Below are 576,716 nucleotides of genomic sequence, written 5' to 3' on the forward strand. Positions count from 1 at the left end.
TTAAACTGACAAAATCCCCAGGCTTTCTGAAGACTACTCTCCATGGATGTTGGGGAAAGGAGATAAATAAAACAATAAACAAGATAAAGTTATACATGATGTTGTTGAGCTAGAATACGAGGCAGGGAGTAGGGGTGCTGTATTGTATGGTGATGAGGAAAGACCTGACTGAGAAGGACACTTGCAGGGAGCATGGCGGGTTGAGTGGGTGGCCACAAAGCTATAGAGAGGGCTTCCAGTCAGAGGGAGCAGGGAGAGTGAAGACTCACTTTTTTTTCCTGTACCCTGGCAGGTACATCACTATTTTGCTGAAATGGAGAGGGTTTCCTTCATCCCAAGGTCAGCTTATGAAGTGGATGCTCCCACAAAATCAAAACACAGCAAACTAATAACAGCCCTTAGTTATCTTGGGTGTGTATGCAGAAGAAGACTGGGCTTCCATCTAGTCAAAAGTGACATCCAAGATCTATTTCTGCCCACACGACACTCACCTTTTTCCTCTTATTCACACCAGGGAGACAGTATGAGTGAGGGCCTCGCTCTGCACCTGCCATGTTGGGCGCAGCTATAGGATTTGCAGTGTATTTGCAGTGTGCCTGGGCATTGCCGGCCTGTTAGTTAGTCTTATTCCCTCACCCTCCCAACTTTCCAAAGTCCTACCAAGGACACAAGGTCCTGGAAGAGGCTGTTGCCCTGTTACTGCTTACAGAGAATCAGTAGTGGGGGGGAGTTACAATTGATTATTAATGTATGTTTTGTGCACACCACGCTGAGAACAGTGTGACTTCAGCAGTCTCCAACCCTCTGACTATGCACAGCGCCCAGCAGAGAAGCTGGTGCATAGTAGCCATTCAATAAATGCTTGACGAACGAAGAAATGGAGACAAGCGTTCAGTACCATACACGGAGGCACACGCAGGCACTCTGCTGCGTTCATTCCCGTGAACCTCACTCTGCTTCTCAGCCAGCAGGAGCCAGGGACACCCACAGAGCCAGCTTGGCAGAACCCTGACATCTCAGAAAGGAAACTCACCTCTCCTCTCCAGAGCACACTCCCCCGTGCCACCCGGTGTCTGTGGGTGCAACCGAGTGGCAGCCCACAGAGGGAGTGAGGGGGATTTTGCTGCAGGTTTAGCTTTGTTGGCATTTACATCAGTCACCCCTTTCCATAATTTTAAACTCTAGCTCAGCGTTCTCAGAGAAGACATAAATTATTAAACAAAAGAAAGCAACTCTGGCTTCAGATCAGATGGTAATAAGCCTCACCTAGTACAGCTCAAAGTCCCTTCGTGTGGCCTGTGTGGCAGTAGAAGAAGTTTAAGATTTGGCAGTGCCGCTCAGGTCCTGGCTGGTGTTACCTGTGGATGTGTCTAGCACTCACAAGGACTGCTGGAAACAGCTGGGGGCATGTCTCCCGTGTGTGAGGAAAGACAAGGGTGGGAGGGAACAGAGAAGCCACCTTTCGTGTCAGACCAAAGGGGGTTTGCACTGAGTGACTGACTGCACATGTTCTGTGTCTGATGTACATATATGTTGCTGATGTTTACTTCATGAAGTGGGTGTCACTACCGAGGCTCTACGGGTAAAGACATCAGGGCACGAAGACATTAAGTAACTAACTTGAAAGCACATGGTGGAAGGACTGGAATCGGGGCCCATCCTTTGTTAGCTGTCCCCTCATCACATGAAGCCCAACATAAAGGATGCCATTCGTTATGACAAACGGCCAAACTCGTGCATCCTGGAGCAGGGCTCTCAGCGTGTCCTGTACTGAGGCTCCTGCAAAGCAGTCCCCTTAGACATGTTCTTCATTAATCACCGGGAACGTTTAATGCCCCGTGTAATATATAATGCATGTGCTTATATAGTTAGAGAAAGAGAGAGAGCGCTTGGTGAACACACAACCAATTTCTGTTCCCACTGAAAACGTGTGAAGTAGAGCAAGACAGAGTTGTCATTCTGTGCTCCATCCACGGGCACTGGGAACGGCCCCGGAAACGGGCTCCAGATCACAGCATCTCACAGACATTTCTCCCTCCTGAAGTGGGAGAGGAGAGGCTTAGGGAAACTGAGAGCTTCCGGAAGGAAGCTGGGGGAAGACAAAATAGAAGAGGCTGGATCTGCCAGGATGAAGGATCCAGCTGGAGCTGGACCAGAACCCACCCACATCCCACAGAACCCTCCCTCCACATAGGTGTCTGCAACACATGCTGCTGCAGCACAAACCCCCAGGGAAATTGATCCAGTGTGCCCTTCCCCAGAAACACGCCAAGTCCGTGCCAGGGCAAACCGCTCCAGGGCAAGTGTGTCTTTGGCCTCTTCTTACAAACCCACCTATTTTACAAAGAGGAAGCTGACACACAGAAGATCACATGACCAAGGTCATAATGACCTCACTGAAGACAAAAGACCAAGAAGCCAAGCATCCTGATACCCTTTTCAGAATGATGACCCAGTTCAACCCTCGTGCATCTCAACTAAATTTAGATGCCCATCGAGACGAAGCCTGGTGCCCAGCTTACCAGGTGTTGCAGGTTACCTTCAGGAATCTACACATCTGTGCCAATAAGGACAGGTGCCCAAGATACCTGCCCCCAAAGAGAGCCAGGCAGAGATTTCATCATACAAATAAACACCAGGGCACAGGATTCCACTCCTGAAGCCCACACCAGTCATCTGAAGTGGATAATACCCAAAGCAGCTAGTTCAGAGTCTTAAAAAAAAAAAAAAACATACCTAAGAAGCTGCAAGAAGGCTTATCCCACAAGCATCAGCAGAAATGCCTCTTCTTCCAGAAAGCTCTCAACTCCCACCCCTGCTTGGTTCCAAATGAGCTCTCCTACCTCTCAAAACCTTCAGGCTTCATCCATCCTGGGGCACCATAAGGTCTTGTATGATCGTTGCTATTGAGTTCTCTTTCAGAAACCAGGTCTCTTTGTTATGTATGGTATTTTATGAACTCATACAGCCTAGAGCTATATTAACGTGTTCCCCTCCAATACCTAGCACTGAGCCTTGCCCACAGTGCACACTTAGTAAATATTTGTTGAATGAATATTCTTATGCAAAATCCATCATGGGAAATAGAAGATTAGAACTGATCCGACCAAATAGGGTTCAAAGAAGAGGAGCTTCAAGCATAGATATTTCTTCTAATTCCAAGAGTAAATCCCCCTCTTGGAATTCAGAGAGCGATAGGGGTTGTTGACACTGGAATATGGAAGAAGAAGACGTTGAATTAATCAGGTGTTAAACCAAAAATCTTTGTTTACCCAAGGGCCCCTCAGCCTGCACCAGACGCCTGTTGGGATGAAGTGCCTCACCTTCGCAGATATGTTTCTCACAGGAGGGTAGGAGGAGAGATATGGCTAAAATTCTCCATTTTAAAAAGTTAAAAAGACACCATCAGAAAGATATCCAGCACTTTCAGATCAGAAGGCAACTGGTCTGGCTGAAAATGGTAGAGGAAGAAAAAAAAGCAAGAGGCTACATTGACATGACCCTTGGCTGCGCAAGCAAAACGGAAAATCCAAGCCAGGAGAGCCAGGTGTGTTAAGAAGAAAAGCCTGCCTCCAAGGAGCCTAGGAAGATCTTCTGTACTTACCCGGAAAGACCACACACTTGTTACTGAAGAGAGTGTTCTTGGGCCCTGGTAACCTTCCAATAACCATTGTTGCCAACTGCTGTGCCCTTTGGTTCCCAAGCCACCTGCTTAGCATGACACCAGCCAGAAATTCCAGCTGCTCAACCCAGAATTATGGAAGTTCACACTAGCCAGGTGACTTTTGCGCCGGAAGAAAAAAGCCAGCTCCAATATTTCTCTTGGGAATCATGCCAAAAAGCAGCTGCCCAAATAACAAGCTACCCATCCAGCTCCAGCAAGACTTCCCTTCTCAGTGCCAAGGGTCACCTCCACTGCCAGGAAACAGACTGAAAAGCAAAGAGAAAAAGTCAGACAAAGGAAGCTACGAATGTTATTGAAGCTATATATTTCTCCCTTGGGAGTTTCAAACTTTCTGGGCTCTAGAGTCCTAGAGGTTTCTTCTGACTGAGGTGTCCTTCTCTCAGCCATTCCATAACCCTCTTGCTTTTGCAAAGCAGCTAAAATTGATCCAACAATCTCTATTCACCCAGGACTATTTGGGGCATTTGCAAGAACTGACTCATTTAATCAAAACAAAAAGAAAATTCTGTAAAGTAAGGAATACTAGCACTTCTAGACTATTTGTAGAGAAACTGAGGCCCTAGGAGGTTAACTCAGTCAAGATCACATGGCTCTGGAGCCCTCAGATTTATATACAACCCAGTTTTTGTTTTGTTTTGTTTTGTGTCTCTATATAGTTGTCGTAGATGCAGAACAACCAAATGAAAGGTGACTCGGCACCTGCTAGGTGAAAATTAGGACTGGATGTGGGGGCAGGTGCCATCCGGAAGAGGGAGTCGGGACTGACTGCCTTTCACTCCATGAAGAGGTACCTATTATGGAACATGGATTGAGAAACTACTGGGCCACGGTGCTAAGGAGGGTGTTCTGTGCAACAAAAAGAGGATAAATATGCATGCCCGCTTGAGTGCTTGCCTGACTTCATTTCCAGATTATGTCCCTTATATCTGGTTAGCATGGTAAATTAGGCCTTTAACTTCCTGCTAAGCCCTGTATCCAAAGTCTAAGGAGTAGGACACGAGCTGTCTACTGTACAGCTCTCCTAGACTGGCTCACTGCTTGACTCAGGTACCCTCAAACTTCTTACCATCAAAGAGGCCAATAGCTAGACCTCAGAGAAAGGGACCAAAGAAGCCAGATTTTAGTTTAGTCTTTGAGCATCTTGGGACGTGAAGATGCTGTGACTCATGCATGGTGAAGCCAACTCACATAGACTATAGGGTCCATCGGGAGGGAGTACCCAGTATCCTGTGGTAAGAAAAAGTGTGCTCTTGTATGCTCTTGCCCTCATGTATTTCTGCTTCCAAACAAGGAGTGTAAATTGTGGCTGACTGGGGATCTAGTTTATAACATTCTGGTTATATCTATGTCCACCTCAGGGATATGAGGATTAATGAATTATGGTCCTGTCATTGCTTCAAATACTTGCAGCCTAGGAGAAATAGATGTGCACAGTAGGCAGACAGAGGCAAACTGTGCACTGAAGATACAGAGGAGCTCATGATAGCTTTCAACCAAAAGAGGCTGAAAGCAGACTATAGAAAACCTTCCACATATTAGATGGCTTAGGCTTGTCTCTTAGCAGATAAGTGGGCACTCGGGTTACAAGCATTTACTTCTAAAGGTTCTTCCTCATCTCTCCCTTGAACTCTGGACTAGTAAAGCCCAGCTGTATGGATTTGCAACATCTCTACTTGTTATAATCACACACACACACATACACACACACACACACACACACACACACACACACACCTTAAGCCTGATATGTCCAAATCAAACCTGATATGTCTTGATTTTTCTCACCACACCTGCCCTCTTCCCACCTTTTGCTGCTTGAGTCAATAACCTGTTAGTCAAGTTTGACTTCTTTCAAACTCTCACATCTCACGACCATAAGCAAATTCTAATAGCTGTCATATAAAAATACATCCAGACTCCAACCACTTGGCACTACTATTTCCATGGCTACCTCCATGATCTTTTATCTACTGGATTTTGAGAGACTCTTATCTCCACGTAGAGTCCACCCCAGAGTCAGAGTGACCTTGAAAATTGTAAGCCAACACACTCAGCCACTCCTTGGCTCGACGCCTCTAAATAGTTTCTCCGCTCACTGGGAACAGAGGCCAGATTCCTTCCCTTGACCCAAGATCTGCATTCTCTGCTGCCACCTGCTCCCCTGCTTCACCACCCGCATGCTGCCCTCTTTGCTGTCACGCTCAGGCCAAGCACATTCTGCCTCCAGACACGTTACACTTACGGTGTTTGGTTTTGTTGTTTTCTTGGCCTGGTTTGTTTCTCTCTGAGTGCCTGCATGGCTCACCCTGTCACTTGACTCGCCTCCTGGTCACCAACTAAGCCTGGTCTCCTTGTGTTAGAAGAGGAGGAGGAAGAGGAGGAGGACTTCTAAAGAATAGCAACCCCATGCTTCTTGTTTTGCTTTTCTGATTTATTATGCCTTAGTCCTTTGCTTGCTTACATATCAAGTTCCTTCCTCCAGACTATGCATTCCATGACAGTGAAGACTTAGTCTGTTTTATTTGCAGACAACTCCTAAAGGCTAGAGAAGGAACAGGCATGAAGCCCATGCTGGGCTTACTTTTTTTAATGTCTAGCTCAAGAAGGTGAGTCAGAAATCCTCACCAAAGACCACCAAAGAGGTGCTTACCATGGTCCAAGACACCACTAAGAGAGTCCAGGTACCTGGAAACTGCTTATGCCATGTGCTAATAGTTGCATAAGCTAGGAATGACAGATCATGTCTCATAGCTTCAAGTCACAGAAGCCCCAACTTAAAAGGACCAGAACTTTTTTTTTTTTTTTGATTTTTCAAGACAGGGTTTCTCTGTAGCTTTTTGGTTCCTGTCCTGGAACTAGCTCTTCTAGACCAGGCTGGTCTCGAACTCACAGAGATCCACCTGCCTCTGCCTCCCGAGTGCTGGGATTAAAGGAGCGCACCACCACTGCCCGGCAAAGGACCAGAACTTCAATGGAACTCCTCATCTTCATCACAAGCACAGACACAAAGACTCCAGGGACAGTTACTTTAGTAATCCAACAATGACTGTGAGAGCCAAATTTCTTTTTCCTCTTTCCAGTTCACACATAGAGATAGGTTCACAGGGATCAGAGAGCAGATTTCTCCTTATGTACCATTGGCTGAGCTGGATCTCATGCCCAGGTCTAGCCAGTGTCTGGCAAGAGGACAGAACCAAAGAGCCTTGTGTGCCTAAACAGAATCAGGACTGGCTGTTTGTTTTGTTTTTATGTGAAAAAGGCAAGGGGTTCTGTTGCTGAATATAAAAGTTCTGAAAGGCAGGGCTGGATAAATGGCGCTGGGTTAAGAGCATGTACCATTCTTCCAGAAGACCAGAATCCAGTTCCAAACATCTACATGATGTAATTGACAATCTCCTCTAGCTCCACAGGGGTCCACAGAGATCTGATGTCTCCTGCCCCTCTGGATGGATGCACACATACACAAATAATCAAGTAATAAACTGGGCATGGAGTCATGTGCCGTTAATTTAGGAGGCAGAAACAGGTAAATCTCTATGATTCAAGGCCAGCCTAGTCTACATAGCCAATTCCATGCCAACCAGGGCTACACAGTGAGACCCTGTCTCAAAAATAAAATAAAATAAATCTTTTTTTATACCAGGAAGTGCTACCCTAATTGCTGGAACCTACAAATGTGATCTTAAGTGGCAAATAGGAATTTGTAGATTATTTTTTAATGAATGACAGTGGGCTTGGGTATGATTGGAGGAAACCTCGCCTAAGATGCACAAGGCCCCAGATCCACAGCACCACATGGAACCTCACTTAGTGGCAGGCCTGGCAGGCTCCTGTTAGGTGGAAACAGGAAAATCAGAAGTTCAAGGTAATCCTGAGCTTCATAGTGAGTTTGAGTCCAGACTGGGCTACATGAAACCCTGTCTTAAAAATAATGAATTAGTCAATTAATTAGTATTAATTAATTAAAATAAATTTACATTACGATGGGGAGATTATCTTGAATTAGCCAGATGAATCTTTGTAATAAAAAGCCCTTATGGGGGGCTTACAGGGAGAGGGAGACTTGATAGAGAAGAAAATGTTCTGGTGACCAAGCAGGACTAGCGTGACAGTCACAAAAGCCACCGATGGTGGACGAGGTGGGGAACCAACTGACTTCTGGAACCTCCAGCAAGATGCTCTCCACTGGTACCTTGATTTCAGCCCTCCAAGCCAGGCTCAGACAGCTGGCCTGCAGAACTGCAAGACAACAAACATGAGTCTTTGAGTTACAAAGTTCATGGCGTTGGTTTCAGCAGCAGCCAGAAACTAATACAGCTGCAGAGTCAGCAATGCCTACCTGTTATACACAGCAGCAGAGAGCCCTGCACCCTCCAGGAGAAGTAGTTTTGGTTTCCAAAATCAATATACACATGTATGAAATTATCAGGTAGTTTTGAAAAGCCACTGCAGCCCCCACACGGTCTCCTCCCCGGCACAAGGAGACACAGCCAGGCTGTACCGTTCTATTCCATGTGTCGTCTTTTCTAACAGCTGCTTTAGGAAATACTATTTTCAGACCTGACATACAGAAATCATCTTATTTTTTTAAGAACATTAACTTTTCTCTTTTTCTGTCCAATGGGAGGAGGAGAAAGAGAAAACTTCATGCCCTCGAGTCAAAATAATTACCTTCAGGACTCCTTCAGGACTTTAAGACGGCATTCCTGCTGCTGATGCTGGTCTGATCAAAGCCAGTCATGAATTAAGAATAAACCATAGCTCTCTATTCACTACTTCCTTAAATAATCTCTCTGCCTCTCTTCTTGGAGGAAGAAAAATAACATTAAAGCAAAGACTGGTTTTAACCATAATGATACTGTTTCACATTTATATTCTCAAAGAGCGTTGGTATCATTAGATAGCTAATGCAGATGACAGTCTCGCGCCGATACAGGTCAACACCGCTATTCTCTCCTAGCAACAGGGATCCAGGTGCTTAGGGATGCAGCAGTCACTCGTGAGCTTGTCAGCCATCAGTTCCAGAGCCAAAGCCGAAAACAGTGGACGAGTAGAATCTCAGTTCCTTCCCACATATGTGAAGCAGGAGAGACCAATGTCCTGTGCAAAAAAAAAAATGAAATTTATTAACTAGTGACAGGATTGAGATGGAGTGTTCCCATTCTTTACGAGAGATAAAACCATAAGACGGGCACAGAAGAACAGACCCAAATGCTGGGCTGTGTCACCGTGACAGCAAGTCCTGCAGGAATAGGGGAAGAAGAGACGTGTCTGTACAGAGCCTCGTGGGGATTTGCAGGTGGGGTAGGGTTGCTTCCTTCCAGATTTCACTGCAACTTGGGTTCTCATAGATCGCAGAAGCACTCTGTGGTACACAGTTGGAGCACATATGTGGTCTAAAGACAGACAGCAACTACATGCTCAGCAGAGCAGAACACATTAGATAGTGGTAAATCGGGCCTCTGGGCACCTCTGGACTGCGACTGACCTGAATTTAAGACTGTCCTAGGCATTACTACAAACCTATGACCCAGCCTGGATCCCTGCTGTCCACAAACAACACAGACAAGCTCTTGTTAGCCTTAAAGGATCTTATTTACTGAACCCAGTGAATCCATTTAAACAGTCCACTGACTCAATTTGGGCGAACCTGTGATATCAGTAGCACGTTTCAGGAAAATGGATATGAGTTAATTTGGTGGTCCAGACTCTGGGATTTCAGAGACCACTGAAAAAGCCACCCGCCTCCTAAAAGCGCGAGGAAGGTTTGGGAATTAACAGAATTCTAAGGACTATATTGTGATGGCACTTGACAAAAGAAAAGGCAAACTATTGTCTTTTAGAGAACTGAGACAAGTTCTTTAAAAAGAGGGCTTTCAAATAAAAAGACCCGATTTCCGAATCCTCAGCTCTGCAAAAAAGTCGCATGTTGTCCTTACTTCTCTGTTACTGCAGGTAGTGGAAACGTCACTTCATTCCGGCACCAGCTGCAGGCCTACACTTGTGATCTCTGGGACACACGATCCTTACCATCTCTCCCAGCAGTTTGTGCACTAGATCCCACCCTCCATCTTACCTGCATTCACAGATGCAGGGAAGGCCATGCAACCGACACACCTGCTCTGCTCCTTGAGGTCACGCTGGCTGTTTCTGTGGAAGACAGTCTCTGGGGGAAAACATTTCATCTGCCTCGCTCTTTACGCATTCATTCAGTCATTCATTCATTCACTATTTGAGAAGTACCTACTACATATCAGAGATTCTATTAGAAACTGGAAAAGCAACAAGGGATTTGCAAGCAAGCCCTACAGACATACAGAGTGTTAAACAAAGAACCAAGGTGCAGGGAGTCATGCATATTACAGAGACAACAGCACTGGACGGGAAATGAGCATGACGGGGGGCTGGGGTACAGGAAGGATGGAACAGTGTGCACAGGCTGCGCCCACTGAAACGCTCATCTTTCATTGTACATCCCCTGGTAGCGATGCTGACAGCCGGCATATCTTGGGATAAGGCAGACAATGATACATCCCACTGTTCTAATTCTAGAACTGCTATGCCACCTCATTAATATGGGAAAATGTGTTAAAAAGCTGCTGATAAACAGCTGCACAGAGGCAGAAATAGTGACTCCCATCACATTTGCAAGCTTTATTGGCTCTCCAACATGGCATAAGAGGCGAAGCTTTGCCTGCATGTATAAACGGGGTAATTTGCTGTAATGCTCCAGTTTATTGGTAGACGTTTTGCCATATCATGTCTCCCCAAGCACAGTTTAAGGACACTTCTGATTTACACAGTTCTGTAAACTGCCTCTTTCTTAGGACCGTCATGCCGACTGAAACAATTAGTCTCACATCCCAATCTCTTTATGAAACAGAAGACTGTCTAGCTTCCACCCATCCTACAAGCCCTAGTAAGTAAATTTCTACTCATTCAGAGGATATTTGATTAAGAAATTAGCTACGAGTTATGTATAAATCACGGCAAGTTGACTGAGGCAACAAGAAAGGGTATTTCTTCTTTCACAAGGAAAACTAGATTTTGTCCTAATCCAAGACCAGACCCGGAGTTACCAAAAAGGTTTGAATGAAATACCGCTGCCAGAGCAGGTATTCAAAGCTGGCGGGCACAAGCCCCCAACAACAGAAGCAAAATCCCAACTTTCCTTACCTGGGCATGGCTCTGCTCTGTATTTCTCCAGCTACATGAGGAAGAGTCCACGGAAGCTCAATTCCAATTACCTCCCTTCTCCCCAGCCTCCGTCCTTTCTGATGACAGATTGATGGCCTCCTCGGGTACCTCCTGAGTGCAATCCACGACAGAGGACAGCAACATTGAACTCACAGAATTGATTTCCACTGGGTCCCTGTTTAGGCCGGGCCTGTGGAGGCGATTTTCATTACTGACCTACTCTTGACCCCCTCCCCCTGAGGAATTATAGCCCGTTGGGGAACCTTCTCTGCTAGATAAATATTAAACTGTTTTCTGTTTGGCACCAGGTGGCAGCTGCTCCCTTCCTTCTGGGTTGGGGATTATGTATTTGTGTAATTTTTTTATTATGTTTGTTTTCTTGGCAGATGGCTTATTATTGGGGTTGCATGGGAAGAGAGGAAGGTGTAACTCCAGGGGCACGTTTTGCTAAATTAGAGGCAGGTAGGGCAGAAAAGAAGGGATTCTTTTAACAAATAGAAGCCAAAACTGTATAATTTAACTAAATGTGAAGAGCCTGGGAGCCTACAATTATCCAAACAATGCTTTGAAAGGGCGACTTAGAGACAAAATTTTCCTTGAAGACACATTTAGGCAATTCTCCTGGTGGATGCTTCTCCAGATTTCCCAGTTCTGACCTCACCCCATCTCCTAGAGGAATGGCGGAACAAGCTCTGGGTCTGTGTCCTCATCTCCTGAGAACGTGACACTTTCCTGGCAGCACCAGGGGATGGGGTCTCAGAACTGCCAATATAGCATCAAGTTAGAGCCCTTGGTATAAAATTTGACCTAATTAAGACACTATGGGCAAAGCATTCCGATAGCAATTACATGGGCTGTAAAGGGGTAAAGTACCTTTTAAAACCAAGAAATGCTTCTGCCAGAAATAAGGGCCCTGAAGGGTCAAATGAGGAGCTGTGAGTGCAGGACATCACTTGCCTTGACCTTCAACAGGGCACTTCCATCACCTGCCCTGAGAGCTGTCAGCTGGGAACCTCAAAGCCGACCAGAGCTCCTGCATCCCAAGACCGCTCCCATCTCCCTAAAGGGCAGTGCCTCGGAAGCTGCAACAGTCCTTTTAGCCCGTGGTCCCGACCTCTCTTACAGAGCCTTTTGTTCATTTGTGTGTTTTGTAGGAGACTTACATCATTTTCCAAAGATTGAGAAGAGCGAGAATGTAGTGACGAGAGGGTGCCACCAGATTACCTCTAGGCCAGATCTAAGGTGTGGCTATTTTCACACAAACATTCATGAGGTTCTAGTTTGGGAAAGTCATTCATTCTTGACGGTTTTGAATACTGAGCTGGTATTAGACATAGGTTCTGTGCAAGGAATTGTGTTTATCATTTCTGTCCCCGCCACTGAGAAGTCACAAGAATAATGGGAAAGGTGAATATCCATATTAACACTTGAGGTAATGAGCACTGTCTCTTATCAGCCAAACAAAAAGAGGGGTTTGGAGAATCACTCTACCGGAGGCAGCACAAACCTGGGGACAGAGGTCAGTGGTCCTGCTAGGATGTTCAAGACTCCTACCTCAAAACAAGAGGGAAAGCATGAACTTGGAAGGTGAGCTGCACAAGCTTCGTCTGTGATCTTGGAGGAGATACTGAAGCTTTCTGTGCCCTTAACTCCTCATCTACAAACAGAGGCTCCAACACTGAATTGTCTTAAGGACCCCAGATGAGTGTCTGCAGGGCCCCAAGCATGTGCCTGCCCAGCTCCATTGCTAGCTGTGAAATGCTGGGCCAGTTATCTGAATTCTATGCCCTGGCTTCTTCAAAATGCTCACCTCATTACATCCTTAAGAGAAGTTAATGAATAGACACATGTAAACTCTTCCAGCGGTATCTAGCATAATATCTTAGTTACTATCATTGATGTTTTATTTTCACAAACATATCCTCGGTGATATAAGAAAAAACGATCTTTTCATTTCAATTGATGTTCTCACATTCAAAGGAAAAGGCCATTAGTTAGGAAATCAAAACTTTAATTAAGAAGATTTAGGAAAATTGATTAAACTCTCCAGGCCATAGGGTTTTTTATCAATAAAGTTTCATCCTCCAGAACCTTCCTGATAAACTCTATCCCTGACAGGTAGAGTCAGGAGCAGCCATGACACATGGTCCCTGGAGCAACACACCTTGATTTGAACTTGACCAGTCAGTCTCCAGTTTGACTGTGAGTTCTGTGAAAACCAGGCTTGGGTCTCACCTATGTATCCACTAAGGTGTCCCATATAAATGCCTATTGAATAAGTAAAGTCCAAGCATCTCCCTGAGATTCAATTAATTCTCTGAATCTGGAAGTCATCTCATGCTTACTGTACCTTCCTCAGGACTCCAGAATCAGCTTCCAGAAAGAAAACAGGAATGCAAGCAATTCTTTTTTTTAGGGATTTAATGTCAAAGACCTTCAAGTTGTAAGCTGCTGCAGTGCGTTTGAAAATTAATTTGATTTGAATAATACAAGAAAAAGTATCTGGGTTTCAGCTCAGGTTCTGAATTTCTGTATATTATAATAATGATTAATGCCATAATTATACTGGAGACTTAGGGAGCAGGGTTCTTGTTCTTGTCCAAAAAGAGAATTTGGAAAACCACAGAAAGAGATTAGGACCATATGGCTCCTATTGTTCTCAGTTCTTGGGCATTTATTCAAATACCTAAAAAAGTAGGAATGTAATCTTGAGGCACCAAACTCAAATTATTCCCACAAAGCCTAGGCTGTTTGGATGCTCACCTTACTAGACCTGGATGGAGGTGGGTGGTCCTTGGACTTACCACAGGGCAGGGAACCCTGATTGTTCTTCGGGCTGACGAGGGAGGGGGACTTGATTGGGAGAGGGGGAGGGAAATGGGAGGCAGTGGCGGGGAGGATGCAGAAATCTTAAATAAATAAATAAATAAATAAATAAATAAATAAATAAATAAAAATTATTCTCACAACAGGTCAATGAGGTTTCTTTGTGATCCCAAGTCACGACTGTAGTAGAATACGAAAGCAATACAATTGTGTATTTCTTTATCTCTTAAATTCAAAACCAGTTCCTAAAACTCAGACAGTGTTTAAAAAATAAGGCCTTTGATAGCCAAGAAACTGGTTTCAGAAACATGAATCATTAGCTAAAGATTGTTGGCCAGAATTCGAATCCTTGACACAGTATCTGTTATTTCCTGTTCTGGTGAGACTCTGCGGATGTTGCTATGGAATAATGTGGTTTGAAGATGTCCCCCAAGGGTTCATATGTTAGAAGCTTAGTCCTGAGTATGGTGAGACAGGAAGTGATGGAGTCACTAAGAGGAAGATCCGGTGGGGATCAGTTACGTCACTGTGGGTGCCACCTTAGAAGACATTAGGGTAGTTTCCATGGGACTTGGTTAGTTCCCTCAATAAGTAAGAGTTGTTATTTAAGGTGTGGAGGCAGGAAGATACAAAATTTGGATCAAGCCAGGACAACATAGCAATTTCAAGAACAAGTGGACTAAATAATTAGATCCTGTCTCATGGATAAATAAATACATAAAGAAAAATAAATTTTAATAAGAATTCTTATAAAGAGTGATGCTGGCCCCTCTTCCAGCTGCCATGCCATTTCTCAGCATGACCTCTCTCCATGTTAAATACACTACAGCCCAAAGCCATCTGCCACACGGTGACCCAAATAAAGCCCTCACCAGAAGTTAATGGGGCTACTGACCTTTTCTTTTCTTTGTGTATTACTGTCTTCCGTTTATTTATTACAGCAACAGAAAGCAAACAAATACAGGCATCTTCATGATAGCAGCCACTTGGAAGATGCTCCAGGGAGAGGCTCTGTCTTCTGGATGAATGTATCTTAAAAACAAAACTTAACTATGAAGAGGGGAAATAAAAGAGGCTGGGGTGGAGGGTAGGCAGAAAGAGATGCCTCCTGAAAGTTGCTTCATGGGATGGTACCCATGAATCTGCATGGACCCAAAATCCCCTACAGAGAAACTCTACAGACGAACTCACGGTTTCCCTCCTCTAAAATCTGTGCAGGATGGAGGGAAACAAGAACAAAATCTATGATTCCAGTTCAGCAAGTCTACATCAGGTTGCCAGAGCTATCTCTGCTGAGAAAAGGGCAGAATGCTTCAACTGTCATTGACCTATCCTCATTGACAACATCACTGAACTTGATGAATATGTGGGAAATTCAGAATCTTCCACAGATGACATGACTAAAAGGCCAGATTCTCCATCAGACTTCCTGGATTCTAATCCCAGCTCCATCCTCATCAGCTGCATCAACTTGGATACGAGGCTTAACCTCTACCTCAGTTTTTGATGCTTCATATCTTGTATGATATCCTCAAAAAAACGTTATTATATTTATTATTGAAATTCAGAGTATCTGATCACCATAGACTCCACCAAAGGACACCAAGAATCTAGGCTAATCCTCACGGCTGGTGAAGAAAATCCTATTTTGTAAGACTTCCCTTCACAAGCAAAAATGCAACCTGTGCCTGTTTAGCATGTGACGTAGCTCTGGCACAGTGAGCATCTGCTTTCTGTCTTCACTTGGGTATGCATCAATTACTTCTCTCGTTGTTGTGACCAAAGATCTAACAAGGATCAACCTAAGGGAGGAAGAACTTATCAGGACTTACGGTTTAAGAAAAAATATAGCCAGTCATGGTGAGGAAGGCCTGGCAACTGGAACATACAGTAAAGGGTCACACTGTGTCTGCAGTCAGGAAGCAAAGATTAGACAGGACAAGGGGCCAGGTTGGAAACCCTCAAGGCTCTGCCTGCAGTGGTCTGTAGATGGAAGTTTCTATCCCGCCAAGTCCTGCAGCCATTCAATCCCAAATAAACACACAGAGGCTTATATTCATTATAAACTGTTTGGCCTATTGCTCAGGTTTATTACTAACTAGCTCTTACAATTTAAATTAATCCATATTCTTATCTATATTTAGCCACATGGCTTGGTACCTATTCTCAGTAAGGCCTTCTCATCTTGCTTCCTCTGTGTCTGGCTGGTGACTACATCTCTGCCTTTCCTCTTCCCAGAATTCTCCTAGTCTGATTTCCCTACCTATACTTCCTGCCTAGCTACTGGCCAATCAGCATTGCATTAAACCAGAATGAGTGGCAAGTCTTTACAGTGTACAAGAGCATTCTCCCACAGCAGGCTACTTCCAGATCCTCCTATTAAGGTCCTGCAACCTTCTCCAAAACAGCACCATCAGCTAGGGGTCAAACATTCAAGCATATGAACCTATGGGGCACATTTCATATTCAAAGCACAATGAAACCTAAATGGAAGCTATGGAGTTTTCCCCCCTAAGATTCTTTTTAAATTGAATAAGCACTCTCTACAATGGGCAGCAGCCAGGAAGCATCTCATGTTAAAGTAACAAGCAGTTTTCACAGGTCAATAAAGTTGACTTAAACTGCTGCTATCTTGATCCAAAGTAATGCTATTACCTAGAGATGTGAAGGCATAGAAAGGAAGTATAGGAAGCAGATCCTTCCACTTAGTAAGATTGTGATGAAAACAGTTTAACATGCTATTAATCTTCATTCAAAAGAACTTTCAGTCTCATTAAGAAGTCATTTCTGATGGATCTGAATGAGTGATGGCCAGGTATAAGTAAATCGCCATCTTGGGCAAGCATTGAGGGCCTACTTAGGGGCAAGCTCAGCCCAGCACCTACATCCTATTGCTATTACTTCCAGAATCGTGCTGCTACTAGGGCAGTTTCCAGCCAAAGACAAGAGGCAGATGACGTAGAATGTGACTTCCACAGCTCTCTCAGGTGGAAGGGTTAGTAAGTTGGTGAGAACCAACTCACATTGCTCTTACTCCTTTTCAAGCAAAAAGGGTGTTTGCATATTCCTGCTGGGAAAAAAACACTCTGATTTGGGTAATGTCCTTTGCTCCTCTTTTCGGTTATTCACAGAAGCCCTCTCCCTCCAAAATGAAGCATCTTGGAGAAATAAAACTCTAACAGGCTTGATCCTGGACAGTCTGAAGCCTGCTTGGAGTTGGAAGGGGAGTGTCTGCAGGCGACAGAGGTGTCGCGCTCATTCACAATTTCTGAGCCCTGAATGAGGATTAGACAGAAGAGCAGAATGGTGGTATGTGATAAAGACACTTAAAGGGAATTTAACGGTTTGTTCTCTTCCAAATTACTGAACATTAAGTTTAAATGTTTTCATATAAATATTAAATTATATGTATATAACTGGATCGCAAATTTGCACCTACCACCCAGTTTCACAAGGAAAACATGGCTTTATTTTCCTTCACTGAATTATCCTCCCTCCAAGTTTCTGCTCCACTGAGGAAGAGGAGAAAACACATTTGTCTCAAGCTCTTCCTTTTAAATGGTGTCTTTTGCCCATTTATTCTGTCTAAAATATAGAATTCTATTGTTGTTTCTCTCCTCAAATGACACTTGGTGATAGGAAAGGTGTATGGCCCGCACAGCTTCTTTGTGTCTTTCTCTGTTCCTGTCTAGATCTGTTGTCTTCTGAACACCACTGGTCCCCTCTGGCCTTTGGGGAAACTGCAATTATTTCTTTCTAGATTATTCCCTTTTAGAGAGAGCTCTATCTCTCATTACAGACATGGCCGTCCCCAGGATCCAGTTACTATGGCTCCCCAACACACTGGCCATAGTACCAAACCAATCTTGCGAGCCCTCCTAGGCTGTGGAAGAGGAAAAGGTGTCCAAAACCATTGCTTTCCCATTTCAACCATACCCTCCTGACTTGTAAAAGGAGGGGAAAAAATAGCTGTAAAAAATAGATGTGTCTCACCACATCTAGTTTCTACCAGTTAAAGTTGTTAAACGACTGTGACCTTCAGCAACATTGCCACTGCTACACATTTCAAAGCTGATAAACAGTGAAGAACTTAGAGTAACCCCAATTTGTCAGACCCTTCCTGAACCTAACTCTCCTGATCAATGAGCAATAGATTTGTTTTAATCAAGCATACACAGACTGATGGACACATTCTGACTTTGCCATGGTGAAAACGTTCCATCATGAGTTAGCATAAATATCATGAACCTCTTCCTTCTCTGGTGCATAAAACATCCTGTCAGTCCCTCCCAGGAAGCCCTTGCATTCAGAGCTGTGTATTATGTTGGGGATTTAAGGAAGAAGCTCAGTTCTTGCTTGCTTTGTTGAACACTGTAGTCATTGGTTTCCTGCGAACGTCTGAGCAAAGGAGTAAGGACTTAAGCATGGAGGTCTTGGCCTTCTTCTTGGGTCTTCAGGGCCTTCCTCTGAAGTGCTCTCTTTCTTTAGTAGGACATGCCCTGTGCTGTTGCTCCCAGGGGAACTATGCCTTTGGCTGAACAAGGTGGCAGATTGGATACCAGGGAAACTGACTTTCCAATTAAGAAACATCTCAAGAAGTATTTTAAAATTATCATTCCCACTAGACACTATATCAAAAAATGACACAAGAAATCTGGCAGACAAAAGTCAAAGTCCTGTGTGTTGCTTACTAGTTATACACTAATAATTTGTAACACAAAGCTATTAATGTGAACCGTCTACATTTCCAGGACCTTCACTCTTTTAACTCCAGCTCCTTCCCTGTAAGGTAGGTATTATTATCATTACCATAATTTTATAAATGAGAAAACTGAAACACAGGACAATGAAGCAGCCTTGTCCATGGTTACAAGGTGAACTGTGCATGGGCAGGGTTCGAGTCTCGACAGCTCGGTGCCTGGAATACTCAGACCCAGCTGCGAGGGTACTGCAGCTAGGTGCCAACATACCAAAGCTAGGATGCAGGAGTCTTAGGAAGAAAAGAAAGCTGCACATTATGAGGGTTTTATAGGTACAAAAAAAAATTATGTACATGGTTTCTAATTTCATCTAAGATGGAAAAAATAAGGAACAGAATATGCCACATTCATCTGGCGAAGTGACTAGTCAGTTAGAGGAGCTTTTGTTCCTGCTTTTTAAATTGGAAAAAAAAATGATAGCATTAGAGTAGACCTGGAAGTTAAGAGGACCAGTCTTTGATTCTCCATTAACAAAGGGCTCTTTCTAGCTATTCACACCTGATCACACAATGGGACCATTATTAGAAAGACTTCAGGGAAGAGACCATCAATGTATTTTCTCCCTCTGCAGAAACCAGCCAGAGACAAGAATTTGCTATAAAATTATCTGGATTTAATCGCTATCAACATCGGAACCATAGTACATTAAAGTACAAAACTTTTATGTACAATTACAAGTACAAAAAAATGTTCTTTGTGAGGAGCAATTTGAAGCAAATCTGACAAACAGCAAGAATCATTCCTATTTGAGGTTTGAAAGGAAAAAATGGAAATTTCCAAGATCTCTCCCTCCTCCATCGGGCCCCAGTGACCCTCAGAACATCCATTTGCAAAGGCCTGAGGTAGGAAGGCAGGTATTCACAATGTGAGACACTCATTCCTCCCCTCTTCTGGAAAGGATGACGTTTTTAGGAAACGTTTTCCATTATTTATTATACTGATGTTCCATCCATCCGCATCATTAGCTTCAGTAGTTACCATGACAATATGATGCCTACAGCAATCTAACTTGATAGCCAGATGTCAGAATGGGAAAAAATAGGACCAGCTAAGAAAGTGAGAGAAATATAATTAGTCTGAACCACATAGAAAATGTGCTCAAAACTGGGACCAGGAGGAAAATTGCTGAAATGTCATTGAAAAAGGAATCACTGAAGGGCAGCAATAATCAAATTCAATGTAAAAACTTTGCTAACAAGAGCCATAAACTGGTCTTTAAGCAAGTGGAAGGAAGGAGTCTAAGCTATTCTGGGATGTTGCTCCAAGTCCCTGCTGCATAGCCCAGTAGTGTCATTTTGGTTCTTGTCATAGGATTCTCAGGACCCTCATTTTCCTGAGGTTCTCAAGCTCCCACCCCAAGTGCTGCTGCCGTGACAATCAAGTGAGGACATTATCCCCTGCTCCTCCATACGATGAGATAATTCCCATCACTTTAAAGCTAAGCTGAAGACTAGACCAAGTTGTGTCTAGGGAGATCCTGCCCTTTAACATCAGGTAGCCCTCGTTCTGTGGTTCACAGTGAGTCCCTGAACATGAGGTGAGCGGGGCACTGAGAGGTGGAGAGCACTGGAAGCAAAGGTGCTCCAGGAGATGAGGCCGGGATGGGTGAGTGGTCATTCTCACAAGCCTGGAACAAATGCTCACTCTCAGCATGGTTGGGTTGGGTAGCGGCGCTGGGCTAGGCGATTTGGCCGGTTCAGGTTAGTAGCTGTAGAAAGCTGGAAAAGAAGAGACGCGACACTAGAGGATAGCTCTGAGAATGTCTCCACTATGGGACTAGCATGTTGAGCAGGGGTACCTACTGCAGCTGTAGGTGGCTTCTCGACACTGTGTTCATTCTAACGCACAACCTTCACCTCTGAACGATGAAGGGAAGCTTGATTTTGTAAACAGCAAAGGCCAAAGGATATATCTAGAGCCATCCTAGGGCACTGAGGAGCAGAGAGTATGGCTCCTCTCAAAGTTTACAGGAATCCCCTCACCCCAAGACAGGACCACACCAAAACATCAGCACTGTGTCTCTCATGTCTCAGGGTCAATTACAGATTAAGAGTGATGTTCAGAGCTGTGACATTTCCTGAGCATTTTCTAGGTACCATATTACATACATAATAGGTTTGCAATAACTTCTGCTAGTTCTATTTTACTGATGTAGGAGAGGCTCACATTCAGTGTGTGGAAAAGTGGAATTGTGTGCCACCCTTCTTGGATGGTCTATGACCTGACCTCTTAACTCCTCCCCATAAGAATGGTTCTTACCTGAGGGACCTGGGATGGATTGTAGAGAGGAACAGCACCTTGCAAGGTGGGTGGAGGAGGCAGAGCACCTGGTGGGGAGTAGAACTCAGAAGAAACACCCTGTGGATGTAAATAACAGAGAATCTGATCTGTGGCTGCTTCCTGGTAGATTAGAACCTCCCACAGGAATCAGCGTTGGACAACAGAAGGGTTTCTTATAAAACTCAAGTGGCCACAACCAATGCCAGGACCTGGATGACCATGCAGAGACAGGAGCCCTTAGACCCAAAGAAAGTAGGAAGAAAGAGTCACAATAAATTAGATCAGAACATCAAAATCACTATTAAACTCTTCAAAAGGCCTCAGATAGTACAAGAGCACTCCAACCAGGCTTCAGGAAATAGAAACGTTTTCCTAGGGATAGTCATGAAATCCCTAGCTATACAGACAATTTGTAGAGAATTTATGATAGCCCCAGCCAAGTGCACATGAGTGAACTCCACTTCCCACTAAGACAGAAGCAGCCAGTCCCTGAACTCTATTTGAGCTGTACAGACTGAAGTGTGACCCTCCAAAACTGCACATGATAAAGCCCCAGTTTCTCAGCATGAGACAGAATCCTGAAAGAAGCTGCACAGGTGCCCCACCCAACACGCGTGGTGTCCTTACAAAAGGAGGAAAGTTAACACAGACACGTTAGACACATAAAGAGGGAAGATCCAGTAAAGACACAGGGAGAGCAGCCTGCTGCAAAACAAAGAGAAAGCCTCAGAAGAAACCAGATCAGCCAGCAGCGCCTTGGCCATGCACTTCTGCATGCCCTAGATTTGTGAGAAACTGCCCTGCCATTGTCTAGGCCCTCCAGACTGAGGTACTACGTAGGCAGCTGGAGCAGTCTTACAGAAGTTGTCTCCATGACCTGAGAAGTTCATCCTTTACAGGAATACTCCTCAGGCTGCTGAAGACATTCAGTCCTCACACACACAGGGGTCTTCTGGACTCCTAGGCCCCAGTCTGTAGCGTGCTCACCTGTGCCCCTGAGAAGCCTCCAATCCCAGTGACTTCAGCTATCCCACTGCTGTTCAAAGATCCAAGTGGATTGCTCCCACCTAGAAGGCAAGGAATCAGAGCTGTCTCACACGCTCAGGACTGAGGAGTTTCCACATCCAAGAGAGTAGGCCCAGTCTAGGAGCACCAAAAGCACCAGAGATGACCCAAAAGATGAAACTGGCAGTACCTATGCCTCTGGAGGAGGTGCTGGCATCTGAGAGAGATGGGGACTCAAGTGGAGGTGTTGGTGAGAGACCCAGGCCAGTATGGTGAGGAGGTGATGTGCTGGGAGACTCCTGCTTGGTGGAAAAGAGGCGGGATGACATCAGTGCTCAACAAATTCATGCCAACCTACATGTTGTGTTCTGGCATCCACAGTGGTGATCTCCATGTAGGCAACTCCCCACCAACACCATTTCCTTCTGTGAAGCTTCTAAGAATGTGGGCCGGCTTCCTGCTGCTAAGCCTCTGAAGTAAAAATTCTCCATCTTAATTTTCTAATATTTCTACCCTTTTCCTCTCTCCCCCCTCTCCCTCTCGTGTGTGTGTGTGTGTGTGTGTGTGTGTGTCTGTGTGTGTGTGTCTGTGTGTGTGTGTTGCTTTTTTGTGAAATAAGGTCAAACTATGTAGCCCAAGCTGTCCTAGAACTCATAGCAATCCTCCTGCTTCAGCATTCTAAAAGTTTTGATTATAGGCATGACCCACTATGTCGGACTTCCAAGGCCTGTTTCACTCTGCCTTTGCTTTTAAAAACAGATTTATTTCCTGTGGTCTCCTTTCTTTCAGCCCAAGGTAGAGTGTGATGCCAGGGCTATGATGTGTCTGGGTTTCCTCTGGGTCTACAGGGAGGGGCTGCCAGCCCATCTGTGGAGGTTACCTCTGAGTCAGAGCTGCCCGAGGAGTCTTCATCTCCAGAGGGGGACGTGCTGTTGGCAGGCTTTGATCGAAACCAACTGAACCAGCCAAATCCAGAGCTCTGAAGGGCAAGGGGTATTGTTAAGGCCACTGGACTTTTTTCTCTCACCAACTGTGAGAGCTGCCCAGCCGGGCATGAGTGTTGGGGGGGCCAGGGCTCTGGACTCTGATCCACTGTTTGAAACAGGGATGAAGCGGGGGAATACAGAAAGGAACAAGTCCTCCACCTTTGTAGCCGTTTTCCCATCCTCTGGCTTTCCTCTCTGTGAAGTATCGTGGTGAGATGGCTCGTCTGCCCCATCCGAAGATCCCCCCTCTTCTTCCTTGGCTGAAACTGTGGAATCCTCAGAAAAACTTTGAGCTCTGGGAGCTGGTGGTGCCTGAGATAAAACGAAACAACAGAGATTCGCAAGGAGCTTAACAGATGGCAGAGCCCATGTCCATACGACCTCTCACTCTGAGCCAAGACTGCTGGGGAGGAAGGCAGTCTTCCCCATGAAAATGCCTGAGCATAGGTGAGCAAGCCCAGACCCGCCCAGTCTTCATTCCCTCCCTAACACTGCGGGTTTGTCTGTCATATAACCGCTCCAGGTCAGAGTCTCCAGAACTAGAAGCTACTGCTGGGGATGAAGAGATTCCTGGAGTGCCTCTGAGAGACCCTCACACTCTGAAGCCAGAAAAGTTAGCAGCCAGTGCATCTAACCTCAGAGCTTGTTTCCTAACAGGCTCTCCCAAGAATAACTGAACATACACACCAGAAGGGAGCCAAAAACACCCACGCCCCACTTCCTACTAACTTTCCCTTAGCCTGGTAAAATATGAATAGTCAATAAAGTTCACTTTAACCATAATGCAGTGGCATTAAGTATATGCCCAGTGATGTCCAGATATCATCAGTACCCATGCCCAGTGATGTCCAGATATCAGCAGTACCCATGCCCAGTGTTGTCCAGATATCATCAGTACCCATGCCCAGCATTTCTTATCATCCCATCAGAAACACTACCTGCCTAGCCCCATCCGCAAAGCCCGGCCACCTCTGCCCCATTCTATCCAGTCTATACTAAATATCTCATATGAGTGTGATATTGCAACATATTGCTCTTTATATTGTATTTTCATTTTATATTCTCAATAGAGCACAATTAATAAAAACTACACAAAATACTATAGAAAGAATACAGAAAGGGCTACATTTTTTATGTGTATGGTTATAATGTCTTCAGAGTTCCAGACGCTGTTCTAAGTGCTTTTCGTATCAAGATCCACTGAATCCTTCCAACAGTACCGTGAGAAGCGCACTATAGTTATCCTCTAGTCTCAAATATGAGAAAACCAGAGCATAGCCATGCCCAAAGACACATAGCTAGTAAAATACAGAGAGGGAACTCTAACCTGGCTTTCCTCCTAAGAATCTCTTCCAATTCCATAAGTCAAGACATAGGCAAGAGCCTATATTCAAGGGCGGCCACAATCTGTGCTGTGGAAGAGTAAAAGAAAGGAGGCAGGGAATCGAAAAGCACAGCAGAAAAGGAGGGGGGTGGAAGGGAAATGGCAGAGAAGAAAAGGCCTGTTTGTAAGTCCCCTCCCTTGTGCACTCCACAGTCTAACAGGAATCTTCCTCACTAATCCAAGGTGTCCATGCAGGGCTCCCTCTACAGTGATACCTGTGCTCTAGTCACCTGACTCATTTCCATGCTGTCCTCTGACCTCTGCTCAAAGACTTCCTCGGAGACACGGCCCTGGTCCCTCCTCTCTGCCCACTGTTCATCTCTAGCTCCCTCCATCAGACGATACAGCATCAGGCTGGCTGTATCTGTCCACTGATGCATGCCCAGCCCCACCACTGTGCCTGGCACGCTGTTAGAGTCTGGCAGACACTTGCAAAGGAATGGAATACTTTCACACAATGGATTTTGTCATACCATTTCTGAAAATATACTTGTGAATGATATAAAAAATTTTAAACGGTGTTAAATAACAAGTAGAAAAATACACCTGTTTTAACTATTGAAAAGCATGTACATATATATTTATTAATATACATATATGTACATATATACACATACATGGGGAAAAACTAATGGGAGAGCCAAAACATTTACTATGAAATTCTGAGTAGCATTTACTTGATTCTTCATTTTAATTTTTCTATAGCAATAGTGTACTACTTTTTCTACAAAAGAAAAGTATAATTTTTTTAAAAGAGCCATAGCCCTGGGGCTGAGAGATTGCTCAGTGGTTAAGAGCACTGTCTGGTCTTCCAAAGACATGGGTTCGATTCCCAGTGCCCACATGGTGGCTCATAATCATCCATAACTACAGTTTCAGGAGATCTGGTTCTTTCTTCTGGCCCCTGAGGGTACCAGGCACACACACACATGGTACACAGACATACATGCAGGCAAGACACACATACACATAAAAAATAAATAAATATAAATTTAAAAAACAAAAGATCTGTAGCCCATTACTACTTTAAAAAACTATGTGATGTAATCGTTTAACCAATGCAATGCTTCAGAACATCTTGTTTGGCATCAGAGTTGGGTGCTGTGCAGTCTGTCGGCAACAGGTAGAAAGAAGGACTGGGCAGCTGGGAGAAGAGACATAGCAGGTGCTCTCAGTCCTACCATAGAGATCTGACATAAACCAAGGCGAATGTCAAAATAAACACCAGTGCTGCTCCTCAACATGGAAGAAGAGGGTGCAGAAGAACAGAGAGCCACCTATCAGCCATCTCTACTGCTCTGTCCCCCAATGACACAGGCTGGGGGACAGGCAGAACTAAGCATACACAAGAACACAGCCTCCTTTCCAACTCTCGGGGTTTCAGATGAAAAGAAACAAGGAATGATTTGCACACGGTAGAAGAAAGCATTCCTAGTGCCCGAGGGGAGCCTAGGTGTGGCTGAGAAACCAGGGCCAATAGCAAACAGCAGATGCATTTGGAGTAGTTACCAGTAGTTCCCGTACTCACCTGAGGACTGGAAACTACTTCTAGACCATCGGGATCTTGTAGGGGTTCTTGAGGGGCTGTGTTCTCCCCTAAAGCACCAAAGAAAAACAAAGAGCCTCAATTTGTGCTCTTCCTACCCATCTTGAAGAAAGGAAATGGAGACCCAGTGGCTTAAGTGGCAAGAGTTTATACCACAAGCAGGTCACAGCAAATGCAAAATCTACTTGCTTGGTTCCACTCAATTCACGCCACCTCGTGCCACACTGGCCAACCCAACCTGCTAAACACCAAGGTTGTTCCATAGGTATGTAAGGAGTCACAGCAACATAGAGCTAGATCCTAAGGGCTGTTCCCACCCTCCTTTCATGCGGGTCTCTAGCTCAGCTAAGGCTTCATGTTCAAGGGCTGCGGTCTAATATTCCTTTGTGGTACCCAGAAACTCGTTCACATCACTCAGTGTCTTTCCCCCGTGAGTAGCCTTCTTCTCCCCAAGGCCTTCAGGCCTGAAGAAATGCCGAACCAGACTAGGAATACAGTCCCAGCCACAGGTCCTGTCAATAAGATCCTGGGTTGAAGAGGATACCAGAAAGAAGCCCCTTCACCACCATCCATGAGACATAGGGCATTTTCGTCACTACTTTGTAACCCTGACAACATGTCAAACCACATATTCCAAGGAAAAGACAGAACAGTGATGTCTGTCCTGCTCTGCTTTTTCCCACATACAGGTGTGTGGGCTAGAAGAGCACACACTCCTTCAGGTTAGCAAGAGCAGACCCAAAGTGCATTCCCCATGTGCCTTTGTTAGTGCCAAGCCCACCGGTCCCTGTGCCTCCCTCATTCGTCTCTTTACCACCAAGACTTTCACCCTCCCCCTGGCTGGCAGGTCTTACCAAGGGAAGGATGTATCCGCAGCATTTCTTCCCCAGCCCTTGCTCCAGGAGCCCCTGTCACTGCCACGCTCTTGTTGCTGCCGTCGCCACTGGTCATTGACAAGTGGGTTGCAGGAACCGAATAAAGAGGCACCGGGGTCCCCATGTACCCCAAGCCTTCTCTCTCTGAGTAGGGATCTCGCTGCGGGGGCAAAGGCTGCTGTGGAATGGGCTGGGTCAGGCCGGTCTGCTCAGGCGTTGGCCACGGGACTGAGCTGTACCCAGGGTCTCCCGCGTAGCTTTGATATCCTGGAAGATCCTGGTAGGAAGTGTCTAAGGAAGAAGATGTGGCAGTTACAGACAAATCATTCTTAGCCATTCCTGCTCTTGCCCTCTCCGGAAAGCAATCACACGGACTGGCTGCTCTGTGCGGCTTCCTAATGACAGCGAGCAAAGCACTGACAAACTCCCTCCCTGCTGCTTTCAGAATGGTGCCCTCTGCTCTGGGATGATCTCGGAGCCTTTCTCCTATGGGTTGAGAGGCCAGAAACGGCGTCCAACTGAACTCTACACCTTTTAATATTTGCATGTTTACACACTCTACTTTAAGCGGGCCTCATTAGACTTAAAAAGCTTACAGTTGAAAGAAAATTGAGTGACATTCTAGAAATGATGGCTTTAGTTGTAAAGAATTGGGGTCTATTTGCCCTGGAAAGGGCCTTGCTGGTATGATCAATTAAAGTGTGGGTGTGAAAAATGTTTGGCCTGAGGGTTATAGGGATGCTGTGGGGTGCCAGCCTTTATGTTCCAGGGCCGGAAGAATGTCACCATGTAGAAACACCCAGACAAGCTCTCAAAAAGACAAGAAACAGAAGCCAAAACCTCCTTACATTCCACCCATCCAGCAAGCAAAAGGAGGCAAGGGCCCTTGTCTGAATCAGGGGAATGATTTCAGGGAAATGTATGGAGTTAATCTGGAATTTAACTCCTACTGACCAGACACTTAGAGGCATGCTGGGGGAGGAATAAGGAGGTGGAGAAAACACTTTGAAACTTATATGGCTGATTGAAAACTCAAAATCTTCATTCTTCCAATGTCTAGAACACTAATATAAAATATTAATAATGTATAGTCTCTGGCCTCAAGAAAGATATCTAACTGGGAGCAAGGTATTCACACAGGTGAGGCAATAGGGTAGCAATGAAAAACGTGAAATAGTCAAGTATTTGAAAACCCAGCCTACAAAGTAAAAAACCTTCATGCTACAGGAATTCGGACGTGTCCAGGTGTGTAAGGCCAGCAAGGGCCAGTCAGAAAAGGCAGTCTGGATCAAAGGACCTAATTCCCAGACAAGGAAGACACCAAGGAAGGGGACGCGTGGGTAGCTCAAAGTATTCTAGTCACGTTCCAGCCGTCAGAGCTCTGCGCGCAGTACCTGTTGTTCCTCTGCCTCCATAAATATGGGAATTAGTAGAACCGAGGTCTCCAAGGTCTCCTGCTTTACTTTGCTGTTTGAAATAAAGTAAAAATCCTTTTAAACAATATAAAGGAAAATCAGGGCAGAAGTCAAGGTAATGCTGAAACCATGGCCAGACAAGGGAACGCCACTGAAATGCCCAGGGCCCAGAGTCATGCAGATGAGACACTGTTTCTTAGGTCTCCCTGCTCAGCTCACAGCAGGCCAGGATAGCTAGCCAGTGTCACCATCCTCCCCAGAGTGAGGGGCCGAAGCAGGGAACTAAACTGTGGGCCTCTGAATTCGCTACCCAGGGAAGGTGAAAGGGCAGTGTACATTTAAAAATCCACTTTGTCCTGTCTTCAGAGCAGAGTGGAAGAAAGGAAATGGGGGAGGCCCTGCTCCAATTACTCTTCTGATTATGGCCAGCAGCTTTTGCAATTGTCAGAACAAAAAGGAAAGGCCCGGAAGTCTTTTAAGCAATTGCCCTACATTACATGAAAGTGACACAGGTCCACTGTGATCCATTGTTCCTAACAGAGATGGGGAAGCTTTGATGGCTGCGAAGCATTCTCTGGGACCTCAGAGACAGAGTGGCTGGGAAGATCGCCCCCCTGTGGCACTAGGCAAACACAGGAAAATGATTGCACATGGCAAAAAAGCGGAGTGAACAGAAAGCTCTGAATCCCAACACTGGGGACAATGACCTTGCCTCAGAAGTGATGGGAGATGCCCAGGGCTGGGAACTAGGCCCTTCTGTGTCCAGTCTATGTCTGGGAAACACAGGGTACCCAGTGACTCTGGTATCACCCTGCTCACCTCCAGTTCCTTGTGCTGCCTCCGCAGTTGCACTAGCCAATCTGGTTCCAGGTCCCTGTCCCCAGGGCGTCTTTCTAGAACCAGAGGGTCTGACAGCTTCAGTTTCTCTGCAAGCTGAGCCGAGTTTCCAGGTGGGCCAGGAGGTAGAAAGTGAGAGAGGATGAGAAGAGAGAGAAATGGGGCACAAGGGAAGACAACAGGGGAAAGAGGCAATAAGAAGGAGGGAGACGGAGTCGTAATTCACTCACACATCACATTATAAAGAATAATTGAGAAATAACAAATTCAGCCGATCTCCTCCCAAAATTGCAGCATCAATAAATAAGCAACCCATTTTGGCATTATTTCCCCCAAATATGAGAGTTAAAAAATAGCTCCTCAGCTTTGTGCTCTGCAAAGCTGTCTTCTCCGCAAGAAACTTCTAGAATAGTAATGCGGGGAACACAGGCACCTTGTTGATGCTGATTCTGGTTCTGGTCTGGGCAGGAAGGAGCTCAGATCTACACCGCTAACAACCTGATGCTGCTTTCCGATTTGAGGCGTCATCGTGTTCTGTATCTGGGCCATCAATCCTCCAGCTGAAATGTCAGTGCATGGGGGAGGGGGACCTCTGCGGCACAGACTTTATTGGTTACAGAATCTAACACTTGGGCCTCGTGTAAAGCAACACACAAACTGAAGCGCACCGCGCCTTCTACTCCCTAGCTAATGGAGTTTTTTCTTCAGCTAATTGGAACAACTATTTGCCTGATCGTTGTTTTCTTCCCAAGGAACTAAGGACTGGTATGTTTTTGTTTTCTTTTTTTGCTTATGTGTCCCACACGTGATAAAATATTCTATGCATTTAAAAGTATCTTAATAAGGATCATTTCCTGTTTTAATCACTAAAATCTATTTTCAAAGGCCTGCTTTGGTAATTACAACAGCTCACCGCAGCTAGCGGTTTAACTGTACCAGAAAAACAGAAACAACGCCCGCTTTCCAGTCCCCCAGCCCCACTGCCCCCTGTCCAGCCCGTTGTTCTTTGTGCGGGCAGGCTTCTGCTTATCACATCGGGGCATGCATACATGGTCAAAGACAGCTGTCGTCTCCAATTCCGCAGCATGTTCAAAGAAGATGAAACGTGGAGTCTAAGCCTCTCTACAATGGCCTCCCTGAACGCTGAAGATAAAGCACCTACAGAGACCCCTTTGAGAAGCTCACCTTGATGAGCTCTGCTAATAGCACAGGGTGACTGCTCCCTCCCTGGCTCAGGACGGCTTCACCAATGGCTTCACAGTAATGCAGGGCCTGGGATGCCAGGCCATAATCTGCCAGCCGGGAAGCATAAAGGAGCTTATACACCTGCAAAGAGAAACGGGGCCAGTGATGAGTCCATTCAGGCAGGAGAGGGGGAGAGAAATGGAGATAAGACTTCTTGGAAGTCAGCTGACTGCCAGCTTCCGCTCACTCTGGCATCCAAATAGCAAGGGCCCGGTGCCATTTGGGGCAATTTATCTGTATATGGGCACAACTCCAAATCCAGCCTACATACAGTTCCTGCATTATGGAGAAAAGGATGGGAGTGGGGGTCACATCAACGCATCTTCCCATGCTCCATTGGACAGGCAGCCCTTTTATCCAACAGTCCACATCACGGGGAGCCTGAGCATGTGAAGTTCAGTCCCAGGCACAAGAGTCCACATGAAGATACAAAAGGAGTGCTTTTGCAAGGGCACTGAGTCCAGAGGGAAGCGCAGAGGAAACGCAGGAATGGGGAGGGGCTTTCAGAGAAGGAGCTATAGGACGAGATCAAGTATGATGCTTCCGGTGTTAACAAAACCAATCCAATCCAAGCTCATACTAGGTGTGGGACATTCGGGCGAATTCCCTTCCCTTTCTGTGCCTCAGTTCCCCCATTATAGCATGGACAATACCACCTATTTCCTTGAAAGCTATAAAGATGAAATGAGGTGACTCACACACAGTACTTAGAACAGATGGTGTACACACATGAGCTGGTAACACACCAAACCCTCTGAGCCTCAATTACCTCTTTTGCAAAAGGGGAAAACCCATAGGATTAGAAATAATATTCAAGAAGCATAGTACACAATGCTGAGTGTGGGAAACAGCCAATAAAAATAGCTATGCTATGACCCTCAGTCCAGGACCGTGCCAGCATAGCTTGTAGGTAGGATAAATGAAGAAGAAAAAGAAAAGAAACCAAAGTGCCTATGCAGCAGCCATATAGAAGAGCAGTTAGGCAAGTAAAAACTCTCAAAGAGAGAGATTAAATGATACAGTGATTTATTCCAAGGTCGCATATGTTTTGTATTGTTGTGTGTTGCTATTATAGCTATGTTCATTCTCAACAGCAGGCACTGAAGGACATCCATTCATGAGAAAAGGTTTCTGATGTTGCAAGGTAATTTGACTACATTGTATAAAGATGTGTCACTGTGATTGGGTTAATAAAAAGCTAAATGGCCAATAGCTAGACAGGGAAACTAGGTGGGACTTCCAAGCAAAGAGAGGAACTGGGGTGAATCTATGCACACAGAGGAAGACACCAGGAGTCGCAGACAAGTCAGAGGTACAGAATGAAAGGAAGGTAAGAAGTCACATGGTAGAATGTTAAAGTATGGGTTAATTTGAGATATGCAAGCTAGTTGGAAATAAGACTAAGCTATGGGCTGAGTTTTCATAATTAATAATGTCTTCATATTATTATTTGGAAGCTGGCTGGTGGGACAGAGAAAGACTTATTACATATAGTACCCAACATGGGCCATATATTTCCATATAGGACCTGAGAAAGCTTTAAAAGAAAAGTTCCAAACACACAAACATGGAGCCAGACATGGCTTCCTAGTCCTCCAATCTCTCAGGCAGGCCACAGAAGACACAGATGTGGCTCCCGGCTGCTGCCTGCAGGCTGCAGCCAGCCACGAACCCATGCAGGGTCTGACATGCAGTTTAAGATTTGTCTCACATGGTCAGAAAATGCTGCAGGCATTTAGTAAAGCCAGTACAGAAACAAGAAACCTCTAAAAAGGTACAGTATGTCTTAAAATGTGCTTAGACTCTAAAGAAGGAAATGAAAATGTGTATAGACATTAAAAAATAAACAGTTTAAAAATAGTAAAATAAAGTCTTTAAAGAAAAAATAAAGTAATATAGAAAGAATAAGCCACATAAAATGGGAAATACAGAGCATGTCTGGATCCTGTATGTTGTTTTATTGACTTTGAATTTTTTAAATGTTAATGAACAAAGAAAAATAATAGCTGCTGAGAGACACTGGATTATGAAAACTGCTAAATTAAACCATCCAATAAATATATTTTAAGAATGCTGTAACTTCAAAACAGAAGTCAAAAAATATATTGCACTGGGGGGAGAAGTTTTGCTTTTGTTTCTACAGGAAACAAAAGGTTATGGTTCTCTTCAAAATTAATGAAGATCAGATTTGATTGGGGGAGAACTCCTAAAAATTTAGGCTGCAGACATAAAAAAGACAGATTACAGGGTAGGTGATGTATATGCTGGTCCCTCTACTATGGGAACAGCTCTGAGACTGAATGAGACATGATAAATCTTGTTGGCTACAGAGTCCTCGTGAGTTATTACCACATGCCACCCTTTCATATGGCATGGACAGAGGTTTGGTTATACAGCCCAAACAAACTTATAAGTTGACAGACATCTTTTATCTGCTCAAACATAAAACAAAAAAATCATCTTTGGCTGGCTTGTCTATAACACACAGTCCATATTTATGTTAATGTAAATATGTATATTACCTTTGAAAGTTTTCAGAACTAGGGGACTAGACACCAATGAAAATGGGTGGCCCTGGTGATCCAGCCTTTCAGAGTGCCTCTGTTGCAGTTTCTTCAGAGTTCTGCAGTCAAAAACGACTTCAAAGCTGCTAGCTGAGATGGTCCAGCCTCATAGACTATTCTAGCCAGGACTTCTGATAAGCCTTCCACTTTCCTATCACATAGAGACTAGACAACAAATGTCATAGCTAGTTTTCTTAGGACTTCACCATTATCTCAATTTTCTCAGGGTCCCCTGGAGATGCTGTTGGCCCCAGAAAACAAGAAACAGTCTCGAGGACACAATGTCCACATTCCCAAGAAGTGGTGTGAGTGGTTTTGGGTCATTGTGGGTTATAAATATTTGTCATTGGTTAGGGGGATTGGTTACAAGTTGCTATTGGTCATGATTGGGAGAAAAGCTGAACAAAGAAGATTCGATTCAGGAATCTCTTTCTGAAGAGTAAAAGGGGGGATACAGTATAAAAATGATGGGATAAAAGGGTGAATTGCTGAGTCTACTTTTAAACAACTACTCATCTCAAGTATTTTATGTTGGTATGGATTTTTGTATGTTGATACAAATTTAAGGCTATTTTTGTTATACTGTATATATGTTTCTACTCTTGTTTAAGGTATTGTACCTATACAGCTCATCTTAAAATGTAATGTAAAGTTTTAGTCCTTGAAAGCTATTTAGAATAATAGAGAAAAACAGGTTAGTAGTTAGTCTTCTATAACAATCAAACTTATAGTTGTGTTATGCATATTTTCAGGGTCAAAGAGATATATTTTAAATAGATAAATGGTCTTCAAATACTTCAAAAACCTACAGAATATGTCATTTAAAATGTTTTGATAATAAGGCTTTTCATGACAGTGAGACACATCTAATCTCCATATGGAGTTTTCTTTCATTGTGTGTGTGGCCAAACTAGTCATTTGGTCAAGAAATTACCCTTGCCTCAACTGCTGACAATATACTATACAAATTGGACAAGCAGGACACAAAGGAAAAAGACTGCTGAACTTTGCCAAGAAGAGAAGTGGGACAGTTCTTCAAAATTGCTGCTTCATAGAAAAGTATGTAGGATATTCCAAGCCCATAGACCAAACATGGATGCCCCAACAGTGTAGGGGAACCTTAGGTGACTCTCAAGGCAGCAAGATGCTTCTGTCATTTCTACAGTTTTGGAAGTTGCTTTCTCTGCACTTCCTGTTTAGTCAGGTAATATATCTTTCCTGGGTCTCTGATGGAAGTGAAGATGAGATAATTATAGTTAAAATTTTCTGTTACCAAAATTCAGAAAAAAACTTGCATAAAAGATGTAAAGTGTATAAGGTGGGAAAACATAAAAGTTTAAATTATTTATCTGAGAAAATGTTTTTAGGTCTAAAACAATAGTTTTTGGGTTACTAATACAAGTAATGATAAAAAGTATCAAACTTTGGACTCAAAAGATAGGACAAATGATAGGGAATTTTCTCCAAAGTTGTCAAACACAAATGAACTGGACATTGTAAAAGTAATTGTTACCTAATAATTGTTCTTATTGTGTATAGTTTTACTGTGTTAGAGTTAAAACATTTCTTTTAATTTAGACAAAAAGAGGGAAATGGCCAGGCGGTGGTGGCGCACACCTTTAATCCCAGCACTCGGGAGGCAGAGGCAGGCGGATCTCTGTGAGTTTGAGGCCAGCCTGGTCTACAAGAGCTAGTTCCAGGACAACAGGAACCAAAAAGCTACGGAGAAACCCTGTCTCGAAAAATCAAAAAGGGGGGGGGGGGAATGTTGTGAGATATTTGATTACACTGTGTAAAGACGTGTCACGGTGATTGGTTTAATAAAAAGCTAAATGGCCAATAGCTAAGCAAGGAGAGTAGGTGGGACTTCCAGGCAAAGAGAGGAATTGGGGATGAATGTAGAGACACAGAGGAAGACACCAGGAGTCACAGAACAGATCAGAGGTACAGAATGAAAGAAAGGTAAAAAGCCACATAGTAGAACATAGATTTAAAACTTTGGGTAATTTAAGATATAAGAGTTGGGAACAAGTCTAAGCTATAGACCAAGCTTTCATAACTGATAAGAAGTTTCCATGTCTTTATCTGGGAGCTGACTGAAGGGACAGAGAAAGACTAGTTACACTCAGGTCTGAAGAGGATGCTCAAGGCAGAGAAGAAAGGCATCTACCCATAAAAAGGAAAGAAAACAAAGAGTAGCATAAAGTAAATGTGAGCTGAGAGCCTTGGAGCCGGGGCTGTGCCTGGAAGAGTCCTGTCGCAAGCACAGAAACAAACTACCTCAGTTTTAGTCCAGCTTACAGCACAGGCTCGAGGAAAGCTTACACTCCACACAAGTAAGAGGGATGAGAAAAGGCTATGAGTTGGCAGGAGGTGCCAGATACCACACAGCAAAGCTGAAAACCTGGCTGCCCACAACTAAGCTGACGGTCCCCTCCGGGTTCAGTTACCTGGAAAGAAGGGATGAAGGATTTGGGGCGGCCCAGCATCTGGCAGTACTCGAAGATTTCTGTCCTCTGGATAGCCTCGGTTGTTGCAAACTTCAAAAACTCTTGACTAGAACCAGGGAATAACAATAACAGAGGTAAGATGGGGTGCTGCTCACAAGCAGCTCCAAGAGAGGAAAGAGACTGGAGACCCAAGGTGGATGCACTTCCTCCTTGCCCTCCATCCTCCTGGGTTTGGGGAAACAGATGAAATGGGCGCTGTGCCAGCTGTTCTAAAAGAACCTGCCCACGGGAAGGAGGTCCTGCGCTTCCTTAGCAGAAGGTGGGACACTGCAGTTCCCCCACTCTGACATCCTGAAAGCTAGCCGTCAGCCCTAGGGCCTGGCACACCCCAGGAAAGGCGGACCAGCCCAAGAACACCAGTGCAGAAGAGAAAGCCATGGAGTTCAGGAGCCCCACAGACAGTCTGGCAGAGACTGGGGGGGGACACCTGAGCCAGAAGGAATTGGCAGGTCTTGCACAGGAAAGCGATTCGGCCAGTGAGGGTGAAAACAATGGTGACTGTGATTGAGGGGAGACAAGAGTCTCACGTATAAATACCCCTCAGACTCCCTCCACAGCTTGCCAGCTGCCACCGGGAATATTTCCAGAAGCTAACATATTTCCAGAAACTTCCCCAGGATTCTTAGACAATGAAGAGGAGACATATTAACCCAGGTACCTTTATGGTCATATTTGGCCCTGATGTGAGAAGCTGACTATGCTGTCTGAGCCCAGGCTCTTAAGAGCAGGGTCTCTGAAGTGGGCACATTGCCACAGTGGTAGAGGGCTGGAGACACCAGCTACGAGTTTGTCTCCTGCAGCCTGTCTGAACCTCATGGTGCCCCAGATGCCACCTTAGACGAGGCTTTCAGTCTCTCTGTTCCTTGCTTTCCCTCCTTTGTTTACCTTTTTTTTTTTCAATTTAAGGTAAATCTGCAACAAAGGAAACCGTGCAAAGGAACTGATGGTGCCACATCTCAGAAACGTTTTCGTGTTCTTTGTTCAGACAGGTCAGTAGCCCTGGCTGGCTGGCTAGCCTAGAACTCACTGTGTAGCCCAGGCTAGTACTGATCTTGCTATAATCCTCTTGTCTATACCTCTTGACCACTGGAGTTCCAGGAGCATAATACCATGACTGCTCAGAAATCCTAACTATCGAGAGAAGTGGGTAGAAAGATCCAGAACGGTGAGGGCCACCCAGGACAAGCTTATCTATGTCAGCTCACTCCTCGGGGCTCTACGGTTCTCTCAGCATAAAAATCCTGACGTACGGCTCCCATACAACAAGTAACAAATGGGACAGGCTCCAAAGAGCTTGTGCTCATACTAATGCATTGAATGCCCAAAGAGTAGGCTCTCAGAACAGGCCTAGGGCTGCCCAAAAGAGACTACTTGTAAATTTCCTCTTTTTATTTTTCTTTCTATACTATCCCTGGTTGTGGAGCTAGGCTGCCACCCAGTGGCCATCAAGGTGCAATACACACCAAAGTCACCGGTGCAGGCCCTCTGGTGGTGTGATGTGGCACCCTCTGGTCACCTTGCCTAGAAGTGTGCAGGAGATACTGAGGAGGAGACTGCAGTAAGCTGAAATTTACACAAGAAAATGAATAGTGAAGCCCTGGAAACCAGCAAGGGCTAAAACAATCCAGGAAAAAACATCTTTGCCATGCCCTTCCCCTGCAAAAGTCACATACCTATGGCTACTGCCCAGCAAGGCCAGGTGGTCTGTCTTCACCGTGTAGTGGCCAAAGGGCACGTGAGCCGTGAGATAGCAGAAGTGAGAGGCCTCCACAAGCCCCTTCCCAGCTGCAGGAAGAGAACAAGAACCCAGTCAGAAACCGCGGCCCAGCATCTGAGCAGAACAGAGAGAAATGGAGTGAACTCCGGGGTCCGAGTGCAGAAACCTCGCGAGAATAAACCAGGGCGTTCTCGTGGCATAAGTCACAGACACGTCCGTCCCCGCTCTCTCCCACAGCAGCTGTTGTGACTGAAGATGTTGCTTTTCAGTTCTCATCAGCCACACTGAGTGCCATCTCACATTCCCCTGACGGGTTTTTCTTTGGGAATTTTCTAAGAGTCAGAGTCCTTCCTGAGGCTGAGAAGGGAAAGGAGATACCTATACGTAAGAAAAGTGGAACTTCAGAAATGGATTTAAAACATCCTCACGGGATGTGACTCCTTCCTCTGCTAAAGTCTGACAGCCAAAGGCTTTTCCTGCACTAATAAAAATCACATCAATTACCAAATTGCTCCTGACTTTTTTTTTAATGTTCTCCACTGCCTTAAAATTGGATTAAGTGGGTGGGGACACTTAATCATCGCGGTCACCTTGAATAGAACTGGAATAACTTAGGAGATCCACCCCCTGGGTGTGCCCTTGAGGGTGTCTCCGGGGAGGTTTAACTGGGTAGGGAAGGCCTATTGGTTGTGTGGGAGGAGCTATCCTCTAGGCTAGGGTCTAGGGCTGAATACAGAGAAAGGGAAGGAGGAAGCAAGCTGAGACCCATCACTGTCTCTGCTTCCTGACAGTGAATACCACGCCTCTAATCACCTCACACTAAACACCACGATAGACTGTGTTCCCTAGGAGTGTGAGCCAAGATAATCCTTCTTTGCCTAAGGTTTTCCCGGCTGTTCTGCCATAGCAGTGAGAAGGTAACCTGATAGAGCGGGCAAAGTACCAAACACAGAGTCTGATACCCAAGAAACATGGATGCCCTTGTAGTCAGGCAGCTGGGTGACAGCCATCACTTGTCACAACCTAATATATGGCTGCTTCCAATTTAGCAGGCAATTGTTCCCAACGTTCCACAAAGAACACCATGATTTCTAAACCTTCTGCCCAGACCAAATTTTCAAAGTAGTGCTCTGGAATATACTACAATTGTCAAGTACTTGTAAGGCCACGTTCACAGACAGATAACAGAAATAAAGGCAGAATCACCAAGGTAGTTAGACATTTCCCATCTGATGGCCTTGGGCCACTAAAGGTCATGAGACAATAGGAAGAAGCATGCCCCTGTGTTAGTTCTAGGTAAAGGAGTCTCACCTGTGGCAAAAAAAAAAAAAAAAGCTATACAGCAATGACAAAACAAAGTTCCCAGTGGGGATTCGGGGAAACAGATAATGAAAAACAAACAAAGCTGGCAAAGGGAATTCTGGGAAACAAAATTACATGATAGCTATGTCTTCCCTGGAGTTTCTTAACCAGAAAGACAGAGCCTCCAGAACCTGAGAAGGCCTGAGCCCTAGACTCCGGCTCTCTGGAGTCTGAGACTCTGATGTCTGGCACTGGAAGCTGGCCTGGAGATGCCTAGAAAGAGGAAATGCTGATTTCTGCTCACCCAGGGTATCCCCCATGCTGACGATGGCTCGCTGGTACAACTCGGTGTCCCCAGCCTGATTTGACAGGATCACAGCCAAGTGGGGCTTCCAGTCACCCCACTGCTTGTCTCCACAGCACTGAAAAACAATGATTTGTAGAGTCACTCAGCATAGCCAGGGACGTAGGAAAAGAAGACTGCTGTCTATGTCTTGGTTTGGAGTTCAGAGAATGTGCGTTACACTGTCTGTGATGTTATTACTATTAAATAAAGGTTCACTCTGTATGAAGTGGCTGGGGCATGGCACAGATCAAGTTGGTGGCACACATCGGTAAACCCAGCACTCAGGAGATTGAGAGGCCATCATGACTTTGAGATCTGCCTGGGCCACAGTATGAGAACCTGTCTTCAAATAAAAATTAAAAAATGGAAAATCACATGTACATACGCTCACACATATACATACACATAGAGAGACACATAAGCATACAAACACAGACTCACAGACACAGAGGCACACACACATATATGCAAACACACACAGGCATGCACTCACACAGAGACACACACTCATACACATTCACACATACATACCCATACACACAGAGATCCATATACAAAAACACACACAGACACTCATACATGCAGACACATAATCTCATACACACATAAAGACAGACATAGACAAACACACATACACATATATGTATATGTACACACACACATATACATATATATCAGTTATAAGGCTATTGGATAATAAATAGAATGACATATTAACTTACTAATTTTCATGTTATTCCCTGTCTTCACTTTAAATATCTAGAAACAAACTCTTTCCTGCACCCCCCCCCAAAAAAAATCCAGTGTTTCAGTGATTAAAGGAAAAATGTCTCATGAATGGAGAAGGCCATGCTGAGCTGACACAGAAGTCTTGGACTCCGAGTTGCTCACTGTCTTATAAGCGGCTGGTACTGCCTGGTCTTCCAAGGCCCTTCCACACCCGGCAACTTTCACAGGGTTGCTGTGAAATGTACTTCCTATTGCTGCCGAAGGAATGAGGAAATCAAGCAAGCTTTCAATATCCATTCAATTCCTCTCCACCCATTCCCTGGTGTCAATGGAGTGGCCACAGACTCCATCAGGGACCTATGGAACTGCTATGTCTTTGGTCCATTTGGGGTTAGTTTTTGTACAAGGTAATAGACACTGGTCTAACTTTGCTCTTCTGCATATGGACAGCCAGTTTTCCCAAAACCATTTGTTGAAGATGCTTTCTTTCCTCCATCGTATGTTTTTGGCATTTGTGCCAAATACTGACTATGGTGACAGGTGCTCATGTTTGGGTCCTTGATTTCATTCCACTGATCTACATGTCTGTTTTGGGGGCCACTGTCATTTTCTTTTTATTGCTGTGGCTCTGTACTATATCTTAAGATCTAGGGTGGTAATCCCTCCAACACTGTTCCCTTTGCTTAGATTGTTTTGACCACCCAGGGTTTTTATGGTTCCATATGAATCTGCTATCTATTTTTACAAAGAATGAGGTGGAGATTTTGATGAGTATTGAATATGTAAAAGTTTTGGTATATTGGTCATTTTCACAATATTAGTTCTATTAATCCATGAACATGGAATGTATTCCCATTTTTAAAGTCCTTATCTCTTCCTTTGGAGGTTTAAAGTTTTTATTATAGAACTTCTTCACCTCCTTTATCAGATTTATTCCTAGATATTTTATTTTCTTTGAGGCTGTCATGAATGGAAATGTGTCAGTGATCTCGTTCCCTGAATGCTTGTTGGTGGTGTATAGAAAAGCTATTGATTCATGCAAGTTGATCCTATATCCTGCCACATGTTGAACTTCCAATTTCTAGAAGCTTTCTGCTAGAATTGTTGGGATCTCCTGTGTATAATATCATGTCATCTGCAAATATGGATAGGTTCTCTCCATACAGAATGGCAGTGGCTGTGGGTTTCCCGCATGTATCTTTTATTGTGCTGAGAAATGTTCTCTCTAGTCCTACTCTCTGGAACTTTTATCATGAAGGCATGATAGAGTTTGCCAAAAGCTTTTTCTGCATCTATTGAGATTTTTGCCTTTAAGCTCATTTGTGCAGTTTATTACACTAATTGACTTGCATACATTGAACCTCACCCTAGGCCACCCTCCTTGAAGAAGAACTTCAGGGGAGAAAGAATCAATGAAGAATCAACATAATGTGATAAATTCTACACCATCCCTGGATGCGGCCCAAGTCCTGACTCATACAGTGTGAGCTTGAGCAAGTCTTTAATTTCACTGAACCTTTGTCGTCCTCGTCTCTAGAATGGAGACCATCATTTCTACCTAACAGCACTCTTGGTGACAATAAAATAGACAGTTATATAAAGCCCATGACACAGTGTTGCATAGTTGGTGCATGTGTACACTTACAAAAACACACACACACACACACACACACGCATGCAGTAGAGGAAAGAGGTAATGTACAAACCAGTCTAAACCAATCCTGTTACATAGACAGAGAAGAGAATTGACAGTAATTGCCAGAACTTAGAGTGCAGAACTATTTGTAGTTATTTTGTGTTTATAGTCATAAGAGGGAATAAATGATGTTTATTCCATGTGACACTTGTTCCCTACCTATTTCAAGAGCACAGCATAAATGTATATCATGTATATCATAACAGTGGTCATGAGAAGTCATAGTAATATTAGTTTTAATTTACAACAACGGCTTAGACCATGAACCACACCCTGGGCACAACAATTGCATAGCTCAGGGACATTGCTACTCTCACTTAAACATATAAGCCAGGCCTCTTCTTGCTGGATCTGCAAGAACGTAACAGAAAAAGAAAGAAAAACTTTCTACAAAAAGAAAATAATCTTGGAAGCCATCCTCCCCCCTGGTTTAGAGCAAGGAGCGGGGAGTCGTATAAAGCTGATTAGGGTGGGGGAGAATTCATTGACTAATTTCCTTAATGGGATAGACATGCAAGCATGGTGGCTGCCAGGCTCAGACATTCTTGTTCCTTTAAAGTCACAATAACTGCTTGGCCATCAAAATCTCCACAAAGTGAAAAACAGTAATATTAAATAGCAGCCAAGTTTGCCTAGAAGTAGTGAGAAAAGTCAAGCTTATGCCTGCAATGAAACCCACATCAGTACATCCAGTAGACATGCCTCTCCCACGATGCCACCCATGCAGCAGAAAGGTAGCTTTGTATTCGATTTAAGGGGCTAGGAAGTTCTCACACTCTAAGATGGAATACAGCAACAGCACATCATTGTGGAGCCTTAGCTCCCTTATCTAAGAGCAGGGAAAATTAGCTAACTCTCCCTCCTCGCTGAAGCCCAATAGACCACAGGCTAATTATATCACTTTCTCCATTAGGTGCTTCCTGACACGGTGCAATTTCATTGCAGTGCTAAAGCTTCCTTTTAGCTGAATTGTGAAGCTTACCCTATATTCCAAAATAGCCCAATGGTTTAATGGTGGGAGACAGAAGGCATCATTTCTCTTTACTGTTCTTTTCTTAGAATTATCCACAGCAAAAAGAATGTCAAAAAAGAAAGAGAAAGAGAGAGAGAGAGAGAGAGAGAGAAAGGAAAAGGTTAAATTCATTTTCATGAAAACCCGTTAATAGCCAAAACTCAAGCTTCAAATATAAGATATGGCTCTCAAAAGTGATGGAGATGGAATGGCAAAGCATTGGGCAGGAACAGAGGTGATGAACTAATACTTCTATGCAGCGAGAACATAAAGGAGCCCAGGAAAGAGACGGTACCTAACAGGAAGTGCTCAGGCAAGGAATGGGGGAAATGTTAAAGAAACATTGACAAAAATGTTAGAACAAATGAGCAAGAGACACTGGGGAAAACAGTGAAGGACAGAGGCAAGAAAAGAGAAGAAGGAAAGACAGGGTAGGCAAAGGAAGGATGGAGGAGGGAGAGAAAAATGTAAAAGTCAAGTACAGTGGCACATGTTTGGAAGCCTAACACTGGGGAGACGGTGACAGGAAGATCAGGAGTTCAAGATTATCCTAAGTCACACACTGAGTTCAAAGTCAGCATGGGTCTCAGAAAGGAAATAAGAATATCTCTATAACTCACACATATATATAAAGTTTATACATGTGAAATAGACATGGAATTCCTGGAAATGAAACCAAAATAAATATTGAAAGATATAATCCAAGAAGATGTTCCTGAATTTTAAGGCATGAATGTTTATATTAAACAACAGGTATAAGGTATTGCCAGGGAGAAAAAAAAAACAGACCCAGACAGTCAATGCCAAGATACATGCTGGTAAAGTTATTGGATCAGAAAAGAACACATTGGCTCAAAAAGATCGATCTGCTATAGTGGAGACAGTCTCAAGCAGACCTCCACCTTCTCAGCCACATTCAACTCCAAAAGCACAAAGTCCAACATGTCCAGTTCTGGAGGATTGCTGTGCAAAACAACAGCTCTTGCGCAATCAGGCACTGTGGCAAAAGTAAGGTCTTTGGAACCAGGTAAACCTGAGCCAGTCATGACCCCATTCCTCATTAGCTCCATAACTGAGCCATTTTTACACCTCGGTACTTCTGTTTCTGTGCCTGCAAAAGCAGGGATAATAACTCCTATCTCCATGAATGAAACCAGCTGCTATGTATCAGATCGTCTATGGGTCAAGCACGCTGTAGATAATTAATAAACTATCATCCATGCCTCATCTGGAAAGGTAGTGAGTGCTACATTCCCAGGTAGGCCTCAACAGCCCACTCCCAACCCTTAGGACTCTGGGGCATAGAAAGAAGCCTGTCACAGAGAGTACCTTACCGTGGCTGCTTGTGGAATCCTTCCTGACAGGAGCTGGAAGAGGGTCTGCAGGGGGTCATTAAGTGCCAGCGTGCTGGTGAAGCTGTGAGCAGAAAGGAGAGTCAGTGGGGAGTCAAGCCCAGAGGGAACCCATCACCAGTACGCAGGCCTGAATATTCCACTTGACAGGCACTTCCGTTTTGGAATGCAGGCTTCTCTCTGCCCTTGTGGCCTTTGACAGACGATCAACCACATCTTTAACACATCACACTCCCCCAAGTAGACTTCATTTTTCCAGGATACATTTTTGGATTTTTTTCCCTAATGCCCTGATTTTTGAGTAGGCACTTCTAAATGCCTTCTATCAGTGAGCTGACCTGCCACATCTCTAGGTCATCTGGGTAGCCCTGCAGTGAACGTGGAAGCTCTTCTCCATCTGCCCCCCCTTCCCAGCCACCCTCAGTTCCTTTTCACCAAACCCATCCCACTAAGCATCATTTTTCCGGCTCATCTCGAGCCTGGGTCTGTAGAGCCTTGACTCACAAGCACTAAATAGCCATTTTCAATAACCAAAGAGGCGTAGAAGAGGGACCAGAAATGAGCCTGCTGATGACAAACTGTGGGATATGCTTAACAAGGATATAATAAGCTCTACAGCTGATTTGAGATTTAAGCACACTCAGTAAGAGATATTTTTCACAATTCACTGGGCCCCATCAAAAATCAATGGCCCAAGGCAAAACTCTGTAGCAGAGATGTATGCTTCGACGCAGGGATATGGGATGTTCATTTCCAAAACCCAAAGGGAAAATCGTCCCTCAGATCACCATCTTTTGCTTAATAGCGCCCTTGCCACGGGAGCCCGGCACACTTGGCGTTCCAGACAGCAGCGTGCCATCCACTCTAGCCTAGGGCCATAATGGAGAGAGGGTGGCATTGCTTGTGCCTGGGAAGATGGAGTTAAGGTAATAAGGAGTCTCACTGAGACCATCATGAAGAACAAGCCACCAGGCAGTATGGCTGCCAACAGGAACACAGAACTTAAAGCAGAGGGTATGCCCCCTCAGCCAACTCTCTACCCAACAGCATTTACGGCCAAGTCAGCCTAGGTTCAGAGGGTTGTCTCCACAGCCTCAGCCAGCCCTAGAAGGTAAAATGCACAAGGCCATCTTTGTCAGACTCTGACCCAAACCTGTTCTTACAGGAGGCCCCCCCTCACTCCTGCCACCCATGATATGCAAGAGTGTGGCAGACTCACATAGAAACTCCCCTACAATGTCCACCTAGACACAACACCTCCTCCACACTGACTCCCCACTGCTACATGTCCTCCCAATTACCACAGGCTGTGTGCTGTGCTTCTGTCCCTACCTTATGTTGGCTTGGTCGTTCTCCAGGGTCTATCATGGCACCTGGTTCACTGTCAGCTATGATTCCTTACCAAGTACGCCTCTTCTCTCAATAGTCCCAGCCCAATTAATGCCTATCCTACCATGGCTCATATACATGCCATACCAGCTCCTATCCTACCAGCCCTTCAGAAGCCACAGCCTCGGTGCAAGACCAAGCCCTGGACTCTTTCTTAAATCATAATCCCCTTGCCTCCAGGCTCCATCAGCTACACTTAAGTGATCCCCCACCCTTCCTTTCCTAATGAAACTGTCTAAAGCAGCCCCTCCCACAGAGGACTACAGTGTAGAATATTCAGAATTCTCAGAAATTCTAGTGCCTGAGGAATTTTGCCAAAAATGTTTCATTCCATTTAAACAGGTTTGAAGAATGCTTCTTTGCCTAAGTTATAAGAATCTATGGCCAGTGAAATTGCTTAGTAGGTAAAGCTACTCTCTGCCAAGCTTGATGACCTAAGTTTGGATGCCCTGGATCTACATGATGGAAGAAGAGAATTAACTCCCACAAATATTTCTCTGGCCTCCACACATAGTCTGCAGCACATGCACACACACACACACACACACACACACACACGCAGAGAGACATGCATAATAAATAAATAAATAAATAAATGTTTAAAAATGAATAATCTTGAGAACTGAGCATGAAGGTAGTATGCTTATAATCCCGGTACTTGGGAGGCTGGGGAAAAGGAGAATGAGCAGGAAGAAGAGAGGGGAGCAGAGGGAGAGGGAGAGAGGGAAGGGAAGAGGAAAGGAGGGGAGAGGGTAGAAAGAAAGGAGAGGGGGAGGGGATGGGAAGGAGAGAGGAGAAGGGGGGAGGAGAGAAGATGGGAGGAATGGAGATGAGAGAAGACAGTAGGGAAGGGGAATAGAGGTAAAGGGAGGAGAGGGGAAGGGAGGGAGGGAGGAGAGGAGAGGAGAGGAGAGGAGAGGAGAGGAGAGGAGAGGAGAGGAGGAAGGAGGGAGGGAAGAGAGGAGAGAAGAGAGGAGGGAAGGGGAGGGGACAGAAGGGGGAAGGGAACAGGAAGAGAGGGGAGGAAACGGCAGGAGAGGAGAGGAGAGGAGAGGAGAGGAGAGGGGAATCTGGAAATGAAAAATGCTACACCCATCTCAGTAAAGAGAACTTGGGCAGCTGTGTATGGAACTTTTCAATGAATTTTTTTATTTCTCCCCTACACACACACACACACACACACACACACACACACACCACCTTTGGAAAGGAGGCTGATCTGCATTTCTGGTCTTTGCAAGCAAGACTCACCCACTCATGACCCAGTTGTAGGTCCTTGGGTCCATCTTACTGGCTAGGAACAGAGCATGGCCCCACAAGTGGTTCTTCATAGCCCATTCCAAGGCCTCCTGAAAAGCAAAGAATGGCAAACAATAGTACCTTGCTCATCTCCATCCAATAAAAACAACGAATTTCCATGCGTAGGCAGTTCTGTACTCCAAGCAATAGAAATCCCAGGGAAATGTAGAAAATGAAGAAGGGAGAACGGGAGTGCGGGCTTCACTCAGCATGGTGTTACTCTCTCCTCCAGCCATCATCCATTAGGACATGGCATTAGCTACTCTTCAAACACGGTCCCAGGCAGTCTCATCTTTTTAGTATCAGCTACAAAATACTTCTAAAACCCTAACTGCCAAAACCAAGGGAAAGAGTTCATTCCAAATGTATTGTTGTGGCCCTATTAAAGAACAGTGTCCTTTTTAAACGCTGTGGCAGAGGGGACGTCTTCCTTCCTAGGCACAAAGCTGGACATTCCCCACCTCATTGCCTCCTGCGTGAGGCTGAGCCTGAGCCACGGCACGAGAATAACAGCGCCACTTCTAGGCTGGGCCCATAAAGTCATTCACACTCATTCCTAGTATGCCTCACCCCATCAGGTAGCTGCAAGGAAAAGGACTCCTGGAGAACCTTGGAAATTCTAAGCTGACAATGGTGAGGACCGCCACATCCTGAGTCTGACATTGTGGAGGAGGGTTAACCGACTGGCTACTGTGCCTAAGCTCATGGGAGCTAGCCCATAATAAGCCCAATGCAGAGAGTGCTGACTCTCAGATGCTGTCTCAGGATGCATTGGTAGCGCCATTGAGAAAGAGGGATAAAGCTGCAAACTTTAAAACACACATACATATGTGCCTTTTTGATTCAGTTTATAGTTGAGGTTTTGAGCTGGTATTAATAACTTCCTTGGTAGGAAAAAAACGCGTGATTTCTGGCAGGAGGTCACTAAAGAGATAATGCTACTTCCATATAACAAGTATCTTTATTATCCCAGCATATCTCCATGTAATCTTATTGAATAGAGAGGGCAAATTTAATCATCACAATTAAGGAATTCAGCCTCAGGTCCAGAACAAGTGAAGAAAATGGCATTAGGACAACCTTTTTTTTTAAAGCATACTTTAACTATTTCATAATTCTTTTTTATTTGTTTTTTTAAAAAAGTGACCAATGGGTTGGTTGAGAATTATTAGCTGACTCAAAATTCTGCCCACTCCAAAAATAAATTTTATAAGTAAAGAACTTGAGAACTTATATCAAAGCTGTCAAGAATATTAAATTCCAAAAATGATACCTGAGTCAAATATGAATGAAGGTATCTTGATACCCACTCCTCATTCATCATCCTGTAGACACCCCCACTGCTCCATCTATCACTCAGTGTGGTGAGGTACCCAGAAGCCCATGTTCAGGCTCACGCTACCCAGATCCAAGTCCCACATCTAAATCTAACTGCCCAACCTGTAAATCAACAAAACAAAACCAGACCCTACCACACAGGTTTCTATGGAGATAAATCAGATCACACATAAAAGATATTGAGTTAGTGCCTGGTGGGTAAAAAATAATTTTTAAGCTCTGCTTTGTTATTGTTGTTATTATAGATATTGTTCATCTTTCTTGAAGGAAAAGTTCAGAACTGATTTATCCTGTATGCCTCACTGGGCAAGAAATAGTACTGCAGATGGGTTTTCTGTTTTGCTTTGTTTTAATAGAATAAATGGATCACTGAGAAAAGCACAATTCCCTGCTAGATAATGGATGTATAAAAAATGGCTGTAATTTGATACTACTTGTTTTTATAAGTTATTATGTTAAGTGTCCCCATAAAAGAAAACATCATGTTTAAAAACTCAATAGATAAAATATTAAAATTTCAAAGAAGGGGCCGGAGATATGGCACAGCAGTTAAGAGCACTTGAGGCTCTTACAGAGGACCCAAGTTCAAATCCCAACACTCATGTAATGGCACACAGCCACCTGTAACTCCAGTTCCAGGGACCTGACACCATCTTCTGGCCTTCCTAGGCACCAGGCATGCCCATGGTGCACAGATGTACATGCGGGCACTCACACATACAATAAAAATAAATAAATCTTTTAAAATGCCGAAGTCACAAAACTAACTCAACTTTGTTTCTATTAATTAATTTGAAAATGGGCGGAAACTAACTAAATATGACACACATCCAAAAAAAAAGGTTTTCAGTTTAAAACTGAACATCTTAAAGATCTGAAGAGCACAGGCAATTCAGCACGCACTGATAAAAGGTGCTCTACAGGAAAAGGTGGGAAGCCTGTGAAAAGTTCATCACAGGGGAAAAGCTAATTTCATTCATAATAACAGAAGTGTAAATATATACACTGAATTGTATTTTTCCACCTTTAGGACAGGCACAGACCACAAGTGTGCAGGCTTTGGTGAGGATACAAAGCAATGGTTTCACCCTTTGTTCACGGAGCTAATGATGCACCCTAAGAGGCAATTTTTCAGTAGCTATCAAAATTATAAACCACGTACCCTTTGACCCAGCACCTCTGCTGCTAGAAATTGATCTTACATATGTTCTCTCATAGTGGACAAAAATGACAGTGATGTCCTAGCTTGAATATGAAGTGTACCCCACCAAAGGCCCATGGGCTGAAGGCTTCGTCTCCAGTTATTGGGAGGTAAATGGATCATAAGAGCTCTAATTTCAGATTCACTTCATGACTTGTATAAAACATGACCACAACTCAAAATTAAATAAGCGACCCTCTCCACCCATTATATGAAAGCATTCAGAGTTGATGAGAATGCCTGAGATCCAGTGGCAGGGATATCATTCATAAGTAATCTCCCCATAAACTAAGTTGCTATGTTTAAATTATGTGTATGGGAGGGGGACATTCACACGAGTTCAGGTGCCCACTTAGGATAGAGGTGTTGAGTTCCCATGGAACTGGAACTATAAATTGTTGTGAGCTGCCCATCGTGGGCACTGGGAACTGAATTCAGGTCCTTTAGAGGACCCGTAAACATGAGCCATCTCTCCAGCCCTAGAATGTTTGTTTGTTTGTTTGTTTGTAAGTACTTGTCAAGAACATACAAGGCACTGAGTTGAATTATTAACACTACAAAAATACTAAAATTGTACTATTCAAACATATTTAATGTCGTTAGGATACTTTACCATGTAACATTACATGTAAAAAGAAATAAACAATTACGTGTTCCTTTGGGGTTGTTTATCTGTTTCGAGACAGGGTCTCCCTTTATAGTTTAGGCTGGCCTCCTATCACAGTCTTGCCTACCTCAGCCGGATGAATGCACCACCATGCCTGGCTTGTCTATGTGACTTAAACTGATTTTCAGTGGGGAAACGCTAGGAGTAAATGAATGGAATGTGAACAGATGCTGCCTTCTATCAACAGTAGGACAGATGAACACTGCAGGTGTGAACGGCAAACACCTATGTTTTTTTATTTTTCTCACCATAACTTTCTGAATATCTCCCATGCTCTAAAAGAAGTGTATTCTAGTCATATCATTGGAGGAGAGGGAGACGGGGTAAGGGGTGGTAGTCGCTCGTCCAAAGGAAGTCTGGGAGAAAGGTGTTCTCACCTTCTTCCTTCCATAGTAGAGCAACTTGGTGAACTTCTCCACAATCTGCGCTGGTGTCTCCACGCTGGGGGGAATCTCCCCCGTAAGCAGGTTGCGAGTCCCAGAGTTCAACACCGGCCAGTCCTCGTCTGTCAGACTGATGAGGTTGGCCACTGGGGGCTGCCTCTTGTACTTCTCCAGCTTCTTGCAGTCTTGCATCAGCAGCTCAGCAATGTCAGACCCCACCATGGACTGGAAGGTAAAGAGAGTCATCCTGTGGGGCGATCCTATTCGTCCCCAGGCTGCCTCTCCCCCGGTTAAAGAAGGAAGGCAGCCGGGCCTCTGCCTTCTTCCTGAGACCGTCATGCAAATATACCATAGACCTTTCGTGAATGACTGAATGTCAGACATCAGCTTCACTACTACTGGCTGTTACTCTCTGCCTGTAGGCACCAGCAAACCTCCCTGGAACCACTCACAGGTGTATTGTATGGTTGGTGCAATAATCCAGGGTCTGTATAACAAACCCCAGTCAGTGGGAAGATGCTCTCCAGGAAAGGTCAGCATTGGCAAACTGGCAGGGGCATCCCCTCTGAGCAATGGTGCTGCTTAGAGACTGCCTTTTATAATTGTGACATACACCAACTCCCATGAAGACTGGAACTTCAGCCTGGCTTTCCTCTGTCCCCAATATCAAGCAAAGCAGCGACTCACCCCATTCTGTCGACAAAGGAGAACCAGCAGGTGCCAAAGTAGAGCCGAGTCCCTGCTCCCTGGTGTCTCAGATTTGAGACACTGAGCTGCTTTCTTCTGGCAAAACGTCATGATATCCACCTTGTGTATGTCCTCCCTGTGAGGCAATTCAGGAAGCAAGGCCTAAGCAGACTGACTGTCCCTGTTCAGGGGTTCAGGCTCCCTGTACAATGAACTGGTTTATGTGGCGGAAGCCTGACAGCCCAGGACTGGAAGCCTGGGACCACAACATTGTTTTGTTTCCCGACAGAACAGAAAGGAGTTTCAGAGATTCTCTTTGTGAATCTTTCTATCTTTCAGATGAGGACAATGAAACCCGGAGACCTTAAGTGACTTCTCTGAATGGCAGATAAGGACTCTGTTGAAAGTCATACAAGACTGGGACCATGTCTGCCCTACCCCCTCTCAACTAACACAAACATCTCACCCCCTCTGAACCTGTGTCTTCCCCTCCTTAAGACAGGACTAATAAAAGAAACCACCTTCATACAGAAAGGAATAAACAAACTGTGTGACATAATATGCTACATATCCACATAAATGCTCATTAAGTGGACAGCATGACATGCTCAAGAACATTCAACAAGCCAGCGCCAAGTGGGGCCAACGCCATACTGTTTAATATACAGCTCGGTTCTCTCCATACCTACAAGTAAGATGTGGAGACTGAAGGTAGGGTGTTGTTTGCCACCTCGAGAATGATCCTTGAAGTTGTTCTCTGGCCTCGTTTGTGCACACATAAATACACACACACGCATACACCATAACACTCATTTTGACTTGAAGGAGCCTTCAGTTGTGATATGGGACTTTCTAAGGACCAAGCTTCTAGATAGGATTATGTGTATCTAGTAGTGGTGCCATTCAGTGTGGGCTTCCATATGGCTAGAGTCTCACAGCCACCACCTTTGGAGTAGGTAAGGTAAGTGCTATATACTTTCTCGAGGGAAAACTCAGAGAGAACTGGTGAACCACCAGTTAGCAGGATACCTGGGGTGCTGGCCCTCTGACGCCCACCCACGACTCACAACTAAAGGCCTGGACAACATCACAACAGAAAAGTGCCTGGAAATGTGAAAGCAGTTCCAGTTCATTCCTGCAGAGGGCAGACGTTCACAATGTCAGGGAATTGGAAAGCAGGGTTGCAGCTCGCAAAAGCAATTTCAAGAATGTTTTCCCAGGCTATGCGGTTTCCCCACTAACACCTGTGAAGTACACAGGACACTAAAGCTTCTGGCCAAGTAACCTCTACGAAATGATTTTAGATGTCCAACTTATTAAGCCAGATTTTCTTTCTGCCCTTCAAATACGAAGCGGCTTGTCAAAATTACTTGAGCCACCTCTTTTCTGTTTACTGAACAGAAAAATCTATTCCAAATAAGATAGATAGTTTCTTCTGTGGAAACCAAGACCCAGGCAGGAAGACATCCCAGCTTTCAAAGCCTTTACTTAAGAGTTGGGGAATGTAGCTTAGTGGGTAAGAACTGTTGCCGTGAAAGCAAGAGGACATGAGTTCAAATCCCAAGTGCCCACATCAAAGCCAGGTATGGATACATGTGCCTGTAACACCAGAGTTTGGGGAACAGAGATAGGTATTTTCTAGGAGCCCACTGGCCAGACAGCCTAGCCAAAATGGCAAGCTTCAGGTTTGGTGAAATGCCCTGTCTCAAAAACCAAGAGAAAGAAGATGAAAGATCAAAAGAGGAAAAAAAAATAAATGCCTTTCTCTGACGTCTGCATGTGTGTACATGCATACACACACCTTCATACATGTGTGCTTACACCACACACACACACACACACACACACACACACCATACACCATGCTCTCCCTTAACAGCTCTTGCCGTACTTTACCTGCTGAGGGGTCCTGGGAAACCTCTCATCTCCTCTTGATCCTCAGAATCATTAAGGATAACCTGGACCAGAAAATAAATTAGGTCCCCAAGACCTTTCCACCCTGTACCCAGCAGTCAAATCCAGTATCAGATTCATGGCTATGGTCCGATGGTGTGGCTCAGACACTTTTGGAGGCAGTTACCTTGTTGAAGATGAGCCGCGAGCATCTCAGGGAAAATATAAGCCTAGTACTGCTTCTAAGAAAAGCCCACCCATTCCTGCCACACCAGCCTCCAGGAAAGTAGAGGCCTGAGAAGAACCACTGGGTTGAGCAGAGTACTTGCACCCCCAAGGCCCGACACCCTGATTACCTCCATGCTGTGTACTTCAACCAGGGCTGTTTGTCCATCAGCAGGAGAGTTGGGGGACACCCAAACTAGCTGGCCTCCTGGCCCAAAACTCACAGACACGTGGGGAACATAAAACTTCATGGGTGCCTTGGGAACGGCTGCTGAGGCATCATCTAGCCAAGAGACACATGTGGAAACTTGTTAGGTTTCCTGTCGCTGCTCTTTGGTTAAGAAAGACATCATGGAAACACTTCTGTTCAAATTCCACCTGGGCCAAGGTGAGACGCTGTGTGGGATACCTGGTTAGAAAAAGTGAGGCTCTAGTCCGATTTGAAACTCTAAGAATATGTCAGATTGCAATACAAAGATTATTATTTGGTCCAAATGATAATGCACTCGTCTCAGAGTCTCAAGAGTGGTCAAAGGACAAGCAGCCTCTACTGCAGTGTTTCTATACATGAGGTAAGCCTCCAGACTGGCATTTACACATTGTGTCCTCAATTCACTTCATCAGTCCTCTCTGGTCTTCATTTTCCTTACTTGTTGCTTAAAAGAACCCCAGAGTGCCTCCTGGCCCAAAATAATGATGACTAGGAGCAGTGTTCCCTTCTAAGAGCTATCTGTGATACAAGTTCCATCACTAGAGAAGATGTGGGAGAGGGATCCAAAGTCGGCTTCTCTGCCTGGGAGACCTGCATAAGCCAATACGGTGATCAAAGACCCAATACTGGAAGTACAGAAGGGTAACCTTCCTCATGACCCAACCGTTCCTCATCCTTACTGGAATCAAACAGTTCCATGACCACTTGGTACCCACCAGGCTGAATGGGTCTCCAAGTCGCTGATCCCATGGGTTCATATTCGGGGACATCTGCCATGTACTGACTGAGCTCATAACTGCTAGAGCTGAGGCCAGACTCCTGATGCTGAAGAAGGTTGGACCTGCCAGTCAGTGATGGCTGGGGGGGAAAAGAAAAGCAATGAAATTCTCTAGGAAGGAGTGCCAGAGAGCTTGTCCTTCCACTTCCTTCAAAGAAACAAAACTCAAACTTTCCACTAAACACAGTGAACGTGAATTCATTGGAAGAAGATAGTATTACCCCACTGAGTATGGCCTAGTGGGGTTAAGTAACTTAGAATTCAGACTTAGTTTCCGTCACTATGTTTCTAGGACCTTAAACAGGTGACTTTGGCTTTCCCAGCTCAATACTTTCATCTGCAATATAAATTTAGGATAGCTGTCCTATACAGGTTACTAACTAATACGCCAGCCATTCATGTCTGGATAATGTACATTCCCTGCAGACAAGTGTACAAGAAATTTGTGCTCCAGGAGAGATGAATAAAATGGTGTATTCAAAGGCTCCTTGTACACTGTAAAGTGCTGTTCACACATTGTGGTTTTAGCATCCGTCACCTATCCCCATCCTAGTGAGAATTAGGTACAGAAAAATTATCTATGTACACACACAAAAAAAAATCACGCAGATCTAATCAGGGAGAAGCAAACTAAACAGAACCTGTCAAAAATTAAGAACTCATCTCTACAATAGTTTTGCTACTTGTCTATAAATCTAAAATTACTGTAATGAAATATTTATCTCAATATTACTAAGAGCTATATTTTGTGACCTAGATGGCGCATGGATTAGGATCTTAGAGAAAAGATGTTAAAGAGTCAGGAAAGATTTTGAGGTTGCTTTTCAATCTTAAATTAAAAGGTCCTAACAATCCTTCACTTTCTAAACCTCTGTTACCCTGGGGTGCTGAACACCTAACTCTTTTCAAGAACTTCATGATGAATTAAGTCCTGCCCACTTGACAAAACAGGACTAGGTCAGATCAGGACCTTGGACTGGTAAGAGTGAAAAGGGAAGGCAGAGGAAAGTGGGGGTGAGTGGGGACTCTGCTGGCAGCTGCAGACCAGCAAGGAGACTTAATACATGGCCACAGGCCTCCAGGCCCTGCCACTTTAGGTTACCTTTTGTTTCTGGGAATCGTTCTCTGGAAAGAACTCTCCAGGCTGTTGCTGTCCAGAGACAGAAGCGAGGCTGTCTTCATAGGGATTCTTGCTGGTAAGCCTGCAGCAACAGGACAGCGGTGTTGAGACTGGTCCTGGGCAAGCCAGCAAGGCTGGAATACGCTCTGCTGGAGGCTGGCCTGGTGCTTGGAATGGGCAGGTGTCAGGCCAGTTTCAGGGCTACAGCGAAAAGCATTTCCTTTCTTTCCCCACTTCAGTGTATTAGAAAGATGGAATGTTTGGGTTCCACACAGTTATTAGAAGTGACCCAGACTTTACAGAGAGTGGCTGGTCGCTACAGCCTACCCTCCTGGAAAAGCTTAAGTCATAGCCCTTGTATCAGTGAATTCCAAGGCTAAGGGTACCAGGCTAAATGCTTCGGTAAAGTCTCTTCCCTTCTGGGCCATGTGCCAGGAGGACGTTTCATGCTTAGGAGCAGAGAGAGGGAACAGAGAAGCTCTACAGCCTCAGAAAGGCCCCAGCCATAACAATTATTGCAAGATGACATTGTTTCTAAGGCTGATATAGGATTTGGCCTTTAGATTTGGCCACAAGTAATTTTACAGGATGTAGACTAGTGCTGTAGACAGCTCTCGGAGACAACAATGGCTTTCCCAGGATTAGTCCCAATAGTTGCCCTGGGCCACCTTGACTTATTATCCTCCTATCCCTGTGGCTGGAGCAAAAGCAGAGTATCTTCCATAGGTCAGGGACTACCACCAGGTGCCCTAAGGTTGTCCTTAATGGAATCTAACTAAATCTTATCAGCATGGCTTGTCCTTTCACTTACTGGAATTGAGTCTCACTATTTGTCCCATAGGGACTGTTGCGCTTTTCACGATGACGCTCGTTGAAATACTTTTGATCTCCAGAATCTTCATTCCAGATGTAAGGACTCCCTTGCCTTGCCACTGCACCCTCAGAGAAAGCAAAGCAAAGACAGGTCACTTGCTGCTTCTGAAAGTCCGTTTAGAAAGATACTAGAGAGACATGAACCTGAGGTGTTGCATTACAGTAAGTAAAAAACATATCTATCAAACTGAGTCAACTGATAAGTGAAAGCTAATAATGAAAGCCCCCAAGATGCTCCGAATCAGTTTGCATGGCTTCATGTATTTACACACAATATAATACCCTGTTATGTGGGGGTATAGGGTATGAAACTCCCATTGGGATGCATCTGCTGTCCCCAGAAGAAAGTGATTATTGCAGTAGTATTATAGCTCAGCATACCAGATGGGCTTAAAAGCTAATTTTACTGTTACTTAATCAGTAAATATAACCTTTGCTACAAGAAGAAATTAGAGAAAAATGTGGATGAAGTATACACTATCCAGAGAACTAGTAACATAAGGGTAGTTTCGGTATCATTAAAGGGCGAGGTCTCCAAACACGGCTCCAGTGGTCCCTGGCTGTGTCGGAAGACCACCCGTGCATCTCCAGTCCCCAAAGGCACTGGAGATTACTTCATACCTCTTTCTTCTTGCAGTAGCTGTGGATGTCTATAGTAGTAATAATTTCCATAAACATACTCTTCCCTCGGTGTTGGAGTGTGGTACCTCTGATAGGGGTCCTCGTAGCCCGACCTGAGAGATCACAAAGACAGCCAGTCATCCACCAATGGCAGTAAAGGGAGACACCAAAGAAAACTGATGAACCAGACAACTTGAGAAGGCAGAATGGCTGCCCAGTCCAGAATCCATGGACGAACCAGACAACTTCAGAAGGCAGAATGGCTGCCCAGTCCAGAAGCCATGGATGAACCAGACAACTTCAGAAGACAGAATGGCTGCCCAGTCCAGAATCTGCCTGATTCACATTAAGTCAGAAAATCCAGAATCAGAACAGAGGACAGCCTTTGCTTCATAAGAAAGTTGGCATTTTTATAATAAAAATGCTTTATACTTTAAAATGTTCTTGTTAAAAAGTAGTTTATTCATAATTCTTCTTTATTTTATAGTAATATTTTTACTTGCCATATATACACATCCAAAATCCTGGAAGCCCCAGCCCTGGTACTGAGAAAAGCATCTTCCTAAGGTGATTGTATAAGAACACAATGTGCCGCTGGAATTCCCATGCATATTACAGACAAAAGCAACACTATCCTCAGCACGATTGCTTTTATTGTCTCTGTCCTTGACATACTCAATTTCTCTTGAGAACTCAACAACCCAGAGGAATTGGGGAAAAGAACATTATGCTGTTAGCGTTTGCCAATTAATAATAACCACAGGGGCAAAATTCTTTACCATAAATTCCATAACTTCAAACTTCAACTATAGAACACATAGACATAGTCTTAGCTAGAGGAGGCAGAGGAAAGCATGGTGGATTCCAATATTCTGGGCATGCTATGGTTTTGGGGGAGCAGGAACCCCAGGTTCTCTAACACAGAATTATTTCTGTGGTCACCATCTCCTCACTTACAGCCTGAAAAATCTGCATTTGCTGATGGAGGAAGGTCATTGGTTAATTAAATAGAGAAACTGCTTGCCCTGATAGGTTAGAACATAGGTGGGTGGAGTAAACAGAACAGAATGCTGGGAGGAAGAGGAAGTGAGCTCAGAGACGCCATGCTCCCCTCTTCCAGGCAGACGCGATAGCTCTGCTCTCTGAGACGCACACGATGAAGCAAGCCGCCAGGTCAGACATACTGAATCTTTCCCAGTAAGACCGGTGCTACACAGTTTATTAGAGATGGGTTGGTCGGGATATCAGAATTAGCCACTAAGGGCTAAAGCTAGTGGGCCAAGCAGTGTTTAAATGAATACAGTTTGTGTGTTGTTATTTCAGGGCATAAGATAGCTGGCGGCTGTGGTGTCAGGGACGCAGCCCCGCCGCTCCTATTACTACAATTTGCCTTCTCTGAAGTGAGTTTTTCTTAAAGTTCTCAAGCATTAAATACTGATCTTTGCATTTCTGTCCCCCTCTCTGGGTGACCCTGGGGCTCTTGTCTGTTGGTATAGGGCTCAGATCAAAGACAATGTGAAGCCTTTCATAGTGTCTTAAGAAGAGCTTTTTCACAGCCCACAAATGCTTGCTGCCTTCAACAGCTCCAAAACATGGAGGCGCCATTTACTCGTTTCTATTCTACCTTCTATCCCTCCCTCAACCCCAGTCACACCACAACAGCAGCTTTATAAAGTTCTTCTTGAGATAATGAAGAGAGAAACACTGTCACCAGTCACCAAATACCAAGTAAGCCAAGACAGATTTTAGCTAAGACAATAGAGAAGAGTGGGTGCACTCATGTTTGTCAAACTCGACACAAATATAGAACTATCTGGAAGGGGGAGGCTCTTAATTCAGAAAATGCCTCCAAAAGATTGGTCTGTAGGCAAGTCTGTAGGACATTTTCTTGACTAATGTTTGATATGGGATGATGCCCACTGGGGGCAGTGAGACACACACACACACACAGGTGGTTCTGGGTTGTATAAGAAAGAAAACTGAGCATGAGCATTTCAGGGTGAACAAGCGAGTAAGCAGCATTCCTCCATGGTCTCTGCTTCAGTTTCTGCCGGCAGGCTCCTGATTTCCTTCAGTGACGTACCGTGATATGAGAGTAAGATGAAATAAACCCTCCCCCCCCCCCAGATGGCTTTTTGTCAAGGTGTTTTATCACAGCAATAGAAATCTTAACTAAAGCAGATAGAAAAAGAAGAAGAGGAAGAGAAAGGAGAAGGGAGGAGAGGGAGGGGGAGAAGAAGAGGAGTTGGACAAAGAAAGGAAGAGAGGTATAAGAGGCTAGCGAGAGCAGTGCCCGATGGCGAGTGCACTTGGGAGGCTTGAATGAAGCAGGAGGATCCTAAGTTGGACAACAACCAGTTCTACGTAACAAACCCCAGGAAATGGGGACAGGGTAGGGAGGAAGAAGGAAGTGAACAGGAAACCAGAATGATTAATAGTCTATTCATAGGTACACGGGAGAGATAGGTCCACTGTAGCCCTAGAAGTCATACCTTGAGTACAACTGAGTAGGATAAGGTCCTCCCAAGTAGTCCACTCCAGACACAGGTTGAGACCATTTCCCAGGCCTGGGTACATAGTGGGCCTCCTGGTCGTCAGCCCTGAGGTCCTGCACCCTTGGGTCCTGCGTCCTGGGGTCCTGCTGTGGCTTTGAGTTCCTGTGGGCTTCTTGCCATTGGTTGTATTTATCTCCACTGTACTGAGGGTGAGGACGGTGTCTATAATGTCCACTCTGAAGTCCACGGTTTGTGTCCATCGATGGTACCATGGGCCTCCCTTGCGGCTGAGATGGCCTCTGGGGAACCCAAGGCTCCATCTCTGACCCTTTGATCTTTTTCTTAGGTCTTGAGGATGTTACGTAGCTATTTTAATTTCCTGCACACAAAAAGAAGACAGATCATTCTGGAGAGCTGGGGACATGCACAGCTCTGTCAGTAAAATGTCTGCCTTTCAAGCACCAATGTGTAAAGCTGATTCTGAAAAGTTACATAAAAAGCCAGACAGATGTGGTAGTGCACACTTGTAATCCCAGTACTGGGCAGGTAGAAACAGCAAGATCCCTGGGGCTCACTGGACAGTCAACCGAGCCTAGTCAATGAACCCTAGGTCCCAAGGAAAAGGCCTTGTTTTTCAAGCATAGGACTCCTGAGGAACAACACTTCAGATGAACCTCTGACCTACACACACACACACACACACACACACACACACACACACAGCATTTTAAGCCTTTATCCAAACATGGCTGTTTATTGGATTCAGTGAAAAGAGCAACTATGATTCTCAAAATTGTCTAAAACAAACCATATGAGCACCGACATAGAGGAATTTGAAAAAAAAAACTTCTCAGACAGATACATTAAATAAATAAAAGGCTAGACAATTAGTTTGATGCTAACTCATAAATTCAGAAAGTACATATGGAACAACAGATGTAGGTGGCATGGGAGGCAGATAACCGCACTTAATGCAACTACAAATGCTATCAAGGAATTTCAATTAATGTTTCCTCATTTATCCCAACAGCAAATATTTATACAACACTTAAAACGGATTGCTGAGGTATCTGAAATAGAGCAAGCCTTGTGAGGAACTGGTCGGAGTTCAAATCCTTTCTATAGCTCTTACCGGTTAGATAATTTTTTTTTTTAAGCTTCAATTCCCTTACCCATGGAGATGCTAGATACTACAGGCTAGTGCTGCGGGGTCAGTGTCAAAGCTAAACATGACATATGGAAAGTGCCTAGAACTACCTAGTACATGGTAATTGTTCACTCCATCACAGTAAGTGTCTTCAGAAACCAAGGCTAGAGTAGTATGAATCACTGAAGAATTTGTAGGTCTAGGGAGACATGTCACTGGGCTGTTTGCTGCATAAACACAAGAATCTGAATTTGGATCCTTCGCACACGCATGGAAAGCCAAACTCGGTGCTCCTGTGAGACAGTAAACTTCAGATTCAGTAAAACACCTTCTTTCGAAAAATAATATGGAATGCAATAGAAGAAGACACTCAGTATTGACCTCTATCTAGTCTACACGCATGCACACACACACACACACACACACACACACACACACACACACCGACTTAAACTGATCCCACAAAAGACTTACTCTTCCTCTGGGAAAGCCAACAGACACAAGTTTGGGGCTTCTGATACTGGAAAATGGAGAGCCAGGTCTCCCAGCTCTTTCTGACTGAAGCATTTAGATCTAGAAGTTCCTCTCACATCGGACTAGCTTTCCCACTCATTACTCAGATAAGAACCAACTTCAGGGACCAGTGCCCTTTCCCAATCCCTCTGCTTGCGCAGCAGAGGGACGTGTCACAGAGGGAAACCCAGGCCCTGCTCCTGTTCAGAGAGCCTGCTGGGCCACCAGCATACACAGGCAAGGACAGCTCCCATTCCCTTCCCCTTGGGAATGTTGATGGCAGCATGATTCTGATCAAACCTGTTAGTTGCCCTTAGTCTGGAAGCTTCCACATTCAACTGAAAACTCTTATCAGAGAAAAAGGTCAGAGGGTCATGTGGTGAAATCAAGATGACCCCTTTCGAATACCACAGTGGAACCTAGGTCCAGAGCAGTGAGCCAGGAGCTGTGAGAAGGCCAGAGAGGGGCCTTCTGCTTCCAGGTCACTCATAACACAGGACCTCGGGCCTTCCTCTCTTGCTTCCTCGAAAAACACAGTCATAACGAAAACTTTGCCAGCAAATTCCAGGAAGGGCCTAATACCCCTAGTACTATACAAGATCCTTTGCTAAAAACCCACAAAACACAATGGCACTTGGACACAAGGAAGAACTTGAAAAGTAATCAGTTCACTTGTCCCCAGACTTTGCACTAAGCATCCTGGCCCCAACTACAAAGGCACAATCCCGATCTTTTCTTTGATAGCACTTCATTCTGTCACCAAGGGCCCCCAAACTCCATTAGTTAGGACCTTGGGGTTATAATTAGTGATAGTTATTTTCAAGCCTCTAAGAGTCTTAAAATGAAGGAATTCTGTCTATAATAACAATCACAGCTTTGTACCCACAGAAGTGACCCCTTGACTCAACAAAGACAGTTGCACCTTTTTGATTCTGATAGCCCAGCAAGCAAACTCCAGAGAAAGAAGGGTGTCAGTGCCCCCACGCACCTGCTCTGCCAGCTTCCTACCTTCCTTCCCCGTGGCTCCAGGGACCTGCCGGGGAGTGCCTTCTCCCCTCTTAGAGACTAACAAAGTCCAGATGCCACATCTACCAAGACTCACCTGGCCTTCAAACCTACAGCGGATTAGTTACCTCTGCGACTGCCGGGCCTCCATGGAGCTGATTCATTAGGACAAAGTACAGTATCGCTACCGCAGGCTGGGACAGTCCTGACTTGGCATATTTGCTCAGAACCTGGTAGGGATTGGTGCTTCTGTTTGCCTGGTCGGGGACTGAGCCAGCTGCACTCCTGTGAGAATACATCCAACTCCCCACAACAAATAGGGAAGAGGGACACTAGGGAAAGGAAGCCCAGAATGGCCTGAGGCAGCCTGATCTGTGGGGCATAGCACCACCTTTGGGGTGTGAGTGTGTGGCTCTGCCAGTGGCTGGCTCTGTCGCTCAGCCTCTCCGAGTCTCGGTTTCTTTTTCTAAGGCTTAGCTGATGAGGCTCACCAAGAGGAGCAGGTGTAGGGAAATGCATGCGCTACAAGCAAGTCCACACTAAGAGCGAGCCTTTCCAGGGGATAGGAGCTGGCTGCTCACACTGGGACAGGCGGGGAGCAGATACCTGGAGGCCCTGGTCTGGGTTTCCCTCACCCACTTGTTTCTCCAGTGAGTTTGTGCGGTCAACTCTGTGTTCCAACTGAAGGGCAGATTTAAGTCCCAGTGCTGACCTGAAGGCACTGAGAAGTTTGCACTCACAAGAAAGGAATTTCTCACATTTGAAAAATGTATTTCTTCATGCTGCTAAGGTGAGCATAAAGAACATCATATCTCCTTTGGAATGTACGTTTTAAATTTTAGTTCTTGCTATAGGTAGGCCTGGTTTTGATTCTTTCAATAAACTTTTGTTTTATCATGTTACATATTAAACCAAGCACTCACACATGCTAAGAGAGAGTCCTACCAACGAGCTATATCCTCAGCCCTGTTTTTGAGAAGGAAGTATCATTAAGTTGCCCAGGTTAGCCTTGAACTCACTCCGTAAACAAGGTAGACCCTGAAGATGCTATTCCCCAACTCACCTTCCTGAGGAACTGCGATTTGAGGCCTTCACCACCAACCAAGTCAAAAAGATTCTTATTTGCCAGTATTTGCTACATATACATATAAAAAGGTACTGACCTTGCTTTCAAGCCACTTAGAACAAAATAGCTTTTCTTGTAGTTCCTGTTCCAGGGAAAAACACCATTATCTGGTCTTGTGGTCAGACAGTAGTATATCTAAGCCATGAGACTTTCTTTCCACCACTAACCTGAATCCTAGCACCTAACAAGAGAGCATAAAACCCTCAGAGTGTAGACAGTGGTTTCTTACCATGCGAGGCCATGAGGTCTGACTCGCCAGTGGCCGCATCATTGCTTTTGATCCCTCTCGGAAGAGGCACTGGAGAAGGACACACACACATTGACAGCAGGAATCAGAACACTGTTAATTATCAAACAGGCTCTATATCACATTCTGCTTTTATATATGGCAATAGCAGTCATAAAACTCTGACACAATTCTTTCAGCTTGTGAAATGGCATTAGACTCACCCTACAACAAAACCTACATTCCTGGGGTGCTGACACTAAAAAGGAAATCATTTAAGCAACTTCAATTTAAAAAAACAATAAAACTAAAAACTACAGAAGATTTACCCAAGATTCTACAAAGCTAAACAACCAGTGGGAAGTGTGTTGGTATGCTGCAGCTAGCTGCCTTACACAGCGCTTCCCAGAGCTGATTATGAAATATTCAAGAGTTATGTGACCTGCTCATTAAAACAGAGGTAATTCAAAACTCCCTATGCTGTGGCCATACACACTGGTGTATGCTATTTGAAAAGACGGCTTGTTTGTTTTTCAGTGAACCCGTGTACCAGCATACTGAGTTCGAGTCTGGACTCTTAGTTCTGAACTCCCTGTTCCTTCGGTGATAGAGGTGTCATTCTCTTGCGAGCCTTAGCTGCACACTTCTAGTTTAAACATCTAGCCCAGTTGCTCGAAATGCTCCTTTTGTGGCATCCCAAAGCATCTCCAATTATCTCAAGAGTTATTATGAAACTCTTCAAACACTCACCAACCAAAATTAATTTTAATTAGCTTTAATTATTCTGTATAGACATATGGCATACAACAGTGAAATGGGTCACAGAAGGAAATAGATTGTGGTGGGAATCTCACCACTCCAAAGCATGTGGGATTTCTCAACCCCTGATTTCTCCAGCCCCAAATAGTTACAGTTACCAAGTCTTTCTACCTGGCAGCTAAATTCTTCCTCGTTTCCAGACAAAATTTATCCAACTTGACAATGCTTTAAGAGCTCAGTCTCTAGTAGGAGGTGATTTGAATTAGCCCTGACACTCTAGACTTTGGCTGCAATGCCCCTGCATGAACTCAGATTCCCTCATGCCCAAACAGCTACTGTCTTTACATTATCCTTGCCCTGGTGTCCTGCCCTTGTACCTGATTCTTGTTCTGTATCCCAGTTATTCACCAAGAGAAGTCTTAAGAACTTTCTACTCTGTGTGAATTTCACAGACTTCCTGGCTCCCTTTCCAAATACCAGACTACTGTCTACAGTCTTGGTTCAAAGACGAGTAGCTACCCAGTATATAGGCCGAATGTGATTTTCTCCAAATATTTGCAAGTTGAAATCCTAAATCCTAGTATGATAGGGTTAGGAGTGAGGCCTTTGGAGGGTCAACAATTGTGTTAGTGGAGCTCTTGTGAATGGGGTTAATGCCCTTGTGCAAAGGCCCAAGGGAACTTTCTTCCTCTCTGCTCTCTGTCATGGAAGGATACAATCAGATAACAGGAACCGGCAAACCCACAATTAGGCCCTCATCAGACAGCAGTTCTACCCACAAATCCATCTTGGACTTCCTCGGCTCTAGAAGTGTGAGTGATAAAGCTCTGTCATTTAAGCCATCAAGTTTGGGGAAATTTGTTGCAGCAGCTTGAGCTAAGAACTATCCTGGTACGAACCGTGTCTGACAAAATGACCATCACTGTTAACAGTGCTACTGAATCTCTGGCCATCAGATGGAGTTGGCAGAGGTGAACACCCAGCTCCAGGTCACGTTTGCCATGAGTCCCCCCAGTCCTGTGACCTCAGAACTGATTAGAGTCACAAAGAACAGTCCAGCAGAGACCATTCCCCAGTCTTGGCCTTCTTTTATCACCAAAATTAAAAATTTAGAGAGCAAACTGAGAAGTTCTGTGTCAACATATTAGTGGTATTTATCTACTTTCAGGTAATGGACTTTCATATGATTTTATTTTCCTCTTCTTGCTTGTTCATAGGATCTAACTTTTCTAAGAAAGAGAGAGAGAGAGATTTATAGAGATGATGATGATAGGTATCATTTAAAATGATAAAATAATTAATGTTGCCTTTAATCAATATTACATCCCAATGTGTTGTCACAGTAGTAACTCATTGGTTACCTAAGTTACTAAGTAGGGCAATCATACCCCACAAAGCTTCTAAGATTGATTAACTGCAGCCAGTCTGCTATTGTGGGGATAATTTGAACCACTCATTTATAAAGCAAGTACTTGTGAAAGAACTATTGTATACCCAACCCTATCATGTGCATCTGAAGCACACAGAAAAACAACATAAGGTCCTCGTTGTAAAGATGCTTTGAATTCGGTGAAGTATCAGATAGTGTATGCAAGGATTATCCTAACACTAATTTTTCTGGGGAAAGGACATACAGAGGAAGGCGTAGGCCAAAATGGGGGTGGAGGAGTACATTACTCAAGGCTATTTGAGAAAAAGGAACAGGTAGAACTATACATGATTATACAAGAATAAAGAACATATGTGCATAGAAAGCAAGTACCACATGTTTTAGAGAAAGAGAGTCAACATGAATTGGTACTCTGTTACCTAAAAAGGATTAGGAAGGAAGTCAAGGACATTCTCCTGAACTGAAAGGATGCTGCATCTTTTATTTTCTATACAGTAATCTTGGGAGAGGATTCCATTAGATGGAGTCAGTTTGAGACATGTTAGGTGTGAGGGACCTCGGGGACACAGATAGGTATAGTCAATAAGGCATTAGCTGTGATGACTTGGAGACCAAGAAAGAGGTTTGACAAGAGTGGTGGCTAGCATGACCAAGAACATGTAAGAGCTAGACCCAGCAAGGGAGCCTGATAAGAATGAAGATAAGAATGAAGTAGCAGACAGGTACTCTAAGAAGTGAGAGAAGACAGTGACCCATACGCCCAAGGAGATGATGGCTTCAAAAACAGGAAGACAAGCACCAACTCCAAACTTGGAAGAACATTGAGAAGGGCCACAAAAGAAAGCAGATGTTCTCTGGATCACTGGATTTGACTGTTAGGAGGTCTGAGGGTCTTTATGTGAACTATTTCAGTGTAGCTATGCTCAAGGTGGTGCGGAATAAGACTTAGGAAGGATGTAATAACAAAAGGAAAGTAAGGAAAAGGAGACAGCAAGCAAAAGGATCTTTCTTGAGGCTGGGTGGGCCAAACCAGGCTGAGGCTACAACCGGCACTGAGGTTTGAGGAATCTGTTTAGAGTGGACAAGGCAACATACACAAATGTGCTGGTTCATGTGGATGAATGTAGACACAGAAGAGGAACTGAGAGAAGGAATCTCGAAAAGACATGTGGATCCTAGGATAGGGGAGCACATATTTGGACCTGGCTAAGAGGAGAGACACATACCTCTGAGAAAGGGATACAGCAGGTAAAGACCAGTACAGATGAAGATGTGTCTATACAAACAAGGCCCAAGAAGGAAAACTCTCTGGAGTAGATTGGTCAGGTCTACTGGCTGCTTCTAGGGTGAGCATTTAGAAGGGGACTTGCTGTGGGGAGCTGCTTGTTAGTTTCCCAGCCATCCAGCAGCTCAGACCCAAAATAATCACACAGAAACTATATTATTTAAAACACTGCTTGGTCCATTAGCTCTAGATTCTTATTGGCTAACACTTATATCTTAATTTAACCCTTTTCTAGTAATCTGTGTATCACCACACAGCTGGGTAAAGTTCCCAGCATCTGTCTCTGGTGGGGTTAAATGGCCTCTTTCCTGACTCCACCTTCCTTCTCCTAGCGTTCAGTTTAGTTTTCCCCACCTAACTCTATCCTATCAGGCTAAGCCAGTTTCTTTATTAACCAATGGTATTCACAGCATACAGGGGGGAATCCCAAATCACCTCCCCTTTTTTGTTTAAATAAAATAAATAAAAAAGGAAGGTTTTACTTTAACATAGTAAAATTACATATAACAAAACAGGTGTCAAGCAAGAATTAAAGTTATAATACTTAAATATACTTTATCTTTTATCATAATTGAGGAAAACCATAACTATCTATTCTTCAACTCCATCAAAGACTCCAGAAGGATATAATATTGCCTAAGTAAACAGGAAGTATATTATAAACAATTTCTAAAACTCTAGAATTAACAGAGACATCTTGCTGCCTGGACAGTCACCCAAAGTTCTTCTGTACCACTGGGGCATCCATCTTCAGCCTACAGGCCCATAGTATCCAGCAAACTTTTCTATGAAGCAGGAAATTTCAAAGACAGTTCCACCTATATTGGCAGTTTGCCAGTCACTTTCTTCTGTGTCCTGAGAATGTCTAGCAGACTCTTTCATGAATCAGGAACCCTGAAGGATCACCTCACCTTTAGGAAAATTCAGCAGTCATTTCTCTGTGGGTCCTGCATGTCCAGTTCACATTGCATACCATCAAGCAGTTCAGGCAAGAGCAGTTTCTTGCCCAAATGGCTAACCAACACCATAAGAAGCCTCTTTGATGCCCATCATCCTCTTGAAGTAATTGGCGCTGCCAGAAGCAGATGTGTCTCACTGTCATGAAAGTCCTAAGTTCTTAAAATATTTTAAATGCCATATTCTGAAGGTCTCTGAAAGATTTGAAGAATACCTATCTAACTGAAATATATCTATATATATAGATGTATAGGAAACCTAACTAACATGACTACAATCTTGACTATTATAGATGATTATCCATTGACCTATATTTCTTAATTATACATTACATTTTTTAATGAGCTGCACAAACACAAGACCTTGATACCTTAATCAAGAGCAGAAATATACATAGAACAAAACTATGTAAATTTGTATCAATAGACCAAGATCCATACCAATGCAAAATATTCATCTCTACATCATATCCCCCTTTAAATATAAACAAATATTTGGGAATTTGAGCATAGTTCTCTCCAAACTGCTTCCTGCTTTTTGTTGGGCAAAGTAATTTTTGGGTTGTTTATATTGACCTTTCAGAAGGTCTTGGTCCATCAAACCATAATAGTCTGGAATGATTCCACAGGTTCTTATTCTCTGTGGAAGCACAAGAACCTCTTTTCCAAAGCAACATATTCTTAGACCCAAATTTTGAAAACAAGATACCTTTAAAGCATATATATTGGTTACTTAGCTTTACATTCAAAAAAGTCAAAGAAAACACAATAATATACATAATCCGTACTCTTTGTGTATAGTCCATCTTTTCATGGCTTATTTATTTTTACTCTATTACTTTTTGGTATTTATTTTGTTATCTTTACTCCTTTAATCTATTACTGTCTGTACTCTCTTTCTTTAAAGATTTTACTTCATTTTAAACCGTTTACTTCTTTTTATAACTCTCTATAATCATTTTCTTCTCTCTTCCAAGCCTACTTACATTTATCCAACACTGTGACACATTTGGAGGTCTTTTCCATCTGAATTTGGCTTTATTGCATATTTACAATTATTTTCTGACAAGAAGTGCTTCTTAAAATGCTAAGCCCTTCTTATGAACTTAACTGGCGCCATTGCTAAGAGAAATATGGCACTGCTTCCTTGTTCCATCCAGTCCAGCATGGTGGAGCTGTTTGCTGCATCTGAGAGCCGTTTTTAGGCATACAGTCAATCTATGTTGCCATTAAGCAAGTTGTAGCACTCTGTTCACAAGCCCCATTTAAATGTTGCATAGCCATACCTCCAGAAAGAATCAGAGTTTGTGCTGGCAGCACGACCCAGAAAGCCAGCATTTCAAATGGCATGGCTTTTTTTTTCTGCTACCACTGAGTCAGAAAAACCTCTCTTAAAGGAGCCATGCCTCTGCTTGCCTCTAGCAAACAGAGCCCACTCTATAAAATGCCACTACCAAACCATGCTTAATTCTGTTCTTTTGTATCTAGGATTCCTTCCCAAACTCTCTCTGGTTTTAAGTAGATTTTAGTTAGCTACAATGGGCACCAATTTGTTGTGTGGGGGGGCTGCTTGTTCATTTCCCAGCCACCCAGCAGCTCAGACCCAAAATAATCACACAGAAACTATATTATTTAAAGCACTGCTTGGCCCACTAGCTCTAGCTTCTTATTAGCTAACACTTATATTTTAATTTAACCCATTTTTAGTAATCTGTGTATCACCATGTGGATGTGGCTTACCAGGTAAAGTTCCCAGCGTCTGTCTCTGGCAGGGCTACATGGCTTCTCTCCTAACTCTGCCTTCCTTCTCCCAGCATTCAGTTCTTCCTGCATCCAAGAGCTAGAGAAACAGCCCATCATCCAAAAAGGACTCCAGGCTTCCTTGGTAGCCCCAGGCTGGCAGAAGGGCCTTACTGCTCATCCATTCACCCTCCCATTTTATTGGGATCTTCTCAGTCAGTACGAGTGCACTGGTAGATGAATGTTACTGTGACTTCAGGATCTGTGTCAAATGTCCAGGAGCAGAGAAGACTCATGGAGCAATTGAGAGAAACAAAGGTCTTTAATAGCAGAGTGTACTTCCCACTGCAGATCAATGGCTGTGAAGTCCTCAGAAGATGAACACAACTCAAGCCTGGAATCAGAATGTCTGAACATGAGTCCCTGTTCTACCATCTGCCGGTCATGTAAACCTGTTAGTTATATCTACATCTCCTTTTCTTCATCTGCAAAAACCTATTTTACAGAACAATGATAAAAACTGACAAATGATTGATATACAATAAACACTCAAAAGGTGCTAATAATTACCACTCCTCTAGATGTGTTAGAAAATGTGCCCACAAAGTATTCTGCACACCACCAGTAAGAGACCAGAATATCTATTATGGCTGTGAAATCAACAAATCCTCCTGACACTTAATGCAGTGCCTGCATTGATCCGGGACTTAGAGGAAATAGACAAACAGTGTCACTTGACTACACGGGGGGAGGGGGGGTAATGAATGGATTAAGGTGAGAACGTCGGTATTAGCAAGTTTAAGGAAGTACGGTCCAGTGCTTACTACACAGGAGGTTGATGGCTACAGGAACAGGGCAGGATGCCACAGGATGAAGCATGAACTTTCTTCTATAAGCTGTTTTAAATAGAAATTTAATTTAGCATCAATACAAACATTCTGGAGGGAAGTTTAAATTTACATTCATTTTTAAGACAAGCATGAGATGTCAAAAAAAACATTCTGCTCTGGCATTGAGACAGATACGCAGACACATACCCTGCACTTCCAGAAGTCATTTCTTGCCACTTGGTGGGGAAGTTTGAGAGACATATTCTTAACAAGGACAGACATTTCAGACACACAGAGCCAATGAGCTGGAAAGAGCCTCTGGAAGAAGTCCATCCCTGCAGGTGAAGCCATGGCTATGCCAGCGAGGTCAAGCCAAGGCCCCCACTGATGTGCAGTTCTTTCATTTACAGACCTAAAGCACTCTGAGCTTGCTACTGTTGGATAAGAGTCTGTGTTATATAAGACCTTGAGCATTCAACCATTACACCACACCCACTCACTAACCGCTCGTACAGTCCTAAAAGTCTAGCACTGTCTTGATTTTCCTAGGATACGTGATGTTTCTTTTCTAAAGGAAGTAGGTCCTCAGGGTCCTCATAGAGATGCATCCTCAAATTTAAAGCTCAGATGCTCTTCCTGATGGATGGATGACACGGACACACAGATGTGTCTCAGGATCCTATCTTGATGGAGGAAGGTCATTGGCTAATAAAGGCACTGCCCTGGCCCATTTTATTGGTTAGAGGATAGGTGGGAGGAGTAAACAGAACAGAACGCTGGGAGGAAGAGGAAGTGAGGTCAGAGACTCGACAGCTCTCTCGGGAGCGCCTCAGAGAGAGACGCCTCAGAGAGACGCCATGCTCCTGGCTCCTGGGCAGACGCACGCTATGAAGCTCCGACCCAGGATGGACTAGGCTAGAATCTTCCCGGTAAGACCAGTTCTCACAGATTATTAGAGATGGGTTGATCGGGATAACAGGATTAGCCAGTAAGGGCTAGGGCTAAAGGGCCAAGCAGTGATTAAAAGAATACAGTGTCTGTGTAATTATTTTGGGGCATAAGCTAGCCGAGCAGGCGGCCGGGGTGCTGGGAACGCAGCCACGCCGCCCTTATTACTACAGTTGGCGCCCAGATGTGTGGACAGCCGAAACCCACTTAAAAAACCTGAGAAGACTTAAAAATAAGGGAGAGAGAGTTTAACACAGATTTTTGCTGTTTGTTGGTGGCGTGCTATAGAGAGATTTCCTGATTCGGCAATAGTAGCAGAAAAAACGCTGTGTCATTTTAAAGTGTGACTTCCTGGGGCTGTGCCGCCATTGCGATCTCTGTCTGGCTCCTGCGGGAGACAGAGCTTTTGAATAGAGCATTTGGAGTAAAGTGCTACAATTTGTTTGATGACAACTAGACTCGCTGTGTTCTCGGGTCTACTCTGCTTGCTAGAGGCAAGCAAGCGCCTCATCTAAGAGAGGCTTCCTGACTCAGCTTTAGCTGCAAATCCTGCAGCTCATTAAGAGGTCCTGCCACGAAACACTTAAATGGTGTTGACAAAAAGCTGAACGCATGCTTTTCGGTTTTCAGCCGTAGCAGGAAAAAAGCTGCGCCGTTTAAAAATGCCAGCTTTCTGGGCTGTCCTGCCAGGGCAAACTTTGACTCTTTTACGCAGGCAGTTCGTGCGGTTTGCAAGCAAAGGCTGCTGAAGCTCGCTTGCTGGCAGGAACCTTGAAATGCCATAGAGTTGTTGCAGTAAACATGGCTACAGCCTGTATATCCGCCATGAGGCTGGAAAGCTAAGGAATGGACTGGATCTAGCTGGCAAAGCCACACCTTTAATCCTACTGATATTGCTTGGTAAATTAAAGACTCGTGTGGTCAGAAAAAGAGAGATATACAGTAAAGAGAGATTCAAAGACAAAGAAAATTTCTAAATGGTTTGAAGTGTGTTAAAAATATATGCAGACTAAAAGTTGAAGTTCTTAAAATAAAAAACAAAAAAAGGAAGAGAGTTGTTGTGTGTGGTAGCACACGCCTTTAATCCCAGTGCCTAGAAGGCAGAGACAAACAGATCTCTGTGAGTTCAAGGTGTAGTAGTGTACACCTTTAATCCCAAATGCCTGGGAGGCAGAGACAGGCGGATCTTTGAGAGTTCAAAGACAGCCTGGTCTACAGAGTTACTTCAGGTCAAAGATACAGAGAACCTGTCTCAAAAAGCAAAAAGTTAAAAGTAAAAATAAATGAAATAGAGGTTAAAATAAAACGAACAAAGATGGAAAATACACAGAGAATCTTGATACTGTATGCTATTATGCTCTCTTTGAATCGTTTGAATGCTGAGGAAGGAGCAACAGCTGCTAAAAGATATTTATTTATAAATACTGCTGAACTAATCCAACATAGATATTTTGAATTTGTATCTAAGGATATGATACTTTGGAAAGGAGTTTCTTATTTTGTTTTCACAGAGGATGAGACGCTGTTCATTTCTTCTATTCCGATTTGGTATGATGGACCACGCCCTCCTGAAGGGTTGGTGTGAAGGCCTTCAGAAAATTGCTTCGCTCAACTGCCAACTGAGATAAAACTAGCACACAGGTTATACTATGAAAGACCTAATTAACGACGCCCCCATTCAGCAGGAAGCAGTTTGGAGAGAAAAAACTGCCCCCATGTTCCCAAATATGGTTTATAAACGTCCTTTTACATTTAAAGGGGGATATGATATAGATATGAATAATTTGCATTAGTATAGATTTTGCTTTATTGATAGAGATTTAAGGTCAATTTTGTTATATGTATAAGTGTTTCTGATTTTGATTAAGGTATTGTGATTGTGTAGTTCATTTAAATATGTACTGTATAATTAAGAAATATAGGTTGTTAATGGATAATCATCAATAATAGTAAAGCTTGTAGTCATGTTAGTTAGATTTTCTAGATATATAGAGATATATTTTAGATAGACATTCTTCATGTCTTTCAAAGATTACAGAATAGGCCATTTAATGTTTTAATAACTGAGGACTTTTCATGACAATGAGACACTCTGCTCCTGGCAGCACCAATCTACTTCAAGAGGAAGATGGGCATCGAAGAGGATCCTTATGGAGTTTGATAGCCATTTGGGCAAGAAACTGCTCTTACCTGGACTATTGCATAAACTGGACACAGAGAACCCACAGAGAAAGGACTACTGAACTTGCCTAAGGTGAAATGATCTTTTGGGGTTCCTGATTCATGAAAGAGTCTGCGAGACATTCTGCAGGACACAACAGATAATGACTGAACTGACTTTGAATTTTCCTGCTTTATGGAAATGTCTGCTGGATACCATGGGCCTGAAGGCTGAAGATGGATGCCCCAACGGTACAGAGGAACCTTGGGTGACTATCCAGGCAGCAAGATGTCTCTGTCATGTCTAGAGTTTTAAAAGTTGCTTTTTTCTTGTTTGCTTAGGTAGTATTGTATCTTTCTGGAGTCTTTGATGGAGTTAAGAATAGTTAGTTATAGTTTTCCTTAGTTATGATAAGGATTATTGTAACTTTTACTTGATAACTGTTTTGTTATATGTAATTTTGCTATGTTAAAGCCTTTTTTTTTTGTTTAAACCGAAAAAGGGGAAATGATGGAGGAAGGTCATTGGCTAATAAAGGCACTGCCCTGGCCCATTTTATTGGTTAGAGGATAGGTGGGAGGAGTAAACAGAACAGAACGCTGGGAGGAAGAGGAAGTGAGGTCAGAGACTCGACAGCTCTCTCGGGAGTGCCTCAGAGAGAGACGCCTCAGAGAGACGCCATGCTCCTGGCTCCTGGGCAGACGCACGCTATGAAGCTCCGACCCAGGATGGACTAGGCTAGAATCTTCCCGGTAAGACCGGTTCTCACAGATTATTAGAGATGGGTTGATCGGGATAACAGGATTAGCCAGTAAGGGCTAGGGCTAAAGGGCCAAGCAGTGATTAAAAGAATACAGTGTCTGTGTAATTATTTTGGGGCATAAGCTAGCCGAGCAGGCGGCCGGGGTGCTGGGAACGCAGCCACGCCACCCTTATTACTACACTATCTCAATTGTCTGAAGACTGGGAATATCCACCACACAGCTCATCAGATTTTTCTTCTCCAGATTACACAGCCCCAACCTCATTCATCAAATCTCCATCTTAATCTTTCTGGGGAGTACCAAAGTTCCAAAGAACGTGGAACTGATGGGACTAGAGAGATAGCCCAGTGGCTCAGGTCACTTGCTGCTTTCAGAGGACTATAATTTAGTTGCCAGCACCCACGCTGAGCAGCTCACAGTCACCTCCAACTTCAGGGCATTCCACGTGCACTTCCTGACTATGGGCACATGCACACATGGGTGCATGCATGCATGTACACACAGAGGCAAACACATGTACTTGGATCCACATAAAATAAATCTTTTTAAAGGTGGGAATTGAAACTAAGCTTTGATTTTTAACTCAGCTATTTTTCAGCCACATGCATTGAAAAAAAATCACTCAATTGCCATAATGTTCCAGATTCTTCATCTTTAAAATGAAATCTTAAAAGTGCTTCTTTAAAGGGCTGTGATGTGAATGAAATGAAATAGCACATGGAAAAGAACCAAAAGAAGTGCCTGTTAAATACGGAGGGTGGGTTTGCCTTTCATCCAGGCTCCTCACGTTCTGCATGACAACCTAAGCTACACATGCAGGTGATGGTTGATCAGATGCAGTAATGGGGAGCGCTTTGCACTTGAAATTTTGCATTCCAATGCCTCTGCTGATTAGCTGCAAGACAAACAAATTACTTAACATCTCAGGCAAAGTATCCTCCATGGTTAAAGAAGTGGGTGATAATAGATACCTTTGCAAGACAATGGTAGAATAAGTGAGATAAAATGCTGTTTGCAGCATATACCCAATGTTTGGTTATTATTTTAAGAATAAACAAATACATGGTCTGTCTAACAGGTGTGCCTAAGCTGTTGGCCACAGGGCCACATGAGCCCAAGAGTGGTGATCAATGTAGGCCAAGACATTTGGAGATCGTATTGTGTAGCAATGTAAAAAGCTAGACACCCCTTGCTAGACATACTTAGAAAAGCATCTGTATATTGTAAGTGTTCACAAAGGTTCTTATTAAAAGAGCGTGGCTGCCAACAGTTGACAGATGAGACCTCATGAAGTAACGAAGCTTCTGCACAGAGCCAGAGACATGGCTGACTGGGTTAAGGTGCATATCATAAAGCATAATCTAAGTTTGATCCCCAGACCCACATGTCAGGAGAGAGCTGACCCTCACAAGTTGACCTCTGACCTCCACATAACCACTGTGGTGTATACATATATACACAAACTAAAGAAATGTAACTTTCAAAAGCTTAAAGCTTCTTTCTGTGCAGCAAAAGAAACTGTAAGGGAGTCAAGAGGTGGCCTCACAAAGTGGGAGAGCTATTTGCCAGCTATGCATCCAATGGTGGACAGATAACCAGAGTAAGAGAAGAACTTTGAAAGAACTAAAGAACAGGAAAACAAACAATGTCATTGAAAAATGGATCATAGTTGTAAACAGAGAATTTAAAATAAACAAACAAACAAATAAATAAATACAAATGGCTAAGAAGGCTTTCGAACGTGTTCAACATCATTAGCCACTGGGGTGAAAACAAGTAAGAATGAGGAGAATCCATCCCATCCCAGTCACAGTGGTCTTCATCCTGAAATCAAATGCCAATGAATGCAGGAAAGAATGTGGAGAAACAGGAGCCCCACTCACTACTGGTGGGAGTGTACACTGGCACAGCCACTGTGCAAATCAGTCTGGAGGGTCCTCAAAGAGCAGAACAACATGACCCAGCTACAGCTCTCATAAGCATAGACCCAAAGGGCTCTATATCCTACTAAAGGAACACTCATTCAAACATGGCTCCTGCTTATCTATTCACAGGAGTCAGGAAATGGAATCAGCCTAGAGATCTGTCAACAGATGAATGCATAATGAAAATGTGATACATTTACATGGTGGAATTTTATTAGCTATAAATAAAAATGAAATTGCAAAGTAAATGGAAGGTACTGGAAAATAATTACCCTGAGTGAGGTAACCAGGACCCAGAGAAACAAACTACATGTTCTCCCTTGTACATGAATCCTAGCTTTAGGATCTGTAGTAGGAGCTGCGGGCTGTGTTCCTGCCACCCCAGCTCCTGGTCGCCTGGTTAGCTTATGCCCCAAAATAACAACACACAAACTGTATTCTTTTAAATACTGCTTGGCCCATTATATCTAGCCTCTTCTCGGCTAACTCTCTCACCTGGACTAGCCCATTTCTAATAATGTGTGTAGCACCCCAAGGTACGCTTACTGGGAAGATTCTAACCTACGTCCATCCTGGGTCCGAGCTTCATCGCGTCTGCCCGGGAGAAGGGAGTATGGCCTCTGAGCTCACTTCCTCTTCCTCCCAGGATTCTGTTCTGTTTACTCCACCCACCTATGTTCTAACCTATCAGGGCCAAGCAGTTTCTTTATTTATTGACCAATGACCTTCCTCCATCAAGGATCTGTGTGTTTAACTTGAGTTCTTAAAGAGACCAGGAAACTAGAAAAGGGTCATTGGGTCAAGGGTTGCCTAAAATGATGGTGAATAGCAGAACATAGGTAATATGAAAACGAATAGAGGGGATAATGGGAGGTGTTGCTGATGCAGAGATTAGAGGAGGAGGGGAAAAAGGGAAGGAAAGAAGAGAAGGGGAAGAACAAAAGGGGAAAAAGGGAAGGGGAAGAAAGGGAGAGGAAGAAGGGAAGGAAGATTAACCTAATTGAAGAGTATAAAAAAGAGCCATATAGAAATTATTATTTGTAAACTGATTTTAATATATATTTTAAAACATAGTTAGAAAGAAGTTAGCGTACAAGCTAGATACTGCACCTAGTAGTTACAGTTATTCAACAAAATCCCATGCCAGATGTACCTCCTTATGAGTTCCCCAAAACAATACAGGTTCTTGCCATTCCTTTTGGTTGCCCATCAGAACTAATTTGGAAGACCCTATTGCTGAAGACATCATTCATCTTGGGTGCAATGTATAAAGATTTGAACTAGAATGAGTCTAGAAGCTTCCTCAGTGCTGACTAGTTTTCATTGTACAGGAAGTTACTATGTAGGCTTCAAGGGGGTGGGGCAAGAAAAGGAAAGAGTGACCTCCACCCAGTTGAGAACTTTGCAAACTGCAATACCAATAGGCCAGGCAAGATGAGTTTCCTGGCACAGTGCTGACCAACTGTTATGAGGGTGACCATCCACTTAACTTGCTTTTGAGACCCACTCTGAAGAGAGAATTCATGCCTAGTACTGTGAACCTGGTTTAAAAATCCATGACCAGGATCTTGGACACTGGGTAGAGGGAATGTGCCACTATTGTTTAGCTACACTGACATGGTGCCTAACTACTTTCTAAATATTTATGCTTATGCTTATAGACAAGTGCTGTTTTCAGCCTTAATCAGAGAAGTTTCTCTTTGCAATGAATGGTGGTGAATACAGAAACGAGGGCTGCTCTGGGTGCTGAGACTACGTGATGGTTCAGTGTGCAGCCCTAAAGAGGACATTTACAGCATCTCCTCTAAGGTCAGAAAACAATGAGAAGGGGATGGGAAAATAAAAAAGAGCCAACAGATAGGGAGAAGGGCAGAGAAATATTTTCTTCTGGGCATAACATAGCCAATACAATATTATCTCACAGTATCCACAGCTACCTGCAAAAGACCTACATAAGAAAGACTGGACCTGTCAACAGTCAATCATGGATTTGGGAGGGGCCTCCCTGCTAAACAATTCTCCACTGATGGATTCTGGAGGAAGGGCAGTCATTGTCTTTAGTTGTGTACTCCAGTAAATAATTCCAAACATGTAGTCATACATATAGTCCTGGCTAAATTCAATGGGTAACAAAACAAAACAAAAAAAATGAATGCATGAAAGAAACTTGTAGAGGGGAGGAGAGCTTTAGAGAGAGGAGAGAGACAGAAGAAAAAGTGGGGCTGGAGGAGAGCTTTAGAGAGAGGAGAGAGACAGAAGAAAAAGTGGGGCTGGTGGAGAGCTTTAGAGAGAGGAGAGAGACAGAAGAAAAAGTGGGGCTGGAGGAGAGCTTTAGAGAGAGGAGAGAGACAGAAGAAAAAGTGGGGCTGGTGGTAATTAGAATTGTGTGTGTTGTACATACATATATGAAACTGTCAAAGAGCAAATTCAGTAAAAGACCTTTTTAGTTTATCATTCAGCACTAATGCAATGACTTGTGAGCTGGCACCCAAATCTCATTTTAAAGAGAGAAAAGGAGTGCATTTTTAAAGTTCAAGTCTAACTAACTCAGTGACATCTTAGGATAAATAACAATCTTTATGATTTTCCTGAATACAAAATTTTTACTATTATAAACACACACACACATAAATAAAGAATTGTTTTTTTTCAGCTGTTCAGAATATGTTGTTATATTAGCTTTTATCTTTCATTCATTATGAACTTTTCACTTCATTATTCTTTAATATTGCTTGATAATCTAATCTGGAGTTACTATTTCTAATGTGCTGCCCTTTCTCTCTTCATAATGACCCACTGCTGCCACATCTTGTCTTTCCAAGATGTGCGTGTCCTTGCCTTCTTATTTCCATACCTGGGGAAATTAGTGGAGTTCATTTTAGAAACAATAAAAAAGACCAGAAAGGGTCAGAGATTGTGCCAAGATCACCCAGTACCTCTGTATTACTCACCAAATGAAGGGCTCTACAGGAAATCAATCAAAGGACTTCTAGCCCATTCTTTTATCAAAAAAAAAAAAAAGCAAAGTGCTTAGCAATAGGCATGGAATATATTTGACACAAAATGCAATTATGTAAAAATCCATTCCATGTGAATACAATGATTACAACCTTCAAAGTCATCAGCCTGTATAAATAGACTCGTTCAGCCTAATGATAGATTGGTGGGTAGGTAGACAGCTATTTAATGATAAAAATAAGAACTCAAAGATTCATTTCTGTGTTTTTCTCCTCATCCAATTTGTCAGCCAACAAAGTTTCGTCCCCCGTTCTGGTGTTCTCCTCTGCCCACTGCTCATGCACAGAAATAGTCGGTGTGTGTGCAGTGTGGTTCCATACACGTGTTTCAATGGCACTTGCAGCCCTGGGTCTCTCAGTCTGGAATTAGTGCCTGCAGATAGAGCAGCTCCCCAGGAGAGCTGTTTTGGTGCTGAATTTAGCACACGAGGGCAATTTCTCTAGGAGCCACTTATAATGCCAGGAAGCAAAGTTCCAACTCCAGTTCTGGAGGACATCGAAGGGCATGACAAGATGATGGAGAAGTTTCTTTTCTGAGCATGCATGTCTGCAGTTACCATGGCACAGCTGCCAACGGCTGCTGTTTTCTGGGGCCGGCCTATAAATGACTACTTCAGAGTCTCTGTGCGCTGGGCAAATGCTGCCCTTTCTGACATTGCTTCCATGAGGCAGTTTCTCTACAAGTTGCTACCACTGTTTCCTTTAACACTAAGAATACACTTTGTATTCCTCGTGGCATTAATGACATAGTGTCCTCATGCTGATTCAGATGTCATTCATCAAGTAAGTGATGTCACTAACTGACTCCAACTGTGGTATGGGATCATCCATAGAGAATGAAAAAGAAGTTCTTTCATTCAACAAATAGTATTTTAGACAAATATTAATTCACTTGGTAACTGAAATAAAACGATCTTTCTACCATAGAAGCTGATTTTCCTTAGTTCCTATAGTAAAGAAGCAAGTCCCAAAACTCTATGGAAAAAATACACAGAGTTCATGTTCTTTCTTAATAACTAGGGAGTAAGTGTCTAGTATGTTCCAAGCTATGTTTTAGAAGTTAAGCCACAAAAGTAAACAAGGTGATCTTCCTCCTTGTATTCTTGGAGTTTACTGTTGTCTTGGGGTCTCTATTGCTATGATGAAACACCATGACCAAAAACAAGTTGGGGAGGAAAGGGTTTATTTGTCTTACATTTCCACATCATAGTCAATCATTGAAGGAAGTCAGGACAGGAACTCAAACACGGCAGGAACCTGGAAGCAGGAAATAATGCAGAGGCTATGGAGGAATTCTGCCTACTGGCTTCTTTCCCCTGACTTGCTCAGCCTGCTTTCTTATAGAACCCAGGACCACCAGCCCAGGGATGATATCACTCACAATGGGCTGGGTCCTCCCCCATCAATCACTACTAATTTTAAAAAATATCTTACATCTGGATCTTCAGGAGACATTTTCTCTATTGAGATTCTTTGCTTTCAGATGACTCTAACTGACATGAAATGAGCCAGGACAACTTCCTAATGGGGACACAGACAAGTTAATTACAATTGTGTATGCCAGGAAGGACATGAGAGTCCATTGCAAAGGTGTCACACCCAGTCAGAGAAGGTTTCCCCCAAAAAAGCAAAGCAGCCTCAGATGAGACCTGCAAGACAAGAGTGCATGCTCCTGGCAGGAGGTGAAGGAGGGCAGTGTGCTCTGGGCAGGAGGGTGTACATTGGGAAAAGATTCATGGCAAAGGAAGACCTAGGGCACACAACAGTCATGGGCAGGGCTGTGGGTCTTAGGCTTGCTGGTTTGAGCCTAAGACACAAAAAGCAGTGTTGACAGCTAAGACTGCAGAGCTGCTTCACTCAGTCCAGGAGAAAGACCTGGGTTCTTTATACTACTTAAAAAACATATCTGAGTCAGGCAATAGTGGAGCATGCCTTTAATCCCAGCGCTCTGGAGGCAGAGACAGGGGGGATCTCTATGAGTTCAAGGCCAACCTGATCTACAGAGTTTCAGGAAAGGCTCCAAAGCTACAGAGAAAACCTGTCTAGAGGGTGTGGAGTCTGTAATTTCCACCTGCTCAATATCCTCTTGTTTCTGGTAAAAATTCATCAGTTTTCCTTTCAAAATCTACCCTGTCCATTCTTAACTTGGGTATCACATATGAGACATACCCTATCTTTTGATCTAAGAATGGGCACAAATTTCAGGCATAAATATAAGAGTTTTATGTCTCACTCACCACAAGGACTAAGTTAGGGGCATGGATCTCTGAACTGCAGCCTGGAGTTGGTGATGGCTCCACGTGGGACTCATCCTAAAGCCACTGCAGAAGGAAGAGCACCTCCCACTGGGTTAACTCGATAGTGCAGTGCTTATCTAGTGGGCGGTATGAGGGGGGGCATTTGCTCCACCACCACTCAGTCAGTCATAATCAGTAACTGTGATGGCCTTGTGCTGCTATTAGCATCAGGAACACACAATAAAACCTAATTCTGCCCCATAGGTTTTAACATCATGTGGTAAGGCAAATAAAGGAATATTGGCATTTTAGAAAAACCATGCAGGTCCCATTGGAGAGAACGGTTCCAGAATTCTAGACCGCAGGTGAGGCGAGATTTCTAAGTCAATCAGTAATGTGTGGCTTAAATCAGCACAGGCCAAACTTAGGGACTGGTGGAAGGGAAGACTGACCTAGGGTTGCATGTCCGATTCAGAGACAGTGAGGAGACAAAATCAGCAGGGGGTTAGTTGGACTTACACAGTCCTGAAACGGGGACTGTGGGTGCTGAGGTCCCTGATCTTGAATTTTACTGGGAGAAGTGTGTTGGGCCATGGTGGGTTTGGCCGCCTTTGGGAAAGCTTGCTGGAAGAGTCTGAGGCGGTAACTACAAATCAGGAGCTCCCAAGAGAAGTCTGAGGAGACATGCATTTGTGTGGGCCATGTTCATCTGTTTATGTGCTGCTTCTTTGCTGGAGAGTCTGTGGGCCTTCATTTAGGCAGTACCAACTCCCAAGTCATAATTAAAATCATGGCTATCAATGAGCCCATCAAAGATGAACACAGACTTCGAAATAACAGCCTAGGTGAGAAATGGAGAAGGAAGAGGCCATGAAGACTGACAGAATCTGAACAGCATGAAAGGAGATGACAGCAGAAAGATCAGTAAGTGAGCCTTACCACATGGTAAGCCAAGGGCAACCTGGGCTACATGAGATCCTGGAGAGAGAGAGACAGGGAGAGAAACGGCTTAAGAGATCAAGTCCTGCACAAATTTGAAACTGTGTGTCTCAGTTCCCTGGACTTAATGGAAGGATCAGGTCAGGTAGAAAGCAGCAGACTATGTGATGTAGCTGTGGGCTTTCAATGGCTGGTTTGTTGATTAGTGGGTTGATATAAAATGGAAGACACTTAGGTGAATTATTAACTCAAAAATGGGAAACCAATTTTAAAACAGAGGCTGAAGAAGCAGAGAAATAAGGTACTGGGTATTGGATGTGGAGGTCCCTGCAGAGGCTGACAGGGATAGGAGGTCCAAGAGAGATTTTTTTTTTCAGGTCAAAAAGCACAACTTTAGCTGGGTGTGGTGGCAAATTCCTGTAGTTCCAGGAGCCTTGGTGGCAGGAAGATAAGAAGGTCAAGGCCAGCCTGTGTAGGGGCTTACCTAAGACCTTGTTTCAAACAACAACCAAAAGCCAAGAAGAACAGCAATAAATACAAAAGGCCTGACAAGGAGGAATGTATGCAGACCATGTAGATAATTTTGGGAGCTAGGCTAGGCAAGGTTGATAAGGAAATATGTGTGCAATAATTATGTTAAAGAAATCTATTTCGTACATCGTTTCTACTAAAAAATCTTATGAAATTCCCACCACTTCCAGTGACAATCGGTTGATCTATGGTGATGAGTTTCGGGAAGCTAAGACACACCACACAGTCACTGACGGTAGGTAATTCCTAGTTTAGTCGAAACCACAGCCTGCTTTATTTTTTGACTCAGCTAAATTTCATTCGAGTCATTTTAAGAACTTTCATTTTGTCTCTCTGTCCCTCAAAAGTCATTGGCAGTGAAGGTACTCGGTCCAAGCACTAATCACGAAAATCGATGCTAAGACATCTATGATAAGGTGGTATAGAATCAATACTTTTAGGGCATCTTTCTTGAAAGCAACCTTTGTTCCTAACAATAACATCCTGTAAGTGGGCCCATCTAGGAGAATCTTTCCAGATTGTTCCAGATTATCACAACGGGATGAGGCCTAATTGGTGAGAGATGAGATGCACTCATAAGGGAAATATCCATCCCCTTGAATGTGGATCAAGTCCAGAGCTGTGTGAGAAACGGTTCAGCAGGTGGGGAACTCACGCTAGGTGAGGAATCAATTACCGAGGAAGTTATCCATCCCAGTGCATTCACTTTCCAGCACATAAACTGTGGCCCAGAGTGCCATATGGTTCACTGGGACCTGTGCCAGGACCCAAATCCAATCTCTCTTCTCCCAGCCCAGTGTTCGTTCCTCGTCTCATAACATCTGTTTCTCCTAACCGAGCTGCAAACTCCACAGGGGCCATCACTCCTGTCACCTTGTTTACTTAGGTATTCCCAGCAGAGAGGTGAGAATTAAAAATACCTGGTGGTCAATAAGTTAACAGCGCTCAAGTTAGATGACAGGTGCTCCCTTGAGAGGCTGCGCGCCAAGTTGATGAGCAGAGCAAAGAGTCTCCAGAAAAAGAAAGAAACAAAATTTTTTAAAAAAATCACCAACCTGTAAACACATGGTTTATGAACTCTGCAAACACCAGGAACTCTGGACACGACGTCAGGAGATGTAAACCTTGGGAACGGCAGCCACACAGGCACTGCTTGCTCAACGGATCTGTGCCAAGTCCTCGTTTGTCACAGTGTTGGCAGGCACCACCACGCCCCTAGTCATCTTATGGCTTGAGAACAGAAGTTTCCACGTTGTCTCTAAGTCAGCTGTAGCCAGCTCGAATCCTCCTTAAAATATTTAACAGGCTCTATCCTCTCCCCAAACACTGTAATTGCTGAGCCTCCTTTCATCTTCCCATAATCAAACTTGCCGAAATTTTTAGGAAAGTTGAAATTACATGCACGTTAGCCATGCATTCCATCCAGCAAGCGAAGGCCCCTGCCAGGGTACTCGGTCACTGTACAGAGTGAGGGTCAAAAGCAGCTCTAGCCACCACTGAATTTGAGGGGTTTTTGCCAACAGGATCCTGTTCAGTTCTTCGTTTTGCTAAACCATGTGCTGGCCAGAACGCCTTTCTTCTCTGGTTAAGACTAAATGATTTTCAAATGAATCTGTTAGAAGGGTCTCAAGTGGGAATTATAGTCCCTCTTAGTTTTCTCCAGCGTGGGTTTGGTTTGGGAGAGGTTGTTAGTGGTGAGAATAAGTACTTACATCTTTGCTCCTAAATCAGGAGCTGCTGCTGCTGCTGCTGCTACATCCCATCAAGACAGCCTGCTGTGACTCACAGCTGGCAGACACTGCAAACGGCCCTGCCACGTCAGCCACCCGGAACCTTTCTGCTTCAGCAACAATTTCCCCACGGAATGATTTAGTAGTAACTCCGGAGGCTGGGAACATGATCTGATCACCATATTGAGAAGGTCCCACTAAAAAGGGGCATTACTTGAAAATATAGATAGTAACCATACAGCCTTCTGTATGTCTGATGAAAATTCCAGAAGAGACTAAGCATTATACTGGCTTTTTTGGCAATCATGACAATAACTTAATAAGTGCCCTTCTCACAACTGTATCAAGATTAATGGTAGTTTTTTGTTTTTTTTTTTAAGAAATTTATGAGTTAGGATAGGAAAAAAAATGGGAAAAGGTTTTGCTTATAAATAGGAGCATGGTAGAGTAAATTACTACAACTATGTTGTAAATCAAAACTAATAACAGTTGATAATTCAGAGCTGACACCATGACGTACAGCATTTTTGGCTCGTTAACAAGTGGAAAAATTATATCATCCTTTTCTCCACTTTATACATATCCATCATTATGAGTGATTATATGAAATTATATATTAGTTATGTGCAACTACATTGGTAAAGGGCATAAGAGATACGAGGTGGCAGCGGCTAACCCTTCCTTTCTTTGAGAAAGTATGAAAGAGAGCGTTGGCAGAATGGAAGTTGCTTTTTTCAAAGCCTCAGATGAAACAGCGTCTTTTATGTCCTGTTCATGCAAAACAGTTTTGAATAGTGTACGTGCTTAAAGGAAAGTCTCTGTAAGTTTACAAAGTGCTAACTCAATGTCTGAAAGCAATGGGATGCCAAATGACTTCTATTTTACTGTATAATTTAAAGTGTGTTTCAGTTTTGCCCCCTCAGGGAAAACTATTTAGGTAATTAGGGGGGAAATACAAAGGTGTTTTTACTATGTGAGAACCATTGACAAGTGGTAGCTTGACCGAACCCTTATGCTTCTGAGTCCTTTGCTGAATCTTAAGTAGATGGGGGGGGGGGGGTGCTGGTAGTGTTTGTATGTTCTTTCTGTGTTTCAGATACACTCACAAATGCCAAAGATTTCATATACTTTTCTGGAATGGAAAAGTCACACCGGAAAGAACGGGAAACACTGGTCTAGTCCAGAACTCCATAGCCCTTTCCTCCAGCAAGATTTTGTCAGAAGTTGGTTATGTCCCCTTTGGGAGGTGATGAAGGAACCCCAGAGCACAGAGATACTGCTAACAGTGGTGTTCACCCTGTGTTACCTCAGATAATGCTGCCACAAATGACTCAGAAATCATTTATAAACACGCCTATTACAGAAGGTGATTGGCAGGTGGTGAACTAATTCCTCCTCTATTTCAACAGCACAGCCAGAAATTGGATAATACAAGTTCCTACTGATAAATGACCAAATAACCAACACATGTTCCACAACTAGAACACAGGAGAGGGCACTTCTTTTTATTCAAACAAAGGAGGGAGGAGTTGAGGGAGCAGAAAAACATGATCAAAATATACTGTATAGAAAAACTTAAATAGATAAAGAGAAGTGCATGGATATATGTAAAATAGATGAATAGCAAATTCTAATGTGGAAGTTTAGAAAATTCGAAATGTTCAATCATCATCAGGCTATGTATCAAAAACCTAGACATATCTTGGAAGAGGGAATCTTAATTTAGTAATTGTCTCCATCAGACTGTCCTGAGAACACATCTGTAGAGGCATCTCCGTGATTAATGATGTGAGAAGGCTCCAGCACTGTGGCGATGCCCCCCCTCCGGCACTGTGGTGGTGCTCACCCCTCTGCCCACCCCCTGGCACTGTGGCGGTGCTCACCCCTCTGCCCACCCCCTGGCACTGTGGCAGTGCTCACCCCTCTGCCCACCCCCGGCACTGTGGCGGTGCTCACCCCTCTGCCCACCCCCTGGCACTGTGGCGGTGCTCACCCCTCTGCCCACCCCCGGCACTGTGGCGGTGCTCACCCCTCTGCCCACCCCCGGCACTGTGGCGGTGCTCACCCCTCTGCCCACCCCCGGCACTGTGGCGGTGCTCACCCCTCTGCCCACCCCCGGCACTGTGGCGGTGCTCACCCCTGCACAGCAACATTTGTTCTTAATAATAAAGTCAAATGAGGCTTGGTCTCAGGCTAGAGACCCTGGGTTTTACTGTGTGGACCTGGACAAGTTCTTTGGCCTTTCTGGACCTTCAGTTCTTCCCATCTGGAACAATGGGATACCTTAGAGTATAATGGTCTGAATATTTATCACCCCCAAATTCATATGATAAAATCTTGACATCCAACGTGATAATATGAGGACTTGGGGCTTTGGGAAGATGGTCATGACTTGAAGGTAGAACCTTCTTGAATGAGACTCATGTGATTTTAAAGGAAGCAGGTAGAAGATGAAGGGTCAGGGTGGGACACCATGTTCCCTCGGGTAGAAGCCTCAGGGAATGTTTCTCCCAGAAGGAGAGGTGTGTGGTGTGAGAGGTTTCCACGGCAAGACACAGGTGGAAGGGTCAAGACACAGTGACTGAGAGTGCCCATGTCTGGAAATGGGATGGGACACCGCCATGGCAGAGTGAGAAGTCCAGAGACGCTAATGGGAATTGTTTTGCAGCTTCGGGTTGTGGAACAGCCCCTCAGAGAAAAGAAAAGTGACTTAGCTACAGCCAAGAGTCAAGAGGTGGCAGAGGATCCCCTGGAGCTCTGGGTTTCTAAATTCCCCAAGAATGCTGCTGGGTATGTCTATGCAACACATTCTGGGACTGGCTGCTCAGATGCAGGGATAAGTGATAACAGGGATTTATCAAGTCTGGCCAGACCTCTAATCCCAGATGCCTGTGAGGTTGAGGTAGGAAGACAGAGAGTTCAAGACCTACCTGGGCTGCAGAGCAAGTTCAACACCTGCCTGGGTTGGGAATGTAACTTAGTGGTCGCATCCTTGCCCGGTGTGTGCAAAGCTGAGGTTTCAGTCTCTCCAGTAAGTGAGACATTTGTCACGTCTGGGAGTTTCCCAGGTAAAGGCGTGAGAGTTGAGCCTGGACCCTGTACTCATGTTGGGAAGGGTGGATGCTGAGGTACGAGGGTGGTTCTGAGTATATGGTGGACTGGTAAGGCTGAAGAAAAGAATGTTTGAAGTTGGGGTTTAAAAGGAATCAGGACAGCCGGGCGGTGGTGGCGCACGCCTTTAATCCCAGCACTTGGGAGGCAGAGGCAGGCGGATCTCTGTGAGTTCGAGACCAGCCTGGTCTACAAGAGCTAGTTCCAGGATAGGCTTCAAAACCACAGAGAAACCCTGTCTCGAAAAAAAAAAAAAAAAGGAATCAGGACAGAAGTAAGGAGGTGTAAATCAAATTGAGGTATCAGAAACTAACATTTCCAGTAGGGCTAATGCCTGCAGTCACCGTCTCTAGAATATGACTGTGACATTGTGTGGCTGAGTAGGAGAAGGGGTTATTGGGAACTAAGGAGGTTAGGGAACTGAGAGGCCAAAATGTGACTTGAATTATCTGTATCAGAGGGTTTCTAAATCTGGCCACATCATCCAGTGATCTGGGAGGTAAACACTCCATGCCTTGGGGCTGGAGAGATGCTTGACTAGTTAGAAGTGGCTGCTCCTGCAGAGGATCCTGGTTCCATTCCCAGCACCCACATGGTGGTTTACAACTGTCTATTCCAATTTTCAGGATCTTTAGCCCTCTGCTGGCCTCCATGGCACCAGGCATGATGTGGTATATAGTCACAGATGCAGACAAAATATCCATAAATAATTTTTTAAAAAATTAAATAAATATGTGTCTTAGGGCAAGCAAGGTGTCCTAGCAAGTTAAGACTATTGTGGTCAGGCCTAAAAACCTATAGAACCCACATGGTGGAAGGAACAAGCCAACTTGATGTCTCCTGCTGCCCATTTGGGCACTGGAAACAGAGGAGAAGAGATAAGAAGAGAGATACAGAATGTTGACCACTGGCCTCTACAAGCTCCCACATATATGTATATACACTTTAGTGCACACATACAGATAGCACACATACAGAATAACACACACACACAGAACTGCATAGGGATCAGAGGCTGGGAGTTTTATACTTAGGTAATCACCAATAAAACATGGCAGAACTGGGACCATAGCCCTTCAGGGGACAGTGAAGAATCAGTTGTATTTAGAGCCTGCCTTTTGTAGCATCATATGCCACTTAATGGCAAGGATATGTCCTGAGAAGTGCTTCTCTGGGTGATGTTGCTAGCACGCTGACACCAAAGAGCAAACATACTCAAACCTACATTGTAGAAGTCACTCGCTGCAGCCTCCTGCCACAGCCAGGCAACGTGGTAAACCTGAGATGTGTTCACAGTCAAACCTTTGGTAAGCAGAAGGAGCACACTCTAAAATAACAGTAAGGACTATGTGTGGTAGAGTGACTACGTAAGCCAGAGGCACAGGCATCTGTTATCCGCCTGTGTAACTGTGTGCACTGTACTTTATTCAGCTGACATCACAGCGGGCTTGTTTAAATCATCATCACCACAAACACGCGAGTGACGCATTGTACTGTAATGATGGTTCCATGTCCACAAAGGCCCTGCAGGAGCTTTTGACTCCATTACGTTACAGGAAAACTAAGGCATTTGTGGTTCACCGTTGGCTGGAAGACCATTATGTGAAGCAGGGCTATATTTTATTTAGACTCTGAGGCAGCATGTTAATTTCCTGTGGCGTCCATAAACAAAGTAACATAAACACAGAGGCTTCAAACTGTAAGAGTTGTTTTCTCATTGTTCCAGAGCCAGAAGTTCCAAATCAAATGTTAGCCTTGCCCATCCTCCATGTCTACTGGCTCCCAACCATCCTGGCGGTTGCATCACTCCAATTTTTGCCTTTGTCTTTATGTGGCCATCTTCCCACTGTGAGTGTGTGTGTGTGTGTGTGTGTGTGTGTGTGTGTGTGTGTGTTGATTACTTTTCTCACCACTTGAACAAAACACCTAGTATGACACACAGATGCCGCGCTCATGGTGGTGGGAACTCCTCATGTCTCTAGTGGTGGCTAACCAGGAAGCAGAGAAGGCTAGACAGGAAGCAAGATTGGACCATACCCATCCAACTCTGTCCCTTTGGCCCTATCTTCATCAGCTAGGCCCCACAACCCTCACAAAACAGTACCACCAACTGAGGCCTTCACACTAAAACGTATGAGACTATAGAATTCATTTCTCATTCCAACCAAAACTGTGTAAACCTCTCTTTCCCTAGAATACCTAATCTTAACTGGATTATATATACAAGTTTATATGTTCAAATAATGTTATATTCACAGGTTATAAAGGCTTATCATGTCAACATATTCTTTTTTAAATAATTTATTTAATTTTACATACATTGGTATTTTGCCTGCATGTATCTCTGTGTGAGGGTGTCAGATCTTGGAGTTACAGACAACTGTTAGCTGCCATGTGGGTGCTGGGAATTGAACCTGAGTCATCTGGAAGAACAGTCAGTACTCTTAACCACTGAGCCATTTCTCCAGCCCCTACATATTCTTTATGTGGAGCAATCTAACAAGGGGTCTGTGGATGGTGCCATAGGGACAGTTAGTAATGACATTCTTACACAAAGTACACGGGCTCTTCGGGCCACGGTAAAATCTACCCGCCACCACAGCTAAAAGAGACAGCAGTAGGCTTTCTTTATAGACCTCAGAGTGCAAGCAGAGAAAAAAGTAGTCTGAAAGGCAAAAAGACTGTTCTGAGGGGTTTGGGGGTGTCCTTCCTCAAACACACCTGTGGGAAGGAGAGCAGCGCTGATTCAGGGAAAACTCACCCTTGCTGTCCATAAACATTCAAACTTTCCTTTCAAGGCATGTCAGCGACATCTTCAAATATGTGAATAGCTCTTATTTGATGAGAAGCTACAAACTGACAAGATAATGAAAGCCTGAAAGATTTCCTACTAGCTCCCCATTAGGAGAACATAGTGCACCTGGAGAGACGAAAGCAGAGAAAATGACCTGTGTTGTATACAAATCCCAAATTTAGTTAAATGGGCAATGTGCTCTAGCAATCAAGGATTAGGTGCCCATTCCTGTAGCACTGACATGGAAAAAATAAAGTGTGCATCCTCATCCTGCAAGAATTTATGCACCAGAGGGGATGTGAAAAAATTAAAAGCCAATATGAAAGACTAACATAGCTAAAAATTCCTTCTGTAGCCAGGCATAGTGGCACACGCCTTTGGTCCTAGCACTCGGGAGATGTAGGGAAGCAGATCCTCATGAATTCAAGGCCAGCCTGATCTATAAGGAGAGTTCCAGGACAGCCAGGGCTAGTATACAGAGATGCCCCATCTCAGAAAAAAAAAATTCATCTGTATTATATAGACAGACAAATACAGAAGTTCAAAAATTAGAAATTATTGATCCCATGTTTATCCAATTTTGGTGCCCCTACTCCACCAGCCTGGTTGGACTCTTTCCCTCAACTTTCTCTCCATGAGACTCTAACATCTCTGTTTTACAAATGGACACAAGTTTGAAGTGATTCACCCAAGATCCAGTAACTCTTAAGTCAGGGAACTTTTGCTCTGAAATCCAGAGCTTTTTCTACACTACACCGAAGGATAAGGGGGGTTTAGAAAGGAAGGAGAAACAAGAAGAACATTTCGAGTATGGGAAACAGGATTAATATTTTATTACTACATTGAGCTCATTGGCTCCTGAGAGCCAGCCTATGTCCCCAGATGAGACGCCACTCCAGTCTCTTAAAATACCTGCTCTTAGACTATCTGGGTCAGTGAATGAAGGATCACGGGGTCTCCTTGTGGCTATTTTTAACTTTTTAAAAAGGAATCTTTAAAGGAGAAGATAAAAATTAAGTCAGGAAATAAATTGTCTGAAAAGGAAGCCATGAAGTTGGAAGTGGCAGGTTTTTCACCCTGATATGGGAGTTGCAGGGCAGGCCCATACAGGGTCACTGGGGAAGCAGAGACAGGTGGGTCAGTGGACTTACTGGCCAGCCAGTTTAGCCTAGTCAGGAAGTCCCATATCCCAATGACCGATCCTGTCTCAAAAATCAATGCAGACAGCTCCTGAAGAAGGAGCTCCTCGGTCGACCTCTTCAAAGTTTGTGCACATCTGTGCGTGCACACCTGCACAGCACACACGAGTCTGCACACACATGAAAATTCTAAATAATAAGTTAAATTGAGAAGTGACTCCCTAAGGTCACAGAGGTCATATCTGCAAGTAAGTTCTTTTAGCCCAAATCCTGTACGTTCCACTCTCAGCAGGCCCACTTAGAAGCCTGGTTTGGGCAAGAGTGTCAGACAGAGACAGGAAGCCTAATAAGCTCCCCATGATGCTTTCCTTCAATGGGGAATTTTGCCACATTATTTTAGGTTACTTTTATAATCCCCCATGACACTGACCTCTAATATTGTAAAGCTCTCTTTGATTGGATTTGGGTCCCAGCAAACTTGGAGAGTAATAAGATCTTTGTGCTCACAATGCCTGTGTAAAAAGTACTATTTTTACTTTGCCCTAAAACTATTTCTTTAAAATGATTTTAAAAAAAAATCATTCCTAGTTTTATCCTCTGGCACTTAATAAGTTCATATTTTTATCCAATGATTTTCATTATTCCATAAATTTCAATCATGCTCTTTCTTACCCTGTGGCTTTCCAGAATGAAGAGCCCTAATTCTTTTATCGCCCCTCACTTTTTAAAAATATGCACTCTGCACTCTTGATCAAATGAGATGTCCTTCTCTAGACCTTGACTGGCTCTGGGTATCTTTGAAGTTCATCAAATCACCAGGCCCCCATCACTCTGCCTATTATTCTGTATAAAAGAGCACAATGGCTTCGGCTAAGATGTAAAAGTCTTTTTGAGACATTAAAAAAAATCAAGCAGTCCCTTTGCTCTGTGTCAATCCAGCATACGCTGCAAAGGCTTACATTTTCCTTTGACTCTGAAGGGAAGTGAAACACACAGGTACAAGGCAGCCTTGCAATCCACTGTGGAAATGGTGACTTGAAAGCTCTTGCCTACACCAGCTCATCTGACCCTCACCTGAACCACAGACGCAGAAGAAAACATACCATTATTCTTATGTTTCACAGGCAAAAAGTAAGATGAATCTGGACCAAGAACAAAGCTGGAGTTAGAGAGCCGGCCCCTGGCCCTCCAGGCAAGAAACAATGCCTTAGTCACTAGATAGAACAACCTTCTGTATAACTGCTTGTCACCTTAAATCCCAAGCGATCCCCTCTTAAGTTTCTTTTGGTGATCTTCAGCAAAGTCCTGAAATATTCTACAGTCCTATTAAAAGGAAAGATCCTCACGGTCCATACTACAGGCTTCCTTTCTCACATCATTGGGTAACTCAGTTACACTGTGTGTCAGGACCACATGCAGGCAAAAGACCCCTGAATTCGTATATCTAGACTGCACTCCTCTCTTCAGAGAACCAAGCAAATACTTAACACTCTTGGGTATCTCAATATGCACAGAACATCATCTTCTTAATTATGCCCTCTCCATTGCGAGAACCCAACTCTTTCATTGACACCTTGACACTTCTTCCTTCCCTTCTGTGCCTATATCCAAGCCAATACCATGTCCCTCCACTTTCCTCTCCTGCATGGTTCTACATTCTGGCCACATCTCTCCTTCCCTACCACAACCAAAAAGCTGCAAGCTGCAGTGGTCCCTTATTTAAAGTGGACTCCTCCCTGATCTGCTCCCCTTCAATCCCTCCCCTCTACAGCTGGTAGAAATCAAAAACATAATTCTGATCACATCTGCCTGCCCCATCCCCGCTAAAACATTTCAGTGGTGTCCCATTGCTCTTACGGTAAAATAAAAATTCTCATAAATTGTCTTCATCAAGTGAATGTGTGCCCTGGTCCCTACTTGCAATACCATCTCACAAAGCTCATGGACATTTCTGGAGCTCCAGGTTCACTCACCTACCTTCAGTTCATTTTGTTTTCATCAGTCACAGGGTCCTAGAATATTCCCTTCTCCTCCATCTTTCGGCAGATGCTTAAGAGGCTGTCACCAGAAACAAAGCCCTGCCCCCATTATACCTTACCTGACTCCGGTTCAGCATTGTTGTGGTTTTGCATTTTGGTTTGGTTTGGTTTTTTTTGGGGGGGGTGGGGAGGTTCTAGACAGGGTTTCTCTGTAGCTTTGGTGCCGGTCCCGGAACTAGCTCTTGTAGACCAGGCTGGCCTCGAACTCCCAGAGATTCGCCTGCCTCTGCCTCCCGAGTGCTGGGATTAAAGGCATGCGCCACCACCGCCGGGCTCACTCACTAGCTTTTTATAGGATGTTTTTAGTTAACTTTGGATATTACTAGTGGATAATTCTTTTTATACCCCTCCCCCTTATTTTTTGCCTCCCCTGCTCTCAATCACTCATTCTTATATACTTCAACATGTAACTGTTTTGTCTGACTTGAGTCAGAATCTCATTCTGTAGACCAGGCTGGCTTCGAACTTGGTGTGATCATCCTGTTTTAGCCTTCCAAAAGTATGTGTGTGCCAGCACACCAGGCTGGGTTTTGTTTTCTGTGCCCGGCTTGACTATCTCCTCCACTAGATTTGTAGCCTTTGCCCACGCCAGTCTCCCCTGTGTAGTGCTGAGCACTTTGTCCGTGATCCCCCAGCATGGAGAGAGTTCCAGAAGCCAATGCATGCCCCATGCAGACCATCAGCGTAGCAACATGCTCTGATGGTGAAGAGAACTGTAAGAGTAGAGTCTAGCACAAAGACGACTTTGAAAAATCACTTCTGTTTGCTTTTCCTACAAAAACCTAGAAGAAAAACTTAAGAAGGAACAGCCTACTCCCCCACCCCAACTTATTGTTATTAAATCCAGGCGAGTCGGTGATGACCTCTTGATCCCTTCACTTGTTAAATACCAGCACATTTATCATCTTTATTATAACCCAAGTAGAAAAGATCACTTTCTAGATTTACACATACACACAGGAAGGAACACCACCAAACACACTGGTGAGAGCTAGATAGCTTCATTCCATGGATGAGAGCAGAAAATCTCACTTTGGTTGTTGACCCTTTGTGTGGGTCAGTGTTGGGGACTGAACCGAAGACCTGATAAACGCTAAGCAATTAAAATGGCTCTGCCATGGCGCTACCTCCCCAGTCTTTCACACTAGTCGGGAGAGACATGTGCAAGCAGACCATTACTGAAAAGGGAGAGGCAGGGCCGTGGGAGTGATTGCTGCAGCAGCCAGCCTCTGAGGAAGAATTAGGAAGTCTATGAATATAGAATAAACACTGTCATTTGGAGACATATTGATTCTTTTTTCCTACTAATGGCTCAGATGGTGGAACCACCAAACAATGACTAAAATATGAGTCAGATGCTTTCAAATCAAATCATTTCACTGAAGCAGAAAGACAGGCAAGCAGAGAGCAGGTCATTAGAAGCTCTCACCAATACCTGCTAAATCTGAAATCCATTCTCCTTAATGACTGCCTCTTCCCATCCAAGTCATTTTGACATTAGTGAGCTGGGGACATTCAATCTTTACTGCTTGTGACACGAGTGACCATCCATGCTCCATGGAAAAGGCAGCTCCTGCTTGGAATGACACATTCTTTCCCAGTTCTGAGTCACCTTCCTTCTCTCTTCCAGGCACCATCCAGCATGCCTTCAGCAATGCCAAAGGGTTTGGGAAATGCTGAAGCTGCCCTCTCTGGTGGTTTAACAATAAATCGTGCCCCCCCCCACCAAGGGAATGGAACTTTTAGGAGATCTGGCTTTACTGGAATAGGTGTGGCCTTGTTGGAGGAAGTGTGTCACTGTGGGGGTGGGTTTTAAGGTTCCTATGCTCAAGCTGTACCCAGTGAGACAGACCACTTTCTGTTGCCTGTGCACGATATAGGATTCTCGGTTACCTCTTCAGTACCATGTCTGCCTGCATGTCACCATGCCCCACCGTGATGATAATGGACTGAACCTCTGAACTGTAAGCCACCCCAATGAAATGTTTTCCTTTATAAGAGTTGCTGTGGTAGTGGTGTCTCTTCACAGCAAGAGAAACTCTAAGACACCCTCAAACTTGAGCTTCATGAGATTTGGGAAAACTCAACTTTCATTTAAGAATACAATTAGCTACTGTGAAGATGAAGTTTAAGGAAATGGTTTTTTTAAAAAAAAAAAGTTGTGTCTTTAAAGGAGCAGAAGTGCATAAAGCTCCAAGGAGGTGAGAATATGCTGTACACAGCAGCCCATGGCAGAGCCCCTTCCCACAGCAGGCATGTGACCAATTCCCACAGCATCTTTCTCCGCACCTCCTTCTAAATTTTTAATTGTTTCTTTAAATGTTTGTCCTTATTTTATTTCATACTTACACTCTTTTTTAAAAACTAGTTTGAGGACAATTTTTGCATATATATATATATATATATATATATATATATATGTGGTATATGTGTATGTGGTGTCTGTATTCACATGTGTGTGAACGCATTCAGTGTATGTCGTGAGTATGGAAGCCCCAGGTCAACACCATGTGTCCTCAGTTTGTCTCTCATAAGCATTTTGGAAAAGAACATAAGTATATAGTGGGGAAATCACAAATCAAATCATCGCAGGTCAAGAATTGTCTGCAGAATGTCCAGCACCAAATGGCAGTGTAGGTCTCCCTCAACATGCAGGATGAAGACACTGAGTTCAGCACAACGCACACTGCTCTCTCCCCCTGAATCTATCAGTTTACTTAGAAGTAATAGTAACACATCTTTTTTAAAAACTGATTTATTGTGGCAAAACATGCCTAACATTTACCATTTCAACCATTTTTAAAACAATTGAAAATGTACACTTCAGTGGTTCATTAGGATGGTCATCACTATCGTGCATTTCCATAGATTTTGTTTTATTTTCCCAACCTGAAACTCCTTAGGCCTTAAGTAACTTCCTAATTCCCCCTGAAAGCGGTGTTAGGTTTACCAGGATCTATTGCAAGAGGGCTCCTGATGACCACTTATTTTATGTCTTGTTGAATTTGACAGTTCCAATGTAGCACAGTTATACCATACATATGCATTATAATGTATATTATATATGTGTTATATATATAAATATACTAGTATGCATATGTACACATTCACCTGTTAAGAGGTATTTGGGTTGTTTTCAGGGCAACATATTATTAATATAATCACGCAATTTAAGACTCTAGATAAGTTAAATGGTAGAAGGTATAGGAAGTCAATAGGGGACTCAGACATGATACTGATACTCTCAAGAACTTGTATCTCAAGAACTTGTAACTTGTCTGGAAAGAAGGGAAAGTGGAAAGAACCAGCATTCACTAACAGATTACTATTGCTATGTGCTTTACCCAATTACCTCATGTACTGGCTGGCACAGAAACTCTGAAAGACAGATATTGTGACTGTCACTTTGCAGCAGTGGTTCTCGGCCTTCCTAACGCTGCAACACTTTAATACACTTCCTCATGGTGTGGTGACTTCCAACTAGAAAATTCTTTTCCTTCCTACTTCATGACTATAAATTTACTGCTGTTATGAATCATAATGTAAATATCTGACATGCAGGATAGCTGATACATGACCCCTATGAAAGGGTCAGTCAACCCCCAGGGGGTCACAACCCACAGGTTGAGAACCACTGGTTTACAGCAAGAAAAGCAAAATGCCAATCACTTGAGTCACCATCCTGCAGCAGGGAGGGTGGGATTCAAACCCACATCTTAGATTCAGAAGCCTGTATTCCTTCCACTATACATGTGTCCCCGTGATTCAAGGGGAGTGGCAAATCCGAGAGCAACATTCCTGAGAATGCAGGCAAATGGAAAAGGCCAGGCCTGCAGATCAGAAAGGCCTTAGAGGTGGAGGAGAGGAAACCACAGGAAAGGAGCACAGGACGGGGATCAGCAGAGGCACACTTGAGCACTGGGGGATTGTGGAGATGATTCTGGAAGAGTGGGAAGGGACAAGTGAGTCACAATGCAGTGTCTGCTCAAGGAGTCTGAGTTCCACAGTGTAGAAAACGCTGAGACACTGAGACGAGACACAGTCAGAGCTGATTCAGGGAGACCCCATGGCGACAATGTGAAACACAGTTAACGATGGAATGGGAGAGTTTAGCCATAGGAAAAGCCAATCAGAGAGAAGACATAATCAGAATAGAAAAGGAGGTGTGGAGGCACAGGGACAACTAGGGGGTGGGGGAGACAACAGACTTGGTGGCTAAAAACACTCTGATTTAGGTGAGCATACATCCCTCCCGGCTTTCCTGAGACATGTTCACCTTGTAGAATTACTAATCATACCTTTTGCTCTCAGAAAGAGCAGAGTTTGGGCAAGAACCTCTGTGATCACGTTGATTATGAGCAACAAGAAAGCAGAGACAAAGGGAACTGTCACCAAGATGTGGCACCTGGGTCAGTCAGAAAGACAGTGCTCTTTACAATGCAGGGGGCGATCAGATCCTGAGTCTGCTGCCTGGGTGAGGATTTACTTCAGGGAGAGGAGCACCTTGCCTGTGGATCTGCGTTGTATCACATGAAGGAAGGCCTCGTTGACCTGAAAGGAACAGAATGCAGTCAGACTTACACATATTTCAGCGAATATCCGTCGGACGGCCAATTATTAAAATATTGCTATTGAAATAATATCAGAGTATTAAGCTGTATATCTATGAACTTTATACAATTATGCAACACTAAGCCACCACAAATGCAAAGGAATACAATAATATTTAAGAATAACCGATCCACAGAACTCCTCCCCATCTAAGCTTATGATTTTCAGTGTTATCAGATACATAAGTGCCAGCAGGCAAAAAGTTTCACTGGCAAGTCCTTATTCTACCAGAAGAATTTTGTACCAGCTTTTGAAAGAATGATACCCCCTGGAAGAAGAATCAATACTTTAATTTCTAAAAATGTTGTCATTTTATTAAAAGTAACCAGTTCCTCTATAACTAAAATTATGACATATCACAAATCCTATTTTCAGAAATACAAGGTTATAAGGCAAATTATAAGCAGTCATAGTAATGAAAGCAATGCGATACTGGCAGGAAACAGATGGATGGAATGGAATAAAGGCCCCCAAACAGAACCACACTGAGTCAACTGGTCTTTAACAGGAGTAAAGCAACTCAATGGAGCAAACAGAATGCTTTCAACAGACAGTCCTGCGGAAGCTGGAGACCCACATTTAGAAACCAAAAGTGATATAGGCATTCACAAAAATTATCTCAAGCCAGCTCATAAATCTAAATGTAAAATGCAAACTATAAATGTCCAGGAGACAACACTGGAAAGAATCTAGTTCACTTTGGATTTCACAGTGGATTTTTGGATATAGCACCAAAAGCACCATCTATGAGGGAATTATTAATAAATAAACTTCATTAAAATTAAGAATGCTGAGGCTGGCAAGATGACCCCACAGGTAAGGGTCCTTATGCAAGCCTGGTGACCTGGGTTTGATCCCCAGGACACACATAAATGTAGAAGGAGAGAACAGACTCCACAAAGTTGTCCTCTGACCTCCACATGTGCACTGGGATACAGACACCCACACACTTCAAAATAATAACTTTTCAGTTAAAGTATGTGGAACCACAGAGAGAGTTCAGTCAATAAAGCATGTGAACCTGAGTTAGACTCCCTGAACCCACATAAAGAGTTTCATGTGTTCCTGTGACCCCAGCTAAGGAGGCAGAGACAGGAAGATCCCAGCACTCACTGGCAATCAGTCTAGCCACATCAGTGAGCCCCATGTTCCCGTGAGACTCTGCCTAAAAAGCCAAGGTAGAGAGTGACACAAGAAGTCACCTGGCATCCACCTCTTATCTCCACATTCATGCACATACATGTGCATACACCTACATGTATACATGCACATAAACACAAAAAAAGAAAGTTGAAAAGATAAGGCATACAAAGCCTTGAAGAAAATCGTTGCAAAACACATACCTAACAAAGGGGATAGATGGATGGATAGATAGATAGATAGATAGATAGATAGATAGATAGATAGACAGATAGATAGACAGACAGATAGATAGACATACATTAGAGAGAGAAAGAATGCTTAATGCTCAGTAATAAGGAAACACCCAAATAAAAAATGAACTAAAGGTCTGAACAGACATCTTATCAAAGAAGCACCCAGGAATCAAATAAGCACAGAAGAAGACGCTCAGTAGACAGAGTAAAACAGTGGAGACCTACTAGACACCTATGAGGTCGGCTAAGAGCCGTGGCACTGGTGCCAACAGTGGTGAGACAGCGGAGCAGTGGGATCCCTCACTCACTTTAATGAGCACACAAGGTGACAGAGTCTGTGGAGGGCAGTGTGACAGTTCCCCACCTGTCTAAACATGCACTTGCTCTACAACCCAGCAACCACATCCCTGAGTCTTCACTCACATAAACCGGAAGCTATATCAAAATGAAAACACATACATGAAAGTTCTTAACAACCTCATCCACAGCTGGGCAAACCTAAGAGCAAGTGCCCTTCAATAGGCAATTGGATAAGCAAACTGGTACATTCATGCAATGAAGTATCATTCAGTGGCAAAAAGAAAAGAAAATGAACTAAGTTGGGTGTGGTGGTGCACAACGTTAACCTCAGCACTTGAAAGGGGAATTTCCGAGATCAAGGCCAGCCTGATCTATGGAATGAGTTCCAACACCAGGGCTACATAGCAAGATAAAACAAAAACAGTAACAACAACAACCAAAAAAAAAAACTGTCTCAAAAAAGAAAGAAAAGAAAATAGAAGAAAATGAACTAGCAAGCCACAAAAAGTCATGGAAGAGCATCAAGTGAACACTGCTAATGAGAAAAGAACAGCCAGAAGATGATGCCAACCACATGGCATTCTGAAAAGACCAACAGAAACACCAGAAAGGGCAGTGACTGCCAAAGGTATGGCGTAAGGGGCTGAGTATGAAGATGTAGAGCCTGGAGGATGGTTTAGGGAAGCCATTCTGTGGGCTATGTAATGGTGCTTACATAATAGCAAAGCTCACAGAGCTGTACCACACAGAGGGAGACTTGATGCACACTCCCCACCATGATTAACACTCTTCATATGCAGGCGTCGGCTCGCCGGTTGTAACAAACTTGCCACGCCAGTGCCAGGTGCTGAGTAATGCAGGCACTTCTGACTGTGGAAGAGGGAGCATGAGAACTATATACCTCCTCTCCAATTTTTCCGTATATGTAAACCTACTTTAAAAGTAGTCTATGGTAAACGATGAGTACAAAGAATGAAATTAAAAAGCAAAGAATGGAATGAACAAAACTGTCAACGATTAGCAGACAGTTTAATAATCTACATAGGAAAATGAACCAAAGCAACAAAAATAAGAAAAGGCATTCAAGAAGGAAAATAAAAAAGAACTTATAAAAACTGCTGACTGGTCAGGTAGTGGTGACGCACACCTTTAATCCCAGCACTCGGGAGGCAGAGAGGCAAGTGATCTCTGTGAGTTTGAGGCCAGACTGGTCTACAAAGCGAGTTCCGGGACAGCGAGGGCTACAAAGAAACCCTGTCTCAAAGAAATCAAAAAAAAAAAAACAAACCTATTGACTGTCTCTACATTGAAAATATCAATGAGTAAGTGTAGCAGAAGTAAAATATTGTTCTCAAAAGTAACAAAAATAGTAATATTTGTGAAAAACATAAAGAATATCTCATAAGATCTTATGGAAAATACTTTAAGCTCTACTAAAATACAAGAAAGATCTAAGCAAATGGCTATTCAGTCCTACTTACAGATAAGACAACAAATATGAAAAGGAAGAACAGAGGTGTAAAGTTACCCTTCTATACATTAAAACATACTTCAGAGCTACACACACAAGAGCTGTATGATGCTAGTACATGAGCAAATATTTGAACCACGAAAGGAGAAAACAGAGAGCAGATCTGTGTATCCTGAAACCTGAAGAAGGATGAAAGTAGCATCCCGAATCATGGAAAAAGATTGACAAAGCTGAAAAAACTTGCTTGCTACAAAGAGGAAGATAAAAACTAGTTAGCAATGCAAAGGTAACCAAAATATAGTCAGTCATTAAGGTACATAACACCATAAGTGTGCAGACTCAATACTGTGTCTACAGTCACATACTCACAGACTCAATACTGTGTCTACAGTCACACAGTCACAGACTCAATACTGTGTCTACAGTCACACAGTCACAGACTCAATACTGTGTCTACAGTCACACACTCACAGACTCAATACTGTGTCTACAGTCACACACTCACAGACTCAATACTGTGTCTACAGTCACACACTCACAGACTCAATACTGTGTCTACAGTCACACACTCACAGACTCAATACTGTGTCTACAGTCACACACTCACAGACTCAGTACTGTGTCTACAGTCACACACTCACAGACTCAATACTGTGTCTACAGTCACACACTCACAGACTCAATACTGTGTCTACAGTCCCAACTGTTCTGAAGGCTACAGCAGGGAGATGGCGTGAGCACAACTGTTCAGGGCTAGCCTGGGCAACACTGCAAGCCCCTATCTCGATGGTTCTCAACCTTCCTAATGCTGTAACCTTTAATATAGTTCCTCACATGTGGTAATGCCCAACCATAAAATTATTCCATTGCTACTTAATAACTGTAATTTTGCTACTGCTATGAATTGTAATGTAAATCCCTGACATGCAGGATATTTGATATGGGGCCCCTGTGAGATGGCTGTTTGACCCCCCAAGGGGTTGCGACCCACAGATTGAGAATTGCTGCCCTATCTCAACAACTGAAACCTATAAAATTAATAAACAAGAAAACCATTTTAACCCTGGGATAATGAAGGACTCTGAAATAACCACTACCACAAAACAAAATATTGATGTTGGAGAAGCTTAGATGTTAGCAATAGACAGACTGGGAGACTTTTGCAATCTAACTGCTCAAAGACTAGTTCAAGAACTACAACTATCTGCAGTCTTGAAACCTGCCTGCATGTTTATAGAAGCCTAACCTAATCATAAAAGATCCCCCAGTGTGGTGGTTTGCATGGGAAATACTGGCAAATACTGGAATACTTGGTCCCCAACTGGTGTCAATGCTTGGGAAAGTTATGGAACCTTTTGAGGTGGTGCCTTGCTGGAGGAGAGGGTGTAGTAATAAGGGTGGCGGGGCTGCATCCCCAGCACCCCAGCCGCCCGCACGGCTAGCTTATGCCTGAAATAACAACACACAAACTGTATTCATTTAAACACTGCTTGGCCCATTCTCTTCTAGGCTAATTCTCACATATTAATTTAGCCCATTTCTAATCATCTGTGTGTAGCACCTCAAGGTGCGCTTACCGGGAAGATGCTAGCCTATGTCCATCCTGGACCGGAGCTTCATCCCGGGAGCAGGGCATGGCGTCTCTCTCAGGCGTCTGCTCCAGAGAGGAGAGCTGTCGAGACTGAGCTCACTTCCTCTTCCTCCCAGCGTTCTGTTCTGTTTACTCCTCCCATCTATCCTCTAACCAATAAAATGGGCCAAGGCAGTTCCTTTATTAGCCAATGACCTTCCTCCATCAAGAGGGGGCTCGCCCTGCTTGCAGCTCACTCTCTGGTTTTTGTTGGCTGTTAAAGATGTGCTCTCTTAGCTTCCTGTTCCAGCCATCGGCTACCATGCCCCTCCCCATCATCATGGATGCTCACACAGGAACCATAAGCTAAAATAAACTCTCTCTGCCGTAAGTCCCTTTTGGTCGTGGTGTTTTAGCCCAGCAACATAAAGGTAACTAATACACTAGATAACTTAGAACACATCCAAGTTGAGAAGCACAGATCACACAAAGAACTGTACACAGTGTGTGTGGGGGGGGGGGGGGGGCAAATAGAAAACTCAAAAGAGACTAAATACAATTCAAACAACTAGAATACCTCCTAAATACAAAAAGAAAGTGGGGTCTTGCGTACGTGTTTGTGAAGTGTTTCTTCTAGGGGGAGGGAGCACGGAGTTAAGGACTGAGTGACCTTCACTATATGAAATACACCACAGAGCTACATCCCTAGCCCAGCCACCTGGTAAATATATACAGAAAGATGCTTAAATTCATTAAAGTCAGGAAACTCCCATTAAAATATAAGACACCTCTTTCTGCCTTATTATTTGGTTAAATACCAGAAAGATGGACACTGCCACATAGCAACAAAACGACAAGTAAACGAGAGCTCTCACACATTGCTGGTAGCGACAAAAACCTGGTTGGGCCATTCCCCAGAGTGACTGGCAATCAGAATGAGTATGTGTACTGCCACAACCCAATAGTCCTGCTCCTAGCAAAACTTAAGAGCTTAGACCTATGAGACTGTTTATTATGGTAACACTTCAGTGTCATGAAATCAACCCCGAGGTTTATCATGAGCGTATTTGCAAACCATGGTGGGTGCATGCCCCATACCACTGCCCGGATCTGGGAGGCAATGGAGTAAGCACAGAAACAGCAGCACCCGGTCTTCAGACAGCACGGTGTCTGAGGGTGAGAAGCAGGCCCAGATCAGAAGCACACCACCAGTTATGCAATTTAAATTTAACGTAAAACATCTGGGATGTCAAATAAAGAAATGCATGTAATTAATTAAAACACACACACACATATGTTCGTGTGCTTCACAAGGAAATACAAACCCACAGAAATGCATCAAACATGCTGCAGAGATGTGCTTGGAAGGAAGAAAAGAGTGAGGACGAACAGTGTGGGTGAAAGTCAATGGCATAAGAAAAGGCAAACATTTACAAGTATACAAACACAACAGCAAAGGCTGGCCTTGCATAGCCCAAGTATTTGTTAACACATGTTAAGAAGAGATTGCTGGTTAACCAACCCTTTCCATTTGAGATTGTCCCAAAGAAAGCACACACAAAATAAAGAGCTTAGAAATAAGCAGAGAAGCCGGGCGGTGGTGGCGCACACCTTTAATCCCAGCACTCGGGAGGCAGAGGCAGGTGGATCTCTGTGAGTTCGAGGCTAGACTGGTCTACAAGAGCTAGTTCCAGGACAGGAACCAAAAGCTACGGAGAAACCCTGTCTCGAAAAATCCAAAAAAAAAAGAAAGAAAAAAAAAATAAGCAGAGAAATCAATCAATCATGACACTCTCTGTGCAGCATGAAATCTATTTTCAAAAAACATCTGCATTGCGGGGCTCTGCGCCTTAGGAGACCTTTCCACAGTGCAAACAGACTCACTGGGAGGAGGTGGATGATGTCTAAGACAGATGTTAGGAACACTCATGCCCGTCGCTGTCTTCAGGTGACTCACCGCTGCTCGACTCTCCCTGTTCATTCCCCAAGGTTTGTCCCAGCCTCACAACAGGAAATCACTGAGAAAGTAAGTATTGTTTGAGAGTGGTGCTTCATTCCCAGCCTCCTGGTGATGAAGACTCCTCTGCAAATGAATGCTAACGTGAAAGGAAGCTATGACTGCCAGTGCTCAGTCTTGTTTTTAACCAGTTTCACTTTAACCATTTTGCATATAAACCTTTTGTAAAAATGAATCCCATATTTACCTGGCTTGCTAAAGAGATAAGACTATGTGGAAAGCTTAATCCCATTTATCTGACTGTATTTTAGATGTCCCATCAGCTTTCCAGGTCCAGCTGGCACTTGTTATTACTGTAATTGCTTCTAAAAGCAACTCAACCCTGTCTGCTTGTTCCCAGTGGTGTCCATTCAGGACTGGGAAATAGAGTAAAAATAGAGTCTGGGGCCCAAAGTTAAGTGAAGGCAATGAAGATCTGAGTGACAGCCTGCGAGGCAAAATGCAAAGCTTCCAACGCGTCCTTTGAGAGCTGATAACAGGGGTCTGAGGACACTGCCCTGCATCCTACACGCTATACAGACAGGGACCCACAAGGCACTGGAGCCGACACAAGCTGTACCCAGCACACTGGTTTTCTGCCCTGAGGGGGCTGAAGCCGTAATTAAATGCGTCTGGTGAGACACGCAACCTGGAATTTGAGGAAGGGAAGGATAATACTTTTTTGTTTTAAGGTGAAGGTTCTGCTTTTGGAATTTGTAATTAGCTCATCAAGTAGGAATAATCAGAGTACTTACAGTCCCCAAATACATCATGCTGATTCATGCCTCCCATTAGAACTTGGCTCTTCCCTCTCAGCACTCTGCCCAGGCTTTCCAACTGAAAAATAAACTCAAGCGCAGGACTAAGTCCCACAGTTTTATGGACTGTCATACAGAATGTTCTCAGTGAATGACGAACGAAACAGGTCCATGAATAAATGAGTGGATGTACCTGAGACTAAGTGGGCTTTTCTATTAAAAGGCACTGCTGAATTACATTCGTCATGTCTTTATTCTGATACGGAATGCTCTGAACCCTCTTTTTAAAGTCAGTCAATGATGGAGGGACAGCTCAGTGGAAGGGTGCTTTTCCTAGCATGTGAGAAGTCCCAGGTTCAAGTCCCACAGTATCACACACACACACACACACACACACACACACAAGTCAATCATTCCATTTCCTCAGAAAAGAGACGTAGAGATGCAGACAGCATAAAAACTCATGAAAAGGTACCCAAGATCTCTGCTCATTAGGGGAATATAAGTTATACTCATAAGAAGGTAACTTTATACATCTACTAAAGTGGCTAAAATTAAACAACTGATAATATTAAGTGCCAACAGATACAAAACCACTCCAACTCTCGGGCATTACTGGTAGGGAATGCAAAATGGTTCAGCCACTCTGAAAAACAGTTGACAGTTGGCTTAAAAGTTAAATACAGTTTTAGAAACTAGGTAGAAGCAAAATCCCAAAATGTTAAATCAGACAGCCTAACTTCCAACCCACATATCTACCCTGGTTTCTGGTCCAGAGTGCCCTGCTCATAGGAAGCCTATTTGTCATGGGCTGTCATAGGAATGGCATAAGGCGGTGCTGTCTTCAAACCCCATGGGATGCGGAGGCTGAGTCAGAACTGTTTCTGAGTGACGGACACAAAGTGAAGAGCTCCTGGGGTTGCCAAGCCTGCCCTTTTCTTACTGCCATCAACAGCCTCTCCTTTGCATAGGTTTCCTTTAAACAAACCATTTAGAAGCAACTGAAATCAAGTTCTGGGCCTCCCTCATTCTTCTTAATAACATTATTTAGGTACTATAGGAGATGAGGGGAAATAGTAAAGCCAATTAAGTATCTCTATAATTTTTAACATTAAATGTACATTTAGCATATATCCTAGAAATCTTGAGCCTAAAATAAAGTCCTATTTCTACAAAAAAAAAAAAGAACATGGATATTAGTCAAACCAGAAAACAATCACATGCCTTTAATAGGCAACTGGATAAACAAGCTGTGCTAGATCCATTTTCCATCCAGCGAAACACCATCCAGCCTCGTTATAATAAAGTTTCCATTTAAAAAGAGAAAACAATACCACTTCACAATAAAAGGGAATAAACTACTGATGCATTCAGCAGCCTGTATTAACTTCTGAAGACATATGAAAAGTTAAAGCATCCAAATTCCTGGGGCTGGAGAGATGGCTCAGCAATTAAGAGCACTGGCTGCTCTTCCAGATGGTGTGGGTTCAGTGCCCAGCACCCGCACATGGCACCCCACAACCATCTGTGACTCTAGTCACAGGGGATCCGACACCTTCTTCTAGCCTCTGTGGGCACCAGGCAGGCAGATGATACACAGACATACATGCAGTTAAAACACCCATGCACATAAAACATAAATAAATTTAAAAGTAAAAGTAAATACATAAATCAACAAAAAAAAGCACCAAAATCAAAAGGCTATGAACTATATAAATCCATTTATATGGTATTCTGGAAAAACCCAAATTATAGGGAGAAAAAACAGATTAATGATTGCTAGGAGCTATGGGATAGAAAAGGAAGATAGACTCAAAGGGGCATAAGGAAACCTAAGATGATGGAAATAGGCTATATCTTGATTTTTTTTTGGTTGATTATATACTGTATTTGTTCATCAAACTCAGAGAGCTGTCTGGGTACAGTGACATGCACCTATAATCCCAGCTGCTAGGGAGACTGTGGCAGGAATGTCTCTTCATCTTAAGAGTTCAACACTACACTGGCTGAGAAGTTATTGGCATTTTATTGCTGCTGGGAGAGGAAAGTCATTTCCTTCAGTGGAGTGGCACGGGGTATACTGTCTGTACTAAAAGGTAAGCCCCACTTTCAAGACAAGTCAGCCAACTGACTTACTGATAGACTAGACTTAATGGGTTTTAAAGGATCAGGGGGTAGAGAATATGAATGATACGATGTTGGGTGGGTGAGAAGGTAGGGGAAGATCTGGGAGGAGCTGGAAAGGGGGGGTGAATATAATCAAAGTATAACTATGAAATTCTCAAAGAATAAATAATAACATTATTAAGAAAAAAGAAAATGTTCCTTTCTGTGGCACCTTCTAGGCAGTTAACTGTGTCAAGATGAAGCTGAACATCTCTTTCCCAGGCACTAGCTGTCAGAAACTCATTGAAATGGACAATGAACGCAAACTTCCTACTTTCTATGAGAAGCAGAGCCATAGAAGCAGCTGCTGGTGCTCTAGGTGAAGAGGGGAAGGCAGGTTATGTGTCCAAATCCGTGATGGGAACGGCAGACAAGGTGTTCCCAGAAGGCAAGGTGTCTTGACCCATGACTGGTGAGTAAGGGGCATCAGTGTGCCTGCCGATGAGCAAGGGGCATTCTTGTGACAGACCAAAGAGAACTGGAGAGAGGAAGCACAAGTCTGCTTAGGGGCACATTGTGGATGCCAAGCTAAGTGTTCTCAACTTGGTTATTGTAAAAAGGGGAGAGAAGGATATTCCTGGACTGACAGAAGACACTACTGTGCCTCGGGGGTTGGGGCCAAAAAGAGCTAGCAGAATGCAAAAGCTTTTCAGTCTCTCTATGTCTACCAATATGTTGTCGGAAAGCCCTGAAACAAAGAAGGTGAGAAGCCTGGAACCAAAACCCCCAAGATTCAGCATCCTGTTACTCCACGTATCCTGCAACACAAGTGCTCTGAGAAACAACATGCTAAGAAAAACGAGGAGGAGGCTACAGAATGTGCTAAACTTTTAGCCAAGCGAATGAAAGAAGCCAAAGAAAAATTCCAGGAACAGATTGCCAAGAGACGTAGGCTGTCCTTGCTGAGAGCTTCTACTTATAATCTGAGTCCAGTCAAAAATAAGTCTTTAAGGGTAACAAACAAATGAACAAACCTTGAAGCACACACACACACACACACACACACACACACACACACACACTAGTGTTTTCATTGAGGGTTGCAATTCCAGGGCAACAAAGGGTAAGAGAAACTGAGTCAAAGGAGAATGGAAACAGAATGGTGGTGTGTTACAGATCCTCAACTGATTGTCGCTTCCAAGGTACACAGAGCGCCTGCTCATATGGGACCTCTCTGGAAAAGCCATGTGTGTAAAACAGTCAGTGGGACGAAAATAAAGCAATTTACCTCCTGTCTTCCCTTCCTTAAAGCTTGCCCAATACAATACACTCTCACTACCTCACCCAGCCCTCATGCTGTTCCTAGGAAGAGAGGCTCCTGTGAGTCCATTAGCTCAAGCCTCTGCTCCACAGCTGCAGCTCCAGCCTGAGGAGCCCAGGGAGGCCTTAGCACTAAGACCCGCCTCATACTGGGGAACAAGAGATTGTCAGTGGAGAGAGGAGAAGCATCCTAGGATAGCCATCTAGACTGCAGGACTGCAGACCCACTGGAAGAGCATCCCCAGAGAAACGTGACAAAAAGCAAGTGGCCAGAGCCTGGGGTGGGGTGGAGGGTGGTACAGGTGGGAATAGCAGATATGAAATTCTCCACAGACAGGGTCTGGACCAATGGAATAATTACTATAGTGTTTATAGTTTTGTTTATAAGACTATTCTACCTGTTGAGAGGAACCTTGAAGCAAACAATTTCTAAACATTAATTCTAATTAATTCAAGTGTTCCAACTCCCTGGACTCTATTCCCAAAGACCAGCTCCACAGCCCAGGCCCTTCCAGCTCATCACCCACCCCCTGCCAGGCCTTATCTCTAACCCCAGCGGACTTCCTTCTACTGCCCAGATGAAGACCACACCAGTCAGAACAGAGATGCCCTGCTGCACCAAAGATCAAGCTAGCTGGAAGAGAGGGCCAGCCCCTAACTTTGACAGAGACTCCCTAGTAGATCAGAGGTCATGACAGCCAGAAATCTAGGCCACAAAGATCAGAAGACCAAAGAGGAAACAGAATCCAAGGAACAAAATACCATCCACCAAAGACAAACTCAGAATTCAGCACCTAGACCTACAATCATCCAGAACCCCAATGCGTAAACACCAGAGGAGGAATACAATCAACAACAGCCAGACAATATGGCAACACCAGAGCCCAGTTATCCTATGACAAGACCTGAATATTCCAAGGCAGCTGAAACACAAGAAAACAACCTTACAAACAACTTTATGAAAATGATAGAGATCCTTAAGAGGAAATGGGGGGGGGGGAGGATCCCATATAGAAATCAAGGAGACAAACAAAAAATTGCTGAAAATCAACAAATTCCTTAAAGAATGCCAAGAAAGCCAAGAAAAAAAAAAACCAAACAGGTGAAGGAAACAATTCAAGACTGAAACTTGAAATAGAAGCAATAAAGAAAACACAATCTTCTGGGCAAAGGAGATGCACACCTCTAATCCCAGCACTTGGGAGACAGAGGCAGGCAGAACTCAGTGAGTTCAAGGTCAGCCTAGTCTACAAGTGAGTTCCAGGACAGTCAGGACTGTTACACAGAGAAACCCCTGTCTCAAAAAACTAAAAGGAAGAAAGGAAAGGAAAGGAAAGGAAAGGAAAGGAAAGGAAAGGAAAGGAAAGGAAGAAAACACAAACTGAGGGAATTCTGAAATGGAAAATCTGGGTAAATGAACAGGAACTACAGATGCAAGGCATCACCAACAGAATACAAGAGATGGAAGAGAGAATCTCAGGCATTGAAGAAACAATAGAAGAAATAGACTCATCAAAAAAAAATGTTAAATCTAAAAAACTCCTAACACAAACATCTAGGAAAGCTGGGACATTATAAAAAGACCAAACCTAAGGCGAAAAAAGGAATAGAAGAAGGAGAAGAATCCCATCTCAAAAACCCAGAAAATATATTTAACAAAATCATAGAAGAAATTTTTTTCTAACTCAAAAAAGGACATGCCTATAAAAATACAAGAAGCTTACAGAATAGCAAATACATTGAATCAAAAAAGAAAGTCCCGCCGGGCGGTGGTGGCGCACGCCTTTAATCCCAGCACTCGGGAGGCAGAGGCAGGCGGATTTCTGTGAGTTCGAGACCAGCCTGGTCTACAAGAGCTAGTTCCAGGACAGGCTCCAAAACCACAGAGAAACCCTGTCTCGAAAAACCAAAAAAAAAAAAAAAAAAAAAAAAAAAAAAAGAAAGTCCCCACACTACATAATAACCAAAACACTAAACATGCAGAACAAAGAAAGAATATTAAAAGCTGCAAGAGAAAAAGGTCAAGTAACATATAAAGGCAGACCTATTAGAATTACACCTGACTTCCCAATAGAGGCACACATATCCATATGTGAGGCAGAGGCAGGCAGATCTCTGTGAGTTCGAGGCCAGCCTGGTCTAGAAGAGCTAGCGCCAGGACAGGCTCCGAAGCTACAGAGAAACCCTGTCTCGAAAAAAAAAAATTAATCAAATGGGATGGAGAAAGACACTTCATACTCATTAAAGGAAAAAATCCTCCAAGATGACACTCAATTCTTAATATCTATGCTCCAAACCAAGGGCACTCACATTTGTAAAAGAAACATTACTAAAGCTTAAGTCACACATCAAACTTCATACATTAATTGTGGGAGACTTCAAATCCCACTCTCACCAATGGCCAAGTCATCCAGACAAAAACTAAACAGAGAAGTAATAGAGCTAACAGATGCTATGAATCAAATGGACCTAACAGATAGCTACAGAACACTTCACCCAAACACAAAAGAATAGACCTTCTTCTCAGCACCTCATGGAACTTTCTCTAAAACTGACCACATACTCAGTCAAAAAGCAAGTTATAAACACAGATAAAGAAAATTGAATTCTATTTATTTCAGACCTGTGAGGTTTGAATGCTATGTTAGGTCAGGATGCATATGCAGCCAGCTTCATCAGACTGCATACCTCCGCAGTGCTATTCTCTAGACAGATCATGGATGGATATGTAAACCACCCCTCACAGCACAAATATCAACATACAGTAAACAGATACGTTCCACTTTAAATTCAAAACCTGAAGACTATGGTTCTAATCCTGCCCTCTGAGATATCAATGCAAAAGTTATCCTTCATGGAGACAAGGAAAGCTCAACTCTGTATTTTGTAAGAATGCTATCATGGGCATTCAAAAGTTACTAAATTCATTGTGTTTTTTCATGTATATTGTCTGAATTAATTCTCACAACCAGTGTAGCACATAGAATATATTACTGCCCCGTTGTAAATGATGACAGAGAAAAAAGATGTACAATTTACTCATAGCCAGCATCTGAACTCCAGGGTCCTGTCCTCAGTAAGCCACCCAACAGATACGTGACCTACAATAGCTTGATTCCATAGCTAGACAGGCTCAAATAGCACATAGCCCCTGCCGTCAAGGTATCTGTGCTCTGTGGCAAAGATGGGTATTGAACAAGTAATTACAAGTAAGTGAAAAAAACAGAGCCCCAGGCTGGAGAGATGGCTCAGAGGTTAAGAGCATTTGCCTGCTCTTCCAAAGGTCCTGAGTTCAATTCCCAGCAACCACATGGTGGCTCACAACCATCTGTAACGGGGTCTGGTGCCCTCTTCTGGCCAGCAGGCATACACACAGACAGAATATTGTATACATAATAAATAAATAAATAACAGAGCCCCTGCAGTTCAGGTTTCAGTCCACTAGCAGGACAATAGTGCAAAGTTTATTGTCATATTAATACGAACCATCATGGTCAGCTCTGCAAAAAACACCCATAATTTAGACACTGCATAGATTTTATGAGTTCAGTGATCATTTTCTTTCTTTTTTTTTTAAGCATTTTTATTTATCATGTATATAGGGCTCTGCCTACATGTATTCCTGCAGGTCAGAAGAGGGTACCAGTTTTCATTACAGATGGTTGTGTGCTACCATTTTGTTGTTGGGAACCAAATGAAAGGGCAGTCAGTGCTCTTAACTGCTGAGCCATCTCTCCAGCCCTAGTGATTATTTCCAAATCCCAACAGGTTTTGACAAATAATGTTTAAATCAAAAATAAAGTTCAATAAAATCAATTATATATTCACTTACCCTCAGAACAAAATCGTCACTGCCTAAGTAAATACCAGAGTGCTGATCATTTTAATTACAAGATAGCTCTTTCATGTAGATATTTCTATGAGAGATGAATAAGCCTCACACCATGGGATACAGCATTTTTGGCTGTGGTAGCCAGAACCACAGCACTTGGGAAGATGAAGCAGGCAGATTTCTCTGAGTTTGAAGTCAGCCTGGTATACGTGTGCATTCCGGGCCAACCAGAACTACACAATGAAAACTTATCTTTAAAAAAAAAAATACAGCCATTGCGAAGTCAATTCTTGGTTCATTTAGAGATAGTCTGACATGGTCATGAACAGAGATTTTGGTGTCTGACCAGCTATGCCTGCATGTTGGCTCTGACACAACACGTTATTGGGCAGCTTTCTTGGCTTCTAAGTCCAAGTTCTTCACCAGTAAAAGGTGATTAAACAATGGGCAGACCACAAAGAGTTTCTCTGAAGGCTGAACAAATGAATGAATGAATGAATGAATGAACGCAAAGTGCTCAGCCTCTACTATCTCTCTAAATTGTCTGCCAGGTTGTGGACACAGAAAGAGAAGAAATAGCAAATGTGTGGTGTGTGGATGGACTTGATGTCAGGGAGCCAGAATCAGAAGGCCACGAGAGAGCCCCTAAATCAGCAGAGGAGGCAGATCCGGGCACTCTCAGTAAAGGGCCCTTCCTGGGAGGCAGAGAGGCGAATGGAAGCTGACAGACAGTAATTAGAGCTAATTCATGTTTGGGAGGAAAGAACAGCAATGTGGACAATTAAAGCGGCTTTTCCCCATGCCTCAGCAACACTGAAAGCATGTCAGCGGAGGGAGGAGGTGTCACCCACCACTTGCTTGCCCTCCCACAGCGCGACTTGTCTACCAACAGGTACAGCCTCTGGGTGATAGAAAGCCACAGCCGGAAAGGGGCCCAGAAGTTACCGAAACTGGTGGTTTTCGAGTCTTTAAACCACAAAAGTCTTTTCTTAAAAGAAAAATATGAATGAAAAAGAGAAAGCATGCAGTTCCTTCGGCTTCTGAAAAAACTGTGGTCCTGGAGGCCAGCAGCTGTGGTCTCCACTTCCCACCCACATCCCCACCACAGCTCCTAAAGCATCATCAGAGAGCCACAGACAGTGACCTTCTCCTGGATTCTACCTTAGAGACCAAGGTCAGGAAGCAGGGGGCTCCCGTGTCTACAGAGGAAGCGGGCTAAACTAGAACAGAATACAACCAGTTTTCTAACGGCCAGTCAGATCCTCTATCAACAGTTTGCCACTTTCTTGACCCACACGTCAAAAAGGAAACGGACACAAACTGCTTCAAGAACCCAGATGGGAGGCTGGTAACCCACGAAGTGGAGCACCAAGAGCCTAAACCCTGCTAATCCACACCTGAACAGGACAGGGCCTTCATCACTGACGAGAGCTACCAAACAAGGTTGTTCATTTTTTTTTCTTTTACACACTAAAACAAATTAAGGCAAAAACAAAAACAAAGCAAAAAAAAAAAAAAAAATCCTGAAAGAAAGGCAGGCACCACAGGAAATGCAAAGCAGTCTCCCGTTCACAGCCCAGGCTGCGTGCAGTTCTGCTGGAGAGGAAGGTTAAGCCGCATTAGTGAAACTGTGGGGGAACGAAAACAGGGAAAATATCCTAACAGGATTAACTGCAGTGACTAAGGCATTGATTAGAGTCTTCTGATACCCAGCATGATTTATGTCCTGAGCCTAGTACCCAGCTCAGATCATCTGCTTAGACCTGGAGGCATCTATATTTGAAAACCAAAGGTCAGGCCAAGTGCTTCCTCCTTGGGACTCTATGTTGCAGAGTTCAAGGTTCAAATCAACACATGTAAATTATTTTCTAAAGTACCGTGACTTTCCTCCCTTTGAGTCACCAGCGATAGACCGAGCCCTCAAAGTTCAGCATAACCCTGCATCTACGTCGAAAGCCAGGAGACTGGCAGGAATCCGGTCACGCTGAAGCCTATGATGTTCCACTGCTTCGTATGGACATCCCAGCACTCAGGACAGCATTTTCACCTTTTCAGTCCATAAAAGGAGGGTTTATGGTACTCAGAGAGAAGGCTGCCAGATTTGACATAGATTACTTCCCAGCCTTATCTGCCCCACGTTCCTTACTTGCTGCCTCACCTTCTCCAGTTTGAACACAGTGCCGACGTGCGGGTGGATGAGCCCTTGCTGGCAGTACTGCAGGGCTGAGGACATGCTCTTGGAAAACAGTGCAAAGTCCTGCTGTTGGTAGCGACCCCAGAATAGGCCTACAGCAGAGATATTCTTCAGGAGCAACAAGTTGGTGGGCAGAGAGGCGATCTTTCCTCCAGCGAATCCCAACACCACAATCCTGCCTTCCCACGCCAGGCTGAGGGAGAGGAGAGATGGGGGAAGGTTATAAGCAGCAATGGACAGACAGGGCTGGGAAGATGGCTCCGTCAATGGAATGTCTGTAGTGCAAGCATGAGAACCTAAGTTCTGATCCCCCACATTCACACAGGAAGCCAGGCATGGGGTGGGCACCCATAATAACAGCACTGGTGGTCTCTGCGCAGCCAGACCAACTGAGATGGGAACTGCTGGGTTCAGTGGGAGACCCTGTCTCAAAATATCAGGTGGAGAGCCGGGCAGTGGTGACACATGCCTTTATGCTTTTAATCCCAGTACTCAGGAGGCAGAGGCAGGCGAATCTCTGTGAGTTCGAGGTCAGCCTGGTCTATAGAGCTAGTTCTAGGACAGCCAGAGCTGCATGCACAGAGAAACCCTGTCAAAAAAAAAAAAAAAACCAATAAGTTGAAGAAAAATAGAGGAAGAAAGAGAAGCAGTGTCTACCTCTGGCCTCCACACAAGCATACATGGACAAGTATACCACCCCAACATGTACATATACACACATACACACACAGAGCAATGGACATGCATACCCATCAAAGTGGCTACTATAAAAGAAAAGAATAAATAGCAAGGATGTGGAAAAATTGAGATCCTCATGTCCTGTAGGTGGGATTTATTTCAAAATGGGAAGTGGGGGTACTACTATGAGAAACAAAATGAAGTTTCCTCAAATATTTAAAAATATGTCTCTGGGAGGTGGTGGCACACACCTTTAATCCCAGCACTCGGGAGGCAGGGGCAGGTGGATCTCTGTGAATTCGAGGCCAGCCTGGTCTACAGAGAAAGTTCCAGGGCAGGCTCCAAAGCTACAGGAGAAACCCTGTCTCAAAAAAAAAAAAAATTAAAAATACATTCAGTAACTCTACTCTGGTGTATTTTAGAGAACATGAGAAGTCTCTGTGCACACCTATGTCTACAGAAGCATCATTCCCAAATAGCCAAGGGATAGAAACAAGCCAAGCCTCCTCCCCAGATGGAAGGATAAGGAGTGGCACACAAGCAAACACACATGCTCACACGTGGAATAGTATTCCACCTCTGCAAGGAAGGAAACCCTGTCACGTGCTGTCACACAGGTCTGGGACAGTGTGCTTTAGAACCGAGGCTGGCTCTTGTGGAACAGTCCTTCTGTACACTGTGAACATGTGTCACTCCAACTAATTTAATAAAAAGCTGAACGGCCAATAGCTAAGCAGGATTTGGGGGCAGAGAATGCTGGGCAAAGAAAGATGGAGTTGCCAGTAAGAGCAAGAAGGAACAAGACATGCAGGAGGACAGGTAAATGCCATGAGTAAAATGAATAAAAACAGGTTAATTTGGCTGGGCAGTAGTAGCACATGCCTTTAATCACAGCATCGGGCAAGAGGCAGAGACAGGTGAATCTCTGTGAGTTCAATGCCAGCCTGGTCTACAGAGCTAGTTCCAGGACAAGTAGGACTGTTACACAGAGAAATCCTGTCTCAAACTCCCACCACCACCAAAAAAGGGCTAATTTAAGTTATAAGAGATATAAGCCTAAGTTATCGCCCAAGCTTTCATAATTAATATAGATCTCCATGTCATGATTTGAGAGCTGGCAGGAGAGACAGAAAAAGTCCAATTGCAGTCTCTTCAACTATGGAAGGATATTGGGTATCAACAAATGTCTTTCCACAGGTTGTATTTCAAGGCAACTCGACTTGAAGATTTTGAACATAGGCAGCAGGAATAAGACAGATGATGGCATAAGCAGTCAGTGTAAACAAAGATATTTTAGGACTCCTTAAGGCATGGTTCTTCTTTAGAGGATTCTGAATAATCTCTAAAAACTGCCAACTTTTCTTTATCCCATTGTGAAAAGTGCCATAGAGCATACTATACATGAATCATAAAAATAATAACAACTTTGCATGGGCCTTTAATGGAAGAGATGTGCGTGGTTGTTTGGGTTTTGTCCGTTTGGTGGTTGTTGTTTTGCTTTGCTTCTTCAGAAAGGAAATGTAAGCTGTACTTGAACACAGTTATCAAGGTGGAAGGCAGGAGAGGAGGAGGTGCATTAGGTCTCCGCACCCTCGACTGCTTCTCTAAGCACAGGACTAGCACCCTGAGTGATGTTCCCTTGTCCAGATGCCGGCTTTCCAGCTCAGGGGATTCCTTTGGATTCCTTCTGGGGCCAAGCTGCTCTCTCTGCTCTTGTTTTTCTACTTCAAACTGAGATAAATGACAAAGCATGGATGTGAAAAACATGAAACCAGGCCAGGTGTGGTGGCTCCTGTGTGCTTGTAATCTCAGCAGTCAGGAGGCAGGGCACCAGGAGTTCAAGGTCAGCCTTGGCTTCCTGAGTACCTTTCAGGACAACACAGCAAATACCCTGTATGCTTTGTTTTTTGAGGCAGGGTTTCTCTATAGCTTTGGAGCCTGTTCTAGAACTGGCTCTGTAGACCAGGCTGGCCTCAAACACACAGAGATCTGCCTGACTCTGCCTCCCAAGTGCTGAGATTAAAGGCATGCACCACCAACACCCGGCCAAATATCTTGTCTTAAAAATCCCAGGAGGAGAGAGAAATGGAGAGGGTAGGTAGGAGCAGTACTCTGAGAACGCCAGAGGCCCTGGTGAAAACACAAAGAAGCTGGTAAGAAAGAACAGTCCCACCAAGCCCCCAGTGACACAGTTCATCCAAAAAGTCAAGGAAGCGCACAGCGTGTTGCTGCAGGGCCTGCACCGTCCAAAAAGCTGGGGAATGGGGAACTGCCGCCACAGCAATCCAAGCATCAGAACAATGCTTGCCCCAGAGCCCTGCACCCCTATGTATTTAAAGCAGTTAGTGGGGGGCCCAGGGAGTTAGATTTAACACACGGATAATTTCTAAAGTCCTTGGCATTGCCAACTGGAGAGTCTGCAGTCATTTTTTGAATATTTTCCAGCTGGGTATTTTGTTTTTACTATATTTAAGCATTTCCTGATTTTCTCTGCTTCTGTTCCTTGTCACCCACCCACTCAGCTATTCTCACTGATGCCGATGCCTACAGGAGACGTGAGCAGCAAAGACAGAGAGAAGCCGAGGCAGGAGTCAGAGATGCAGGAAGACTCTGTGGAGCCCCAGCTCTAGGGCACGTACCTGCTGAGAGACTCCAGGAAGACGTCTCCTCCCACCATGTCGATGGCCACATTCACCCCACCACTGCCCACCAGCTTCTTCACTGCCTCCTTCAGGCTGCCCTGGCTGTAGTTCACGCTGAACTGTGCACCCCGCTCCATGGCCAGCTTGCACTTCTCATCGCTTCCAGCGGCAGCTATGACCTGAGGGAAAACACAAGGCTTCCAATGATCCGGATCATGTCATAGGAGGGGTACTGCCTACCAATCTATCCTCAAGCACTTCTCAAGAAACTCCCCCTGCCCAAGCATCAGCCTTGATTCCAACACTGACAGACCTCACGGGCCCCTCTGGGGACCATAAGTTCTGAAGCCCACAGTTTGAGGAACCCCATATGTCTAGTTAGATGGTTTAAAAAGCAATGAAAGTTTTCTCCAACTCCAAATGAAAACCACCATTTAATGAGCACCCACCATAAGCCACACAATAAGAATACAAGCTTGACATCACAGCTGGAGTCAAGAAAGCACGATGTAGTAGCGTGTGGCCGGGAGGGAGAGAGGCTCCACACGCACAAGCCAGAGATATCCAGTCTAGAGGGTGAACGTAAGTCAAATAGACCAGGGTTCAAATCCTGGCTCTTCTAACCACCAGCTGTGTCACACTGGACAAATTACTTAGGAAGAACTAACGGCACACTGTGTTAGTATTTTCCCAGGCACTATTCTAAATGTTTCATGTACAGCAGAAATTCATTTATTCATGATAGTTCAATGAAACACACACCATTAGCTCTATGTTATTAATGGAGAAACTGAGGCAAGTTAAGAGAAGTTAAGTATCCAAGGAAGTTCACACAGCTGAGACCCAATCCAGGGAACTCACTTAACCGGGCTCTGCACACTTAACCTCTCCATGCCTGACTTCTCTGAGGCTCAGCTACCTCAAATCAGTCAAAGAAAACATACTTCTAAAGGTAAGTGGAACCCATAATACAAACGCCCCAGGGGAGGTAGAAAAGTTGCAGCCAAAGTCAGACATACGCAATAGCTTATTCTATTTAAACTTCAGAGGAAGGTTATGGGACAGGGATAATTACTGCCCGTCCATTACTGCAGAGGTACAGGCTCAGAGAGATTAAGCAATCAAGCCAGGGTCACCCAAGTAGTAGATGGCAGAAGAACACTGCAAGTCAATAGTACTGCCTTCTTCCAAAGTGCATGTTTTTCCTGCTTTGTCATCCTCAGGAAAAATCATGCCTACAGGTTTGTGGCTAGTCCAGGATCTGGGAAACTCCAAAGCTACAAACACCGAAGTGTCGCCAAGAAGAACCTTTTCAGTGAGGACGCCCAGCACAAAGTCCAAGGCGGTGCTCAGAATCTGCACTTGTGTAGCTTGAAAGCATTGGTTGGACTGTTAGTTGGGGGCTTGGGTTGCCTGCCTGGCTTCTTTGAGACGGGCTATTGCTAGGCACTGCAGGCTGGATTCTAGCTCTCCGTTCTCCTCCCCCGCTCTTCTGGTACTGGGAACAATGGGAGTATACCACCACTCCTGGACATAAAGAAACTTAATTTTCTTTCTTTTTTTATGGTGCTGGGAATTGAGCCTGGAGCCTTACACTTGCCAAACAATTCATTGCTCTACCTGCTTAGCCATGCCTGGGTTTTTCTCCAGCCTGTCTCGCAAGCACAGGTGTGGAACTCTCTATTTGTGATATTTTGACAGCACTGACGAGGGAGGGGGACTTGACTGGGGGAGGGGGAGGGAGATGGGAGGCGGTGGCAGGGAGGAGGCAGAAATCTTTAATAAATAAATTTAAAAAACCAATGTAAAAAAAAAAGACTTTTAGATTTAAGTACGGCAAAGTGTGGATGCTTGGGCAAGGGATATTGCACTTCTTCTTACCCATAAGGAGGCAGTGTAGAGTCCATCACAGTGGTACCAGTGGTACATGCCTATAAACCCATCTGTCTAGAAGGCTGAAGCCAGCCTAGGTGATGGAGAAAGGCACAGTCTCATTGTTACTGCCCCATTCTACTGACCACTTTAACCATTTGTAAACTCGTTTCAGCATTACTATGTATGTGTGATGGTTAAGATCTCTTTGAGTTAGATATAGCAGCTTCTTTGTTAATTGATTGCTAAATAAAATCTTTAGTATGTTAAAACAAAAGAATGTGTTAGCGGGCAGAGGTGGCTGTGCCTTTATCCCAGCACTCAAAGCCAGCCTGGTCTACAGAGTGACTTCCAGGACAGCTAGGGCTACACAAAGAAACCCTGCCTCGAAAACACAAACAAAGCAAAATCGTCCCAGATACTGAAGAATATCAGTGCCCATAAAGGATTCCAAACTCACCCATAACTATTTGGAACTGAAAGCTACTTTTAAGTGCTCCCTAGTACAGCCCTTAAAACAGCCCAGTTTACTGAGGGCTATTTCCACAGAGGGCTATGGCGAGCAGACACCAGACCAGAACCAGGTACCTGATCCCATCTACAGACGGTCACGAGGTCCCAGTGAGACCTACAGTGAATTACTTTTCCTCTTGGTGCTTCACTTCCTTGATCTGTGAAGCAGAGATAATAAACACTTAGAGGACTCCTCTCCCAGGGGTGGTGTGAGGATCAAGGTTAAGACGATTGCTTTGGAGGCCCTCTGGACGCAGCAAGCAACACAGTGAGCAGAAAGTGTGATCACGTGGCCTGTGCCAAGCAGGGCGCATGCAAACAGTTTTAACCTTTACTTTCATTTATTTCTATTTTAAAGACCTTTCTGCTTCAAAAGAAGATATAGCTCAGATGAATTTTAATATCTGAATTGAAGCAAAGTTTTCTACCGAACCTCTTAGAACTAAATAAATAGTATAATTTTGTCTTCTTAAGAAATGCTAAACAGACATGGAGACTAACCATGATCCCCTCCCTGCCCCCGTAAGAGAGCTAAAAGCCCTTCCTGATAACATGAAATGTGCTAATATTGCACAAGAAACCTCCGAATTCCCAAGGCTGTTCTCAGCTCTCATATTTCCTTCCACAAGTTTCCTAAGGTGAGAAAGGAAAGATGCCACCTGAGGCACCGAATACCATCAACTTCTGTTTCTAGGCACGGTCTCACCATTCCGGCCACATGGGCCTGAGGAGCCTTGCACTCGGTGTATCCAAAACCGCTCTCTATTTCCTCCTGCGCGCTTCGTCTCAATAAATGCCAATTCCAAAAGTTAACTTAGTCTTTCTCTTCCCACTCAGTGTCTAACAATAACAGGATTCATTAGAGCCGTGCTGACACACCATACTTCTTATAGGCATGTGCACATGGAATCTCAGTATTCCAGCAGCTCTAGGGAAGCACTGCTCATAAATGAGGCGATGGATGCTCTTAAGCTGGAAGCAGAGCTGGCATGTGAACCCCCTCCGATACCTTTAAAGTTTTCCTCTGACTAGTAGGATGCGCTCTGGTCTTGGAATTCTCTATTTTTTCCCACTTCAGTGATCTCAACTGCCTTGGTCCAGGTATCATAACCTCTAGCCTAGGCAATGCACCTGCCCTTCTGTCTCCATCACCTCTAACCTTACCTCTATCCCTCATACCCACAGCCACAGTGAATTTTAAATGCAAAGACGGTGCAGAGAGTGGTAGTGAGGGCCTACAATTCCAGCCAAGCTGGAGGATCCCCAGTTGGAAGCTGGTCTAGACCACACAGGAGGATCCCCAGTTGGAAGCCAGTCTAGACCACTCAGCAAGATCTTGCCTCAAACAAAACAAACCGAAAACTAAAAATAATAATGTCATTTTCCTACTTTAAATTCTCAGCAACCCTCCCAACGGTCTCCAATAAACTTTCAAATACTTCAGCTACAAACAAGGCCCTCGTGATCCTATCATACCTGACTAGCGTCACCTTTCACCATTCTCCTGCAGGTCCTTTGTTCCAAAGATAGCACTGGCAGGCAATTCTCTTCTTGCACGGTGCCTCTTTCTTTTTCTGGGTCTTCTACAACATTGTCCGACCACTACAGTAACCTTGACTTGCCCTTGCCTTCTGCTATAACTGATACCAGTCCTTCAGAGATCATCTGAAATGTCTATTTCCTCATAGAAGTCTTTCTCCGGCCCCTGCAGCCCCAGAGATATCCCCTGTAGAGAACCAGTCCATCTTCCACTCATCCATTCATTCATTGCTTGATTTAGGAAATAGCTCTTGAGTATATACTATGTTCCAGGTACCATGATAGCTGCTGGGATGAGTCCTGAACCATGAAAACATTTCCCTTGCCCTCATGGGGATTTTAGTCCAGGAGAAGGAAAGACATTGACCCACAATGGGCCACATATGGAGTAATCACACAGTAAGGTATGTACTAAAATACAGAGGCATAGGGTAATATGAGATCATACATAAATAGTAGGGAGGGGAGACTGAACTAGCCTGAGGACAGAGATGCTTCCCTGGAAAGGTGACGTGAGTTTAAGCCTGAATAAATGGGTGACAGTTGGGAGCACTGCAGGTAGAGAGATGTGCATCTGCAGAGGCCATGGTGGGAGGCAGCCCTTGCCAGGTTCTAGTACCTCAAGGGCCAAGTGGTACACTCTAGGTCTCCTCTTAGTGGGAAAGCACACAGATGGCAAGACCATCCTCTAAGTACTGTGTGTCCCCGGTGCCCTTCCCAGGATACTTGATAAGTGAATTAATGTTTTTTATGCCTAAACACTGGAGTTAATTTTTAAGGGATACTCTAACACATGCATACCTTGGCCCGGAGAACATTTGTCGCCACATCGATCACCGCAAGGCCTGTGGCTCCGGAGGCTGCCGTTACTAGAACAGTTTCTCTGTGCCGAGGGAAGACGAGTATTACTGCAGGAACCTTCAAAGCTCATGCATGCTAAGATCCCAGGAACACAGACGAGGGCATTTTAAAGAGCATTCAAACCGTCATGTTACTCTGTCCTCCAGCCTGAAGGGGTGGGATATGTACATGACTTCAGGATCAATGCTAACTCTGTCTAGTTCTAAAGATTTTTTTTCCAGGAAGAGGTCTCTCAATCTCTCTGGATAGCCTCTGTCTCACGGCAGTAGCGACTGCTCCTCCGAGTGACCACACTGATGCAGGCCTCATGTCATCCTGTAACTATTCTCAACTAAACATGGTCTGGTGTTAGAAGGTGGTATGTTGACCGAGTTTTCTGTCCTACCCAGTCCCACACCACCCACAGCCGTTTAGTCCCAAATAATCACACAGAGGTCCACATTAATTATAAACTAATTAGCCCATTAGCTCAGGCTTCTTATTAACTAATTCTTATAACTTACATCAGCCCATAATTCTTGTCTGTGTTAGCCATGTGGCTTGTTACCTTTTTTGGCGAGGCAGTCACTTCTTGTTTGCTCTGTGTCTGGCTTCCTCTATGTCTGGGTGATAATTGCAGACTGAATCTTTCCTCTTCCCAGAATTCTCGTCACCCCGCCTCTACTGCCTGCCTGGTCACCCTGCCTATACTTCCTGCCTGTCTACTGACCAATCAGCATTTATTTAAAATACAGGTGACAAGGTCCAGATCATTGTCCCACCGCAGTGTAATCATGAACTAGACACTGTTCAACTGAAGCTACCAGTTGGAGCAACTCTGAAGGCCAGCTCTGTGAACTGATTGAGAGCCAGTTTCCCAAATATAAAAGGAAGATTGCGGAACTTTTTTTTTTTTTTTTGATTTTCGAGATAGGGTTTCTCCATAGCTTTTTGGTTCCTGTCCTAGAACTAGCTCTTCTAGACCAGGCTGGCCTCGAACTCACAGAGATCCGCCTGCCTCTGCCTCCCAAGTGCTGGGATTAAAGGCGTGCGCCACCACCGCCCGGCTTAGAACTTTTAAGTTTAAAATATCCAGAGTCGGCAGTGGTGGCATATACCTTTAATCCTAGCATTCATGAGACAAAGGCAGGTGGATCTTTGTGAGTTCGAAGTCAGCCTGGTCTACAGAGTGAATTCCAGGACAGCCAGGGTAGCACAGAAAAACCTTGTCTTGAAAACCAAATATAGATAGATAGATAGATAGATAGATAGATAGATAGAAATATAAAATATATATCCTACTTGGCACAACCAACCAAGCCTCATAGAAACACATACCATAAGCCTCACACAGGAAGTGAATTTAAATAAACCGGGTCCCACCTAGGAATAATGGTACAGACCTGTGATCCTAGCACTCAGAGGCTGAGAACGAAGCTCTTAAATTTGAAGCTAACCTGGGCTATATAAGTTGTTCCAGGCCAGCCTGAACTACATAGCAAGACCCTGTCTCAAAAATAAGATAGAATAAAATAAAATAAGCCAACTCTGTAGACTTGATATATTCCTATAAAGTGATCCCCAGAGTGGTCAGGTTCAAGAGATCTGCTTTTCCAAATTCATACTCTAAGTTCTACCACTCCGAGGCAAAAGGAAGGTCCACAACCAGTCCCCAGTATCGAGAGACTGTCTCTTGTTCGACTTTCCTCACCTTAAAGGAACTTAAGCTGAAGAGAAGCCTGGGGGAAGAATGAGGGGGAAAGGTGAGGAACGGAGAGGTAGGATAATGCTGTCTTGTTGGGGTTTGGTTTGGCTCTGAAACAGGGTCTCATGTAGCTCAGACTGGCACCTAACTCACTCTGCAGCTGAGAATGGCCTTGGGTTCCTGATCCCCCTGCCTCTCTTCCCAAATGCTAGGAACAGCAGGTGCACCACCAGGCTGGGCTTCAGGCAAAGTCCTGTCAGGCATTGCTAACATCAGAAAAAGGAACCACCTAACCCTCTGCCTCCTACATAGTCCTTACCCGGGCTGGGTGCCGGCCCGATGCTCTAAAGCCAAAATAGCTGTGCCATAGGATACCGGTAGGACTGCAGCATCCTGTAGAGAGACGCTTTCTGGAATCCGCCACAGGGTCTACACAAAGAAATAACAGCATTTGTGGAAATGTGTGCCTGGTTACCAAAGCTGTTCAATACACATTACGATGTGATTGGTGAGTAATTTGCAATGGGAAACACATGTCTATTATCACCTATTAAGGAGTACAGATCAGGACCAAGCAAGCCGGGGTGAATTTAGGACTTGGGTATAACAGACTTCCAACCCCTGAGGCTGGCATCTGCTCAAAAAAGGAGCCAACTGAAGGAGAACAGACTCCGGATTACTATGAGGCCACAGGTAAACTGTGTGTTATGTAAATCATATCTCCCTAAAACTGGATGGGATCCTTATAACACAGCCCCACTAGGGGGCACCATTCACATCCTGCTCACCCCATTCGGGCGACCCTGTTCCCAGTGCAGACCACTTCATATGCTTATAGGAAAACAAACACATGATATCCAACTCAATGCGTTAAACCAGTTTTTCAACCACCTGTCACTAAAAAGGGTCCAAATAAATGGCCAGCCAGTTGTTCCGGCACTGAAAAAAAAATAAACAAACAAAAGAATTCTGTGCCAGGGCTGTCACACCAATACAGAGTTTAGTTAGCATTTGAAGGAAGATAAAAAATGCTTGGCTAGAAACAAGCTATAATGACACAAACACAAAAGAAGGGCGATGTGAGGAAGAGAGACATGGAAACCGAAAACCAAAGAGGAAATCTACGCGTCCATGAGTGCCGAGAGGCAGCTATACCTTCTGGTCAATGACACACTCTTCGGCCATAGCGTTCAGGTTAGGACAAACTCCAATAACCCGATCTCCCTGGAGGGAAAGAACACATGTACTTGGCCCACGTTCCAAGACACACATCTCTGCCAGAAGACACGGCTTGGCCTTAATATCTACTCAGAGTTCATTTCTGGTTTGAAAACACGGCAATTCTCTCAATACCAAGCTACCAAGCCAATAGGAGCACATTTTAGACACCAGGGACGAGGAAGGGAAGTTGGTAAGAATTAGCATCCCTGACTATTTCTCTCACTTGAGACTCAAACTTAAAAATCCTTTATCCAAAAAAAAAAAAGAAAGAAAGAAAGAAAGAAAAGAGCAAGCTCTTTATTCCTTCAGTAACTGAAGATCACGTGTTGTCTTATATTCGTAACAGTTTAATAAGGCCAGAAGCTTCCACCCACTCTCCCCACCTCCTCATTCAGAATTCATTCTCTGCCTTCTGTCTTGAGTTCCTTTGGTCACATGGCCAAGGCCAGGAGAAGAGACATGGGTGTAAACGAAATGAACACATTCTCACAGCTACACACACAGTCTGGGGTTTTAAGCAGTTTACCTTGTTCACAGTGCTGACATCTTTTCCTGTCTCCAGGACAGTCCCAGAAAACTCCATCCCTGGAACATTTAAACATTAGGTTTACCTTTGAAGCCCAGGACCCTGGAGATAGGAAAACTCTGATCAACAGGGCCCCTCATCTGCTCTTGGGAGCTATTAAGTTTTGAATGCCTAAAGGGTAAAAGGTGGTACTCAAAACACAGGATAATGAGCAGAACACATAAACTCTAGCTGCCCCACTCTCGACCTAGGTCGTTCATGAATATGCATGTAGTATACAGGTACTTTTGACCCTGATCGCAGGGCCACCGGGCTACAATCACCAAGTTAGATTTATCTGCTGTCACGTCTCCTTTGCTGAGCTCTGAGGAGGGCCTCAAGGACATGACCTATGCTTATTCAGACAGTACTTAGCTCAGAACAGGATGAATTAGTGTCGTGTCTGCCCTTTCTTCAGCCACCTCTGAAATTTCTCTTCCTTTATTTATGTGTTTGTTTCTTTGTTTTTTGTTAGTTTTTGTTTTGTTTTGGGGGGGGTTGATTTGGTTTTTTTTTATTTTTTATTTTTCGAGGCAGAGTTTTTCTGTGTAGTCCTGGCTATCCTGGGACTCACAGCGTCCGTCTCCGAAGTCCAGGTGCTGGTATTAAAGGCACGCACCACCACCCAGCCACCTCTGAAATTCCTGAACCTAAAAGCTATGCATTTCCTACTTGCTCTGCCGGGGAATAACTTAATTGTGACATCTTCCTCTGATCTATTCTTTCAGCAAATACAAGGAGAAGGAAATGGTTCTGGTATTAAGACACAATACCCAAAACCCCAAACATAACAGCTGTGTTGCAATCATGCAATCACTATAATCTTTATATTAATCTATATAAAATATGCATATGCTCCAAACACACTAAGCTCTGCTTAGATCTCCTTAAATAACTTCAACAACAAAAAACAGTCTTTTATCTATATGTTAATGATCTAAAAGTAACCAGAAGAGAGTGTGATGGCAGTCAGACAGTGGGCTGCTAGGATACACTTGGGCTTTTTCTTCCTCTTCTTCTTTTTGAACCTTTGACATTGAGCTCCTTTGGGCTTGGGCTGATGAGGATACAGGTCTTAGCTGCAAGCGTGTTTATGATCCTTCAGTGAAAATATAAAATGGAGGCAACACCAAGAAGGCAAAGGGATAACTAGGGTTAACAACAGGATTCTGGTGAACACAACATCTAAAGGGCTGCCCATTTATTCATTTGAAAGTAGTTAGGGAATGTCCTTAGCTAGCTGTGCCTGTCACCTTGACACAGCCCAGAAGTATCTGAGGGATTCTCAATTAGGGGCTTGATTCAGTCAGATTTGCCTGTGGGCATGTCTGTGGGGCATTTTTCTAATTGGTAACTGATGCAGAAGAGTCTAGCTCACTGTGAGTGGTACCGGCTCTGTGTAGATGGGCCTGGGTAATATGAGAAAAGCTGCACTTAAGAGCAAGCAGCGTTCTCAACAGTTTCTGCTTCAGTTCCTGTACTGACTGTAAGCCAAATAACCCTTTCTTCCCTAGGTTGATTTTGGTCATTGCTTTATCACAGCAACTGACAATCTAGCTAAACCACTGAGTGTCATCCATCTATAAACAAACCAGAGCAATGCTAAGCTGGGGATACAATACTGAGTACTAAGGCCTGGGGAGGGGGAGGGGGAGTGTCACCAGGTAGTGACTCTAACAGTGATGATGGTGTATGTAACAAAAAACCTCCCTCACTACTCAAGCCTGGCAGAGGGTGGAGACTAGTGTCTGAGAAGATGCATGCGGCTCTGAAAACCCTCAGAATCTCCTTTTCCTGAAGTAGTCGATTGGTCCCCTGTACTCACCGGGTGTAAAGGGAAGAGGGGGTTTTTCCTGATACTGGCCACGACAGACCAGAATATCGGCAAAGTTAATGCCACAGAAATGAACATCAACTCTGACCTGCAAAGGAAACAGAACAACAAAACAGAGACAAAGTTCATTTGGTAACAATTAACTAAAAAAGGGTTACTGAATGAATGACAGCCATATGCCAAGTACTGAACAAAAAATCAGACAGAGTATTATAAGGCAAAATGGACAAAGCTAAGGCTTCTGTGGACCTAAAAGTATAGGCACCAACTAAAGAATAATGAAGCCTAATGAGTCTCACGATGTAGCCCAGGCTGGCCTCAAACTTGAAATCTTCCCGGAATTATAAACCTCAACCATCATGCCTGGCTCATGTAAAATATTAAAGATAGGAGAAAGCACACATAAGAGTATGTGACCCCTTGAGGAATGCCAAGAAAAACTAGGAGCATAACCCTTGAGCTAATAAAAGCAAAGAAACAATGATTCAGACCAGGAGGTGAAAGTTCGGAACAAATAAAAGCGATGGCATGTGTGAGCGTCCTGTATCAGAGACAAAAGAAAAACCAGTGAGCCTAGAACACGAAGCAGAGAAAGAAACAAGGCCCTAAGAGAGTGAGCACGCTCCACTACACCGAGGTTTGCAGCTGTGAACTTCGTACTAGGAACAACAGGATGCCACTGAGGGGGTCTAAGCATAGACAACTACGGTCTGAACTCACGGAGCTGGAATCCTGGAGGCCAGCCTAGAGCCCTGTCTTCTGTGCTCTCCACAAAGCTGTCATGGAGCAGACCAGCGCGACGTGGCCAGGAGTTCTCAAACCAGTGGGTCTCCAACTCCCCGATGCTGTGCCCTTTAATTGAGTTCCTCGTGTGGAGGTGACCCTCGATCACAGAACTGTTGCATTGCTACTCCATAACTGTCATGTTGCTGCTGTTGTGAACTGTAATGTAAATATCCGCTCTGCAGGATATCTGATAGGAGACCCCTGTGAAAGGGTCGTTTGGCCCCCAAAGGGGTGACAACTCACAGGTTGAAAACCACTGCTCTAGACTTTCTGGGGGACCAGTGAGTCTCAAAAGGTCCTGGGCCAACCTCAGCATCCCCTGGGGATTTCTTAGAAACTCACACTTCGGCAGGTGTGGAGGCATGTGCCTTTAATGACAGCGCTGAGAAGGCAGAGCAAGGCAGATCTCTGGGAGTTCCAGGCCAGCCTGGTCTCCACAGTAAATTCCAGGTCAGCCAGGGATACATAGGAAACTGTCTAAAGAAAAAGAAAGAAAGTAAAAAAATTCAGACTTTCAGGCCACACCCCATGCTGAATCATACGCAGGAAGTAAAGGCTCAGCAATCTGTCTGAACAGGCCCAGATGACACCCGTACTCACTAGAGAACATATCCCAACAGACCCTGGAATCCCAGAAGATGCCAGTCAGAATTTCAAACCAATAGTATTTACTTGTTTAAGTTTAGTACAGAGGTGGCGGGTTTCTCTGTGTAATAGCTTTCTTGAAACTTGCTCTGTAGACCAGGCTGGCCTCGAACTCACAGAGATCCGTCTGCCTCTGCCTCCTGAGTGCTGGGATTAAAGGCGTGCGCCACCGCTGCTTACAGCATTTCTCTATTCTTTTTTTTAATTTATTTATTTATTAAAGATTTCTGTCTCTTCCCTGCCACCACCTCCCATTTTCCTCCCCCTCCCCCAATTAAGTCCCCCCCCCTCAGCCCGAAAAGCAATCAGGGTTCCCTGTCCTGTGGGAAGTCCAAGGAACCCCCACCTCCCTTCAGCAAGCGATGAAAGGAGACAGAGACAGAGACCCACATTGGAGCACAGGACTGAAATCTCAAGGTCCAAATCAGGAGCAGAAGGAGAGAGAGCACGAGCAAGGAACTCAGGACCGCGAGGGGTGCACCCACACATTTCTCTATTCTTTAGGCAGGTGCTATGTGCCAGAGTTCATTCCAAACTCCATGGATTTAATGTTGGAATAACAATAGTGTAAATACGGCTCTCAAGAGCTAACTCAGCCTTGGAGTAGTTACTGACTCACAGGTCCTCCACGCACTCCATTTTGATTTTAAGAACAATTTAGCCAAGAGTGGTGAGGCATTTCTGTGCTCTGGAAGCTGGTGCAGGATCCTAAACTCAAGGTCAGTCTGGATTACGTGGTGTGTTAAAAAACAAAAAAGCACCAATTCCCCCAGAAAGGAATGATTCAAGAGGAGCTCTGGGCACACGAGTAGGGAGAAACTGCTATCACATGCTCTTCCAAGCAATCCATTTTAACCACAGCCTCCATTCTGGTGACCTTTAGGGCTGCAGCTGCGTTTCTGCCTCCCGTCAGCGATCCCTAGCGTGAAGTCACTTGCCGGCTCCACCCTGTTTCAAGTTCTGCATCCTTCACTATGTGTTTGTCACGTACTGTCACCACTGTGGTCCCTAGGCAAAGCCAAGGTGGCTTTCACCTATGTGGTGAAACCACACAGGAAAAAATACCAAATTACTGCAGGGCTTCAGAGGGGCTCGGGCATGTATTCACTAGATTGGGGTTTGGGAGAGTGGGAAGGGCAGATAATTTGATGCTGACGAGGGGCTAAGCAAAGGATAAGGGTCCTTTTATCTCTATTGTTATGTAAAGCCGTGTGTAAATCAGATGCTGTTTCTAAGGCAACTGCTCTGGAGTTTTGGAAAGGGGCCTATATGTGAGTTTTAAGAGACTGCTTTCCTGACAGTTTTGGCCTTTCTGTGAACCTTGAAAGGGCTTGATCTTCCAGCCCAGAATGGATGCGCTCTAGCCTCCGGGTCACCCCCTATGCTTGGAAACTAGGATCTTGACTGCGGCAGGAAGCCATCTACTGTGTGGCCGAGATAGACGGAGATTTTGAACCGTACGTGGAGGCATCCAGGGGTCAAGTCTGTCACCCTACCTCCTGTGGCCCGACAGGGCGGGAAGCCACCTCTTCAATGACCAGGGGACGCTTCAACTCGGAGCAGAGTGCAGCGCGGTAGTGCCGGCCTTGGCTCTGCACGGCTCGCCTGCAAAGAAGAAAACGGGGCTGGTTTTCTCGGGTGTACCGGGGGGCCGGTACTGGGGGGCTCTGGGGAAGAGTCGGGCTTGCACCTGTAGAGCCACGTCGAAAGAAGGTGCCGTGCACACAGCCGCGCCGCCATGACTAGCTGAAACTCGTGAGGGGCGTGGCCAGCGCGTGGCAGGAAGAGCCCGGGGGAGAGCGGAAAGGCGTCCCTGGACGCGCCCCGAGGACCGGGCGACCTGTGACCCAGCGGGTGGGGCTCGCTCTGTCCGCCCAGGGGCCAGCAGCTGCAGCCTGCTTCTAAGGCTAGACCACGGGGCGCACCGCCCTGGAGTCCGTCCTCGGTGCAGAAAAGCAAAAAGGAAGCATGAGGAAAATGATTCGATTACCTCAGATTAACTTTTTTTTTTTTTTTTTTTGAGACGACAGTCTAACTATGTAGCTCTCACTGCCCTGGAACTCGCTGTGTTATGCAGGCTGGCCTAAAAGATGTGATCTTCCTGCCTCTGCTTCCTGGATGCTGGAATTATGAAAAATCTGTATTCAGCGCCAAGCGGTGGTGGTACAACCCTTTAGTCCCAGCCCTTGGAGGGGGGACACGGAAGCAGGTGGATTTTTGTGAGTTGGAGGCCAGCCTGGTCTACAGAGCGCGTTCCAGGACAGCCAGGGCTACACACAGAAATCCTGTCTTGAAAAACTAAACAACAGCATCAACAAAATCTGTATTTGGAAGCTACTATATTTCTGCAGTAGTTCCAGGGTTCTCTATCAGAAAGAAGTACTAAGGTGAATCCTTTGATGTCTGCATTCAAACGCCTTGCTAGGGTCCCTGCCACTAATTTTCTCACACAGGATTAATTATGATAAAACTAAACTGTTGCTAACGATCTGGTGTTAACGGATCCTAAGCAAATCCAAAGAGAATGTCCAATTAGACCGAAGCCAGCTGGGCACACGCCTGTACTCCCGGGACCCAGGAGACAGAGACAAGAAAAAAGTCTAACATTCGAATCAGCCCGAGCTACAGAGTGAGACCCTGTCTCAAGTAAAAATAAAAGATGAATGAACATGATGACAAATGCCTCTAATCCCATCACTCAGAAGAAGGCAGAGAGATGGCTCCCCATAAATCTGAGGCCAGCCTGGCCTACATAGCCAATTCCTGGCCAGTCAGGGCTACATAGTTAAAGCATGTCTCAAAATATAAATTAATGAGGAAACTGAAATCAAAACTCAATGGTTTCCATGTTCCAAAGGCCTGCTTAGATCAGGTTTAACATTTAGTAAATGTGATTCAGTGACCACATAATCCCTAGGTGCAAAGGTACATCATGGAAGAATTAAAAACAACATTATCATATATGAAATATTATATAAAACTGGTTAGGAATTGGCATGATGGCTGAATGGTTAAAGGTGCTTGTTATCAAGCTTGACAACTGAATTCAATCTCCAGAATCTGCATCGTGGAAGGAGAGAACCTATTCCCAAAAATTGTCCTCTGAACTCCAAATGCTAGCCTTATGACATATGTACACACACAATAAATATATAATATATTTTTATTTATTGTTTATTATTAAATAATTCTATAAATATTACATAAATTTATTTTATTATATACTAAATATATATTACATATTAAAAATAAACTGGTTAGACATACTTGCAACAGCAACCAAATATATACCAGCACTATATGAGAGGTATGTGATATACTGGGGAGACTGTACCATTGGATAAATAGAATGTAATGACACCATAGTGTCTTTAAAAGACATCTGATCAAGGAGTACATAGGTCACTGATTGAAACCCAATACTACCACTTCTTTGACCCCTTCCTTAATGGTTCTTGCCCTCAATTAACTCTTCCATAAAAAGAAGGCACTGAACATGAATGAACAGCAATTGAATGAAGGGAAACCATAAAGCAAAACTGAAATAAGAATTTCATTTCTGAGACTATGGCCTAGAGGCTTTGATGGTTGAGAAACCCAAGACCAAATATCCATCTCAGGTGTGTAGTAGAGGACACTGTCATTACAACATTTACTGGGAACTTTAGCTTCACATACATACAACAGAAGGGAAGCAATGTCCAGAACGTGGTAAAATGTCTCAAAACCTGTGTTTCCAATGAGACAGACATGCAAACCCTTTGTAAACTGCTAATCACCAAGCATATGAGATGAAACCAGGAGCTGGAGCTGTAGCACAGTGGCCCAGCGCTTGCCTGCTGGAGGCCCTGGGTTCGATCCTCAGCAAGTCGAAAAAATGGAAAGAAGCCAGGAATTGTGGAGAAATGCAATGTCACCACCAAATGGCCTTCTTAGGTTGGTAGTGTAACTCTGTAGTAGAGCACCAACCTAGCCTGTGAGGCCCTGAGCTTGGTCACTAGCACCTAGGGGGAAAAGTTATAGTTGCCAAAAAACAGTCAACAACAAGAAATCTCAAATTTGTGATGTAACCAGAATCTTTTGTTCTGAGTATTAATTGCTATGGCTTTGTAAACAAACAATTTGAGCTCCAACTGGTACCTCCAGAGTGCTGGGATTAAAAGTACACACCACCACACCCAGCCCTGGCAACATTTCTTAATCTTATTTATATTTACAGTATTTGTATAATGCTTGACACTTTTAAGTATTTAATAGATGTATACCTAAAGAATTGTTGAATGAGAACTCAGTTATCTAGTATTAATTCTTCAGATAATTAGAAACAACTTTAAGTGTTAAGTCTCTTTTTCTTTTCTTTTTTTTAAAGGTTTATTTATTTATTTATTATCTATACAGTGTTCTTCCTGCATGTATGCCTGCAGGCCAGAAGAGGGTACCAGATCTTATTACAGATGGTTGTGAGCCACCATGTGATTGCTGGGAATTGAACTCAGGACCTTTCGAAGAGCAGGCAATGCTCTTAACCTTTGAGCCATCTCTCCAGCCCCCTCTCTTTATATTTTCAATTAAGTACTTTAATGGAAATGTTTTTATGTGCAAGTATATGATAGCAGAAACACATGTGTGGTATATGTTCATGTATGCATACAGGTGAACATGCCTGTACTCACTCAGAGGTCAGAGGAGGATGGTGAGTGTATTGATCTTTCACTTTCTGCTTTATTCCTTCAAGACAGGGCCCCTCACTGGCCCTAGAGGAGGTGCTAAGCAAGCCCCAGGCATCCTCCTGTCTCCATCTCCCTCAGCACTAGGCTTAGAGAAGCACACCCAGGACCACTCCTGGCTTTTTAGGAGGGTGTTGGGATTAAACTCTGGTCCTCATGTTTGTACAGCAAGCGCTTTTACCCACCAAGACATTGTCCTAGCCCCAGAAAAATGTTCTACTATTGTTTTCACAATATTCTGCCAATCCCAGAAAACACAAAGTTCATTGAGTATAAGGAAGCTTCTCAATACTGCATTCAACATTTATAAAACAATCTGAAGAAATTAGTAGGCGTCTATTTAAGAAGAGTCTTGAGAGATGTTGAAAGTATTTCAGGTAGTTGAGTTGGTCTGAGCACTTGTATGTAAAAGAAGTTTCACATTTACAGAGAGCAGTCAACAGCAAGGCACGCTGTTTAGTAGTAGTTACCATGGTAGCAAAGGAAACATCTAGCCTGCCCATCAAGGTGTTGCCACCACACCTTGCTGTCTACTTTCAGCTATTGTTTCTGGTTGTCCTGGTTATTTAGTTTTATTTGGGAGTGAGGCAGAACGAAGAAACAAGAAGAATAAAAGTTGAGTCCTGAAGGAGATTAACACCAAGCAGTTAAATCCAAACCATCATTTGTCTTCTCCAAAAGAGCCAGGAGATCCATTGCTGCCCTGCACACCAGCTTGAGGGCTCATTAGGGAAGTAAAAGAGTAACAGATGATTCCTCCTTCTGCTGCAAATAACATGGAGAGATAATATTTAACATCCAGGAGCCGCCGGAGGCCTGGGGATGAAGAAGCAAGCCAAAGTTGGATACACAAACCTCTCTGTTTTCACAGAATAGTAGACAAGCAATACAATCTCAGTACAGGACAGTGCTCGGAATGTACAAGGATCCTCCACACAAAAGTGTGCTATCCAACAACACAACTCAAAAACAGAGGCTGCCTCCGAGTTCACCTCCATGTCTATCACATAGCAAACACCCAGTGAATGTCAAGAGGATGCAAACAAGGAGCTCTACAAGCTGCTAGGAAAGCGGCAGGCACCGCATAACTCAAGCCATGAATTTCAAAGGTGTTTGTTTGTTAGGCTTTATTATTATTTATTTATCCGTGTGTGTGTGTGTGTGTGTGTGTGTGTGTGTGTGTGTACATGCATTTATGTGCAACACATGCAAGAATCCATGGAGGTCAGAAGAGGGAGTCAGAGCATTTGTTAGCCCTGTAGTTGCTGGGGATGGAATTCGCCAAGAGCAGTAAATGCTCCTAACTGCTGACCCCATCATTCCGACCCCAGTTTTAAGGGTTCCTGCACATAATTCCTTACCTGAGTTTATGGCTACTGGGCATAATTTAGTGTTCATTTATTCTAGTTCAGCATTGCTATCATAGTTATATGAATTATCATCTTGTGATGTCCTCCAAAATGCTTGAGATGTGGAGGCAGAGTTTGTTTTTTCGGTACTCTTCCCCAGGATGTGAATTCTGATCACTCCAGGGGAGCTAGTGTTTATCGGCTTCAGAGATGTGCTTTGACATTGATCCGAGGAATGGCCAGGAACTACTTTTCCATCCCAGGAATAATCAAAGGTTTGCTATGCAAGTGATTTTTCCACCACCCATGGAATCAGGATTTCTGACCTGAGATGGAGTTCAGGATAGTCCCAGCACTTGGAAAGCAGAGGCAAGAGGATCTCTGTGAGTTCAAGGCCAACCTCGACACACAGGAATACAGCAAAACCCTGTCTCAAAAAATAATGACAACAAAAAGATATTCTCATTAAACTGCCTCATTTTTAAGAAACAGAGTAAGTGGGATGTGGCCCAAGGTCTCATTGCTGGGTGGTGGCAGGGACAGACAGCATTAGGATCGGATTTTTCCTGTGTGCTGCTCTGGTTACCATTCAGCCTGGGTCTCATTTCTCCACATGTACATCTTCTTCTTCATCGTCATCTATATTTCACCTTTTCACGGTGTTTCATAGGTTTCAAATCACTGTCACCCAAACAGCTTCACCGTTATCATCGAGAGCAATGACAGTCAGTGTTAGAAGGGAGCACTTGTTGGTTTCTCATAGCAGAGCAGTTACCAAGTGCTTTTACATGATTTCATTAACCCTCACAATGGTCCTAGATATCGGAAGACTAGCATACTATTTTTCCCCACTCTTTTATGGGTCAGGGAATATAGGCTGAAGGGGGTTAAGTAGCTTGCCCAAGGCTACACATCTAGGAAACCGAGCAGTTTAGCATCGCCCTAATTGCCTGCCAGAGCCCCTCCAACAATCTCCAGCCACCCACTGTGCTTCCCCCAAATGCCCTCTGGAGTAGACAAAGAAGGTATTATACAATGCATTGTAAAGCCTGCTCTGCTTGGAGTCTTCAGCTTGGTTTTATAGGAATTTTACAGTCTCTCAGGCCCAGAAAAGAGAATAATTCCCCCGAAGAAAAGAATAAAGTGAAAGCGGCCCTCCGGGGATGCCTGCAGTTGAAGGACAAGAACAGGAAGAAATGCTAGCAACATAGTTAGGAGCAACCGCCCCGGTCCATAAAGCCATAAGCTTGAAAGTGCATTGGTTTCATCTCAGAGCAGACTGTGTAAGATTTAAAAGTGTGAGTACACACACACACAGGGATGCGCAACGCGATTACTAGAACAAGGCTCCGACTGGGTTGCCCTGTTACAAGCTGTGACGTAAGCAGGTACCAGCAGGCATCTGGGCTAAATTCTTGGCATGTAGGTGGAAGCACTTAGAAGCAATGATGACCCAGGATGTGGGGACGGTCATCTCCCCAAAGTTCACCACCAGCATCTGCGGGAAACAACTCTTTTCCAACTGGAGTCATCCCTGTGGAACCAGTGAACAAATTCTCAAACGTCCTAGCAACTTTATGAAAACTGTTCAGTTTCCGCATTCCCCAGGGGGGGGGGGGGGATTCTCCCGTTGCACACGCCCTCCCTCACCCACCCCGAGGAAATGTGTACAAGGCTGCCTTAGCTCTCTAGTCTCACTGCTCAGTCGGTGGTCCTCTCTATCACCACGGCCGACCTGCGAGAAATACAGATAATTCTAAGAATTGCTATGTGAAGTAAAGGAATTTGGGTTGTGGGATTTGTCACACCTGCATTTGGTCCCTGGCTTAGCTACTTCCTCGTTGTAATCTTGGGAACGTAGTTTAATTTCTCGAAACTTCCACTCCCTCATACATAAAGCAGGCTTAAGAACAGCTGCCTCTGCCTCTGGTAGAGGTCGTGAGGATTAGGACACAGGAGCAAGTATACAGCTAGATTCGCTAAGAAGACACACTCTTTGCCCTTGAGAGTCTCACCAGGTAACCGGGCAGTAATGATACAGCTAGATTCGCTAAGAAGACACACTCTTTGCCCTTGAGAGTCTCACCAGGTAACCGGGCAGTAATGATACAGCTAGATTCGCTAAGAAGACACACTCTTTGCCCTTGAGAGTCTCACCAGGTAACCGGGCAGTAGTGATACAGCTAGATTCGCTAAGAAGACACACTCTTTGCCCTTGAGAGTCTCACCAGGTAACCGGGCAGTAGTGACTTCAGCTTGGTCTACAGAGCGAGCTCTAGGGCAGCCAGGGCTACTCAGAGAAATCCTGTCTCGAAAGACCAAAAACATTGTCTCACCATCTAGCAGAGTGAAGCACAAAGGTGTAGTGGGGGCTGTAGGACCAGAGAGAAAGGTTAACTGTCCCCCGTTTCCAACAGGATTAGCCAGTCAGAAGACACAGCCAGTCAGGAGACACAGGCTGGGTAAGGGATTGCATACAGGAGAATATGGAAAGTTCAAGGTGGTCCAAGGTGGGTTGAGCCAAAGAACAGTGAAAAGGGGCTGGGAAAGAACAAGTATAAATTTTAGAGTCAGGCAGTTGGGAGCTCCATCACTTTCCAGCCTACATCTCAAGCAAGTGACCTCTCCTGAATCTCAGCTTCCACATTTATGAAATGACTCTGATCACAGATCTTTTATATGGAAAATGCCTGGCACAGAATCTACTTCTTAAAATTATTTTGATTGCTCTGTATCTCTGTTTATCTACACAAATCTTGATGGTTGGCCTATAGTCTACAAACCTTTCCTTTCAAATCGGTGGGAACATAAATGGAGGGAGTGATTCACTTAACACACATTCGTTAAACACCAGCATGTGCCAGACAAATGGGAATCCAACAGTGAACAAAACAGACAATTCTCGGCCCTGGTGGGACTTTAGTTCCTAAATTGAGATGTGGGAGGACAGTCTATGTGCACCCCCAGGCCAGGCTCCCCAGTTCACTGATAAAAAGCTAATAAACCGGGAAAGCAAAGTTCCCAAGAGGTCTAGATGTTAATCCCACTTCCTAATAACAACGGGGAGGCTCCTGTCCTCTCCTTAATCGGGTCTTGCTTATCAAGCCCCAGCTTCCTGTTGTGACCCAGGGGACCTAGTGCCTTGTGTTGTTTGGCAGGAAGAAATGTCAAGGAGGGCTCAAGCGGTTCTCCGGCTCTGCTGCCTGAAGTGGTGGCAGGAGGAAACGGGAAAGGAGCGTGTGCACACACACACACACACACACACACACACACACACACACACAAAGGCTGTCCCGAGCAAGATTCGCTTATCTCAGCCTCCCAGAGATAAGCAAGCTCAAATGCCTTGTGAGGGTGCAGAGGGGCTGTTATTTCAACAGCAGGATAATCATCCTTCACAGGTGTGGTTATCTTTAAGAAAAGCCTTCACCACAGGAATCTCACTTAACCCCTCAGACTGTACAAGTTAGGAATTAACCCCTTTAATCCCACCTTGCCCTTGTAAATTGACTCCTCTCTCTCCATAGCCTCCTTCCACACAGCACTTGAGTACATTAAAAAAACAAAACAAAAACCTCTTACCTCATTCACAGACATCTCCTCACAGCCAAGTCCATAAACCTTTCGAATATACTTGTTGGTTTCACTTATATTCACTCACCCCACCGTGCGCCAATCCCAAGTGCCACTGAGAGTGTTCTTGCTGTCCCCAATGATGTCCTGTTTGTCTAGTCTCACAGATACTTGTCAGTCTCTATCATGGCTGGCTTCTTGTGGCTTCTGAAACCAGTCACTGCTTGCTCTCCTCAGCCTGTCATGCTTCCAGTTCCCTCTGCCACCCTCAGTGCCTTCAACCACGTATGTACCCCTGTCTGTCTCTCCCTTTCCTTAGGTGAATTCTTTTTCCTCAAAATCCTATTCCAGCTTCTGGTTTGAGCACCCTTTCCTAACTCTTGGTCTCTCTCAACCTCAAAACATACTCGGTCCCTCTCTCTCAGCCACTTTCTCGTGACTGCTGCATAGAGTCACTAAAGCACTTAGCATCTGGTGTTATGATGAGCCAACGTTTCTTTATTCTGAAGAAAAGTAGGACAAACTTCAGAAAAGAGGTGGTGATTTCTCAGGTTTTGCTTTCCAAGTGCCTGGCTCTGTGCCTGGGACACGGCAGCCCTGGAGGCTTCAAGGTATTGGCCAAATCCCCCAGACTCAAGCCATTGGAGGGTGCCGCCCATTGGTCTTGTGACCTGCACATGGAACCCAGCGAGGTTACAAGCATTTTAGTCTCAAATACCGAAGACACCTGTAAGTCAAGGGCCAAGATGGTGGGAGGATTTCCTCTTCCCCACAGACATTGCTCACTTACCAGGTGTGGAAGGTTTGGTATGTGCAGTCTTCCTTTCACACTTCCCAGGACAAGAGAAGGAAAAAAAAAAAAATAACCACCTCCCATCTCTTCCTCCCACTAGACAGGCACCACCATCATTTCCTTTTGAGCCAGGAGGTAGGAAGTCTAGCTTACCTCCTGAAACTCCCAGTTAGCATTAGGTTTCCTCACAGGAGAATGTGCTAGGGAATGATCTAATAAGACATTATCACGGGGTTAGCCATGAATACTCCCTACCATCCTGAAGTAACATTCCAGGAAATGCACCCCCCACCACCACCAAAAAAAAAAAAAAGGAAACTTGGCTTGCCCTGGGATAAACAAGCTTTCTAAAGAGAGAGAGACTGCTGCAGACAGTGTGTGCGTTTGCCAATTACAAGCTCAAGTTCCACCCAAATACACACAATCAAAGGCTTTACCAAGGCCATCATTACATGTACACGGCCCTCCTGCTGTTGCGGGCAACATTTTCCTGCCGCAGTGAAGCAAGAGGAATGGCATCACGGTGGCAGCGAGGCAGAGACAGCTTGTTTGGAGTGGAGTGGCAAGGTCTCTGTTCCACCTGATGACTCATGTCACCTTGTCATGTTAGCGCCGCAGATTGGGAGGGAGAGGAGGAAACCAAGAGGAAAAGAGTGGGCTGTGTGTGCGTGTAATCTGTTTCACCGTTTTAGACGGCCTTTTAATGAGCTTTCTCATTAAGGGCTCTGTGAGTCTATGCTTAAAGTTTTCCGGAAACGCCGATTAGCAAGCTGAAATCAGATGGCACCTTCCCAGAGGTGGCTTGTTTCTGGAGTACTGTCAGGGAGGAAGACGATGGAAGAAGAGGTGGCCTAGCAAATCTGAAACCAAATGATGTGACTTTAGCCGATCCCCGTGAAAATTCTAATGCTCATCAATTATTAGAATATCAGAGGCATCCGGGATAGCTTTGGTCTATTCAATTTGTTCCTGGGAACAGAGAGGATAACTGTCTTGTGCTATTCTACCCCTCAGCTCATATTTCCTGTAGGGCATGCATTACATTGCATCAAAGACAAAGTGCCCTCTGGACTCTCTCCTGTAGTAAGATGGGCACCAAGTCTTACCTAGGCTTCCTTTTTTATCTAGGGGCTCAATGCAGTGTGCAAATCTGGTGTTATGTCCACTAAATATGATTTAACCGTTGCACTAACTCAATGAAGTGCAACCGGCACATGGAAAATCCATCAAAGATTTAGGCAAGTACTGAGCTGCATGTCAGAGTACTTTATCAGGTTGCAGGACTCCAAAAACATTTCACTGTACTGACAGCCCCAAAGTAAAACAACAGCCTTCCTTTAAAACTGTCCAGAGGAAGAAATGTATTGAGATTCAGAGAGACAATTGCCTTGCTGCAGTGAGCATCGGCTGTTGGGTTTCTGCGTATGAATGGGTCCTTTTCATAACAGAGAGATAGATGTGGCTTTTGCTTTGTTTGCCTTGCCAGTGAGTTTACTTAACAGAATACAAGCACAGATGCATGAAAGTGAACCCTAGCTGTTGCCTAGCTTGAGCCAATTGTCCTGTACTCCCCACTTCTGTTTGGATGGTACAAAGAATGTCCTATTCCCAGCGATTCTAGAGACGTTCGTATGATATATTTGTAAACCCTGAGACAATGCTGGCCATCAGGGTGAGTATGATGGAGCATAAAACAAGGAGTGGAGCTGGGGCTGCCCCTCATTACTGATTCATTGGACTGGATATAAACGCTAAGAGAGGCTGATGCATTTCTCCCTAAAATGTTTGCTGAATGGTCCAGTTCCCCCTAAGTCTGGTGAAGAACAGTTTTGTATCCATGCCAAGGGCTGGCACTCTTTCTTTCTCTCTCTCTCTCTCCTCTCTCTGTCTCTCTCTGTCTCTCTCTCTCTCTCTCTCCTCTCTCTCTCTCTCTCTCTCTCTCTACACACACACACACACACACACACACACACACGTCAGTGAAGAAGAGTGAGTGATTCACATCAGAATGAGCTTGAATGTTCTCAGATCAACTATGTCAGTCCTTTGCAGCAGGATCAAGGAAGGACAGCAGCAGCAGAGCCCTGAAGGTTCTGATGAAGAAAACACTTGGTCTTCCAAGCTAATGTGGCATCCTATTGGACGGCATTTATAGTTTCAGCAACCCTCCCTCTCCCCAGTGATTATACTTCCTGCTGAAGTTCAAGGGCTTCTGACCTAGTGGTGCCTTGGATCACTAGAGGGCAGCCTGGAACAGCATTTTCCCAGCAATTCTCTCTTGCCAACTAACAAAACTGTGGCACCCATGTTGTTCTGGGCAGCAGCTTGCCAGCCCATGCTGGAACCAGTCTCCTTTCAGAAGCGTGTCTAGTTGCCATCTCACTGAATATACCCTGCATGTATTCCCACAGTGGCCCTAGAAGAAATCTGATTTCCAAGGGAAAATGAGGCCTTAAAGACTTACAAATCGCATACCCTGAAACATTAAATGTTAAAAGAATGAAGACATTCTTCCTACTCTCAAAAAATTCAAAGATAAGGCAAAACTATAAAGACATCTTTATAGAAGCAATTTTCAAATTAATAGACTAAATTAATAAATTAGACATAGATTCCAGTCTTTGTTAACCAAGGAGCCTCAGGCCCCAGCTGACTGCAATAATTGCAGACCAAGATGCACACAAATTATTGTGGGAAGGTTAAGATGGAAAGGGGCAAAGTGAGAAGAGAGGTGAGGGCAGCCCAATGGCTAATTCAAGGGCCGTTTCTTTGGGCTTCAGAAGGTACTTACCTAAATATCATCAGCTATCAATTTTCATATTGGCATAGTGGCCATGTATACAAGCTAGCACTGCACTAACGGGGGCCAAGCCCTGGGAATACAACGGCAGACAAGACAAAGACTTTCGTGCTGCCCTCATCTGTTTACAGGGTGGCGACAGGAAATGAATAGGCAGTTACCAAGTAGCATACTAAGCGACAGGTAAAGCCGGGTCTGTGGTCACCCCTAGTACAGGAGGAAAAAGGAGGCTTCGCACAGCTAGAATTCTCCAGTGGAAGCATCAAATAGAGGGGCTGGGAGCAGAGGGAGGGAAGGCATGCTTGAAGGCCAGGGAAGAGAGGAAGCAACATATTTGAGGAACTGAGAGAAAAGCAGGGAGTCTGGGTAAGTGGGTGAGGAGGCACACACGGTGGACAGGCCCAGAATATAAGGAGCCTGTTCCAACTGGGGTGTTCAGTAATAACCCTCAGGGCAATAAAGGGTTAAGAGCAGCGTCGTTAGTCAGGTCCCCATATTAGGAGGGCCTGTCTATGCCAGGGTTAGTGCTGCCTTGGAACATTAACAAACAAGCAAATTCGTAGGACTCTGCTGTTCCCTTTAATTGGACCTTTCCGGTTTCCTTCCTCCATCCATATTCACCAATTTCCCTTGAAACCCTTTCAAAACAGAGTTCTATTTTAAGGTCATCTTCACTGGGAAGGAAGCAAGAACCTAGCAAATGTGATTGTCACACTTGCTGGACTGCCTGTCCTCAAATCCCTGTGTTCCTTGCGGCAGGTAATCTCCAGGGAGGTACAGAGGGAGGCAGGGGGACACCAAACCCCAACCCCATTCCCTAGATTGGATTCACACTTATTGAATGAAGGCAAGACAGAGGTGAAAACACAAGAATTCTTTGGGTCCCTGCACAGAACATATGCAAAATGTACAAAGAAGCCTTATGTCCTGGGGAGCTGATGTTCAAGACTTTCCATTAGGCCCACACGTCAAAATTTAAAACCCCGGATCTGGCCTGCTGTCCCGATCTACAGGTTGCCAAGACGCCGGTGATGACAGTAAACTTCAGTGGCCAGCAGGAGCGCTGTACAGCACCGCCGCTTAAGCCTTATTTAATTAAAGTCTAATTCCATGCTTGTTTGCCTAAAGAATGATATAAGAAAAGTGTCCCCCCTCCTTTTTTAATGGACTCCGCCCTCAGGCTTACCCCACCGCAGGCTGCACTGTACTCTCATTTCCTAAAATGGAGAATAAGCCTTCGGGTAACACAGGTTCTACCACGCGCTTCCCTGGGACAGGAGGCTCACGCCCAGTTTCCTTTCCTTCAGAGCAAGGAAGAGTCTGGATGGAGGGCCTGGAGCCTCTGGTCACAAAAATAGACCACTGGAGAGCGCGTGGATTGTCCTTTCCTGACAACGAGCTTACTCAGGAAGAGGCACATACACAAGATTTTCCCCCCCCCCCCCCCGTTTCTTTCTTTCTTTTTTTTTTTTCTTCAAAAAAGCATTCAATGGAAAAACAAAAGGGTGGAAAGAAGCGCTTTTAGCCCCATCCTCTTTATTCCCCCAAACAGGCTCAGGCGAAGCCGTCCCCACCGCCACCCCCAAAGCTCCCTTTTGGTGTACACCCACCCCCGCCCACCTCAACAGCTTCCAGATTCCTTTGCACCATGCCCCACCGAGTCCTAAAAGAACCATCGTCTCTCTGATTGTTGGGCTCATAACTGAAACTTCCCACACAGCGATATGAAGAGACATATGATTCAAGCCTCTCCATTCCAGAAATATTATTAGTCTCTGGGAAAAAATAGGGGCCTGCTCTATGTCTGTCACCTGAAATAAACTCCCAGTTCCTTACCCACTGCTTCCCAGATGCTCGATTCTAAAAGATTATTCAAGCTTATTTTGCCACCCCCGGGGTTCCTTACCCCAACAGAGCCACAGACAGGGAAGAGGAAGGTGAAGCCCTCAGACGTTGGCCATCTGGGGGGCGTGGGGGGTGTGGTCACATGGAGGGAAAATGTGCTGGTCTAACCTCTGAGACTCCCTAGAGAATCCAGTTTGTGTCTCTTTGCAGAGCTCGGAACAGCCTGTATGTTCTCCTCTCCCTGTGGTGTGCCTGGCGCTTCCCCAGCGAGATATCTCCTGTAGAAGCTTTTCCTGTGAGGGTGGGGAGCTTTTGTTCTCTGCGAAATCTGGCGCAGCTAATTAAAAGCATTGTCCTGGGAGGCGGGAAGTGGAGGGCTTCCAGGGACCCGTGTTTTTACCGGGGGAGAGTAGCTGCTGCGTGCTATTGAGATGTTCTTGATCTCTTGGCCCTGCTGGGCTAGCCACTTCAGTGGGAGATTTTGATAAAGCCCAGTAAAATAAAAATAGACACATGAAGCAACGGCTTTTCTTTTCTTCCCTTCGCGTGTGTTCGTTCTGCGATGAGCTGGGTTTCAATCACAAACCAGTTCAGAGAATGACCCTCCAATAGTTTGGCTTTTGATTCCAACTGACCTGAAAGATTTTGGAGGTCATGGGACAAGAACCTTATTCTGTTTCCCTGTTTCCTGGCCGATTGCATGCAGGCATATTGCTGAAGCAAAATTTCTAGCAACATTTAGTTATTGGTTGACAGTGTAGAAGTAGTTAAACAACTCTTAGCTATTAATTTGGAAAACATGAGTGCCTGGGGCCGTAGAGATGGCTCAGCAGTTAGGAACACTGGCTGCTCTTCCAGAGGACCTGGGTTCAATTCCCTACACCCACATGGCAGGCTAACAACCATCTATAACCCCAATTGTGGGAGGAGGGGAGGTAGACGCCCACTTCTGACCTCCAAAGGTACCAAGAATGCATGTGGTATACAGACATACAAGCAGACAAACATTCATACACATAATAAAAATAAATAAAACAGGAGTATGGTATTATATGGGATCATACAAGTCTTAAAATAGCTTATAATCTAGGATTGTCCCCCAACTTTGCTGAGGCAGTATTCATTTGAGAAAAACCACTTCTCTAGTTTGCTATCTCTAGAGTCAAAAAGCATCATTCATTCACCAAATGTTACAGATATTGACTGTTGTGGAATATTAGTTAAGGATGTGCTACATTCTTTTATGCTGTGGAATATTTGTTCAATGATGCAAAGATTTGTTGCATTCTTTTGTTGCTTTTGTTTAATTCTGTAAAGCTGGTTATGCTGCCTGCCTAAAACACCTGATTGGTCTAATAAAGAGCTGAACAGCCAATAGTGAGGCAGGATAGAGATAGACGGCGCTGATAGGCAGAGAGAATAAACAGAAGGAGAAAAAGAGAAGAGGGAGGAATGAGAAGGGAAGAGGAGGAGGATGTCAGGGGTCAGCTACACAGCCAGACACAGAATAAGAAAGAAAAGATATACAGAAATAGAAAAAGGTAAAAGCCCAGAGGCATAAGGTAGACAGGACAATTTAAATTTTAAAAAGCTGGCTAGAAGCAATCCAAGCTAAGGCCTGGCATTTATAAGGAATAGTAAGTCTCCATGTATTTATTTGGGAGTTGGGTGGTGAACCCCCAAAGAGCCAAAAGAGAAAAAACAAAACAAACCGACTACAATTGACCGAGCATGAAATCTACATGCCAGGCAGTGTTCCGGATGCCTCGTCTGCAGAAGCGAACAAGACAAAGACAGATCATATGGTGCCTGTAGTCAGGGAAAATGAACAATAAACCATGTCCAATACCTAGATTAGAAAATGTATTAAGTGATGATAAGTGCCTGGAGTCAGGGAGCAGATTAAAATAAGGCCACCTGGGAGAGTTATGATGCAATTGAACAGGGACATGGTAGAAGTGATAGCTAGGTTGAGGTTACTGACGGTGAAAAACTTTGGTGTGTGTGGGGGGGGGCATTGCAAAGCACCTGAGATGAGAGTAACCTGGAACAAGGAGGCCTTTGTGACTGCAGGAGGAAAGGACAGGAAGAGAGAGCAAACAGGTGACACTTTTGACCAACAGAGCCCTGGGTGGCATTTTAAGGATTTGTCTTTGATGGGAAAGAGGGAACCATCAGAGGTTTTGGAGCAAAGGCACTAAATGATCAGATTCAAGTTTTAACAGAATCATCCTGTCTGCTACGGAGGAAAATACACTGTGAAAAAGATCAGCCAAAGAGACGAGTCCTGTGTGAATACACAAATTTTCCTCCGGATAGATTTTGAAAGTAGAGCCAACCAGGTTGCTGAAAGATTAGATGTGGAATGTGAGAATAAGAATCAAATTCAAGCTAATGCCAAGACTTTCGGCCTGCAATTGAGAGGAAGGAAAAAGCATCAGCTGAGAAAGGGAAGGCTACACCGGGTCACTTTGAATCCATCTGATCCAAGTAACTTTATCTGTGGTTCTCATTCAAGTGTGCTCATGACAGTCATAAGGGGCATCCTTGCCAGTTACATCAGAGATTCTGTTTAATAGACAATAAGTCTGAATTGAGGTCCAACAATAGACATTTAATGTACGCATTAAATACTGAACCACTGAATTGTTTTATAAAAAAAAAACAACCAAACAAACCAAACTGATGAGAGTCAGTGTGCTTAAAATTCTTGACTCTGTAATTAAACAAATGAAAGAATTTATAGACAACTCTCCCACTCTCTATGATGATCTATATACTGTGGGTCCTTCTCTGAATATATATTCTGAAAGAATTGTATAGTTTATTACCAATTGAGGCCAAAGCGTTTTTTTTTTTTTTAAATCACATTGAATGAAGCTGTGAGGTTAACTTTCAATCTACTCCAGTGGGAAATTAATAACACTGCTTTCAGAACAGTAATTTGACAAGTAAATTAAGGTTGTTTTGCTCTCATGTAGTTTGACCTATCTAAACATCAAGCCAATCACCATGCCTCCAACCAGAAAGCAATGGTGAAGGCTAATTTTCATTGTAAAATAAATGGCAAGACGAGATGAGTGTCTCCAGAGAGCAGGGTGTGGGGGTGCATGCCTGTAATACGTTGGGAGGCAGAAACAGGAGGACCGTTGCACATCAGAAGCCAGCCTTGTCTACAAAGCAAGTAGTACACAGCGAGACCCTATCTCAAAAACAAACAGACAAACCAATAACAGAAAGATAATCATCTCCAAGGACGTTGTTAGCGAAACTTAAAAAGGGCCTAATGGTCTGTCTGGGGCTCATCCTGATCCCAGTTTCCAGATTTGAAAACTGAGACTCAGAGAAGCCAATCACTCAACTAGAAAGTCAGTGTTGGGACTAGGCTTCAGGGCTGCCGATCAATGGACAGCCAGCAAGGCTGGTTCCCAGGGCTGTCAGCACTTGCTTGTCACAATTGGTTCCACCAGGGGTTGGAATCCTTTGGTGAAAAGGGAGGTTGCATAATGAAGCCATATTCAATAGGGACTTGCTATTCAGTGCGCCTCCTGACTGGATCGCTCTTTTATCCTGGATCATTTTCTCCAGCTATTTATTTCTGTGCGGTGGTGGAAACATTGACGACAAAATGGCACCTTCTTACCCGGTTGCCTGTGCGTCTGACTCACACCTGCTGACAGGACCAAGCCTGTCAGCGGCGTGGTTCCCCGGGGAGCCGGAGGTGGGTATTAACTTGCCCTTGCCCTCCCCATCATCGTCATGAAGACTGTCAGCTGAGTTCTGGTTTAAAAAAAAAAAAAAAAAAAAACAAGAAAAGAGAAAGAAACAAAGCAACTGGGCAAACCTTTATTACTCAGTGGGTCACCGCAGGCAGAGAAAGCAGCTCAATTTTCTAGTCTCACGTGGGAGCTCCAGGCTGGCAGTTGAAAGGCCAGCTTTTGACTTGTAAAACAGCAGCTAAATTGGCCACAGAGGCGCTTCTGCAGAGGAACAGGGCGCTCCCCTCTCTGCATCCAACCTTTATGCTACAAATATTCTCTTCAGCAGGTGGAGCATCTGTCGGACGACATTTATTTGAGGGAAGCATTTAGAGGGCTTGTCCTTTTGAAATCAAGCATCCGTTTAACCTAACGACAATATTCACACCCATCGAGAGGAGACCAATTGAAGCAGTGTCCCTTTCTCATCTCTGGGAGGCTGTACTTTGCTTTGTCATTAATGACAATAGGCAGGCTGGTACCCAGTTTTAGCTCCCAGATTCTCCCTGCCCCAGACTCTTTAGACTACAACTCTTTGCACGGCAGCTGTCCCATCGTCGTGTTGTTATTACAATGAGCAAAGGTGTCTGGTTATTTGTGGATTAAGCCCCTGACCTTATCTTCTTTAGCCTTGCTCAATGTCACCCACACACAGACCATCTGCCTATGGAATCTGCTTGGATTTAGCTGGCCTAAGGAAACAATTTAGGGCATAATAGGACTTAGGTCATTTTTTTTATTATTGCTGTTTTGAAATACACGGTCTTTGCTTGCATACTCGTTAAATGGCTAGAGCCGATGTGTTGTGGGTTTTTTTTTTTTTTTGCCCCTCTCTCCTGAGGTTGTTTTGGGATATTGGGAAAGGGGGAACAATGAAGAACAAATTGCTCTGATTAATAATGTATTTATAGTTCAGTCTGTCGGGTGATTTCCCAGGATGCCAGCGTTTCTTTATGAGGACAGAAATACTGTATCTGTGACTGGCTAGCTCTACAATAGGCAGGAGCCAGAGGAAAATATGCAGTAACAGGAGTGGGATGCCCTTTTATTTATATGTATATATTTGCCAGGTTGGCAATATAAATATATCGAGCCCAGCTTGTCTAACTGCTCGGAAATTTGTCTCAAGTCATTCCAATTCCCCCTAGACTGTGTCCTTGGAAACACGTCCACTTTATCCTACCGCCACCCCCAAACCTAGGGAGCACCTGGAGGCATGTTTTCATTATGAAAAAATTTAACTTTTAAATTACACAATCTGTCGAAGCTTGAACTAAGGTCTGGTTTCCACAACTCCAGAAATAGAAAGCACCTTCAGCACCCTGCCCGGGCTAGGCAAGGTAAGGGACAGGACAGGTGTTTGTGACACTGGGATGGAGGAGGCCCAAAGTCTTAAAGAACTAGAAAACAAGTTCAAACAGTTACCTTAATGTTTACATGATTTTAATAGTCATCTTTATGTAAAGAAGACATTACCTCAGACTCAGTCATGATGCCTCTAGGAACCTTGAGGTGTCCTGTTTGCTTCAGATCTCCTTCACTGAGGGAGGATAATTCCCAGGGTCCCCTGGGTAGACACAGAATGACCTCATTTCCAAAAGCTCCAAGTGACCAGTGACTAACTTTGTAACCTCTCTCCCTGTCTCCTTTGCTCTTCCTTGCTCTCTTTCTTGTTTCCTTCCTTGCTTTTTCTTTTTACCTTTCTTCTTTCTCGTTTCTTCCCCTTGTCGTTCTGAGGGGTTGAAACCAGGTCTTCGTGCACACTCAGCTCACCTCTACCACTGAGAGACTCTCCCCACACTAACCCAGCTTGGAACAATGATTCTTCAAGGTGCTAAATGTAACTTATTTAATACTTGTATATTGGGTTAATGTTAAAATTTTACGGTTACCTTTAGATGCCTTTAGATTCATTTGTGAGTTCATTTCATAACTATTGAATGTGTAGGTATATGGAGAGAAATGACACTGCAGCTGCCTTTAAAAGTTGTAAGAGCCTGCGGGGCGGTGGCGGCAAACACCTTTAATCCCAACTCTCAGGAGACAGAGGCAGGCTCCAGGATGGTCAGGACTGTTAACAGAGAAATCCTGTCTCAAACAAACAAAAAGAAAAAAGGAAGTTGTAAAAGCCTGGACTCCATAGAGTACTTGTAACGTTCTAGTTTGCGTTTATATAGCTTTCCTAGCTTGAGCCTTTAATGTGCCTACAAGAATGACCTGTTCCAGTCTCTGTTCTGCAGAAGAAAACTGAGGCACAAGTCAGCAAATTTTCCAAGGTCTCAGAACTGGGATTTTAACCCAGGTGATTTTACGCCAGAGACTGAATTCTCAATCAGTTAGTTGTGTAGTCTCAGCTGTGTTGGGCTCTAAAGGGAGAAGACAGAAGTATTGCGATTGGAGGGAATACGAGTACGGGAAGCTTTAGAGAACATTCAAGAGGCTTGTTGATCTAAACTATCCACCACTGTAGCATAGTACATCTTTGAGACTCAAGTGTTCATCAGTAAAGTACTTTCATTTCCATGGTAGGTAAAAACATATTGCAGACACAGCTTAAGCAATTTTGATCCAAAATTCTTGCAACAGAAGTATTTTGTAGTTTGTACTTTTCTACTCGGCCTGGGAATATTTTCATAGATAAAATTAGAAACACAGGAGATGGGAATAGGTCTAAATAAAAAATTCCTTCAATGTATATATACCTTATGTTCATAGACTGAAGGTAACTTAGTACTGCCATTTAAAATAATTGTGTGCAAATTAAATAAGTTTCTATGGTATAGAATTTTTATGGTGACATTCTGCTGGTACTCAAAGTTCTGGATTTTGGAATACTTTGGATTTTCAATGTTCAGATTAGGGATGTTCGCCTATATTTGGATAGTTGGAGAAAAGGAGATGTCCCAGAGCTCTTAGCTAGGTTTTATTATTGGGACTAAGGACAGCTTTTTTAGCAAAGAATCCAGAATCAGTTCACTGAGATTTTGGGCTGGAATTGCAAAGGAAAGCCTGGTAAAAATGGCTAGGCCATGAAAAGCCACCCACACCATGCCAAGGAGTTATGACTTTATCCTAAAGCAGTTGTATTTTTAAAGGATCACTCTGATTCCAGGATGAAGAATGGGTTAGAGAATAACAAGATTAGAAGCGAGACCAGCCAGGAGACTCTTGAAATAATCCTGAATATAAAAGATGGACTCTTGGCCATGATAGAAGAAACAGAAAGGAAATGAGCACAGATTCCAGCGGTGCTTAAGAGGGATGACTGTCAGGTTTGATAGGCATCAGGACACATATGAGAGAGAGTTTAAGTCAACATACCACAGAGATACTTACACATCCATATTTATCACTACCCTATTCAAAACAGCCAGGGAGTGGAGCCGGCCTAAGTATCAATAAATGAATAGACAAAGAAAATGTAGCACAGTGGAGTTTTATGCAACCATAAAGAAAAATGAAATCATGACATTTGTTAGACAATAGATGCAATGGAAATCACGGTAAGTGAAATAAGATAGATTCAAAAATATCACATCTTTCATATCAGAACCTAGATTAAAATTATATGTGTGTATGTGTGTATTTGTATGTAGAAATGACCTCTTGAAGGGGAGAAAGATCTTAAAGGAGGTAGAAAATAAGACAATTGAATACATGTGGCAGTAAAGTTGAGGTCGGGGTGCTGGGAAGACGACTCAGTGTGTCAGCACTTGATTCGTAAGCACAAGGACCTAAGTTCAAATACCCAGGAGCAGCCCTGGTACCGGGCCTTGAGGAAAGCCTGATGCAGCAACCCTCATCTACAATCACAGTGCTGCTCTTGGGGTATGAGAGGCAAGTCAGGAGAGTCCCCAGGAGCTCATGGGCCAGCTGGCCTGGCACATATAGCAGGAAAAAAACAAAGCAAGATAAGCAAGCTTGTCCAAACAAGGTGCAAGGCAAGGTGGAAGACAACCCAAAAGTTGTCTTCTGATCTCCAGACACACACTGTGTGCCTGACACATGCCCATGTCCACACCCACAAATACCCATGTGTGCACATACATACAAACATGAATAAACACAAATGAAAACCAAGGTTGGGACTAACTGGGAGAAGGAAGGGAATGAGCTGGAAGAGAGGAACAGTAGGCATGGAGAAAGGCAGTGGGGGGAGGGAAACAGATGGGAATAAAGCATATGGCACAAATACCTGAAGGCATCATGATGAAATCCATCGCTTGTATGTTAATCTAAGACGAGATCTGAAAAGATGGTAGGAGGAAGAACAGCTTGGAAGGGAAAAGCAGGAGAGTTTGAAATGATTCAGTTAAGTGGAAATAGTCAGGGGACAGGTTGGTATATCCTGTTGGGAATTACAGGTTTGGAAGCAATAGGCAGAGAGAGACGGTAACAAAAGCTGAGGGGACATACTGGCCCACTTGCAAGTGTGGAGACTGAGAATGGAGGAGGCCAGGGCCTGGTACAGGGCCTCATGAAGTGGGGACGGTCAGCTGATGGGGATATTAAAAGACAGGGGGCTAGGAAAGTAGTTCAGTTGGTAGGGTGCTTGCTTACCATGCCCTAAGCTCTGGGTTTGATCACAAAGGCTGTCACTCCTAAGGTGGCACAGGCTAAAGGATCAGAATTTAAGGTCATCTTTAGCTGTGAATTGAGTTCAAGGCCGGTTTGGGATAGATGAGACATTATTTAAAACAAAGAAAAGAACGGGAAAACACAGAGGGAAAGACAGAAAATTCAGCCAAACAAAGGGAATATTTCAAGAGACTATGAAAAGTCATATCAAACCCTGAGAGTGGGAGCTCTCCCGAGGGCTTCTTATTAAGGAGCCTACTGCTGCCCTTGGTGATAAAATATTGAGAGAGGTATTGAGGCAGGGAGGGCCGGGAGGTTGAGGAAGCCTTGAGGCTAGGTCTAGACAGTTCTGTGGCTGACACGTGAAGTGAAAAAAGACAAGTACCTGAGAGCTTTGGTTCATTTGTTGACTTGGTTGTTTACCTTTCTTTCCATAGCAGACTTGAATATTTTAAATACTGATAAAAAGGACTTAGTAGGGAGGGAAGAGAGAATCATAAAAAAAGAGTAAGAACTCTGATTAACCGGGGGAGGGGAGCCAGGGTTGGGGATGCCAAGGCCCAGCTGTAGCAGTAGCAAAGAGGAACAGTCCCTTCACACAGTGGGAAGTTAGGCTCTGGCTGTGGCAGTGGGAAGTCTGGAAATTGAGGTGCTTACCATTGGGTGGCTAGTGCTTTCCCTGCCAGTGGGTGTTGAGTCATTTGCTGAGAGCGAAGAGGAAGTGACAGTGTGGGTGGGAAACGTGGATGTTTGAAGATTAGCAGAGTGGAGAAGGCAGCAGGGCTGCTGTGGAGAATGGAAGGAAACACGTTACAGAGCTCCAGCAGGGGCTAGAGGAGCTCAGAGAACGCCTCCCCCTGTGGCGAACACTTTCAGCCAAGTCTCCTGCTGAAACCCAGGCGCTCGCCAGCAAAGTACCTTATTCTGTTCCACAAAGACATTAGGAGTTGGAGGAGATATATACACAACATATATCAGCTGCTTGACTGAACAGAGCAAAAATAAATATTTCTTACAATCCATTATAAGTGCTATGTTTACAGCAGGCACAATCTACACCACTCTTCCATGTGTTCTACTATCACAACAACAATAACAAAAAAGCATGAAAAGGTAAATTTGTCAAAAAGAACAGACTCTGGGGCTAGTCAAATGTAGGGTTCGGTCCTGGTTGGTCCATCTAGCCCCATGTGATCAAAGGCAAAAGACCCTCATGCCTGTGAATGGAAATACAAATATTGGCTTCCTGGAGATGGGATATTTGGTAGAATAATACCTTTTTAATATTAAATTTCTTTTTGGCCGAGGACTGAATCTTGCAATATTGCCCAGATTATCCTTGGGCTCCTGGGTTCAAGCCATCCATCCTCAGCCTCCCTTGTACCTGGGGAAAAGGCGAGTGGTTATTAACTAACTGACTGGATCTATTCCGTGCCATCTACTCCTGGAAGAGAAATGAGATAAAGGAGAGAAATGGAGCTCATGAGGGGCTGAGTGGGCAAGTGAGACAAACAGGTGTGTCTAAGGAACCATCCCAGTGAGCAAAGCCCCTCACCCCACTAAGTGGTTAAGTCAGAGGCTAGACCTGAAGCCAATGGCAAGAGAGGGATTCTCTTTGGGACAATTGATTATTTGTAAATAATAATGAGAAAAGAAAGAACCTGGGTGGTGAAGTTCAGGGTGTGCGTGTGTGTGTGTGTGTGTGTGTGTGTGTGTGTTTGTGTGTGTGTGTGTGTGCGCATATGTGCCTGTGTGCGTGTGTGTGTGCATATGTGTGTGTGTGTACGTGTGTGTGTGTGTAGGGGGTGGGGTTACTGGACAGACATTCAGACACATCAAAACTCAGCCTTCAGGATGAGGAGCAGTTCATCAGAGTTAACTATCCATCTCTTATTTCTGAGTAATAACTCACCCCACAAATACCATGTCTCCATATTTATGAGGTCAGAGTCTCAGAGCAACTTAACTGGATGGTTTTAGCTCTAGGTCTCTGGTAAATGGCAACCAACCCAAAGGCTGATCCCAGACATCTGTGGGCTTCACTGTAGCTGCAGCTTCTGCTTTGAAGCTGACATACATGGCCGTTAGCAGCTGGCCTCAGTTTCTTCCACACGGACCTCTCTGTAGGAATGCACAGAATATGGCAGCTGGCTTCCCCCACATGGATAATCTGAGAGGAAAAAAAAGCCCAAGAAGCAAAAACAAACAACAACAACACACACACAAAAAAAAAAAAATTCAGGAAGGGAGGAGAAGAAAGGATAAAAAAATAATTGAACCTTTCCAACCTGGTTCTAAATCCATGATTTTGGGCAAGTGAGATGGTTCAACACATAAAGTTGCTTGACATTGAGTCTAGTGACCTGCATTTAACCTGCAGGACCCACTCTGTATTACAAGAATATGGAGTCTATATATTTAGTATAGATCCCAGCGCTAGTAAAAGTGCAATAAATGTTATGATTATTCGTTTTTCTATTTTGAGGGGGGAAAAGGTCCTTTTTAGATTCAAGACCTAAAGGATTAGATACAGTCATTTTGAGAGCTAAAGATCATATTTAGTCCATCTTTGTAACATTTATTAACAACCACTGTGACCCACCCTGAGTTACTCAGTGGTGGTTCTAGATTGGCTGTGACCATTTGTTTGTAAAGTCCTAGTAACCTAAAGTCATCCTTTCAAACATGAGTTACCTTTGTACCTGAACTGGAGCCCATGCCGCTGCCTTACTTGAGGGGCCTAGACGGGGACTGGCTTCTGCTAGAATTGAATCCAGACTCCACTCCAAATCTGAGCTGAATGACCTTGAAGAAGAGTCCCGTGTCCTGAGAGGCTGTCTTCCTTTATCAGTGGGTCTATTGGGAGGGCTAAATGAGATAAGACGCAGTGAAACATTGAGGACAGTGCTTATCCCAAGAGGGTTTCCCATGTTTAAATGTCATTTTCCCTTTCCTTTTTCTGGTAGGGTATAATACCTCAGTCACTCCCTGGTTAAATAACTACCAAACGTGTAGGCTTATGGCACCTGCTATCCACCACATGGTAACTTTCTTCTTTGTGAGCTGTTGAGGATTGAATGAAGGTTTGGTTCATGTTAGAACAAATGTTCTCTCACTGGGCTCCATCCAAGTAAATCCATTCTGCTTTGCTTTGCTTTTTTTTTTTTTTTTTTTTGGTGTTGTTTGAGATAGAGTCTCTTTCTGTAGTCCAGGCTGGCCTGTTTATTTGTTTTAGAGCCTCCTTGTATAGCCCAGATTGGCCTAGATACTCATAATCCTCCTGCCTCAGCATCCTGTGTACTGGGATTAGAGACACATGCTACCATGACCAGCATGTTCTATAGTCTGGGTTTTATTTAGTAATTTTTAAATTAACTGTGCTGATTTGGGTTAAGTATTCCTTTAATGAGGGTGTGTGTGTGTGTGTGTGTGTGTGTGTGTGTGATGGTCTAAGAACAACTTGCATGTTGCTTTCATTGGTTAATTAATAAAGAAAACTGCTTGGCCTGCTCACTTCCCTTCTTCCCAGCATTCTGTTCTGTCTACTCTGCCTACCTAATTTTCTGTCCTATCAGGCCAAGCAGTTTTCTTTATTAATTAACCAATGAAAGCAACAGATAGATACAAGAACCACCTCTATCATTTGCAGAAGTCAGTTCTTCCACCATGTGGTTCCTAGAGCTAAAACTCAGATCCTTAGGCTTGACAGCAAGTGCCTTTACCTGGTGAGCCTTCTCTCTGGGCCAGTTTTGTTTTCATGTGGTGGTTGGGCTGAAGCCAGGATCTTGTGCATGCTGAGCACATGATTTATCACTACTCTGTACCCATGGCCCTATCAGAAATGTTGAAACAGTGAGTGAAGGTAGACAGTAATATCCCTATTGTTTATTACGTTTTGCATTTTCTCAGTAGCCAAGTCGATCTCCCTAGATATATTTCTTTTTTTTTTTTTTTTTTTTTTTTTTTTTTTTTTTAAATATTTATTTACTTATTATGTATACAATATTCTGTCTGTGTGTATGTCTACAGGCCAGAAGAGGGCACCAGACCTCATTACAGATGGTTGTGAGCCACCATGTGGTTGCTGGGAATTGAACTCAGGACCTTTGGAAGAGCAGGCAATGTTCTTAACCACTGAGCCATCTCTCCAGCCCCCCTAGATATATTTCTTAAGGGCAAGAACAATTTATTTATATTTTTGCTCCCTGTAATGCAGTGGTTCTCAACCTGTGGATCACGACCCCTTTGGGTCCTATATCAGGTATCCTGCATATCAGATATTTATGACTCATAACAGTAGACAAATTATAGTTAGAAAGTAGCAATAAGATGATTTTATGGTGGGAGTCACCACAGCATGAGGAGCTGTATTAAAGGATCGCAGCACTAGGAAGGCTGAGCACGGCTGCTCTAGTTCCTGGCATAGTGATGATGCACAGGGATTGGCACTTTATCTTTGTTTGCTGGCCAAAATTAATACCAGAATATTCATAAGGGATTGAGATTAAAACAATATAGGAGGTCTTTTCAGTGGAAAATGAAGTAAATTAGTTTGGGGAAAGAATTGGTATTTCTAGGAGACAAATCGTGTGAATTGTATATATTTTTTTAACATGTTATACAATACTCTGTAAGGACATATTAAAATTAAGTGATATTTCAAATCTTTAACAAGATAATAGTGACATAAATAGACAGATATATTTGTAAAATACTTAATATTTTATTTCATGGGAAGAAATAATATAAAGATGTAGTTGTAAAGGAATTAAAGCATTAATTATATGAATGATTTATTCATCTGGCTTCCCAGGGTGTTTGACTCATTTTGCTTAGAGAATTATTAAAGAAGAGAAGGAAGTGAGTTTATATTCTCTGTTCATCCATGGGATCAACAAGGTAGAACATTTAGATCCATGACAATATCAGTGGGGCAAAAGACAAACAACTTCATATCTTTGCTCCCATCACATCTGAATGACAAATATCAACCCTGGATCAGTTCAAAACTTGGTCAGCCAGTTTCTCCATGTCTACCACTGTCACTGGGCAGCTTGGGACGGCTACTTCTTGTTAGAGTGAGCAGTGCTGTGACTCTTTTTTCATATTTGTGCTCCCTGGCACTGTTCTCCACTCAAAGGCCCATGGCTTATGTATTCATTATGATGCTGTATCGATACAGCATGTCCAAGGCAACATTAAGAGGAAGGGTTTATTTTGCGCTTACGGTTCTAGAGTCCATCACAGTAGCTAACTGGCAGGCTTGATAACTAGAGCAGCAAGGTGAGAACTTACATCTTAAAGCACAAAGAGGAAGCAGAGAGAGCATACTGGGAATGGCACATGGTTTTGTGTTGGGCAATGGTTAGTCTCTTGCCTTTTTGGGAGGCCCACCACCCAGTTCCCAAATAAATCATACACGGAGCCTTATCTTGGTTATGAATGTCCAGCCTTAGTTTGGTTGGTTTCTTGCCAACTTTTCTTAAATTATCCTGGCTACCTTTTGTCTCTGGGCTTTTTCCTTTTCTTGGTTCTGTATATCTTACTTTCACTCTGACTCCGTGGCTGGCTGGTGACTGGGTAGTTGGCCCCCGATGTCCTCCTCCCCTTGGTCTCTTGTTGGTTCTCCTCTTCCTCAATTCTCCTTTTTTTTATTCTCTCTGCCTGCCAGTCCCGCCTATCCTTGCTCCTGCCTTGCTGTTGGCCATTCAGCGCTTTATTAGACCATCAGGTGTTTTAGACAGGCAAAGAATCACAGCTTCACAGGGTTAAACAAATGCAGCATAAACAAAAGCAACACATCTTTACACCATTAAACAAATGTTTCACAGTATAAACAACAGTAACGCACCTTAAAACATTATTTCCCAACAACTTTGAATCTCAAAAGTTGTCCCCAGTGACATGCTGTCCTCCAGGAAGGCCACATTTCCTAAGTCTACCCAAATAGCACCACCAACTAGGGACTAAGAATTCAGATATCTGAGCCCACGATGGGGATATTCTCATTCAAATCACAACAGGCTGTCACAGAAATGCCTGATCACACACAGCTCTTTCAAGATCTAGAGAGGCAGATAGACAGGTTGTGACCGATATCAGGGCTCCTGATATAAGGATAGCATCAATTCTTCAAGAGGCTGCTTCTGAACAATCCAAGCATAGTCGGTGTTTCTAGAATCATCTTTCTCCTTTCAAGCTGCGTTAATAACTTGGATCCACTCTCCCAATATCTTCTTTCCTTGATGGGGATATTTTCAGTGATGACAGTGCCTACTTCGGCAGTCTGGCTTCTATTATAGGGAGAAGGTAATTATAGAATTATCTACTAGACTTATTTACCAGGATGAGATGGGGGCTCAGGAAGTGGGTGGGAAGATATGTCATGTATGCTACTTGTTACATATTTTTTGTAAGTGAAGAGTTTATTGGTTTGTTTTTAGGTAGAGTCAAAATGTTCCCATATCAAAACAGCCACATCAAGGCAGCCACATCAAGATGTTCCCAGTATCAAAATGACTATATCAAAGCTGCATGTCAGCAAACTGACAGCAAAACAGCATGCATCAAAATGGCTGTAGCATCCATTGGTACAGCCTTTGCTATCAAGGGAATGTGCTCTAGAATATCACACTGTCTGTGGGAAGATGGTGGCGCACACCTTTAATCCCAGCACTCGGGAGGCAGAGGCAGGAGGATCTCTGTGAGTTTGAGACCAGCCTGGACTACAAGAGCTAGTTCCAGGACAGGCTCCAAAATCACAGAGAAACCCTGTCTCGAAAAACAAAAACAAACAAACAAAAAAAAATGAAAGGCTGAATTTCTTCTCATGAGTGCTTCTGCTTTCAGCTGGGAACTGAAATTTGCCACCAGGCGCTGTGTGACAAAGGTATCATTCCGTATTTCTAATGACCAATGCCTCCCATTAAAAAGGGGGGGGGGACGGTAAGATTGCTCAGAGGATAAAGACATTTGTTGTATAAGGTTGGTGGCCTGAGTTCTATCCCCAGAAGCTTCATAAAGGTGGAAAGACAGAAGTGACTCCACAAAACTGTCCTCTGACCTCTCCACATGCACCATGGTAGACCCCCATGAGGCAAACACACACCATGCAAACAATACATAAAAATTTAAAACCTAGGTACAAATTTACAGAGCTAAGCCTGCATTTAGAATAGGAATTGTGAAACTCCCATCCTAATTTTATAATCATGCTTTTACACTTTGTTCTCATCACAAAGATCTTTTGGAATTGTCTACTAAGAATCAGCCAATAAAATTTATGCCAACACCGAGGCAGCCCAGAGTCGATCTTTCACTGCCTCCAGCTTTGTGTTCAGCCCCAAGCCTGAAGAGCCATAGTACATGCATAATCTGATGTTTTATCAGATACCCGGGTAGCTTGCAAAGTCTCCCCTGAAACTTTTTGGTGTGGAGAACCATCCTATCTCTGTTTCTCCAGCTTAATAAACTTGGAGATCAGGGAGAATCTCGAGCTGATTATGCGACATACAGTGGACATGAATTTCTGCCTCTAACTTAATTGTTGCGTGAAACTTTTTTGACTTTTGAGGTATCACTATTTTTTTGACTTTATCCTGCCTCGTTGGCTGCTCAGTACTTTTTATGTCTTGCATTTCTCTGTCTGACCTTTAAATGTTGGAGTATCTTGTTTCTCAGACCTGGGGCCTCTTCTTTAAGCAGAACTTTACATAACAGCTCAGGGTTCAGAGAGACTTGCCTAAGATGCCTGGAGAGCACAGCCTCTATCCCACCTTGTTCTTGATCAACTCATTATGTTGCTTCTCTCATAGACTTCTCTATGGTGTGCAACCATCAATTTTGTTCCTATTAGCTGTGTTCTGTGCTAGAATATACCCTCCACAGAGCAAGTCTTTCCTTCTCCAGCTAGGCTCCAGGGATTATCATGGCACCTGGCTCAAAGTCAGCTCCTGACAATTATTTGCTGGAGTGTAGTGCCTGCACTACAGGATGATACATGAGCCGGGAACCAGGCTGGAGATTTAAAAACATACACAGACACAGAGAGACAGAGACACGGGGACACGGGTCATCCTTGAAACAAGAGTGCCAACTTTATTGTGCTCCAGGGAAGCTTATATAGGGATCCTTAACTGATAGCCATTCCCTAGCTCTTGGAATTTCCAGCTGTAAAACCCACCAGAAGTCACTCCCCTGTCATCAGGAACTCACGAGGGTCTCGAGGGTCTGGAGCTCAAAGCAGCTGCAGGCACAGGTAAACAAGTTGTTTTTCTCAGATCACTCCAACAGACAAAGGGTCTGAGGCAGGCAAAGAAAGTCAAGGGGTCAGGGGTCTGTAGCCCCCAACACTGGAGAGAATTTTTTTTTTCCTGAGACAGGGTTTCTCTGTAGCTTTGGAGCCTGTCCTGGGACTCACTTTGTAGACTAGGTTGGCCTTGAATGAATTCAAGCTTTTGAAAAAACTCCATTAAGGAGTCTAGAAGTTTCCAAACCATTAGAACGTTCTGCTGTTTAGAAATATTCCATTCATAATGACCACACATATGTATATAAACTAAAAGGAATGTTATGTAAGGGCAATAACTTGGGACTATTTTGAGACTTCATTTGGACATAATTGTATCCAAATTACTACTTAGATTTTTCAACCTGAACACTATAATGACTGTCCATCCAGTTCAGGGATTGGTCATCAGAGCTAAAGGTATTCTTTTCTATATGACTTTACCCATAAAACAAATGATTTCATTGAGAAGAAATAATCACATGGATTGAAATGATCAATATAAAAAAAAAAAACAAACAATGAAAATTAATCCCAGCACTCGGGAGGCGGAGGCAGGCGGATCTCTGTGAGTTCGAGGCCAGCTTGGTCTACAAGAGCTAGTTCCAGGACAGGAACCAAAAGCTACGGAGAAACCCTGTCTCGAAAAATCCAAAAAAAAAAAACACAAAAAAAACAATGAAAAGATCACAAAATCATTCTACTTAAGACATGATTGGAGAATCTGGGAAGAAGACAGGTGAGGAAAAGTGGGAGAGAAGGCTGAGCAAAATGCCAGGCAACTTACACTTAGCTTGGTGGAAATAGAACAAGGAAATCGTGTTTTCAGTTTTGAATTGGCTGCTGAAGAGCCCTGCATATCTGCCATAGAGCCCCCACCTCCCCTGAATGGCAAGCGCTATCTTTGAATTTCCAGGAAGTGCCTACCACACACAGCTGCCTCTCTTGCATTTGGGATGGGAAATCAAGGAGGGGCTGTAACCCAACCTTGGGTCAGCGCCAAAAGAAGATAAAGGGACAGCTGCAAGACACAGAGTGAGGAATGGGAACTCGCAGAGGCAGAACTCGGATCCTGAGGCTGCCACTAGAATGGGCAGCCTAGAAGCATTGCCTGGAGTTTAGGGAGAGCATTTGGCTTTCCTCTAAGACCTGCAATGGCTTTTCTGGATGAGCTCCTGCGAACTTTACAGATAACCCTCTGACAGTTTGACTCTGCTGATGTTCTCAGACACTCTTTACAAAGTCCCAATGAAAACTCTAGGTAAGAATGGCATGTGCAGTAGACTATATGTATTCTCCACATATTGAAATCTAATCCCCTAATGGGCATTAGGAGTCAGTTCGGGCGAGGGAATCAGGTCAGAAGAGTGAAGCCACCATGAATGGCATTAATGGTCCTGTAAAAAGGACTTACGAGGACTTCTGCTGTGTGTGGATATAGTAATAGACAGCAGTCAGTAACCAGGAGCAGAGAGTCCCAGCCTGACCAGAACTTTGAACATGCTAACATCCTCCTTTAGGACTTCCTGCCTCCAGACGTGTGAAAAAACATTTGTGTTGTTTATGAGTCATCTAGTCCACAGTACTATTTTAGCAACTTGAATTGACCATGATAATAGCCAATATGTGTTCCGGTTTTGACTCTATCCTAGCCTCATTACACCTTGCTTTCTATTTTCCCATATGATTCTGAATGCTTACCCTAGACTTTGCTACCTATGGTTTGAATGAGCATGCCCCCCATAAGCTCAGATATTTGATTATTTGACCCTAGTTAGTGGAACTGTTTGAGTAGGCTTAGGAGGTATGACTTTGCTGAAGGAAGATGTTATTGGGTGTCTTGTTCAGGGTTCCTATTGCTATAAAGAGACACCATGACCAAGGCAACTCTTATAAGATAAAACATTTATTTGGGGTGGCTTACAGTTTCAGAGGTTTAGTTCATTATCATCATGGCAGGATATAGTGAGATGAAGCAGAACTGGTGCTTGAGAAGGAGCTGAGAGTTCTACATCTTGATCTGAAGGCAACAGGAAGTGAACTGTGTCACTGGGTGTAGCTTGTGCATAGGAGACCTCAAAGCCCTCTCCCACAGTGACATACTGTAAAGTCTGCTCTACTACATGTAATATGGCCCTGTAGTGCCTGTACTACGTGTACTATGGCCCTACGCCTGTAGCACACTGCCTGCATTACAGAAGGTTTGCTCAAGCTGGGCAAGGGCATGGAGATTGACACACACACATAGATACAGACAGACAGAGACATAGGTCATCTTTAGATCCCCCAAGAATGCCCCCTTTATTGTGTTCCAGGGCAGCTTATATAGGAATTCTTAACTGATAGCCATGCTCCAGCCTAACCCACCAGAAAACATCAGGAACTCCTAAGGGTCTCGTGCTCAGAGCAGCTGTAAACACATGAAAACAAGATGTTTTGCTCAGAGCAACTGCAAGCATAACAAGTTGTTTACAAGAAATTCAGGGTCTGGGGATCCACAGCCCCCAACAACATACTTCCTCCAACAAGCTCATATCTACTCTAACAATTCACACCTCCTAATAGTGCCATTTTCTTTCAAACCACCACACTTGGGATGGGCTTTGAGGTTTCAAAGCCATATGCTATTCTTACGTTTTCCCCTCTGCTCCATGCTTGAGGATCAAGATATAACTTTCTCAGCTTGTTGCTTCAGCCACTACACCTGCTACTTGATGCCATGATTTTCTGCTTTTAATGGACTCTTATCAGTCTGGAAATATAAGCCAAACAAACCTCTCTTAGTCTAAATTGCCTTAGTCATAAATATACTTACTAATATACTACTCACACTAATAGGTCACTATTCTGCCATTTTTAAAATTACATTTTAATTTGTGTTTGTGTGTATAGCTATATGTGCATACCATGGCACATGTGTGGTGGTCAGAGGACAACTTGCAAGAGTCTCTTTTTCCACCAGGTGAGTTCTGGGAATGGAACTCGCAACATCAAGGCTTAGGTAGCAAACTCCTTTACCAGCTGAGTCGTCTCTTCGGGACCTAGGTTCTAGAAGTTCAAGCATGAATAAAACTCAGTTTCATCTTTCGCTGAGTTACAGTTCAGCGGGGATACATAAACAGACAATTACAGGGCAATACAGTAAGTGCAATCTATAAAAATAATCATGGCTTTTATGAGATCATAAAAGGGAAGCACTTAGTTAAATCCTCAGAAGTGGATCGGTGTTTTGAATGAGCTGACAGGTGAGTGGGATCTTAAAGGGTGTCAAGAGTTAAGTAGAGATAGGGAGGTAAAGTACAACATGGTTAGAGGCAGGAGGAAGAAATGAAATGGGAGACATACCTAGAAGGGACAGATGTCTATGCAAAGGTATGAAAAGAAAAAGAACAGATTATATAAACAAGGATAGAGAAAAATGTCCAGGCTAGATGATGGTGAACTCTTCTAATAATAAAGGCATTTACCATTTTGTCTGCAATATGGAGATGTTAAAGGGGCTTTAGGCCATAAAGGAGCATAGCAAGATCAGAGTTCTAAATAAGTTACTTCAGTGTCTAGAGAAGAACAGTTATTAGCAAGGTATAGTCGCACCCACATTCTGGGTAGAAAAAACAGAGAATTTGTTATTCATTGTTCTATTCATTATTCATTGTCTGGGTGAAAGCTGAAGAAAGTCCATCAGAGGCTTGAGTAGTGAAGACCAGGAGGCAGGAACAACTGTGGCCCTGGCACCAGGCTGGGACGGAGGAGACAATCAAAGAGTTCTTGCCTGGATGACAAGTGTGGTTAGTGGGATCACGAGTTAAGATTGTGTTAATGCAAGGGAGATGTGTCCATTGGAGAAAATGACGAATTACATTCTAAAGTTGTTAAGTCCCAACTGCCTTTAGATAATCCAGAATGAGTCAGGAAAATCGAGAGCTGAGAGGAGAGACATAGACTGAAGGCATAGCACTGAAATTCATCTTCATACTTGAAATACCCAGAACACTTCAACACACTGGGGGAGCATCCATAAGGCGAGAAGAGCGGTGTTCAAGGAAGATGCCAGGGTGAAGGAAAGACAACAAAGACGTTTGAGCTATATGAAAGAAAGATGAATGTGTGGTGCCATTAGACTGTCCTTAAATTCCTGACCTCAAGCGACCTTCTTGCATCAACTTCCTCTACCAGTGGCTACAGGTAGCACTACTATATCTAGCTTCAATAAGAAATTTTAAGGAAGTGATCAATTATGCTAAATGTAATGTAGGGTGTAGTAATACAGAGCTGAAGCTTTAAATGTATCTACTTATATATATTAATACCATCTAGTTATAAAAAAAGCAATAATGTACCAAGAAATAAATGTAGTAAAAAAATGAACACACATACACATAAATGTTTGGGGAATATCATTTTAAGGTGTGTGACTTTTGTTTATGCTGCATTTGTTTAACCCTGTGAAGCTGTGATACGTTGCCTGTCTAAAACACCTGTCTAAGAAGAGCAAGAATAGGAGGGCTTGCCAGGCAGAGAGAGTAAATGGCAGGAGCAAGGAGGATGAGGGAAGAGAACAAGAAGAGGACGTCAGGGACCAACCACCCAGCCACACAGTCAGTCATGGAGCAGGAATGAAAGTAAGACAAACAGAAGTAAAAAAAAGATAAAAGCCCAGAGGGAAAAGGTAGATGAGATAACTTAAGTAAAGATGACAACAAAGAAGCCAAGCTAAGGCCAGGCATTCATAACCAAGAATAAGCCTCTGTGTATGATTTATTTTGGAACTGAGTGGTGGGTTCCCCCAAAAGCCAAAAGAGTGAAACATCCCACAACATGTATATAATCAATAAGACATGATTTATGAATTTAATGAAGATATATACCATATTCATTAATAAAGAGAATATTAAAGAGGAGGTAATCTTCCCTAATTAAAGTATAAATCAAACTTTTTACAAATAGAATCACAGCAAGGTGGTGTGCAGAGTTGGATCAGTTGACTTTTAAAGTGCTTTGAAAAGGAATAAGGAGGAATTGAAGCAATTTGATATGGATAAGTGGTCTAGATGAACATGAACAAGTTTGGTGCAGAAAATTGATGTGTAAGGTAGTGGAGGGGAGGTGGGATTTGCTACAAATGGCTGTAGTTCAGTTAGCTGTTTGTCGAGAAGACAAGATTCTCCTGCTATAAATAGATTTGGCTTTTTGCTCTGACAAATACCTAACAAAAACAATGTAAGGGAAGGCAGGTTTGTGAACAACACAGTGTGAAGGTACAGTCTGTCATGGCAGGAAGAACATGACTACAATAGGGGCTGTGTTGGCAGCTGGTGATATTGCAGAAAGATGAATGCTGGTGTTCTGTTGGCTTGCTCCTTTTTGCCTTCAGTTTGTGTTCTCATCCCATAGAATGATGCCACCCATATTTGGTGTAGGCACCTCAGTTTAATCTCACTGAAAACACCCTCACGCACATGCTCAGACAAGTTTAATTATCTTAACTAACTTGTAAATCAGGTGAATTGAAGACTTTAAAGTGAAAATCAGAATAAAGCTTTCAGAAGATAACTGGGGAGAATATATATCTTTATATGACTTTGGAGGAGGAAACCATTTTTTAGTGTATAGGAACTTAAACATTAAAAAAAAGTTGAAGTTTCTGTTTAAATTACCATGTTAAAAGACCAAGGAAAAATATTTGCATTCAATAAGCTGAAAGAAATATAAGAAGAAAATGAACTTAAGAAATGAACTCACTGGGCAGTGGTGGCACATGTCTTTAAACCTAGCACCTAGAAAACAGAGACAGGCAGATCTCGGAGTTCAAGGCCAGCCTCTACTACACAGCTAGAGTTCCAGGACAGCCAGGACTACGCAGAGAAACCCTGTCTCAAAAAATAACTATAGGGGCTGGAGAGATGGCTCAGAGGTTAAGAGCATTGCCTGCTCTTCCAAAGGTCCTGAGTTCAATTCCCAGCAACCACATGGTGGCTCACAACCATCTATAATGAGGTCCGGTGCCCTCTTCTGGCCTTCAGGCATCCATACAGACAGAATATTGTATACATAATAAATAAATAAATATTTTTTAAAACAAAAAAATAACTATAATTCGCGATCCTAGAGAAGCTAAATAAGAAGGTGAATCCAAAGACAAACATATAGGCATCCTCCTGAATATTAACCTTCATCAGGCAATGAAAGGAGACAGAGACAGAGACCCACATTGGAGCACTGGACTGAAATCTCAAGGTCCAAATCAGGAGCAGAAGGAGAGAGAGCACGAGCAAGGAACTCAGGACCGCGAGGGGTGCACCCACACACTGAGACAATGGGGATGTTCTATCGGGAACCCACTAAGGCCAGCTGGCCTGGGTCTGAAAAAGTATGGGATAAAACCGGACTCGCTGAACATAGCAGACAATGTGGACTACTGAGAACTCAAGAACAATGGCAATGGGTTTTTGATCCTACTGCACGTACTGGCTTTGGGGGAGCCTAGGCAGTTTGGATGCTCAACTTACTAGACTTGGATGGAGGTGGGGGTTCCTTGGACTTCCCACAGGTCAGGGAACCCTGATTGCTCTTTGAGCTGATGAGGGAGGGGGACTTGATTGGGGGAGGGGGAGGGAAATGGGAGGCAGTGGCGGGGAGGAGGCAGAAATCTTTAATAAATAAATAAATTAAAAAAATAAATAAAGCCAGGCAGTGGTGGTGCACGCCTTTAATCCCAGCAGGCAGATCTCTGTGAGTTCGAGGCCAGCCTGGTCTACCTAAGATACTTCTAGGACAGGTACCAAAAACTACAGAGAAACCCTGTCTCAAAAAACAAAAAAACTAACAAGAGCAAAAACAAACAAATAAACAAAACTCCCCAAACAAAACAGGATAAAAAAACAAAAAAAAGAAAGAAAAACAAACGAGTCTGTGAGATGTCTCAGCAGGCAGAGGCACTGGCCCTGGCAAATGAGGCACAGAATTGCTACAAGTTGTCCTCTGACCTCCGTACTTGCACCATGGCACTTTGGGACCACAGCATGCACATACCTTTACCTCACAAAATAAGAATAAATTCTAAAAATTCCAAATGAAAACAATAAGTGCTGAGGGTGTGCATGTGTGTGTGGGGGGGATGTTATACACTTTGATGGGAATGGAAATTAGTTCAGTTGCTGGAATCTAAGCTAGCACACCACAGAGATACTTGGCACACCATGTTGATTGGTAGATATAGAACTGGCCTAGATGGTCATCAACAGAAGGGTGTATAAAACACACAGGCACACACACAGTATTTTAGCAAAATAGAACAGAATTGGTTGGAAAGAAAACTGATAGAACTGGAGACCATTATATGCAGAATTATGTAAATATATATTATATATAATATACATATATATTTTTAAAAGATATAAAAGAAAGGGGACAGAAGAAATGGACAGCAATAAAAAAGAGAGTGAATATAATAAAAATATATTACATACATTCATAAAAATATAATGAACTATATTAGTTTGTACAATTACTACTGCTAATAAAACAACAGACTGAGAAGCAACAGATTAGGCCACAGTCAGTATTGAGGGGAAACTTACAAATCACAGACAAAAACAAAATTGCAGTTGGAAAAAAACCAGCAAAGAACATGAACGATTGAAACAGGTAAATACTGAATTGATGATAGCACATCAAAAGGAAAAAATGTAAATTTTTAAGTTTGATTGCTTTTTACGTGTATTCTTGAAAATTTCAAATAATTGAAAAAAACCTGACAATGCTAAACTCTGGCAGGATGTGAAGAAACTCAGCACCTGTAACTTGAGACCGCCACACTGGAAAGAAACCCCCAGCATTTTGTGGCATTGACTATATGTAAATTGTACAATATGCCAATTCAGTATTGAGACATATGTTTAAAAATGTAAATTTATAAACAACGAGAAGTGCCTTAACTATGCTTCTTTATTGTTGTGACAGAAAGTGGGAACTCAGTAGTAGACTGCGCAAGTGAATTGTGGATCCTTCTATGATAAATTATACGGCAGTTTAAATCAGTGTATTAGGTCCACAAGTAACAACACTGACAGACCTTGAGAAAACTGCATACAAAAGGTAGAAGTTCCAGGATATGTTTTATATGCATGTGGGTAAATTTTAGAAAGACACAAGTAAAAAATTCAATAGGAAAATAATCATCAAAGAATTTGCATGTACACATACATACACATGTGTGGAAGAAATATATATTAACATTAGAAAAGCAATGACACCTTGGAAGCTAGAAGAAAATGGGATTGGTTGGAGTATTAAGGGTATTTCAACTTGTTTTTAAACGCCTGATTTCTTTCTTACGTACCTGAAGGAAAAGAGTTACCAGAAGGTAAGGAGGAAGAGGAGACAAAGAGTTTTCTTTGTCTACTCTTTCAAAAGTTCAGATAGAAAAAAGAAAAGAGAGATCGATGGTGTCTTCAGGAAGATACTGGGCCAGAAGATTTACTTAACAACACTCTTTATTTTGCTTTTGTTATGAGTTAACTCATTTATTGTAGGCCATGGCTACTCAAACGGTAGCACTTCTACTGGTCTTGCAGTTCCTTCAGTCTTCTGATGGCTGATTTGACTGTGATAGCCGAGGTGGTGGTGAAGGTCCGGGACCTGCCAGTCACTGTTTTCATGAAGGAACCACAGTGCCAGATGACTGTGGACCACATCATTATCTTGGTCTTGCCACAGAAGAAACAAGGATCCTGGTGTGCTGGTTGGTTTCAATTTTTGTCATCATTTTCTGGAGAGAAGCTCTACAATGATCCAGACACTCTCGGTGCTTTTATCCATGTTTGTGAGAGACCTAGGCTTGATCCTGGAGAGCTATTACAATAATTTAAACAGAAAGAAAAGTTAAAAGGATTATATTGTGGATACCTATGTACCTATAACTTAGTCTCCAAATAGCATTTGGCTTTACTTGGTTTGTTAAGTATACTTATTTACCCATATCTACCCATCCATCCATCCATCCAGCCATCCATCCAGCCATCCATCCAGCCAGCCAGCCAGCCAGCCAGCCAGTTAGCTAGTGTTCTGGGTTCATTTCAAGGACACTTTTGAGCATCTGTAGACTGCCTTGGTCCAAAGTTTTTTGATAAGATGGAAGACATGGATACATGAATTCAAAGGAGCCAAAACAACACCACCACCAACAAACAAACCCCACAAAAATGTAAGATTTTTACATTTGCTGTTTCTGGGGCAGATTCTGTAGTTGTAGTCTCTGGGGTGGAAGAATCATAACTTCGTTGCTTTTCCAACACTTTGCAATGTATTTTTAAATTATACAGGGTGGAATTGGGCACCTTATTATTTTCAGTGCTTAAGATCTTAAGAGATTTTAATTAGAGCCTGATGTCAGAGGCCATTGTGGTTCCCTCTGTTTTTATCCTTTTTGAATTCCTAGTGTTGAATGCTGAGGTGAGGTCATAATTCTGAAAGGAGTTTCTGCCAAGAAGAAGTAACTGGTGGAGAGTTGCTTGTCTCTGGCAAGTTTCATGGTTTTTCCAAACAGCATTGTCAGTGGTTGCTACAAGGAGTGGCTTTCTCTTAGGGCACATGGGCTATGTACAAAAGGGTGGCCTGGCTTTCTTCCTTCCATCCCGTTTGCACTCATTCCTACCTAAGATCACGTAGCTTCTATTTTTCTAATCATCATCAAATGTTGCTGTGAGGCCCCAGCTTCCCTACTTACAACATTTGCTCTCTTTACCCGATCTGCTTCCAAACATAACTTCCAGCTCAGCTTTGGTTCTCATACATCTTTCTACCAAGAATGCAGGGGAAGGAGTGGTAGCTACGGGACCACTTGAGACTTGTCATCCCATACTCCAGGACAAAGGGACTGAGAAAGTAGACAAAGAGTTTCTTTAAAACTCAGAACCTTTTTAGGAATTAAGGAAAACATTTTTCTCTTATTATGTTAGGTTCTGCTTATAACCCAGGATGCAGGATGCTATCTTGATGAGGGACAGACAAGGTTGAAAAGGGGAACATACTGAGCAATGAGCAACAGCTGAGAGCTACAAAGATAGGGCTGTGCTCATGTATAAATAGAAATGTTGCTGCTGCCCTGATTCATCATACCAGATGTTTCTCTGATGTCTCTGTTTGGTCCTTCGGTTAAAAAAAAAAAGCATAATTTTGCTAAAATTACATGTGGGGTTCAGGAATGTGGCACAATGCTTTAAGTTTCAATAATATGTAGAGAATAAAGTTGCTTTACCGAGAAAACCTTTAACAATAAGAAAAGTAACCATAGAGGGGCACAGAAGAGGGTAAGAAGCAATTAAGCTTTGGACTGGATGGACTAAGGTTCAGAACACTCAAATTTGACTTCTTCCTGTGTCTCTAGCTATATGACCTTGGGCGAGTCTAGTCATTTTTCAGGGTTCACATGTTCATTCTAATTTCTTTCGAGAGGGGATCTCACTGTACTGCTCAGGCTGGTCTCAGTAGCATTCACCACCATACTTAGCCAGGTATGCTTATTTTCAACCGAGGAGGGGCAGGACAGGAAATGAATGGAATGACTGCACCCATCAACCTGGTTTTTAATGTCTTTTGCAGTCCCACATGTCTAAGAACAAAACAAAGTTTTCATTGTCTCTTAATCTAGGTTCCTTATTTCCTGGTTTCCGGTGTCAATGGAAGTTTGATAGGAGAAAGACATTGTGGGAGAATAAACATGTATAACTCAGTCTCTGCCTTCATGTTTATAACCTCTTATGTGGATATTAAGAGTTACAGACAGGACTATACCATCTTATTTATTGTGATTGATCCCAGAAGTGAAACAGGAACAAATGGTATGGGGACTCAGGGGAAGCCGAGGTCATCGCCAGCTTGGAGAATAAAGAATGACTTGATAGAAACCAGTAGTATTTGATGGGGTTGCGTTCCTGAAGGTAAGAGTAAGGAAACAGCTGGCTATTTTGGGGAGTGAGCCATGCTGGTTGGATGCAGAGAGGGAGGAAGGTCCCTTCGATAGTTTGGGACCACACTTGAACAGTCCTTTTACGCTCAGGATGGTTCTGCATTTCTCTTTGCTGTAGGCAACAAGGGACTTTAAAATAAAAGTTAGTTTTCTGTGATCTGATCTGAGCTATGCTTTATAATTCACCTCCAAGGAAGGTAAGATAAAACTGCAGGTGGAGAGTCCCCAGGGGAAAGAGGGTAGCTAATCAGGTCTGAGGCTCGAGGGTATCAGATGACTAGTTTTGTAAGTCTTAAGTAGAATCTACTAGTTCCTTTTTAATGAATTAGAGATGGGAAGGCTGCTTGGGTGAGGAAAGGGAAAACAGGAAGAGATTATTTGTGAAGCATTCAGGAAATGCCATCTTGGTGGATGTATTCAACATTTATAAAGTCTTGACTGGACCTCAGCACTACAGATGGGGTAGTGATGGGTACCCCGAACTCAACATTATTCATCTTACACTTATACAAGTGCTTGGATTATCAGGGAATTGGAGATAGAGGGGAAGGTTGAAAACTCTCCCTTATGATCGACATCTGGAATGCAATCAGGAAAGTGCGAGGTCTCCATGCTCAAGAAGAAAGGGAATACTGGAAGGCAGTGCAGACATGTCACAGCTGGAAAGTTGGCTTCCCACTTAATGGGCTTATTTGTTGAGAGAAAGGGGAAGGACACTTACATAGGGTATAAAAAAATGAGTGACCTCCTGAGGTATGTGCATTTTCCAACAAATGGATGGGGAAGACACACAAGCACAACATAGCCTTGAAGCTGAGACAGCCAAGATTCAAAGCCTCATCTCTCCTTAAGATTCCAACCATTGACCTCTTTGTGCTTTAGAAACCTCAAACTGTTCCTCGATTTTGACTTTTAGAACATCAGCTAGGTCAGTCCTCCCCTTAACCCTCACATACATGCACAGGTTCTCAATTTCAGTTCCTACTTGGCGGATTTGATTTGGGGGCTAAGAGTTCCAATGACTATGCACATGCTGGCCATCTCTAAAGGTCTACAACAGAGAGCAAAGTGATGGGAGGCCACGGTAAGGAAATTAATCTCACAAAGGTCTGTCTGCAAACTAAGATTTTTATCACCCGAAACTGTCTTCCTCTGAAAACCTGGGATTATATCACAGAGATGCCACAGGCACAGATTTAAGCAGCAATGCAAATTGGTTTATCACTTCTTGTTTTTGTTTCTCTATATTATTTTTTTAATGACAATCACTTGCAAAAATACACATTTTCTAGAAATGTCAGAACAACTCCACTTGCTACAAAACAAAAATCCTTAGGAATGCAGATTTAATATGAGATTTTAAAAAATAGGTTATTAAAAGTTTCTTATTTGTATTTTGTTCAGAGTCTCAAGTAGACAGGCTGGTCCCCACATCTATTTGTTCCTAAGGGTGACCTTGACTCCTGATCCTCCTGCCGCTACCTCCCAGTAGGGATTATAAGCATACGTCATCCTGTCCTGCAGAAGGCTAGCATTTTAATCTAGTTATCTTCAGATAGACTGTTTAATATCACTCCATACTTCAATTTGTTTCTCATTTGCTAATGATGATTTTTAAAATTCTGCTTCTGTCACAGAATTATTTACTGTTCATGTTTTGAAAGTATTTTCTTTTAAAGCTAGAGATTTCCGATAAATTCCAGACATATATTACTGAATTAGATGATGCCTTGAAGTCACACTAAGCTCAAGATGCCAAAGTGAAGTAGGGATCAGGACCTTACTGGTCTGTGTGAAGACAGCAGGATTAGTGGGAGCTTGGCAGAGCCTTTTTCTTAACATGGATGATGACACTGAGAACAAATTTTGAAAAAAAAAAATTCTGAATTTTATGTACCACCCCTAATCCTGCTTTAGGGATAATTGCTTGGGTAAATACATTCCACATATATAGAAGATACTCAAATTTGTATGTCTGATGCCCATATTCACTTATTCTTTGAGATATCAACAATAATTTAATGCAAATGAAAACACTATGCTGAGGGTTTTCTCTCCTGCAGAGGAGCATGTCCCCTCAAAGACCTTTACACATTGGCGATAAGCTGGGCATGGTGCTGCACACCTTTAATCCTAGTACTCATAAGGCAGAGGCAGGCAGATCCCTGTGAGTTCGAGGCCAGCCCGGGCTACAAAGCAAGCTCCAGGGCAGTCAGGGCCCTGGAGAAACCCTGTCTCGAAAAAGAAAAACAAAACAAAAACAACCACCCCAACAAAAATTAACAACCCCCCTCCCCCAAACAACAACAACAACAACCCCACTAGCTTTGTTTAGTGCCGGACCCTGTAATTCCTCACTTCAACACCTCTCATTTACTATGAGAATGTATAATGGTTTGGAACTGGACAACTGGCTATACAGTCAGATAGAAGTACGCGGGTTTCTACATACTGGGAGGGGATCACTCCACTACATCGCCAAGCAACAGATTAACAAATCCAATCACAGAGATCAAAGTTGAAGAAATCAGCATCAAGGAGCGCTTGTAGAAGTACCTGTTGCAGGGTTGGTCGCTTTGTCAGGTAACCTGGACTGTCCTGTTTGCACCTGTTAAACAAGAGGCAGGATGAAAGGATCTCGAAGTCACTTGCTTCTATGTAAGAATTAGGAGAAAATTACAAAATGCACCTTCTAACTCCCACAAAGCCCAAACAACACACCAGGGTGCCCAAACTAGATTGACCTCTTCTAGAGGTCTTATTGTTCAAAGTAGAGAGAAATGAAGGCTGGCTGGGGTGGGTGAAACACAAAGCAAAAATCCTCCCCCCGAAAAGATTTATTTTAAAAAGCAGTAACTAATTATGGAAAACGTCTGCTCGGTTCGAAGTAGCCACGTTTATGAATTGTTGAATATTTATGATGTGCCAATACAATTTAAGTTGCAAATGTTCTATTCAAAATTATTATTATTATTTTGCCTGCAGTCTCTGAAACCTGGACTGGTGAATCCCGCCTTGGGTGGGCACAAAAATGAAGCCAACATTGAAGAGGGAGAGAGTTTACAAATAAGCCAAAAATAAAACACAAGTGATACTGTTAGAGGAAAAGTGAAGCCAACAGATTGCACAAAGATCAAAGGCAGAAAAGAGAGGTTTGTTTAGTTAATGCTAGGGCTTTGGGGGCATTTCATGTACTTGCGAGGCCCGTCCATCCATCCACACCACACATCGTAGCCAAGCTGTTCTAAACTGATGATAAATCCAGTTCCAGGGCGGACAGGGCGCAAAGCGGGGACCTCGCACTGATCTCAGAATCCAAGGACCGGGGCCGGATCTTCCTTCTGGAAGAACGATGGCGTTTCCCCTACGGCGACTGTTAAATAAAGCAGGGTCTTCAATTTCTTCGTCCAAGGAGAAAGGAGCGTTGGTCCAGAAATCAACAGGAAAGGGGCTAAGAAAAAAGGGGAGCGCTTTCCCCATCTTTTTAAATTTCCCGCACCCCACTTTCTCTCCGCCTCCCCACACGGTCTCTGCTTCCAGCAGCAGCAGCTCAAGGATCACGCACAGAGAGGCGGTCGGGCGGAACAGACTTTGGAAAGTAGGCGGGCCTGGCCCGATGAGTATCTCGGTGCCCGATTTTTGCTGTCTTCGGCGGCAGTTCCTCCTCCGCTCGGTTACTGGGTTGCACACGCGGCCGTGCGCTCGGCTCTCGATTGCTCCGGCCTATCACCCTGGGATGCCGCCTGCCGCCGCCGCCAGCGCCGCGGCTGCCGGGCTTGTGGGTTTCACAGAGGAGCGCGAGCCGGAGCCCGAGCAGCGGCCGGAGCGGCGGCCTGAGAGTTAGCGGGCCGGCCTGCGCGTTCCGCAGGAGCGAGCCTAGTCCAGGCGGACAGAAGCCGGGCCGGGCGCGCCCCTCACGTTGAGCCGGCGCTCTGTGCCCCCGAGGCGGCGGCGGCGGGAGCCGGTCAGAGGGGGCGGCCCCTGGCGGCGACGCCCCCGAGCCCAGCCCAGCCCTGCCTGGCCGCGCTCCATCCTCAGTCCGAGCCCGGGCCGTTCTCGGACGCGCCCGCCGGGGCTGAGGAAGGCTACGCGGGGGCGTGAGGCGAGCCCGCGCTCCCCGGTGCACCGCGTCCGCTCCGGACCCGCACCTGAGCCGGGTCCCGCCTCCGCTCCGAGCCACGCTGGACCCGCCTCCCGGCCCGGGTCCCACCCTCCGCTTGCAGGTGGGCTGCGGCGCCCGGCCCTCGGGCGGTGGGCGGCGGGGAAGGAGGTGAGCGGCGTCCGCGCCCGCCGCCGCCGCTCCGGTGCTGGTGACCGCACCGTCGTCCCTTTCCCGCAGCCAGGGAGCCCGCCCGGCCGCCGCCTGCTCTCCCCCCCCCGGACACCATGGAGCTCTCCCCGTCGTCCGGAGGAGCCGCGGAGGCGCTGTCGTGGCCGGAGATGTTCTCGGGGCTGGAGTCCGACTCGCCGCTGCCCCCGGAGGATCTGGACGCGGTTGTCCCAGTCAGCGGGGCAGTAGCCGGTGGCATGCTGGATCGGATCCTTCTGGAGTCGGTGTGTCAGCAGCAGAGCTGGGTCCGAGTGTACGGTAAGGATCACAGGCCGTCTGACTTAAAAGCCGGCGTTTCTTCTCTTGCCTTGGGCTCCATTGCATTCCCAGACCCCATCTATCCTAGGTCAGCTGCCCACATCCCTTTTTGTTTCAGGCAATGCGTTTTTTTGACAAGTTTATCTAATATAGCGCCTGGGTATGTGACTTAGTAGAATCTTTGGACTTCTTTAGATATCCACAGTAAGTTTATGGAGTTGAGCTGTCTAGACGTAATTCTTCGGTGATTAATTAAGGACACTTGCTTCTGAGTCTTTAGGAAGGTATGATGGAATAAGACACACAACCAAGTGAATGGGATTTCATTTCCTTCCTGTTGAGTGAAGCAAGTCTGGGAACGAAGATATGAGAATCTTAGTAGAAGATGAGCTAATCGACAAAAACAAACAACAAAACAGCGTGAGAGAGAGCAAGCCCCAGTCCAGATTCAAGGGTTTGGTAGCAGTAGATTTGTCTACAGCTTTCCTTGGAACCTTACTCTCGGCTCGTCCTGAGTGCATAGATTGTTTCAGATTGCACTGTTGTTTCTGGTTTTCATTGCAAAGCCACCGGGTTGCCACTCAGCAGGTTTAAAGTGATGAACACACTAAAAACTTTTTCTTTCTGCATTCCTACTAACCACCTTGTAAATTAAAACTGAGTGATGATTTTCTCGTAAGGTAAGGCCGTGACAACATTAAACATGCTGGTTTTGAAAACTCACAGCCCCAGGATTTGTAATCTGCATTCACAGTGTAACTGCGGCTTTCCAAAATATTGAAATAGCAAGATGTTTATCACTTAGCTCATGTGGCTGAATATAAGATGACCAGTATGGAGCATCTGGGATCAAGTACAGTGTTGAGTGCTATTCTGCAGTCATGTGCATCTACGCCTGTTAGTGATCAGCATATTATATTTATTTTTTGCTTTCATGCTTCCAAATAGGGTCTGCGCTTTATAATTCAAGACCAACGTTTGCATGGTTTGCAAGTTGTCTTTGAACGGTTCGGTTGACTTCAAGACTTCATGTCTATCTCTGTGAGAAAGTTCTCAGACATTTGAGTTCTTGCCTCAGTTCTCTCACTAAACTTATTAAGTAATTGAGGGCAGATTAGGTCATTTCCCCCCCTCAGATTCCTTATCTGGAAAGTGAATGGATTGGATTAGATATTCTGGAAAGTTCTTTTCAATCAAAAAAATCAGCAACTTATGACTAGTTCTTAGAAATTTCTGTATTTTGCTTTGTATTTTGCTGATGTTTCTAAGAGTGAGTGTGTTTGTGTGCGTGTGTGTAAGAATTAAAGCAAAGGAGTGGGAACTGATACAGAGTTACTCACTTTATGCTTCTCAGGTTAGATTAAAAGCTTTGGTGCCTGATAGTCCACCTGTTTGCAGGTTCAGTTTAGCTGATCACTTATGACAGGTTGATGAGAGTCTAAAATTGAATATAAATTAGGATTCATTGTGGTTACATTTTGCTAATTTATGATGTTAGAGATAGGACCATGTTACTCTTAGGAACATGTAAATGAGTGTTCAGAAAGTTGGGTATTCTAGCTGTTATTTTAAATATCATCCTTCACATAGAACCCATATAGATTTATACTGTTGTTTTGATAGTCTATTCTAGAACTTGACTTGCATGCATGTTTTTGCCCACACATAAACACACCCTGCCTTACATCTCTACACCTAGAAACATACAACTAGGGCTGTGAACCTGATGGTTTTCTTTTTGATTTTGCCACAGCTTGGTTGTCACTTAACTTTGTACACGTTGGGCTTTAACCCCTGGTTCCAGGTTTCTGCACACAGTGTGAAGTCTGGAGTAGTTGGCTTACATGCACACACATTCATACACAAGAAGGCATTCAGAGGGAGCATTTGTCAAGTAGCAGAATTCCCACTGTATCATCTCTTTTTAAATGTATGATTTCTGTCAGTCAATTAAAAATTGTTTTTATTTACTGTTTAATACTGCTGCTTTTCTTCTAAGGAAGTTCACCCTGGACGTTGCTTTGGCTGTCCGTAGTTCGCTACAAACATTCCAAACTAAACAATGCCTGGCTGTTTTAAAATTGTCTATTGTGTGAGTCTTTGAAGTCAGAATAACAGAATATGGAAAATCAGTTTTTAAAATCATATTTATTTATTGTTTAGACAGGTTCTCACTATTTATCTCTGGTTGACCTGGAACTTGACATATAGACCAGGCTGGTCTCACACTCACTGAGATCCGCCTCTATCTACTTCCAGAGCTTGGGTTAAAGGCATGAGCCACCATGCCCAGCTGGAAAGTAAAAATTTAAGAAATATTAGTTTGTTTTTATTGTTTTTTGTCTGCTTTGTGTATTAAAAACTGATTCTCTTGGGTCATATTTGATCTACATAATTTGAGATTTTTTTTCATTGTGGTCCACCTATTTCAAAGAACCCCAGGAACTGGGAACCCTGTGTAGAGTACATGACTGGAGGGTAAGAACCTGGCTTTCAATTCTGGCTTTGTCACAGATTGGTTCTCTAATTTTGGACAAATAGTTTTAACTCCTGGCTCTAAGTTTGTACATCAAATATGGAATCTGGTTTAGTTGGTCCCATTATTTAACTACTGTTTGGCTTACAAATTCCATCCCGACTTCAGAAGCCAGTCACTGAGCAAGCTCTTAATTCAGTACTTTTTAAGTCATCATTGTCAGGAGGACTCTTGGGGAGCCCTTTCATCAAAAGGTCAGTGAACTGAATTGAAAGAAAAAGTCAGCGAGATGTGTTTCTGCTTAGGATATGTCACACGTTAGGAAGGTGGATGTATTCCTCAGGTCTGGCTTACGCAGTGTGGGATCTACACTATTTTAAAGGTAGACTGCTAGAAGTACCGAGTGATCCTGGCTGCTGCCCGCAGTTCACGTCATCTTCGAGACTTTTCTTTGAAAAAAAACAAACAAAAATATTTCTCCCTTCCTAAGAATATTAACAGAAACTTTTAGGTGCAGTATTTTCTTTAACAGATCTGAAGACTGGCACTGTTTTTACTTTGTGGGTAACAGGTTTGGCTCTTTGACTGATCCAGAGCTTTGTGTATTGCCATGATTTGGAAAACTACTTTGGAATATGTTCAGAGCTTTGTAGTAGGTGGATCTATATTTAAAGCACAAACAAATGCAAGTCGTTAAGACACAGCTAAGAGAAAACCTTTATGCTGTCCTTTATTTAAGCAAAATGTTTCATTCCAGTATTACAATAATTGTGACAATAAAATTTTGACACTAGGAAATCTGTCTTGTTTATATCCGTACTTTGCCACCTCCTTTATTGTCATCAGGCCTAGCAGATTGGTGCTTTGCCTCATAGTAAAGAGGTGTTGAGTATCAGTCCGTCTTGACTTTGCCATGTTAGAGCTCAACCTGATTGAGTTTATGAGTGGTAGAGTAGCTTAAACAAAGACATGCCACAAACAGCTAAATATGGATGCAGAATCCAAGAGCATCAAATGCAGAACATTTCCCAGATATTTATAGCGTCAAAGCAAAGTCAATTGGCTGCAAAAGCTCAGCAGGCCAGCAAAAGGAAACGGGAGCGGCAAAGTCAGCCGTACTGTCTATGCTTTCTGGTAAACAATGAGAACATTAAAATGAACTACTTCCCTGTGAGTGGATGGATAGCAAGAGGAGATACCCTGGGAACGATTTAAGCTCCTCTAGAATTGTCTGTAGTGCTGTGCACTCATCGGTGTAACACGTTTTGCAAGTGTGTGCACTGATCGTTCTTGGAGGGTTAGAGACCAAGTACATTCAAGAGTGAACAAGAAATCTTGTACTTTAAAATTTAATGTTACCATTAGGATTTATCTAAAATATTTAGTTAATAAAATGATTAACAACATTATCATTAAGTTAGTGTAGATCTCTCTTTTTATTGATTGTGAAAGGAACCTGCTGGAAAGTTTTTAAAAGTTGGTAGGTACTAGTTCAGCAAACACAGGAAAAAGGAAATTAATTATACTGCATTAAGTACCATGGACTTCTGGAACTGTAGACAGTGGGAGTTGGTAAGCATTTCTCCTGCGAGCTGATGGGATGGAATTCTTATGTAAGTGTAGTATATGACATTTAATATGTTTCAGGAATTAAGTCAAAGATGAAGCCTAGTTTTTGTACTTCTAGAGACTTGGTATTTATTTAAGATGTTATAACCAGCAGCAAGTTGGGAAGCTGTTTCACTGTGGCCCAGTATGTTATTTTTGTCTTTCTTTCCTGAAATCGGTTTTCTCTTTGTAGTCCTAAAGTCCTAGAACTTTTTATGTAGACCAGGCTGGCTAGAACCTCAGAAATCTACCTGTCTTTGTTTTCTGAATGCTGGGATTTAAGGCTTTCAAAGAACACCTGGCTTCATTTTGGCTCACTGTGAATTATATGTGGTTCACTCACTAGCTTTTTATAGGATGTTTTTAGTTAACTTTGGATATTACTAGTGAATAATTCTTTTTATACCCCTCCCCCTTATTTTTTTGCTTCCCCTGCTCTCAATCACTCATTCTTATATACTTCAACATGTAACTGTTTTGGAATAATGTATACCTGAGTGAAGTTGTTTAATCAAGTCCGAAAGTTTCTGACGTGCTATATAGTTGACTGGTAGAAGAAAGATAAGGGAATATGCATCATATGCATCCCCAAACATGTTCTCATTACTTCGGTGTTTTAATTTTCTCAATGTTGTTTTTGTACTAGCAGAAATGAGTAGTAGTATTTTAGAAATTCTTAGAATCTTGAGTCCAGTATTTATAATCTGGCTTGGGTTCTGAATGTTGATATCTGAATTATTTATGTGTATATGTATGCACATCTGGGGGCCAGAGCTGGATGTGGGCTCCTCGCTTTATTACTGTGAGACAGTGTCTCTCACTGAGCCAAAATGTAGCTGTTTTTGCTAGGCTGACAGACCTGCTGGCCAGTGATTTCTCAGAGATCTACCTGTCTCTGCCTACAGTGCTGACGTCACAGGCATGCATAGCCACGTCTGCCTTTTATATGAATGGTGGGGCCTTGAAATCAGTTCCTTATGCTTGTAGAAAAACTGTTTTAACCCACGGAACCATCTTCTCAGCCCTTCCAAATTCATTTTATATGTATTAAGAGTTCTTTATCAACTGTGTATGGTGGCACACATCTGTAATCCCAGAACTGGGAAAGGAGGAGGACAATCTTGAGTTGAAGGGCAGTCCAGGCTACATAGTAAGAAAAAAATAAATGAGTTCTTTTTTCACATTCTAGAGACTTTCCAAGAAAATGTTATGTAATTTTATATTCAAATAGTTCCCTTTTCTTGAGAGAAAATTTCTCATATTGTATGTTCTATTGATGTTCAGTTCATAGACAGTAGTGAACAATTTGTTTTTTATTATCTCAGTATAGTTTTGATTTCTGTCATTGATTCATCATTACCTTATATTCACAGAACTGTAGTATCTTTCATTGACTCATTGCATATCTGTAATCTCTTCCTCAGTTATTGGACATTTTAGAATTAAAAAGTGATTTTAGAAAAAACATATATGCACAGTAACATAAAATCTCAACTGACATTTAGAGAAATTGTCAGGAATCAGTCATGTTAATATTTCTGCAATCAAACTAAGTTCTCTAAAGACCATAAATAACTGCATTGATGTAGGTTAGAGACTACCGTGAGAAAAGATGTCAACAAAGCTGAGGTTTTCAGAGTTTTGTGGATTAAGATCACAGATCTAGAAAGAAGGACTTATACAGTTTTCCCAACATAAGCAATATAAACATATGCAAGAACTGCCTTGATCTTTTTCACATCTTAAAATTGAGTGGTCCTGTGTGTTGTTGTTGAGACAGGGTCCTACTCTATATTTTAGGTTGACCTGGAACTCACTATGTAGCACAGGCTGCCATAAAATTTGTGACGATTCTCCTGCTGTAGCCTTCCGAATGTTGGTATTATAAACACAAGCCACCATACCCAGTTTTTTGAATACTCATAAAATTGCGTTCTATTTATATTGGTGGAAATAAATTTCTGTCATTACTGAGGAAAAGGAACTCACATGATTAAGACAGTAGGCTTTCCTGAGATTACTAAAGTGGCAAGGCGGTGGTTTCTGATTCTTTGTTTTCGCTAGAAAAAAGGATGAGGTAAGTTGGAGCATAGGGTTTTATGTAATTGTTCTTTATAGTTGCTCTCTTCGGTAGCACAGAGTGATGTGATCACCTTTTAAGTAGGTTAACCACAAAAAAAGCATCAACTAATGTCTGAGTTAATCCAGAAAAAATTTAGCCATTTGCTCTCTTATTCTACTTTATTGAAAAACTTTCAAGTAACTAGAGGTGTTTGGTCTTTGTTAACTGGGAAGAGGTGTTTGCAGTGTGCTGAAGGCACTACTGAAATTGCTTCACTGGTTTGGCAGAGGGATCTCTCTGGTATTTGTAAAAAAAAACACCTTTCAGGGCTGGAGAGATGGCTCAGAGATTAAGAGCACTGGCTGCTCTTCCAGAGGTCCTGAGTTCAATTCCCAGCAACCACATGGTGGCTCACAACCATCTGTAATTTGATCTGGCTCCCTCTTCTGGCATGCAGACCAAACATTGTGTAATAATAAATAAATAATTAAAAAAAAACCCACCTTTCTTCCAAAAGGCTACCGAGTATTGCTGAAGAGCAGTAGGTAGAGAACTCTACAGATTTAATATTTTCTAGTGAAAAGGCGATCTTGAAGAAGTGCTTGAACGGAATTAGAAAGGAAACAGCAAATGTTTATAATAAGTATACTGTAAGAAGACAAAACGTAAACCCTTGAAGATGTAGCTGAATTTTGTTATTTTATTTGTACAAATATGTATGTGTGTGCACCACATGTGTGCCTGGTAGGTACGGTGTAAGTCAGAAAAGGGCTTTGGATTCCCTGGAACTGGAGTTACGGATGGTTATCATTCACATGTGGGTGCTAGGAAGCAAACTCAGATTCACTGCAACAGCAAGTGTTCTTAACTGCTGAGCCAGTTCTCTAGTCCCCATTTGCTAGATTATTATATTGGAGTTATGATCTTTCTTATTTCTGCCGCACAATTAGATATTAGGAAATTAAGTTTTCTATCCTTTCTTACCAAATTATGCTAATTAGTTTTTCATTTGCTTTTTCTGCTTAGGTTCTAGTTTAGATCCTGATTGGGCTTTTATTCATCAATAGTTATCTTCAATATTGCTCAGGTTCTAACCTTATTATGTTGCTTGCATTAGGCTTCCCCATTTCTGAGTCTAAGGGGTTGGTAATACCTATGGATGTAGAGTGGGATTGTTGACAATTTAGAGAAGAAAAGATCTTAACAAAACAAGAAAACAAAATTCAGAGTAGTGTGAAAAGTTAAAAAGAAAATTTAAAGTTAATAGTCCTGAGTCTCTGTCAAAACAGTTCTTTAAAAGATGTCATCAGCAGAGAGACACTGGCTCAGGAAGTTTAGCTTACTTCCAAAATTGGAGACAAATTCCACAATTTGTCAGGATTGGAACTCTTAACCTCAGATTCCTTAGCCTCCTGATTTAGCTTCTAGATCTTGCTTCTTCCCTTAGGGAGATGACCTTTCAAACCAGAAGGTTACAAAAACTCTACAGTGAGAAATGCCAGATTGTTAGTTTCACAGTCTTTAAGGGAAATGCTGGAAGTACCATTACCTAGGTAACAAAAAACAAAACCGAACAAAACATCTACAAAACAGGAGGATGGGAATAATGTCAGCAATCCTTTTGTAGTAAACCAGAAGACAAATTCCATGATTTTCATTTCTTTTGTCTTAGTTCTTTAGGTAGAAATTCTTTATACTGATCTGAATTGATATTTTAAGGAAATTTTAGAAAATAGGCAATATATTCCTTTGTTTTAAAACTTAAAAAGTATAAATGATTCTTTCTTGAGTTGTCACCCACCCCTCCTTTCTAGCCCCTCTACTCTCCTATCTAATCAATAAATCATTGAAAATTTTATTTATCTTCCTGTTCCTAGTTAAAGTGTACAGAGGGAAAAGTTAAAAAAATTATGTCTTAAGTAGAAACCAAGACATTTAATTAAAATAAACAAACCAAAAAACACAACAGCAAAAAACCTGAACAGGAATGGTGGTTACATATCTGTAATTCCTGTACTTAAGAGACTGAGGCAGGAGAATCGCTACATGTTTGAGGCCAACCTGGACTACATAGTGAGTTCCAGACCAGCTTGGGTTGCAATATGAGACCTGTTTTTTTTTTAAGGATTTTTTTGTTACATGATATTAATGAGATAGTGAGCCAGTTTGCTAGGAGGGGTCTGGAGTGAGTTTTTAATTGTTTTATATTTGGATTGATAGTATCATAGGTTTTTACTGTTTATATTTATTTTCTTTGTTATATATGTGACAATCCAATTACAAGCATTGATTTGATCTATATTTTAACTTGCTCCTCTTTCCCCTATTATTAATATGTTTGGCATATATTTTCTATTATTTTTTAAAGAGATTCCTCTTTTTTTGGTTGTATTTTTGTTTTTTGTTTTTGATTTTTGAGGTGGAGTTTCTCTGAGTAGCCCTGGCTGTCCTGGAATTCACTCTATAGATCAGGCTGATCTTGAACTCAGAGATCTGCCTTTCTCTGCCTCCTGTGTGCTGGAATGAGATGTGTAAGCCACCAAGCCTGGCCTGAGATGCCTTATTTTTTAATGGTTTATAATGCATAGATGAATCATACTTTGCTCAATTAGTCCTCAGGTTTCGTAGTTACAAGTGATGTTTTGGTGAATAATCTGGAATGTAAGCCATTTTGCTTATGTGCAATTATATCTATAAGAAAAATCCATAGAATTTCTGGGTAAGCGTATAATTTTGAAAGACATTGCCATATTGCCTTTCTTCAAAGTTTATCTGTTATATTTCATCAGGAGTACATGAAGCATTCTTGTCTCTCCAAATACAAGGAGTTAAAATTGTTGATTCTGACTGTGTGAAAGACTTAAAAAAAAAATTTATCCAGAACTTTTATGGATCAAGGCTTCAAGATTTTCTCTTTGGTCTCTTGGTCTCTTTATATTCATGAGCCAGTATTATATTGCTTCATTACTGAAGTTTTACAGTTAGCAAATATAATTTGCTAGTGATTAAGTTATATTATTAATAATTATTTGACTTTTTTTTTGAAACAGGGTTTTGCTCTAACTTTGGAACCTGTCCTGGAACTAGCTCTTGTAGACCAGGCTGGCCTCGAACTCACAGAGACCCGCCTACCTCTGTCTCTTGGGATTAAAGGCATGCAACACCACTGCCTGGCTTATTGAATTTTATTTAATGATTATCTTTTTTAGGCATTAATGCATTTCAATATTTTTTGGTGGTGTTTGGTTAGGCAACTTAGTCCTATTTCAGGCATTTATGAAGATGCTACAGTAGCAAATGTCTTTATGTCCAAGTATTTCAGCAGTGCTTCTGTTTCCTTAGGCTAAAATGTCTCCAAAGACCTGGGACTTAGTGTCAGATTGGTACAATCTTCCTGAAAAGAAATTATGCTAGTGGCATAGAAAATGTGTTTCATAATTCTAAGACTTGATGCCGTATTGTTACTTACAGCTTCAGGGAGTTCCTGGAATATTACTTAGCATACTAAATAGGCTCAGGGTCTTAATGCTTTAAGATTGGTCTTCAAAACTGGAGTTATTTTTCCAGTGGTACTACTTATCTTGATTATTGGCTTATCTTAATTTTTTTTTACTTAATTTTGCTTTCATGTATGTCTGTTCTCCATATACATGTCTGGGGGGCCAGAGGGGACCATAAAGCGAGTTGGCTTTAGTTAGAAGTGGGTCAGTTTTGTACAAGTGATTTCATGGTTGATTAGTTTGTATCAATTGATAAACTTTGAAAAAAGGAACTACTTACTAACAAAATATATGTTTCATATTCTAAAAAATGACTTTAGGCTGAGCATGGTGTTACATACCAAAAATTTCACTGAATTTGAGGCAGCTTAGTCTATGTAGCCAGTTCCAGGCCAGCCAAGGCTACATAGTGAGACCTGGTCTCAAAAAAAAAAAAAAAAACCTAAAATAAAACAGTCTCCCCTCCCCTGCCCCAAACCCCAAACATACAAACAGATAAAAAAAATAAAAGCAAAATGACTGTACTGTCAGTGTTTTCTGGTTTTGTCATAACTTCTCATTAGTTCTCCTTTCTACAGAAATTGGAATTTATGTCCTAGTTTTTGAACCCAGCTTGCTAAAATGGCTAAGAGGGGTTAGTTAGGTTGTATGTAGTGATCACTATTGAACTAGAAAGATTTTCTAAGCTAAAGGATTTGATTTGGATAGATTGTTTTCTTTCTTTTGCTGTTCTGTGCATGTCAGAAGACTTTAATTTTTATTTTGGAAAGTTCAACTTAAAACAGTTTGAGAAGACACTTTTATTTATTTATTTATTTAAAAAAATTATTTATTTATTATGTATAAAATAGTCTGTCTACATGTATGCCTGCAGGCCAGAAGAGGGCACCAGATCTCATTACAGATGGTTGTGAGCCACCATGTGGTTGCTGGGAATTGAACTCAGGACCTTTGGAAGAGCAGGCTATGCGCTTAACTGCTGAGCCATCTCTCCAGCCCGAGAAGACATTTTTAAACATTTACATTGCAGACTATTTTTTTTTTTTTTTGTGAACCATTTGAGATGTTCAGAGTGTCATTGTAAGAGGATGTTTGTAACGTCTATTGTGCAGTCATCCTACCTATAACTTAACTAACAACAATAACGTACCCTCTTATGACCAAAATCTTCCCATTTACCTAGAGTATATTTATAAGTTAGGTTTTTTTTTCTTTTTTTTATACAACGTCTCCTTTCCCCTGTAATTTCAACATACTTAGAATAATTTTTCTTTCAAAAGATTTAGGGAACATGATAAATCTTCACTTTGATGGAGAAGTAATTAATCATGCAAAAGTGATTCCTAAAGATATTTTAGTGAAGTGAGGTGGTCAGTATTTGAGCTCTGAAGTAGTTTTTTCTTCTGGCAAAGAATGCCCTGTTTCAAGCCAGTGGTGGTGGTGGGATGCCTTTAATCCCAGCTTTTGGGAAGCAAAGGCAGGCAGATCTCTGTGAATTTGAGCCTAGTCTGGTACACAAAGCAAGTTCCAGGATAGCCAGGGCTCTACAGAGACCCTCTGTCACGATAAATCTAAAAAAGGAAAAAAAAAAAAATCCTGTTTCTAGTATCTAGTTCACAGTTTGTGGTTATGTTTGTTACAACATATCACTCAGTATTTAAAGATTCATCTTGTTTTTTTTTTTTTTTGGTTTTTCTTCTTGTTTTTTAAATGGTTTTACAATTCAGCAGTCTGATTTATCATAGCTTCTCTGCCTTTTTCAGAACCATGTGGGCCTGAACCAATGAGGTCCTTATTGGTAAACTGCAGGAATTAAAGTGAAAATACTAGAATAACAAATTCCGCTGCATTACTTCATTTTTACTGTGAAATAGACATTACAAAACTCTAGTCTTTAGTAATTGTACAATTTAGTAACATTAAACATACTCAAACTGTATAATTATCATACCATCAGTAAATATTTAAAACCTTTTCATGATTGGCAATAAAAATTCTGTACCATTAAATAATGACTTTGCCTTTCACACCTCTACCCAGCTGCTGGTAACCTTTGTTTTAGTTTTGGTGTCTGTGAATTTATCTATTTTAAAATTATGCCTCATCTATATAAAATTATACAGTTTGTTTTGTGTTATTTGCCAAATATGTCATTAAGTCTCATTCATTATTTTATCAAAATTTTATTCTTTATTATGATTGAATAATATTCCATTATGCTGCATTTTGCTTTTCTATTTGCTGATGGACACGAGGGGTGTGTTCACTTTTTGGTTCCTTTGAATAATACTATTAGGAGGTTTGGTGTACAAGTACCAGTTCTCAGGTGTCCATTCTCGTAGATATGTCTGACGTGGATTGGAATATACTAACTCAGGTTATGGTAGTTCTCTATTTGACTTTTATGAAACTGGCAACTTTTTACTGTAGCTGTGATATTTAAAAGTCTTGTCAGCAGTGTTCAAGGCTTCCAGTTTCTCCTTCAATGTCCACTCATCTTCTTTTCCTTTTGATAACAGCCATCTTGAAGCAGTTTTGATTTATATTTCCATTTCTCATGAGCTTTGGGGCTTTTTGAGATGGTTTCTCTGTGTGACAGCCCTTGCTGTCCTGGAACTTGCTTTGTAGACCAGGTTGGCCTTGAACTCAGAGATCCTCCTGCCTCTGCCTCAAGTGCTGGGAATAAAGGCGTGCGCCACCAGTGCCTGACTTGCATGAATTCTTAGTAGACACTTTGGTGTTTTTCAAATTGTCAGTTATAGCATTGATTTATACATTGATCTGTTCTCTGATCCCAGTCACAATCACGGCATGATTATAGTGATGATAAGTAAAGCTTGGGAAGTGTTCATTAGGAACTGAATACAGTGCTCAGTGCCTTATGCCTATCTTAGTGAATTATTTCTTAAAAACATAAAAATATTTATGTATGTATGTGTTTATGACACAAGCACGGGCATGAAAGTCAGGGAACAATTTATCAAGAATTGATTTCTCCTATATGAGTCCTGGGGATTGAACTCAGATTGTTAGGCAAGTGCCTTTATCAAGTTGAGCCATCTTGCTGCCCCAGTTTAATGAATGAGTTTTTGTAAGTCACTTGTCAGAAACATAGTGTTATCGCCCTATTCCATAGATGAAAAGTCAGAGGCATAAAGATAAGAATCAACTTGCCCAGAGTTATACAGCAGGTAAATGACTAATGTAAAACACAGGCAATTTCTTCTTGAATTTATGTTCATAAACACTGTACAGTTTGGCTTCTTGCAAATAAGTTTAAAAAGTTGTAAATTGCAACAAGGAAAATAGTGTATGTTAATTTAGAAGGTGCTTCTGTAATTCACTTGTGAGTTTTACACAGCACCGTAACTGCACAGTAAAGGCATTGGTTATGCTGGATGTGTTTTCAAGCCATGACTTTCTAGGGAATCTTTGTGGATGTGTGGAAGTTTTATCATGTCGATTGTATGACTTTCTAGAGCACCTTTGTGGACTTGTGGAAGTTTTATTATGTAGACAATATGAAAAAGCATGTGTGGGTGATTGGTATAGGTATTTATTTAGTAAAAGTTGTCAAAAATTCATGTATTTTATTAGCATATTAAATGTTTCTTTCATATAAAAGAATATATTTCTAGACCTCTTTATGTTTAGTAAAACCAGTGAGACTCTTGATAGTGTAGAAGTCATGAAATCTTAAAGACCCTGAGTTGTGTTTTTCTTAGTAATAACTGTGGCCAGTTCAGTAATTGAAAATGAGTTAAGAATCTTACATTCTGATCAATTCATTAGTTTTAAAAAGCATGTAATAAGATGAAATTGATAAAATGAACCACAGATGTTTAAAGTATAGCAATCTATTTTGAAATATGTAAATGACCATGGAACCATCAATAAAATCAAGAAGGAAATATCTGACTCTTCTTATGGTCTTCCAGTTCCACTTCCCCAGCCACATCCTCAGCCCCATAGTAGACTTCTTGGAGGGGCCTGTCTTCCTTCTCTGATCCCACTCCTTGGGTACTTTGCCAAATTTTGTGACAGATCCAGCTTTTCTCCGTCCTGTGGATCCTTTCTCCTCTCCCCACCCCTTCTCATTCCCTTTTTTTTGTATTAACCTGCAAGCCCTAGAAATATGTTTTACCTGGGACCCCAGTAGCTACATCTGGAAGGGATTCAAAAGCTCTCTGTACGAAGCAACCCACAGCCGCCACATTCTCCTGAGATCCACAGAGGGCAACAGAAACCAAGGAGCAAAAAACCTGTCCAACAAAGATAAGACCAGATATTAATGACTAGTATCACAATCATCCTAAACCCAAACGCCTAGACACCAGCACAGAAGTACGATCAATATTAACCAGTATGCTTCCACCAGAACCCAGCAACCTTACTACAGTAGGACCTGAGTAATACAACATAGCTGAAGCATAAGACAGGGATTTCAAAATAGTTATTATAAAGATGCTTAAGGGTATCCTCTTTAAAGAGGAAATGAACATATCCATTAGTGAAATCTATGAAAACACAAACAGTGGAATGAAGCAAAAAACAGTTGAAAACATGAAAGTAGAAATAGACTTGCTGAGGAAAACAGGAAATGAAAAATTTAGTAATTCAAGCAAAAACCTCAGAGGTAAACCTCACCAACAGAATACAAGAGGCAGAAGAAAGAATCTCAGACATTGAGGTCAAGATAGAAGAAATGGATACATCAGTCAAAGAAAATGTTAAATCTAAAAATAAATTCAGGTACAAAACATTCAGAAAATAATGGAACAATATGAAAAGACCAAATATATGAATTTTAGAAATAGAGGAAGGAGAAGCCCAGGTCAAAGGTATAGAAAATAGACTTTCAGCAAAACCATTGAAGTAAATTTTCCTAACCTAAAGAAAGAAGTGTCTGTCTAGGTACAAGAGGTATACAGAACACCATAGACTGGAACAGAAAAGAAATTCTCTACAGCACATAATAATAAAAATACTAAACATAGGATTCAACAACAACAAAAAGAATATTTAAAGCTCAAGGGAAAAAGACTAAAAACATAAAGACAGGCCTGACTTCGTTGGAGACTCTAAAAGCTAGAAAGGCCCAGAAGGGTGTTCTACAGAGTCTAAGAGACCACAGATGCCAGCCTAGACTTCTATACCCAGCAAAATTTTCAGTCACAATAGGTGGAGAAAAACAAAAGGGAACAAAACAACATTCCGTGCTAAAACCAAATTTAAGCAGTGGCTATCTACAAATCCAGCTCTACAGAAGGTGCTTCAACCTGAACAGGTAAACCATACCCATGAAAACATAAGGAATAAATAATCTTGGACTAGCAAATCAAAAGGTGGTGGTATAGGAACCAAATCATAACAATAAAATTACAGGAATCAATAGACACTGTTCATTGATAACTCTCAAAATCAATATCCCCAATAAAAAGACATAGACTAGCTGGGTGGTGGTGGCGTCCGACTTTAATCCCAGCACTCAGGAGGCAGAGGCAGGTGGATCTCTGTGAGTTTGAGGCCAGCCTGGGCTACAGAGTGAGTTTTAGGGTCTAAAGCTACACAGAGAAACCTGGTCTCAAAAGAAAAAGACATATACTAATAGATTGAATTAAAAAATAGGATCTATCTTTCTCTTGTATCTAAGAAACATACCTTAACAGCAAGGATAGAAACTACCTCACAGAAAAGGACAGAATAAGATATTCCAAGCAAATGGACCTAAAAAACAAGCCAGTTGAGCCATTTTAATATCAGGAAAATAGACTTCAAGCCAAAACTAAAAAGAAGAGATGGGGATAAGATGAGTATGTAGTGATAGCTCTCCTGCTTAGTTTTGTCTTGCAGTTGTAATTTTGCACCAAACACAAAGGCACCCAAGTTCATAAAAGTAATAGTAGTACAGCTTAAATCACATATTGTCCTTCACACAGGTGAAACACTTAAAGAAGTGTTCAACATCCTTAACAGGGAAATACAAATCAAAACGTCTATGAGATTTCATATTACACCAATCAGAGTGACCAAATGAGTAAAACAAATGATGGCTTATGGTGACTCCTACTGACATCTTACTATATTTATAGATGTATAGATCAGTGTCATCAGTCATCAGAGGAAGATCTGCTTTCTCCTGCAGCAGATGGGAACAAAAAGAGAGATTCAAAATGAGACAGTAAGTAGAGAGTGAGAAACCTCAGAACACTCCATTCTAAATGGGATATCTCCATCACATCTTTTCCTCAGAGCTCAGGGAGTCCTGTGGAAGAGGAAGCAGAATGATTATAAGAGCCAGTGGAGATGGAAGACACTAAGAAAACAAGACCTTCTAAACACAGCAGGACTGATGCACAGATGCGTTCACAGAGACTATGGCAGTGTGCACACAGGGCCTGCACTGGGTCTGAGCCTGATGGGGTCCCAGCACTGAGAGGGGAAATGGACACGAGGCCCCATCCCTCACCAAGAAGCTATTTCCAGTTGATCACTGCTCACTCCAATGGTGATCACTGGGTATACAAACTACTCTTAAGGGCTGAAGTCGGCCAACACAAAATGAATTCAGTGGCAGTTTTGGAGGCTCATTGTCTCGTAATGCTTTGCCTGGCATTATTTTTATTTTATTTATTTAATTGATTTCTTTATAGTCTTTTGTGTATATTATTATGGTTTCCAGTGTTGTGTTTTTATAGAACATGTATGTCTGTGTCTGCGATGTGTTTCTTGTACTTTTTCTTTTACTCTTTTTCTTCTATCAGTTTGTTTTGTCCTATTCCAGTTATTATGTTGTTTTTTTTTTTTTTTTTTTTCCAGACAGGGTTTCTCTGTGTAGCCCTGGCTGTTCTGGAACTAAGTCTGTAGACCTGCTAGCCTCAAACTCAGAACTCAGATCTGCCTGTCTCTGCCTTCCAAGTACTGGGATTAAAGGCATGTGCCACCACCACCTGGGTTGTTTGTTATTATTTTATCTTCTTCTTAATTTTTAGATATGTGTTTGTATTCTAACGAGAGAAAGAAAGAATGTGGATTTGGGTGGGGAGGAGTTGGGGGAGGACCTGAGAGGAGTTATGGGAGGGGAATCATAATAATAATATATTGTATGAAAAGTATTTTCAATAAAAATTATTGAATGAAAATCTATTTTTTTTCTAACCTTTTTGTGTGTGTGACCCTTGTTAATCGTTCCTGTCTGTCTCAACCCCAGTCTTGGCCCTACTATCAACCATTAATCTGTTTTCTTTGTAGATTAGTTTAGATGTTCATATTTCCTTTAAAAATTTAAATTATATTTTGTGTGTGTGTGTGTGTGTGTGTGTGTGTGTGTGTGTGTGTGTGTAGGCCAAAAGACAAGCTTTGGAAGTTTTCTTCTCCTATCATGTGGGTCTGTGAGATTGAATACAGGTTGTTAGGCTTATGGTAAGTGCCTTCATCCATTGAACGATTGTCCTCCCTCCTATAAAATTTCATACAGGTGAAATCATATGATATAGAAGAGGATGCTTATTCCTGGTCTAGCTTCTTTTAGATATTTTGTGATGTGGGAGTGTCATATATCAATCTGTTGATATCATTGGTAAGCAATAAAGAAACTGCTTGGCCCTGATAGGTTAAAACATAGGTGGGAGGAGTAAACAGAACAGAATGCCGGGAGGAAGAGGAAGTGAGCTCAGACTCGACAGCTCTGCTCTCTGAAGCAGAGACGCCATGCTCCCCTCTCCCGGGTAGACGTGATAGCTCTGCTCTCTGAGGCACACACGATGAAGCTCCGACCCAGGATGGACCTAGGCTAGAATCTTCCTGGTAAGCGCACCTAGCGGTGCTATACAGATGATTAGAAATGGGCTAAATTAATATGTGAGAATTAGCCTAGAAGAGGCTAGATAGAAACGGGCCAAGCAGTGTTTAAATGAATACAGTTTGTGTGTTGTTATTTCGGGCATAAGCTATCAGGCGGCTGGGGTGCTGGGGACGCAGCCCCGCCGCTCCTATTACAACAATTTTGAATATGTTATTATATGCAACAATAGTTAATTCCTTTGTTTTGTTATGAAAATATAACTGAATGGATATTCTTTTTGACGAACTTTTTGCTCTTCACTGTTTGTAACTATGATAGGTAATGGTAATGTGAATATTTATTTTTAGATCTTTCTATTGACATGGACTTTTATTTCTCTGGACTGGTGAGTTATATGATAGGTTGTAGATGGAGCTGAGGGCTGCGTTCCCGCCCGGCTCCCGGCTGCCTTGCTAGTTTATGCCCTGAAATAACAACATACAAACTGTATTCATTTAAACACATTATATCTAGCCTCTTCTTGGCTAACTCTCATATCTTTCTTAACCCATATTTAGTAATCTGTGTAGCACCACAAGTTGGTGTCTTACCGGGAAAGATTCAGCATGTCTGACCTGGCGGCTTGCTCCATTGCGTCTGACCTCACTTCCCTTCTTCCCAGCATTCTGTTCTGTCTTCCCTGCCTACCTATGTTCTGACCTATCAGGCCAAGCAGTTTTCTTTATTAATCAACCAATGAAACAACAGATAGATAAAGACCCTTCTACATCAATAGGTATATATTTAACATTATAAGAAACTACCAAATTGTTTTCTTAAGAGATCGTACCATTTTCCTACTAGCAGTGCTCAGTTTCAGATCTACATCATCTTCAACATTCGGCATGGCCAATGTTGTTCATTTTAGCATTTCAAGACGTGTGTAGTAATATCCATTGTAGTTTTAATTTACATTTCCCTAAAGACTAATGCTATTGAACATCTTTTCATTTGCTTTATCAGGCTTTCGTATATCTTCTTTAGTGACATTAAATAAATCTGAATACATGAGTTGTGCAGCTTCTTCATATACCCTGGACATAGTTTACTAGATGTGTGATCTATAATTATTTTCCCCTTCTATTTTTTTTTTTTTAGAGGTATCTCCCGAGGGTTGGAGAAAGCACTCAATTGGAAAAGAACTTGTATTGCAAGCATTAGGACATGAGATTGATTAAAAATGTCACAGCTGTACTACATCTGGGGGTACAGAAACAGAGAAAGCCAGGAGCTTGCCTGCTAACCATTATAGTCTACTGTACTCCCATCTCTTCTTGAAAATGTGTAATTAAAACTGGGAGTTTGTATTTGACTTGACTACATCACTGAAGTGCTTCTCCCATCTTAAACATTGCTGTCTTCCAGAAAACCAAGTCAGTTCTTTTGGGCTTAAGCTAAACTTCCTAGGCTCCTTACTAGTATCTTTTGAATAATATTGTTAGCCTACAAAAGGAGTGATTTTCTAAACAGAAAGTAGGAGGTAAGAGGGACCTGGTGCAGGAACTGCATTGAGTCTACCTACAAGACATATGTTGTACCACAGTTAGGACATTGATTAATGCTTGTATTTGTTGGCTTCTTATAGATATTTTTACAGAAAAGCAAGTCTTTAATTAAGCAAAAATAGGTATGTTGTTAGGTCTGATCTAAGGCAACATTATTTATGGTCCTGGTCTTGATAAAAGTGTTTTAGGTAATCAAAATCAGATAAGCCGATCATGAACATAGAATTGTAACTTTAACAAGCATTTCAAAAGGAAGCACATGGTTAAGAATGCATAACTAAAATGATCAAATTTAGTGTAAGACAGTAGGAAAGGCCTTCTTGAGGAAGATACACCAGCGCCAAATCCTAAAGGGTGAATAGTGGTTAATTAGGTAAAGGATATTAGCAGGTGAGTGTTCTTTCTGAGTTGCAAGGATAGCCTGTGTAGCGGTCCTGGTTTAGTGAGGATGGCAACTTCAGTGATGGTCATAAAGGCTACAGTGGCTGGAACACAGTGTTGACAGGGCAAATGGGTAAGGCAAGGCCTGTGTCAAAGATTTGGATCTGGAAGGTGATAGGGATGTCTTTGCCATTGAAAAGATCCCTCAGGATGCAGTATAGGTGGTAGATCTGTGTGCTGGGAGACCACTCAGAAGGCTAGTCAGGTAAGAGATAATGGTAGTTTGGGTCAAGGAAAAGATGAAGAGAGAAATAAACAGGTTTGTAAGATATTTAGAAGATTAAAATTAGGAACACTTGGTAAAGAAATGGATGGGCTGGGATGACAAGTGTTGGGAGCCTTGTCAAGTATAACTTGTTGCCTAATAGTGAGTAAAACTCAGAGAGGATGCCGGGCGGTGGTGGCGCACTCCTTTAAACCCAGCACTCGGGAGGCAGAGGCAGGCCTGTGAGTTCAAGGCCAGCCTGGTCTACAAGAGCTAGTTCCAGGACAGGAACCAAAAGCTCCAGAGAAACCCTGTCTCGAAAATCCAAAAAACAAACACAACAACAACAAAAAACCCAACTCAGAGAGGATGCCAATCTTGTTTACAGATACAGAGTTTTGCACTGGTGCACTGGAAACATTTTTCTTTCAGAATTGTGCATTTAATTCATTATAAGCCTGCCCAAATCATACTTTTTCCTTGAAGTTCTTTTTCCTTTTGGTGCTGTGAACTGAATAGAGGGAACAGCGGATAGCCTCACGCTGTGCTTTAGAGATGCACCTCCAGCCCCTCAGTCTTTCATGATATTCCTTTGCCTATTTCCCCCATGGCTAAAAGAAATGTTCCGTTCTCTGAGCTCCTATCAAGTTTTACTTAGATTTCTGTTACATAACTTTCCATCATATGACCTCTTGCCTTCTACTTTTTGCTCATGTGCTTTCTTTCCTTTGCTGTATTGGATATTGCTTATTGAAGGGGAATTTGGTTCATTTAATACATTTACAACTAAGCTCTCCTTCAGAGGTTTTGTGAATAAATTCTTACTGCCTGCTCCAATTTCCTGTTCCTGTTTTCCTTTTTAATTAAAACATTATATTATGTTTACCAGTGGATCAGGAGCTTAGGCTTATATAGTGCATGAAATCATGATAGACATTTTTATTTATAGCAATTTTGTGAAATAGATACAATGATTGATTATTAAATTGAGGCTCAAACAGGTATGACTTAACTCCATTTTCTAGTCTATTCTCTACCATCCCAAAGCACATAGCTCTGCTTTCTTTGTCTCTCACGCTGTTATAATCTTTCTCCCCAGACGCCAAACTTCTCTCTACCTGGTTCATATTCTTTGTGTATAACTGAAAACAAAATAAGAACAAGTATTTGAAAAATAAAAACCAACCACAACAAACCAAACAAATTTGGCCCTACCATCCCCCTTTATTTATCTTTTTCATTCGCATTGACTTCATTTTTGGTTTTACCCTTGCTGAGGCTGGTTTTGTTTTCTGGGTTTCAAAAGGCAGCTTTTGGAGACAGATGTCTAAGGGCCAAGCCTTTTTATAGGACTAAATCACTATTAGACTGCCTTTTTTTTATTTATGGTTCTCTGTACCTGGAAGACAAAGGACACCCTGAGTCTTCTCAAAGGAGCATGAAGTCCATGGAACTGATTCCTCTTGTTACTGCAATGATAATGCTGAATGTTCCAACAGCTTGATTCATAAAATGTTCAACAGAACTAATTTGAAATGCTAGGCAAATATGAAAATGCCAGTGTGCTTTGTCAGCAATCTGACTTCGTCTGATTTGAGGGAAAAGTAAGGCAAATACAAGTGCGTTCATGCATCTTTCAAAGTCAGCACCAGAGCTGACAAAATGGAGTATTTGGGGAGGTACATTAAGTCAGAAAGAAATTCATGCGCTTTGCTTTTACTGTGCTGCTTTAAAAAAAATGGAGAGCAAATGGAGATGAGATTTGACAAGCTCTTCTGAGTAAATTGGGGGCATGGGGACCATGGGAGAGGGTTGAAGGGGAGGGGAGGGGAAGGGAGGGGAGCAGAGAAAAATTTATAGCTCAATAAAATCAATAATAAATTAAGAATTTAGTTAACTTTTTAAAAGACTATCATTTTCTTCTCTTCATTTTGATAATCTGTGTGGACAAGCCTAAAATTGCATTGTCAGAAGTTTCTTGTTTTTTTTCAGCCTTAACAACTAGAATTGTTAAACTGAAATAGGAATAAAAGTGAAGCTTTTGATTTTACTTAACTATTTCTCAATTCCTTTTAAGATATGCTGATAATTAGTTTTATATGAAGTTATATTTTAGGGTAATTAGCATCCTGAGGAAATTAAGAAGGCATTCTAGAACAGTAGAGATCATTGTTCACAAATTATACCATGGTGGAGAGAGATTCCATTGCCAGTATGTTTGCTCTTTTAACCAATAGGCTGATTCTTGAGCTCATAACAAAACTTTTTGGTAGGTGTTACAGAGATGTGGATAAGTATAACTAATAGTTTATGCCTACTATGTTTTGTTGTTCATAGTTTATTGCTCGTAGTTTTTACACTGTCATATGCTGTTATTTCTGTTTTACATATGAGAACACAGAGATATATAGAGGATGAGTGTCTTGGCCAAGGTCATTATAATAGTGGGACTTGAATTTGAAAGTTCTGGTATGACTCCAAAGCCTTGTTTATTCTCGTTTCCCATTTTCTGTATTTGGAAGTAGAAGATGTGGTTTGTGCTCTCCAATGGTTGTCTCTTTGAAATGGTGGTTCTTAAATTTTGTGTGTGTGTGTGTGTGTAGTTAGTTTATTTTTAATCTGTGGGAGTCCACCACCTGACTCCCAAATAACTACATGGAGACTTATTTTTACATATATATGACTACCTGGCCTTAGCTTGGCTTGTTTCTAGCCAGCTTTTTAAACGTAAGTTACCCAATTTCTCTTTTTCTACATTTTGCCTCTGAACTTTTTAATATACCTTTCTTTTCTTCTTACTTGGCGGCTGGTTGTGTGGCTGGGTGGCTGGCCCCTAATGTCCTCCTCTCCTTTTTTTTTTCCCGCATCTTCTCCTCTTTTTTGAAGATTTCTCCTATTCTCTCTGCCTGGAAACCCCACCTATCCCTCTCTTCTGCCAAGCTATTGATCTTTCAGCTCTTTATTAGACCAATCGGGTGTTCTAGACAAAGAATTATAGCTTTACAGAGTTAATGCAGCATAAAAGAATGCAATACATCTTTGCATCATTAAATAAATATTCCAAAGCATAGATGAATGTAACATACCTTAAATTAATATTCCACGTGTGTATGTGTGTGCACACGTGGGTGTGCATATGTGTTCTTCTGAGGACTTACTCTTTGCCTTATTTATTTGTTTGTTTGTTTTGTGTGTGTTGTGTGTTCAACCGTGTGTGCATGTGACATGTGGAGGCCAGAGGAAGATGGCCAATGTTCTGCTTCATGCTGCACATTATCTGCTTGAGACAGGATTTCTCACTGAACTTGGAACTCTTCTGTCCAGCAAGTCCCTGTAGTCCTGCTGTCTTCATGTCCTCCTCACCACTATTGACTCTGGACTGAGTTTATGGCTGAGTTCAGCTAAGCCTGGCCTATGCATGAGTGCTGTGATTCTGAAACCAGGTTTTCGTGCTTGCTCTGCAATCACTTTTCCTCCTGAGCCATCTCCTCAGCACTTCCACTTTACTCTCTCGAGACAGGGATTGCTGCTGAGCTGAAAGCTAACTGATTTGACTGGACTGACTGGCCTGCAGGCCTGCGTCCCCAGTGCTCTGATACAGGTTCATACTTCTGTACCCTGTTTTTTTATGTGGGCATCAGTGATAGAGCTAAGGTTTTCATGCTTAGATGTAGGAACTTTACCAAGTAAGCCATGACCTCAGCCTCTAGATACAAAACACATGTATTTACAGGTATAGGGTGAAATAAAATTCTCTAAGAAGGAAGATAGTCCAGGTTTCTGACTTGTCATAGTAAGACACAGTCAGGATTCTGAGCTCCTGTACTGTGGTTTGGTCCTTGAGAAGGGGGGTATGGATCATGTGCTGTGCATGCATTCTTTAATGGGTAAGAGACATAGGAATATCATTTTTCTAGTGCACTCATACAACTCAGCCCTGAACCTGTAGGTATCCTGAATATTTATTAACATTTATTTTTTTTAAATTGTATTAAAAATGTGAAAAATTTTAAGAATAAATTCAGTTTTACAACTTTCTTGCTTTAGTAAGAAATTTCTCCTTACCTTTTGAAAGTACTTCAAAAATTATAGGACATGGTGGCGAGAGGAAAGAGAAAGGAACAGTTAACATTCGGTTGCCATAAGCAGCTTTTTTAACTTAAGCTCACAGAGATCCTCTTGCCTCTTCCCATCAAGTGCCAGGACTAAAGACATGCACCACTGTTCCTGAACTTTATTAACACTCTTAATGCCTCAAGTTTCTGCTCAGAAACAGTGTGTGTCATTCATTACACAGCATGCTGTCATGTCCATTCTGGGGCCTCATGACTTCCCTGAGTCAAAATGACTCAGAGTTGTGAAGTCTAAATTTCAACACAAGAGAAGAAAACATCTACTTATATATCAACCATACAAAAATCTCCCTTTCTGAGATACTCAAGGCAGACCATAGCCCAATTCTTTGTTCTTTTTACAGCTTCTGGCTCAGCCAAATGTGACCTACAAGTTGCTGGCTGAGTTAAACTCAACCTATAATGATCAGTTTTAATATGTGCAGTTTCATAAATTGTGCCATAGGATAGTGGTTTGAAGACAGAGTTATCAGAAGTTTTTAAAGCAATTTTCCCTCTAGTAGTTTTTATTGTCTATCAATTAATGATAGTGTAGTTAAGGTGTTTAAGTTCTATCTCTTGTTTTGGGATTACTCTGGAACTTTAGTCACATGTAACTTCTTAAAGTGAGGCGGTAGGAAACTGTTCTGTGTTCTGAAAAGGAAGCATTTAAAGGCACAAGGGAGCGGTAAAGTGTTGCCTGTGAGAGTAACAAAAACAGTATCACTTCACGCTACAATAGAAGGAAGTCAGAACAGCAGCATTCCTGTCATTGGTAGTACTGTCTTTGACTTAGAAATTCAGTATATGTGCTGCCGAAGCAAGCACAACTTAGAAATTCAGAAGAGATTATTGAATATGTGTTTCTTGGAACTATAGTTAAAAGTATTGCCCGATAAATTTAGTTCAAATTTTAAAAAGGAAACAATTTTACTTTTGTAGTTTTGTTATTTTCAGTGTTGTGACATGTCTTATAGTAACAGTCTTTAAAGGACCTTTGGTATATTTGCTTTAGTTTTCTCTATACTTCTACAATTTAAACTTCCCATCTGTATATACTCTCATATCTCATGAATATATTCCTCAGTCTTTGATCAGGAGACTTATATAAAGATAACATCAGTTAAATTTTGCCACTGTTACTGTTTTTAAGAATAGTGGGGGGGGAAAAGGAGAGATAGAGAACATTACCTTTATCTTACCTATTAATAGAAGAAAATTACAAGGAAGAAAGTAATTTTTATATTGGCTAAATTGCTGAAGCTACAGGAAATTAGCTGTGAAAATATGCCTCCCTCCTTGTGGAAGATCATTTTATAGAAAAAACTGAAAGGGCATTGTAGAGATCCCCTAGTTAAGTACCTTTGTTTTCACATGAGATTTACCAACCCAAGACCTCAAGAAAGTATTTTTTCTTCAGACTTGATCTCTTCAATATGTAAATAATTTCTTTGCCTTTGAAAATTCCATAATCCAAAAATATCAGTCCATGTGTGAAATGCTTATTGCTTTTTGTAAAAACAATTGAAAGTTCCTCTTGGTTTTGTTGTTAAATAGTTGTTAAACAAGCTGGAGTTCCAGTCTTGATTCTGGGGTTGGTAGCTGACTAACGAGCTACTGAGCCTTACCATGTGTCAGTTTTCTGTGTGTGACCTAGAGATAATTTAAGTATTTGTTATCTTGTGGAGTTTAAATAAGTTACTGATTGTCTCAGATTGGTAAGTTACAGCAGAGAGAACCAATTAAGTTTTTTTTAACATTTGGAAAATACTACTGCATACATCTTTTTCTTTTTTGGCAAATAACTTTATTGAAGTGTAATTTACTTACCATACCATTTGCTCTTTATAATTGTATAATTTGGTGATTTTTAGGACAGTTTGATATCTGTTCAAAGTCGTTGCTTTGTTTTATCTTTCTATTTCTTGTGTTCCTTCTCTTCCTCACCACTTCCCAGCCCCTTTATAAACTTGCTTAGAGAATTAGCTCTGTGTGTGTGTTCCATTTACCATTGGATGAGATGACAAGTCTGTACCTGCATTTCTGTTGAAGGAGGCCACTTGCTTGTTCCCAGCTGCTCAGCACTGAAATAATCACACAGAAACTGTATTAATTAAATCACTGCTTGGCCCATTAGCTGTAGCTTCTTATTGGCTAACTATTACATCTTAATTTAACTCATTTCAATTAATCTGTGTATTGCCACAGGGCTGTGGCTTACCTGCTAAAGTTCCGGTGTCTATTTCCAGTGGGGCTACATGGCTTCTCTCCGACTCCATCTCCTTTCTCCCAGCATTCAGTTTAGTTTTCCCTGCCTACCTAAGTTCTACCCGATCAACAGGCCAAGGCAGTTTCTTTATTCATTAATGGTAATCAGCATACAGAGGGGAATCTCACATCACCTTCCCTGATCACTTGACTGACAATGTATCAACTACAATTAAGCTTGACAGTTTTATAAATAACAGGATAGATCAGAGTGCGATATATTTTTCTTAATCTAAAATGCTCCCAGAAAATGTAGTTCTCTGATTTTTAATTTTTTGGGGGGGTGGTGAGGAGGTTATTTGGTGGGAGAAATAATGATATAAATTGCTTTGTAACTTTACTATGTAACACAATTTTGAAAATTCATTCTATACAAGATACCTAGAATCTTATTTATTTATTTATTTTTTAAGACAGGTCTTACTATGTAGGTTTAGCTGTGTGGGAACTCACTATATAGGCCAGGCTGGCCTTAAACTCACAGAGATCCATCTGCCTCTGCCTACTGAGTGCTGGGATTAGAGTGTACCACTACACTTGGCAGTGATTTAATTATTTTTATTTTATGTGCATTGGTGCTTTGCCTGCATGTGTGTTTGTGTGAAGGTGTCAGATCCCCACTGCAGTTACCAACAGTCTTGAGCTGCCATATGAATGCTGGTAATTGAACATGGGTCCTCTGGAAGAGTAGCCAGTGCTATTAACCTCTGAGGCATCTCTCCAGTTTCCTAGTAGATTTTATAGGCATTTGAAATTGCTAGATTTTCCATAACAATTTCTGGGTATGGGTCTTACTGTGTTTCCAATGAGAGCTGTTTTAGAGGACACATGTAAAACAGAGTAGGGGATTCTCTGAGGTTTAAGTTTAAATAAGTCAGTCTAGTTAGTAAATTTTAGACAAGCCTGGGTGCTATCTAATTCTGTCAAAGCATCTCATGTTCATTATACTCAGTGTCTCAAGGGCACTTCATTACTTTTCAGCAAATTATGTTCTTTATCAGTGACTGTCAAATCTGGGAGGGATAGAGCAGGATAATATAGGGGGACCTTTTCTACATAAATTGCTGTCTTGATTCTTGGGATTCTGATGAAAGGAAAACGAAATGAAAATAATATGGTACATTTGATATGTTAGTGATTCATTAATCCCTTCTTTGTTGCTGTTTAACATACTACCCCAGAACATAACCACTTACAAAGTCAGTGGATATTTATTAGTTCACATACTTTTATACAATAGCCAAAAATTCAGAGTTTGTTAACATGGTTGTTGTGACTCAATAACCCTTATAACATTATTTATAGTTCAGATGTGGCCAGATGTGATCATCTTGAAGGCTTTTTTAGGCGAGAGGGCGCTCACTCACCTGGCCAATGTTAGCAGATCACCTTCTCACTGGCTGTTGCCAGGAGGATTCAAGTTCTAGTCACATGACTGTCTTCGTAGAGCTATTTGAGTCATTGTAGGACCTGACTGCTAGTGTTTCCTTGGGTGTTCGATCTAACAGCAGCAACAATAAAAAAAAAATATTGGAACAAGGGAGGCTGTGATTCTTGTAATGATCTAGTCTTAGAAAATCACATGCTGTCACTTCTCCATTGTTCTTTTTCTTAGGAGTCACTAAGCCAACTTATCCTCAAGGTAAAGGGAATTGAGCTTCATACTTTAATTTTAATTTTGTTATTTTGTTGAAGATCTGAATATTGAACCCAGAGCCTTGCACATGCTAAGTTAGTACCACTGAATTTCTCACTCCTGCTCTGCTCCTGGTTTTTTTTTTTTTTTTTTTTTTTTTTTTTTTTTTTTTGAGAGACAGGGTTTCTCTGTGTAACAGCCCTTGCTGTCTTGAAACTTGCTTTGTAGACCAGACTGGTCTCGAACTCACAGAGATTCACCTGCCTCTTTCCTGAATGCAGGGATTAAAAGCATGTACCATCACACCCAGCCAGTTTATATTTTAATGGGGAGAATACTAAAGAATTTACAGACATATTTTAAAACTAATATGAGAGAGAGAGAGAGAGAGGGATTGATTTAAATTCACTATTTCGGCTCTATAATTGATAAAGATTGCCCATAAACCATTGTTGGTAATCAGATGGAAGGTCTTGCAAATTGTCAAATTTGTTATGGAAACTGATATCCTTACTTCTTTCTACTCATTGTTTCTAGAAGTATTCAGGAAAGGCTCCAGGCATATTTCCTCCCTTCTATTAGCTGTGGAGAAGGAGAAAGACAAGAAAGTTCAATAGTTTAATAGTGGTTTTGTATGGTAAATAGTCTAGTCTTCCTAATTATTTCATTTTTAATCCTTACACATTTATAATGCAGGGGTGTTCTCTAGAACTGTGAGTTTAAAGGGATTAAGGACCTTTCCCAAGATTACATATTTTTTAATATGTCTAGTCAAGATTTGAATGTAGTTATAGTCTGAGTCTGAAGCCTTTCTCTTTTCTTCTCTGAACCCTCCTTCCTTTCTACTTCTTTATTTCTCATTACTATGAATATTTTATGTAATTCCTCCCCAAGATTGATGGGTGGAATAGGTAAGTGAAGAAAAACTAATAAGCAGAAGATAGATGACATATTTAATACACAAAATGGAATTTTCTCCTGTGTTTCTGGTGCTAATATTAGCAAATAGGCTTGAAGCAAATGCTTGGTGGATCCTGGCTTTTGGAAATATTTTTATTCTCTGGTCATCTATACTTCTTGTTTAGATTTTTTTCTCTTTCTGGTGAGAATAAGGGGTCATATTTGCGAAAAATACGTTTAGTTTTTTACATTTATTTACTTAATAAATGCATGTCCATGTGCAATAATGTATGAAGTCAGAGGACCACTTTTGGAAGTTTCTTCTTGTTTTTCATCATATGGCTTCCAGGGATTGGAATCAGGTTGTCAGCCATGGTTGCAAGTCTCTACCTACTGAGCCCTCCTGCTGTCCTGCTGTAGGCTCTTTAATTGGTTTCTTCCTGATGTATGTATATGTGTGTGTGCATACACATATCACATGTGCACACACCCATGTACACACTTGCTGCTTTTGATTTAAAATAGAAACTTCTAGAGTGATAATAATGCTTTGATTTTTAAAGTAAGTTTTTTATTTTTTATTCTGATTTCCAATATAATAAAGTTATAGACAACATATTTCTCAGTTTTTACTAAATAAGAGATTTACCTATGAAAGGGAAATAAGCCATAGGGAAGTTACTTGATAGGTATTATACCAAATAAATTGTATATAGTATTCAACAGCCATAAAAACTTTCAGTTGGCAGGCATATTTTAAAATTTAGATTGTTGCATATTGAGGTTTTTTTTTGTGGTAAATGTTGTGATAAAGTAGTATAAATGCCTGTTATCTTATATGGTAATGAATGCACTTCGAGTTTTCTGCTTTATGATAAAAACAAAAGTCAGGCTACCTCATGAAACTCTGTGCCCAAATGAGCATACTTCATATGCCCTCTTATATTTACTTTGTTCTGTGTAACTATTTATTTATTTATTTATTTATTTATGTATGTATTATGTATACAATATTCTATCTGTGTCTATGCCTGCAGGCCAGAAGAAGGCACCAGACCTCATTACAGATGGTTGTGAGCCACCATCTGTGGTTGCTGGGAATTGAACTCAGGACCTTTGGAAGAGCAGGCAATGCTCTTAACCTCTGAGCCATCTCTCCAGCCCTTTATTTATTTTTTTGAGACAGGGTTTCTCTATGTAGCCCTGGCTGAAGGCGTAAGTCATAAACAATGCCACACCAGTTTGGAATTATGATTAATAGGGTGGTATTTATTTAAAGGGGAAAAAACTTACAGATCACTGTCAGCCCTCTGCGCAACCAGGAAGTGAGTCTAGTCACCGGCGGAGCAGGAAGTGAAGAGAGAGAGGAGAGGGAAGTGTCCGCTTTTTTAAAGGGAGAGAGACCACGCCCCAATGGGCTGGTATCTCAGCGGTGATAGGCTGGAGGAGTGGGAGGTCCTCCCGCAACACCTGGCTGACTTGGAACATGCTCTGTAGACCAGGATTGGTCTCAAACTCAGAGATCCTCCTGCCTCCTCATTGCTGGAACTAAGGGCATGCACCACCACTGCCTGGCCCACTCTGTAACTTTTAAAAACAGGTACTCTGTGTAATATATTCTTGCCTACATTTTCAATATGCAAAGAAGTTAAAGGCCTATTTTAAAATGATTTTCTTATTTTTATTTATGTATATTGGTGTTTTGTCTGCACATATGTCTTGTCTGAGGGTGTCAGATCCCTTGGAACAGGAGTTACAGATGGTTGTGAGCTGCCATTGTGGGTGCTGAGATTGAACCTGGGTCTTTTGGTAGATAACAATGCTCTTAACCACTGAACTATCTCTCCAGCCCCAGGTCTATTTTTCTGTTATACGTTTTTTTAAAATTCCATCCTAATGCTTTAAAATGCCCTTTTACAAGTTTCTACAAATTAAGTATTGCCAAGTATAATAGGACACCCCCATCTAACCTGTTCAGCAGAAATAGATTTTTTCCCCCCACTACTGCTCCTTTCTTGGCTTCTCTAACTCCAGTTGTTAGTTCTCTTGGCCCTTTGGTTACTCTTGATTTTTAAAATAATTTGGGAACCTACACGTTTATCTGTGGGTTGAGTTTAGTCATATATCAGCAGTGCTACTGGTTTGCAATTCTCTCTGAATTGAAAGTTTTACACATTGAGAATTCTTGGTTATTGCTCATTACTTACAAGTAACCACTGTGCTTGATATGTAGCAGGTGATTTCTAAATGTTTGAGATTAAATGAAGTATTTAGAACTCATATGGCAGTTTAGATTTTTTTTATAAAACAAATTTTACCATTTATTTTTGGTAGCAGGGACAGACCAAAATAGTAAATGATCAGTGAGCAAATCATTGTTATTATATATATAAATGGCTTTGTAATAATGGCCAGCTAACGCTTACCAGTTTAAGGAAAAAGGTAATCATCATTGAGCGTTAAAAAGGAATGTATGGTAAACTTTTTTTAAAATAGAATCACTCTGGGATACTTGTTCATGGGTTTATGTATAACATCCACTGACATATATTTTAGATGACGGGAAAAATTCAGTGATCTTTAGAGCTGTAACCTTGAGACCAGTTATGTATTTATATGATTTGAGTTACAACTGTCCTTATATATCTAGGCTGTCTGTCTGTGTCTGTCTGCTCCCTACTGTGTGTGTGTGTGTGTGTGTGTGTGTGTGGTCTTCTTTATCTTTGTGATGTTGGGGATGGAACCCAGGGCTTGACATGTACTAGGTAAGGGTTCTGATACTTAACTGTACATTAACTAGCTTTAAAAAAAAATGTTATCTAATATAGTCAGTAGAATCATTAGGACTGTGTTCTAAGTTTTAGGCCATTGATTTTTTTTTCTGTAGAAAAAAATATCCCTTTTCATTTTTCATATGATAATTACTAAAAAAGTCCCAGAGGAGGTTATTTTGTAGCAAATATAAGAGAAAACTGTATTTTCCAAAATTTGTTTTCTACTAAGTATAGTAACCTTTTAATTCTTGGTTTTAGACACAGATGAAAAGTTAATCATTTATTTAAGAAACAGATATTTGACTCATGTTAGAGGGTAAAACCTTAAACAAATATGTTAGAAAATTAAAGAATTTTAAATTTAAAAACTTAAAAGTTTTTTTAAAGCAATGTTGAGTAAACAGTATGCTTGTAATTTTTAAAATTCTTTATCATAGAAACTTATTTTCCAATATTATTAAAAGTGAGTAATCTCACTCTCCCTAAGAGCATGCTGGCCCCACCCCTTGCCAGCCTTGTGGCATGGCCTGGAGAGTGGTCCCATTCCCTGCTTGGGCAGCATGGGAGAGCAGAGCAGGCCCTGGAGGTGTGGATGCTGGAAAGCTGTGTCCTGTGTCCATCATCCCTCCTCCTCCCATGAGCTGGGCTACAGCACTGATGAGAGTGGGCCTTGCACCTCACCTGGGCAGTGAGAGCCAGCTCTGGAGGTGTGGGTGCAGAAAAGCTGGCCCAGTTAGCATGAGGGTGGGCGATTCTGCCCTTTGCCAGCTACCACGGGCATGATAGCTGGCCCTGCTTCTCACTTGGGCAAAGTGGGAGAGCTGTCCCTGGTAGTGTAGGTGTAGGAGAGCAGGTGGGCTGACCAACACAGCTGCTACCTAGGCCCAGATCCTGGGCTCTGAGTTGGCCCACCCCAACATCTACCCCATCTAAGAACTGCTGGAGCATATCAAAGGGCCACTCTTGCGGAACCAAAGTTGCAGGATCTCCTTGACAACAAGGCAACAACAGGTTGCACAAGAAGAGTCCTATTGAGGGTCCAGTATTGATAGTGTAGCAGAAGCCAGAGGCCTCAAACCAGACCAATGACTCATGGTAATGAACATTTGCAAGTAATGCTGTTTAGGCAAAAGGGCAGACTGGGTGACACACCATGACATATTGTAGCTTCCAAGAAAAGATTTTTTTTTAATTTTTAAAATTTTTATCATTTTTATTTTTTGTTTTCTTTTGGGAGGGAAGTTGCAAGGGTGAAAGGTGGATGTGGAGGGATGGGGAGATGAGTGAGATCGGGGTTCATGATATGAAATTCACAAAGAAGCAGTAAAAAGTTTTTAAAAAGTGAGTAATCTCTATTCATGGAAGGTAATTTTTTCTTAACTTTTATCGTGTTCATCTAGGTCAACAGTTCTCAACCTGTGGTTCATGAATCCTTCGGGGGCTGAACAACGTTTTCACAGGGGTTGCATATCAGTTATTTACATTAAGATTCGTAACAGTAGCAACATTACAGTTATGAAGTAGCAACAAAATAATTTAATGGTTTGGAGTCACCACAGCATGAATACCTGTATTATAGGGTTACAGCATTAGTAAGGTTTAGAATCACTGATTTAGGTGATTTTTCTCTTGATTTTTCATCATTGCCCCAATAGCTGGTTGGTAGAGAGTTAAATTTCCAAATGTTTTCCTTTCTTGAACTGATAACTTTAAAACTCTGTTTATACATTTTCTATCTGAATGTCCTTATTATTTTTGAGCCTAAATTATAATTTTGACAAAAAGAAATAAGTTTCAATTTGAAATCTGAAATAATAAAACTGAAAAATTAAAAGTGGCTTAAAAGTAGAAGTTTCATAAAAGTTGCAAGTAGAGGGGTCTCATAATCAGAGACTAGTCTTTGCCTTTGTGCTGTCTTAGGATTTCAGTACTCCAGGGGATCTTGCCAGCAACTTTGTCTACAGGAACTTCAGGCATCGTGACTGTATTCAGAGGAAAGGAAGAGCCTAAAGAGGCCACCTTTTTAATCCTACTTTACCAGAACGTTTCTGTCTTTAGGCAGAACTTAGACGCATGGCCATACTTATCTGTAAGGAACAGGAATCTAAAACAGGTAGACTGCTACTCTAGAGAGAATCAGGTCTGTTGCTAAAGAAGACAAAGTGCATGTTGGATAGGATATAGCATCCTGTACCTTAATACAGGAAGTTTCTTTCTATGAAGATACAATAGATAATTCTGAAAACTATGCAGATTTTCAATAAGTATTGTTTTCTATTAATAAGTGCCCTTTTATATATTGCTTGTTAATTTAATTGCCATATACTTGTGCCTGGAGAGTTTTAAAAACTGGGAAATAAAAGCAAGTTTCACTTTGATTTTTCACTATTGAGAGGAAAAAATGTTTTTTTTTTTATTTACTTCTGATACTCAGCATCTAGAAACTTAGGGGATTCTGATGATACTGCTTTGTAAGTTTCATGCAGGTGTATTGTTGCAAGCTTTACTTAGTCATTTAACGCTTACCAGTTCTAGGCTTATTACATTTTTTGCTTCCTAATGTTGAAAAAACTTAGAGGAAACTTGAGATATATAAATTACTCCACAAGACACTAAAAATATTAGGTATGGTCGTGGTGTATGTAATCCTGCTGTTTTCAAAGTGTTTACAAGTTTTATTTCTGAGAAACTTGGAAAACATGTTTCTGTCTCATTCTTTTATGCTTAGATGACTGAGCTGGACGTGTTTATGCAACCCTTATAATGGTGACTTATTGGCAGAGTATGTCTGCCTGCTGTTGTCTTTGGCATTTGAATAATGGATTAACATGTAGGTGGCCATGGGAAGAGAATGTTGTGAATGGACTTTTGCCTGCCCCTTTTTTTCTTTTTGGTAGCAAATTGAATTACTATGCCATACTTTATTTCTCCAACTGTTATAAAGTTATTAATTTTCACAGTGATGGATGGCAGTAACCTTTCCCACACAGTCCTACTCTCAGCATGGCGCATGTCAGGCTCAACTGCAGGTGGGGATGTCTATATAAAGGGTTGGGATGAGTGCCGAAGTTTTTCATAACAAGAAACACCTCCTTTAGAGTAGCTTTCAACTATTTTAACATTGATTCATTTATTTCTTATAGCTTGGGTTATTTATAATGTTGTGAATGACTACTGTAGTACTTTATTTCTTTATTTTTTTTCAAAATTAGATGGTTAAGTTAAACAACCCATTAAGGGTAGTGAATATTTGTTTTTTTAGCTTTCATTCTATTCTTATTTTAAAGTAGTTTAGTGAGCAGGTAAACGGGTAAGTGAGTGTGAACAAACCATTAAAAATATATACAAATACACAGACTCCCTCAGGCAAACAAACAGTTTTATAGGAAAGATGCTAAGATACTTGTAATTATGAAACTGGGTTGTACATATAAAAAATGATAGAAAATTTCCCTCATTGAGTAGTTACATTTCTAATTTTTCTGTACATTGTTGAGTTGTTAGTGTATCATAAGCGTCTATGATACTTTTTTCCATTGTTCTTTTTTAGTTATTTAAATTTTATTTTATTAGTATGTGCATCCATTCATGCGTGTGTGTATGTGTGTGTAGGAGGGTATGAACATGTGTTAAGTCTTAGAAGTCAGATGACAACTTTTGGGAGTGGTTTTTGCTTTCTACCAGTGATCTCTCTTGTGGTTTCTGCTGTGCTGTATACTCCAGGCCAGCTGGCTCATGAGCTTCTGGATGATTCTCCCATCTCTACCTCTCATACTATATAGAAGTCCGGGGATTACAGATGTGTTTCATCTCATACAGCTTTCATCATGAGTTCTAGGGATTGAACTCAGTGTTTGAGCCTTGTACAGCAAGTGCTTTTACCCAGTGAACCAGATCCCCAGTCTTTTTTAATTCATTAGTCAACAGCAAATGCCAAAACCCTGATTATTATCAAGTGTGTATGTGCCTCACAGTATTTCATAAATATTTATAGTTTTTGGGTCTATAAAAAATAAATTTTAAATGTTTTTAGAAACTTGTTGGGATTCTACTACTATAATTTACACGTTATCTTAAAAGAAAACCTCTTGCTGTCTTCTAGGGAGCATCCGTCTTCCCAATTTTCCCTCCTCCTTCCCTTCTATCTTCCTTACTTCCCTCCCTTCCTTCCTCCTTTTCATGACAGGGCTTCTCTCTGTAACCTTGGATGTCCTGAAGATCCACCTGCCTCTCTCCCTCCGAGTGCTGGGATTAAAGGTGCACACCACCATCACCAGGCTGCATTTTTAGTTCTAAAAGCCTTCTCCTATGTCATCTATGCTGTGTGAGACATCTTGCCTATTTGATTTTTCCCCCTTTCTTTTTAGACAATTGCTGGACATGTTAGACTTCCTCTCTTGATTCTGTTTAGTGCCCTTATGAATGACTTTACCATTTATGACTCTCTTCAGTTGACTGTGGTTGTACTTTGTAGGTATAGAACACATAACTTGGTTCTTTGTAAGAAACAACTAACAGGCTCTGTAACATTGATAACTAGTTTGTCACAGAAATTCTTAGATCAAAGATCCCATCTTTCCAATAATTAGTAATCTCCCAGTTGCTTTCATAATTTCTAGAAACCTTTTATAATTTTAATCATTTTCCCCTTCAATAAACCTTATATACCTTATCTTGTTTAATAATAACTGGGCATTTAATTTTAAGAGTATTTTAAAAAATTTTGTTCAATTATTACATAACTGGAATTTGTAGCTTGAAATATCTATATCTATCTATCTGTATATATATAAAGAGAGAGAGAATATATATATATATATATATATATATATATATATATTGAAACTCAAGAATTGCTGTCCAGCCAAGTTCCCGCAGTCTTTAGTCCCAAAGAAATCACACAAAGGTCTACATCAGTTATAAACTGATTGGCCCATTAGCACAGGCTTCTTATTAACTTTTTTTTTTTTTTTTTTTTAAATATTTATTTATTTATTTATTTATTTATTTATTATGTATACAATATTCTGTCTGTGTATGTGCCTGAAGGCCAAAAGAGGGCGCCAGACCTCTTTACAGATGGTTTTGAGCCACCATGTGGTTGCTGGGAATTGAACTCAGGACCTTTGGAAGAGCAGGCAATGCTCTTAACCACTGAGCCATCTCTCCAGCCCCCATCTTATTAACTTTTATAACTTCTATTAGCCCATTATTCCATGCTAGCCATATGGCTCGGTACTTTTTTCAGTGAGGCAGTCACATCTTGCTTCTAATGTGGCGAGGTCACAACTGCAGAGGAATGGGCTTCTTCCTTCCCAGAATTCTCCTGTTCTCATTGAGCTGTCTCTACTTCCTGTCTGGTTGTCCCACCTATACTTCCTGCCTGGCTACTGACCAATCAGCGTTTATTTAAAATATAATTGACAGAATACAGTTGTACCACACCAAAGTCTATCTAATTAGGAATTAATTGTAGAATGAGCTGCGGGCAGTCCTGCTTTTTGTCCCACCCGGCTCCTGCACTGCTAGCTTAGCCCTGGAAATAACAACACACAAATTGTATTCTTTTAAACACTGCCTGGCCTGTCAGTTCTAGCCTCTTATTGGCTAATTCTCACATCTTGATTAACCCATTTCTAATAATCTGTGTAGCACCACGAGGTGGTGGCTTACTGGAAAAGATTCAGCATGTCTGACCTGGTGGCTGGCTCCATGGCATCTGCCTCACTTCCTTCTTCCTCCCAGAATTCAGTTCTGTCTACTCCACCCACCTAAGGGCTGGCCTATCAAAGGCCAAGGCAGTTTCTTTATTAACCAATAAAACTAACACATAGACAGATGACTCTCCTACATCAATTAATGATCCCATTTAAGGCAATTTAAAGGAGTTTTTAACTACCAAATTACTTATTGCTTGCTTATGAAAGCATATAAATAAACACAAAGATGGTTAAACCTTTGATTAAGGAACAATAGTGATATGCTGCTGTTTTCAATTTCCTTTCATTTTCTTGAATTTAATTTTTATTTGTACATTTTAAAAACCAACTCTAAGTAAGCAATAACTGTCTTTCTACTATGCTTCTTTCTTGTTAAACCAGGTCATTCCGAATACTAGTGCTAATGTGGCATATTGGTTGCAATAGTGATACATTGTGGATAAGATTAGGGGAGTATGTATTTTTCATTGTCAGAATGTCAGCTGGGCTCAAATATGTATTTTTATATGATATAAATACATATAAAGTATATGTATGAGAGTGACAGGTGTTACTTTAGAACCATTCACTGGCTATTACAAATAAAAAGATGGATTTGGGGATGTTTGGCATAGGATATATCTTATTGAGTACGCAGAGGAGAGAAAATAAGCTGAAGGCACAAAGCATTATTAGTCACATTCTAATAATACTTAGTGAAGTTCAAGGCTCAGGGCAGGCAGGCAGACTCAGCTAGGGTACATTAATAATCTTATTAAACTCATTGGGCGTGCCAAGGGGTCGTTATTGAAGGGAAGATGCAGAGAAGAAAACAGTGTCACTTTGGAACTTTTTGGGTCCTTTTCATCTATCTTGCTGCTTGAATTTAGCTCCTCTTCCCTTTCCTCTGCCCTCTTCTGTGACCTATAATTAGCTCTACTTTGATTTTGGTTGTCATAATGAGCAGGACCAGTACTACAAGATCTTGATTCAAAAGTCCCCTCAATTTGGAGTAATCTGCTCTTTACTCCTGGGAACAGGGTATTTCTTTACTAACACTGTATCTCTTTTATTTTGGATTATTTTTGACAATGTTATTTGGCCAAGTAATTTCCCAGATCTCTGTCTGGTCCTCATACATTCTCAATATTTAATAATAAATGATATATCCTTATTTTTGGACAGCATGATTTGATTGGTATTCACCTGGTGTTTTAGGCTTTCATATTATAAAAGTTGCCCAAAGCACTGAAGCACATTTCTGTTTTTCTTCTAGGAGAAATATGTATTCCCACTATGATGATACATGTTATATTGGAAATTGGAGTATAGCTGATCAAGAAAAATAGACATGATGTGGTATCTATATCAAAGGTGCCATCTGTGAACTGTTTTATACATATCCCACATTGTAATTCTGCCTTTCCCAATTGTTGGCTATTGCTTTGGTCTTTGGAGTATTTATTCATCTGAGTATACATCTTTAAAGTGTCTCCAGCACCTTCTAGTGTATCTCTTCCATTAGACAATTCTTTCTCAAGACTAGCACTTAACATCAATCAGGTTTGCATCTTCTAGAAGTGTTCTCAGTCCCAAGAGCAGCAGAAATTCTCTTTGGTCTGAGTAGCTCTGAACCATTGCCACTAGCTTAGTTTTTTTTTTTTTCCCCTCTTCTGCAGTTGCAGCAATTGCAGGTTTGGATCTGGTCTGGCACCCACTTCTGAGCCTGATCCAATTCCTAGTGCTTTGGTTGCTTCCTCCCAGTATTCCCTGCTTTTTGTTCTCATGGAAAAAGCAATTGCATTGTTATCTCCCTTGTAATAGGTATCCATCTCATTCTGGTTTTCCATTTTTCGTGTTTTTTTGTTTTTAAAGAATTTATTTATTATGTAACAGTGTTCTGTCTGCACGTGCCTGCAGGCCAGAAGAGGGCACCTGATCTCATTGAGAATGGTTGTGAGCCACCATGTGGTTCTGGGAATTTTTCTCAGGACCTCTGGAAGAAGAGCCAGTGCTCTTAATCTCTGAACTATCTTTCCAGTCCCCATTCTGGTCTTTTGTAGAAATATGGGCGACGGGGCTGCATCCCCAGCATCCCGGCTGCCTGGCTAGCTTATGCCCGAAATAACAACACACAAACTGTATTCATTTAATCATTGCTTGGCCCATTTCTATCTAGCCTCTTCTAGGCTAATTCTCACATATTAATTTAGCCCATTTCTAATCATCTGTGTAGCGCCCCTAGGTGTGCTTACTGGGAAGATTCTAGCCTATGTCCATCCTGGGTCGGAGCTTCATCGCGTGCATCTGCCTGGGAGCTGGGAGCATGGCGTCTCTCTGAGGCTTCTGCTCCCGAGATGAGAGCTGTGGAGTCTGAGCTCACTTCCTCTTCCTCCCAGCGTTCTGTTCTGTTTACTCCTCCCACCTATCTTCTAACCAATGAGGGCCAAGCAGTTTCTTTTTATTTAACCAATGACCTTCCTCCATCATTTCCCCTTTTTTGGTTTAAACAAAAAAAAAAGGCTTTAACTATAACATAGCAAAATTACATATAACAAAACAGTTATCAAGTAAAAGTTACAATAATCTTTATCATAACTAAGGAAAACTATAACTATAACTAACTATTCTTAACTCCATCAAAGACTCCAGAAAGATACAATACTACCTAAGCAAACAAGAAACAAGCAACTTTTAAAACTCTAGAAATGACAGAGACATCTCGCTGCCTGGACAGTCACCCAAAGTCCCTCTGTACCGTTGGGGCATCCATCTTCAGCCTTCAGGCCCATGCTATCCAGCAGACATTTCCATAAAGCAGGAAAATTCAAAGTCAGTTCAGTCACTATCTGTTGTGTCCTGCAGAATGTCTCGCAGACTCTTTCATGAATCAGGAACCCCGAAAGATCATCTCACCTTAGGCAAGTTCAGTAGTCCTCTCTCTGTGGGTTCTCTGAGTCCAGTTTATGCAATAGTCCAGGCAAGAGCAGTTTCTTGCCCAAATGGCTATCAAACTCCATAAGGATCCTCTTCGATGCCCATCTTCTTCTTGAAGTAGATTGGTGCTTCCAGGAGCAGAGTGTCTCATTGTCATGAAAAGTCTTAAGTTATTAAAACATTTAATAGCATATTCCATAGTCTTTGAAAGATATGAAGAATGTCTTTCTAACTGAAATATATATCTATATATCTAGAAAATCTAACTAACATGACTACAAACTTGACTATTATTAATGATTATCCATTAACAACCTGTATACATTACATTTTATAAATGAACTACACAATCACAATACCTTAATAAAGATCAGAAATACGTATACGTATAACAGAATTGACCTTAAATCTCTATCAATAAAGCAAAATCTATACTAATACAAATTATTCATATCTATATCATATCCCCCTTTCAATGTAAAAGAACATTTATAAACATTTTTTGGGAATATGGGCGCAGTTATTTCTCTCCAAACTGCTTCCTGCTGAATGGGGGCGTCGTTAATTAGGTCTTTCATGGTATAACCTGTGTGCTAGTTTCATCTCAGTTGGCAGTTGAGTGAAGCAATTTTCTGAAGATGTTCACTGCAACCCTTCGGGCGGGCGTGGTCCATCATACCAAATCGGAATAGAAGAAATGAACTGGGTCTCACCCTCTGTGAAAACAAAATAAGAAACTTCTTTCCAAAGCATCATATCCTTAGATCCAAATTTCAAATTCAAGGCATTTTCAAAATATCCATGTTGGATTAGTTCAGCAGCATTTATAAACAAATATCCTTTAGTATCTGTTGCTCCTTCCTCAGCATTCAAACAATTCAAAGAGAGCATAATAGCATACAGTATCAAAATTCTCTGTTTATTTTCCATCTTTGTACAGCTTTGTTTTAACCTCTATTTCGTTTCTTTTTACTTTTATTTTATATTTTATGTATATCTTTGATCTGGAATAACTCTGTGGACCAGGCTGTCCTCGAACTCTCAGAGATCCGCCTGTCTCTGCCTCCCAGGCATTGGGATTAAAGGTGTATGCTACGACACCTTGAACTCACAGAGAACTGTTTGTCTCTGCCTTCTAGGCACTGGGATTAAAGGCGTGTGCTACCACACCTTGAAGTCACAGAGGTCAATCTCCCTCTGCCTCCCAAGTGTTGGGATTAAAGGTGTATACTACCACACACAACAACTCTCTTCCTTTTTTTTTGTTTTTTACTTTAAGAACTTCAACTTTTAGTCTGCATATATTTTTAACACACTTTAAACCATTCAGAAATTTTCTCTGTCTTTGAATCTCTCTTTACTGTATATCTCTCTTTTTCTGACCACATGAGTCTTTAATTTACCAAGCAATCTCAGTAGGACTAAAGCCATGGCTTTGACGGCTGGATCCAGCCCATTCCTTAGCTTTCCAGCCTCATGGCTGAGGTACTGGCTGTAGCCATATTTACTGCCACAACTCTATGGCATTTCAAGGTCCCTGTCAGCAGGCAAGCTTCAGCAGCCTGTGCTTGCAAACCACAGGAACCACCTGTGTAAAAGAGTCAGAGTTTGCCCTGGCAGGACAGCCCAGAAAGCCGGCATTTTTAAACGGCGCAGCTTTTTTCCTGCTACGGCTGAAAACCGAAAAGCATGCGTTCAGCTTTTCGTCAACACCATTTAAGTGTTTCGTGGCAGGACCTCTTAATGAGCTGCAGGGTTTTGCAGCTAAAGCTGAGTCAGGAAGCTTCTCTTAGATGAGAGCGCTTGCTTGCTTCTAGCAAGCAGAGTGCCACAAATGCTTTAAAGCCAGAGTTCACGCTGACAGCACAGCCCCAAGAAGCTGCGCTTTAAAGTGACACAGCGTTTTTTTCTGCTGCTGTTGCCGAATCAGGAAATCTCTCTACAGCATGCCACCAACAAACAGCAAAAATCTGTGTTAAACTCTCTCTCCCTTATTTTTAAGCCCCCTCAGGTTTTTTAAGTGGGTTTAGTCCATCACGTCTGGCACCATTTGTTGTAAGAGGAGCGGCGGGGCTGCATCCCCAGCACCCCGGCTGCCTGGCTAGCTTATGCCCGAAATAACAACACACAAACTGTATTCATTTAATCACTGCTTGGCCCATTTCTATCTAGCCTCTTCTAGGCTAATTCTCACATATTAATTTAGCCCATTTCTAATCATGTGTAGCGCCCCTAGGTGCAGTTTCTTTTTATTTAACCAATGACCTTCCTCCATCAGTCTTTCTAAAGTCATAGGTTATGAGGCAACATGTAGATCATAGAGAGTTTTAGAATTGTTTTTTGGTGGCACCTGAATTCTAAGGCTTGAATTCAGTATTATACTGTATAATGTTGCCAAAATACAGTCATAGAAATGTCATAATTATATTGGAACCAGTGACGTAAAATATATCTTGAAATTTAAAATATAAATAGCAAGAAGTAATTTAGAAATTGTTTTTGAAAAAAATAATTTTAGAAGAATGACTATCTCAGCTTATACTCTTTGTTTCAAAATAAATTGTGAAAATTGATGTTTACCGAGTATTTTAAATTTTTGGTTTGAATCTGTGCTTTTTATTTTAGTCTAAGTCATATTTGATATGAAAAACCCTGCCCATACTCCATGCCATCCACACTGGTGATACCTGTCTTGGACTGTCATGGATATGTCTTCTAACTGGGCCAGTCACACAATACAGAAGGGTGGCTTTGGCCTATCTTGTTTCACCTTAGTGCCAAGACTTTGTCTCAGGTGGCCAGACGTCTCTTACACACTAACAGTTTCAATTGTCCTAGAAAATGAATGAGAAGGTGATGCAGGAGAATACTTCAGAATGGATTTATATATTCACCTGCTCTTTCCCTAATTCTCTCACTTACTAAAGTTATTGAAAAATTAAAAAAAGCATTCTTTTTAATTCTTATAATTTTGTAGTTTACAAAATACAAATAAAGAAGCAAACCTAAGTTTGTTCCTTTAGTTGTTTGAGCATTTGTGAATTGCCTGTGTATGTATGTGTGCATGCTCATGTCATTTCAGACATGTGGAAATCTGAGGACAACTTGTTGGAGATTGTTCTCTCCTGAGAATAACTTGATGCTCCTGCCTCTCTATCATGGAACTATAGAGTTACAGGAGTGTGAATTACCATGCTCAACTAGAAAGTCATCATAGAAAACTTTATCAGCTTTTGAATAAGTAAAAGCTACTTCAGAATGGAATTATTAAAAAATAACTACTCAAAACCAGAAATCAGCTCTAAGATAAGATAAGATTCCTTACCTTAATTACTGGCTATCCCATCTTATTTCTAGTGGGTGTGCACAAGAATGTGACAGGATTCCAGTTATAATTCTACTATGAAAACAACCAAACAGACTAATCTTTTTGTTTGTTTTTTTGAGACAGGGTTTCTCTGTAGCCTTGGAGCCTGTCCTGTAACTAGCTCTTGTAGACCAGGTTGGCCTTGAACTCACAGAGATCCGCCTGCCTCTGCCTCACATATGGATATGTGTGCTGGGATTAAAGGTCTGTGCCGCCACTACCTGGCCTGTGTTTTCAGTTTATTAAAAGCAAAACAACACCCTTTTCCTTATATGTATTTTTGAATTTTGATTTCTATTGTGTGTGTATAAGTGGGGTGCATGTGTGCGTGTGTGTGCACGCATGCCTGTGTGTGTGTGTGTGTGTGTGTGTGTGTGTGTACATATGGGTGTATGTGCTCATGCAAGTGGAGGTCAGAAATGGCATGTTGGACATCTTTGCCTCTTTCCATCTTTTTTGAGACAGGGTCTCACTGACTCTGATGTGCTGTGCTTTGGTTAGCCTTGCTTTCCCAGAGAACTTATGGGATCTACCTTTCTTATTATTAATGTTGGTGTAACAGGCTTGCACAGCCTTTCATGTGTTTGCTTTTGTCTTTTTTTTTTTTTTTTTTTTTTTTTTTAAGGACAGGGTTTCTCTGTGTAGCCCTGGCTGTCCTGGAACTCACTCTGGAGACCAGGCTGGCCTTGAACTAACAGAGATCTGCCTGACTCTGCCTGGTGTGTATTGGGACTAAAGGCGCATACCACCACCGCCCAGCCTTGCCTGGTTTTTATGTGTGGATCCTGGGGACTTAAACTCAGGTCTTCTTGCTTTTATAGCAAGCATTCTTATTGACCAAGCTGCCTCCCAAGCCCCTACATGTACTAAGTTTTAATACGTTGCGTATTTGTAGTCAATCTTAGTATCACAAAGTATAAATAATAATGGTGTGACGCAATGTTAGTGTTATTAACTAATGCATTTTTAAGTAAATATGCTTCAAAAATGTCAAGTAATGCTATCCACGTGGTAACAGTTTTCATGTGAAAACCTTATTTGAATTGTTATGGGACTTATATACAGTAAGTGCCTACCTAATATTCCCAAGATATGGTTAAAATTCTGTGCAGATTTGGGAGTTTCATAATATCTAAAGATGTTCACAGTTTGATCTCCAGAACTCACATTAAGAATGGAGAGAATTAGCCCGGTGGTGGTGGCACACGCCTTTAATCCCAGCACTCGGAAGGCAGAGGCAGGCAGATCTCTGTGAGTTCGAGGCCAGCTTGGTCTATAAGAGCTAGTTCCAGGACAGGAACCAAAAGCTACGGAGAAACCCTGTCTCGAAAAATCAAAAAAAAAAAAAAAAAAAAAAAGAACGGAGAGAATTGATGCCTGTTACTTGTCCTCTGGTGTGCTGTTCACATGTAGGACATGCCACCTGAACATACTTTTATACACACACACAGAAACACACGCACACACAATCATGTATATGTAAGAAATTAAAAATCTGTGAAGATTTTAGATATAATTCTAGTTATCTTTTTTTGCTGTGTTATTTAAAAGAGAACTTCAGAATCAGTTTTTAAAAAGCATTTACTAAGTCATTTTTAAGTTTAAAATCTTAGGCACAAGAACTTTCATAGCTTTTCATTGCAATTCTTTCTAGAATCTGTTATGAGGAAGGTATTTTTTATTTACTCCAAGTGCTTAAACAAATGTAAAATTTCTAGCTGATAGATCTAATGAAACTTTTCCCACAGCATGGCCTGGCAATATAGTTTCCATTTGTAGAGTTTTGTTTAGGCTTAAGTAATGTGCCCACTCAGTAGGATGTGTATAGATTATTGTGATTTGAGTAAGAATGGCCTCATAGCCTCATAGGTTTGAAATGCTTCATGATCAGGGATTGACACTATTTGAAAGGATTAGAAAGATTAGTGTGGCCTTGTTGGAGTAGAAGGTGTGGCCTTGTTGGAAGAAGTGTATCATTAGGGGTGGACTTTGAGGTTTCAGGCCCAGGCTTTCTCTTGCTGTCCTCTTGTGGATCAGGATATAACTCTCAGCTACTTCTCATCACCTTGTCTGCCTCTGCCTCTGCCTCTGCCATGATGATAATGGACAAAGTCTCTGAAACTAAACAAGCCCCCAATCAGATGTTTTCTTTTATAAGCATTGTCTTGGTCATGGTGTCTTTATATCAGTGATTGAGATAGCAGTCTTTTATTGTATTTAACATTGCACATGATAATGGGTCTTATTTTTGCCCAGGAAACTTGGAAATTTAAATTAGAAAGACAATGAAATGATTAGTTTTGTTTTAGCTATAATTTCTTACATGTTAAGAGTTGTGTAAGATAGTAATGACTTAAAGTGCAAATGATATACCTATTTTTCAAATGGTAAATCAAAATATTAGATTATCAGTTACTTAATAGAAACTATTTAGATCAGAGATTTGCATTGATTATTTTTCGAAAGAATAGTGATCAGAGGAAAAGTAGACAAACAGGCCTCTGCTTTTAAGAATATGTGAGAGCATGTTGAAGATATGAGTTCATCTTGGACTTGGAGTATGTTTTCAGTGTTCACTAAACAGCCAGATTTTCCTGTCAGTGTTGGAAACTGCCGAGGGTTCATTTGATTCATGGCACAAGCAGATGGCATCCTACTGCTGACAAAAGGGGAAGAAAATTCCTCAAGCACCCACCTGCATATGTCTTTCTGAAATCCTGTGCGGTACACTTTTAAACTTAAACAGCTCCGGGTTTTAACAAATACAGTTGAAGTTAAAGTCAACATGCAAATAGTTACTATTTAGCCTTATTTTTGATCTTGTGCCAAGTCCCAAAAGAAAACTGGCCATGTTTTATGTCTGACTCCATACTGCATATGCATGATATATAGGTTTAGATTTATAAATACAACTACATATATATCGATATAGACCTAGATATATAAATATATTCACAAATGTAAACATATCAGAAAGGATCATTGCTATAAGACATAAACCCTTTTTATAGTTCCACATCTTCAACTCAATTTTTAGAGATTTAATTTTGGAAAATACTTTATAAAGGTCTAAAGTTTATAGACAGTATATTGGTACTCTGAGAAGATGCTTCTGTTTGACACATGATTTTCTCTACTCTTATATGTCTTAAAATTTGAAAATGTGGTATGTTCCATCATCAAAACAGCCTGAAACACTAGTAGCTTTGGAGAATAGCAGAGATGCACAGTTAGCCTCTGCATTTGTGAGACCTTGCCTGTAAGCTTATGTTTGATCTCAGCATCAACCATCATATTAGATGTGGCTAATAAATCAACACAGAGCTAACTCTTTGTAGCCATTTGTGTGTGTGTGTGTTATTTTAGATTTGTTACTTGGCTGGGTGTGGTAGTGTATGCCTTTAGTCCTAGCAGAGGCAGTTTGATGTCAGCTTGTTCTACATAGTGAGTTTAAGTCTATTCAGAGATATATAATGAGATATGCCTCAAAAATAAACCCCAAATTCTATTTTTTGAAAACATAAATACCTTTCAAGTTTTATTTTTTTTTATTCTTTTTTCATTTAACATTTAAGACAACAGAGAAAGATTAGTGAAACTATGTTTAGTTTCTCTTATTGAGAGTAATAACTGGATGCAAGAGCATTAGAAGACCTAGTCTTTACTTCATTTTGCTTGTGTGGTGTGGGGAGTGTGTGCACACATGCATGCGTGTGGTGTGCATGTTATGGGTGCACATGTAGTGTGCATGTTTGCATGTGTGTGTAATGGTATCACCTTTATAAAATTATTTTTTGCAGTGATACACTTAGTTGCGTGCCTGTCATTCAACAATACATCAGTTTTCTGAAATTTTTGTTATTATCTGCTTAGCCAGTGTGTATTTTAAAAAAATCTCAGGATAGATATAAATAGTTCTAACTTTTCATTATAAATCCCAGAATATATTAAAATATTTCTAACTCTTTTATTATAATGGTTAGTCTTTTATACCTTTATGACTGACTAATTGTCTTCTATAATTGAGAATATAACTAAGGAATCTTTAGTGATAGTTTTTTCACACACACACACATATATGCACATTCATACACACATATGAATATGTGTGTATACACAAACATGCTATGTTCATTTGTGCTGCCCTTATGCCCATGGGTGTGGAGTCCTGCACTTGAGTATGGTCACCCTACCAGGGGCCATATCCCTGATGAAAATGGATTTTCTCTCCCCTAGTGTTGGTGGAGTCTGCTTGTTTCTTTCCCGGCTGCTCAGACCCGAAATAACCACACAGAAATTATATTAATCACAATACTGTTTAGCCAATAGAGTAAGTGTATTTCTGGCTAACACTTATATCTTAAATTAACCCATTTCCATTATTTTATATTTTACCACGAGGTTCATGGGATTCTGTCTCCTTCAGCAGCAGCTACATTATGTCTCACTGACTCTGCCTCCTTTCTCCCAGCATTCAGTTTGCTTTTTCTGCCTAGCTCTACTCTGCTGTATCACAGGCCAAAGCAGCTTCTTTATTCATTAGCCAATGAAAGCAATACATATATAGAAGGACTTCCCACACCACCCCAGCAGCCATCAACTCCCAATAGCTCCTCAGCTAGTGTTGGGGGGCGGGGCTTATGAGTCCCTTTCCCCTCCATGTTGGAATGTTAACTAGTCAATTTAATCTTGTGTGGGCTACCATAGCTGCTGTGAGTTAATGCAGTATTCCTTTTATGTACAGAAGACAAGAATTTCACCCTGATTTTTCCCAGCCTTTGGCTCTTAATATCTTTTCTTTTCCCCATTGACCTCTGAGCCTTGGGATTATGGGGTATGCTCATTTATGGCTAAGTACTCCACAGACACTTATTCCCAGCACTTTGACCATGTCTTAGAGTTTTTATTGCTGTGAAAAGACATCACTACCATGGCAACTCTTAAAAAGTATAATGTTTAATTGAGGTGATTTGCTTACAGTTTCAGAGGTTCAGTCCATTATTATCAAGATGGGGAGCAAGGCAGCGTGCAGGCAGACATGGTGCTGGAGCTGAGAGAGCTACATCTTGCAGGCAACAGGAAGTGGACTGACTATCATAATGAGGAAAACTTGAGCAAAAGAGACCTCAAAGCTTGCCCCCACCGTGACACACTGCCTCCAACAAGGCCACACCTCCTAATACTGCCATTCCCTGTGGGCATTCCTAATACTGCCATTCCCTGTGGGCATTCAAATACACAAGACTATGGGGGTCATACATAGTCAAACTACCACTATCCTCATTCTCTGTCTGTTACAGTCTTTCTCCCCCTCCTTCTATGATATTCCCCGAGCCTTGGTGGTGATGGTGTTTGATTTAGATGTCTCCTTTAGCCCCATTAACGGCTGAGCCCTCACAGTTACTTGTTCTCAGTACTTTACCAGTCACGAGTCTCTTCAATGACTTCTATCCACTGCAAAAAGGAATGTGTATGACTAAACTGAGATCAGCATAAATCTATAGGTATAAACGTAAGTATTTAAGAAAGCAATCTTGACAACATGGTCATTTAGCAATGCCACAATTGTATGTGGTCTCCCCCTTAGTCTCCCCAGAGCCTATGATGTCCCCAGCCATGTACTGTAAAAAATTTTTTAAGAAAATATTTGTTTTTTTATTTTATGTGTTTTTATGTGTATGGCTATTTTGTCAACATATATATCTATGTACCATGTGCATTCCAGATACCTGCAAAGTTTAGAAGAGGATGTTGTATTCCCTGAAACTGGAATTACAGAAGATTGTGAGTCACTATATCAAACCCATATCCTTGAAGAGCAACCCAATGCTCCTAACCAAACAAAAAAACCCACAAAAAACAAAAAACAAAAATAAAAATAAAATAAAAAATATGAAATTTTTTTGAAATGCTGGCATTAGAATTTAGACCTATTATGTATTTGAATCTTTATCTTTTTACATAATAGGAAATGAACTTAGGGAAAATTTTCTGTGGTATTGGTTATGAAAAGTTAGTGTAAGTGCTCTCTGGTGTGTATATATATATATATATATATATATATATATATATATAGAGTCATGTAGGTGCACGCATTTCTATGTGCCTGTATATGTGCATGTATGCCGAGGCCAGATGGTTTACGTTAGCTGTCTTCGTTAATCACTGCCCACCTTATTGAGTGAATTTGTGTGCGGGTGCTTTGTGTGGAGACCAGAGGCTGACTTTGGGTGTCTTTCTCTTATCATGCTCTGCCTGTTTTTTAATAAAGGTCTCTCCCTGAATCTGGAACTTACTGGTTCTATTAAACTGTCTGCCCAGTGATGTTTAGGAATCTGCTTGTGTCTGCCCCTGCCATACTAACATTACAGGGTTGTATGTGGGTATTAGGGATCTGAACTCAGATCCTCTTGCTTACGCAGCATATTCTTTACTAGCTAAGCTGTCTCCCCAGCTCCAAAGAATATGCTTTTTTTTTAAAAAAAAAAAGAGCTTCTGTTTTAACCAAGTGTATCATTAAAAAAAGAAAAGAAAGAAAAAGAAAATGAGAATGGTGAATTTTTTTCCAACTTGCTTTCTCTTCTTCTGTCTTTATAAGGGAGTTGTTCATAGTCTGTAGGAATTTTTTGGATATGCAGTGACATTAGGACATGTCGAACTTAGTCAACTCACCCTCTTTCTGTGATGTTCTAAAGAAGATTCTTTGGGGCTGGGCATGATAGTGCATGCTTTTAATCCTAGCAGAGGCTCAAACAAATTGATCTATGTGTGTTTGAGCCGAGCTTGCTCTATCTGTGAGTTCAAGACTAGCCTGGTCTATATAGTGAGCTCCAGAACAGCCAGAGCTATATAGTGAGACACTATCTCAAAACAAACAAAGCAAAAACCCCAAGGATCTTTGTGCCCCAATAATTTAGGATACAGTGAGAAAATATTAGCACATCTAATGGCTATTTTAGTTGTCAACTTGCCTACTATTTGGAATCAACTAAACATTCAAAATGACTAGGGAAAGAGGCTGACTGTCCACAAAACGGCCATTCTGTCTTCTTGATTATTGAACTTGCTAGCTGAAGGCACATTTTGATGAACATTTATATGGTACAAAGTATCTTTCACATCCATTGCCCATTTGAAGAGATCTATCCATCTTCCCCAGATGTCTTTCTTACCAGTTTTCCAGTCATACTCTTTCCATGCCTTTTATCATCTAGTCATTCCTATTATTGCCCAATGGGCCGATGAACAAACTGGTCATGGTGATGGAGATGGGGGTTATACGTGGACTTCCACTCACCAAGGCTGACTTGGTTATAGTTGCTGCTGAGTGCCAGATCTGACAACAGAGACCAACACTGAACCCCTGTATGCCTTACCCACTGTCATGGTATTCCACACTATATTGCTTCTGACCAAGGAACTCATTTCATAGCAAGAAAGGTGGGTCAGTGGGCCATGATTGAAGAATCCACTGTTCCACACCACCATGAAGCAACTGGCCTAATAGAATGATGAAATAGATGGCTTTTTGAAGACACAGTTACAGCAATCAAGTGGTGACAACCTGGAGGACTGGGGCAGTGTTCTCTATAAGGTGGTATACACTTTTGAGTCAGAGTCCAATGTATGGTATGGTTTCTCCCATACCAGGTTCAGGTTCAAGAGGTGTTCCACTATTCACTCCTAGTGACTCAGTATGAAAATTTTTGCTTCCTGATCCTAAAGTTCTGTTGGCCTAGAAGTTTTGGTTCTAGAGGGGCATTTGTGTTTGTATATGGGATAGTTATATCATATTAGGCATTAATTATGATCTAGTTATTATTTCATTTTGAAATTACATATGACATAAAGAGTCATGATTGTGTGTCAGGTTGACAAGGGGTGGACCTATGATGACATTTTGGTTGTCAACTTGACTGTATGTGGAATTAGCTAAAATGCCAAAATAGCTGAGCACAACTGTGAAGAATTCTTAAATCATTTGAAGTGGGAAGATCCACTTCTCATCTGGATCTTTGAGATGGGAAGACATATCTTTCATCCGAATCTTTTGGGGTGGGAAGCCCCACTTCTAATATGGGCCCTACTTTTTCTGGAAGCCTATACAAAGGCCCCAGAAAAAGGAAGTCTATCTCTTTCCTCATTTTTTCTTGCCCTTGTGAGCAAGTCTATTCCTTCATTGGCATTAGAGCCTACTTCTTCAAAATTCTGGCATATACTGAAAACCAGCTGAGACATCCAGCCTCATGAGCTGAACAACTATTAGATTCTTTGACTTTCTGTTCATACGCAACCATTGTTGGATGGGCTGGATCATAGCCTGTAAGTCATCTAATCCCCGTTCTATACATAGAGATTCATCCTATAAATTCTGTTATTCTAGAGAACTCTGACTAGTAGAGTATACAATTCTTTTTCTCCCTCTAAAATCTTACCAATATTCTTTATCTCTCTCTAAATACTTAAATTAGGACATGTAGTATCTTCCATTAATCTTCTTTAGAATATTTGTGACTTATCTATGCCCTTTTATATTCTACTTGGCACTTGGTTCTGAGCTCTTCTGGTATTTTTCTTTCTGCAAAATTTGCCATGTAAGATTAATATTTGTCTGGCAGTAAAATTTCTACTATATTGTTAGGGAATTCTGAAATTTCATCAAGTTTTTCTGTAACAAAAGATATGTTTTTCTAACAGATAATCTGAATGATACGTGATAAGTTTGAAAGTATAAAATGTGCTTCCAGGCAAACATATTGTAGACGAAGAAGAGTTAATGGGGACTTGACTTACCAGAATATCTTCTGAGATAAAATGAGTTATGGAGGTAGTGACTGAGGTTTTACTAAGTGTTATGCTATGGGATGTGTTACTATTTCAGTCTAGAAGGGTAATAAATACAATTCATAGGCTAATCAATTTTCTGCCTTTGGTTTTGGATTAGTTTATTCATGAAACCTATTGACTTTGAAGCTTATTTTCCTAGGGTAGTTGTAGGCAATAACCAGTTTATTAGCTAAATTCAGACCCTTCTTGAGTTGGTTCTAATAATAGTTTTTGCCAGTTTTTTTCAGGTTTCTGCTTATTTTGTTTTCAAATCAGTAGAAATTATCAAATTATATTTGCTGAATTTTGATTGTCTATAGTCACAAGATTTCAGATAAATTTTATAATTCTGTACTAAAGATGAAACAGTGATCATAGTGTCTGATACATTATGGGAGTCAAGAAGTCCTAGATTCTAGAGTTAATTTCACTGACAGAATTCTCATACTTATTGTAAGGGTTACAGCTCTGAGGGGGAGGTTTCTGCAACACAAGCGATACAGCTCTTCTCTGACGGGAAGGTTTCCCCAGTGCAGGTGATTCAGCTTGGAAGTGAAAGGAAGCCAAGGAATGGCACAAACTCATACCACACAACAAACCTCACAAGAGATTTACTGGAAAAGGCATAAGAGGGAGCTACGCAGGAGAAAGGCTTATAAAGAATTTTTTTTTTCCTGTGGGGAAGAGTTTTCCACGATGGGAATTGGTGAGTTTTCAAGTCCTGAGTTTGGAGCAAACCCAGGGATTGGTGGGAGTTCATTAGCAGAGATTGGTGGGTTTTGGTAAATTATTTTCACATGGAAGTGGGCTCGGATCTTTTATCGTACAGTTATTTTTTTAGTTTTCTCTTTAAGAATACCAGAGCGAATTATCTTAAGTCTGTTTTACCTCCACAAATATGCAATTTTCCTCCCTTTTAGTTGAGTTACGGGAATGATAAATCGTAGTAATTTATCTTTGAAAAATTTTAATAACATTTTCTTATGAAGAGTCATATATAATTATTTTCAGGGTAAAAAGCATTTAGTGCTTAAAATATGTCCCAAGTCCAACAAACATGTCCGAACACGTGTGTTTTTACAATTTCTTTACCAAGCATTTCATTATAATGTTCTTTTGCTTCTCAATATACTGTTATTTTGTATATCAGTATGGTATGCTTTTACCTAATGCTCGTTTTACCTCTTGACATTCTGTTTGTAAATTAAGATGAACAAATTGCAGTGTGGTTCATAAAATAACAATTTAAATTGTATCATAAATAAACTAAATCCTTTCCATTTAATTAAGATGAAAAATGTTATAAGTGTGCCCCAATTTTCTTGAGCACTGCATGCTTGACTAAAATTTCCTTGATAAATTCTTCTGTTGTGCTCTTTTATGGAGCTTATGTTCAGCCTCAGGATGTTTTTCTTAATATTGCCATCCCACAAGAATTAGTAACATTTAACAATAAGCTCTATTTCAGGTTGTTGTGGAAATTCTACTAGTATAGTCCCTAATATAGGACATGGTTCTAAGTTTAGTTTCCAAGATTTTCTTTATCTGAATTTTTTTTTGTCTTTTTGTTAACATAAATAGTTTAGGAAACAGTACCATAAAATAAAATAAATATGATTCTAAAGAAATACAAGAACTGTATCACATAAATTGTAATGTTGCCTTCAAGTATTAGAAAAATTAACTACAATGCTATTCTGCAATCACCTTTTAGTAACTTGTGCCACAAGACTGTGGACCAGGTTTGTTGCCTACACTAACATGTAGGCAACAAAAGAGCACAACAGGGTCTTTGACTAGCATAGTAAAATAATACTTAATTAAAATGGCAAATCACCTAAATGATTTAAGGTCTTTCTGAGTCATGGGAAACCTGTTAGACTATACTTTAGATTCAAAAACCAATTTAAAAGCTGGAATAACCTATGTAAAATCAGAGTTCAATTCACTCAATAATAGCCCTTTTCAAATTGTTCTTTTTAAATTTTTTGATGTGTAATGATCTGGTACTTTTGTAACGTTCAACAAAAATGAATGACTAGATAAATGAAATAATAAGTAAGCTATAATCATCTTTTTAGCTTTAACAAGGCTTAATATTATCCTGTCATATTGTTATTAATGTTTCTAACACTCATCTTTATATGCTTGATAAAAAACAATTTGTGGCCCACCCATAGCTATGAACTAAACTTTGAGTAGTACTGATTTCAAAAGAAATTACCCGAAATCTTATATTTCTATCATTTACGTGATAGTCTTTGCTAAGTAAAAATTCTTTTCTATTTGTCCTTAGTTGAAATACTGCTTTTTCTTCATGATGGCTTCGATAATCCATTCCCTATATTCTTGCTGCATTTCAAGGGAGTCTCTAGTATCAACATATTATAGCCAGTATATTATTATTTATTATATCAGTTTATTTCATTTAAAGAATAGATTAGTCTTTCCAAGTTGAGAACCTAGAAAGGTATATGATGCATAGTAGATAGCAAGTAAAATGTATTTATTTGAATGACCTAAGAAATGAGTGTAGCCGGGTGGTGGTGGCGTATGCCTTTAATCCCAGCACTTGGGAGGCAGAGGCAGGTAGATCTCTGGTGAGTTCGAGGCCAGCCTGGTCTACAAGAGCTAGTTCCAGGACAGGCTCCAGAGCAACATAGAAACCCTGTCTCGAAAAACCAGAAAAAAAAAAAAAGAAAGAAATGAGTGTATAAATTACAGAAAAATATTGAGGTTTTAATATCATACTGAATAAAGAAAAGCTTTATTTTAATAGAAAGACATTTTTCAGTCTCAAGAGTTAGATGTGAATCAGTTTATGTGAAAACAACACCAGTTGGAAAATTAAATAGATACAGATATTTCATAATTTTGTATATCGCTGATTGGACACAAGACAGATTTGTTTGCTAGCATCACTAGTTTAAATAAATTTCACCAATAAGAAGTTAAGGAGTAGGGGTGTCGAAGGAGGTTTAAAACAATTGTTCTAAGGGTTTTAAGATACTCTGCCAATATCTTCTTTTTCTAAACTTTGAACTGTAAAGATTTAGTATCTTACCCTACAACTCAAGTTTATTTGGGTGCATAATTGGTGACTGACCTGTGCACCCTGGTAGGACTTTGAAGAATACTAAGCTCCTTAATCAAGAGATTATGGTTTATAAGTTAGAAATATTTTATCTTAAAGTACAAAGTAAAACTCGTTAGGGAGGGGCTGGAGAGATGGCTCAGTGGTTGAGAGCATTGCCTGCTCTTCCAGAGGTCCTGAGTTCAATTCCCAGCAACCACATGGTGGCTCACAACCATCTGTAAGGAGGTCTGGCACCCTCTTCTGGCCTTCAGGCATACAGACAGAATATTGTATACATAATAAATAAATAAATAAATAAATATTTAAAAAAAACTCGTTAGGGAGAGAGTATAGAACTATGAATAATGACAAAATATAGAAGTATATAGATTATTTTAAACCAAACCATTTAATGCTTTTGAGTTTTTGTGTCTTTTCTGTATTCATACAATAACTGTTACATATATCTTTGTCAATATGAAGTAGACTTACTATTATTCTTTTTGGTTTTTGTTTGGTTTGGTTTTGTTTGTTTTTTGAGACAGGATTTCTCTGTAGCTTTTGGAGCCTGTCCTGCAACTAGCTCTTGTAGACCAGGCTGGCCTCGAAGTCACAGCGATCCACCTGCCTCAGCCTCTAGAGTGCTGGGATTAAAGGTGTGCGCCACCACCGTCTGGCCCTTACTATTATTCTTTAAATAGTAAAGCTAGTGGTGTATTTAGTCTACCAATATTAGTTCCCCAAACTGGAAAGACTCAATAAGAAATGAACAAGGTATTGTGAGACTCCTAGTCTTCTGCTTTTGTGTGTATTTTATTAGGAGATTCATGTATAATCTGATGTGCTTTCCCCTTGAGGTTGTGCTGCTATTTCCTTTGCATTCCATCTCCTAGTGATGGGTTTAGGAGAGGAAAAAAACCTACAGCAGTCTGGAGGCCTCGCACAGTGGTTGGCACTGCTTCTGGGAAGGTCCTGGTCTTGCATCACTTGTTAGGTATGTGCTTAACTTGAGTTCCCACAGAGAAGCTGATCCCTGGCAGAAAGCTGATAGTTGCCCTCAGACTGAGTCAGAACCAGGGAATTATGAAAATTATTTTTATAGGAAGGAAGGACCTTAGTAAGCTCAAACTTTTGTAAGCTTATGAGAAACAATGAAAAGCTATATTTAAGTCAGGATTGCATATGAGGGAATACATCCCATTAGTTTCAGGTTATATTCTGCTCTGAGAAATCAGTTTGCATTTATTTGCCACTGCATGTATTGATTTTTCCTTCACAAACATTGAATGATAATCTTCTCTTCTGATTCATTTAACCCCGTCTGCCAATAGTGTAATTCTTTGTGAATATGGTTATCGGATAAACCCTGCAGTAGGAACTGGTCAGTAAGTGTAGGCATGAAGATCTGAGTTCAGATTCGCAGCACCCACATAAAAAGCAGGTGTTGTGGTTTGTGTCTGTAAGCCCAGTGCTGAAGGTGCATGGTGGGACAGAAGATCTCTAGAACTGGCTGACCAGCCAGTCTAGCCAGTGGTAAGCTCTTTAAGGTTCACTAAGAAATCTTGTCTCAAAAACCAAAGTGGAGGTGATAGAGAAAGACACCTGACATTGACCTGTGGTATCTACACATAATTGTGCACAAACACACAGGTGCATATTTAGCTCTCTCATACGCTCTCTGTCTCTCCCTCACTCAGACACCCTACAGTAAATGTCACAATAATACTATCTTTTCTTTTCTTCTTTTCTGATTTGAAGTTTGATGGAAAGACTCAAATGAGTAATTTGTTTATAATTAAAATAATTTCATATTAATATAAATAGAAATTAATCAGTTCTTTGGAAAGTCTGAGGGCAAGAAACAATTTTATTTTAAAATTCTTCAATCTTGAATTTTTTTCCTAAGTTTTTTTTATTAAATTTATTTATTTATTAAAGATTTCTGTCTCTTCCCCGCCACCGCCTCCCATTTCCCTCCCCCTCCCCCAGTCAAGTCCCCCTCCCTCCTCAGCCCGAAGAGCAATCAGGGTTCCCTGCCCTGTGGGAAGTCCAAGGAACCCCCACCTCCATCCAGGTCTAGTAAGGTGAGCATCCAAACTGCCTAGGCTCCTACAAAGCCAGTACGTGCAGTAGGATCAGAAACCCATTGCCATTGTTCTTGAGTTCTCAGTAGTCCTCATTGTCTGCTATGTTCAGCGAGTCCAGTTTTATCCCAGACTTTTTCAGACCCAGGCCAGCTGGCCTTGGTGAGTTCCCAATAGAACATCCCCATTGTCTCATTGTGTGGGTGCACTCCTAGCGGTCCTGAGTTCCTTGCTCGTGCTCTCTCTCCTTCTGCTCCTGATTTGGACCTTGAGATTTCTGTCCGATGCTCCAATGTGGGTCTCTGTCTCTGTCTCCTTTCATCGCCTGATGAAGGTTAATGTTCAGGAGGATGCCGATATGTTTTTCTTTGGGTTCTCCTTATTTAGCTTCTCTAGGGTCACTAATTATAGGCTCAATGTCCTATGTTTATGGCTAGAAACCAAATATGAGTGAGTACATCCCATGCTTATCTTTTTGGGTCTGGTTTACCTCACTCAGGATAGTGTTTTCTAATTCCATCCATTTGCATGCAAAATTCAAGAAGCCCTTGTTTTTTACTGCTGAGTAGTACTCTAATATGTATATATTCCATACTTTCTTCATCCATTCTTCCATTGAAGAGCATCTAGGTTGTTTCCAGGTTCTGGCTATTACAAACAATGCTGCTATGAACATCGTAGAGCATATACTTTTGTTGTATGATAAGGCCTCTCTTGGGTATATTCCCAAGAGTGGTATTGCTGGGTCCAGGGGTAAGTTGATCCCGAATTTCCTGAGAAACCGCCACACTGCTTTCCAAAGTGGTTGCACAAGTTTGCATTCCCACCAGCAATGGATGAGTGTACCCCTTTCTCCACATCCTGTCCAGCAAAGGCTATCATTGGTGTTTTTTATTTTAGCCATTCTGACAGGTGTAAGATGGTATCTTAAAGTTGTCTTGATTTGCACTTCCCTGATCGCTAAGGAAGTTGAGCATGACCTTAAGTGTCTTTTGGCCATTTGAACTTCTTCTGTTGAGAATTGTCTGTTCAGCTCCGTGCCCCATTTTATAATTGGGTTGATTAGCCTTTTACGGTCTAGTTTCTTGAGATCTTTATATATTTTGGAGATCAGACCTTTGTCAGTTGCGGGGTTGGTGAAGATCTTCTCCCAGTCAGTGGGTTGCCTTTGTGTCTTAGCGCTTTACAGAAGCTTCTCAGTCTCAGGAGGTCCCATTTATTCAATGAGGTCCTTAATGTCTGTGCTGCTGGGGTTATACGTAAGAAGTGGTCTCCTGTGCCCATGTGTTGTAGAGTACTTCCCACTTTCTCTTCTGTCAGGTTCAGTGTGTTCGGAATGATGTTGAGGTCTTTAATCGACTTGGACTTGAGTTTTGTGCATGGTGTAGATATGGATCTATTTTCATTCTTCTACAGGTTGACATCCAGTTTTGCCAGCACAATTTGTTGAAGATGCTCTCTTTTTTCCATTGTATACTTTTAGCTCCTTTATCGAAAATCAGGTGTTCATATGTTTGTGGGTTAATGTCAGGGTCGTCTATTCGATTCCATTGGTTGACTTCTCTGATTTTATGCCAATACCAAGCTGTTTTCAATATGTAGCTCTGTAGTAGAGTTTGAAGTCAGGGATGGTAATGCCACCAGACGATCCTTTGTTGTATAAGATTGTTTTGGCTATCCTGGGTTTTTTGTTTTTCCATATAAAGTTGATTATTGTCTTCTCCAGATCTGTGAAGAATTTTGATGGGATATTGATGGGGATTGCATTGAATCTATAGATTGCTTTTGGTAGAATTGCCATTTTTACTATGTTGATCCTCCCAATCCAGGAACAAGGGAGATCCTTACATTTTCTGGTGTCCTCTTCAATTTCTTTCTTCAAAGACTTAAAGTTCTTGTCAAATAGATCTTTCACATCCTTGGTCAGAGTTACCCCAAGATATTTTATCCTATTTGTGGCTATCGTGAAAGGTGATGCTTCTCTAATTTCCCTCTCTGTTTCCTTATCCTTAGTGTATAGGAAGGCAACTGATTTTTTGGAGTTGATCTTGTATCCTGCCACATTACTAAAGGTGTTTATCAGCTGTAGGAGTTCTTTGGTAGAGTTTTTGGGGTCGCTTATGTATACTATCATATCATCTGCAAATAACGAGAGCTTAACTTCTTCTTTTCTGATACAAATCCCCTTGATCCCCTTATGTTGTCTTATTGCTATTGCTTGAACTTCAAGCACTATATTGAAGAGGTATGGAGAGAGTGGACATCCTTGTCGTGTTCCTGATTTTAGTGGGATGGCTTTGAGTTTTTCTCCGTTTAATTTAATGTTAGCTGTCGGCTTGCTGTAAATAGCTTTATTATATTTAGGTATGACCCTTGTATCCCTAATCTCTCCAAGACTTTTATCATAAAGGGGTGTTGAATTTTGTCAAATGCTTTTTCAGCATCTAATGAAATGATCATATGGTTTTTTTCTTTCAGTTTATTTATATGGTGGATTATATTGATAGATTTGTGTATGTTGAACCAGCCCTGCATCTCTGGGATGAAGCCTACTTGATCATGATGGATAATTTTTCTAATGTGTTCTTAGATTCGGTTTGCCAGTATTTTATTGAGAATTTTTGCATCGATATTCATGAGTGAGATAGGCCTGTAATTCTCTTTCTTGGTTGGATCTTTGTGTGGTTTTGGTATCAGGGTAACTGTAGCTTCATAAAAGGAATTTGGCAATGACTCTTCTGTTTCTATATTGTGAAATACATTAAGGAGTATAGGTATTAGTTCTTCTTGGAAGTTCTGGTAGAATTCTGCATTGAAACCATCTGGTCCTGGGCTTTTTTTGGAAGGGAGATTTTTTTTAAAAAATATTTATTTATTTTGTATACAATATTCTGTCTGTGTGTATGACTGCAGGCCAGAAGAGGGCACCAGATCTCATTACAGATGGTTGTGAGCCACCATGTGGTTGCTGGGAATTGAACTCAGGACCTTTGGAAGAGCAGGCAATGCTCTTAACCTCTGAGCCATCTCTCCAGCTCCCATGGAAGGGAGATTTTTGATAACAGTTTCTAGTCCTTCGCGACTAACAGGTCTATTTAGATCTTTCACCTGGTCTTGGTTTAGCTTTGGTATATGGTACTTATCTAAAAAAATTTCCATTTCTTTTGCATTTTCTAGTTTTGTGGCATACAGGCTTTTGTAGTAAGATCTAATGAGTCTCTGAATTTCCTCTGTGTCTGTGGTTATGTCCCCCTTTTCATTTCTGTCTTATTCATTTGCGTGTTCTCTCTCTGTCGTTTAATTAGTTTGGATAGGGGTTTGTCGATCTTGTTGATTTTCTCCAAGAACCAACTTTTTGTTTCATTGATTCTTTGGACTGTTTTCTGTGTTTCTATTTTGTTGATTTCCGCCCTCAGTTTGATTATTTCCAGTCTTCTACTCCTCCTGGGCGTGTCTGCTTCTTTTTTTCTAAAGCTTTCAGGTGTGCTGTTAAGTCTCCGATGTATGCTTTCTCCGTTTTCTTTAAGTGGGCACTTAGTGCTATGAACTTTCCTCTTAGCACTGCTTTCATGTTGTCCCATAGGTTTGAGTATGTTGTCCCTTTATTTTCATTAAATTCAAGGAAGACTTTAATTTCTTTCTTGATTTCTTCCTTGACCCAGGTGTGGTTCAGAAGTTGACTGTTCAGTTTCCATGATTTGTCGGCTTTCTGGGGGTAGCGTGATTGTTGCCTTCTGACTTTAATCCGTGGTGATCTGATAAGACACAGGTGGACACTGATATTTTTTTGTAACTGTGGAGGTTTCCTTTGTTTCCGAGAATGTGGTCAATTTTCGAGAAGGTTCCCTGAGGTGCAGAGAAGAAGGTATATTCTTTCCTATTTGGGTAGAATGTTCTATAGATGTCTGTTAAGTCCATTTGCTTCATTACCTACAGTAGTTTTCTTAATTCTCTATTAGGTTTCTGTCTGATTGACCTGTCCATTGCTGAGAGAGGTGTATTGAAGTCTCTTACTACTAGTATGTGTGGTTTGATGTCTGCCTTGAGTTTTAGTAATATTTCTTTTACATAAGTGGGTGCTTTTATATTAGGGGCGTAGGTATTCAGGATTGAGATGTCATCCTGACGAATTGTTCCTGTTATGAGTATAAAGTGTCCATCTCGATCTCTTCTGATTGATTTTAGTTTGAAGTCAGTTTTGTTAGAAATTAATATGGCCACACCTGCTTTTTTCTTAGGACCATTTGCTTGAAAGACCTTTTCCCAACCCTTTACTCTGAGTAGATGCCTGTCTTTGTGGTTGAGATGTGTTTCTTGCAAACAGCGGAATGTTGGATCCTGTTTTCGTATCCAATCTCTTAGCCTGTGCCTTTTTATAGGTGAATTGAGACCATTAATATTAAGTGACATTAATGACCAGTGGTTGTTTACTCTGGATATTCTCATTGTTTTTGGTAGTAGAATTTGTGTGTCTCCCACCTTTGAGTTGTGCTGGTGAAGGGTCGCTAGATGCCTCAGTTATTGTAGGCAGTGTTGGCAATGTTGGATTCCTTGGGTTGCGATTTTACTTCTATTACTTTCTGTAGGGCTGGATTCGTGGCTACATATTGTTTAAATTTGTTCTTATCCTGGAATGTCTTGTTTTCTCCATTGATAGTGAACAACAGCTTGGCTGGGTATAGTAGTCTGGGCTTGCATCCATGGTCTCTTAGCTTCTGCAGTACTTCTATCCAGGACCTTCTGGCTTTCATTGTTTCCATAGAGATGTCAGGTGTAAGTCTGATCGGTTTATCTTAATAAGTTAATTGGCCTTTTTCCTTTGCAGCTCTTAATATTCTTTCTTTAACCTGTATATTTTGTGTTTTGATTATTATATGGCAAGGGGATGTTTTTCTTTGATCCAGTCTGTTTGGTGTTCTGTATGCTTCTTGAATATTCAAAGGAATATCTTTCTTTAAGTTGGGAAAGTTTTCTTCCATAATTTTGTTCAAAATATTTTCTGGGCCTTTGAGCTGTGACTCTTCTCCTTCTTCTATTCCTATTGTTCTTAGGTTTGGTCTTTTTATTGTGTCCCATAATTTCTGAATGTTTTGTGATGAGAATTTGTTGGCTTTGCAGTTTTCTTTGATCAATGCATTTATTTTCTCTATGGTGTCCTCAGAATCTGAGATTCTTTCTTCTATTTCTTGTATTCTATTGATTATGCTTGTTTCTGTAGGCTCTGCTCGTTAACCTAGATTTTCCATATCCAGCTGGTCCTCAGTTTGTGTTTTCTTCTTTGCTTCCATTTCAGTTTTCAATTCTTGAACTGTTTCCATTACCTGTTTGATCGTTCTTTCTTGGTTTCCCAGGGTATTATGTACGTATTTACTCATTTCTTCAAACTTTTGCTTATAAGTCTCATCCATTTCTATAAGGGCGTTTTTCACATGTTGTTTCAGGGACTCTATTGGTTTCATAATGTCAATTTTTTCCACTTCTTCTGTGTTAGGGTGATGAAGACCTTCTGTTGTAAGATCATTGGGTTCTGGTGTTTTCATGCTGTTTTTCAGATTATTGGGTGAATTCTTTCCTTGGCGCCTGCCCATCTCCTCCTATCGATGCTATCTAATGGGTCTTTTAAAACTGGTTCAGGTTTCCCTGCTGGCCAGGGGCTCCTCTTACAAAATGCCCTCGCTCTGTTTCCTGGTTCCTGCAGGGGGCCAAGATCCCTCTCACCCCTCAGAAGGGTCTTCAGGAATAGGACCGGGTTCCTCCTTTGCCAGGGACTTCGCCAACCAAAGACCTACCTCTTTGATTTAGTTGTAGTGGGGCGATCTGCTCTCTTTGTTGCCCTTGGTCCCTGCAGCCTGCATCTGCTGCCACGATGGTTCCTGCAGCCTGTGGAGGGCGTCCTCCGTTCCGGCTGCCTCTGCCCTTTTCCTAAGTTTTTTATTTCGTTAAATTTATTTCTTTTTATTTCTTCCTTCTGATTCCCTTTTTAATTGTGCTATTACAAATAGTAGATATGTTACTTCCCTACACAGGTTTAAATGTCTTCTTTGAGAGGTACTTTTCTTAACATTTTGTATGCTCTATTGAAATCAGGCAATCACACAGTTAAAAATAGTGACACAAATGTATAGGGAACACACATATTGTATATTGATAAAACTGCTATACATAGATTATGCAGGGATTGGGAAATTTATTTCCTTGGTAGAACTTACCATTTTTCATAATGTGCAGCCAGATCAATTGAAAGACTTTTTAGAACAGCAATTTACTTCAGAAGAGTCAGTAGCTAGATTTCAGTTTACACAAAGTGACTGTGGCAAATTCTTAAAATTTCTTCCGGTATGGTTTTTGTCATGCCTTAGTTTTTACGTATCTATCTATATCCATAATTCTCAACCTGCATATCAGATATTTACATTATAATATATAGCAACAGCAAAATTACTGTTTTGAAGTAACAACGAAATAATTTTATGGTTAAGGATCCCCACAACATGAGGAAATGTATTAGAGGGTCACAATATTAGGGAGGTTGAGAAACACTGATCTGTATAAAACAACACATCTTCAAACACTCTTCAGACTCTAAATTTCAGTCTTTTCTACCCTAACAGTAGTGAAGGTCCTCTCCTATGCACAATCATTACACTGTACATACAAATGTACAGTAAGCGACCTTCATAGTAAGACAGCCTAGGTCCCATTTACCTCTCAGAATTTTGTTGCTAATAGTTTATTGGTCAGTTATTGTTTCAGAAATTTATTTTCTGAATTCTGAGGAAAACTTTCAGTTTGTATATTGTCAGTGTCCCCTCCTTTCAGTCTTGTTTCTATCCTCATCATCAAGTTCTTCAGCAGAGCACAAAGTTCATGAAGAGTCCTACCGCCTCATAGTCCCATGCAAGCCAGCAGTCCAGAAGTCTTGGAAGCTGCCCCTCAGCATTACTGTTTGATACTGGAGCAAAAAACAGAACGTCATGTGTTAGCTGTTAGTCTCATGTCTCTTTGCAGCAAGCAGGGAATGGCGACGGTGGAGGTGGTTTTTCCCTGGTATATCTTTTCAGATTGTTAGACAACAGCAATTAGGCTAATGGAGAAGAAACGCCAGTGAGATCCTGAATCCTGCATGGTGCTTAGTGGCTGTGTCGGCACTAAAGAGTCATCCTGCAGATGGGCCTGAAACTGTAAGCTGCTTGGACCCGACCATGTTTCTAGTAGATTGTTTTTCTGTTTCAGCTCTTTTTGAACTTCTACTTCCTCTCTGACTGCATACAACAAATGACTTTTTACCAGATCCACAGCTTGCTTGTTTTTTTTTTCTAAAGCTACCATACTTGTCCCAGAGGTATAAATAAGTTAGACACCAGTTTCTCATAGCAGCCTGTCTTGCAGTACTTAAGTGGAATTTAAGTTTTTCCCTTGTACATGCATAAGACTTAAAACTAATTTACTATAATTGTGTGACACAAATAATAATTTTAAGTATTAAATGTAGAAACTTTAGGTTGAGCTTGTCTAGACAACTACTGTTACGGCCTAACCTGTCCTCTTTAATGGATGAAAAGTAAAAGAAAAAAAACACAGTTGTATATTGGATTCCTTTCAAAGATGGTAGTTTGGGCAGCATGGGGGCAGGGGTGAGAGTAGGGCTAGAGAGATAGCTCAGTGGCTAAGAGCACTGGCTGCTCTTGCAGAAGACCCAGGTTCAATTCCCAGGAACTCACACAGTGGCTCAAAGCTACCTGCAACTCCTGTTCTAGGGGATCTGATACCCTCTTCTGATCTCCACAGGGACCAGGTACACATGTGGCAACCAAACATACATGCAAGACAGAACATTCATACACTAAAAGTAAATAATATAAAGATAAAAATGCATTAAAAATAAAAGATAGTACCTCTGAATATTTTGGTGATATAAGAATTAAAGTTAATTGTACTTCATTATTCAGGACAAGTTGGTTGCCAGAGTCTCTGAGGTTACTAAAACCTTTGAATGCTTAAGTCATTTGTAGAAAGTGGTGTGCTTTTCTTATAGCCAATGCACATCTTCCTGTATACTGTACCTAATTTACTTGGCAGCCATTGAAGTTTCGACTACATTTCCCATGGATAACTGGTTGAACCTGCATGTGCAGAGCTCATAGATATGAAGGACCAAGTCTATATCCAGTTTTTGCTTTACTCATTTACTTTAAAACCTAACTCAGTTTTTACTCCCATTCTTCTCAGCACAAATATCCATACACAATGCATTTCTCCTATAGATCGATTTTTTTTTTTTGTTTTTTGAGACAGGGTTTCTCTGTAGCTTTGGTGCCCGTCCCAGAACTAGCTCTTGTAGACCAGGCTGGCCTCAAACTCCCAGAAATCCGCCTGCCTCTGCCTCCCGAGTGCTGGGATTAAAGGCGTGTGCCACCACCGCCTGGCATATAGATCGATTTTTATTTGAGTATAAAGTAAGGCCAAGAAATACTGAGTGACTTGTTATAGGGCAGTCTGAGATCTACTAGATTTCATATTATTTTTACTTTAAAGCTTATATTCTGTCCTATAATTCTGATCGTTTTATACTTATCAATAGTCAACATAGTGCTATCCCCATTGTAGAAGGTCATTAAATATTTCTGTTTCATCAACTGTATTTGAACAACTAATTTGATCTTTTCAATAGTGTATGAGTAGTACAAGGGCCAAGAGTTAGTAAGCTGTGTTTGAATTGTTGATTTACCTTTTGTTCTACTACAAGACACTTGTTGCTTTGGTACTTAGATGGCTTTTAGAATGATTTCCATTTCTGTATTAATAAGACATACCTCATAGGGTGCTCTCAGAATATAAAAAGGTAATATATGTAGAACATTCACGTGGAGTAAGTATCTAAAGATAAATTTTGTTTTCTTTTAACAAGATAGGTATCTTCAAAAATACTGATGTCGGAAAGATGAACTATTTGTGATATCAGGACTAACAAAATTATTCATCAAAACCATCCATTGTCCTCAAGATTTCATGAAATATAACATTTGTTTGTCTGGGAATGGTGTAGGAAGGGGAGATAGTTATGATAGTCTCTGAATTAAATACAGTGAGCCATTATCACAAGGTTGTTGCAAATCATAAAAAGACAAATGATATTGACAGTTTTTCCTTTATTCATGCTGTTTGTATATAAAGTGTATATATATTTTTTACTATTCCATATAAAGATAGAAATCCACTGACCCAACCCAAAGACAAGAAAATTTTAATTTTGTAAATATTTGAGATCAGTGTAGCCAAATAAAATACAAATAAATGAATAAAGATTATGCCGAATATTATAGGCATTTAATTTAAGAAATAAGGGAATAATCTTGTTTTCTTTATGACACTTCATTTATTAAAAAACAATGTCTAAAAGTCTGCATGGATATTTGGAGGTATTCAGACTCATTAAAATCATGTTAAAAAGTAACTGTAGCATAAAGAAATTGAAAACCAAACTACAAAGTGATGAATAAATATGTTCTGTAGTATATAGTCCTTTGAAATTGTTTGGAGGCAAAACTTTAGCCCAAACCACCAGGAGGAGCCTCAGGAAAGGGAGCCAGGAGAGAGCACTCAAAAAGCAGAGGCTTCTGTTGCTGCCCCTCTATGTTTCTTGAATGATTTGACTTGGTTCATTAGGATGAACAATAGACCATACACTCCATAGGTGGTGATTCAATCTATAGGACTTTAAACTGGAGGATTTAATATTTCCTTAAAAAATGATTTGCTTATGCTGATGATAGAATTAAAGGATTAAATATAAGAGACAGTCTGTAAACCAGTTACTGAAAAATTTGCATGAATTAAATGAATCTTGAATTTTAAGTATCTTGTTTTTAGACTTGAATAAAGTGATCCTATGGTTTATACAGAAAGAACAAAATCAATTCATAAAATTATTTCATGAGCATTTCAACAAATCTATAAAATGTTTATAAAGTTATGATTAAGCATTTGCCATTTTAATTTTAGCTATAATTTAGCATATACTTTCTTGAAAAAAGGAATATAATGATGTCTCATACTCAAAGTAATATGAATTCCCTACATATATTCTAGACCTGTCATATATCCATCATAAAAAAGGAGAAGAAATACTGAGATTGTCTGACATAGTTAAACAATAGTTAAGGCCAATTATACATAGTATCTTCCTGTCCTTACTACACTAATGAAAAATTAGTCTATGCTTATAAAAAAGTAGTGAGTAAGCTGACCATAATAGATCTTAGAGAATTTTTTAAAACTGCTTCCTCTCCTGAGTGTTTTATTTAAAGATCAGAAGTAGTCATGATTCAGGCTATATTCATTTTGTTATATACAAATATAACATTATTTTGTTTTATATATAATACAACATCATTGCTATCTTTACTTTTTACCTGTAGATCACCTTAGGCTTGTATTTTAACACAGAACATACTATTATATCTTTTAAGTTGCTATATATAAGTTTAGTATTATACTTATATAAAATAAACTACAGAATATCAATGTACTTAGTCATTTGCAGGTTTCTGATAAATTTTTGAGTTTTATTGCCCCATATGTTATAATTAAATAATTATATAGACTTAACTTTATGATTCAACTATATGGTGTCTCTTCCAATATTTTATGTTTTTATAGTCTGTTGATTTTACTTGTAGTGCTCATGATTTCTTGTTTTATCATGCATTTAATTATCTTTGTGTGCTGAACATTATACAGAATTATAGTCCTTTATTTATAGTTTCAAAATTGAACAAGTTAAGACAACAAAGTTTTTTTCATGATTCATTTGTTGGACCAGCCTGTTATGAAATGACACAAATCAATATAGTCCTGTTTTCCTTAGTATGAATATTCTTACACTTTGCTTAGATTGATAATAGGTGTTGCCCTACCATATTATTGTTATGTTGTAATATATAGTATATGCATCAGATTCTTGTTCTGAAATCTTGTGAATTCTGAAACATTTGGCCTGATAGTCCAACCATTTGTCATTGCTGTATGATATTGTGATGTGGGATTCCCCTTTGTATGCTGTGAATACCATTGGTTAATAAAGGACTGCTTTTGACCTATAATAGGGCAGAACTTTGCGGGGGGGGGGGCTCGCTAGACTGAATGCTGGGAGAAAGGAGGCATAGTCAGAGAGAAGCCATGTAGCCCTGCCCAGACAGATGTCCAGAACGTTACCTGATAAGTCACTGCCATGTGGCAATACACAGATTAATGGAAATTGGTTAAATTAAGATGTAAGAATTAATCAATAAGAAGCTAAAACTAATGGGCCAAGAAATGATTTAATTAGTACAGCTTCTGTGTGATTATTTCAGGACAGAGTAGCTTGGAACCAACAAGCAGGCTCCTTCAACAATATTGCCATTATCAAATGTATTGGGCAACATTTATAGATGTCCTGAGATGTGTATATGCAACTAGTGTATTGCAGGTTGGTCTCATCTGCTTTGGATAAGGACCACTGGAAAGGGCCAGTAAGATGACTCAGTGAGGAAAGCCTCTTGTTACTAAGCCTGATGACCAGCTAATACAAACTGGTCTCTGACCCCCACATCACACTTGGAAAGCACATACATATATTTGTGCACAGAATTAATTAAAAATATTAAAAGTTTAATTTTATCCTTTTTTTCTATAAATATTTTTTGCCTTGGGATAATACATTTCTCTTAATAAAATTTTGTTTTCTTCAGTCAAATGACGGAATCTAGTAATATCAAATAACCACAATCCATTTTTAAGGTTTGAGGTACTTGACAAATTACCTAGAAGATTTGAAGTTAGACTTCTTGCCTCTCATTTACTTGTGTACTCAGGGTGGAGCTCATTGGAGTCCCAGTTAAAGATGGGCTAAAGGGAAAGGGATAAACTTCCCAGGTTATAGTTTCTGACTTTTATCACTTTAGCTTTTTGTGCCTATCAAAAGGCATGGTTCACTTTCTGGGCACTTCTTCTGGGTGTTAAAATGTCCCAGCAAGAATAGGCCTCCATTGCCAGGTTCAGTTGTCTCAATGGTTGTCTCAACAACATAGTTCATCTTCTGGTTAGTTGTTTTACATGCTCAATCTTTTCCATGTCTTGGAGCCAGCAGTGGAGTTACTGGCATTATTGTCTTTGCAGGTTCTCACCATTTCACTTTTTTTAAAAATATTTATTTTATTTATTTATTATGTATACAATATTCTGTCTGTATGCCTGAAGGCCAGAAGAGGGCGCCAGACCTCTTTACAGATGATTGTGAGCCACCATGTGGTTGCTGGGAATTGAACTCAGGACCTTTGGAAGAGCAGGCAATGCTCTTAACCACTGAGCCATCTCTCCAGAGCCCACCATTTCACTTTTGATAACATCCTACCTCTATTCCCTCCATTGATTCTTGTTTCTTGCCAACCTAATTCCCTAACTATTGTCAGAAAGAGCTTTTTTTAAAAAATGCAAACATGAGCCTTGAAAAACCAACCAAGCAACAATAAATAAAATAAAAATAAATAATTACCTGAAATACATTGGGTTAGGGTTAGGCTTTATATAAAATTTTTAAATATATAAAATACTGTTTCTAGAATATTTTTAGTCCAGAATTGTTATTTCTATCTTCAAACTCAGCCCTCAATTTGAAAGCCTTTCATAACTATTAGACCTGAATTTTTTTCTCTTTAGCACTTCATGTGGCTGTTTTACCAGCTCTTCATTCTGTATAGATTCACTCTGGTTTCTGTTTTTTTTTTTCCCCCAGTATTTTCTGTATAGATATGTCTTTTTCCAAAATAACCAAATTTAGTGAGTGAATATAAAATACATTATTATTTATCCCAAGTGAGTACCACTCCAAGAAAATAATGAATCATTTAAACTTGTCTATTGAGCTCATTGAACAAAAGTTTGACCTAATAAGTGTTTTTAAATTCTGTGATACTTCACATTGAACTATAAAATGAGGAGATAGTGTGTAAAATTTCTGAGTACCTTTCATCTTGACTTCCAGAATTCTAGTTCATGTAGAGATGGTTGAAGCTTTGGGAAATAACAATAAAGTGAAATGTTAATGTGAGCCTGAGAAATTACCAGAAAGAGATAGAATGAAAATGTAATCAATTTATTGTATTACAATGCACAGTGCACTTGACAAATATTTTTTAAATAAATGAATTATAAAGAACTCATCCAACTCATAATGTAGTGAGGAAAAGAGTAAGTAATTGAACATGTAGTTAATTTTTCAAAGTACTTGTATATGCCTCTTATTGTAGCCGGAATATTAAAATGTTCCTCTAAGTCTTACATATTTTAAGGGATTCATTAATAGTTGATTAGTTTTTGAAAATCAGTGGACAGGTTGATTCTTTATTCTGTCCAATTGTAAAATTTGTTTATCATTTCTAGAAGTTTTTTGGTAGAATTTTTGTGATCCCTAAGGTATACTATCATGTCATCTGCAAATAGGGATAGTTTGATAACTTTTTTTTTTTAAACCAATTTGTGTCCCTTAAATTTCCTTCTCTACCCTTACTTCCAATGAGTGCTTCAAACACAGGATTGGAAAGGAGTGTGGGTAGTGGACATCCCTGTGTCATTCCTCACTTTTGTGTGAATGTTTCAAGTTTTTATTAATTTAGGATGATGTTGGCTGTGGTTTCTCATATGTAGCTTTTATTATGTTGAGGCATGTTTCCTTTAGTCCTACATTCTCTAGGACTTTTATCATGAAGGAATGTTGAAGTTTTTCAGAAATTTTTTTCTGTATCTTTTGAAATGATCATGTAATTTTTATCTTTAGTCTTCCATGTATGTGGTTTATTACATTTATTGACTTGTGAATGTTGGACCATCCCTGCATTTCAGGGATAAACCTATAGTCATGGTTGATAATCTTTTTGATGTATGTCTGTTTTCTATTTGCAAGTGTTTTACTGAACTCTTTTCTTTCTTTTTGGTTTTTTCAAGACAAGGTTTCTCTTTGTTGCCTTGGAGCCTGTCCTGGAACTTACGCTGTAGACCAGGCTGGCCTAGAACTCACAGAGATCCGCCTGCCTCTGCCTCCCAAATGCTGAAATTAAAGGCGTGCACCACCACCGTCCCAGCTTAAATTTTTTAAAATCTGTATTCATCAGGGATTTTGGCCTGTAGTTTTCTTTTCCTTTCTTTCCTTCTTTTCCTTCCTTCTTTCTTTCCTTCCTTGCTTCTTCCTTTATTCTCTCTCTCTTTCTCTCTTGTTTTCCTTTCTTTTCCTTCTCTGTCCTTCCTTCCTTCCCTCCTTCCCTCTCTTCCTCCTTCCTTCTGTTTTTTTTTTTTCTGTGCTTTTACCTGGTTTTGGTATTAAAATGATACCGTCTTCATAGGAGGAGTTTGGGAGTGCTCCTGTGTTTATTTATTTGTTTGTTTATTTTAGTAGTCTAAGGATTGACTGTAGATATTCTTTGAAAGTATGGTAGAATTCCAAGGTGAATCCATCAGACCCTGTGCTGTAAGGAAGTCTTACAGCCAGTGGTCACCTGCCCACTGAGATGTGGCCTCTTATACTATATATATTGATGTAGAACATGCCTCCGGCCTCTTTTCAGGCCTCTCTGTTCAAGCTGAGGATTCTGATTTGTGAGTTTACCCCTAAATAAATAACCATCTATTTCTCAATTCTGAGCTAGAGTAGGATTTCTTTTAAGTGTCCTTCTTCAAGCCTGAGTTGTTCGATTAGTTGGAAAACTTTTTATTATTTCAGTCTCCTCATTTTTTACAGGCCTGTGTAGGTTGTTCTTAGCGTAATTTTGGAAGTTTGGCTAAATCTAGAAATTTTTCCATTTCTTTTAGGTTTTTCTTCTTAATGGAGTACTGGCTTTTAAAGTATTCCCTTTTTATAATAGTATAGATTTCTTTAGTGTCTGTTGTAATGTTTCACGGTTTAGTTATGATTCTGTTAATTTGGGTTCTCTCATTCTTTTGTGTTGTAATAGGAGCAGCGGGGCTGTGTCCCAGCCGCCCCGGCTCACGCATGGCTAGCTTATGTCCCGAAATAATTACACAGAAACTGTATTCTTTTAAACACTGCTTGGCCCATTAGTCCCAGCCTCTTATTGGCTAGCTCTTACATATTGATCTAACCCATTTCTAAAATTCTTTGTAGTACCACGAGCTGGCTTACCAGGAAAGATCTTAACCTGCGTCTGTCTGGAGTGGGTGAATCATGGCGACTGCCTGACTCGGCTTCTTTCTCCCAGCATTCTGTTCTGTTTACTCCACCCACCTAATGGTTGGCCTATCAAATGGGCCAAGGCAGTTTCTTTATTAATTAACCAATCAATGAAAGCAACAGATTAGAAAGAAATCACTCCCACATCACTTTTGGTTAGTTGGGCTAAAAGTCTATCAGTCTTCCTAATCTTCTCAGAGAACCAGCTCTCTGTGTTATTTTCTTTGTTTCTATCTTGTTAATTTCTGCTCTTATTTGTGTTATTTCTTGCTGTCAGCTAGGTGTGGAGTTGAGTTCTTGGTTTTCTAAATTTATTTTTTATTTTATTCAAAATACATTTTTTAAAATACAATTCATTCTGATTATGGTTTATATTTCCTCTACTCACAGGTTCTCCCCAGCTCCCTATCCATCAGGATCACCCCCTTTTTGTCTTTCATTAGAAAACAAATGGGCTCCTAAGGGATGATAATAATAAAATAAAATAAGTTAAACAAAAGCAAAAAAAATTAGAATAGGATAAAATAAACAGAAGGAAAAGAACCCAAGAAAAGACACAAGAATAGTTATAGATGCAGAAACACACTTTTCTCACTTTCAGGAATCCCATAAACATCCAAAACTAGTAGCCATAATTCATACACAAAACCTGCATGGTAAAAATAAATGTAAACACAAAAATAAATAAAAGTAAAAAATAAAGACAGAAAACAAAAAACCTGAGTATGATATTATGAGACAAGGAACCTCCAAAGATGTTGTTGAATTATTTTTCTGTTGGCCTACTGCTGGGCATGTGGCCTACCTGTCCTTAAGAGTAGTTTTGTTGACCCAGGGAGGTTCTCTTGAAGAGAATTAGTTATTCATTGGCAAGTGGTTATCAGTGGAAGATAGCTTCTGGGTAGGGATGGGGCATATGTCCACTTCTCCTTTCAGCTCTAGGACTCGAGCTGGTGCAGATCGTGCAGGCCCTGTGCATGCTATTTCAGTCTCTGTGAGTTCATGTGTGTATCAGTCCTGCTGCGGTTTGGAGGTCTTGTTTCCTTGGAGTTCTTTATCCCCTTTGGCTCTTACACTCTTACTGCTTTCTCTTTCACAGGGTGCCCTGAATCTTAAGGGGTGGGGTTGATAGAGACATCCTCTTTAGGGCTGTTGATCCATGGTCTCTCAGACTCTGCATACAGTCTAGCTGTGGATCTCTATATTTGTTCCCATCTGCTTTAGGAGGAAACTTCTCTGGTATAATGGCTGAGCAAGACACTGATTTATGAGTGTATCAGAATGTCAGTAGGAGTCATTTTATTGCTTTGTTCCTTTTGTAGAACAGTAGTATTTGGTTTTAGCTTAGGTCTACCTAGTCTTAGGTTCTTGGTCACCCAAACAGCATCAAATATGGGTTACATTTCATAGAGTGGGTCTTAAATCAAATCAGATGTTTTATTTTTTTTTGAATGTTTGAGTTGTATCATTAAGTCACTAATTTGTGTTCTTTCTCATTTTTAAATGTAGTCTACCCTTGGGAAGAGCACACCAATTGGTTATCTAATACTAAATTGTCAGCCCTGAAAGCATACATAAAGTACCATTGTACAGACTCATAGGTTGTACTTATGTATTTAAGAATATATTTGTATATACATGTAAACATATTATGTAACAGCAATGAAGAAGGCCTTGAATTTGAGAGCAAACAAGGAGGAAGGATTGGAGGGAAAGGGAAAATAATGTAGTTATATTATAATCTTAAAAAGTAAAAGAAATAGTTTAAAAAATAAAATGGAGCCATGAGGATTCTAATATCATCAGTGGATTAGTCCATTAGTGAATCATTGGTAATAGACTATTACGAGGTGGGGCCCCATTTGGTCAAAGGTTACTTTAAAAGATGTATGTTGTTCCCAGAATACCTGACCCACTGCTTCCAGCTGCTATAGGTTGCTATAGCTCTACTCCGTTGTTCTTTCTCCATTACCAGATGGCTTTGCCTTAAGTCAGGCCCAAAGCAGCAGGGCCAGATGACCATGACTTGAATCATGAGCACAGCTTTCTTTTCTTGAGTTGATTGCTCAGGTATTTTGTCATAACAAGAAATTAGTATAGCCCTTCATTAGTCAGCTTTATGCCTTCTAAATTGTTCATGACAGCTAACATCGATAGGAACTGGTACTAAGGGATGGTTAAGAAGCAACAATATGCAGGTATTCCAAAGCAATGAGATGAAGAGATGTGTATTAGCAGTGGTTGTTAGTAGTCCAAGAAATTAATCCATAACATAAAAAATTTCTGCTTATAAGCTATGTTATTGATTAGGTTTCTAGTCAGTAGCAGGCTAGCAATAGTTAAGTTTTGAGGAGTCAAAAGATACACATAAAATTTTGACTAGTTACTCATATTAGTTAGTATCCCTAATTTTATATTGTTTAAAGATCAATTGTATTTTTCAAACACAGCTATAAAAATGTAAGTGGAGCCCTTTATTTTGAGTTGTTGAAAGTCAACCCTGCTTCGTAAAAGCTCCTTCATATCTAGGTATTTCAGCACTATAAAGAAGTAGAATCAGGTACTCTTGCATTTTCAGGAATTCAGTATTTCAGAAGATTTCCCATCCCCTTTTAGACAGTACAATTTGTGGAGTCTCTACCTGCTGCTTGATTTATTTAGAATTTCCAGTTGGAAACATCAATTAGGTAGGTCATAGAAAACGCTTGAAAACTAAGCCAAAGACCAATATCAAACACTCTTTGAGCAAATACTATTGCATAGAAGAGATGCCTTTGTTTTCTACTTGGTATAAACTACCTAGTCTTATAAACTTGGTAAGGTTATTTCTCTTACAACTGTGAAGTATGTTAACTGGGATATACTATCTGCCTGGGTTTTAAAGTTATAGGTGTCTAACATTTTCTGTAATGTTATCTTTGCTGTATTTCTAGTCCAGATATTTTCAAACTTATTTTAGCAGTGAAACTTCAAATGTGTAAGCTTGGTATGTAACAGTTAAATGTAAAACTTCAGCATGGGGCTGTAGTTCATAGTAGAGCACTTATTTGGCATATGCGAGGCCCCGGTTTCAAAGCCAACATTGTAAATAAATAAACATGTAAATAAATAAATGAAAATTTCTGATTTATTGCTTATGCTTTTTTATTTGGTACTATTATCTCTACTTAGAACTTTTGACCTTAGATTCAAATAGTAAGTAACTTTATTTAAATCAGTAAATTGGTTTATTTTAGGGCCACTGTTGTATTTAAACAGTGCCAAAATTGCTACTCATCAAGCCGGTTTGTCTGTCTTTTTACTCTGGTGTATGACTGTTTCACATTACTTAGTCTTTTTGGTTGAAAGCTGTAGCCATGTATCTTGAGTTCTACTTAGTTGGAAGTGATGTATGCCCCTGGTAAGCTGCCACTACAAAGCCCCATAGGTGATTCTTTCTTTTTTCTGTGTGTTTGATTGTGAAGATGCAGTGGAGGAGTAGGAATCCTAGAGAATGGAAGAAGCAGGAGTCTCAATACTCCATCAGATATTACATTATGAGACTGTAATGTAAATATGCTTCTGCATTGTGCTGTCACTGTCTGGCTCTTGTAACCGGTGGTATTACTTACCTTGTTATTATGCAAGGCCTCTCTGACTATGAAACTTGTTTCAGTGTCCCTGGATGCAGGAACTTTTCTACTGTATAAGAATAGTAGAAAAGTCTTAGTAGGGAATAAAAACATGTTCCTCTTCCCAGATCCCTGAATAAGAAATAAGAACGTACAATGAATGCTTGCTTTTGAATTTGATAAGCTTTTAGATATTTTTGCTTAATCATTTATGAAATTGACAATAACAGGAGAAGGTTGGCTTAGTTTTGAAATCCTTAAGAAAGATAAAGGTCTTATTTTAATTACAGATTTCCTTAGTTTTAATGTTGTCTCTTAACCTAGCTTACTTTGTGTTTTCTAATTGTGTCTAGAAATCAGATATGCAAATCTACTATTTATATTTTCATGCTTTAAAAAAGGCTAAAATAGTCATTGATGTGAAATATGTTAATAGTGATACTGATATCATAGACCAGAAAAGAAATTTTTGCTATTTATATTCTATTCCTGATGGCCTGTTTACTTTCTAAGCCCTAAAAGAGGGCTTTTGTAAATATATAGATTACTGAAATTGTAAAAGTAATATTCTAAAATTAAATATATAAGAATATGATTTTTAGTTTAAAAATATTTTATTCCAAAACCACAGAGAAACCCTGACTCGAAAAACCAAAAAAAAAAATTTTTATTTAGTCCAAACAGTTACTGTGAAAATAATGTAGCTTATCTTCACAACCCTGCAGTAATTCATATCTAATATTTTCTTGGTTGCCAAATTCAGAATGTCTGATCATGACAGTTGATACAATTTTGTTGTTTGGTTTTAAATCATTCTTTTGCAGTCAGAATTCAAGAGAAATAATATTCAAACAGTAAAACAAATACTAAGGTTGTAGTAAATATTGAATTGTTCTATGGAAACTATAAAGGAGCAAGTAAGAAATGCTATCCATAGTTTAAAAAGGTATGTGTTAAAGTCTGGGACTGTGTCTCAATTCTACAGTGCCTGCCTTGCTTGTATGATGTCCTGGTTCAATCTCCAGTAATATTAAAGAGGTTTATTGTAGTGTTTAGGACATGAATATATTAAAAGATAACTTGGATAGAGAAAACAAGGGATTCTTATGTTCATCTCTTCACCACAGTTTGCCTCAATACCAGCATGTTTTGTTACAATTGTACATCTTATAATGGATGAACCAACAACACCGATACATTAATATCACTCAAATTCCATACTCAAATGTATATATACTCTTCACATGTTGTGTTCTATGCTCTTATACAAATATACACTAAATTGCATCCTTGCTTACAATGTCAGTGCAGAGTATTTTCACTGCCTTAAAAATCACCTGTGCTCTACTTAAATTTATTCCATACCACCCCTCATAGATCCTGGCAAACACTGATTTTTTTTTTTTACTCTCTCCAGTGATTGCCTTTTCTAGAACGTTATATTTTGAAATCATAAAGCATGGAGCTTTTTCAAATGCTTAGTAATATGCATTTTAAGTTTTAACATGGGTAGATAGTTAATTTCTTTTTAGAACCAAATAATTCCCCATTATACAGATGTATTCCTTTAAGTTATGCATTCAACTAATTAAGGATATTGTGGTTACTTCCAAGTTTTAGCAGTTATGGTTGAAGAGAATTTAAGTATTGATGTTGAGATTTTTGTGTGGACATAAATGTTCAGCTTACTTCGATAATTACCAGCATGAGTAATTGCTAGTTTGTTCATTAAGACTGTGTCTGGCAGAACATTTCTCACTTGCAATTAGAGAAAACCAATGAACATTGACTTTTTTAGAGAATAGAAGCTGAACAGCTGTAGAAAAGCTACCCCTTGGGCATTTTCTGTTCCCAAGCAGACATTATAGATTGTTTAGGGACCTGGATCTGTGGCATAGCAGTTGGTATCAGCATTGCCATAGGAGTCTACAGAAGAATAAAGCCATATTGACTTGCTGCTAGTGGAAATCCTGCTCGATTCTAGCCTGGCCTGTGAGCAGCATGGAATGATTACAGCAGAAAGCACTCACAGTTGATTCTGACCTGGTTAGGAAAGGCTTGCTGCAGAAAGGAATGCTTCAGCTGCAATTAGAAGCAAGATTATAAGGAAGCAAGAATCCTGTGTCATCCTGGTGCAGGGTGTACAGTATGATCCCTGTTCTTAGGGGAATTCTAGGTAGGAAGGACTGACAGACTGGTGTGCCTTTAAGAAGAAACTTGAAGCTCTGGAATAAGTAAAGATCATGTCATTAGAGAATTTTACCTCACCAGAAGGATAGTAGGAGGCCACTGACTGGTTTTAAACAAGGTACAGTAAACTGAATTTTTAATATTTTTTAAAAGTGTATTTTTAAAATCATCTATCCATCAATCTACCAATCATTCCATCTGTAATTCTATCTATCTATCTATCTATCTATCTATCTATCTATCGCCTAGGTTGGCCTCAAACTCATGAGCTCAAGCCTCTCTCATCAGCTTCCTAAGAAGGGGAAATTATAGGTATGCTTGCACACATGTATATACCCACCACCATCACTGGGAGATACTTTCACTAAAACAAGAAAGTGCTTTACATGTGGCTAATTTAGACATGTACCGTAATCTTAGTGTGAGATTATTTCCATTGATTTAGAGGAAATGGTGAGATAGATTAAGTAAAAACCTGGGAGGGGAAGTCAGAAAGACTCATGTATTAGATACAAATGGTGAAAGAAGAAAATCACTAACAGTTGTGGGTGTATACTTGGCTGAATGTGGTATGAGAATAAAACTAGATTTTAAAAGAAAGAAAATAGATTAGATTTTATGCATTTGAATCAGATGTCAGAAAACGTTAATTTGAATGAATTTTTTTTACAAGGTTTAAACTGGCAGTATGAGTGGATATGGTATGACAGTGAATGACAGTGTTTAATACATGAATATAGACAGATATTGCCGAAGACTCAGCTTTGAAAATCTCAACATTTAGAAACTGGAAAAAAAGAGAAGATGAGACTGGAGGCTGTGGGAACAGCAGAAGTCTTTGGGAGGGTGTTTAATGAAAGAAGATAGTTTGGGGATTAGGAGTTACCCAGTATTTTTTTTTAATTAAAATGTATTTTTTATTTTAAAATTAAGTGAATCCCAATTCTTGTCTGTTTAAAAATCAGTGTTTGGACCATCTAGATATATTTGTCTCTGAAGCAAGAGGCAGATGATCTTAGTTCTGATTCTTAGAAAGAAGGTAGTTGGGTTTTGTTTTGGTTTTTTTTTTTTTTTGTCCACAGGAAGTTTTCCATCGGGAAGCAGATGTGCCCCAGTGATAGGAGATGGGAAAGGGATGTTTTGTTATTAATTACTTAGCTTCCTATAAACAAGGGCTTTGTATTTTTGAAAGCTGTCTTTCAGTTAGAAGAAATTAAACCCTATTTTTAAAAATTTTCGTGAATTGATATAAGCAGTATAATTTCTTATGCTCTAGCAACAATTATATTTTTAATTTAGCATAGTTCATGTATTCTTAACACAACAGAACTATGGGCTAAGTAGGGAAGTATGTTATCAGATAGGAAGTAGTGACAGACTGTTTGTAAATGGAGCAGCTTGCATTCTGCCTTTTCATCTCTAATTGTTTCCCTTAGTTGAAATAAATCTATAAAGATATTGGGGGTGCTCATATTCTATTTTAAACTATAAAAAATTTGTAGAACCTAAACTAAATAATGCCAGAATAACTAAAATTTAAACTTTATAGCTATGTTGTTTAAGTCAGAATTCTCAATTGTACCTGTAGAGCAATTGAAGAAAAGCTAATTTGCGTGTTCTAGAATCCTAAAGTGGAAATTGGGTATGCTCTGTCTTTTTGCTGTTAATTAACTATAAATATCAGCTTACATCTCTATCCTCTGATTTTGATTCTGTAGTTTAGTGTTATAGTTGTTACTTTTTCTGTGAATAGGTTTTAAGTATGTCTTTACTAAGGTTTTTTGCTTTCAAAAACAGAAAAATACATGTTTTTATGAGATTTCATACAGAAATTAAAATTGAAATTCCACCCTAACTTGCAGATTTTCTTTTGATGTATATTATTCCAGCATGTTGGCATACTGTTAACTATCTTTAGCAAAAGAGGATCTTGCTCTATTTACTTGTTTCCATGTGTGTGGATGTTTTGCCTGCCTGCATGTATGTCTGTGCACTAAGTGAATGACTGATTCTCTCAGAGGCCAGCTGGATCTCCTGGAATGAACAGTTGTGAGCAACGATGTGGGTGCTGGGAATTGAACCCAGGTCTATTGGAAGAGCATCCAGTACACTTAGCCATTGAGTCTTCTCTCTAGTCATAAGATGAAAAGTTTTCTTAAAACATTGTTAATAACTTTCTTAATTGACATATAATATGTATTAAATTTTGTCTGTTTTCCCAATAATCTTTATTATAGCTATTTTTCTACATCCACGATGAATAATACAGACATGCTTTGCTTTTAATCATCTATCTTCAATCTGCTTTAAGATGAACCAGCTCCATAGTTTTTGTGTTTCCTTATTTTGAATTTTTGAAGCAAGGAATTGTTTTGTAAGATGCATTTATTACTTTTACTTCTTTTTTCATTTTAAAGACGGTTATAACGATTCAAACCCAGGGCCTTGTACATACTAGACAAGTATTCTCTTACAGAGCTATACTCCTAGTCTACTCTTAGAATGTTTTTCAATTTGGGGTTGTCAATGTGTTTTACTTTATATTTTATAAAATTGACATAAGATCATATTATATGCTTCACAGTTAATTATCTCAGGAGGCACGTAGTGTCAGTTTGCTATATTAGTGAGATTCATTTGTTCATTCTTTAATTAGGCCACTTGTTCATTATTTTCTTCCACGTCATTTCAACTTCTTTAATCCTTGGATACACAGAAAGGGGTTTTGGAATTGCTAATTCTGATGCAGAATAAGCAAACCCACTGACTAAAGTTCAGTATTTTTTTTTTTTTTAAAGTTTAGTGACAGGGTTTTTCTGTGTAGCCTGGGTTGTCCTAGAACCTGCTTTGTAGATCAGGCTAGCCCTAAACTCACAGAGATACTCCTGTCGTTCCCTCCTAACTGCTGGTATCAAAGGGGTTCACCAAAACTACCTGGCATTTTACTTGTTTGTTTGTTTTTTTAATATAATATTTAAATTTTAAGGGAATAATTAGATGAGTATTGATGAATATGGACATTAACATAGTTACATCTGTTTCTTGACTTGTGTAGAAAGCTTTCATTGCTCTATAGCTCCTTTGTTCCCCTTTCTGGAACTGCTTCTCCTCCTTCCTTCCCTCCTTGCTTTCCTTTCTGTTTTATTCCCCCCTCTCTTTCTCTCTCTCTTTTTTTTTTTTAAAAAAAAAATCAGGCTTATAATTGCATCTAAATGCAATTTTTATAGTATGCACTTTTTGTGCAGTTTTTCTTTTGTTGGAAAAGTATTTGTAAGATTTATTCATGTTTTATGAATTAGTTGCCAATTTTTTTTTTGCAGAGCAGTATTCCATTGTATGAAGATACCACAATTTATCCATTTTACTGCTGTACAATTTTGTATTCTTTCATTGTATAGTTATTATAAATAAAGCTGCTGTGATTATGAGCATTCAGGTTTAAGCAAATGTATTTTAAAAGTTCTGGTAAAAAAAATACCCATAGCAGAATTGCTTAATCATTAGTATGTGTTGAACTTAATAAGACTTCTGAAAAAATTGTATTGCCTTTGCTTCTGATACTGATTTTGACAGTTCTATTTGCTGAACCTTCTTGCTGCTATCTAGAGTGGGTAATGTCTTACTATGGCTCTGATTTGCATTTCCTTCACTACTAATGAGATCAAATAATTTTTCATATGTTTATTATTCATATTTTAATTAAAAATGAGACATAAGCTCACTGTTTAGCTCAAGATATTCTCAAACTCACATCTTTCTCCTTTTGTTTTCCAAGTGCTACAATTTCAGGAATGTGCCAATCTATCTAACTTAAAATTTTCTTGTGAAGGGTTTTTATTTACTTTAAAAAGTCGTTTTTCTTTTTACTAAGTTTGTGGAAGAATAAAATGGTTTGAGATGTTTATATTGTTAATGTTTTCAATTTTGGTCTTGCTTATCAATTTTATTATTGGAGCCTTCAATTGACCAGGAGTTTTTAAATCTGTGAACTCACAATTATTAAAGATTTCCTGTACTTGCTCTTGCTTTATGCATCATAAAAGCTCTTTGCCTTCTTGCAGGTCATGCAAATACCTTCTCATACTTTCACAGCTTTCCAGCTATGAATTTTTAAATGCAGGTAAATTTACATATTTGGAGACTCTCTAACTTGATATATTGTTTACTTAAGAAACCCAGGCATCCCAGCACTCGGGAGGCAGAGGCAGGCGGATCTCTGTGAGTTCGAGGCCAGCCTGGTCTACAAGAGCTAGTTCCAGGACAGGAACCAAAGCTACAGAGAAACCCTGTCTCGAAAAACCAAAAAAAAAAAAAAAAAAAAAAAAAGAAACCCAGGCATATCAACTTCTTTATTGTACAAATTACTAATTTAGAAAAGTGAGTTTGTTGTTGGAGGGAGGCCGGTTGTGGTTTCTTGCTCCTCTCTGCTTGTTCGTTCTGGCCACCCGGAACCGAAATAATCACACAGAAGCTATTAATTAAACCACTGCTTGGCCTATTAGTTCTAACTTCTTATCGGCTAGCATTTACATTTTAATTTAATTCATTTCTAGTAATCTGTGGAACACCATGTGGCTATGGCTTACCAGATAAAGTTCTGTCTGGCTTCAGTGAAGCTACATAGCTCCTCTCTGACTCTGCCTTTTCTCTCCCAGCATTCAGCTTAGTCTCCACCTCTCCGCCCCAGCTCTGTTCCCCTATAGCTCTGCTATAGGCCCAAAGCAGTTCCTTTATTTATCAGTGGTAATTACAGCATACAGAGGGAAATCCCACATCAGTTTGTTTTTCTGATAATGGAAGTAATATAACATTTGATATGCTGAAATGAAGAAATACATAATTTTTTTTACTACTCTCACCATAATAGAAGTACTTAGTATGAGAACTGTTTTTTCATTGTATATATCTTATAAATAAATGGGTAGTTTTTAAGTTTGCCAGATGATATTGTTTTTTAGAAATTTATGAAGTGTTTTTGATTTCTCTTCTATATCGCTTTTATTGGTGGTCTGAAGTCTGTCAGGCTTTCCATTTGAAACCCTTATTTTCAGGGGTTTATGGGCAGACTGTTGAAAAAAATACAAGTAGCCAAACTTTTGGCAGTCACGATCTTGGTTCAGTATAAGGTATTGCTTTAACAAAATGTTGAACAGTCAGCTCTTTAGGCAAGTTGTAAGAAGCAGGAAGAGGAAGAAAGGAATAACTGTGGCTGAATGATAGTATTTTTCCAGCTAACTTATTCCAGTTAGATTTGCATAGCAAACTTTTCCCTTCTACAAATTATTTAAGTATGTCTGTTTTTTTGTTTCCAGCTGCCACAGAATTTGTATCAATGGCAGGGTTCTTAGTTGTCATCTGTATGGCAACTGGGCTCAGTTTTCCTTTACAGTGTTTTATAGCAGTTGTTGTCTGTTTCTGCCCCTTTCCTCCCATTTGTGCCTTTTAAATCTTCTGTAATATATTTACATTTAAAATTGCCTGAAATTCTCTCTCTCTCTCTCTCTCTCTCTCTCTCTCTCTCTCTCTCTCTCTCCACACACACACACACACACACACACACACACACACACACACACACACAATCTTTTGCACTGCCAGATTAAAGTAAACAGTCTGTGGTTTGACCTGCTAGGTAGAAGACAGTATGTATTAACATTGCAAGATATTGTAGTATAAATAGTATATAGTATATTTGTTTCATGTTAAATTTCTGAAATACAGATTTGAAAATTCTAAGGAGCTGCCACCTTAAACATGAACTTGTAGCAAGTTTCCTTCCTTCCTTCCTCCCTCCCTCCCTCCCTCCTTCCCTCCCTTCCTTCCTTTCCCATTGAATGTCAACTTAAATACTTATTTCACAATCTATTCTTAGTCTGTTGTCATTTGCTTAGTGAACTATTTGCTATTGGTCCTTAAAGGTATTGTGGGTTTCTTTCTTTCTTTTCTTTCTTTCTTTCTCTCTCTCTCTCCCTCCCTCCCTCGCTCCCTCCCTCTCTCTCTCTCTCTCTCTCTCTCTCTCTCTCTCTCTCTTTCTTTTGGGACACTTCTTACTTTAAAAAACCCTTTTCTGAAATAGGACGGATATTTAACCTACTGTAAAAAGAACAAAGCTTCTTTGGGTCTTTTTATTCTGAAGAAAATTTGCTTTAGGCAAGACGTTTTTTAGGTGCTGCTGAAGTTTTGGAGATGGGGAAAATGGGGTAATAACATGACACCAGTTCTTAAGCAGCACCATCTGCTGTGGTTCAAAGCCACACAAAAGCTGCTTAAGCAGTGAAATGTTTTGGACTGCATGGACAAGTGTGGTTCATGGTAAAGACGACAGAGTAGAAGAAATTTTGTGTAGAAAGGTTGAAAAATGGAATCCTGGAAGATAAACATCTTTAAGAAACAAACCTCACCTTGTCCTCCAAGCTATCGAAGATCACTGTCAGAACCTGCTTATGCAAACTCAGAGATGGGAACAAGTTTCCAGATGTACCCATGGTGTGGTCCAGTCAAAAACCAGAGGAAGAAAAATGAATATGCTGTTTCCAATCTGGAAAAGCCACTGGAAGCTTATAGGTGGCAGAAGCAGCCTGGTTTTAGGAAGAAAGGGAGCAAAATGGAGAGACTGCAAGATAATAATGGAAACCTGGATAAACTCCAGCAAAAGGTCCTGCCAGAGACAGTTGGTAATAATGCTTCTTCCTCTGCTAATGAGATCCTTGGGACATCAACAGAGAAACTGAACCTGGGTAATACCCAGTCACTTCGGGCTCCATTCACAAGGTCTGTTTCAGAGCCAGAACCCCCTGGTAGTTTCAGGTTTTTGAGACCATGGCCGGATCCACTGGGGTCTGAACAGCAGGGATATTTCTTCCGTGGGATTTTCTCTACTCTTTCCAGTGGCTTCTCCAGGATGCTGAGTCTAAAAGGAGAATCAACCAATGAGCCAGTAGGAACAGGTATATTATGGTTACTAAGGGTAGTGGGAAGAAAGGCAAATAATTATTACTGAAATTTGATTTTTTTAGAAGATGCTAGACAATTTATATTTATTATAACAGAAATTTGTTTAAATAACACATTTAATAAGAAATAATAACAGCTTCCAAAACTACTTTTCAGTGAGTGATAATAAATGAAGCAGAAAAAAATACATTTGGTTAGGAAATGTTTTATGATGGCAATTTTTGAACTCTTGGGATCTATATAAGAAAAATTTCTAATCATGATTTTCACTGACCACTCTTTTAGGGAAAATGCAGTTTAGAATCAAATAATTTTCTCTGAACAGTTGGGAATTAAAAACATTTCTATTGTCTTTTCCTAAATTGTAATTAATAAATATTATTAAAGAGATCTATGTGGATAGTTTTACCCTGATAGCTCTTAGTTTATTGAAATTTTGATTTACCTGTATCATAAAATTTTAATTTGAATATGGAAGCTAGGGGTCCAAATTTTTAATATTTTTGTTCAAATGACAAAATACAAATATGTTTGATTTATTAGGATCCAGTGAATCTTTTTTTTTAGTTTCCATGTCACCAGATTTAAAAGAACCTCATTTAGGAATTTTCTAAATTAATATGATACCTTATATTATTTTTTAGTATTATTATAGTATTGTTAGACTCAAAAATCACAACTCTTTAATTATATTATCTTATTGCCTTGGGACTGGTTGACTGTATCATATGAATCAAGTAAGTTGTAGCTTTGCACATCCACCTTAAGAACCTAATCTTAGAACCTTGATAATATTTTCATTCAGTAGAAATTACTTTTCTGATAAACCCTTGTTAGTAAGACAATTTTAGTTAATTATTCATTAGTAGATTGATAATTTCAACAAAGATTTAAACTCTAAAATTGTGAGGATTGTTGAAGAATTTTGTTGTTCAAACTTGATTGTATTTTTCAATTTTATTTTTAAAAAAATTAAGAGGTTTTATATCTGTGAAAATGTAATCTTAAGTACCTGAGTACTCAAAATTTAATATTCAAAATCTTGTCCTTTATAAATATTCCCTTGCTTAGCAAGTTTTGTTTTTTTTTTCCTTCTTTTAATATAGATAATTACCAAGAGGGAACTCTCTCGATACTTTTGTAAACATTGCATTACAAATTTGAAGGACTAGGTTGTTTCATTCCCTTAGGTCGTAGTATGTCTGTATAGTTGTGAGGTGACCATAGATGACCTAAATACTGGAATGTCATAGGTAAGTAATTTAAAATAAATTCAGAGAAGTGGTATTTCTTAACAGTTCATGTGTATAATTGGGGAAAGAGCTATAATTAAGATACACACACACACACACACACACACACACACACACGAACAACATACATACATTTGGTGGCTCTTTCAGTTTATTTTAAAGATTTTAACAAATATTATAAGCTGTTTTGAATTATTTACAGTGTGTGCAGTACTCTGCCCCTACTTTGTATATATTAATGATCAAATGGACACATAATGTACTGTCTTACTACTTTCTTCTCTTATCTATTCTTAGAATAACAGTGCGTATGAGAACATAAATTGTTCAAATTTAAGGTGCAATTTAAAAGTTTTAATTCTAACAAATAAATACAGTCTAAAAAAATTGCTTTTACAGTATTTTGTCAGTTTATAGAATTATTAGTACAGATATCTTTAAGAATTCATTAAAAACTTAGAGTTATTTCTGAATCTGAAACCCACTAGTATAATTTTTCTTTGTTAATATGAAATGTAAGATATAAGCAGCATTAAATAACTTAATATGTCATTAAAATATTAAAAATACTGCCTGGCTCATAGCAGTCATTCAATATATATATATGTATATATATTTATATACATATATATATATATTTAAAGAAAATGTAGTAAATTGAATAAGAAAATCTCCATAGGTTTATATGTTTGAACAATTGTTCCCTAGTTGGTGGAACTACTTACGATGGTGTGTCACTAGAGGCAGGCTTTGGGGTTTCGTATGTGAGCTTTCCATCTGTTCCTTTCATCTTTGCTCTGCCATCATTGGCTCTGACTCTGAAACTGTGCCCAATTAAATGATTCCTTTTATAAGTTGTCTTTGTCATGGTGTTTTATCAAAGCTATAGAAAAGTAAATACACAGATATTGTAGTAAAAAATATACAGAGATAAAGTTTTTGTTTTTAAAGAAAAGATAGCTATTGAATTTTTTGTATTTTCTGAAAGTAAATTGTAATATTGTTTGAATTATATTGATTTGTGCTTGTTTTTGACATGTATATTCTAGACATAAATAAGTAATAATTTCTTGTTATTGCTGAATGTACTCTTATGATTATAGCCATGAAATAAATCAAAGCCTGTAAATAAAAAGAAGAAACTCAGTATTTTCACATTCAGCATTTTTTTTCAGATGCACAAGAAATGGGTCAGCGATGTTATTAAATAATAAAGCTTCTTATAGTTAAAATAATGCAGATGCCTTTGTACCAGTGGAGCATGACTGAATCACACAAGAAATATAAGCAGATATTATATGAACATAATTCTATATAGTCTATAGAACTGTCTCTTCTAGCTGTGTGAGTAAGAAGAAATGCATTGATCCTGTGTGTCTACTGCACATTTTGAAAAGTAGTGTCTTGGGAGTTATTTCATTTTTCATTTATTTCTCCTCCTCTGTCATTAGGTAAAAAATGGATTTAAAATGTACCTGTACGTGTATATATGAATATATGATTAATATATTTGCATATATATGAAAGAAAAGTGAATATGGCCTAGGTAATTCTCATTCCTAGTTGTGACTTGTACTTTTTGTTTATAATGTCATAATAATAAGTAAAACCTGTGTCCCTGGTTTTGTTTTTAAAGACTCTCTAAGTTGAATCTTAGAAGATTTAACTTTTTTTTCTAGGTAGTTTTAATAATGCTATTATTTTTTTTAAAAAGGAAGTATTTAATTCGTCTGTATGGGTGTTTTGCTTACTTGTATATCTGTGTCCCTGGAGACCAGAAGAGGGTGATGGATCCTCTGGAACCGGGATTATAGACGTTGTTAAGCTGCCATGTGGGTGTTTGGAATCAAATGCAGGTCCTCTATAAGAGCAAGTGCAGTAGCCACTGAACAGTCTCTGCAGTCCATCATAATAAATTTTAACAACTTTTTATCATATAAATCTCCTTGGAAGGAAGGATTCATAATTGCCAAATAATTATTAAGTTTCTGAGACATTGTGCTAGGTGTTGGAAATACAGCGTTCTTTTTTATTTGGTAACTAGTGCATCTTCAGTTACTGTAGGAAATCAATAACTAAATCAAGAAGAATGTAAGTTAAATAATGTAAGTTCATAAGGTGCTACATATGTAATACAGAGTAGTAAAGTCTAGTAATAATAATTTACATATATTCTAAAATTCTTTACATTTTTCTCTATTAAAATGACACTAATGAGTATTTTGTTTATTGTTGATTTATTTATTTCAGGTGTATTACAGATTATTTTCATGGGATATAACTAATCTTTTATCTCATGATGTTAGTTGCTCTTTAAAGAAATGTTTATGTTTGTGCCGCCCATAGTACAGCTATCCCTGATGATTTTACCAAATTTGGATTTCACCATTTTTAAAATTTGTCTTGTTTATAGTATAGTATGAAGAAAAGAAAGGAAATATACTTTGTAATTATACAAATTATTTTAGATTTACCCATACTATTGTCTAGTGATATGACAGAGTGTCTTAGAACCTTTCTGAGCTTTTGTTTCTTAAGTAAAATATGAGACAATAATAAAACACGTTTATTTTCATCTCTTTATATATGCATGCATACATTCATGTGTGGTATGTGAAGGTGAGAGGCAACCTTTGGTGTGAGTCTTTACTTTCTACCATGTTTGATGTAGATCTCTTTTTGTCATTCTTCCTTTGTCTCCACCACTCCCATGTATGCCGTTGGCTGGTCTTGTGAGCACCTAGGATGTTCTTGTTTTTGTTTTTTACTTTTGTGTCCTTGTAGGTGCCCTTTGGATTAAAGGTGTTTTAGTACTGTGTTCTACGTTCTGTGTGACCTCAGAATTTAACATGTCCTTACCTGTGCCAAGGGTTTTACCTGTTGAGCCATGTCCCCAGCTCTAATACTGTCTTTTAGGATTATTGTTAATAGTAAATGAAATGAGTTGCTCAACTTACATTAATTTTTTAATTAATAAAAGCTCTTATTGTTAGTTTAATTAGGCATAGAATGTTTGTATAAAATATAAATAAAATCGTTACTATTTTCCTAGAATATTACATTTATATATTTTTTAGTAAAATAGACCATTTTACATTAAAAGACTTAGTTTCATTGTTTTATTTACTCATTTATTTCTTCACCCATTTCTTTCTTTACTTATTTATTTACTCATTCATTCATTCATTTGAGAAAGGGTCTCACCATGTAGACCAAGCTGGCCTTGAACTCACAGAGATCCATCTGCCTCAGCTTCTGAGTGCTGTGATTAAAAGGCGTACACTACTAACTACAGCCAGCCCTTGGACTACTTTTAAGTAGAACCCTTAAAGATTTTTCACATAGAATTTGATTACATTTAGAAATGTTTATTTTCACTGATACTACTTGACTGCTTAAATCTTATTGTCTTTATCTCAGATATTCTTGTTTTTAACTAAAGGTGGACCAGGCTATTTTATTGTTTCAGTGATTTTTTACTTTAGATGAAGTAAAAACCTAACCTATTAGTATTTATCTCTTCTGTTTTTTTGTTTTGTTTTGTTTTGTTTTTCGAGACAGGGTTTCTCTGTGGCTTTGGAGCCTGTCCTGGAACTAGCTCTGTAGACCAGGCTGGTCTCAAACTCACAGAGATCCGCCTGCCTCTGCCTCCCGAGTGCTGGGATTAAAGGCATGCACCACCATCGCCCGGCTCTCTTCTGTTTCTTATTTCATTTTGGTGCTGTATTTTTGCTTGTTAATAAAATTTTAACCTAGATTTTTATTCTTAATATAGAGTTATAAAAAAAATTACAACAATTTTTTTGGATTTAAGTATAAAGTAGAAAACAGTTCCTAATTATTAAATATAATTAATATAAAATTACTTGTATATTTTTTCTTTTTTAATTGAATTAAGTTAAATGCTCTAAAGAAAAATTTTAATGTATTTTTATTTTATTTTTTTCATTTATTTTACACTTTTAATTAAAATATAATTATAATATTTTCCCCCTTTCTTCTTTCTAGCCCCTCTTGTGTCCCATCTAATGTCCCATCCAAATTGATAACCTCTTTTTATTTTATTATTCTTATTACATATCTATATGAATAGAAAAATATACAAATATTACCATTGGAGTCTTTTTGTTGCTTTTGGGTATATGGAACTGACAGCTTTGTATTGGATATATAAGTCATGGGGCTTGGCCCGGGAGAGGCTAGTTCTCCCTCTTGCAGTAGCCAGTAGTTGCTTGTGGTGCTTTGTCCACTTTCTTGTTAACATGTTAGTTGATAATGACATCATTCAGGCCTTGTTTATGTTGTTCTTCCTGAGAGAGGCTGTCACACTGCAGACTTCCTAGTATTTTGACTCTTTGCTCCCTCTTCCAAAATCTTCCCTAAGCCAAGTGGAGCTAAGCTGCAGTTGTATCCATTGGGGCTAGGTACCCTACAATCTGTTGATCTTTTTATCTGCAGTTGCAGTTTGCTGTGAAGAGAAACTTCTTTGATGTGGGGTGACAGCTATGCTTATTTTGGGGTATAAGGATACATTTAAAACACAGGTAAGGAATTGTGGTAGTCTAGCAAAGTGGAGGTAGTTGGCTAGGTTTCTAGTACTAAGCACGAGTGGGCTTTAGACACCCTTGGTTACCACCAACATGTGAGGGTAGCTATTGCACCTTCACTGTGAGCTTACCGTAGTGGCCATTGTTGTAGTTCATAGGTATCACACACAGCTGGGGAGGATTATTAATCACTTCCTCCCTTGGCAGCTCACATAGTACATTCTGGTACAGTATAAGCTAGATTGCAGGAAGAAGGCTTTCAGGTTGGTTCTGGCTTGAATAATCTGAGTCCTGTCTCATAAGCATGCAGTATCTTGTCTTTGACCTCTGAGAGGCAACCAAGGACGACAGCAATAGCCTATATAGTTTTAGGAGTCATTTAGTTTACTCTGACCAACCACTTGAGGTTTCTCATGCCTGGTACTGGGGGTTTTATTAGTCTGTGGTTCTTGTGTGGAACATTGTCATCTATCCCAAGTGGCATAATTTCCCTCCCTCCCCCTCATATCAATACAATGTCCTAGTAAAGTTATTCTTTTACTTAATATATCTAGTGCATTTCTGTAAGAATTAGTTGGTTTTTATCTACCCTTCCAAACACAATACCTTTCTCATGCTTATTTTCTGGAAATTTGAGTGATTGTCAAACCCTCAGGTAAGCAGAAGTTATTCTACCAGACATGTCCAACTTTTTGACATTGTGACATATCATCCTAAATTTCACATTCTAAAATTACTCAGTTTCAGTAAAAATCACAGAAAATCTGAGAAGTGAGTCTATGTTTTTTTGTGTTGGGTTACATTCTTAGCTGTCTCTACCCTAAGTCCACTGATTAAACACCATAGGTTTTCTAGTCTGTGTAATATTGCCTGTTAATCTTACACTCTAATTTTGAACAGAATATGTTTCCTCCTAGTTGTTATTCAAGGTATGATAACAGAAATTTATATCTACCTCTCAACTTTAGAATTTTCTTGTACCCAGTTGCCAAAATCAGAGATTCTATTTTCTTTTAGTTCTAGGCTGTCCACTGAAAACATGTAGAATTTCCAGATACTATCCCTGCCAAATTACTTGACAAACAAATTCTATCATTCCCTAATTATTTTTTATGAGATATTAGGTATCAAATTCTATTTTCACACATACGTGGCAGGCAGCATACCACTGAGCTACCCTCTGGCTGTGAAGTGGCTTATTCAGTGGAAGTTGGAACTTAAATCATTCCTTTGCTTCTCAATCATTTAAACATGAGTAATTATAATTTCTTGGTTTTCATAGCTTATAACATTTTTAGTGATGTTTAAAAATTAAAACAGTAATAGAAAGAATTTTATTTTAAATGCTTTGATTGGTAGTATAATTTCACTGGTTAAATTTGAGATGTGTCCTACATGAAACACTAAACATTGACCTGTAGAATTTTAGGATAGTCATGATTTTTGGCTGGTACCCTTCACCCTTATTGTATCCTTCCTTTTTTCTTTCACACTGAACACTGAGAATGACAGAAATTTATATAACACATTACGTATAGTCTAGGACAGTAGTTCTCAACCTGTGGGTTCGTTACTCCTTCAGAGATTGTATGACCCTTTCACAGGTCACCTAAGACCGTAGAAAAACCTAGATATTTACATTACAATTCATAATAGTAAAACAATTACATTTATGAAGTAGCAATGAAAATAATTTATGGTTGGGGTCACCACAACATGAGGAACTGAATTAAAGGGCTGCAACATCAAGAAGTTTAAGCACCACCGCTCTAAGAGTTTACGACATAGTAAAGAAGTAGAAAGAACTACTAAGCAAGTAAGAGTCTTCAATAAGATCTGAGTTTAAGTAGATTTGAAATAATAAGACGCTTGGAAAAGGAATAGACATATTCTAGCAGAGAGAACAATGTGAGAGATTGAAGTCCATCTGGAGTTCATAAAGTAAAAAGTTTATAAAGTAAAAAGTAAAAGATGGGTTGGGTATAGCTGGAAAGGAAGTGGAGACTTGATGTTTAAAGGGTCCTATGATACCAACCAAAGCTTTTTTGATTTGGTGATAACAAGAATATAAAGGATAAGATGCCTCCTGTTTTGTTTTGTTTTTGAGTATAATTATATGTTGGTATAAATAGTGGACTGATATAAAATAGAGAAAATTAAATTGTACTGAGGTTTAAGCAAAATCTGATAAAAACCTAAATTTAAAGGAGCATCTGTGATAAATGAGGTCAGAGACACAAGAAGATAGATTGACAGAATTTGAGTAGTAATATAGGAAGCAAAATGAAAACAATGAGTTTATAGAGTAGGAAAATATGGGATGCCCTTTAAGATCAAGGTACTGAGGAAGTTCACTGCAGAAGGGAGTGAGCATGAGTTTAAAAATGTTTCCATGGGTACCCTATAGGTACTTACCTGGCTTAATCCTTTGAGTACTGTTTGGTAATCAGTGTTATTGTCATTTTAAACACTAAGAAAACACCAGAAAGTTTCATTCACTGTCTTGATAACTAGACTATCAGCAAGTGGAATCTCTCAGGTCTCACTGACTCTAGCTTTATGCACATATGTTTGAGAGCCTTTACCTTGGAGCATATATCTAATGGATATTCATAAATAAAGGTATTAGATTTCAAGACATGTTGCTTTCCATGTGAGGATACACATTTGGAGTCATCAGCTCATGGACATGGAAGTCACAGAAATGTTGTAATACGAGCGGTGGGGCTGTGTCCCCGGCACCCAGCTGCTTGCATGGCTAGCTTATGCCCCGAAATAATTACACGGAAACTGTATTCTTTTAAATACTGCTTGGCCCATTAGTTCTAGCCTCTTTTGGTTTTTCGAGACAGGGTTTCTCTGTGGCTTTGGAGCCTGTCATGGAACTAGCTCTGTAGACCAGGCTGGTCTCGAACTCACAGAGATCCGCCTGCCTCTGCGTCCCGAGTGCTGGGATTAAAGGTGTGCGCCACCATCACCCAACTTTAGTTCTAGCCTCTTATTGGCTAGCTCTTACATATTGATCTAACCCATTTCTAAAATTCTGTGTAGTACCACGAGCTGGCTAACCAGGAAAGATCTTAACCTGCGTCTGTCTGGAGTGGGAGAATCATGGCGACTGCTTGACTCGGCTTCTTTCTCCCAGCGTTCTGCTCTGTTTACTCCACCTACATAATTTTCTGTCCTATCAAAGGGCCAAGGCAGTTTCTTTATTTAACCAATGAAATCAACACAAAACAGAAGACACCCACATCACAGGAAAAGATGAAATTCTTCAGGCTGGGAATGTAGTATAAGGGCAGTGAACATGTCAAGACAAAAATCCTGGCCTGACACATCTGGTGACTCATTCCATGCTAACCAGGTCTATAGTGGATCCACAGAGCCTTTATCATTATAGACTTGGAATCTACCCATTGAGGTTACACCTTTACTAGTTTTACTTTTATGAACATGTCTACTAATACATTACTATTTTTATTAAATAGCCACGTTGATATAAGGGCATATTGGGAATCTCTTGTCTTCCCCTCAGTTTTGCTGTAAATCTAAAACTGCTCTACATTCTGGGCTTGGGTCAGGGAGATGGCACAGCCGTTAAAGTGCAGGAACCCTTTCTCTGCCCTTCTGGTTGTGGTGCCTGGGACAGCTACTCACCATCCCCGAACCTTAATGTTGTCTTCAGTGGTTAGAATGGGGATGGTGGCATCTAGGTCAGTGTTGCTGTGACACAGACTAAGTTAATAGGTTTTAATAGGTAGTAAAAGCTGAGACCTAGACATTTAAGCAGCAGCAGTGTAAGTACTAAGTTTTGTTAGTACTGACATCTTCCTTCCACTCAATCCAAAAGCACAGATGAAGAGAAAGTGGCTATAGTAGGGGGGAGCCCTACTATATATTGCACAGCTCACCTTTATTGCAGGGGGCTGCTTGTTTGTCCCAGCCGCCCAGAACTGAAATAATCACACGGAAACTGTATATATTATCTCTGCTTAGCCCATTAGATCTAGCTTATTGCTGGTTAACTCTTACATACTAATTTAACCCATCTCCATTAATCTGTGCATCACTATGAGGTCGTGGCCTACCAGCAAAGTTTCAGCACATGTGTCTCCAGTGGCAGTTCCATGGCTTCCCCTGACTCCGCCTCCTTTCTCACAGGATTCTGCTTAGTTTTCCCTGCCTAATTCTGTTCCCCTATAGCTCTGCTATAGGCCCAAAGCAGTTCCTTTATTAACCAGTGATAGTCACAGCATACACAGGGGAATAACATATACATACAAAAATGGGGCTATTTTAACCATTTTAAGCATTTAGTTCAAAGACATTTACTTTGAACAACCATTATCACTAATTTAAAACTTTATCTATTAAATACTTCGTCCCCAGTCTCTCCTTTCTTAGACTTAGTAACTGTCAACCTACTTTCTGTCTCCATTAATTTGAGGTGTACTTTATTAAGTGGAATTGTATAAAATATTTTTCATTTTGCACACATTAGTTCACAAATTTGTGTAATTGCACCATAATTTTAGAATATTTTCATTACATAAAATGAAACTGCATTTATTAGTAGTTACTCCTCATTTTTCTCATAAATCTCCCACCTGCCAAATATAGACATTAATTATTTTACTCTGTAGGCCTTATATATAGACTTGACTATAGATTTTATATAGATGGAGTTACTGTTTTTGTCTCAGTCACATAGCATGATGCTTTCATGGTTAGTCAGGTTGTAGAACCTGCCAAATTTTCATATCTTTATGATCAAACAGTATTCTATTCTGGATTTATAGTGTGTTTTACAGTAACAATCAGCATTTGATAGGCATTTGGATTGTTTCTATCTGTTTTGTTATTGTTAGGAGTTACTCTGCTACAAACCTTCACAAACTAATTTTTATCTGCACATAGATTTTCTTTTCTCTTGAGGTTTTACCTTTATATTTTACACACAGTACCTTTGTTTCATAAATAATGTTTTGATGTTTTGAGACCTTAAGTCAGTTTGATTTTTTTTTTAGTTACTATCTAAGCATTTGACAGTCTTTGTATTTTTTATTACTGTTTTATGCCCACACATTCCAAAAGTATTTGTGCATATGTGTATCTTATTTTATCTAAATAGCCTCATTGAGGTATAATTCACATTCTACACAATTAGCCTTTAAAAAATTTTCACAAGATTTTTAATTTCATGCATTTGATGATTGCTTTGCCTGCACGTATGTGTGTGCATTACATGCATACATGCCTGGCACCTATGTTGGCCGGAAGAGGGTACTGGATTCCCTGGAACTGGAGATATGGACAGTTTTCAGCCACCATATGGGTGTTGAGAATTGAACCCAGGTCCTCAGGAAGAGGAACAAGTGCTTTTGACAGAGCCATTTCCCTAGCCTACAATTCACCTTCTTAAAGAATCTGTTTGTTTAGTCTTTATTAAAATCTTTTAGTAATTAGCAATTTCCTCCACCTGTGCTTAAATATAAATAAAGATACCTTATTTATTCAACATGATCTTCTGATAGTTTGATTACAAAGAATAAGGAGATTTGGCTACATTTCTAGGATGATAGTCATATTTTTATTTTCCCGAGGCAAGTTTTAGTCAGTTTCTCTTTCTTATACCAGTGTGTTTGTGTGTGTGTGAGCACACATGTGTGTGCGCATGCTGTACATGTGTGAAGAAGTGAAGAAAGGTTTTAAATGTGTGACTACAAAACCATATCCAGCCAGGTGATGGTGGCGCACGCCTTTAATCCCAGCACTCAGGAGGCAGAGGCAGGCAGGCGGATCTCTGTGAGTTCGAGACCAGCCTGGTCTACAGAGCTAGTTCCAGGACAGGCTCCAAAGCCACAGAGAAACCCTATCTCGAAAAAAAAAAAAAAACAACCCATATCCATACAAGCACACAGAGTCTTAGTGAGTGAGCTTTAGTCAGTTAACCACAGGCATTTCCCAATCATTCTTATGTGAAACTCACATTCAGTTATCCTAAAAATCTGTTTTACAAAGTAGAAATCCTATGTTCTATTTATATTTTTAGGTATTATCACCAGAGTATCGAAATAATTTGAAACTTAAAGGACATCAATTCAGTTATCACTTAGCATGAAATATAATCATAATGTTGGTAAAAAATAAAGGGTGTTTTGCATGCCATAGATGTGGTTTGTTGTTCTGGAGAAAAGTGGTATCTGGTGGTTAGAACATATGAGTTTCTGTCAGCATTTGTGGGTTTTATTCCCAGATCCAGGCTTTTTAAAGAAGAAAAGCATAGTCTTTACCCACTCTATGTTTAGTGCAATACTTTAAATGGTACAGATACACTAAATGTTAGTGAAGGCTTTGTACTACTGACAGAATAATACATAACAAATCACTCAAAATACAAAAAATTATGATACCTGTCAGTGGTAGTGATTCTAGTTTCCAAGGTTGTTTTTAAAAAAGATGTTATTAATAAACTAGCAATGTTTTCCTAGCTTATTAAAAGCAAGGCAGTGACTTTCTGGGGTGGGATAGAGAGTAGGGGTAGCGTTAGAAATGGCACTCAAGTAGGACTTGAAGCCTATATTCCAGAAGGTGAGAGAGTGCTGTGTTTCTCTGTGCATCTTCTCTATGAAGCAGAGTGTGTAAAAACTGCCAAAAAAGACAAACAAGTGAAACCCTTTATCATTGCAGCGGTTGGAATAAAAATTCCGGGTTCTGAAAAGCAGAGTACTCAAATGTGTGGACAGCAATTTGTAGACAGTGAGAACTTCAGGAGGCCAGCCAGGAACATTATGCAGAATGCAAGATGAGAGGAGATGCTTCAGGAAAGAAGACATCTGGTCTGCAACAGAAAAATGTTGAAGTGAAACCAAAGAACAAGCTGAAAACAATCTGGAATGGAGATGGTGTACCAATGAGACACCTCAGCCTTTTAGGAAGAAGAGTACGGTTAGATCCCACAGTTGACAATGAAGAACTGAAGTTAAAAATTTCCAAAGAGTTAACACTGTGGCTTGTGGATGACTGGAACTTGGTCACCAGACAACAGGCAACTATTTTATCTTCCTTCCAAGAAGAATGTGGATTCCATTTTGGAGGTTAAGCGTGTTTTAAGAAATCTCGAGGAGACATGGATAATAAAAAGCATGCTTTACTGAGATTATGTGAATTGGAACAGTGCTGGCTTATACACCTCTAGATGAGGGGAGTCTTGTTTTATTACTGACCTATACTCATGAATTCCTCGACTACCTGACAAAACGTTCTGTAACTTTCTTCAGTGCCAGTGATTAGGAAGCGACTCCTCCTGAGTACCACCAGAGAGCTGTGTGAGAGGTGTGCTCTCTCTCACGCTTGGTTCTGAGTTCTCTTATACAAAGTATGGTGTGCTTTGACGACCATTAGTATATGACAGAAATGGTGTTTGTCTTCTATCTGATATTAAATAGAAAATAAAAGGAATCACTCCTTTTTAAATTTCTGTTCTCATTTCTAAGTTTCTACTAGTGTATTCAGTGGTGGATGGCCCAGAGAAATGCTGTAGTGTTTTATTGTGTGGTTGACAAAGCTGCTTTTGATTGCTGGTCATTCAGTTTCTTTGACACTACCCACTTTTAAAATATGTTAGTGCTCTATGTCATAATGTTCTGATGCCTAGAGCCAAGGTTCACTTCAGGGTATATAGCTGAACACCCATCTGTCTGTAGTCTTATTCCCCCATGGTGTTTAAGGAACCCATCATTTGTAAATCATCTGTGTTGTTCCTTAGGCATTTTATCTTTGCTGAGTTGTTGAAGAGTGGCAGCCTTTACATGGTTTCTGTATTTGTGTCTAATGCATGATTCAACATGACAGACACAGTTCATCATGTAGCTACAGTTTTATGAAAAAGTCAATCTTGTAGGAATTGTTTTTATATCTTCAGTAATTTTTTTCTTAGAAAATGACATGCTTTTCAATTCAATATTTTAATAAAGATTTCTTCATATTTGATGCTTTCTTATCCCTTAGTCTAATACTGAAATATTTTTCTTTTCTTTCTTTTTCTTTTTGTTTTCTTTTTTTTTTTTTTTAATTTAGAGACAGGGTTTCTCCGTAGCTTTTTGGTTCCTGTCCTGGAACTAGCTCTTCTAGACCAGGCTGGCCTCGAACTCACAGAGTTTCTGCTTCTGCCTCCCGAGTGCTGGGATTAAAGGCGTGCGCCCCCACCGTCCGGCTGAAATATTTTTCTTAAACCAAATAGTGTGTGTGTGTAAAAGAGAGAGATAGAGAAAGAGAGAGAGAGAGAGAGAGAGAGAGAGAGAGATTGAGATAGCCCAGATGGCGCTAATGTAATCCGTAGTCATAGATGATCTTCAGCTCTTGTATCCCTCTACTTCCTGAGTGCTGAGATTGCAAGTGTATTATCACCTGGCTGACTTTGATACAATTTCTATTTAAGGTCAGCCTTTTGTAGTTGTAGTTTACTTTAGGACATTTCTTTCTGAACATATTATTCTATGAACATTTATTGTTCACTGTGAACAGGATTCACTTGATAGTGGAAATTACGATGAAATTGTTTTATTAGTCTCCTTTTGCCTGTTCCAATTATTTGCCTAATAAATATTCATTAGGTGTTTCTATTAGTCCCTAGATTGAGACTATATCTTTTAAAAAATGCTTAGCAGGTAGAATTGCTGACTTTTTCTGTTTTGGACCTGAAATGTGAAATTTGATTTATAGCTATAAATTTTGCTCTTTTGAAATTAGTTAACTTTGGGGTTAGAAAGACGACTTAGTGGGTAAAAATGCTTGATGTACAAGCATTAAAATTACCTACGTTCTGATGCCCAACATCAACGTAAAAGCTGAACATAGCAGCAGGTACCTGTAACTGTAACTGGGTTCAATGGCCAACCATATAGCCAAAATGACAAGCTACAGGTTTAGTGAGATCCTGTCTTAAATCTAAAGTGGGAAGCTGTAGAGGAAAATACAATTGCGCACATGCACATATTTTCTACATGTGTGCACGCATACACACATATGAATATAGCTTTAGCATTTTTGGAAGTTCAAGAATGTCTAGTATATTTTATCTTGTGTATAGATTTTAGTTTTATTTTTCTCTTTAGTCTTGACTTGGGTTAATAATTGAAAAGATCCAGTTATTAGTCTTGCTCAATATAAATTAATTTGTGTCAAACTAACAAAAATAATACTACTCACCAATTAGAAATTTAATAATGATAGTGAAAAATGAAATTTTATAATAGGCAAAGATTTATTATTCTTTATAAAATGGATTTATTAGGAAAGTTAACTTTTAAATTTCATTGAAGAAATAGCATAGTGATAGCTTTAATGATTTTAGGACCTTTCCCATCAACTTCCTGTGATTAAGGTTATTAGAACAATATCTCGTTATATTGATTAGGCTAATCAATATGAATTTTGCTATAGGCATTTAAAATTAGATGAGATATTCATACATTTTCTTTTTTAAAAAAGAAAACAAACTATCTTTTATCATTATACATACCAATCCAAGTTTCTACTCCCTCCCTTCCTCCCATTCCTTCCACATATCCCCCCCTACCCCACCCACTTCCTCTTCTCAGAGAGGGTAAGGCACATTGCTTTGGGGAAGGTCCAAGGCCCTCCCTACTATATGTAGGCTAAGCAAGGTATCCATCCGAAGAGAATATGTTCCCAAAAAGCCAGTATAAGCAGTAGGGATAAATCCTGGTACCCCTGCCAGTGGCCTCAGACTGCCCCAGCCATGCAACTGTCAACCACATTCAGAGGGACTAGTTTGGCTCTATGCTTGTTCCTTCCCAATCCGGCTGGTGTTGGTGAGCTCCTCTTAGCTCAGGTAGACTGTTTCAGTGAGGTGTACCCTTCATGGTCTTGACCTCTTTGCTCGTATTCTGACTTCTCCCACACTTCCACTGGACTTTGGGAGCTCAGTTTAGTGATCCTATGCTGGTCTCTGCCTCTGTTTCCATCAGTTTCTGGATGAAGGTTCTATGATAATATTTAAGATATTCATGAGTCTGCCTACAGGGCAAGGCCAGTTTGGGCACCATCTCCTCTATTGCTTAGGGTCTTAGCTGGAGTCAGCCTTACGGATTCTTGGGAATTTCTCTAGAGCCAGGTTTCTGCTAACCCTATAATGGGTCCGTCAATCAAGATATCTCTTTCCTTGCTCTCATCTCTGTCCTTCCTCCATCTTGACTATCCCGTTGAGGGAATAATATGTTTTATTTATTCCTTGGAAGTTTTACCATATACACAGTGTATCTTTATTATATTTAAAGCTATGTAGTGTTTTTTAGGAATATTCACCACTTTCCCTCATCCCTAAACACCCCATACTTTTCTTTTTTTCTGAGTCTTCCATAGAAAAATATTGAAGTTAACTTATGAGAAAAATGATTCTGCATTGTTTCCTTAAGTCAAGTTGTGTGTATATCCTAAATAATTAACTTTTTAAAAAGACTTGGAGTATTTTGTAAAAAAAAAAAAAAAAACCAAAAAACAAAAAAAATGCTTTCTGGGTTTACAGAAGTGCTTGCTTGATTGCCTTGATTTTTCTAGTCTTCTTGTGAGTCCTTCTAACTGGTGCTTGTGTGCACTGATTATATATCAGTATTGTAAGACCACCAAAAATCAGTGAGGCTAATTTCCAAACCTGGCACTTTGTTTTTGTTATTGTAATTACCTTGATTTGTAGTGTTCTGTAAATTGTTGATATTAGAGTACAAAACCTTGTTTACATTTAGCTAAATTTTGAAATCAAGGAAGATAATTGTTATGATTGGCAAAACTATTATGAAAGACAGAAAAGGTCAGGGAGTATGACTGAAGCTAGATGGGGCAGATCTCTAGGATGACTCTGGACTCAAACTATTTAATCGGATAATTTTAGAGAAAATTGAGTGGACAAGCATTATTCATGGTTTATGTAAAGATTCTGTATCGAACTCTGACATTGCAGATTCATATTTTAAAAGCAGACAGCTTTCTAGTAAAATATTGGTAAATGAGCTTATAATATTAAGATTTGCTCTTTTCAATTAAAGTTTTTCATTTATTTTGCATACCAACCACAGTTTCTCCTCCCTCCTCTCTTTCCATTCCCTTCCTCCACTTCCCATGTACTCCCATACACTTCCCAGTTCTGAAAGGGGCAAGCTTCCCATGGGAGTCAACACAATGCATGGCATATCAAGTTGAAACAGAACCAAACTCCTCCCCCTGCATCAAGACGGGAGTGTGGCATTCCAGCATGAAGAATAGGTTTTTAGAAGCCAGATCAAGTATCAGAGACAGATTCTGATCCCACTGCTATGAACCTCACAAACAGCAAGCTACACAACTGACACCCATATGCAGATGGCCCGGGCCGGTCCCATGCAGGGACCTAGCTATGGGTCCATAGTCCCTGATCTCCCACTAGCTCAGGTCAACTGTCTCTGGGTTCCTGCATCATGAACTGGACTACCCTGACTCATCCTTCCTCTCTTCAGTAGGATTCCCAGAGCTCAATACAGTGCTTTGCCATGGATCTCTGCATCTGCCTCCACCAGTTACTGGATGAAGAAGATTCTATGATAACAATTAGGGTAGTCGCAATCCGATTATAGGAGAAGGCCAGTTCAGGCACCAACTCCACTATAGCTAGGTTTCTTAGCTGGGGTCATCCTTGGGGATTCCTTGGAGTTTCTCTGGCATCAGGTTTCTCCCTAGCCCCAAATGCCCCTCCCATCAAAATACCTGTTTCATTACGCTCCCCCTCCATTCTGTCCCCAACCTGACCCCAAACTGACCAACCTGATTCCCTCATGGTCCCATCCTCCCACTCCCTTTCCCAGTTTACCCAGGTGATCTATTTCTCCTTTCCAGGGAAATCCATGTATCCCTCTTTGGGTCCTCCTTGTTATCTAGCTTCTCTGGGTCTGTGGATTATAGCCTGGTTATCTTTTACTTTACAGCTACTATCCACCCATGAGTGAGTTTATACCTGTAGTAATGACATTTTACTCTTTAGACTTTTTTGATTCTTTTTGGGGGCCTATCACCCAGCTCCCAAATAAATCACACACAGAGACTTACTCTTTCTTATAATTGCTTGGCCTTAGCTTGACTTCTTTCTTGCCAGCTTTTCTTAAATTAACCCATCTATCTTTTCCCTCTGGGCTCTTGTCTTTTTTACTTCTGTGTATCTTACTTTCCTTCTTACTGCATGGCTAGGTGGTTGGTTAGGTGGCTGGCCTCCGATGTCCTCTTCTCCTTGATCTATCTTGCTCTCCATTTTCCTCAGTTCTCCTATTTATTCTCTCTGCCTACCAGGTCCGCCTATCGTTGCTCCTGCCTTGCTCCTGGCCATTCATCTCTTTATTAGACCATCAGGTGTTTTAGACAGGCAAAGAATCACAGCTTCACAAAGTTAAACAAATGCAGCATAAACAAAGGTAACACACCTGAAAATAATATTCCCAAAACATGGTAATGTTTGTCTTTTTGGGTTTGGGTTTGGGTTACCTCACTCAGAGTGATTTTTTTTTTCTAGTTCCATTCATTCACTTACTTCATGATGTAATTGTTTTTTATTGCTGAGTAATATTCCATTGTGTAAAAGTACCACATTTTCTTTATCCATTTTTGTTGAAGGACATTTCCAGGTTCCAAATTACAAATAATGCTGCTATGAACATAGTTGGCAAGTGGCCTTGTGGTATGATTAAATATCCTTTGGGTATATCCCCAAGAGTGTTATTGCCAGGTCTTGAGGTAGATTGATTCCCAATTTTCTGAGAAACCACCATACTGATTTCTAAAGTGGCTAGACAAGTTTGCACTCCCACCAGCAATGGAGAAGTGTTCCCCTTACTCCACATCCTCTGAAACATAAGCTGTCATTAATGTTTTTGATCTTAGCCCTCTGACAGGTGTGAAATGGTATTTCAGATCTGTTTTGATTTGCATTTTCCTGATGTCTATCCTTAGACATCCTTGAACAATTCTTTAAGTGTATCTTGGCCTTTTGAGCTTCTTCTGATGAGAATTTTCATTTTAAATCTGTACCCCATTTTTAAACCAGATTATTTGGTAATTTGATGTCTAGTTTCTTGAGTTCTTTATATATTTTGAAGATCAGCCCTCTGTCAGGTGTGGGGTTGGTGAAGCTGTTTTCCCATTCTTTAGGCTGCTATTTTACCTCATTGGCAGTGACCTTTACTTTATAAAAACATTTTATTTTTAGTACGTCCCATTGATTAATTGTCGATCTCAGTGTCTGTGCAACTGGAGTTATATTCAAGAAGTTTTCTCCTGTGCTGATGTGCTCAAGGCTACTTTCCACTTTCTTTTCTAACATGTTCAGCATAGCTGGATTTATTTTGAGGTCTTTGATCCACTATTATTTTGGATTCTAGTTTTGTAAAGGATGATAGATATGGATCTATTTACCCTCTTCTACCTGCCAGAATCCAGTTATGCCATCACCATTCATTGAAGATGCTTTTTTTTTTATTGTGTAATTTTGGCTTGTTTGTCGAAAATCAGGTGTTCATAGGTGTGTGGATTTATGTCAGGGTCTTCAGTTAAATTTCATTGATCCATCTCTCTGCTTTTTTTGCAAGGCCCATACTGTTTTTATTACTGTAGCTCTATAGTAGAGCTTGAAATCAGGGATGAGATACTTCTAGATGTTCCTTGATTATACAGAATTGTTTTGGCTATCCTGGGTTTTTCATTTTTCCATATGAAGTTGAATATTGTTCTTTGGAGGTTTGTGAAGAATTATGTTTCAATTTTGATGGGGATTGCATTGAATCTATAGATTGCTTTTGGTAAGATTGCCATAAAATTTGCTTTTTAAAGTGTGAAAGTTTAACTTTAGTATGACTTGCAGGTCTCCCACCAGCCATCTTAGGGAAAGGCGTTTGCTATAGTTTGACTCTAGTTTCTAGTCGTGTGCTTGTCTTGTCCCTTCTCACCAGTAATGCACACTGCCCTTTTCCCACTTCTCAACACCTGCGGCTGTTAAAATATTCATTCTTCTCTCTTCTTTACCCTTGTTCTTTTCTGATGACTATCTTATTCTATTAATATTACTTGATTACGTATCACTCACAGTGGAGTCTTGTCTCCAGTGTCTAGCACAAAGACCACTTGCAGTAGCACTCAGAATATTTTTAGTGGAGCACTTAAAATAGTCTTTCATATCTACACAGTTAAATAAAATTCTTTGTTGCTCACAGTTTGTGAGCATTGGGCAGCTTTATCCTTTGCACTAGGGAATTTAGGATTGACTATTTGCTTTTCTGAGAGAATATTTGATGAATATATATTATATGACTCTACATATATAAACCTTTGGCCTCATAGTTGCTTGTCTTGGAATTTATACAAGCAAAAATAAAATATTTTAACTTTTAGTGTTCTTTTTGAATTGCTATTTATGTATATGGGTGTTTTGCCTAAATATGCTTGCATATTATGAATGTATCTGGTGCCCATAGGCTATATGACTTTATCTGCTTTGTACACGGTTGTGAGCCTGTGTGTGAGAGTGCATGTGAGTGTGTGTCTGTGTGTGTGTGTGCGCGCGCACGCGCATGCATAGGTGCCATTGGAGCTTGAACTCAAGGCCTCACAAATATGTTGTTTCACCGAAAGAGAAAGTATCACTCCAGGATCTCCTGTAGAACATCAGTCAAGAATATTTTTAGCCTCGAGACCTTTCATCCAGTCATTTCTTTTTCTTTCCAACCTGCTCTTCAGGAGAGAGTGCTTTTGTCATTTGCCCTCCTACATGAAGCTTGTAGATGTTTTTACCCATCTTCCTTTGTTCCCTCAGATAGAGCAGGAAGGGACATCATGGTGCTGATGAGGAGCTTATTTGCTGCTTCAGATTCAACTTCTGAAAGCAGCATAGTAATAAAGCTGAAACTAGTTTGAAAATTTATGAGATGATAAAACTTTTCAAAAGTTAATGTACTTCCTCATGAATTACTTTTACCCAGGGCAGACATTGATGAAGTTAAGTGTGCATTTAACATATAGTGTCTTTAAGCATGACTCATATAGTGTTCTTAAACTTTTCCACTTGTAATCTGCCTTTATCCGAGAAAATTTATGCAGCCTGACTGTGTAGACTTATAAAAGTAGATGTACAAATAGAGCATTTAATAATAAATTATTAATTTATTTAAAAACAATTCTTTGCTATATGTATAATCTTACCATTTGTTAAAGATAAAGGCAAATTTGTGTATTAATAAGATATATGTATTTTTTGTTGGCATTTTATGACATGCACTACATGCTCAGTGTAAAGTATGCATACTGTGTGTTCAGAACCAAGGGTGTGGTAAAAGTCATGGTTGAAACACTTGTGAATGGTGTCAGAATGTGTTCATTACACATTTGATTTTCAAATTAGTTTTTGATCATTGCGCATTCAGAAACTTTTTACTGTTGCTAGATTCCTATGTGGAGTAGCAGCTGACAGTTTAACAGGCTGTGGTCTGTGGAATATGGAAATATATTTGCAAGTAAATTTAGGCTTGGTAAAGATACATAGATCACAGAGTTCAGTTTGACAGTGAGTTAGATATCACAGAATCCATGATCATGGTAACTGATGCTGAGAATTGTGTTTTAAACTATCTTTGGCTTGACAATTTTACTACTATTTCTATCACTAAAATTTAATTGATACTTGAGAGTTGGCACTGAGATGCTAAAGAAGTTATGTAAAGTCACTTGGTTTTCTAAAGTTCAAAATTAAAAAAAAACAATTTTATATTTTTCTTATCCTTTTAAGATCTTATAAATAGTTCTTTTTAATAAAAACCAGTCATTCTTATTGTTCATTTAAAATCTTTTTTGTTTGTTTAAAGGTGATACTTAGACACTCTTCAATTCATTGTCCTTTAAGCTTGGCATTGTTACAATATGAAACTGAATTATTATATAGAAACAAACCAGAAGATATAGAACATTCAGCCACATAGCTCAGATCTCCTCTTTGCTGAGTCATTGACCAACAGCCTTTTGCGGTGTTCATGAATTCTTTGTATTCTATATCTGTGGACTCTATTTTCTTTTAACCTTTCAGTTTGCGTTTTTGAGAAATATGCACTTAAAATATTTATCACCTAAAATAAGGATGTCAGGAATTTTAGTGACACAGAATTAATGGAAAAACATATTCCAGCAACAGATTTAATTTGTATATATTTAGTTTACAGAAGGTCTTGGCTTATATGCTACATTGTTGCACATAACCATCTCTTCCCTCCTTCTTCCTCTCTTCCTTTTTCCCCCCTTGTTCCTCTTATCATCTCTTTTGTTTTTTTCAGTTTTTGGAACTGATTTGTGGCCTAGGCTGGCAGTGTACATAACAGTCCCTTTCTTGAATACTGGGGTTACAGGTATGCTCCAGCATACCTTTCTTTCAACATTTTAAAAGATTTGTTTATTTTATGTTTATGAATGTTTTCCTTTATGTATATATATATGTACCACAAGCATGCTTGGTGCCTGTGAAGGTCAGAATAAGGCATTGGATCCCCTGGAACTGGAGTTAGTGATGGCTGTGATCCATTCTCTGAGTACTGGTAACTGAACCCAGGTCCTTTACAAAAGGACCAGCGAGCCAGCTCTATAGCTCTTCCAGCATACTTCTTAAAAAGAGGCTTTTTAGAATTTGTAGGCTTGTGTTTGACTTTTAACACTGATGTAGTTAATCTCCTCTTGCTAAACCTTTTATTTCTGTGTTGCAGTAGTAATTCTAGCTAGAATAAACATAAGTTCATACATGAATTAAAGTCTAATAGTAGGCAGTAAAAAGAAAACTTTTCTAGGAATGATGCATGTGTAGGAAATTATTCTTTCTTTTCCTGCACAACATAGAGGAACATAGATGTAAGGGTTAATTTACAGTGTTTGTTTGAAAACATATCCAGGAACAATTCATCAGGATGACGTCTCAATCCTGAATATCTACGCCCCTAATATAAAAGCACCCACTTATATAAAAGGAATATTACTAGAACTCAAGACAGACATCAAACCACACACACTAGTAGTAGGAGACTTCAACACACCTCTCTCTCCAAGGGACATGTCAATTAGACAGAAACCTAATAGAGAATTAAGAGAATTATTGGAGGTAATGAAGCAAATGGACTTAACAGACATCTATAGAACTTTCTACCCAAATAGGAAAGAATATACCTTCTTCTCTGCAGCTCAGAGAACATTCTCAAAAATTGACCACATACTCGGAAACAAAGGAAACCTCCACAATTACAGTGTCCGCCTCTGTCTTATGTGATCACCACGGATTAAAGTTAGAAGGCAACAACAATACTACCCACAGAAAGCCGACAAACTCATAGAAACTGAACAGTCAACTACTGAACCACACCTGGGTCAAGAAAGTTTAATGCAATTCTTAATATTTCTTTTTTTCTCACCATGCTGAAAATATAAAAGCAAATAACTGAATGTTTGGGGGACATTATTATATTATTTAAATGAATTATTGGTTGCAAAATCCCTCTTCTTTCTCTGATAGAAATTGCCTGAGAGAAAGTGGACAGGCTTCTTGTGTTGGTTGGAATGTCTACTCTTAGGCATTGCATAATGTACGGTATTTTATGGTCTTGGTTTTCTTGGAAACAAACTGTTTCTGATACTAATGGTGTTTCTTATTCTGTGCTGTTGTAAAACATATACATCCTCACAATGAGTATCTTGTATTGGATGTATAAGGGAATTCAGATAGTTTTTAGAATTTCAAGAATGTGCATTGTACACACATGTGCTCACTTGTCTTTATGTGTCATTTGGACTTTCATTATTATTGGTGTGGGACAATTCTGCATTCTGTCAATTATGTTTTAAATAAACGCTGATTGGTCATTAGCCAGGCAGGAAGTATAGGCGGGACAGCCAGACAGGAAGTAGAGGTGAGTGAAAGAGAATAGGAGAATTCTGGGAAGGAGGAAGCCCATTCCTCCCCAGTCCTGTCCACACGCCGAAGAAGTAGGATGTGACCTGGCCTGGCGAAAAAGGTACTGAGCCATGTGGCTAACATAGCTAAGAATAATGTGTTAATATAAGTTATAAGAGCTAATATAAAGCCTGAGCTAATGGGCCAATCAGTTTATAACTTATGTAGTCCTCTTTGTGATTTTCTTACGATTTACTGGCTTTGGGAACTGGGCAGGACAGAAACCCCAACAGGCCGGCCCTCATGTTACATATTATCCCCAGATTTCTTAGTGCTTTATGTTTGAGAAACATAAACACAATTTTTTAAAAAAATTTGTTTAGGATTACTCTTTCCAAGTATAGCTGTCATATGTGTTGTACTTAGAGACTTATGTGGCTGGGAAGTTTGGAAGTCATTGATGAAATTAAAGCAGCATCATTTAAAAGATCTTCTGTTTTCATAATCTTTTTTTCTTCCTCTCATGTGAGAGGAGTTGCTGGGTTATTAAGTTGCTTGGTCTTACCTTGTGAAATTTGTATTCAGAATGATAAACAAATTTTTATGCAATCGTGTACCAAATTCTAACTGATGGAATCAGAGGAGTTTTCTTTTGGTAAAGCAAATCTGTGCAGTATTTTCCCACAGTATATTTAAAAAACAAATGAAAAACAAAAAAGGTGCTTATGTTCATCATAGAATCCTGACGATTACTCACATTAAAGTGGTGTTTTTTTCTTGCATACATGTATTACTCTTTTCTAGCATTAATATTTTTGAGTAGTAATATCAAGCAAATTTGTTGCATTAGTTATATAAAGTAAAAAGTAGATGCTCACTCTTTCTGAGGAGTTATAAACACCAGGCACTATTTTTAATGCTTGATATTTTATATCAGTTCCTACTATATCCCTAAGAGGTTGAAACTAAGTTCTTCTCACCTTAAAGCTAAAAAATTGAGGGTCCAAAGGCTCTCAACTAGGATTCATATTTGAAAATGACATAGAGATTTCTTTTCATGTAGTTAGCTTTCTACAAAATCTTTTCTTAAGCTCTTGATCTTGTTGTTTCCGACCAACAATAACATGATTGCTAGCATTTATTGACCACTTCTCTATGTTCTAGAAATTATTCTCACCTCTTTCTAATGTGTGACGTTCCTTCATGAAATAATCTAAGTTGGGATATAGGTCTTGCCAGTGCTCCAATTTAACCCTGATGAGCCTCATTCTGCCAAAATTCTGTGCTTTGGCAGGTTCATCTAACATCTCTGCATAGCATCCCTGTATGTTGAACATCAGTGGTGTACTGAGTTGTGCTACGCAGCTCTGTCAGAATCCAAGCACATGCCATCTCTCTTTCAATAGTCTCACTTTCTGGCATAGTAAAGCACCCTATTATTTATCTTACAGAAGAAACACAAACCCATATAGAGTTACGTGAGACATTCAGATTTCAACCTGATGTCTCAAATGCTACTTAGCTATTTATAATCAGCTTCTCCCTCTATGGTGATTTGAATAAGAATGATCCCCATTGACTAATACATAAGAACACTTAGTCATGGGGTAGTAGCAGTATTTGAAAGGATTAAGAGGTATGACTTTGTTGAAGGAAGTATGTCACTTGGGGGGTTTTGAAAGCTAAGCCCATTCATTATCTCTTGGCATGTGAATCAGGATGTAGCTAGCTCTCAGCTATTTACTCCAATGCCATGATTCCTGCCATCATGATAATAGGCTAAATCTTTGAAACTGTAAGCAAGCCCCAAACTAAATGCCTTCTTTTATAAGAGTTGCCTTTGTTATGGTGTCTCTTCAAACCAATAGAACAGTAATTAGGATACTTACTTTTTGAGAAATTTTACTTTGTAACATATAAGGAAGGCCTCATAGTCATGATCCTCTTGCCTCCCACTACCAAGTGCAGGATTTTTAAGTGTAGTTCATTTTCTTTACTGATCTCTGTGTTCTTTAAATAGACTTAAACTACTCCAAAATAGGCAGTGTCCTTGTCTTTTTGTTACAAATAATAGTAGATGAGGTTGCACTTCTATTAATTTTGGTTGTGATCCTAGCCTTTAACGGCTGAGCCATCTCTCCAGCCCGAGGTTACACTTCTGAAACCTCACTTAGAGTTAGCATTTCTATATCATGTATAGTCTGCACCATGGTAGAAAGATGAAGTTATAGAGGTATTAAGGGCTTTAATAATTGTTTCTTTTTTATTCATGAGGTTGACGTTAAGCATCATACTTCTGGAATTTCCTTTAACCATTTTTGTAATATGGCAGGACAGACCTATTAAGGTAGATAATGTTACGTTTAAATTTATTTAATATAGATATGAATAATTTGCATTGATATGGATTTTGCTTTAGTGATTTAAATTTAAGGTCAATTTTATTATATATATATATATGTATATTTCTGATTTTGATTAAGTTATTGTGATTGTGTAGTTCATTTAAAAATGTAATGTATATTCGTTGTTAATGGATAATCATCAATAATACTCAAGCTTGTAGTCATGTTAGATTTTCTAGATATATAGAGATATATTTCAGTTAGATAGACATTCTTCATATCTTTCAAAGACTACAGAATATGGCATTTAAAATGTTTTAATGACTTAGGGCTTTTCATGACAATGAGACACGTCTGCTCCTGACAGCACCAATCTACTTCAAGAAGAAGATGGGCATCGAAGAGGCTCCTTATGGAGTTGAATAGCCATTTGGGCAAGAAACTGCCCTTGCCTGGACTGTTGCATAAACTAGACATAAAGAACCCGCAGAGTGAGGACTGCTGAACTTGCTTAAAGATGAGATGATTTTTTGGGGTTCCTGACTCATGAAAGAGTCTGCGAGACATTCTGCAGGACACAGCAGAAACTGACTGAACTGTCTTTGAAATTTCCTGCTTCATGGAAATGTCTGCCAGATACTATGGGCCTGTAGGCCAAAGACAAATGCCCCAACAGTACAGAGGAACTTTGGGTGACTGTCCAGGTAGCGAGATGTCGCTGTTATTTTTAGAGTTTTGGAAGTTGCTTACTTCTTGTTTACTTAGGTAATATTACATCCTTCTGGAGTCTTTGGTGGAGTTGAAGAATGGTTAGTTATAGTTATAGTTTTCCTTTGTTATGATAAAAGATAAAATAGATAAAAATATTGTAACTGTAATTATAACTTGATAACTGTTTTGTTATATGTAATTTTGCTATGTTAAAGTTAAAGCCTTCTCTTTTTTTGTTTAAACAGAAAAAGGGGAAAATCCCAAGCTTTCTCAGGCTTTCTGTGGATTCAGTTATCCACATCTGGGAGCCATTCTGTAGTGAGGAGATGAGCAGGCCTGCTTTTTGTCCCTCTTGGCTCCCACACAGCTAGCTTAGCCCTGGAAATAACAATACACAAATTGTATTCTTTTAAACACTGTCTGGTCCATTAGCTCTAGCCTCTTACTGGCTAACTCTCATATCTTGATTAACCCATTTCTAATAATATGTGTAGCACCACGAGGTGGTGGCTTACTGGGAAAGATTCAGCATGTCTGACCTGGTGGCTGGCTCCATGGCATCTGATCCTGAGAGGAGAGGCATGGCAATTGCCTCACTTCCCTCTTCCTCTCAGCATTCTGTTCTGTCTACTCCACCCACCTAAGGGCTGGCCTATCAAATGACCAAGACAATTTTTTTATTAACCAATGAAATCTACAGAAGACCCTTCCTCATCAGAAAATAGTCTCAGAAAGGTAACATTACTTGCTAAAGAAAGAATAGTTTGTCATACTTTTAATACCAGAGATAGAAGTAGGTAGATAGATAGAGGATAGGTAGGTGGGTGGGCGGGCGGGCGGACGGACGGACGGACGGACGGACAGACAGACAGACAGACAGACAGATAGATAGAGTCTACCAGCAACCAGCTTTCCTAGTGTTTGGACACTACTAGATGCTCTACATTCTGTTCAATTTTGATACCACCCATCTATTGTTATCATGGATACTACAGATTAAGAGCTCAGTTCTATAATACTGCCTCTACTTCTTATGCCATTTGTAATTCCTGGGTCTCTGGTACTTAAGACCAATTTGAGTACAGAAATCAGAGGCTCTCTCATATACTCTTTTTTAGATTTACTGATTTGTTACAGTGGTTTGAAGTTAGGAAACAGTGCTAGTATGATATTATAAAAGATATAAGGGAGGCCGGGTACTCCTTTAATCTCAGTACTTGGGTGGCAGAAGCAGGCAGAAATCTGTGAGTTCAAGACCAGCCTGGTCTACAGAGCGAGTTTCAGGATGGCCAAGGCTACACAGAATGACCCTGTCTTGAAAAAACAAAAGCAAAAAAGAAACAAAACAAAACAAGACATAAATGAACAACAAGATCTAGAGGTATGTAAAGGAAGGTCTAAAAGGTTCTCAAACAATTTCACCAAGTGGACACTAGGTATTTAAATATAGTAGCCTATGGAAGCCTTTGTTATTCAAACTACAACACTTTTATTTATTTATTTTTGTAACCTTCACCTATCATTTCTTCTTCATATTCACAGTTTTCTTATTCTCTGTAGTGTGAATGTGTACCTTCATACTTTAACTTCATTATGTAAATATTCATTATACTGACTGAGAGATATTTTTCTTAGCTTAAATTAACTAGTAATTATCAAGTATTACTAAAAGGAATCCACATGTGTATTCGGACCCCAAACCACAAATTGTTTACAAATCTCTGTGAGGGTATATATAATGGATGCATTAGCTGTATCTCTTTTCCCTAAAGTTTTTTTTATTTTGTTTTTAAATATTGTGCGATATCTGTTTAAGCCCATCCATCCATCCATCCATGCAAGATAGGGTTCCACTTTGTAGTTCCAAGTTAACCATGAACTTCTGTGTAGCTCAGGTGACCTCAGTGGTGTGATTATAAGAATAAGCCACCAGAGCTGGAGAGATAACGCAGAGGTTAAGAGCCCAGGCTGCTCTTCCAGAGGTCCTGAGTTCAATTCCTAGCAACCATGGTGGCTCACAGCCATCTATAATGAGTTCTGTTGCTCTCTTCTGGCATGCTGGCATACGTGCAGACAGAACACTATACACATAATTAATAAATAAATAAATAAATAAATAAATAAATCAATCTTAATAAAACAGAGTGATCCACCATACCTGACTTCAGTCTTACCATCTTCTAAAATAGGAAGAATGAGAAATCTCTTCCTGAGAAGAAATGATAAGAACTAATGTGGTAGCAAAGGCAGAAAGACAAATGATATAACGTTGGCCATGCAGGATTCCTTATGTACCATGCATATGCCTTTTTATTTGTGAGAAAAAGTAAAGACAACTCCAGTCATGGTGCTAGTTTTTTAGAAAGACTTTAGTTAATTTTTAATATTTGTTAACATTCATCATCTATCTTTAATAAGTTATTTACTAATCTTATAGTATGTTTGCAGTATAGAATGGGGGCATGTATCTGAGATACTATAATTATACTTACAACACATTCATTAAACATCAAAGAATTTATGGCATTTTAATATGAAACGTTTATGAGTTACATAGAACATTAGTGATACTCAGTATTTTGGAGAAATTAAGTTTTATATGAGCTTGTTATATTTTATTTTCTCACTTAAAATCATAGGCTACTTCCTCCTATTGTATTAAGATTTGCCATCTGGCACATTTTCAGAAATGGATTAGGTTTAAGAATGTCTATTTTATATATTTATGTTGATATATCACAAAGAAAAAACTGAATGTTGCTCTTAACTGCTTTGTGGCTTTCTACTGTAGGTGTTTTTCACTTTCTCCTACCTGAAGTTTTTTCTTTTTGTTGTTGTTGTTGTGTGGTTTTGTAAAAAAGAATGATTTTTCACATCTAATTCTAATTTCACATCTAATATGCTAATACAATAGCATATTGTATCAGAGTAAAACTCATTGAATTGGGTTGTTCTTTTAACAGTGAGTGACTGGATTCATTTTAAAAGGACTTAACATTTAATTGTGTGTGCAGTGAATTCAAACAGGTTACAATTTAAGAAAGATGCATACAAATTTTGTTTCAGTTGGCACTGTGCTTTAGAGACAGATAGAGCCATTAAAAGATTTTTAATGTTGCCCGACCTTAACAGCTTGTCTGCTTTCTTACGTAGAGACAGTGTCACAATGCAGGCATGTAGTCAGGTTTTAAAAGCCCCAGACACTGATAGCTTGATAGTGATAAACTACTTTGTCTTTCCCCCACCTCCTTACTAAAAATCACATTCCTTTGCAAGCTCTAGCCTTCCTCCACAGCATCTGTCCCTAACGAAAAATGATAAGATTCAATTCAAATAGAGACAGTGTGGGATATATTAATATAGGAAGAGGTACTAAATATAATAAAATGAATGCATGTGACATGCTTTTGAGATTCTTAGTATAGTTCATTTTATTTCTGTAACAAATGTGTTGCTCAAAAAAAACCTACAGTTTTGGTCATTTACTATTAATAGAACACCATGGTCATATTTTAAACAACCAGACTAGTATTTTCTTATACTTCAGCTAACACAATGTAATATGCTAAGAAAAATTACATGTGAACTGTTTTTCCTTTAGAGTTGAAATATAAATAGGTTGTTTTGTGCATTTTATGTTTTTCTGTTTAAGAGACTTAATAAGAACAATTATTTGGTCTATTGCAATTAAAATATTAAACTGCAACAGACTCCCATTTATCATCTTGACATTGACATCATTCATAAGGTTATTCTTGACCGAATGTGGAAGTTATGGGATTTAATCTGAGACGTGAAAGACAAGCATGCGATTTTCTCTGCCTGCTGTTGACAGCATGTGTGATCAGAGGCAGTATACAGCTAAAGTGAAGATGTAGATGACACAAGGTAGGAACATCATAGGAATTATTTCATATCCCAGCTATCTTAAAATACATAGATTGTAGAAAATTCCACTGAGCTCTGCCGTTCAGGGCAATGTTTTCTTCTTTACATAGGATATTTTTTTAAATACCAAAATCAGTTCTCTCTTCTCAGAACTTAATACTTCCTAAGGAACTCATTTGTCTTTGTGGTACAGCAGAGTTAGAACTTCTGTGCTTGAATTACCCTACTGCTGAGACTGAGAGTCAAGCTGCCGAGAGACTCTTCAAATGTTAGGCTAAAGAATATTGCCAGAAAGAAGTAAACTATGCACTCTTGCCTTTTTCATCCCTGATGGAGGAAGGTCATTGGCTAATAAAGGCACTGCCCTGGCCCATTTTATTGGTTAGAGGATAGGTGGGAGGAGAAAACAGGACAGAACGCTGGGAGGAAGAGGAAGTGAGGTCAGAGACTCACAGCTCTCCTCTCGGGAACAGACGCCTGAGAGAGACGCCATGCCCCGCTCCTGGCATGAAGCTCTGACCCAGGATGGACTAGGCTAGAATCTTCCCGGTAAGACCGGTTCTCACAGATTGTTAGAGATGGGTTGATCGGGATGTGAGAATTAGCCTGTAAGTGCTGGAGCTAAAGGGCCAAGCAGTGCTTGAAAGAATACAGTGTCTGTGTAATTATTTCGGGGCATAAGCTAGCCGGGCAGGCGGCTGGGGTTCTGGGAATGCAGCCCCGCCGCCCTTATTACTACACATCCCCTCTCTCTTAGCATTCCCTCTTCTTTTATGAAAGGTAATGGTGAGCATAGGAACTTACTGACTAGATCCCAGTATTGAGGTGATATGGAAATTAAGTCTGTATGTTTAAGAAGTAAATTAACCTAGGGTTTGTAAGCTTCAAAGATACAATATAAACTTCTTTGAACAAATAGTATGATCTCATAGTGAGTAATGAAGAAACAAATGCTTTTGACTTGGTGAATTTATATCTTAAGCATATTGGCTTATCATTAATGTCTTTATTAATTTTTCAGTTGCATGGATCTTTGTTTAAATGCACTAGATCCATTGGTATATATGAATTAGCATGTAATATACTACCTCAAAGTTCCATTGTTTGTCAGGCCAAAGCAAAGTTCACAGGCAACATATGTTATCATTCTGACAAAATTTGGGTGTTCTGGTAACAGGATACTTTCTGACATTTCAGTAGAATACAAGTAGACAGTAATGAAGAAAAAAATTCAGTTAATGACCTGAATGGATTTGACTTTTCTTTTTGTGCTCCAAGAACAAAGGAGAGAGGCTGCAGAGATGATTCAGCAGTTAAGAGCACATACTGCTCAGAGTTCAGTTCCTAACACCCAGGTCAGTTGGCTCACAATTGCCTGTGACTTAAGCTCCAGGGAATCTGAAAGACTCTTTTGGCCTAAAACGGCACTGCATTGAGGCACACACCCCATGCCCTCCTTCCCTTATACATGTAATTTATTTGTAAAAGGAAATAACGTCCTTTAAAAAAACACAGTGAAGGCTGGTGGCAGGGGGTGTTGGGGAGGAAGATAGTTCCATCAGTAAAGTACAGGCATGCAGATCTGAGTTTGAGTTCCAAGCACCAATGTAAAAGTCATGCATGGCTGCATGTATGTGTAATTGCAGCACTTGGGGACATGGGACACAAGTAGATCTCTGAAGCTTTCTGGCCACCTAACAGAGTGAATCAACGAGTTCTAAGTTTAGTAATACACCTTGTCTCAAAAAGTAAGGTGGCATGCCAGTAAGATGGCTTAGTGGATAAAGGTGCACCGTGACAACCTGAGTTCAATCCTTGGCATGATCTCTGTGGTAAGGGAGAGGACTGATTGCCACAAGTTGTCCTCTGTCCTCCACATGTTCATTGTGGCATGCATACTCGTGTGTACGTGAGCACAGAGAGATAAATCTAAAAAATAAAGTGGTGAATGATAGAGGTAGATAACCTCTGGCCTCTGCACACATGTACACATGCACACACACAGGTGCACCTGCATATATGTGTACATACATAAGTACATGCATACATTAACAGAAGTCTAATAAAAGAGACTGGATTGATGGCACCTATGGTAGGTTGTAAGCAGACACCATTATCTTCAGTGTCTTTAGACTGTTCCTGAACAGCGTGCTGTAATTATTGCCATTGCTACATTCTGGAGACCAAGAATGTAGTTTAGTGATAAAGCACTTGCTTAACATGCGCAAAGCTCTATGTTCAATCCTTATTTTCAGAACATATTTTTAAAGCTGTGTGACAAGGATTTTAATATCTATTGGGGAAAATTGCTTCTAAAAATTCATCTTGTAAATTGGCCTACTAAATGTAATATGAATGGTTGATTAAAACTATTTTTGAATATTTGGGTCAAAAGAACTATACTTCTTTGTATATTTAAAGCCGTGAATGTTTTAAGCTAATTTAAGGAAATTAAATAGCTTGGTTTTAAAGCTATTCTTTTATGCTTACTTTTGTAATAAGTCATCACCGTAATCTGAGCTTCATAAAGTATTTTTTTTTCCTCTGAGATTCAAACCCAAAGCATGGTCATTGAATTTCAGAGTTTATAAAAATATGCCATTTTCTAAGCCAGGTGAACTTTGGTATGAAAATAAAAACACAAATAAATTGAAATATAGACCTACATTTCCTCTACAGTTTATGACAATTATTTATTTGATTTGTGTTTCTTAACTAACATATTACAAGTCTCAACCTAAATAGATAATTTCACCCAAACTGTTTTTTTTTCTTTTATTTTCTTTTTATGTGCACTAAGAGCATGTGAAAAAGTATTGATCGATTGAAATTTTAGGGTTTTTATCGCCTGGAAGATTCTTTGTAAAATTCCTGTAATGCTTACTTTGAAAGGCAGTAACTTAAAATGGATCTTGTCAGTTATATCCTAATGAAAATTTTGAAATAAAAAATACTACATGTAAATTTTAATTTAATTTAAAAGCAACTTTTTTGAGTTTTAAGCAATTACTATATACAAAAATATTTCCCACAGCGTTTTCTTTTGACATTACTGCATGGGCCTTAGACTTGTCCTTTTTCTCTTCCCATTCCTGTTCTGTTTCCAGTCACACCATTTTACTAGCTCTTTGTGGTTTTTATTCTTTACATGGTGAGGGGAAAATGACATTTCGTTAGGTGTAATGAAACTTGCAGCTTCATCTTCATCGTGTAACATGCATGGTAATCCTTTTGTCTCATTACAAGGAAGAGCTAACACAAGATAGGACTGATTTCTTGTCAGGTATTTAAGCATTTGAAGAAGATCAGAATTTGGGGGTTAGATTTACTAGTAGACCAAATAACCAAGTGTTGTAAATACTATTTTGAAATAATTTGGGAGAAAATGGATTGCACTGAATCTTTTTATATGAGTTTCAGTTTTAGTTTTTATTCCCTTTTTGAAAATTGTACTGGACTTCATTTTTTAAAATAAAGCAGAATCATAATTGTACAATTTATTTTATGAGCATTTATCAGTTTGTATTTCTATTCATTGTCCTACTTTCTCATCTCAATTTTGCTGTTCTTTCACCACAGATTGCTAGAGAATTACCAGTCCTAATTCCTGTTTCAAAATATGGGTCACATAAGCTCTGTTTTACTATCTTGAATGATCTAGTGTAGATTATAATCCTCTCTATTCCAGCCCATTATATTAATCTTCCATTTGCGAAAACCTCTGGGCTTTTACTCTTTTACTTTTATAACATAAGGCTGGTTTTCTTAGAATACTCCATTGCCTTTTGTTGACATATTCGTGGTTATTTCTAGCTTATGATCTGTGGAACCCTGGAGATACCAGAACCATTTCTAAGTTAATGTTGTTTTCATAAGACTGAAAGGTAGTTTTAAAAATTCCTTCCCTGGGAAAATGCCAGCAACACCTACCACATCTTTATCAAGCTGGAACAACAAACCAAAATATAATTCATAATGCGTTTTGGGAATTACTAATAGAGCATGTATGAGGGATTGCTTGCAGGAGCATATAGAACCCCAAAGCAGCTACACTCAAAAGTCTTAACCAGCATGGATCATGACTTCTCCCATAGCTGCATAAATGGAGTTTCCTCTTTTGTTAATGCTTTCTTTGCTCTAGCACTTTTCTTTAGCACCTTCCAAGACCAGAAGGTTACATGCAATTAGTACAGACTTGCATAAGGTAGCCAGGAGACACTTAGGGGAGTTGCGAGAATTTCAGGTGGTTTCAGTGACCTTCCCCAGCCCCTCCTTTGAACATCAGTAGTCAACAAGCCCTATCTGAGGGATCTCTTGAAAATGGTCACAACTGTTTTGACTAAAAGGAGGGCTATTAAGCTCTGATGATAGCATTCTATAATAGATCTTGGTCCTTCCATGTATGCTATATGGCAGACATTTTCCAGAAAAGGAAAGACATAATGTTGTTATTTGAGGGCAAACAAGCAAGTGTATTTACTGCTAGAGAAAAATTTATGACCAAAACGAAAATTACAGTTTTGAATAATTTCCATCTGCTACCTTGAGCTTGACAGTTTCTCTAAATCCAAAGAACTTCTGACCAGAGCAAAACAATTGTGAAGATTGATGAATGTAGGTTATAAATGTCATCATTTCGAAGATGGGAAATCACAGCCAACCAGTGTTTTCTAAATGATCAGCACCTAATGTTTATAAACTCATATATATGGGGTCAAAAGAGCTACTCAAGAGGAAATATTGGGCTGGAGAGATGGCTCAGTGGTTAAGAGCACTGCCTGCTCATCTAAAAGTCCTGAGTTCAATTCCCAGCAACCACATGGTGGCTTACAACCATCTGTAATGAGGTCTGGTGCCCTCTTCTGGCCTGTAGGCATGCATGTAGGCAGAATACTATATACACAATAAATAAATAAATCTTTTTTTTTAAAAAAAAGGAAATATATGCTCTTCAGACTGGAGAGGGAGGGGAAAAGGAGTTGGGGGAGAGGAGTGGGGAAAGGGAGAGAGGAGTGGGAAGATGGGGAGGGAAATGGTAGGCGGGTAGGAGGTGGAAATTTTTTCAATAAAAATAAATTTATTAAAAAATAAATAAAAAAAGGAAATATAGACCTGTAATTTTTAATGTGATTATATGAAAAATTTATTGTTATGGTTTCAGATTCCACATTGTACTGACTCCTTTTATTTATTTTTGCAAAATTTCTTATCAGGATTTGGTATTATGTTGAAGAAGAATGCCCATAATTATTTGAAAATACAATTTAAATACTACTGCTGTTTCAACCTTCATATTTAAGTCCTGATTTTCTCTTAAATATCAGCCAAAATAACTACAGCAACCAATTGGGTATAGAAACATAAAAGAACTGGCTCTCGTATTCAGCCAGTCTTGGAGGACATTTGAAAAAATGTAAAGACAGTGTCATTCTTTTAGATTTTTATTAAAAATAATTATGTTTCATTAAAATATATTTTAATATCAATATGTGATAGATTTTAGTTTCTAATATAATATGTGTTGACATAACCCATGTGAATTATTCCCAGTAGTTATTCAGTCTCATCGAATCTTGATAAAAAATTAATAATTTTAAGGCTACAAGATAATATCTAGTCTCAAAGTGATTTCTGCTGGAAGTTTACTTTGGATTATTTTTAATGTTTCTAAAATTATTTCATTTTTGTAATGAGGCCAGCATGTAATGTCCTTAGTATTCTCAAAGGAATGGGAGACAGCAAATCTAAAATTGTCTCTAATTTTACTATTAAGAGTCTTCTTTGTAAGTCTGTTGTGCTTTTCCCTAGTGAATTTTAAGTACTAAAATAATTGGAAGTCAGAATTAGAAGTAAGTCACTAGAGTCAAAAGTGAAGATTGGCAGAACTGTTAAGGTGAAATAGGGCAAACCCTGAACATGTTCTATTCTTTTAATCCTCAGCGTCTAGCCTTGCTATTGCTCTTTCAAGTAACCAAAGGAATGAGGATGGGATAGAATGACTAAAATAAATTTATTGACTTTAAAAAAAGGTTGGGGATTTGTAATTGTTGCTGATGGTTGTTTGTTTTTCTTAAAAAGTATTTCTTAAATCTTAATCCAGAAATGTTAAGCAGAACAAAAACAATCACTTATCTTTGTGTCTTCTTCCATAGAGTTCATAAAACTATTTTTAAAAAAACCCTGCTGGAAATAGTTATAAAATTAACAATACTGGCCTCTGTAATGGCTAATCAGTCTCTCATTTTAGACAAATTTGTAAAAATGCTTTTTATTTCATCCTACATTTATCAATGAACTTAAAATGATTCTTGGTGTCAATATCCTTTATCGTTCCTTATTTCACATACCATGAAGAAACTAGAATAAAGTTCAGCCTACACAAAGGGAAAATGTTGGGAGGCTTACAGAAATTATTCAGGACCACACAAATAATTTAAGTTTTCTTAAGCTTAGTGCTAATATAGATTTCTATTTTGACAGGGAACATGAATTATGCCGTCAGTATGATAGCTAAGATTCTAATTTTTAAAGGATAGGGCTTATTGATGCCATCGTGCTTTAGTATTAGTCGTAACGTACAGTGGACAGTTTGGGTTATACATGACTAATTTGTGTAATAAAGTTAGTCACTTGAATAAAACTTGTGTAAGTCACTGTGTTTCTGTTTAACATAGATCTGTCTCTCTGTTTAAATTGACTTAATATTTGACTCTGGAATCAAGCCTCCGTTGTGATAAAACTCGTTTGTCTAAAGCATATGATTCTAATCAGTTTTGATATAACTATAGATAAGAATATTATATACATGTCCAAATGATTAAGAATGTATTTAAATTTTTCAAAAATAATTTTGGAAATCCTTAGGATAAATTAGATACTTTTCTATCATTAATAAAGTTAATTAGACTAACAAAGGGAAGTATGGAGTGGAGATTCTGTAAATGTCATATGTAACTACTATGTATTTTACAGCACAGATAGAAACAGGATGCTGAGGCAATACTTTCCTATGAATCAGTACTATGTTTAGCCAAATTCTTGGTATTATTGGTTCGTAGACCTTGAGTTATTTTTGGAGGCATTGGTGAGCTCCCTAAAATAACACATAATTAAATAGACCCATAGAGGCTAGGAATTTAAGTCAGAAAAAATTAGAAGGTATTATTTAACACATACAGGATTTGAGAGGAGAGATATGTACTTAAGAGCTTTGAGTTGTATCTTTCTAAACATATCTTCCTTAATTTTGCTATTTGGGTTATTACAAGTTGAGACAGCTAGAAATCATTTGCATTTATTGAACTTAGTGCCATTCATACATGCTACTTAGGATTTACAACAGCCTTGCCCATGTAGGTATTTGTTTTCTAATGTCTTCATTTTAGATTGCTTCTGTAGCATGTCTTAATAGTAATAAATAAGGCATTTGAAGCAATTGGTTTTGTATATTCATAAAAGGAATTAGTCCTTTGTGGCTAAACAGCTTTTAGTACATGTAAGGAACTATCATAAAAACTTTATTTAATTATCTAATATGTAATTATTATTAAGGTATATTCCACACTTCCTAATATAAACGAGTCAACAGTTCATATTAAAGCACTTTAAAGGAGCAAAGGTAATAGTGATCAATTGGGACTTGGTGATTGTTAACACAGTTTGTTTTAATATTAGGCACCCTCACCTTTTAAAATGGCACGGTAGTAATGCATATTTAAATCTTCCTTTAAAGAAATCATTTTGTATGTTTTAAGATCTTACTGGCCTCTAGTGGTAATGTGATGCTATAGTTTAAGTAGCTCCCATTCTTATAAGTCCAGTTTATAGAAGTAGCAGTCCACTCTTAACTTTGCTCACTCAATTTTTCCCCTCCCCTCCTCTTCCCTCCCCTCTCCTCTCCTCCCCTCTTTCTTTCTTTCTTTCTTTCTTTCTTTCTTTCTTTCTTTTCTCTAGACAGGGTTTCTCTGTGTAGCTCTGTCTATCCTGAAACTCTTTCTATAGACCAGGTTGGCCTCAAACCCACAGAGATCTGCCTGCCTCTACTTCCCAAGTACTGGGATTAAAGGCATGCACCACCACTGCCTGACTACTCACTCAATTCTTGATTAATTGTATTTTCTTTTTTTTTTTTTTTTTTTTGGTTTTTCGAGACAGGGTTTCTCTGTGGCTTTGGAGCCTGTCCTGGAACTAGCTCTGTAGACCAGGCTGGTCTCGAACTCACAGAGATCCGCCTACCTCTGCCTCCCGAGTGCTGGGATTAAAGGCGTGCGCCACCATCGCCCGGCTAGATTAATTGTATTTTCGAAATGTACATTATCATTCTCTTTGTTCAAAGGCTGGAAATCTTTTTCCTTTCTTCTTTTTTTATTTTGAATAGTATTGGTTTAGCTCTGAAGCAACTTCCTATTGTTTAAGTCTAAATACAGTGTCAAGTTTGTGCTAACTTTTCTTATTGTATGTTTGAACTTCTCTGCAGATTGTAGGAACATGTTTTTTTTACTCCATTATAATAGTTTGGGATTCATGTTTAGATTCATGTTTGTTAAGTTGCCTTTAGAGAATCTTGTATGAGAATGGTTTGTTAATTTGTTTTTCTCTTTTGCTATACAGACGTAAAAGGACCACCCACCCATCGTCTATCTTGTGGTCAGTCACCCTACACTGAGACAACATCATGGGAGAGGAAGTACTGCATTCTCACAGACAGCCAGCTGGTGTTGCTCAACAAGGAGAAAGAGGTAAGATGCAAAGCTACTATTCATTTTTAAGCACATTTCTGAAGTTACGTCCTTTTTCTTTATTTTTTGATAATGTTGCACTGTACAAATATAGACTCTAGGAACCATAAAGTACAGTCTAAATGGGGGCCATTGTCATAATGATTATGTTGCTGCAATGAAATAGCAAGTTCTGCAAGAGAGGGCTGGATTTTGAATAAGAAAACACTAAAAGTCATATTGAGTTGATAAATTTGGAATGGGAAGGTATTAAATTGTGGAAACCTGGTCCTACAAATGATCTAGCAGGACTAAATTGTATCAGCTTACTCCTGTGCTTACTAGTTGTATGTCATCTTGACACAAGGTAGAGTTATTTAGAAAGAAGGATCCTCAGTGGGGAAAATGTCCTTATTAGATTGGATTGTGGGCAAGTCTGTGATATATTTTCTTGATTGATGTGGGAGGGCTTAGCTCAATGGGGTGACGCCACCCCTAGATGGGTGGTCCTGAATGGTATAAGAAAGCAAGCTGAATATGTCAGTCCTCTCTGGCCTCTGCATCAGCCTCCAGGTTCCTGCTGTGTTTGAGTTCCTATTTTGAATTCCCTCCGTGATGAACTCTGATTTGAAACCATAAGCTGAAATAGATCTTTTCCTTCCCATCACTTTTGGTAACTGTGTTTTATCATAGTAGTAGAAACCCTAAGTAAGACAAAATCCAATGAAAGCAGACTGCACACTCAGCAGATTAATGGAAAGATTTTGGTAAATGGATGAAGGCAAAGGCGTAAGTCACAAACAATCCCACACCAGTTTGGAATTATGATTAATAGAATGGTTATTTATTTAAAGGGGAAAAAACTTACAAATCCCAGACAACAGCCCTCTGCACAATCAGGAAGGGAGTCTAGTCGCTGGGAGCAGAGCAGGAAGTGAAGAGAGAGAGGAGAGGGAAGTGGCCGCTTTTTTAAAGGGAGAGAGACCACACCCCAATGGGCTGGTATCTCAGCGGCTATTGGCTGAAGGAGCGGAAGGAGCTCCCGCAACAAATGGTAATTTAAAGAAGTGTGGGAAGAATAAGGATCTTAGCAAATGATAGAGAAGTACACATGAGCTAGCAACAGCAGAAAGCAGCTATAACTATAGTTTTCAGGACAGTGGATGAAAGCCCGATTTTTATAGATCCATGAACCATAATTGCATGAAAGAAAAAGCACAGCCTGTCCCAGATACTAATGGGAATCCAGAAAGAAACAAGAAAGAATAAACACCTAACTCTTCTTTTTTTGAGACCAGTGTCCCTCCTGGCCAAATATTACTTGAAGACAGAGAAGATTCTTTTGACGTGTTATCATTGAGCTTCTTGAAACCCATAAGGGAGAGATACCAGAGTGTATAGATCTAAGGCACATGGATTGTAATTCACACGGACATTATGTTCTATGGGCACTTTCTATTCCTCTAGAGCAGTAGTGATTCTCAACTTTCCTGATGCTGTATATAACCCTTTAATACAGTTCCTCATGTTGTAGTGACCCCTAACCATAAAATTATTTTATTGCTACTTCATAACTATAATTTTGCTACTATTATGAACCATAATATAAATATATGTGTTTTCTCATGGTCTTAGGTGACCTCTGCAAAGGGGTCATTTTTAACCCCCAAGGTGGTTGCAGCCCACAGTTGAGAACCATTGAAAAGAGGGGGGGGGGGGAGGGAGAAACAAAGAGAGAAAGAGAGAGAGAGATTCTTTCAAACTTATCACATACCATTTACTCCATAATTCTTCAAACTGTCTTAACATACCAACCCTTTTACATTCAAATTCACCTCTATTGCATAAAAAATGACTATGGTCTTGATAAAGAAGAGACAGAAATTGCAGATAAGGAGAAGAAAATATGTGAATCAACAAAACACTAATTATATTGGTTTCTATGGAAAGGACTAAAAAGATGGAGAGGGTGGAACACCCATTCAGTAAGGTGTACTTCCTAAAATGTATGTTCAGAAGAAGAACGGAGCAGGAAGTATTACTTGATTCTCATTTATATTTTCCTATTTCAATTTTCTTCTCTCTGTTCCATCTTCTATATCTTTTTCTCTGCCACTTTTCTTGTCATTACTCTAAATTTGATAGAGATGGGTAATAATGAAGTGATTCTGTTTTCTTCCTTTGTTTAATGAGTAGGGCCTACTTGAAAGGGCTCAGTGAATGCATCTCTACAAAGAACTTCATTGTTATTTTCATCCATTGAAAATCTCCCTCACTTAAGACCATCTTCCTCCTCTTTCAGTATTTTAGCATCATTATATTTGATTTTATTAGAACATTTCAGTGAAGGTCAGCCTTTTCAAACTTATGTGTTTTGTTAAGATGAATAACAAAAAATCACAGAGTAAATATTATAATAAAAGATTTATAATTACTCAATTTGAATAAAAACATAATTTAAGATGCTAGTTTTAATCAAGCTACTCTGTTGTCTTTCATTATTGCTGTTATCAAGGAGTGACATAAGCAGACCATTTGGCATCTTTTTGTCCTTGCCTGAATTTTGTTCTGTTCAGGACTGTAGATAGCACAACATTAAGAAACAAATTGTATCCAGTACCTATATATAAAATATCTCTTAAAAAGTTTCTGTTCAGTTAAGTAACTTACTCTGGGTTCCTTTCCCCTTCGTATGAATACAGACACATTCATGTATGGGGAATTGAGGAATAAATATTGGGAATGGAACCCAGGAAATCCTGCATACTAGTCAAGTACTTTACCATTGAGCTATATCCTCAGCTCATTTATCTTCTTATGATAGCTATTATAAGTAGTTTTAGATGTCTGAGAACTCTCATTCCTACATTGAAGGCTTGCTTTGGGTGTGTATATTCCCACTTTCTGAAGTTAAGTTCCACTCATTTTTTACCCCCCTCTTGAAACAATTCATTGCCTGCTGCAACTCAAGATAAAACTTGCTGTTTCTTATACCTTGTCACTGTTGGGGAGTCTCTTTAACATTTTGGTTTTATAAGAAATTGAATCTGTTCTGAAGATACTGTCCTTTGCAAAATTTTGCCAAGAGGTAGATGTTTTTCTTCCACAGCCTTCATTATACTACATTGCCCAGAATAGGTATCTTCTCTTTCTTTGGTTGTTTTTTGCTATTCTCTTTCATTTTCTCTAAAATGACCACAAACTTCCTGTTGTAGTAGTCATCTTCCAAGTCTAAGCCCCTCTTATCTTAATATACATGTTTTGTTGATTTTAATATTCTGGGTTATTGTCATTATCTCAACAACTATTTCAAGTCAGTTTATTGCCTGTGAGTTCCTGTACCATCAAAAATCCTAGGTGTATACTTCCAATATACAATGGCAGAGAAAACATTTCCATTCCAAAGGGAGGAATGGGAATGGAGCAAGGAAACGTTAGATCAAAGAAAGAGCAAACACAGCAGAGCACCAGAAAATCCTGTAGCTCCTTGTAGCATCTGGGGCTTATGACAGCATCTGTGAACTTCAGTGAGTGTGTGTAGTTCCACCCCACAGTGCTGCTATTGAAGGGTACATGTACTCTCTTGCTGATTCAATCGGTACTTTCATCTTTCCTCATTTTGCATCCCATGTCCCTGTTATACCTAATATCCTAGGTCCCTATTGCTTCTTAGACTTTACCTTCAGAGATTTACAGTGGCCTGTAAAGGGCCTTCTTGCAGTGAATCTAACCATGCCACTCATTCCTTGGCTTTTGGCTTTCTGAAACACTGGTTAAAGCCTTTAGTACCCATTACGTGTGTCTGTCTACAAGGCAGCACTAAGTGCATGACAACTTTGTCATGCTGTCAGCTTGAAATGCAGCCTGACCCTGTTTTATCATAGTTAGAGTAGCCTCTAAGCATATGGATGACTACATTAGGGGAAACATTTTTCTTGGTCTGCTTACTCCAGCAGGGGCTACTGCAGCCTCCACTTTAGTTATACTCATGGTCTAACAACCCTGGCTTTGTCTGCAGCTGGTCTGTACAGTCTGTCCAAAACTTTCACTGTGTCCATTTTTCTTTCAATAAGGAAAGAATATTTTACAAACCTTTCTGTCTCTTTCCCCACCTCAGTATCTCACTGTAATTCTGAATAAAAGTCAATGACCAATAACCATGCCCCAGCTTTATTGACCAAACACACTGCTAGCCTATGATTTTTAGCACTTAGCCTCACTCAAGTTTTCAGAACACAAGCAGAATGGAGCCAGGTTCTTTCCCAGAATGTGACATGAGTGGTCTCTTGTCCTGTTCCCAATAGAATCCTGAAACCACGTGAGCATAGCCCTTATTTCCCATATTTCTGTTGGTTTTTGGTCTTCCACACTCCAATCCTATTAATATCTACTTAGTTTTCTTTCTCTTCTCTAGCCCACAACCCTAACTCTTTCACATTTCTTCCTCTTACAAATGAGTTCCAGTAACCTGTGAGCCATATGACCAAGTTTACCACAGCAACAACCCGCTTCCTGGTGCCAGTTTTCTATATTAACCACTCTTCTAAGCTGTCTCACAAAAATATTTGCGGAAGCGTAAAGAAGGAACGATATTTATTTTCATGGTCAGTTTCCAGCTGTCATGGAGGCAATATTTTATGTATGGGAATCCTGTAAAGGTAAAATGATGGTTAAATTTCAAGATTGCTGTTTTGTATAATTGCAAATAGTCTCTGAATAGCCGATAGGGTTCTGTTTGTTTTGTTTTATTTTTTTAGTTCTTATTTGGAGTTCTGGCCAGAATGTTGTAAGAAGGTGCACCATTTCCACAGCTGGTACCCAAAATTCAGTCTCGTAGTATCACTATCAGCATCACGACATCATATCAACCTTGTGAAGTCATTGTTATGGGGCCCATCTTCTTCCTGGAAGCTTCAAAGATTACTGCAGAAAAATCTACTGTTCATTGTAGAAAACTTAGACATTACCCATATAGACATATATTCAATGAAAGATACAATATAGACAAAATGGGCATGAGGAAAAGTAAAATATTTCCTTATAATCTATCTTCTTTCTGTCCCATACCAGATGGCTCCCGACATGAGACAAAAATTCTGAATTTTTCTTGTAACAACATGCTTGGATTTAGATGACAGAACCATTGTCCAACTTCAAAGCCAGCTCTTATTTTTAAGTAGAAATGTATACATGTCCAGATAATCAAATTTTGCCATGCAGATAATACAGCATAAGTCAGATTTCTCTTTGCTTGTTGATTCTTTCTGGATAGCTTTCTTTTCATCTTTAGGCATCTAGGTGTCCAAGGTTTCTCCATTCTTTGAAGATGAGTATTTTCCTGCAAAGACAAGAGCAGAACCGTGCCCCAACCCTTATGAGGTTTTCTTACCACCTGTATACTGTCATGTCTGTAGATGAGCTGTCATTTCTCTTTCTTAAGAGTTTTCTCATTTTCAAGCTGAATCTTTATTAATTTTGATGGTATCCACAGCGTTTCTTCTGTGGAAACAAGAGCGAAACCCCTTCCCCAACGCAGCAGATCTCCTGGCTTCCATTGTAAGGTCAACACAACCTTGAAATACACCGGCTGATTTAATTCAGAAGACTTTTCTATTATAGAGTGTCTGTTTGCTGCTGTTATCCCTTTCTCATTAGCGTTAAGAAAATTCAAGGTCAATAAAGCATTATGTAATCTATTTCCAGGGGTATTTTTCATCCCTTTCTGTTCGTTTAACATATTCTTTATATTGTGATTTGATCTTTCTATAGCTGCCTGGCCTGTAGGATTGTGTGGTATAGCCTGTTTTATATTATAATAAACAAAAAACTGTTTCTTTTTATTAGAGACATATGCTGGACCATTATTTGTCTTTATTTGTGCAGGTATACCAATGATGGTCATAACTTCTAATAAATGTTTGATTACTGAATCGGCCTTTTCTGAGCTCAAAGCTGTTGCCCATTGAAAACCTGAATAAATGTCAATGGTGTGGTGTGCATATTTTAATTTTCCAAATTCTGTAAAGTGGAACACATCCATCTGCCCGATTTCATTCCTTTGAGTACCCTTTAGGTTACTCCCTGCAGGTAGCAGTGTTTGGTTATAGAAAGAGCAAGCAGGCCATCTCTTTATAGTCTCCTTTGCTGTTGACATGTTTTTTTATGAAATTCTGAGGCCTTCAACACATTTCCAATCAATAATCGATCAATTTCTGCATTACTTTGTGCTAGAGGACCTGGCAGACTCGTATGGGATTGGATATGTGTTATATATATGGGACAGAGCCTATTCCTGATTATGTCTTGAATTTGTATGGATAATGAAGTCAATTCTGTATTATCTGGTGTAAATTCAGTGATTTTAATATGCAAGACAATTCTTTATGTTGTGAATCAGTAACTATATTGAGAGGTTTTTTAAAATCTCTTAATACCATGAGAATAGCTTATAATTCTGCCTTTTGGACAGTATTATAAGGGCTTTGTTCTACCTTACTTAAATCTTCTATTTTGTAACCTGCCTTTCACTATTTATTTGCATCAGTATAAAATGTACAGGCTCCAGTTATTGGTGTGGCCCATACAATGCGGGGAAGGATCCAAGTATTCTCTTTATAAGGTTAATTCTATCACTTTTGGGATAATTGCTATTAATCTCTCTTAAAAAATTAGCACAAGCTCTTTGCCAAGGTTCATTATCTTCCTGTAATTTTTTAATTTCATCAGTAATAAAAGACAATATAATCTCTGCTGGGTCTATACTTGCTAGTTGACAAAGTCTTAGTGTTTCCTTTTATAATTAATTCTAAGTCTTCTTCCACATAAGTTTTTAATCTTTTTTATTTATTTGTTAAGTACACAGTATTCCTCCTGCATGTATACCTGCAGGCCAGAAGAGGGCACCAGATCTCATTATAGATGGTTGTTAGCCATCATATGGTTGCTGGGAATTGAACTTAGGACCTCTGGCAGAGCAGCTAGTGCTCTTAACCTCTGAGCCATCTCTCCAGCCTTCGGTTTTTAATTTTTTACTTTTAATTTGGTTTATGTGGTAAAAATATCCATTCTAAGGTAGTTATCTTCCCTCTGCATTAAAATTTCTGTAGGAGAAATTCTGGAAGGCAATATGAAATTAAAGGTAATAAAATGCAATTTAGATTTGGATTCACCCTATCCTCGTGTGCCTCCTGTAATTTCTCTTCAACAGTAATCAATTCCTCTTCAGCTTTAGCTGTTAATTCTCTGGAACTATTTAAGTCTTTATTACCATCTAAAGTTTTGTTTAGATCAGGTGTTATCCCAACAGCTGTTCGTAGACTGGAAATGTCTCCTAGTGATCTTTGAAAGTCATTAAGAGTCTGTAATTGATCTCTCCTAATTTGTGCCTTTTGTCTTCTAATTTTCTGTAAGCCTATTTTATAACCTATTTAATTGTCAGAATCTCCTCTCTTTATTTTTTCAGGAGCAAGTTGTAATCTTTATTTAAGTAAAACTTTCTTTACTTCTTCAGACATTCTTTCTAAAGTATCTATGTTTGAACCAGATAGCAAAATATCATCCATGTAATGGTAAAGTATAGATTAAGGAATTTTTTTTAAAATAAGAGGGAGGGATGGGGGAAGGGAGGGAGATGGGAGAGAGAGAGAGAGAGAGAGAGAGAGAGAGAGAGGGAGGATATGTGCATTATATTAACATATATAGTATAAGAGGCCACGCCCAAGTTGGCGGGTAACTTAAAGGCTACTGGCTGCAGGAATTTCTACAACAGGAGACCAAGGTAGAGTATTCAGGCTTTACTTTCTTAAATGATCCTGCACATCATGGAACCTGTTTATTAGGTTAATGATATTGTCAGATTTGCCTCCTAAACAAAGAATTCTGTCGGTCATATGGAGCAACGAGTAAAAGAAAATGGAAACAAATAGTTGAGCTAGAAAGAAGAATATTTCATTGAGCTAAGTAAGGAACGATGAAAGGATGATGCTTTTGTATAAAGTAGTATTTATCGCCTTAAGACAGGCAATTTGTTCTACCATTATCAAGTCAGAAATGCTTATTAAGTCTTTTAAAAAAGGAAAATATGAAACTATTGTTGTACCTGTTATCCAAAAAACGTTTTATATCTTGTTAATTAGAGGAAATGTTTGGAAATTCATTTTTTTGGAAGGATTGTGATATAATACTTCCTACCTTTTATTCACACAGAAGGATAACTTGGAACTTCTATTGAATAGTTGACAGTTTTTTGAAGAGTTTAATGATTTCCCTGCTAAAAATACCTCAAAAGGTTGTTTTAAACTCTAATCAGCTTATCTTGGAAGTATTTATTTCTTTGTTTAAAGGTCAATCAAGAGACCCGCTATGGATTTAAACCAAATGCTTAGCCAGGTACTATTGCCATAGTCTAGTTATCACTCATAAGTTGAATGTGTGGTTTTCTATTTTGTTTTGTTCTTTTTTGTTTTTTTTTTAATGCCCTCTTTTATCTCTATGTGTTTCTTGTCAGATTGGATAAAATCTGTTTGAGGGGTACACATGGAACATGATAAATATACTAAATTAGCAGTTAGGGAATATAGCAGAAGGGTGGATCTTGGCAAAATCTTAAAAGAAGTTTGCCAAAATGTCACCCTGAAAGAAAAAACTCATTGGTTCAGTGAATTTTTTGCATGTATATTGCTTATGTGTTTTGAAATTTATTTAATTGCATGTGTCCAAGGAGAAACCCATAAGGCTTGATCCAAAGCCTGTTTAAAGTGGGCATCTGAGGCTTTTGAGCGACTCTGAGTTCCATTTTCCTTTCAAGAGATAATGTCAAGTAAACTACAGATTAAGGAGTGGAGAGGAAATGATAGAGAAAGCAATCATGCTCTCTCAGGTGTAGCCAACATCAAACTACAGAAGAAACCTGAGTTTGTGAGTTTCTTTTAGCAATGTTAACCTGTCAAGGTAAACCTTGCTCCATTTTTCTTAAATATGCTTTCTGTGTTTTTGATCTTTTTAAAGATTTATTTATTAATTTATTTATATTTGTATATGCGTGTTTTGTCTGCATGTAAAACTGCACACAGAAGATGGTATCAGATCCCATGGGACTACAGTTATTTATGGTTGTGAGCTGCTGGGTGTAGCTGGGAATTGAACCTGGGCCCTCTGGAGGAGTGCAAGGGGTCTTAAACACTGAGCCATCTCTCAAGTTCCCATTGTTTGGGATTTTAAAGCTGGATGCTAGTTGTGTAGGCAGCAAGGCAGTCATAATGTAATTTTAAAATATAATTTTCTCAAAGATATATATATATCCTTAGATATATTGATGAAAATAGCAGTTGGGCTTTGCAGAACATCTGAAAATTAACTGGTAAACCCTGGGACTAGGTATCCACGACATATTTCATTCAGAATAATTTTCTAGTTATTTAACAAATGTAATGTTCACCTGTTTGTGCATTTCTGTGTTAGAAATTGCAAAGATAAAAACCAAGGTCTCCTTTTCTTTAACAAACTTGGTAATAGAAATAAGACAAAAAGTGAGGCTGAAGAGATGAACAGCTAAAGTACTTGTCGTGAAATAATTGTTTTGTACAGTGTGAAGATGTGTTGCTCTCATTGGTTTAGTAAGGAACTAAATGGCCAGTAGTTAGGCAGAAAGAGGTGAGGCAGTACTTGTGGACAGGGAGGGAGCTCTCTGATTTGAAGGAGAGTGGAGTCACTTGAAATGCAGGGAGAAGCAAGATGATCCTGCCATGCTGAAGAAAGGGACTAAGCCACATGGTAGAACATAAATAAGAAATATGGATTAATTTAAATTGTAAGAGTTAGTTAGTAACTAGTCTAAGCTATCAACCAAACATTTATAATTAATATTACGTCTCTTTGTGGTTATTTGGGAGTTGTCTCACAGGACAGAAAATTCTGCATATGAGTACTTGCTGCTTGTGCAAAAGATCCAAGTTTAGTTCCCAGCACCATATTGAATGGCTCATAACCATCAATAACTCCAATTTCGGGGAATCTGATGTCTTCTTCTGCCCTCTGTGGACATGTGTATACATGTGGTACACCTATATGTGTTAGGGTCTGCACACATACACATAAAATAAAAAGTATTTTTAAAAGTGATATTTGATGAATCATACAGTTAAACTGGATATTAGAAGTAATTCATTTACTAAAGAACCTTGATTTAACTACATATATCATTTAGAGTTTACTGGTAGTGGGTGATTATCAAAATGTAGTATATATTGAAAGAAGAAGTGGTAAGAAAAAGAAAGGATAGTTATATTTAAAGCCGTGGGTGGCTTCCCAATGCTCTTTGAATTATACATGGCCTGTGGTATTAAGTGTGTCATGATATATTTTGGTATTCTCCTCTGCTTCTGTCTCTTAAGAAGCTCTAGCCATTTGGCCTATCCTTCTTCCAAAACACATTTTTAAAAATGCATGTTAACTAATCTCTTTCCTGATATTATTTATTTTTATTTGCCTAAAATGATCCCCATCCTGCCATAAAAGATTTATTCATTCGTTTGTGGTTTTGTGGTTATTTTAAGATTTGGGTATTGTAAGGTACAAACTGTTAATCTACATGAAATTAGTTGAAAGTCATAAATCCACTATAATAACTAGGGTGATGAAAGATTGTTATGGGAGGAAGCTAAGACAATTATATTTTAATGGCCAATTAGGGCATTAGTACAGAGTGCAGAGTCCTGGGAGTGCCAGTATCTACCCTGAACCTTAAGATGAATAGGAATTTTTCTGATGGGTACAGAATAGGAAAAAAAAAATCAGTGATGGTATTTAAAGTTGAGAGAATAAATGAAATAGGGACACTGAACTGTAAAATAGGGGCTATATTAGGGCAAGCAATTGGTATTCCTGAGCTATAAAATCTGAAATTGGACACAAAGCGAGTGAATGACCAGGTTGTGGGAAACCTGTGTACTCTGTTGAGGAGCTTGCACTTCATGGGGTAGTTCTTTTGAGCCCTATCATAGTAGAAACACTTATATACAATTCCTAAAAGGCTGAAGAGACTTGTGTTCTAGTTGAAGTAGAAATGATCTCCTTCCCCTGCAAACATAACACCTCTCCTTTGAAAATCACTGCTGGAGCAAAGGAGAACCACCAAAGGGCGGTAAGCCTCGGAATGACATGATCATATCTGCGTTGTGAACTAGCATGTATTAAAATGCACATTTAAGGGGCAGATACTAGTAAAGAATCTGTTGTAAGAATTTGAGTAAAAGAAAAAGTATTTATCACGAGGTATGATAAAGTAATTGATATGATAAAGTGACTAATCCTTGTTCTGTAAACAATAAAACCAGCCCCTTCCCCAATACACATATTTATCATTCATTGTTGGATAGTGTGCAGCCTAACACTGCAGTGGTCATTTTACTGCAGCTACCTGCCATGTACAATTTCCCAATTGTGGCCCAGCAATCCACACTTAAAGCTGAGAAGGCAGAGAACCTCCGGAGAAGTGCAGATCTACTGAACAGCAGCTTATCTAGAGATCTTGGCCAAGAGTTCTACTACGTTTTTGCAGGGAAGAAGTTTTCCAGAGGACAACTAAGGATTGAGAACACAAGAGATATTCACTGTTATGCTGAACAGAGAGGCCTGAACTTGCCAGGGAGAGATTCTTTTAAACTAACTTCACTGGAAGTGAATCCTGGAATCTATGGGAGACCATACCTCAAAAACACAGAAATTGAAGTTTAGTAAAGCTAAGTAGTTTATGTATCTTGGTTTACTAAGAGCTTATGACCAAGATTTAAGAGTAGAATAGTTAGCGACATTGAAAATAGATGAGCAGTCCTCAGCTTTACCTGCCTTGAATGTCTTAACACTGGTACGGTTTCAAAGCCCTATTGGATGATTACAATTTGAGGAAAATTGGGAGTCTTATATTGAGATACTTATCCATGGTAGGAAGGACAGAAAACTATACCTTATGGCAGTGGCTGTCAACTTGGAGTAAGCACATGAATCCTGTTGAAACAGAGCACTGAACTCTACCACATTTCTGATTTAGGGAGTGTGGGTGGAGCCTGAGAATGTGAATTGTAAAACTCTGTTAATTCCAGAATAAATTGAAATTAATTTCCATGTGATTATAAGTAAGGTGAAACATACTTTATAGGAAGCATATATGTACGTATGTGAATATAAATATTACATGTACCACCTTGCACTGCAGGTGTCATAGACAGTTTGCCAAGAGGACAAAGAAACCAAAACTTACATTTTATTTTGTTGTAAACACACCTTAGAAACTATTATTCTTATTGCTTTCTGCTTTCTTCTTTTATAGAAGACAGGAATTAAAGTGCTTAATTCTTCTCTCTATCTCCTCCCTTTCTCTCTTCCTCACTCCTTTCTTCCCTCTCTCCCTCCCTTCCTTCCTTTTTTTTTTTTGACTCCAGACTGATACAGAAGCCCAACCAAGGCCAAAGAAATGTAAAAACTATTCTTAAGTCATAGAAACTGGGAGATGTATAAGTTATTAAGAACAATTCTTGAAACAGTAGGATGACGTGGTCAGATAAATTTAGAATAGTCAAAAGAGAAAATTGCTATCTGAAACTGTCTCTGTAACAGAATCCTAAGATTTGTCAACTCTGATTTGATTCATTTGAAAGGAATGAGATTACCAATAAATAGGTATCTTTAAAATATTGTATCTAAGGAGCAATCTAGACTTTAAGACAATAAAATATTCTTGAGAAATTTCATCTTAGGGATACTGGAGCGTTGGCTCGGTGGTTAAGAACACTTGGTGCTTTTACAGAGTTCAGTTGCTAGTACTCAGATGAGGTAGTTTATAGCTAGCTGATCTTATCTCCAGCTTGAAGGTATATGTCAATGCCTTCTCTTGGCTTGTGTGGGCATGCAAATAACACACACATACACACACTATGTAAATACATAAATAATAAATTTTAAAAAGAAATTTAAATCCCATGATGTTTTCTTTTCTTTGAATCTAGAGTAAAACAACCTAATTTTTTAGAGAAAATATTTTGAATAAAATGTGTGATAATAGTTTAACTTTAAACATTAGAAATGAAGCATTTCTGTTAAGACTTGAAGAGAATAATTGACTATAAATTTTAGGCCCAAGTAGTAAGGCTGATTTATTATTATTATTATAATCATCATTTTTATTATTAATTATCATTATTATTGTCATTATTGTGGAAACCAAGCATATAGTATATATAGAGTTTGTATCCCTTTTCATGGATATGATCTTTATAAATTTCCACAGGGAGAAAACTATCTTCCTCTGAAACACTATAAGCAATTCATGTTTTTGTAAAGCTTAAATGTTTATTCAGGTAATAGATAGTTGAAAACCATTACAACTAGTTATGTTTATTTGCTCAATGATTCCAATTTTTTCTTTTCTAAATTTACTCTCTTTGTTTCTACTTTTGGAGCAAGTAAAAGTTACTTTTGCCTTTTAAAGCAAAAGTCAATTAGCCTTCTAGTGCTACTCTTTAATTATTTAACTAGAGAAGATATAGTTTACTTTGAAAAGGGATGGATGACTTAGGTTACAGTTCATGGTGTTTTTATTACTTAGTATTTTAGGAATACTTAAAGGAATGCCTTTATTGATTATGTGGCCTCTGTTTTAGCAATTTTATCTTTCTTAATTCTACCCTTTGATTTATTGCTGTATGAAGAGTAAGCATAGTTCATCTAATGAAGGGAGAATAATATTTAGTCTTGTAAAGAGTGTGTAAACTTTCAGTACTAAGGAAGTGCTTGGATGTGTATTCTTTGAGTGCTTCATAACAGAAAGCTATCATGTTCTTGACCCCAGTTACCAGGGATTGGATTATAGATCACTGCAGAAGTCATATTCAAGTAAGTCTACCTGCTTCTGCTTTGCTGGATCATTTGATGTGATGCATGTTGATTGTAGTCCTTGGAATATATACATTATTCCTCAGATGTCAATAGATAACTATAATGCCTCTTCACAATGCAGGATTATCCGTTTTCCTCCTAATGATTAGTATTGTCTACTGTTAAAGACATTTTTCCCATATCCAAGATCATCACAGTAGCATTCTGCAAGCCTTATTGTGTTACTTTTCTCATTTAGGTCTCCAACATGCTCTGCAACTAGTTTTGTATGTGGTATAAGGAATAAATCAAGTCCCATACCCTTAATCATCATAAAGATTACCTGATTGACTTTGTACCAGTAACTGAAAAGACTCCCTACTGTTCTACTGGGCTCCCTTTGTTACAATATAGATCCCACATATTTCCTTAGTCTTAAATGTTAATCATTATTAACTGAGATTTCTTAAAAAACAACTCAAGAAGCATAAGAAAATTTATAACTGATTAGTTACTGACATACTTTAACAAACTAATGCAGTTTGTGATGAAAGTTAGAAATTATTATTTGTTTTAAAAAAATCTTTGCCCATTACTTCAGCATTAGAATAGTCAATGGATTTGTTTTCTATAGTTTTACTTATCCATAACCAAACATAATTCTGAAGTACTTTATAAAAATACCAGAGATGAACAATTCTAATTCTTAAAGCATTTTGTTCTGTACAGTATCTTTAAATAGTGTTATTCTGATGGTGCTTGTCTTTAAGTATTTGTTTTACTTTAGAATAACTGAAACCTAAAAGTAGATGCTAGTAGTCTTCTGATGCCAAAAAGAAACTGTGAAGTGCTTCCATTCATTTAATGAAAAAATAAAAGTAAGATAAATTTATTGAAACATGGGGTAGTAATGGAGAAAAAAATGACATTTCAGTAACTTGATATTGTTCTGTTTTATTAGTTATTATTATTAATCTCTTATTGCATGTAACTTACAACATAAAATCTGTCATAGATTGTGTAGGGAAAAATATACACAGGGTTTTATAATAGCTGTATTTTCAGGCATCAGTTGGTTCATTGGGGCCTTGGACTGCATCTTCCAGAAATGTGAAGAAACTGCTATGCCACACCCCCTGAAGATGCCATCCATTATTCTGCAATAATAACTTGCTGAATTGACTTTTAAAAACATTCATTGTTCTCATTCACTTATACAAATAACTATTCTGTATGGTTTTGAAACTAATAATTTTTTACTATTATAGAAACAGTCACCCTTTTGAGATAGAATATGCTGTTTTATCTTTGTACCTGTGCTACTATCTATGTTTGCATTGAAAATACACTTTATTAACTAAATTTAATTATTTGATTCTACTACTGAATAAAAGTTGGGTGACTATTTAAAAATCTTTAACAAAACCAATGTTCTTTTCAGAGATTATTGAAACTTAATTTTCATGGTCAGCTTTTGTTTCAACATTTGTCTTTGAATATTGGATAAAATTAAAGTTTGTAAACCAGTTTCTGATACAGAGGAGGCTTTTGTGTGGGTGTTATATTTTGTTCTCTGAGCTTCCAGAGCAGGTTCACACCTAGAGAGGATTTGTACTGTCTCCAGAACAGCTAATTTACATACTCGCCTTTCCAGATCCTTCAGTTTTCTTTCTAAAGAGCAGCTTCCTGTAAAAGCCTTGGTAATCTTAACATCTCTTACACTTCATTTCTACATTCTTCCTAGTTTCAAATCTCATTCCACGCTATTATCTTCATTAATTAAAACATTATTCAGTCAGGAAGTACTTAGACAAGTTCATTATTTTGTTTTCTCTCTTTTCCTTGGCTAAATAGATACCTGTGGAAGGACAGGAGCAGCAGACAGATTCCACCAAAGGGCGATGCCTGAGGAGAACCGTCAGCGTCCCTTCAGAGGGTCAGTTTCCTGAGTACCCACCAGAGGGCACCGCTAAACTAGGTAAGCTAAACAAAGGAATCCCTGCGTTTTATTGGAAGATTGGTGGATTTGTCTCTGCTACCGTGAAACATATGTTTCTTGTTAAACCTGTTTGTTCAAGTCAATAGCTTGTTAATTCAGATCTGAAGTTCATCGAGTATAACCAAGCGACTGCAGTTTTTGTATGCTAATAAATTTATGTGTGCAAACTACTCCGTAGGGTTGATGTTTGGTTTAGGCAAGTTGGATGGCATATTTCTGCACTATTGCTGATCTCTGGGTTTTCAGAGCATTGGTAGTATTGTTCCAGTCACTGTGTGAAGGAACTTGGTATTGAGACACACCCTTTTCATAGCTGCTGGTGATTTCACTGTTGTCAGAGAAGGATAATTTCTTTGTTTTTTTAAAAATATTTATTTACTTATTATGTATACCGTATTCTGTCTGTGTGTATGCCTGCAGGCACCAGACCTCATTACAGATGGTTGTGAGCCACCATGTGATTGCTGGGAATTGAACTCAGGACCTTTGGAAAAGCAGGCAATGCTCTTAACAGCTGAGCCATCTCTCCAGCCCCGATAATTTAACTTTGTATGTTCTACATAAATTATATTCAGACCAGTGTTCAAGTAGATAACGGAAAAATGTTAACCCCTTCCATTTCAGATCAGGGATAGCTTAGTGATGATCTCACTGTTCCCCAAATCAGAAACACCCTAAACACATTTCAATTGTTATATTCCAAAATAATTGTTCAATATCAAAGCAGTTGGCCTTTCCACCATTTTATATCCTATATATTATTAGGTGTTATCATTTTGCAATATTTAAATAATTAAACTAGCACAGTAATTTAAAGGAATACACAATTTAATGAAGAAGTTTGAAAAATAGTACCTGCTTTGGTACTTTTACATTGTACTATTATGTATTGATGAACTTTAAACATTATACTCATGGATACATGGTCAGTTGTGGTGGTGGTCAATGTCTATAATTCTTTGATTTGGGTTGTTTTTCTAAGGTTTTTGTTGTCTAAATGTAGGCCATAATTTAAAACCTTCATTTCCCTTATGTCTTGTAAAACTTTCTGCCTTTTAAAAAAATTAGGCTAGCTAATATTCTTTCCAAGTTTATTCTTTGAAGAAACCATATTCTGGTCATCTGGTTTCCTTTGAATCACTTTAGCATGTGTTGAAGTCAATGTTGGACCACATAATATTAAAAACTTAACAGAGCGTAAGTGTTTTATAGCTTGTTTTATTTCACATGCACTGATATTGCATATATTTAAACTGGCTAAGGGCCACCAGCTTTCGTTTCCTGTTTTCATTGTTTCTGCTATATTGAAGTGCTTAGGTTTTGAGGAAATACAATCATAGTCTGAAGAATTACTACAGAGTTCTAGAAGAGACAATTAATGACTATATAGTAAGTAGTTAAATATCTGTTGTGTTCCAGGTACTGTTCTTAAAGACAAAATAAGATGGCGGGTAGCAAAGGTGTCTGGTCTCAAGCCGTTTTCTGGCTTTTATTCTAAAAAGGTCTGGAAATTGTCCTTCCTAATGAGACTTAGTGACCATTTTGAGAGTTGTTTCCTAAAATTAGCTCTGAAATTTATCCTCATTAATATGAGAGGGCAAAACTTATCTCTGGAGATAATCTTTTTCATGCCAGTTGAATCTTGTATTAGTTTCCTGGTGATTTTCTTTAGGCAGGATCACCTTTTGTTGAATGTTCCATTGAACATTTGTGTTTGCCACATTTGGTGCCAGTCTCAAGACTAAAAAAGAGTATGTGTGTGCATGTGCACGCATGTGTGTTGGTTTTCCCTTACTTAACAAGATAAAAATACATACAGAAACAAAAATAAGTATTTAAAGATTAATTAATTATTTCTACTGGTATCTCTGTATGTCTGAAAGTAGAAATTGAAAATAAATATGCTTAGTACATCATCACACAACAATAACTATTTAGGAAAAGAAATCTAATGTGGTGTGCAGAACTTCGAGATAGAAAATTATAAAAGGTTTTAAATAAGTGAAAGTCTGGGAGGGAGATTTGTACTGAGTGTTTGAGAGCTTGCCTAGCATACATAAAAGACTGGATTCAGTCCTTAGCACCAGGTGAGAGAAAAGTGTGTGTGTGTGTGTGTGTGTGTGTGTGTGTGTGTAGCATTTTTGTATAGAAAACAGTATTCTGTGGTGATATTTTGTCAGCTCTTAGGATTGAAATTACTGAATGAGATTACTTTTCTAAGTTATCATATAGTCTTAATTTCACCTAGAAATGCATAGACCAAGGATAGCCAGGATATCTGGGAGCGGTGGTGTATACCTTTAATACCAGCACTCTGGAGGCAGAAGCAGATGCATCTCTGTGAATCCAAGGCCAGGCTGGTTTGTATTGCAAGTTTCAGGCCAGCCACAGTCTTATAAAAGTCACTATGTCAAAACAAACAAAACAAAAACAAAAATAGGGCAAAGTAGAAGAAAACAAAACAAGAATACCTAAACTTATGATGTCCACATCTGTTTAAATCTAATTGAACAGAATTCAGAATTCTGAAATGGTTATACTTTTATGTAGGACATACATTGTTACAAAGAAGGCCTGAAAGAGCAGTAAGATGGGCAGTCCTTTCAGCCATTGGTGTCAGGTCAATCAGATAATCCTAATGAAGAACAAGGGTGTAGGGCTTCACTTCTTTCCTAAATCATGCTCAGAACCAGTTCAGATGTGTTGTAGGTTTAAAACAGGAGTAACACAGTAGACTTGCAGAATGTCTTTAACAGAAGACAAATAGCAGTAATCATTAGGAAAATAACTGATTTAATTGATGAAGATTAGAAACTGTCAAAATACTAGTAAGAAAGTTAAAAAGCAAATGATGGAGCAAGACAGTATGCTTGTAAGATCTATGATGGGACATGATTGACTTGGTATATGTACAGGTTTCCTAGTGGAAAATGAGTGAGAGACTTGACACGGTATTTTACTAAAGAATTCATTGAACAGTACACCCAGTGGTGCCTGCTGGCTCATTCATTTAGATGAAGCTCCAAGTAGCAAAACTAATCTGTGGTGTTACAAGTCAGGGGAGTGGTTAGTTTCAGGTAAGAGGCAGGAATTAGCAAGATGGAAGGATATGACAAGCGTCTGGAGTACTTTCAATGTCCTTTTGTTGACTCAGGCAGTGCTTGCACCACTCATGTCCACTTTGGGATAGTTCATGAGTTTTGAGCACTTTTCTATATGAGTGTTACACTTACCAAATTTGGGGGTGGGGTGGGGGGATGTGCAAAGATCATGTTGTCAAATAAATGGACAAAATAATTGAGCAGAGAGGAGAATAGTTAAGAATTACTATCAACTTTATTATATGTTACTGAAGGGAAGCATTAAGATAAGGACAAAAAAAATCAAACATCTTGGTATTTAGAGACATTAAGTTTCTTAGTAAATTTAGTGTAAAGTAGCAGTTTTGGTGGTATGATAATAGCAGAAGCCATACTGAAATGGTTTGAAAGATAGTATATTCAGAGAGGAAATTGAATAGCAAGGTCTCTTTATACCTGTCAAAGGGATGGCAGGTTGATAGATACTCGGTAAGTAGTGACTGATTGAGTAAGGAGAACTAATGAAGAATAAATCTGAGGAAAGATAAAGGACGGGATGCCTGTTAATGGTGGCAGTATTAGTGTAGGGATATTAATGACTACTATGCCGTTCTCTCTTTCTTTCTTTCCTTTTTTCTGTGTTTGTTTGTTGTTTTCTGAGACAGGGTTTCTCTGTAGCTTTGGAGCCTGTCCTGGAACTAGCTCTTATAGACTAGGCTGGACTCCAACTCAAAGAGGGTGATTCACCTGCCTCTGCCTCCCGAGTGCTGGGATTAAAGGCGTGTGGCACCACTGCCTGATTTAAATTTTTTAAAAATCTGTGTTCAACAGGAATTTTGATTTGTAGTTTTCCTTTTCCCCTTTCCCTTCCTTCTTCCTTTCCTTTCCTTTTCCTTTTCTTTCCTTTCCTGTCCTTTCCTTACCTTTTTCCTTCCCTTTCCTTCTTCCTTCCCTTTTTCCTCTTCTTTCTGTTTTTCTGCTGCTTTTACCAACTGTCCTATCAGGTGTGCCAGTTGACAAGAAGAGGCCTTTCTAATCTGCTCTCTTATCATTTTCATCCTGGCATAGTGTGTTACTTATTTTTGTGAAGGGGACTAGGGGCGATTTGCAGCTATTTCACCATTTTCCCAGCAGATGGCAGTAAAATGTCTCAAATAAGGTACAGTTATTTAAGTCCTTTATGTAGACAAACTAACGTACAGGTTGTTGTTCTCAGCACAAAATACAGGGATTGGTACCTAAAAACAAGATAGTACAGTCCTTTATAATGTGACCCAGGCCCAGGATTCTCTTAATCAACCCCAAAGCGTTGTTAATGTATTCTAATTTTATGTATGCTAATTGATAGTATTAGTACATATTAACACATGTTAATATTAATAAAATACTGTTGTGATTGGAAGGTCAGATAGGAAGAGAGAATGAGTGGATAAACAATTAGGAGTAACTTTTAGATTCAACCTGGATACTTAGGGATAGAAATAGCACATGAAACTTAAGCTTCTAACTGCACTTCATCCAAGCCCTAGTAAAGCTGTAGTAAAGGATTATTTTACTTTAAAGACTCAGTCTTTCAAGCATATGAAAAACAAGAAAGGCAAAAGCACACACACACAAGCACACATGTGTGCATATGTATGCTTGCTCACTGACATTCTCACTCAAAACTAGTAACAGTTAGGTTATGGTAAAAGAGCCATAACTTTGAAAGAACCATTAACTCCTGGGTCATGGGTTTTTCTCCCCATTTTACTGTGTTCCCTACTTATACCTCTAGTTATATTTTCAGGGAGGATAAACAAATCCAAAAGTAACCCCCAGATTTGAGATAGCAGGAGAAATTAAAAGCAAGGTATTTTACCAAATACAGGGTAAATAAACAAATGTTTGCACACTGCAGAATGAGACTTCTCCATCCTACTTTCCTTGCCGTTATTAGCCCTCAAGCAAATATTTGGAAGAACACTATTCTTGTATCTTGTATTCTTGTGTCTTCAAACATCTATCTTTCTTTTAATGATGAAAACTTTTAAAATCCTTTCTAGCTTTCTGAAAACTAGAGTGAACTATTGTTATTGTCTGTACTCACCACTGTGTAAAGCACACCTGGATATCTTGCTCATCTCCAACTGTGACTTAGTAACCATTGGTCATCTATTCTTTTAATTAACCCACCTCATCTCTAGCCTATGTAAACACCAGTCTCCTCTCAGCTTCACTGAGATCAGCTATTTTAGATTTTACATGTGAGATTATGTGTATTAGAAAATTAAACAGAAATAAAGCCTGAACAGTGTTCAGCCATAAAATCCTGTCAATTGAATCATATGGATGTACCTATATGGCATTAGGTCAATACGTCAGATACAAAAGGATAAACACCCTGTGCACATCTCACTTATAATTAGAATCTGAAAAAGCTGATTTCATAAAAATTATGGATAGAATAATGGTTACCTTTAAGTGGGGGTGTGATTGAAGGTTGGAAAGGATGTGAGGACTATGTTAGAGAAGAGAAGAATGTGTTACTAGGTTTTGTAACAAACACAGCAGGGTGAACAAGGTTACACAGAACACATTATTTATCTCTAAATAGTCTAAAGAGAATTTTGAATATATTTCACCATAAAGAAATAATAAACATTAGGGTGATGGGTATTCTGAGTATCCTGAGGTGATAATTAGTTGGTGTATATGTGAACTAAACCTAATTGTGTACCTCATAAGTACATAAAAATGTGTCAACCAAGAGTAAAAAAATATTTAAACTAGGGTTTGTAGCCCAGTTGGTAGATTGCTTGCCTAGCATACACAAAACTCACAGTTCAGTCCCCAAGATCACATAAAACTGGGTATGGAACATATGCCTGTCATCCCAGCACTCAGGAGGTAGAAGAAGGGGAATAAGTAGTTCCAGTTTAGTCTTGACTGCTTGACATTATTTCTTTAAAAAAAAAATGCAAACTTCCTAATGGAGGCCTTTCCCCTCAGAGGAGTGGATGTGGGAAGGTGAAGGGGGTAGAAGAAAGAGGGGGACTGGGGTTGGTATGTAAAATGAAAAAAATTAAATAAAAAATGCAAATAAAAAAGTAAAGATTTTGCTCTGCATGGTGCATGAGCAGAGGATATTTTTCTAATCTATTAGATTGTAGTAATCTAAAGAAGTCAAGAGGTCTTTAGCCTTATTCAGAAAAATCTAGTTTCTTTCCTTACTGTAGGTAAACAAAACAAAACTGTAAAAGAATGATTAGAGAAAGAAACAGCTAGGTTTGGGTTTTTGTTTGTTCGTTTTTTTGTCTTTTCAAAACAGGGTTTCTCTGTGTAACCCTGGCTGCCCTAGAACTCATTCTGTAGGCAGGCTGGCCTTGAATTTACAGAAATCTTTGCCTCTGCTGGGATTAAAGGCCTGGGCCTCCACAGCACTGCAAAACAGTTTTTAAAACTGTTTTTTTAGGAGTGTGAATCCCACTGACTGCTATCAAGATAATTCCCTAGGACATTAGCTCCCCTGTTTTCTTCTTTTAAATATGCAGCATAAGAACCAGGTGTAGTTGATGTGGGAGTGTCATATATCAATCTGTTGATTTCATTGGTTAATAAACAAACTGCTTGGCCTCATAGCTTAGAACATAGGTGGGTGGAGTAAACAGAACAGAATGCTGGGAGGAAGAGGAAGTGAGCTCAGAGACTCCACAGCTCTTCTCTCGGGGGCAGATGCCTCAGAGAGATACCATGCTCCCTGCTCCTGGGCGGACACATGCGATGAAGCTCCGACCCAGGATGGATGTAGGCTAGAATCTTCCCGGTAAGCGCACCTTGGGGTGCTACAAACGATATTAGATATGGGCTAGTCCCGGTGCGAGAATTAGCCTAGAAGAGGCTAGATAGAAATGGGCCAAGCAGTGTTAAAAGAATACAGTGTCCGTGTAATTATTTCGGGGCATAAGCTAGCAGGCGGCTGAGGTGCTGGGGACACAGCCCCGCCGCTCATATCACTACATGTAGTAGCAGCCAGGTGTGCCCTTTAATCTCAGCACTTAGAAGCAGAAATGTGCAAATCCCTGTGAGTTCAAGGCCATCCTGGTCTTTATTGTGAGTTCCAGGACAGCCAGAGCTACAGAGTGAGACCCAGTCTTGGAGAAAAACAAAACAAAACCAAACAATAAAATTGTATTCTTGGTCTGCTTCACTTGCTTTGTCTTTTCTATCTAGTTCATTTTTACCTATTTTTGTGTTTCCAAACAATCAACTCTATATGAATAGCTTCAAAATCTCTATTTCTAGCTTCTGGCTTTCCTCTTAATGTAGACTTGTGATTCCAGTTGGTCATGTGAACATCTGTACCAGCATGGTCAAAACCAAAACCATTATCTCTGTGTATCTACCCTCTTCATTCCTTTCTATCTCCATAACCAGTTCTCGTGTCATAACTGTTTCTGTTAATATGGCCATTGTATCTGTTTCAACCCTGATTTCCTCCAGTTTTAAAACTTCTGTGCAGCTCATTTGGTATTTCCTTAGAGGACTATTTGAATCATATTACTTTCTTTGTTCAAACACCTTTATTATATCTCCATTTTCTGTACTATAAGATTAAGATTTCTTTGGTACTGAAGGCCTTTGAGCCTAGATCTAGCTTTGTAATGTCATCTTTCTTTCATTGCACAGCTTCCTCAGGCTCTGACCTGACAGGATTGCTTCAGGATTCCCAGGCAGTCTCAGACACTGTGGTGCTTGCTCACATTGGTCATCCACCTGCACTATCTTGCTCTGCTCCTTCACCTTACCTTTACCTTTTTTTTTATGGAAATGTGCTCTATCCAAAGGCCTGAATTAGCTGAAATCTCTTGCCAGTCTTTTCATTCTTCCAATCAGCTTCTCCAGAATGAGGATTTATCTGTGCTAGCCTATATGAATATTTTGGATGCGTGCCCTTATGTTTTCAGTAAGTTTTTGTTGTGTATCTTAGTTACTAGATGGGAACCTCATAGATGGCAGGCCTGTGATTTATGCACTCAGGTATCACCACAAGAGCCATCAGATTAGCTAGGTGGTGGTGGCACATGCCTTTAATTCCAGCATTCTGGGGGCAGAGGCAGGTGGATCTCTGTGAGTTCAAGGCCAGCCTGGTCTACAAGAGCTAGTTCCAAGACAAGCTACAAAACTACAGAGCAGCCCTGTCTCAAACAAACAAACAAAAAAGAGCCATCAGGTTGTTCTGAGGGGTTCAGTGGGTGACTGTTGCATGAAGGAATTGCACTAAACCCATTTTTGACCGCTCAGAAAGCGTTCTATTTCTGTATCTCATGAGATTGTCCTTTCCATTTTCATTTACATACACATTCTTTTCCTGAAAAGTACAGTAATAACTTAACGGTCTGTTGTGTGATGAAGGTAGAGATGGGGTTTGGGGTTGTTTATAATGCAGTTTGAGGTTTATTGTAGAGACTTGACCTAGATTTATGGGGACTCAGGATGTTTTCTAAAAGGAAAAGGAAACTACATGATTTGGATAAGTTGAGCAAAACTACGTGCTTCCTCAGTAAACTGCAACTCACAGGAATGGTGTTGGATTTTCTACCAAAAGATAACCAGGAAGGGAAGCTATTTTGTATGCTGCCAGGGTAGAAGGCCAAACACCAACCTAGCTACAAACCCTATGATCTACAATGGTGACCTGCCTGCAAGATATGCCAGTGCAACAGCGGCACAACAGTTGTGGGGGTAACCACACACTATCTGATTGGTTCACAAGATGGAACCCATTTCTGATCCTGCCTGGGAGGCCAGGAACCTGAGATTAGAGAGGTCATAGGCTTCGGGGAAAATTATGTAATAGTGTTGTGCTAAAGGAACATAACAATAAAATCATTTCTAACAACATTCTGCTATATTCATAAGTCAGTGCTTTCCTCAGCCATCCTGAAAGATGCTTCCTCCTGCCATAGATGGGAACAAATACGGAGACACATAACTAGACAATATTTAGAGAATAAGGGACCTTGGAATATTCAGCCCTAAATAGGATTTCTCCATCAAAATCCTCTCCTCAAGGCTCATGGAATTCTGCAGAAAGATCGTAAGAGCCATTGGGGATAGAAAACATCAAAAAAAACAAGACCTAGATACAGCAGGACTGATGCATATATCAACTCACAGAAGCTATGGCAACAAGCATAGGGCTGCAGAGGTCTAAGCCAGATGGGGTTCCATTGTGAGAGGGAAAATAGACAGAAGCTCCCATCTCTAACCTAGAGCTATCTCAGGTTGGTAACCACGCTTAAAGGAAAAAAATAGTTTTCTCCAACAAGAGTGTCATGTACCAGTATATAAACGAAACTTAAGGGCCCATGCCCAAAAGTAAATGACCAACACAAAACAAACTCGGTGGTGTTTTTGGAGGTTTTTTTGTTTGTTTCACAGTGCTTTGTATCTGGGGTGTGTGTGTGTGTGTGTTAGAGTTTTTTTCGCTTATGTATTATCATCGGTAAGTTTATTGTGATTTTTTTCTTTCACTGATTTTTTTTTTCTGTTGGTTTATTTTGTCCTATTTTGATTTATTTTGTCCTATTCTGGTTTATTTTATTTATTATTATTGTTAATTTTAGATCCTGTATTTTAAAAGGAAAAAGAAAAAAAGGGATGTTGATTTGGGTAGGTAGGAAAGTGGGAAGGGTCTGGAGGTAATTGGGGAAGAGAAGACCATAATCAGAATATAGTAGATGAAAAAAATTTTTTTCAATTAAAACGGGAAAAAAATCCAGGGCCATATTTTAAAAGATCTTTCACTAAAGGATGGTGTTCTTTTTTTTTCTCAGAAAAAATAGTAAAATATCTACAAAGCAAAAATTATGTAATCAATATAGTGTTTATGTTTCTTATAAAACAGAGTATCTCAACCTTCCTAATGCTGCAGCCATTTAATACAGTTCCTCATGTATTGTGATCCCCAAAACCATAAAATTATTTCATTGTTACTTCATGTCTGTAATTTTGCTACTGTAATGAGTCATAATGTATGCAGGATATCTGATATGTAACTCCAAATGGGTCATTACCCACAGGTTGAGAACCACTTTTTCTTAAAGATGTGGTCTGGTCAAATCTACTATCCTGCTCAATATAATTATGTTTTAAAATAAAGAACAAGTAGAGCAGGTGGTAGTGGTCACGCCTTTCATCCCAGCACTTAGGAAGCAGAAGCGGGCAGATCTCTATGAGTTCAAGGCCAGCCTGGTCTACAGAATGAGCACCCAGACAGCCAGAGATGTAACACAAAGAAACCTGGTTTTTTTTCTTTTTCTTTTTCTTTTCTTTTCTTTTCTTTCTTTTCTTTTCTTTTTTTTTTTTTGAGAGAGTGAGAGAGGAAGGAAGGAAAAACAGTTTGAGACCAAAGCTTTGCTCACTCATTGCATTGCATTCTGCATTTAAAACAAAAACAAAATCAAAAGCAGTCCCTCTTCCAGGCTCCACTAAGACCAATGTCGTGAATCTGCTCACATATCATTCACAACAATCTTTCAGATTCTGGTTAATGTTGATCTCTTTAATTACTAGAATATATAAAAAAGCATGTAAGTAGACTGCCTTCTCAAAAAAAATCTCAGTAAATGGTTCTAATATATATTGCATACTGTAATTACACATACTAAAGAAAAGAATTTCTACTGACAAATGAAATTTAGTATAATATGGAAACTCTTATATGAAACTGATATAGAAAATTTGGAAAGCACAGGAAGCTATGAAGAGGCAAAACAAACCCAGATGCCAGTCAAATAGAGAAATGTGGAGCAGTTTGGTAGTGTACCACAGTGACGTGGGAATAGTACTCAGCCAGCACAAGTAGACATTCTAGTGCTACCACATTGAGATTGGACATAGCACTCATGGAACGTGAGTGTGTTTCCATTTCCTCATCTGTAAAATGGATAGATGACTTGTCCCTTAGGTTGTTTATTTTAGAATTCAGCCCCATAGAAAATTAGCATTAGAATTTTCTTTTTAGGTAGTTTGCCTTTTTAAAAAATGTTTTATGGGACTAGAGAAATGGTTCAGCCTTTAAAGGTTAGGCTCACAACTAAAATGTTTTATGACTTATCTTTTATTTCTATTGCAGTTTATGAAGGCGTGAGTCACAAACAATCCCACACCAGTTTGGAATTATGATTAATAGAATGGTCATTTATTTAAGGGGGAAAAACTTACAGATCACCGTCCCAGACAAAGGCCCTCTGCTCAATCAGGAAGGGAGCCTAGTCGCCCGAAGTGGAGCCGGAAGCCAGAGAGAGAGAGGAGGGCAGTTGCTGCTTTTTGAGAGAGAGAGAGAGAGAGAGAGAGAGAGAGAGACCATGCCCCAATGGGCTGGTATGGCTGAAGGAGTGGAAGGAGCTCCCGCAACAAGTTTAGTTTGCTTCAGTTGCATATTAGGTAATAATAGAAATTGAATGAACTACCTGATAAATTATTTAGAACTATATCATGTATGAGTTGTTTTACATGTTATGTATTCATATGTCAAGTCTTAATGTAGCAAAAGAGTTCATCTTTTATCTAAATAAAAGATTTTGTAGAAATAGAGACCACATACCTATGGCCATCATTTGTATTGAAAGTAACCTGCAATTTGTATTTTTACGAGATGTCTAGAATCATGTTTGAGCTGTGAAAGCAGATTAACTCAACAGGTCAAAAAACCTAACAGGCAATTTTATATTTGTTTTTAAAGCGATTGAGGAAAATGAATTTTCTAAGGTCATATTTTAAAGAAATAAGTTAAGATTCTATTTCATGTATTTTGGTTTTTTATTGTGTGTGTGTGTGTGTGTGTATATATATATATATGCATGTTTGCATATACACAGGTGCGTATTTGTGCACATGTATACAGAGTCTAAGGACAACCTCAAACATCATTTCTTAGTATCTGTCCATACTGTTTTTGTAGACAAGAGTCTCTCATGGACTTGAAACATGCCAATTACCCCCAACAATATGGGATCTGTCTTTTTCTACTTCCCTACTGGGTTCTGCAGATCAAACTCATGCTTGCAAGGCAGGTACTAACTGAGTCATCTCTCCAGTTCCCAAATCCCTTTTTACAATAAATGAAGAGAGATGTAAACATGGTCTTGGCTGTGTGAGTATGAGTATATTCCGAAATATTTATTATTATCTATCGCTATCCCCAAAATGCTTTTAGATGCCCTTTGTTGTTTATTACTTAATTCTTCCATGAACCTTATTCTTACAGGATATTCTTGCTGAAATGATATAAAACAATATGATTTCCTTGTATCTATCCCACTTAATATTTTTCCTAATTTTCTTTGCAATACTGTTTTGTTCACATGAAAGCCAGAGTTAAAGAGCAGACAGATAGGGCCTTTCCCTTTGCTATTTCCTTCAGCCAATTCCAGTCAAGGTAAGGAAATGTATTTGATGCAGTCATCTTAGCTGCGAGAGCAAGGTAATTCTCAAAGGTTTTTTTCTTCCTCTTTTTCTTTTTGAGACGGGTTTTCTCTGCATAAGAGCCCTGGCTGTCATGGAACTCACTTTATAGAACAGAATGGCCTTAAACTCAAAGAGATCCACCTGTTTCTCTCTGCCTCCCGAGTATTGGGGTAAAGGTGTGTGCCACTACTGCCTGGCTTCAAATTCGTTACTGCAAGTTTACAAGAAACCTCTGACTATTATCACTTGTTTGTCAAGTGCCCTTCCTAAAACATGCGACTATACTGCTATCTATATGACTTAATGGAAATTCTGGTCTTCTGCGGCTTTTTCATCAGAGTAGAATGAGGGGGGGTGTGTGTGTTGGAATTAGTTTTAAAATTTAGTGGCATTTCTGAATAAGTGGGTGACTTTGGTGTTTGTCATAAGAATTATAAACAATGGTTTCTTTTTCTAATGTGAACTCTTGGAATTCAGTAGGAAGAACACATTATCAAAATGCCTTTCCTTGTAGGCCAACATTAAAAGAAGCTGTGTTTGTGTTTAGAGAAGCTGTGTTTATGACCCATCTGCTCTTCAAAAGAAGGAACATGCATAAGTACAAGAGCCAGTGTCTACACAGTTTGGTGTACACCTCAGCCTGGCTGCTACTGAGATGTGTTTCTGCTTGGAAGAGTAGAGGATAATTGTTAAAGAATTGCTTGCTTGTTGATTTGTTCGAAAATGAATAAATTTGATATATAAGTTTTCAATTATGTGCAGATAGCTAAGTTGTGTTCTTTTTTTTTTTTCAAGAACAATGCATTTGTGGTTTAGAGTTTTAGTGACTAGCACATTGAATTCTATACCTGGAACAAAGAGTTCTTTGACTGTACTTTTGTTAATCATGAAGGGAAATATATTATCCACAGTCTTCAAAAATTTACAAGAATGGATTATTTCATTGATTCATAACTAGAAAAATTTTCTTAGCTTTTTATTCATGAAGACAAAGCTTATTGATACTAACCTTGAAATCCTGCATAGATAGAGCCCCCAGGAGTCAACTTTTGTCTGTGCCAAACCGTCAGTTTACTATGTAGACCTGACTGTGGTCATAGCAATGAACAGACAGGTGATCTCTCCTCTCTGAAATGAACATGGTTGACGCCTAATGATCTGTTCTGAATTGTGATCAGGTTTACGGCCATATTACCCTGTATACACTCGATCTCTGAATTTTGATCAAGACTCCACCTAACTCTCTGAGGCTGTTGCTAACAAGAGAGGGATTTTCTGCATGACCATGGATGTTAACCACTCTGTAGCATATTAATGACTGCATACTGAAGCATTTCCTCCTGCTTCCCAGCAGTTTTGAGAACGTCCTAGTGCTGTAATAGAGGATTAAACGTTAATTGAACTCTTTAAGTCTCCATTTCAGAAACTGTTTCCCTAACCAAGGCAGTAAGCATAGCAGCTGACTATAGGCTTATCACCAGTGAAATAAGGTGGAAATACTGGAAACAACTTCTGCTGGCCAGGATTTTGCTCATTATGAGTAGGTTCTAGCTGAGTAACTATCTTTCCTTGATACCTAATTCTGCTGCCTTCAATTGGCTACTTCAGTTACACTATGACATATGAAATGGATGTACTATCTCCCTGTTTTAAAGTTATTCTAAAGTGTACTATGTCTAGATATTTATAAAGTGATGATAAATGAAACATACTCATCCTTCTGCCTGTCCCTCTATCAATTATTAAGCTCCTACTGATGTCATGCATATTTTCATAAAGTCTGGAGCTGGGTGGAAAGCAAGATGAAAGTTCCTTCCATTTTTCCATTCCCAGAATGTACCTCACACTGTGGTGGGGAAAAGAGACATTAGACATCAGAACTTGCGTGGATTGTGATGAGAAATGGAGTCAGGTCAGGAAAAGAGACACTACACAGGAAGATGATCAGCTCTTACTGTGGAAGTTAAGATATGCCATACTAAGAAATAATTGTGAATCTGGATTTTGAATGATAAATAAGAAAGCAGACATGCCTGGCGGAGCAACAAGAACTCCAAGACTGGGCACATAGCATGGTATTAAAGATAGTGCTATGCTGTGGCAGTTCTTGGCGCATCTTTAAGAGTATTGAATACTGGAATAGCATATTTATATTTAAGAAAAAATTTTTCCTCAACAGGGGATCTCAGATTCAAGATCTTGTCAAGTATTAGAACTGCAGAAAGTAAATGTTCTTTTTTTTCATAGTACAATAAAGTAGTCTTATAATTTCTCCTTCAGATATCTAACAGTGCCATTATTGACCTGAACTCACTACCATTCAGAACTTTTGTAAGAATAATAAATAATTGCAGAGTCTAATGTTTTAAAAACATTTCAGGAGAAACCCTCACAGTTGAGATTATGTGCATGAACTTTTTTTTTTTGACATTTGGGAAAAGATTATTGTACTATGTTATAAATAACACTACTGTTGTTTAATATTAGTAACAAAATTTGAAAACTGGTTGCAGCATTTTGATGAGTGGACAGCCAGCCTCTTACTCCCACAGCAAGCAAGGCTTTCAGAAAGTCATTTCTGTCACACATGAACTCCGACTTCTGTTTTGTTTGTTATTTTTGAACTGAAATCTCTTCCTATGGCTTATACTCACTGTTAATTCTCTTAAATGGACTTGTGGAAATCATTATTTTTATTTGAAGCATTGCTATGAATAATTAATTTCATTGTGCTTTGTGTGCTCTAAGATCAACTATAAACAAATTTATAATGATTTAACTTTGTATTGTACAAGGGTCAGTATTTCTTTTTATCTTGTAGAGAGCAAGGTATAAATCTTTGGAGTGTTAAGTCTTCATGTGCAGACACTCAGTTTGAATATTCCTGCATAATACTTGGTTATGTTTTTCTTCCCCTTTTATATTTGAATAGCAGTAGGATTGAAAGAATAGGTAGTTTATATGGAGTGGAAACAGGAAGCTAAAAAGACAGGCAGACAAAATGTAGTATAAAGCTAGAAAAATGAAACTAAATTATGGAATTAAAAAAGAAACTTTATCAAAGGAGGGTAATGGAGCTGTGCATATGTGTAAAATGTAGTGTACTTTGTACAGTAGACAATGTGATATATATTTAAATATCATAAAGAAATCGAATGTTTATCCACTTTAATTTTTTTTTCCTAAATAAATGTAATTTAAATCACTAAGACTTAGGGAGAAAGTTAAAGAAGTGCCAAATATAGGTATATATTCCCCAACACGTGTGTACACAGATGCTGTCTGTGCATATTTGAATAACTAATGTGAAGCTTACATATTACATTTAACACACACATCTAGATAGGAGATAGTGCAGTATGAATCCATCACTGCTAAGCACCAGCTCCCAGGTTGATCCTGCCTTCCTTTCATTTCTCCCCAATCCCTGAAGTGGCTTCCGGATTCTACTGTGATTACTTGACAGCTAACTTCAGCAATGAGCAGCAGTATATATAACATAGTAGGTCCTTATACCAGTAAGGAAGATCAATGCTGTTAACCTGCTTTCCATTTTTCGGAGTGTAGAAAAATACCTCGTAAGTGTCTTATTTTAGAACAGACTCACATGACTGAGTACAATGATATCTATAATTTCATCAGGCCTAGTAAAAAACTAGTTTAGTGGAATCTCTCAGTTTATAAAATTGTTCTTCAGTTGCTAGTCTTTGTTTTAAAATGAAATTCCAGTTTGAGACTTAAACAAAGGACCTTACAGAAATAAAAACTTTTCTGAATATATTTTCATCATGATAAGTTAAATTGGTTTGATTAATAAAGTAATTTAAAAGATACTGATGTGTCTGTGAAAGAGTTATACCACTTTTTGTACTTTAAAAAGTTATTTCAGAATAAGATCTGAAGTTAGCTTTATTTTTTTAGCCTTAAAATGGGACCGATTTTGAAGTAGATTTTTAAAAATTACTTCTCAGAATACACAAAAAGAGGTACAATCTGCCCTCCCACCCTTGGAATAGAAAAAAATAAATTACCTAGCTGGGCAAATCACATTCCTCCTCCGGACATAATTTTTCTGTACTCAATGCTAATGAAAGAGACACAGTGGTGAGTGAGCAAGGAAGAGTGGCTATTGTTTAGTGCTCTCTAGCAAAAGAAAGGAGGGGGTGGATTGAGTTTGACTGGCATTGGCTCTGGCTTTTCTACATTCCAAACTGTCTGAGGCACAGAGTGAGAGCAAAAGGGGAGAGAAAACCGGAGAGCAAGCACAGGCGAGTTCTGTACACAGACTGTTCGGAGTTTCTGACTGGCATGTGGGAAAGATCATGTTAGCAACACCCAGAAACTTCAAAGAATGCAGACCCCAGGTAAGAACTGCCAAGAATTAATGTTTGTATGTAGTTAAGATAATGTGTTTTATTATGCAAATGTATTTGCGGTCATGAGTATCGATTTTTAAAAGTGAGCTATTTTTCCTTTCTGTATGTTTACAGAAATATGTGTAGAGACTATTGGTGTTGTAGCATAAAATCCAACACTAAAGCATCCATCTAGAATTAGAAGAATAGTGAGAGTAGCAGATATTAACACAACAACATTTACTTATTCTTTCAATAATACAATATGAAATCGATACTTATTTTGGATCTGCCTCAATTCTTCATGAAATATAAAGATACTTGGAAACTGATAGAACTCATTTCTGAGAGAGACAGAATATATTTAACATTCAGCAGGATATTAAGGGCACACTGCTTGAGTCTCTATAGAATGTAATTGTCATTCAGAAAGTTCAACAGGTTAGATTCATAGACAACAGTAAGAGTATTCATATGGAAAGTGTGCTGCTTCTGATTACAAAAGGTTGCCTTTTAATATTCTCTACCAGCAGATGACAATGTAGAGATTTTAACTGGTTGACTCATGAAAGATAAATCTGGGACTTTAAAGACTGCCTGTCTATAGCCCATTTTCTTCATTTTCAGTGAGAACACTAAGACCTAAGGACTTTGGTTCTTACTCAAGTAAAAACCTAGATTTCTTAACTCTTTTGATTTGGGATTTTGGGGTTTATTTGTTTGTTGGTATGATACCGTTTATATGTAGACCTTACATTTTATGTATACTGTAGTTGCTAGTGTCAAATGATGAGTTATTACCTAAATAGTGCAGATGCATTGTGAACCCATATTAAAATCTTATAGGGATAAATATTGAGGATTGAGTATTATAAAATTAGTACTAATACATATTCTTGAATAAAACAAATTATAAATTACTTATTAGAAAGTAAAAATGTCTTGTAGTTAGGAAAATGCCTAGTTTAAATGCTAATCTTATTAAGTTACATATTACATAGTAGCATTTTGTATGTATATGAAGATAAAACTTTTAATATTGATTATAATTTCTTTTAAAGACTTGAAGTCTTGGAAATTTTCTGCATGTTATATACAAATATCCATTTTATGTACTTTTATCTTTTACTACAAGCAAAAATAAAATCTTCCTGTATTCACTTCTTTCTCATATTAATTTAAAGAAGGATAAGATAGAGTTTTTAAAGTATTCAATGATTTGGATTACTTGTTTTCCAGGGTCAGCTCTGTTTCTCTTTATTCCTTTGAGTGTTCTGTTACTTTACCTCATGAATTACATGTTAGAGGATAACTTAGAGGAGGACAGTGAACATCTGTCCTCATACATTGTCAAGTAGTCCTTTTCCATTTTTTGGACACTCTTGTGATGAAAGCCACACTATTCTGGTGAGCTAAATAGTAACGATAGTCACTGCCAAAAGAATCTGTCATGGTTCTTTAAAATTCCTGGGAACAAGTTAGTCTGATTCAGCTATAAGCACAGTGAAGACTTTTGTGTTATTCCTAACCTGCTCGTTCCAGTATGGGGCTGGATCTGTGTAAATTGAGTGCTGATTTACAAGTATGTGGGAGATTGGCAGTAGGTTGTAAGGAATAGTGTCATTATTGCTGTGGGCTGTCTAAGTGAATTCCCTACCCAGTAGGAAACAAGAGACTGTCTTACTGAAGAATCCATTACTTAAGTACACTGTTTATAAGCAGACTGAAGGCTGTGGAAATAATGGCCGAGTCCAACTTGATAGTATTTAGGTTTAACTGTATAAGGCTTGGGTTTTTGTCTTCAATTTCATCCTACTGCAAATATGTAGAAAGAACTGCTGTGGTGTACATATGAATACCATGGTTCATGTGTACACAACAAGATAGAAAGTGTAGGGGAGATTAAGATGGACCTTTGGCCTGGGTGTTGTTTGCTTATGCCAGGAACAATCAGAAACCTATTTCATTGGTAATATTTTACTGACTTGAGTTGAAATAAATCATTACTAACCAACCTCACCACAAAACTAATCAACCTGGTCATTATGAACTACACTACTGTGCCAGAAAAGGAAGCAAGTGTCCTTTTCTCTTCTGTATTTTAATTCAGACAATAAGGGCTTATGCTTTCTAGGATAGAAGAAAACAGCTAGGTATCTGTTTTAAATGGGAATGGAATGAGGCAGGGCACTGAGGAACAAGCGGAAGAATGTCTCCTGTGTGCTGGAAGCAGTTGGATCAGTAGTTCCTAGAAGAACCACTTCCACTACTCAAGAATCTTGTGCCACCAATATTATTAGATTTATACATATCTTTAACTACATATGTCTCCATATAAATACAGATTATGTATTAAGTTCCCAAAGAAGGCAAGTCATTCTGCAGTCAGTTTTTATTATATTTAATCAAAACTTTGACTCACTCAAAGGATTTCTTTTTACTGGTTTCTTTCTACCTCTTGAATATAATTTTCTTTTATATTCTGATAAAATCTCGAAGGATTGTCTCTTCAAATAAAATGAAGGCAAAAAACCAAGGGCACAGACATGAAGCTGAGCATATGCAATACCCTGAATTATGAAGTTAATTTATTTACTCATGGGAAGTGTGATGTTATCCACGTACAGCTCCAGGAATCCCTTCTCAGAAACTGCATGACTGTTTCCCATTTCCTTCAGTAGATGGTGCTTGTTATAGCCTTGTTTGTTTCTGGTCTGTTCTTGGCGCTCTCTAGTGGTTATTCATGATTGTTCTTGTTTACATTTCTCTGGGTTTCAGTTTTAGTGAAAAGTAAGTAACTCCTGTGAATTAATGCTTACCTCATTTTATACTCTGAGGAGTGTAGGGAGAGTTGTGTCTCTTTGCCCAGTTGTTCTGGTCATGGCTCTGCATGCAGTATGAATTCTGCTCCTTGAGATTTTCAAGTGTACTAAGGTTCCCATTTGTCTTTGACTGTGATCAGCTTGTGTTCAGAAACCTTAAGCAATGCCATATAAATGAAGTCAGTACATACTCAATAAGAGAAGCTTAACTGAATCAAAGATTATCATGAAGGTCTTTGTCTTCTGTGGTAGTTTCTTTTCTTAACCCAGACCCTGGCATTAAGTTGAATCAGAAGCATTGTGAACTTAAGGATGAAGGGGAGATCTGCCAGTGTCTTGATTCTGGAATAGCACGTTTTTTGTTTGGTTTGTTTGTTTCATCCCCAGGTTCATAATGTTTTACAAGCAGTGAGTTCCTGAAGTGTGCCTTGAGAAATGAGACTTTGCAGCCTGTTTGTTTGTTTGTTTGTTTGTTTGTTTTTCGAGACAAAGTTTCTCTGTGGCTTTAGAGCCTGTCCTAGCTCTTGTAGACCAGGCTGGCCTTGAACTCACAGAGATCTGCCTGCCTCTGCCTCCCCAGTGCTGGGATTAAAGGCACCACCACTGACCAGTGCAACCTTATTCTTTGAAGAAGAAAAACTGCTGCTTGCTTTTTCTCATGTCTGATCTTAGAAGGTAAGCAATTTGAGCTGTCAGGAACATACAGTTGTCGTTCAGTTTAGTGGTTTTGTGTGTGTGTCTGCGTGTGTCTGTTTTGTGTCTGTGTGTGTCTGTCTGTGTAGGGGAGCATGCAACCTTTTGGACAGATGGCTGTGACATCTTGAGTCCATTTTCAAAGGCTATGGAGTACCTGTATAGACTGCTGTGCAGTCCATTGTTCCTGCTCATTGCTTTAGCTATTTGAAGATTTGGAGAACTGTTACTTTTTTTTTTCTAAAACACTTCAAATGATTTTCTGTAACTAATTTGACTTTTAGTCCTGAGTCAAATAGGAAAGCTAAGATGTCTGGATCCCTGATTAAATAGTTCCCTTTTTCAAGAACATTTAGAATATTAAATGTCAAGTACATAAATGGAATGGAATTTTAAAAGAGGAGTAGTGTGCTACAGTCAGCATGAGAAAAGCCACAAGAACCCCACCTGTGTGAAAACAGGTGTGAGTTAAGGAATTTAGTGCAGGACAAAAAGAAAAGTGTATTGCCTTTTTAGCAGGGAGGCAGTCATAGCCTGTCACCTGCACAGGACTGACTTCCTAAGAGTTCTAGCAAACTTTCATCAGTATTGTCTCAGAGTGTAGAAAACCAGTGCGACAGGGATTGTATCACATGACATTTGGAGTGTTTTTTTTTTTGTATCTCTGCCAGTACTGAAATTTGAAATTCTTAGCAAATTAAAATATTTTTCTTTTATGTAAATGTGTGTGTGTATAAACAAACACTCTGTAGTTTCTTTGGGAGCCTTTTTACCACAACTCGAAGTTCAGTGAACTGTTACTGTACTTCCCTGAAATGCTAAGCACCACATTGTTTACTTGTAACTATTTGTCTGGCTTTTAACTGCTAACATTTTTGAAATATGCCTTTAGTCTTCTAATTTTTTTCTTCTCTTATTTTATGAAAACAGCACTCAGTAAATGATTGATGATCGACTTTTGTAGGTAAATTTTCACAAAAGGACAGCTTTCCCCCCAAATTTGAGTCCATGTCATTCTCATAGCTATCTCCAGAATAAATTCCAGGAGGTGCTACCATTATTAAAGGAAATAAAACTAATGCTCCTTGCAATAGTATTTGTAAGACCATGCAAATCTTCCATGCTTCAGCGGAACTGCTTGAGGCAGGCATTGATGACACTGCTTTGTTTGTCAAATGCTAGAGCCTTTGAAAGCAGAAGCCAGGTTTCTTCTGTACAGTGCTCCTTAGGAGAAAAGTTCAACCAATCATATTACTAGCTTTTTCCTTCCAGAAGCACATGTTCTAGTGAATAACTTGCAAATTTTATTGGACAGTGAAATTTTCATTAAGTAGTGGGCCTGAAATGTCTGTCTCTCTTGTTGCTCTAAAGTGCTGTAACTTTTAGGACAGCTTCCTCACAAATTTTCCAGAAAGTGTAGTATTTTAATATTTAAATGTAGACTGTTTTTCTTCATCCATGTAAAAGCTGTGTAAAAGAATGGGAAGGGTTTGAGGCTCTATGGTTTTAGCCTTGGTATTACCGATGTTTATATTACATTTTCTCAAATAGCTGAAAAAAGACAGTTGAACATTCTGACACTCATTCTTGGTATGTAAGAAAACATCTGTAAGAAAAAGGCAAGATTAGAATGCACATTTCACAGGAAGCCATACAGTCTACAGAGAGAAGCTCCCAAAATAGAATCATGCCCCATCAAAATGATGAAAGTAGCAAAAGCAGAAAATAACATGTGCTGTTAAGAATCTAGACCAATGAAAGAAAGAAACCATACACATGACTGCTGAGTATAAACAGGAGCATTTACTTTGGAGAATGTTTGGCAGGTTTGGAGTTGAATGTTTGGCAGGTTTGGAGTGCTCTGTGACTCAACAATTGTGAACAGAAGTGTGGTGTGGAAATGGTCATGGAGAGATCTGTACAAAAATGTGTATTACTGTACTGCTTTTGATAGCTAAAAATCAGAAACTACCCTAATTTCCTTCAGTAGCAGAATGGATAACTTCTGATTTGCTTACATAGTAGAATTCTGTACAACAATGAAAATGAACAATCTCTACTTTGTATAACACAACAAATGAGGAGGGAGCTGTTTAAAGGCTCAGAAGACAACCTTTGAGAATTAATTCTTGCCTATCACTTTGTTGGGCAGAATCTGTCTTCTTTTCCCAGTGTGATGCATATGTCAGGTTAGTTGGCCTCCAAACTTCCAGGTGATTGAGTCTTTTGTCTCTGCCTATCAACTCACTGTAGGGTATTGGGATTATGTGTGTGTCGTGCCACATGCGACTTTTTATGTGACTTTCAGGGAATTTGAATTTGGGTACTCAGACCTGCAGCTATCGCTTTTACCTGCCGAGCCACCTCCCTGTCTCCTAAATTAATTGTATACTGCTATATAATCATATACTAACAGTTTAGCATATTACAATACCTATTTATTATTTCCCTGACCAGAAAACCAAGTAGAGTCTAGTTTATTCTCTGCTGAGATTACAAGATGAAATCAAGTAGACCAGGTGTTTTCCTCTCAGGTACGTGCTCAATCCTCTTCTTGTAACCTGTTGAATAGCTAGGACTGAGATCCATGGTCATTTTTGCTGGCCATTAAGAAAGGGTTATTATTAGCTCCTGAAGACCACCTTTGGGTTCTGCTCTCAAATCTGCCTCACAGCCTGGCAACTTGTTTCTTTAAAGCCATCAAGAAAATCTTACTATATTGAGCCATTATGGACTACAGTACCTAGCATCTGTAATCTGATTTAAGATGTCATTGTCGTTTTGATTTGCATTGCCCTGATAGTAATGTTATTGGACATTGTTTTGAATACCCGTTGGTCTTTTCCTCCTCTTTGTGTATTAGCCCATGTGTACCCCCTTATTTGCAGAGATGCACGTACCCCTGAGTGCATGTTTAGAAACCAGAATCTATATTGGGTATTTTCCTGTATCACTGTATGTTACCTTCAATTTCTGTGTGGGTTTTGCATATGTCTCCTGGTGTGCATGGGTGTGTGGAGGCCAAAGATTAGCATCAAGTATCTTTCTCTGCTCTTCACCACCTTGTTGTAGCAGGGATCTTCAGCTAGAACTAGCTGGTGAGCAAGTCCCGAGGACCTGCTTGTCTCTTCATAGCGCTGAGATTACAAGGTAGGCTGCTGTGCCAGCTTTTTACATGGGTGCTGGGGATCTGAACTCTGGTCCTCATGCCTGCACAGCAATTGCTTTACCAGATAAGCCATTTCCCTGGCTCTGCTATCAGCCATTTTTATGTTTTCTAGAAATATTTATTATTCAGGCCCTTTTCCAGCTTTTAAATCAGTTTATTCCAGTTTCTGCTATTGAGTTTTGTGATTGGTTTTTAGATATTAACTTCTTTTCAGATATTTAGTTTGCAAATATTTTCTCACAGTCTATAGACTGCTTTTTCATTTCCAAGTGTTCCTTTGAGTGTACCCATGAACTCTAACCAGACACCACATGCCCAAATTGGATTTCTCCCTAAAACCATGTGCTAGATTTTCTTCTCTAAAAATAGTTTTGTGTTTTTGTTTTTTTTGTTGTTTTTGTTTTTTTTTGTTTTTTTTTTTTTACGTTAAAGATGCCATTTAAAACAATGGTAAATGTAAACATAGGTTCCATTTTGAGACTAGCGATGGAAAATTTACCAAACACAGCAACAGTCTTCTTAAATGCTTTTAGGGTCAAACTTTCTTATTAGACATGGAAAAATATTTATTCATTAAACATAACTATATATGTGACTATATGTAATGCTAATGATCAGTGAAATTGTATGATTAAGAAGCATGTTAAAGCAATGAAACTTTACATTCACTTTGACTTTTATCATTTTACATTAGAAACTAGGTATTCTGGCTGCCTTTTTTTTTTTTTTTTTAGCAACTGACCTCAGCTTTGTTTTCGTCTCTCAAATTATTGAGCAACTAAAATATTTAAGTTCACAAATAATGACTATTTACCTTTACAATTTCTACTTCACCTCAAATAGCTAAAAATGCTATGGAAAAAAAAAACACTGCTATAGAAAGTGTTTGAATTGTCACCTCTGGAATAGGAACACCTGCACTTCTACTTCCCAGGCAGTCATATCTCTAAATCTTAGCTTTCCTTTTTGTAAATGAAGAGATGTTCATCAAACTATGTATTATCAAAAGGGGTAATGAAGTTAAATGTGTAAATGCACATCTGACCTATTTACTTTTAGTAACACAATTGTTCAAAATATCATTGGGCCTAGAGATAGAGGAGATACTATCCTAATTTCAACTTTTACAGAAATCTTTAATAAATAAATTTAATAAAAAAATAAATAAAGAAGGCAGAGAAAAAATAGTCATAATAATTGTAGATGCTCCTGTTTACCTATTTACACACTCAAAAATTATTTGATAATTGGGTACTTAATCTTATATTTCAAGAATTGTATACTGTTTGAATAATTAATTATAATGTCAAATTTTATTTTAGGGAAAATTATTAACTACTTTCTGAGTCTTTTGTCATTTAACTTTTCTTCTTAGAATTATAGCTTTAATGTTATAATTTTAATTTTCTTCAGTTCTAGATGGTCTTCAATTTCCTTAAATAAAATCAACCAGTAGTATTTGAACAGATTTTTTTACCTCTTTTGTTGCTTATATTTTAAGTTGTATCATGAAGGATAGCATCCTCTATGCTATTAAGTACACTTCCAATTGGGCTACATCTCTTATTGCTAATATCCTTGTTTCTCCATGGCTTTGCTTTCTAAATCCAAATAAGTGAAAGTTCATCTTAGCTTCATTAATTTCATCAGATCTAAAAACATAGAGGTAACAAGTCAAACAAGTAAACAGAGTGAGAGACCCTGGCTAATGCATGATTTATGTACAGCTGCTTGAAAGCTGGAAGTGGTTGGTAGAGGGAACTGACTCCCACAGTTTGTTCTCTGAGCTCCACACTCATATGCATGTATATGTACACAATAAATAAACAAACAAAAACTTTAAAAATCTCTTCAAAATGTTTAAAAGGGTATAGTTTGGCATTCAGTTTAAGTTTCTCAGAGAAAGAGTTTTATAGCTAGCCAAAGCAGTAGCGAGGCACAAGTGCACTATTGCCTTTTACTCCATTGTCTTGGAGTCAGTATTCTTGTAGCTCTCCATCACAGAAGTGCACTGAATGGCGGTATATTCAGAAATCCTTCCAATTTTGAACAACATTAGTTTGACTTTTAATATATATGATTACTTTAACTTATACTTGGATTCAGATTTTTATAGGATAATTGGGTTTTATTTTATGTGTGTGGGTGTGTTGCCTGCATGGATGTCTGCTCATGATGCAATGCCTGGCTGGTGCTTGCAGAAGCCAGAAGAGGGTGCGATATTCTCTGGAGCTGGACTTAAAGGCAGTTGTGAACCTCCATGTGACAGTCAATTGAACCTGGGTCCTCTGGAAGAGCAGCCCATGCTCTTAATGTTTAAGCAACTCCCCATTTCCAGATTATTTTTTTTTTAAACAAAAGGCTATGATACTAATGAAGAATTCAGATAGTGGACAGTATACTTAGTGGCATCTCTAATTTTATTCTTAAAATACCAACCGATGCCAATGTTAAATTTCATAATTTTAATTATTATTGTTCATGAGAAAGATTTTCCTTTGTTTAAGAAACTTAACTGAAGACCAGCCTGGTCTGCAAGAGCTAGTTCCAGGACAGGCTCCAAAACCACAGAGAAACCCTGTCTCGAAAAACCAAAAAAAAAAAAAGAAAAGAAAAGAAACTTAACTGAAAATAGTCTATGGCAAAAGACAAAATGTGTCCAACTTTCACAAGTGATTCAGAAAATGCACATATATGATAAATATACAGAGAGAATGACGAAGCAAAGTTGGGAGCATATAGACATCTGGTGGGTGAGTCTAGGAAAGGGATTTCAGAAATACCTTGTATTATTCTTGTATCTTATTATTGAACTTGAAACTCCATAAAAATACATGGAAAATATTTCCACCACTTTTGCCAACTTAGGTATTACTTTAGAAAAGATCATCTGCCATATTTTACCTGCCACCATTCATTATTATTTAGTGATAATCTTTGCCTATGTACAAGGATAATGCAGAAGGAGAAAAGGAACTGAGTCAGAAGTTTTAGTTTCATCAAGAAGAATGCATCCCGTGATATTTAGAAAAAAAATAAATGACTGTTAAATTGCCAGATAACTCTCTTACAGCACTTTAAAACTCTTCAATAAAAATGAAGATTATATGACATCTTATTTTGATATTCTATTAAAATACAGACCTCCACATAAAAACGTATGTACAGGTTTTAATGTCATCATTGTAATGTTGTAAGTGTAAACAGCCCAAATATGCAGAGTAGGAAGTAATACAGGTCTGTACTTGCAAAAGTATGGATGAACCCCAGTGTGAGAAAACAGGCACAGAGACATACTGGATGAAGTCCAGAGGAGGCCAATTCAGAGAGACAAAACTTAGTAATGCTAGGAGCTTAGGAGTTGAGGGAAGAATAGAGAGTGACTGACAGTGGGTTATAGAGGTTCTTGAGAGGCAATAAAAATGTTCTGGAATTAAGTAGTAGTGAGGGCTGCACAACTTATTGATTGTTCTAAAAAATACTTTAAGACTGACAGAGTTAGTGCTAAATTAGTGTTTAGCCTAAGGCATTGGGCTCAATGCATTGCACATAAACAAAACCAACCCCCTCCCCAAAACAAAACCAAATTAACTTGAAAGGAACAACTGTGATGGTGTGTGAATTGTATTTCATGACAGCTCTCACAACAAAACAAAAATAATCCTATGCATCCTCTCACTTCCCCCAGTTTTCACTTTAAGGCAAAGTGCCAAAGACCTTGCAATTCTACCTGGTGAAGGTTGCAGTTACTTTGTGGACCCAATCACCTTTTATCTTTTTCCTCTTTCCATCTAGCTCTTCCTGATTCTGAGCTTTGATGGGTCCTTCCTTCTGCCTGAGCCCCACACTTTCACCTTATAGTCACTTCTTGGTGTGGTTGACTAATTACCTGCTTTAAACTTACACATCTTGCCGTCGTCTTTGGTTTCTTCTTTGTGCTATTTACTATCAAAAATAGTATGTACCTTACCCTTTAATCTTGCCCATTATTTACTACTTTCCTATATACTCTAAGCCCAGTAGGGCTAGAGATTTTGACTTTCTTGTTTGCAGCTGTCTCTATGTCAGGGCTTAAGATATTGCTTGGCATGTATTATCACTAATGTAGAATGAATCTAAACATGTAAATCTGGGCGATTGTGAGGAAAAAATAGTGAGTAACTGAGGGAACATTATCTGAGGGGTAAATTTTATTGCTTTATATTTAAGGAGGATGTATATAACAAGGACGAATTAGTGCTAAGATATGACTTCTCAGGGGAAACCAGCGTAATGCTTTATGTATTGACGTAGTCTCTTATTCACTCGGTTTGCAGAAAAGGTTGATAGAGCTGGATTGTTTTGCTGATACTATAACTCTACACATTTCTTACAAATAAATAATATATAACTTAAGTAAGTTTTATTTTAACTGTCTGGGAACTTTCAATTAGGAATATGTTAGATTATTTAATATTATCTTTTACACAGAAATTATAATCTCATTTTCAGTTATATATCTTTTAGTAGATATCATGACATCCATATGCTAGATAATTTTTTAATTAGAATAGGTTTTGCTTTCTAAAGGCATGAGATTTAATGGGGAAAACCATTATGTAAACAAATAGTGTACAATATTAGGAGACTTAAAATGAAAATGTAGATGCATAATCTAGGAGTTGATTTCAGCTGACTCTCAGCGGGTCAGTTTGGTTTTTACACACGCACACACACATGCACGCACCCTTTCTTTCTTCCAAAGAAAGAGCTATTGACTAGAATCCCAGAATTGCCCCCAAGTTCCGACCACCAGCTCGAATTCTTATGAAGTGGACTTGTAATATCCTTAATGTTGCTGTTGGCAGTCTGTTGCAGATTCCATTATTGTCGATCAATGCAGTCGCCATGCGAGGTGGGGGGAGGAATGCAGGAGGAGAAGAAAAGGAGAGATGAGAGCTTCCTATTCACGGATTTATCAACCTGCCTTTGCTCACAGGAAATCCTCCTGAAGGGGGCTGGGATGCTTTATGCTGAAACAGCTAAGGCAGGAAAGGCTAGGGAGCTGCAGTTCTGACTGAAAGGAAATTTGAAAACCTTTCTCCTCAGAACAAAACAAAATACTGAGTTTATTCTTGCATCTTTGTTTTTGTTGATGTGTGCTTTACCTAGCTGCTTAGCTATTGTGCTGTCTGGTTATCGAAGCTGCTTCCAGTGTAGGACCCCCTCCCCCCTTTTTTTGTTTTGTTTTGTTTTGTTTGAGTATCTATTCTTTATTTCCTCATGCTTCTCCTGTCACTAAACACACATCATTATTCAATTTTATTCTGGCATTCTCTTTCAGGCTAAAGCTTAACAAAAAGAGTCAAAGAACAAATCTCTCTTTCCTTTCTCTACCACCCTCTTTTAACCCTCTCTCTTCCCCTCATCCTCCCACCCCAGTGTTGTGTTAGATTGATGTTACAGAGACAGAATTCAGAGTGGAAGGAGGATCACATTTTCTTCATCGTTATAGCTTAGCTTGCAATTTCAGTATTGGACCACCCCCCGTCCCCGAGAATTTAGTCTCTGTATCCCTCTTTTGCTGCTTCCTCATTCAGTAATTGTACTCTGTATGGAAAAGTTTTCTGGCTGGAGGATGAGTCTCCTTTCCCCTGGTGATGTGGCCGAGTGGTTGGATAGTAGCACCGAAGAGGAGAAGAGCCTTCTGTCATTTCTAGGTAAGGTAGGGCTTTCTTGTTCTTGTAACCTTTTGTTGTCCAAACTTTTTGCAGTTTGGGGAATAACACTCAAAATTTTGCAAATCTGACTTTGTGTTTTTTTTTTAAAAGAAGAACTAGAAAAATGTGTTTAAGTTGTGTGTATTTCAAAGTTTTTTTATTGTTTGTTTGTTTTTTATTTTTGCTGTCTGTAGACATAATGCCCACACTGGGTGAGAAATAAAGGGCAGTTTGCTTTGCTTTAACAAAGAGTGCTAGCGCCATACAGAGCTTACTATGTCATCTGGCCAGTTGTTCATGGCATGTAGATAACTTCTGATAGCCAAAATATACTAGTAATTTACACTACTCTCAGTACATTACCAGTGAGACTTGCCAAGTGAGAGTGAGGGAGATGCTTTGTGTTCGTGGAAAACAAAAAAGTAGCTTTTGTGCAAAGTGTATCTGTAGTGATCATAAAGGATTTCTTCTGAGCATTTAAAATTGGGCATATGGACCAGAAATTACTTTAACTCCGTATTTACCGATGCTTTTTAATAAATTTCTAAGTGCCAATTATGGACCTTAGAGTTGTAGGTATAAATAACTAGGAAAGTTAGGTTATAAATACATTCATAACCTTACTTTGATAGAACAGCTTTATGTTCCTATGTGAGTACTTCTGTTTATTAATTATTGTCTTCAAATGTATTGTTTTTATTAATTTTATTCATCATATATTTGTGTACATATTGGCATACCTTTATTTTAAGTGAATGAAATCCTTGCAGTCTTCTAATTAATCCCTTAAGACTATTATCTTAAGACTTATGAGTAGTCTTCTGCTAGTGTCAAAGATACCTCTGCCACTGCTTAAACATCTGTCATAGTTAGCATGAGTTTCCTTTGTTTTATTAAATTCAGTTTGGTTTCCAACCTTAGCCTTCTATAACTGATTCCTTTTTTCCTGCGGTTGAGATATAAAGGGGTTCTCCTAATCCGATTTTTTCTAGTTCTATAATCAGGTAGATATACTTCTATGTTAGTCCTACTCTGTTTATCAAGGCCTCATTATGTTGGGTAATTGTATAACCATAAAAACTATAGACCTCCTAAGTTTTGGTGTCTTTGGAGTCTGGTCTCATTCTACTTGTTTCCTGCTCTCCTGCCCCAATAAATACACATACCTGTAGGGAAACGTAAGTTCACGGAAGTAAATACGGATATCCTTCAGTAAAACTAACAAAGTGTAACCTACTGGATCACAGGAAAAGAAAGCACAGACAGTTTTAAACATTGTTTCCTTACTGTTGAATACATTTATAAATGTATTTATAAATTCTAATTATCAAACCTGGGGTCTCGGTTGGTCACTCTCTCTTTCTTCCCTCCCTCCCACTTCCTCTCTTCCACTTCCTTCCTCTCTCTTCTTCCTTTTCTTTGTCTTTATCTTACTATACCTAAAAAGAATTTGGTTAAATAAGATGTGTAAATAAAAAAAATTTAAAATACTACAGTAGTATCCTTGCCCACCTTAGCTTCTGTCCTTTGATTAAGGGAGTTTTTTTTCTGTAATTCATGTTCACCCACAAGTAGAGGTGATAAAGACAAGGGTAGTACAACTTACTTAGGTAACTGCAAATCTTTGTACATTGTTGTACTGATGTCTGCATAGACAATTTTCAGTTCTCCACCTCTGTTTATGAAAGGAATGTTCAGCATGTACATTTGGCTTGAATGCTGTAGAAAAGTTTAATTGCTGAGTGAGTAGACTACCGTGAGTTCCATGCTTTGCTCTGCAGTGCTAAGCCCTGGATGTAAGGAAATCTTGGGGGTGAGAGTTGGTTTGGTATTTTGAGATCGGGACTTATTCTGTAGTAGGCTGGCTTGGAACTTACTGTGTAGCTCAGGTTGGCCTCTAATTAACAGAATCCTCCTTCAATTTCCCAAAGGCAAGATTATAGGAATGAGGACCACATACAGTTAATAAATCCTATCTTCAGGATTGGAGCTCTTTCCTGATTGTCAATCACAATCATCTCCATCTGTGAGTAATAAAGAATTTACTGAACTCTTCAGAAGAACCAGGAAAATTCTCAGGGTTAGATTGTACTGAATTATGGTTTAAACAAAACCTTTGTCATTTGCTAACATAGTTGCCACTTGTGAAAACATACTATGCCCAAGGAGGATGCCAAGGAAAAATTAAATAATTCAGTCAGCTTTATGTTAATATAGTATAAAAGAAATCAAGATTTTCTGTCAGAAAGCCTGTCAAACTATGATTTCTTTCTTGGGGATTTTAAATCAAATTTCTGTCTAGAAAATATTCAAGAGAAGTTCTTTGTGCTGATTAGACTCTAGTGTATCATTTCTAGGCAGTGATGTTCAGGTGTGTTTGTTAATTTGACAAACTACTTCATTGATGAAACTTCATAACTATACCCGTTCATTATTTTTTCTCAAAACGTCCATGATTTTCATAGCAACTATCACACAAAGATCAACCTACTGTGAAACTTTGGCATTTCCCCCAACATTCCACTGTTCATTTCAGTGGGACTTTAAAATCTCTCTGCCTACTAAACCCATTGACTTTCCCTATTTCGGGGCAGGTGCTTTCCTTTCTTGCCACTGTATATGCTCTGTTTCTCCTGGAGCAGAGCTCAAAGAAATAGTGTTTAAGACACTGTTAGGTGCTGAACACAAAGAAGTACAAGATAAAACTGCTGGAAAAGCATAGATTCTGGCTAGGGAGAAAATATAAACTGTGAACAAGTTATATTAGAACAATTCAATGATAAATCAAGACAACTACAGCCTAAACAAACAACAACAACAACAACAAAAAACAGTACCTAATTGTGAAATTATTTATTAAGGTGAAAATTGCTTTGGGCATTTGAAGGGAGGAGAACTCATTTTTTTTTTTTTTATGAATGCTGAACTGAGAGGATTTATTATGAATCTCAAAAGGATCAAATGGGTATTTATTAAAACAGGTTTTCTTGTATGAAAACTGTCATACAGAATATTAAATTGTTTTCAAGTCCAGTCAATAAACTGACTTAAAAGGAATGGGGTTTATGTAGAGAAGTAATGAAAGATAATGAAGAGTATTTAGTGCTTACTGTAAAACTTTACATGACAGGATAATTAATGACTGAATGAGAGTTTTATCCTGAAAGCTGATGGGAAGAATTAAAAATATTTGACCAAGAAATGTACATTCAAAATATGTTTTTCAAATAGGATCTCCTGTACCCTATGCTTTAAACTCTTGATCTTCCTGCCCTTCTTTCCCAAATGATGGAACTGGATGTGTGTACTACCATGAAACTTTTAAGAAAATAGAAGTCTAAAACTAGTATTAGGAAGGAAAAGACCAAAAGCAGTTAGGCCAGTTTGAATACTTTTACAGTAAGTCAGATGTAAAATAAGGGTTCCTGTTCTCAGCCCTCTTGATTATATTATTGTTTTGATTATTTATCATTAAAAGTAGGTTATAAGGGACTTAAAAGATGACTCAGCAGTTAAGAGCACTTGTTCTTGCAAAGAACCTGGGTTCAATTTCCAGTGTTCATATGGTGGTTCACAACCATCTGTATATAACTTCAGTCTCAGGGGATCTGATATGTCCTTTTCTGACCTCTATAGGCACCAAGTACACACATGGTACACAGACATATATGCAGGCAAAACACACATAAAATAAAATGAGTAAGTCTAATAAATCTAATATATTTGTAATCAACTTTTTAAAGAAGTAAATTACAAAAGCCCCTAGAAGGACTTTTAAAATATGTTATTAGTGTATGGATGCATGTGCATATGTACACGCATTCCTACATTCTAGAGACAGAGGAAGTTCAGGAATTCATCCTTTCCTGTGGAGTGCTGGAGTTATACACTTATACTACTGCATCTGACTTTTGGGCTTTTTTAAAAGATGGCTCTAGTATTCAAACTCAAGCTTACACAGTGAGTGCCTTTACCTGCTAAACTATCTTACCTGCCTGTAAATGCCTGTGGAAAGTAGACTGAATCACCTATCTTCCCATCAACTCGAAAACTCTTAAAAACAAGTGAATTTTTGCATATCTTGAGTTAAAAACGGAGAATTAAAAGGTGGAGAGATATTAAAAGATTATGTTGGCACAGTTGATGGAAAATTAGAAGACTAAAATGAGTCAGGTTTTGAATTTGGAAGGAGAATGGTACTGTTAACAGAGATCAAGTTGAGAAAGGAGCCAGTGTGTAAGAGAAGATGAGGAGTTTTGTGTTGACTTTCAGATAGGTGGTACATGTAGCACAAATAATGGAGACAGATATTGGGGTTCAACCTGAAGATCAAGAAAACAAAGCAGCCAACAACTGGGTCTTAACCTCTACTGAAAATGGGCATTCCTGTGTCCAGGAATCCTGAAGACTCCACACTTCTCACTCCACTGAGTTCCTGTCTGGTCCCATTTATATTCCTCTCTCAGCCCAGCCATATCACTCCTGTCTCCACCTCCCTAGTGCTGGGATTAAAGGTGTGGGATCCTAAGTGCTGGGATCACCTTTTGTGAGCTCTATTTCTTTTTTAGACAGATTCAATTTTGTGTAGCCCAGGGTGGCCTTTAACTCACAGGAATTAGTCTGCCTCTGTCTCCCAAGTCCTGGGATTAAAGGTGTGCCACTACTCCCTGGTCTGTATGGCTGACTAGCATGGCTGCTTTGCCCTCTGATCTTCAGGCAAAGTTTATTCATTAAAACACAAATAATATATCATGATAAGTACACATCTGAGCAAACATATATCTGATTATTGAAAATTGTCTAGCAGGTAAAATCAAGATTTGGAAGCCTACAGAAGGAAGATGGTGGGCATTCAAAAACATCTACAGTGATACCTACTGTTGACAGACTGACAAGAAGAGACAAATAGGAAACATAGAGGGATGGTAGTAACTTTGAAGAACACTGGCTTAGTGATAGGTGGGGAAGAAGAGAAGATTCAGAGTAGATGGACCATAAACCTAGGAGGGAGCCAGGATGGTACTACTGAGCAAAGGGAGGAAAGGCCAGCAGTGTGGCCAGGAGTGACAGTGATTGTAAATGCCAAAGAAACACCAGGGAAGACCACTGGATTTGACAACTTCAAGTTAAGACAAATCATACCTTCTAATATTGCTACAGGTAGTTGGTAGTAATACTGTGAAAGCTGTAAGTTAAGCTTATTTCCATTACTGTTTTCATTTCGTTTTGTCTGTTTGTTTGTTTTGTTTTTTTGAGACACGGGTTTTCTGTATAGCTTTAGAACCTGTCCTGGAACTCACTCTGTAGTTCAGCCTATTGTTACAGCCAGTTGTAATTATACTGAAAAAGAAAAGTTTAAAAATTAGTGAGCTAAGTATTTAATTCACTAATTTAGAGAAAGGATAAATAGCATCAAAGATAGTTTAAAAATATATATATATATATAATGAAGATGAGACAGATAGTAAAGAACTAGAAAGTATAAATAAATAAGATAGAATTAATAAAGCCATGAATTGATGCCTTAAAAATCTAAAGAAAGTAGCATCAAATCACAAGATTTGATCAAAATAGAAAACACAAACAAACTGTTAATACGGTAGAAGGAAATAATTATAGAAAATTAAAGACTTAAAAGTTGGAGTCTCTGGGCTAGAAAGATGCTCTGTGGTTAAGAACAAAAAGAGTTGTGTGCTATTGTTTTCTGAGTTATATTTAGCTCTTGCAGAGTACTGAATCAAAGTTACAGCACCTGTACCTTGTGGCTCACAGTCATCTATAATTTCAGCTCCATGGGATGTGACATCCCTGACCTCAGTGAGCACTACACTCAGGTACTGTGTACTCATACACAGACACAAACAGAATGAAAGACAGGTTTGTTTGTTTGTTTGTTTGTTTGTTTGTTTTTGAGACAGGGTTTCTCTATAGCTTTGGAGCCTGTCCTGGTAATTAGCTCTTGTAGACCAGGCTGGCCTCGAACTCACAGAGATCCGCCTGCCTCTTCCTCCCGAGTGCTAGAATTAAAGGCATGCACCACCATCACCTGGCTTTATTTTGATTTATCAAGACAGGTTATCTTTGTGTAACAGCCCTGGCTGTCCTCTAACTTGCTTTGTAGACCAGGCTGGCCTAGAACTCACAGAGATCTGCTTAGCTCTTCCTCCCAACTGCTGGGATGGAAGGAGTGCACCACCACTACCTAGAAGAAACAAAGTATTTTTTTTAAACTGGAGACCATCATAAAAGTCTTTACAAGAATATATTTGAAAATGTAAAATAAACAAAATATAAATAGCCCATAATCCCTGTGAACTTTGCTAAAACCTAAACATAGCAGTTGAATAATATTGTTATCTCATAGTTTGTTGGTTCCCGTGGATTTCTTTTTGAATATTACTTCTTTTGTTTAGGGAATTTATTGAGGAAGGGAGGAGTGGGGACAGAAGGTGTTCTTTCAAAGAAGTTCCTAATGGAATGAGCAATTATAAAACTAAAATTTAAAAAATTGGGTAGATATTTAAAGAAAATGAAACTTAAATAATAAAATACCAAAAATTAAACATGACTAATTTATATTTAGTCTACTTAATAAAATTTTGGATTTTATAAAATTTTAAATGAATGATGTATAGACAGCAAAGCCTTCAAATATACTTAACCTTTTATACCTAACCTTCATGAAGCTTATTCATCCAAGACTCAATTATAACTGATCATTCAAGCTAATGAACATTAAGGCTGACTATTAAACTTGTCAAGATGGTAGAATCAATTTCTTTTCAAAATAAGGAAACTAAAATGTGTTAAATATAAAGTTAATTCCATAAAGAATGCTGAATATTTACCATTTATCCATATAGTAAGATGGCATCCTTTATGATTCAGCTGAATAAAATCTTAATTATAAATACATGTCTTTTAAAGAGCTTCGAGGGGATCCAGACTCAGTATACTTAACTATTTTTAGTTGTTTATTTAAAAGTTACTTATTTATCATCTCTTATTCTATTTAATAGAAGAAATTATGGGTGGAAAAGGTTTATAAAAACAGTTGTAAGAAATACTTAAAACTGAGATGACCACTTACTTTGTTTGAAGTGGAGAGCAGACCATTAGTTAATTCTGCTGGTGTAAGACCGTGGCTGCAGAACACTGGTGTAGTCAGTAATAATGTTTAGTTCGGTGGGGTAAACTCAAGAACATATACTCAAGCAGTATGAATTCACAGAGAGGCATGTGAAGTATGTATAGAAGTAGCTGGTGGTCATCCACAATTTGATAAGTGGGGGGAACACTTCTAAGGACAGTTACCAGGGAAGGAGTGTGGCCAGTCTCCACAGATTGTCAGACTCGTACAAATCATTGATTAAAGAGAAGGACTGTGTAAAGAAGGACAGCTTGATTTCACCCCCTCCTTAAATGCCTGATAGTGTAAAGATCAGTAGAAAAGTAATTTCATCAAATAAAGCAGTGTTTGGGGGGAGATTAATCTTATAATTGTGCACAGGATAACATTAAGTAGTCAGAAACTGAGTGGGTAAGATTCAGTAGGAAATCCCTGTCAAAATTTACATAGAATAAAAAGCCCTAGAATAGGATGTTAATGATTGGCTAAAATGAAGCTGATAGCCATTTCAGAGATAGACTTGATATTGACTGAATGCAAAAAGAGGAATAAACCAACATCATGGTTTTTCCATTTCTATTACCTTCACTAATTACTGTTGCTTGGCATCATAGCTTTGGTGTTACACTATGTTGTATGTACATTTTATTCTCAGAGGCATATTTACATTTAAAGGTCTATACATTGGTATTCATATTCTCTCTCCTCTCCTTTCTTCCCTTCACTACCACTTCTCTTCCCTGTTCCCCTTTCTCCTTTTTTTATGGGAGGATGATCTCTCTATATAGCCTAGATTGTCCTCAGACTAGGCTGAAATGATCTTCCTGCTTCAGCCTCCCTAATAGCTGGGGTTTTCTCTTTTCAGTGCACTGATTCTATTAATGGCGGTTATGTGTTAAGGGGAAACTAAGCTGTTCTTAAAATGCCTTGGCATAATCAAAGTCTAAATCATTTTTAAAATTATTACTGAATACTGAGATTATTGTTTCAGTGAATCTAAGCATGTACCTCCAGTTATATTACTGAGCCAGTTATACACAGTGTATATACCTTAGAACATATACTTAAATAAGGTAATGCACATTACTCTAAAGCTTATTAGTAAGAAAACGTATTATTGAATCAGTGTCAGGAAAACCTAAGACAGGACAGGTGCAATGTCACACACCTGTAATTGCAGCACTCAGAGGGTGACAGAATTCTGAGAGTTTGAGATGAGCTTATGCTATATAACAGCATCTTGCCTTTGTAAGAAAAAAAGTGAAAAAACAACAACAAAGAGGGGGTAGGATAGAAAAGGTCTTAAGTCCTGTCTATAGACATCTGAAAAGATAACATCTAGAGTTGACAGCAAATACAGCTCACTAAAACCATGAGATTAGAGGGCTGGAGAGATGGCTCAGTGGTTAAGAGCATTGCCTGCTCTACCAAAGGTCCTGAGTTCAATTCCCGGCAACCACATGGTGGCTCACAACCATCTGTAAAGAGGTCTGGTGCCCTCTTCTGGCCTTCAGCCATACACACAAGACAGAATATTGTACACATAATAAATAAATAAATAAAATTAAAAAAAAAAACATGAGATTAGAAACATCTTATAACGAGATTGAAATGCTCGCAATTGTCGTTTTGGGCTGAATAACACTTATTTAGAGCTTATTCGTTGCAAACCCTAAGACTTTTATTTTATATATCAAAGATTACTTTAAGAGAGTTAAGGGGCGGCAGGACGTTGGTGGTGGACACCTTTCATCCCAGCACTTGGAAGGCAGAGGCAGACAGATCTCAGTGAGTTCAAGGCCAGCCTGGTGTACAAAGCAAGTTCCAAGACGGCCAGAGCTGCTACACAGAGAAACCCTGTTTCAACGGGTGTTAAAGGGGATATTATTTTCTAGAAGGCTTTTTTTCCTTTGTGTGTGTGTGTGTGTGTGTGTGTGTGTGTGTGTGTGTAAGAAATCACCTTTATGTAGTGCTTGGCTTCTGTTTGTTGGATTTTTATCCTGTTACATTTTGTTATTAAGTTATATGTCTCCCCCTTTGTCTTAGTATCTCAGCTCTGTGTGTCTTGGACTTGGAGATTCTTATCAGCATCTGTGTTCCAGAATTGAGTCTTCTTGATAGGTCATGTTTAGAGTAAACTCTTAGTATGTATGCCTTAGTTTTCTTTAAAATACCAAGAACTGTGAACATACAGCTAAAAAAGTTTGAGTTACTTTTAGAAACAAATAAGAAAATTAGAGTCCCTGTAGTTATAGTTTCCCCCCTCCATGATAGCCTATTATGTAAAACACACAGAACAAGATAGCATGCCTGATGGTTAAAAACACAGGCTCTAAATGCAGACTGCGTGGGTTCTAATCCTCATTTTGCCTCTTGCCTGCTGGGCAGACATGGGCAGAGTACTAGAACATCTTGTTTCCATGTCTGTAAAATTGGGAGAATAATTTCAGTTCCAAAGGATTATTGTCCAGATTGAAGATATAATTCATTAAAAACATTTCTCTGAAATAATGCATAATAAATGATGGCTTGGTATTGCAATATCATTTTTTGTCATCAAAATGTCTGGTTATTATCACTAATTGAGAGATACATTTTGCATTGGATATTTAAGATAAAAGTTCAGGCTCTTAGCCGGGCAATGGTGGCGCACGCCTTTAATCCCAGCACTCGGGAGGCAGAGGTAGGCGGATCTCTGTGAGTTCGAGACTAGACTGGTCTAGAGCTAGTTCCAGGACAGGCTCCAAAGCCACAGAGAAACCCTGTCTCAAAAAACCAAAAAAAGAAAAAAGAAAAAAAAAGAAAAGAAAAGTTCAGGCTCTTTAAAAATCCGAGCTCCTGTACAATAAAAAGTTATATACTTCTTATTCCAAGAGGGAAAAGCCAGATCACAGTTAAAATCAGATCAAGGCAAAATCCATCCAATAGTGTAAATAGTTCATTGTCTAACATCTGGAACACACACAAGATCTTCTGGGCTCCCAAGGGCTTGGGCAGCTCCTCTTCTCCAGCATTACCATCCACATCACACATAGCTTTTCTTGTAGGTGCAGACAGATCCACTCCACACCTGTTGCTGTTCTTAAGGTCATCCCACAGTCCTGCCATCTACAGTATGTTCTGGTCTCAGCTGCAACTGGCTGCACCTTCCCCAGTATCCTCTGCTAGCCTCTTACAATGCCAGCCCACAGATGCTCCCCATGATACTTTCCATCCTGCAGCTCTCAGGCCACCCAAACCTGTGGAGGACTCTCACACGTTGTCAAGTTCAGCCTTGGCTCTCTCTGAACCACAGCTCTGTGTGCTGACCCTGAAAAAATAATTTTTAAAAGATTGCACCCCGGGGGCTGGAGAGATGGCTCAGTGGTTAAGAGCATTGCCTGCTCTTCTAAAGGTCTTGAGTTCAATTCCCAGCAAACCACATGGTGGCTCACAACCATCTGTAATGAGGTTTGGTGCCCTCTTCTGGCCTGCAGACACACACACAGACAGAATATTGTATACATAATAAATAATAAATATTTTTTTTAAAAAAAGATTGCACCCCAGTGTTTTTCAGCCCCAGCTAACTACCATCAGTTGTCCTAGTAAAGCAAAGGTTTCACTTTAGTGGTCCAGAGCAAGAACCACTTGGGCCTTCCTGTAATTTACTAATCCAGCAAGCTGCCAACCAGTTTCCTGTTGAGACTACTATTTTCTAAGTTAGTGTTGGTCTTTAGGGGAGCAATCCTTGAGAGAAATAAACACGTGGTCATTCAAAGGTCTGTTCCATAACAAGAGATAAATTATATTGTAGAGGGTTGAGAAAATAAGGAATAGAACGTACTCCTTTCACTGGTTGAGTTACTTTACCTCTTTAAGAGTAATTTATTTTCTCTGGAGCTATCAACTTTTAACTAAGAGCGATTTGTTTTTATCATATGGAGATAAAAAAGCATAGTAAGTAACCATAGTTATTGGATTTTGAAATGTAGTTACTCAGTTTAGCCAGTACAATTTCGAACAGTTAAAGCATTGAAATATATTTGCTTAACGAGTTCATAAGCCTGAAACTAAAATTAGATGTTTGGAAGACAGTGAAGAAATGAGTTTCAGTTTTTCCATTAACCTGAACATTGCATATCGAGGAAACTATTTTATTCTATCATCTTATCCTAGCTAATTAAACTTATTTTTCTCCCAGTTTAGTCTCTCTGTCATTTATCCAGAGATTAAAATAACTGCACCTTAATTTGAAGTTACAGAACCTTTATAGATAATTACCAGAGGAAATAGGAGATGTTCTGCCTTACCAGCTCCTCTCTCTGCCTTTCTTGTCCCCCAACTTTAAAATCACCTGGCTTGGATACATCACCCTTAAAGTCATGTCTTAAGTCTGAAGGTCTTGCTGTGTGGTGTACTCCAACAAGCTGATTTGCTTAAATTCCTTTGCGCCATTCCCATGAATCTGAGCTAATTATACTGCCATCTCTCAGAGATGTATGTTAGAAGTCACGTGCACCTAATTCTGAAAATGACTTCGTACATTAAGACTGATTTATTCACTGATGGTTAGAGAGAAACTGAGACACAGTTATTGGTCATAATTTAAAAATACGGCAATATCATGGAACTGTCTTCTACTGCAGGCATATAAGCTGCGGTATCAACTTCTCAGTCGTTAGGAATATTGTAATTTGGTTAATATCTTAATGGTCAAGATGCCACAAGGAGATGAAAGAAGACCTGTATCCAGCATGCAAACAGTGATAGGGTAAGCACTTCCAGTTGGCTTTTCTTAGGCAGCACTGATTTTCGTGCACTACTGGGTCTGTGTAAGATGGTGTCCTTTTAACACTAGCCAAATTTAAATGTCAGTCATTTTTTCCTGCTGCAGATTAGTGTAATACAGAGAAATTTTCTCTAAGTAAGGGGAGGCGATGGACGCCTGCTAATAGCCTAAAAGTAACTAATGAGGATGTGCAGTCAGACGATTGATTGAATGAATAGCTGCAGTCCTGTGTTTCGTTCTCGCTCGCTCTCTGCAAGCTGTGGAGAGGGAGGGGGAAGAGCAAGGCAGGGAGGGAGCACGAGAAAAAAAATGCTTTCTCTTAAGTGGAAGTAGCACGGATCCCAGGGGCCAGGAGGCCAGAAATGGAAGTTTAAACTGCATCTATCTTTTAAAGGCAGAACAGCAGGAATCAAAATGTCAGTCTCCGGAGTCACGGGTTACTCTTTATTTTTTAAGATCTGGAAGATAACACAGAATACTTTTTTTAGGATGTTTTTTTTTTTCTTGTCCATGTTGAGATTATCTAATGTTATCTGAGAAGCTGGATTCTTATCTGTCTGTCAGTTGAAGTGGAGATGGGAAGCAGTTGTGATAAAGGTATAATATGCATAAATATCTGCGTATGCATGTGTGCATGTGTATATGATTTATGTGTATGAAAAGAAACCTTTAAATGTAATATTCATGTGGTGTATAGCTATTAAATTAGAGATCACATCATTTGCAGAATCCTAATCTTGTTAGGTCATTTGAACAGATCTGTGATTTCAGAGGAAGATGTGAGTAAGGTCATATAGCCAGAACAAGGAGAAGCGGCTCTATTTTTATATCTGCATAGGCATGTACATTCTTTTATCCTGCAGCACCTTTCAGTCTTCTCATAGCTTTTGCTACACTCTGATGAATCATCTGTACAGAACCGAACTTTGACCTTTTTGTAAGCATGTCAAATTATGCACAACACTCGTATTTCTGGTTCACAAAAATATGAGAAATTTCTGACTCACTTAACTTCTAAATGGCTGATAGAAAAGTAGAGCCATATGGTACAAGATATAATTATTACGTGAGCCTGAAAACCTTAAACATATTATAACTTGGAAAAATTACTTCTTATACATGCACAGATGAAAACACCAGTTGTTTCTTAGAATAGAGTTTTAACCCTGACCAAGTTTCTTTGTCTCCATAGGTTAAACATCACAAAGATAACTAAAGCATATTGAGATTAAAATGTAACAGACCTTAAAAAAAAAAAAAAAGCTCTTTTATGTGAAAAAAAAAAGCAATTTTATAGTTTAGGGAAAGTCTGAAATTTTGGATACTTCATGATGTTTCTCTTTCCTCTACTTTTCCAGAGGTGCCAGCAGAAAGGTCCCCCCGCAGACGGAGCATCTCAGGGACCAGCACATCAGAGAAACCCAACTCCATGGACACTGCGAATACCTCTCCTTTCAAAGTACCAGTAAGTGTTGCTTTCCTATATATATATCTTTTGTTTTCAGAGTTAAAGTAAATCAAACATTTTGTTCCTTAAGAATTACATTACAATACTGAAGATAAAAGTATATATTTCTATTAACTGTGAATCATGTCCAGTATGAGATCTATTAGATTTTAAGGAATATTATTTTTGCTTGTGGACTATTTAAAAAAAAACTAAGTACTTTAAATCTGAATTTTTCTGAATTATAGAGTGCAAATCTTTACAGGTGTCCTTTAATCTAGTTATTAGCTAAAATTATATTGATATTATAATAAATATAAATGTTTGCCAAAAGCATACTGAGATGGGAGGACTATAGTGGAGCATATAGCTGGCTACTAGGTGCAGCCTTTTGATCTCATTGCAAAACTCATATTTCTTATACTTTATTATTTTAAAATTTATTATTTGTGTGTGTGTGTGTGTGCATGCGTGCGTGTGTGCACACATTCACTACAGTGCACACGTGGAGGTCAGAGGACAGCTTTGTGGAGTCTGTTCTCTTCTACTTCTATATGGATTCTAGGAATTGAACTCAGGTCATCAGGCTTGCATGGCCATAACCTACTGAGCCATCTTGCCAGCCTTAAGTGACTCAGATATTGAGTCATCTCTTCTCTTTGAGTACTGGGTAAGAAATGGACCTGTTTTGTAAACATATGAACGTCTGCAGTGTTATAGAAGGCATATTTAAAGAGAATTGCTTCAATAGATTGGTCATTATTCTAAGTACAATGATGAGTATAAGATAGAAATAAACTGTTGTATTTGGGGAAAAAAACTTTTCCCTCGTAATGTAGCCAAACTAATATGTTCTTATTCCAATACTGTCAGGTTGAGATGCTTCTAAGTAGAACCTTTTTTAGATGTATGATAGATGTGTTAGTCAACACAAGTAGATATTTTATTTCTGTTAACTCTGAAGAACAATATACTTAACATCTTTTACATTAACAGTGGGTAGAGTTTGTGGGTATCTGTTTCTGTAAGAACCTTTCAGAGCTTTACAGGTTTCTATAGCCTACAAGTGAGTGCTTCATTAATCTTGTAATCATGATGTGACAACTCTTTAATAGCATCGGATGTAATGTCATACTAAGTTTCTTAATTCTATAGAGACAGGTACATATGTTTTACTTTTTGTGAATAAAAAATAAAAGCGTGTTTCTTTCACTCTTCTTTTTTTTTTTTTTAAACAAAGCAGAAACCAATATAACTTAACTTGTATTAGTAGTTGTGCTGGGTTGTTTGTTTTGTTTTTCAACTTAACATATCTGGGAAGAGGGAATCTTAATTTAGAAAATGCCTCCATAAGATTGACTTTTAAGCAGGTTGGTGGAGTACTGTCTTGATTATTGATTGATGCCGGGAGCCTAACCCATTATGGGTGGTGTCATGTCTGGGCTGGTGGTCCTAGGGTGTATAAGAAAACAAATTGAGATAGCCAGTAAACAGCACCCCTCCATGAACTCTGCATCAGCTCCTGCCTTCAGGCTCCTCTCCTTATTTCCCTCTGTGATGGACTATGATGTAATAAACTCTTTGCTATCCAAGTTTCTTTTGGTTATGGTGTTTTATCATAGCAACAGACACCTTAACACAGCACTTCTGAAGGACATCATCATACTTTAAGGTGTATTATACAGCAATTCACTGTGATAACAGTGATCCTGAATTATTAAGAAAAAAATGAGATATTCTTTCATTTTGCTATTTTTTTCAAGGTGTAGCTGAGTATATTATATACCAATTAATTACACTTAAAACTACCCATGTACAGAGAATTCATTGATACAGATGACTGTATTGAGTTCCAATTTAAGATTTTTACATTGTCTAACTGAAATGAAATGGTACTTTCCTTTCTTAAAGTCCCCAATGAGAATAGCTCTCTACATTATGGTAACAATGAAAAATAGCTTTAAATTATGTGTGCAATTTGGGTTCATACTTTTTAAAGTTTAATTAATTAGAACTGTAATTTTGCTTATTTGAATAATAAATCACAACTGATTTGTGTTATCTTAATAAAACTAACCATTTGTAAATAGAAGTTTCAAAATTATGAAAGAGAAGTGCTTAGAAACCATGTATTTGTTTGATAAACATAGAAATAATGAGGGAAAGAAGACTCTTTAACTTTACAGTTACAGTCACAAAGCCACTTATTTCTAGGAGAATTAACCACTCAAAAGCCCTCACCTAGACATTTTTCTAAAATTAACCATCAGAAAAGAACTCAGTTTTTTATCAGCTCCCCTAAAAGAAAAAGACAAATAGCTAATATGTTCTAGTAGCCTTGGACCTGTCATATTTCAGAGTAATGTAGTATATAGAAGTTGACACTGATATTCTGATAATAATTGCACATTATTAAAAATATGAGATTATATTTGTTTTCTTATTTTTTAAAGTATAACTGGGTGTATTATATATCATTAGAGATTACTTTACATCTTGAAAATAGGTGATCTTTATAAAACTTATTGTCAAGAAAGGTCTATTTCATGCTACATAAATAACACATTTTTATTTATTGTTTGACAAAATTATCATGTATATAATGTATTTTGATTATATTCCCTCCTCATTTTCCTCTTTTAGTTTGCCATCTCTGTCTCTCATTTAACAGTAAATTCCTATTCTGATTATCTTTGTAACTACCCCAGTTGCTTCATACAGTACCTTATACATAGCAAACATCTGATCAATAGTTGTTTAGTGGATAAGAGACATCAATTATACAAGGATACAAATAAAATGAGTTTTTCTCACATGTAGTCTCTTGGTAAGACTGATATCTCTGGTAAATTAATGTAATAAACTTTTGCTATAAGTAAACATTTCATAAAAGATTATTTGAAATTAGTGTCTCTGTGCAAAATGGGTTTTTTTCTTAATTAAGAGAATTTTTAATTAACATTTGGGATATATGTCTAAAGTACATTCTGTATATATTTATATTTGAAAATTGAAACTAGTTAGAATTTTTATTTAGTAATTTGTTTCTTGAAATATTTCTCTTGAGTCCTTTAGATAATGCATATGTATAAGCTCGCAATGTTTTTGGTAGTTGTGAGTTTTGTCCGATTCTTCAATTATAATCATTTGAATAGTTTTTGTTTCTTGAAAAAGATCTTTTTTTTTCTAGGATATATTTTTGCCTTGGCATATTTGTGCTTTTCTCTATATAAAACTTCCTTTGTATGTTTTATATTCCTCAAATGATATTTAAGTGATTTTATGGCAGAAATGAGGAACAACTGACTAAAATAAGTTATCTTTACTTAAATTTAATTCAAAAAGGAAACAAACATGTCTTAAAGCTGTAAATAGTTGTTTCATATATAGTAGAAATTATGTTTTTAAAACAGGCTTCTTTACATCCTATCATAAAGTGACTGATGATCTTTAGGATTTGTGTGTGACTTCTGCTTAGATGATACCATCTACTTGGCCTTGACTAGAGAGAGCTGCTTGTTTTCTGGGCCATACGTTCGTTCAGCTTAGTGTTCTCACTTCCAGAGCACAATGATCTGAGTTGGCCTTGTCAATAACACAATGCAGTCGCAGCTGCACCATTCGTATTAGCTTTGAGCTCAGCTCTGAAAGAATCCTGACACTAAAAATTATGCCAAGACACCCAGAAAGCATAGTTGAACTAAGGCAGTAGCCGGATATTTCTGTATAACCTTCCTTATCCTCTTGTTACTGTGGCACTTGACCAGTTCTAGTCAAACAAATATGTTAACATAAGAGATATTTAATCAAATGATCATACCTTGTATGATTAAATAAATACTCTGGAAAATAAAGTGAAGACTATGTTAAATCCTGTATAAAAAGATACTGGGGCTGGAGAGATGGCCAGCAGTTGAGCTCTTCCAGAGAACCCAGGCTCAGTTCCCAGCACCCACATTGAGGCTCACAGCCAACCTCTGTAAGTTTAGTTCCAGGGTATTTGATGCCCTTATATGGCCTGTGCATATATGTGTTCCACAAACATATATGCAGACAAAACACTCATACACATAAAATAAATAAATCTTAAAAGTCTTTTAAACACCAGATAGATGTTAACCCCTTTCTTAAGTATCATGCTGTCGGGATCAGCTAATATTGGTTTCTATTGTACCTGATGTCTTCTATATGGTCTATATAAGTACTTTTCCAAATTAAACAGTTTCTTGTACACTTAAGAAAGACTGGGAAATGTTCGTTGTTCAAACCAGTGGTTTTCAATTCTAACTAACCATAAAATTTACCTTTCATAAAAAAGACTGACACTTATAAAATACGTCAGTGGGGTTTTTGTTGTTGGTGGTGGTGGTGGGTTTGTTTGTTTTTATTTTATTTTGTTTTTGCTTTTTAAAAGATTCCAAATGCTTCTACAATGCACCCTGGAATTGAGGATTGTTTGCTTTCATGATTGGTAAAATAATGAGGAACACATTTGTGCCAACCTTACCCACAGACATCCGTGCTTTCTTTCGTATCTTGGAGTCTGACATGCAGAACTAATCAGCAGCACTTCCTCTATGGCCTGCTGTTACTCATATGGAAATTGCTTGACAGTGCATTAATTACTTAGATATGTGTTTGTCATGGTCATTTTAGACTACCAGTCTGACAAACTGTTTACTGTGACATATTGGCCAGCATAAGAGTCTCCCTTAGGAGTAAAATAATGACGTTGATTTTATTGCATATAAGCTGAAAAACTTCAAAACTGAAAAATTTCAAATTTTATATCCACTTTGCTTTTGTATTCCAGGAAGACAATTATAGCCATTTCTCCTGGTGCTTACAGACTCATATCCGTCTTTTCTCTTTCTTTTCATTGGCCATCCATACAGAGTTAAATCTGTAATAGAATCACCCTACAATAATACATCTTTTAATAAAGAGTATATTTGTGTTCCTATGTACATGAATATATAATATAAGCATATATAAATACATTACTGCTTTACCATTATAATTTACCAGAGGTAATTATAACATGTTAAAACAGATATCAGAAAATAATTTTGTGGTACAACATTACAAGTACCAACTACTCCTTTAAGTCAGTTTGAGAGCAGAATAGATATAACTCAATGGTACATAGCCTAGAAAATCTGAAATTTAGCATCTTGGTGTGCAGGACAAAAGAATAAAGTTAGATATAATTCTTTGAAGAATAGTATTTAAGAATAGAGATTGGTAGATACCTGTAGAAGGGAACAGACTTGGCAGAAATTGTTATCAAGAGTCTAACTTGAAAGAATGAAAGAATGATATAAAAAGAAATACTCCTCAGTCTATGGTAACCCTTAGAAATAGACTTGTAGCAGAACTAAGTACTAAAGAGTCCAGTTTATCCCACCCAGGAGAAAAGGCTTGTTCAAGAGGATAATGCAGACACCCATATATAGCACATTCTTTAGATAATATCCCCCTTATCCCAAGAAAAGATATTTCTCCTTGCCTTCAATGGGGGAGAGAGGTACAACTTTCACTTTATAATTAAAGATAAATGTTTCAAACTCATGCCCATTTAAGGATAGCATTTGCCACCAAACATACTAAATAAGTACAACGGACATCAGATGTTTCCCTCCAATATAAGAGTTCAGAAGCTAGTGATGTGGAAAGAAAATGTTTCCAATGTTATGATTTTGCCAGGTGTTTTGCTAATTGTGCAAAGAGTGTTTTTGCCCCTTTGCAAAGATACAAGCACTGCTGCTAGAGAATACCCTGAGATATCTGCTAGCATAGAGCTCTTTAATTCTACAACCAATCTACTTCCATTCTTCTGAATTGTCTAATGTTTTGTATATTTTGTATTAAACATCTACTAATTTTAAAGGAATTTCATTCTAAGATCTTAAAATATCATAGTAGTTTCCATTAGACTTTTGGATAGCTAGTTAAAAATCAATCAAATAAACTCCTTAATGAGGGTTTTCTAGAGAAGGTAAGCAGTGGTGCTTTTGTACCTGAGAAGAAAGACGCTCAGTATCAGCTCTTAGGGAAGCTCACATCAAAATGATGCATTACTGCTTGTAGGATAGGTATAATCAAAACAGGGAGACAGTAGTAAGTATTATTGAAGATGTGTAGAAGCTGAAACTCTCATGTATTGCTGATGGGAATGTAAGTGATACAGCCATTAAAAAATAGTTTGATAGTTCTTCCAAAGGTAAATTTTGAGTTTCCATTTGGTCTAACAATTCTACTTCTGTGGATATAACCAGTGGAAAACATGCCTTTACAAAATGCATAAAAAAGTTTATAACATCATTATTTATAATAGCTATAAGTAGCCACAGCCTAACTATCCCCTGAAGAACAGATATAAAAACTGTGCAATCCATATAATAACACATTATTACTCATAAGAAGAAATCAAATAATGATACATGCTACCACATTGGTAAATCCCCCCCCCCAAAAGGCTACAGAAGCCAAAACAGAAATCCATGTTTTATGTTTTATTACTGTGTGTATGAAAAGAATCATAGAAGTGAAGGAGTTTTAGAACTAGGCTGTGGTGATGGTTTATAAAGCTTGCTCTCTTTTTAGATTTTGGGACCTCTCAAGTTTTAGGATCACAGGCATGAGCTACTACTACACCCACTTGACCTTTTTGAATACACACACACACAAAAACTTGACTTATATACTTTAAAAAGGGTAATTTTTATGGCATATGAATTATAATAATAAAGGAGTTGTAAAATTAAATATAGTCCTATGAGACAGAGTAAAGATATAAAGTCTTATTAATATTTGTAATGTGGTTATAAATTGATAGAATAATATTCTTAATATACTAGATTAAATAAAGTATTTAAATAAAATATATATTTATATATACTTAAGGGAAAAGGCAAAGAAAATATATTGAAGTACACTGTTATATATTAGTTGTTTATTGTCTACAAAATTCTTAAATAGTCGCTATTGATTCTTTGAATAATACATTTTATGCAAACTATCATAATTTTTCCTTCTGTAGGGAAAATAGTACCATATTATTTTTTTGGATGTGGGAATAACATCCATAACATTATTTTAAAACTAAATAAAGCAGGGACTGTAAAGATGACTTAGCAATTAAGAGCTCTTAGTGCTCTTATAGAGGATCCAAGTTCAGTTCTTAGTACTGACACGGTGGCTTATAGATACAGTTCCACAGGAGCCAGTGCTGTCTTCTGGCCTCATAGACTCCTATACATACATGGTACATATGTAATCATGCAGGTTCACACACACTAGAATAAATAAATAGTAGATTGTGGTAATATTTTATATGTAGATTATTTTTTAAAGTTTTACCTATCCTCAGCATATCTTTGTCTTAAGAATTATTTATATCTTATAGAATAAGTCATCAGGTCTTCTCTGCATCCTTTCACATCCATTCATCTCTTTTCAGCCTGAATGTCATAACTGCCGTCAATTATCATTGTTTCTTATTCCTTCCTTGAACTGGTATTACGGTCAGCTTCATGAAGAGGAAACCAGCTCAGTATCTAAGTGCTGCACTCAGAAAGCCCATGCCTAGAATTGAATGCTTTGTGATTGCAGCATTGAAACCCTCTATCCCCTTTTTTGCATGTGTGTACTGTGTTCTTGTATATGAGCGTGGGGGTGATACATGTGCATATATGTGCATTTTCATGCAAAGGTCAGAGGACACGAGGTATCTTTCTCAGTGGTTCTCCATCTTAGCTTATTTTTTCTGTCATTTTCACATGTGTTTATGTGGTGTGTGACATGTATGTAGACACGCACCTGTGCGGTGTACATACTGTGTGATCATGCATGTAGAGGCCCAAGATTAATATTGTAAATCTTCCTATCACTCTTCCATTTTATTCTTTTAAGTAGGGTCTCTCAGTCAAACCGAGAGCTGACTGATAGAGCTAGTTCCTGTTAGACAGCTAGATCCAGGGAAACCATCTTCTGAGACTGAAATTATGGAATGGGTATTATGTCCACCTGGCATTTATGTGATTTCGGGGATCCGATCTCCTTCCTGTCCTCTTGCTTGAATGGCAAGTGTTTTAACCATTGAGCCATCTTCCCACACCACCTAATCTTTATTTTTTATTACGTTTTTAAAGTGTGTGTGTGTGTGTGTGTGTGTGTGTGTGTGTGTGTGTGTATACATATGCTTACAATGTTATGGCACTTGTATGGAGGTCAGAAAATAACTTTTGGGAATCGGTCCTCTCCTCAACCCAGGCATCAACTCATGTTTTATACAATGTCATTCTTTTCCTGCATTTTGAACTGTTGCCCCTGCTTTTATACTGAGATTCACTAATTGTCCTGCCAGTGTACAGTCCGTCCTGACTCACTTTTGAAGACCTTCAAGTAGCTCAAATCGTGACCAAATGACCAAATCGGATGCATTTTAGTTGGCTTGCACAGTGCAGAAATAAAATGATGGATGTTTTGAGTCTTCATCTTACTCTTTTGCTATCAAATGCTCCTCAGCCATACTTATGAGTATTAAATTTTATTACGTAAACATTGAAGTATACACTCAACTATATTTTATTCATTTTATATAGTCAACACAATTTAGGAGCCTCTTTTTCTAGAAGCCTTTCTAGAGTCCTTCTTATTCACCTTATGATTTCAACATCAGACTGCTTTTTTTTTTTAAAGGGATTTTTAAATTTTTTTTGTACTACTGGGGATTGAGCCCAAGTTCTCACAAATACTAGGTGAGCACTCCACCACTAAGCTGTGCTCCACCCCATTCACTCCCACTCCAGACTGTTCTTTTTCCCAGTATGTTTCCAAAAGCTCACTTAACTGAGTGGTATGCATTATTGTCCAAGCTATGCAAATTACAAGGGCATTGTTACTTTTTTATGCTGTAGTAGCCTCATCATTATCTGGTAGTTCTGAATTAATCAGCATTGTGTACCTTTGGTTTTTCAAGATTCTTCAGTTGATCTGCTAAATGAAACAATTAAGAAGGGTGAAATATATTAAATAGGAAAAAAAAGTTCTTTCTGTGGAAGTCCTCTGAACATAATGACAGAAAGAATAACTCATAGGGATTATTTTTCCTATGAGTTTGCCCTTCATTCACAGTATAGTTGGCTATGTGGGAATGTAGTGCTGTTCAGCTCTTTAAAAATCAGACAAGGAAAAGACAATAAAACAGATCTGAAGATCAAACCCTGATGATCTGTCCTGTTTACCTACATTTTATGCAGTCAGTGGGATAACTCTTACTCAGAAGCACTTTTCCAATAAAGTTAGGTGGTTGCGGTTGAAAAAAAAATGCTCAGAACTCTTCTTAATATATGATCTAAGAGGCTAGGGTCATTCTGCCTGATTCTGACAGGTTACCAATACAAGTATTAAACATAGTTGGCATTCAAGGCTTTGTTTATAGACTAGACAAAAGAATGATAACTGTATTTTGATCCTGCAAGATAGCTTAGTTGGTAGAGGCACTTGCCACCAAGTCTAGAGACCTCAGTTTGATTCTTGGAACCCACATGGAAAAGGAGATAACCAACTCCCATAAGTTATCCTCTGATCTCCACATATGTACTGTGGTATACATACCAACACACATCTACACAAATAAATGAATGTAAAAAGTTTTAATAAAGGGCTGGAGAGATGGCTCAGAGGTTAAGAGCACTGGCTGCTCTTCCAGAGGTCCTGAGTTCAATTCCCAGCAACCACATGGTGGCTCACAACCATCTGTAATGAGATCTGGTGCCCTCTTCTGGCATGTGGGTATACATGGAGGCAGAATGTTGTATACATAATAAATAAATAAATAAATAAATCTTTTTTTAAAAAAAGTTTTAATAAAGGCACACACCTTTAATCCCAGCACTCCAGAAGCAGAGGCAAGTAGATCTCAGTGAGTTCTAGGACAGCCTGTACTATATAGTGAGTTCTAGGACAGCTACAGGGCTATGTAGAGAGACTGTCTAAGGGGGGGGGGGGGAGAGAAAAAACTGTATATCTTACTGTATTATCTTAACGTCTTTGACCAAGAACAAATTGATTGACCTCATTTTACATCTTTTATTGTTTTTGTGTTTTGGTTGATTTTTTTTTTTTGAGATAGGGTCTCATACTGTAATTCAGACTGGCCTATAACTCACTGTGTAGCCCCAGCAACCTCAACTTCTGCCAGTTACCCTGCATCAGCCATCTTCCCATTCCCTAAACAAGCTGTTGTGTGTGTGTGTGTGTGTGTGTGTGTGTGTGTGTATAAGGTATAGATGTATATATCCTGAATGAATGTATGAAATATCTTTCAAACACAATCATGTTCAGAGAAATGTAAATCTGGAAACACTATCCACCTTAGTACTGATAAAACAGCCAATTTCACACAACACAAAACTGTAATCTTCAAGTGGATGAGAGACCTAAATATAGGAAGACAATAGAAAGAGGTCATCTAACTGCTTTAAAAAAAAAAAAAAGTTGCAAAGTTTTAGCCAGTAGCAAAACTTGTTAAAAGAACCAATATATCTGGCTTTACAAAAAATGTTACTAGGGGGCTGGAGAGATGGCTCAGTGGTTAAGAGCATTGTCTGCTCTTCCAAAGGTCCTGAGTTCAATTCCCGGCAACCACATGGTGGCTCACAACTCACCTGTAATGAGGTCTGGTGCCCTCTTCTGGCCTGCAGACATACACACAGACAGAATATTGTATACATAATAAATAAATAAATATTTAAAAAAAAAATGTTACTAGGAGCTAACAAGATGACTCCTGGGTAAAAGTGCTTGCCACAAAAGTCTAAAGAAGGCAAGAGTTCATAGGTGAAGCTGTGGGAAACAGACACTATGATTTATTTCTGTCATATATAATAATAAAATATATCATTATTTTAAGATATGTGGAGGCTGTTAATATTTTAGTACTTTAACTCACAAGAGTATGATGGTTATAACATTAGAAACAATACAATTAATAAATACCCTCTAAAAGTAATATGCCTAATAAAGTCTTTTCAACATTATGTTTTTCCATTTCTCTTTTCTGTCCTTCATTATTCTGTACAAAAAATAAACCAAAGAAGAAAGAAGATAGCCCGATGACATTAGTGAGGAGTGATTATATTGTCGGTGTCATCCGTATGGCTTCCATTATCCAGAGTCTTGATTTTTAGGAACATTGCATTTCACTCAAGGCACTAAGAATTTTGTTTTTTAAAAATAACTAATAGTCTCCAGACTCTCTCCATCTGTGATACTGTTATTCTTAGAGCCCTAGAAATGAGAGGCAGAAACTTTCAGTTAAATTCATCTGGTCCCTCTCCCTTGACAATGAAAAATGCCTTTCATATTGTATTATCTAATGCTTTTTGGGACTTCATGATAACAGTCTGGGAGACTGTCCAGTGGACTAATAGGCTAATAGACCTCACTTTAGGACAGTGTTCTTTCTTAGTTTGATACTCCATTTCTCACTGTGATAGACCTTAAAGCTATTTCTCTTAATATTCATTTTCAGAACTTGAGGTCAGCTTAGTCACTGTTCATTCATAAGAATGTACATGCTTGCATGAGAAACCGAGGTAAACTACTAAAGGAATAGTTCAAATACTGAACTTCTCTCTCCTCTTAAACAGCAGGTTTTGCATTGTTTTAATGAATTGAATTTCTCTTGATTCGATTAATTATTATTAGCATTCTAATCTACAACTATGAAATAATTCACTGTTTTTTAAAAATTGCATAAATATAAAGATGACTTTAATTTGCTTGATCTTATTTGCCTTCCAGTATTGCAATTCAGTAGAGGATATAAATTAACACAGCAGCAGAACTAATTATAGCTCAAAACAAAGGAAATAACAATGTAAACAAAGGTCTTGAATAATCAGAGAGATCTGGTTCTATTATACAAATCAAGAATGATTTTGTCTAAAAAAAATTAAAAAAAAAGAATGATTTTGTCAAAGAAAAAAAGCGGTTGGTATTTATCTGAGTCAGGACAACTATGGGACTATTGGGAAAACATTTATTTTTTTTTAATTTATTTATTTATTAAAGTCTCTTCCCAGCCACTGCCTCCCATTTCCCTCCCCCTCCCCTAATTAAGTCCCCCCCCCCAGCCCGAAAAGCAATCAGGGTTCCCTGTCCTGTGGGAAGTCCAAGGAACCCCCCACCTCCATCCAGGTCTAGTAAGTTGAGCATCCAAACTGCCTAGGCTCCCACAAAGCCAGTACGTGCAGTAGGATCAGAAAGCCAGTGCCATTGTTCTTGAGTTCTCAGTAGTCCTCATTGTCCGTTATGTTCAGAGAGTCCGGTTTTATCCCAGGCTTTTCCAGACCCAGGCCAGCTGGTCTTGGTGAGTTCCCAGTAGAACATCCCCATTGTCTCAGTGTGTGGGTGCACCCCTCATGGTCCTGAGTTCCTTGATCGTGCTCTCTCTCCTTCTGCTCCTGATTTGGACCTTGAGAATTCAGTCCTGTGCTCCAATGTGGGTCTCTGTCTCTGTCTCTGTCTCCTTTCATCGCTTGCTGAAGGTTAATATTCAGGAGGATGCCTATATGTTTTTCTTTGGGTTCTCCTTATTTAGCTTCTCTAGGATCACTAATTATAGGCTCAATGTCCTTGGTTTATGGTTAGAAACCAAATATGAGTGAGTACATCCCATGTTCCTCTTTTTGTGTCTGGCTTACCTCACTCAGGATAGTGTTTTCTATTTCCATCCATTTGTATGCAAAATTCAAGAAGTCCTTGTTTCTTACTGCTGAATAATACTCTAATATGTATATATTCCATACTTTCTTCATCCATTCTTCCATTGAAGGGCATCTAGGTTGTTTCCAGGTTCTGGCTATGACAAACAATGCTGCTATGAACATAGTAGAGCATATACTTTTGTTGTATGATAAGGCCTCTCTTGGGTATATTCCCAAGAGTGGTATTGCGGGGTCCAGGGGTAAGTTGATCCCAAATTTCCTGAGAAACCGCCACACTGCTTTCCAAAGTGGTTGCACAAGTTTGCATTCCCACCAGCAATGGATGAGTGTACCCCTTTCTCCACAACCTCTCCAACAAAGGCTATCATTGGTGTTTTTGATTTTCGCCATTCTGACAGGTGTAAGATGGTATCTTAAAGTTGTCTTGATTTGCATTTCCCTGATCGCTAAGGAAGTTGAGCATGACCTTAAGTGTCTTTTGGCCATTTGAAGTTCTTCTGTTGAGAATTCTCTGTTCAGCTCAATGCCCCATTTTATAATTGGGTTGGTTAGCCTTTTACAGTCTAGTTTCTTGAGTTCTTTATATATTTTGGAGATCAGACCTTTGTCAGTTGCGGGGTTGGTGAAGATCTTCTCCCAGTTAGTGGGTTGCCTTTGTGTCTTAGCGACAGTGTCCTTTGCTTTACAGAAGCTTCTCAGTCTCAGGAGGTCCCATTTATTCAATGAGGTCCTTAATGTCTGTGCTGCTGGGGTTGTATGTAAGAAGTGGTCTCCTGTGCCCATGTGTTGTAGAGTACTTCCCACTTTCTCTTCTATCAGGTTTAGTGTGTTCAGACTGATATTGAGGTCTTTAATCCATTTGGACTTGAGTTTTGTGCATGGTGATAGATATGGATCTATTTTCATTCTTCTACAGGTTGACATCCAGTTTTGCCAGCACAATTTGTTGAAGATGCTCTCTTTTTTCCATTGTATACTTTTAGCTCCTTTATCGAAAATGAGGTGTTCATAGGTTTGTGGGTTAATGTCAGGGTCTTCTATTCGATTCCATTGGTCGACTTCTCTGTTTTTATGCCAATACCAAGCTGTTTTCAATACTGTAGCTCTGTAGTAGAGTTTGAAGTCAGGGATGGTAATGCCTCCAGACGCTCCTTTGTTGTATAAGATTGTTTTGGCTATCCTGGGTTTTTTGTTTTTCCATATAAAGTTGATTATTGTCTTCTCCAGATCTGTGAAGAATTTTGATGGGATCTTGATGGGGATTGCATTGAATCTATAGATTGCTTTTGGTAGAATTGCCATTTTTACTGTGTTGATCCTCCCAATCCAGGAGCAAGGAAGATCTTTCCATTTTCTGGTGTCCTCTTCAATTTCTTTCTTCAAAGACTTAAAGTTCTTGTCAAATAGATCTTTCACATCCTTGGTCAGAGTTACCCCAAGATATTTTATGCTATTTGTGGCTATCGTGAAAGGTGATGCTTCTCTAATTTCCCTCTCTGTTTCCTTATCCTTAGTGTATAGGAAGGCCACTGATTTTTTGGAGTTGATCTTGTATCCTGCCACATTACTAAAGGTGTTTATCAGCTGTAGGAGTTCTTTGGTAGAGTTTTTGGGGTCGCTTATGTATACTATCATATCATCTGCAAATAACGAGAGCTTAACTTCTTCTTTTCCGATACGAATCCCCTTGATCCCTTTATGTTATCTTATTGCTATTGCTAGAACTTCAAGCACTATATTGAAGAGGTATGGAGAGAGTGGACATCCTTGTCGTGTTCCTGATTTTAGTGGGATGGCTTTGAGTTTTTCTCCATTTAATTTAATGTTAGCTGACGGCTTGCTGTAAATAGCTTTTATTATATTTAGGTATGACCCTTGTATCCCTAATCTCTCCAAGACTTTTATCATTAAAGGGGTGTTGAATTTTGTCAAATGCTTTTTCAGCATCTAATGAAATGATCATATGGTTTTTTTTCTTTCAGTTGATTTATATGCTGGATTACATTGATAGATTTGCGTATGTTGAACCAGCCCGGCATCTCTGGGATGAAGCCTACTTGATCATAATGGATAATTTTTCTAATGTGTTCTTGGATTCGGTTTGCCAGTATTTTATTGAGAATTTTTGCGTCGATATTCCTGAGTGAGATAGGCCTGTAATTTTCTTTCTTGGTTGGGTCTTTGTGTGGTTTTGGTATCAGGGTAACTGTAGCTTCATAAAAGGAATTTGGCAATGACTCTTCTGTTTCTATATTGTGAAATACATTAAGGAGTATAGGTATTAGCTCTTCTTGGAAGTTCTGGTAGAATTCTGCATTGAAACCATCTGGTCCTGGGCTTTTTTTGGAAGGTAGATTTTTGATAACGGTTTCTAGTTCTTCGCGACTAACAGGTCTATTTAGATCGTTCACCTGGTTTTGGTTTAGCTTTGGTATGTGGCACTTATCTAAAAACATGTCCATTTCTTTTGCATTTTCTAGTTTTGTGGCATACAGGCTTTTGTAGTAAGATCTAATGAGTCTCTGAATTTCCTCTGTGTCTGTGGTTATGTCCCCCTTTTCATTTCTGATCTTATTTATTTGCGTGTTCTCTCTCTGTCGTTTAATTAGTTTGGATAGGGGTTTGTCGATCTTGCTGATTTTCTCCAAGAACCAACTTTTTGTTTCATTGATTCTTTGGACTGTTTTCTGCGTTTCTATTTTGTTGATTTCCGCCCTCAGTTTGATTATTTCCAGTCTTCTGCTCCTCCTGGGCGTGTCTGCTTCTTTTTTTTCTAAAGCTTTCAGGTGTGCTGTTAAGTCTCCGATGTATGCTTTCTCTGTTTTCTTTAAGTGGGCATTTAGTGCTATGAACTTTCCTCTTAGCACTGCTTTCATAGTGTCCCATAGGTTTGAGTATGTTGTTTCTCTATTTTCATTGAATTCCAGGAAGACTTTAATTTCCTTCTTGATTTCTTTCTTAACCCAGGTGTGGTTCAGTAGTTGACTGTTCAGTTTCCATGAGTTTGTCGGCTTTCTGGAGGTAGGATTGTTGTTGAATTCTAACTTTAATCCGTGGTGATCTGATAAGACGCAGGTGGACACTGATATTTTTTTGTATCTGTGGAGGTTTCCTTTGTTTCCGAGTATGTGGTCAATTTTCGAGAAGGTTCCATGGGCTGCAGAGAAGAAAGTATATTCTTTCCTATTTGGGTGGAATGTTCTATAGATGTCTGTTAAGTCCATTTGCTTCATTACCTCCAGTAGTTCTCTTACTTCTCTATTAGGTTTCTGTCTGATTGACCTGTCCATTGCTGAGAGAGGTGTATTGAAGTCTCCTACTACTAGTGTGTGTGGTTTGATATCTGCCTTGAGTTTTAGTAATATTTCTTTTACATACATGGGTGCTTTTATATTAGGGGCATAAATATTCAGGATTGAGACATCATCCTGACAAATTGTTCCTGTTATGAGTATAAAGTGTCCATCTCGATCTCTTCTGATTGATTTTAGTTTGAAGTCAGTTTTGTTAGAAATTAATATGGCCACACCTGCTTGTTTCTTAGGACCATTTGCTTGAAAGACCTTTTCCCAACCCTTTACTCTGAGTAGATGCCTGTCTTTGTGGTTGAGATGTGTTTCTTGCAAACAGCAGAATGTTGGATCCTGTTTTCGTATCCAATCTCTTAGCCTGTGCCATTTTATAGGTGAGTTGAGACCATTAATATTAAGTGATATTAATGACCAGTAGTTGTTCATGCCGGATATTCTTGTTGTTTTTGGTAGTAGAATTTGTGTGTCTCCCTTCTTTGAGTTGTGCTAGTGAAGGGTCGCTAGATGCCTGAGTTATTGTAGGCAGTGTTGGCAATGTTGGATTCCTTGGGTTGCGGTTTTCCTTCTATTACTTTCTGTAGGGCTGGATTCGTGGCTACGTATTGCTTAAATTTGTTCTTATCCTGGAATGTCTTGGTTTCTCCATTTATAGTGAACGAAAGCTTGGCTGGGTATAGTAGTCTGGGCTTGCATCCATGGTTTCTTAGCTTCTGCAGTACTTCTATCCAGGACCTTCTGGCTTTCATTGTTTCCATAGAGATGTCAGGTGTAAGTCTGATCAGTTTATCTTAATAAGTTAATTGGCCTTTTTCCTTTGCAGCTCTTAGTATTCTTTCTTTAACCTGTATATTTTGTGTTTTGATTATTATATGGCGAGGGGATGTTTTCCTTTGATCCAGTCTGTTTGGTGTTCTGTATGCTTCTTGAATATTCAAAGGAATATCTTTCTTTAAGTTGGGAAAGTTTTCTTCCATAATTTTGTTCAAAATATTTTCTGGGCCTTTGAGCTGTGACTCTTCTCCTTCTTCTATTCCTATTATTCTTATATTTGGTCTTTTTATTGTGTCCCATAATTCCTGAATGTTTTGTGATGAGAATTTGTTGGCTTTGCAGTTTTCTTTGATCAGAGTGTTTATTTTCTCTATGGTGTCCTCAGAATCTGAGATTCTTTCTTCTATTTCTTGTATTCTATTGCTTATGCTTGTTTCTGTAGGCTGTGCTCGTTGACCTAGATTTTCCATATCCAGCTGGTCCTCAGTTTGTGTTTTCTTCCTTGCTTCCATTTCAGTTTTCAATTCTTGAACTGTTTCCATTACCTGTTTGATCGTTCTTTCTTGGTTTCCCAGGGTATTATGTACATATTTACTCATTTCTTCAAATTTTTGGTTATACTTCTCATCCATTTCTATAAGGGCATTTTTCACATGTTGTTTAAGGGTACTCTACTGCTTTCAAAAAGTCAATTTTTTCCACTTCTTCTGTGTTAGGGTGTTGGAGACCTTCTGTTGTAAGATCATTGGGTTCTGGTGTTTTCATGCTGATTTTCAGATTATTGGGTGAATTCTTTCCTTGACGCCTGCCCATCTCCTCCTATCGATGCTATCTAAGGGGTCTGTTAAAACTGGTTCAGGTTTCCCTGCTGGCCAGGGGCTCCTCTTACAAAATGCCCTTGCTCTGTTTCCTGGTTCCTGCCAGGGGAGGGGGGGGGGGCAAGATCCCTCTCACCCCTCAGAAGGGTCTTCAAGAATAGGACCGGGCTCCTCCTCTGCCAGGGACCTCCCCAACCGAATGCCTACCTCTTTGGTTTAATTGTAGTGGGGCGATCTGTTCTCGGTGTTTCGCGCGGTCCCTGCAGCCTGCTTCTGCTGCTGGGATGGTTCCTGCCACCAGCAGCCTGTGTCCTCTGCTGCCGCTCTGGTCCCCGCCGGTTCCAGCCTGTCCCAGTTGGTCCCCGCCGGCTGTGCTGGGCGTCCTCCGGCCGCCTTCCGCCGCCCGGCCCGGTGTTCCGGCCCTGGGAAAACATTTAAATATGTATATATCACCTGACAATGCCTCCAAGTAGACTAGAAATCTATATATAGGAAGACAATAGAAACAGGCTATGTAATTACTAAAAGAAAACTTGATGGCATTCTTTAACTTTTGTACAGGGCAAGTTTTGCATGATGGATACTGAAAAGTCAGAGGCAGTTAAAAAGAATCAGTGAATATAACCACACACACACACAGAAGCTGGCAAGATTGCCACTCAAGTTCTGTGACCTGAATTTCATCCCCAGAAGTCATGCAAAGTGGAGATAGAGTTCCACAAAGTTGTTCCTTGACTCTTACATGCATACCATGAGGCACACACACCTCTGAAGCAAAAATGATGAATAAAACCACATATTTTTATAAAATGTCTTTACTTGCATAGCATAAAATACTACAATAAAGAAAACTAATAAACTGAGACAAAAACAGCTAATAAAATGAGAAATGGTTACATATTTTAAAACTATTGAAAGTCAGAAAACAAATGATCAGAGCACCAGAAATTTAAAAATTGGAGGATTTGAGAGAAGATATAAACAAGTCATTTCTGAAAAAAAAGGTGTATGTGTGTGTTTCTTTGACAGAGTCTGTGGTTATGAGTGAAGGTGCATATGGAGGCTAGAAGAGGACATTATATTTGCTTGGAGCTGGAGTTAGAGGCAGTTGAGAATTGCTAGGCATAGGTGCTGAGACCCAAACCCAAGTTGTCTGCAAGAACAGTTCATACTCTTAACCACTGAGCTGTCTCTCTTGAAGAGGAGAAGGGAGAGGCAGGGAGGGGAGCAGAGAAAAATATAGAGCTCAATTAAAAAAAATCAATAAAAAGAAAAGAAGGGAGGAAGGAAGGGAGGAAGAAAATCCTGAAAATTATTCTGAATATCTGAAACACTGTTTAGATTCACATTCAGAGAAATGTAAACCTGGAAATACTATCCTCCTTGCTGACTGATAGAAACAATTAAGTCAACAACTTCATCAGTGAAGATGTGGAAAACAGACACTATCATACACTGTTGATGGAATGGCAAGCTGGAACAACCCTTCTGAAATGTGACAAACAGCATATTCTCTAAATACGTTTTGATCCAGAGTCTGCCAATCCACCCTTGAAGATAAGCCACCAACATGAAAATAAATATACACAAAATTATTTATTGCAGCAGTGTTTATAATTTTAGAACACTGGAAATAGCATAAATACTTACAAAAGAATAAACTACTATATGCTACCCTCAAAATACATTGTCTTTACTTATTTAGACAAGCAATAGCTCCCTTAGAATTGATGATGCAGATTCCCAGCCCATAAGATCAGTTTCCTCTAAAGAAAAATAGAGTCATATGACACCAAGATTTTGAAGCTGCAGACTTAATTGCTGTGGGTGCTCAGAGTTTATTGCCCTAAGCTTAGGGTCCCAACATGGAGCAACTAGCATTATAGCTCCTTAGCAGTTAGTCTGAGGAATCCTGGTTCCTTAAGCTTTGATAGCTCAGGAACTCAACTGGGCTTGCATTCCCCTTTACTTTCCACCTTCTGCTCTTCCCGACTCTGTAGTCTCAGTGTCTCTGCCACCTTTTGTCTTAATCCTTCCACCAGTCATCTTAGCTTCTTGGACAGCCTACCCTCTGGTACTCAGGGAACTAGTCAGCCACCTCCTCCAGTTCCAGGCTTCAGATAACAGGATTCTGAGCTACCAGGGGGCTTTTTCGAGTACTCAGCTTCTATAGGTGGTAAAGTACTGCCTTTTACTGAACTGGACCCTTACCTCTCAGTAACTCTGGAAATCTCAGCTTCCTCACTATCGCTGCTTGGGCTGGAAACCCTGGGTTCTTGTTTTTTGTGCAACCAGCTGAACCTGCTTTACTGGTTATAAAGACTACAAGTAGGTAAAAGACCATTTAAAAGAAAGCTTTACTGTGGTCTAATATTGCAACATGAGGAAGAGTTATTTGTTAGTAGGAGTAAAACCTTCCAAACTCACCACACACACACACACACACACACACACTAAAACGTACCCTAGTTACATAGCTGAAAAGGGGAATAGGAATGCCTATGCTTAGATTTTAATTCCACGAATCATACTCTGTCTTGCAGCTCCACCAATCAGAAGTAAGTTTCATATAAGTGACTACTCACAAGCTCACATAAATACAGCCTTATTTCTGTGAGGTACAATCTTTTTACTGAATCACTAAGGGAGGTTCCTCCTGTCTTAAGGACTACTGTTACAAGGTCCAGAGCAGCCAGGAGCGTGACTCTCTATTGTAGGTTATCTGGAGGGTCGCAAACGTTTGTCATGTATGAAGTGACGTTTTCTAGCTCTGCTGCAGGCCGGAACTATTATGATTAGAGCAAGACCCCCTGAAGCAGAAGTTGTGCCAACAACAGCTGAGAGTTCAGTTCCCTTTATAGCCACAGTATAGCCACACTTGATGGAAATGGTCAAAGCAGCTGGGTTGCATTATGACAATACACCTAGCTGCCAGAAAGGGGCTACTACACAAACATCTCCTTCCCTGATCAAGGCAGCTGGGTAAAAGGGAAGAGTCTATTAGCTGCTATTTATGAGCAGCTTTGCTTATTCACAGGAAACACTAAAGTAATTGTGAAAGAATGCTTACCATAAAGAACTATCCTGCCAGTATTTACGAGTGCTTTACTTTTACCCAGATACACTTAGGGAGTTTGGGTCATTTCATCTCAGTAGTACATACTACAGGGGATAAATATCTGGTTTTACAGGATAGAGGGGACTTTTACATAGTTAAGATTAAGAACCTTAAATTGGGACTCTTTAGATTATTGGTGTCCAATCTAATTACCTGAAGCCTTAAAAGCTGAAAATATTGGGGTTGAAGAGCTGGCTCAGTGGTTGCTGCCCAAGCATGAGAACCTGTTTGAATCCCAGCACCCATATAAAATCTGGAAATGATCCAGAGCGTGAATCCAGCACTGAGAGGGAGGGGAAGGGAGCAGGTTATCAGCCTAGTCAAAAAACTGTAAGCTTCAGGTTAAAGAAGAGCCCACCTTCGAAGAACTAAGGTGAGGGGTGACAGAGGAGAACACTTCCCTGGCTGCTGCACAGGGAAAGGCATATGCACCCCCACCACATACAGAGAGAGAAAGAGAGAGGGAGGGAGGGAGGAAGGGAGGGAGGGAGGGAGGGAGGGAGAGAGGGAGGGAGGGAGGAAGGGAGGAAGGGAGGATAAAACACCAGAATCACTTCACAGGGTATTAACATTACTGGTTCAGGAAAATAGAGGACTATAAAATAAAAAATATGGGTGTCCTTTACAAGGTGGAAAAGGCAAAAACATGATTCTCTCTTAAACTTTCAGACACCTCAGTTTCAGTCAAGAGAACTCTGTTTTACACTTCTAGCCTACAGAACTATAGGATGAGTTTGTACTGTTAAAGCTACCATCTTTGTGGCAATATGTTTAATTAGAAAAATTAATACAGTTGAAAAACTGGTAAAATTCTAGTGTCTAATTTAGGTTACTATATCTTAAATGTTAAAATTTACTAGTTTTCAAAATTATACATTTGTGTCAGTATGTTACAAAAAACTAGTACAGTAGGGAAACTGGTGAAATTTTGATCGTAGCTAGGTTCATATGATACTTATATTAGTTTCTTATTTTTCATAATTTTGCTTATCTAAGAGGAAAACTGGCTAAAAGAAAGTTCTCTGTACTATTTTTCCAATTTTTCTAAAAATCTAGATATCTAATATGTCTGAGGGAGGAGAAAATTCTCTATTATTTAAACAGAACTCAATCTGGTACATGAAGACTCCTTAGCAAGTGTTCATGAGAGTTTCATTCTTAATAGCCCCAAATGGAAACAGTATTAGCACACCAGCCAGCTGGCAAATGAGTAAGTAAATTTTGGCACCATAATAATGCAGTGAAATAAAAACGCAAAAAACTGATATATGTAATAATATGGGTAGATCTCAGAAATGTTATGCTAAGTGAAGGACTTCTCACTGCTACTGTTTACATGACATTGTAGAAAAAAGAAAAAACTGTCGGCACCAATCAGATTGGTGATTCCTAGGAGCAAAGGGGGAGAGGAGAGCTCTGATGTAGAGGAGCATGAAAGGAATGTTGCTGATGGAAATGGTTTTTGTCTTAGGTAGATGTACATTGGTCAGTGCTCAAACTAGCCACATTAAAACCGAATGCCATCTTTTTTACATTATACTTTCAGAAACTTATTTTGAAAGGAAAGATTTTTTGTGGGTTTTTTTTTTTATTTGTTTGTTTGTTTGGTTGGTTGGTTTGGTTTAGTTTTGGTTTTTTGAGACAGGGCTTCTTTGTAGAATAGTCCTGGGTGTCCTGGTACTCAATTTGTAGACCAAGCTGGTCTCAAATTCATAGAGATCCACCTGCCTCTGCCTCCTGAGTGCTGCGTTTAAGGTGCACACCAACACCACCTATCTAAGAAAAGATATTTTAACATAGGATGCATTATGGGTATATTTTAAAATGTAGTACATAAGGCTTGAGGTAATTTGATAGGAAAATAATCACAAAAAATCTAATAACAGTGTGTTCTATCAAATAAAAATGAATCTCAGCTAGGTGATGGTGGCATACACCTTTAATCCTAGCACTCTGGAGGCAGAGGGAAGAGGATCTCTATGAGTTCAAAACCAGCCTTGTCTACAGAGTAAATTCAGGATAGCCCGGGCTACATAGAGAGACCTTGTCTCAGGGAAAAAAAAGAAAAAAAAGGAAGGAAAAAAAAAGAAAATGAATCTCTAAACTCTCTAAACTAGAGAATATTATTAGTGATGAAAGTATGCTACATATCTTCCCATTTGTGCCTCGATAAAATTGTAACACATCAATATGTAACATATACCAGTTATAGCATCACATATTTTTAATTTTAAAATATTTTAAATTAAAAAATTACATAATTTGTGTATGTGTTCAGAAAACAACCTGCAGCTCCACTGTGTGGGTCTCATAGATCTAACTCAGGTCTTAGACTTGGTAACAGGCAAGTTACCCACTGAGGCATCTCAACACCTATTTCATATTTCAATATGTGAACAATATCAGCATATTACTATTGGTTCAATCTGATTAATAGATATAGGTTTATTAATTTGTGGGCTTTATTTTTAAATTTTTAACAATAATTTTTATTATTAAATTTGTTCATAAAAGAATACTCACACTAAATCTTGTAAAAAATGTAGATCACTTGTCTGAGAGTACAGCTCAGTGGTAGTAAAATGCACAATGGGTTTGATCCCAAGCACAACAAATACCAAATGAAACAAATAAAAAAGCATAGATCATCCTATCCTAGGCCCCAAGATTCTGATCAGTTGGCATTAGGCTTAGGAAAACAATTTTAATTTGATATTTGGTAGACTTTTTTTCTCCTTGATGTCTAAATTGGGGAAGGGCGACAACAGTATTGAAATTATTGGTTAACTATGAAATACTTTGCCAATTTTTTGTTGTTATTACTAGTATTTTGTTTTCCATCTGGTCTGGACTCCAGATATGAAGATTAAATGTGATGACTATGGAAGATAGAGTTTAGTATTTTCAGTTCTCCTTTCCTTTTGCCTTCCTAATTTTTATAGTTATCTTTTAGTCAATATTTATTAAATATCTAACAGGTTCCTAAAATAAGAGAGAATGTAAAGGAATAATATAGATATAATTTAGTCTTTCTAATTAGATAAATTACAATCAGTGATAAAACATACAAAATATACAGATTAACTTACTAATTAAGCTATAACTTTAAAAGCAAGGATGAAAACAGTTCTCACCTGAGTCTTTCCTAGTAGACAGGGTGGCATTTTCTTAGTGAGTCGTGTAGCATTTTATAGAAATGCTATTAAAATTCCCTAATCACTAAAAATGCTGTGTGATCTGTCATGTGAGAAGGTTCGTTGCACATCCCTGTGTTTTTCTGTCTCCACTTCTCCCTGTCTTAAGGGAGCAGTGGCAGGGCCAGGACACCCACACATCAGCGTCTCCTGTTCCCTCCACTGAGGCTTCAGAGAGCGGTTGCATAGCAGCCGTTTTATTTCCACCACCAATCATGGCCAGGTAACCAAGTCCAGTCTTCCGGGGTTACTCTCATTTATAGTTGGTAGACAACTTTTGTTACAGTCTTTCTGTTATCTACCAAGCTCCAGAGAAAGGCAGCGTTTGGCTTTTTGTTATGCCAGAAGTTGCTGATTTTCAGCTTTTACTTGAAGGAAAATAGTGATCACCAATCAATTAAAGTAAGTTATTTTAGTGCTATCAATTACTGTGATGATGGGCTTATTCAAATGATGAGTTTTTGTATTATATTTTAAAATTATGTACTATAATTCTTAAAGCAAAACCTTACTAAAATTCTGCCTGAATTGAGTATGGTAGGAATTTTTTGTTCTTGTTTTGTTTGTTCATCTTGGACTGTTTAATTAGAATATTTTCATTTAAGGTTGTTGTTGGGAGACATGATCTATACAGTCTTTCTTTGTTTCCATTTACACTGATGGGTTTTTCTTGTAAACTTTCAGAAGCATCTTTTATATTCTTTATATCACTAGGACACAGATACTATAATGAAAGGGAAGCATTTTCATGTTGGTATCCATCTGTTTTTACATGTTATATATAAAAGTTGCTTTTTCTAATACTCAGTAACCCTAGAATTAGGTATATATAAAAGTAATTTTAGCAGTGTTCTTTTCAGATTGATTTTATAGATAGGAACTGCATTGATAAATTCTCCTAGTCAAATTTACACTGTGAGTTTTTGCTGCTTGTTTTCTCAGATAATGCATTCTTTGTCATATACAATCCTTTAAAATATATGTCTAATGCATATGGGGAAAGTAAGCTACAGTGCTTAGAACACTGAAGGGGAATTTAGAATGTGGAGAATTAGCAAGCATGTAGCAACTTAACAGCAAGAGTTCAAAAGTGAGGCTACTTGATCTCAACATCTGCCATTTAGCAGCTGTGTGGCCTTAGAGAATGGCATATCTTCTCTATATGAGATAGTCCACTGTTACTAAGAAAAATACTATCAATTTTACATTTTTGTTCCAGACATATTAAGTAACCTATCTGTTTTTCATGAGGAAGGATATTTTTGTCAGAAAAATTCATCCATTGTTGACTGGGTATGGCTTCCTTTCTTAGAGTCAAAGACAAGGTTTTACAGGAGCCTGCAAGGTGTGCACACTATTTCCTCTCCTCCCCTTTCAGGGGGCAGCAACATGTTACTTCTCTGTAGCTCCATCTCCCGCTTCCTCCCATCACTCCCTCGACTCCACCACTCTGACTTCCTGACTCTTCCTTGAACATATGGACAGGTTTCTACCTTGAAGCCTTTACCTAGCCTACCTCTGCTGCCAGAAGTGCTTTTCCCTCAGACTCAGGCAATCTTCTCTTAAATCTTACTCAGATGTGGTCTTTCCTATAGGATCTACTCTGACCACTTAATATCACCAAGCCTCTATGCACGGCTCCAATTTACTATAGCACTTGCCTTTTATTTATTGTGTTCTTATTTATTCTTTATCTGTTTCTACTGGCATGTAAGTTTAAAGAAGACAAGATTGTTTTTTAATTTTGTTCACTGATGTGTCAAATGACTCAAGAAGAATATGATGAGTAATAGATGCTCAGGAAAAGCCACCAATAAATGACCCATTTAAAACTATTTGTCATATGCTATGTTTCAGTGTTAACTCAGCATTTGCAAGCTATTTAAACTGAAACAAGTTATTGAATATCTGCTTCATGGAAATGCTGCACAGATTAAATGGTATTTCATATTGGAAAGCACCTACCCATCTCTGGTATGGTATGCACAAAGCTTTCAGTAAATGCATCAAGTTGACAAATATTTAGCAAGCACTTATAACTTACCTAGTATCACTTAACACCAAGGGACACATCCCCAGACAAAACCGTCACAAATCTCTGTGATTCCAAAACCCGTTTCTAGGCTTCTTTGTTTCCTCTGGTTTGATGGCTTCCAGGAGGAAAGCTTGGTTCTCTGTTCCTGTTCAACAGGCTTGTCACCCTGAATTCATGCTCAGCTAGTATTTATAGGCACCTGTGTTAGTATTCAGACATTGTTCTGCCCGGCCCTTGGGGTTCTGAAGGGCTACTTCCTCAACTGTAGCCACTAAGAGCACCCCCTATTGCACACTCACTATGTTCCTTTTTAAAAGGGCCATCCCCACCTCCACCTCCCACATCTACCCCCATATATATATATCCCTCCCCATGACTCTTTCTTTCTTGCGCTGCTCCTGTCCCCAGAGGCCAGACTCCCCCATCACTTCCCTCTTTTTACCTTCTCTTTCCCTTAATAAAACCCCCTCCACATGAACTCTGTTACATGGCGTCTTTCTTGTGTGTGCCACTTTTTCTAAATTACAGCAACCTGTTTTCCAGGACTTTTATCATATTTAAAAGGCTTAGTAGTAGTATATGTATTGGGGGCAACAAAGAGAGATAAAGGATGCTAAATCAAGATGATAGAAACCTCAGACATACTTTTACTCCAAGTCATGATTTTATGAAATAATGTGAGACAGTCATGATAAGAAGAGGAAAGGCCCCATCCTTTCAATTTCTGTGTACCACTGAATATCAGTTAGAGGAAAAGAAAACATCTATCCCATCTTAGATTCAAACCTTTTTTTAAAAGCAGCTATAGAAAGAGAGAAGGTAAGAAGAGAGTCTTGGTCTGACCCTAGGCAGGACCATGTTGATTCACGGTAAGGAGGCGTATTTGTCACCCACATGTGTCGCTGGCCAACATGCCTAGGAGGATGGAATGTGATCGCCTCTGTGTGGAACTGACTTACAAAGTCTGCATGTGAAGCTGGGAAGTGCTGTCATTCATCAGGTACTATCATTCCTAACTCTAAGAATATATAAAAATGCAAGGCAGGGGATCGTAGCTGTTTTATACTGAGGAGGGTCTTTGTCAGAAGAGGTAGTTTTGAGCCCATTGAAGAGGGAGTCCTCAGTAGCAGGGCGAGAGCCCTAACTTGATTGACTGAAATGAATTAAGCAGTTGCCATCTTCTGTTTCTGGAAACTTAGAAAATAATTATCAGAGGGCCATAAGCAGATGATTTGGTTATAGAGTAGAACTGAGAGATTTTCTGGAGAAGGTTGGGGGAGGGGAGGAAAGGAGGAGGCAGCACAGACATAGCAGGCTAGCGAGGAAGAGTGAGCATAGAGTTTATTCAGAGTGAGCCCGTTGCCAGACTATTGCACCAAAATGAACTAGCAGAAGTAGCAGGTAGCTACAGACCATCAAAGGAAGGGAACAGGAAAAGGTAGAGAACTGAAGTAAAAAATTGTGTCTGATCTTAGGTGAAAGGGATGAAGTCCCTTTAAGTCATTTTCTCCAAAGCATCTCATAGTTCTTTTTGCAGATGTATCAGGAACAAATGGAGATGTTGTAGGGTGGAAACTACTGGGAGAGCTTGCATAGAACATTTGTTTTGGATAGAGGGTGAAGTTCAGTAAGTGACTTGTTTAAAAGACAAGGTAAAAGTGTAAGGATGAGGATAATAAGGAGGAAAGGAATGATCCAGGGGAGGAGCCAGAGTGGGAGGGAACCAGAGGCCCATACATAGGAGGAGGCTTGTGCTTAAAATTTTTCTAGTCTCTGTCTGTAGGCCCCATTTCAAACCAGTTAGGATTTGTTGGCCTGGAAGCAGCATGTTGGCAGAGGAGGACATAAATCCCATCCTTACCTGTAGTAAGAGCTAGTCTTTCTACTTTTTAAGTACCGCAGCAGTCAAGGAGTGAAGCTGGTCCTTGCTGAGAAAGAGAGGTTAATTGATGCAAAGAAAGCTGCAGTCCACCTGTTTTAGTTCTGAGTCCCCCAAACAATGGTCAGAGTAGCAAAAAGAGAGGTGCATTGGATGGTCTATAGCACATTACTGCCCTTTCAGAGGTCGCCCAAACCGCTTTAGGAATTTCAGGTGCAGATCTCTCCTGTAACTGCCTTTTGGTTGACAGAAAGGCGTGGAGGGAAGCAGCAGTTAAGAGTGCCCCAGAAGAAGCCCATCCAAGGTGTCACGATAAAACTTTACATTTAGCAAAGATGCAGAACATAATTCAGTAGGTAATAACTGTACAACTTTGTGGGGAACAGTAAGAGACAAAGTTTCAGGATCTCCATGACATAGGATAACAACAGGATATCTAAAAGGAGTCCCAGTGAGGGCCCAGTATTGATAGGTGACAGAAAGCAGAGACCTCCAACTCTACCAGTGACTCATTGCAATGAGCACTTGCAAGTAAAGATGTATGGACTAACGGGTATACTGTGTGACTCACTGTTTCACACGACGGCTTCTATGAAGAGATTTTTCTTTTCTCTCTTTTTTTAAGTTTAATTTTGTTTTATATTGGGGGGGATGCAAGGGAACAGATATGAATGGATGGGGAGATGATTGGGATCAAGATATGAAATCCCCAAAGAATGAATAAAATGTTAAATTAGAAAAAAGCCCTTTACATTTGTATTCAATATACTCAGGCAACAGACAAAAGATGGAAGCAGTCAGTCATGTCAAATCTAACAATTTATATGTAACATAAACTGAATTACAAAGAAGGCAAAAGCCAACTCTTTACTCCTTTTGTATATGGACAATTCTCTAGGCCACCACATACTGACAGTAGTAAGGCCTATTTGTTATCATCATACTATTTAAAAATAGATTGGTTTTTCAGAGGAATAATTTCTAAAGCAGAATAACCAAATTAAATGAGCTGTGTGTGTTGTCAAACTTAAGCTTGAAACAAGTAAGTCAAAACAAATTTAAAGTAAACTTTGTTTTATATACAATAATATTCAAAATTAGATATATTTTTAAGAATGAATATGAATTAATTTTTCTCTCTAAGCAACTAGGAATCTCATTTTCCTTATCCTTTTATAATGTACTTTTACAAAATGTAAGGATTTTTATATGACTCAATTTTAAAACAAACCACTTTGGAAACCTGATGTTGTCTCCTTAGTCTAATAAAAGGGAGATAAAAATAATAAGCAGAGGGCTCAGTGGGTGTTGGCCAGTGGTTCTCAAACTTCTTAATGTTCCTAACCCTACATATGTGGTGACCCCTAATCATAAAATTATTTTTGTTGCTACTTCATAATTGTAATTTTGCAACTATTGTGAATTGTAAATATCTGTATTTTGATAGTGTTAGACGACGCCTGTGGATGGGTCATTTGACCCCAAAGGGGTCACAACCCACAGGTTGAGAACTGCTGGTCTAGTTGTTCTATAGGTACTACCTTAGTTGATATTTATACAATGTAATCACCTTAACCAAGACATTAGTGAAGCCACATGGCATGCCCTTTCTTTAGCTTTAGTAAAGATGATGTCTGAATCCCCGACTGCCAAGATGGCAGCAAGCCGCTGCGGGGCTCTTGTTTACTCCAGGTGATCAACCAAAATGGTGGCACATACTCTTTCTCTTTTCCTAAAAAAGGGTCGGATACAAGTTACATGCATGGTAGGCTAGAACAAATTAAGATTCTCTATACTTTTTAACTGTTAACCCTTCGTTATAGATTTTTAGTAAACTTTTTCTGCTTGGAATTTTATAGCCTTCTTAAACCTCACTTAGAGATCTTGAGATAAAGTTTATACTTTAGTAAAAGTTTTAGAAATATAAGAGGTGGAGTATTTAGAGCATTAAATAAAACCAAGAAAAGGAGTAAGAGATAAGCAACAATGATCCCTACTGGGATTAGTTTACCATTATGTGCTATTTCTAAGCACATAGTGTCTTCTAGGCTGTTCTATTTTGCTCTCCTTTTCCCTGTCACAGAGTGAGGTGACCAGCCTAACCTAGGACAGAGACTTTGGAAAAAACTTTAAACAAACGTGCTTGGGGCAGATGGGCTAAAAATCTAACTCTAGAGCCAACTTTCTCATACTGCATGAAACAGTATTTCAATATTATCCATACCCAAAGACACTGAATTTCTGTAAGATCAAACCCAGAGATCTACATATCCATAACCAGTGTGTGTGTGTGTCACTGGGAACAGACAACCAGAATGCTTTTACCTCTTAGCTGGTAAAAATACACGCACTTTATTGAAATACAAAAATTTATATTGGTATAAATAGCATGAAATATGGAGAGGACTTGCTCAATATAAAGATATATTTATATGACAGTATCCTTATGTTACACATTAGTATGCTTAATGAGCATTTGCATAATTAAAACATTTTTTAAACATTTTAACATATTAAAAAGATACAAGCAGGATTTTCTTGGTTTGGAGAGGCAGACACATTAGTAGCTCTACAAGTTCTGTGGATATGCAAGTTTAGAGGTCTCCTTGAAGTTAGCCTTTAAACAGGCCAAGGAGTTTCTTTTGGCACAAAAGAATTTGGAGCCCATGGTTAGGCCCAAGATCAAGGTACAGACAGGGATCAATGTCCAATTACATCAAACGTCCTCTATATCTGGAAATGACCAAATGTGCCAGGAATGTAAGGGGTTGTTCCCAGTCTGTACAGTTCCAGGATTAAGGAATAGGGACAGTGTAAGGTTGTAAAAACTTTTGACTGAACAAATGGTTTCTCTGCCAATGGAAAATTGTAGTAATAGGAGTGGCGGGGCTGTATTCCCCGGCACCCAGCCTCCCGCCCTGCTAGCTTATGCCCCGAAATAATTACATGGAAACTGTATTCTTTTAAACACTGCTTGGCCCATTAGTTCCAGCCTCTTATTGGCTAGCTCTTACATATTGATCTAACCCATTTTTAATAATCTGTGTAGCCCATGAGGTGTCTTACCAGGGAAGATCTTAACCTGCGTCTGTGTTGGGTAGGAGAATCATGGCGACTCACTGATTCAGCTTCTTTCTCCCAACATTCTGTTCTGTTTTCTCCGCCTACCTAAGGGTTGGCCTATCAAATGGGGCTAGGCAGTTTCTTTATTAATAAGAAATCACTCCCACATCATTTCCCCTTTTTCTGTTTAAACAAAAAAGAAAAGCTTTAACTTTAACATAGTAAAATTACATATAACAAAACAGTTATTAAGCAAGAATTACAGTTACAATATTTATATCTATTTTATCTTTTATCATAACTAAGGAAAACTATATATTACCTAAGCAAATAAGAAATCCAAACTTTAGAAATAACAGAAACATCTCGTTGTCTGGACAGTCATCCAAAGTTCCTCTGTACAGTTGGGGCATTCATCTTCTGTCTACAGGCCCATAGTGTCCAGCAGACATTTTCATGAAGTAGGAAATTTTAAAGACAGTTTAGTCATTTTTTTCTATATCCTGTAGAATGTCTTGCAGACTCTTTCATGAATCAGGAACCCCGAAAGATCATCTCATCTTTAGGCAAGTTTAGCAGTCCTCCTTCTGTGGGTTCTTTGTGTCCAGTTTATGCATCAGTTCAGGCAGTTTTTTCCCCAAATGGCTAACCAGATCCATAAGGAGCCTCTTTGATGCCCATCATTCTCTTGAAGTAGCTGGTGCTGCCAGGAGCAGACGTGTCTCATTGTCATGAAAAGCCCTAAGTTATTAAAACATTAAATGCCATATTCTGTAGTCTTTGAAAGATTTGAAGAATGTCTATCTAACTGAAATGTATCTCTATATATCTAGAAATCTAACTAACATGACTACAAGCTTGACTTTAAAGTCTTGAATGGTAATGTTTTTAACCTTTTTAATCAAATCAGTATTTATTTTTATTTATAAAAGAAAAATTTTTTACCTGTAATGACCGTTCCTGCCAGTGGTGGCGAAATGCACCTGGAGTCCATGTGGCCTAAGTCAGAGCCGGTCTGAAAAGTTTACTCAAAACCCAAAACTGAAAGTTAACTGTAAGCAGCAGGGGGGAGGGTCAGGAAATGGAGCAGAGCCAAGGCCCGGACTCAGCCATCGACGGGGAGGGGTTGCAGAGCAGTCATGTGTGTGGAGTGGCGTTGTGTACTGATCTCGCTGTTTACTACTAGGTGCTGGGGGATGAATACAGAGGGGCTTGCACCATTGTCGGGCAGGGCGGGGCGCACAGACTCCTAAGGCAGGGGCGAGTTGCCCTTTAGGAGTCCTGTTTGCCGACTTTCTAGCAAGTGGCAGGAAAAATCGAGTCGCTGCAGATGTTCAGTGACTCAGAATCTCAGCTGCTTCTGCTGCCGTAGTCGGGCAGAGCGGGCCGGCAAGGAGCTGTGCTGAGAGGGTACAATCCGCGTGGAGGGAGAGGCCTCTGGGGGGGGGGCCCAGCTGGCTCCCAGCGGTTGCCACCCAAGAGGCTCTAATTCGGGGCGGGTATCCGCAAAGTCCCACATTGGGCGCCAAGTATCGGCGTAAAATGAATGCAGACAGATTGTAAAAATATATACAGCTTTAATGGGGAAATAAACTTACAGAACCAGAGGTTCCCGTGGTGAACAGGAAAGCAGAAGGGGAAGCTGGGAGCAAGCCTGCAATCTTTATAAGTAAAAAATATCCTCGGGGGACCCCGCCCCCGAGTAAAGTGATTGGCTGGGTCTCTCCTACAGAAAATCTCCTCTGCCTTTGACTAAGCAGGTTTTAAGAAAACCCTAATGAGCCCCGAAACGTAACTAGGGCCTCTGAGTTAGGCACTACTTTGTCCAGTATTTTGCTATGTTGTGTTCATGTTCTGGCCAAATGCAGCATGGCCCCAACCTAGGCCAGACTGTATCAGGGCATTTCAGAGAGTAAGATAAGAGAGAACAGGTGGAGACAGAAAGGGAAAAGAAAAGGCTGTCTGAGAGGAAACTGATGGCCCTGCCTGGTCCTCTCAGGCCAGGGAGGGGAGCATGTGAGAGCTAGGGAGGTTTGTCCATGGCTGGGCCTGCACCACCAGTAGGCTCAGATTTCTCACCCTGGGTCTTGAGTGCCATATGTTATATTATTTTAAAAGGCCACTGGGGTTGGGGAAGAGAAGGGGCTTTGTCTTACCCTAGGTGGTCCCATGTTTATTCACAGCAAGAGGACATCTTTGTCACCCATGTGTGCTCATGCCAAAATGCCTACAAGGGAAGGTGGGGGGAGGTCTCTTACAGGGGTGGAGACAAGCAGAAATGACTTCCCTGGAAGCTGGGAAGTGTAGTCTTTTAACAGGAAACTATCACTATGAAAAAGGTGAAAACTGAATCGTACAGTAGATTCTGCTACATCTATGAACAGAAGACACTGCAACCATAAACATGTATCCCAAAAACAACTAGAATGTGGTTGTAAGATATGTTGAGCACCTACTACAGTTTAGCCATTTAGTCAGTACTAAGAGAGATCTAATAGTACACTGCACCTCTGAAGCTTAGAGGTGGGTTTTCTTGTTTCCAGATAAGGAAAACAAACTGTTAATTGAAGGCCCCATGTGGAGCCTGAGCCATCCAAAACTCCCAGAACGTAGTAATAGGGTGATGTTGGAGCCTCTTTTTAATTTTGGCTTCTTGGAACTTTAGAGAAGCAAAGACAACCCCCCCCCCCTTTTTTTTCCTCTGGCAGAGAAGGGGGCTCTGCATTTTTAAATAAGACAAAAGTATTCTGTCCTTAACAAGGTCCTCCTCAGAAGAAGCTATTCAAGCACTACCTAACAGGCCTGGGGACTGGTGGTGAGGATTCCTAACTTTGGCTCTCCTTTGCTAACCTGTTTCACCTAAAGCCAGGCAGTTGGACTGAGTGGGTACTGAAATACATGTAGGAAATTTTCAGTCCTGAACACAAACTCACAAAAAGCCCAAGACCTAGTCACAAGATTGGAGTGCTACTTCCCCCACTACCACACTTCCAAGGGATTATTTGTCCACAGCTCTTTTACCTGTTACATTTATCCAGCTATCAAGAAAAGCAATTATACCAGGTGGTGGTGGTAGCATACACCTGTAATCCCAGTACCTGGGAGGCAGAGAGAGGCTTTGTGAGTTTGAGACCAGCCTGGTCTACAGAGTTCCAGGATAGCCAGGAGTGTTACACAGAGAAACTCTATCTCAAAAAAAAAAAAAAAAAAAAAACCAAAGTCAGTGATAGCCAAAAACTGCAGATGGTGGTGGGGTGAGTAGGTGGGGCACAGGAGGTTTTTAGGGCAGTGAAAATATTCTGAATAGTACTATAATGTGCATACATATCACCCTCCATTTCTCTAGAACTGTAAAACATCGCCTTGGTTGTTGGGACTAATGAGTCCTGACCTTCAGCTTCTCTTCCCTCCTAGAACCTTCTAATTGAAGTTACTACAAGCTGTGCCTAGGTTAGAGGATCAAAGGATGGGATTTTCACCTGTTGGCCATTGACTGCAGTGTATTTAAGCCTACATGGTGCTAATAAAGAGGGGCTTTGGTATCAGTGTTAAAAGGTCTGCATGTCGGTTTGTCTCTGCATGAGTATTCTCAACCTCCAGCCCCTTGCCCGAAGCTTGCGAACTGGGGTCCAGGGCATAAAGCGCAGACCGGGGCCTCAGTGCGCAGCACTTGGTAGTGGACTCTAATGAGTGGCATTTGGGCAATTATGATGTCAAAGTAGATTCATCAGTCTTAACAGATGGCCCCTTGAGCATGAGGTAATTATGAGAATGGCTGTGTATTTATGGGGAGTGATTAGATGGAGAATCTACTAACCACTCAGATTTTTTAAATCTAAAACAGAAAGTATTCTCTCTACTTATATCTTCTAAGAGAGGTGATAGACAGTTGGTGTTTTTTCCATAAATGTTTTGTAGAACTCACTACCATGTTTGCCTGGTAATTTGTGTTCAGGGACTAATTATTGAGTCAATTACTTCTTTTTCTTTTCAAGATCAAGTCTTGCCATATAGCCCAGGTTGACCTTGATCGCCTGGCATCAAGCAATCTTTTTCCTCCATCAGTGCTCCAAGTAGCTAGGACTACAGGCATATAGTCCTAGCCCAGCTTCTTAAACATAAAACAGGCTGATTGGATATTTGTTCTTTGAGAACTACCAGAATTTTGGACACAGAGTTGCATTTTATTATCATCTATAGCAATATACCCTCTTTCATTTCTGATACTAGTAATTTATATGCTTTTTTTCTTAGCATGGATGTAGGACTATAAATTTTATTCATGATTTTGAGGAGCCAGATATTAATTAGGCTCAGTGATTTTTCTCTTGAGTACATGATTTCAATTTTATTGACTTAATCCCGTGTTTTTAGTCTTGTGCTTATTTGGTTTAATTGCTACTATTTTTCTAGTTTCTTAAAGTGAAAACTTACGTTACTGATTTTAGATCTTCTTTCTTAATAATATATTATTTATTTAATGCTATAATTTCTCCTTTAACTACTATTTCTACTACATCTCACCAATTTAGATGTGCTGTTTTCATTTTCATATAGTTAAATACTATTTTAATTACTTAATTCCTCCATAACTCATATGTTATTAGAAGAATATTATTGATCTGTCAGAATGGCTTAGTAGGTAAAGATGCTTGCTGCCAAAAAATGAGGATTCAAGTTCAAAACCCCACAACCCACATGGTAGAAGTAGAGGACTGATTCCCCCAAGTTGTTCTCTTACCTATAAACTTAACCCATGGAACACACAAATAAGTAAACTCACTTTTTTTTTTTTTTAGTAAGAAAGAGGTATATTATGTAACAAACATTTTTAAAGACTTATTTATTTGTTATGTATACAATGTTCTGCCTGCATATATGCCTGCAGACCAGAAAGAGGGTGCCAGATCTCATTGCTGATGGTTGTGAGCCCCATGTAGTTGCTAGGGACTGAACTCAGGACCTCTGGAAGAACAGCCAATGATCTTAACTGCTGAGCCTTCTCTCAAGCCCCCAAAACATATCTTTTTCAGTCACTTTTTTTTATTTCTAGTTTAATTCCACAGTGGCCTGAAAACATTCATTACATGATTTCTATTCTTTTAAATTTGTTAAGGTAGGCTTCATGTTTCTATCCATGAATGAATGTTCTATAAGACCTTCAGAAGAATTTATTCTGCTAGTATAGAATGAAATACTCCTGTAGGGTGAGTTATATTCAATTGATTGATTGTGGTATTGAGTTTAACTATGATCTCTGATTTCCAGCCTCTAAGATCAGTCTATTTCTGATAACAGACGGTTACAATATCCAATAACAGTACATATGGTACAGTCCTCTCCTAGCAATTTTATTGTCTTTGCCTTGTGTTCTTTGATACTTTTGTTAGGTAAACACACAATGAATTTGTAGTCTTCAGGGGAAATTTACCCTTTTATCATTCAGTTGCCTTGCTGATCTCAATACCTTCTTTCTTCTGTCTGAGGTGAGCATAGCTACGCGTATTTCTCTTGTTGGTGAGTTATGTCTTTACAGCCCAGTTACCTTTCATCTGTTTGTGTCTGTTTCATTGAATGTCTCTTAAACAGCATGTGGTTTAGTCGTATTACTTTGTAACTGATACATTTATACTATTAATATTAAAGTGATTATTAAGATGGATTACTAATGTATGTTACCATTTTCTCTTCATTGTCCTTGTTCTGTATTCTTATTTTTGTCTCTTTTCTTGCCTTTCATAGTTTTAAGTAGGCATTTAATTAGAGTCCTTTTTTCTCCTTACATAGAATGACAATTAGACTTCCTTTACTTTGGTACAATGGGAATACTAAACTTCTTTTTAGTATCTTTTTCAGCAGGCCTGTTAGCAACAAATACAATATTGTCTTAGAAAATTGCAGCTACTTCTTTCTTCACTTTGGAAGAATAATTTTTTCAGGTTGCAGAATTCTAAGATAGTGGCATTTTTTTCTCTCACCTATTTAAATATCTTATGCCATGTGTCGTGTTTCCATGGTTTCTGAAAACATGTAGTTCTTTTTCTTTTTAAGATTTTTAAAGTTTTTTGCTATGCTGGGCTGCATAATACCGTTTTCATGAAAGCTTGTAATATATTTTGAGCATGAAGCCATTTTTATCATCATTCTCCTGCACTCAGGGAATTTCCTTCTGCCACCCTCTGGGTTCTTTCAGCATTTAGTCATTAACTTTGAATTTCTTTGATTTAAATATATCTAACTTGGGACTGGGAGATGGCTCGGGGTTTAGGAGCACTCATTGTTGATGTGGGAGTGTCATATATCAATCTGTTGATTTCATTGGTTAAGCAATAAAGAAACTGCTTGGCCCTGATAGGTTAAAACATAGGTGGGAGGAGTAAACAGAACAGAATGCTGGGAGGAAGAGGAAGTGAGCTGAGAGACGCCATGCTCCCTGCTCTCGGGGGCACACGCGATGAAGCTCCGACCCAGGATGGACGTAGGCTAGAATCTTCCCGGTAAGCGCACCTTGGGGTGATACATACATTATTAGAAATGGGCTAGTCCAGGTGCGAGAGTTAGCCGAGAAGAGGCTAGATATAATGGGCCAAGCAGTGTTTAAAAGAATTCAGTGTCCGTGTAATTATTTCGGGGCATAAGCTAGCAGGCGGCTGGGGTGCTGGGGACACAGCCCCGCCGCTCCTATTACTACACATTGTCATTACAGAAGACCAGGTTTGGCTCTTAGCACCCATGGCTGTGGCTCACAACTGTCTGTGACTCCAGTTCCAGGGGATCCAGTACCCTTTTCTGAACTACCATGGCATGTATGTGGTATACATACATACATGCAGATGAAACACTAATACAAATAAAATTAATCTTTTAGAAATATGCCTGCATGCTGAACAGTGGTGGTGCACAGCTTTAATCCCAGCACTCAGGAGACAGAGGCAGGCAGATCTCTGTGAGTTTGAGGCAGTCCTGGTCTACAGAGAAAGTTCTAGGACAGGCTGATCTACAGAGAAACCCTGTCTCCAAAAAAAGCAAAAACAAAACAAAAACAAAAAAGATAACAAGTATCTGTGCCAAAGTGTAATTTTGATGTTTTTAGTTTGCTGGGGGCATTTCTGCTGCCTGAAGTTCTCTGCAGATCTTGTTTTGGTGTCTGATTAATTTGAGAAAATTTCAGCCATTATTATTTCATAGATTTCTGTGGGTTTTTTGATCTTTCCCTCATCTTAGTAGTCCCATTATACATGTTACTTCTTATGTACTTGTTTTACAGTTCTTGGATTTTCTATTTTGGTTTGTCAGTCTTTGTTCTAGAGGTTTTAGAGGTTTCTAATGATAGATATCTGTGCTCAGAGATTCTTTCCCTAGACATTTCAAGTCTTCTAATAAGGCTATGTGTATATTTATATATGGTGTCTAAATCCTGTATTAAATTACAGGCTTCTTTAAGACAGAATTTGCATTTGTTTTAACTTTATTTTTTTAGCACCTAATAAAATTCTATACAAAAAATAAACATAAAATAAATTTTATGAAATAAATATTACAATATGGAGTATGGTGAAATAAATGCCAATAAAAGGTAAAATTCAAGAGCTAGATGAGTAAATTCCATTAGGACATTTTTCAGTCAACTCCATAACTGTATTTTTATTAGAAGTATATTAATATTTTGTCAGGTCATTGGCCACAATCTCATCCAGTTCTAATAGTCTAACTAGAAGCCAGTCATTAAGTCTTGCTTGCTGGCTACATTTCTGAGCACATGAGGCAGCAACTCCCAGTCTGTGGGTTGCAGTTCTTTTGGGGGTAACGTATAGTGTGTGACCATGGTCTATATCCTGTCAATTATATTTTAAATAAATGCTGATTGGCCAGTAGCCAGGCAGGAAGTAGAGGTGGGACAACCAGACAGGAAGTAGAGGCGGGTCAGTGAGAACAGGAGAATTCGGGGAAGAAGGAAGCCCATTCCTCTGGAGTCCTTTCTCAGCCACAGAAGAATTAAGATGTGACTGCCTCACCGAATAAGGTGCTGAGCCATGTGGCTAACACAGATAAGAATAATGGACTAATATAAGTTATAAGAGTTAATAAGAAGCCTGAGCTAATGGGCCAATCAGTTTATAACTAATGTAGACCTCTGTGTGATTTCTTTGGGACTTAATGATTGCAGGAACCAGGCAGGGCAGAAAACCTCGACAATATCAAACATACTGCATATCAGATATTTACAGTTCATAACAGCGGCAAAATTACAGTTATGAAGTATTAACAAAATCGTTTTATGGTTGGGGGTCACCACACCACGAAGAACTGTATTTAAGGGTCACAGCATTAGGAACCTCTGATGAAGGGGACTATTCTGATAGACATAGGAATATAGAATTTATCATGAGAACTAATGGCAATTCTCCATCATAACACCAGTACTGCACTGTACAACAGGTTAGGCAAATGACTGTTTAAATCAATAAAGAATTTTTAAAGATACTTTTTTCTTTTTCTTCAAATATAAGTACTTATAATAAGTTGGAATTTAAATTTAAATGGTTGCATCTTTGGGATTTTGGGGATTTTACTCACTCTTTCATTTTCTTTTTAAATTTTGTATAGTCAGTTGTTTCTGGCACTTGAGAGTGAACCCAGGACCTCATACCTATTAACTCTGGATCTTACCCACAGATCCCCTTCTGGCTAGCAAGAATAATTGAACTGATCATATACATTTTTCTTCAGTCATTAAGTAACTTTTTCATCTTTTTCTCTCTGTTTTGTTGTTGTTTTTTATTTTTCGAGACAGGGTTTCTCTGTGGCTTTGGAGCCTGTCCTGGACCTAGCTCTTGTAGACCAGTCTGGTCTCAAACTCACAGAGATCCACCTGCCTCTGCCTCCTGAGTGCTGGGATTAAAGGCTTGCACCACCACCACTCAGCTTCACCTTTTTCTCTTGAGTGGATCAAGTTTTAATATTATAAACATATTCAACTTATGTAAGAGGAGAACACCAATTCACCTACAAAGGCAGAAACACCAAAGTAAGAACAGATTTGTCTTCAGCAACCAGATTCCAAGGAGTATGGAAGGATATATCTCAGGCCCTGAAAGTAGTATCTGCTGGCCAAGATTGCTATGCCCAGAAAAGCTATTTTTAATTAAACAAGAAATAAATATTTTACGTACAGAAGCTAAGTTGGTTCGTGTTCACCAAACCAACACTGCAGAGAAAAAGGAATGTTAAACATGCAAGAGGTAGGAGTGAAGCCTTTAGAGCATGGAAATAATTTCATTAAAGGGGTAAAATAATCAAAAAAAGAGCAAACCATAAAGGCTAATGGCAGAAATAAAGAGCAAGCATTAACTCACCAACCAGAAATCAACAAACAAAGCTACAGGATTAGTACACATCTCTCAGTAATAACCTTAAAGGGTTTAAATAGCCTCAATCACCAAAAAAGAGACACAGGCTGGGTTAAAAAACTAGACTCAACTACTTTTGTCTCTAAGAAACATGTTTAATGGTAAAGATTGAAAGCCAAAGGATAGGAAGCAATCTACCAAGTCAACATTAGACAAAAACAAGTTGCTACAGTTATTCTGATTCCTGATAAAATAGACTTCAAGACAAAATTAGTCAGAAGAGATGAAGAAGGGGGTAAGGGACTAAACTGAAAGGAAAGCAAGGGTGGGGAGCGGGATGAGCCAGCCAGTGTTGGGCAAGGAGTAGAGGAGAGTACAATAAAGAAGAAGAATGATTGAGAACAATATATATAATCACAGTATATATAGAGAGAACAATATATATAACAGGCCAAAATGAAGCTCATTATTTTGTATGTCATATCAATAGTGACTATCTTCATTTATCTTGGATTTATGCAACAAATTTTTTATTATATATTCATTACTTTTGAGGTCATGACAAGCTTTCTGTACTTTGGTGGAAGTAACAGGAGATCATCAAAGAATGTCGAGTATTTTGTTCATTTTTTTAATGTATTTCTGAATAGCTCATACACGATATACTTTCATCAATCAAACCCATTCCCACTCCCTTCCAGCTTCTCCCAGCTTCTCCCAAAACTTCATCACCACATTTCCCTCTCAATTTGATCTACTCTTCTTCCCCCGCTTCCCCAAAATCTATTGAGTCCACATAGTACTGCCAGCTTGTGCACTGTATATGGCAGTCCCCTAGAGCATGGGCATCCTATCCTTGAAGAAAACTGACTCTGCTTCAGCAGCCGACAGTTGCCTGTATCTTCCTGACTGGCTAGGGTTGGTACCTCGTGGGCCTTCCCCATCCATGCTGGAATTGGACTGGCTTGATCTGGTGCTTGAGGTCACATAACCTGTCTCAGTATTTTAGTGATTTCATAGATGGTCTCTATTTCATGTAAAATAGTTTATCTGCCTTTGATTTTATAAATAACAATATCCAAAGTGATGTGACCAAATTTTAATAACACTTTGAAGATTAACAATATAGTCTTTGTACTACTTAGTTAACTCTTTCCCCATCCTCCTCTAGCAATATCTTCAGTTTCCCCAGTAAGACTAAACACCTTCCCACTTCAGGGACTTTGCTCATGACGTTATATTTACCTATTTTCCTTTAGGTTAGGAAATCATTAGGTGTCATTTCTATTGAAATTGCTGGTAATATTTTCATAGAAAACAGTTGTGTGGTTTATTGCTGTTTTAAGTCTATTTGTAAACTTATAGGTTTTTTTTCTGCCACAGATAGTATAAAAACTAGGATTGGTGTTATCAACAAGTTTACCTCAGTTTTTCACAGTACAAAAAAGTCTTTTATCACATTACCAAGAAGTAATTTTATTTACCTTATTTATTTATTATTTACTTAATTTTATTTGATTAAAGACTGAAAGCTAGATTCTGTCCCAGTCCTTCCCTTTCGATCTAAACCCCTTTTGCAAATTTCTTGTGGAAGGCAAGGTTCCCGAGTAGTTCCCTCGCCCACCACTCTGCCTTTTCATTCTAGGGATTCTTCAGCAAGCGCCTGAAAGGTTCCATCAAGAGGACCAAAAGCCAGTCAAAGCTTGACAGAAACACAAGCTTTCGACTTCCATCCCTTCGCAATGCAGATGACAGGTAGGATGTGACTTGTTTTAAAAAAAAGACATCAGATGCTAGAATTGATTATTTACTTACTTTGAGGTAGTGTCTCAGTATGTAGCTCTAATTGACTTGGAGTTTATTATATACACCAAGTTGGCCTTCAATTACAGAAACCCAGCTGCCTTGGCTTCCTAAGTGCTAGGGCTAAGGGTGTGTACACCATGCCTAGCACAAAGTGGATTTTGATAAGACTCTTGAACCTTTTACCTTTATATCAGTGACAGAATAATCCAGTACAAAATTTATTTTTTTGTCTTACTCACATTGAGACAAGGTACAAAATGTTGACTCAGCAGTCAACCAGTATAAAATTCATATAATTATTAGAGTTTGGAGCTATATAAGTTTTAATAATAAGATATACTGTTTCTGTAAAGTCAGGTTCTACTGGTTATTGGTAAATTCTTTTTCTTTGATCATCACTAAGTGATAAAAGAGATGATAACCAAAAAAATGTTTAGTGCTGCTGGGCGGTGGTAGCGCACACCTTTAATCCCAGCACTCAGGAGGCAGAGGCAGGCAGATTTCTGAGTCCAAGACCAGCCTGGTCTACAAGAACTAGCTCCAGGACAGGCTCCAAAGCTATAGAGAAACCCTGTCTCGAAAAAAAAAAAAAGGAAAGAAAAGAAAAATGTTTTGCTATACTGGATACATATGGTTATCTTATTCAGTCTCTATGATAAGTGTGGTCTTATGCTATAGATAAAGAATCTGATGTGCAAAGATATTAAGTAATGTTGTCCAAGATCATACAGTTTATAAATAACAAAAATGATACTTGCCTGTAGGATTTTTCCAGCATTCATGCTCTTTTCTACTATACTGTTCTGTGTGTGTAGCATATAAAATCAGTCTTAGTGGTTTATAGTCACTTGTGGAAAACACAGTTTGGAAAGAATTTCAAGGATTTCAGTAGTTAGAACTGCTAACCTAGTAAACATTGCATGTTTAACTCCCTGAAGATACCATCCTTTTGAAATAATTGAGTATATTCTCAGATGCATCTTACTGTCTCACAGCACTCATGGTTTTGGAAATGTGTCAATGAGTCATTGCCATCGCCGGTGCTTACTTTTTACTCTCATTTTGTAGTTGAGGAACTGGAGGTAGGAAGACTGAGAAACTTGTCCAGAGTTAAGCAAGTCATAGATATAGATTTAAACATGACTCTTTCATATTTGATATTGTCATTTATACTTGAGGATTTAAGGTTAATTTTTTTTTCTAGTTAGTGACTCTGTTTTCTGCCACCTTTCTCACAGACAGAAATTAAAATGATAGACTTGCCAGGCAGAGAATTTTGAGTTTTATTTTAGTATTATTTTCATATGGAGTTTTATCAGATCTTATCTGTGGACCACATAGGAAGTAGTGAAATTTAAAAGCCTGTCTAGATGTACCCATTGGAAATGGATTCCACAACTCTGTATTTGATTGGTTATAGTTTTCTGTAATGATCTCTGTCTATTGCAGAGTTTTCTTTGATGAGGGGTGAGGACTACAGTTATCTGTGAATGAAAGGACAAATACTTAGAACGTAACTAGGGATTATGAGGTTTAGTAAAGTGGTTGTTATCGATTCTTCACCAAGATCCATGGCTTCACCAGCTCTGGTAATTGGCTGGGTTAACAGTACCAGTTTCCCTCTTGCTGAGTGGGTCTTAAGTTCAATTAAAAAGCTGCTGCTTTCTGCTGAGGTGTCTATGCCACTACTGCACTCCTAGTTATTAAAATGGTAAGAGCCAGAGCGTCAGGGAGTTTTCTGTGGGGCTGTGTATCTTTCATTAAGATCAGAAGCTACACACATAACATTTCATTAACATGACTGCCCAAACATAAACTGAACAAGGAAAACAATAGACAGTCCAAAGAGGGGGGGCCAGGGAGAACACCATGAGACCTCAACTCTACACAAAGAACTATAGAATGCTAAGACCAGAAGAAATTGTCTTACCCAGTGAAGAACACATCATTTAGTCATCCTATACCAAATGGTCAGCCCTGAAAACATGCATACAAGTTACATTATATAAACCAAGCAGGTTATATTTAGGAATAAGTATACATATATGCATGTGGCAACAGTTAATGAAGAATGAGGTCATGGATTTGAAAGACAGCAAGGAGGAGTATATGGGATGGTTTGAAGGGAAGAGGGAAATAATGTGATTATTATAATCTCTAAAATAGATATTTTTTTTTTAAAGAGAAAAAAGGAGGGCTGAAGAGATGGCTCAGGGATTAAGAACACTGGTTCTTCTTCCAGAGGTCCTGAGTTCATTCCCAACAATCACATGGTGGCTCACAAGCATCCATATTAGGATCTGATGTCCTCTTCTGGCATAACACGTAAATGCAGATAGAACACTCATACATTAAATACACAATACATACATACATAAATATTTTTTAAGTAAGAGGAAAGGATAAATAAAAATATAAACGAACCAAGAATTCACCATGTAGCTGTTTTCACAATGTTGATTCTGTCAACCCATGTTCAGTCTTCTAGTGTCTTCTTCAGCCCTTTCTTCAGTGTTAAAACCTTTCCTTGTAGATACCTTGCATTTCTTTCCTTAGATTTATTCAAAATTTGCAGTATGATTTGGTTTTGTTTGAGGCAATTGTGGATGGGATTGTTTCTCTGATTTCTTTTTTTAGTATATTTATCATTAGTATATAAGTATCATTAGTATATAATATACATTCGTACATAAGAAGGAATGCTGAGTTTTGCATGCTAATTTTGGATCCTTCCATTTTACTAAAAGTGTTTAGCAGATTAAGTGTTTCCTGGTGGAGTCTTTAGGGTCCCTTATGTATAACATCTTATCTACAAGTAAGGATACTCTGACTCATTTTCCTATGTGTATCCCTTCTCTTTTTCCCTCCCTCCCTCCTTCCTTCCCTCCCTTCTTCCTTTCCTGTCCCTCCCCCTCCCCTCTCTCTCTCCTCTCTTTCTCTCTCTTTTTCTCTTGTTCCAGCTAAGATTTCAACCACTATTAAATAAGAGAGTGAAGATCCTTGTCATCTTTTTGGTTTTAGTAGAAATAATTTCAAGTTTTCTCTTCATTTAGTATAATGTTATCATGAATAGCCTTTATTGTGTTGTGATATATTCCTTCTAGTCCTTCTAGATTTCATTAAGAATCTCTTAATTGTGTAATTTCTGTCTGAGTTCATTTGTGTGAAATACTACATTCTTTCCATTTGCATATGTTGAGCTATCCCTACAGCTCTGAAACCAACAAATGATCTCTTTGATGTGTGGCATTCAGTTTGCAAATATTTTGTTTATAATATTTGCAGCTCTTTTTATCAGGGAAATTATATTTTTGTTGTTGTTATCATCTTTATTTGGTTTGTACTAGTTAATACTTGGTTTGTACAAAGAGTTCAGCAGGTATTCTTCTATGCTTTCTATTTTATGGAGTAGTTTGAGAATCATCAGTATTAGTTCTTCTGTAAAGGTCTGCTAAAATTTGCATCCATCTGGGTCTGGACTCCTTTTAGCTGGGAGATGTTTTATTACTGTTTTAATCCAATTGCTTGTTAGAAATGTGTTTGTTTGTTTGCTTTTTGTCTTGGTTTCATTTGGGTATGCCATATGCATCTAAAATTTTGTCTGTGCATTTCACATTTTCCAGTTTAGTTTGACTGAAAGTTTTTAAGATATGTCCTTATGATTGTTTGGAATTTCTTCTGTAATGCACTCCCTTGGGTTTCCTTTTTATTGTTTAGATATATTTATTTTTGTGTTTATGAATGTTTTGCCTGGATGTGTGTTTGTGTATCACATTTCTGCAAAACTTCCAGAGGCCAGAGGAGTGCCCTCTTGGTGCTCTTGCTCCCCTTGGAACTGGAGTTACAGATAGTTTTTAACCCCTTGTGGGCACTGGAAATCAAACCTAGGTTCTCTGCAAGAGCAATCATTGCTCTTGACTGCTGAGCCAGCTCTCCATCCCCATTAACTTTATTAAATAGGATCTTCTCTCTCTTTTGGTGAGTTTAACTAAGAATTTGTTGATCTTTTATATCTTTTCAAAGTGCCAACTCTTCCTTCCATTAATCTTCTCTGTCTCTGTCTCCCTCTATCTCAGTACTTTCTACACAGATTGTACTTCTTTCTGTCTACTAAAAGAATGAGTCTTAGCTTGACCTTGCTTTTCCAAAGCCCTAAGGTGCACTATTTAGTTATTTATTTGAGAGCGCTCCAATTTTTTTTTCATAATGTAGGTACTTTTAGCTGTAAACTTTCCTCTTAGATCTGCTTTCATTGAATCTCATAGGTTCTAGTATGTTGTGCTTTAATTTTTGTTCAGTTGTAAAAGTATTTTTTCTTTCTTTATTTCTTCAATGATCTATTAATAATTAAAAAGTTTATTATTTAATCCCCATAAATATGTATATGTTCTGGAGTTCTCATTGTGTCCTAGTTTTAATTCCATTATGATGACATAGAATAAAAAGTTATTTTAATACTTCTGTATTTGATGTTCTTCTATCTGTGTCTTATTGTATCATCCATTTTGGAAAAAGCTTCTGAGAAGAATATCGATTCTTTAGTGTTGGGATGGAATTCTACAGATGTCTGTTAGTCCCATCTGACTTATGCTATTATTTAGACCAGATGTTCTGTTTAGTTTTTGTCAGAATGTCCTGTCAGTTGGTGAGAGTGGGGTATTAAAGTCACTTACTATTATTATGTTACAGGTGATGTCTGGATTTATATCTAGTAGTTGTTTTATGGAATTGTGTGGACCCATGCTTGGTGCATGGTCTAGTTTGGCCCTCTTTGCTGTGGGGAAAAACAAAAAACAAACCACTGACCAAAACCAGCTGGTGGGAGGAAAGGGTTTATTTCCACTTTTACTTTATAATTCATCATTCTATAGTTCCAGAACTCAAGGCAGAAGCTTGTAAGTAAGGACTGAAACAAGCCATGGAGAAATGCTGCTTTCTAGCTTGCTTCCTGTTGCTTGCTCACTCTGCTTTCGTATTCTTCCCAAGGCCTAGGAAGAACATAAACATTCAGTTTTTAAGGTTATACATAAAAGTCTGCTTTTTGTCTTTAAAATTAACACTCAAAGCAGAAATATGAATACTAGTAAAACTAGAAAAATCTGAATGAATCATGGACTATTTAAGATTAAATGATCATATATAATTGCTGTACAGAAGGAATTTCTGAAGTCTTACCACCTAAGATACAGAACGAAGTACTAACTGAACACAGTATATTTTCCCCTCACATAAAAGTCGAAGTCTGCCATCCTTAGGATCTTCAAAGATCTCCTCATGAACACAAGATGATTGCTGTAACTGTGTTATGACATCTATGTTTCAAACATCTAAAAAGAGGGACCCTTATCAGGGTGTTGGTTACTACCAGTTGAATTATCTCTTTTTAAAGGAATTTCCATGAACTGCTCCAATGACTCCTGTTTGTTTATTCGTAATTTTTTTTTTGCAACTGAAACTGGAAATGTTTATATTTGGACACACTATGGCCCCCAATAATGCAAGAATCTGTTCTTAAATTCTAACTAGCATTTGCTATTGAGGGTTGATTTAGCACACATACTTCCATAATTCTGGAATAGTTCAGATTTTGCCTTCCTTTAGAATACTAACATTCAAGTTAGTCTTATCATATAGATTGGAGAAACTACACACCCACAAAAGGATTTATAGTAGTGACGTTTGTGTTTCTCTGTTAAAATCCCAGGTGGTAGGTACATGCCAGACAAAAGCATCCATATAAATATATGTACATAAGTGTTCACAGCAGCATTATTCATAGTAATCATGATTACCAAAGTGAACATGACCCACATGACCATCGACAGATGGGTACACAAACATATTCCCATATTAGTCATCCACAATAAAAGAATGGAATACTGAAACATGCTGCAGCATGTATGACTGTGTTTAAACTTGAAAGCATCATAATTGAAAAATATTTGTTATGGACTGGGGTATGATACCGCCTAGCATACATTTCATCCCCACCACTGCAGAGAGAAAAACTAATCACAACTTTAGTTTCCCCAATCTGTGTGAAGCTGTTATCTTGGATACTAGCCTTCTAAATATTGTGTTTCCTTTGTAGAATATGGAAGTGGCAAGAATAGGAAAATTCATAGATATTAATAGTTGCCAAAGACAGAAGATGTGATATATAAAAAAAAGCCAGTGAAAGAGGAGTAACTTGAGGGGCGTTAAGCTTCTATTTTGAGTGGTAAAAATAATTTAAGCTTAAATTTTGGTGATGATTGCACAGTTCTAAATATATTGAAAATTCTATATACTTTAAATGGTTGGATTTTATTGTGTATGAATTCTTTCTCAATAAAGATGTTAAAGAAAAACAGCTGGCCAGGAAGAGTCTGCAATGGAGCTCATGAGTCTGTGAGCTCATTATAGCAACAGTTTCTGCTGAGCTCTTTAGTGCTTTACTCTTACACATACAACCAAGTGTCTTGTAACTACCAAAGAAATACAACAAATGAAAGACAGAAACCAAAATAAACAACCGAAGAGACCTATGTTCATAGCAAAAACAACTTTACAAGTAAAATGAATTATTTTTTTAAAAGATAAGACTGTATACCTAGCCGGACGGTGGTGGCGCATGCCTTTAATTCCAGCACTTGGGAGGCAGAGGCAGGCGGATCTCTGGGAGTTCGAGGCCAGCCTGGTCTACAAGAGCTAGTTCCGGGACCGGCACCAAAGCTACAGAGAAACCCTGTCTCGAAAAAACCAAAAAAAAAAAAAATTTAAAAAAAGACTGTATACCTATAAAATAATAACAAAGTAGCAGAGAGGAAAAACAGGAAGAAAGATCTTGAAAGTTAACATGAAAATCAAGTCACTGTCACAGGAAGTGTAGCAGAAGATAGAGTTAGAAGGGCAAGATAGTAGAAGCCAGTGAGGGTACATATCTCCAAACCTGATGACCTAGATTCCATCCCTGGAGCATCCATGGTGGGAGGACAGAACACACTCCAAGTTGTCTTCTGACTTTCACACCCCCTACAAATAAATAAATAGTATAAAGAATGAAAGAATCCGTGTACAAGATTAGAAAAAGGAACAAAGACTTTAGGGATGAAAATGTCCCAAGACAAGAAAACAAATGTGCAGACTGGGGACACCTCTCCGCCCTCAGTTTCCAGTACAGTAAATGGTAAAGAACAGAAGCCTATCTATCTATAACATCGCAAGATATCAGATCACCAAGATTTTGTTGTTTTGCTTGTTTGTTTTCTACCCTTAAAAAACTTCTATAAAGAAAACAGTAGGCTGCATGCAAAAGAAATGGGGATGGGGAACACGATAGTAAAATGGGATGATATTAGAATTTTTGGTAAAATTACTGAACCAGAAATTTGAGGGGACATGTCATTAAAATTATGGAAAGAAATGTTTTTCAGCTCAGTTCTCTAAAGTTCTTAAATGTCAAGCTAAGGAGTTTAGACTCTAGTCTTACAAGCAGCAGAGAACCTGCACAGGGTTCCCTAGAAGTAGCATGAAACAGTGCCGTGGATGGAGAAATCCAGCACTGTGGAGCATGCAGTTTCAGATTACCTGCTCTGTAGACACCAGGCTTGGGGTGCCAGTTATTATGAAGCTACTATAAGATACAGTGAAGGCTCTAAAGAGGGGCTTGGCAGTAGAAAAAGACAGAATATAAGGAATACTTTAGAAAAAAAGTAGAATGTCAAAGTCATTGTTGCCAGGCGGTGGTGGCGCACGCCTTTAATCCCAGCACTTGGGAGGCAGAGGCAGGCGGATCTCTGTGAGTTCGAGACCAACCTGGTCTACAAGAGCTAGTTCCAGGACAGGCTCCAAAACCACAGAGAAACCCTGTCTCGAAAAACCAAAAAAAAAAAAAAAAAAAAAAAAAAAGTCATTGTTTCAAAGTCATCTGATCAGTTAAAACCCAGGAGTATCATTTTCTAGAATCCATATGGGTTGCATTTTGACTTTTAAAGTGTGCCATGTAAGAGGGCATGGGATCATGAAAAGACTGATTCTTTTACCTTTTGTTCAGAGGCACTTAAAACTAGGGGATGATGAAAAACACTGGGCCTATTACGTTGCCAGATTTTCAAGTATTTGTTACCAACCCTACATTTTGGGATTTGGTGAATAGACACAGGAGTAGAAAGGAGGTAAACAGTCTAAGTACCATCTTAGTTTTCCTTTATGGTCGATGAACATGGCAGATGTTTGTATCTTGCTTCTTCCTTCAAGGATTTATCATCTCTAAGGAGAATTTTCAAGGAATCCTTCAGGGATTTTTCATCTCTAAGGAGACTCTCACCTATAATTTCATTCCAGGAGTTCTTATGGAAAAGGGGTATATACCCATGCAGGGACACAGAAGCCAAAGGTTAATATCAGGGGTCTTCCTCTATCATGACCACCATATTTTTTGAGATAGGGTCTTATCCTGAGCCTAGAGCTCAGCCATTGGACAACTGCAGCTTCTCCTGTCTCCATCTCCTGTCCCTGAGACCATAGCCATGCACCACTCTCCATTTCATTGACGTGGGTACTGGATTGCAGAATGCAGTTGTCCAAACTTACACCGCAAGCAGCTTACACATTGACCACCTCACCAGCCCATTCTAAGGAGGAGTGTTTGTTATTGTGGTCTCCAAACTCTACAAAGAACGTTCATACTTTCTTTGCACTGACAGCCACTAGAAATTAGGAACACAGACCATTCTGAAAGCTGTATCATTCCTGTTCCACTACCAATACTTAGTCATTTCTCGTCATCTAGCTACCCAGGAAGAATCAAACCTCATCCCGTTTCCCCTACCTATATCCATTGTAGAGAACAAGGATGCACCTCATCGTTTTCTCAAAATTCACTCCAACAAAAGTCTTCTGACTTTTTCACCCTCTGTAGTCTTGATCTAACTGAGGAGTTCAAGGTAGTGGAACTAGTCCCAAAACATCTCCTTTATAAACACTACATCCTGTCATGAACTTCACTTTGGCTTATCACCTCTCTTTATCTCAGTATCACAAATGAAATTTCAATTGTAATATCTTACTGTGTGTATAATAATTTATTGTAATCATTAGCATAGTATGCAAATACAATAGCATAGCCCATTCCTTCCCTAACTCCCAGCATTATCTCTTATGAACTCCATGAAGTCTTTCATTTATAGTATTTCCCATAGTGTTTTGTATTATTGTTCTGCATTTGATTTTATTCTTTTCCCAAATGATAGTCCCTGTTCCCATACTCTGTCCTGAGTCTGGTTTAATTTTAATACATGCTCATATAACAATACCCAAGTCAGAAATTATATGCTTCCTGACTTTTGTATTCTTTCCACGTCTCCAAGCCTCTACCTGACCACCCATGGCTAACTGTGAATGACTTATAGAATGAACTGCACTATAATAGATATACTCATATTTCTGCTTGCTGTACTTTTTGCATGCTGATAATTGTGGTTGATAGGTGTGGCAACTGGCTAGGATTATAATTGCTTTACTCCCTTGGCAGCTTGCATAGTGTTTTCTGGAACCATGAAAGCTAGACCATAGGAAAGAGGCCTTTAGTGCAGACCTAGCTTGAGTCATCTAAGTCATGTATCCTAAGTGTGTTGTGTCTTCAGCATTAGAGGCCCACCCTCAATCCCTGAAAGGCAACATTGTAGAAAACCACGACAGGACACATTGCAGAGCTCAGTGTGTTGTGGGGAGACCAGTCCAAACAGATCTGTATTATAGCTCCTGCCTCTGTGGCTCAAGGAACATAGTAGAAGAGAAGGCCAGAATCCTGGGAAGAAATGACAGCCATGTCAGTGGACCTGTTAATGTGCAAGGGGGAGTCCCTCCCCTAGAATACAGGCAACTACTGCTGAAAGAAGAATTAGTGTCCCTCGAAGACGAAATTCCCTTATTGGTTGTCCAGTGCAGAGTTGTCAGCCCTGAAACCATATACACACAAACAATAGGCTCAGTGGAATACAGATAGATAGATAGATAGATAGATAGATAGATAGATAGATAGATAGAAATACATATATAATCAAAAAGAGGATATCAACTTGAGAGTGGAAGAGTGTGGGAGTGGCTGAGAAGAGGAAAGGGGAGGAGTGATGTATTTCTATTTCAATTAAAAATATTTTTTAAAGGAATTTTAGTATTTCTACTCTTCTACTGGTCTATTGAGTTAGGTTCTGGGTATAATTTGGTTCATTTTGATATATTTGCCAAATTCAATATGCCTGTGTTTATATTTGTTTTATTGGTATTAGTAGGTTTTAATTCATTTGCAATTGAAGGAATAAGAAAATTGTATTATAAAACGTCTCTATGTATAGTAGAGACAGTGGAATTTTTTACTTCTCAGATTACACTTTGGTTTTTATAGTCTCTTTCTATGCCGCCTTCCTTGAATGTGTACATATATACATGTTAAAGTAGCTATATGTTTGACTTTTTTGTGGGATAGTGAGCCATGAGGTTTTTATTTTAGGGGATGATTCAGGCTGCAGATACCCTGCTTTATCTGTATCATCTGGACTCATTAGACTATCCTGTCTGGAGACTGAGCAGGGAGAAGGAAAATCTGTATTATGTACTTTGCTTCTATAAACACATCTATGTGGCTAACATAAAAATCAGTAGTATAAGCAATAGAAAGTGGTTTCACCTACAGCAAGGAGGCCAGTATAGCTAACTATCAAGGTTCTCAGAAAGTGGGTTTTGAGTACACAATAGAACAGTAGTGAGTGATTACATATACACACACACACACACACACACACACACACACACACACACACACACACATAGCCTGTGAGGGACAATTAAATTACAATACAAAAGAGTTGCATGTTTTTCAGTAGATAGAGTCACTTGAAAATGTTCAGAAAATATCTTATTATAAAACAGTAAAATCCAGAGAACAGGGGGGATTCTTTTCTTGTTGTGAGATGAGAAGATCTCAGTTTAAAATGTGATGAGAGTATTGAAACACCCAAGTTTATTAATTACTACTTGGTACATACCAGAATAAATATCTTAAAATGAGTGTTGGTTAAACTCGAGTGTCCTGCAATGCTCAACTACTGGTGCAGATCCCTTCAAGAACTCAGTGACACAGCTCAGACTCCTAACTGCCGACCAAGCAGAAACTCACCTGCACCGAGTCCAGGATTTTGTGTGGCAATAAGCGTTTTTAATGAAAAGTTTCCCAGTTCCTAAATTTGGAACAGAATCTGTAGACATGTGGCAGATTGAGCTAGCCAACCCAAGCATTATTGGAGATGTAGGGGAAACGTGACTTTTAAAAAATCACATGGGTAGGATGAGAAAATCCAGCTGTGTTTATTTCAAATCGCACTAATCAGAGTTCTTTTACTATTTTCCTTTTGCATCAGTGCATCCCCATCTCCAGCCGTTCACTTTTCTCTTTTAAGACTGACTTTAAGTAGTGATGAAGGCTGAAGCAATAAACAGACATTTACTGTGGTAACTGAAAGCCCCTCCTGTAGTTTTTGTCCTAAATCAGTCAGAAGCAGCAAATCATCTTCATTGGCAATTAGATTTTTAACACATCCTAACCCTTTGCTTCACAGTCCATAAGTTGACAAAGAAATCAAGACTCTGCTAACCTTAAAATAGAAATGTAGAGTATGGTGTTCCTTAATTAATGTAAAATCGACCTCTAAGAAGCAATTTCCCAGTTAAATTAATGAACAGTCACATTGGAAGCCTGCATCCTTCCTATGTGGTGTTTGCAGTAGTGGTGGTCAGAAGAGCCAGGCCAGGAGTCAAGGAATGCACATTATCTTGATGAAGACCCTGTCAAGCTCCCCTTGGAAAAGCTTTAAACTCATTATGCTACCAATAAATACCCATTCTGTTCCATTAGAGGAGTAAACTGGTGGCTCCAGACTCTAAAAGTCTAGTTAGGAGACCTGTGGAAAATCAGTTCATGTGAAGGTACGGGAGGAGGTAACATGATCAGAGGTGACCTAGGGTTTCTGATGTCATAATTGAAATGTTTGGACAGATAATGCCTCCTTCCCCCACTCTTGCCCTAGCCATCCCCAGGCTGTTTGATCTTTTGTTTACTGTAGTCATGCTTCTGTGGGAGTTACTTCTCAGAGACACTGTCTTCTTGATACGGGAAGAACCTGCTTATTTATTCAGCAGTAATGTTGAATATGGTAGACTTTGGCTATCGATTCATGGTGTTGTATCCTCATTTTGAACTATAGGAGATTCTGAACTAGGTATTAATTATTGAAATTTCAGTAAGCATTTAAAGTTATCCAAATTATTAGATGATTAGAATGGGCTTTTATAGCAGCTATTGGAAGGTGGACTACACTGCAGAATATTGGGGAAAAAATTATTTCATTTAACTTTCTTTAAAGTTAAACCAGATAAATTGTGCAAAAAGAGACTTTTAACTAGGGTGGGCACTGCAAAGGAAACAAGTGAGAGATTGTACTTGCAAAAAGCCATAGAGGGACTACCACCATCTAGTGAGAGGGTAGCTGGCAATCACATGTAACAAGCTAAAGCTTCCTAGATCTGTTCCTGAGTAGTTTTTAGTAATCCATTTCCCCACCCCCAGAGATGCCTTTATTAGCCAGCTTTTGACTGAGAACTTACTGATGGGAATGAGCCCTCACCGCCCCCTCCCTTCTGTTTGAAAACAGTCACCTTTGCCTTGTTTGCAGAGCAAGCTCCCTGAGTCTTGCCAGCTGCAGCTTCTCTCTGCTGCTTTCCAGCTCTAATCTCCTTAAAAGTGTAGCTCCATGGCAACAGGCCCAGCCTTGAGCCCTGGAACCTAGTTTGTATTACCTGAGGGGCTAGATGCAGCCTAGAGAAATAGCGGGATGTCACCTGCACTGCTGGGCTTGGATAGTGAGGACTTGTTCGATTGTTTCTGTTTCTGTCCTGCTTCTGTTGAAGACTTGAATAACACCTGAGAGGCATTTGTGCACAGATGGCATCAGTGGCATCAGTAACTGAAGGCAGAAGGGACATCATCCTCGGCTGGCTCCTGTCTGCTACACAGAAAGTTGTTTTCTGAGGTGTAGTCCAGGAAGTGACTTGCTGCACCGGGACGTGTGGCACCGCTATGGTTTGGGGTTGCACTGCCAGGGGGCTGTACAATTGCTTCGTGTAGGTAGACATTTATTTTGTTTTAAATAAAATTAGCTTATATTTTAATTTTTTGGAGATTATAAAAAACAAAAGACACCTTGTCATAGCACCTGTTTTACATATCTCTTGATCATCCTAGAGCCAAAGAGGCTTTTTCCTCAAGCAATTCCTCCTGGAAAAGAGAGCTAAAATCATTATTTTCTGTTTGTTTAACAAAGATGACGGTGTCCTGTTTATCCATCTGGTTTCTGATTCAGCATATTCAGAAAGGCTGTTTTGGGAAATTGTCGTAAGGTTTTAAAAGATAGCATTTAGCTACTTAGAATTGTGCTGTATTTGTACCATATAACTTCAAAAATGGCTCCTTATCCAGAACAAAGGGAAATGAATACAAGTCCTGCTTTGTTGTGTTTTTATGACACTGTATTTGGTGGCTTTTGTCCCTTTAGTACACTTTGCATTATTAGTGGGAACTACTATGTTGCCCTTTTTACTTTAAAAAAAAAAATGCTATCAGAAGACAGGGGTTTTTCCAGCCTAAACTTTAGTCATTACTGTTTTGTTTTTGTTAAAACAACAGACTAAATTATTCTTATTGCTGAAGATGTTTCCTATTTATGGGGTTTGATCAAGTGGAGTGGAGACAGAAGGTAGTGAATTTAGTGCTAGCTTTCAGTTTCCTATTTCTTAATCATTTAGCTAACTGCTCTTCTGGCAGTAAGTGCTACAGCTCATCTCAGTGTTATCCTTGTTCCTAGCAAATGAATAAAGCTGCTTATTTAATACTTTACCAAAACAAATGTCTTTACACAGACATTTCTTCATAGACTTATTATTAAGTCCTACTTGAACCATAGGGGTGTCTCAATCAATAAGTGTGATAATTATTGACTAAAACTGTGTGACCGTACATTTTTGGATTTAGGAAAACTGTTTTCCATCATGTTTGACTTCATTAGTTTTTATGATAGGAAGGCAATGAAGTACTAGCTCCTGTAGTAACAAGATCTAGGATACCCACCCTTCTTTTTAAACAACCAGGAAAATAGAATCAGCCAAGACACCGGCCTAACAGTGTCAACTGTTCTCTGGGGAGTTTGGCTTTTTTTTTCTCCTTTTTTTTTTTTTTTTTTTTTTTTAAGTGTGGTGGGAAGTTTCCTCAAGGCATTCTCTTCTTATTATACTGTAAAGCCTGTGCCCGAAGTCAAAAGTTTGCCAGAAGGGAACTCCATATTGAGATGGAAATGAGGTTGTTTGAAAGACATTCCTGTTCTGAAAAGCTTGTCTTTCCTGCTGTCCCTCTCACTCCCCTGGCTGCTTTCTCTTGCTCGCTGTGTGTGCTGAGCTGGGAGTAGATCTCCCAGAGCACAAAGCAACAAACGAGGATTCAGCCATTGTCAGTGATACAAGAAGATGAATGATGTGTATCGTCAAATAAAATAAGAATGTCTTTTGACAGTACTTTTGCATAAAAAGTAATAAAGAATTCTGAATAGTGTGTATTTCTCTATTTTCCAATACAGAAATGAGACTGAAAATAACATCTGTATAGGAACTTAGAGGTCCTTTGAGATTTGTAAGATTATTCTGTTTTTGAAAAGGCATGTTCATGAGTATGTTCATGTATGCATAGTTATGTTTACCCATGAATGTGGCTGTTAATACTGTTGTTATTGTACGATATTTATTTGTTCCTTCTTTTATTTTTCCCATTACACTTCTGTACTTTCTTTCTTTTTTTTTTTTTTTTTTTTTTTTTGTCTCTTTTCCTTAATGTAACACTGCCTCAAGTATTCTCTACTTTTAGGGCTCGTGGTCTGCCTAAACTGAAAGAGTCTCGTTCCCATGAGTCCCTGCTGAGCCCGTGCAGTGCAGTGGAATGTCTGGATCTTGGTAGAGGGGAACCAGTGTCCGTGAAACCACTCCATAGTAGCATCCTTGGACAAGACTTCTGCTTTGAGGTAAAAAGGAAAAAGAATTTCAGAAAGAAGGGAAAATAATTGACAATAATTTGATTGTTTGACTGTTGTGTTTCTGATTTAATGTCTTAACTAGTTTTCAGTTCCTGAAATTTTTCTACTTATAAGGGAAGAGTTGAAAATCTGTCAATAGAATTATATTTGTAATTGAAGTTATGAATTATTATCTCATACCTTTGCCTTTGTCTGCTTTAAAAACTTAAGCACTTAGTACATTGTCAGAGTAGGTTACAAGATTACAATAGTTTCTCAAACTAATGTATTATTTTTTAATATTGATGTCATATACTGTTATTTAATTCCAATTTTAGAAGAGTTTGGAGAAAACCCACCAAAATTACAGTTTTATAACTATAACATGATCAGTTCTTGACCTAGGACCATCCCTTGTTTGTTTTTGTAATCTCCTGCATGTTTCTAGACCAGTAACTGCCCTTCTCAGCCACATGTCAGGGCCTCACTAACCATCTGGAGCTAGGAACTGCCTTTTCAGACACAACACACCACCTGATCTGGTTCACTGTATTATGACCCAAGAGTGTAAGTGAGCAGACTGTAGCTTGGAGTAGGTCATTTATATGTGCTTATTATTATTATTATTACTTGTTTAAAATCCCTTTAACTTTTCCTTATTTGCAAAGCTCAGTTCAGTAGCTTCTACTATGGACATAGTACATTACGTCAGATGTTATAAATGACTGGAAATCAATGGGTTAATTACCTCCTGGAGGAGAAATGGATTCCAAAGAGTGATTCCTTTGTACTGATGCCTTTCAACTTCATTTAGTAGCCTTCAGTAGCATTGTAATGAAGCCGTTTTATGAAATTAAATGATCTTACAAACATTCCCTTTTTAGTTATTTTTATTAGCCCAAATGAGCATATTAATTTATAGGTTATTTTAGATATGGCCTTAAACTTTTTAAATTTTTTGTTTCTCTGCACCATAGGCCAAATTGTAAATGAGCTTTTTTTCTCATAGTTGGAAATAAGTATTGATGCGACTTAGAGAATTTAAGTAAAGATATGACAAAATTAATATATAATATTATATTATAGTAGGAGTTGAGTTTCATAACATGGCCTAATTCTTAAACTTTAGACATTAGAAGATAGATCCCCCACCACACACATAGTCTTACATCTACATCTCTAATCTTTGTGTTGAAGGTCACCTACTTAAGTGGAAGTAAATGCTTTAGCTGTAACTCTGCCTCAGAGAGAGACAAGTGGATGGAAAACCTTCGAAGGACAGTTCAGCCAAATAAGGTAATGGTGGCTCTTGGTGTCAAAATGTGTCACAAATAGGACATGTATACCACCCCCTCTAAGACTCATGGATCTGAGAAGAGGGGGCAGAAAGAATATAAATGCGGGAAGATAAGAGAAGGGCAAAGAAGTACACAGCCAAGGTACTCTCCTCATCTCATGGCTGCTGTGGCTGCAGACCACACCTCACTGGGTCTGTCAGTCGGCCAGTCAGTCATGGACTGGGAGGGTCAGGGGCCCCTACCCTCCTTGCTGAACTATTGGCTACTTGCCAGTTTCAGGGGAGGAGCAGTTACAGTTTTCAGGTAAGTGCTCACCAGAGGAGTCCATCAGACTCTAATGGATGGTTCTGAACCCATTGTCACACAGATGTTCTTGATTAAACTCAGTGAGTCTCAGAAAGGTGGGAAGGGGCTATGATGTGTAAGAAAGGGAGTCATGAGGGTGGGAAGGAGATTAAAGAAGGCGGGGTTATGGTAATCAGAATGCACATTACACGTGTATGAAATTGCGAGAACAAATTCATTTAAGTTTTTTTTAAAAATGTACCGTTTTGTAAGCATCAAGTTGATAGAAGACAAATGTAATATCTTAATTTTATATATCTTAGTAAAATGTTGTTGTTGAGACATATCTCACTATGTAACCAAGGCTGGCCTTAAACTTGCAACCCTTTTGCCCCAGCCCTTGCAAGGCTGGGATTATAGACAATTGCTACCACTTCTGGCTTAGAGTTTGACAGTTTGAAAAACCTGTATACATGTTAGGACATTTTACACTGAAAATTATCTTACTGAAGACAATATTGTTGTCATTTTACTAGTGGGAATAGAGGCTCAAAAAGCTAAGTAACATACCCAGCCCAGCCAGAAATTAATACATAATAAAAAGTTATATTAGCAACTTACCTTTTTATTTTTAGGAATTAGTCTAAATTGCTGTTACATGATTGTACTTTTTAATCCAAAAAATATGTGGTTCCATAAGATTTGTTTTGTTTTCAAGACAGTTTCTGGTGTAGCCCTGGCTGTCCTGGAACTCACTCTGTAGACCAGGCTGGGCTCAAACTCAGAGATTTGCATCCTTCTGCCTCCTGAATGCTGGGCTAAAGGCTTGCATTAACACTGCCCGGCTTTGTAAGATTTAAAAAATATTTTTTTTAATTACATTTGTGTGTGTGTGTGTGTGTGTGTGTGTGTGTGTGTGTGTGAACATGTGTGGAAGTCCGAGGACAATTTGCAGCGTTGATTCTTTTCCTTCAACAGTGTGTGTTCTGGGATAAAATTCAGGTAACTGGGCTTGGCAGCAGGTGTATCTACCCACTGAACTTGCACAGGATTCTTCTTTAGAGTTCTTTGGTTCAAAACAATGAGATAGCAATTCTTTTTACTATGTTGACTGCTCTTAGTAGAAGAACATTAATAAACAGCATTACTTGAGGAAGAAAACATTCTCTTTCTGGTTTGTCAGATCTCAAATTTGCTGTCTCTTTATAGGACAATTGTCGACGAGCTGAAAATGTTCTCCGTTTATGGATCATTGAAGCCAAGGACCTTGCCCCTAAAAAAAAATATTTCTGCGAACTGTGCCTTGATGATACCCTATTTGCTCGTACAACCAGCAAGACCAAAGCAGACAATATTTTCTGGGGCGAACATTTTGAATTCTATAGCCTTCCACCTCTTCATAGCATCACAGTTCACATTTATAAGGATGTGGAAAAAAAGAAAAAAAAGGACAAGAATAATTATGTAGGGCTTGTCAATATCCCCACTGCCAGTGTGACTGGTCGCCAGTTTGTAGAAAAGTGGTACCCAGTAAGTACACCCACACCCAACAAAGGAAAGACAGGAGGACCTTCCATTCGGATTAAGTCACGTTTCCAAACTATCACCATTCTGCCTATGGAGCAATACAAAGAATTTGCAGAATTCATCACCAGCAACTACACCATGCTGTGTTCTGTTCTTGAGCCAGTAATTAGTGTGAGGAATAAAGAGGAGCTGGCTTGTGCCTTAGTACACATTCTTCAGAGTACTGGCAGAGCCAAGGTAAGCTGAAACGAGTGTATTACCTAAAAGTCCTTCCTTACTATGTACAAGGAAATAAAGATGTGGATACTGGGAGATATTGTGAAAATCCAGTTTAGAATGTTTTCAGAAAAGAAAAAGGAAATTAAGGTTGAGTGAAGGAAGTCTATTAGCAGGTCTGTAAGATATGGAGATTTGTAAAGTAAAGTAAAAGGGAGGGCTAGCAAATACTTACTTCTAGTTTATTTTTGTGAGGGTAGATACCAAGGCCGCAGTTGCTCTTGTACCCCACGACATGAATTCTGTTGTTGTTGTTTTCTTTTTTGAAACATGGTCTCACCATATTGCCCATTCTAGCTTCAAACTTGATATCCTCCTGCCTCAGCCTCCCAAATCCCAGAATTAAAGGTGTTACAAGTGTGCAACATCATGCCTAGCTGAAGTTTTTCTGAAGTACTAAATGTTGTATTTTAAGATTAACTGCTAACTGTATGTCAGTGGTACCGAAGGAGATAATCAGAAAAAATGTGCTGAGTATAAGTCTTCATGGAGTTAACATCTGTATCTGAAATGGAAACACAGGGGTGCTATACAGTTAGTTGGCAGCTGTTTCGTCACAATCTTTCATCTACATGGAAATGAAAACTGGGAAGCTGAAAGTAACATCTAACATGTGCCAGTAACTGTTAGGTGATGAAAGTGTGTCTTCACTGGATGTGTTGGGCAAAATAAACATTATCTTTAATCTTTCAGTTTTCTGGAGAAATTGTATCAAGTAATACAAAAGTAGATCTTTGATTATAGTAAGAAGTACAGAGGGTAAAAAGATAAATAATATTGTGGAGGTGTGGAGCAAGGGGAATTGACAAGCAAGGCTCTAGGGTAATATTGATCCAGGAGGGCTTCATGGAGGAAGTAGTATATGAGCTGAGATCTAACGGTTTCCAGAAATTACTTTTGTAATAATGGGAGTGGAGGTGAGGACAGAACTGAGAGCAGCATTAGAAAAGATTATTGTGGTGAGTAGAGAACCTTGTATGTGGATGGGCTGTGCGGACTAATGGACATAAAAAAGCAACTAAAGCAGCATGCAGGGGCTGGAGCAGAGAGACTAGGGCTTGGTGACGGTCAAAACACAGAATAACTTGGAGGTGCATTTAGAATTATGGTCTTTTTCAAAAGCGCATTAGGAAATCTCTGTAGGAATTCAGGAACCAAATTTAGAGCTGACGATACATAAGATTTTTATCCTGACTGCCTTTTCCCTTTCCAAGGAGTTTGTTGCCTTCGTTTATAGCAGAGTTCCCAGCATTTCTGCTGTTTCGGTAGTCTCTTTTAATGTATGGTTCTTATTCAGTTGCTTTCTTTCTGATTGAACATTATTCTGCCAGGATTTTCTGACTGACTTGGTGATGTCTGAGGTGGATCGTTGTGGAGAACATGATGTCTTGATCTTCAGAGAAAACACCATTGCCACTAAATCCATTGAAGAATACCTCAAGTTGGTGGGACAACAGTACCTTCATGATGCACTGGGTATGGAAGAGGAAGATATTTATCCTCTTTCCCTTTCAGTTTTAACTTCTTCTATCTCCTAAGTCAAAGAAGTTAAACTGTATATGTTCATCTGACTTGAGTGATTCAGACTTCAACCATTAACTGTCTCTGCAGTACTTACCAGTAGAGTAACCACACATGTTCATTATAACATATATGAAAATAGAAAACCCTTCAGCATATATAGCCACCCCAAACCCCTGCATTTCTGACTCCAGGATATATAATAGTACTGATGGATTTCACTACTAGAACTTAGGTGTCTAATTTTCCAAAAGTACTGGGTGTTCATACTGTGATATGGCTGCATTACTTCAGTCTTAAAAGAACTAACCTGCCATTTATTATGCTTTCAAAATTCTCATCATAAATAAAGAAATATTTGATAGTTCCTACAGTTCTACGTTTCTGTTTTAAGGTCTCTAACTAGTAACTAATTTTTGCCTAATCATTAGTTGTTGGTTACTAAGCCACTCACCTGATTGGTTAAAAATTAGTTACTAGTTAGAAGTTGAACTGACTTGGCAATTTGTTCAGTTTGTAGGAAAGATTGATTAAATATTATAGAGAATTTGTAGACTTTCTAAGTGACTAAGGATAGTGAGTTTCTTTGGGGTATTTTATTTTTAATCATGTATGTCTTTTCATGGGTATGAACACTTGAGTGCAGGTACTCATGGAGCTTGAGTTAACAGACAGTTATTGCTTGCCAGATGTGAATGTGGGAATCAAACTCAGGTCCTCTACAAGAGCAGTACAGGCTCTTCAGTGTAGAGTCATCTCTCCAGCCCCTTGATAACAGTTGTAGAAGAAACAACAGAAATCATGGAAGTAGTAGGCCTTAAAGGGGGAAATTATATGTTACCTTATATGTGTTGACTTGAAGTTCTGATAGAAATTTGGGGGGAGTTTAGGTGAAAAAAGCAAATTAGAGCATATGTCTAGACATATGTGAGAACTCAGGGACTGACTTATGTAGAGGAGTTAAATGAAGCTAAGAAATTACCAAAACAAAAAGGATAGAGCCAAAAACACATCTCATCAAAAAGGGAGATAAAAAAAACAAGGAAAATGATCAGAGGGGAAAAAATGCAAAAACGAAAACCATGGAAATGCAGCCTCAAATACCAATACAAAGGAGAGTAAAGGAGTCAGAGAAGCCCTGTTTTTTGTAGTACCTCCTAGGTGGTCAGCTCCATCAGGATGAAGTTGAGTATGTCCAAAACTGATTGGGTGAATGAGAAGCACATGGACACAGGCATTCTTACTGATGCTCTGGGTGAAGAGTGGAAGGGTTATGTGGTCTGAATCAATTGTAAGGACAATGAACAAGGTTTTCCCTTGAAGCAGAGTATTTTGACCCACATCTGGTGAGTAAGGGGCTTTCTTGTGATAAACCAAGGATAACTGGAGAGAGGAAGAGCAAATCTGGATTTGGATGCATTGTGGATGCCAAGCTGAGTGTTCTCAACTTTGTTACTGTTTAGAGCCCAAAAGAACTAGCACAATATGCAAACTTTTCAACTCTCTAAAGATGATGGCCACCAATATGTTGTCAAGAAAGCTCTTAAGCAAGGAAGGTGAGAAGCCCCCAAGATTCAGCATCTTGTAATGTCACGAGTCCTGCAAGTGCTCTAAAGAAACAACACACTAAGAAAAAGGAGGAGGAGGCTTCAAATATGCCAAACTTTTGGCCCAATAATGAAAGAAGCCGAAGAAATGCTACAGGAACAGATTGCCAAGAGATGTAGGCTGTCTTTGCTGAGAGTGTCTACTTCTAAGTCCAGTCAGAAATAAAGAATCTTTAAAAATAACAAACTGGTTAGATGTTGAGGACAAGGAGGGTCAGAAGCTGAAGATGCAGCTCAGTGGAGTTGGAGAGATGGCTGGGTGATTCAGAGCACTTAACTGCCCATTTTTAAGCATTCGTGATACCCTAGATTCAATACCCAAGACTACTGTTTTTATTCTTACATGTTTTATTTATTTGTGTGTATGGGTGTGTGTGTGAGAGAGAGAGAGACAACAGACAGAAAGAGACAGAGAACAAACACAACTTGTAGTTGGTTATCTCCTTCCACCATGTGGGTGCCAGGGATCCAATTTAAGTCATCAGGCATTGTAGAAAGCATCTTTGCTCACAGAACCATCTTGCTAGCCCAATACTACCTTTAACAAAAAAAAAAAAAAAAAAAAAATTAGATGGTAAGAAAAATAGTTGTCAAATTATTTCACAGTTTAAATATCACTTGTGATTCTTCAGACTGTTGTATCAAGAGAAAAGGAGCTGGGCAATGGTGGCACACGCATTCAATCCCAGCACTCACAAGGCAGAGGCAGGCAGATCTGTGAGCTTGATGACATCCTGGTCTACAAAGTGAGTTTCAGGATAGCTAGGGGTATACAAAGAAACCTGTCTTTAAAAAAAAGGAATTAAGGAGGGAAAAAAAAGAGGGAAGGAATTAAAAGGTAAAAAGTAGTAACTGGTTGAGAACTAGGGCTGTGTTTACAGGAAGCAGAATAGTAGTGACAATTTCTACTCTAAACAAGAGTTGTTTTTTTTTTCACTTCTGTTTATCTTCAAATCTACTCAGTTGCTTTAATGTAAGATCTAATAAGAATTATGAGAAAACAGTTGATTTTCATTGACACAGGAAAGATGCTATTAATCTCATTTACATAGGCACTTAACTATGGTTATACATTTTGTGTTAGTATTTGCTTTAGTTCTGAAATGTAGGGACAGACTCTGGGTGGTGGTTTTTTTTGTTTTTTGTTTTGTCATTTCTTTTAACTAAATTTTGATGCTGTTAGGGGCCAATTAGAGCTCAGAAATATTCTGTGCCGTGGAGGTATGTGAGGACGGATGGAAGCTTTTAGCTCTTGTGCTTGAGATTTCCCAGTGAGAAAAGGAAGTACTCTCCACGCCCCCAGGTGTGTGCCCTTCTCATTATAACAGGCTACAAGGCCTTCGTGATTTTCAATTATTTCTATGAAAGATATTTACCCAGCGTCGTTATAGTTCAAGCTGAGGCCAGAGAACGGGATTCTTGACCTGTTCCTGTATTGTGTACTAACGCAGTTATCAGTTAACAAATAAGAATCCTCACACTTTGAAACACTGTATTGAGATGATAAGGACCACTTAAATACAAAGATGAAGACAGGGGAAACAAGAAAGAAGAAAATAATACAAACTTTTAAACTGTCAATCTTAGATTCCGGGGCAATGACAATGGAGGCCAGGCCAGGGCCACAAACTCACGGAGCCCCTTGCAGATGTGCTTTTGCTGGATACGTGTTTAATAGAGGACACGCAGCAACAGTGACAGGAGCCAACTTTTGCCCAGACTTAAAGGGATGACACTCAATTACACTGCTCAGCCACACTCACAAGCCCAGAGGCGATCACAGGCATCTTACAAGTGTTACTTGGTGCAGGTTCAGTCCCTTCCCTTGACAAAGTCAAGTTTACACCAGTGACCTAGGGCAGCAAAACTTCCTCTCATCTGTCCAGCTCTCCCAATGTCCGGCAGAAAGAACCACTCAAAATGAAAGAGGGTCTTCCTGCCCCTACACACGTACTTCTCATTTGCTCCTAACAGCATCAAAAATTAGTTAAAACAACAACAAAAACCCTCACTAGACTCTGTCACTACATCTGAGATTCAGCGCTTCCAAATGCTGCTCTCTTCTCAGGAAGGGGCAGTTCAGACTTAGAAAGTCATGCACAATGAACGTGCTGGCACAAATTGATACACATATTGCTGAAGAGTCGTCCAGTACCCTTTAAGACAGGCAGAGTGGTCACAATGGGCTTACAGCAGGCAACATCCCCTCGGGTTATTACAGACAGGGAGACTCAATCTGTGTTGTCCTATAAAAGGCAACAATGAAGCATCTCTAACAGTGTTCTCCATTCTGTGAACATGAAGGTGAGAATATTCATATTCTAAAGATCTGTTTGCTTAAATGGATTTCTGAATTAAAGCTCCAAAATGACAAATGATTACCAAGTCCTTTGATAAAATAGTGAATAATTAAATATATGATTAGCTCAGTAGGCATGAAAATTAATTCATTGAGCATGGGAAACAATTTAGATAACCTCACAAAGATCTCTGGTTAACATTTCTGTGACCTAAGAACATGGGTTAGGATAAAGAAAATGGCTGCAGCTTCCCAGAGCGTGAAAACAATTAACTCATAAGATTCTCAGTACTGAGACTAGACTCTTCTTCCTACTGAAGTTTTGTTGTATTAATACACTTTAAGCAAAAAGAAAAAAAGAAGTGCTGTTTATGTCGTTCATTGGTAGAGTACTTTCCTGACACACATAAGGCCATGAGTATAGCCCACCCATCCTCAAAGAAAGTTGCCATCATAATGTACAGTATCAGCCAGGTTCTTAGCCTGTCTTGATTTTAATAAAAGCATTACTCTCTACTGAGAAAAAAAAAAAAAAAGCTCTGTTCTATTTAGACTTAAGTCTTCATCTGTTTGCTCCCTTTACCTGTCTGATTAAAGTCAATTTCTTATTGTTGTTTGTGACAAAGAAGAAATAGCATCTGTGAAACATAAGTCTCTTAGAAGGCATAATTTCCAGGCTGGTGTTAGAGGCAAATACCTGTCAGCAGTAATATGTCAACACCTGTTAAACAAACCTCACATGAAATGTTGATGATAGTAACCATTTAGCAATTAACATAGAAAACATGTAATAGAACTGAGCATGGTGGCACATGCTTGCATTTTCATCAGTCTTAAGGTAAAGGCAGGACTACTTAATGAGTTTGCAGTTAGTCTGGAGTTCGTGAGACCTTTACTAAAAAGATGGGAGGTGGGGAGTTGGAGAGATGGCTAGATGATTAAGAGCACATAACTGCTCTTGCAGAGAACCCAGGTTGAGTTCCCAACACCCACATAGTGACTGACAACCATTCATAAATCCAGTTGCAGTGAATTTGATACCACTTTCTGATCTCTGCTGACACCAGACACTTCGGTGGTACACATACAGACACATACACATAAAATAAATCTAAAATTTTTTTAATTACAAAATGTTTTCAAAGAAGGGGGTGGAAATACAGCTAAGCAGTTAAGAAAGCCTGTTTGCTGCATAATCATGAAGTCCAGCGTTTGGATACAGTACCCACATAACAAGCTGGGAATCTGCAAACAGCTGTGCCTGCAGCTCCCAGGATCTGACACTCCTGGGCCTCCATGTGTAAAGTCATGCTCATCTCTTCACCTGGGTTTATATACAAACAAGACAAATACAAAGCTTTCTTAAAATTCAAAGAAGAAAACATGCTACAACATTTTGAATACACACTAAATATTTAAACTCAGTGATTGCCCCTTTTAGCTCTCCCCCCCCCCCAAAAGGCAAAGGAGCAAACTCAAATAATTTTCAAGTAAGTACCTTTTTAGGTACAAATCTATAAAAGCTTCATCTTAATTTTAGCATACTACACATTTTCAGACATACATTATAATTCCAAAAATGAAAACAGTTTTTGGGGTTTTTTTTTGTTGTTGGTGGTGGTGGTGGTTTGGTTTGGGTTTTCTTGTTTCTTTTTGAGACAGGGTTTCTCTGTGGCTTTGGAGCCTGTCCTTTTACTAGCTCTTGTAGACCAGGCTGGCATTGAACTCACAGAGATTCACCTGCCTCTGCCTCCCAAGTGCTGGGATTAAAGGCATGCACCACCACCGCCTGGCCCAAATTTTTGGTTTTTAATAAATTTTTTTATGATATCATTATCAGGAAAATCTTTATGCCCTTTAGTGCTGGTATGATTTTTGTCTGGACCCTGGGTAATTTATTGGATTGTTTACTTGAAGAATGAAAGAAAATAGTTTTTGCTTATATTATTAATATTTCCTTAGAATAGGCATGACCTAAGTGAACACTCATAGCAGAATGTTACAGATTTACATTGTAGCCAGTTATACTGAATTATTCGATGCTGATAATTTTAAGTTTTACAGCTATGTACCTTTCAAATGAAACAGATTGAATGAAACATGAAATGAACACTGTCTTGTGGCGATTGTTACCAATTTGATGATTTTACTTAATTAAAAACTATTTTAAAGTAGCATGTTTTGTACATAATAATGCAATCTAAAGGATTTTTTTTTCTTTCTCTTTTTCTCCTTACTACAACTCTAAAAGACAGGTCTGATACCTAAATAAAACAGACAAAGCTCAGTCTAATTAATGTTTTAAGGCCCCTTAGTTAAGTGATGAATCCAGGATGTTACCATAGCACTCTTTTAATATAATAGAACATGTTCATAATCTGTTTGTATGTGTGCACGTGCACGCCCATTCGTGCATGCATGTGTGCATGGTGCATGTGTATGTACCACTTTGCTTCCTGTTCCCCAAGAATGTTTCTTCTAAATAGGTTTCCCATCCCCTGTAATAGCTATTTTTAAAAGCTTTCCTTTACCTCAGTTATAATTATTTTGACAAAAAATGTTTCGTTTTGTCCCTATTATTTTTTTTAAGAAATTACTGTTCTTCAAAACCCTCTTATGACTAACTTGAACCTCAAGTCACATCCACAAATTGAGAAAGATTTTTAAAAGGTCCACTCTTTAATGAAGAGGGACCTGTAAGCAAACTATGCTTCCATCTCCTATAAAACCTTACTAAGCTCCTATCCTGCTTTTTTGAGAGTGATACAAGGGAGGGGGTAATGAATTTGAACATAATTGAGATTTACATGTGAACAAATATGCACAGAAGTATAAACATGGACCGTCAGAAGACACTGAAGTAGCATACCTTACAGAGGTAAACAGATAAGTGATTCCAAAGAATAGTAAGCATATCCTTGTAGATATCCAAAGATTCCTAAGAATATGCTATCCGGCCAGTGATTATAAACCAGTGTCTATGGGAAAGCATATAAAGTATATATAAACAGAAATGCTGCAGTTTTGTGTGGAAGGTTAAATTACTGTCCCCAGTGCTAGCAGGAGCGCTGAAGAGCCTTGTTTGTGCCTGTGTTTGACACCAACATTACTCCTAAAACTTTAGTTGGTTATCTGTTCAGTCAAACTTGGGAGTTATTTTTCCCCTCTGGAATAATGAGATTACTTACACTAGTTGGAGGAACTCTGTAAAAGTTCTTGATAATTAATATATTTTGGGTTTCCAATAAAAGATACTATATTTTTAAATCATGGCTATTTTTTTAAATAATGATGATGCTGGTGATTGATTCTATTCTGCTTCCAGGATAGAGAGAATAAATGTAATGCATGGGAGGAGCACACTTCATGGTTCCTCCTTGCTTAGAGTTTCTTGTTCTATTTAGGAAAGCTTAGTTTAGTTATAGTACTTGTCACCTTTTCTCTTTGGTTAGGGGAGTTCATCAAAGCCTTGTATGAATCAGATGAGAACTGTGAAGTGGATCCCAGCAAGTGCTCATCTAGTGAGCTGATAGACCATCAGAGCAACCTGAAAATGTGCTGTGAGTTGGCTTTCTGCAAGATCATCAATTCATACTGGTGAGCTTGTGTCCTTGACACCTTTTCCATATGACTCGAAGGAAATTGCAAGATTTCCCTCCCTTAGGCCTGTCTAAACTCTAACTCTTCATTGTGAGCAGGACTTCTGAACTCCTCTCTAAATAACCCTTCCCAACTGTTAGAGCTGTACTTTCTAATACCTACAAGTAGAGGTTGGAGGTGGCGGTGGGGTTGTTTTGTTTTATTATTTATTATTTTTTTAATATTTGCTAGTACGGAGCAGATGTGTTCATAAATTTTGATCTTTTGCTCTGCCGCAAACAAGTGGTGAGTTTGGGAAGATTTTTCATGAACAGCCTTTAGGGATATTATGGTAAGCTATGTTAAACCAGGTTGTTTAGTAAGGAGCCCCAAGCTGGTTTTCCACTCTGCTAAACTAAATTTGTACTAATCCAAAACTTGTTACTTTCAGTTTCTAATCTCCACTTGGCCTTCTCTGACTATTCCACCTCCTGTCAGCTATGAATCAGACTGACTCCCATCTCTGAGTGTCTAGTAGGTCCTCCTCCTAGCTCAGTTGTAGAACAGGGGCATCCTGGGTCAGAGGGGTCACTTTCATAGGTTATGACACTTTATATTTAGAGGTTTTGGGGGTTTTTGTGTATATTTTCCCCCTTTTGTAGTGTCTTCCCTCGTGAGTTGAAAGAAGTGTTTGCATCATGGAAGCAGCAGTGCCTGAACCGGGGCAAGCAAGACATCAGTGAGCGGCTCATCAGTGCCTCACTGTTTCTCCGTTTCCTTTGCCCAGCCATTATGTCTCCCAGTCTTTTCAGCCTGATGCAGGAGTATCCTGATGACCGCACATCTCGAACTCTAACTCTTATTGCCAAGGTCATTCAGAACCTGGCCAACTTTGCCAAGTAGGTGAAACTACCCTAAACCTTTAAAAAACACCTGGCTTTAAAGAAACATATGAGTTTTTAGATGAGGCTGAGAGCTGCATTCCCACTCCTACTAGATTTTTATTGCATTGTCAATAAAAATTTTAAAATGGAAACAAATACTAAATAACGCTGGTACAAACATTTAGTAACAGCTGAAAATGTTTATAAAGGATATCTAATAATATGTAAGTGGTGATAACTAAATAAAGTACTAATTAAAGATAGAATGACAAATGATAACATACGCATTATTTTAGCAATGTGAAACCAGTATAGGAATGAGAGTGCTAGGGAAAGGCTAGTGGTATTCTTACATCGCATGCACTAGGTCCAGGTTCAATCCCAAGCATCCATCAAACATGTCATGAAAACAGGAAAATACTGCGGATACATCATCTGTTGCAAATAGGCTGGCCACTTCTAACAGGTGGTATTAAGAAAAATGCAGAAGATGGAAGGGCATTGTAGACAATCAAAAGAAACCAAATACAGAAAAACTGCCATTGAAGCAGACTGTCTTCTCATATATTATTTTGTAAATTTTTTTTAATTTAATTTTATGTGTATGGGTGTTTTGCTTATTTATAATACTTGGAATTTATTGGTATTATAAGTTAGAAAAACAATCTGTAAAAATTATTTGGGGGTCCGTCATGATGATTCATCAGGTAAGGACACCATCTGTCAAACCTGACAAATTGAGTTTAATACCCTAAACCCACATGGTAGACAGAAAAAAAAAAACAGCGTCAACATGTTGACCTCTGACCTCCACATGTGCACCATGATGTGCAAACACCACCATCCCACACATACAAAATAAACTAGTGTAAAGGTTTTTTTAGCTATTTGGGTACTGGAAAGACAGCTCAGCGGTTATGATCACTTACAACTACTTCATTAGACCCAAGTTTGGTTCTAACCACCCACATCAGGTAGCCCACAGCTGCCTGCAAATCTAGTTCCCAGGGAATCCATCACCTATGCCGTCAAGGGGCACCCACACTCACAATCACATACATACACATATAATTATCAAAATAATTTTTATTATTTGGCAAAAAACAGTAGAATCTAATTATATGAGATGAATCATGAATAATGTTTTAAAATCTTTAATGTGAAAATGGCATTGATTTATATAAGATACTCCTTATTCTGGAAACAATGGACTCTAAAGTATGTAGAGGTAGTATCTGTAATTTAGTTTAAAATGATTCTAGATTTTAACAAAAGGATATATATCTGTAGAGAATGAAAGCAAACCTGGCAAACAAAAAAAAAGGTGAACAGTTGGTTGATATAGATGAAAAGCATATGGATGTTCGTTATATATTCTTTTAACTTTCTGTAGGCTTAAATTTATTTTCCCAAGGAAGTTAGGAAGCCAAGAACAGTGGCTCACACCTTCAATCCCTGCACTCAGGAGGTAGAAGCAGGTGGATCTTTTTAAGTCCAAGGCCAATCTAGTTTAGGCCAGCCAGCCAGTGAGACTTCTCCAAAAGAGAGGGGGAGAGAAGGAAGGACCAGGAAAGAATTCAGACTGCTAAAGTGATCACAGATATATTTAATATTGAGACAGACAAGCTTCTACCAACAATGTATGGAAGAAAAACTGCCGTTGAAGCAGACTGTCTTCTCATATATTATTTTGTAATTTTTTTAAATTTAATTTTATGTGTATGGGTGTTTTGCTTATGTGTATGCCTATGTACCACATGCATGTGCGGTGCCTATAGAGGCCAGAAGAGGGCATCGGATTCTCTAGAACTGGAGTTAGAGACAGTTGCAAGCCACCATGTAAGTGCTGGGAATAGAACCCAGGTCCTCTGGAAGAGCAACTAGTGCCCTTAATTGTTGAACCATCTCTCCAGCCCTCTAATAGAATTTTTTTGAAGTGGACCTTATAGCTAACACAGAAAAATTTGCCCAAATTTGAGTTACTTCTAATAAAATTATTTGTAGGTTATGTTGGGGCAGGTTTTATAGACTTATAGTAGGAAAATAGATGGGCGGAAATTTCTTCTTTGATGAAATAAAGAACATGAACAGAGACTTAGAAAAAGTCTCCTCTCATACAGTCTCCTCTTGTGTAAAGACTGCAGTTCATGGTTTTAGTTACCTGAGATCAACTGTGGTCCAAAAATATTAAATGCAGCATTCAAACCATTGTGAGTAGGAGATATCTCCTGATGTCTGACTAGCTCAGTCATCCATTTGTTCTCTGCATCCATGCAGTGTATACCACCTACATTAATAGGCTCTTGGTTTTCAGATTAACTAATGACATATCATAATGCTTGTATTCAAATAATCTTATATTACTCATTAATAGTCCCCACCCAAGTAGAAATTGTCATGCTGGCAATTTGGATGTGATGAAGAGAAACTATAAAGTCCTTTTAAATTTGGGTTGGCTTTTTTTTTTTTTTTTTTTGGTTTTGTTTTAAGAGTGCATTATAGGGCAAAATATAGGGAGTTCGATGATACCTGCAGTTTCAGGCATCCATTAGAGGTCTTTCAATATGAACCATGGGTAAGAAAGAGACTACTATGAAATACATTTGGAAACTAGAAATAAAAAAAATAGCAAAATTGGAGATTGTATTGATGGGCATTTGGTAGATAACTAAGGATTATATTATGTGAAAATTTTGAAGACCAAAACAGGAATTTTTGTCTTTACTTTTGTGTTTTTCAACATGAGTTAAAGAAATATTAAGAAAGAATATTTTAGCAGTTACAACTTAAAATCCTTATCATCACAAAATAAAAGACATGATACCTCTTTGTAAGTCAACTCAAAATGTTAACATATCTTTTCTTGACTTACGTTCTTTCTTATTTTCTCACCTAACTCAGGTTTGGTAACAAAGAGGAATACATGGCATTCATGAATGATTTTTTAGAACATGAATGGGGTGGAATGAAGCGGTTCCTTTTGGAGATCTCTAATCCAGACACCATCTCAAACACCCCAGGCTTTGATGGTTACATTGATCTGGGCAGAGAGCTGTCAGTTTTGCATTCCTTACTGTGGGAAGTGGTTTCCCAGCTTGATAAGGTAAAGTCGGGGAGTGGTGGGAAATGGGAGATACAGAACCTTAGTGTCCAGATCCTAGAGATCATGATGATGACAGCAAACAGCTTTTCTGCTTGTGACAGCAGCCTTTTGTTCTAGACACCATCATTAAGTAGGTGATGTACACCAAAATTCTTGGAGAGCCATGGAATCATTAATACATGTTTAAATAATTACCTGAACTAATCAAATATTCTGTAAATTTATTTATATGACAACTTGCTTAGAAACTATCTTCAGATATTACTATATGCATCCATGTATAAGAAGAAATTTCATCTGGTAATTTCTAAAGACAATATTTCTGTAAATTTATATATATATGACAACTTGCCTAGAAACTATTATCAGATATTAGTATATGCATCTTTATCTATGTAAAAGAAACTTCTGGTAATTTCTAAAGACAAGATCTTTTTAAAGTACAAGTTTAAAAAATATTGTTCATCATATTCAAGTTAATTTCACCATGGAGAAATTGTTCTTCCCATTGTGTAAGTCAGGGTTGGATATAATTTTCAGCAGTAAGAATCACATAGGATCTGAAAGTACAGATGTTTTCTTTATCTACCAATGTGAATTAAGAACACAAAAATAATCATTTTCTTATGACAAAGGAACTTTATTTCATTTTAACAACTAAGTGTAAAACATACCAATCATTTTCTTCATTCTGGATTTTACAAAGAGGAATAGATTCTATAGTATAAAATAGTTCAGTAGTCAATGTTACTTTTCTATAAGGATTTATTTTTCTTAAATTTTCTTATCTATAAAGTGTTATTATCTAATGTATAAGAATAAACTTCTTAGTAAATTTTACTTTTTAGAAAAAATATAGTTATGGTACTTAAAATGTTTATAAAACCATAAACCATTCTTTATCCTCAAGAACTACTTCTTTACTTTAAGAAATGCTATGTGGATACTCAGTTGAAGTTATGTAGAAAGTAAATTCTTCTTATGTGACTCTTAGCTTAGCATTGTTGAGCAAGTAAAAGCATTCTTCAGATGACATTCATACCTGCCCTAGCAGAGTGGAAGAGTGCCAGTTAGCTGGAACATGCAGCTAAGTGTTTGAGCACCTGCCTGGCATGAGAGGACCTTAGGTTTGAATGTCAGCAAGGAAAGCACACAGTATAATACAATGATAGAGTACCTGCCTGGCATGAACAAGGACCTGGGTTTGATTGCCAGACACACTGATCATTGAGAAGATAACGATCTAAAGGTATCCATGGCTGCTTATCCTAAACTGCATAGTGATTGAGGGATTCCATGAGAACCCATGGGGATAAGAATGCCATTAGGGGAAAAAATGATGAAGATAAGATAAAACAATTATTTTAAAAGGTGTTTTTAGATAGCTACATCAGTAAGATACACATACAATTATTTCACGAAATAGGTCTAGTTTATTCATAATCAAAGTCTTTTTTTAACAGGTTTTTCTATGTGAACACACTTCTTCATTTTTAGTCTTTAGTCATGGAAACCAGGAATATATCTAGACACATCTCAGAAGAGAGAAAATCCCCTGATTTTACTATTTTGGTTTGGTTTGGTTTTTAACAAAAGACTCAGTTGACAGTGAGTCAAGGTTTCCAAGATTTACTGGAATCGTGGATTGTACTGTAAACTAACTGCACATCCTGCAGTTCTCTGGGTCCCTGAGTGCAGCACCTTCCTGTATGTTGGCATGCATTGCTTTCCTCACATAATTGCTTTTCCTCCGGAAGTTTCATCACGCTGGCAGCCATCTGATCCCAAAGTTCCTTTGGTTAAAAGGTGTTTGGTTCTTCCCTTTCCCTCTCCATCTTGGTCTGGTAGTCACTCAAAGACTTAGTGTGCTTTGCATGCATATTTTAGTCGGAATGGCAATAGTTTGTTTGTTTGTTTTGAGCATGACTTTTAATTTTTATTTGCATAATCCTAATTTCTATTTCCTTTCTTTCCTCAATGTCTACTGCACCTTGTTCCGCCTCCTCCATTCATCTCGACGCCATGGTTCTGCTGCTCCATAACAATGCATTATGAACTTGCCACTCCCATGTACAATACCTACCCTCCCTCCAACCTACATCCTTCCATCAATGGGCATCATTGTCCCCAAAACAATATGTTGTGGATGTCACAATGCTTATTGTCCAATTAGGGTGAAAATTCCTTCCTACAGGCAACTGTGGCAAAACTGGGGCCTCTCCCTCGTGTTCTTGCTGATATTACCAAGTCTCTGACTAATCCTACACCAATACAACAGCAGCTGAGACGCTTTGCTGAGCATAGCTCCAGTCCAAATGTCAGTGGAAGCCTCTCCTCTGGGCTGCAGAAAATATTTGAAGACCCCACTGACAGGTATGAAAGAGAGGATTTGAATGCTTCTCCTCAAACAGATAATGTTTAAATTTGACAGAAACCTACTTACCTTATTTTTTTAAGTTTGCAACTTATAAACTATGAGCAACTAAAAAAAAATCATCTGAGATAAATCCAGTTGTTTGTCACAACGCACAACAGCCAGTATTACTTATTTTCCGGGATGATACTGTAACATTTTATAGTATAAATATATACAAAGATCTGTCTGTCATGTTTCATGGAAGATGAAGAGCTATTATAAAATTGATGTTTTCATGTAATCTACTACTCCCTAGACCAGTGGTTCTCAACTTTCCTAATGCTGCAACCCTTTAATTCAGTTCCTCATGTTGTGGTGACCCCCAATTGTAAGATAATTTTCTTGCTACTTTATAACTAATTTTGATACTGTTATGAGTTGGAATGTAATTACCTAATATGCAGGAGATCTGATAAGCAACCTCCAACGTGTTTAAGACCTACTAGTTAAGAACCACTGCCCTAGACCCTCAGTTAAAACCACTTTAGAGTTGTCTATGCCTGCTGAATAGGTGTACAAAATGTTGAGCCCTCAACTTTGTGCTCTGAATTGGAATGATTTATGCCTTTAGCAAGGAACAGATATTCTCTGAAGGTTACGACAGAACTAAGTATGAATTAGGATATTTGAAAGAATATTCTAACTCATTAAAAACTGAGGTGGGAGGAATATTATTTCAACCTTTGGGAGAAAACTAGTAATGCTAGATTTTATTCTAAGGATTGTAGTGATGAATGATGAAATCTGAGTTTCTAAAGAAATGTAACTTCCCTATTGGGCCTGTGAAACTTCAAAAGAGTCTCATGCCCAAACTGAAGAACTATTAATTATGTTGAATTTGCCTCAAGAGTAATTAAGGGGCCATTCCTTTTCCACAGTGATTTGCATAAACTAAAATCTCCAAGCCAGGAGAACACAGACAGCTATTTCAGAGGGAAAACATTATTGTTGGTTCAGCAAGCCTCCTCCCAGAGCATGACTTACTCTGAAAAGGATGAAAAGGAAAGCAGCCTTCCTAATGGCCGGAGCATCTCCCTCATGGACCTCCAGGACACTCATGCTGCTCAGGCGGAGCATGCGTCTGTCATGCTTGATGTACCTATGCGCCTCGCAGGAAGCCAACTTTCTATAACCCAGGTGGCTAGCATCAAACAACTTCGGGAAGCCCAGAGCACTCCCCAGAGTGCACCTCAAGTGAGAAGACCCCTGCACCCAGCCCTGAACCAGCCAGGAAGTCTCCAGCCCTTGTCATTCCAGAACCCTGTCTATCACCTCAACAACCCAGTTCCAGCAATGCCAAAGGCCTCTGTAGATTCTAGTTTGGAGAACCTAAGCACTGCCAGTTCTAGAAGCCAAAGTAATAGTGAAGACTTCAAACTCAGTGGACCCAGCAATAGCAGCATGGAAGATTTCACCAAAAGAAGTTCGCACAGTGAAGACTTCTCCAGGCGGCACACTGTACCAGACAGACACATACCTCTTGCTCTGCCTCGACAAAATAGTACTGGGCAGTCCCAAATCCGAAAAATGGACCAGGCTGGGTTAGGTGCCCGAGCCAAAGCTCCTCCATCCCTTCCACACAGTGCTTCCTTACGTAGCACAGGGAGCATGTCAGTGGCATCTGCAGCCCTAGTGGCTGAACCTGTGCAGAATGGAAGCCGATCCAGGCAGCAGTCCTCTTCCTCCAGAGAGAGCCCTGTTCCCAAAGTGAGAGCAATCCAGAGACAACAGACACAGCAGGTAGAGTATGCTACATGACTTTGACTTCTGCTCGGATGGACAACTGCTTTGTTTCTTTATATAAATCAAATTGAAAACAAGGTTTCCACTTAAGAATGTTTCTGTAACTTTTAAACAGAAGAAAGAAATGGAAAGATTTGGAAGGTTCTGACTAGGTAAAAGCAGAACAGGACTTGACTTGTTACCCTTAGGAGACTAACAAACACCCAAGAGGCATTTCTTTTCCACGAGGAACAGAACTGCTTCTTCAGAGTATGCTTAGAGCAGTACTGTGGCATTGGGCAAATAATTACACAGTTATATAGGAGATCTCCAGTCAAATCAACTGTATTTAGGGAATATGGAAATTGAACCTTCTTAATTTTTCCTTAAACTTCCAGAATAAAGTTTTGCTTTCTGAGCTACAATTTAATATAAATGCACTTCACTTCATCCCCCAACTCCCTGTGGAAGGAAATACCAAGTCCCGTGTGCCTTTTCCTGGAATTAGCTCAAAAGATAAACAACTGAACACCTAGAGAGACAAGGGAAAGAGGAAAAAATACAGAAATACATATGGTTGATAAGTACTTGAAATATTTGCACATCCCTTATATTACTACATACATGGGCAAGTCCAGCTGATATCACACCAGTCCTGATACATTTTGAAATTTTATTTTCCCAGAGTGCGGATGTATGATATTTTGAATTATGCATGACATTTTGAATTATTTATCATATTTTGCCCTTAGATATAAGCTAATAACGTTAGAGGTCTCTCTTCCACTGCCCCCCTATGTTTGTTTCATCTGAAAGAGTTTATTTCCTAAAAAAATTTGTAATTTGTATTTGTGGAATTTTTTAATATATATTTATTTTATTATTTATTTACTTAGTTTTGGAGACGGGTCTCACTAAGTAACCCTGAATGACCTTGAACTCTCAGAAATCAGCCTGCCTTTGCCTCCTGAGCACTGAGATTATAGCTTTGCACCACTATACCTGGCTTGGATATTTTTTTTGAGAACTTGCATATAATCTATTTTGATCAAATCCATCCCCATTCCTTCCCCTCCAGCTTTTCCCTACCCTCCAACACCACTTTTCTATCCCAGTTCCATGTGTTCACTCTCTCAAAAACAAAACAAAACATTTGAGTCCTCTTAGGTATAGGACTACATATTGGAGCATGGATAGTTTTTCAAGAGCCCCATCCCTAAGGGCAACTTACTTTCCCTTCCCCAGAAACAGTCAGGTGCCAGTGGCATCTCAGCTAGTTGTAGAACTTAATGATCCCTTCCTGGCTATGCTGGGATTTGGGCTGGCTTAATCATGTACATATAGTGACAGCTGCTATGAGTTAATGTATGTTGTGGTTCTGTCATGTCCAGCAAATAATGTTTCACAAAATCAGCTACATCTTTTTGTTATATTCTTTCTCCCCCTCTTCACTGATGATCCCTGAGCCTTGAAGCGGGAAGATGTGTGTATTGATGTCCCATTTAGAGCTGAGCACTTCAGAGTTTATTCTCTACATACTGGCCAGTTCTGTATTAATCACCATCTACTACAGAGAGAAGCTTCTCTCGTTAGGGTTGGTATAAAGATAAGAAATTAAGGGTATTAGTTTCATATTGTGTTTATTTTGCAGGATAATATTAAGTTGTTCCCTAAGACCTATTGCCTAACCAGTGATGGGATTTGGGCCCAGTTAATATTACCAGGCATGAGTTCTGTCTATGTAACAGGCTTTAAATCCTAAGACTTTAGTTGCTCTTTAGACATATATTCTTTTTAATAATGTTCGTTGGTGTTTTATAATGTTCATTAGTGTTCTACCTGCATATATACCAGTGTGAGGGTGTCAGGTCCCCTAGAACTGGAGCTACAGACAGTTGTGAGCTGTAATGTGATGCTGGGAATTGAACCAGGGTCCTCTGGAAGAATAGTCAGTGCTCTTAACCACTGAGCCATCTCTCTAGCCCTGCTCTTTAGACATGTCTTGCCAAACCAGTTGTTATTGTAGATCATAGGGTTCACGGCTGGGAAGACTGTTGATTACTACCTGCCCCCCAGTAGCATACATAGAGCCTTCCAGTCAGTGGGGATGAAGCTTCCAGGTCAGTAGCAGCTAGACTGTCTTCAGCAATAAGGTCATCTTTCAAGGTCTCGAGGGAAACCGAGAGCAATGGCTATAGCCTCTAATGTTTGCCTGGGGTATATGGGGTCCTGCTGACAAACATTTCAAAACAAAACAAGGTAACCTGACTTAGCACTTACCCTTTTATTTGATTGCTTCTGGTGCCTGGTGCCTGAGTGAGGCATACCCTTCTCTCCCCATGTACTGCCCTTAATGAGTAATTTGTGTTTCAGAGGTCTTTAGTGATAGTTATCCATACCACCTCCTCTATGCTCCCTTCCCACCCCCAACCACCATTTAACCTTTCCTGTCCCATTATTTCCCTTTCTTCCATCATACTACCTAAAGTCTATCCCTTTCGCTTGAAATTCCCCCACATGACCCCTTAACTAGTTTTGGAACTTCTGTGTATACTATGTATATATTTTCATTAATTCTTTGAGAATTTAATACATGCAAACATGTATTTTGATGACATTCTCCCACTCCCATCTCCTCACCCTCTACCTTCCAACATTACCTATATACTCGTGGGTGTGGGCCATCCTCTAGAGTGGAGCATGCCTACAGGGGGACATGTTCCTTTAAACAAAGAAACCTTTAACCTTCCTTCCAGAAGCTATCAACTGTTAGTAGTTCTCCAGCTTTAGGTGAGGACTGATGAGCCCCTGTCCTCTCTTGTAGGTATAAATTCTAAAGAGTTCATGATTAAAAGAATTCTATGACATACTTTTAGGGAACAGAATAACTGCTCAGGAAGACTATAATAAAATCCCAGTTCATCTGTGTAATATAGCTCCATTTTTACAGGGAGGTTCTTCCTGACTTAACTCTGCCCTATTGCTACTACAGCAGAACTTTCCCCCTGCTCTTGCATTGATTTTATTTTAAAAGTTGGATATTTGCAGAATCCTTAGATACAGAAGTTGAGAATGAGCTTAAGCTTATTCTGAAAGCCAACTTTCAAGGAAAAGTGTCTCAGGTGATTATTCTTTCCGGAGGAACAAAGCTCCTAAAGGTTGAGTTCTTCCTTTTAGTGTATTCTGTCTCACAAGGTTGTACTGATCCATTTGATCTAAAAGGATCATCTAAGGACAAATCATGTATACTCAATGTATATATAGCTCAAGCTGGCCAGAAGCTACAGTCATCCTACTTATTCCTAAGGTTCCCCAGGCTGGGACCACCACAGCTGGCCTACATGTCTTTTATATACACACATATGTTTATACAGAAATGCTCATGATTCTTGCTGAAAGACCTTCATTTGTGTAAGCCTTCTTGTAATTTACTTTCATCACATGTTTCTGTGCTACCTTCCATTTCATGGTAACTACTTTCAGAGAATGAAAGTATTTATTAGAAGAAGAATGAAATGCAACATTCCCTCTAGCTTAGGGCAGCTAGAGGGCAGTGAGGATGAGGTACAAGTAGAAAAGTTCTCATTGATAAGGACATTGATTCAGTTCTGTCCTGAAAAGAAAAGGAAAATCAAAATTCTCTTCTTTGGGAAGGCTGTTGCTGTTACCTACCCAACTTCTCCACACATTGTACTAAATAAACTTTTCTTTTAAAAACATGCTTTAATTTTCCTCCCGTTACTTCTGACTTCCCATTTTGCTTTCCTCCATCATATAGTCCTATCACAAAGTACTTGTGCTTATAATTTTTATGCATTTGCCTAAGACCAGTTGCTACTGACAGTATTTTTTCTGTAGAAAATATACCTATTACACAAGCACAGAACATGCTTCCACAGTGAATAGAAGACTATCTAGATAAGTAGGAGGCAGTAGATGTGTATCATCTCCAAAAACAAATTTAACTTAAAGTTTTCTGTTACAGCCTGATGAATTAGGGAATAGCTGTACTACCATGAACTGGGGCACAGCAACAGGGAGAGGTCTTTTCACAGATTTAAAATATTCATCTTCATTTAGACCCTGCTGATAGCAGCCACTATCACAGAAGTCGAAACCTAGTGTTTTGATTGTCCAAGTTTGTGACTTTTCTGCAGTGACTTTTCTGTCCAGTAAGTAAATGGTCTATTCTTTGGAATGTGTTGTGACTCTTTATTCTCGTTCCATGTCTTGTGATTTTCATCTCACGAGTCCTCTCTGTAGTCAGCACATTTTTAAGGCAAATTCCTGTACATATTTTAATTGCAAATTGTGTTGAGAATTTTTTTTTCTTTCTCTCAACCTAGAGAATTTCTTTGTGGGGATTGTTCTGTATAATTATCAGTGGCTGTGTCCCATGCAAATTCCATTTGTATCTTAGCACAAAAGAGAGCCTTTGTCAGCAGAGTGGCTGGCTTCAATCTTCTCAAATAGTGAGTAGGAAGGAAAGAAAATCCTAACAAAACACTTTACTAAGAAATAATTCTTTCTCAAGAAATTTGGAATATTTTGACCCTTTGAGCCTCTTTCTAGATTTCTTTTTTTTCTCTCATTTCTTCTCTTACTTATTTTTTACATATCATGTATTTCGTACAAATAATAGACTTTATTTATTTTAAATATTTGAGTTGTTCAGACTTACTATATCAGAAATTTGAATTTGAAAGCCCTTTGAAATAGGCATGTAACACACCCTTCAGTGTCATGCTGCAGTGTTCACATTTGGATTTGCTTAAACCGCTTCTAACCAGACTCTTTAAGAACCATGAGAGTTGAGTTACTTTGGTGTTGATACCAAACTGGTTTTTCATTTAGGAGAACTTATTTCAGACTATGAAGAAACTGAAACCAAGTGCTGTTTATATCTAGTAAAGACCCACAAGGTGCAGAGGAACTGGCCTGTTGCCAGCTGTCCCAGCAGAGCCAGGCTTGACGAACTGTAGTATCAGCAAAACTGTTGTATCAGGCCTCTCTGTCCTCGAGCACTGTTTTCCCAGGGGAACCCTATATAGCATCAACTCAAAGGAGATTGTAGAATATCCTCCTTTTTCTGTCTTTTCCAGCTTCATTTTAATTCAGGATCTCTTGAAAGTCAAGCAACTATAAATGTTCTTCCTAAGGCTACAGCTAAGCAGGATGAAATTGAACCACTTACCAGCCATTCTCTTCCATTCCTTTGACTATGAGATAAGAAACTTTGTTATATATCCAGCTTATAAAAAGGAGATGGGATAATTGTTAATGAAAAACATTTGCTGTCCTTCCAAAGGACTACGGGAAGAACAGTGTCCTTCTTTTAACAGTGCAGTGGATTCTGAAGAAAACTCGGTGCTGATATATAAAATTCTACTGAACTTTTCTCATCCATTGAATTATTCACTGTTGTTCAAAAGAATTGTATGATGTAGTGCTGTTTGTTTGGTGGCGATGTAATTGGGGATATCAGCACATGTGAGACCAAAAGAAAAAAATAACAAGACTGGAAAAATAACTCAGTGGTTAAGAGTACTTACTGCTCTTGCAGAGGACCTGTGTGGCAGCTCACACACCTGTAACTCCAGCTCCAAATTAGTATTTTTTTTAAACAAAAACTATAAAAGCCAGTTTATAGACTTTCTGTAGTGCACATATTCTAATACTTTTGAACCAGAATTACCTCTGTTTTCTTCCACTCTAGTACAGTAGCTACTTTTGACTTCCATATTATTTTCTACTCATGATTTTCTAAAGGATGTGATATAAACAGAAAGAATAAAGCTGATCTGACCCATCTTGTCAATTTTACTTATCATAATTACTATTTTGACGCTCTACCCAGAGTAAAATTCAACCAATAAAATAAGAGGAGAGTTGAGATGTCCAGTTTCCATTGCCCAATCTCTCACAATTCACTGGGTATTGTGTTAGTCCTCCTAAAAATACAATAGAGCTACCACCATCGTTAGTGGTGTGAACCAAACCTTGCTTTAAAATCTCACAGAGCATCTCAAGCCTAGACCACCCACGTTTTTCTGTCTTGTTTTTAATATGCTTTTCAAGGTGAGATCTGTATGTTCTTAGGCACACTATTCATTTAGAACTAAGGAGAATTATAGATAATAAAGTTAGACATAATAAACAACAGGAAAAGAAAGTTTATTCAGTATCTTATTAACCATTGAGAGCAGGAAGCTATTGGGTAACTCCCTTAATTAATAAATTCTTAATAATAAGGTTATTAGTAGCTTACAAAGTAGCTACTTTATCTCAAACTGCTGTGAAATAGAAAATCCTAGTCCAGCGGCTTCCATGTGCCCTAATTGTGCTAAAGTAATATAATTGTAAAACTAAAAAGCCATTTGTCTCCTTCAAACATTGATATCGATCAGTTCTTTATGATTCAGTGCTACCCTTTTTGTTTTGTATCAGAAAATTAAACCCATTATTTCTGTTTCTCTTAATCAGTACAGAAACAGTTCATTGCCCTGTGCTCTTCACATTCAGCATGCGGAGAACTACACATGTATTTGTGTATAACGTATTTGCAGTTTACCAAATGTTTTCACTCTTTGTCTCTTTTTCTTACAACTTTTAGTTTTTTGAGTCAGGGCCTTTCTCTATGTAGTCTTAGCTGTCCTGGAACTCACTATGTAGACCACGCAGACCTCGAATACACAGAAACTCCAGTGCTGGAATTAGAGGCATGTGCCACCATGCTCAAATATTGTAACTTTTGATATGAATAGTTCTTTCCTTTTGTAGATGACACTGCATCCACTAGGCCAGAGTTCCCAAAATATTATGTTCAAAAATGATTTAAGTATATATAGGTATTTACTTAGTTATGTAAATGATACATGTTTGAACAATATAACCTTTAATATTTGAATATATAAGTGCATACTGATATAGTATCAAACTCATGGCTCTACTGATACTGCTTAGCATAGCGGCTTAGGTAACTATAAAAGGTTATTTTTAAAAGCGATAAATGTTTATAATAAGTTAAATATAGTAAAAAGTGGCTCATAAATAAATGAAGTATAATAAGCATTTATATAACTGTAGTAGAAGTTGAAGTAGAATTTTAAGTACAAAGTTACTGAAATTTAAGACTAAAACGTACAAATGCTAAATCATGACTTTAGAGAGGGAATTTCTACACAGTCATCACAATTGTGTGTGTGTAAACTTCATCCTTCCTCAAGCATAAAGCCATCTTTACTGAGCAGAGTTCTCCTTCAAACCTTTAAGACAGCCTATATTAGCCCTTGTGTTTTTATAAAGTGTCTGAAGACAGGCTTTTCATCTTTCCTTCTAACCTTCACAGGCATCAAAATCCCCTTTTATTTAGAGTTTAACTGAGTTCTAGTCTAGAATGTTTTAAAGTTTCTTAAAGTATAGCTTGGCTGCTGGGCGGTAGTGGCGCACACCTTTTAATCCAGCACTCAGGAGGCAGAAGCAGTTGGATCTTTGTGAGTTTGAAGCTAGCCTGGTCTACAGAGCAAGTTCCAGAACAGACTCCAAAGCTACACAGAAGAAACCCTGTCTTGAAAGACAAAAATAAAATAAAATGTATAATTTGGCATGGAAGAGAAAATTCTCTTCAATTATGAAAATTAGAGTTGTTCCTCAAAAAAAAAACATTTTAATTGTGAAAAGCTAGCATAAACACAGATTTTTCTTACTACCGCACATGCACTCACCCCACTTCCTCTTCATCTTCCCTCACTCTTACACACACATATAACATATATACATCTTCTTCCTGCCTCTGGCAGCCTAGAAAACTAACACGTGCAGTTTTATCAATCCACAGAATTCCTGTAAGATGATCAGGTCGATAATGGGAACAGTGACGATGATGGCATCTTCATTCAATAGATGAGGAAAATAGAATTTAAGAGATTAAATGTTTTAGTTACTAAGTGGCAGAGTTGCTGCTCAAGACTCGAATTTTTAACACTCTGCATATTTATATTGAGAAAGATAAGAAAGGTCATTTATCTTGCTATCCTGACTAGATAGAAACATGCTTTAGAGGCTTAGACCATCTGGAATTCATAGTTCTTATGTTCTTAACAAACTTTGTAGTGCTGAAGACATAGTTTAGTGTAGAGCACTTGCCTAGAGCACATACAAAACCTGAGTTCTGTATCTAACACAGCTAAATAAACAAACAAAAGGCCCAGGGAGTTTCTTGCCGACAGACTCTTAAACGGTCCTAACACACCAGGAAGTCAACTTCTAGAAAAGTAATAAATATCATCACTTCCCTTTTTCTAAATGATAAATATAAAAGCTCAGTATTGGCATTCTGATATGTACATCTGTGAGCTTGCTTAGCAACAGCCAGTTCTTCAGTCCGTGGTTTTCCTGGTTCAACAGACATCCCATCATCTGAGCGTTCAGCTTGTCCTTTCTTTTGTTCTGTCATCTTAGCTTCAATGGGTTAACTTCATAGCTGACAGCATTTGTTTTGCTGAGAAAATTAGCAATGTTTAGGCTTTCTTTATAAAAAAAAAAAAAAAGAATGGTTGTTGGAAGTTATGTGTATGAATTCAGAATGGTTTGTCCTAATACAGATGCATATTCTCTTTCCCTACTCCCTGGCCCTAGCATTAATAGACTCTTACCTAGAACTGACAACACTTAAATTGTCTTTCTGAAGCATAACTAGTGTTTGGAAATGATAATAAAAAAATCTCTGATATAGGTTCAATCACCTGTGGATTCTGCCACAATGTCTCCAGTAGAAAGGACAGCAGCCTGGGTTCTGAACAATGGACAGTATGAAGAAGATGTGGAAGAAACAGAACAAAATCAAGATGAAGTCAAGCATGCTGAGAAGGTAGAACCTAATTTGTCTTTGTTGGCTTAATGGCCCCACAACTGATAGAAAACAAAACTTGACCTGGAGCTCACTATATAGCCCAGGCCTTTGTCTCTATTTCTTGTATTAACCATCACATGTGTGTATCATAAGTCAGTAGTGTCTGTGATGCCAAGGAGGAGTGTCATAATTTTTAATGTAGGCTGCTTTAATTTAGAAAGAACTCTGATACATGTTTCTGACCATTTTAGTTGAATGTTTATTATTTCTATAAAATTTACTTTAGGACCAGACGATCTAAATCTTGGGAACAGTAAATTTATATTTTAGTTGTTCTTTTGGTATTTTGGGGTTTTTTTGTTTTGTTTTATTTGCAAAGACTGCCTAGCTATACAGATAATTATTTAAGAGATATATGTTATTTGAGGGGTTTTATATAATATTTTTGAGGCATATGGGTTTGTTTGTTTTCTGAGACAGGATCTCACACACACCCCTATACTGGCTTAAAATTCAGTCTTCTGGTCTCCAACTCTCAAGTTAAGGATATTTGTTTGCTTGATTGATTAGTTATTCATTTATTTATTTACTTATTTTAAGAAAACAGACCTGGAAAAAATGAAGCAATAATCTTAATGTCACACTTAATTGACAGTTAGACAAGGGGTTATTTTGGGGGTTAGAAAAACATAAAGCTATTCCTAATGATGCAACCCAAGCTTTCAGAGCTGTCCTAAGGCTTTCTGCTTCAGCTTTCTAGATTAACCAACATAATTTAGAGCAGTGAAGTGGAGGATAAGCAGTGAAATGAGAAGTTATTATGTAAGCTGTATTTTAGCAAACACCGCACACATTTATCATTACTAGTGAGTACAGGTAACCCACCCATCAGGAAGCTCATGTTTCTCACTCTGCCTGGAACAGTTTCACTCTTGATTGCACTAGCAACCCTGTCCACAGGAACTCGATCGAGTACATTAAAGGGCCAAGTAGCCAGCTGAATTACAGAATTTATAGAAGGCTAGTGGGCACATAGATAGATTCCAGCACATGCTCCCAGGTCAGACATAGAAAGCCACATCATGAAAATAGGGCAGACAATATTAATTAGTCCTCTAGAGAATGAAGGCCCTTGTCATTGCTTATGACCTGAATACTTGATACTTTTAAAATTAAGGAAAAAGCAGTAATAGCCTGTTCTGTCATTAAATTGTATTAACTGACTTAGTTGCTTATCAGAAATGTTGCCTGTTCTCTGAATTGTCTAAAGGGCGAGTCCTAATGGAGTAAAGGTAGTCTGATGAGCCCAGTGTCAGGAATCCTGCAGTACAGGTGATGACATGAAGTCTTGTAGACAGCTAGCTTTTGCCTTAAGCCGTTTGTCAGGCTTCTATTTAATCGTTTATTTAACTATTTAATTACTTAATCATTTTCTTTTCTTTCTTCCTTCTATTCAATACTATTACAGATTGGATTTGCCTTGCCACAATTGGTAGATTAATGTGAAGAAAAGTGTATAAATCTGTAGAATTCATAATGTCAAGTTAAGGTTCATAATGTAGTTTTAGACCCACAGTGGTACTTATGTAGCATTTATACCAGCCAATACTTTTAAATAACCGGGGCAGCAGCGAGGACATGCAGGTCAGACAGCATCTACCATGTCACCTGGGGTTCTCTGGATAGAAAGTGCAGCAGTAACTTCAAAGCCAATATTATTCCTGTCATCCATGCCTCTTCCCCTTTGCCAGTATGAACAAGAAATTAGCAAATTGAAGGAGCGCCTTCGAGTGTCCAGCCGGCGGCTGGAGGAGTATGAGCGCCGGCTGCTGGTGCAGGAGCAGCAGATGCAGAAGCTGCTGCTGGAGTACAAGGCCCGGCTGGAGGACAGTGAGGAGCGGCTGCGCAGACAACAGGAGGAGAAGGATAGCCAGATGAAGAGCATCATCAGCAGGTTAGAGGACCAATTGGTAGCTGATTGGCTCTAGTTAAGTACAGCAAGGTGGGGAGAAATGTCCAAATACTTTCAAAAGAATACCCCAGCCCCCAAAGCCATTTTCATCCATGTGTATCTATTCTGTGGTACTTGATATAAATGTAATGACTCTGGCTCTCAGATATTAAACCAAGTGAGATCTGGTGTACTTACCATGAAGATAAGGTAGGCTTTTTCTTTAGCCATAATTATATTAGGGGGGAAAGGAGGTAATTTATTGTGAAATTTTAGATGAAAGCTGGTTTTTTTTAAATCTTTAAAATTTAACTCAATTTTCCCAGACAAGTCTAAAAACAAAGTCTCACTGAATGTCTTTAGGGCCAGAGGACCAAAAAAGTGCCATGGATGCCAACAAAGGAGAGTGAGAAGAGATCTATTTGGCTGTGTTTGCAGAGCACTCACTGTGGGCCAAGCACTTTATAAATAATACTTTGTTTTATTTCCATCTTGGTCTCTGGAACAGATACTATTATTGCTTATTAACCGATAGAGAAATAGGCAACAGTTGCTTGTCCAAAGTAACATAGTGGAGACCTAGAATCTGAGTCAGGTATCAAACTTTAGACTTCAGACTCATAACCACTAGCTTCAGTACATGCTGTAGATAAAATCAGAGAAGAACAGCTGGGGGCAAGAGGAGAGGTGAGAAGAACTGTGGTTTGAATGTAAATTAAATTAAGAGTAAATAAATAATATTTTAAAAAGAGAGGGAAAACAGGAAAAGGGTCGCTGTTATAGTGGCCTGAAAATAACTGACCTCATATTGAGAGCCACAGGAGTAGAACTGAGGAGTCATTTTAAAGTGGGTTGAAATGTGAGGAGTAAATGAGAAACACGATCTACTAGAACATTCTGTAGAAAACATAGCTGTGCAAGGGAAGAGGATAGAACGGTAGCTATAGTGTAACTTGAGAGTAAGAGGAGATGGTTTGCTGCCAAGCATGGTGGTGCTTGCCCATAATAATCCCAACATTCAGGAGGTAGAAGTAGGAGTACCAAGAATTCAAGGCCAGTATCAACCACGCAGCAAGTTTAAGGCTAGTCTGAGCTACATGAGATACTTTTAAAAAGTAGATAGCCTTTTTGTTTTGTTATTGTTCATTTGCTATTTTAAGATGTTTGACAACAGGGTGATCTAGTAGGAAGATGATTATGAGAATACTATTCTCAAGAAAATGAAATGTTAGAGAGCCCAGCCACAGGTAAAAGAATCAATTTAGGATGTCTTCTTTCAGGGAAGATGAGAGAGGAGAAGAAAAAAAAAGATTAGTGCAATAAAATAGGTCTTCTGTTGGAAACCACCAGTTTTAAGGTTTTCAATTTCTATATTACCTAGCTCTGCCTTTGAAAACATTGATCCTTCCTTCCTACCACATTCTAGGCTAATGGCTGTGGAAGAGGAATTAAAAAAGGATCATGCTGAGATGCAAGCAGTTATTGATGCAAAGCAGAAAATAATCGATGCACAGGTAAGCAGGCCCTGGACTTAGTAGAAAGTACTTGTTTTTAATACTGCAAATAGTAAAACAGTAGAAAATGAGACACTGAAAGTTTCTTGACATTATCCTTGGAATGATATGAGTTTTCATGTGACCTCAATGATTTTTTTAATGACATAGCATTAATATTAGCATGCAAAATACTATGATTTAGTGTAGTTGTTTGACAAATCTTAGCCTAATATGTGATGAAGTTGGCTTCCTTCCTTGTAGAAAAGAGGACATCTCTAAGAGGGTAACTGTAAAAAGTTCACTGCATGAACCTAGCTTGTGACCTCCACTGGCCATTGCTTGGCTGTGTTCTTCACGGTCTTGTCAGTCACATCCACTGCCTTCAACACCTAGTCCTAGTGAAGAAATTGTAGGGAAAGATAAGGTTGTAGAAGATAGCTTTCCTTGTTATTCTTTTGGTTCAGAGTATGGCATTGCTGCTTGGAATGTGCTTGGCTGCTCTTCTTTGTTGATGCTATGCTTAGAGAACCTCTTTAGATATAAAAAAAAATCTTGATAAAATTAGAGCCTATGATAGCTCACACCCCACGGGATGGTAGCCTCTACAAGCGCTTTACAAGGACACCAGTGATCAGAGCAAAATCCAGGATGTAGGGAATGTTTCCAATTCCTTGTTGCTTTATCACTGTAGAATCGTGTACTTCAACATTTGAGTTTCCTTATGAGGTCAGTGTAAGATGAGGTTTGTTTTCCAGATGGGGAACATAGCCACAAGAAGAATGCTTCACAGGCTTCATCCTTCTTGGAACTCACTAGACTTAGAAGCTAGTTATGAGTTGTGATGTTTTTTCACCTGCATAGCTCCCAAAATGTTTTAGACTCAAACAAAGTCTGGCTATTTTTGGCCTATTTTGAGCCAGAGAAATGTTATAATTACTTTACTTGCTCTTTTAATTTTTTAATTCTTTCTAGGTATCCCCAAGGTAAGTGAGGGAAGAATAGTAATAACAAGGCCAAGGCCTTCTTGTTATATTATCCAATTAAAAAAAATCACTCCATAAACTTAAAAGACATAATGTAGATAAAGAAGGCAATTCATCACAAAAACTGATGCTGAAAAGTTCCATTTGGAGTCGCATCTCAATATAAGTATAAAGCGGAGTGGTAAGCCTTGTTAGTAATCATAGAGAGATATTAGTGCTGAAATAGAACAGTCAATCTTAAGCAAATGGAACTTGCCAGCAACAAAGTATGGCTCTGTGTATGCTGGCTGCAGGACAACCCTGTCACGAACTTCTAGGGAGTTTCTACTCTACCTGTCCCCAGTTTTGATCTGAGTATAAAGCAAAAGTCATGGTTACTAAAGTGAAATCCAGGAAGGGAGTTTGATTGACCAGGGGTCAAAAGCTCTCAGTTAATCCTCCAGATGGTATCACTGAGCAGAGGAGGAAGAAATGGTATCCTTGGCTCTCAGTCAGTCAAATGTATAGTCCGGCCAGTGGCAGTTTGGTTTTCAAAAAGCTTGGTTCTCTGGACTATTTTAATGGAACCAATCATAAACCAATCATATAGGGCACCTTCCATAAACCAGTGCTCCCACTAACCACTCAACCGTGAACACTCCCTCAACTAATGGGTCAGAACTTACTGGGGTCTGTTAAATGTGATGTTTCACACTAAAGCATTGGCTTTATTATACCATACATTCCTCTGCAAAATCTAATAGAGATCCCTAAAGAATACTCAGACAGTCCACTGGACCACATTTGAAAACCACTGCACTAGGCACAGCACAAATCATAAATATCAAAGACAGTTAAAAATATAATAATGTCTTAAAAGAGAGCTTTCTCAATCCAAGCTGTCGGCTTACTGGTGCATAGAATCATAAAAGCAAAAGATGTACATACTTGGGTATTCTTTGTAACAAAGGACTTTTTATCAGGTTTTTTCTGTGAGAACGAGTCTTACCTCTTAGGTGATTGTTGGAACAGAGTAGCCCTCTTGGCTTTATTTTTTAAATGAAGACATGTTTGGAAATAATAGTCTCCCTAGGAGGTAACCCATAATTTTATATCTGCAGCATATGACTTAGTGCCAATAATAGAAGAAATATTTCTAAAATGGAAACAGTTACTTCTTTGTGATAGGATTAATTCTAGCACTTATCAGAACACTAGCTCTCAGGTACCCCACGAATGGTATTCTTCTCTCTCAGCAGCCCCTCTTCCTTGTTGGGGAATTCAGCTTCTTTCTCTCCTTGAATCAGTTCACGCTACAAAGCACAGGCGCACAGACCCGGGGTCACAATGATGACACCAAGGAATCCCTATTTTACACACACACACACACACACACACACACACACACACACAAAGAGAGAGGGGGGGGCAGGCACCTTTGACCCCCAGGCATGAGGTCTTGCAACTCCTGATCTCTCCATATGAATAGATGGAAAACAAAGAGGGGCCACTTCCTACGAAAAACAAAGCAGCTGCCTAGTTACTATTGCAAGTGATATCTCCACTGTGTTAAATTACAGGTCATAAATGGAAATGAGATAATTCAAACAGGCAAGTAATCCCTGTGCGTTCTCTAGCTGAGCAGTTCCCAGCCCTGGCCAGTGCACTGGCCTCCTATACATTCCAGCTCCTGGCACTCCCATGTTGAGTCCTTCATTTGAGGCATGTTAGATTGCTTTGTGTTCTAAGCCAGGCAGAATCAAATGTCATAGCAACTTTTGCCAACTGAACTTAACTTTCAGAAGATCCAGTTTCCTGTTTGAGGTTGTTTTTATTTTGGAGGGGGTTGTTTGTTTGCTTTTTCTTTAATTTCTATTTTATTTGAGAAGTTGGCAGTGGAAGAACTCCAAAGGGATTTTCTCTGCTTAGAAACTCGCAGGTGTCTGGGAGGAGAGGTTGTTTGATATCAGTTATTATTTACAGGCAATATGTAATTATAGTCCTTTTCAGACTCTTTTTTGACTCTTTAATACTCAATTTGATTTTTTGAGGGAGTGGAGGATTGTCTTGCTTTGTTTTTGTGAATGCTTAATTTTTTATGAACCCCCAAAATGCTATTTTCCTTAGTATTGGGGCCTTGTCATTTGTCCCAATGCTGAAATACTTTATCTATTTTAAGAAATTACAAGTTATGGCACAAATTTTCACTTATTATACAATACACAAGAAATTTATCAAACTGAAACAAATATGTATTAAAATTTTAAATACCATTTATTCTGCTTAGGGGTCATTCCTCACTGTGAGGAAGAGCATTTTATTTGGAATCTACCTATGGTTTTATTGGCCTGTCCTTACTTATTGTCTTTGAAAAAAAAAGCTGTATTTGTTTTCCCACTAAATTCCACTAGCTAGGGGGCTGGAGAGATGGCTCAGAGGTTAAGAGCACTGACTGCTCTTCCAGAGGTCCTGAGTTCAATTCCCAGCAACCACATGGTGGCTCACAACCATCTATAAAGAGATCTGGTGCCCTCTTCTGGCATACAAACATACATGGAAGGAATGTTGTATACATAATAAATAAATAAATCTTTAAAAAAAATTCCACTAGCTATAATTTTTAAGTAATTACTGTTTTTAAAAGCTTTGCAAATCTTTGAGTTTCTCCTGTTCTTAAAACAAATCACCTTTCTTTTAAAAAAAAAAGTCTTATACAGTAAGTGGCTCATTAATAATACTGATTCTGTATGTAAAAACCACCTGAGTTTTACAGCAAAAAAAATGAGAATTATTTTCATGAATAGTAGAGTGAGTTGGGTTGCTTTTGTTTTTTCACACATTTGAAACTGTAGCCACCACCTTTACTGCCGTAGAGACACCTTCCTATTCCCAGTAAAGTGAGAGATAGATAAAGGCAAGTATTGTTTGCTGCTGTAGTCAGACTTCCCCCAGGGCAGTGACTGGGCTGCTGCTAGCAGTGTGGCTCCAGCAGAGCAGTGCTAGTTTGGCACCCTGTGTGGCTTCTGCTTTCACAGGAGCAGCAGCAGCTTCAGCCCTCTTGCTGCTGCGCTTTAAACCACACAGTGCCTTAAACTTGTCCTCTTTCTGGGTAAACTCTGAGACTCCCAGAAAAGAGAGCTTTGTTTGGTGTTAAGGTCGATCTTCGTGGGCTATTTTCTTTTCCATTTATGAGTATGGATAAGGATTGTCCTTCTCTGCCATTATTTCCAAAAAATACATAGTTGGTGTTTGTTGGGGAAAGTTCTGGGCTGATTTAAAGATTAAAGTCTCCACTAACTTTTGTGAGACTGATAATGTTTTATCCTCCTGTACCTTTTTGTTCTTGTCCCCTCTCTCTGGTGGATGTGTAGATAGTCAACAACCCATAGCTCCAAAATATTGTCTCTAAAGCATTGATTTTTTTTTTGTTGTTGTTGTTTGTTTGTTTTAAAACTCAAGAGAAAATGAAAGCATGCCCTTTACTGGGTAGCTTTCCCGGAGTAACTGAGCTGGAATGGGTCTAGGAGCCTGTGTTCTCTGTCTGTTCTCATGTGTTATGTTTATAGCATCCCTTTCAGCCACATCTCCCTCCCCATATTCAAACACTCCTTGGTCTGAGCTTCTGGCTGCTCTTATCTCCTCTTGCTCTTGCATCCTCACCTTGTTGGAGACTCTAAACTGCCACCACGTATTGCTTTAATTTGAGCAATGTGAATTCTTCTCAGATGGGACTATTATGCCTTCTTTGGAAGGTGAGCCCATGGATCACGTGCACTTCTCTTCTGTGAAATGAAACCTCTGGTGCTTCTTTCTTTGCCACCTAATATCCACGTTTCAGTTTTTACAAAAGCACTTACTACATAAAGGCAGCTTGACTCATGGTGTCATTTTCATAAGACAGCCTAGTAATACCTCAATATATTGTTGGTAATAAGTCCTGTTGTGCAGAAATGAAAAAAAGAGAGATTAAGGGGAGGGGGAGCTGAACCTAACCAATGTGCAGAAAGAGGCAGAGACGTTCCATTTGTTTGGGGAGCACCATGTGTACCGTGCTGGAGGGAAAGTATTGGATTGATGATTCAGTAAAGAAAGTGCCTTCCTCCATGCAGCCTGAATAAAGCCATGGTTGGTGTGTTGTAGGAAAAGCGGATCGTGTCCCTGGACTCAGCCAACACAAGACTGATGAGTGCGCTGACTCAAGTGAAGGAGCGGTACAGCATGCAGGTCCGCAATGGTATCTCTCCCACCAACCCCACCAAGCTTTCCATCACGGAGAATGGTGAATTCAAAAACAGCAGCTGCTGATGGCCTTTGTGAATACAAACTGTGGGAGGAGACAGAAGGAAGTTGCCCAGCTCTCCTGTCCCCAGCTCATTAACCCTCCAGGTTTACAGAATGTTGCTTCAAGTAGCAGTGTGGTGAGAAACTCTCAAATGAAGAAAGAAACCTTGTCTTTCAGGGCATAAAGCAAAGACTCCCAATGTCGATGCTTTCCCCAGTGTCTCTATGTACATAGGGAACCTAGTTCTGGGCCATGTACAGAAATACCACTGTAATATACCAAAAGGAAGTTAATAATGTAGATTACCTTTTTAATTATTACTATTTTATTATTGTTTTTCTCTTGAAAGCACTGCAGTTTTTAGTGGAGGAAAGGTAGGAACCAAGTGCGAGTGAGAAATGAGCCTGTCGTTTTAGTAGTAGAGGCTCTGTGTGTTGGATTAGGAGCACATGGAGTGCAATAGGACTTTGTCAAAATGATTTTTTTCAGGGATTCATCTGCCAGTTTAAAAGCCCCACCCTAGTCCCTTACCATTAGGAAGACATGCAAATACCAAGATCCATACAAAACAGTAATTTATGCTACTGATCAACCAAGATGGTTCTGATCAGACAGTAATCAGATTTATAGAGTCGCCATTTCAGAGGACATGGATAGAAGTGGTTGATTGTATCAAAACTGAATTAGAAATTATTTCTGTTGAACTCCTGTCAGTATGTTTGTTTCCTCCATCTATAACAGATGGGAATTTTCTGTTTTAGATATGGGACTTTTTGATTTTTTTACTCCTACGTTTTGTTTTTACTGCTCTTTAGAGTGGACAGAACTATAAATATTTGTGTCTCTTTCTACATCTTCATTTTCACATGTGCGCTGCCCTTGCCTCCCCGTGCCGGGAGCAGCCAGCACCAACAGGGTTTGCTCTCCACTGGAGAGGTTATTCAAGTATGCCATTCGTAAGCCATCTGAATAAATATCCTTTCTTTCACACAGAAAAGGGCTAATACAGCAGAGCAGGAATCTCTGAATATTTCCCACTACACTTTTCTTCCTATTTGTCGTATTTTTGCTTAGGATAAAGATTGTATCCCCCATACTAACAGATCTGTGGGATTTTATCACCACTTTTAAATTGCTGCTTCTTTCTATTTATCCCTTCCATAAAATTTGGGAAGGAAATCTAAAACTGAAATTTGTCTTTCTTTTCAAAATGATAATTAATCTTGCTACAAAAAAACAGAATGTGAGGATGCACATTCCAGTTGTTATTCCACACTTGTGGTAGACTCAGCAAGAACAACCCAGCTTATCTTTAATGGCTTTAATACAGGACAGAAAATCCATGTTTCTCTCCAAAGTGTGACACGTCATCTGGAATGCAGGCTTAATTACCAGAGGTAGAGAAAGTTAGCTGCAGGTTAAACAAATATTATATATATAAGTATATATATATACATATATTCACACATATGTACATACAATGTGCACATCAAAAATGTTCATACCTTTTATGCTGTCAGATATACAGAGATAATGTTTAAAAAGGGTCTTGAATCTCTTTAAACAAGTTCTACATTGTTTTACATTGAAAAACAGCATTTCTCAAATAAGTTAATGTTTTTTTTAAGTTATAAACTTTAAGAATTTTTTTAAGTAAAGGATGCAGAGGGAGACATAACAGAGCCATATGCATGGAGTATGTGTTTCTACATAGTAGAATATTTATAAGAAAACAAGAGAACATGTTCTCTTGTTCGAAGCCCAGGCATAGATTCCGCCAAGTTCTAGGCATGCATTCCAAGTCTCACTTGACCCTTAGGTTGGCCTTTATGTCTGACCTTGCATTTCAGCACCCTCACCAGAGCCCTCAATTGACTACATTTGAAAAGGGGTTCCTCCTAATTACCTGTTTGTTTCAGACAAATGTCTAAAACAGGAGCGTCTCACTGCAGGCCTTCATATCCACTTGAGTGTTTTCTTGACCCTTAACAGCTATTTTATGACGCCTTATCTCCTCTCCAAGCTGAGGCACAGTGTGTTAAAAATTACTTCATAAGAGAAAAGCGTTTTGATTTTGCAGTAATGGTCTGTATTGAGCAAAGTGGGAATGTAAGCATAGATCTTTTCTTGTTTGTAGCTTAGCAATGTTTTCTTTACTCTTCAGAACCCTTCAAAAGTACCACAGAGAACCTAGTCAATTCTTAGTCTCAACGGCCTGAAGTATATGATATGATAACATCTTGTTTGAGGTTGAGAAGGTCTCAAGGTGCTGGTCTTGGGTTACAGAGCTGCTCAAATAAGTGTAGTGATGAAAACACTGTAACTGTTAGCACTGTGGGGTCTGAATGCATTGCAAGACTGAATCGCAGAACCGTTAGACACATGATGAGACCCTCCAGCCACTGTGTTATCATCACTGAAGAGAAAGAAGGACGATCACAGCAATAGTAAGAGGATTAGAGGTCGAAAGTACAGCATTGTTGCCAGATGCTAAATCTCAGATTATCCTTTGAGCCTACTCATCTTTTTAGCCTATCAGAAATATTATTCTGAGCTGGGGCATAGCTCCATTGGCAGAGTGCCAGCCTAGCATGCCAGAGGCCCTGTGTTCAAACTCCAGCACCACATGAACTAGGATGGTGGCACACAGGCCTGCAATCCCAGCACTCTAGGAGTGGGAGCAGGAGGAGCAGAAGTTTCCTGGCCAACCTGAGTTACTTCAGACCCTGTTTCAAAACACTAATTTATATAAATATTTAATATTTCTTTAGAGAATGTTGCAATCTTATCAAGTTTATTTTGAATTTTTTGAGAATAGAAGACAGCAGCAGGTACTAATTTACATGGTGTTTTTTTGATTAAATAGGTACATCATTTTGTTTTACTGGGAGGAAGTGTGAGATTTTTAAAAAGCTGTTGGGTTAAGTAGCTGCATCTTACGATCCCTGTTTTTGTCAATACATCAGCACATACATCATGAGAATAGTCCAGGGTTGGATAGGGTTTGGTATTCAGGCTAAGTGCTTACGTAGCTTTTATTCAGGAGAGGACAAGACTTTACCATTAACAAGGACAGCCTTACTAGGATCAGGAAAGGGGCTTCCTGTTTCCCTCCTATATCACTAGAGGAATAAGATTTCCAGACTTTTCCAGAATTGCAAAAAGTCCTGTTTCCATAAGACTAGTGTTACTTCAGTGTCTGTCCTTGTTGCTGCTTGGGTCTGGTAGTCTTTTACTTGGTATGGAAACTGAGGTAACTATGCTATCATGGCTCTTCTTGCCTTTTTGCTTACCATCAAGTTGGTCAGAATTGGTCTGCTCCTGTCCTCTGTTATGGGGTTGCAGAGTGAAGAAACGGTGAGGGTTTCTAAGACAGTTGTAAACATCGAATGTGTGCACTGGGGCCGAGCGTGATCTCAGAAGTGGTTTCCCTGTTCTTACTGTATCCATGGCTCTTGTATGGAACGTCAGCTCTCCAGAGCCCTGGCTCCCTCTGTGTCCTCAGATACAGCAGTTTAGGAGTAGGGGTTTTGTTTGAAGTTCTAGAGGACACTTACCATCAAATGGGTTTGCATTAGTGTTTGTTCTGCTTCCATCCACATTAGGTCTGGTTCCTCCCAGATACAGTTGCTGAGAATTGTTAAGAAACTGAGCGAGGAGAAGCAGTCTTCTCAGGATCCTCAGTCACCAGACTGACTGATCCCCAGGCTGGACCATAGACTAGCCATGTCACTGGCAAACTCAGCAGCTCCAGAGTCCATGCCACAGTTTTCCTTCATTTTCAGCCACTTGGGGACAGGGAGTCACCTTCTACAGATTAAACAACTTCAGGGACATTCTGCTCTATACCCCTGGGCTTTTTCAAGTGAATTCTCCTTTTTGCCTTAGCAGTAAAAAGTCACCTTCCCACCCCATACCTAGAATACCTTTTAAAATTATTATTAACTTAAAGAACTTACACTTGTTTCTTAAAAGCAAGTAAAATGTTGAAATTTCAAATTTTTTAAGTACACAGTTTTTTATGTTTGAATAATTGTTATCAGTTCTTCTAGAGCACCCTCTTGTCACCAACCCATCTAGGAAAGCTCTGGAGCTTTGAAAGGATGTGGGTGATGGAATTGGCATGAGAGAGAGAGAGCATTTCTTTCGGAAAAGTCCTGAGGAAGACACGTGATCCAGTGAACTTGGTTCCTCAGAAATTCAAAGAAGCAAGTAGAGTTGTATCCCCTGGCTCCTCCTAAGATGTGTATTTGGAAAGGCAGCTCCTGAGACAACCTGTGCATGCCTACAGGCACACACAGCTCTAAGGCATCCCTTAAAAAATGTTTATCCACTTTATAAACTATTAGTTCCCAAACTTCCTTCAGGTTTTGTTTTTGTTTTGTTGTTTTTTAGATTTTATAAAATTATATTCTCTTGAAAATGTACTATATGTGTTATATGTATATATAAGTTAAAGTGACTTGAGCAAGGTGTCATTATTGGTAGCAAAGAGAATATGGAGCAGCAGATGACTGTCACCATCTGAGAGCAGAATACAGAAAGTAGCTTTGGTTCCTCACCAGTTCATGCACAGGTGTTTGAGCAGCAGCCCAGCTAGCCTTGGTCAATGCAGCAAGCCACCCACAAAGAGGTCAGGAGTGCTTTGACCCTGTGTTTCAACACACATTTTAATTTCCTACTCTGTTTTTTTATCAAATTCCTTCATTGTTCCCTAGGAAGTCTTAGAACTGAAAACCAGACTGAACTGTTGGTGTGGTGGCATTTCCATAGCTGTGTTTTAGGGGTCCCCATCCTCTGTGTGTGGTCAAGCATTTGAATATAAATAGCATGGATATGTCATTTTCAAACCCTCAAGGAAATTTTCAACTTCCAGTTCACTAAAAGGTTAAATGCTAATTAACTCTATGACCACTATCCTGCAAAAAAGCTAAAAATAAGTAGTAAAGGTTGAATTTTGACTGGTGCTTAGATATTTCTAGCTATATTAGGGTCAACTCAAGCAGACAGCAGCATTATTACCTGGGTCATACCTGTGAGGAATTTATCTTCCAAATTTGATTTTGTTTTTCATCTCCAGGGCCTTAATAAGAGTGTGTTAATACACATGACTATTTTACAAAGATAGTTCAAAATAATTTATTTTTTATTTCAAGAAAGAAATTCACCTTAGAAAAACAAAACCCAAGATTTTATTTTATTTTTAAAGCCATATTTTTGTGCTTTGTAGCACTTAGATTGTTCCATATGTGATCCATATCTGCATTTCATTACCTGGGTTCTAAAAAAAGATTTATTTTTGTTCTGTGAATAATTTTTGACGGTTCTTGTACATGTACAGATATAGATACGTTTGAGGTCTTTTATTGATATTCCTACAAAAAATACAAATAAACTTTAACTTTAAACATTTTAGACTAAAGTTGCTACTGTATTTACAGTACTGCTTCTATCATACATGCATCTGTGTTGTGTGCTACCTTCTAACTTCTCTGCTAGGCATTTAGGACACTTGGAACACTGGAATATTATTCTGAAGATACATTTTAGCATTAGGAATAGCATGCCTTAAAATTTTACAAGTTTCAGGTAAAATACTTATGAGTAGGATGGACAACCGGCACTGGTGTCAGTTGTGTTATGTTAACGCCCTTGGAAAGAAAACTTCCTCCAACTGTCCTGCGCCTCCATGGTCCTCTCACATTCCCTACACAGCTTGTTCTTAGGGTTTTCTTGTTGGGTTAGGGAGCTGCCTTTGTTTATCATTCTCCAGGTGTGCTATCTTCAGTCTGTCTATCTCAGTCTGTAAAACCCAAGAATGCAGGTTTCACATGTCATTTTCTTCTGTGCGTCCTTCAGGTTATTTCTAATCTTGTGCTTCTAGGAATTCAAAACAAAACAAAACTAAAGACAACCTGAACTACTACTTTAAAAGGAAAGTGAGAATTAGCGGATATTTGCTATTTTTTGTTTACTTCGTAGCCGACCCATTTCAATGTGAATTCCTCGTGACCTAATACAAGCTTTAAGGCTTCTTGGATCTGAAATATTAAAAAGAGAGAAGTAGGGCTAGAGATATCGTTCAGTGGGATCAGTTCCTACCATGGAAAGAAAACGAGAGACGACTGATGCTGCATTATGACCTTAGCTTAGCCCTAAATCACTAACACACATGTTTTGTGCATCCATCCTGTTTCTTTCTTAGCTTTCCTTCATCTGTGTGCATCTTATCAGTAACACCAAATTACTAAGTGCTCCCGATCTTTACTGTGCATCAGACTCATTGGGTAAATTTAAATACACACATAAACATGTATATACATGTATACATTCATACACACATGTGCACACATACACACAGAGATGGATGGCTGCCGCATGAGTTCCATTACTCCATATTGCCCTCTGAACAGTGTGTGTGGTATCTATAACATGTCTTTTATCAGTGGTCCTGAGGTTTGGATGAGTTAGCTGCAGGTATTTTCTTCCTTTATACTTGTAATTTTAAATAAACCCCACACATACCTTGTCATTATCAACTGCATTCCTATTAGTGAGATAGAAACTGTGGCATGCTCATTCCCTAAAGTTCCTTTACCTTTGTTTTGTTTTGGTTTTCTTTTTCATAGCGTGAGAGACCAAACCCAAGGCCTCAGGTCCATCTGACTTAATGGAACAGATACATTCTGACGAAGCTAAGTAAGAGGTGGGACTTACCAGTATAAGCCCAGTTTTCTCACTGGCTCCAGTTTAATGCATAAGATAGATGCTTCTAGTTTAGTATGAAAAGTTTCTATTACTACACCTCCAGAAAGCACATAAAGGCTCATGCCTGGACCAAAGAAAATACCTCTAACCTTAAGCAGTAAACAAAAAATAGAAAACTCAAAATTATTTTCTTACATGTACTTTGCAGGGCCACACAACGCTAGTGGTCTTTCTAGAAACTTGATTCTGTGAAATTCTAAAATGGATTGCCTTTGGGCCTTTGAATAAGTGGCCAAGAGCTGCTAAATAAATGCCAATGTGTCTTCTTATCTGTAAAGTTATGATTTCTGATAGATACATATCTAGGGATGGCTTTAGCCCTTGAGAAATGTTTTATCGGACTATGTTCAGTAATCAGTTTAATTATTGTAGTAATAATAGTAGCTAACATCCAGTACCAACTGAGAGCCAGTTTGCTGAAATTTCATACAGAACATGCAAGCACTTCACCAACTGAGACATCTCCTCAGCCCCAGCTTTAATATATTAGGTTTGACAATACTGCATTGCATTACTGTCACCTGAATCATCAAAATTGAAAAAGTTAGACATCTAACCTCACTCAAAAGTTGATCTTTCATCTCTTCTGGATCCTTCACTGTTGAGATGGTAAAATCTGCTTTCAGGATTCCAAAGGAGTGCTCTGGAAAAGAAAACGTTTCCTGACTTAGAAGAATGTCACCCCTTAAACCTTCCAGTCCTTGGAAGGTAGTGTTACCCTAAGGTAGTAGATACCATAGGTGTGCTATGTGGTGACAGAGGATTTCAAAGAGAAAAAGAGGGAAAGAGCTGAGCCACAACACCACCAGCCAGTACCCCAAAAGAAACCCCTATGTTTTAGGTCAGTATCAGCTCTCTCCCCACAGCCTGGACACCATTTCTCCTGTGATCTCTGTGCCCTTTTTATAAATCTACTGTACAGCTATGCCGGAATGTCACCATCGCTTAGACTCCCAAACCAGAAAACCCTCAAAGAAGTTCTCTGAACTAATAGATAAGTTCAGTCTTTCTGCATGTCAACCATAATGATCATGAGAACTACAGCCTTGTGGTAGGACATGCATTGGCAGAGCTTTTGACTACTTACAGTGCTCCTTTGCCTAAGTACCTTGTACACATGCTCACAGCAGCCCTATGAGATAGGGCCGTCTTTACTGAGTTCCTTTTGAAGATGAGAACAACTACAGAACCGAGGACACTTGCTTCCCTCACTGCACTCACAGTAGTTACACGGCTTACGCTGGAACCCACAGCTTCCTTCCCTTCCCCAATGCCAGCATTTCATGTTATCGTTCCTAAGAAGGCGCCCAGGTATTCTGGGCTTTGAGTGACTGTAGATTTTTAGGCCCTGGGCTGTTAGATAGTGAAGTTAGCAAACAGAAGCTGTTACCTGAGCCTTCTGCTGTTGTTGCTGCTGCTGCCTTTGTAGACTCTGGATGCTTAGGTGAGCTTACATGTTGGCCCTGGGTGGTAGTAGGTGTGTCTCCTATATGTGTACCATGCTCTGTACTGGTCACAGCTACAGGAAAGGAAGAAGAAAGGAGTTACTGCACATGTAGCTGGAAATCAAGGGTGCCTGGATACTGGTACCTGGATATTAGTGCCTGGATACTGGTGCTGGGCTGTGAGCCAGATGACAGGAAAGGCAGCCCTGCTGTGCACAGTTGCTCCTGCCAGTCCTTTACTTGTCTCCCAGGCTCTTATACCATGTCTGGAGTTGCTAGCCCACCATTCAGAAAGTGCTCCAGCATCAGGCTGTGCGAGGCTTGAGCAATAGCATGGGATCCGGCCTCAGTTCCTGATCTGTTCTTTTCAGTAGCACTGAGAAAGCCTGGCACTCTAACATTACCAGGTGAGCTTTCAGCCCCTCCCCACAGTCCCCAAAGCCGCTTTGACATCCCCACCAAGGCAGTACCCCAAACCAAGCTTAACTTCTGGGCATACACTAGGCATTCCAGCCAAAGACCAGGAGTCCTCAGTTGCTGTCACCTTCAGTCCCCAAATGTGTTTCTCCTTCTCTCACAATTGCCAACCTCCAACTATGGATATAATCATATTACTTAGAGATCTACTACTATAATTTAAGAAAGATGCCCCAGCCCTAGGGAAAGCCAACATTAACAGTTTGCTAGAGTATATATTTCACAGATTGAATTTTTTATTTTAAATGCAAAATCTACCTTGTTCTTAAAAAGAATGTGAAGTATTTCATCAAATGTGACGTGACTGACTTAAGCAGTCTGTTGGTAGACCTTAGATCACTTCTCATTTTCAGGACAATAAACAGTGTTGGGGGTCCATGTGTGCCTGTTTGCCTTGTAAGCTTTAGCAGTTTCTAAGTGTAGAATGTCAATAGGAAAGGACATGCCCATTTTGAAACAGACGCACCCTGCCTGCACCAGTTTACAGCCTACAGTATTGGTCATGTCTGTTGGTCTGCATTCTCTTTATTACTGCCTTTAAATCTTTGCCAGACTCTTGTGAGGTGAAGAAATAAATTTTAAAATAAAACTTCTTAGTTTTTAAAGCTGGATTTATTTCTGTGGTTCCATGAACAAAGCTGAAAGTTGTTTAAATGTGTTGATGTTTCTTGACTAGCGTCATTTATGACAACTATCGTCTTCGTGTCCCTCCTCGCTTCACCCTGCCTCAGCTACTCACCCAGCCCGTTCTCTCCTGGTGGGCCTTCTTCTCCACCAGCCCTCTTTTCTTCATCCAAAAGCTTATGTCTTTCTTTAGTAAGTGAAGAAACTGGTAAAACTCGGAAACACAGAAGTGGGGGGGGGGGGGGCGTAAGCAGCTTTGTAAATTTCATCCTGATTGTTTTTAACCCTCACTGCTTCTCTCGCTGTTAAGACTTGTTACACATATACTGAATTCTGCTGTTTTCTTTTAGCATCCGAATGCAGTGGCCCCATGTCACTGTGGCCACCTGTAGTAACTACAGACCCGAGCACCTGCTCATTTCCGAAACCTGGTGGTCCTGTTGACTGCGGGTTGGAGTCCTTCAGAATTTGGCAGCTGTCCCTCTTTTTCCTCGTCCCTGTTACTCCTTTCTTCAAAATGTAACCTGTGTACTAACCACAGACCACTTGGCAATCCCAGACAAACTTAACACTTTGACATGTCTGTCTTAGCCCTTGTCTTTCAGCAAGGAAGAACTTCCAGATACCACCGCCATGATACTCATTACACCTTTGTCCAGAGAGCGCGTCACTTTCTGCTCTTGCTTCGTCCTTCACATACTCACAGGCCGCCCCAGTTGTCTGATTCTGTTCCTACAGGATTGCCTTTGTCTGAAAGCAAGGTCTGCTCACCTGCTTGAGCCACACAGTATCCAGAGTTCAAGTCTGGTACTCGAAAGACAGGGCTCAAAGCAAGGAGAAAAGGAAATGCAACAACCTCTATCTGGAAGAGTCTGCAATACTCACAATTGATTGTTTATCATCTGTTATGTGTTACATGAGCATGAGCCTTGCATATCTACCAAGGTAAAGACACTCAATGTCACTAGTGAGTTGAGATTAAGATGGTAATAACTACATTTATCATCTGCCAGAATCAGGAACTGAGAGTTAGGAAATCACACTGATGTATTCTTGGTTTTAGACATAAGAAAAAACAGATTCAATGAGGTTAAAGTTAGGGAGACAGATGTGGTAGTTCATTTCTGCGATTCCAGTAGTTTAGAGATTGAGACAGAAGGATTGCAGTGTATTGGAGGGCAGCCTGAACTACAAAGTGAGACCTGTTTTTGAAAGAGAAGGGGAGCCAAGAGGGAGGGAGGTAGGAAAAAATTGTCTAAGCCTGTGCACAATAAATTACAGAGCCAGTATTCCCATCTTGACTGACAGACTTCAGCTCTTAAAGGTGGATTCTAAATCTTCCTCCCTTACTCCATCGCTGTTCTACCTGGTTAAGGGAGGATGGTCTTATGAGCTGGTGCTAGCCAGACAGAATTCCCTGTGGAGAGGCTTACAGTGCTTCCCTGCCTAGCCATGTGACTCTTGCACCCAACTCTCAGTGTAGACTCTGCAGCTTGGTGTCTAGCTGCTGATGCCCCAGAGGAACTTGTAGGCGGGGGTGTCTGGCCTCAGTGAGGTACACAAGCACCTGCTGTAGTTCCTGGCAGACACCCAGCTGTCTCAAGTGCTGGCAAACTGGCTCAGGCTGCAGATGCATGGGGCCTGTCTCTTTGAATCTCTACTAAGCTCCCTGAGACAGATGCCTCCATAGCTCTTTAATCTCTGCAAAGCTCCACAGAGCCCCTGAACTGCAGGGCTAACTGAATGAGGAGGAGTCAGAGAATATTGCCAACGTGGGAATAGCCAGGGCCTTGTGGTTACCTCTCCTGTAGTCATGAGCCTACTCTGGTTCTAGGGACCCCTGATGCATAGGTTCTGCAGTGTCACTGGGGGCCTAGGCCACTTCCTGTTGAACTGATTCACTCCCTGTATGGGCTAGTGTCAGGGTGCAAAATCCAAAGATAAACATTGAGCCCTGGGCCCCTTCCCCAAGAACTGAAATACTCTCTGGGGATATGAGATCCCAGGATGTGGTTCTAACAGTGACCAGTGATACCGTGGACTTTTCTTCCAGAACTAAGTTACTTCCCAAGGTCCAAGGACAAGCCCTGAGAAGTTAGCAGTGGTATGCTGGGCCCTTCTCCTAGATCCAAACTGCTTCCTGGGTGCTCAGGGTCCAAAGACAAGCTCTGAACAGTAACCAGTGGGCTGTGAGCCCTTCTCAAACCAAGGTACCTCCTGAAGGCGTCGGGGTTGCCAGAGGACTTATTGAGACCGTCCCTTGAGAATGGAAAGCTGTAAGGCCCATGGTGGTGGGGGCAGGAGTGGTCGTATCACAGGTGCCAGAGCTGACGTCAGTTGGTTGTTGAGTCGCTTGCGAACTCATCCAGATTGCTGGAACCATCTCTTGGGAGGCAACTGTGGGGCCAGTGCTGGTCCCTGTGGCAAGAGACAAGACTTATGTGAGGTGCGCTGGGCACAGAACCTTTTTCAAGGCCATAGCCCCAGGTCAGGAACTCCCAGTAGTTTCAGTGGGGCAGATCAGAGAGAATATAACAGCTTCAGGCCCCAGTTTTCTGCCACACATAGTGGTATTCATCCACTGAAAACAGAGTTGTCAGAAAGGGCCTTCTGAACCTATTTGGACCAACCCAAGTAAGCAGTGGGCTGAAACAACTAGGTGGATGCCTTAACAGTGAAACAAGGCAGTTTCTCAGCCCAGATTCTTAGCTGAAAGAATCCATGCCTTCCCCAGTGATAACACCTCCACACAAACACCCTGCCATTCCTCTTTCCTACCATCCCCTACCCAGCCACCTGCCAACCTCATTTTTCTGAAGTCACTCCACCAAAAGTTCTTCTGCAGTTACAGTGACTGGATAGCTCCTGCTCTGTGTCCCCGGCATGCTTCAGACTATACTAAACACCAAGCTTTGCCTGGCTGGCTGTGAGCGCCAACAGAATGAGCTCTGAGGTTTTTTTGATTGTATCTGTCTCCATTGTTGGGTCTTGATCAACTGCCATAACTTAAAACCACATCACAAAACCCTACAGCCCATGACTCTCCCAGCAGAGGAGCATGCTCGGACTGGTGGGTCTCCTTTGTTTTGCTTCCTTTCTCTGGGTGCTGAACCTCTAAGGACTCTCTGGTGACTTCCCAAGGAGTACTACTCAGCCATCTGTCCTTTTGTGTCCCAGGCCTTTATTTCAGCCTCTCCTGGCCCTCCTGGCCTCTAGAACTTCAAACTCAGAAGCCAACAAAGAAGGATGTTTGTGGGAAACCAATTCCTCATTTTCCTACCCTCACTGTTGGCCAAGCAGTATGAGAAGGAGCAGAGATGCTCATTGGTGTAGTTGTGACTGAGTGCACACCACTGGCATACCTCTTCTCTGTTTGCTCATTGGCACCTCAGGGAAGGCCACTCATGGGCTCCGCCCTGGGTTGCTCTGTTTAAACCAACCATTTTCTCTAGTTTCCTAGGCCCAGAAGAGCTCAGATACAGCTGAGAACAGATGCAGAGTACCTGTGTTTAGCCTAGGGGTCGTCCTTGCAGTAACTTCTGAGGGGTGAGTCACTTTGGGGGAGGACGTAGCAGTGAGTAGAGGCATCTCTGCCAACTTCCGATGGCCCATGGAGGGGTCTGTGGGAAAACAATGAGTGTAAGGGCAATCTCTGTCACACCAACCCTGTGAAAAGTCAATAGATCCTGCCAGTCAGCCTCATCCCAGCAAACAAACCAGGGGGTCCAGTTCCTACTGCACACTGTACAAATCACTGGGATAGGTCCTCTCACCCTGAATCTTCACAGCAGCTCATCAAGGAATACCTAGTTCACAGACAGGAGCCAAGATTGTCTTCAAATCCAAAACAAAAAGAAACAGCCACAAATAGGCAAGTCCACAGAGACATAAAGTCTATTTGGGTTGCCAAGGGGAAAGTCGGGTGTGACTGTAAGTATGGGCTTTGGACAGTGATGACAATGTCATTAAATTGGCCAGAGGCAATGGCTGAGCATGCATGCAAATGTAAAAAAACCACTGAATTGTGTACTTCAAAGGTTAAGATATGTGGGTTCTCAGCAATAGAAATACAGCAAAAGGAGGGAGACTGAAAGCAAAGAATAAGGTAGGAGGCACGTTATATACAAGATCCAGAATGCCCCTGCTGCCCTCAAATTCATAGTGACCAGAGCTGCTATTAGCAGGCACTTGCTCTATGTCAAGATCTTCGCTCTCATTCAGCCTTCAGCTATGGGGTGATTTCCCCAGTCTTGATTTGTAAAGTATGCTTTCCAGATAAGAAGAGGGGACTAGACTCTGCCCATCTTCTAGGAAGCAGTGAAGTCTATCTGATTCTAAATCATGGGCGGCTCATGGTTATTTGATTAATTGTTGTTGCTCATTGCTAATGTAATAAGGCTGGATGGGGTTCATTCATTCCATCCTCTGAAGATCCCCAGGATTTAAATACTACAACTCTTTTATAAGGTGTTTTTTTGTTTTGTTTTGTTTTTTGTTGTTGTTTTTTGTTTTAATTCAAATCAAAGCCTGTTGTAGAATTCTGTTGCCCTCAGAGCCTCCAGGTGCTTCCTTAGGTCTCTCCTGAGTTTTCCCCACTGTTTAATGAACACATTTTAACCTCAGTGATCCACGTGGGCTCTCACATACCACAGAAACAGATAAAAGGTTTCTGCTCATGGCAAAGTAGTGCATAAATCTCAGGGGGGCCGTTTGAAAAGATACGGAGTCCTGCACACAGTCCTTGACCAAACAAAGGTATTTTCTGAAGCCACTCGGGAATGCTAGACCCCAAGTCGCTGGACCAGGTGAGATTGTTGATCTTTGCACTGAAGTAGAGGCCAATCCAGGCATCGACATTGCTTGTGATGGACTGGAGGATTTGTTTGTCCTTCTCGTTGGTCACTCTCTGCAGATCGGCCAGGTCTGTGTAGTGGTTGCGGCAGTAGGTCAGAGCTGAGGGCCACGACATGGCTTGTTTAATCCGAATGAAGGTCCATCCACCAATCTCGACCTCAGCTGGAAGCAAAGCATATAGAGACCACAGGCCTGAGATCCAGGGTGTCTGACAACCCAGCTTTCATTGCCTAAGGAAAGAAGTGGTTTGACCTGGATCTTCAGGTTTTAGATTTGGTCAAAAACACTGTTTTATAGAGAAACTACCAAGTTGAAGAATGAGTGAGATATCATAGTGGCAACAGCTGGTGTGGAGGGTTCACTAAGGAAAGGGCTCTTCTTACAGATGTGTAATCTTAAAAGGTAAGTTTAAGTTTCAATTGCTTCATCTGTCCACTAGAAATAATTATACTAAGGTCAAAATTACATAAACCACTTATTAGCACTTAATCAAATGGTAGGCACTATTTGGGAAATAGTAGATCATTCCAATGATGGAAGTAAGACAGTCTTGGTTTAGAGTTAGCCTCATTTCTTCATTTGTGATCCAACACACGTGGGGGGGGGGGTGGAGAGAGATCTTGGAGCCAACCACATCCGCTCAGATCTATCTGGTGGGCAGGAAGCAGAGCAGGCAGTGCCCAGCAGATCTGCTCCTCGTGCACTCAGATACCTACCTTCTTCAGACTGGGCTGCTTCAGGTCTCAGAGGCACCCCCTCACACACACACACACACACACACACACACACACACACACACACACACACCAGAGGCCCATTCAGGGCCATGCCTCTCTGATTCCTAACAATGGAAGTTTTGGAAAGGATGTGAGGCACTGCAGTTCTACCTGCATTGGTCCTGGAGGTTTGGATAAAGAAAAGACTGTTTGCAGAGTCTGGAGTCATATCCTCCCATTCAAACCAGAGCCCCTCCCTACTCTCTGCCATGCACCTGCTCACCTCAGTCCATTAAGATATGCCTGTTTCCCTAGCTAAATGGGTTTTTGCATATTTAATTATTGTGTATATGCACACGTGTGCACTTGTCTGTGACACAGTGCACATGTGAAGATCAGAAGATAACTTGCAGAAATCAGTCCTCTCTTCATTGTGTGTGTCCCAGGGCTTGAACTCAGGTGATTGGGCTTGGCAGCAAGCACCTTTACCCACTGACTGTGTTGTGTTATCTTACCAGCCCCAAAACTAATCTTTTAAAATTATTCTATATTATGCCCCCTAATGTGTGCCAGCTTTGACATGTACCTTTGGCCTACATCACTTTGTATCCTGAAAAAACTATTATTAATCTTATTTTATAGTTTGGGAAAGGAGTTTGCTAGTCCAGCCCAAACTCAGTGTCAGAATGAGACTAAAGCATAGGTCTGCTTGCCTTGGAAGTCTTTGCCATTTCGCTCTATGTTCTATAACACCCAGAGCATGAACCCTAAACATAGATGGATTGACTGTTCCTTTTCCCATAGAATTTTTCTATATCAGGTAAGAAGAAACTTTCCTTTTTTTATTTTTTTATTTTTTGAAACTTTCCTTTTAAACACCAGCGCAGTGTTGTCCAAAGGGCAGGGATCTTGAGAGAAATACCCCTCTCCAGACGGAGAGCAAGGACCTGAGTTGTGAAGAGGTCCTCCCCACTCACCCCCAACCCCTGACTCCCTGAGGAAGACTAAGTGGCATGGATGCAACTGGTTACACTACTGTGAGTCCTGGAGTCCCCTTCCCCTCCGTGCTCTTCAGACATTGCACCCACCAGTCCCCAGGTTTCAATCTGGGCACCCCAAAGACAGACGTTAGGTCACATAGGAGACGGGAACAGAGGGAACCATAGTGATCTGCATCCTGCGTGCTGGTCCAGGGAGGTAACTCCAAGCCAAAATAAATCAAGACCCCAGAAAAGGGCAGACAAAGCCACGTATGTTACCTTCTGTTGCAAGAGTAGTCACTAAGGACATGTGGTGTCCTTCAGCAGGGTCTGTAAAACAGAAGCAAATTTCAAATTATGGGTTAGGGGGTGAGAACTGTCCAGGAACCACCAGGTTGGAGCCAAAAGAAGCCGAGTTCTAAGGTGAGTTGGCCCATTCCATACTTATTTAGTGCATATAGATAAAGCAACTACTGTATGACTGGTGCAGTTCCCTAGGAAAGTACTAGAAACAACACAAGCAGAGCCTTTGCTTTTTAGGGGAGAATGAGAAGGAACCACCTAGTCCCAACAGCGTGAGGACAATGGTCACTATCCCAGTGAAGAAAAGAGTTGTGCGGACCAGGGAACAGAAATAAGTCAATACACCACAGCTAGAGAGAGGGCTGAGCACTGAGGCCAAGAAGAACCGACAGGGCATGATTGTCTATGAAAAGGATGGCATTCTAAGGGCTTTGAAGATCTGCTGAGTATGCTGTAAGGAAGTTATCCGATGTCTGCTAAAACTCACTGTTCGGACAACAGACGGTAGTGGTCACAGGGTAGACCCATGGAACTGACTGGTAATTTGGCCCATGCACTCCCAATGAACCTGCAGAACTGGGGAGAACTGAGTGATGTCAGGGAATGCTGTAGTTGAGTTCTAAGAATAAAGGAAGCAGGAAGAAATCCATCATATACACAGCTCTAATGTTTGCAGGCGTTCCTACTAAACCCACTGGCCATCCCTAGAAATCTTTCTATCCCCTTGGAACCTAGAGTTAAAACCAAGGCCATTGTGGGCTTCTGTTTCTGGGCTTCACAGAAGCATGGTGTGTTTATGCCTTAGAGAAATGAATGGCCTCCATGCCAGTATCTGGGCAATCAGGGTGGCATAGAATTGTGCTGAGCCTTGACTGGCCAAAAAAGGCAGAAGATGGCACTTTTAGCAGGAAATCACAGTCCCATCCACAACCACACTTCCATGTGACCTCTTAGCACCAACAAGACAAAGATGAGGACAATGGAAGTAGTGGTGTGGCCTCCAGGAGGTCAGACGGCACAGAGGAACACATAGTTTGGGTGTTCCCCAGCAGCCAGCGCCATGTCCCCAGCAATAATGTCTGGAGTTGGTCCTACCCACTACTTTGGGCAATAGGTCTCATGGGGGTGAATGTTCTGCCCTCTGCCAACCCCAGGAAGACAACAGACTGTACCCTGTACTTCATGGTGCGAGACCTTGAATTCTACTCCCATTTCTGCATGGGTGATGAACCCTCCAACCTGTCTCTCCTCTTCCTTCCTTTCTCAAAGCTTTAACTAAGATAGAAGAGATGTCATGGAACATTCCCGATGTTATTTCCTCTATTAACACACAGTTTTTTGGTGTGCTCTGGGGAAAAGAGTACAGAAAGACCACAAGCTAAGGTCACAGAGAGGCAATAATGCTCCGAAGAGGGTGAGGAAGCATCCGGTTACTCTCGTAACCCTAGACACACACACTCTTCTCTTCCTTTCCCCCTCACCAAAACAATCTTGGGAAAGAACAGGCCCAGAATATTAATCTGAACACACCATAATAGCAAATGAAGGGCTTCTGAGTTGCGCAGGAGGCAGCCCCCAGGGCAGGAACCATGGCCCATGAATACAGAGTAGCACAGAGGCCATCCCGGAAGACAGGCAGCGCACTCCACTTTGGGGTGGTAAAGACAGAGCCACTGGACCAGCTCAGGCCAGAGATGTGCACATCGTAGAAGAGGCCAATCCGTGCCTGGGTACTGCTGGTGTAGGAGTAGACCACCATGATGTTCACTGGGCTGTTAACGCTCTGCAGGTCAGCGAGGTCTGTGTAATGCTCCTGGCAGTACCACATGGCCTCTTTCCAGGTCCGCGGCTCCTCCACCCGATAGAAGGTCTTGCTGTTGCTTACCAGCTGGAAGGCTGGGGCAGGAGAAGCTATCACTACATGACTACCCCTCACTTCACCCTTGTCCCCAAGAGATTTCAGCCATACCATGGTAGACCACTCCTTTTCTGGCGTACCCCTCACCTCTGACCTCCACTCATACCCAGCGCTGCCTCTGGACTGTCCCACCCACGAGCTACTGTCTTGGTTCAGAAGGACTGGCCATGCTAGCTTCCTGTTCTTTCATTCTTTTGCCTTCTTTCCTTTGCCTGGTGGTTCACAGTAACTATCAGTCTTTACTGCGCATGTGTGATATGCCATTTAGCTCACTGAATTTTTCTGAGGACTACTCAAGATTTCATCATACCTGTTTTACAGATAAGGACTCCAAGACACAGGGAGTGGAATAGATGATTAAGGCCACTAAGCGGGAAGTAGAGAGAGCCAAGACTCCAGAACATAGTGTGTGGTTCCCAGGCCCAAGCCTTTAATCGTAGCATAGCACTATGTCTACAAAAGGAAGTCTGATGGGGATTATACATTAGGATGGCCCAGAGAGTTCAGGTGTGCTCCAACACGGAGCAGGAACATGCTTGCTGGGACCAACATCAGAATTCTCCAGATGCATCCAGGGAAAGGGCTTGCTCTGCTTGTGTGTCTCCACCAGATCTAGGCAGCTTGGGAGGCAGGGCTTGTTTTACTCGCTGCTGTATCCTCAGCCCTCGCCTCGGTTTACCAAAAGCGCTCCGTGTGTTAAAGGAAGGCGGGGAGATAGAGACAGGTGAGAGGCAGGAACCCACCCAAACTCTGATATCTCAGTGTTTACCCCTTCTTTCCCTCCCCGGCTCCAACCATTTTCCAGGGTCTAGCAAAGGAGGAGCTGGTCCGAGGCTCTCCACCCTGGTGCCGGGGCAGAGCAGTGGGGAGGGAAAGGTTTGCTGTTGAGGTTTTAGGGGGTCCATAGAAAACCAGCCTCAAGCCTGGATACTGAGGGCCAAGCATGCAAGACACTGCAGGGAAGGAGGGAGGACGGATACTTGCCAGAAAGAATGACGTTGTTGCACCCACCAGAGCTGATGAAGCTGTCTGTCACTGAGAACAGCTGGAGAATCCCTGTGCCCAAGAAAGAATGGGGGGAAACACCTTTTTTTTTTCCTATTCACTTTGACTGAATATATGATTCACTTTGATTCTTTTAAATGCTACCTTATTTAACTTTTAAAGCTCTCTTGCTGTGGCCCACTAGATTGGTTTCAGGAGCTAATGGATCACACCCAACAGTTTGGGGGGAAAAAACCTGTCAGTCCTCTGGAACCCACAAGCCCAGGACTCAGGTATCTACGGTACTCCATCCTTGAGCTGAGACCCTGGACTCACAATTGGGCCATCCCGTTCTAGTCCCTGGAATTCAATCTCACGGCAATGTCAACTACAGCAAGCCTTCTGGAACTCTCCACCTGTAACTGTGCCCTCTGAGCCCCCTGCCACTTGGGCCCAGATGGTCACCCTTTGCAGGTGCTGTGGGTCACCCAGCTTCCAGCTGGGGTGCTCCACATTTTGTGCTCAGTGACGGGGTTCTACATGGGGGCCACCATGATACTCTCATGGTTCCAGTCCCATGCTCAGTGAGGGGTCCTTCTAAGAGGGTCATGTGCCATTCCTTGCTTGGCCCTGGCCTGAGCCCAAGAAGCAAACCCTGCCTGCATGATGCACCAGCCGCTGGCTGCAGGGACCTGGTCAGCTTCCTCTTGTACTTTCCCACTCAATCCATGCCTTCCCTCCTCAGAGCCACCCAAAGACCCTCGAGGTGCCTCTCCCCAGGAGCTGCCCACTGGACATGATGCCCTGGCCATAGTTCTCTGCGATGGAAGCTTGTGGAGGTGGGGAAGGGCATCTCCCTCCCCAACCTTAAAATGATGGCTTAAAAAAATCATTTATGTCTTTCCACTTTGTCTCCCAACCAACCTAGAAGTCTGAGGGCCTCTGGGGGTATATGGGGAGCAGCGTACCCTCTTCCGGGCCCAGGTGGGGTCTTACCTGTCATGCAGAAGGAGAGCAGCAGCCATGCAGGCAGCATGATGGTGGCCTGGCAAAAGCCCCTGCAGCTGACGGCCTTCTGGACAGCTGAGCCTCGTGTGCTCACTTCTTTCTTGCTCTCTTCTCTTTCCTACCAAACTGGCAGATTTTCCTAAGCAAATACCGAGTGCCTGCTGTTTGCCAGGATAGCCTGAATAAAGATGGAAACATCCTTGTCCTAAACTCAGGCAAAAGCACCATGGAGCCTGCAACTCATAAGCAGAGCGACAAGAGGGGAACCATCCTGGGGACTAACTGCCAGGAGAGGGAAGTAGTAGAACGATGGAGAGGCAGGAAGTCTAGGATCTGAGTCCCAGCACAGCACAGCACAGACTGGAGACAGAGGCACTTGCGCTGAGAATCACAGCCACTTGCTTGTGTTCTGTCTGCCCCACACCACCCCGTTATCCCCAGATTTCTCTCTGTCCCACCAAAGGCCAAGTTTTTTTGTTGTTTTTTTTGTTTGTTTGTTTGTTTTTAAATAAAGCCTGGAAGAGACCCCTTTCTGTGCCCTCTTTTGTAAAAAAAGAAGCATAAGCAGATGGGTGAATGGACAAAAAGAAAGTGCATGCAGATGGTCAAAGCTTCAGCAATGACGGCTGCCTCGGGGTGCTTCCTTGGCGATGGATTCCTTGGCGATGGCCTTCCGTGACTGCATCCCAGTGGTAGAACCAACTAGTGTCGGGGTATCTTTGGACCATTCTCTAATGAGAGGACACCTTGACCATCTTGGTCTGGAAAACACTTGTCCTACTGCTTTCCTTTTAATTGTGCCATCCGCAAAGGCTTCTGGTCTACCTGCCTTCAATGAAGACAGGTTGCTCACGTCCAGAAAGAAGTGAAGTGAGGGTGTAAGGGCCTCCACAGCATGTCCCAGGGACAGCAAGTGGCACTCCAGGTGACAATTTAGCATGTCTTCTTTTTCCTTTAGCCCCTTGCTCCTTGAGAATAGGGACTGAGCCCAGTTTACAGAACACTCATCCTGGATTTGAGACTCCATCTGCAAAGACTTGCAAGGCCAACCAAGAAGGCACTGGGCACCATGACTCCAGGCTGTCACTCCCTCCTTAGGGGTCGATGAAAGTCACTCCTTAACAGCAACAGCCCAGTGTGTCTCTTTCTGTCTGAGCCGCCCCTCTCCAAAAGTAAGCCACGCCCCACTGCCTAGCCTAGCCCAATCTGCTCTAGCTAAGTTGTGCGATCAGGTTGAGGAACAGACACGAGGGAAGCAGGCCTAGGGCCACAGCTGGAGGGGGCTGAGGCTCAGTGCCCGGGGTTCAGGGGTTCACACTCTTGAGAGGAGGTATGAGGAAGAGCTCAGGAGAAGGGTGAGAGGGCCCGGCTGTGCCTGAGGCCTCGTCAAAGGAATCTGGAAAACAGAACTGTTCTCTTAGAGGATAAATGTTGCATGAATTCTTCTAGAGAGATATAAACAACTCTTTGCCGCAGATGGGACACCGACAACAGACTAAGGGATTATTCCACTCAAGTCTGGCTTGGGAAACAGTGAGTCTGTTGGGGCTACCTACTTCATTCTTGGTGACTCAAAGGCAACTGCATCACCGAAAATCTCCCCCAGCATAGGGGCTTGTCTTGATCGCTAACTGATACAGAGAGTACAGCCCACTGTAGGTAGTATACGTAGGCAGGTGGTTCTGAGCTGTGGTAAGAAAGCTAACAACATAAACCCACCTGGCAGCAAACGGCATCTTACACAGTTCCTGCCACATGTCTTTGGCTGCGAAGTGAGTTTCCTGGTGGAGGTAATGTTGTGTGGGATTACAATCAGGGCTACTTTTGGGTTTCTGCCTTGAGTTCCCTCAGTGACAACCTGTGACCTGGAACCATAAGCCAAGCAATCCCTTTCCTCCTCCCCGGGTTGCTTTTTGTATCTTGATTACTCTTCTAGTGCTATGATAAAGCATCATAGCCAAGGAAACTTATAAAAAGCATTTAATTTGGAGGCTCATGGTTCCAGAGGGTTAGAGTTCCTGACCGCCATGGCAGGGAGCATGGCAGCAGACAGGACAACACAGTACTGGAGCAGTAGCTGAAAGCTTAATGTTGAGACAACAAATGAGAGAGAGAGAGAGAGAGAGAGAGAGAGAGAGAGAGCACTAACTGGACCTGGTGTAGACTTTTGGCACCATCAAGCCCATCCCCGGTGATACATTTCCTCCAACAAGGCCACGCCTTCTAATCTTTCCCAAACAGTTCCACCAATTAGAGACCAAATATTGAAGCACATGAGCCTATGGGGGCCATTCTCATTCAAACCACCACACTTCAGGTTGGAGTATATTTTTCATCACAGAAACCGAAATGAAACTAAAACAGTCACCGGACAGAAATCGGCAGCTTCCATAGGAAGTGCCTCTGTGGGTCCTGCATTTGCAGGATTTACCAAGGCTCTACAGTTAGCAGGTGCATGCAAGTGCACACCCTCGGCTGGTTTGACTTTTGGGAGGGCAGCAGCAGAAACTGGAGTTCCAGCAATGGTCAGACTTACTGGGGAGAGCTGCTGACTCAGCTCCCTCTGAGGCTGAGAGCGGCACCTGCTCTCCATGTGCTCCAGTGTCAGGAAAGTCCATTCCTGGTGGGACTGGGGCCCTAGCAGATGCCAAATTCATTTCCAGCTCATCAAAGTGGAATTGGATGTATGATTTTTTTGGCTCCATTAAGTCTGATCTACATCAGAGCGGCAACATATTTTGGCATTAAGTACAAATGAAATTTGGAATCTATTGAAGTCAAGCTCCAGAAAACCAGACAGCCTCTTTGTGAGCCCACGCTCCCTGCCAAGAGAAGAAAAACCCCACCGCCTGCACGGAGCTCAATCACATAACAAGGAGCAAGCTTGGTCGGAAACACCTATTTCACTCAGACTCCCATTTACAGCTTGGGGACCCGGAGAGCCTCCTGGCTGACAATATTTGTGCTGGCACCTGATCTCTCTCCTTCTTCTCGTTCTTCCCTTGGCCCTCTCTACAGTGGCACTTAGGATTTGCCATTAGGTCCTCTGTATGGAGTCACAAGCAAACGTTAACTCAGCTCTCGTGACTCTGCCCCAGCTTTAAGAAAGATGTTCTCCATCCCAGCCCAGGTCCCAGAACCCCCACTAAGGGAATAAAACTCAGTCTTCTAGACTATTCTTCACACCCACTCAGCCTTGAGATGCTAAGGACTTAATGACAGATGTCAATGTGAGCAGGGGTATCAAAGGCTGCTACCAGGACAAAACCTTGAACCCTCCCACCTAGGGTCTTCAATGAGCTACCACATGAGACACAGTCCCTTAAAGCCCAGTCCAAAGATTCTGTGGTTCCCACTCACTTCTGTTATTTCAGTGACAAATGGGAATTTGAAACTGTCACGGATTGAGAGGAAGCAGCGACAAGGACAGCAACTGTGAGCCTTCTAGGAAGGGGCTGGATTGGAAGGACAGAAATGCATGTCACATTCGACTTGGATCCTATCCCAAGACAGAACATTAAGTCAGGAGGCCCCCGGAGTCACACTGGCAGGGAGAGCTCCAGTGGCTGGTGACTCTTTGGTTGTCCTTCATCGTAGGCTGTTCTGTTGTGATTGTTTGTGGAGGAGTGTTGGTTCCCTTGGGGTCTGGAAGACCTGGCAAACATCCTTGGCCCAGTGAATGCAAAAATGAGGAAAAGGCGGCAATCCCCAAGGACACCTTCACGGGGATTTTCCACTCCCCCTCAGCTGTACGGAAAGACCTGGGGCTTTACAACCATTTGGGCACACCACGCTTATTCCTAAAACAGAGGAACCCATTCAGATAGCATCAACAGACTTAGTAATTTTTTTCCCTCAGAAACAATGTGAGCAGACTATAGCTGTAGCTGTTCTGGTATACTATTTAAAGGAAAGATCAAAAGTTGCATAGTAACCCAAGGGTCAGTGATGAAAGACAATTTCACGCTGCACAGGGTAGAGCTCTCAAGGGTGTCTGTAAGTCAAAGAAGGACAACACAGGAATCAGCCCTATGTAATCTCTAACAAATGTACATCAGGAGGTCCCTACGATGGGAACCACAGTCTCTCTAGCCCAGGGGAGCCACCAAATACAGCAGGGCATCAAGATGTGGATGCTGAATGGGTCACTTCGGTGCTGAATGGAGACCATAGCCAGGATCCTGAGAATGTTTATGAAATGCTCCATCCTCGTTGACAAGCTTTAGAATATCTGTAGTCAAACAGACCCCTGGGCACACAGGACACTCTCTCTCATTCTCTGGGCTCTGGGTAGATAATGGCTGAAGTCTGACACTAGAATATACAGTCCTGGAGTCATAAGAGACCAAATTCAGAGTCTTACAGCCATTTTAAGTGTCCCTATTGAGCCTCTGCCCACAACATTATCTCCGTGAAACAAAAGCAGCCTGGGAGCTTCAAAATTACACCGACTTGGAGAAAAGATGCTACTGGCGTGTCTTCCTCGCTGTTCTGAACACTCTGCTGTCCCCCAGTCCTGGTGGAGCATGGGTGAGGGTGGGGCTTATCATCCTGTCCTGGTACAGGGGGCCTTGTTCTAAAGGGGTGCTGGGGAAGAGCTCCTGGTATCCCTCGGGTCAGGACAGCCTACAGGAGGCCCAAGTTACAACAGTGACGTCCAGCAGTGAAACCCTGCCTCAACTTCATCTTTCATAGCTATAAGATATCAGTATGTCCAGGTGTGGTGTCTTTTGGCCGTAGTCCCAGAGTTTGAGAGGCTGAGACCTGAGAACTGCCGTGAATGAGTTCAAGGTCGAGCTGGTCTACATAGTTCTGATTGTTTGAATGAGAAATGGCCCAAATAGTCTTAGGAATTTGAATACTTGGTCCCTAGTGGTTGGCGCTGTTTGGGGAGATTTGGGTGTGCAGCCTTGTTGGAGGAAGTACGCGGGCTTTGAGATTAAAAGCCTCTACCACTTCCGTTTCACCTACTTCCCTTCTTTATGTTTGCATTTGAAGATGTGAGCTCTCGGCTTCCTGCTCTAGCTGCCATGCCTTCCCACTGTGGCGGACTCATTCTGAAACTGTAAGCCCAAATAAACTCTTCCAAAGTTGCTCTTGGGAGTAGTGTCTTATCACAGCAACAGAAAGGTAAAATAGCGAAGTCCAGGTCAGTTTGGGCTACAAAATGAGACTCTGCCAAATAAATAAATAATAAAAATAATGAGGAGGAGGAAGAGGAGAAAGTGAAGAAGGGAGAGGAAACTAATTTATTTAGGTTTATAAACTGGTTCCCCAGCTCTTCGAGGATACACTAGTAACAATGGTGTGTTTGGGTGCACCGTAAGAAAGTAAAAAGCACAGCATTGTGTGTGTGTGTGGGGGGGGGGGAGTTGGCTTGTTTTTCACTATAAATCCCGTTCCTACTGAGGGTGATTATTTCCTGTCTACTTGTTTGACATCTAGTCCAGTATGCCCACATGTGTGCTTGGCTAGGAGGCAGCCATGTAATGTCTGCCCTGCTGAGCATTACTTGCAGCGTTCGGAGGCTCTCAGGCCTGGAAGAGAAGACGTGTCCACTGTTACAGGCTTTGAAACTGGTCAGCTGGAGCCAGGGTTCTTTCATTTACATGTGGGGAAATGAGGTCTGGACAGCTCAGCCCCACACCCCTCCCCTTGCCTGGACCAGCGAGAAGCATAATGTTCTCCTTTGGTAGAGGGGAGCGAGATCCAAGGCTTTCCTTGGGGAAGGGGCGGGATTGGAAATTGCCACCTAGGAGGTGTAGCTACAATGGCTGCAGGTGGCTCTTGAGGAAACTGACCCAGGAAGGACCCAGCAGCTGCACAAAGAAGAACAGGTGGGTATGTGTGAGGTACCTGGTGTGGGCATAATCCACACATATCCTGGTTACTTCCCGTACTACTGGACTACCTATCCTCAGAATGCTCAAGCTGGCTTTTTCTGTGCCAGCTAGTAGCCCTTGAGACCAGAGGAGGAGGACATGGAATCCCCACAGAGGAGGAGAGAAATCAGGTTCCCCAACTCAGATTCTGAGTCATGTTAAGCCCCAGGAGAAGCCATGTGCCTCCAGGTCGCCATGTTAAACAAACACAAATAACAGTTAACCTCAGAATTACCTCTTGCATTACACTCACACACACACACACACACACACACACACACACACACACACGAATCTTCTTGTCTTAAGAACAATTCAGTATTCCTTCTTGTCCCAACCCTCCTCTGGTGAGATAAAAAAGCCAAGAAAAGAGATGGCGTAGAGGTGGATATGGGGGTATTAGTGAAGCAATGAGTGCCAGCAAGAAGCCAGCCATCTGGGACAGATTCTCCTGGTCAGTGGGTGAGGCCTCCTGCATCAGGAGCGAAGGCTTGGCTTCTCCCAAGATGTCTGAGCTTTCAAATAACTGACTGAGGTCCTCAGCAGCCCCAGGCTTAAGGCCTTATGGCTCTGGAACCTGGTAAGAACCTTTGGTCTCAGGAGCAACAGTAGGCAGATCCGAGGCTGGTGACACTCCAGGCCAGCATATGAGTCCTGGCATTGTGACCTCAGCTGTTCCGCACACAAAGAGGTGGTCTCCCTACCAATGCCTAAACCTGTAAGTTGCATAGGACGGTGGCTCGGTCCCAGGGGGCTGTTGTGGGGAGGTTGGGAAGTTGAAGAACACCCTGGCTCTTCCATCATGTCTGCCAACAGGGAAGAACTGAAGAAAACCAACCCGGTAAAGGAAGAATCTCACCAGGGATGCGGGGGGCCTCTGTGAGCTCCTGCCAGATGAAGGCAGGACAGAGAAGATATTGGAAATGACCCTGTGAACCTTCCAATTTTCTTTCTTTGTTCAGAGCCCAAAGCAGCCTCAGCTTGGCATGGGTGTAAATTGGTGCCTGGCCTTGGGGTGGGAAGGAACGGGTCTGTGATGTCTCCGCATAAGGTCCAGAGGTTTTCAAAACCGTTCCCAGTCCAGGACCCAGCAAAGGCCTAAATCTAACTGACCCATCTAAGGTTCAAAATAACCTTGACAGATACTTTATAGATGAGGGCATGGAGGCCCTGGCACTGAGGAACGTGCCCTCGTTGGTACGGCTGAAAGAGAGGGCAGGTTAGAGCCTGAGCCATTCTTGACACAGCCTTTGGGGGCTTCCTAAAAGTTGTTCCAAAGGGCTTTCTCTATCCGCGGGTTAGACACACATACACTCCTTAGAAACGGATAGCATGGCCAGGCGCTGTGGCCAGAAGCAGACATCGTGCTGGGACCATGTGAGCCTACACTCAACTGCAGCTAGCGCGTGGTTGCTGGGGTCTCTCGTGAGGATTGACTGTTATCTTCCCCCAGTCCTGACAAGCGGCTAACTACACCATGACCTTCTCTCTCTGCAGAAAAAGAACTACAAGGAAATTTGCTTGGAACTGACACAAGTAAGCTGTTTTGAAGCTATGCCTGCAGTCAGGCCTGAGATCCATGGGGAGGTCATTGGAGACAAGGGCCATTTCTTATTCTTGGTGCCAAGAACCTATCCTAGGTGCTGGGGGACACAAGAAAGATAAGGTTCTTGTTTTCATAGGCCTTCACAAGTGACCAGACATAAACAACAGAAAAAGTCGGCTTTGCCGCCTGCTACATGGAGAATGAAGATTAGGAGACAGGAGGGGGCGGCTGTTTTATGGTTGGGAAAGGTCTCCCCTGGAGCAAGCACACAAGGACTAGATGCTGGCAGAGCAGAGTCTGAGAAGGAACCTTCTAGCTGGAAGGAAGAAGCATCCTGAGGTAGGAATAAGCCTGACTATACAAGGGTCGGGGGACAAGAAGAGTTGAGGCCCTCTGAGCCAGAAGAGGTGTGAACACACTGAACCTAGAGAAAGAGAAGGGCAGAAGGGATTTCTGCATAGGCAGGGCCATCAGCTTCTCTTGGTGCCCTGTCTCCAGGGAAGGACAAAACTCAGGGTGGGCTCTTTAGCCCCGCCCACACCTATTATTTCCGGTGCCTCTAAGTTTCTGTTTCAATCCACAGGTAAATGATCACAAAGGACTTAAACAAGAAGGGCTATTCGTCAAAAAAGGGATGACCCAGGAGCTGAAGGTCAGTGTCTGGGCCTAGGTGGCCAGGGTAGAGATCACCTGGGAAAGGGGTGGTCAGCCAGCTAACTTCTGAGTGTGTTGGTACCTAGGGGTACCTGTGGCCGGAAAGCTTCACTAAGTCCTGGTCTTTTATTTTTAATCTGTTACTTTGAAACAATTTGACTTACCTAGGCGTTACAGAGAATGGTGTAGTGAATTCTAGCACACATTTCACCCAGATTCCTAAATGCTGGCCACTTACCACTGTTGCTTTAGTCTCTGATGCTGTCTGTCTCCTTTTCTATACACACACACACACACACACACACACACACACACACACCACCCTGCATATCTATAGGCTCCATGCCTTTAATCCGGCCAATCTGGGATTAAAGAGATTTGATAAAGCACTACAGATATTTTTCCATCACTTCCGAAACAAGACAGTAGTAATCGTTTGCATAGTGTTTACACCTCATGTGTATTGAAGGGGATCCAGGAACGGTTCAAAGTCTGTGGGGGGATGTCCACAGGATGTAGGGGGTGTCAGCGTTAGCAAATTTGGATATCTGCAGGGTTCCTGTAGTTTCTCTCACTGAGAAACTGTTGTGGGTACTTCCTGGTACCCCCTTTCCTGGATAATGGGTGGGCATCTTGGTTGTATCTGGGGTTCTTCCCTCGACCTTCATCACAGGGTCCTGAACCAATTCTCCTTGGATACCCAGAATGACTGACCATGGACACTCTCTGAACCATTTCAGAGTTAAGCTTATCCAGATTTTTAATATGTACTTCCTAAAAAGGACCATGTTCTCTTATGGTTTTCATTTTTGTTTGTTTGTTTGTGTGTATGTGTAATTATCAAAATCACGTCATTAACAAAACCCTTATTTTGATGACATCAGTTACTAACAGCAAACTCATTTGGCCTGGGGGTCTGATCCCTGACATGTGTTTCTTCTAGCACCCCCTCCCCCGCAACCCTGACTGTTCTGTGTGTGTCTGTGTGTGTGTCTGCCTGTGTGTCTGTGTGTGTGTGTGTCTGTCTGTGTGTCTGTCTATGTGTGTGTGTGTGTGTGTCTGCCTATGTGTGTGTGTGTGTGTGTGTGTGTGTCTGTCTGTCTGTCTGTCTGTCTGTCTGTGTGTGCCTGCAGAGGCCAGGAGAGGGCCTCAGACCCCCGTGCAGCTGGAGTCAGAAGCAGTTATGAACTTCCAGATGTGGATGTTGGGAATGGAGCACCTGTCCTCTGGAAGAGCAGCAAGCCTTCCCAACAGCTAGGACATCTCCAGCCCCATCATGTCTCTTTAGTGTGGATTACTTTTTCAACATTTATCTTACCGGATCCTGACAGTTCTAAGGATTTATTTTACTGACTCGTCTGCCTTTTCCAGAGTTAGGCCGGGGGTTTTGGGCAGACCTTCCGAAGCTGTGCTCTTTTTAGTGTGTCCCCCGCAGGTCTCCCGGCCCCACTGTCCCAACACCGCCCTTTCCTTTCCTGTTTGGTAGAGCCCCATGGACCTGCCCTTGTTGACTGTTGAGAGATGTCTCCAATGTGTTTCTCTCACATGTATTTCCTCAGAATGAACTCAGGGAGGTGAGAGAAGAACTCAAGGAAAAGATGGAAGAGATAAAGCAGGTAACACGATAAGGTTTCCGCAAGAGAGGAAAGTGGGACTTTGAGGGAAACCCTGAGGGGTCAAGGAAGTCAGGAACTGCATGGGTGAAGTAACAAACTGACTCACACCTGGTCTCCTGCAGCGTTCCAACCCTGGGCAGCATAGAACATTGATTTCTTACTTATTCCCTGTCTAAGCCCATTTTTCAAGCGATTAAGAATTCCCTAATGTATTAAAGTTGGGGGTGATATTAACCTCAGCGATAAGCGTGAAGAGGAGCTGACTAGGAATTTGACGACAGTCACAAATCAACTGTATCCCCCTCATGCATCTTCCCGGAGGAGGCTGTGCAGACACAGCTCTCTTGTTTCTTAGGGAACAGGGGGACTAAGCAAGGAAGAGTAATTATGGTCTGAGCCCCACATGTCAAAGCTGTTGCTAGGGATGACCTGGTAGTGGTACCATACCCTAGACCCTTCATAGACTTCTCAGGAAGAGGGGCTTATGTAGAGTAACAATTAGCCATCCATTCCCACGATCCAGCTACCACCCTTTACTCAAAATGCCCAGAAGACCCTGTGACTGGCTTCAGGATTACACTTCAGGCCTTGTTAAATCACACTTTTCTTCCTCACTAGATAAAGGACATAATGGACAAAGATTTTGATAAGCTTCATGAATTTGTGGAAATTATGAAGGTAAGCTTTCACTGTATGCCTTCCGTGGGTCACATGGGAAGTGACGGAAGAGACGGCAGGCCCCTGCTCTTGAGGTCCCTATCACCCACTAGACAGACTTGCAGGCCATCTGTTAATCAGAGGTTTAGAGGTAGGGAGAGCGAGTTAGGAGCGGAATCCTTGGAGAGAATCTGGGCCTTAGACTTGGTAAGATTATGTCGCAAGCTTGATGCGAATGTAACTGAAGGCCCAGCATGGTTCCCTTTGGGCTCAGAAAACAAGACGGATAACTGGGACCACAGAGCAGCGGTTTGCAAACATTCGTCTGTTTCAGAACGACTTGGGACAAGTCCCAGGTTCATACTCAGCTAGGGCCTGGGTCCGGCTGACTCAAAGCTTGAGAATCACCGATGCAGATGCTTAAGCAGGCAAAAGGCAGTGCCTAGAGTGTTTCCAAGAGTCCTAAGGGACTCTAGGATTGCTGGGTTAAATTCATGATAACCCCACAGTTACCAAACCAGGGTAGTTAATAGTAAGCAGGGAAATGAAGGAATGTGAGGGCCCCTTTGCCAGGGATGGATGTCCTGAGAATCCCCCGGAAGCCTATTAAACATCCAAACACCCAGACTCCATACAGACTGAAGACTGAATAATAACTATTTCAAAGTGGAGTTGCTTAAGTGCTACAAATGATTTTAAAATGTATATATGGGTTTATATACATTATGTATGTATTGAGACAGTTTCTGTGACACACATTGGCCTCCGGCTTTTGACTGATCCTGCCTCTCCCCAAGTGCCACAACTGTAGGCCACCTCCCGTGCTTGGCTTCTTCCCAAGGCATCTGGATGTGTGCCTTTAGCTGCAAATCGGGTCCTAAACACTTGAACAACATTCATCAGCCTCAGGTGGATGAGATCAGAGAGGTCTGTCACACTGGCCCCTTAAACCAAGGCTTCCCTCAGAGAAACTAAGCCAGAATCTTTGCGAGTGAGGGCCCAGCCCCAGTGACTTATAAATTTCCCCATGGGGTTCTAGTAGACACTTAAGGCTGAGAACCATATGTCCATCGCGTTTTAAATTTGATAAAGGTGATTTGGGGGGTACTAGGGATTGGATCCCAGGGTCTTACATTGCTAGGCAGCCTCTCAACCACTGAACTGGATCCAGCCCTGTGATAAAAGGTGGTTTTAAATGTCAGAAGAAAAGGGTTATGTAATAATAGAAGACCATTGCTCGACTCTGTGAGGAAAAATCAGTTCATTAGCTCTGTAAGCATAAGTGGTCTAAAACATGAACTTGAGAAATAAAAGCCAGTAAGGAAAAGTTATAAATATAAATATAATGGCCAAATTTCAAAGTATTGATGTATTTGCCTATATGAATGTTTTAAAAAAGAATTAAGATGGAAAAATGCCATATGCAGAATTTAAAAGCAATTTGAGGAAATCGTTTTCCATAACTGTGATAAGGGACAAAGGGTTTATAATCCATAAAATATAGATCTCACACAAAACAACTGGAAATAAATGAGAAAATGGGCAAGGGCATGATGGACAGGCCAGAGAGAACAGACAAAGACAGAGAGCACAGCGGCTTTACAACAGTGCGAAGCTGGGGTCCGAGAGATAACTGAGCAGCTAAACAACACAAAGTGGGGGCCCGAGAGACAACTGAGTAGCTAAACAACACAAAGTGGGGGCCCGAGAGACAACTGTGCAGCTAAACAACACAAAGCTGGGGTCCGAGAGACAACTGAGCAGCTCAGAGTGCGTGCTGCTCCTGCAGTGAACCCCAGTTTAGTTCCCAGCACCCACACTGGGGGGGTCACAACTTCCCATAATTCCAGCTCCAGGGGATCTGATGCCTCTGTCCCTGGAAGGCAGCTGGACTCAAGTGCACACACCCAGGCACACACACACCACACAGCATCTATCTTTAAGTAATGTAACTGTCACACCCAAACATTGGGTTTATGACAATGAGCTACTGATCAGAGTACTAATTCATACAAAATCTGAATATTAGAAAATAGACATTCTCAAGATTTATCCCATGAGAATATTAAACTGTCAACATGACTGAGTATAAACTATTTTCATTTCAGAATTATTTATAATAGCAAACATTTAGAAATAGCCACAATTTCCAACAATAGAGAAGTAACTAAATTATGGTTTTTCCATGTATTAGGCCTTATAAAAAATGCTTAATGTAAATATATAGGAAAAGGATTGGAAAATAGATGCACCAAAAAGGCAGATAGCAGTCTTGTGATTCAGTTTTTAAATATTCTCCTGCTTTATCCGGCTTTTTTTGCAAAGGGCATGTACTATTTCTGTATTAACATGCAACCACCATAAGCATTTTATTAGTGGCCACTCTGGGTATGGAGAGACACAAAGAAAGCTATTTCAGGCAGGGAACAGCTTGGGCACAGCAGGAGGATGGCTGTGTTTCCCAGTCATGGGGGAGACAAGCCATGGAGTGAGGTCATCTGGGGGAAACAGAAATAAAACTGCATGGGCACACCGTGGATACTGATGGGCTTTGAGAAACAGCTGACAAGTTGGGACTTGCCTCTCTAAGCAGCAAGCAGTCTCTGGAGCTTCTTAAAGAACACACAAGGAGCAGCTGCTGGCAAGGTGGCCTGGGAGGCAGAGCTGGTGGGGAAGATCTGCAATTGCCTCCCGCTGTGGTAGAGAGAGGACTAGAGGAGAGGGCAGGGAAGAGGGGAGAGTGGAAGGCAACTTGGTGGTTCTTGGTGACAGATTCGGGATAACGGAGTCTTAAGTAAATGTCCATAGCGAGCCCAGAGTGTCTATCTGGGTGGACAAGGCAGTGGAGAAGTCGTCAAGCACAGTGGGCGAGTGGAGCTGATTTAGACGGGGAAGGAGAGGCTGGGCGAGACACTGGCACTGTGTGCTCAGCCCAAGGGGCATGTTTGGCCCTAAGGAGATTTTAATACTCTTCCCGTGTATTCTGACATTTACAACCATCGACACAGCTGTCTTCAAAAACCACCCCCTCCCCACCAAGGGTGTGATAGCTTTGTCAGCTTTCTGCGTTAATTGAACTGGCTCAGAATCTTTCTGTACTAGAAACACTTTCACTGGAGAAAATAGTTTTTATGACCACCAATCCACACTCACTTTCGTTCATAATGAATACTGTCAGTTACAGCTTCTGCACCCTTAGGGATTCTTCTTGTCCACCATTTCTTTCCAGCTTTTCCCATGTCAAATTCTATAGATTATTTTTTCTCTTTTAGTTCTCAGTGGGTAATAAATGAGCCATGTTGTTTTAGCCACTGTCTTCTATTTCATTTTTAAGATTTGTTTTCATTATTTTAAATTAGTGTGTGTGTATGTATAGGTGTATGTTTGTGTGCACGTGCATGTGTGTGAATCCATGCATGTGTTTGTGGGGTGTGGGCGTGGATGCACTAGGTGACCAGATGTATTGGATCCTCTGGAGCTGGAGTTAAAAGCCGGGTGCAAGCTGCCTGATGTGGGTGCTGGGAACCAAACACTCATGTCCCCTGCAGGAGCAGTGTATCTGGCCCTCATTTTACTTCCTTTCGCTTGTTTTATTTTTTGTACTAGAACTGTGTTGTCACATGCACGCATGTGTGTGCGTGCGCGCGCACACACACACAGAGACAAGGGTTCAAACACTGGAGTCAGAATCTTTGAGTTTACAGCATGTTTTCTTAGCTGTGCCATTTCACGGGCATCAACTCAAAGCCTCATCCCCGAGGTTAGGCAGAAGAGCTCCTGGCCTCTGGCTCACCTAGTGGCCATGGCAAGTCTTCTGCCTCCGCCTGTGCTCTGGTATCACTGTGGAGCTGGAGTGGAAGGTGACCGTCAGGGACATGCCCCATTCCCCTCAGCCAAGGCTGGTGAGGATTCTTGAAGTATAAGACAGGAGGAGTTAGCAGAGAGAGAGGGAGGAGGGGAACTCTAAGCTCTTCAGAAGGAGAATTCTAGTCTTGCGTTCTCTCTCGAAGGAAATGCAGAAGGATATGGATGAAAAGATGGATGTTTTAATGACTATACAGAAGAACAACAAATTGTAAGTGTCACCTCCTCCCTCCTCTTTGCTCAGTACCCTGGGGGCTCAGAGAATGCACTCCTCAAGGAACTGCCTTGGCTCCACCGTTACAATGGCTGGAAGTCAAGGCCTTCCGTGCACCCGTGTGCAGGTAGAAACAGTCTCCCCAAATCTCTGCCCACTCCTGACCCACCAGTCCCCTTCAAAAACAACCAAAGGAGCAGCAGGAACTTGGGCAGATAGAAAAGACGGACAAAGATCCCCAGCTCAGACCCAAGAAAATGGAAGAACCTGACAGAGTATCATTGACTAGCGATAAGACAATGATGTCACCAAAAACAAAGACTAATCCACCGGATCCCCTTCATTCGTGTCAGAGTTGCTGCGTAAGTGAATTCCTGTGTGCCCTCAGCACTGTCTACAGCCCCGGGCTGCTCCTGCCCTGACCCTCTCCTCCCCCAACCCCAGAGTTCTTGCCTCACCCTACCCCAGTCCTTAGATGAATCCCCTAGTCTGGAAACCTTCCTTAGCTGCCTGCCTTGGAGGCTGCGGTGAGACCCAAGGCACAGTTGTGCAGTCAGCCCCTAGACGTGCCTGCTCCGAGTTCGGCTCAGTCACTCTGTCCTCTATAGCAAAGCCTGGTGAGGTGCCCAGCAGGCTGGCCAACTTGGACCAGGGAAAAATGATCATTTGTGTGCCGTTTCTGTCCCCTCTACAGGAGAAATGTTTGTTGTGTGCCCTAAAGAACAACTGCCATCGGGGGTAGGTAGAGCCATGCGAGAAGGGCCTTCTCAGTTGGACTCTGGTTATCCCAAAGGAGTGAGCTTCAGCTTCCTTTTGCAGCCAGTCCCACCTGTACAGGGACTAGGGACTGTGAGCGGGGTTCCACCACCCAGCATAATCACCCAGACATAGAGGATGTGGCACCAGGAGAGAGGATTTGGGTGGCTGACCCTAAGGTTGCTGTCCACAGGCTCCCTTGGCGGGGAGGGTACCCCTTCCGCGGCAGCCTCAGCCTGGCCCCAGGTCCCCCACCTTTCTCCCTCCTAGCAGGAGACCTTCACACCATGCCTGGGCGCCCTTTTCACCTTTGTCATCTGGAGCTGCTTTCTGATTTATCTGCACTTCAACCCCGATGAGATGGAGTATGTGCTTCCCACCTAGTCCAGTCATGGAGTCCACCAGCAGCTCCAGCTCATCCTCTCTGAGCTGCAAGGCAGGGTTTTCTGCCCTCTTACACCTCATCCTCACCCCACCCAGGCTTCCACCTGGAGAATAAAGACTTTCATTTGAAGTCCAAAGGTTGTTACCCTTTTGAGTACTAGCTCAACATTTGGGTGTCCAGAGCATCACTTTTTGGCTCAACATATTTCGGACCCCAGTTCCTCTTCCTTTCCCTGTTAGCCAGTGGGACATTCTATCTGAGTGATCTCGGTCTTGTCTCTCTCCACTTCACTGGGCCCTAAAAGTCCCAGGTCAGAGCTCCAAGATGGCCGGAAGATATCAAGCCCCAGTCTGTGTAGACTCAAGACACATGCCCACTGCTCTGCCTACCAACCCTCTACATCCTGCACCCCTGCAATATGACCTGGATGTCAGGGGTAACTCTGGAAACCTCTGAGCCTCAAGTCTGTTCCCCTCTAAGGTCTTATGAATAAGTAGACTGTGATAGCCCTTGTAGTGAATTCTAATGGGTCTTAATAATAAAAACCCAGAGTCAGATATTAGGGGGTGAAAGCTGAAAGATCAGAAAAGATCAGGCAGTCACTAAGAGTTCTTACCTCTACAAAACCCTCAGACAGAAGGGGTGAGCTCCTGTCTTCTCCCACCTCTCTCCTCCCAGCCATATCGCTACCTGTCTCCACTTCCCTAGTGCTGGGATTAAAGGTCTGTGCCTCCTAAGTGCTGGGATAAAAGGTGTGAGCTCTGTTTTTCTTTTTGACTGGTTAAACCTCAGGTAGTTCAGTGTGAGCTTGAACTCTTGATCTTCCTATTTCCTCCTCCCAAATGCTGGAATTAGAGGTGTGTGCCACCACTGCCTGGCCTCTGGTTAACTTGTGGCTAGCACTGGCCTCTGATCTTCAGGCAAGCTTCATCTGTTAGAGCACAAACAAAATATCACCATAGCCTTTCTTGGACTCTGGTGAGGTTCACCTACTTTCTGCCTTTGCAGAGGAGCAATGTCCCTTGTCCCTTCAAAAGACCTTTTCCAAGTTGGAGATGAGCTGTGAATGTGCTAGTCTTTAATTCTAGCACTGGGAGGCAGAGGCAGGCAAGGCAGATCTCTGTGAGTTCAAGGCCAGTCTGGTCTACAGAGAGAGATCTAGGCTAGCCAGAGGGATGCAGCGAGACACTGTCTAAAGTAAACAAATAAAAAATCCCCACAAATAACAAGAAAAATTAGAGATGAGCCAGAAACCACCAGCCTCTCCCGTGCCTACCTCAATTCCCTAAGTGCGGGATGATAAAACTGGCTGCTAGTTTAAATGAGAGGGAAGAAATGTAGAGAAAACAGTGTCTTAGAGACTCTCCCACCACGGGTATGACTCTTTGGCTTTGGTTTGACAGGGCTCTGTATTCATTGCACGCCGATTCTTCCATATCTTCTTGTTGGCTGCTTCTACTTTTATACAGTATAATCAGTCAAGTTCGTAATGGTAACAATACAAACGCATTGGGTGTTTCAGATACACATTTTAAAACAATACTCAAACACAGCGAGTGGAGGCAAATAGGAGACGGATGGGGCTAGCCCTGTCCTTGTTTCTATCTCCACCGTTAACAGAACGACTTGGAGCAACAAGAAACGGCTCTTGCTTTGCTAATGACAAGGTGTCAGAGGACTTACATTACTGCTGGGGGCTTTGGGGTGGGGGGGAATCTGTCCTTGCCTTCCCCAGCCTCAATGGCTGCCTCTGTTTCTTAGCCAGTGCCTGCCTCCCTTCCTCAAAGCCAGCTACAGCCAGTGGGGCCTTAAGCTGTATCACACTGACATGTCTCACCTCCCTTCCTTCAACTTTCTCTTAAAGATTTTCATGATTACATTGAGCCCATCTAGATAACCCAGAATGTTCTCACTGTATCCAATGATTAGCTACAAAATGCAACAGAGGCCTTGGGTGTCTTCAGAAGATTACACTCTACCTCCCATTGTGACATCTCAGATTTCGTATAGGAGGTTCTTCTGTCTATGTTGCTTTCATTGGTTGAATAAAGAAACTGCCTTGGCCTTTTGATAGGTAGGCGGGGTAGACAGAACTGAATGCTGGGAAGAAAGCCAGAGTGGGAGACCCACCATGGAGATGCCATGGTTCTCCTGCCTGAGATGGACACTGGTTAGATTCTTGCCAGTAAGCCATAGTCACATGGCAACACACATTAATGGAGACGGGTTAAACTAATATGTGAGAGTTAGCCAATAAGAAGTTAGAACTAATGGGCCAGGCAGTGTTTAAATAAATACAGTTTCTGTGTGATTATTTTGGGTGTAAGCTAGCTGGGCGGCCAGGACAAACAAAGGGTCATCCCGCTCTCCTTTAAACTCAGACGCTAACCCAAAAATGCTCTGTTCTTTAGGGCACTGGCTTTCACACAGGCCCACAAACTCCATCACTGCTGTCTCACTGAAGGAGTCTGATTGTTCCCCCCTTGTGGGATGGATGCGGCAACCAATGAATAGAAAAGGTTGAGATAGTGCAGGATACCTCAGAGATACAGTGGCTTCCTTCCATCTTGCTGCCCTTGGAAGCCACTGAAGCTGTCCTTGGCAAGGGACTGAAGCTTCCTACCAAGAGCCACCTAACGTACCATATGAGAAGTAGGTCTCAGCCTGGAGGGTGGCTCAGTCGGTAAAGGCTAGGCTCACAACCAAGATATAAGAAGTAGGTCTCATCCTGGGAATGTAGCTCAGATGATTGAGGGGTTATATAACATTCAGAAAGGACGCAGATCCTCAGTACTGTGTAAAACAGGCCCCGTCCACCACTGGAGAATCTCTCCAATCTCTTTTAGAAGGGCACTAACTCCGTTCACAAGGGCTCTGACTTTTAGACAGATTGCTGTTGCCTATTAGATGGTTATTGGAGAGCTAGCCTCCTCTGAAGGCATCACCTCCACGTTTTAGAGGCAGATGACCATCTGAACTACCGTTTCTCCCTCCTCCTACACTGGGAACAACCTCTACCTTTACCATTTTCTAGGGCCTACTTTTCTTCCTCCTTGGGATATTGAGGGCTGAGGTGTTTCTCTCAACCCCACAGTCCCAGAATTATCACACTGCTCTGTGAATGAATAAACTTGATCAGCACTCAGCCTTCAAGGCTCAGAAGATAAAATTAAAATTAAACACTGAAAGAAATCAGAATCAGGGGGCTAGAGAGATGGCTTAGTGGTTAAGAGCACTGCCTGCTCTTCCAAAGATTCTGAGTTCAATTCCCAGCAACCACATGGTGGCTCACAACCATCTGTAATGAGGTCTGGTGTCCTCTTCTGGCTTGCAGACATACATGGAGACAGACTATTGCATACATAATAAATAAATATTTTAAAAAAAGAAATCAGAATCATTCTGGTCTAAAATCTATAGTTATTAATTAATGACAGAAAAGAAAACTGGCCTAGAACACAAGAGAAAGCCCTTGTGACCCAAAAATATAACCCCCAGTTCTGTTGTTCTTAAAGAAAATAAAACATTTCTCCCTCTGAATCAAGTGTCCATAGCCGTAATTTGATCAGTTATAAAATGTTTCCCCAGCCCTCTGCATTCATCTGCTAGTTCATTTTCCTAGTGTGGCTGAGATGAGAATCTACATTTGTTTGAGAGGAACCAATGTAAACTTTACTAGAAAGAAGAACAAACTTGATCCGTGATCTCAAATCACCGTCCCTGGCAGGTGACTCGAAGCTTTGGGATTCAAGCCCTGACCTGTCCCCACGGCTCTATCCACCCGTCTCTGGGGCCTCCCGGTCCTGTCACACTCTGCACAGTGAGCAATAAATCCCCCCACCTGTACCCCCAAATCTCTTCTTGGACCAAAGTCACAACAGAGGTCCTTGTTCTCGCTCAGTTTTCTGACAGACAGAGCACAGGGGGATCCCTAGCCCAACCCTAGACCTTGGTCCCCAGTAGGATTTCCTTCGGCCCATCTGTCTACCTGTCTACTTTGTGCCCTGGGTAAGCCCTCCAGGAGCCCTGGAGTGTTAGAGAGAGCCGAGTTCCCCTGAACCCCTAGGCCTGGCATGCCTGTCAGAGCTAGTTTGAGAATTCCTGAGAAGATGAATAAAGAACAAAGCCCGAAGCAAGCTCGTAAGGGAGTGGTCTTTGCTGTGTATCATTTCGTCTGTCTGTTTGTCGCCTCCGTAGCTGATTCCTGCACACACACCCTTGCTTTCGCAAACGGTAGAAAGTGTTCTTCCACCGAGCTACACTCTAAGCCCCGTGCTCTATCTCTGGCAGCTCTGAAACCCTTTCCTAGAAGAGCCGAAAGTGAGAGAAGCCAGGAGCTACACGGAATCCATTGATTCCCCTCCACTTTTCCTGCTTGATGGTCGTTGTGGATGAATGTACTCATCTACAAAGCATATTGGTACCACTTGGTCATTTAGGCTTGGCAGTTTCTCTCCCATAGCAAACAAGCAACCAAGTACCACAGGACTCCGACTCCCCCTGTTTTGGTTTTGAGACAGGGAGAGCCTCATGTAGCCCAAGCTAGCAAGAACGTTGCTATTTGAACCCCTGACCCCCCTCATCCACTTCCTGGATATTGGGATTACAGGCATGTACCACCATACCCAACTCCATGGAATCTTTTTTTAATATTTCATATATCTATTGCCAAAACTCCCCTCCCATATCCCCATATATTCCTTAGTCCAAGGTTTAGGCATCTAGATTCTGAATTACAACAGTTTCTGGTCCATTCCTCTCAACTCAGTAGATTTTTACCCCAAAGCCTGCAATCCCTGTGTGTAACACACACCCCCAATATACCATCCCTAGCTGCTGCTTTCCTTCAAGTCAGCCCTTGCTCAAACACCACCAGCGCCCACCGCAGACAGGACAGTAGCATTCCTCATCACTTCCCCCTCAATACCTTCCGTTTCTGCACTGTCTCCCGACATTGCTATCTGTAAACCCGGGGCTCTAGGGTCCTCGCTGGGTCCTCCCCACATTCTTGCTTTGCTCATCATCCCCTGAGCCCTGTGAAATCCTTCTTGGCTGCCGTCTGCCTCCACACAGCTAAGCCGGTCACTTGGCCAGAGGCATTTGCACCTCCTGACCCTGCCAGCTCCCGTGCTTCCCTTTTCTCCCTGCAGTCGGTGGTCATCTTTTGAAGGGCTCATGTTGTCATCCACTGTCCTCAGCGTGGAGGTCACATGTAGTGCTGAGGGAAGGTTGTCTGAACTTTGCTGCCTAGCCTGGGAAGTTCAAAAGTCAATTCTCCACCCCCTGCACCTGGAGTCTGGGACCTGAGCACCATGGGCATTCCCAAAGGAGGTCAGTATGGCAGCAGGGGCTTCCCACCACAGGGATCCCTGTAGGGGGTCCTTGACATGCTTGGTACAGCCCCCCCCCCAAAAAAAAACCTCTCAGGTACCCAGGCTTCCATTCCAGCATATTCTACCGTGTCCTGTGCTGAGATTAGCCAGTGAGAGGAGCATGGTGTCTACCAGATGCCAGTTTTGAGAATCAGAGGTGGGCCACAGCAACAGACCTGCAGGGTCACAGTGGCTATTCCTGGTGACGTTGTGCCTGGGTTGTCTTTGCTGACATGCATGTGCTATTCTGCAAGTCTCGGCGTCACCTGATGTGGAATGAAGTGACGTTTAACTTCTCTCTTCTCTAATACTGATAGTGTTCAGAGCAGCCAGGGTGTTGGGGGACACCTCTCCAACCCACTTCCTGCTTCTTTGGGCTCCAAACCCTTGCTCTTCTGGACACGTCTGGGATCCAGACGATGGACAGGTGGATACTGAACCTTGTTGTCCAGTTGGGTTTTTTTCCCTTGGGATTTGGAGTAGACCCAATTGACTCAGCCAGCCTGTATAAATGAGAACTGGGAACTCAAAACAAAACAAAACAAGTCATCGAAAGCTGCTGTGATGACAATGAAGAGTAGGCTAGCACTTCCTTTCCTTGACTCAAAGCCTTCGGTGCACAGTCTCGCCCTCCAAACACCTCAGCCTAACCACAGGTACGCTACGGCTGCAACAGAATGAACTCGGTCTCCTTTCATTTAGAAGGATAAACAAATGATCTATGGGCTGTTGGGGGGAACATGAAAGCTACGTGTGTGTGTGTCGCCTCGAAAACACAGCATGCTATGGGTGACAGCCCCTGGCTATTACGGAAGACAGGGAAGGATCCCTGGTGACCGCATCTTTCTCTCAGTGACAATGACAAGAGAGTAAGGAGCAACTGGCTCACTCGGCCCACGCACAGGCAACAGGTGCCGCGGCCGAGGCTCTGACTCAGGTATCACTTGAGGATGAGTCATTTGGGAGCAGCTAAGGAGAGGAGGGCTGGGCACTCAAGGGGGAGAGACTGAATGTGTCATCCATCCCCCATCACTGCTACAGAGCTAGCAGAGTGCCTATGCGAAGCCCCTCTTCCATCCCCAGGTGGAGAAGGACGGGCTCAGGCTTTCAGCACCACATTCTCAGCCAGACCGACCCCACTAGGTCCCAACATCTGTCCCAAGCTGGCCTCAGGGATTCCTTTCCTAGAGCCTCCAGCAGCTCACCCTGATATTTCAAAGACCATATGCCTTTCTATATCTGTGATCAGGGTAACTTTGGGATGTTTCTTTCTGTGTTAAAACAAAATACAACAAAGCCAAAATGTGTAAGAGCCCGCCTTCTCACCTGTCGAGGAACCAGAGGGTGCAGTATGCCTCAGGAGGATGGAGTGGAGTGGTTCTCAATGGAGGGAGCTTTGCCCATCTGACATTTTATTTTGTTTGTTTGATTTTTGTTTTGAGACAGTCTCACTATGTAGCTCTGGCTGTCCTGGAACTCACTATGTAGACCAGGGTAGCCTTGGTCTACCTGATGCTCCCTGCCGGGTACTGGGATTAAAAAGCATGCAGCACTACACCCAGCCCACTTGGCATTTTAGTATTGATAGCCTTACAACAGAGTTCTATTGATAGTATTGATAGCCTTACAACAGAGTTCTATTGATAGTATTGATAGCCTTACAACAACAGAGTTCTATCAAATGTTGAAAGAAGAACTTTTTTGTTTGTTTTGTTTTTTCGAGACAGGGTTTCTCTGTGTAACAGCTCTGGCTGTCCTGGAACTAGCTCTGTAGACCAGGCTGGCCTCGAACTCACAGAGATCTGCACGCCTCTGCCTCCTGAGTACTGGGATTAAAGGTGTGCACCACCACCACCCAACCTAAGAACTTTTACTAACACTTCTCAAACTCTTCCAACAATACTGAAGAAGAGAGCAATTCCAAACTCATTTCACAAGGCGAGCCAGCGAAGTCAGAAAAAGACATTACGAGAAAAGGAAATCACAGACTGCTATTCCTAATGGCATAGAAGCGCAAATCCTCACCAAATGCTAGCACATAAAATTCAAGAAAGTAATCATCGTAATCAATTGTGAAGTATGGTATGCAAAGATAATTTAATACACTTAAGCCAATAAATGTTGTTTAACCACAAATAATGCAAGACAAAACTTAGACGGTCGTCTGAATAGATGTAGTAGAAAAAGCAGTTGGCAAACTTCAACATATCATTTATATAAATGAAAAAGCCCTGAGCAATATAACTCAATGTAACAATTAGGCAATGTTTAATTTCACAGGCACAGCTAATATCATACCAATGTGGAAATGTTAATGTTTCTCCCTTGAGAGGAGGAGCAAAGCAAGGATACTTACTTCACCATAGTGCCAGAGGATTTAGACAAAGCAACTGGGGGGGGGGGAGGGAATATCCACATAGAGAATTGTCTCTGTTGTCAGCTTTTAGATGTGGTGAGCGCCAAGTGTTGCTCATTGTGGGTGGCAACTGGGCAGAAATGAGCAACTCTGGGAGAGTTTCTAATACTGTCTTTCTGGGGGCAATTTTAGAATATCACGTGCAATAAAAGACATAAAAATGTGTCAAGATTTTACTAGAAAGTTTGTCAGAGTTATTTATAATATATATTTAAAAGTCGAAAACAATGTAAGTGGGACATCAGTTTGTTAAATTGTGCCGTATTCACAGACTGGAATGCACTGATATTAAAAATTATATATTGTTAGCCACGAGCGGTGGTGCATGTCTTTAATCCCAGCACTCCAGAGGAAGAGGCAGGCAGATCTCTGAATTCAAGGTTAGTCTGGTCTACAGAGTTAACTCCAGGACAGCTAGGGCTTCACAGAGAAACCCTGCCTTAAAAAACAAACAAAAAAATTACATATTGCTAAAATATGTTTAATGAGGCAGGAGGTGGGAGGGAGAAGCAGGCAGATCTTTGTGTGACTTTAGGGCCAAACTGGTCTACACAGCAAATTCTAGTCAGACACACACACACACACACACACACACACACACACACACGAATGCTTAACGACATCAAGAGGTATTAGAGCTATAGTATCACTATTAGCATATGGCCCCAGGAGCTGGAGAGACAGTTGAGCAGTTAAGAGCACTTGTTCTTGTAGAGGACCCAGGTTCAATTCCCAGCACCCACAGGGCATTCAACTGAAACTCCAGTTGTAGGGGATCTGATGCCCCTCTCTCTTCTGATGACCTCAGGCACCAGGCACACATGTGGTGCACAGACGTACATAGAGGCAAAACACTCATATACATAAAAAGTCTGATGGCCTTATGGGGTTAAATCCCATGTTTGTATGATGCTGTTCATGGTGGCATCTTCCCAGGGCTGCAGCCACCTTCCTCTCTCCCTGGAGTCAGAGGAACATTAGATGTCTAATCCCAAACAGCTGGAGTTGTCCTTTCCCATCTTGTTAAATCGGGCCATCCGAAAGCTTAGAACTTCCCCATGCTTGCTTCTCTTAGAGCAAAACCCAAAGCCTCTGTCACCTGTGTCACCACGCCCAGCCCATGATTTCCCTTTCCGGTTCTAGCCATACTAGTATGTCTTCATCTGTATCGTGTACACCCTTGCTTCAGGGCCCTTCCCTCTCCTCCACCGTCCACGGAGCTCCCGCCCGGGAAGTTGCCTTGCTCTTGTGTGTAAATAATAGTTCTCACTCCCAGAATTCCTTGCCTTCTCTCATCCCCTCACCCCAGCATACCAACGGTACAGACAGCATAGCCTCTGTGTGCGTCTGTCTTCTCTAGAGGGCACACTCCTTAACAGCAAATTTGCTCCTGTCACCCCTATACTTGGGTGACAGTGACAGGTTCGGGGGTTGGGGAGTAAACACAATACATCAACAGTGTGGCAAGCAGTCAGGCTGGGTGCACCTGTAATAACTGGGTGCACCTGGCATTACTTCATTTTATTATTTTAAAAAACCCTATGGAATCGCTGTCATTGTGTGAAGTTATTCAGACTGTTGTATCATTTTACACAGAACCAAAGCAAGAGGGAGGTGAAAGAAATCCCTTCTCCCGTCATGCTTAAGATGGCAGAGTTGGGATTAGAACACTCTGATCTCCGATTTCTTCTCTTCACACTTGCTTCTGATGGCGAAGCCCAGGGCTGACAGCAACAGCGCTGTCTGTTGGTATCACGTGTCAGAAGGCAGCACACCGCTGGCTCTGTCACAGCCCTGAGTGCCCGCCTGTACAAGTCCTGTATGTGGTTCCAAAGTGCACGTCTGCTGTGTGGGTGGGACCTCGGGCTGAGCAAGCGCCTGCCTAGCAACTGTGCTTGGTAACCCCCAACCAGGAGCAATCTGATACCCGCTGCTGGCGAGGGTCTAACACAGACGGAGAGTCCTTTGGCTTTCTGTCCAGCTGGTCCATGGGCCTCTGGGGAGAACCGGAGCATTGTGTTAGTCACCAAAGGTCATCCCTGCCTCCGAGCAGGAGCCTTCTCTGTCAGCGAAGGGTTGTTTCTCTTGGGGGGAGGGGGGATGATTCCCTTAGAGGACAGCAGTAGCAGGCCTCTCAAAAGCTTTTGGAAGACCAGATGATAGCAGAGAAACAGCTCTGAGCCAGGCAAAGAAGACGTTTCTACTTTTTTTTCCCTCTCTCATTTGGGTTATTGGTTCCTAGAAGCTCCCTCTGATGCTCAGTTTTATTAGAAGAAACAGACCACTTTCAGACTCGACATTCACAAAGGGAAGGGCTCAGAGTGAGACCAGAAATCCCGAGTCCTAACTTTGCTAAGGCCAATACAAACAGGTGTATGTGTAAGCATTGCAGCTCAGATGGAAAGGGATCCTGGCGGTCGGGAGCCAAGGAATATTACCACAGGTCACAGTAAGCGTTGCAGCCCTGCTCCAGGGAAAGGTTTCTCCCCAATGTAACAGCTCTGCTTTAGCAGGGGAAGGTTTCCCAAGTGAAGTTGTTCCTCAGATCTCCAGAGTGTAAGAACCCTGCCCCAGAGTGTAAGAACTCCACTCCGTTTCCCCAGTGAAAGCATTACAGCCCTGCTCTACTCTACCCTGCTCTCGCTCAGACGAGAAGTTGATATTTCTCTGCTCTGCTCCATCCGGGTGAAAGAAGGTCTCACCCAAACCCCATTCAAGAGATTTATTCAGAGGGAAGAATCCAGGAGGGTGGCTGCTTCTGCCAGGGTGGAGAAGGCAACAGCAAACAGAACAGGCATAGGGCTTATATGGGGCTTCTTAGGGGTGGAGTTTTTCCATGGAGAAGATTTTCATGGTGGGCATTGGTCATATTGCAGTTCCTTGAGCTCAGATTGGCTAGATTGCCTGCTTAGGGATTGGTTGGTTTTCTGCTAAATTGGTCAGGGGCAGATTTGGCTCTGGTTTCAGGGCCAAAGTGTGTTTCTTTCACTGGCTCTTTTTAGCCTTCTGGCTCTAATTTCAGTGCCAGAGCATATTTCTTTCACTGGTTCTGGTTTCAGGGCCAGGGTGGGTTTCTTTTGACCCTTGTACCCTACAGTATATATTCCCAGGCAGGAGGAAAAGGGGGGAAAAAAATAAACCATGAAAACACACCAACAGAGGGCGCCAGAGCCCCATCAGTCTCTGCCCACTGAACTCCCCAGATGCCAGGATGAAACAGGGACTGAACAAATCCGGAGTTTAGTAGTGGTCCCATCTTGGCCTCATCTTTAGAATTTTAGTCCTGGGTCTCAGGACACCTTATGACACAGATTCATGCCTACAGGAAGCTAGTGTCCACTTACAGATTAATCCCACACAAACTCAGTACGTAGAACTAACTATAAAGTGATTTCACCCAACCTTTTGTATACTTAACCAGTGCTACTGAGTGCCCGCATAGGTCAGGCACAGGACTAAGCAGCACGTCCTCAGAAATGGCGCTACAGCAGTTAGGGGCTAAGGCTGGCCTCTCAGAGTCTTTTAATACTTAATGGGGAGAAAAGAAAACTCTTATTTTTTAGTTCTAGAATCATAAAAGTCATAGGGAAACATGGAGAAGAGGAAGTGTGGAGAGAAAAAGAAGAGAGGAGATCCACAGGAGTTGGAAACAGAAAGAGATGTTGCATTTCAATTAATTCTGTGTGTGTAATAACATATATATATATATATACACACACACACACACACACATATATATATATAGCTTTGGCAACCTCCCATTTCCCCTAAAGACCCTAATGTGGGACTCAGCTCTGCTGAGCTACCCCAAAACTCAGCTTGGGTAGCCTGCCTGCTAGGCATAGAAGCCACACTCAATTTTCCTTCTGGCATCTCTGATTGCACCCCTGCACACTCAGGGGCTCCTCATTTCCTGATTTGCAGGAGGCAAGCCCGGTCACTTTCCCATTCTAAAGCAGCAGATGCCAGTCCTCCCAGGAACGTGTGCAATTTTAAAAGCCCAGTAAACCTCAAGTTGATAAATCCCCAGACAGTGGGCTGAAGAGAAATGATAACATCATTTTATGCTGAGGATGAGTTGGGGCGGTGTGGGGCAAGATAGGAACACCTGCCAGTGGGCTCTCGTTCTCTCAGGTGCAAAGGCCTTGTGGCAGAGATCGCTGGTCAGCCCAGCGCTTGCAGGTCAGGGCTAACTCTGTAAAGCAGGTTGGGAAGGGTGTGATGGCCGGCTCTGTGTAACTCTGCGTGTGTACTTGCATGGGCTCAGAAAGAGGTCATCGCAAGGAAAAGATGAGTCATCAGGCCTGACGCTGCAGGAGAACCGCTGAGCTGCAAGGATTGGCCTTGCTGTGGCAGCTGCAGCCCTGGCTCTCTGGGAACCTGAGAGCATCCCCCACACCCGACCCCAGCCCAGCAATCTCAGCTGCAAACAGATGTGTCATCTGACCTCCCACGGCTTGGAATGTCCTGCCTCAGTGCTGAAGGGTGAACGGAGGTGGGCCACAACAAAACCAGGATCCTTCCTTTCTCTCACAGCCCGCCCACAGCAGGGCTCGCCTGTGGTGCTTTATGCTGAGCTCTCATTAGAACATGCTTGCTGCCGAGCTATCCCTCCCTGACCTCCACCTCCCAGTAGAGCCCACCTGCCTGCCACTTCTTCGCAAAGCTCTGCTGGCCACACAGGGAGTAGGAAGCCCACCCCCTCACCAAGTCTTGTTATGACCACAGAACCAAGGGGCCTCTCATCAAAAGTGGAAACAACTGGAATGTCTGTCAGAGAAAGACACAGACAGACAGACAGACAGATGGTGGGGGGGTGGCCACTGAAGGCTGGGAGAGGAGTGCTGGGATAACTGGTGGTCCATAGGGAATTTCTCTGGGGTGTATGTGGAGAAATGTTCTGGAATTTGTTGGTGATGATGGTCCCCTAATTGTGAATATGCTGAATACCATATTGTAGCATATAATTTAGTGTGTAGATTGTGTTTCAAAACATTCATCAAATAGTATACTAACACTGCTTTGTTCTGTGTATTAACTATAACTCTTAATTGTGAAGCCTCACAGCTCTGTGGCTATGAATTCTTTCTACAAAATAACAACATCAAAAAACAAAAGCAGTCGGGCAGTGGTGGCACACGCCTTTAATCCCAGCACTCGGGAGGCAGAGGCAGGCGGATCTCTGTGAGTTCGAGGCCAGCCTGGTCTACAAGAGCTAGTTCCAGGACAGGAACCAAAGCTACAGCAAAACAAAACAACAAAAAGAGTATGTCCCAGCAAAAGCACCACCTCCTCCACAAAGCCTCCATCACTGCCATGCTGAGTTTGAACAATTTGACATCAACAGGAAATCCATCCTGTTGAAGTCTGACCACCTACAGGGCAGGAGAAGCCTAGTCTCCCTGGAGCCTGTGTGGTATCTCAGCCCCAACCCTACAGCCCAGGCTCCGCCTCCTAAGAGGATCTCTAGGTGACCCAGATACACGTTAAGTTGGCAAAGCAGTGCCCTTGAGCCTCCCTGCTGCTGTAGAACACACTGGAAGCTACCAGAACTATTGGAGACCAGCTTCGACAAAAATGCCACTTACCAGGGTAGGGGCATGGGAATCAGAAAAAATAGTAAAGAATACAAAGACACGAGTAAAAAAATAATAAAACAGAAACATAGAACAGTACCGGGAGGGAGTTCCAATGAACACTGAAATTGCCCGCATTTCATTTTCTAGCCCGTGTTTAATTTCCATACTCCTTTATACCCCAATATAAAAGGGGTGAAGGCAACAAAAGACTTCTTTAACACGATACAAAGGACAACTCGAACAGTTAATTGCTTCAATACTTTGAGACATCAATGCTTGGTCGAAAGCGTCACCCCAGCTCCCTAACACCCCTTTATACAAATAGTCTGGAATATTATCGTTGGGGGCCTCATCCCAGCCCCCCTTGGCACCCATCTTTGGAAGACTGGGCAGGAGCTCCATTTTAAGCCCCCTCCCCTGGGAGTTGCCTTAGTCCAAACTCCACCTCCGAGAAAGCCCGCCAAATGGTGACCCCATCCCAGGGAGGGTCAAGAAGGCCCACCAAATGGTAACCCCTCCCCAGGGAAGGTCAAGACCACTCCTACAGGGCTCTTAAACTGCCCCCCAGAGAATGTACACGCGGTCTCTGGGTTTCGGTGTGATCTCCCCTTCTTTTTCTTCCCCTCGCCGTGCTTTGCCCGGGGCCACCCGGGAGCGTTGCATTAAACATGGGCATCTTATATTTGGTCTGATCTGGTCTGCTTGGAACTATTTGCATCAGTGGAGAGGCTTGTCACAAGAAATAAGTCTAACAATCAAGTCATTAGAATTCTGTTGTTTAGACAGTGAAGCCACCCTAGACCAAAGTATCCTGAAGGCAGCCACTTCCCCCCCCCCCCAGGTTAAACCTCCTAATACAAAAGGAGCTGAAGTATGCTTCATATCCTGACCATGTCAGGGTGGAGTGGATCTACCTCTGTGGGCCATCTTAATGCCAAAAGGACCAAGTAACCACATCCTGGGTCAGGATGTGCAGCCCTGGCTGTTGTCAGCAATTTTGAGCAACCTCAAACTCTCTGACCTTCAGACAAGATGGAAATAAGCTCACCTTTTTGGGCATCCACACAGGACTGTCTGTGTCTAAGTAGTTAGTATGTGTTTAAACCATTGCATATTCCTTGTTCACATGTGCTAGGGCTGAGGGAACACTTGGTGGTCTCAGAACTAAAACTATCACCTACTCTGACTTTAACACCAGGAGAGAGAATAAAGTCGGAGGACATTTTGGCCACATTAAAGATTAAGGGAATTCCCAACAGCCTAGCAATTTCTCCACAGGCAAATCTTGAGCCGTGTGGAAAATGTACGAGATGAAGCTTGTACAAAGTATATGATTAGTTTTGTTTTCTTTGAGACAGAGTCTCTCTAGGTAACCCAGGCTGGCCTCAGATTCTCCATCCTCATTCCTCAGACTCCTGAATGCCAAGGTAATAAGACTGTACCACCACATCCGCTAAAATGTTTGATTTTTTTTTCATATCTAATTTCCAGGTTATTCCCCCTAGTTAAAATGGGGTCATGGAGCATCAGTACAGCTGTGAACTGAAACTCCTCTGGGCCCTGTCTCTCTTGAGAAACCCGCCTCCGCCCTTCTAATCCTGTACCACTATCCTTTTCCCAAAAGGAAATCTTAATCTCTTCCCTTTTGTCTCTCTCTCCTCTCCTCTGTGCTTAAATCTACAGTAGACCTTTTATTTTAAAAGCATTTATCTTACTATTAGTTTTAAAGTGTGTGTGTGTGTGTGTGTGTGTGTGTGTGTGTGTGTGTGTGCAGTGTCTGCAGAGGGCAGAAGAGGGCATCAGATCCCCTGAAGCTGGAGTTACAGGCAGTTGTGAGCTGCCTGACATGGGTGCTGTGAATCAAGCTTGGTTCCTTGGGAAGAGCAATACAAGATTTTAACTGCTGAGCAAATCTCCAGCCCTTCTCTTAACAAAGTCCTATTTTGCTTTAAAAAATAAAAAAAAAAAAAACAACTACCAAGTGTGTGCTTTTTAAAAAAAAAAAAAATCCATTCATTGCTAATGATCAAAAAAAAAAAAAACCCAGAAAAAAACTCTAATCTTTCATAAATGGAGGATGTTCAGAAATAAACTCGTTCTTCTGGAAACAATAAATAAGGGAGGCAAAATGAGCAATTGAGCCAGATGTTAATAGTAAAGAGTGACATTTGCATCTCCTTCCTCTTGATGCGGAATGTGACAACGCACCAGAAGGTCAGCCCTGTGCTCAGTCTGCTGCATAGTGTTAGGTCAGCTTCGCATAAGCTAGCGGTCCCTGAAGGGAGGGAACTCCAATGGAGAAATCCTCCAAAAGATCTGGCTGTGGGGACGTTTTCTCGGTGATCTACAGAGGAGGGCACCTTGGGACGAACTGTGACACAGAGGCCTACGCTGAATAAACCCTTTCATCCCCAACTCGCTTTTCAGTGGCGGTTTTCACTGCAGCCATAGAAACCCCAATGCAGAGACCATCTTGAAACATTAACGGACTAGGTGCTCAGTCTGCCACTAACTTCGCAGAAAGAGACAGCCACCGTGACCGCCCGCTTGGCAAATATCCCACATGAATATCCTACGAGTATCACTTCTGCAAACTCTCAGACCAAGAGCCAGTTTACAGAAAAGTGGGGACAGCAGGCATGCAAACTACGCTATAGTGAGGTCGTCAGCAAAACATGCGGGGGACACAACCGAGTCGAAATACAAATAGGAAAGAAAACCCAGGCCGTAAGGATAACATATAGATCCATACAAGCTAAGACACACTACCAGGGGCAGCATCTAAACTGCGCTCAGACTCTCGGGCTCAAACTCTAAAGATATTCATGTATGATAATTTCGAAGCAATTAGGGGGGAAATTTCGTGAACACTAGGAATTATTCGTTTGTTTCGATGCCTGGGGAATTGTGACTACAATACAAAGCATGTTCTTTGAATGATTTACTGCCACAATTACAGATGGGATAAGAAGAAACCTAAGGTGTGTGGCTAGGTTAAACTGATGGGGCTGGGGGTAGGAGGGTAAGTGCACACCAGTATGGGGCTGGGGGCTGGTAGGTAAGTGTGCACCAGCTTAGGATTTGTTCTGTTCACCTTTGTACATGTTCAAGTGCAAAGCAAATGAAGCTCAGACATAGATCATGTGTATGGAACAGGTGAGAATATATGATACATATGAACTATGGGCTTAAGCACGCCTTTAATCCCAGCACTCGGAAGGCAGAGGCAGGCGGATCTCTGTGAGTTCGAGACCAGCCTGGTCTACAGAGCTAGTTCCAGGACAGGCTCCAAAACCACAGAGAAACCCTGTCTCGAAAAACCAAAAAAAAAAAAAAAAAAAAAAAAGAGAAACAAACTCAAACAAAACAAAAAAGAATTTAAGAATCCCACATTTGTGGAAGAACGGAGATTGGAGGTATGACTCAGGGTTAAGAATTTGTATTGCTCTTACAGAGGATCTGAGTTCAGTTCCCAGCATCCACATCAAGTGGTTTACAACCGACTGTAACTCCAGCTTCTGGGGTGGGATGAGGGGGTGGGGGAGTGGGGGGATCTGACACCCTCTTCTGGCCTCTGCGGGCACTGCATTCACATGTATGTCTCACTCACACACACACCTCGCACACATACACAGTGAAAGAAAAACTAATCTTTTAAAAGAACGATCAATGATTTTTCTTTGCCGTCAATTTACTTTTTACACGCATGGTTTTAAAATGTGATAATTTGCTTTCATAGGTGCTTCACAGACAAACTCTCAACAGGTCCCGTGAATTAAGAGCTACTAAAATCTAAGAAGAGTTAGAAAACTGTGGAGGGTTGCAGATCTAAAACAGCCTAGCTGAGGTCGCGAATGGAAGGCACGAGCCAGCTGCAAGTGCATTGGGAACTGGCTCGGATGTGAATGTGGAGCGAACTGCCTGTTTAACGTCCCCGTCCCTGCCCCCCACCCCAACTCTCATGGGCCAGAGACTGTGGTCAGCTGCCTTGGCTGCACACTGGAATCCTCTGGGGCATTCTGGAAGCCGTGAACATGAAGGACCGTGCTACAGCAATTGAACAAGCTCTCTGCTGGAGGCACGAGGCGCCAGTGGTTCTAATTACTCTCCAGCTGACTCAAGGGCTCGGCCAGAGTGAAGACTCCTGGTGTAAGAGCCGGGAGGAGGGGTTTAACGCGGTAAATGAGCGGAAACGGCAGCCGGTTCTGCTGTAATCTTTCCTGGATAAGTGGAGAAAATGGAGCTGCTAGTGAGACACCGAGCGCCACCTTTTTTCTGTTTGCTGTGAGTCACTTGAGGGTATTTGGAGACACCTGTGTCCAGTCTGAGTCATTTCTCTCTCGGGTGTGACTTAGATCCCACCCAGCAGGTCCAAACTTTGGCTTCTTTATGGCTGAGCTGTGGGCTCCTTTGGTTCAGGTTTTAGCGAGTACAGATCAAGTGTGGGGCAAAACAGCTGCTATGAATCAGGCTGGGGAGGAGAAGGCTGTGGGACTGTGAGGACTGACCTCCGGCTGCGTGCTGGACTGTGATTCAATCCCAAGTGACAGCCGGCACTGACCAAGCAGCGCCAAGCCCAGATTCCAGTCCCAGGCAACAAATTCCCTCTGCGGGATCAGTGTTTGGCACCAAAGGGTGACTTCAGAGGTGCCACAGTCTGACTGTCAGGAGCAAAGGCGGTGGTGTATCAGCCATGGTGTGTTATGGGAAACTGGTTCACTCGGTTGTTTGCCATGGTATTGGGTAAGGTCTCTCCTGCAAGGATCTCTGCCTGGCCAGCAGAAGCCTGTCAGGTACCCACCCTACACATGGACTTTGTGCCTAAGCACATTTTGCACCGTGCCCTCCTGCTTCGGTGTGGCCCCCACCTTTACCGCAACCCCATAGGTTACCTGCTGCCCACCTACTAGTTCAGTAACGCAGATGACTCCCTAACACTGAGGTCCTCTTGGGTTTGTCTTTTGTTTGTTTGCTTTGCGAGACAGGCTTTCTCTGTCTTAGTTGTCCTGGAACTAGCTCTTGTAGACCAAGCTGGCCTTGAACTCACAGAGATCCGCCTGCCTCTGCCTTCCTAGTGCTGGGATTAAAGGCCTGCGCCACCACAGCCCTGCTGGGTGTGTCTTTTTAAAGAACCTCCCATAGGGTGTGGTCTGAGGCCTTCCTCTGTCTGGCTCTAGCCCTTAGGCGTCCTGACGTCATTGCTGTGGGGTAATGACAAGGCAGGGCTCTAGAACCGAGCAACCACTAATCAATTAAAGGCTGTAGCATGCCCGACCTCCAGCCTCCCTCAGCCAAGGATGGGTGTGGAGAAGGCCCAACCCAAAATTGCAAATTTATTTACAACCTTCAGGTTATTTTTGGTGATTTTTAAAAATAACTTTTCAGCCCAGTTCTTGAGCATTATCTTGGTAGATGACAGTGTCATGTTATAATGGAAAAGGCAGAGTAATGAAGCTGAGATCTATAGGCTCAAAACTGGGACTGTTTCCTGGAGGAGGCGGGATCAGGTGAGGCAGACATGAAGTAGGGCTTTGGTGGTGAGCAGGGCCAGCCAGCTCTTTAGAGAAGGGTTGCTGAGAACTCTGAAGGTAAGAAATGTCCTAAATGCTTAACACACCAGAACTGGAAAGGGCTGGTTGTGCCAAGTGTGATCATTAATTGCTGGATTGTAGAAACGTGGAGGTTCTGGGAAAGGACAGGCATAATTGATTGGGGGCTGGGGCTCAGGGCAGCAGCCATTTGTCAAGCAGTATGACCATGGTTACTGCTTAACCGTAGGATGGTATGCAGTGTTCACTGATGGGATGTCAGAGACTCGGCACTGACCCAGGCTCACATCCCAGCCTTGACATGTGAGTGCCGCAATCGCAGGAACAAGCCGCAATCGCAGGAACAAGCTGCACCCTTGTCTGCAGTGTGCTTGTGAGCCGTTGTTTGTTTCCCGCCGGAAAGGGTGGTGTGTCCCAGGGCAGTCCAGAGACCCCTGGAGCCCCAGCTTAAGAAATGCTGGATGTCTCTGTTCCGACCCAGCCAGACCCCTCTACCAACGTTCCAGGCTCCACCCAGGAGCAGCCCAGAGCCTCCACAGTGGCCTCTGGGTCTGAGACTGTCTCCTTTGTGAATCTGTCTCTGCAGGTCTTGTGAAGTTGGAAGGAATTCCAGTGGTGACGGGACGATGAATCTAGACTTGCAAAGCCACATCTCGAGCCAGAGAAATCACAGGGTTGTCTCTGGGACAGGGTGCTCTGACCTTTGTAATTAGACTTGTCCTTTGCCAAGAGGCTTTGTGAGAGAAGCAAGCAAGCAGAGGGCACCGTGATTCATGGGGAGCCTCTCTGACAGGCCAGGAGCCCTCCCTGCAGGAGCAGAGAAACCCACACACTGTTCTAACATAGAATGAGTTAGGCCGTGCAGAGAGCCCAGTTCAGCTGCCGCAGTGAGATCCGAGGTTAGGGGACTGACTTAGCAGGGAAGGTACCTTCGAATGCAGAGACTTCACCCAGAACATCATCAGGGGAGGCTGGGGACCTTTGCAGGGATCATACAGGCCCCAGGACAGGCTTGCAACCAGAGAGCCACGCAAGGCTAATGCACGGAGATGCAAAAATTAAGACGGGCTGCATAATGCTGCCAGGGGCTGCGCCACGACCTGGAAACAAGGCCTTGTCCCCATACCTTCATGATCACATCCCCACCTGGTTTCTACAGTATAGGAAGTCCGCAGCTGTGCGAGGAAGGGGGAAGCGGGTAGGTGCACCTTCAGGAACCCCTTGTGAGGTTTCTCCCAAACAGAGGCCTGGAGAGATGGTTCAGCCGTTAAGCGTGAACACTGCTGTTACAGAGGATCCGAGTTCAGTTCCCAGATCTCCCAAACAGAAAGGCTCCTGGAAGCCACACAGCCACAGTGAAGTGTCCCAGAGTGCTAGAGACGCAGTGTGGCTGATGGACACAGGGGTGTTCTTGTCCTGTCTTCACACCTGGAGACTATCCAGTGACAGCATTGTCTCGCAGGTAAGAAAGCAGGCTCCAGGCTCTGAGTTCATCTTCCTCTTCCTCCTGGGGCAAAACCAACCACAAAGCTACAAATGTGACAGCCGGGAGTGGGGTGGCTGAGAGGCTGAGCTGACAGGTGGCAGAAGTCTCGATTCTTAACCCTCCAGAGAGGCACAGTCCCTGCCTTGCGGGGTACTGCATCAGTGATCTAGAATCGTGATGTCAAGGGGCAGGCGAAGGTTTCCGGCAACACTGGTGACCTGCACAGTCTCCGGATCCGGGAGGAGGCTGGGACTGTGAATACTCTGAAGTTGTATGCACAGTGTCACAAGGACCCATGGGATGTTCCTGGACAAGGGCAGCGTCTTCTTGGGGCCCTCCGAGGAAAACATTTCCTGAGCGTTCCCATTCCAGTTTCCGCAGATCTGATAGCATGCCGGGTGATCTCTCTGCTCATGCGCCATCATTCGCTCTAGGCCTGGCATCCCACCACGCAGCCCTCAGTCCTCACCCCCAGTCACACGTCACCACTGGAGGGACATTCGAGGTGTTTAAAAGGCTTCTCAGAACATGTTCGAACTGGAAGTCCTCATTCCTCTCCCCTGGCAGCGAAACCCACTCCTTCCCATCCTCGCTGCCAGCTCTGCCGCAGGTAAAAGCTTTTCTCTTTTATCAAAACGGAGAGGGGGGAGAATGGGGTCGGTGAGAGAAGTCTGTGGGTAAAAGCGCTTGCTGCCAAAGCTAAAAACTTGGGTTTGAATGCCAAGACCCACATGGAGGAAGAGAGCATCAACTCTGAAAACTTGTCCTCTGACATACACAGCCATGTCATGGCACAGATGCCCTCACACAGAAATAAACAAAGAAAACAAATAATTGTAGTTTTAGCTTTGTTTTTTGGAGCGAGCCCGATGTAGCAGCTACTCTCTGGTCCCGCCCTCTCCATTTGCTGTGACTTCATGCAAAACCTCCGGGCCTCAACTTCCTCACCTGTAGAAGGGGCCAATAACGCTCAGCTCAAAGTAATGCTGTGAAATTTAGTGACTTTAAATATGCAGGGGACTTAAATTTTTATCTGACTGACCATGGGTGTCATATTTGTGTCTCGTGCTCAAGTGCTCAGAACAGTTCATCGATGAGTCGGTCTTCCTTCCCTCATACGCTACACCCAAACCCGCCAGCCATCTCCATTCTTCAAATGCTCACCCCACCTCACGCTCTCAGCAGCTTTCAGAACTCTGTGTGTGTGTGTTCATTTGCCCATGTGTACATGAACATGTGGACGTCAGAGGTCAGGGGAGGAACTTGGGTCACTGGGGATGTGCCCTTGAGGGGACCCGAGGGCCAGAGCCTACTTCCTCTTTCTCTCTTTGCCTTACGGTGTCATGAAAGGAACAGTTTTTGCCATGAGACATCATGATGCCAGAACACAGTGCCAGCCTTGAGGATTCAGACCTCTCAATCAGTTAGCAGATGAGCTTTTCCTGAGTAAACACCGACTGTCTCAGAAGTTTAGGTGCTCCCAGTGGTGGAAAGGTGACTAACCTCCCACTCTCCACCCATACCCCTCACCCCAGCAGAGGCTCCTACCCCACTGTAGGACAGGGCTGGACAGTCTCCGGGTATCGGGTGGGGTGGAGCTATGTATCACTCTGGCACCAGGTGGCGCTGCAGCACTTTGGGGGGGGGGGTGTTGCAGGGCCAAGGATTCCCTTCCTTTCCCTGCTCCCAGAAATAGGCAAAGTTAGCAACATATAATAACCCTTCTTTTCTTGAAGTTGGAAGAAGAAAGGCCAGGAGCTCTGGCGTGGCCACCCTGTCAGCGGTGGGTCACTTCTGCTCGATGAGCATCCTGGACTAGAATGAAGGCCAAGGACTGCTTGGTGACTAACTGCTGCCTCTGTGTAATGTTTAACCCAGGGCTGCAAGCTTCCATGTAGTAATAGTCATGGAGACGTCCAGCTCTGCCCCGGGCCGTCCATGAATTGGCCCAGGATGTGGGAAGCAGGGGGAAACTGCAGTCAGTTGGCATGGTGGGTGTTGCTTTCTAAACAGCACTGTTGACGTTACCACCACCGCCGTCTCTTTTCCCTGGAGGGAAGGAGAAGGCTTCTTAGGCATAAGAACCAGAGGAATGATAGCAACCCTAGAGGGGCAATGTCTGGGTTCTAGTCCACTGTTCCTCAAGATGTGTTGTTGCACACTGTGCATAGGGAGGGTGCTGAGAACACGGTTTCTCCCACTGAGTGGTGCATGCCCCACGCTCTGTCCCTGGATGGCAGAGCAGACTTAGCCGGTCCAAGGGAGTTGAGCACTAGGGTGGCTTTTCTTTGAAGCTACGTTTCTCCTTGGATTCGAGTTTCACAGGCACAGAGGCCATGGGCTTGCCTAGGCCTCAGATGGACTAGAAGTGGTCTCAGTGGGGGGTGAGATGCCACAGTGGATCTGTGGTCAGAGCCAGACCTTAGTCGTCCAGCCTTTGCTTTGATACTTGAAGCACTGATCACTGACCATCTTGCGAACCCCGGAGTGGGGCAGCACGGAGGCAGGAGGCTCTCCAAGCAGGCCTACTAGAGAAGCCGGGTGTCTTTCCACTCCCCGGGGGTCAAATTTTCCAGCACTCTCTGGTACTAACCTTTCCCACCTTTCCCACCTGACAAGGAGCCATTCTCTGGCTTGTTTGTTTGTTTGTGCTTGTGAGAAGAGGGACAGTTGAGGGCGGCCTGCCTGGGAGACAGGACCTACACATGGGAGGATAATACCCCATGGCCTGCGGCTGCCTGCCTTAGGAGTGTGTCTCGGAGCACAGATTCTTACATGGCTTACTCTCAGTCTGGGCTCCGAGACGTCAGGATCAGCTTACAGCATCTCTGTCTTCCGTCTGAGTCCTGGCAGTTTCCCCAAGCCCCTTATTGCCCTCCCCTTGGCCTCTCAGGAGAGCTGGGAGAGATCCTGTCAGAAGCAGTGTCTTTATTAGCACTAGAAGCTCCAACAGCTGCGCAACACTAGATAAATCCTGGTGTGAGGAATTTCCCCGTTTCTAGCCATTCTCAGAGAACCTGCATCCCTGGACTTCAATTCCGTTCCTTAAATGCAGTTTTGCTCTGAGCCTGAGTCTCCCCCAGTTCTTTGAGCCTCAGAAATCCTAGATCTCAGGGCTGTCAATCACTTTCTTCAATCCTCAAGCCCTGTGTGGAATTAGAATGGATTACCCCAACCCCCCTGGACGCCGGTGATGGAAGCTAGGGCCTTCTATGGGCTAGGAAAGCTACACTAAGCTACAGCCCCAGGCCTTGATTTTTTTTTTTATTACAAAATGCCTGAATATCTTTATCTACTGGCAAAAGTTAATGTGCACTTGTCTGGAGTTCCCTTGTAGCTCAACCTTCCTTGTGGAAAGGTTGGCTGATGAATTAGGACTGCCTGTCTCTGGCATTTTCTTTTGTGTGTTGAAAAGCTGTGTTGTACCGTGGCCCCAAGAACACAAGGAATGATCTTTGGGGAAATGAGTCACCAGTACCTCCCCTGCTGATGACTGTCCTCCCACACCCTGGGGACTGCACAGTATGGGAGGGAATCTTTGCAAGGCACTAACAATGTGGAGGGCAAACACTTCAGAGAGAGGCCAGCCGGGCCTGTTGTTTTCATGCTTTGAGAGCAAAGTGAGAAATACAAGCTGTCTCTTTACCTTCCCGGCAAACACCAGGCCTTGCCCTAAATCTCCTCTGATTTCACCTCCCTGGACACAGGCTGCCCAGTTGCTCAGAGTCAAATCCAAACAAAAACTCTTATTCATAGCGCCCAGGAGGTGAATGTCCATGCAGCTCCATGAGAACTGGCGATTGCCGAGGTGTTCATGGCAGGGTCCTGACGAATTCTCGCTGCTTCTAGAGCCATCTGGGTGCAGGGGTGGGGAGCAATTCAACTGTGCTCCAAAGTAGTGTTTGGAAATTAAATTTGGTATCTTTTCTCCGGTTTTTAGTGGGGTTTCAGGAAAAGCATGGCTGCATGCTCTGGTTTAAGGGTGCTGTGCTTGTTCCGATTGTCTCTGCTATACTGCAATGACTGTGTGCCCTGACTCCTTCCCGCTTTGAGCTCCTCAGACCCCACCTCAGAACCACACCTCCCTTCGCTGACTTTCTGTACTGCCAAGCGCCAGTCACTACTCAGTGGCTCCTACTGCCCCCAGAGTCCCTGCTTGCAGGTGAAGGCCAGGCCAAAGGGGGCTTTTATCTGTCACTTCCACACAAGATAGTCATCTGAGGAAAGGGAGACGCAGTTGAGAAGGTGCCTCCCTCAGACTGGTCTAGAGGCAAGCCTGTGGGACATGTTCTTGATTATCGATTGATATGAGGTGGCCCAGGCCCACTAATGGCGGTGCTACGCCTGAGCAGGTGGTCCTGGGCTGTAGAATAAAGTAGGCCGAGGAAGCCGTGGGGAGGACAGCATTCTTCCATGACTTCTGCTTCAGCTGCTGCCTCCAGGGTCTGCCCTGACAGTCTATGAAATAAACACTCTGCTCCACAGTTGGTTTAGGTCAGTGTTCTGTCATAGCAACAGAGAGCCAAACTAAGCCCAAAGGTAGCTCACCGACTCCAAGTCACAGTTTCCTGCTGACTGGGGTGTCATTCACCTGGGTGTCCTGGATATCTGGAACAGCAAACACGACGGTGGGTAAATGTATGTAAACATTGGAAGAGGAGGCCAAAGGGAGCCTGTTGAACTGCAGTGACTCACGGCCTACGCCCTCCCAAGTCCATCACAGCCTTCAAAGCTGAGAAGCCAGGGCAGGGCTGGGGTGTAGCTCAGTGACAAAGTGTGTGTTTGACATGCGCCAAGCCCTCAGTTTAATCCCAGCACAGAGGGAAAAGAAAAGGCCGGGACACCCAAGAACTTCTGTCTCTACCCCTGTCTGTCTCCATTCTGAAGCTCTGTAAGTTGCTTGTCTTTCATACCTCTCACCAAAGTATAAACCCCGCAGGTATGAGTGTAAACAGTGCAGGACTGTCTGTGGCCCAGCACGCCGGACAGAGAAGCAGCTGGAGACAGCTAAATGGGGCCTGGGGAACTATTTCCTAAGTTACTGCTAGCCTCAGGTTGGTATTTAGAGACAGAGACAGCAAACACAAACATGTCCACCCTGGCTTGTCATACAGCAGCAGAGGAACAAGGGGACAGTTCTGAGCCAAGTCTGGAAGAGGAAGTGGAGAACCAGAGCTTGTATCATGTAGAAAAATCCAAAGTAACCTGTTTCCTGGGCAATGCTTTGCTTTGGAAACTCTGAAACTTTCATGGTCCTTGGCTGTGGTACAGAGGCTCTGAAAACACTTATAAATTGGGGCTGACGAGATAGTTCAGTGGTTAAAGTCACGTGCTATTCTTGCAGAAGATCTGGAGTTGGTCCCTAGCATACACATGGTGATTTGAAACTGCAATTCTGGTCTCAGGGGAATTGACTCCCTCTTTTGGCCTCCACAGGCACCAGCATTTGTGTGTGTACTGACATGCATGAAAACACTCATATACATGAAATAAAAACTAAAAATTTACCTTCTTGAAAAAAGAATTTTAGAAGCCATTAAAAATAAACTTTAGAAACTGGGGGTATAGCTCAGTTGGTAGGGTGCCTGCCTAGCATGCAGGAAACCCTGAGTTTATTCCCCAGGGCTGCATGAGCTAGGCATGGTGGCTTATAATCTCAGGACTCAGGAGGGAGGAAGAGTAGTTTAGTGTCATCCTGGACTTCACAGTGTAGGGTACATGAGATCCTACACTTCACAGTGAGTTTGGGACTAGCCTCGGATACATGAGATCCTAGACTTTACAGTGAGTTTGGGACTAGCCCAAACGAGAACCTATCTCAAGAGCCCAAGGAAAGCCTGAGAATTTTACAGACATCCTGCCCCTTCCTGTAGGTAAGCTTAGTCAAACCTCCCTGGATCGCTAAGCTGGACGACTTTGGTACAACCACCCTGGCTGGGGTGAGCAGCAGTGAGCGAACACTGAGTTGTGTCTCAGTGTCTCATCTGGGGAAAATTTCTCCGACAACATGCGCTGGAGGTGAGGACAGGAGTGGCTGTCTCTAGGAGCTAGTCTTTGGTTTGAAGGTCACAAAAATGAAATGCAGAGAGAACTTAGATTTGCCTAGAGTGGTTTTTCCATGTGAAAACTCAAAGAAAAAAAGTAACTAAGGAAATGCACAACATGACTGACAGAGCTGGGAGGTTAAAACGTAACTGATGGGTGGGTCCTGGTCCACAAAGACGGGGGTCAGGTAACCGATGGGTAGGTCCCCGAAGATGGAGTCAGGTAACCGATGGGTGGGTCCTGGTCCACAAAGATGGAGTCAGGTAACTGATGGGTAGGTACTGGTCCACGAAGATGGAGTCAGGTAACCGATGGGTGGGTCCTGGTCCATGAAGACGGAGTCAGGTAACCTATGGGTGGGTCCTGGTCCACAAAGATGGAGTCAGGTAACTGATGGGTAGGTCCTGGTCCATGAAGACGGGAGTCAGGTCCCACCTTCTCCAGGAAGGCTTTTACAGCAGTGCCAGCATCTGATAACCTGCTTCTGGCTCCTCTAAAATCATCATAATGTGAGAAGATGCTGAAGTCTAGATTGTTCACTCTCCGCTGGTCCACTTAGCACATCTCTCCAGTGCAGTTTGGAGTCAGGGGCTGCATCTTCCTCGAGAATGAAGGTGCACGGAACACTTCATAGGCTGAGCTTGCTGGCTAGGAGCGGGAGAGGTCAAGAGAGACCTCCCAGATGAGCAAGGAACATGGCCTTCCCTTGGCTTTTTGGTTGCAGGCCCCAGGAATGTTTGAGGCAGCCTGGTTATGTCTTGGCCAGCTCATCATCTATCAAAGCTCTGTTTAATTTTGATCTTGCTATTGCTGTCACTTATCTGGAGCCAAGAAACCAAAAAATCCAAATAATGAAATGCCTAGTTCAGCTCAAACATAGAACCAGGGAGACACCGTAAATAAGGAACGGAAAACAGTGGGGTCTGGGGGTCCTGGTAGTGAATACAGACCCGACTCCAAGATTAACTTGAACAAGAGGATGTAAAGCAAAGGGGGTGGCAGGAGAGACACCTAGCACTGAGCTGGGTGGACCACTGCTCACACGCACTCTATATGATGGTCTGGATGTTTATTGTTCTCTTGTTTTTAAGCTGCTCTATCTTCATCCTCTGAGACCCCATCCTTTAAGATGTGGGTAAACATGCTTGATTAGTCTGAACAGAAGTGTTTTTCTATGCTGCCAAAAGAGAAGTTTTACCAAGAAAACACAGGGAATGAAGCTGGGAAAGGAGGAAGCGGTCTTTAAAGGACCCTACGAGAATAATTGCTGGGATGTAAATGCTACATCGAATCATACGTGACTCACAGGTTCTTTGAAGGAGGCTGAGCAGAATGTCTTCCTGGAATTCTGTGGGTAGCAGCTCACATTCCGTCACAACCGAGCCGTGATTGCTGGTCCTCTGAGTCAGCGGTCCTCAGGTATCTGCTCCATGCACCTCTTATTCCAACGGCGGGTGAAGCATGAGGTACGAGCATGACGGCTCTTTCACAGCTGAGCAAAGTGAGGCCTCAGGGCTTTTCCTCATCACCCAGCTGGAAGCCAGGTCAACAAAGTGTATGTTTTAAAATCAACCTTCATGTGTCTGTGTGTGTGTGCGCGCGCGCGTGTGCATGGGGGAAGTGCTGTGTGTGAGTGCTGTATGTGTGTGCGCGCGTGTGCATGGGGGAAGTGCTGTGTGTGAGTGCTGTATGTGTGTGCACGCGTGTGCATGGAGGAAGTGCTGTGTGTGAGTGCTGTATGTGTGTGCGCGCGTGTGCATGGGGGAAGTGCTGTGTGTGAGTGCTGTATGTGTGTGCACGCGTGTGCATGGGGGAAGTGCTGTGTGTGAGTGCTGTATGTGTGTGCGCGCGTGTGCATGGGGGGAGTGCCCGTGCCATGCTGTGAGTGAGTCAGAGGACAACCTGGGTCCCAGTCTTTACCTTTCATTCTGTTTAGGGCAGGGACTTTTGTTGTTTGATGTTTGTGTAGATCAAGCTGGCTGTTCCCTGAGCTTCTGGAAGCTTCCGGTCTCTGCCTCCTATTTCCCCCTAAGAGCCCTGGGATTGCAGGTAAATGCTATTTCCATGAGACAGGAGATAAGAACTTAGGTCCTCATGTCTGTAGAGCAAGTGCTCTACCCACTGAGCAACCTCCCCAGTCCTACCACGTGTATGTGTCTGTGTGTGTGTGTACGTGCGTGTACGTGCATGTGTTAGACTCTCTAACTTTAACAAACTCAAATCTGCTTCCTTTTATTGATAATCTTGGATTTGGAGAATTGCTGTTAAATAAAACTATAAAACAGTTTTCTATCCAGCTAACTATTTCCCTACATTATACAGGGAATCGAGGAGACAAAAGAATACTCAGTCTACCCTTGGGAACCAATTGTCCAGAGAGCGCTTCTTTCCAGACTGTAATATGGTGCTCATTATGTCTGAACAATGACAAGCCAGTGGCGGGTTTGTTAAACGCTAGGGAGGTCATTAACACGCTGGCCTTCCTAATTCATGCGGAAAGCCTGCTTTCGTTTATCAGAAGGCTGTAGGGGAGGTGCTCAATTATGGACGTGATGCTACAGGAGGGCAAGTCCACGACATTTACGATATTACAGACAGGCAAAGGCCAGCCAAAGAACATTGGTTAAGCGTCTAAGTGCCGGCAAGTTTTCCTCTTGAATAACCATTGGTCCAATGTTCAAGGGCTTATGTAAATATGTTGTGTCCTTTTTACAAGATTTTTAAAATGGTAACTTGCCCTACCCAGTAACTATAATAAGGTTCAGAAACAGTTGAAAAGAAAAGTGCTTCCAACTTTTTATTTTTCTTTTCTTTTTTTTTTAACGTCAAGGCTAAAACACAGGCCTTGCCCTTACAGAGCTTATGCTGCCCCCATGAGCTGAATCCTCAGCCCCCAGCTAATGACCTAACTAAGGAGACCCGGCTCACATGTGAGAAGGCAAGTCAGGATCCAGCAGCTTTTTAAAGTTTTTTTTTTTCAACCGTTATTTTCAATTATGTGTCTATGTGTCTGTGTTTGGTATCAGCTCCCCTGGATCTGGAGTTACAGATGGTCGTGAGCCATGATATGTAGGGTTCTGGGAACCAAACAGGATTCTCCACAGAAACAGTAGAGCCCTTAACTGCTAGGCCATCTCTCCAGCCTCCAGGATCCAACGGCTTTTTAAGTCACAAATAAAGCATTCTCACCTCTGTGCAAAAGCCTCCTAAAAACAAAGGAAGCAGGAAAATGAGAAGGGAGGCAGATACAAACTGGAAGGACAGCAACTAGGAAATGGGGACTGGGAAGACACTCACTGTGGGTGACCTTCACCAGGAATCATGGTCCCCCCATGATCACAGGGTCAATTATCAAAAATGCTATGGAGAGACACAAGACAGAATGAACCAAGCACGCACAGAGAGGAGGAGTAGGCTAGGACGGATGCCAGCAGAGTTCCCGAGGCCGCTCTGGCTGAAGAAAGAAGGATGCCGGATGCCTTGGGATTTGCAGCTCTCCACCATGCAAGGGACAGATCTCATTTTTCCCCTCCTGCTGGCTCTAGCTGGCCGCAGCAGCTCTCAGTTGAGGGACAAGCCAGGGCCATGTCCTGGAAATGCTCAGGTTTCAGTTTTACCCTAACCTCAGAGGTAGCTTCTCCATGGTTAGCAAACCTGAGCAAGGGCCGATTCCTGGAGGAGGAGAGTGGAAATGATGGCTGGTCCTGAAGGCTGGGACCTCCTGTCTGGTAACAGCTCCGCTGCTGAGCAAGCGGAAGACACCTTGACTCCACAGGGCTTCTCCCCTCGCTGGAGACTTTGTTACTGTCTGTGGCAATTTGCAAAGCAGATCGAAGCTACTGTATAAAAACTGCTCACTTTTTCATCCCTTTGGCTTTTGTTTTGTGAAAACCTTGCGTCCTCATAGTCCAGGCAGAGGCAGGTCTTGAACCTGAGATTTTTTTTTTTTTACCTCAGTCCCCCCAAACCCTGAGATTATAGGTGTGTGCCACTCTGCCTTTCTCATCACCTTTTTTTTTTAAAGGATGTTGTCCTTTCATATTAAGAAATCCATGTCATCGTGAGCCTTAGAAAACCATGTAACTCTGAGAATGTCACCTGTCTAGTGTGTCTTGTGCCGTGTTCAGCTAGAGTAAATACCTGGTCCCGGGCCCCAGGCTGAATGTAACCTGGTAAGTGTTACTGCCTTGCATCAAACACTAGATTAGCTTCACCAAGGGTGGGGACTTGGGACTCCAGTCCAAAGACCTCACAGAGATAAAGGATCTTTGCACAGAAGGAGCAAGAGATGGGGATGTGGTCCCGATATTTGTCTTGAAGAGGAGGTGTCTGAGTAGTTGGTGGCCCAGGCTTGGGGTGGTCACAGCAGTGCAGGGAAGAGAGAAAGATGGAAGAACGGAAAAGAAGCCAGCTCTCACTGCACAGGAAGACGGCGTAGGGCTCAGGCACACAGGAGAGTAAGCATATATCAGAGAAGGGGAAGAAGGCAATGGAATTTACCTGCTCACCCTTCCTGGCCTTAGCTCTCTCTGCAGGGCCTCCATTGCCATGCAGATCAGGCAGTGGTGGCACACACCTTTAATCTCAGTAGCCATACTAGTTAGCCATAGAGGCCAGGAGGTGGTACACACCTTTAATCTAGCACTAGAGAGGAATTTAAAACAGGAGGAGACAGCTCTGAGCTCAGTCTCAGTCTGAGGATTCGTGGAGGCAAGATCGCCACTTCAGTCTGAGGTAGAGGTAAGAGCCAGGAGCTGGCTGATTTGCTTTTCTGATCTTCTATTGAACCCCAATATCTGTCTCTGGGTTTTTATTATTTGTGCTACAGTTGCTAGTGAGACCCAGGCCTACATTTCATTCATTCAGCTTTACCTGGGGGGCATATGAAAAGACACAGGTCCCAGCTGTCTTGCTTTGCAAGACTGGGAGAAGATAGAAGAGGGACCTGCAGTCTATGGCATTCATTCATTCATTCGTTCACTCCTCACTCACTCATTCATTCTTTGAGGAAGGCAGAGGCCTTGCGACTTGATCACCATTTGCTGGGCAGCTCTCCATGCCACTGAACTGGAGCAAGAACTGTCAACACCTGAGCTCTGGGGGACACACTCAAGCCGTAGGAACAGTGTTCCTGCAGAAGTGATAGTTCCAGTGGCCAGTGCTGGAGACTTGGTCCCATGATAAACTAAGAGTTCCTTGCTATTCCATCACAGCCACAACCCCACCAGCCCTCCCAAGGCCATTTAAACACACCCATTCCTCTACATTGACATTACTTTTGGCAGCCTGTAACTATAAATTTCCCAGGGAAATTGAAGGGGAGAGGGACTTAAATGTCTCACTTAGCAAAAGATCCTAACCCCGTTTCTCTATGATGTTTAAATACTAATTCTGTGATGCTGTGGAAGTCACTTAACCCCTCTGAGCAACTGTGGCAATTTCATGAGACCCAGGGTATTATATATAACATAGGAGTAAGTGAAATCACCATGGCAACAGCACTTTTGCACTCCAGCGTACTGAACAAGGTAGGGGCCATCCTGCCTCCTCTCTGCACCCCTGTTCACTGGTCCTCTCTAGTGGTTCTTCCTTCTTTCTTTGACCCTCTTGAGCTTGGCTCCAGCTCTGTTCCTAGTAGCTCTCCCACCAGCTCTTGCCCCTGAATTCAAGCCTAATTCTACCCTCTGTTCCTTGGAGTCACCCTGAGCGGTCTGCTCTTGGCACCGTATTAGAGGGAACAGTCTTAACTACAATGGCTCGCCAGGACAGTGATCCCACAACAATAGGAGCTTTCCCTTGCCGCACTGAGCAATGTCTCCACAAGTACCAACGTGTCTGGTAGGAGAAGAAGGGCTTGCCTGGGAAGAGCTGGTTCAGCTGTCTCTGAGATTCTGCTATGCTGACATGAAGCGAAAACAAGTGGACTTTCCCATGGTTTCTGTGATGCCCTCTCCCACATGGGCTCACTTTCACCTCACAGCGAGGGAGCAAGGGCATCTCCCATTTTTACAAGCAGATTCTCAAAGCCCAGCAAGTCGTTCCAGGCTTATTTTATGGCCAGCGCGAGGCCCGCCAAAACTAGGAACTGTGTTCTAGTTCCAAGTTATTTTCTGTCATTCTTCTGCCCTTTGTTTTGACCTGTTCCCGTTCCCTTTGTTCTTGCCTTTCACAGGCATTTGCATGCCAGGCCTGTGCTCTTGGCGTGTTTACTTACCTCACCAAGGAAACAACACACTCCAGAAGCCTTGAGGGACCTCAAGTCCACACGGCCACTTCCTACACTGAGGTAAGTGGAGGCCAAACTGACCTTCCTCACTGGCCAGAGGGGCTTTGTGAGCCACGAACTGCTCCAGGGAGGTACACAGTTTTTCTGTCAACTGACTTCTCACGTTGCGAGCTCTCTTTGTGGTAGGGACACCTCCATTCTCGGAGGCTAATGGCCTTAGTGACTATAGGCTGTTCCCTGGAGGATGTTGTATGACTGGTTCTGAACTAGGGGATGGGAATGAGGAAGCAGAGGCCAGAGAGGCAATAAAGGGACTGTTGAGCAGAAATCCAGCAGAGAATCAGAGACAAACAGAGAGAACATAAGTGTGTCACATGATCTCAACCCTCTGGTTCCTGTCCCCAATGCATTTGCTACTTGCTGGTAGATTTGGAGTTAGTGGAGAGGGAGCGGTCATATGGGAATAAGACAGAGCAGGGACATTCCACATAGAGGTTGCTCTGTGCAGTTTTCAGACAAGGGACTGATGGGGGTCTATGTCAGCAAGACATGGCTCTCTTGAGCTGCAGAGACATGTCTGTCAAGAGGCCCTGTGTCTAGTTAGGGTTCTTATTGCTGTATGAAATACCACAGCCAAAGCAAGTTAGGGAGGAAAATGCTTATTTGGCTTATGCTTCCACATCACTGTTCATCATCGAAAGAAGTCAGGACAGGAACTCAAGCTGGGCAGGAACCTGAAGACAGGAGCTGATGCAAAGACCATCAAAGGGTGTTGCTTACTGGATTGTTCCCACTTGTTCAGCCTGCTTTCTTATAGAACCCAGAACCCAGGCAAGGGATGGCACCACCCACAATGGTCTCGGCCCTCCCCCGTCAATCACTAATTAAGAAAATGTCTTACAGGCCTGCCTACAGCCATATCTCATGGAGGCATTTTCTCAATTGAGGTTCCCTCCTCTCAGGTGACTTTAGCTTGTGTCAAGTTGACATAAAACTAGCCAGCACACCCTGCTTGGTGTCCATTCTTCTTTTCAGTCAAAATCAAGTCTATTTCCTCCACTATTGTTCAGTTGGTTACATTTGTCAACGTCGGAAATTTAACTTAAAAATCTAGAACTCCAGAAAAGGAGTCACCAGGGGTAAAAAAGAAGAACATGACCAGAGACCTGGGAAACTGTGGACCAAGCAGTCTGGGGAGATAAATTACATGGTTGCAGATGCTGGGACTGCAGCCAGAGGAAGGAGCTATTGCTCTGCAGAAGAGACAATGAACAATTCCCCTCAGCAAAGCAGAAGACCATGTTAGCAAAGTCAGAAATACCCAGCCTCCCCAGGGCTGCAAGTGTTGGTGCTGATCAGCCCCTATCTGAAGGCACCAACCCCGAGCGACGCAACAGTAGTAGTGGTGTTCGTCATCAGGTGGTGCAGAGTTGTCAAACACAATTCCATATCCTCAGCCCCTCTGAGCTCACGGAAACCCATCTCCTGTCTCCGTGCCAGGGACGCTCCCACCTGTGACAGATACCTACCCGTGCCTGCCTGTCTTCTCAGAGGAGGTCTTTTTGTCTACGCTACTCACACCCCATGGCTCAGCTACAAACACCAGCATTACCCATAAACACCAGGGAGAAACTTGCATTTTTATCAGCTGCCGTTTAGATTTCAGAGTGCATTTTACATCTAATTTCACTTGACATCCGAGAAGGTGGTGGCAAGCCAACTGAGCTGTAAGGCGAACTTGCCTGTGATAATGGGGCACAGCCTAGCAAAGACAGCAAGGTCAGCTGCTTGGTGCTCTCTGTTCTGCACGCTGTGTCCACCAGGCTGGTTCAGGGTCAACTCCTTGTTTTCCCAAGGACCATCAGACTGTCAGAGGGATCAAGTCCATGCTTTGTGGCAGTTAATCAACAGGGAACCCAACAAATGCATATGAAATAAATGGATTTGAAGAGGCAAGCTGATATTTGTGATGAGCCCCAGGCAACTTCACACTGAACCATCGGCCTAAGTTCAGTGCTTTTTCCTCTTCTCAGATGGGCCTAAAATTTTTTTTTTCTGTGTGGCCGGAAGATTTTATATAGAAAATGATTGTTAAGATCTCCAGTCTTGTGCCAATTAGAGTGAGCTGGGTATGCTACAGGAACAAGCATCCCCCAGTCCTAGCCTGGATATAACATGTTTAATTCATTTTAGGTCACAGCAGATCTTCTGTGGGTTCAGGCAGCTCTTCGGGGCAATGTTCCTTGTTATTGATTCAGTATCACAACCATTCATAATTCTCTATCAGGACACACCTCCATGAATGTCACAGCAGACGAAGAGCAAGTAAGTGCTTCCCTCTAAAGTGACATGTGACATGTTTAATTTGCCACAGTAAGTCCCCTGACCACACGGAACTCTAAGTCAGCAGGTGCGCCAGGTATTGGTTCCTCTAAGATAAACTGCCACTGAACTAACACTTTTGACAATAATTTCTGACTTTACATGATTCTGCGGGCCAGCTGGACAGCTCTTTTGCTGGCTTTCCTTGGGCATATTTTGACAGCTGTATTTGGCTGGGCAATTGGGGTTGGCCTGGAGAAGCCACGATGCCCTCGTTCACGTGTGTAGCCACTGCCTGGGTACCTTGGTCGCTTTTCCTCCTCTAGCAGGCTCAGTTCACCTCCGTACGCAAGGTCCCAGGACAGTTGTTCCAAAAGGACAAAGGCAAAGCTGTAGAATTTCTTAGGCCCAGGCTCCAGAATTTATACAACACTGCTGTGTTTTATTGGCAAAGTCTAGTAGCAAATCCAGCCCAAGTTCAAGGTTTGGAGAAATTATTTCCTAGGGTAGCTTTATCATCGCCATGTTTTCGCCTGTTACATTAGACATATACACAACGAATTCCCGCTTTTTGTGTTCTACAACGTCACCATAAACTCTGAATTAAAAATACCAAGTCATTGCTTCTGGAGAAATGGAGTGTGTTCCTACAAGCCTCTGGCAGAAAACCACCGTAACTAATCAGCTCTCCAACCTTGCTTTACTTCTATTTAAGGCTATCTTATCTAATACATATCACTGATTTCGTAAACTTCCGAACTCACAGCCAACTCAGCCCACAGCCATTCAGCCCACTGAAGTGTCACCCATCAGAGCTTGCCTACACGCATTTCCTCAAAAGGAACATTTATGAGACAAGGAGCACCAACAATAAGCGTTCTGTCACTAACTGCACTACACTTGTTAACAGTGTAAGAGCCGAGACGAGATGGCAAAATATCGCTCTGCTGTATGCACAGCTGTGTGCCTACAGCTCAAACTGTTTACCGCTCTACATCGCCCCAAATGATTGCAAAAGCAACATGAGCCCTACATATTGATTTTGAGATTACACATTAATTTTTACAAGGAGATAAGTCCACAAATGCAGAGCCCATAAATAACAAGAATCAACTGTACAGGGAAAACAGATAATGGTGAGAAATACGACATATTTTATTTGCTTGCCTGGTCATCTTTGCTTGAAAGTAGACATTTTATATAATGTGACAATTCTGAAATTCCTGTAATCTAATTCTCCATCCACCTTGGGTTTGCTTTGATGTTTGCTATTATTCACTATTCTGAGCCAGGAAATTCTCTCTCTCTCTCACTGTCTTTTTCTCTTTGTCTCTGTCCCTCTCAGAGACCCCTGAGAACCCAGAACCTCAAACATGCCAGACAAATGCTCCATATCCCCAGCCCCTGAACCCAATTTTTTTGTCTTGCACGTCCACTGAAGTCTGCACAGTTAGCCAGCTTGGTGGCATGCTGATGACTGGAACCCATAGGTCGCCTGGTCTTGGCTGTTGGCGTTGTATAAGCGTTGGGGCATGCCATTGGCAGCAGCTGGGCACTGGTTGATGTGCCTTAGCTTTTACTTCCTCCCTTTTGGGAGTCTGTATAAAAATGCAGTCTTTGTTTAAGAAGCCCCGAGGCAATCTAAAACAAACAAACAAAGCTTTATTACACAGCACATCCATTTTACAGGTGTAGAAACTGAAATCAATAAAAGATTAATAACTGACCCAAGGGCACCCAGATAGCATACAGTGACCCCAGGATGAAAACCAAATAGTCTGACCCCAAAGGCTGCAGAGTGAAATGCTTTGCCTTGTTGTTGAGGAAATAGGTTTAGAAAGGTTAAAATGCTGGAGGTCACTCAGCTGACAGGGGTAGATCTGCCTGGACCCCAAACACGTCCAGTTCTCCACTGTTTGCCCAAGCCACTGATGAGCCACCAGGAGAGAGGACCAGGGGTGGACAGCAAGGGTCAGGTTGAAAATGCCTGGAGAAGGTCCACTGACCAATTAAAGCTTCTGGAGAGGTCGTCTGAAGGTCACCAAATGAACAAAATGATAGAGATTCAGAGAGACACAGGGGCTTGCCTGTGTTTGCAGCAGGCTTAAGATCCTGTTAGGCACACGCTGTATACTGCTATTACAAAAAATAATATTAAAAGTTGCATTTCCGCTGGACATGATGGTGCACGCCTTTAATCCCATCACTCGGGAGGCAGAGGCAGGTGGATCCCTGTGAGATGGAGGCTAGCCTGGTCTACAGAGTGAGTCCCAGGCCAGCAGAGACTGGAGAATGAAAGCCTGTCTCAATAACAAACAGCAGAAGCTGCGTCTGATGAAGGTGAGTCCTTTTCGTTCACTTTCTCACTGAGCTCCTGGACCCCAGGCCCCTCCAGTCAGCCAGCAGGCCCTGAGCAGACGCTCCCACCCTCACGAGGGCCAAGATGGATGAAGTCCTAGTGAAGCCCACATCTGCGGTTCCATGAGCCCATCCATTTCCCTTTCCTTTGTCAGTTCTTTTCCTTTGCCCTGAATGATCCTAATGCTGTTGTCATTGAGAACTCAGCCTGTAGGTGCCCATTGCCATTATAGATCTGAAGGAGTTCTCAGTCCAGCCGGGGCTCCCTTTCCTGGTGCTCAGAGGACACACTCGAGAGGGTGTCGATGGAATTGCGGTTGGCCAACCAAACAGAAGCAGAATAGAAGCCTGGTGACTTATCCAGTGCAGCCACAGCCACCCAGAGAGAACCCGCTGTTCGGTGTGCAGTTTGAGTTCATTAGAAAAAACCAAGACTCGGTGTCAGCAGCTGGGGTAATTTAGCTCTGTCTAATGGTAGATGGGTAAGGCAGAAAACTCATGGTTGGACCTCAGGGCTCCCATAGGGACACGCCATCTGCTCCTTACTCCACAGTCAAGGGGCCTCTCAGTGCAGTGGTTAGAGCGTATTCTTCATCTCTGGTACCCTACATGACTTCTGATGCCCCACACCCATATACTAGCATGCTCATGCACATGTGTAAACATGTGAATATAAACAGAGAGAGGGAGAGAGCACAGATGCCTCTACCCTTCCCTTGGAACTTTTCCCAGCTTCCCCGAGGTCTTTCTTTAACATTATATTTGGAATTTTTTTTTTGGTCTGGTAAGATTAACAGATCTTTGAGAAAAATCAGGCTCATTTTTTTAAAAAAAATAATATTTTAAGATTTTATTGACACTAATATTCTGTAAGATGATTCACACCAAATTGCAAGAAATTCCAGGAACACAAACTGCGGGTTAATGTGAAGCCTTTTTCCTCCAGTTGTAAACACGCACATGATACAAGTCTTGACAGACAAAGCTGCTGTCTGTTTGTGTTGGGCAGGAATCTCTCATTTTGAGGAATTCGTATTGGAGAACTTTTGGTGGTTGTGTTTGTTGCAGGACCCTATATTAATCCTCAGCTCCCCATAGAGAGCTGCCATTGTGATTTCTCAGTGGAAGGGTCTTCTTGACTCTTCGAATGACTGTGTGACTCTTTCCATCCGCATCTAAGTCGGGCCGGCCTTTGCTCCATCGTGGCAAACTCCGTTGTTTGTCTTCAAAGTGACACCAAGAACCGTGGTAGTTTTAATCTCAAAAATTATCAAGGCCAAAGGGGGCTTTCCTGAGGCAGCCCTATCTGTGGCAGGAACCCACCTGTCTCCCCCACTCCCCCGCAGAGAGGGCTTCTCTGTGTAACAGCAGCCTTGGCCATCCTGGAACTCACTTTGTAGACCAGGCTGATCTCAAACTCACAGAGATCCTACTGCCTCTGCCTCCCAAGTGCTGGGATTAAAGGCATGTGCCACCACCACCCGGCCCAGATGTTGTATTTAAAAATAGCCATAAACTCAGCTGTAAGAAGTAATAGAGAAGATGCCATTGTTCTTCACCCGGTTTCTTCCCAATGATGACATCTTGAAAACATACAGAGCATATATGTCACATTGTCACATGTCAAGACACACAATACATAGCTCTCAGTCAGGTATCATAGCATACACACATGCATGTGCTTAGTCCTAATTATTTTATCTGTGTCAGATTTTGCGTATCAAAATTTCTTGTTATTTCCCCACTGACTTTCTTCTTGATGCCTCTGTCCTCCAGCTCCGACCAATCACTAATCTGTCCTTGCTTTTGTTTATCATTTCAGGGATGTCACGTAAACTAGCCATGGTGGCACAGGTGTAGAACCTCAGCTTCTTGGAAGACTTGAGCCCAGAAGTTTGAGGCTAGCCTGAGCAACACTGAGAAACCCTATCTCAATCACTAACATTGCGTTTGTACACATGACTGAAAGTAAAATATGTAATGTTTTGGAACTCTATGTTGTCATTCGGTCTTCACTGAAGTCCACCCAACTTCGTGCATTTTTCAGAGTTCCCCCTTCTATTGCTGAGCAGCTTTCCAAGGCTGTACCTTCTCAGGCCTGATTTCTAGAATGTGTGTTCCGTTTGTCTATAAGTCTGTTTTCTGCCACGGTCACTCTGTTTTTGTTTCTATGACTGTAGTTTTGTTTGAAGTCAGGTAATGTGACACCTCTAGTATTCTGCTCAGGACTGCTTTGGCTGTTTGTGTCTTTTGTTTTTTTGGACAAATTTTAGGATTTTTTTTTCTTCCTACTGTGAAGAATGTCATTGGAATTTTGAAGAGCATAAGATTTTTTTTCCTTTTTCCTTTTCCTGTGTGTGTGTATGTGTGTGTGCACGTGTGTGTGAGGTACGTGTGCATATGCATGTTGTATGTGTGATGATGCAGCTGTGTGGTATGCACGCACCACATATGTGCATGCCCATATGGAGGCCTGAGACTGATAGCTATAGTCATTCTCCATTGCTCTTCCATCTTATTCACCGAGGCAAGGTCTCCTAATCAAACCCAGAGCCCACTGGTGTTGGCTAGTTATGCCAGCTATGTAGCTCTGAGGACACCTTGTTCTGCCTTACAGGTGGGCCACCACACCCACCTGGTACTTACATGGCTTCTGGGAACCCAACTCTGGTCCTCATTCTTATATGGCAAACAGTTTAACCACTGAGTCCTCTCCAGGCTCATTCTATAAGATATTTTTAATTTAAAAATTGAGTTATGAGGCTAGAGGGATAGTTTAACATTTGAGAGCATGTACTGTTCTAGCAAAGGACCTAGAGTTCAGTCCCAGCACCCATATCAGGTGGCTCACAACTGCCTGGAACCCTAGCTCTGGGCCGTGGTTCTCAACCTTTTCACATGGGTCATCTAAGACCATCAGAAAACATAGATATTTGCATTATGATTCATAACCGTAGCAAAATTGCAGTTATAAAGTAGCAATGGCAATAACTTTATGGTTGGGAGTCACCCCAACATGAGGAACCATACTGAAGGGTTGCAGCGTTGGGGAGGTTGAGAAGGGCTGCTCGAGGAGATGGCTTCTGGCCTTCAGGGTCATCTTTACTCACATGAACATAGCCACACACAGACACAGGATTAAAAATAAAAGAAACTTTTTAAAAAGTTAAGCTATGAGCGGACTGGTAGCACACTTTAGTGGACCAGGTTCTTACTTGCCCAACATGTGTAAGGCCCAGTATTCGGTCCCCAGCACCATAATAAAGAAATATAAATCAATTAAGCAATAAAAAAAATACATGTGGGTATTTCTTTTCAGGCTTTAGCAGAGTGGGAAGTCGTGAAGGCCAGCATCTGCCCAGCTCTGATCTACAGGAAGCCTCGACTCTGGTAACCTGGGACCCATTGCTGAGGAAAGATAATTAGGAGGCTCAGGGTCCCAGGCTCCTGTTTGTCTGCCACAGACATCTGACATTCTTAACCAGAAATGAAGACATCTTTTGAAAAAGCAGGGGCCCTGTTGCCTGGATACAGTCAGGAACACGTACCATAGGACCTGCTGGGACCTGTAATCTGTCCGTTCTTGTTTCGGTTTCCAGAATGTAAGAGGAAAGGGAGAAAGAGCTGACAGACAAGCTCCACCTGCTTGGGCTTTCTCTGCTGGTCCTGTGCGTGGTATCCATGCCCATCTGCAGGCACGCACGCAGAGAACACCTTCGTGTGAAACCCTGCATCCATCCTCCCAGGTTACCGGGGAGTTCTAGTCGGGTTTATTCAAAGCAGCTTCCATGAAGACTATAAATAGCAGGCATGTGCCTCTGTAAGCAGGGCAGCTATTTAGCTTTTTCATAGGGGTTCTCGTGTTACAAGGACATCACAGATGACTGAATAATTTATGTAATGGTAGATTGTATGGGCTTCGCTCCCTGCCAGTGAGCTCATTCCCAAATGTCTAAAGCAGATAAGGGGAGCAAAAGCCACAGCCTGGGGTTCTGGAAGCTGTCAATTTATTTTTGTTCTGGGCAGCTCCCCACTGGAGCTGTATGTATATTCTTTATTTAATGTTATCGCAGCCACAGAGATCATATGCATCGCAGGCGGTACCTTAGTCACGTTGAACCAGCTCATAACAATGCATAAAACACAGCATGAAAAACACCCAGTAGAATAATAAATCGCCTTCTCTACGCTTGGTGATTTTAACAAAAGACTGTGGGGTGTAGGCGTACCTTTGTTCTCTAAGAAAATATAGGGAAATAAGGGAGTTGGAAAATGGAGATAAGAAAGAAAGTGCCCTGGAAGGGTAAGTTTCTGGGAGCTTCTGTTGTTACCTTTTCAGAGACGTGAAGTATAAAAACAAACCATTTTGTGCTTTGCAGGGTTGCCTTCAGCCGCACAGAAATCAGGTAAGCGGGTGCCACTGGGAAGTCAGGCGCACTTCCTTATCCAATGTAATTTTAAGGAAGATGAAATTTCACCAAAAGAAAAAGTTTTAATTTTGCAACAGGAAAACAATTGAGAAGTCTCAACAGACTCATAACCCGAGAGGAATTTCAGGGGGCCAATTACTGCAGGAGCTGCCTGATTTTATTCAGGAAGCAGAGGAGTGCAAATTATAGCCACCATGAGACAGACGGCACCTGAGCCCTGGAAACGTTCAAGTTTGTCAACAAGAAGAGGTGGGGCGGGGTGGAGCAGATGATGGAGGGGGTGGGGAGAGTGGACCATGAGGGGTAGAACGGATGATGGGGGGTGGAGCAGACGATGGGGACTGCTTCGGGTGGGGGTTTAAGTGGAAGCAAGAATTTGGGGAACACTTTTGCATATATCTCCTAAGGCAGCAGTTCTCAACCTGGGGGCCATAACCCCGTCGGGATCACTTTAAAACCATTGGAAAATAAAGATTCTTACATTACAATTCATAACAGTAGCAAAATTACAGTTACAAAGTAGCATTGAAAATAATGTTATGGTTGGGGTCACCACACCATGAGGAACTGTATTAAAGGGCTGCAGCATTAGGAAGGTTGGGGACCATTGTCCAAAGGTGTGATTCCTGTGTGGGCTGTAGGGACATGTCCCTGGAGGCAGGTGACTGTGCATGTTCTGGGGACAGTGAGCAGAGGAATGCTCACAGGAGCAGACCTTCAACGCCACAAGCTGGAGACAGCCACGTGTCTGCCAACTCAGAAAAGGGTCAGAATGGGAACCACTCATAGTGTGAGCAAAACTGTGAGACTCAAATACAGCAAGCCCATAAGCAGAGGCAAACTCTTCTGTTTGGATATGCGCACAGGGCTGGGAAGGAAAGAAAGAGAGGAAGGAGGTAACTACACTAAAAGCTAGGATGCCAGTGACTTTAAGAGAGAGTGACTTACACAAATAAAACAAAATATCTTGGAGTAACTCTAACCAAACATGTGAAAGACCTGTATGACAAGAACTTTAAATCTTTGAAGAAAGAAATTGAAGACTACACCAGAAAGTGAAAAGATCTCCCACGCTCCTCGGTAGATAGAATTAACACAGTGAAAATAGAAGTTTTACCAAAAGCAATCTACAGATTCAATGCAATGCCCATCAAAATTCTTCACAGATCTCACTCAAAAGAACAACGCTCAACTTCATATGGAAAAGCAAAAAACCCAGAATAGCCAAAACAATCCTGAATAATAAAAGAGACTTCTGGAGGTATCACAATCCCTGACTTCAAACTCTACTACAGAGCTACAGTACTGAAAACAGCCTGGTATTGGCATAAAAACAGACAGGAGGACCAATGGAACCGAATCAAAGACCCGGATATCAATTCACACACCTAAAACACCTGATTTTTGACAAAGAAGCAAAAAAATATAAAATGGAAAAAGAAAGCATATTCAACAAATGGTACTGGCATAACTGTATATCAACATGTAGGAGAATGAAAGTAGACCCATATCTATCACCATGCACAAAACTCAAGTCCAAATGGATCAAAGACCTCAACATAAAACCAACCACAATGAACCTCATAAAAGAGAAAAATGGGAATTACACTTGTATGCATTGGCACAGGAGACCACTTCCCCCCCACATTGGACAGAGGGTTGATCTCCAAAATATACCAAAAAAAAAAAAAAACTCAAGAAATTGGTCACCAAAAGAATACATAATCCAATTTTTAAAAAAAAAAAAATGGGCTACAGACCTAAACAAAACTCTCAACAGATGAATCTAAAATGGCTGAGAGATACTTAAGGAAAGGTTCAACATCCTTAGCCATCAGAAAAATGTAAATCAAAACAACTCTGAGATTCCATCTTACACTTGTAAGAATTGCTAAGATCAAAAACACTGATGACAGCTTATGCTGGAGAGGTTGTGGGGAAAAGGGAACACTCCTGCATTGCTGGTGGGAGTACAAGCTGGTATAGTCACTTTGGATATCAGTATGGCAATTTCTCAGAAAATTAGGAAACAACCTTCCTCAAGACCCAGTAATACCACTTTTGGGTATATATCCAAAGGATACTCAATCATACCACAAGGACATGTGCTCAACTATGTTCATAGCAGCTTTATTTGTCAAGCCAGAACCTGGAAACAACCTAAATGTCCCTCAACCAAAGAATGGATGCAGAAGATGTGGTACATTTACACAATGGAGTATTACACAGTGGAAAAAAATAACAACATCTTGAATTTTGCAGGCAAATGGATGGAGCTAGAAAACATCCTATTGAGTGAGGTAACTGTATACAATATGTACTCACTCATAAGTGGCTTTTAGACATAAGGCAAAGAAAAAACAGCCTATAATTCACAATCCCAGAGAACCTAGATAGCAATGAGGACCCTAAGAGAGACATACATGGATCTAATCTACATGAGAAATAGAAAAAGGCAAGATCTCCTGAGTAAATTGGTAGCATGGGGATCATGGGAGAGGGTAGAAGAGGAGGGGAGAGGAAGGGAAGGGAGTGGAGAAAAATATATAGCTTAATAAAACAGTTTTTAAAAGAGGGAGTGTCTGCGAGGAATATACAAGGGAACTTCTGCACGCTGGAACTGTTCTGTTTCTTGGCCTGGCTGTGACCTTGAGAGTCCTTATAGTTGTTCACTAAACTGGGTGCTTATGCTGAGCCCACGTCTGCATGTGCGCTGCGTTTCATTACACAGACCCTGCCATCTCATACTACCAACACTAAAGGTTCTGAAAAAGAAGTTCTTTACTTCAATTTTAGAGCCTTTCCTAGATGCACTTGAGGTGTGCAGTATAGCTTAGTGAACATTTAAGGCAGTGCAGTGATTCCCAGTGCACCTCAGGATCCAGGCACACTGAGGGGAGAGAGGGAGAGCAGAGAGAGCGTTGGCTCCAGACTGAATGCCTGCTCCCACCCCCACAACCCCGTGCCCCCCACCCCACACACCTCTCCGCCCCTACCACAGCGTGTGCCCCCCTACACACATTCTCTCTCTGGCCACGAAGAGCCCAGGCCTATGTGTGCTCTGTCAAGAACCTGCTAATACCTTCCTAGGAAACCTTTGTAACAACATTAACTTTACAAGAAAATACAAACTGTTTCCAGGGGTGGGGATGTGGCTCAGTGGACAGAATGTTTCCCTAGCATGCACAAAATCCTGAGTTCCAGCTCCAGCATCAACATGGTCCACACTCCTGTAATCCCAGGACTTCCAGGGGTACAGGCAGGAGGATCCCAAGTTCAGTGTTATCCTCAGACATATGGTGAGCTCAAAGCTAGCCTGGGATACACGAGACCCTGTCACAAAAACAAAAGGTTATTTTCATTTTGTCAAGAATCTCGATTCTTCTGAGCTGATCCTGGGGTCATAGGTTCACCCCAGAGCGAACCACCTAATATTTATGACCCACTTGGGAACTGGATGTGCTATTTCAGCTGCCTCAAGCCAGTAAGAAAACACAGGTGACCTTAGTGAGCACAACATGCATTGGCCAAATGACTTCAAGGAGACCTCCCAAGCGGAGTCTCCACAGGACTTTGGAGAAGTAGTATCACACGATATTTGAGTCCTGGGACAATACAGACAGGGGCAAGCCCAGTCCAAATATTCAGGTTGGTACCTAAACACAGAGTAAAGGGCAACATCACGAAACCTCGCTGCATTGTTATGTGAGTTGAATTGCTATTAGATTTGGTTTGCCGTGGTTGGGTTTAGTTTGAGTTTATAGCTATAGAAAAGTTGCAAGCCTGTGGGAAGTTTGCCAGTTTTATGAGTGTCATATTTAACTGAAGATCTTAGGAAAATAATCACATCAGCACTGGGAATCCTTGAAACACTTGGAAAGATGCCACATGTCATTCAGATCTGAGCCACACTGAATTCCAAGACCCCTGCTGACCCTGCTGGAATTATATCTCCATTTTGGAAGTTGAATCCTCTCCAAAGCCAGTGGCAGAGGCATTGCTGGGCTGCAGGACTCTAACACCCCTCGTTGGAATCAGGGACTCTTTTCTGGCAGAGCCTTTCAATTGATACCAGCGGAACAAGAGGCTGGCCAGTCAGCAGAGGATGGGCATACTGCTAGATAGGCCAGAGTGCTAAGGGCACCCTCTCCAGCAGAAAAGTATCTAGCCCATGTACCCAGGCTGAGAACCCCTGATTCTGTGCTCCAACCTCCATGAAAGAATCTACACCAGCTCCCAGGTAATCAATGGAGACCGATTTTTCTTCTATAGCTTGCCCTTCTTAGCAGCTCTTTACTTCAGCTCAACAGATGAGATCAAACATGTCCCCCACATCCCTCACCCAGGTTGGCATTAGGGTTGAGATAAAATCAGTCTTTTTTTTCTTGAGGCAGGGTCTCCTGTATCCAAGGCTGGCTTTGAGCTCTCTAAGTACTTAAGGATGATTTTGAACTCTTGATCTTATTGTCACTCCCTGAGTTTTGGGATTATGGGCATGTGCCACCCACCTAGTTTATTCCTTGCTCCAACTGGATCCAGGGTTTCATGCATGCTGGGCAAGCAGTACCAGCTGAGCTGCACCTCCTCCCAGCTTACTGTTTCATCTTTTGAAGTGAGTGAGGCTCTTTCTGGGTTTTCTATATATACAGAATGACTTTGTTAGCTTGTAAGTGCGCACCTGATGTTCGCAGCTGCCCCCTTCAATGGATGAGGTCCATGGCCAGCAAAATAAACCACAAAACGATTTAAACAGAAGTATTAACAAGAACACCAAAGAGATGAAGATGCTGGGGGCTTCTGGTTGTCCCTTTGCAACCTTTGTAGTTTCCATGCAGTAGGTCACACTGTCATCCTACATCTGTTCCTCAGGACTTTACGGTCTTCCCTTGGGTCTAACTACATCTCCATCAGACGTGCAAATCCTTGAGAACAGCCTCAGTGCTCATCTTGTCACGGGTGGACCTGCCGGCCCGCACAGTACAGTGGTTTGTTCTTTAGGCAGAGTGCCTACACTGTTGACGAGTGTCACAACCTAACATGGTGAAAAGGACTCAGGTAGCACTATGGACAGTGACTTCCTAGACATACTCTGAGTTCCCAGCTCTTCTTCTCAATCACCAGAATCCAGTCACCAGCAGTTTCCCTCTGTCTTTGAGGCATTAAAATCCACGGCTTCTTCTGACAGCAGAGCTGCCCTCCATCTCCTAAACTGAAAACAAACAAAAAAGGTTACTCTTACTCAGCGGGTCAGGGAGGGCTGGCTGGGGTGAAGATCCCTAGAGTCAGAGATCTGAGCATCTCCCCCTATCTCTCATCACCCCAGAAGAGTCGTGCAGATTGCTCTGGATGAGACTTCACTCACCATGACAGTCACTGATACAGGACAGCAGCTGTCCTGAACATTCTCTCTCTCTCTCTCTCTCTCTCTCTCTCTCTCTCTCTCTCTTTCTCTCTCTCTCTCTCTCTCTCTCTGTGTGTGTATGTGTGTGTGTGTGTGTGTGTGAGAGAGAGAGAGAGAGAGAGAGAGGCAGAGAGAGACAGAGAGAGATACAGACAGACAGACAGACAGAAACAGAGTGTGTGTGTGTGTGTGTGTGTGTGTGTGTGTGTGAGAGAGAGAGAGAGAGAGAGAGAGAGAGAGAGAGAGAGAGAGCATCCTACACCTTTAAAGCTACACAGTTATCACAGGGGGTGGCAGACAGGGACCCTGTTCATTAGCCTGGACTTTAGGGGTTCCTGAGAGTCCGTATGCATGACACTGCTGAAGCAGAAAGTCCTGAGACTTTCAGACAATACTCAGCACACACAGACCAGCCTCTTCTCCCCTCAGACTTCTGGCTGCTAACACCCACCCCACATCCACAGTGGGTGAGGCACCTTCCTCCTCCAGGTTCTGGGATCTAGAACAGTGAAGGACGACATCCTAGGAGCAAGTGTATGGCTTACAGCAGCTCCCTGGAATAAGAGCTCAGGGTGAGGCTGAGGAAGAGAGGAGGATAGAATGGAGCCATGTAGTAAAGAGGAAGCGGGCTGCGTTCCTGGCACCCGGCTAGCTTATACCCCAAAAGAACAACACGGAAATTGTATTAATTTAAACACTGCCTAGCCCATTATCTCCAGCCCCTTATTGGCTAACTCTCACACATTAGCTTAACCCATCTCCGTTAATGTGTATTGCCACTTGACTGTGGCTTACCGGCATGAGTCTAACCAGCGTCCATCTCGGAGAGGAGAGCCATGGTGTCTACCACACTGCCTTCTTCCTCCCAGCATCCAGTCCTGTCTTCCCCGCCTATCTAAGTTCTGCCCTATCAAAAGACCTAGGCAGTTTCTTTATTTGACCAATGAAAGCAACACATAGAAAGAAGATGAAAGAAGACCCTCCTACATCAGAGCCACAGGAAGGTGGTCTAGAGGCCAGGCTCCTAAGGGACTGCTAAGCCTGTCGAATACTTCCTAATGAGAGTACCAGGTTGAGGCTGGCACTGATAAGGACCTGGGGATGTTTTAGGCCTAGAATAGAGCAATGAAGGCAATCACTTCCTAACAGTAAGATAATTGGGTGAACCAAACCAAGTGTGGTGGTTTGTGCCTGTAATCCCCGCCGGGGGATTGCCAGCCTGGGCTACATAGTGAGACCTGGCTGGAAAAGGAAGAGTGGGTGGGTGAGCCTCATCAATCCCTCAGGTCCATCTTAGGCTTAAAATCCACGATGTTCAGACTGGGTTGGAAGGTGCGAATCAACAGCAGTGCCTGTTCTCCAAACTTACCGAACAGTCTTGCTCTGGAGCTCAATTGATGACCCAAGCAAGAGGCAAGCCAGACCCCACCCCCCAGTGCAAGGCAAGTTCCTGCCTGTGCAGAGGAAACAACTAAACTTCTCTACACTTGCAGTCCAGCCAGAACCTGACTTTAGCTTCCTAGGAACACATGCAAATCCACGATGGCTGCCCTGTTCCATCGTACACCTGTGCGTATTTGAATGCCTGTGCTTCTCGCTGGCCAGTTCCAGGGCTGAAAACCTTTCAGGCTCTTACTCTCTGTTCCCTTGGCAACCAGCTCCCTCATTCCCTCCCACCCCACGGGCAAGGCTTTTCTTTGTTCTGCCCCTGTGGGTGGGCCCCACGTGCTGGAGGGACCTCACAAGGGTTAGAGTGTGGGGCAGGGTAGAGGTTTGGGAGGTTTTCCATGGCCCTGTGGGATGGGGTCTGGTCAAGTCAGGAACTGGAGCTCTTGCTTGCCCTTATCTCCCACGCTCACAACTGCTGGCCTTTCGTTCTTGTTGTGGTCTGTTAGTTCTCTCAATCGAGGTTGAACAAGGAAAATGGAAGGAGAGAAAAGGGGAAGCGACTACCTCTAGTAGAAGATCCAGTAGGGAAGGGAGTGAAAAAACCAATCATCATGAGATTTCAATTATCCCATCCACGGGTCTCTTGCTGGTGCATAGCCAGGGACCAGAATTAAAGCCTCATGGAGACGTGAAACACATCTTATGCCCGTTACAGAGTTATTGGTCTTCCATTTGAAAGTGTGTGAATCCGGGGTCAGGATGCTGCACTGGGACTCGTTAGCTGGAGGAGAGCAAGACCTGCCATGGGTGTGACTGGGAGCTCTGGGCTGTGTGTGGATCTTTCTGGCACCATGAAGGTAGAAAGGGTTGGGCTGAAGGCATGGAGACCACAGAAGAGGAAAGAAGCATCTCCCACATCACTCCCTGGAAGAGTGCCAGAGTCTTGATGTCTGAGCCAGAGGAATTACTGAGCTTTAGAGGAACATCAAGGAACAGATCTGAGCCGTGGGAAGAGGCCAAACAGTAAAGCCCCAAGTGCCCCTCTGGCAACAAAAGTGAGTCTCGCTGCCAGGAACACCAGGTTCAGAGTCTTTCCACCTCTCCTGTTCTTTCTGCTTGCTGCACTGCCAGTCAGCATAAGATGCTGATGCTGGTCATCGGGGATGAGCTTGCACAGCTCTAGAGTCTCAATGGCCCACAAAAAAGTGACCGGAGAGCAAGGGAATGCCACAAGGAGTGGAAAAGTCAAGGAGGCCTGAGCTAAGTTCTACCAGCCTGTGAGCTGTGCAGAATTATTACCCGACTCAAAGCCCAATTCCCCTGCCCTATCTGCAGGAATCAGTCAAGTCCTTGGCCCTGGAAAGGCCAACTTGCTCCTAAGGAAGAGCTGCTGAGTCCTCTTGCCTGGAGTCCATCCTCTGATAAAAATCACAGAACACAGCTGAGTTCTAGAAAACCGTGCCTCTGATTTCAACACCGTACATGTCTCTGTATCTTTTGTATACAGCAGGACCCCATCGGGGAACACGGAGATACTACTCAAGCCATTTTTGCCAGTTCCATAACCAAGCCTGGATTTAGATCAGAGAGCACACAATCTTGATAAGCCACCCACCAGATCAGCAGCATGACTTCAGCGGCCCTGGCCCTGAGAGATGGACATGGAGCTCCGTGTCAAATTCTGTCCATGAGACCCTTCCCACACTGATGGCCTGCGCTAGGAAGGTTTCTGACATTGCTGATGGGGCCTCTAAAGGAACGGACCGGAACAAATGTGCTGCCCCAATTCCAGGCTGTTTTCTGTACACGTAAAACACAGCGCCAAGTGTAAACCGGCCGAACAACTACAGGAAGTAAGTTCCCCAAACACCACTTACAAACGAGAGTGGCATTTCCACTGTGTAAAGTGTGTTTGGAGAAGTGGAGGAAGCACTTGTTCTTCTCCGTTGAAAGGGGAAAGCAAATAAACCATTGAGAGGACTTTTCCAGGCTGGGGATGTAGCTAAGTTGGTAGAGTGCTTGCTTAGCTTGCAGAAAGCGGTGGTTCCAAGTCCAGCACTGCTTAAAGTTGAAAATGGTGGTGTATGCCTTTAATCCTTGCCCTAGGGAGATAGAAGCAAGAGGATTAGAAATTCAAGGGTGATCTTTGGCTGCAGAGTGAGTGTGGAACATTAGTTTAATGATGCAAAGATGTGTTGCATTCTTTTGCATTTGTTTAACTCTGTGAAGCTGGGTTGCTTTAGCTGTCTAAAACACCTGACTGGTCTAATAAAGAGCTGAATGGCCAATAGCGAGGCAGGAGAGAGAAATAGGAGGGGCTGTCATGCAGAGAGAATAAATAGAAGGAGAAGCCCATTACAAAGGAGGAGAAGGGGCAAGAAAAGAAGGGGAAGAGGACTCCAGGGGCCAGCCACCCAGCTAAACAGCAAGCCCCAGAGTAAGAAGTAAAGAAAGGTATACAGAAATAAGGATAAAAGCCCAGAGGCAAAAGGTAGATGGGATGATTTAAGAAAAACTCACTAGAAACAAGCCAAGCTAAGGCCATGCTTTTATAAGAAAGAATAAGTCTTCTCTGTGTGAGTTATTTGAGAGCTGGGTGGCAGGCCTCCAAAGAACTAAGAATAAAAAAACAAAAACACAAAAACAAACAACAACAACAAAAGAAAAACAGGACACTTCCCCTCTTATATGGCATTGTAGTGCTACCTTCTGTCCCATGGCTGCCCCCCAGGCTCACAATAATCTGTTTCCTCTACAAGAATTATGGTCTTCATATCAGAGATGAAAAAGCAGTAGGAGAGACACTAAGCAGCTTCTCAAGAGCCTCTCTCTTTCCAAGGGGGCAGAGCTGGAGTTAAGGCCTTGATGCTCTGGCTTAGATAATATATCTTCCAGCTATGCCAGGGATTTCTATGTACTTAACTCGGAAGAAAAGGGGATGCCAGCCTCTTTGACCCCAACTGGAATCATAGAAGCTACAATGTCACCTGTTTTATGTATGAGAAGTTTTGAGAGGTATGATTTTGTTTAAACATTAGGGAGAGTCTAAAATAAAATGAGAACCCACTATCCTTTGCTGTGCTCTCTCTAGCCTTCGGCCACCACACAGGGAGCTCTGGACTAAGCACAAGGCACAGATGGGTGGAGACCCCAACCCCGACAGAGCTCCCAGCACGTTCCCAGTGTGTTCGAGAACTGCTCGCATGTTCTGCAAAGGTATGTGCTGGAAAGTTTGCCTCACCATGGAGCAGTATTTAGAGGCTGTTTAATTTAATTTAATTTAATTTTTTCTTTGTTTTATTGCTGTGACAAAACCCATTTCAAAGGCAGCTGAAGGAAGGAAAGGTTTACTCTGGCTTGTGGCTCAAGGGTACAAAAACATCCTGGCAAGAAAGGCTGGTGGCCAGGGAGTCACGTTGTGTCTGCAGAGAGAGGAATACAACCTTCAGCTAGCTTCCTCCTTTATGGGACCCAGCCCACAAGACTCTGTTCCCTGCCTTCAGGGCAGCTTCTCTCCTCAGTTAACCACCTCTGGAGAATCTCTTGCTGATTCTAGCTGGTGTGTCCAAGGCCTGCTGAGCTGACAGGGAAGGTGGTTCCATCACAGAGGTCCTGGAGCCTTTGAGAGGCAAGCTTGGTGGAAGGTAGCTAGGTCATGGGGTGACCTCCCAGGGCAGGATTCGGTCTCGAAGGGTGGGTCAGTTCCCATGACAGCAGGGTCTTGATCACTGAGGTTCTGCCATATTGTTAACACCATTTGCACACCGTGGATTGCCTATCCTTTTCCCTGTGTCATTATGGGCAGTCAGCAGCCCTTGCCGGGACACCACACTCTGCTGTTCCGATCTTCCAGTCACCAGCATCATGAAGCCAGTAAGCTTCTTCTTAAGTTCATTTAGCCCCAGGCATCTCATTAAAGCAACACAAATGGACTCACATGGGAGGGAAGAAACACAGACGTGTCTGTTTGAATGAAGGGTTCACAGATTGACAGTGTAGGGTGTTGTCCGGCCAACTCTGTACATCTTTCCCAGATACAGCTAAAGCTTTGTGCACAAACTTCCCAGCTTGTGCAACCCGCAGGCCTGGCAACAGCGCTTCCAAGGTCCTTAAGCCTGGCCTTGGTGAGATTCCTGTTTATTCTAACAATTCGCTTACTCTGATGCTTCTCTTTTCCCCGGGGCAAGAACATGCAGGTTGTCACCACAGCTGCCGTAAGCCCTAAAGTATCTGCTACGGTTGTAAGTGGTTTGAAGGTTCCCTACGCTGGGTCATGTGTTAGAAACTTGGTCTCCGAGCTGTGGCGATGCTGGGAGACACCCGGACCATTAAGAGGTGAGGTCTAATGGAGAATATTTGGGTTATCGGAGGTGCTGCACTCAGAAGGACTTAACATAGTATCTCACAGAGTGGGTTCTCGTGGGAGTGGCTTGGTATTTTGAGCAAAACTGGCCATCTCTATAGTTTCCGGCTTCCTGTTTGGCTCTGCAGTCTCTCATTTTTGGGTACACTGCCACATCCACCATGGTGTGATGTAACCAAAGAAGCCCTTACCAGAGGCCAAACAGAACTGGCGGCCGGATCTTGGATTTCAGCCTCCGAAAGGGTGCTAATTTGGACCTCCTTTCTGCAGGAGCCAGATTTAGGTGTTCTAGCACTGACAAACTAAGACAGCTGCATGCCCTGGTCCCCTTCCAGCTGCTTTACAAGTCTCCAGCTCCCCTCCAGCTGCTATTTCAATCCAGGAACCTGTGTTCACCTGCTGGTTTTAGTTTTCTGGTAGCTCTTTAGGAATAGACTCCCAATCTTAACCCCCGGCTGGCAAACATTCAGGTTTCCCAAGTGTCTTCTGTAGTTAGGACGCAGGGAAATGGTTTAAGGTTGGTTTTACCTTCTTTGACAGTTGAGCAGCTGCCTTCTGCAGAGCACAGCTTGTCTGACTGCCTCCACCCGGCATCCCAGAGGCCTAGACAAGTCCCTTTGTTCTGATTTGCTGAAGTGGTTCTGACTTGGTCTCATCGTCACCCCTTAAGCTATGTATGGCAAAGACATCGGACAGGGTAGGTTTCTGTTCTTGTTTGCATTAATTGCACTGGATCCTCATCTTTCTGGCCTCCCTTTTCCTCGTTTCCCTGAAGACACAGTATAAAGCATCAAACAGGCCTGTCGAAGAATAAACAAGAGTCTTGTTCAGGACCAACGAGAGGGCTCAACGGGCAAAGGCGCTTTCTATGCAAGCCTGGTGACCTGGGTTTGATCCCTGGAACACACATAAAGGTGGAAGGAAAGAAGCGGCTTCACAAAGGGGTCCTCTGATCTCCACACACACCATAGCATATACCCCACCACCACCAGAATCCTGTTTGGTGCCTTCAAAGTCAGGGCTCAGCAGATGCAAGCTCCCCTGACCAAAAGGATACACCCCAAGCCTTGTCCACAGCTGGGTCTCGAAATTTAATACAGTGGCTCTTACTTATGCTGAGGCACCAAATCCAAAGAACATAAAAACTTACTTCCAAGCCTGGTTCCAGAAGGAGTCGCTAAAGCTGGTTGAATCCCATAACCCAAATGATCAAATGATAGTGTTAGAATTTGAGGATTCGGGCTGGGATTGCAGTTTTGTGGGAACCCTGGGTCCAGTGGGGGGAAAAAAAAAGGAAGGGGGGAAAGAAGGAAAGGAAGCAAGGGATTGAGGAAGGGAAGAGAGGAGGGAAAGAAAGAAAGAAGGGAGGGAGGGAGGCATATAGGGAGGAAGTGGAATTTAGAGACATAAGAAAATGAGAAATATACTTTAAAAAATAACAGATGCACAGATGTTCAGTGCTGTGCTCTTTGTAATAACAAAATTTGGAACAATCTAAATGCCCAAGAAGGAGAGCTGGAAAAATCAAAATGCCCTCATACCACAAAGACTCCCTTTCTTAGAATGTAGATTTGGAAATATCTGTAAAGATACCACAAACAAATTTTAGAAAGAATGACATGTTATAGAATTCCACGTTGTTGTTCTTTTTAAAAATGCTACAAGATCCCCGGTGGCAGTAGGCAGCAGAAATGCTGTAGGTCCCAAATGGTGGTAGGTAGCAGGCCATGTGGTGGCAGGCAGCGGGCTCTAGGAGCAGCCAGTCCCAGGCAGAAATGGCTGCCGGTCCCAGAGCGGCGGCCCGAGCGGTGGTGGCGGGCCATGTGGCAGCAGGCAGTGGGCCGCAGGCAGAGGCTGCTCGTCCCAGAGCAGTGGCTGGTTCCAGGCAGGGAGACACATGGCGGGCAGGCAGAAGACAGAAACATGGATAGACACGACATGCAGGGTGAGGTTGTTTATTCAGGGGGTTATGGAGGAGGAAGGGTGAAGGGGGGACAGAGAGAGAGAGGGAGGGAGGGAGAGAGAGAGAAAGAGAGAGAGAGAGAGAGAGAGAGAGAGAGAGAAGAGGAGAAAGAGACAGAGAAGGGGGGAAGCAGAGAAGTGGGGAGAGAGGCAGAATCGAAGCTGCCTCTCGGAGAGGAAGATGGAAAAGAGAGAGAGCTCAGGCCAGAAGCTGAAGATCAGCCTGCCTCAGTGGATGGGGAGGGGAATGGGTGTGTCTTGTCTCTTAAAGGGACCAAAACCATAACATTCCCAGGTCTTCCTTATAATAAAAAGCACGTCAAGGAAGCAGAAAAGGAAGGGCCCAAGATGGCGGCGGGCAGGTCAGAGGTAATGGGAGTGGGCGTGGCTTGTCCCCTAAAGGAACAGGAAAGCACAACACACGTATTTCTCTGTTATTAAATTAACTCCTCCCCTTTTCTTTTCAAAAGAAACGCCTGGGCTGCGTGCATTGGTTCACTCAGGCTAATGTAGAATGAAGTTCAGGGCCAGCCAGGACCGTGTACTGAGTGAGTTCCAGGATGGCTTGCTACAGAGTTAGACCCTGCTGAAACAAAACAAGAAACCTGGGAAAATATTAGCTGACAGTGGCTCTATCTGGCTGATGCGATGACAATTATTCTTGCTTTATACATTGTACTTTTCTTCCTTCCTTCCTTCCTTCCTTCCCTCCCTCCCTCCCTCCCTCCCTCCTTCCTTCCTTTCTTTATTTTGATTTTTTTTTTTTTTTGGTTTTTCGAGACAGGGTTTCTCTGTAGCTTTGGAGCCTGTCCTGGAACTCCCTTTGTAGACCAGGCTGGCCTCGAACTCACAGAGATCCGCCTGCCTCTGCCTCCCGAATGCTGGGATTACAGGCGTGCGCCACCACCGCCCGGCCTTTATTTTGATTTTTTGAGACAGGATTTTGTTGTAGCTATCAAGCCTTTCCTGGAACTAGCTCTTGTAGACCAGGCTGGCCTCAAACTCACAGAGATCCGCCTGCCTCTGCCTCCCGAGTGCTGGTATTAAAGGCATGTTGCCACCGCTGCCCACCTGAACATCATTCTTAAAATTAGGAGAAAAGAACTTCTTTCATAAAACGAAAGCACAACAGAGGCGTAACACTGATTCTTCCTTACAGATTTTGCTTGTAAATGTCAGTGCTAACTTTAAATTCTTTTAGACTCAAAGATGAATGCATCTGAAGGTTCCTAGGGCTGCAGCAGGGCCGAGGTGAGCTGGCTGTAGGAACTGGAAATGCCCCCGCAGCTCTCCTTCTCTGCACAGCTGAGTGTTGAGGGGCCTGACTCAGCCCTTATCCTATAGGCCCATTGACTCAACACTACCGGAAACACGCTCTCATGATGTCTCCAAGCTGCGAGTCTTCTGGGCACTGTGTCCTGTGTCCCTAGGTCATAAATTCCAAGGAGGGATGGCAGGCTCCTCCTTTAATTTCTGTTGGAGACAACTGTGATCTACAGTGGCCCAGCTGGTGGCCAGCCACACACGTATGTTTGTCACTGTGGCCCAAGAGGCAGGGTCATGTAGTAAAGGCTGGGTGGCTGGATTGAGAAATAGCTGACCACTTCCCTGTCTATGAGCTCAGATGGCCTTGAAAGTGAGGATGAGAAGGTAGCGTTACAAGTCTGCCTTGCTTTGGGGAAGACTGCTGGGAAGTGGTAGGCCAGAATGGTGGGTCCCTAACGACAATCACCTACAGGGAATGGGGTCTTGGAGAGGGGGATTGGGAAAGAAGGAGAAAGACCCAGGATAATATGGGCTTCCAACTTGATTCTCATAGAAGGCTTTTCCTTCCGTTTTAGGAACTGGAGTTCCTTCCCAGAAACCACCAAAGACGTCTGAATGTCAGCTGGCTGTGTGTGTCTAGATCCCATAACAGTGGGCTTAGTTCTCTGTGACCAAGAGCCTGGTCCACTGTCCACTGTCTGTTGCCTGTGTCTCCCCTACGCTCTCTCACTTGAGATCATGCTGTTTTCCTAGCATTAACTAAACAAGCTAGGATCGTTCAAATTTTCAAAATGTAGAGGTAACATTTTCAGATATCCAGGCAGCCCGGCTGGTAGTTCCTTCAAAGCCCAATATCCCATCCCTGTCCACAGCTCTCAGCACCTCTCCCCATTATGTCGTGCCTAAGGCACATAGAACTCATGGCAGAGGCCATGAGAGGGGGAGAAACTCCTTCTTTCTGAGCACCGAGCCCTTTCCACTCCTAGGCCTGAAGAACATTCTCTGAAGAAAAGAACAAATAAGGCTGACTCCCAGTAAGCAGCAACAAATTGTTCTGTCAGGCAAAGAGCAGCTTCTTGGGACGTGGGAATGTGAGAGACTGTATTGCATTGAAAGCAAATTCCCCCAGAGTGATAGAGATTAGTAAATCCTAGGGGCTCGGATACATTTAAAATTCCATACTGTGTAAGAGAGGATGGGGGTGGGATCTCTGCCAAGGCCAGGGGGTGGCAGCTGGTATCCTAGAGACTGAGCCAGGAAGGGATGTGCGACAGACGGCCAAGGACGTGTGAGTTGGCAGTTTACGGCTCCCTGGAGTGAGGAAGATAAAAGAGTCTATGATGCCCCATGGAGGGGAAGTTTGTGTTTGTTTTTTATTTAACCAAAGAGAAAACATGTTCCACCCTCTGAGTTTTTGGTCAGGAAACCGCTGTTTGCAGAAGGAAAAGAAAGGGTACCTTTGCTGGCTGACACTGGCTTCTGCATTCATCTCCTGGGACAATGCAAGCTAATGGACCATCTTCCCTCCCCGGGGCCGCTGGGTTGTGTCCAGGCACTTCCTGCCCCCTTTTGTCAATCTTGTCTGGGCAGCTCTATCCTGCCCTCATCAGCACAATTGTCCCACACTAGAAAATCTATGTCTCCCCTCAGTTACTTAGAGTCCTTTCCTTCCTCGTTTTCTCCCCAAACTGCACAGCTCACCAAGTATGAATTATTTAAAAGAAAACAATCAGGAACTGAGCATCCAAACTTGGGCTCAATGGAGGTAAATGCCCGTGTTTCGAATGAGAGAAAGGAAGAGGAATTGTGGGATAAAGAGTAGGATTTTGATAATGTCTCACATATCATGGTGTATCTGTCTCTTAATATCTGAAAGAGACTGTGCAGGGAAGTGGGAGACTTTAGGTCACATTAGAAACAAAATTTAAAAAGCAGGTATTGAGGTAAGGGTGGAAGAGAAATTGTTGCAAGCCAGCAAAACCAGAGTGTGGCGTGTGCAGGAGCAAGCGCCTGCGAGCTGGACCACTGTCCTGGGGCCTTCGCATGTGGTTTCACTCTGTTCCTCTCAGACCCAGATGCAGTTTGAGATGCAGCCTGGAAGATTTCAGTCCAAGTGGAAAGCATGGGAGGAGAGAGATCATCAGAAACTTCACACTGAGAGCGAGAGACAGGGGTGCAGTTCAGTCCTGGAATCCCTGCCCTTAGGAGAGGGAATTGGGAGTTTGAGGCCAGCCTGGGTTACTTAGCTAAACCCTGTCCCAGAAAGAAGCAAACAAAAATGAAACATTTTTGTGGGACATTGCTTAGTAATGTGTGTTTACCAGACAAGGTTCTTGCGCGCAGGAGGCGCGTGTATCTATTGATTAAATTAGTGCAGGGCACTAACATAGCAAGTGAATCGGTCCCTTTTCCTAAGGATCAACATTTTGCCTTAATCTCACCGTATAAACACCTGCCAGCCTGCAGAGACCGCAGTCTGTCTGCACAGTGAGTGGGAGCCTCACAGCCTTCTACAGCCTTGCCTCTGTCTGATTAGCAGCTCTCTGTGGACCTCTGTTCTTTCTTCTTGCCTCTCCCCGTGGTTTTTAAGAGTCAACCCTTTCATATGACTCTAACCCATGATCCCTTGTGACATTTAGAAGAATACCCGGAAGGCAGATGGCTTCCAAGCCTCTTACTCTCAGAACCTCTCTCCCGTCTGCCTCCACTTTGATAAAAGGTCCTCTACAAAGACTCTCCGCTCAGCTCTCATTCCCACCGTCCCCACAGAGTGGGAGACTTGGAGCATGAGAGTAGAAATCACCTGCTCAACTGGTAGAGGAAAACAGCAATTAAGCCAAACTAGAAATTAGTGTTTACTGGCTGCAAGTGATCTTTTGAGGAAGCGCGTGTTCCATCAGACTATACAGAACAGCTGTACGCGGGACGGGTCTGTGTCATGTGCACGTTTGCGTAGGGACACATTAAAAAGGCATGCAAGGGAGATGCAGAACTCCAAGACATCAGCTGAGCCAAATTAGGAATATTCGTTAGACTGGTGAGTAGCTTGACCGGAGGGGGAGGGGCAAGATGAGAACCCCATGAGAAGCTTCTTGAATGTGGTTCCTGGGCACCATCGCCAGCCGCCCCCACTCCCCTGTCTCCTCCTAGAGCAGCAGCCAGCTCAGCAGCTGTTACAATTCAGTGACTTCATTTCTATTTTAATCAGAGCAGATTACTTTCGACCAAACTAGCATTTCTGGATGTAATCTACATCACCTGACCCCGCTCCATTAATGAGAAACGGTCCCCTCTGTTCTTTCTCTGTTTGTCGGATGCTAATTTATCCTGGCCAGTATTATTATGCTAATTATGTAAGTGCAGTTGCTCTTTCAGGCAATTTTGATTATAAGAATTCTTGAAAATGCAATGAGAGAGAGAACAAAACGGAGCAGGCAGGTAATCAGGGAGATTAGAAGCATCCTCTTCCAGGTATTGAGAAAGTCATTCTAAGTATGAGAATTTGGGTCTTTGTACTATGATGTTCTTTCATCTGGTCAGGGTAGTTCTTCAGTTCCCTGGGGGTAAAATCTCAGATGACTACCGTGGCCAGGAGGATATGTGAGTAAAACAGAAGGGGTTCCCATGCAGTCATGGGAGTGAAGACTGGAGACCTGGGTCAAACGGAGGTCTTGCCCCTCTGGAGGAGCCGCCCTGCCTCTGTACCAGTCACTTGATGTCATAAGGAAATAACCACAATGTGGCCAAAGAAGACAGAAATCTGGGCTAGGTTTCTAAATGGCTTTAGTTTTTTATTTATAAAGCACTAAACTGGGTCAAATAACGTTCCCTTAAGAGCGCCTAAAACACTTCAGTGTGTGTTCCCTCGTCCATTGACCATGCAACAAAATCCTCTTGACGCTAGATGGAAGCAGGGAGAAGTTCCTGGAATCGAGCAAGTCTCCAGCAGATGTCGGATGTCATTCTGGCACTGCCTGAAGGTAACCCCAGACTCCTTAGACTGAGCTTAGTTCCCAGCCACTGTCACCTCTTCAGTTGCCATTCTCAAGTCCCGAGTGGACCAACCAGTAACCAAGTTTCCATACCTGGCTGCCTGCCCTGACTAGTTTTATGTCAACTTGACACAGAGAAGAGGGAACCTCAGTTGAGAAAATGCCTCCATATGATCAGGCTGTAGGCAAGTCCGTACAGTGTTGTCTTGCATTGTCTTAAGCTGTGATTGTTGTGGAAAGGCCCAGCCCATTGTGGGTGGTGCCATCCTTGGGCTGGTGGTCCTGGGTTCTTTAAGAAAGCAGGCTGAACAAGCCATAGGGAGCAATCCAGGAAGCAGCACTCCTCCCCGGCCTCTGCATCAGCTCCCGCCTCCAGGTTCCTGCCCTGTTTGGCTCCTGTCCTGACTTCCTTCAGTGATGGACTACAACATGTAAGTGTAAGTCAAATAAACCCTTTCCTCCCCAACTTGATCTTTGGTTTTGGTGTTTTGTCCAAGCAATAGAAACTCTAAGTCAAGCTGGTCCCGGGATAGTGAGGTACTGCTGGGACAGACCCGACTATGTTGCTTTATGGAGGATTTGGGGGATTTTCTTAATGAGTGACTGATGGGAGAGGGCCCAGCCTGTTGTGGATGGTTCTATCCCTGGACTGGTGGTCCTGGGTTCTATAAGAAAGCAGGCTGAGCAAGCCGTGAGGAGCAAGCCAGTAAGCAGCACCCCTCCATGACCTCTGCATCAGCTCCTGCCTCCAGGTTCCTGCCCTGCTTGGGTTCCTGTCCTGACTTTGCTTTGATGATGAACAGTGATGTGGAAGTGTAAGACAAATAAGCCCCTTTCTCCCTAGCTTGGTTTTTGGTCATGGCATTTCACCATAGCAATAGAAATCCCTCTCCAAATTTTACAATAAGGTCGTCAGGTGGAATAAGAGCCTGTTTTCCAGAAGTCGTTGATTGAAGGCCTCTCTCAGTTTCTTGCTATATGGGTTTTTACAGGAGGCAACTTACAATGTGACTTCAATAGAAGTAGCAAAGGAGACTTTAGGCTTGCTTATCAGGGTGGTCTTGCATATAAGTTGATATTCAACCCTTAATAAATTGAAAATGCAGCTCTTAATATTGTAAAAGATTTGAGATCACTGAGAAAATAACTGTCCCTGAAATTGGAGAATGGCAGGTAGTGACAGAGACGCTCAACACTGCCACCATGCAGAGACTCATCAGCAGAGCTGTCTTTAGGATGCAGAGTGCCAATGTGCAGATCTGAACTGTGTCTGATGAGTGCAGGCACCTCCTGTGAACAGGTCTGAGAGTCAAAACCTCAAGGGGGACACAGACATCAGAGGTCCTTATTGTGCAAGATTATCCCCTAGGAAGGACCTCAATGGATTCCCATGTTACACATCACAGGAAAACCCTTCAGGCTTCCAGAGGAAAAGAGAGAAACCATCTTGAAATAGGCCAGATTATTCTGTTTATAAAAGCCTTCCCTCAGGAGAAACTGTTTAACAGAACTAAGCTGCTAGAATATTATCAGTGTTTAACTGGTCTTACAGGAGATGCTCCAGCAACTGGGCATCCCGACACTGGTCACAGAGAAACCACTGTCCCTAGAGTTGAAGAGATGAACAGGCAGATACAGACAATTCCAACTTGCCTACAGAACTCAGTGGCTTGCTAGGTTCACAGTGCAGAGACACCAGAACTGAAAGACCCAACCCTAGCACTACAGAATGCTCCTCCTACCTCCGTGTGACTAAAGGCCTGTTGACGGTATTTCCTTGCCCTGTATATCATGCCCTGCAATCGAGAGAAAAATCACAAAGCATATAAAAAATGTTTGAAAACAAACAGAACAATCCCCCAGAGAACCAAATAGAAGGCAAGGCGAAAGAAGGAAATATCCAAGATATGTGAGCGACCATAAAAGGCACAGCATGTGCATAATGGAGGGTACCAAAATAAAAAGAAGAAACAGCAATAGCCACTCATGAATTAGTGGGTTACACCATACCACAGGCTCAGGGAGTCAGAAAACACCAAGTATAAATTCACTGCACCCCTGAACAGCATATTCAAAACCAAATAGGAACAAAATAGAGTAAGCAGGAGAGAGAGAGGTTGGAATTTTCACTAGTTTCCAAGGTGACACCCCGTCACTTTAGCCCACACACCAGGGAGAAGCGTGCACTGCATGAATATCCAGGGTGAGTTCTTGGGAGCTACCGTAGAAGCTGCCGAGTATAGAGAATGTCTCTGAGGTCCCCTGGCATTCAGATTCTAAGAACACAAATGCTTCTCTGCCAGAAGAGGCAACACGTTCTGTTTTTCACTGCAGTCTCCAAGATTCTCACCCAAACACATTCACGGCTCTGACATGTTAAGCACCTGAGAATCCCCTGTTGAAAAGCAACTAGGAAAATCATCATATCCGAAAGTTACGTGTTGTGAGGAAGACCAATGCGTCTTCTCTTTCCTGGAGCACCTGTTCATCAGGTGACCTCACTGGTAGGATAAGTGTCTTTCTAGAATAGCCTTAGAAACCATGACTGTCTAGATAAAACCAAGCAGTTCCAGCAATGTTGAGAGAGATATCTCGATTCAAAGCCGCTCCTGAGTTCTCACCAAACAATAATTGAGGTTGTGGTGGTTACAGTCTTGTCAAGAGAACCAGTTTCTCTGGCATGCTGGGACTTTCTTGAGACTTCTAAAACATAATTATGCTATGCTTTAACCCCTCTTAAATCTGGCATTAACTGGAGTTAAATGAGACCCTTCTTTTCTTCCTTCCTTCCTTCCTTCCTTGCTTCCTGTCTTCCTTCCTTCTTGTCTTCTTTCTTCCAGAAAATGGGAAGTAATTTTCCTACATTTGTGTACCACAAAAGAATCTTGAGAGCAGCCAGGGTCCTTTTTGGAAAGTCTGTTTTAGTCCATTGGAAATTCATATTGAAGAACAGCCCTCTTTAATTCAACCGTAGGCCCTTTACATCTTCATGTCTCCAAGAACTTCCATCTTGGAAAGCCAGCTTACACACACACACACACACACACTCTCTCTCTCTCTCTCTCTCTCTCTCTCTCTCTTTCTCTCTCTCTCTCTCTCTCTTTCTCTCTCTCTCTCTCTCTCTCTCTCTCTCTCTCTCTCTCTCTCCTGGGCATCCCTCCAAGTGAGCATCCCCCGCCGCTTACACACAGATGACGGCTGGCACCATATTTCCACTTTCTCATTTTGTGAGTGCCTGAGCAATACACTATGCATTTGTGATTTTTTTCAACTGATGTCTTTCAGTTTTCTTTTTATCACACGTAGGAATCTAAGGCTTACAGATGCTATGACTTAACAATCAAAGCTTTTTTTCGTTCTTTATCTCAAACCTTAATTTTTAAAATGCCATTTGGTTCTTCCTCAAAGTTAGAAGTTGCAGCTGAATGGTAGAACATGTTTTGTTTGCATGAGGCCCTGGGTCATCTTCAGGAGTGCGCGCACGCGTGCGCGCGCGCGCGCACACACACACACACACACACACACACACACACACACACACGGGTATGGGGGAGAAAGAGAGAGAGGGAGAGAGAGAATGTTCTTTTCCATAAGAAAGTCCAGTGGACTTTCTATCAACAGTCTAGATTCAAGTCCCAGGTCCATAGCTTTTTGGCACTCAGCATGCAGACTTTCACTAAGTTACTTAACCTCCCAGAGACTCTAGAAACAGACTCCTCACCCGTGAAACAGGGTCAAACACACCTGTTCACAGAGTGATTTCCCGGGTTCAGTTCTGGGCACATATCTCAACAAGTACATTCATCAGGGTACAAGGAATTACTCTACAACGCTGGTTTTCTTTAAATCTTATGCAGAAACAAAGAAAGGTCCCAAGGGTATCCAAACGTTCAACTGAAAAAGAGGAAATGGAATCTTTGAGTCTCGACCATCGACTCTCATTGTGGCCTCTTCATTCATTTAGCAACTTACTATCCAAACATCTGAGCTCCTCATTTCAGGCCGCTTTGTGCCCTGAGCCTGAAGGACACACTAAAGACTGCTACTCTGTGCCCTCAGAGGTGAGCAGATTCTCCTTCTGTGCCCTCAAGCGGAGCCCTGTGGGCGATGCCTGTGGAAACAGTGCTCAGGCCTTCCTAAACTCAGGTTATTACTGGGTTCTGTGTTTTCACCTTTGCAGTCACATGGATGAAAAGCAAGCCCAAGGACTGTTGAGGAGGTTTCTGATCCCCTTAGGCAAATCTCAGGTACGTGAGCATACAGAATGTCCTCTTCTACTCCTGTGAGTGGCCCACGAGAGGCTCAGGCTGTCTAGGAGCAATCTGAAGCACAAGCCACCATGCAGTCACACACAGCACAGTTTGGCAGGAGGAGAAAAGCAAAGAGACAGAGAAGGTCCACAACCACGCTGAAGAGCAGCAGCAGTTCTGGCTCCAGGGGCCACATGTGAACAGATATCAACACACCGCGTGGATGGAGTCAAGCTGCCTCTTGGTCACTAGACCATTACAGAGGTCTTTTCCTGCTAGGCAGAGTGTTCTGTTTGGAAAGTTAGGGTTGGATGTCATTGCTAGTCCCTCCGGCCTTCAGATTTCTCCTTCCCAAGATCTTACCGTAGGATCCAACTCTGCCTGCATTTTTCAGCCCTAATCCAGGAGACCCAGGGAAATAGTTCAGTTCCTAAGAGCCCTGGCCAAAGCTGATTGCTTTCTCCCCTCTGCCACTGCCCATTCCGTACAGCCTCACCTACAGCCCGTGGTGATGAAGCCAGTTGCAAGAACCTCTACAGAGAACATGGCGTTCATCTTCCAAAGGCCACATCAAAATTAACTTGTAATCTTGCTAGTGAATTTCTCCCGGGATTGTCTGGCATGGTGGTGGCACCCACCCCCATAAGTGCTAGAAATGGATGTTCCTGGATTTATGATCTACAGCTTCCAGGATTGACTTCTCACTTACCTGGTGAGCCTTCTGCCTTGCTATTAAAGAGGTTTCTGTCTTTGTTCCTTTGTATATATAATAACCCATAAATGAAAGTGAAAGACGACTCTGGTGTAAGAGAATCTGGCAAAGAATTTTGTTTATTGTCCTTTCCCCCATTGTCATCTCCAGCTTCTTAACTGTTTTAGTGGTTTGTTCTAGGTTAAAACAAATAAATATAACTTTTATTTTGTTATTTTATTTGCATGTGAGGGGGTGGGGGGGCATGCTTGACTGCGCATGTGTGTGCTCACTCACGCATGTCCGTGCGGAGGCCAGAGGTCGGTGCTGGGTGTATTCTTCCCTTCTAATACTTTCCACCTTAGTTTTGAGACGGGTTTTTCACTTGCCTGGAGCTCACCTTTTCAACCAGACTAGCTGGCTAGCAAGCCCCCGGGGTCTGCTGCTTCAGCCCGTCAGGTATGCCGGGTTTATGAGCCTACGCCATCGCACTGGGGTTTTGATGTTTGCCCGGGCTCCAAATTCAGGTCCTTCTGTGCCACAACAAGCCTTGTGCTCACTCAGCCATCTCATTAGCCACTAATATGTCACTTTCTGTCTATGTAAATACTGGATTTTTTTAAATTCCTTTTTCTTTTTGTCTATTTTGATACTTATTTATTTATTCATTTATTTTTGAACAGGATCTCAATTAGCCCAGGCTGGTCTCTTGCTATGTAACTGAGGCTGGCCTTAAAATCCTGATGGTCCTAACTCCACAACCCCATAATGTTAGACTTACAAGTGTGTGCCATTATGCTTGGGTAAAATATTCAATTTTTATGGTCCCGTTTAAGGATTCGGGAGCTAGCTCAGCTACAGGGGCTATCCCAGGCTACCAGGTCATCAGCAAAGCTACCTCCAACCCTGTGATATGTGTATGTCCATGCATTCACATTGGTTCAGAGCTATGTGTGGGACATTCAGGCCCATGTACCTGGAGATAGAGGACCACCTTGTGGTCTGTCCTCAGGTCCCTCTAACCTTTCATTAGAGGGTTATAAATGGGGGCCTCTCATCGGTTTGGAGTCTCGCCAAGGCTAGGCTAACTGGCAATAGAGCCTCAGGGGTCCACGTGTCTCTGCCTCCCCAGGACAGGGATTGCAGGCCCAGACTACCATGTCGGCATTTTATGCGGGTGCTGGGGAACTGAACTCTGGTCTTTATGCTCTCGAGACAAACACTTTACCAAATAAGCTGTCTCCCCATAAGAAAACGCCCCGAAGCCGTCTCTCCTGTGTTTCCATCTTCACAGTCACCCCCCCACACCCATGTCGCTGGGGTTGGTAACAGAGTCCTAGCCTGGTGGGCAGAGTGACCTGCTCTAGAGAGCAGGAAGCTACAGCTAGGACACATTGCTACAGTGCTTGTCTGTGCATGTCACCAAGACCCATGGCAGGTCCCGGTTCTGAACTGCACTACTGTCTGAAGTCACTCTTGTCTGAAAGGTGGTCTCTTCCACCCAGAGCTTCCTTGCATACCAGACCCTCCCTCCTGAAGCCCCTTCCCAGCAGCACTTCCTCCCTCTCTTTCCCTTTCACCTGGCCGCAGAGGGCACTTCCTGTCCTCTTTGAACACACTGGTGTGACACACAACTCCTGGGGAAACTCTTCAAAGAGAGAGATTTCCACTAGACCCCTGACCTCACACACACACACACACACACACACACACACACACTGCCTGGGGCAGGAAGACTGGTTCCCAGCCAAGTCAGTTGCAGCGTCACCACCCACCAGGTGCAGCTGCTCTGTTAATTTTAGAATCTGAGCCACCATCTTGCTTCCAGACACTTGGACAGACACCCACCCTGTGTATGAGGTGATCCACGTGGGCCCACCCTTTGCTCTTAACACCTTTGTATCTTCCACAGGTAACTTTCGGGGAGCTACTCTCAGTAGTGATTTATTTTAAAAAGTAACATCGCACACTTGGAGGATGTCAGTCCCTGGGCAGAAGGTGGAGGCAGACCCAGGAGAGGCGGTGATGGTCTGAGATAGACTGGACAGGCTCCCCTCTTTACAACTGAGAAAGCATTGGACTGTGATGCACCATGTAGACAGGACTGCCTTTTATCTCATCCTGGAAACTGATGAAGAAAACACAATTGAATTCAGAGAATAACTTGCCTGGACCTCTAACTGGACGTGCAGGAGGTCCATGTGTAAGTTGGCTGCCTTGCTATCTTGACAGTCAGTAGCTGGTTTGGAAGAGCCGACTATAATACCACTGTAGGCTGACGAGATAGCATTCACACAGGAGAGCAATAACATCTTAGGAAGATGGTGTTCTTATTAGCCATTGTGGAGTACAGGGCAAACCCACAAAACATGGTAGCCTGCAGAAAAAAGATTCCATTTTAAAGAAGAAATAAAGCACATACATTCTTGAGAGTTGACTGAACTTGGAATAAAAAATACATTTTCTTATTCAAAGAAATATAAGACACCACAATAGGAATAATAAAGACATTAAAAATGGCAACACTGGAGGCCTGAGAGAGTGACCTCCACAGGACTAGGCCCAAGCAAGCGCCCTCTGCAGGACCACCAGCCAGAGCAGGCCCGAGCCAGCGACCTCGACCTCCACCAGAGCAGGCTCAAGCCAGCAACCTCTTCCTGAGCAGGCCTGAGCCAAACACCTCTGTGGGACCAGGTCTGAGCCACCAACCTCCACCCCTCCAGGAGCAGGCCCAAGCAAGTAACCTCCATGGGAGCAGGCTCAAAGGACCTCTGGGAACGCTGAGCGACCTCTGGGGTGACTGGAAATATGGCCCTGACTCCACCACCAGGAGCAACCATCTGAGCCTTGGGTTCACTGGCACCTGGAAGAGTGAACACCAGACAGCCCCAACTACACCAATCAGAGGAAAAGATGGGAAGGCAAGATAAGAGCACACAACACCACAAAGAGCAACAGGACACCAACAAAAACTAGTGACTCTAAAACAGCAGAATGCAGAAGGCGTGGCACATTTACATAATGGAGTACTACACAGTGGGAAAAAATAATGACATCTTGAAATTTGCAGGCAAATGGATGGATCTAGAAAACATCATATTGAGTGAGGTAACCCAGACCCAGAAAGATAAATATGATATGTACTCACTCATAAGTGGCTTTTAGACATAAAGCAAAAAAAAAAAAATCAGCCTACAATTCACAATCCCAGAGAACCTAGACAACGATGAGGACCCTAAGAGAAACATACATAGATCTAATCTACATGGGAAGTAGAAAAAGACAAGATCTCCTGAGTAAATTGGGAGCATGGAGATCATGGGGGAAGGTAGAAAAGGAGAGGGAAGACGGGAGGGGAGCGAAGAAAAATATATAGCTCAATAAAAAAAAACAATAAAAAAGTTTACACATAAAAAAATGGCAACACTGGGTTCCTAGTAAAGAAAAACACACAGTCAAGATAATCTATTGAACTGGTATGTGAATTTTATGCAAAGTAAAAATCCCCTAAGATGATTAATAATGTAAAATTATTTATCCAAAACAAAGAACAGCCAGGAATAAAATCTCTTAAAAATTTCCTTGTTGAACCCTTTAGATTTTGAAAATGCAGCAAATAAGTCTTTGAAAAAGTGTGTGGTCCTGACAGATACACAGGGAGAGAGAAAACATCACCAGCTGAATAAAGTGTGTGGTCCTGACAAATACACAGGGAGAGAAAAAAACATCACCAGCTGAATAAAGTGGATAATTCCAGAAACAGTCAGCTGCTTTTGTGGGAACATTCTGAGAAGCAAGGGTCGGAACGTAATCAGTCAGTATAATAGAAAAAGACTATTCAAATAAAGTGTAGACAAACCTTGAGGGCGATTTCATGTTTGTCTATAAAAGAGTGACATGTGATTCATGTAATAATTTTCAGTTCCTTCAGCTTTTAAAATTCAGAATACGACTGAGACGTGATGAATGTCTGGCCGAAGGAATGCAGGCGTCGCTTCCTTGTGTGTCCTTGACCCGGATTTTTGTCACGTGATTCTCATTCAGATCATTATAATGGAAAGTAAATGAGCCAGATGCCATGATTCGTGCTGGTCATCCCAGGACTCTGAAGACAAGGCAGGAGGATCACGAGTTTGAGGTCAGCCTGGGCTACACAGTGACCTTGTTCGAAATCAACCATACAAAGGGAAATGAATGTGGCATTAACTTAGTTGAGCTTGTGACATGATTTACTACTAAGAGAATTTAGCATTTCTGCTCAGGCCAAGGGACTGAGGCAGCAGATTTAAGCCTAACTGTGTAACATAAGAGCGTTTACTGTGGTATGGACAGAGTCAACACTACTGTTAGACCACTGAAGACAGCTGATGGATAGCTTTCAAGATTTTACTTCTGTTAATCGTGTGTGTGTGTGTGTGTGTGTGTGTGTGTGTGTGTGTGTGTGTGTGATGTGTGCATATAGAATACATGTAGAAGTAAGAGGACAACCTCAGGTGTCATCCTCGTCTCCCCCTTGTGTGAGACAGGGTTGTACATCACTGCTGTGTCCATACACCAGGCTATCTGGCCTTTGAACTTTCAGGGATTCTGTTTCTCTACCTCACATCTCCCCATAGAAGCACAGACCCTTGCAGTCACATCGAGCTTTGTGGACAACTCAGGTCCTCACATGCACGGTGGGCATTTTACTCAGTGAGTCTCCTGGCCAGGCTTCTCCCAGGCTTTCGTTGTTTTGCTTTCTCTTTCCACAAAGGCTGCTCCTTCCTGATACTACTCTGGCTGCGGCTGTTTTCTTTCTTTAGGCGGTAGCCCAAATTCGGATTCTTTATTTAGTAAGTTGGAATGTCATGACTCTTCAGGAAAATGCCGGGAAGGCCAAACTCCTTGTGGCAAGGCCTGAGCTGCAGCCAAGTGGTAATGTGTGACCCCATAAAGTTGCCGGGCCGTAGAGCACTGTGGTCCCCCAAACAGGATGGATTGGATGCTAAAGCTTAGGCTGACCTTCTTCCTGGGGCTAATGTGAGTTTCAGGGGAGATATGCCACAACTGTCTTTGTTGGCACAGAGCTGTAATCCCTAAGGTGTTATTGGCACTCACTAGGTTTAACTACTATTCACTACATTTAAACCCTGTTGTGCACTAAAACTGCTTGAACTGTCAGGGTTGTTCGCTTTTGTTTTGTTTATTTATTTCCAGATAGGGACTTAATTATCTCCCTAGGGGCCCAAAACTCTCTGTGCCATCCAAACTGACCTCCCACTGCATCAGTCCTCCTGCCTCAGCCTCCTGGGTGCCGGAGCTGCAGTGGGATCCACCATGCCAGGCTGACTTGCTGGTTTAAACACTCATTAGTGGGCCCTACGCCCACAGGAAGGAACCCACATATCCGCACTGTTGCTCTCTCCCCACTCCCATCACCACCCTCTCACCTGTGGTGTGATCCAGGTATAAATAGTCTTAGGAGGAGCATTGGACGATCACGGGTATGAAGATGAACTACTTGACAGCTCTGGGAATGAATGGTCCTGTCAAAGAATAAACGAGGTCTTGCTCATTTTGAGTTGCATATTCAAGCATGTGTTGCTGCTTTAATGAACGGATGGCCCCTTAGAAGGTGGGACCCAAACTAAAGAAGAGGCTTTTAGAGATGGCTGGAAATGCAGAAGGCCTTTTGCTCTCCACACTCTAGCTCCTCTGATCCTATTTTGGGCAGTCTCTGCCTTCATCCTGTCTCTGACATGATGAGTCCCCTTCTGGTTGTTTCTTTTCATTTTGGGGAGACTAATGGAACCCTGTCGTTTGAACAAGGCTGTGTACTGAGCCATGTGGGCATGTCACAGGACAGATGGATGAACAAGAAATAAAGCTTCAAAGATGCTGGCAAGCGTTGGTGCATTCGAGATGGGAAGTGTATGGATGCTGTCCATCCACAGCCCAAGGGCCCCGTGAGAGCACTTTTGTCTCTCAGGACAGATTGCTCAGGACTAGCCCTGAACTAAATCGCTAGGTCACTGAGGTCCACTGACTTCAATGTTCCCACTACCTCCCCTTTCTCATTATCTCTTACCATGACAGGAACTCAGAACATTCCCACTATGATAGCCAACCCTGCCCTCTCTGGTTAGCTGGAATTGGGAACTTTGCTTTTTCACGATGATGCCTGTCTACTGGCCTATTATTTCCCATAGTAAAGGAGACTGAGAGTTAGGGGTGCTTCCTGTTAATCTAATCAACAGTTATGGCTGGGGACATAGCTGGGCGCAAGGAACTTGCCTAATGTGTATAATGTCCTAGGTTTGATTCCCAGCACCATAAGAAAACAGATACAGCTGGGCAGTGGTGGCACATGCCTTTAATCCCAGATTTCTATGCGTTCAAGGCTAGCCTGGTCTATAGAGTAAGAGAGAGAGAGAGAGAGGTACTGGGTTTAATGAACGGCTCCTCTGAAGTTACTGGGGAATCTCTAGAAGGATGTTTTACCTGAAACAATTAAATTCCAGGTAGTACAGCCTCCTCAAGCAGCCTTGCAGCAGGGGGTGGCGGGGATAGAGATAAGACTGGGCTAAAGGAGAAATTCCTCAGCGGCAGCTCTCCCTGAAGCACCTATGGAAATTGGGGAGTGGAGGTGGAAATCAGCTCATTTCACAGGGTTTGTTGGGGACTACGTGGAGATAGCGTTTGGAGCTACCAACAAAATGACTTTTCTTTTTTAAAAAGGCCACCAGCCTCTTTCTGGTTCCTGAAAGTGGGGGCCGCTTATTTCACCAACTCTTCTTAGCTAGCACACATGGAAGTTATGCTGCCCGTTACACAGTGAGGACCCCTGGAGACTGTCAAGAGCAGCACAAGCCTAAATTCACCCACACTGGAGATTGTCCACCCAGCTTCCATGTTTGTGTAAATCCTGCTTAGCCCAGACTCTTCAGGATAAGCCCTATGTGCCAAGCGACTGCTTCTGTCAGGACTAAACCAGCGCATCGGCCACCTCCTCGCTGTGCTTGGTTTCAGTCAACGGGATGAAAAGCAAGGTGATGTCAAAGGCCCTGGGAAAGGTGCCACACCGTCTTATCAGAGGTCATCGAGACATCACTCTTCCCATTAGCGTATCCATCTTTTGTTGGTGGTGGCCTTCTTACCCCGTGAAATGAGTCAGTCTTAAGACGAAACCAACACCAAAGGCAGAACAAGGCTCTAGAACGAAATTGATTCCATGTGGTAACTGAAGACTCAGCTATCACCGAAACCCAGCCAACCTCTAGAAACGTGGTTCTCAACCTTCCTCAAGCTGTGACCCTTTAATACAGTTCCTCATGTTGTGGTGACCTCGACCATAAAAGTATTTTCATTGCTATTTCATAACTAGAATGTTTTATTGTTATGAATTGTAATAAAAGTATCTGTGTGCTCAGATGGTTTATTAGGAGTCACGATTCATAGGTTGAAAACCTAAGCTCTGAGAATGTAAGGACATGCATAGGTTTGGATTCAACTGCATGTAACCGAAGCACATAAGAGTGGCTTTACCAAGTTGATTTCTTTTCTGGGTTAATTTTTTTTTTGGTAGGGAGCAGAGGTAAGGCTGGAGATGCAGTTCAGTTGGTAGAGGACTTGCCAGCATGCAGTAGTCCCTATCTTCAATTCCCAATACCCTTTAAATCCAGGCATGTTGGTACATACCTGTGGATTAGCATTGGGGAGGTTGGAGGTAGAGGCTGGCGGATCAGAGCTCAATGTCTTTCTCAGCTACCCATGAAATCCCAGGTCAGCCTGGACTACATGGGACCCTGACTTCATTCCAGGGCTAGCACTTCTTCCTGGCAACTCTGCCACCTTCACGCCTTTGTTCCTCTAGGATAGAATGTCTTCTCCAGCTCCCATACTCCCACCTAAATCGAGTCAACTAAAAGGAGATGGGCACTGTCATAGCCCAGAAGACGGGCAGCTCTTCTCCTCATATATGAGAACCTATGCACAGCTGCCCAAATTCTGACTGAGAAATATGTCTTTCCTTGAAGGTCACATGCCTGGCTAGACAAGGGGATTCTGTAGCTGGGAGAAGAGGGAAATGGACTGAGGTGAAGAAACTAGTCAGGGCCATGCCATTTCCTTCCTGTTGCTCAAGGCATTTTGACGTGGGTTTCCTGTTCTTTGCATCAAATGTGTCCTCATTGATGCAACCCACACACTCTCTACCTGCCATCTTCAGTCACACGCTGAAGGGTGAAAAGAAGAGGCCCTTCACGGCCAGCATCTCAAGGTCTTCCTCTGTATTTCTCCCCAGGCTTGCGACGATGCCTGGCACCTGGAGTTGCTTGATAAATATTGGCTGAACCGAGGATTCAGGTGGAGGAAGTTGAATCACAGTTCGGCTTTGTGGCTTTTCGGTTCTGGTGTTGGGCATGATAAACCTGAACCCCAGCCTCCCTAGAGAGGTGGCAGAACAGCGGCCACATCTAAACAGTGTAAATGTCTGTAGCGACACAAAGTGCCTAGCTGACTCCAGAACTTACCTACGGTCACACACAGGCACACACGTGTACATACATGTATACACGTCACACATAAGTGCTTTTTTTCCAAGTCGCAGCAATTTTAAGGTACAACTACATTAGATGTATTGACATAAGCCCTAACGTGGTGAAAGAGATTTTTGGCGAATGTCTGAAATGCAGCAAAGTCTGCGGGTGTTTATGCAACTGCTGTGTTCAAAGCAAAGAAAACTTTGGAGAAATTTTTTTCATTAAAACGCTGAAGCCTTCTAAGATCCCAAATTATTGTTTAGTGGATGAATCAGAATATATATGTGTTGACTTTATCCTGGAGTCCTGGAGTAGTAAAACCAAACTAAAAGAGGTCCCTGAAATTCTTTTGCTGGCCAAAGGCTAAAACAACAGCACCGTGTTCTGCTGGACGCACCGACCTTGAATTCAGAAAACTGACCAAATGGTGAAGAACACTAGGCCACTTTTCAAGGTCTTTACCACGTGGTGACATGAACACCTTATGATTGGTTATCTCTTTTTGTTTGCTTGTTTTCATGGGTTTGGGCTCAGAAGCCTTAGGGAGAAAACAGAACTGAAAATAGAACCCTCTCCTTCTTCTGCCCTGCACCTGTCAAGGTTTGAAGACAGATGGGCAGTCCCTCTGTGAAGATGCTCTCTGGTAAGAAAGGAGAGACCGCAGAGGCAGGGAAGCCACTCAGCTCTCAGCCCAGGCCAGCGAGAACATTTTTGAGAAAACCTGTAGGCGAGAGAGTTGTAGAGAGATGTCAGAACACGAACGAGGGCCAACTGGTCCAGCCTTCCGGTTGGCAGCTGAGGAAGCTACCTCTCAGAGAACTGACAGGTCTTAAGGAAGGCCACCAGAGTAGCAACTGCAAGGTGAGTCTCTGGTTCAATAGCCCAACACACTCATTGGGGGGGGGGGGGAAGGAAAAGTAAAATAATAAGGAGATCTGTTAGTGTAATATTTGAATTTGTGACTGGCTTCCTGTATGATATGTCACTTGATACTCATTCTGACAGGACAAATCTTACATCCAAAGGATGAAAGCAACTGGGAGAAGTGAAGAGACGTTTGTCCAAGGTGGCAAAGAGCTCGGAGGAGTGTTAACTTCATTCTCAACTCCACACAGACACATCACAGGCAAAAATCTGTAGCGTCCATGCTACTATGTGTACTACGGTCCTGAAGTGCCTATACTACATGCACTGCGGTACTATGTCTGTAGTGTATCACCTGCACTATGGATGGTTTGCAGTTTGCGAGCTAGAAAGGGGGCTGGAGGTTTAAACACGTACACATGCAGACAGAGAGACAGAGACATAGGTCATCCTTGAACCAAGAATACCCCTTTTATTGTGTTCCAAGGGCAGCCTGTATAGGGATCCTTGACTGATAGCCACATTCCAGCCAAACCCACCAGGAACCACTCTCCTGCCATCAGGAACTTCTGATGCTCCTGCTCAGAGCATCTGCAAACACAGGAAAACAAGTTGTTTTGCTCAGAGCAGCTGCTGTTTACAGGAAATTCAGGGTCTGGGGGTCCACAGCCCCCAACAAAAACCATCTTGTTGCTCTTTCCACAGAAGAAAGAATGCTGGTGCCATTGGAGATTCTTCTGTTGAGAATTCTTGGTTTAGGTTAGTACCCCATTTTTTAATTGGATTATTTGGGGTTTTGATATCTAGTTTCTTCAGTTCTTTATATGTTTTAGAGATCAGCCCTCTTTCAGATGTGGGGTTGATGAAGATCTTTTCCCATTCTCTAGGCTGCCATTTTGTTCTATTGACAGTCTGAACCAACAACCAGGACCTGCAAGGGAACAAACTGAGTCTCCTGTATGTATGAGACAGTTGTGTAGTTTGGGCTATTGGTGGGACCTCTTAGCAATTGGAGCAGGGTTGTCCCTGGTGCTTTGACTGGACTTCTATTCCTCATGTTCAATTACCTTGCCTAGCCTGAATACAGGGATAGGTACTTGGTGACATCTTGATGTGCTATGCTTTACTGATGCCCATGGGAAGCCTGCCCCTTTCTGAGTGAATACGGAGGAGGGGTGGATTGGAGGAGGGTAGAAAGGGGTGAGGGGGAAGAAGTAGAAGGAGAGGAAGGAGGGAGGCTACAGTCAGGATGTAAAATAAATAAATAAATAAGTAAAAATAATAATAATAAAAGAATGTGATGTACTATCCTGGTCAATCAACTCCATTTATTGACTACATGTTTTTAGGGGGTGGAGGGTCCTTTCTAAAATACCTGAAAGGTTTCCAGGACTTTTCCCATGGAAAGACTGCTGACTTCTCTGGTGCTTTGACCTGATGAGAAGCAGATGTGGGTCTGTTGTTCTCCATCCATGGCCTTTCCCTCTCCTTGTCCCCTCAACTCACCAGGGCCCTCACTATCTCACACTTGGTGTGGATAATGCGTCTTCTGTCCCTTTGGCCACATCACTCCCAACACATAATGCTCTTTCTTTCTAAGTCTGCAGGTACCGACATCCCACTGGGATCCTGAAATCAGCCTTGCAGGGAACATTTGCCCTAGAAGAACTACAAAACAGAAAAGACTGCAAATTAGGGCTCTATTTCGGAATGCCGTCACGTAGAACGGGCTGACCTGGAGCTTACGATTAAGTCTGAGACTGGCTTTGAACTCCTAAACCTGCCTCTTCCTCCCAAGTACCAGGGTTACTTTTTTGGGAGGTGCAGGGGGACAGGGTCTCACTATGTAGCTCAGAATATCTTTGACCTAGCAATTGTCTTGCCTTGGCTGCCTAAATTCTGGTGTTGCGGATGTGTCCTCATATACTCTACTCAAAAAGTCATTTATTTATTTACTTACCAGCATATCATGGGCCAGAACAGACTGTAGACAAAGCAACGAGAGTCTATCAAGATGGCTGCTTTTGTCTATGTAAGATCTCACTTATAATACCACCCCTGAATCAAAGAGGGACAAGAAGAACTTAAAGGACCAGACAAGTTTCAACTGGTATAAATTTCAGCCTTCCTCCCTATGGTGGTTAATACTAGATTATGTTTTATTTTTTTGTGTGTGTGTATGCTGTATTTATGATTTCTATGTTCCTATCAATATTACATGTGTATGAGGACTCAAGCATGTATGTGTAGAGGTCAAGGGACATCTTCCTCAATCTCTTTCAACCTAATTTTTAAGACAAGATCCCTCATCGAACCTGGGCCTCTCTAGCCAGCAAGCTCCAGGGATCCTCCTATCTTGACCTCCCCATTGCTGGGATCACAGGTAGATGCTATTGTATGGATGCCAGGAATCCAAACCCAAGCCTTCATGCTTTAGTAGCAAGCACTTTACTGACCAAACCATCTTTCTTGGGCCCATGATGGTTAATCTGGACTTGATTGGACTGAAAACCACCTGGAAGAATGGTATTTCCCTGGGTGGACCTGGGAGGCATTTTCAGACAAGACTAGATCAAAAAGTTCTTGGCCTAATGAATGGTTTAATATGTTGATGAATTCAAAATCTGACTAGACTATAGGGAGGTGGTTGAACTGTAGAAGACTGGAATAATTACATCACCTCAGGGCAGGAATGCTTTGGAAGGGCATATCCTGCCCTGGTTCCTTCCTGTTGCTTCTTTCCACTTTGGGTTGTCATAAGGCAAAAGCAGCCCTTTCAAGACAGTCTTGCCACCATGATATCCAGTCTCACACTGGGCCCAAAGCCATGGATCCAGCCAACCATGGATGAATACCTCTAAAACCATGAGCCAAAATAAATCTTTGCTCATTTAAACTGTCTGAACTATTTCACTGTGATGAAGATCTTTGAATACAGATCTTACTGTCTGGTAACACTTTAAACAATGTAGACAAGCACTTCTGCCGCAATAGCATTATGGCATTAGTAGCCATTAATAGGTGTTATCTCACTACTTTATTTTTAAAATTATTTTATGTGTATGGGTATTTTGCCTTCATGTATGTTTATGCACCATGTGCATGCCTGGTGCCCACAAAAGCCAGAAGAAGGCATTGGGTCCCCTGGAACTAGAGTTAGAGATGGTTGTAAGCCACTGTGTGGGTTCTGGGAATCCAGCCAGGGTCTTCTAGAAGAGGAACAAATGCTCTTAACTGCTGTCCCATCTCTCTAGGCCCTCATATTATTAAAAAACTGGAGAGGGGGGCCAGGCAATGGTGCCATATGTCTTTAATCCCAGCACTCGGGAGGCAGAAGCAAGCAGATCTCTGTTAACCTGTTCTACAGAGCAAGTTTCTGGACAGACAGAGCTGTTAAACAGAGAAACCCTTTCTCAACAAACAAACAAACAAACAAAACTAATTAATTAATTAATTAAATTTAAAAAAATAGAGAAAGAAAAAAAAGAGTGTTTGTGTCAGGTCTGGTGGTGTGTGTGGGTTTATAATCCCAGCCACTTCAGAGGCTGAGGGATGAGGATCGTAAGTGCAAGGCCAAACTGGGCAACTTGGTGAGATCTTGTTTGCAAACAAAGCCTCAGGTTTTATCTCCAAAAACAAGGAAGGAGGCAAGAAACAGGATATATGTATTAGGTCACTTTCCAAAACAAGTGTTTAAGCTCAGTCACCAATATTTCAATGATCAATAGCAGATATATAACAACATGCTTTCGATTGCTTGAGTGGTAGGTACCTCTGCGGCTAATTTATTCCAGCAGTCACACGGGCTAGATTCTGATAGTTCGGGGCAGCCTGAGTACCTGTCTTGACTGGTAAATTTGGAGGGTGAAACTGAGCAGGAGCGCCCTGTTCTGCCCCTCCTCCTTAGGAAGCAGAAGCCTGTGTTGCCCCGATGTTATCCTTGACGGTACAGGAAAGACTGTCTCACTCTGGGGCTAAAGCCCAGGAAACTCATTTGCCTACAGTCACAAGTCACAGATGTATTTTTACTCCCTTCTGCTTCAGCCCTTCGTCTTACTTCTCAGTTGATTTCAGGATCCATCAGGGAAAGAGGAATTGTGTTCTGAAGCTAAGGGTGGTGTGGCTCAGAACTCAATCTTCCAAGGACTTTACCAAATGTTTCTACGGATTTGCGGGAAAGTTGTCAACATTCACCCACAATACTTTTCATATTAAAAGTGCTAATGTCCCTACTCTGTAGAAATCTCATGTGTCGATGAAGTCCCAGCTTGGGCTGGCCCAGCTCCAACAGTAGTTCCGAAGAGGGGGAAATCCTGGCTTTTCCTCAGCTTCCTCCCCCACACCAGCAGGCCCACTCCAGGCTGGGTGGGGAGGCCTTTGATCTAGACAGGGATCCTCCTCGAGGCCCTTTTAAGTTTCATAACTGAACATTTCACCTCCCACAAGCTCACCTGGGTTTCAAAGCTAATGCTTCTGCCTGCAGCCATCTAATTTGAGAGTTCAGACCCTCCCGAGAGAAGAAGCCTATGAACCGTTTTTCTCCCTGTGTCTCTGCAAGGTCCAGTTGAGACCGTTTTATTAGGGAAAATAGATATATTAATGTTTGCTCCTGGAATGCTTATGGAAAGTTGCTCAGCTAAAAGTTGCTCACGTTAGTGTTCCTGATACATATGTATGAAACTCTCGGGGGATATTCTCTGGTCATCTTCTAGAACCTTCTGTCTGACAGCCTCTATGAAAGGAACCTTGGATCTTGGACCAGGAAGTTCTGTCTGCTGTGGGGAAGTGATTTATTTCTTCCTGTAGGATGAACAAATTCAACTCTCTGTTAGTCTTGGCTCCCCCAGCCAGATCCTTCAAGTCCAATTACTGAAGTTGCACTATCTTAGTTATGTTTCCATTGATATGATAAAATGCTATGACCAAAGCAACCTGGATGAGAGAATTTATACTTCCAAATCATAGTCCACCATCAAAGGAAGCCAGGCTAGGGACCAGGCAGGAACTTGAAGGCAGGAGATTATCGTTTACTGACTTGCTCCTCATTGTTTATTCAACCTTTCTTGTACCACCCAACAAAAGATCAAAGGGATACGAATTGGAAAGGAAAAAGTCAAACTTTTGGTATTTGCTGATGATATGATAGTATATATAAGTGTCCCCAAAATTTCTACCAGGAAATTCCTACAGCTCATAAACACCTTCAGTAATGTGGTGGTGTACAAGATTAACTCAAAAAAAAAAAAAAAAACCTCAGAAGCTCTCCTTTATACAGATGATAATAGGCTGAGAAAGAAATCAGAGAATCATCACCCTTCACAATAACCACAAACAACATAAAATATCTTGGGGCAACACTAACCAAACAACTGAAAGACCAGTAGGACAAGAACTTCAAGTTTTTGAAGAATGAAATTAAAGAAGACATCAGAAAAATGAAAAAGATCTCCCATGCTCATGGATAGATAGGATTAACATAGTAAAAATGGCAGTCTTACAAAAGTGATCTACAGATTCATTGCAATACCCATCAAAATCCTAGTACAATTCTTTGGAGACCTTAAAAGAACAATACTAAATTTCATATGGAGAAATAAACAAACAAAAAAACCAGAATAGCCAAAACAGCCTTGGACAATAAAAGGACATCTGAAGGCTTTACCATCTCTGACTTCAAGCTCTATTATAGAGCTACAATAATGAAAACAGCTTGGTATTGGCATAAAAGCAGAGAGGTAGACAATTTGAATTGAACATCCTGATATTAACTCACACACCTATGAACACCTGATTTTTGACAAAAAGCTAAAATCATACAATGGAAAAAAGAAAGCATCTTCAACAAATGATGCTGGTATAACTTGATGTTGAGATGTAGAAGAATGTAAATAGATCCATATCTATTGCCATGCACAATACTAAGTTCCAATGGATCAAAGACCTCAACATAAATCCATTCACACTATACCTCATAGAAGAGAAAGTGGGAAATAGCCTTGAATGTATTGGCACAGAAGATCACTTCCTAAATAGACCAGTAGCACAGACACTGAGAGCAACAATTAATATATGGGACCTCCTGAAACTGAGAAGCTTCTGTAAAACAAAGGACATGGTTAATAAGACAAAACGGCTGCCTATATAATGGGGAAAGTTTTCACCAACCCCACATCTGATATGGAATTCCCCTCTGTATGCTGTGAATATCATTGGTTAGGTATAAAATTAAGGTGCAGGAAATAAAGGTAGGCAGGGAAAACTAAACTGAATTCTGGGAGAAAGGAGGTGGAGACAGAGAGAATCCATGTAGCTCTGCCGGAGATAGACACTGGAACTTTAACCAGTAAGCCACAGCTATGTGATAAAATATAAAATAATGGAAATGGGTTAAATTAAGATGCAAAAGCTAGCCAATAAAAAGCTAGAGCTAATAGGTCAAGCAGTAATTTAATTAATACAGTTTCTGTGTGATTATTTTGGGGCTAAGTGCCAGGAACTAACTAGTGGCCTTCTCCAACAAATTGGCACCAATGTGATTAACTAAAATCCACTTAAAACCTGACAGAGCTTGAAAACAAATTCCAGATACAAAAAAGAACAGAGTTAAGCATGGTTTGGTAGCGGCATTTTCTTGGGTGGGCCCTGTTTGATAGAAGCAAACAGAAGCATGGCTCCTTTAAGAGAGGTCTTACTGATTCAGTGGTAGTAGGAAAAAAGCTGCACTGTTTTGAAACTGCTGATGTGACCTCTGGCTCTTTCAGGAGATTGAGCATCTAAATGGGTTTTGTGAGCAGAGTGCTACAACTACTTAATGGCTCGACATAGACCTGCTGCATACTTGGAACTGGGGAAATGTGCACGGCTTGCAAAGGTGGTGAACAGACTTCCACCATGTTGTGCAGAGTAAGCAGGCAGGGCCATATATACCCTAGAAATGCTGCCACTTAAGTTTTTAAGAAGCACTCCTGGACAGTAAAGAATTACAGATACACAATAGGACAGATTCAGACAGACATAAAAGACCTCTAAATGAGTCACAGTGTTGGATAAATATATGTAGGCTTGGGAGAGAGAAGAAAAATAGTATAGAACGTTATAAAAAGAAGTAAATGGTTTATTAAAAAAAAGAAACAAAGTCTTTAAAGAGACAGAGTACAGAGAGTCATAGATTAAAGGAGTAAGATAATAAACATTAAAAAGTAATAGAGTAAGAAAAGCCACATAAAAATGGAATAAACAAAGAGAGTCTGAATTTGTATATTATTGTGTTTTCTTTGAATTTTTTGACTGTGAAGGAGATAAGTACAGAGAGACATTTCATTGTATGTACTGCTAAGTTAAACCAACATAAAGGTATCTTGACTTCAGAATTTGAGTCTAAGGATATGCTGCTTTGGAAAAGAGGTTCTTCTTTTGTTTCCACAGAGGATGAGAACCTGTGGAATCTTTTCAGACTACTGTGGTTTGATGGACCAAGAGCCCCTGAAAGGTTGCCTTGAACACTCCCCACAAAATTACTTCATCCAATAAACAGCAGGAAGAAGTTTGGACAGAACTATGCCCATACTCCCAAATTGTCTATAAATGTTTGCTTACATCAAAAGGGAGTGGGGGATAAGGGAAGGAGTGACAGGAGAGGAGGGAGGGGAAATTGGGATTGGTATGTAAGTAAATAAATAAATAATTTTAAAAAATGATGTCATAGAAAGTACCTGGCTCAGGGTGAGGGTATGTAGTTTAGCTAAGAAGTCAAAGACAACTTATAGAGAATAGCATTCAGCTGAGGACCTGGAGATGACAGGTAGCCACGTTTTCAAGTGTGGGAGGAAGGTATCCCAGTGACAGGAACATCCAGTGTAACCACTCAGAGATCAGGGAGAGGGAGGATGCGGCATGGAAGGGGCAGAGCAGAGGTGGGCAGGAGGGGTTACGTGTGCACTTTCTTCTGAAGGGCTAGCCATAAACCTTGAGACGTGGCCCTGAACCAGCACTTACGGACACTACAGGACATTTAGGACCTTGATGATTTTAGGATTGCAAGAGACCAGGAGATAAGAAAGGCCTTTAGCTTCCTGCATCAAAAGGAATAAAGAAGGCCCAGAGCTCCTGGCACAGGTGGTTAGAACCCAGGTTAGTGCAAATTCAAACTAAACCAGGATTTGTTGGTGGCTGCGCGTGTCAGATTCTCTCATCTCCCTGTTGCTCCAGAGCCATTTAGGCATCATCAGAGTCAAACCCAGAACAACTGGACAGATGAGATACTGTGGCTGAGACATCTGGCCGGAAACAAGAGCTGCCTGGAAAAGCTGAAGGAACAGCAGTTCAAGGCCAGACTCAGCTACACTGAAAGTTCAAAGCCAGTGTGCTATAGGAGACCTTGCTCAAAATAACAAACAAAACCAGTTCACGCTGAAGCCAGTTCTCTATGCAGAGGTGTCAGAATGGGAGGACTCAAGTAAATGCTGCAGAGATGGGAAGATTCAAGGGAATTATAGGGGTAGACATGCCGAAGGCTGTGTTGCTGCTTAAAGGCGATAGCAACAATGCCAGGAGGCCCAGCATTCTCTCTGAAATTCAACAAAAGCAAGACTTGGATGGAAGCTGTGCCAGGCAGGAAATAGCTGCCTGCCCCTCCGTGCCAGGGCCCTCATGACTGCCCAGTACACCCTCCCTTCATACCGTCTTCCTCTGTCCAGATGCTGCCCCTCACACAGGTAGGAATACAGACTAGTCATCCTAGCTAGCCTTCCTCTTTCCTATCAGGTGATCTGCTGACTTGAAAACTAGAGTCCTTAATCTCCCTGTTCAGGCAAAGAAGCTAGAGCCGTACAATTAAACAGCAGCCCGGAGGGAGGCACAGACCACTAACCCACTGCTTCCCACTGTGCATCAGATCCCAAGAAAGGCAGGAATTAAGCTCGCTACTGTGGAGAAGCCGTACCTTCTTGGCAAACCTCGGCACTCTACTCAAGCAGACCAAGAGCTCGAAATAAGAGCAAGCTACCATTTCAAGGGACATTTGCCTTTGAGTGTGAGGATCATTGGGTTTAGTTTTTGTTTTCAGCTGGCAATTGAATTTCCTTAACAATTTCTAATTCATAGTTGTACCCTGAGCAATGGAGCTCATGACATCAGCTGTACCCCTGACTTCTGTGAGGAATATGGGTGATAGGCCTGTAAGCTAATATCAGTCTTCCCCTTGCAAAGGATGCTCAGGGAAATCTTGGCAGTTTGGGACTGGTATTTCCACCCCTTCTCTTCTCCCACAGGTGCTCTCTGACACTCAGCATGTATGGAGAAGATGGCAGTGCAGAAATTGCTCTCTTAAAATTAGGATATATATATATATGCATATATATGCAACAGGGTATTCAGAAATCAACAGCAGTGTTGTAGATGGGCCTCGGTTTCAGTAGGGCTGGAAGCCTGGCCGAGAGTATGGCAGAGTCTTGTTCTTTTGCTGTTCTGTTTCTTTTTACGCAGCCACTGCAGATGAGCTCTCTCTTGTCCCCAAACCCAAGAATGACCACAGGCTCCCATCCTTATACTTCTTCACTCCAAGGGGCATATTCTAAGACTCAATTCAGTCCTAAACTTCAAGAGAGGCTTCCTGATCCTCCACTGGATGTCCATGGCTTTCTGAACAGGACAGGTCATTCTACACGGATCAATGTAATTGAGCTGCCAGCCCCCAAATGATGACACAGAGACCTGTTAGTTAGGAAAGCTCGGCCTTAGCTTCGGCTGTCCCACTAGCTCACTTTTATTAATCTATGTTCTGCATGTGGCTCTTTACTTTGCCTCCAGTCTGTATGTCCAACTCCCACCATGTCTCGCTGGCTAATTCCATGTGCCTAGATTCACCCCAAGTTCCTCTCTCTGCCAAGAAGTCCTACCTAACCTCTCCTGCCTAGGTATTGGCCACTCAGCTCTTTATTAAACCAATCAGAAGGCACCTTCCTCACAGTGTGATCCACTATCCCACAAGAGATCAGCTCATGTAAGGCAGAACATTTAATACACTGTCCACTAACTGTCAGTTCGCCCTCTGCAGTACTTGTTTGTGACAGCTCCAAAAATGTCTTCAGTCTCTGCCAAATGATCCATCTCGGCTTGTTTCATGTCGTTTCTGATTCCCAGCGAAGTCCTGAACCCAGACAGGGGTGTGTGGAACCTTGGAAAATATTTTCCATTTCTTTGATTCAGCGTTACCTATGTTTGATTCTTAAAAGTAAACAGTGTTTAGAGACTGAGCCGCAGCTTACTTCTGTCACGCAGCTGCCTTGTTCTGCTTACACAATGGCATCGTGATGAAATCGAGGATGTGGGAAATGTTTACTTCATTTCCATCAGATAACATAATTAGTAGTCAACATGGCAAATATTTACTCCTGAGCTGCCATTCTCCTTCGGACTCAAACATCCAAACACCCATGCAGCCCAAATGTTCCTCTGCGGGGCACCCCCAAAACAGACTGTGGTGGGCTGAGCAGAGGGAGGGCCTACCTGCTAACCAAGGCAGCTTTTCCTTTCATAACAATCTGGTTCGTCTCTGCCAAACTCTGCCTGCTCCTTTTCCTCACGTGGGCTTGAGATGGGTTCCCCCTTACCTCAAGGGGGCTAGGGGATATGAGGCTAGGTTTCTCACACGTGAGTGCTGAAGAACACTTAAAGAAGTCGGAGAGGGTGAACGTGTTGATTTTAATGCAAAAAAAGAGTTGATTTTTAGATAGTCTTATACCCCAAGGGTAGCCTCAAACTCATGGAAATCCTCCTGTCTCAGTCTCCTGGTGCTGGGATTATAGATATGAGTCACCATGCCCTACTTAAGAAGAACTTTTTAAACTGTTACTGTGGAACTATCCAGCGCTGTAACCCCAGCTCCTGTCGATACTGCTGGTGTACTTTGGCTCTAGCTTGGACCCTGAACTGGCTAAGAAAGATGATAACTATTAAGTTTATGGGCTGGCTCTTAAAATATTCCAATTGGTTTGGGAGTGTTTACGCTCTCTTTTCTAACATTACTATCAAAAAATACGAAGTCCGTGTGCACTTCTCCTTTACAACTTGTACAATATTTCTGCTCCATAGACTTGGCTGCAGTATGTTCATCTCCATTAAATTAATTTTTAGTTAAAAAATTAAAGCTTACACTTTCTGTATTAAATGTGATGTTTTGAAACATATCCACGGGACTGCATAACAACGTTTGATCAATGTTGACATAGGATGATGGTCTCATAAGATTATCGTGAGACTAAAAATTTCTAATATCAAGTAGCATTGCAGCCACACTCATGATGCAGCAGAATGCATTGCTGGCGTGTTTTATGTTGATGTAAACAAACCTACTTGTGTTGCCCATCAGTCATATAAAAGGATAGTACATACAATTATGTATGAGACATGATACTTGATAATGGTGATCAGCAAATGTCTTACTGGTTTGTGTAGTGACTATACTATACTTTTAAAACTATTTATTTTTATTAATTTTTAATTATATGTATGTGAGTGGGTGGGTCCATTCACGTGAATGCAGGTATCTGTGGAATCCAGAAGAGGTGGTTGGATTCCCCTGGAGCTGAAGTTACAGGCAATTGTGAGTCTCCCAACATGGATGCTTGTAACACAATTTGAATCGTCTGCAAAATCAGAGCAGCAAGTGCTCTTTACTGCTGAGCCATCTCTCCAGCCCCTATTTATTTACATGCATCTGCATGGATGTGTGTGTGTGTGTGTGTGTGTGTGTG

The 576,716-nt window shown here is 41.2% G+C and overlaps 6 protein-coding genes, 1 long non-coding RNA gene and 1 pseudogene across 18 annotated transcripts; 4 read left to right on the plus strand and 4 right to left on the minus strand.

Moving 5' to 3' along the window:
* Nucleotides 1-19,059: 19,059 nt before the first annotated feature.
* Nucleotides 19,060-62,526, minus strand: Sec16b (SEC16 homolog B, endoplasmic reticulum export factor). 6 transcript variants are annotated; one of them, XM_041662641.1, is made up of 26 exons: nt 62,470-62,526; nt 58,447-58,828; nt 55,955-56,067; nt 55,272-55,392; nt 54,443-54,542; nt 53,279-53,420; nt 52,483-52,634; nt 52,130-52,191; nt 50,234-50,369; nt 49,541-49,771; nt 45,910-46,007; nt 43,252-43,333; nt 38,439-38,556; nt 36,789-36,900; nt 35,056-35,161; nt 29,982-30,122; nt 28,779-28,892; nt 27,939-28,011; nt 26,524-26,835; nt 25,652-25,719; nt 22,899-23,051; nt 22,634-22,732; nt 21,944-22,052; nt 21,736-21,815; nt 20,728-20,826; nt 19,060-20,186 (listed from the first exon to the last, which is right to left on the minus strand). In XM_041662641.1, exons 2-26 carry the CDS (start codon nt 58,767-58,769, stop codon nt 20,115-20,117), a joined length of 3,216 nt encoding a protein of 1,071 aa, XP_041518575.1. In that variant the 5' UTR covers nt 58,770-58,828; nt 62,470-62,526; the 3' UTR covers nt 19,060-20,114. The 6 variants fall into 6 exon arrangements, with proteins under 6 accessions (XP_041518575.1, XP_041518570.1, XP_041518571.1 ...); XM_041662636.1 differs by having other exon boundaries at nt 21,944-22,055; XM_041662637.1 differs by lacking the exon at nt 62,470-62,526 and adding an exon at nt 61,212-61,247 and having other exon boundaries at nt 21,944-22,055.
* A 32,974-nt stretch (nt 62,527-95,500) lies between these two features.
* LOC121455441 (quinone oxidoreductase-like protein 2) lies at nt 95,501-139,079 on the minus strand. 3 transcript variants are annotated; one of them, XM_041663111.1, is made up of 10 exons: nt 138,794-139,079; nt 130,632-130,740; nt 127,696-127,792; nt 125,832-125,890; nt 125,240-125,308; nt 124,404-124,513; nt 122,341-122,422; nt 117,613-117,794; nt 114,260-114,488; nt 95,501-97,312 (listed from the first exon to the last, which is right to left on the minus strand). In XM_041663111.1, exons 1-10 carry the CDS (start codon nt 138,796-138,798, stop codon nt 97,244-97,246), a joined length of 1,011 nt encoding a protein of 336 aa, XP_041519045.1. In that variant the 5' UTR covers nt 138,799-139,079; the 3' UTR covers nt 95,501-97,243. The 3 variants fall into 3 exon arrangements, with proteins under 3 accessions (XP_041519045.1, XP_041519043.1, XP_041519044.1); XM_041663109.1 differs by lacking the exon at nt 138,794-139,079 and adding an exon at nt 130,826-130,955; XM_041663110.1 differs by lacking the exons at nt 125,240-125,308; nt 138,794-139,079 and adding an exon at nt 130,826-131,057.
* Nucleotides 139,080-175,364: 36,285 nt separating this feature from the next.
* LOC121454987 (basic proline-rich protein-like) lies at nt 175,365-176,202 on the minus strand. Its single transcript, XM_041662450.1, has 2 exons — nt 176,198-176,202; nt 175,365-176,121 (listed from the first exon to the last, which is right to left on the minus strand). Exons 1-2 carry the CDS (start codon nt 176,200-176,202, stop codon nt 175,365-175,367), a joined length of 762 nt encoding a protein of 253 aa, XP_041518384.1.
* Nucleotides 175,583-460,240, plus strand: Rasal2 (RAS protein activator like 2). Of its 5 annotated transcripts, XM_041662766.1 has the most exons (20): nt 175,583-176,037; nt 176,154-176,402; nt 301,007-301,134; nt 316,837-316,960; nt 359,511-359,617; nt 401,521-401,630; nt 416,629-416,782; nt 417,971-418,069; nt 419,566-420,120; nt 421,491-421,635; nt 429,039-429,183; nt 429,828-430,064; nt 432,951-433,152; nt 435,326-435,525; nt 436,447-437,308; nt 446,025-446,159; nt 447,893-448,095; nt 449,519-449,606; nt 452,131-452,161; nt 454,691-460,240. In XM_041662766.1, the coding sequence occupies exons 2-20, from the start codon at nt 176,201-176,203 to the stop codon at nt 454,831-454,833; spliced, it is 3,870 nt and encodes a 1,289-aa protein (XP_041518700.1). In that variant the 5' UTR covers nt 175,583-176,037; nt 176,154-176,200; the 3' UTR covers nt 454,834-460,240. The 5 variants fall into 5 exon arrangements, with proteins under 5 accessions (XP_041518700.1, XP_041518702.1, XP_041518701.1 ...); XM_041662768.1 differs by having other exon boundaries at nt 175,584-176,402; nt 435,347-435,525; XM_041662767.1 differs by lacking the exon at nt 452,131-452,161 and having other exon boundaries at nt 175,585-176,402.
* On the plus strand, nt 261,104-274,831 carry LOC121455339 (annotated as a pseudogene).
* A 538-nt stretch (nt 460,241-460,778) lies between the features above and the next one.
* Nucleotides 460,779-472,971, minus strand: Clec20a (C-type lectin domain containing 20A). The gene is made up of 7 exons (XM_041662451.1): nt 472,530-472,971; nt 470,976-471,026; nt 468,794-469,162; nt 467,650-467,766; nt 466,361-466,564; nt 464,262-464,333; nt 460,779-460,873 (listed from the first exon to the last, which is right to left on the minus strand). Exons 1-7 carry the CDS (start codon nt 472,969-472,971, stop codon nt 460,779-460,781), a joined length of 1,350 nt encoding a protein of 449 aa, XP_041518385.1.
* Nucleotides 472,972-481,593: 8,622 nt separating this feature from the next.
* Nucleotides 481,594-490,432, plus strand: Tex35 (testis expressed 35). The gene is made up of 9 exons (XM_041663047.1): nt 481,594-481,632; nt 482,289-482,327; nt 482,921-482,989; nt 484,551-484,607; nt 485,226-485,285; nt 489,275-489,339; nt 489,515-489,704; nt 490,037-490,080; nt 490,369-490,432. The coding sequence occupies exons 1-9, from the start codon at nt 481,594-481,596 to the stop codon at nt 490,430-490,432; spliced, it is 627 nt and encodes a 208-aa protein (XP_041518981.1).
* A 25,263-nt stretch (nt 490,433-515,695) lies between these two features.
* On the plus strand, nt 515,696-523,216 carry LOC121454923. Its single transcript, XR_005975381.1, has 4 exons — nt 515,696-515,776; nt 518,239-518,349; nt 520,955-521,102; nt 523,103-523,216. It is a non-coding gene; the product is annotated as an uncharacterized LOC121454923 (long non-coding RNA).
* The last annotated feature ends 53,500 nt before the right edge of the window (nt 523,217-576,716 follow it).

This window comes from Microtus oregoni, unplaced genomic scaffold (assembly GCF_018167655.1).
Source record: "Microtus oregoni isolate MIOR12 unplaced genomic scaffold, Mior012 000013F_ref0000133, whole genome shotgun sequence".
Taxonomy (NCBI): domain Eukaryota; kingdom Metazoa; phylum Chordata; class Mammalia; order Rodentia; family Cricetidae; genus Microtus; species Microtus oregoni.

Bases quoted from the DNA above. Each gene is read 5' to 3' on its own strand.
- Sec16b (XM_041662636.1), bottom strand. From the start codon at position 58,769: ATGGAGCCTTGGGTTCCCCAGAGGCCATCTCAGCCGCAAGGGAGGCCC. The intron at 43,334-45,909 runs GTGAGTCTTGCT...TTCTGCTCACAG, and splicing joins TACAACTGGGTCATGAGTGG to CTTCACCAGCACGCTGGCAC. The intron at 20,827-21,735 runs GTGAGCACGCTA...TTACATCCACAG, and splicing joins GAGGCTTCTCAGGGGCACAG to GGTGTTTCTTCTGAGTTCTA.
- LOC121455441 (XM_041663109.1), bottom strand. From the start codon at position 130,875: ATGGCGGCGCGGCTGTGTGCACGGCACCTTCTTTCGACGTGGCTCTAC. The intron at 130,741-130,825 runs GTGCAAGCCCGA...TCTTCTTTGCAG, and splicing joins CTTTCGACGTGGCTCTACAG to GCGAGCCGTGCAGAGCCAAG. The intron at 125,891-127,695 runs GTGAGTACAGGG...TAAATGTTCCAG, and splicing joins CCCTCTTCCCTTTACACCCG to GGATGGAGTTTTCTGGGACT.
- Rasal2 (XM_041662766.1), top strand. From the start codon at position 176,201: ATGGAGCTCTCCCCGTCGTCCGGAGGAGCCGCGGAGGCGCTGTCGTGG. The intron at 359,618-401,520 runs GTAAGTGTTGCT...TTTTCATTCTAG, and splicing joins CCTCTCCTTTCAAAGTACCA to GGATTCTTCAGCAAGCGCCT. The intron at 449,607-452,130 runs GTAAGCAGGCCC...GTTAAATTACAG, and splicing joins AGAAAATAATCGATGCACAG to GTCATAAATGGAAATGAGAT.
- Clec20a (XM_041662451.1), bottom strand. From the start codon at position 472,971: ATGGTATGGCTGAAATCTCTTGGGGACAAGGGTGAAGTGAGGGGTAGT. The intron at 471,027-472,529 runs GTGTGTTCAGAT...TCTGTTTTACAG, and splicing joins GCCCTTCATTTGCTATTATG to ACCCTGCTGAAGGACACCAC. The intron at 464,334-466,360 runs GTACCTTGGTTT...CACTTACTAAAG, and splicing joins AACCCCGACGCCTTCAGGAG to AAAGACATAAGCTTTTGGAT.
- Tex35 (XM_041663047.1), top strand. From the start codon at position 481,594: ATGTCTGCCAACAGGGAAGAACTGAAGAAAACCAACCCG. The intron at 484,608-485,225 runs GTAACACGATAA...CTTCCTCACTAG, and splicing joins AGATGGAAGAGATAAAGCAG to ATAAAGGACATAATGGACAA. The intron at 490,081-490,368 runs GTAGGTAGAGCC...TCTCCCTCCTAG, and splicing joins AAGAACAACTGCCATCGGGG to CAGGAGACCTTCACACCATG.